We start from the raw sequence: 574,591 nt of genomic DNA, 5'->3' as shown, positions 1-574,591 counted from the left end.
ACCTGCCAGCTTGTTTCTCTGGCCTGCCAACAAGTGTCTTGGTAACCTGGGGATCTGGTGGGCTAGAGATGATGTGGTGTGGGTGCTGCAGGGCCCTTCCCGGGCCCCTGGCATCCAGGCTGCCATGGCAAAGCCTCCCCTTCATCCCCCACCCCCACCTCCACCCCTGTTCCTTCTATGCTCTGTGCAGCCCACAGGCAAGCTAGTCTATTTTTTCAGTAACTACATGCTTCCCCTCCCCAAATATCCAATTAGTTCTTTTCCATAATGGCTAATTCTTATTTTTTTGCAGTGATCTCCTTTCCCTCTGAGGACACCAATTTTTCCCACATCAAAAAGTAATTCCTGTTCTGATTGCTCTATTATACCTGGCTCCTCTGGAACGTTCTCACAGGAATTGAATCTGTTGCTTTCTTCGGGGGTATGGGCGTTTTTCTCCAGTGACTGCATCTTCACTGTAGAAGGTTCTAGGGCATGCTCACGCAGGGGGTGGCTTCCCACTGCAGTTCAATCCAGTTCTTTCTCTCATTTTCCGGGAATCAGCTTGAGTTCTGACTTGTCAAGGGTTGTTCTTTGCAGTGCGTGTTGGTTCGACTGTTTTCACACTTCAGAAAGTCGCTTTGTGGGTTTGGAGCAGGAGAGGCGACGTGGACCTGTTCTCAGCCGTCACACAGAATCGGCTGCGGGTCCTTGGCTTCTTAGGTCACTCAGGAAGGAGTTTTCCAGTTCTGTGTTCTGCATGCAGCTTTCTGGGTCCAGGGTTTCCACGTGTGCAGATCTACCCAACCATGGATTGACAATATCTGCAAACAAATTGATTATTTTTTGTCATTCTCTAAACGACACAGCATAACTATTTACATAGCATTTACATTGCATCGGGTGTTCTAAGTCACCTGGAGGGGACAGAACGTCTAGGGTAGCGTTCTCGGCAAATGCTACCCTGCTTCACAGAAGGGACGGCAGCACTCCCAGGTTTCGGTATCTGTGGGAGGTCCTGGAACCAATCCTCCAGGGACACTAACAGACACATGTATTTCTGCAGCAAATGTAAATGTGATCTTTCTCAAAGATGTCATCCGGCTGGTGTACTGCGTGCCACAGCACAGGGAAAGCACGGATTCTGACTGTATTTCTATTGTGTTCAGGCCTCAATGAGCTGTCAGTATTTTTACTTAATGCTCTGCATGAGGATTAGATCAGGCAGCAGCGTGGCAGCTCCGAAGTGAGGATGCCTTCCTCAACAGCCCAAAGGAGTGGGCCAGGGATCACTGGAAGGGCACCGCAGCCCTCCCTGCTCTCCAGCCACCCACCTTGCCCAGCTAGGGTCCTCCTCTTCTCTGTCCAGTGTGGGCAGCCATCAGGGACATGCCAGGCTGCAGGGCCAAGCAGAAGGAAAGATGAGCAAGCTTCCTGGAAGCTGCCCCAGACCACACCTGGGAGACAAGCCACACCTGGCCAGGGGATACAGGTTACCCCCAGGTGGTCAGGTGCCCATCCAGGGGGTGAGGTGCCCAGCTAAAATGTCAGTTGAGACTATTAGGGAAGAGGGAGAGCAGGGCTGTCAGGAGATAGGCAGCCGTCTCTGCCTTGATCTCGTTGGCATCCCTTGACTGAAAGGCTGGGGCCAAGCCATCTTTGTACTTTGCATTTTAGAATATTTACTTATTCATAATGAGGTCTCTTGGGGTTGAAACCCAAGCCTAAGCACACGATTTCTTTAGGTTGCGTATACACCTCTGACACACCGCCTGAAGGTAATTTCATACAACACTTGGAATGCGCTGCATTTTGGCTGCAGCTCATCGCATTAGGCCACACGTGGGATTCTCACGCCAGTGGTCAAAAGTTTCAGATTTTAGAGTATTTCCGATTTGGGGGTTTTGGGATTAGTGGGGTTCAACCTGTCATCATTTCTTCTCTTTGCTCTGAAGACCAGGAGTACCTGGCAATTCTGCTGAGATGGAACGAGATGATGGCCCTTAAATGATCTCTTCCTTCTGTGTCTGGCTCGAGGTGTGGCATGCTTATTGCTTCCTCCGGCTGCTTGCCAGAGAGAAGGAAGTGAGAAAACAAACAGGAGATGTGTGTAAGGGAAGGATTCAACCAGACTAGCCGGATTACCGGGGCGACTAGGAACAGTCTGAGGAAGAGAAGGCTGACCCATGAAGGGCAAGCCTTTCTAGAACATCACCAAAGGCAGAAGGCTTGAAGATAAACTGACGTGATGGGAAAAAAAAACCCTTAAAAACATTTCTATTTCCCAAAAAGCAAAGTCAAAAGGAAAAAAAACTACAAATGGAAAACAAAGACCATGGACAGCCAAATCCCAGGAGAAGATTTGCAAAGACCAATAAACATGAAATTCCGTTAGCCTGAAGAATAACTAGAGAAACTTAAGAGAAAAAAAAAAAACAGCAAGTACGTGATACTATTTTTCATCTGTCAAATTGGCAGATTAAAGAGTTTAAGAGGTGGGGTTCCAAGACTGTGGAGAAAAATGCATTCACAAGCATGGCTGGGGGGCACTGAATTGCTCTAACCTTTGGGGAGAGCAATTTGGAAATTACTTTCAAATTTAAGAAGTCTATTCTCTCTGGCCCGGCTAGTCTGTCTCCACGTCCAAGATGAATTGTTTGTTCCCTGGAAAAGGCAATTTGCGGTGCTCGGAAGCTTTTGAGCTGACTCCAGTGGGAGGTGTCTTGGTGGTAGGGGTTGGGTTGTGGAAGAGAAGAGATGGGTCTGGGGTACCCACAGGCCCCTAGTCCCTCAAACTTCATGCCTCGTGAAGAAACGCAGAGGCCAGAGCAGCCTCTACAGAAAGGTCCGGCTGTGAGGAACAGCTGTGGGTGGTCCTGGGGAACAAGGCTTGGGGGCTGTCTGACTGTCAATAGCAGGTGAGCAAATCTCCCCGGAGCAGCAATCAGGGTGGGGAAGGAGAGCTGGCAGGGTAGGGATGGACTGACAGAGGGGCTAGAACGTCCTGGGTCCACAGCCTGGGGATTCCAGCCTCCCAACCAGGAACAGAGAAAGGAGGAAGTGGAGTGTCCTGGGGAGCCCACCTTGTTTGCATCCAGAGGGGGAAGTGTTGGCCACGGGGCAGAGGAGAGGGACTTGTAGGGACACAGGGACGAGTTGGAAGGGAAACTGCTAGGATCACAACCATCAAAGAAGCAAATGGGGCAGGTGTAGCTGAGGAGTTGGGTTTCACTTTCCACTTGCCTCCACCAAGGAGATGTCAAGAGGTCCAAGGCTCTAAGCGGCCCCAGCTCACAAACAGGGGCAGGTTCTGGGACCCAGAAGTGCCATCCCCAGGGAGATGTACCAGATGCCTTTTCCAGCCAGCAAGGGAGCTCTCTCCTTGTGTGGGGGGCCTGGGGTAGCTCAGGTGTTCCACTTCCCGGTGAGCAGGGAGGGGGATTGTTCTGGGACTGGAGCTGGTTAGGGCAATACAGATGAGGGGCAGGGAGCTGTGGAGTGTCCATTGCAGTAGGTTCTGAGGTCACTGCAGAACTGATGTGCGAGCTGAGAAAAATGAGCTGAGTAAGTGGCCCTGAGGAGAAAGAAGGCAGTTGGGACCTTGTGCATGTGGCTGGTTGGAGCAAGGCAGGGCTGGTGGCCACTAGCAGGGGTGAGAAGGCTAGGGATGAGGGGAGGTGAGCAGCAGGGCTGGGAGCCAGCCTCAGAGGGGAGCCAGGAGCCTCAGGTGGCCAGGAAAGACACTACAGTTCACATAGGGACAGTTCCACATTTCTGATCCGTTCCTAAGGCTGAAAGGGGCTAGGGCAGAAATAAGCAGAGAGCAGAAGGGCTGCACTGAAGGGACTTTGGGGTTCTGCCCTGCTAGAAGGCCTCCTCAGATAAGGTAGGAGGGGCCTGGTGTGAAAACCATCCTGAGCTCTGTCTCCACAGCTCTCTGTCCTCATGTCTCACCTGTTCAGGATCCCTGCATGCTGCCCGGGGCCTTAACAGGTAAAGGCCTCTACCCAGGTGTGCTTGCACCCATTTTCTGGTGCAGGCATGTGCCAGGGGCGCCAACTCCTTGCACATCAGTGCTGTGAGCTCCCACCCTCAGGCTATGGGCAGGCACCTCAGAAACCTCCCTAGATCCACACACTGGCACCACTCCCACCTCTGCCCAGCCATACCCACCCAGTACCAGAGGCTCTGCCCAGCACCGGACAGAGCCAGCTGGGGCTCCTGACAGCCTGAAAGGCTGCAATGCTCTGCTGTTCCGTTTTCCAGTCCATCACTGTCTCTGCTTGTGCTGGCTGGCCTTTGGTGTCTTTTGCTCTATTTTAATCCTCTGCCTCTCCTGCTAACATAGCTACAGTGCTTCCCCTGCTGATTTATAGGAGTACATTTCTGTCTATCTATGGGTTGGTGGACATCAGTCCCTTATCAGTTTCTCACTTGGGAAATATTTTGCTCCAGATCTGTCACCTGCCTGTTGCCTTTGTCTCAAGTGTCCTTTGTTGAGTGGAAATTCATCTCATCTGGTGATTTTTGCTGCAAGAGCTTAAGATGTACTATGGATAATAGGGCTTCTCTGGTCCATCTTGCAATCTCCCATGAATCTATAACCATCTTTCACACTTCAAAATACTAAGAAAACAACTCCCCCATCATTTTCTGCTTATTAACAGTTTTATTTTTTAGATGCTGAGTTTATTTTCAGGTGCCAAGTCCTCATGAACACCACTTTTATGTCAGGTGAATACTGAGAAAAACAAAGCCAGACACCTATTACCACCACTGACAAAAGTGGGCAGCATTTTAGCTGTAATTAATTTGGGGATACTTGACATCTGTATAATGTTGTCACCTTCATTCAAGAATACTGAGTGCATTCAATGTCTCTGTGCTTTTCAGGTCTTTAAAAGAAACTTAAAAATCTCCCTGCAGAGTGCCTTACTGTTTGCTAAGGCACGTCCTACATACTAGGCATTTTATTGTTGTCACAAACAATATCCCATTTATTGCATTTTTTAAGTGATGTGAAGAAATGCTATGAAGCTTAAAAAATGTTTTGTTTATTTTATTGAAAAGTAGAGAGAGAGACACTTCTATGCAGAGCCAGAGAGACAGAGCGACATCTTCTCTTGGCTGGCTAGCTCCTGCATGTGCCTGCAATAGTTGGGCTGGGCTAGGCCAAGGTGAGAAGCTAGAAATTGAATCTAGGTCTGTCATGAGGGTGACAGGGACTCAAGGACTGAGTCATCACTTGCTGCCTCCCAGGATGAACATTTACAGGAAGCTGGAACTGAGAACAGAGCTGGGACGTATACCTAGTATTCCAACAAGGTATGCAGTTGTCTCAAGTGGCATTTTGAATCACTATTCCAAATGCTCACCCTAGCTATGGAGCTTTATTAAGTTTTGTATCCACCAACCTTGTTAAATTATTATTGGATTTCAATTCTCACTAAATTTTTGTATCACTGGTTTTAAAATGTGACATATACAGAAAAATGTCACATGTATCTATAAATTGCATATAGTAAAATGTATACCCCATAAAATGACAGATGCAAGCTTTCCGCTGACGAGATGAGACTCACTCCACCAAGGAAGGTAATGTGCTTTATTCAGATTTAAATATTAACCTCACCCTTCAAAGAAGCACTCTAAATAATGCTTGGCCAATATGTTGGCACCATAAACAGGAAAAGCCCATGTGAAGCAGGTGCAAGCACACGTTGCCTATGTAACAGGGCAGACATGGACTGGATATGAAGCTGCAAGTGTGTATGTTTGGGGGATGTGGAAGGACTCTAGTATAATACAAAATAAATATGAGATCATCTTCTTGGATTCCTGGCACAGAGCTCCTAAACCTCTCAGAATCTTTGGCAAAGTGAGAATCTTTTATATGCTCACAAGGTACTTTGGGGCTATGGGTTCCCAGACAGCTTCCTGGTAAGGACTGTTCCACAGAAAGACCAAGTCATGATCAGAAGGTTGGGGATTTCAGCCCCACCCCCGATCTTGGGGGAGGTGAAGGGGCTACAGATGGACTTCAATCACCAATGGCCAATGAGTTGGTCAATCAATCACACCTCTGTAATGATGCCTTCAGAAAAACCTCTCAACATCAGATTGGGGAATTTCTTGGTTGGTGAACACATGAGTGTGCTGGGAGGGTCGTGTCCAGACAGGTTGTGAAAGCTCCACTCCCCTCACCCATGTCTCCCTCTACAATTTCCTCTATGGCTCCCCTAAGTTACACTCTGTGTAATAATCCAGTAACAGGAATTTAAGCACTTTCCTTAGTTCTGGGAGAGAGGGACTAAAGACCCTGAGGGGAGTGGTGACAGGCACCCCCAAATACGTAGTTCACTAGGCAGAAATGTGGGTGTCCTGGGTAACCCACTAATGGCTGATATCTTGTGGGATGGAGCCCTTAAACTTGTGGGGTCTGGTGCTGACTGTGAGACATCACCATCAAGACTGCACCGGATCGCTGGATGCCCTGTTGGTGTCAGGGCATCGGAGGTGATGGTGTCAGGAGGGACAAAGCCCTTCAGCAACTTCTAAGGGCTGCTGCTTCCTCTGTGAAGGATGAGGCCGAGACATTGAGGGAGACAGTATAGTTCAATTACACAAGAGAAAGATATTAAAAGGAAGCAGTAAAGCTCTATTTTCAGAGAGACAGTTTGGTATGATGGTTGACTGAAAAAGCCCAGAGGCCAAGTGCCAACGTCACCCTCCCCCTCCTGGGTGACCTTGGAAAGCCACTAAGCCCCAGCCCACCTCTCTGTCCTCACCTGTGGTGAAATGGGAGAAGGCAGCAGAGCTTGCTGTGGTGTTCTGGTGAGGACAAAATGAAGGCTCCTGGAACCTTCGAGCTCACTCTTCACTCAGTTGATTTCATGGACAGAGCAATACTGTATATATTGTACACAACACACTGTTCTTACGTCAGGTCGTTATTAGCTGTTGTCATTATTATTTGCAGTAATACTACTTTCGCCTTAAAAACTCAAGACATTCAATACCTTAAATATTTCCTATAACATGGTAAGTCACAAAATCAACAGGCAAAAATCTGAGCATTTCCAAACCTCTAGCAGTAATCAATAAAATACTAGGGAAGGAGGATGGGGAGGGGATGAACCTCCAATCACAGAAACAACTGCTTGGTAAAATAGAGCAAAAACTAACCTTGGAAGTCATATGGATGAGTGAAGACTCATGAGAATAAATTGGAAAAATGAAGATGTAAGGAACTGTAGTATAATGCTATCATGGTACAGATTTTTAAAAATTCACTCAACAGAATAGTTGGTGCAAAATGAGCCCCAAATCTATAAAACCAGATACTACAGTGATGTCATAATTAACTGCTGGTGAAATAATAGACTATTACATAAAATTTTCTGGAAAATGCATTACTTATATGGAAATTTAAAAATTAATTCTTTGTCATACTATGCACAAAATAAATTTCACATGGATTAAGTGCCTAAATTAGGGGAATTTGTATCTTTATGCTATTGGGGGACAGAAAAATTTTTTTTCTTTTTAAGAGGCAGAGAGCAAGAGCTCCCATCCACTCATTCAGTCCCAAATGCCAGCAATGCCTGAGGAGCAGGCAGTCTGCAGGGTGGGAGGTGCCCGATGGCCTGATCACTGCTGCTCCCACACATGAGCAGACAGAGACCCAAGGGAAGTCAAAACTGTTGGGCAAACACCTGCCTCAGGAAGCGCTTCTTAAACAAGGCACAAAGGATGTACCTAATTAACTATACGATCTTAAAATTAAAGCGTTCAGATGATAAAAGATACCATAACAAAACCAGACATGCCAGGGAAGGAGAAAGCAGACAGTGCAATGCCTGAAAGTGACTGAGAACTAGCGCCCACTAGTGAAAAGAGCTCTGGCCACTGGGGAGGGAAAAGACAAAAAGTTGGATAGAAAAGTGAGCAGAGTGCGAAGGGAAGCTCATAAGAGAAGAAAGGTAAATGAGAAGTAAACATATGAGAATGCTGTGAAGTTCATCCAAGTCGGAACATTCCTATTACAGGATAGTAAGAGGCTGTTTCATACCCATTTGCTTGCAAACATTATAAAGTGTGGCAATAAACCAGAGTTGGTGGGGGGTGGCACACTGGGAATCCAGGGCACTACTGATAGGATCATCCACGGGCACCATTGCTTTGGGGGATATTTTTGGTAGTTTCTAGTGCAAGCTGAAGATTCACATGGCACACAACCTAGGAATTTCAATTCAGACATTCAACCTACAGAACATCTCATTTCTGTAGAGGAGGAGAAATGTACAAGGATGTTCATTATTTGTACCAGTTAATAGTAACAACCTAAAGGTCCATTAACTGGAAGCTAGATACACAAGTCATAGACAGTGGTATTTTCTTGCAGTCATGAACACAAATGAAGTATATCAACATCGCTACGCCTCACAACCTAATGCTGGCAGGCAAAACAACCTGCAAAGCACGATTCACAGTATGATAAACAGAGTTTTAATGCATGCAGAACAATTATACACATTGTTTACAAACATACAGAATTAGTAAAGTATAAAATTGAATGGCAGACAGTGAAAGAGGCAGGGAGGAAAGGGACTTGAGAAAAGACGGAATTTAAACATAAATTTAAAAAACTAAAATAAATCATGGCAAAATATTAAGTTTATTCAATTTTCCAAATTACTGTGGTAAGTATTCATTATCTTGTACTCACTTTCCAAGGTTTTGAAAAAGAAAATAGATGAACTAAGTCATGAACCCCAAATTTTAGGGAAGAAACAAACACAGCAAAGAAGGAAGGAAAGCAATTGGTAATAGCAAAAATTGCTTTTGTATTTTTAAATCCCATCAATGTTTATTCATAAAACTCAAAGCTTATTCTTTCCGAAGAACATGAAATTGGCCATTAGCCAATCTTTTCTCTGAGAGAGAAAAGAAAGAGAGCGAGAGATGTGGAGGAGGAAGCAAGGGAATGGGGAGGGAGAGGCACGTTCATTTTAAGAAAATATACAATTTAACTTCAGGCAAAAGGGAGAAACCTAAAAATCCCAAGAACATGCCACGTAGCATATCATTGTACATTTTATTTTAAAAAATAATGTATTTGAGAGGCAGGGAAATGCAAGAGAGTGAGAGAAAGAGAGTGAGCGCTCCCTCATATCACCCCTCTGGTTCATTCCCCAAATGGCCACAATGGCTTGCACCAGGCCAGGCCAAAACTGGGAGCCAAGAACCCAGTCCAGGTCTCCCCTGACGGAGGTAGGCTTTCAATGACTTGAACCATCACTGCTGCCTGCCAGGGTCTGCATTAGCAGAAAGCTGGAGCTGGCACCCAAACCCAAGTATTCCCATGGGGAAGACTGACCACTCTCTTAACTTCTGGGCCAAATTTTCACTCCCATAATCACACTTTAAATGATAAATGGAGGGTCCAATGTGATGGCTCAGTGGCTAAATCCTCGCCTTGCACGGGCTAACTCCCACCTGACTCCCTGCTTTTGGCTTGGAAAAGCAGTGGAGGATGGCCCAAGGCCTTGGGACCCTACACCCGTACGGGAGACCCAGAAGAAGTTTCTGGTTCCTGGCTTTGGATCAGCTCAGCTCAAGCCATTGAGGCCACTTAGACAGTGAACCAGCAGACAGGTGATCTTTCTTTCTGTCTCTCCTTTTCTCTTTAAATCTGCCTTCCCAAGAAAATAAACCTTTTAAAAAGTGATAAATGAACAAATTCTAGAGAAATACAAATAATGAAACTCTCCATACAGAAAGTGGACAAATTGAAGAGCCCAGTGAGCTTAAGATATTCTGAAAGTGACATCAAATATTTGCGTATAAAATATTACCAGGATGGGGCTCGGCAGCGTGGCCTAGTGGCTAAGGTCCTCGCCTTGATCCCATATGGCCGCTGGTTCTAATCCCGGCAGCTCCACTTCCTCTCTATCTCTCCTCCTTTCAGCATATCTGACTTTGTAATAAAAATAAAATAAATCTTTTAAAAAAAATATTACCAGGATGAGACAAGCCAGGGGAGAACTCTGCTGAACCATCTTATGCACTTGTCTGGAAGCAGGGGCAGACATAGGGCATAACCAATTCCTTGGCCAATGAACTCACCACTCTTGCCTGACTCGACTCAAGTTGGCTGGGAAAACGAAACCCTCCTCTTCCCAGCTTCCCTGCACCTTGCAGCACCCAGTGACAGTAGTGGCCAATGAAACAGCAGCTTCAGGGCAAGATTTCATCTTCCAAATCAGCAGGAGAAACCATCCCAATCCACCTTGCGTGGAAAGGACAATGGTGTTCAGAGGGTCACCTTGCCTCCAGGAGTGAAGGACGAGACAATGAGAGACGAGGGCTGGGAACTCCCTGGAGAAGCGGAGCAGGGTCGGCAGCTCCTGGCCACACCATTCTCCTGGCCCTGGTCACTGTCATTTATCACTGATGCTTACTTGTTATGTACAGTGGAGTCATTTCTACAACAGGCACAAAGCTGACAGGGAACCCAGTCCAGAGCGCCACCAGCAAGGGAAATTACAGCCTAGCTCAGGGAAAAACAGATGGAAATAATCTTAAATAAAATACTGATTAGCAAGTCAAATCCAGCAGTACGTTTTTAAAAATGCCAAGTAGAGATCAGCACAGGAATGCAAGGAAAATTTAATGTTAGAAAAACCATCAATGTCACTCATTTCATTAGCAGATTAAAGGGGGGAAAACATGCATTCATCTCCATAGATACTGGAAAAAACACTGAGTGAAATTCAAAACTAAATCATAGTAAACATTCATAGTAATCCGTGTGTAAGATGTTATCTTCTTTAATTGAATAAATTTTTTTCCCTGGGACTCTTCAGCAAATGTCTAAGTAGGGGGAACATGAGAAGAATTCCTGGTGAAGTGAGAAAGTACACCGACTGTGGCGTGCTCCTGCAGGTGCTCCACAGAATTAGTCTGAGCTGATGCAAGTGAACCAGCAACAGAGCAAGCACGTGTGCTGTTACTAGAGAGAGACAGTCGTCACTATTTACAGGCAATGCAGTCATCTATCTGGAAAATCGAAGAGATGTCTACAAGAAATCGACTTGACAATGGCCTCTTTTTCACACTGTAAATTAGAGATACTATTAATACACATGCGGGGTTGCTACACTGTTAATTACGTTCGTACATGTAGAGAATGTAGATGAGACTTACAGGAAGCATTAATCAGGCACAAGATCAACAATCAACAATCAATAATAGCATTGCTGTCATCCAGGGATGGCCAATTAGGAATACAAAGAAAAAAAAATTAAATCCCTACGTCAATAGTAACCAAACCTGTGACACATTTAGAAATAAGTTTAACCAAACATGCAATGGGTGGACAACATCCAGGCAAGAGCCTGCCTTTGGTCTGAATGTGTATCCTGTACCCTAGATTCACATGCTGAAACTGAATCACCAATGTGATGGTTTCAAAGGTCGGGCCTCAGGGAAGTGACCATAACTTATACAAGAAGCCCCAAGAGCTGCCTGTCCCTTGCACTGTGGAAAGACACATCCAACCCAGAAAGCCCCCACCAGACACCAACCCTACTAGTATGTTGACTGTGGCCTTTCCAGCCTCCAGGACTGTTAGAAATACATTCCTGTTGTTGTCAAGGACTTATTTAATGGTAGTTTGTTATACAAAGCAGCCCTAACAGACCAAGACAGGGACAGCACAAAATATTGACAAAGGCAGAGATGACATCCTTAAGGGGTGTCAAGCAAGTCAAGTGTTCAGTGCGTTTCCAGTCTTCACTGCATAAGGAATTGTCCCAGAACTTGTCCAGCTGGTTTTCATGTGTAAGTGGGAAGAGCGGAAATCCATGGATACCTTCAAACAGACCTTCAGAACACATCAAGACAGTTCAGAATCATTTGTCCAAATAACTTGCTTTTCTGTTCATGGGTACGTCTTAGTTCTAGAAGCAGAGTTGCTGGTACACTCAGGTTCTATTTCAGACTCTGATCCCACGATCCAGCTGCCCTTCAGAAAGGATGTGCCAATTCATGGTGGCACTAGCACAGGATGAGCACTCCTGCCCGGGAACAGTGGACTATTTCTATTTTCAGCATTTGATAAAATGACACCTTGGGGCCTGCCTCTGTTTCTCTTGAGTGATGGGATCACTACACATGTACTAGTCTCCTGTACAGGGAGAAGGGACATCTCTAGCTTCAGCTCTTGGTGAGAGCTCAACCTCAGCCTACAGCAAACGTGAGGCTCCACTGAGCGATGCGTCCCTGGGCGACCTTCCCATTCCAGCCCAGAATGATGTTCTCTGCTCCATTTCCTCAGGCTTAACCTAAGTTTCAGCCCTGCCCTCATACCAATCCCACCCTTACCACCCTCTCCCTGCAACACACACACATACACCACCCACGTGCTGGACTCGAAGCTGTCAGTCCTACTGGAATTTTATGGTTGGCCAGGTGCGATGCTTGGTACTGGCTTCCTGTTTGGCCATGAGATTACTTCTTATCTCACACTCTGTCACCCTGATGCCTTCATGAGCTAGTGCTGTGCTATTGGGGTTTCCAGTCGCCAAAGCAGAAGGCTAGACAGACTTCTTTTCTTTGTACATTTTCCATCCAGGTATTTTGCTATAGTGATGAAAGTCTGACAACACATAGAAAGCTGGCATCTCCTCATGGGCTGCCCGGCTTCAGGTTGCTCTCTCAGTTCCTAGGCTGTTCTGTTCCCTCTCCTCTTGGCTATGCACTGGGAAACTCCAATCCTTCCTAAACCAGCTCATTTTTAAAAAATCAGCCTTTATTTATTGGTTTATTTGAGAGGCAGCTAGAGAAGGCAAGAGTTCCCATTCACTGATTCACTCCCTAAATGCTTACAATGGCTGGGATTGGACTGTATATCAAACCCAAGTCTAGACAGGAACCCAAATATATAAGCCATCACCACTGCCTCCCAGGCTGCGCATTAGCTGTGAGCTGGACTCACAGCCAGGAACCAATGCTAGACAGCTGTCGCCCCAGCCTTGGACGCTGTGGACATCTGGGGTGCGAACCAGTGGATAGAAGGAAGCTCTATGTCTTCTTTCTGCCTCTTAAAGTTAATTGAAAAAAAACCTTTAAATATACATATTTACAAGGGCACTTCAAAAAGTTCATGGAGAAGTAAAACTTAAAAGTGATTTATTTTGTTGCAAAAAAATGTTGAAATACATGTAAACTTTTCCATAATAAACACTGTCCATGAACTTTCTGAAGGTGCCTCATGGCAACAAGAAAATCATGATTACCCGTAATTTTCTCAAAGATAATCTATGTCATCATTTTGGTATATACACTCCCAGACCCTTTTAGTTAATGTATAGAGAACATTTCTTTTCATCACAAAAAAGCAATCAACTTGTATAAACTGCCTGGTAACTTGCCTTTTTCATTTCATGATATATCATGAACAATTTTCCTTGTTAATCAATAAACTTTTATTACATTTTTCTCAAAGCTCTTACTGTATAATTTTCTGAACTAATCTCCCATTGTTAGGACACTTCACATTGATTAAATGAGTTCATATTTGGAAAGAACTGAGGACGGTGCCTGGCACCTGGTAATCGCTATATAAATAATTGGCTTCAAAATATGTTAATCAAAAAGCAACAAAAATAGAGGAGACATTGGTAAATCTGCAGTAACCATGGAAGATTTTTTTTAACACTTACTTCTCAGAAAACTCTAAATCCAGCAGAAATACAAAAATGAGGAAAGCAATGGGGATTGGATAAGCTGACAACAGGCACAGTTGTACACATACCCAGAACAGCTACCTGTCACTGTTCATGGACTGACTGATTTGAAAGGCAGGACAACAGGGTGAGAGAAAGAGATCATGAAATCCTCCAGCTAATTGCTCTCAGCAGCCAGGCTGGGCCAGGCAGAAGCCAGGGGTCAGTAACTTCAGCTGGACCTCCCATGTGGGGGTCTGGGGACTCAAGTTCCTGGGCCAGCACCTGCTGCCTCTGAGATGCCTCCACAGGGAGCTGGATTGGAAATGGGAGTAGCCAGGACTCAACCAGGCACTTGGATGAAGGGTAGAGACATCCCAGACAGTAGCTTGACCCTCAGGCACCTCTGCAGCCTGGGCTGGAAGCTGCATTGCAGCGGCCAATCTCTACACCCTCTGCAAAGCTGCATCTCTCCTTGACCACCATCATGGCTGATCCAACCTACTCATGCTCTTCCAACATCTGGGCCTTCTAGGTGCAGCCAAGCTCAGCTGCTCTGAGAACACAAACCTGCACCAACACTCCCCACTGTCACCACCTGCTATGAGCCACAACCAGCATGGTAGATTTTGGCACAGATGCTTCCCATCCAAACATAGCAGATGTTTTAGCAAAGTGAGAGTTGTGAAGGAGATAAGTGGCTGAGGCTAATGTGGTGGCTCAACAGGTTAATCTGTGCCTTGCAGTTCCAGCATCCCCTATGGACATTGGTTCTGGTCCAAGCTGCTCCACTTTCCATTCAGCTCCCTACTTATGGCCTGGGAAAGCAGTGGAGGATGGCCTAAATCTTTAGGAAAAACAAACAAACAAACAAACAAAACCTGGCTGAACTCTGGGGAGGCTGAGGGGCACGCCAGAGGAGTAGGAGGAAGCTGCCATGATCATACAGATGTCTCCCAGTGGCCACAGCTTGGCCTTCTATAGTACAAAAGTACAGAGTTCTATTTGTGGAGACAGCAGTGGCTCAAGGAGAGGCAGGAAAACCCAGAGCTCTGTGGCTTTTGTGATAGCTTCTTCAAACAGCTGCAAAGTAGGCAACTGGATGTGAGCCGACGGTACCAGGACAAGGCTAGGCTTGGGATGCGCCTTTCAGACTCCTCAGCTATTGGACTTTTTTAAGGTGTTGGAAATAGATGTGATTCCACAGGAAGTAAGCACCAGGAGGTGAGGCATAAGGTCAAGATCAAGGTCTGGGGTTCTCTAATTAGACACTGAGAATACAGGAACGACCAAGTCCAGTGACTGTGTGGAGAGAACCAAGGAAGTAAAGATGTTTCCGGGAGAATCCTGCTGTGGTGGATACTGAGAACAGACTAAAACAAAAACTGGCTGTGGCTGAAGACAGTCGAGGTCATTTGTGACCTCGATAAGAACATTTCTGGTGGAGTTATGAGGTGCTGTTAGACTGAATTAAAAAAAGAATGGGTCCTATCAGATGTTAACATCGGGGAAAGCTGTGTTAAAGATGTACTGAACTTCTTGGTACTATTTTTGCAGCCCTTCTGTAAATCTAAACTTAGCTTAAAAATCTTCTAAAAACTTAAAAAAAAAATAAGTCAAATAAAGGAGAACGGAAGAAGAGGAAGCAGAGATGAGGATTATGGAAATTATTCCTTGACAATTTCTATAAAGAGTTGGGGAACAAGGAGTAAGACACTGGAGGGAGAGGAGAGGCCAAGGGAAGACGCCAGGTTTTTTTTTAAATGCTGATGTGGAGGAGGTGGTGGAGTGAGACCTTGACAAAGGACAGGAAGCGGACATTACTAGGGTGAAGTCCATTAACAGCTAAGACAGGGTGAAGCCACAGGTTCAGACGAGAAGGAAGGGAGGGTGAGTTTGACTTGGTGATCATCCCCGTGGCAGGTGAGACCAGTTGGCATAGCAATAGGTCTTTCCTCTTGCTGCTCCATAGGAACAAGTGCAAGGCAGGCAGTTGGGTCCTATAGAGGTTGGATTCTCAAGATGAGCTAGAAGCAGAAGGAGAGATGAAGGACATGAAGCTGTTTTAAAGAGTGTGATGCCTCCTGGGATGTAATGGGAAGCATGAAGCCCTAAGAAGGCGACAGGGCTTTTGACGAGATGGCAGGTTCAGCAAATGGATTGTGAATGAGAACAATCACTGGTATGGAAGGCACTAGAAAAAGGCGAGGTGGAAAGGTACAGATTACTGACAGGAAAAAGGATTTTTCTGGATTTATTTAGGAACAAATTTAGCCACTGGTTGACAAGTCTGAGTTTGTCCATGGGAACAGGTGATGGAGACAGGTAACAGAGTAAGACAGATGGCAGAGAGAAGGTAAAGGAAAACAAGTCAGGTGCGGAAGGCTTATCCACACGGATGCAGAAATCACAAACAAGGCAAGGAGGAGTGGTGGAGAAAGCTGCCAGGCCAGCCGCAGAATCACACAACAATGACCATCAAAGGACGGTGGAATGAGCAAGCAGCACAGCACAACCCAGTCGAGAAGGTGGCCCTGTTGCCATGGCACCTGGAGGGCTGAGCTTCAGTTTCTGCAGGTCTTCTCCAGGGCACAGCCCAGCAACCTTCTGGGGCCTCCCTTATTGGTGTGATATCTCCAGAGTGTTACTGACTTCCAATGGACAGGGAAGACAGAAGCTAAATTCCTCACACATGCTGTCCTCCTCCTCCAACAAACAGCTGCCCTTGGTTTGCCTGTCCTTCCCACATCCCATTGGATGCTCAGGAGGTGAAAACAGCATACAGATACCGAAACCTGAAAGCTGATTCATCTTGCGCATAAATACAGAGCATGTTTGCACGGCTTTCATGTGCACGAAACATCAGTGAATGTGACCTCTAGGCTTTCCCCTGTCTGTGTTTTTTGCATGGCAATGGCTCTGATCTTATTTCTCAGTCCAAACCCTTTCATAATGGACATGTTTTCTAGGATGTCTAGGATTTCTAGTTTTCTAGGATGTCATGCCCAAGCATTTACACATGATTTCTTCTTTATACAGCAAGCATATATTGTTGGCCTTTTAAACTTGCCTAAGTTTCGATCTGTGACCTTTTTTTTTAATCTGAAACTGTTAGGGCTTCACAGGAAGCTGCCATGAGCACACAGATGAGTCTCCCAGTGGCCACATCTTGGCTGTCTACAGTACAATGGCAGCTGGGAGCTGGATGTAAAGTCTTACACTCTCACATCACAGGTGCACATTTATGCAATCACCACCACAGTCCAAATGTAGAATCATTTTATCCCTTTAAGGGTTCCTCTCTTATAACACCTTTACAGACACATGGCCCCACTTGCCCTAACTTACTCTTCCTGACTGCTGAAAACCCCTTGTCCATTCACCTATCTACAACTTATGTTGAGGATATTGTTAAATGTATTCGTGTAGCATTACATGATGTTCTTTACATTTAGTATAATTACCCGTACGTTGGAGGTTCAATCTTCTATTTTATCTTTTGTTTTCTAATTTTTCTTCTGTTTTTCAGTTTTATTTCATCTATCTCTCCAAGTGTTACTTGAATGCTTTGTGCAATTTCATTTTGTATAGTGATTTTGAGTGTATCTATTTATACATATATATTTTTAGTGTTTGTTCTAGATCTTACTTACCTACCAATTGGTATCAACATTTTACAAGTTTGAGTGCAAGGTAGAAATGAACAGCATGTCTTTTTTCAGCAATTCAAGTGAAATGTAGAAACCTTATTCAACTGTCTTAAATATTTCCCATATCCAGTGAATTCTTCATCCATGGTGCACTTGTCATTTCAACTGTTGAGCTCAATTTAGGAAACTAAGAGGAGGACTGACATTTATTGCATTTGCCATACCTTAGCTCTTGCTTCCTCCTGGTCCACAATCTCTCTGAGCATGCTCTCTTTCAGTCCAGCCACTTCCCTCCTTCAGCCATGGCTAGAGCATAAACCTTCCAGCATCAGATTCTCTCAGTCTCCTCCGAGACTGTCTTGATTTCCCCTTCAACTCTGAAGGATGTTGTCATGGGGCGTAGGATCCAGGTTGACATTTCTTTTCAGTGCATAAGAACATTGTGCCATTTTCCTCCAGGATTTCTGTTGGGAATTCTGCATGATATTATAATATAACAGAAAACACACATATAGGCCTTTGTCTCTGGTCTGTGCTTCCTGAAACTCATGTAGACACTGATGCTAGGGGAATCTTTTGTATAATCTCTGTTCTTTGACTCTTGACTAAAGTCATAGAGCCTCTAAATCTCTTAGCACTTCCTGAATGATAGGTGAATTTTGTTCTAAGCAAGCAATTCTTGGTGGTCTCCCGGATGGCTTCAGGGTAGGGACTGGTTGCCAAGGGAGAATATCAGGTGACTACAGGATTGGGACGTCAGCCACAGCCCTGACTACCAGGAAGGAGAGTGGCTGAAGGTTGAGTTGACCACCTACAGCCAATGACTTACTCAATGGTTCCTAGGTGGTGAAGCCTCAGAAAATTCCAAAGACAGAGCTCAGAGAAACTTCTGGACTACCGGCCGCATGGATTTTCCTAGAGTCGGGCACCTCCCATGTGCTCTGCCCTCTATATCTCTTCATCTAATGCTCATTTATAGCCACTGAGATAGACTTTCTAACAAATGCTAAATTCAAGTCAAGTGTTCTCCTCAGCATGAGAGCTACTTCAGAAAAAGAAATAAATGCATGGAGGGGGTCAAGGGAATCCCCAATTTACAGCTGGTCAGTTGGGGGTATAGGTGACAAGCCCTATAGTGGGGCTTATATGAGGGACTGAGCCTTAAACCTGTGGGATCTGATGTTATCTCCTGGCAGGCAGTGTCATGGAACCAAGCAGAATTATAGGACACCCAGCTGGTATCTGCTGCAGAACTGGCTGTTGATGGGACAAGTTCCCGTGTATTTGATGGCCAGCACTGAAATATTCTGCATCAAGTGTGAGAATGGGAAAAACTTCTTTCCAGCCTCAAACACATCCCTTGCATCCAGCGCTTCACCAGTAAGATGTGGCTTTCTCTCACTGCTTTCAAGATTTTCTTCATCTTCAATTTAGATAATGATTTTTGGTGTAGATTCATTTGTGAGGGGGTGAGGCTAAGCTTCTTGAATTTATAGATCTATGTGTTTCATAAAATTTTAAAAACTTCTAGTCAATATCTCTTTGACATCACTCTTCACTTCCACCTTCTTTCTCCTTTTCTGGATTCTGAGGATCTAAATGTTACTTTTTTTTTTTTTTTTGGTCACAGATCCCTACATTTCTATTTCTATTCATTTCTCCCCTCCCCCCGCCATTGTTCAACCTGGGCAATTTCTATTGTTTTAGCTTCAGTTTATCTATTCTTTGTTTTTTTTTCCATTCTGCTCTTGAGTCTATTCACTGAGTTCTAAAACTTCAGTTAACATATTTTTCAGTTCTAAAATTCCCGAACTCTTTGATGTATCTTCTAATTTTTTGATGGTGTTTTCTATTTGTTCATTTGTTTCGAGTACATTAGTTTATAGCAGCGTTTTTATGTGGCTGGCTTAAAGGCTTAGTAACTAAAGTCTGTGTTAACTTGGTGTTGGTATTCACTGAATGTAATTTTTCAATGGGGATTTTTCTGGGTTTTGACACAATGAGTGATTTTCATTTAGACCTTTGGGACATTACACTATAGATGCTTATCTTAAGTTTTCTAGTTCTTTTCTTTCTTCTTCTTTTTGAAGATGTATTTCCTTATTTATTTGAAATACCAGGTGCTAGTCCATTCCTTAAATGGCTGCAATGGCCAGGGCTGGGCCAGACTGAAGCCAGAAGCTTCCCTCTGATCTCCTACATGGGGACAGAGGCTAGATTTTAAGTGGAGCAGCCATGACTCTAACAGGCACCCATATAAAATGCCAATGTTCCAGGCGGTGGCATTACCAGCTACATCACCAGGCTTCCCCGAAGCTTTGTTTTGACTGGCCTCCTGATAGCAAGCTGATGGCGGGCATGGGGAACCACCTGATGGCTACTACTGGGTGGAGGTTGGAAGACCACCCTCCTGAGTAGACCTCCCCTCATACCACCTGCTGGGAAGGGGAGGGGTACCTCACTACTCCCCGAAGTGGCCTCTCTGTGTCCCTAGTAAAGCTGTCATGCCAACTAAGGGCTGATTCACACCAAGCCTTGGTGCTGTACGCAGTGGGCACTCACGCATCCCGGCAGCTTCACTAGCATCACAATATTCATACAGTGTTGCTGAACCAGGAAAAGGCATTCTAGATGGTAGCAACTGCAGGCAAAAGCAAGGAGTCAAGGAAGACTGGGGGTGCTGCAGGGAGAGGGAGCACTGGGGCAACAGTGGAGAGGCGGAAGTAGAGCTGCGCCTGCCTGGCCATATGAAACAGTGGTCAGGGGATCGAGTTTGGAGCCAGAGGTCTGAGAAGTCGGCTCTGGCATTCCTAGGAGACAGTTCTGGCTGAGGCCTTAGCTTCTTGATGTCCTAGCTTCTTCAGCTAGAGAATGAGGCCCCCTCATTTGTGGTGAGGGCCAAATTCATCAACACAGGAACAATGCTTCACTCCTGCTCTGTGTGGTGCTGGCACTGTCGCCATTTGTCTGTGGGCCTGGCTCAGTTAGCTGTACAGAACAGCCGAAACTGGCCAAGCCAAAGCCAGGAGACTACAATACAACCCTGGTGTTCCATGAACTAAGTCCTCCCAGGGTGCACATTAGCAGGGGACTGGGTCCAACACCAGATGCTGGAGTCCCAAGCGAGCTCCTGCCTCTTGCTTCTGCTCTGACTTTGGTTTGGTGGTCACATTTGGCACAAGGTCTGTTCCATCTTCCTGAGTGGCTCTGGAGGGTGACGGCCACCCCTGAAATGCCTTGCTGAGCTCCAACATCAAGTCTGGATTTAGACAGAAACCTAAAGGTATTCTGTAGATCCGGCAGCCAGTGAAGCTGCTGCACTTTACCTACAAGAACCCCTGGTGGCCTCATTGCCTCCTGAGGGTGGCACAGATAGGATTAGGACCTGGCCTGGAACCAGAGGCCATAGCGGTAGGGTTCACGAAGGAGGTTCAGGCCATGGTTTCCTTCTGTCCACAGTAGGGAGTGTGAAGGGCAGGTGACTGGGTACACGGGGGTGGAGAGGGGCTCAGTGGTTTGCACAGGCACAAAGAAGCTGAGGACAAGGGTGAGTCAATGCTCAGACACTAGGCCCTGGGCTAACAGCTGGGGAGGACCCCGGAGCTGCACACAGCGCTCTCATGCTTATGCCCCGAAGGCTGGGTGGGGGACGCTGGTCTCACAGCAGCTGCTCAGCCCTGCTGAAGGTATATATTCTGGGGGAAATGTACAGCTTTGGGTTTATCTATAAAGTAGAAAGAGGGAGGGGATAAGAGGGAAAGACACAGGGCTACACATTTAGGAATAGAACAACAAAAGAAGTCCACAGAAAGGAAATGAAAAGGAGAAATATGGTCTTTTACTAAACACATGGAAAAAAAGAGATAAAAAATAGAGATTTTGAGTTCAGGTAAAAGAAAACACAAAAAAATACATTTCACAGCTTCACCTTTTTAAAGGATATTTGCAAGTTTGGAAAGTTCACCTGTAAGACTGACTATACTTAGGACCACTCCTTAAAACTATAGAAACTTTAAGGGAATTATCTTCTTGTTTATCAACTTTGTTTGCATTGTTAGTAGTTTACAAATTTCTTATTTAGTTGCATATTTTATGTTTTCTTAACCAATCTTCACAACGTTTTGCTCATTTTTTTCTGAAGAAATATATGATTTTGGTTTTTGTAAGATTTTTTAAAAATATTTTTATTGGAAAGATGGATTTACAGAGAGAAGGAAACAGAGAGAAAGCTCTTCCATCTGCTGGTTCACTTCCTGAGTGGCCACACAGCTGGAGCTGAGCCCATCTGAAGCCAGGAGCCAGGAGCCAGGTGCTTCTTCTAGGACTCGTATGCAGGCACAGGGTCCCAAGGCTTTAGCCTGTCCTCTACTGCCTTCCCAGGCCACAAGCAGGGAGCTGGATGGGAAGTCAGGCAGCCAGGATACGAACTGCTGCCCAATATGGGATCCTGGCATGTTTGAGGTAAGGATTTAGCCATTGAACCTTCATGCCAGGCCATATGCTTTTTTTTTTTTCAATTGAAAGTCAAATTTACTGGGTGGCAGATAGGAGACAGACAAAAAGTGATCTTTCTTCTGTTGGTTCATTCTCCAAATGGCTGCAATAGCCAGAGGTGGGCCAGTCTGAAGCTGGGAGCCAGGAACTTCTTCTGGGTTTCCCACATGGGTGTAGGGACCCAAGGACGTGGGCCATTTTCCCACTGCTTTCCCAGGCCCTTAGCAGGAAGCCGGGTCAAAAGTGGAGCAGGCAGGACTAGAAGCAGCCCTCACATTGGATGCTGGCCTAACAGGTTAAGGATTAGCTGTGTGGAATGTGGAAGGAATAATCAATGCACTGTCAGAGACTATCAGATTCTGGTTTCAAAACGACCATCTATCTGCTATGGAGGGACATAATATGATAGAAAAGAAAAGCAAACACCAACCCAAACAAAAGCAAAGTGAGCTATAATACTGTCAGACAAATCAGACTTCAATGCAAGAAGTATTAAAAATTGTCAAGCAGGACATTTCTAAGGATAAAAAAGAAAAACTGGGGCCCGGTGCAGCAGTCTAGCAGCTAAAGTCCTTACCTTGCATGTATTGGGATCTCATATGGGCACCGGTTCTAATCCTGGCTGCTCCACTTCCCATCTAGCTCCCTGCTTGTGGCCTGTAATATGACAAGGACGGCCCAAACCTTGGTATCCTACACCCACATGGGAGATCCCTAAGAAGCTCCTGGCTCCTGGCTTCTGATTGGTCCAGTTCTGGCCATTGCAGCCACCTGGGGAGTGAATCAGCAGACAGAAGATCTTCCTCTCTGTCTCTCCTCCTCTCTGTATATCTGACTTTCCAATAAAAGTAAGACATTAAAAACAAACAAGAAAAATCACCCAGAAAATGCAACAATCTTAAACTTGCAGACACTACAACAGCTTTTCCAATGTAAGGCAAAAATCAACAGAAACAGAGGCTGGCACATTGGCTCAACTGGCTAATCATCTATCTTCAAGGATAGAAGATACAGAAAAAAAAATACAGAAAAAAAAAGCAATAATGTGGAAACAATGGCATTACCTTTTGAGCTCTATCAACTATGTAAGTATTGTCAAAAATAAAAGATATGTCAAACACCTGGAGCTTTGTAGAAAACCACAGAGCACTGAGTGGGTGGCTGGTCTCAGGGCCTGAGGAGGAAATCAGTTCCCTAGATCAAGCGCAGAGGGCTCAGCAAGTGAGCAGTGAGCTCCATGTGGCTCCTGCTCAGCAGGTACACTCTGGAGAGCCACAGCCTGCCCCAGCCCTGCTCATCCGAGGGTGTGTGTGACTGTGGTCCCTGTGCTCTTGGAACCTGTAGACAAAAGTGAGTTTCTTTCAATTAATTCAGCCTTCTAACAGATCAATTGTTTCAAATTCTACATTTATCCCAGGACACTTGGGATTTTTTTCTTCTTACTCCTTGCAAAATGTGTTTTTAATTCTCCTTCTTGACCAATGTTAAGAAAGTTATTGATATTTAAGATATTCAAGTGTTGTTCCAATTGTCCCTTTAATCTAGTTTTCAATATAGTGCACGTATTAGTATATGAACTCCAGACATGAACAACTTTCATACTAATGTTCTATTGATGCTATATGTAAACGTTATTTCAGTTTTCAATTGCAGCACATTAGAACAGCAACAGTCATTGAACTATTACCGAGAGAACTCTCTAGGAGTCATTTTTTAAATGACAAAGATGATTTTGGCTGTCAAGCTACAAAAGGACAAACAAAATGTACTTGGTTTTCCCTTAATGGTGATTGTTTGAAGACACAGAATTAAAAATAGCATGTATCATAACTGTAACATACATTGACAGCAGTATATTTGGAGCAAGCTTTATGGCATTAAAAATTTATAATGGAAAAGAATCAAGGCTAAAAATGAATTGACTAAATGCCATCTTTAAGAAGTTACAAGACAAATAAGCTCATGTCAAATAGTGAAGATACAGGAAGACCCTGCAAAAGGTACAGCAAAGAATCAGAGTCAAACGCATATTCCAAACAGACAAGCTCATTGCATGATTTTCCTTTCAATGTGAAGGGAGCAGGTAACAACAGTAACAAACAGTTGTATGAAAAACTTTATGCTAACAAACTTGAAAATACACAGGAGATGTATTATACACATGGCTTGATCATGTCATTTTTGTTTTTAAAACTCCTGTGTTCAGTGTACATCATGGGAGGGGGTCCAGTGTGGTAGGTCCGCACGTGCGGGCAATGTGTGATGATCACATTAGGTCCGGTGTGGTAGGTCCGCACGTGCGGGCAATGTGTGATGATCACATTAGGTCCGGTGTGGTAGGTCCGCACGTGCGGGCAATGTGTGATGATCACATTAGGTCCGGTGTGGTAGGTCCGCACGTGCGGGCAATGTGTGATGATCACATTAGGTCCGGTGTGGTAGGTCCGCACGTGCGGGCAATGTGTGATGATCACATTAGGTCCGGTGTGGTAGGTCCGCACGTGCGGGCAATGTGTGATGATCACATTAGGTCCGGTGTGGTAGGTCCGCACGTGCGGGCAATGTGTGATGATCACATTAGGTCCGGTGTGGTAGGTCCGCACGTGCGGGCAATGTGTGATGATCACATTAGGTCCGGTGTGGTAGGTCCGCACGCACGGGCAATGTGTGATGATCACATTAGGTCCGGTGTGGTAGGTCCGTACGCGTGGGCAATGTGTGATGATCACATTAGGTCCGGTGTGGTAGGTCCGTACGTGTGGGCAATGTGTGATGATCACATTAGGTCCAGTGTGGTAGGTCCGTACGTGTGGGCAATGTGTGATGATCACATTAGGTCAGTAGATAGCATTTCCATCTCAATTATTCTTAGAACATTTTTTGATTGTCACAACTATATACATGTTTGTGATACAGTATGATATTTCAGGAAAGATAGGCAGCTAGATTGGTCAAGATTTTGTATTGATCAAGACAATCAACTTGTCCTGTGGGCAACCGCCTGCTACCTGTGAGTGTGGCTTAGAGTTTACACAGCTTCCAGGCCTACATGTGGAGTGTAACCTCTGACATGACTAGAAGGTCAAGGGGAACACTGTGGAACATGACTGGAAGGTCAAGTGTCTTTGGGGAGGGGTGTCTGCCGGAAGGCGACCTCCTGCCCTCCCCTTCCTTATCCTTTATAAGCTGTAACCTATGCATAATAAAGCGGACATTCCTCACTGGCTTTTCTCTAGATGTGTTCTGGCGTTCCTCATTAAACCTTTCTCTCCATTCCCCACCTTTCCCAACCTGCAGCAAACACTACTGTATGTTCACGCTGACTTTTCTGTTTAGCCTCCACATATGAGACGACATTACAGGACTTTACTTTCTGAGTCTCCTGTATTTCACTTAACATAACGCCCTCTGGTTCCATCCATTTTGCTGCAAATGATAAGATTTTATTCTTTTTTATGGGTAGATAATGTTCCATTATGAAGGCTAGGGCTTCAAATATACTAGTGAATGAAAAATAATAAAAAATATGACTGATAGCATAATATTATTAACTTAGCCACTGGTTCACGTTCAAGAGCTTTGGAGCCCTGCAGGCAGCAGCCACAGCAAGTGTTTCATAGGTTCCCTAATGCGCAAAGCACTCAAGCGCACAGCTACAGGAGGGCATGTCAGCCAAGCGGGATGCTCACATGTGAGCACCCACAGCAAACACGTGGCCGAGGACACGGCCTGGGAGGGCAGGGTGCCAGGGTGAGGCTTCAAGGATGTCTCGTCTCCCTCGGTGCAGCTCCCTGACAACAAAGGTGGCGAACACTGACGCTGACAGCCTTAAGGGGTAGACACGTGCCCCCTTGCCTGAGCTCTCTGGGGGTGTGTGAGCTTTGCCCTGAGCACGGGTGGGGGTGGTGCACGGGGCAGCAGGAAAGGAAGAACTTGCTGAGGAAGTCTGGCATACCTGAGGTTCCTAGTGCTGAAGAGGACCCCTCTCCCTCATGCCAGGCTCAAGGTGGCAAACAATGTCAATCCCAGGAAACATCTGTCCCGCCCACCTTCCTCCATGCTTCGGCACTCCCCACCTTGATTAGTGGCCCACATGGGCACACATCCTTCTCCACTATATAAACAACACTATAAAAAAATAAACTCATCTAATAAATCTAAGCTTCTTTTTAAAAAGACTTCTTTTTTTGAAAGGCAAACTGATACATAGACACACACACAGAGACAGAGACAGCCAGAGATCTTCCATGCCTTCTTCGTTCCCCAAATGGCCACAACAGCCAGGGCAGGACCTGGCCAGAGCCAGGAACTCCAGCTGGGTCTCCACTGGCACTCCAGTTCGCCTCTGACCTACCTGAACACACAGCACACCGTGAAACGTCAGCTGTTTGTCCGGCTGATCTCCTATCATTACTGCACAGCTACTTTGGGGAAAATTCACAACTCAAATTACCACAGTTTCTACTGAGTTTCTATTGCTTCAGCTCCGTGGTAAAGCTGAGATATTCTAAGTGGAACCATGGAAAATCTAAGACTGTCTATATGTAAAAATGGTCCACTTGACTCATGTGTCTAAAAACATCAAGTGCTGAAAAGAATGGAACTGTGATTTTCCACATTAATTTGCTGCAGAAAGCCTTTTACCAGCAGCATGTGAGAGGCTGCAGACGAGACTGGAGTTGCCTTTGTTGTTGGAAGAGGGTCTGCTGCTCACCCTTCAGGGACCCACTATCCAAACACAAAACTCCATCTCCTCCATACTTAGAAGAACTGGTGGGGCTTCAAGTTGCCTTTATCTGGGACTTCTGGGGCAAGTGTGTGTGTTGGGGCTGGGGAAAGGCATTTCCTAGGATACCATCCCCAAGGCAGAAGTGTTCAAGAAGTCCTAGAGGACACTGAGATGGGGCTCTCTCCCTGCCCTGGGAGGTGTCAAGTCTCAGGGTAGGAAGGAGGGGCCTCTGCCTCCAGCAGTCAGGCAGAGCCCAAGGCTGAGTAGCACCAGAGGAAGACGAGCAAGGAGAAGCCACCGCCAGGCTGAACTGCTGAGCAAGAAGGAAGGGGTGCCATGGAGGAGGGGTGACATCAGGGAGTGGCCAGCCTGCCCTAGCCCCTCACCATGGGCTCTCCCACACCCATGCTGGTCTTCTCAGGCTACAGCTGTTCTTCCTGCCTTACACACTATTCAGGCCGAGTCCATGTAATCCTTGAGGCATTCACAACAGCACCCCAACAACACCTCTGAAAAGACCTTAAGGTGTTCTGTCACTGCAGTCCCAGGCCCCACTGCCCCCAGAGGCACTGAAGGCCTCTCACAGGGCCCACCAAGCCCACCAGGGGTGGGGAGGGGGTGTGCAGCTGCCAGACAGTGATGCTGCAGAGTGCAGAGCTCTCTTGTATGAACCTGCAACATGGCAGATGGGCTCTGACTACAAGGGTGGGAAGAGAAACATTCCGCCCACCTTATTTGAGAGGACAAGGGCTGGGCACGGAATGGCATTTGCCTTCCATTGTGCTAACCCTGGGTTGGGGGCTGCATTACTATCCCCATTTGTAGAACATCTACTCAAGCTCACAGAGTCAGGAAGAAGTTGAACGACGGTTATTTGCACCAACAATCTCCTTTTCTCTCATCCAAGCACCATGTTGTTGCGAGCATGTGAAAGCTCACATAGAGGTGATTTTTATACATCGTACTCAAGTCCTTCGTACCCTAAACCAAAGGCCATAGGGACAGGCAGCCTCTAGCGGACCCTTAGTCCCTCTCGGCATGGACATCAGTCCTTCTGCCCTGCCTTTGCAGGCCCGGAAATGGCAGCGGCTCCATTTCCTGAGCTCCTTGGGACTTTGTCATTCCTTCTAGGTCTCTACATCTCCTGGGCCTCTGGAAATAGTTCATTCATTAGACAGTCAACATCCTTTAATTAATCACCTGAATGGTTTACACCAGAACCTTGACTGACACACTTTTCATTTTTCAGAAGGGTTTCTGCCTTTTATTATATTTTGTCTAAGACCACCATTACTATACACACATTTTGTCGAGTTTCTCAGTAATGTTGTCAGTATTTACCTTTCAATAAATAATCTTGGGGTGACATGGTGGCTCAACAGGTTAATCCTTCCCCTGCAAGCACTGGCATTTGACTTGTTTCCCAGCCGCTCTGCTTCCCAGCCACCATTCCAATTGTGGCCTCGGAAAGCAGCCTGGGAACCCTGTACCCACATGGGAGACCTGGAAGAGGCATCTGGCTCCTGGCTTCAGATCAGCTTAGCCTCAGCTGTTGTGGTCATTTGGAGAGTGAACCAGTGGATTGAAGATCTGTCTGTCTCTCCTGTTCTCCATAAAGTATTTCAAATAAAAATAAATAATATTAACTTTCATTCATGTTTGCTTACCCTAAATTAGTAAATTAATAGCTATACTCTCCAAGGAAATATAATTCTTTGTACCATTTGAATTTTATCCTCTCATACATCCCTAAGCTCCTATCCTGGTGGTTAGAATCTTAGCTTGTTTTTTCTGCAGCACCTTTTTTTTAAAAAGCCATTCTTGGGCCCGGCATGATAGCCTAGTGGCTAAAGTCCTCGCCTTGCATGTGCCAGGATTCCATATGGGCACCCATTCTAATCCTGGTGGCACCACTTCCTATCCAGCTCCCTGCTTGTGGTCTGGAAAAGCAGTCAAGGACGACCCAAAACCTTGGGACCCAGAACCCAAGTGGGAGACCCAGAAGAGGCTCCTGGCTCCTGACTTTGGATCAGCGTAGCTCCAGCCATTACGCCATTTGGGTAGTGAATCAGCAGATAGAAGACTTTCCTCTCTGTCTCTCATTTTCTCTGTATATCTGACTTTCCAATAAAAATAAATCTTAAAAAAGTATTCTTAATTAGACTTACCAATAACTTTCACTAAATTTTCAGTTTGTTGATTTTTAACTTACAAATAATTTTGATTATTTATTTTCATTTTACTTGAGAGACAGAGAGGTACCCAGAGATCTTTGATCCCACTGATTCACTCCCACAAATGCTCACCAACAGTCAGGGATGGACCAGGTCAAAGCCAGGAGGAGCCCATGACTTGAGATATCATGTGCTACCTCCCAAAGTAGACTTTAGCAGGAAGCTGAATCATAAGCAGAGGACCCAAGATTTGAACCTGGCTCTTCAATCTGGGACTGGGAATATACCAAGCAGTGACTTGATCACATGCCCACTCCTCAACATACATTATTTCCTTCTGGGTTCATTTCCTTTAAATTTTGTATTCTATAATTCTATCATTCTTACTCTATTGTTCATTCTATAAGAATGTATGCATGAGAAGATTTGGAAAGTTTTTATAAGTAAAAGCATGTTTTCCATTTTCATGGACAATTTTGCTGGGTATAGAATTCTAGGTTCTGAGCTACTTGGTCATGGGTATTGTTTCATTTGCCTCTAGCCTGCCCTTTTGCTGCTGAGACCTGTGGTTTGTATTGCAATTTCTTTCCTTATAAATACTTGCTTTTATGTCCTGGTAAGTTATAAGATTTCATCTTGTGACATATCATTGGAATGTCATTATTTGGTTTTGCTCTGTGGTAGACTGTTGTGCTACATCCCTGATTATGACCTATCAATCTCAAGATCAATTCTTCAAATTTAGCATCTTTAGCATCCACTATGTTGTTCAATGAGCTCCTTATTCTACCAAAGAAAGTCTGTTTCTGACACACTGGGATTAAGACAGAAATATCCAAGAAAATCTTACAGAAGAACAAAGTTTACACTACCAGATTGTAAGAATCACTATAAAGCTACAATAAGTAAGTCAGTCAGGTATTTATGCAAAAATAGGTTAATGAAGCAAAATACAGAGCTTACAAACAGACCAGCCCACTTACATTTTACAACAAAAGGTCCAGTGAGTTAGTATGTAAATATCATTTTCAATAAATGTTGCTGGAACAGGTGGATATCCACATCAAAAACAGATAAACATATGGCTACAACTGTGGGCAACTGCTTAGGCAAGTGTTACATCGCTAGAAGAAAAGCAGCAAATTTCTGGTAGGCATTCTGGGTCTGATTAATGCAAATTTGTGGTAACTGTACCAGTATGCCAGCATAATTGCTTATTCTTTGTTTGTTTGTTTTAAGATATGTGGGGAAGGTGGGGAATGCTGGGCTGGGACATGTCACTCCAGTGCCTTGGTGAGGAGACTGCAGATTGCTCAGGGAAGCGGTCTGGGATGTATTAGAGTGGGAGCAGCTGATGGCATATTTGACAAGACAGGAATGACTTCTGGAGTGTTCCATGAACTGGGCCACTGCACTCACAGGCAGGTGAGGGAGCTGAGACAGATGGTTTAGAGCAGAAAACAGGAGGGGAGCCCCTGCTGGAGCACTGCTTCCACTGGTGAGCATGAGAGCTGGGACTGAGGGTGGGCCAGGCTGGATTAGGCCACAGCACACATGGTGTGCATGAGAGCCAGACAGAACATGGCCTGGCTCAGGCTAGTCCAAAGCAGATGCTGGCATGCACAAAAACTGGAACTGGGGCAGGCTTAGTGGGGGTTGTTGGGGGTCGCCCCAAATGGCCACAGCATCCATTGGAATGCATGAGGATTGGCTCCGTGGTGGGCTGGTTGGGCTGGACCGCAGCACTTGGCAGTTAATGTGAGATAGGAAGCTAAAATAAAACCACCAAGACAGTCTGCATCCATCGGTATGTGTGCTGGCTGGTGCAGGGAATTTGACCCTGCATCGGCTAATGCACATAGGAGTAAGGTAAAGTCACTACAGACAAGGTTTCTTGGAGACTGCTCAACTAGACCACTGGACTCAGATCTGGCCACAGGGAAAATTACAGGATGTGTGGTCCAACCTTGCAGTACATGTGTCGAGATTGGGCTTCCTCAGTTGTGTATTCAGATACCCACAGGGGACATGACGGCCAGCTCATCTCGGCAAACAAGAGACGTCAACTATCTCATCAGAGGATGGAAAGCAGAGCAAGTTGGACAGTTCTCCTGGCCTAGCCTTGCAGAACACGGCTGGGTCTGTGGATGCACTAAGGTGGACTTTGCCAACCAACGGACTTTGCAAAGATTTTCTCAATTCTAGGGTAACAAAACCAACAACCATTCAGAACTGTCAAAACCACTGAAGTAACACTCTTGGAACACTTTTCCTCACATCACGGTTGCTAAGCTGTCATCAAATGACCATCCCTCCACCTCCTGGTGCTGATGTAGTTTGACAACCAGTCCCCTCCTCCTCCTCCTCCCCTGTGAACACAGAAGGGAAAAAAAAAAGAAAAAAGAAAAAAAAAAAGAAAAGAAAACTGGGCCTTGTATGCGGCTCAGTGACTAAATCCTTACCTTGTATGTGCCAGGATCCCATATGGATGCCAGTTTGTGTCCCAGTTGCTCCACTTCTCATTCATCTCCCTGCTTGTGGGATGGGAAGGCAGTAGAGGATGGCCCAAAGCCTTGGGACTCTGCACCCACGTGGGAGATCTGGAAAAAGCTCCTGGCTCCTGGCTTTAGATTGGCTCAGCTCTGGCAGTTGCAGCCACTTGGGGAGTGAACCAGCAGACAGAAGATCTTTCTCTCTGCCTCTTCTCTCTGTAAGTCTGCCTTTCCAGTAAAAATAAAAAACAAATAAATCTTTTAAAAAAAGAAAGCTGAAATATTCGTCCCACCCACCTTCTCCTATGCCTGACCCCCTCCACCAGTGAGGACTGACATGGGCATGCATCCCTCTCATCTGGATAGGCAATGCTAAAAAGAGAATAAAAATTTTTAAATAGAAAACTTTAAAAAATAAAATAAATAAATGAGACATAGGGATCATACCCTATACAAAATTAATTTGAAATGTCTTATAATTTCAAACATAGCAAAACTCCTAAAACAAAATGATTGTTTCTTATTTTGACCATTGCATTGTAGTTTCATAAGGTATTAAAACTAGGAAAAGCTAAGTGAAGAGTAAATATGAATTCTCTACACTATTTTTGCAACTTTTGCATAAGTCCATGATTAATTCTAAATAAAAATAAGTAGGACATAACTATATAATTTTGAACAGGCAAAAGATACTTAAATAATAAAAACTGCTAACCATAAAAGAAGATTGATACATCTGATGCCATTAAAAGTAAGGGCTGTTTTTCAGAAAATACCACAAAGGAAAGGAAAAGACAAGCTGTAGATTGGAGGAAAGGGTTTGTAATACATGTATGTAACCAAAGTACATATACAGAACATACAAAGAACCCTTACAAATCAACAAAAGAAAATAAACAACCGAGCTTAGAAATGTTTGACTTCATAAAGTGGTAACTGCAACTGACCGATGTGTGTTTGACTATAATGTGCTGAGCATCATTAGTCACCAAGGAAATACACTTTAAACCAGAATGAGATCCCACTACACACCTACTGGAAAGACTGACATCAAAAAGGTCGACATTATTCAGTGCTAAGAACCAAGAGCAGGACGGAAGCCCCTAAAAGTGAACACTGGGGGAACACCAAGATAGCGGAATAGGGTAAGGACATGTTTAAACAGATGGAGAAACATTAGTCAGTGTGAAGTAGACAGCACATATTTCAGGAAATAGGAGAGGACAGACTGACAACAGAGTGGTACCTACAGACTGATGGATACAGAAAGCAGCAGAAACAACAGTGTGGTGTTGCAGTGACCCAATATGCCAGCAGCATTTAGCAAGTGGCGATCTGAACTCCATAGGGGTCCAGAACTCCACCAGTAACCAGGTGGGAAAGGACATTCACCAGGAGCTTAAAAGGTGAACACAAAGAACTGCCTGTCCTGCTGCTCTGTTTGATTTGACCAGTAGCATAGACAGAGCAGCAGATCCCAAACAGGAGGTATGGGTACTGGGTGGATTTCATAGCCTAAACCCCCAGTAGAACTGAATCAGGCACCATCTTGTGTAGGGAAGCAAAGGCTATGGGACAGGACTGCACATGTACTAAGTTGGGAGTGAACTCATTCCAGGCTCAGAGAATTTCAACGACATGGCATCCTTCAGATTCCACCCAAAATAGGACTTGGCAGCCCCTAGACCTAACGGTCAGCAGATTAAGAACTCTGGTAGTGGCATATCATGCATCATTTTGTACAGTGTGGCAAAGGCTTTGAGACTGCAGGACAACAGTGAGCTGCACATGCACTGAGCTGCGAGTAAACTCACTAAGTTCATTATATTGTACTGGTTCCACATTGAAAACAATATCAACTTTGGCATCTTCTGACTCAAAATAGGTCTGGGTGGCACTCAGACCTAACAGCCAGGTTCCAGCAAGATCACCACCGGCAACCTAGCTATTTAGGACACCTGGTGTCTCCCTAATCCTGCGACCTGTTCCAACCGGAAGTGGGAGAAAGGTTGTACAGACAACAGTGCAGCCTCAGCATGGTATCACAGAGATAGAGTGCTGGGCCAGGAACTGGGGCTAAGAAGCCATAATGGAAGTCTAACATAAGAGCCCAGATCTGAAAGCTGCTGGAGGGAATGGCACAAGTGACTGCAAACAAAGAACTGGGTACCAACAACAATAAGTAAAATCAAATTGCAGGCCTGTGGATGACACAGCTTGGAAACCTGCCCTAAGGAGAAAAATCTGCTAACCAGAAGTATAATGACCAAGAGCAAAAGAAGAGACAAAGGGACAATGAATATTACTAAAGACTCTCTTGCAGAGGAGCAAAAGCCTTTGGCAACCTCAGAGTTAACTGAGGAATATATTGAAAAAATGGGGGATACACAAGTCAAAACACTTGTTATAAAGCTTCTTATCAACAACGAGAAGCACATGCAGGAATTTAAGGAATATGCCACACAGCAAATAGCAATATGGAAACAAAATCAAGCCAAATTATTGAAAAGAAGGACACAGTAGAGCAAATTAAAATTCAATGGAAAGTCTCAATAATAGAATGAATCAGGCAGAAGAAAGAATTTCAGAATTGGAAGATATATTCCACGATGGGGAAACAATCAAAAAGCTAGAAGCAGAACTGGATTAAGCTAAAAAAAAAATCAAGAATTAAGAGACACTATTAAAAGGCCAAATGTAAGAGTTATGGAAGTCCCAAAAGGTGCAGAAAGAGAAGCTGGGTTTTAGAATGTTTTTAGTGACATAATAACAGAAAATTTCCCTAATCTAGAGAAACAATTGGGAAACAACATCCAGGAGGGGCACAGAACTCCCAACAGGGCTGACCAAAAGCAATCTTCACCAAGACATATAACTAAACTCTCGTCAATCGAATATAAGGAAAAGATCCTTAAATGTGCTTGTGATTGACAAACCAATTGACATATAGAGGAATGGCAATTAAATTTACAGCTGATCTCTCACAGGAAACTCTACAGGCCAGAAGAGAATGGAGTGATATATTCCAGATTCGAAAAGCAAAAAAAAAATTCTCGGCTCAGAATAATGTACCCAGCCAAGCTTTCCTTTGTCTTTAAAAATGAAATAAAATTCTTCCACAACGAAGCAAAATTAAAAGAATATGCCTCTTCCAAACGTGCCCTACAAATGATACTAAAAGATGTTCTCTTGACAGAGAAAAGCAATAGCACCCACCAAAACCAAAGGCAAATACGAAGAACATCCCAATAACATAACAATAGAAGACTAAATCAATGAACAGCACACTGCTAAATGACAGGACCAAATTAACACCTACTTATATTAACCCTGAATGTAAATGGCTTAAACTCATCAATCAAAGGTCATAGATTAGTAGACTGGATTAAAAACACAAAGCCCATCTATCTGTTGCCTGCTGGAGATACATCTCATCAACAAAGATCAGCGAACACTATATTTCATGGATTTTCACGTTTTTGTTTGTAGTTTCATTTCCTCAAAGCACGTTTTTTTCTCACTGAATTCTTTAATGACTCACAGAACATACAGTAGCATCATTTTCTTCAAGAAAGCTCTTGATTTCCTTTCTCATTTCTTCAGTGACACATTAGTCATTCAGTAGCATGTTATTTAACTTTATGGTGTTTTAAGTTTCTATTTTTTCTTACTGTTGTTGATTTTGTTTTATGGCTTTTCATTTAAGGCGATGTATAACTGTATAATGGAGACTATCATATCCAGTGGCATGTTGTTTCATTTCATGGCATTGTAAATTTCTGTTTTTCTTCCTGTTGGTTTTGTTTTGTGGTTTTTCCTTTGGAGGGATTTATAGTGACTGTGCAGTGGAGACTGACATATGAGTATATGGTGCAGTGTGCATCTCTACTTCTGGATCAAGAATGGACTCTTAGTGAAACTGTTGGATGTATCTTGACAATGGGGTGCTGGACTCTGCCATTGTCCATGCCTGCAATGATGGACTTATGACTGTTTATGAGGAACTATGCTGTTGTAATGATATGGAAGAATTTGGGGGGGTGGCTTGAGGAGGGGGTAAGGGAAACCCCAGGGCCTATGGAACTATATCATAATATGGCAATAATAATAAAGAAGAAAAAAAACAAAAAAGTGAACACTGGGACTTTAACTGGGCATTTCTTGGGAAGACGCTTGGTAGAACCTTGTAATATATACACAAACACATATGTGTATGTGTGTATATATACTCTTGACATCTCTAGATAATAGATGAGAAATAGACAAGAATGTTCACAACAATTTATTCATAAAACATAAAATTGGAAAAGTTCAAATATCCATCAAAAAATGATGACATAATCACATAACATAACGCCACAAATTCCCAAAATGCAAAGCTGGACTAAAATGAAAATCAATGTAACAGAGTTGTTCCTGGACTTACATAATAATGGTGTCACATTCCAGCAAAATGGCCTTCATTTTAAGTTGGAAGTATCCAAAGTTGAAATGCCCTGCACATGACAAACCTACTCAACACAGCAGAGTGTTGGCTGTTCACTCTCGTGACTAAGTGGCTGGCTGAGTGCTATGTTTGCTGCCACTGCCCAGCAGCGTAAGATGGATGGAAGCACATATTGCTAGCCTGGGAAAATGTAAAAATTCCAAGGACTGTTTCTACTGAATGTGTATTGCTTTTTCATCCTCATGAAGCTAAAATATTGTAAGTCAGGGACAATTAGTATATAGAAAATCCTAAGGAATCTGGCAAGACAAAACCAAAATGCCCTATTAGCATGAATATATTAACTTAGTAAATATGCAGGACACAAATCAATATTAAAAATACACTTTTCTATATACTAGAAATAAACAATAAAAATCAAATTAACAGAACATTTCATTTACAATGTCATTAAAAGAGTAAAATTCCCCGGCTGTAGCAACTGTCTAGGTTGCCTTTTACTGAGGCAAGTATTAAACTACTGGGAGAATAGCAGTCAATAGCTGGTGAGCATTCTTGGCCTGGTTTATCCCCATTCTATGATAAACTACACCACACTGCTACCACACTTGTCTCTTTTTTATTAAGATTTGTGGGGACAGGAGGTATAGTGCCCACTGTACCAATGTGGGCACACACGGGCCAAGGTTACTCTGCCACCACTATGGGCATATGAGAGGGTTACACACCACCTGGGGTTGGAGGACTGGGGACAAACTGGAATGAGGACCACTATGGGCTTGTTCGGCATGTATTAAATGATGTTTCCATGGACCAGGCCACTGAAATAGCAGGTAATCAAGGGATGTGGGATAGGGAGTAGATTAGATGGTGAAATCCAGTGGGCTTCCCTGGACCAGGCCAGTCAGTGCCCTACCAATGTGCTGAGCTAGGAGGCCAATTGAGCTAGGTTTGGTTATAGCATCTGTTGATATGTAGAACAGCCATGTTTGGGGGCAGGCCTGGCAGTAGTTCTTTGGAATTGCCCTGACTATGCCACAGCACCCACAAGAGCCAGGACTGGGGGCAGGCCAGGCTATGTTAGGCCACAGCACCTGCTTGTAAGTGCTGGGTCTGAGGGGGCGTGGCACATTGAGCTGGGCCATAACACTTGCTAGCACAACTGACAACTGGAGCTGGGGCAGGCATGGTAGGTGTTCTTTGGGGTTGCCCTGACTAGGCCACAAAACCCACTGGTGCACGTGAAAAGCCATTCCTGGGGTAAGCCAGGCTCGGATAGGTAACAACATCTGTCAGCAAGAATTGGGACTTGGGCTATGCCAGGCTGGACTGCAGTTCCTACTAGCATAAGCAAAAGTTGGAGCTGGGAGTGGGACTGGCCAGGCAGATACACTCTCCTCTACTTCCACTCTGGTACATACACTGGCTGGTACAGGGAGCGAGCTAGACCTGGCCCTGCATCAGCTGGCACACAGAAGAGCCAGGTCTGAGAACCGCCCCCCCTAGACATGATTTCTTAGAAAGATTTCCAACTAGACAGCCACACATGATCCCCAACCTGAGGGGAAAACACATAGATACGTGGTCTGACCCCAGAGCACATGTTGCAAGACTGAGCCACCTCAGTTGTCGACTCCCATACAAGAACAGAGAGCATACTCAGATGCACAGGAAGACAAGACAGCCGGCTCATCTGAGCCCAGAGAAGACTCTAAGTACCTCATCAAATGTGGCCTCTGGGGCCAGGCTCTACAACAAATAGGTAGACGAGGTAGACGAGGAGAGCCAATAGGCCTTAGAATTTCTCACCCCTGGTGCAACAAAGCCGATGACTTCTAAGAAGAACCAAGACGCTCAAACATTCTTTTCCCCATCGGGTCTCTAAGGCGACAACAAATGACCAGCTGAGTCACTCCGGTACCGATACAGCCTCACAGCCACTAGCAGTGCATTTTCTACCACTCCAATCCCCGCCATGGACACAGGAGCAGAAATGGAAACATTTACCTCACTCACCCACCTTCCCCGCAACGCCAACCCTCTCCATGCTAATCAGAGGAACACACAGGTCTGCAACCCTCTCACTTTTTAAATAAATATTAAAGTAAAATTTTAAATTTCCAAAAAAGAATCAAATTAACAAGAATATAAGACTTGTAACTGAAAACCACAAAATGCTACTGAAAGAAATTAAAAATCAAAATAAATGGAAAGATGTCCCACGTTCACAGATCAGAGGACTTGGTATCACTACAACGACCATGCACCTCAAACTGATCCACGAATTCAGAACAATGCTGTCAGAATCCCAGTGGATTGCTGCATACACAGACAAGCTGATCCCCAAATTCCCGAGGGAATGGAAGAGACACAGAATACTCAGTCACAGTTAAAAGAAGGGCAGATCTAAAAGACGCACTGCTCCATTTCCAAGTTTACTACAAAGCTACAGGAACCCAGATTGTGTGTTGCTGCCATAGAGAGGGCATATGGATTAACAGTGTGTAACTTCAAATCCAGAAATCAATCCATACATTTATACCCAATTGTTTAAAAAAAATATCAAGGGAGAAAGTGGGTTTTCTTCAACAAATACTGCTGGGACAGCTGAATGTTCACATTCAAAATAATTAAGCTGGATCTGAGTTTAAGCCAATGTTGAACATATCAACTTATGGTAGACCAAAGACCTAATTATAAAACCTAAAACTATAAAATTATTTTAACAACACATAGATGTAAACCTTTATGACTTTGGGTTAGATAATATTTCCTTAGATCTTAATTATACCTCAAGCACACACACCAAAAAGAAAACACAGATACATTAAGCTTAACCAGGTTAAATTTGTGTGTGTAACGACACATTGATCATTATAAAAACAAAAACAAAACACCAAGATCTACAGATTGAAGGAACATCTTTATAAATGATGTATCATACACCAGACTTCTACCTAGACTCCATACATATTTTAAATAAGGAGTGTGCCATGAATTTGCGCATCACCCCTGTGCAAAGGCCATGCTAATCTCTGTACTGTTCCAATTTTGGGATATGTATTATCAAAGCAAGCACTAGAATGAATTTTTAAAACTCATGCGAGTCAACAATAAAAGGAAAATAGACCAAATTAGTAATAGGCAGAGGATCTGAACAGACAACATCTACAAGGATGATAATTAAATGGCACATGATTAGTCCCTGGGGGACTGCAAATTAAAACCACAATGAACCACCATGTCACGTCTACTCAGGATGGATATAATTTTTAAAAAGACAATTGCCTAGCCCTTGAACCTTTTTACCCTAATTAACTATGTAAAGATTGCCAAAAATATAATTTAAAAAAACTGGAAAAAGTTTTTAAAAAAAAGACAATTGCCAAGGCTGTCAAGGATGCAGTTTTCAAGGTGGACCACTGCACTGCTGGTAACAATGGCAAGTGACCGCTGCTAACCCAACGTTTGGCATATTCTTAAAAACTACACGTGAAGTTGCCCTATGACTTGGCAACTGTACTCTTTGTTCCATATCTATCAAACACACTCAGACGTTCACAGTGGCATCAGCCATAGTTGTCAAAAAGTGAAGATAACCTAAGTGTGAAGTATCTGATGAACAAATGCGGAATGTCTATACAACGACATATTAAGTATTCATTCAGAAGAATGAAATCTGATACAGGATTTGACATGGAAAATCCTTAAAAGCCATACCAAGTGAAAGAAGTCATGTGCTTCTATGAAATTTCCCTAACAGATTAAGTGCATAGAGACAGGGAATAGATTTGTGGCTGCTAGAGGCTGTGGGAAGGACAGAAGTGGAGAGGGACTACTGATGGATGTGGGTGGGGGGCTTCTTTTAAATGAGGAAGATATTCTGGGATTAGTGTTTCTGGTTGCACAAGCTTGCTATTCTACCAAAAGTCATTGGATCTAGACGCTTTCAAATGGTGGCATTTATGGTATATGGAATGCATCTCCAGAGAAAAACAGCACTGAGTTGTGCACATAATAATATATTTGATAAATACCATTCTGTGTCCAAATTAAAAGAGTATCAAGAATATCTACTTCTTTATAAAAATGAGTCAACAGACATAACAATCAACTATAATGCATCATTATTGATAAAATGTATTCTGAGGATTGTTACATAAGTGTGAATACAGAGCAAAGTTAAATATTGGATAATATGGAATTGATCATTTTTGTAACTGATAACAGCCAATGTGGGAGAGCATCCTTATATTTTGGAGATTTCACAGTATCTGTTTTTCAGTGGTTTAGCAGTGTCAAGAGAGAGGAGACAAAGTAAATACAGCAAAATGATAATAGCTGTTGGATTCAGAAACCAAACGAAGGCATGGATGTTCTTTGTGCTGTTCTTCCTATTTTTCCTCATTTTAAAAGCTTCTCATAATAAAATTGTTAGAAGGAAAGAGAACATACAATGTGAAATGTTTCACTGTGTTCTCTCACCATCCGGGCCCCGAGAGGGGTCCCATCCACTTGCCAGTGGTGAGGTGGGTTCCAGACAGCCGGCTGGGGCAGTCTCTGCCTTGACTCTGCCTAGTGGTGCTGAGGCTGCTGGAGGGGCCCCACAGAGGGCCCAAGAGACCCCATGGCACTGGGTTTCAGCCTGGCCACCAGGCAGTGGGAGGAAGTAATGGCCAGGCTGTCATCCAACCTGAAGTTTGGGAGAGAACAGCTTTGTGAAGGGTCCTTGGCATTTGTTCAGATAGGGACAGTTGGTTGGAAGCTGAGCTGATGAAAGGAAACGCCATTTTTTAAAACCCTGCAGCTGTCCCCCAGGAGAGGGGGGAAAGTCTTTACCAAGCTGGGAGTCTGTTCAGGAGTTCTCAACCAAACTGGAGCCATCTACCCATGAGAAAAAAAAATCACCAGAGAAAGGCACTTGGAAGGAAATCAGGGCGAGCTAAGAGGAGGAGTGAAGGCTGGGAAGGAGGAGGAGGACGAGCAGTGAGGGAAGAAGTGGCCGCTCAGGCGGAGAGAAGGTGGACAGCAAGGCTGGCCTGTTCTGCACAGGTGACCCGGGCCTGTCTTCCTTGGAGAGCATGGCTGGAGGGCTGTCCTCACATGGCACCTCACCAATGCCTCTGCTTCCCCTGTCCTCAGACGCCCGTCCAGCCCTCTCCCCTGGATGGAGGGAGGGGGCAGCCCTCCCGCCCTTGCATCCTTAGGAAGCACCTAAAGGCCCAGGTGAGTGTCCCTGTATAGGCTGACTGTCCTTCCCCCATTCACACCTTGGACAGGGGGTGAGCTGTGCTGAGAGCTGGCAAGGAGAGGCCCGAGGAACATGATTAACCTACCTAGTCATCTCAAGTCAGGGAAGAACGAGCTGAAGAGCATGGGAGTCAGGTCCTCTGGGTGAAGGGGGAGGAGAGTGGGGTTCGCAAGGCCCCAGAGAGGAAGAAACCACCTCCAAGAGCTCACAGGACGGCTGGATCCCAACGGGCAGAGCTGAGGAGTGCTGGGCTGGCAGCCTGTTGACACCCTGGAGCCCTTGCTGTTGGGGACCAGCATAGCAGAGCTGAAGACCCAGTTTCCCTGGCACCCTGTCTGGATCTGGGCTGGCACTGGGGTTCTGTCTCATGGGGTCCTCATGCCCATTTTATAGACAGGATTACACCCTCAGGCTCTGACTTGCCACTCTGAGCCTCTAGTCTATACTGCAGGTACTGGAGATAGACTGATTAGAAAATCAAGACTTTGGGTCATAGCATTTGAACCCTCTCATCCTTTCTCACTTGTTTTTCTCCACCATCTGGCCCTTGCTGAGGCAACTGCCTTATTAAATCTCCCACGTTTCTGTCAGGCTTTCATTTACACATTTTCAAGCTGCTTTGTTAGACCAACAGAGGTGACCTATGCATGGTGGAATATGCCTTTGATCACAACTAAGTGTGCTGCTTTGTCCTCTTTAATATTTTTACCAACAATTACAATTTCCTACATAATTTTGTTGTACCTTTATTTATCAACATTTGCCTACTGTATCTTTTCTGTTGCTGTCATTTTCCCATATTTCTTTCATTGCACTGTAGGTATGATATCTTATAAATACAGCATGATTGGGTTTTGTGTTTTAATCCAGTTTGGGAGTCCATCTTTTGATAGGTTAATATAATCTATTGCAGATTTGTTCTTCCCTAGTTTTTTCCACTATACTATGCTATAGGTTTTCTCTTCTATCATTGGATTAGTTCACGCCTGCTGCTCCATTTTCCCTTTTTACTTCTTTAAAAGCTGTATCTGTATGTTCCTTTGCTAGTTCCTACTTTTAAATTGTAAATATATGCAATATTTTAAAAACCCTGATGTCAGCGATTATTTTCTCTCTGCAAACAGAAACTCTCCCTGCATCTTTCCATGTGCTGACAGACTCCAGCCAGTGCGGCCATCACCTCTATCCCTGCTGACCAGCTCCGATGCCACTGGGAACTGGAACTCCATAGTTATTAATATCCTGTGTTACTGTTTTAATTCACACTGATTAGACTATATCATTCCTCATATTTTCACTATTTATACATGATCTGCTTGTGAAAGGGCTATGTAGGTTATTCCATTTTTTCCTCAAAGTGATGTATATTTGGCTTCAAGTTTGTCACTTCACGCACCAAGAGTGCCTGCTCCATTTTCTGGGTGAGTGCTGTCTTAATCAGTACAAGCTGCACAAGACACCCCACTTACCTCTCCAGGTCCACCTTGCCTGTCCTGCTTGGGGGTCCAGAAATTGATCTCAGTGGACTGTGCCAGCTAGACCCCTGCTCTCGCTGGCAAAAGACAAAGTGGCTCCCGACCCCTCACTCCCTATCTCCCTAGAGGGTTGTGATAGCTGCAGCTACGCCTGGGTCCTTCCTTCTGCACCAGCACGCTGCACCCCACACCCAGGGGCCTCAGCATCTCTTGTTGATTCCTTCAGTGCAGCCTGTATCTCCTTAAACAGAAATTTGTATCTTATCAATCTCTCTTAACCCTTCCAGCCCTTCAAGCCTGCTGCTTGTGAATCTTGGAAAGTGGTTTCTGCCCTGAATTCTATTTTGCTTTGAGCTGCTCCCACTCTGCCCTCCTTCCTTTGTTAATACTTACCTGTCGGTATTTATCTCCCCATATATATATTTAATCTATTCACATTTGCTACCCCTAATTGAGTAAATCAATGCCATTATTCTTCCTCAATAAAGACCAGTTTCTTGGCATCACTTTATCCCTCTCTACACTTCTCACAGATCCCAAGACTACTTGTAATCAATATTTCTGTAAACTTTAATATCTTTAATGTACGTCTCTGTTCATCACTTCTCCTGTCTTCCACAGCTTCTCCCTGGAGTTTTAGCGATTACTGGAGTAGCTCTTCTATTAATTCTTCCAATGAGGCTGATAGACTACTCTTGAACACTTTTTATGTACAAAAGCTCCATCTCATTATTCTTTTTTGTTGACAGTGGGGCTAGGTATAGAATTCTAGATCCAGCGTTACTTTGCCTCAGCATTTGTTTCATTATCTTCTTGCTTTTACTTTTGCTGATTTCAAATGACTTTTATCCTCTAGAGAGAATTTTTTTTTTCTGACAACTATTTGGGCTGCTTCTTCTTTGATGTAATGAAACTTTATCAAAATATATTGCCTTTGTCTAGAGTGATTTCATTTTTAACACATTTCATTTTTTTTTTAATTTGAAGGTTAATTATGTCTTCCGTCCTAGAGGTTGTTGGTTTTATCTGATGGGGTGTGGTGGGCGAGGAACATTGTTTCCTGTGTGGTCCTTGTTCCCTTCTGTTCAGGAACTCCAACAACACAAATACCAACTTCCCTGAAACTAATGGTTCCTGTTACCGCCTGCCTTCCATCTATTCACTCCTCCACACTGCATAGCTTTGCAATGTATGAAATCACTAAACTTTCACATATTATAGAATGCACTTCATTTCCACTATCTGGTTCTTTGCCTGTGCCTTTGCTCATGAAGTAACAGAGGTAAATACCACTGTTGGTGGCAGTGTGACTGAACGGCTCTCAGACACTACTGAAGACGAGTAAGTCAATTCCCACGTGGCCATTTTTGCCTTGGCCTTTCTAAACACCTGCTGACCTCCACCTGTGTTCATCAGCCCTGATAAACACCCTCCCACTTGGTTAGACAGCAGATGTTTCTTCCATTTAACCCTGCCTACTCTGTGCAGTTTGAAATCCCTCACAATTTCAAGGCCATCAAGCAGTCCCTCCTTATTTGCAAGTAAAATTGTGCTTTTTCTTTAAATGGTCAAAATATTCTCCTTACTGGGAAAAATATCAGTGTCCCAAGACAGGGATTTAGAACAAATAGGAATTCTCCAAATAAATGGCACCGAAAAGAGAAGCGAGGACAGATGGCATGATGGATAGACAACAGGCAGATGAAGATGGGAATTAGTTCACACAATCACCAAGGCTCAGAAATCCCACAAAATGGTATCTGAAAGCTCAGGCTCCAGGGATGCCAGTGTGTAACTCAGTGGGAGCGCCTACAAATTTGCCTATCTTATGCCTTTTGGCTCAATCCAGGCCCTCAGCAGACTGCATGCTGCCTGCCCATGCTGGTTGGTGGGGGGAGGGGGGGCTTCCTCACTGCGTCCACTGGCAAGCACCAACCCCTTCTGGCAGCACCTTCACAAACAAGAGACATCATGGTTTACTCGCGGTCAGCCTTGCTGACACCCAGAATTAGGCATCAGAGTGACTCCAGTACTGGGCAGACTGTTGTGCATAGAAGGGCTCTCTCTTGCTTTGTACTTTAGGAAAATCACCTAAGACTTTCTTAGCTTTCTATTGTTACAGTAAGTGGGCTACTTTTCTACTGCATTATTGTTTTCCAGGGGATTCTCCAGCAATCCAACCCTTGGGACAGTGGGGACACTGTGGAAGGAAGGGAAGGATGTAGGACTGGAGAGAAACCAAGGGAGGTCATGCAGGTCTGCTGAACTCAGATGACCCCATGTAGAGCCTGGAGCCAACACAGCCACTTACGAGTCTTAGGGTTGCCCTCAGATATACACAGCCTGGGGGGAAAGCCACCCCCCAGGTGGATCTCTGTCCCTGAGCCTACCCCTGAAAGGGCTGTCCCCTAAAGGCCATGCTGACCACACTCCCAGCATGGGCAGTGCCTGTCAGCCACAGTTTCCTAACTGGAAGGTCAGGTGTACAGTCAAGTGACAATTTCTCTTCCATTTAGCTACCTTCAGAAACCCCTTTACAGTGGTTAATTTTCTACTTATTTACCAGGATGCTAATGTAGTCAAGTTAATTAATGACAAATGCATCTATTTACAGCAGTTCTGCTACATTTCAGTGTCCTGGATTATTGCATTAGACAGAATTTACCCTCAAGAGGCATGGTCACACAGTCACTCTGGCACAGGTGAGAACCTGGAGTGATATTAACCTCACCCCCAGGCCTCTTCCCTTCCCAGTAAAGCAGAGTCCTCTGGGGCACCCGGAGGCGGCACCATCGTTGGGCACAGACAGCACCTAGCACAAGCACGGGGGTGGGGGGTGACACTGCTCTGCTTGCCTGGCCTTTGGTTACCTCCACCAAGGACACTGGCTGCCCACAGGCCTGGGGGCTCCTGCGATTCTCCCTGGGGCTGACAGCCTGGCGGGCACAGGGAGCCAGCTCCTTCGACCCAGCCATGAAAGAAGAAAGTGCCCGCATAGGTGGGAAGGTTGGCACAGCCACGGGGGCGGGGGGAGGCTGGGGGGCGGATGCGGGTGGCAGTTTGTGGGAATCCACACTGAGCACCGAAAGTTCTGGGGTGAGCCCTTTCCTGTACCCCTGCACGACCCTTATCCCGAGCCACCCGGGTGTGCAAGACCAGTTCCTGCTGAGGGAGGGAGAAGGCAACGAACAGGAGCAGGCCCAGCGCGGCCACACTGCCACACACCTGACGCCGGAACTCTCCTCTCACAGAGTTCTCCTGCTCTGTCCTTCCCGAAGGAGCCCTGGTCCTCATTTATCCCCCTGGAGTCAAACTAAGCCTCTCCAGCCACAAGCAAGAGGACGAAGCATCCTTCCTCACACGCATGGCGGATTAGCGAGGCTCTGTCGGGCCTGCCGTGTGTCGCTCCGGCCGTAAACCAAGCCTCACGACACTGGAGGACGTAAAATCCGGTCCACCGGGGACGCGGCTAGGGTCGCCGCCGTCCTTCGCGCCCAGGCTCGCGGGGTGCGGAGCGCCAGGCATGGGGCCCAGAGCCTTGGCAGGTTGGACGGCTGGCTGGGAGGGAGGCTGCCTCAGGCGTTCCTTGTGTTTGTTCACAGTTACCTTCCAGTGATGGCAGCTGGCGCTGGCTTCCTAGTTGTTGTCACGATCCAGAGATAGATTTGTTGAGGCTTTTTTTTCTTTCAAAAAAGGGTGAACCATTAAAGAGAATGTAGGAAGTAAAAACAAGCGAGGAGGTAGGATGCCATGACAACAAGGCTTGTGGGATGTTAGTTTGGGGACCCTGGGGTACGGACTGAAGCTGGACCGCGGGCTGGAGTCCTGTGTCCTTCCATGTCCACAGCATGCGGGGTACAGTGACTTCCTGCCTCGGGTGTCCTTATCTTTAGCCCTAACTGTCTCCATGACCCTGTCACAGCCAGGCCTGTCCACTGCACCACTTGTAGGCCAGACACCTGTCAAACCTTCCCCAGGTGGCACAGATTTCTATTCTCTCTCTGGGGCTCTTCCTCCAGCCCTGCCTCATTCTAGAGCTTTCTATCCCTGCCCTAGAGGGTAAGTAGGGCTGGGACATGTTCTGTGGCATGTTCTGACACAGCAGGGCCTTGCCTGCTTCTCTCACTTGCCTGCAGGTCATGCAGACACTGCCAAGCCAAGCTGGCATGAATGGACATGCAGGCATGTCGAGCGCCTGTTCCATGCCCGTGTGTGTGTATGTGTGTGATGATGTACTACTGTCTTGGTGGGGAACGTGCTTGGCTCTAAGTAACAGATGACCCTGACTGGTAGAGGCTGAACCCCATAGGGGTTTATTGGGGACCAGCAGTGAAGGGGTTGGCTCTGGTCTCCACACAGGGCATATTGTAGGTCCGTGGAACCTGGCTCTTTCCTTCCTCACATCTCCCAGCTAAGGGGGCTGAGCTGGACAGGTTTACCCCACTCTAACCATATGTGCCCTGGTGGTCACACAGGGCCCAGGGCTCGGCCTCCAGGGCCTGACGGATGGCTGAGCAGCCAGCCAGAGGGTCGGCAACAGAGACACCAGGGTATCCTGGGCTTGGTCCTCAGGGCTCTGCGTATTCACTCACTCACTCACCTCCTCCTCAAAATGACCCTGAACCACAGGATTATCCACATTCTTCCATGCATAGATGGGGAAACCGAGGCACGGGGAGGCTAAAAATTGGGCTGATACTACCCAGCTTAAGTCAGACCTGAGCTATCCTAGCCAAGGAGCTCACCCTTGACTCCATTCCCTCCCTTCCTGGCCAGCCTGGGGACAGAAATGGACAGAGGTGGCCCACTACAAGTCACAGGCAGCAGGCAAGCAGATGGCCCTGCATCAGGGATGCCATGTCCTGGACAAGAAAGTGAACTGTGTGGCTCCTCGGTGGCCTGGCTGCCCTGTGGCTGTGCAACATGGGCAGCAGGGGTCAGCTGCAGGGTTGTCAGAGCCCCTGGGTGTCCAGCCCCTCTCACAGACACACAGGGCAATGTTTTATGTCTTCATTAAGTAGAGAGGAGTTATTGATGAGCAGCCTGCTGGACGCTACAGCTACGCCAATGACTCAAGCGTGCGGCAGCCCCAGATGCCGGGAGCAGGCTAATAGATTTGCAACACTGATCGCTGCTCCAGACCCACTTAGCGAGGCTCTGGGAAGCCTCTTGCCACCCTGGGATTGAATTGAATTGCTTTTCATTTCGAGCAGCGTTGCATAAATCCCTCATACATCAGCCCACCCCACCAAGCAAACTTCAAGCCCAGGGCCTTCTCCACACCAGCTTGTGGGGTATTGGGGCAGCTCCAGCATGGTGGACAAGGAAAGCCACGATGAACGGCCACATCTGCCCTCCTGTGGCCTGTATGTGGCATCAGTACCTGGGAGGGCAGTTGGGCCTCACAGGGGACCTGGCCCAGTGCACAGCCACCTTCCTGCATGTTTTTGTTACCTACTTCTCCTGTGGCTCTTTGAAAGGGCTCTTCTTTCTGCTTCCCAGGGAGAAGCCATTCAGGGATTTTGAGAGGAAGCTTACCTGGGCAAGGCTACCCACCCACAACGTGGAGGAACCTGTTTAGTGGTGTCCACAGCCCAGGAATCACAGTTGAGCCCCACTTGCCCTCCTAGGGTCAGTGGTTCTCCTGCTTTGGCTTCCCCACTAGGAAGTAAGTGAATTGGTTCCCAGCTCCACAGGGTTAGGGCTTAGGGCTTACAAATATCCATGGAGGTGGTCCTGGGCCTAGCCATGAGGACACTGGACAAGACACCTGCATCCCACCTCCCAGGGCCTGGACTCAGCACCTGCTTCTTGCCACAGCTCCTGCCCCCAGTGTCCTGCGAATGCAGGTCTCCAGAGGCAACCATGATGCCTCAAGCCATTGTGTCTCCACAGGGAAGATCTGGATGGAGTACCCATCTCTGTTTCAGCCTGGTCCAGCAGCCCCAGCCCCTGATGGCATCTGAGGAGTGACCCAGCAGAAGGTAGTGCTATTTCTGTCTCTTTCTGTGTGTCCCTTCCCACCGTATGCCTTCCGTTGCACATTTAAAATAGCTCTGGCCAGCATGTTGTAGGGGCTGACTACAGGCACAAACAAGCAGTCTCCACCTCCTTGGAGGGGATGGGAAAGACAGACCACAAAGACTGCGAAGGAACAGTGGGTGGCTGCGCAAAGTGTTACAAAGACAGCCTGGCCAAGGGGCTGCTGGGAGGAGTGGTAGAGAAGCTTCTGGAGAGGGAGACATGGAGCCTACGTCCTGAAGGAGAAGCTGGAACCCACATGCAACAAGCATGTGGTGGCAACAAGAGCAGGTGCTCTGAGTGGTGCAGTGGAGGGACAACCCTGTGTGTCTGCAGCAGAATGGAAGGGGCAGCCAACTTGGGTCAGAGACTGATGGGGGCAGGTCACGGGGGAAGGAGTCTTATTTTACCCTAAATGTCAGTGGCCAGGGGCCAAATGAGAGGCCTTCCTGAGTTCTCAGTCACCACCAAGAGTACATTCTCCCTTCCCCAGGGCCTCTGTTCCCCATCCTCTGACTCTGCCCTTCCTTCAGTCCTCCTTCTCCCACCTGCCTCATATCCCGTGTGCTCTTGTCCCCAGCATCCTGCTTCAAGGTCCTCCAGCCCCTCCTCTCCAAAGTCTCTCTGCTGTGCACAGTCCAGGTCTCAGCCACATGCCCAGGGTAGCCTCCCTTGCCCTCCAACCTCCTACCAAAGTCCCTCCAAGTGGGCAGCTGGCACCTTCCTGCCACACAGCTCACAGTCTCTTACCTCTCTGTGGGCAGAGAGCCAGAGCACAGAGACCCTTCTCCAAAGCACTGATGACCTGGTGGCCCCGACACAGCCCCAGCGGCCATCTTCCATGCTATATCCTGGCCACACATTGTTGTGGCCTTCAGTGTCTCTTCTACGTAAGGTCTGAGTGTGGGCTTGGCGCTGAGACATGTGGGTATCAGAAGGGCCACGTCCTCCCTGGCTTGACATGCCCCAGATTTAGCATCCAAGGAGAGGATTGGGGACTTGAAGAGGGAGTTTAGTGAGCGAGACTCAGCTCCAAGGGGCTGTCTATGCTCCCTTCAAGGAAGTGCCTGCCTGGATCAGTGTGGCTGCCAGGGCGCCCTAGCTCCCAGGCCTACTTCACACAGAAACTAAGGATCCAGCACAGCTGAGTGGGTGCTGGAACTCAGTTCCCTCTGTCCAACCTGGGGCTCTCTTGGCTCTGAGGCTCACCAGCAAGTGTACCCTGTTTCTCCTGGAGCCTACTTCTGCCTGAGGCTCTCCCTCCAGCCCTCTTGCTTTCTAGGGTGTCACTCCTGCACCTGGCCTCAGGCTCTACCACTTGCCCCTGTTCCTTTTAGTGGATCTCATGACCTCATTCCATCTTGGTCTGTTTTTTGGAGGATAGGGGGCTGACATGCCCATGGTCCCAGCACGTTGGCTTCTCTGGCTATGATCCATGACATGCCCTCCTTACCTGTGCCCTGTGGCCCCACTCCTGCTGTCTGGGAGGGACATTAAGCCTGTCCTGTGCCAGCCACACTGACTGCTACTCACTGGAGGCCCTCCTTGGCCAAGTGCCCGAGCTCCCAGGCCTGCAAGCCAGAAGGTGATCTCATCCCTAGGCGGTAACCATAGAAACAGGACCATGAGCAGCTGTGACTCATGCAGGGATAAGTGCCTTGGTGCCCCTCACCTGAGTTGAGACCAGGCTCTGCAGGCTGGCAGGAACTCCTCCTTGGGTGTCTGTGCCACCAAGCAGGGTGACCATCAATCCAACCCTGGTTGGGTTCCAAGCCCGCTCAGATCCCAGGTTTGGGTTCCTCAGGGATGATTTTAGAATCACCAAGTGCAAGTGTGTGCTGAGCACCTAGGAGAGGCAGGCACTGCCTCTGTGTCAATGAGCTGTGTGGCTGCTTGGCATCTCAGAGAGGCTGATGGAGCTGTCCAAACACACAACTGATGGCAAAAGACAAGAACTCAGACCCGAACCCCTCCCTCCAAGTTCAAGGCATCGAGGACAGAAAGGGAACAGGGGGTGGAATGCTGGAGTCTGGGATGCCTGGCTGTGGACCCCAGCACTGCCAGGTCCCTGGGCGCACTCACATGTACCAGGAACAAAAGTAGGGTGTGGCACTGTAACAGAAGAGGAAAAGGAGGCTGGGAGACAGAATTCAGAGCTCATACAGAGTCAGTCATTCATCAAGGATGCTCAGGTAGCTGGTGATCAATATTGGGGGGGAAAAAAGAATCTATTTGTACCATGCACCATAGTTGAACTTAGGAGAATTAAACACAGGACACTAAACAACCTGATCATAGGCGACCGACCCGGGGGAAACATAGATGATATTTGGGCAGATATTTGGAAACATCTTTTAAAAATTATTTGTTTATTTGAGAGGAGAGGAGAGGGAACAGGGAGGAGGAGAGAGCATTTCTATCCTCTGGTTCGTGTCCCAAAAGCCTAGAAGGGTCAGGCTGAAGCCCTGAGGCAGGACCTCAATCCTAGTGTCCCACTGGATGGCAGGAATTGGATTCCCTGAGCTATCACCTCTGCATCCCAGGTTCTCCCAATAGTGGAATTCAACCCAAGCACCCGAATGCAAACTGCTGGGCTGAAGCCCCATCCTGAGGTTTGGAAATATCATGTCTGTTTCTCCATCAAAGAAAGTAGAGGTGGCGGTGCTCATAATATAAACATATGAACCCAACATTAGGAAACGAACAGTAACCAGAGAACATTTGCATGCAGAGGGCAGAGGGTCAGTGTCCTCCACAGGTTGTAGACACGTCGCCAAACAAAATTCAAAGACCTAGGCAAGGCTGGGACCTGGAGGAAAGGTGGCTAGCTGTAATCTGCAGGCAAGCATTTCGCCCTCCCTTCCTCCTTCCCTTCCTCCCTCTCTACAGCTCCCCTCCTTATCAAAGGCTGGAAAGGAGAGCAGGAAAACAATGACGATTTTATACCGCTGAATTAGTGTAAGTTTGGAATGGAGTTAAATGCCGGCAAGGTTGCCCGGCAGCAGCTCCAGGTGCCCTGTGCCCAGCACGGTATAAATCCACCCATGCTCTTGAAGAGCAACTTGACAGCGCATGTCTAGAGCACAGAAGGCCTTGGATCCTCTAATCCCACCCCTGGGAATTCAACCTTGGGGAACAATGCAAACGAGGGGATGAAAAAAAAATAATAAAGCCAGGCATGGGAACATATTGTTTGAAGCACTTTTTAGAATTTTCTTATGGAAAATGTCAAATCCACACAAAAGTAGAGAGAGAAGCATAGCGAACCCATGCCTGGGCGTCCCGCTTCCGCAGTGATCAGCACATAGCCAGTGCTATTTCCACTCCCAGCCCCAACATGCACTTTTATTTTAAAAGTATTTTATAGCAAATCCCAGACGTCATCATATCGTTTTATCCACAAATGCCTCAATTTGTGTCTCTAGCAGATAAGGACTTAAAAAATCTAATCACAATATCATCACACCCAACCAAATTAATAATTCTCTAATATCTTAATTCTCAACCCACGTTCCCAGATGTCTAACTATCTTCCTGCACTGGGTTTGTTAGAATTCAAGAGCAAAAAGAGTTGATGCCTTACATTTGGTTGCTATATTTCTTGGGAGTCTGTTGTTTTATAACAACTTCCCCTTCTCTTCCTTTTTCTTCATTGAAACATTTTTAAACAATGTCTTCAAAATGGAAAACAATCCCCATGCCCAAAGCCAGGACCACTTAGGCAGCGTATGGTACCTTGGCCTGGGATGCTCCCATGCCTCTGCTGTCCCCGGCAGTGGGAGCTAAATATAACTCAGGAGCAGCTGGTCATTGGCTGCCCTGAAACTGCTCCTGCCCAGCCTGGCTGCCCACTTGCCTGGTTCGGCCACCCACAGTGACTTGGCTCCTTGACTTGGCTGTGGCCTCAGCCACCCTCCGTCAGCTCTGGCAGCCCGGGCACGGCATTCACTCATGGCATGTGGGACCTGGCCCTGTTTCTAGACTTGCCTCCCTCTGCTATGGCCAGCCTTTGGTGCTCAACAGCTGTAGGGAAGACCACCCATCTCCCTCTGTGACAGATGACAACGTGTATAAACTACTGCGTGGCAAACACCTGAGTCTTACTGGGGTATCAGGTCAAGGTCACCACCTGGCCTTGCCTACAGTATGAATAACTGGGTACATGGTGGATGTGGTGGGGAAAAATAGAAATTCCACTCCACAATGACAAAGTTCAGTCCTGGAGAAAAGACAGCAGTCATTGTGTTAGAGATGGGACAGTGTGAGGTATCTACCATTTCTCCTGAAATGCTTTTTGATGTAGATGTTAACTATAGCAGTACATTTTCTAATTAAGAGAAATGATCCATTCATACCTTCTCCATCTTTCCATTCTCAGCTCAGTCCACCTGTTGGAGAAGAAGATTGTCTATTGTCACTTGGCTCTGTTGCCATGGTAACACTCTCCCAATGGAGAAGTGGACAGGTGCAGGTGGGAGGGGATGGATGGATTCAACCCCACAAGCATGGGCTTTCTTTTCTGGCCTGGAAAGCAAAAGGAGACAGCCAGTTGGTAAAGGGATAATGCCGCCACCCCCTCAATCTCAAATATCTATGGTGTCTTGATCTCAGTGCTTTAAAATATAAGTTATTCGGGTATGATATGGCCAGCACATCATGAGACAATCGCCTTTGGAAAGAGTTTGTTGCTTATAACTCTAGGAACAGGTGTACATCATGCCATAGAGGACAACAAGGGGATGTACCAGGGCTAGTCAGGTCAAGGAAGAGGGGAGATTGGGCAAGAGCTTTTATTGTAGCCTCCATGGGAAGGAACAGGTGATGTGGAGAAAACAGGCATGGGATTATCTAGTTGGAATAGTTCTAGCCGCTTCTGGGAGTATGAGATACCCTTTGTTGTTTGTCCTGGGGTGATGAAAGCAGGAGCACAGTATGAATGGGAGTGTGGGACTGGGCTGAATGGTTTTCATTTTATAAGGGATGTGGGAGGGGGCTCCTGGGTGAACTATTTACACTCTGTAGGATTTGGCCATCAGCTCCAAGGGAGAAGATCCAGGTCTCACCCCACCATCCCACAGCACTCAGCAGTGCCTAAATGCCTGAGTCCCACTGTGTTCAAGACTCTCCCTATATTCCTGAAAGACCAATGAGATCGAGATGACACCAGCCTGCAGCACACTTCCTGTCCTCTGCCCTCTCCAGTACCTGCCATTAGGGCCACACAATTTACTGCTCTAATTACATGCTGTCTTCCCAAGATTTCTTTTGCAAAAGCTTCACCTTCCCCAGGGACAGAGGCATGTCTGTGTGATGAGTTTCCTCCCATCTTCTGCTCGTATGTCTGCTGCGTGAAACAGGGCCACATCTTGGAATTTACTTTTTGGCAGAGTGAGGACATCCGAGAGGTTCTGGGGCCACAGACAGAGGATGAGGCTGCAGGCTTTGCATGTGCCCTAAAGGCCTCTCCCCAACTGGACTGGGGCTCCCTTTCAGCACTGTGGAGTGGACAGCTCCATAGCCACAGCCACCACCACCACCACCACCACCACCCTTCTCATCCCCATGCCAGGCCTGGGCTGCGGTCCAAAAGCTCTTTAGAGAGAGGGAGTTAGGCCCTCCAGGAAGGGAAACACAACACAAAGAAAATCCAAATCGAGTTATAGTTCATGCTTTAAAGCAGTTCTGTTCAATAGAAACATAATTTTCTGGTAGCCACACTTTAAAAATGTAAAAGCAGAACAAATGAGATTCATTTCAACATGTAACTAATATAAAAATTACTAATGAGCTGTTCTACATTTTTGTACTAATCTTGAAAATCTGGTAATTATTTGATAGTCGTGTACTTGATACATTGGAGAATAAAATAGATAAAAGCCTCACTAAGCTTAAGTTAGTATGGGGGAAGAGAACTCCATATATGGAAATAGAGTCAGGTACTGGTAGAGACACAGATCTGGTGACAAACCAAGCTGTGAAGGAAAGCTGCCAGCAGTGGCAGGATGATAGCTGGGGATGTGTGAAGGCAGTTTTGGACCAGGGAACTGAGGGGTATGGTAACATCTAGAAATGACATTCCCGTAGAGGGGACAGCAGGTTGCAAGATCTGGATACACAGCCTCGCATGGTATGCTGAAGATGACCAGTGTGGTTGGAGCAGAGTAGGCAAGTAGAATGGACAGAAGATGAAATAGTGGGGCTAGGGCATATGGGGCTTTTAAACCAGGAAGAAACTATGGCCTCCACTTTGAAACAATTGGAAGCACCAGAAGCTACTGCACAAAGGCAAGATAGGGTCTGGCTAAGGTTTTGCCGCGGGCCTCTTTCAGTGGGAGAATGGACGCCAGGTGCTTTGAAGATACAGCCACAGGGGTTTCTGTTGCGGTGAAAGCAGCACATTCAGGGATGAGCAGAAGGAAGCCCAGGTGGCCTGAGGGGTGAGCCAGGCTGAGGAGGCTGTGCAAAGGCTTGGGGGAGAGAGGCAGTGCATCAGCAGGAGTTGGGGTGCTGGACTGAGTTCCAGATGCCTTGTAGACACTCACACATCCCCTTGGAGGTCAGGGGACCCCCAGAAGCACTCTGACTCACCAGGCTAGAGGTAGTGGAGAAACCCTGAGGTCTCCTCTGTGTACATTCTCTACCTTTATCCTACAAGCCCCAACCAGAGCAGAAGTTCAAGAGAGAGCCCTTAGGGAGGGTGGCCCCTTAAGGAGCTGACAGCTGAGGTCAGGTGCTGACCATATCCCCTGCAGCTGGGCAGAAAGACCACCTTCAAGGGGGAAGGGGCTGCTGGCCACTGTATCCAGTACTTTGGGCAGAAATGAGTGTGCAGGTGGGGACACATACAGAGAGGCCCAGGGACACAGGCACTCATCCAGAGCAGCCCTATCCTCGGCTGTGGTGTCCAGCACATGGGCTTGTACCTCCCAGTGGTGTTCATGCCAAGCAGGCAGTCAGCTAGGGCTTGACACTGGGCAGCAAGAATGAGTCCTGGTAAATGCAGGGGGTTGGAACTGTGTCATTTTAAAAATAAGTGGATGCCTTACACACACATACTGGCTAAGAATTCATAGCATGACAATTATTGTTATGGCTTGTTTTGTTCAGGAAACAGCTCAGTGCTTCACCCATGTGAATTGAGGCAATTCTCACAAGAGCCCCAGGAGCTCAGCCCTGCTCCTACCCTGACTTTACAGAGGAGGACACGGAGGGAGGTGGCGATGCTTGCCTGGGAACCAGAAGGTGTGGTATGGGACTCTCCGCCCAGGCAGCCTGGACAGACCGTGCTCTCCAGCCCAGGTCACACCGTGGACAGATGTCTGCCTCCCTGCGTTCCTGTCCTCCAGATGGCCCCCTCCCTCCCTACAGACACCACTGAGCCACTGACATCGCGTGGATTCCTCCAGCAGCATCTATGTGCATTGCAGCATAGCCAAGCTCCACGTGCCTTCCCCACTCCCTCTTTGGGCTTTGTCTCACACAAGAGGAAACACAATGCTTACAACAACCTCCCCTTTCTTCCCTGGCCAGCACACAGCAGCCTCCTTGCACGAGTGAGAAAACCGAGGTTCGGAGAGGGAGGATCTCGACTCAGGGACCTGCGCAGGGGATGGAGGCTGGACTCCACCAGCCAAGGTCCCTGTCTCCCCCCCACTCCCCACATCCCCAGACAGTGAGCAGCGACAGACCAGCCCCCTCAGCGCTCCCTCACCAGCCAGCTGCAGCCTCCCAACCCCCCAAGCCTTCCCCAGTTCATTCTTCCCTTTTAGGACATTAAGCACAGAAGTATTAAAAGGGATTGTTCAGGCCGGTTAATTAGCTTGGAAGAGGCCTCCGCGGCAGCCCAGGTCACGGCCATCCGCCTCTCTTTATTAGCCGAATTGATGGAGACAGCAGGGCCCAGATGGGAATAAATTGAATCCGATGGCAAAGAGGCTCTTGCACGAGCTATTAACAGGAGAGTGCGGGCCTCACACTTTACTCACAGCTTTTTATAACATCTTCCCCCTGCTCTTGCCAGACGCTCCCAGACACCCACTCAGCAAGGCTCCCTGGGGGAGCGGCCATTCTCAGGAGAGCTCCCACCTGTGCCCAGAAGTCTAGTCATGCCCAGGAAGGGTCATGCTAAACCAGTGGGAAGGGAGTCACTCTGTAAGGCCAGAACTTCCAGCTCCCCCCGCCTCCACTCCAATCAAGGAGTCCAGGGTCCTGGGGTCCAGGGAACCAGTATTCCCTTTGTTGGTGGTGGTGCCAGTGTAAGTGCTCATTCCGTACGTCGTTGCCCCCAGCATTATCCAGGAGGCCTGCCTGTCCTCACTTCTATGGCAGACATTAAAACTGGGGCTCAGAGGGGACCAGAGAGTTTTGTCAGTCCCACAGACAGCAGCTGTGGGCCTCCTATGTGCCAGGCTTTCCAGGAAGCAGGTGCTGGTTGTTGTTCCCAGGCTGCAAAGGGAAAAACTCAGGGACCTGCCCAGGGTCACTGAGCAGGAGGGACTAGAGTGGAGCGTTCTGATCTGGTTGCCTGGGCCGCTCAGCACCCTGGACAGGGCATGGGGAGGCCAGCCTGCTGGGAAACTGCCAAGCCTCAGTTGGAACTTGACCTAATTAATAGTCACAGCCTCTCAGACATGTAGACTTGCACCTGCCGCCTCCCTGCTCCCACCCGTCCGCTTCCTCCATGCTCCTCGCACGCGCACACAGGCTCCTGCCTCAGGGCCTTTGTTCTGCCGGGTCCTTCGCTGAAGTTGCGTTGCCGCAACTTGGCACTTCTGGCTCTTCCTTGTCACTCAAGTCTTGGCCCTTGGTCACCTCCCCCAGGGGAGACACCCCCTGCACCACCAATAGCCCAGCGTACCCCAGCTGCTGGCCCACTGTCCTGTTGACTTTGTCCATAGCTGTCCCTGTGACACTGTTTACAGAAGCACTAGTTCCAACAGGCTGGGGACCATGACTGTCTATGTGGGGCTCAGCAGTGTGCCTGAAGGCACCCCAGAGCGTGGTGAGAGCTGGGTAACCAGGACTGATGTGTGAAGTATATAGTTCTACTGAACGCCTGCTGTGGGCCACATCTTTTTGTTAAACCGTGGGGGTTTAACAGGTATGGGCCCCAGGAGTCGCCGCCCGAAAGCTCCCAATAACCAGGTCAGAGGCTGCAAAAGCAAGAGGGATTTTATTGATGTTCGCGAACGGGCTCCCACTCCGCAAGGAGAAGAAGCCCCGATGTCCAGGGGTACAGGCATTATATAGGCACGTATTGCAAGGTGTTAGCCTGTTTGCTAAGTTTTATAGCCCATTCTGGCGCCAGCTCAGGATTCTCCGGCCTCATTTCTTTGGACTAAGGAATTTACTTATCAGGAGACAGAAACTTAGGCCCTCTTCCCATTGTCAAGCCCAGCATGGCCATTCCCCTACCTTTAATCTGATCTCGCCAAGCAGGATACAGAAGCAGAAAAAGCATTAACCCTTACTTTTCTTTCATTTTCAGCTCCAAGCCCCTGAACCTGCACACAACCTTAGGAGAGCACCCCTTTTCCGTTCACTTCACCATGGCAAAGCAAGGGCTCAGCAAGGTCACAACCCAGTAGAGTAAGCTTCCAGCTGCCAGCACTCAGAATCAGAACCTCAGGCCTTCTTCCTCCCCCCTCCATTGTGACCTGCCCAGGGGTGGGAGATAAGTGGGAAGTGTCAGGCAGGATGGATGATCAAACGGGGTCTTGGAAGCTATGAGAAAATGGCTTCTGGGGATGCTGGAGTGGTGCCAGAGGGCAAACAGAGGAGTCCTAAGCCCACTGGGAAAACTGGATGCATCTCAGGGACTCTTCACTGAGAATGCACCTCCCCTGAGAACTTCAACCTGACCCCAAGGATCCCACCTGGCCACACCCTCTGTTCCCCAGGCCTCTGTTGTTATCAGAAAAGATCTTGCTCACTCAGGTACAGTTGCCCAGCTTGGTAAATGAACTCTCAAGCAATCTGCAAAGCCCAATCCTGTCCATGCACAGACCTCACCCTGCTTCTTCCCTGGAGGCAGTGCATGTCTCCTAGCCACAAGGCTTTGGATACAGGAGACTACAGTCCAAGGCAGCACTCCGTACTTAATGCAGCACTATTTAAAGCAGCCGAGGTGTGCAACCAAGCTGTTGTGTGCGGATGGATGGCTAGACAAAGAGGATGTGGTCTGTTTCCACAATGGAACATGAAATCAACCTGAAATGAAAGTAAAGTTCTGTCATTTGCAGTCAACACGGATGGAAGTGGAGGGCTGTTAGAGTGTGGGTAAAATGTTATTGTTAGGCAGTGTGAGATTCCTTTGTACTGAAAAACTGCTACTTTGCTAGGCCAGGAGGTGCCTGGACTTTGGGAGGATTCCGCTTTAGTGATAAATCTGTTCTTTGCTGCCTTGCAACTTTGTGAAGGCAAGGGCGCAATTCTTCTCTGGTCCCAAGAACCAAGAGAAAGATAAAAGTGTGAGAATGGGATGAGCCATACAAATAATGGGTATGGGAACAGAACAGGCTGCCTGTGCCTGAAGGCCATATGTCTAAGGTTGCTACTTTTGATGTATTTCCCAGCCCAAAAGGGCCTATATAAGCTTCTGTCTTGGGCTTGTTCGGGGTCTGACCGCCCTACTTGGCTGGCCTGTGTGCCCCAAGAGCGGTCTGACCCCAGCATGCTGGCGCAATAAACTCTGTTTGCTGTTTGCATTACCAGTGAGACTCTTTGTCGTTCTCTGGGGGTTGACTAGCTCGCACCTTGACGTCCAGGGGCTTTGGCCCGGACGCTAACAGGGCATCCTAGGAAAGGAAGTAAGTCAGGCACAGAAAGACAAGTACTGCCTGGGCTCACTTAGACTGGGAAGCAGAAAGGCGACCTGAAGGGAAGAGGGACTAAAGCAGTGGTTGCCAGAGCCTGGGAAGGCCAAGGGGGCGGGAGAGAAGAAAGGATGGCAAACGGTACGGGTCGCAGCTGGATGGGAGGAAAAACTTCTAAAGTTCTGCATCACAGCAGGGCCACTGTGGTTGACAATAATTAATTGGATATTTCAAAATAGCTAGTAGAGAGGATCCTGAACATTGCCAACACAAAGAAACAATAAATGTCTGGTGTGATAGATACGCCAATTATCCTGATCTGATTATTACACAGTGTGTACACGGATTAAAATGTGACATTGTGCCCCATAAGGATGTACGAACTATTAGGTGTCAATTAACAAAAAACACATATACATATTTTCTTTAAATGCCAGATACTCGCATCTTCCCTGGCAGCTGGTAAGGGCCAGGGCCCATTCTTGTGGAGTGAGGGGACCTAGCAAGGATTTTCCCCCCTAACAAGAAACGGGCCTCATGAGTTGGGACGCCCCTGCCTGTGATTCATTGTGGCCCAGACAGGGCTGTCATTGTCACTGCTGGGACTGCAGTGTGTGTCACCAACACACAATAGCATGAGTTGCCGCCTCTGTGGCAGCCGTCCATCCCTGCCAGCAGTGGGGACCTCAGAGGACGCCCTTCCAGGACCTTATGACCTCACCATCCACCGGGAGTCTACAGCCAGGAGAAGCTGGGAGAGTTGCCAGGGGTGGGGGAGGGAGGAGCACTCTTGGTGGCCCCACTCCCTGACTCCTTCCCCTCCCACCAGGTGAGAGAGAGTAGAAGGGGTGGAAGCAGGGACCCCAACTTCCCCCAGGGAGGGGTCCTGCAGGAGGCGCGGGGCTGCTCCTCTGGCTCCGGGCCAGCAGGGTTAATTGCCCATACAATTGCAGCTTGCACAGGGGCCTCGTTCATTACTGGGAAGCATTTCCTTGGGAGCATTCACAAACCACCTGGAAAAGCAGCCACAAAGAACCAATCCCCCACCATTTTCCAAATGGCTTTCTAGAGACAACAGCTAAGATTTGAGGGCAGGTGGGGCTCAGAGCTGACACGGGCCTGGGGAACCTTTCTGTGCCCAACAGGGCTGAGCCCAGCGCATCTGGAGGTTCTCACTGACGGAGGCATTGTGGAGTGATGGTTTCATTGAGACAAAAAAAATGCAGCTTACCTGCCTCCGAGGTGAGGGAGGAGCAGAGGCAGGTCCCAGGGAGAGGTCTTGCGTGGCCAGGACAGCTGCTAAGGGGGACATCGAGTCCTCTAGGGCTTCAGCACAGTTTTGAGCTAGCCCAAAGGTTCATCCACATCTGACCTCCCCTTTAACAGGAAATGGGACCAGGGAGGCCAGGAGAGGACAGAAAGCGGTGGGAGACCCCAGTCCCAGAGGGCCACAGTGTGAACCACAGCTGACACACCCATTCCTGGGACCTTGCATCCTGCTTCCAAGCCCAGAGAAGTAGGGTCCTTGGGAAGGGACGGAGGATGCCCATGGCGGCACTGCACTCCAAAGGAGTGGCCAGCCCTGGATGCAGCCAGGAACAGGACAGTTGGCAGTGGGATGGCCCATAATGCAATTCGCTGGGACCCTGACCACGATGGTGGAGGTGGCTCTGAGACGATGTCAGAGGAGAATACGGGGATGGGCCTCATTTACACAGAGTTTAGAAAAAACTTCAGCGCCTAAGCAGTGGGATGTCTCCCCCCCACACACTCAGGGTGGTAGTAAGGGCAGGGATGTTCCACTCAGCGGTTGTTAGTGCAGGGCAGGATCCAGGATGTGTCTCTACTCCTCGCCAGCCACTGGCCACTGAGCTCCTGGGGCACCCTGCCTGCGGGGCACAGACCCCCCCAGCAGTCTCCAAATGAAGAGAACCAGAAAGCCAGCAACAGTTGGAGAAGAGTCTCTAATGGAGAGGAGAGTGAGGTGAGCAAGGCAGAGCCCGGGCAGAGGGAGGGAGTCGCGTGCTGTTACACACGCATCCACACATACACACATACATGCACTCTCACACAACTCACTCAAACATTCATACTACAATTCCCTCACATACACTCATACTCACTTTCTCACAGAATTCACACACACACTCACTCTTACAGTCACATTCATTCATACACTCATTGTTACACACTATCAAACACACTCCCTCACACTCCACACTAATTCACACTCATTAATACTCTCAACACGCACTCCTACACTCACTCACTCACACATTCTCACACATGTTCACTCTGACACAGCCACACTCAGGTCTCACACATGTACACATTCCCTCACAGTCACACAGTTGCACTCAGTCTCCTCACACCCACGTTCAACTCACATTCATGCATACATTCACACACTTGCAGTCACACCCACAGTCACATTCTCTCTCACACATACACTCACGCACACACATAGGTCCAGGCAATAACCCTAAGCAGCTGAGCCAGGCCCAGCTCTACACTGCTTGGTTCCTTCCCTGACCTAGCCCTGCAGGCACCTGTGACTCAGGAACCTCCAGCTCGCCCACCATCTCCCAGGCTGGCCCTGGCCCTGCAAGGCTGCTCAGGGAATGCAGGAAGAGGCTGTGGGCACGGCCCAGTGTGTGGGGCCCAGGGCACAGATCTCCACATATGCCTATCTGCCCCAGGCAGCATGCATCTGCCCCTCCATGCCCACTTCACCCACTGACCTCCTCTGCCCACTGGCCTCCCAGCAGAGCCTGTGCTGTGCTCTGAGATTCCTCCTGTGTGAAGGCCTTGACTCTGGCCCCCACTGTGACCCCCTGGTGCTCACCCAGAGTCTGCAAAGCCCCTCCGTGCAGTCCCCCGGAGGAGAAAGTAACTCCACGGACAGTGCACCTGACAGGTAGGGCGGAGCTGCCACCACATCCTCATCCACACCACAACCTCAGCAAGGAAGGGAACCCCACAGGGTCCTCAGGAGAATGGGACAGGCACCGGTAGCCCCCAGCCTGTCAGGAGGCACGCCAGATGGGCAGTCCCAGGGCATGGGCCACTCCGGGGACCACAGCCATGTAGGCTTCAGCTGAGCAGACGGCTGTGACACAGGTGGCCCAGGGAGGAACAGGAGGAGCAGGGGATACTTCTAAACCTGGGAGTAATTTACTATGTTTATTAAGTGGTTATTGTAGGTTAAATAACCAACACTGGCTTATTAAAAAACCCTTCGCGATGCTAATCACCCAGCCTTCCGCCTGCAGCCGGCAGCTCGCCATCCTGCTGGGAGCGCACCTCCGTAATGAGCCGGCGCAGGGCAGCACACACTGACTGAGAGCGACTTTCAGAATCCCGTCTCCGTTTCCTCTGACAGCTTTATGCTCCATAAATACACGGAGATTATTAAAAACATATTTATTTAAGACGAACAGCTCTCCTGCAGATACAAATCTAAGCCGATAAGGCTCATAAGCCCACTTACAATAATCAATGATGGTATTTAAACACCAGCTTTGCTTAAACTCATGATCCCAGGCTCTGGAGAGAGGAGGTAAGCAGGGTTCATGCCTGCTAAGGGTGCTGTGGGGACCAAGGCAGCCAGGCCATGGCCACAGCCACTGGTCAGCCAGAGGCCGGGTGTCCCCCCTCTGGAGAGCCCAGGTCTGGTTTTGTGGGAGTCTCTTCCGTTGCCTCCTCCACGGGCTGTCTTATCTGGAGCACACGTGTTCAGTCCTAAAGCTGAGTGAGTACCTTATGATTCAGAGGGCGGCAAAGGCTGCTGCTTGGAGTACCAAGGGATTGGATGAGCACATGGAGAAGGAGACGATCTGTCCGCCCCCTCGCCTAGCAGGCAAGGTCCTGCCCCATCCTTCCAGTGCATCCCACTGTCCTGCCCCTGACCAAGACCCAGGGCACACTCCCTTCCCTGAGTCACCCCTGCTCTCCTTCAGCACTCCAGGAAGTCTTCCTTGATATCCTCCCCCTTTGTCATCCCAGCCCAGCGCCAGAATTGGGTGCCTTGTTCCTCCTGCCCCTTCTCTCTCTTACAGGAGGAGCTGCATGAGGAGACGGATGGATCTGGATTGGTTGGGCTCAGCCTTGCTCCCAGCACAGAGCCCAAGCCCCGAGCAAGGGCAGAGTTGGTGCTCAGCAAACACTCACTGTGCAAATGGGACAGTGGAGCTGCCAGGCTCACGGAAGAGCAGCTCCATTCACCTGTGCCTGCTGCCCTGCACCAGGCCTGGGACTGTTTTCGCTCCACCTTCTGCCTCCACACCGTTCCCTTTAATGTCCCTCTGGCTTTGCAGGATGTGTGACGATTTGTTAAGGGTGACTTGCTTGGATTTTCCAAACCTGGTTTTTGTGATTGAAACAATTTTATCCTTGTATGTATAGTTGCTAGAATAAACATATTAGGTTTGCTTTTGAAAATCTACACTCTTGATTGCGATGGACGCGTGTGCATGTGTGCGTGTGTGTGCCCATGAACACGTGTGGATCCCAGGTGCAGACTCCTCAATTGACAGCTAATTAGCCTCACTAGCCCCGACAGCCTCCTTTCTCACTGGGTATTAACCAACACCTCCCTTTTCCATCCCCCTTACCGCGCCCCAAAGGTGACCAGCCTGTTTTCAAGGGTACGCATCATTGGTGCCACAGTGAAGCTCTCTGAGCCGCACGAACAGCACTCCGTCTCAGCCTCGGGCTGGGTCCTCCCCAGCTGGCATTGTTGGTAGGACTGCTCTGTGTCATCAGGGTTGCCTGGTCTGCTGTGCAGCTTGGCCCAGTTCAGTCAGCCTCCTCAACCTGTGTGCCCCGTGCCCTGGGTGAGGTCCCTCCCACATGCTGGCAGGGACACTTGCTGCCTTGAGCCCTGTGTGTCTGTGCCTGCTGGGACTCGTCAGCGCTCTCTCCTGAGTGTCTCCACCTGAGGTCCAGGGGTCCCTCTGCCAGTCCAGTGGGCAAGCAGCCTCCTGGCGTGCTTTCCTCTGACTGGTTAGCGAGTTGGAGCCTGTGTGTGTCTGGGTCTCTCTGCTGTCAGGCCTGCTTCCTCTCTTGCTCATAGTGATTTGCAAGAGCCCCCTGTGGACTTTAGTCTTTCTCTAAGTATATACAGAGCTGTCCACTCTCCCAGTCAGCCATCTGTCTGCTAGCTTCCTGCCATGTCCTCCAATGAATAGAAATTTTTAATGCTGAAGTCAACACAATCATCATTTTTTTTTTAACCTTACACTTTGTGTTTTTGAAGTGGCGTCAAAGTGGCTCTCTCCCGACCCTTCCTGCTGACTGGACATGCCGTAATCTCGATGGCTTAAGGCATCTCACCGTGGAGATAACTGACACATTATGTGGTCCCGTCCATGCCAGAAGTACAGCAAAGGAAAAACGACGCTGTTGCTTGGAGGCATTGAGGGGAGCGATGGTCCTGTGCTGCCCTGAGACCAGATGTCCTGGCTGCCCTGGACAGCCCAGGCAAGGCTGAGAGATAGTCACCCTGTCCCCTAGTAGCTGCTCACACTACTGCCACAGAGCATTTCCTGAGAGAGCCAGGTGTCCCCAGGGTGATGGGGACAGAGGACTAGCTCAGCCATGAGCAGGTATCGGTAGAAAAGTAACCGACACAGAGAACATGATTGCAAGGCACGTGCCTGAGCTGGCCCTGGACACATTCCAGAGCCCACAGGTGTAAAACATGTGAGTTGTATGCTTCTAATCTCTTTTCTGCAGGTGTGCAGAATACTACCGTGAACAAGTTCAAGAGTAAAACCAGCCCCCTCCCTTGCACCTGGGCCCCCTTTGTGTTGTGAAGAGACAGAATGGCACAGGAGGGAAGGATGGCAGGGGTTCCAGACGATGGTAAGATGGGAGCTCTGGTGGGTAAGGGACATTCTGGGGTGGGCCATGAGCATGGGGATGGGGCCCTTTGGTCAGGTGAGAGAAGGCCCTCAGGGCAGGTGGCAAGGTCCACGTGAGTTGAATCTGTCCCTTCCAGACACCAGCAAGTGCTGCTCCTACACATGCGTGTCTACACACACACACACACACACACACAGGCCGGCCATCTCTGGGGTTTCCATACCCCAGCTCATGAACTGAACTTCAGAACATTCTCCTCCAGCGAGGGGGAGTTTCCTGGGTGCCCTTGCCCACCTTCTGTCCCCTGCAGTGTGGGAGCTCTCAGCCACCAGAAGGACTTGGCGCTGGCTCTCTAAGGGGTTGCAGGCCTGAGGCTGCGGTGCTGAGGGGTCAGCTGTGCTGAAGCAGCTCCATCTCCTTCCATCCCCATGTCCTTGTCCTCTCCGGCTCTTCCTCCCCCTCTTTCTCCTCTCCTATGAAGGGGCTGACAACAGCAAAGACAAGACAGCAGGGACCTTCATGAACAAGGAAGGGGGTACAAGAACCAAAACTGACTCCAGGAGGGCCTTAGGTCTCCTACCCAGAGGCAACTGATGGAGCAGAAGACCGAACACCTGAACCCCATCCCAGCTCTGGTGGTCTGACCTGAGGGAAGCCACACAGCCTTGTGGAGCCCCAACACCCCACCCACAAATGGGGCCAAATGTCATCCATCTCCCTGTCTGTCATTGTGAATGACTAGGCTGAGGCTCCCCAGAGGAACCAGGACGGATGTCTTAAACCATGACAGTGCTGCCTGGGAAGTGTTTCTCCCCGTGGTCTCTTTGATCCTTATCTCCCATGCCCCCGCCCAACCATGTAAAAGCAGCTCACCAACAGGCCAGAGGCATTGCGGGGTGTGTGAGATGAGCTTCAGCAACACGGGCGCTGCTTTTCCTAACCACAACTAGCCTCGTTGAGTGGTGAGATCTTTCAGGTCAGAAGCTCAACCGTCCGCAAGGCTGAATGTGATGGGAGAGAGCTAGTAGGGGCTTGGGGAAGTGCAGCACACCCCAAAGCAGAGGTCCCTGATGGTAAGAAGCTGCTGAGAGTAGGTGAACTGCCTTTCTCTCACAGGTAGCTGGAAGCTGATTCTTTGTGTGAAAGATCCCTGGTTTGCAACGTTGGCAAGTGCTAAAATTGTTTAAAAGACAGTATAAGCCATATAAAACTCAGGTCTGAGTTTCTAGATGGTTAGGCTCAAGTGTCCCCACTGCTCCCATATTAGAGGGGAAAGGCTGATCATCTGAGCCAAGGTAACATTGGGAGCAAGCTGTGCAGTGGGTCATGGAGACTTCAGAGACAGCAATACATGCCTCCATCCATCTATCACTCATCCACTTATCCTTCCATCCCTGCATCCAGCCAGCCAACCATCCATCTATCCATCTAACCATCCACCCACTCACTCAGCAAATAATGCTGAGTATCTACACTGTGCTAGCCTCTATGTTACAGCTTCCAGGGACATCATGATGAACAAATAGATGCAACTTGTTCTTCTCATGGATCCCAAGGGAAGCTGGCAGACTCAATCACCATAAAACCAAGCCAACAGGAGGCACAGTACTGTACAGAAAACAAAAGCAGACAAGATAACGGAGTGTGCAACACTAGGGTTGCCACTTTAAATAGGGCGGCCAAGGAAGGCTTTGAGGGGACAGTGGCATTAGAGGATGTGGAAGAACCAGAAGGCAGTACAGGGGCTGGGAAGAGGAGCTGGAAGGTGAATGGTGGGGGGGCTGGGTGGCGAGGAAGGAGGGAGCGACTCTGAGGACAAAGGGATCTTGGCTTATGAGCAGGAGGTGGGATGCTCTGATTCAGGTGTGGCCAGGGCTCAGCCCTGGGGAGGGCCAGAAAGCCGGCATGGGTGTGGAAATAGGGGTTCAGAGTCCAAATACTACACCTCAAAAGGGAGTCTAGTTGGGTGTGGGGTGAAACAGGGTCAAATGCCAAGGGTGGCACCAAGTCACAGACCTGAGCACCTGGGCAGGGGGTATGTGTGGGAGGTAGGTCAATCTACAGTCTATGATGTGAAGGGTGGAGATGCCAACATGCCTCCTGCCATGCGGTGGAGTTCCAGGAGAAGCCGAGCTCTAGGGTTGGGAAGAGGGGTCCTAGGCCAGCAGCAGATGAGCTGAATTCATCTGTCCCCTTGCAGACTATGGACCCAGCTCACCCTTGTCCCTAGCCAGCCAGCCAGCCAGCCAGCCAGCCAGCCAGCCACTCTCTTCTCTCAGGGCTAGGAGTCAGTCTCCCTGGGTGTTCCCCCAACCTCTCTCCAGGGAGCATCTTACTGGAGGAAATGCAGCATAGCATGGCAGTCCTCAGGTAGCCAGCCCAGGTGGAAGCACTCACTGCCTCCTCCTGTCTCCAATGACCAGACAGAGCAAATCAACACGTAAGACATCTGGATTCCAGATCAACAGCAACTAGCCAGGCCTGCTTGGGGACCATCAGCACCAGGTAGGGTCAAGGAGATGGGGAGCAGGCAGGCAGGGACTTGGAAGTCACCCTCAAGGACCCTCTTGGGCCCCAGATCTCCCCCTCTCCTCCTCTTAGATCCACCCAACACTTCTAGGTTAAGTGTGACTAAGCCGGAGTCAGCAAAAGCCCCAGCCTGCTCCCCTTGACTCAGTCATCTATATGATCTGCACAGTGGGTGGGAAACCGGCTCTGGCTCTCTCTCCCTTTTCTGTGTGAGGTCCTTAGCAATTTCATTTCACAGCTCCTCCCCCTGAGCTGATGGAATGTCCCAGAAACAGCACAGTGCCAGTTCTTGGCCAAGGCTGCAAGGGCTAGGCCTGCTTCAGTTTCTGCTTGTGGAGCCCTGTGACTCAAGAGTGAGGATGCCCCCACCTAAAGTGGCCTGCTGAATGATTAGGGACCCCACAAAGAAAGTCCCCCCCCCACACACACACAGAGCTGAGGCAGCACACAGGACCGTGTGCTATAAAAACAGCCACTATGTCAAGCCATGAAAAATTTGTCCTGATTTGTTGTGCAGTAAAAGCTAGCAGGTATGGCCTCTGCCTCCCTCCTGCAGCTCAGGTTTAAACCTGAGCTCCTCTGTGAGCCAATCCCCCCAGCTCCATCTGTCTGCTGCCAGGCCTCTCTTTCCACCCAAGACTGAGGAGCTCCTTGTCCTGGGCGGCTACTGAGTGGACTCTGCTCTTGAGGATGCTGTCAGTGGATAAGGGCAGGGCCCAGTTCTGTGCCTCTGAGATGTGTCCATAAATACCTGTTCTCATCTGGAAAATGGGCATTTAACAGTTCCTTTGCCTGGATATGGTTGTAAGCAAGGAGACACTGGCAGCGCCTGGCATGCAGCAAGCCAATGCAGTTATTGGTGTTTTAATTAGTGCCTCTAAAGGGTGAAGCGCTTGGTCAAGGCCAGGGTCACAGGACACTCTGGGTGTCCCAGAGTATCATATCAGGGTCACAGTTCATCTGTCCTTTCCCAAGTCCCTGAAATTTCAGTCCTGCTATTGAACCTGTTAGTCCTGGACCAGGCCCCTCAGTTCCTGCCTACTCCCCCTCCTCAGAGCTGGGCCCCCTGTTTCCTCCTTGCCCACCACTAGGCCTGGGACACGCCCCTCATGCTCCCCCAAGCTGTCAGTTCCCCTCCGACATTCCCTCCCGTTCTCACCTCCTCCCAGGAAATGTCACTGCAACAACATTGATAAATATTTATAAAGGCAGCCGAGGAGATAGCGTGCAAACAAGCCAAATAAATAAGCACATTTTAAACCACTCTGCCTGACAGTTGACTTCCCAGAGTGAGTCTGTGGGTGTGTGTGTGTGTGCGTGTGTGTGTGTGTGTGTGTGCGTGCACATCCACACACATGCTTGTGTCACCTGTCTCCCCACATCAGATCACAGAGTTTCAGCAGTCTTGGAGCTGTAGCTGATACAGATGGGAAACCTGAGACCCAACCCAGACTAGGCCAGGACCGGAGCTTGCTAAGCATTGCCCAGCTGGACAGTGGCAGGCGGCGACCTGTGCCCAGCAGCCCTGCCTAGCATAGCTGAGGTCTCTGCTTGGCCTGGCGTCAATAAACAGAGAACAGCTGTTAGCAAATGCATTAAAGGATTTCGTGTTTGCTCTGCTCTTATCTGCAGCAATAAGTGTGGGTTTGGGGGAGATAGCTGCGGTCTGTCACACAGGCCAGGCTGCCCGGCAGGGAACTGGTCCTGGCAGCTCCCTGCCCTGAGCCATCTGCAGTCTCCTGGCAGGGTGTTTCCAGGGAGGGATGGCTCCCAGCAGCACTGAAGGCCAGCTTATCCTTCTCCTGGGAGCTGCAAGAGGGCTGCCCTGGGTTGCGAGAGGAAGCCTGGGGTTTGCACAAAGCCTTCTGCTGGGACCTCAGCTTCCTCTGGATTCTAAGTGTTGACTCCCTGATTACCATTCCACCAAATATGCGAAGACAAAGTCCAGGCCTACCTATTGCTGTTGTTTATGCAGAGTTAGGGTGCCCCCAAAAGTCTCTGGTCGGGTTGCGTGTCCCAGAGTATCATAATAAAGCAAATGGATTAAGAGTGAAGATTGTAGGACTGGTACCATGGCAAATCTTCTGCCTGTGGCCACAGCAACCTGTATGGGACCAGTTCTAGTCTCATCTGCTCTGCTTCTGATCCAACTCCCTGCAAATGACCAGGGAAAGCGGTGGATTCAGCCTTGGGCCCCTGCACTCTTGTGGGAGACCCTGAAGACCCAGCCTTTGCCTTTGGACCATTCCAGCTCTGGCTGTTGTGGTTATTTGGGGAATGAACAAGTAAATGGAAGATCTCTTTCTCTTCCTCTCCCTCTCTCTGTAACTCGGAATTTCAAGTAAAATAAATAAATCTTAAAAAAAAAAAAAAGCAGCAGCCTGGAGACAGGATCTGACCATGGTGTCTAGGAGGTGCCACTTGGGAGGCCAGCAGGAGACATTTAAGCGCTTAGGGGGTGGCCTTAGGAAGTCAGTTCTGGCCAGAGGTTGGCTGCATCAGCTGAGCTCAGCCCAGCTGTTTTCTCCTCACCTCTTTGCTTGCTTTGCCATCCTCCCTCTGCCTGCCACCCATGTCAGATGCCTGAATCAAGAGACCACCTGATCTTAACACTGAGAACCTCCCAGGCTGCCAGCTGATGGAAACCTTCGCCTTTATGGCTTAACTCCCCTCACATATTTCAAAATAATGGAATGCAGATGTACATGCCCATCTCATTTGCATAAAACTACAAAATCCCACCAGCCACAGCTCTGCCCAAGACCACCCTCCATAAAGGCCAGGCACAAGAAAGATCATGCAATGGCTGCTGGTGATGACCACTATGGACCAAGAGTTTCTCATACTCCAAGAGCTAATGACCCAAGTCTTGTACTTTTACAGGTGAGAAAGCCAGAGGGTCCAGTGGGCTTCTCCAGAGCCAGGGACACTGGCGAGTGTGGTGAAGCTCAGGCAGGCAGGGAGCACATCTGAGTGCCACACTGAGCCCCATGCCAGGCTGCGCAGTGGGGTGCTGTTGTTATGATGGCTGCACTTTGCAGAAGGGCAAACTGAGGCCCAAGGAAATCAGGTCCCAGCTTAGGGAAACAATGGGGATTCCAAGTCAGGCTACGAAACCAGCAGGGAGAACTGGACGGTGTGCCCAAGACCAGGAGCCTCTGCTTAGCCTGGCAGCCTTGTGCCTCCAGCACCCTGAGGTGAGAGAAAAAGAGAAAGAAAGGGAGGGAGGGATGGGGGGGGAAGAGAGAGAGAGAAAGAGAGAGAGAGAATGACCTTCCATACACTTAGAAGAGCTGAGAGAGATCTTCACTCCCCAAATGGCAACAATGGCTGAAGCCAGGAGCCTGGAACTCCATCCTGCTCTCCTGTGTGGTTGGGAAGATCAAATATGCGGGCTGTGTACTGCTGCTTTCCCAGGCCGGGAGCTGGAATTGGAAGCAGAGCATCTGGGACTCGAAGCAACACTCCAGTATGGAACACTGCTGCACCACAATGCCAGTCTGTGGTTTTTCATTTTTTTAAATGCTGAAGTTATTTTGAAAGGCCAAGCGCAGCCCTGTGACCAGGCTTGCATCTACCTCCCTCAGGTCCTGGCTGGCATCTGCCGCCCCTGCGATCGCCCCTGCATGCACCTGCCACCCCTGTACGTCTGCTTCTCTCTTGTACACACAACACACCGTGGCTCACTGTGTTACAAGTGAGTCTTGCTTACCTTGGGTCTGGCCTGGAAATAGAGTCTCCCCCGGCTCTGGTGCCCTCCCCCTCCGAACCCTCCTTCCCCAATTAGCCCAGGAAGCAGGGGCTGCTGCAACAGCCAATTCAGCCTAGGCCTGGGGCACGCCCGGAGCTAAGAAGCACCTGTCACTTTCAGGATCCCTCTCAGCTAGGCTGACGACTCCCGCGGCGAACATGGCAGCCCGGTGATATTGATGATGTTGACGGGGCCAGGGGAGGGGGTACAGCTGTAGGAGACACAGCATCCCAACCATTCCCCAGCCCGCAGCCCTTCGGCCCCTCTCTGCCCACCTAGCAACAGCCCTTGGGTGCCTGCTGTGTGATGGGCACCTTCCAGGCTCTGGGACACAATGGAAAGCAGAAACAGCCAGGCCAGCTGAAGCCTGGGGGAGACAGGTGCCCATGTGAGGTCATCAGGACAGCTGCTGGAACCATAGCAGGATGTGTGCGCCTGTGTGTGTCACAATACTGTGAGGGTGCAACAAGCTGGTGTAGAGGAACTAGGGACACCATCATGCTGCCATTCAGTACTCACTATGCCTGCTGGCCGAAGTTCATACCACGTGGTGTCAATATTTAGAAAAACAAAACAAAAAATATCCAAAAACCTCCTGGGCAGTGAGTTGCATAAGGGTGTGGGGAACCCATGGCCGTGCTGGGGCCGAGGACAGTGGGTCCATGGCAGGTGGAGGAACACTGTGCATCTTTGGGATCACCATTCGAGGCCAGTACAGGCCAGGCAAGCCTAGTAGGGCTTTTGAACACCCGGAGGGGCCGCGAGAGGCATGGCATAGGGATCTTGCTGGTGTGGGTCCCCGAGGGTCAGTACTGATGGACAGAGCACATCCTACGGAGCCGAGGGGCTGGGCCTGCCTGGCTGCCTGCCTGGCATTGAACAGCACTTCTCGTACATGCCTGACCAGGCTGTGGGAGCTGTGCGGTGGCCAGGGGTCCATCTGCCTTGAGGGGAGGAGCAGAAGTGTTTCCAGCATCCTGCAGGAATGTTGCCTGCACACTGGCCCTCACAGGTGTCTATTCGCTTCTGCTGTCCAGCAAAACAGCCCAAAGCATAACATCCAACGGCTCTTCCTTTCCTGATTACCCCATCTAGTGCGTCAGCTGGGGGCTGGCCTGACCTGGTCTGCTGGGCTCTACCAAGTTCATGTGGCTGGCAGAGGGCCCTAGAGTGGCTCACTCCCACATTTGGCAATCAGAAGTTCTGCTGGTCCCCACTTGGCATCTTACCTTCCAGCAGCAGAGTGGGGCTTATCCCCTTGGCGGTCTCCCAGCAAGAGAGCAAGTGCCGACACCATGTTTGGCAATGTCAGTCACATGGCCAAGTCCATTGCAGAAGTGGAAAAGTGGATACTCTGATTGGCAGGAGCCATGCAGTCCCGGGTGAGGGCCCTGTGCCCAGGGAAAAGAGGGCCTTGAGGCTGTGTTAACAATTCATCCACTTATTGAGAAAGTGAGAAAGTGAGAGAGTCCCTTTTGGGCCTCCCAGGTGGCAGCTGGTGACGTGTATAGGGTGCTGTGTCAGGTAGCCCAGGATAAAGGGTGATGTGGACAGAGGCTCACATGAGGAGGTACTGCTCCAGTGCAAATTACCGGGTGACAATGACAAAGCACCAAATGACTTGATGCACCAAGCCCAGACACGAAGTTCACAAATGGGGCATTTGGTGCAAGAGGTCATATAGCACAGAACATCCATGGCCTCTTCTCCATGGCTGGTCCTGTCAAGCACAGGGAGTTCCCGGGTCACCCTCAGGAGGCCTTGGCTGTGGGGTGCAGGATCTGCTGCACTCCAGGTGGGGCAGAGTTGAGGGCTTCAGAGGGACACACCAGCGGCTGCGAACATGGTCAGAGCCTGTCCCCCTGCAGCTGTTGCCTCCCCGAAACAACAGTCAGGAGTGATATTCTGACAATAGGGCACAGGGGTGTGGTCCTCCGGGAGTCAAAGTGGGCCTAAGAGGAAGAGGCAGAGGAGGGACACAGGAAGCTGCCCTCGGCAAGCCCAGCTCAGAGCCGTGCAGTGTCTGTTTCCCATCTGTACAAACACCAAGGAGATCCAGCCTGGGCCAGGCCACTCTTGCAGAGCTGGGCACTCCGCCTGAGGTCAGGTGGCCGGTATGGGGCAAGATTGTGCAGGGCATGTCTTCTGAGGACAGCTGTCCCAGATGGCTCCTCTGTGCAGGGGGCAGCCCCTCTCCCCCACATCGCCACCTCCAGGACGGCTTGCATGTGATCACAGTGCTGCAGTGCTGGGTGGGAGCTGCAGCCCGGAGAAACTCTTAGGAAAGCCACGGCAACTTGGGAGCAAGCGACTGAGTGGAAATTAGGTCAGCCTGCTAAGGAGGGGGCTAAGGCCGCGTGACGGCAGCGGGGCCACTGCCGAGGCAGCGGGTAATGGGAAAACTTTCTCCAATTATATGAAGAAGAGCGAGCGCATGTCAGCCGGCGACCGTCAGCGCCGATAACAGATGACTGGGAGAGGCAGCCGCTTAATGGGTTTTTCCTGGCGATCAGTTAACCCAAGCCAGTGGCCCTGGTGACAGCGCAGGGCGGGAGAGGGCGCCAGGCTCCAGGGCCCCTCCACTGGCTGCTTTCCAGTCCTGCGCTGGAGGACACAGATTTCACTGACAGCCACAGGCGACCGGTCCTTTCCTTCCTCCGACTGACCTTGGGGATGGCACCCACTCTGCCCAGTCCATCTTAGGGGTATGGACACGGAGTTCAGCCCCACGCTCCCCTCCCTTGGGCAAGCTCAGGCAAGGCAGATGGGCAAAGACACAGAAGAACTTAGTCTCCTACCTGTGTCTACCGATGGGCAAGAGGAAGTGACTACTTACATATGAGGTCCAAAACCCAGGGTACCCAAGGACACAAAGACTCCTATTCACTCTCACACTTCCTCATGCATACAAACTGACCGGACCTAAACAGCTACAGGGACAGGACTCTCCAAGACGCCCATGCATGCTCATGTGTGGATAGGCATACACCCTCAGACACACCATCAGATGCACAGAGAAATACTCAGACACATAAATATACAGGGTAGACATGGGAACATAAATCCCCCAGCCCCGCCTGATACATTCTCCTGGAAGGTGACATTCACACACGGGTGCACACAGTACCCCTCCTCCACAGGAGCACATGCAGGCAGGTACATGCTTGGTAAGCTTGGTCCCTCAGTAGCACAGCTCCATACATGCTCACCCTGCTGCCCTGGCTCAGCCCTCCCCGGTGGCTAGCTCCTTCCCCCGCACCCCTACTTAGCTTTTCCCCTCCTATCTTACCCCACCCCCGCTAGAGGAAAGAACTTGCTAAATTCCAGCTCTGCAATCTCATCCCACTGGCTGGAACATGGACAGGCCAAGGCTGTGTCAGGGCCACCTTCCTCTTGGAGAATCCGCTGCCCTGAGGTCTGGCCACTTGTCTAGCATACTGTGGGCGGTGGTCCCTGGGACAGCATGGCACACAGCACCACAGTGGGGCTGACCCACAGGAGATTTGTATGTAGTAGACAACAGAGCTTGTAGCCCCGGTGTGCAAGCAGAGGATGGGGAACGCGGGAGGAAGCTGGATGTTCGGGGAAGACGGAAACCCAAGGAGAGGCATTCCAGCATGTAGGAAGGACGGTGTGGCCCTTCAGCATGTTCAGAGACAAGGTGAAGGATCCCAGGCAGAGGGAATGCAGTGAGAGAGGAGGGAGCAAGGCAACACAGCCAACATAGGCTCCTGAGAACTTGAGGGCCTCATTGGACGATCGTGCATTGGCCCAGGCAAAAGCTGGGCCAGTAAGATGGCAGACACGGCCAGGCATTAGGTGAGCGAGGGGCAAGAGAGTCTGTGGAGGGTTTGGTGAAGGTACGTGAGGGGCCAGGGCTGCCATGGGACTTAGGAGACGTTGGCAGGCAGGACACTGTGTTGGGGGACACCTGTTCCCAAGACACCCTTGCTCCAGTTCCCAGAATGTCACCTTCCACAGCACAAGGAACTTGTCAGGCATGAACTAGAGAAGGGAAGCTGATGGCGGATCATCCAGGCAGCCCAAAACACGTTCGCAAGAGTCCTTGTGATGGCAACACAGCTAGCAAAGCCACAAAGGGAGGCCAGAAGCTGCTGGCTTGGAAGTTAGACGGGAACTGAGGGCTCAGGGGCGTGGGTGGCCTCTAGAAACCGGACAAAAGGAGGAGCCAGATCCTCCCCCTCTGCCCCTTCAGAGCAGCACCTGCTTCTAGAGCTGCTGGGCTCCAGTCCTGGGCCCCCACGCTCCTGCTTCTTTGGTACAGCAGCAAGAGGAAGCCTGTGTGGATGGGAGCGAGGGCACCTGAGCACACATCTGGGCTAGGCAAGGGGAGAAGATTTGGCAGGTGTGGACACCCGGACATGGGATAAGGTGCTGCCCTATAACAGGTATGAGATGAGGATGCACTGGAGTCTGGGACCCCCTGTGTTAGAAGGTGCAGGAGGAGGCGACGTACAGCCGTGAGAGCTGGGAAGAGTCTCCTGGAAGCCAGGAAAGTGTGGCCTGCACACGCAGCTGGAGACTGGGACTGGCAAAGCTACCTGCAGCCCCAGAGCCATACCTGGGTGAATCTCAAAGCCACTGTGCTGAGCAGAGGTAGCCAGCAGCACCCAGAGAAGTGCACAGCGTGTGGTTCCCCTTAGGCAGCTCTAGAACATGCACAGTAGTATCTAGGGGACAGAAGCAGAGCGTGTGGGGGGGGGGTGTTGGCCCAGGGCTGTGGCAAGGGCCTTGGGGCTGAAGAGAGGGTTCTGGAGCTACACTCTGGATTGACTTCAGTGCATCTATTATTTGGTAATAGCATCTCAATGGAGTTGATAACAGAAAATCAAGAAAAGCAGTCAGGAAGGTCACTCAGGAAGGTCACTCCTGCTACCAGTGGAAGCTGAAACAGCCTGAGAATTAACCCCATGATGCTCTTCAGCGGGCGGAGCCAGTCAGAGGAGGCACGGTTGGCAGAGGGACCGTGCACTGTGATTGGCTGAGTTGAGCAGGACAATCTAGTGCCAAGATCTGGTCATGTCACCTAGCCACAGCCTATGCTGCGTGGGAAAGTCAGCTGGGGGCTCAAGAAGAGCTTCTTACATAACCCACAGAGGCCCTTGCACTCCTGCCCCCTGCTCCATGGCTGGGATGCTGTCCTGTGCATATGGGCACACTTGGAGCTAGCACAGGCGTCCTCTGGCAGTGGGAAGAATCAGGAGAAATCACAGTCGCTGATGCGTCGCTGGGCTTGGTCAGCTCTCTGCAGCACCCTAGGCGGGTGGCCCCTCCCCACCAACCCACTCTGTGCCTTGTAGTCTCCCATTAGTTCAACCCCTCCTCTCCCTGGGAGACTGGCTGCAAATGCAGACACTGGAAAGAGAGCAGAAGGAGACATTGCTGCCCCTCCCCCTCCCTCCCTGCTCTGGGCAGCCTGTGCCTCCCCGTGCACATCAGCTGTACAGGGCTCTTCCTGCCTCTGGCACCACCACTCCTGCCTTCATCCCTCAGTTCCCAGGGGGTGCTCATTTCTGGGGTCCTGGGTGTCCCTTCTGGGCTTCTCTGGGCTGGGGTTCCACCATCCATGTGCACACACCAGCTTCCTTCCAATACTTGCCTATGAATGATGCAGCAGACTGCTCCTAGCCTCACCCAGAAAGGCCACCAGCCAGCAGGGAACAGGCATCCAAGAAGATCACCAGAAAGTCAAATCTGTCAGCCACTGAAAGGTGTCTGTCCCAAACTTGGGGACCCCGTGGGGTTCAAAGCCGACACACCCTGAACCTAGCACTGAGGGAGCCAGTGTATTTCCCTTGCAATGAAGGCAGGATCAGCTGAGATTTCTGGCTCCTGTAACCAAAAAGCTTTCAATGGTGTCTCAGACAGGAGGACTCCAAAAGACACAGTTGTTTACTCTTGAATTTGGCAGCTAGAAAAATAAGAGCTAAAGAGTGTAACTGAAAAACTTAAATTAGTCAAGTCAATTCCAGAACACAGGAACTTTGCAAAACCTTCAAGTGCATAAAAAGCCCATAAAATGGCAACAGAATCTTAAGGGGGAAAATAGTAGGAATCAAGAAAAAAGATGACAGAAGCCTGGAACTATTAATTGCAACCATAAGTGTTTAACTCATTGTTTTACAATAAGTATAAAGCAAGCCCTATTAAAGAGTCAACCTTTTCATACGAAGGAAAACAAATCACATTAAATAACATTCATAAAAGACACATCTAAAGGCAAAGTCATAAAGGATAAAAATACACTAGGATATAAAACCAGAAAGGGAGCATGGGTCAAATATTCATTTCAGATTCAGTTGCACGTCAGACAAAAAACATTTTATGGGACAGGGAGAAACCAACTGTCATGAAATTTTATGCACCAAGTTACACTGCATTTAAATATAGAAAGCAAAAACCTTTTGAAAAATGAGAGAGCTTGGTGAAAATATTCCACTAATTGAGGACTATAATTTCTCACAATCTTACAGGCCAAGTAGGGAAAAGAAGGTAATAAAAATCCTGAATGTACAAATACAATTAATAATTTGTGTGTGTGTGCGCGCACATGTCTATCTGGAGAAAGAAAAGTGATACATACGTCTATAAAACCTTGAAATTTAAAAATCAAAGGAGGTGATTTCCTTTGCAACAACCTTGTAATAAATGAGTCAAATAATTAAAACACCTAAATGAAATCTACCAACAAAAAGAAAAGCAGAGAGAGGGACTGTACAGGCCACCCTCTCAACTCAAGCCAACCAAAACTCAGCAGGAAAAGCCTTTACTTGTAACTATCAACGTTCCTAGGACGATGACGACGTGAATGAACAGACCGATGTGTGCCCGAGCTTGGTGAGACGTCATCGTACTGTGCTATTCACGGACATCCAGCCCAAAATGACCCCTCGGGAGCAATGTGATCACTTCAGCTTGAGTTAAATATTGCGAAGCTGACTGGAAAGACATAACCCATGAACGAACAGGGACATGTTGGGAAGATGCCAGCTGAGGACACGCCTGTCCCTCCAGTTACTAAACGTGCTACGAAGGTCCTGTGAGATGGACCCATGACCAGGAGGACATCCCTGGAACTGGACTCAGTTCCACACACAGACAATCCAGGGTTAAGAGGGCCCAGTAGCCCAGTATGCGGAGGTTTTTAAATATACTTTTAAAAATATTTTTAATATACTTTTAAAAGATTTTATTTATTTTTATTGGAAAGTCATATATACAGAGAGGAAGAGAGACAGAGAGGAAGATCTTCCATCTAGTGATTCACTCCCCAAGTGGCCGCAATGGCTGGAGCTTAGCTGATCTGAAGCCAGGAGCCAGGAGCTTCTTCTGGGTCTCCCACGTGGGCATAGGGTTCCAAGGCTTTGGGCCATCCTAGACTGCCTTTCCAGGCCACAAGCAGGGAGCTGGATGGGAAGCAGGGCCACTGGGGTTAGAACTGGCACCCATATGCGATCCCAGCGCATGCAACGCAAGGACTTTAGCCATTAGGCTACTGCACCAGGCCCCCCTTTTTAAATTATTATTTCATCTGATTAAAATGAAATAAATTCCAGGAAAAGGGGAGGTAAAAAGTTAAGTAAAACATATCTATCTGTAATTATCAGCATATCATTTAAAAAATATTTTTATGAAAGGCAGAGTGCCACAGGGTGGTGGGGGTGCAGAAAGTAAGAGTGATTCCATCCACTGATTCATTCTCCAAATGCTTATGACAGCTGAGGGTAGGCTGGGCATAAGCCAGGAGCCTGGCATTCCACCAGGGTCTCCTATGAGGGTGGCAGGAAGCCAAACACTTAAAACATCATCTGCTGCCTCCCAGGGTGCAGTGGCAGGGAGCTGGGTTGAAATGTGGAGCAGAGCGGCCAAGGTTTGAAGCAGCACTCCGAGAGGGGCTATGGGATGCAGGTGACTGAAGTAACAGCTTACTCCACTGTGCCCAACATCCTCCTATCGATGATAGGTAGATAAGTATTTAATTATTGTAAGATATAGATACATGTACAGACATCACACAGTGGAGATCCCTCTCCCATGCTGTTACCAGCAGCAAAACCCACAGAAAGAGCAACTTTGACTACGTCCACATCTTGAACTTCCACAGATTTAAACAGATGAAATAAACAAAATGAAAAGGATGATGATGAATTTGAGAGAAATAATTGCAATGTACAAGTCCAGGTAAGAGGCTAATATTCATAACATACAAGTACGCAAGGAAATATTAACATACAAATAGAAAAATGAGCAAAACCAATTTTCAATAGAAAAAAATACAAATACTAAAAGGCATTTGAAAAAAACATTTAGCCTCATTAGTATTCAAGTACATGCAAATTATAGCAATAACCTACTATTTTTTGCCTATAATACTGGCTGTTTTTAATTTTAATTGTTACATACAGTACTAGCGCAAGTATGAGAATATGGACTTTTTTTCCTCTTGTTGGAAACAAGAGGTGATATCGTTTCTCAGAGGACAATTTCATTTTCCATATCCATCTTGCATACCTATGACCCATCCATTCTTCTTATACAAAAAAGAATTAGCTACCAGACAGTTTCTCCTACAATGGGATTCTATGCAGCCATCATCACCGGTGTGTGTATAACAACAGTGTATTGTTAAGAGAAGAGAACAGCGATTTAAAAAACACACACAGGGAGAAACAATGTAAGAGAAGACTAAGGCATCCACACGGATTATTTATGGCTGGTGAGATCAGGGGTGGTGCTTTCCATTCCAGCTTTTTCTAGATGGGTGGTCATGTGACACCTACCGATGCTGGTAGGGTTGCCTGCATCCCATTTGGGAGTGCCTGGGTTCAAGTCTCAACTCCACTTCTGATCCAGCTTCCTGCTAATGGGCACCCTGGGGGGCAGCTGGAGTATTTGGATCCCTGCCGCTCCTGCAAGAGACCCAGAAAATTTGAAGATCCAGCTTTGCAGAGGAGTGAGGAAGTGGATGGAAAATCTGTCTGTCTGTCACTCTGCCTGCAGGAAAAAAGAGAAAAAAAACCTCTACCATAAATTTACGTCAATTGTGTAATAAAAATAAATGTTTTCAAAAGTGATACGGATGGAGTGAATCACAATCAGGAGCTAGTCAAAATTGTGTTGTAGAATTACATCCGTTGATGTGAAAGACGGTCATCACACATCATTAAATGAAAACAGAACATTACAAAACGGTGTGTGCACCATAATCTCTTTTTATTCAAACATAGAAAATCTATCTATTTATATGCATAGAAAAATGACAGAAGATTATAAAATGAAGTATTAGGAACAGTTATCTCTGGAGGGTGCCATGGGGTGATTTTCCCCCTTTTGTACATTTCTGCATTGTCCATGCTTTCTGCAGCTCTAATGTATTAATTTTCTAATTGGATGGTACCGTCGTTTTTAAGAAGACGTTCACTGCCTTGCATCCTACAACCCCCCTTCCAATGTTTTCATCCTAAGGAAACAGTCTGCCTCTCCCACACTCACTTCCACTCGGCAGGAGCCTATGTCCAGGGGAGCTGGTGGGCTCTGGGACATCTCTGACTGCCACCGTAGGCTCGGAGGCACTCCTGGCATTTAGTGGGTGCAGCATGCTGCTCCACCATGCACAGGACTGCCCCACACCAGAGACTGTTCTAGCCCCCTGTGCCAGCAGCCTCAAGGCTGGGCAACCAGCCTGAAGCCACTCTTCTGCTTCAAGCACAGAACCTGCCCCAGGGCTTGCAGAGGCTGTCATTCAGAAGCTGAAGAGACCCAAAGGGGAAGTTCATGCCTGACTTTCATCCACAGGGAATGTTCCCAAGGTTCTGGGCCAAAGCCTGGGGTCAATTCTCAGAGCCTCCATCCCTCCCACCCTGCATAGATGGAAACCTCCAGCAGGGCCCACATCCTCCCTGGTGGCTCCCCAGGTCCTCTGCCCCACCCTCCAGCTCTCTGACTAAATGCACTGCGCCTTATTGTCTCTCTGATTCAACCCCTGCCTCCTCATGCTCCAGACCATGGCCCCCACACAAGGGATGGAGAAGGTAAGATGGTCCCTCTCGCAGTCCAAGTGTCAGACACTGAATATCTTGGGTCACACACTCACGCCATCAACTGAGGAAGAAAAACTTAAGCTCTGCCAAAGTCCATGCATCAACTGATTCTGGTATGTGCACACTGTTTCTACATAGATGTGCTCATGTTAAGGGTGCTAGGCTTATGAAGTCATTTCTACTGAGTTAGGCAATGTGAGTCACTGGAAGATGCTTGGTTTGAAGGCTCTCTAGGGACAAATGGGAAGAGAAAGCAAGAACGTCAGGCAGTAACTCTTGCCCCAAATCACAATGTGATCTTAACACACTAATGTGGAGAAGTCTGCTGCTTGAGCCCACCCCATCCAGGGGATCCTCTGGCCCCAAAGCCAGCCTGGATTGGAGACTATTGCAGATAGGTTTTTTTCATTTTCAGCTCCAGGCCATTATTTGTCCTTGTTTTAGACTATGGATGGCTCTAGGGCACAAGTGCCATTTGAATGTAAAAAGCACCAAATCAAATTTCTGTTTATTTCATCCTTAATGCCTAACACTGTAATGGACCCTTAAACTTCCAATACATATTTGTTTATTGGATGGATGGATGGATGGATGGATGGATGGATGGATGGAAGGGTGGGTGGGTGAAAAGGTGGATGGGAGAATGGGTGGGTGGGTGGATCAATAGGTGGGTGGATGGCTGGCTGGCTGGCTGGATAGTTGGGTAGATGGATGGATGGTTGGGTGGATGATGAGTAAGCAATAGACAGTGGATGGATGGGTGGGTGGATAAATGGATCGGGGGGTGGGTAAAGGATGACTGGTATAATGACGGCAGATGTCAGAGGCAGAGCCTGCCCTAGCATTACTCACAACAGCAAATGCAAGAAATCAGAATATGAAGTTGAATACCTTGGCAACTAACAGCTCTGACTTTGAGCATCAGTTTCCTTCTCTGTGAAATGGGAATACTGCTGCTTCAGGTCTGTGAGCCATTCAGTGATGTAAGTACTGGGTGCTTATAGAATTTGACCTATAAGCTTCACAAACTGCAAAAATATATAAAGATATTAAAAAAGTTCATGGAAATGAAAAATTATGAAAATATTGTGAGGATCTGAAAATGTTTTGACCAGGTAATTAATTCTATTTATTTTCTAGAAACTTTCTGAAGTTTTCCTGTAGAGGAAGTCCCTGACCTAGGCACAGGAAGGGTAGGGGCTCCCTGGAGGAGGTGATGCCTTAAGTATGAGTGGGGGTTGTCCAGCAAACTGGGGCATGAGAGAGGGTGTCCCAGCGAGGAAAAGGGAGCATGGTCAGGAACACAGCCAGCAAGGGCTGTGGGAACAAGTGTCCAGGGGAAGGGACTGACTTCCCATTTAATTCCATCCCTGCCCATCAATCTCATCCAACCATGATTCCCACTCCTTTGCCAGTGACTGACTTGGACTAGAACATGTGACCCGAATCTGACCAATGAAACTTGGAAACTGCGGAAAGCTCTAGAAGCATTGCTGAGAAAGCATCCCTTTCACCAAAGCTCATGAATCAAAGAGATGGCATTTCCTGGGTTACTCAGGAGGTAGAATGCAATCTCTAGAACTGCAGCAGTCCCCCTGCAGGGTTAGAAGGCCCAAATCCCAGGGGCTGCTGAACTAACCAGGGCAAACTGGTCTGCTCCCCTTCCAGTAAAATCACAGAAGCTGGGGTCTGCCGATCTGTGGCCAGTGCACACCACTGGACACCCCAGGAGCACCTGCAAGTGTGGGAACCCCAGAGGACATGCGGGTCAGATAAAACCACCATGAGACACAGAAGGCATCTGAGGGCGCACAGCAAGCCCCGCTGCTGGAGGAGACCTGGTTGTCTTAGCTCTGGGAGATTCCTTAGCATTCCTCAAACACATCTGCCTTGGCTTAGGGCCAGTGGCAGCTTTTCAAACTCTGCAGCAAGACCTCATTCACTCTGTTGCAGATCTTCTTCCATGGGGGTTGGGGATGGTGGGTGGGAAAGAACCAGCACCATGGCATAACAAATACAGGCACTGCCTGTGGCACTGGCATCCCATATGAGGACCAGTTCAAGTCCCAACGTCTCTACTTCTGACCTAGCTCCATGCTTATGGCCTGAGAAAGCAGCAAAGGATGACCCAAGTCCCCAGACTCCTGCACCCCATGCAGGAGACCCAAGGAAGCTCCTGGCTCCTGACTTTGGACTTGCCAAATTCCAGCCGTTGTAGCCATTTGGGGAGTGAACCAGCCAATGGAAGATCTTTCTCTGTCTCTCCTTCTGTCTCTGTAACTCTGCCTTTCACATAAAATAAATAAACATTCAAAATAATAACAACACATCTTTTTTCCTTTTTTCTGCTTGGTAGAGTCCCACTCATCCTTTAAGTCCCAACTGAGACACTCCTTCATCCAGAAAGCCTGCCTGAGTCTTCTCTCATTGCATGCTTCCATGTTGCAGAAGAGCCGGGCACCTCCATCTGTGCAGGGATAGTTGTACCGCAGGAAGCTGAAAACAAGGCACTGCCATTTCTGCTCTTACACCAAAGTGTTCCTAAGGCTAGAAGGGAGGGAGAGAATACTGAAGAACCAAAGAAGTGGGCTGTGTTGATGATGCCTACCAACGTCAGCCCCCTCTCCTGTGCGTGGCTGGGGGCTGGGAGCCTGCAAATGGTCTCCGCAGAACTTGCATGCCGTCTCTCTGGCAGGAGGAGGCAGCAGCGGCCAAGGCAGGTGCCAGGCGGCAAAACAGCCTTTTCAGGGCCGTGTTCTCCTCCTCACCTCTGCTCCATGTTACACCCCCACACACAAACACCAAGGGCAAGCCCAGCCTCAAGGAGCCACTGTGGACCAGACAGATGAGAAGCTGATGCGGAAGATGGCATGCTTTGTTGGAGGGACTGCAGATCGTTCAGCCCCTCTAAAGGGTGCTTGCGGCAGCGCCTGCCGAAATATCGACTCTCCATTCCCTTGGACCCAGCAATTCCACTGCCAGGATCCTTTCCTTCTTACACATGCACACAGGAGACATGAGTGAGGGTGCTTACTGAGGGCAGGCATTAGCACACACGTCCTATCTGTTCCAATCTCACCCCTCTACAGGTGGGGGGAGGGGGTCTGGCCATCCTGCTAAAAGAGCTGCACTGTGCCACAGTCTGACTAGGAAATAAAACACTCAGTCTGTCTTGTGTTGCTGAGGAAACAAAGTAATTTATTTTACTATTTGAAAAGCAGGATGGCAGAAAGAGAAAAGAGAGAGAGATTTTATCTGTTGGTTCACTCCCCAAAAGCCCACAATGGCCCAGGTTGGGTCGGGCTGAAGCTAAGAGCTCCATCAGAGTCTCCTATGTGGATGCAGGGGCCGAAGCACTTGGGCCATCCTCCACTGCTTTCCCAAGTGTATTAGCAGGAAGCCAGATTGGAAGTGGACCAGCTGGGACTCTAACTGGCATCCCTGTGAGATGCCAGCCTCTCGCGAGGTGGAGGGTTAGCCCTCTGTATCACAGCACTGGTCCTGAATGGAGGTTAGCTGGGCTCATGGTTCTGGGAGCTGGGAAGCCCAAGAGTATGAGGACAAGACTGCCCAACTTCCAGTGAAGTCCTCCCCAGGCATCATAGCAGCCCAGAGTGCACCACACAGAGCACAGCGCAGCATGCTAGCTCAAGTGTCCCCTCCTCCTTCGGCAAAGCCATGGATGCCATAGCAGCCCCTCCTCCCTCAGGATCTCAGCTGACCCCAATCACTGCCCCAAAGCCCCAGCTCCAAAACCTGGAGTCCAGGACTTGCGGGAATGAGCCTCCAGCAGGTGGACATCTCAGGACCATAGTTGAGCCATAGTTGTGTGACCCACGGGCAATGAGTGAGGAAAGTGTTGGAAGGATTGTTTGACCCAAGAAAGTGAACGTAGAGGTACCCAATACCTTGCACCTGCAGGAAGCTCCTATCACAGATGGAAACATTCTTACCCTTCCCCTCTTACAACCCTAACCTCACCCCCTTGTCAGGGCAGTTTAGACAGATATTGTATGAACTGGGGCTGTTTTAGCATCCAACGCCATGAACACTCTTCATATGAACAAGCAGGAGACAAAGAATTCATTCATAAACATTTGTGAGCAAACACATGACAAGCAAGACAGAAAATAACTTGACTGTCCTTGATGTCAGAACCGATGGTGCAGCCAAAGCTAGCTCGCATCACTGCCTTCTCCACCTCTCCCCGCCAAGTTTCCTTTTCCTGCACTTCAGCCCCTCAGCCATGGCTCATGACAAACAGCAAGGCTCTGCATGCTCGGGGGTGGGGGGACTGACTTCACTGGGTTGCTGTAGTGTGCCATTAATTCTCATCACGGAACCTAGCAATGCAAAGAGGTTCCCCACATATCTCCCTGGGTCCTAAGCACAATCTTCTCCATCCTTCTGTGCCCAGGCTTATCTGTTTCCCTTCGGTGATCACAAGCAGGACCCAAATCCTTCTCCTTTGCCTGTTGTCTCAGAGGCAGAAAGGGCCCCTGGTAACCAAGCGCTGGTTTCAATTTCAAGTTCAAAGAGTCCACTGCTGCGGTTCCTGTTGGAAGCATTTACCCTTTGGGAAAAATTGTGTCTAGGGTGTACCTGGAGCTGTAGGAGAGGAGAGCAACACTTTTACAAAAGTTTTAATAGGCAGAGAGGAGCTACTTGCCAGTTCTATCAGTAATTCCTGGACCCAGCATTCTGGTTATGGAAAAATAGCACCATTTGTGGGTCACAGGTCCAAGATACGTCCCAGAACCATACAACCCACAACCTGGTAAGGTGTACTTTCCTTGCTGGTGTCACACAGTCTTCAATAGGAGGGTACAACTCCCATATCAGGAGCCAGCAAACTAAATCTGCCCTTTTGTCTGTTTTTGTACATGAAGTCCTACTGCCACAAAAGCAAGTCCCATTTACTTCCATATTGTCCTTTCCCGTCTTTGCCCTAGGTCAAAAAAAGTGGCTACAACAGAGATTATGTGGCCTATGGGGCCTGCAATGCTACCTTTCATTATCCAGCTCTCATCAGAAAAAGTTTGCAACCCTACAATGTTAAGATAGAGGGGTACCCTCCGGCACTGTGGCATTTCGGACTAAGCTTCCACCTGCCACACCAGTATCCCATATGAGCACAGGTTTGAGTCCTGGATGTTCTACTTCTGATCCAGCTTCCTGCTTACAGCCTGGGGAAGCAGAAGATGATGACCCACATTTTGGGGCACTATACCCACATGGGAGAACCAGAAGAAGCTCCTTGCTCCTGACTTTGGATTGTCTCAGCTTCAGTCTTTATTTAAAAATAAAATAAAATAAAATAAAAAGGTGGGCCTGGTACAATGGTTCAGTGGCTAAATCCTTGCCTTGCATGGACTGGGATCCCATATGGGTGCCAGTTCATGTCCCGGCTGCTCTACTTCCCATCCAGCTCCCTGCTTGAGTCCTGGGAAAGCAGTGTAGGATGATCCAAAGCCTTGGGACTCTGCACACATGTGGAACATCTGGAAAAATCTCCTGGCTCCTAGCTTTGGCTCAACTCTGGCTATTGTGGTTACTTGGGGAGTGAACCAGCAAATGGGAAATCTTTCTTCTGTAAATCTTCCTTTCCAATTAAAAATAAAAAAGAAAGGAAAGAAACAGGGATATAACCAAAACTTTGAGCTCATCTTGGAGATTAGAATTCCAGACTCCCCTTACCCCCCACTAGAAAAATGGCTCAATCCACAGGAAAACAAAATGGCTCATGCACCACTGGCTGTTGCATGAATTTATGACCTTTGGGGTGACAACCTTTCCCTACTCCCTTCATGGCAGGTTTGCCAAGGCCATGATGTTTTTTCACACCTAGGTAATAAGAGGCTCATAACTGACCCACACCTGTACAGAAAAACCAAGCACTCCCTTTTCATAGTTAGCCAGCCAACTCCCATGTCCACTGTGTGCTCCCTTCCCAACAGTAGGCTCTCATTAATGCCGAGCTGCCATGGAATAAACTTTCTGAAAAATGCTATGTCCTTCTAACATGCTTGGGAAAATGTGTTGGTTTGGTAACAAGCCTGCTGATCCTTGATCCACAATCAACTGACTTTGACTGATAATGCAGACAGTAAACAGAGAAAATCCAGAGGTGCAAGATCATAGCTTTGCATATTCTGCATAAAAGTGAATCCCCTTGCCCAGATCTCAGCGCCACTCCTCACTGTTGACTGATTCAGCATTTAAGAGCAGCACTAGCCAAACCCGTGTGGGTGAGGGGAAGTCCGTGTTGTTTGACTCAATATGGTTTCCTTTTTATGGTTTCAATGATAAAGAATCAAGAGTCTGCAAAAAGAGGTGGGTTGACAGTCACAGAGCAGTTCCTGCTCCTGGGGACCAGGATCCCCTTCTTAGGGGTACCTTTCGGTGAACAAACACATGAGCTTTAAAAATATCCCCCGCCTCCACTGGCCATATTCTGTGCCTGTTTTGAGAAGTTCACCCACACGGTTCTTCATCCAACTTGCTTGTCACTGTTCCTACTGTCTTCTTTCAGGTCCCAAGGTGTTGGCTGCTGCTCATGAATAAGTACAGGTTCCAACTTCTCACTGCCTCTCTGTCAATCACATGGACACAGTTTCCTGGTAGTATTGTGCCTCTCAGCTTTGGGGGTTGCCACCATCTCAGGCAGAAACATCTACAAATGACAGCCACGTTGTGGCTTCCTCTACCAGCCGGTCATAGAAGAGCCCATGACGCCATCAGTTACCTTCTCCTTGGTTGACTTTCAGGCTTGCTTCCTGGGTTACACCAAGTTCTGAGAGCAATAACGGCTGAAGGAAGTCTGGACAGTCTCCTACAACGCTGACTTGAGTGAGCTCACCACAGGATTTTCCAAAAAGGTTGGGAGAGGCACGGGTAGGAAGAAAAAGTTACTTTTCAGAATCTCCTGAGTTCAATACAATTCTTAGGGTCCTACTCCTTTCTAATCAGTGTCTCAGCAGCTACAGAACAGATCTGTCACAGCTGGGAATTCAATCTATGCTATCATTCTGTAACCCCATGATCAAATTTGGAGTTTCCTTTTTAGCTGTATCAGCCCTGTAGCTACAAAGGAAGAGATACTATTTTAAAAATGTCACAAATGATATCTAATTGTTTGACTCAAGGTGAGACTTTGCAACCCCGAGTTTTGTCACGTTCTTTCTGCAAGCCTCTCTGTTGTTAGAAGCACACAGTCAGTGGCAGAATTCTCATGGTCATTCCTGCCCTGCCTGGCCAGTCTCAACAGCGATTTAGTCTCCCCATGCATCGCTTTCAGTCAGAAATTCATTGCAAGAAAATGACATCCATTACATGAAAGTTACTTGGTGATTCATTTGCTTATTTATAAATCGCTTTACCCACTCCAACAGATTCTGAATTCCATGACAAACATGACCCTGCTCATGACATCTGGACTGAACTGGTACTAGGCATACAGTAGGCACTACATAAATGTAAATTTAGTTCATCATTAAACCCCACCCTAACCTGGCTCCTAGCAGCAAGAGAACATCTGAGCCTGCACAACCTGGAGGCCAGAGGATGGACCCAGAGACTGGGACGCACAAAGGGCTCCCCTGGACACACAGGTTGGGGACAGACCCCCTTGGCAACTTTGTGGTTCATGCTGACGTGGGGTGGGGCTTGAAGGAAGCTTACTTTAGAAGAGGCTCTGATTGGCCTCAGAACACATGCAAACACACATGCACACTAGCGCACATGCCTTTAACACATATATATGCACACTATGCACAATGCAACACATATATGCCCACAACACACACATGCCCATTTACATACACAATACAAAACACCTGCCCACAACACACACACATACACTCACATCTACAGGCACCTACATGCGCATAAGCAGCACACCAAAGAAAATACTTTTTTTTCCCACCATAAAGAAAGATTCTTGGTCAATTATGAAACTTTTAGGAAAAGACTGTTTTTAAGAAGACTGTGCTAAAGATAAATTGAGAGTAAGAAAAATTTTAGAAGCATCTCATCAACTGAAACAAATGAGATTACAGAATAATAGTACAGTGTGCTCTCCTTCATTTCTTAAACTACAATTACGTATGGATATGTATGTGCATTTCAGAAAAGGTCAGGACAAAAACAGAGCTTTTTTTTTTAAAGAAAGATTAACTCAGAAGGTTTCAGAATGGCAGAGGGGGGATTAAGAAGACTCTGGGTTTTATTCTAAAACATCTCCTTGCTTGACTTGGCACAGTGAGCCAGGGTTAGCCTGGTGGTGGCACCCACGGTGACTCTCGCATGGAGGCCGTGTGAGCCTCACCCTCCCCGTCCCAGCTTCCCAGCGTCTCCTCTCCTCTCTCTCTGTGTCTCTCCCAGATGGGCCATCACCAGGGAACAGGGTGGATTTGCTGCTCTACATGGAACAGGGTCGCTGCTCTACATGGAAGTCTGGTTTGCTGTCCTTCCCACTGAAAGTGACACCGGGGCCGTTTATCTAGCTCCTGGGTCAACTAGACAGGGCTCTTGCCTGGTGTGCCCTGACCCTGGCTTCTCTGGGTCTCAGGAGAAAGAACCGCTAAGTAATCATGGCCTTCCCAGTCTGGCTGGAACAGTGGCCATCCCTGCGACTGTGAGACAGCCCCCTCCTCCGGGAAGGAACCCAGGAAGTGAGCTGGGACTGCCAAAACCTTGCAATGGGTTTCTGGCTACAGAGAAGGAAGGAAGGGACCAGGGTTGACCTACACAGTAGGTCAGAGCTGGGGAGGAAGGAGGAGGAGCCTAGGACACAGGCAAGTGCATGACAAGCCCCTACCATCTTTTCAGAGATCAATATAGGTTAGAGCTCTGCACTTCTACACATGCACACATACATATACACACACACCATGATCAGGCTTTCCCTGGTCGGCACCCACTCCTCAACCAGGCTGGCATGCCCACCTGCACCAGTTCATCCACCCTAGGATACTCAGCACAGATCCTACCACCTCAGCCACCTGGCGTGCATCCCTGCCCTGTCCTATACCATCACCCGATTACATCTTTACTTGTGCTTCCTGCTGTGGGGCCACCCTTTGGGTATCTAAGCTGGAGTGGTGGTGAGGGGTTGTCCGCTGACACGGTGGCTCCTCACGTGCAGAGCTCAAACCTGTGCCCTTCACTGCTCTATTTCCTACTCTGAGGACAGAACAGGGGCCAAGCCCTTGCGAGCTGCCTGTTTCTGGCATCTGTGAACACTCATCACGCAGGACTAAGGCTGGCACCAATCGAGCTCAGAATGGAGAGTCGCTCCTGGTACAACTGAGAAGCGGCTGTTCGGAGACAGCGTGACTCCCAGGTCCCGTCTCACCCAGGTCCTGTCTCACCCTGCCACCAACGAACCCTGGAGTAGGCCCAGAGGTGTGATTCAGCACAGGCTAAGGAGCAAAACCTCTGGGTCCACACCCCAGGGCTGCTTCTCGCTGGCTGTGCAACCTTCAGAAACTCATTCAACTTCTCCATCTTCCCCGGCCTCATGCTAATGGGGTTGATCTGGCATCCCTCCCTTGTCTCAGAGGGGTACATTCCAAAGACTCCCCCACCCCCCAGGGAATGCTTCAACCCAAAGGTCATCCCAAATCCCATAATCTAGTGCTTTTTTTTTTTTTTTTTTTGCCTCAACCAAGCACTTACCACACACTGTGACTGAGGCGTTAGCAGTCAGGTGTGACAGTAAAACTAGCACTGATTTCATTTTCTCTTCCTTGCAATTTCACAGAGAGAAGGTCTATTCCTATTACCAATTCTAGCAATCTTAGCACAGGACTTCTTTCCTTTTCCTTATTAAGTCAATAAAATTCATATTCAAATTGCCAGCATCACCCTTCCAATGTCTGGGGCCACTGTGAAGTAAAACAAGGTTTACTGGTACTCAGCCCTGTGATACAGAAGGCTGATATCTTGCAGACATGCCATCTATGGAGTCACTAACAGGAAGGTAGAGGATACAGCATGAATATCCAGGACAAAGGGATGATTTACATCCCAGGAAGGACAGAGCAGGATGGCATGGGTTTTCACACTACTCAGAATAGCATGTAGTTTAAAATCTGTCAATTGTTAATTTCCGTAATTTTCCTTTTCATATTTTCAGACCAAGGTTGATGATGGAAGCCACAGAAATTGAGACTGCAGAAAAGGGGGAGACCCTGGACAGGTAAGGTGCTTGGACTGCCCCTGCATGCAGAATTCACCGTCAGGTTTGGTGGCAGCCTCTATGGTTACTGACTCTGTGTTGAGCCAGGCTAGTATAGGGCAGGAATGGAACCTGCAAGGATCCTAAGGCCTTGCATTGCTCAGGCTTGGAGAAAACAAGAGCCCGGCTTAGAAATGGGCATGGCTGGGTGAAGTCTCCTGCAGAAGGGTTAAAAAGCAAGGGGGCCAAAGATGGGGCCTCCAACCTAGTCTCAGCTGATCTTTACTCCTTAGGGACAGAAAGCCCTCTCTTGACACTCACACAAGTGTTCTTTGCAGGTACCAGCCTGGACCTTGACCTGCCCCTCTTCCCACCTGAGCTGGAAGTAACATCACACACAGGCCAAATCAGGATGTCCGGGAGCTCCAGAAGTGGACATCTGTCTGGCCTCCTTCTCTGTCTGCGGATTAGCTCCCGCTGCCCTTGGAGAACACCCTTGCCCCACTCTCAGACCAGGGGTTTATGTGCTGCTGCCCAGGGTTCACGTGCAGTGCAACCAGATTCAGCTCATCAATTCTTTCCTCATGGTCATAAGACTCGGCTCAAGGACAAACACATGACCCAAGCATATCCCCAGGAATTTTTCCTCCATTGCTTGCCTAGGGGGAGTGCTCTTCCTGTGTTGGCATGAGTTTGACACTGCCAGCTGCGACCTTGGCTGTGACACGGGGAAGAGGAGCAGAGCTCAGCCTTGGGGAAACAGAAGACCAGGGCCATCTTCCAAGCACAAGAATGGTTTTGCAACCTCAAGTCTGATGCAACCCACCCTTGGACTTTGTCAGAAACCCAAACAAATATCAAACAAATCTCTCTTCTTAAGTGGTTTTCAATTGGGTTGTTGTCACTTGCCACCCACTGTGTCTGACTGGCAGCGTTCCCAAGTGGTTATCCTGGGACAGGCTCCTGACCCAGAAATTCCAGAATGTCAGCGTCAGTCGTTGTCATCCTGAAGATGTTTCCTAAGTCTTCCAGGAACACTTAGGGAAAGAGGAGAAATGCCGGGGCCACCAACAGCCAGGGTCTCAGATAAGTAGGTCTCTTCAGCCCAGGGCCTCCATGTCGGGACTAGCTGCTTCGAGAATCAAGTCTTACGGGAGGAACAAGGAGGCCGGAAGAGAAGAAGGCATGAAGGAGGAAGAGTATGTCTTGGTTCTTGACCAGTCTAGCTACACCAGCCCTGAGCCAAGGCTCGGCAGCTGCTCTGCAAACCATTGCTCTTTCTTGGCCTCGTAGGGAACATGGGGGCCAGGTTTTCATTCCAGCCTCTCTGGTTGGTGCAGAACAGCTGGGCTGCAAGGGGAGATGGATCTTCCCCAATCAGAGCTGAGTCTGACCCCCACAATTACACCTCTCCACACTATGCTTCTCCTCCCTGCTCCTGCTCCTCATGCTTCCCCTACACCTGTTTACCTGCCCCTGGACTGAAAGGCTCACCTTTCTACTGCAGCCACCCAGCAACTTGTGCTGAAGCTCCACATGCCCATAGCAACTCCTCCATATCTCCCAGGACTGACCTGGAGCACAGCTGGCCTGTGTCACACTTGGTACATCAAGGCCTGGGTTGCAAACTCAGAAGCCTCAGGGGCCATGGCCAGACAGGTTGGTTTACTTTTGCTGTGCAGCAACCCAGCCCAAGATTTAGTGGCCTTAGCTGCTGAGTCGGCAGTTTGGGCTGGGCTCACAGGCAATCCTTTGGTCTGGGCTGGGCTCAGCTAGCCTTGGCTGGCCTGGCTCATTCTTCTGCAATGAGCTGAGCGCGATGTGATTTCACGATGACCTCGGCTGCCACCATCCGTCTCTTCTCCACGTGTCACTCGCCCTCCGGCAGGCGGGCCCCGTCTTGTTCCCACAGCAGCTGGGCAATTCCAGGAGCGAGAGTAGAAATGAGCAAAGCTTCCAGAGGCCCAGGCTGGGAGCCAGCACATTCCAGTGGCCAAAGCAGGTCACGCGTCTGCCCAGAGCCACAGGGCAGGGACGGGGATACAGCCCTTCCGAGGAAGCACTATGTGGCATGGCCAAGGTATGAGGGCTTAGGAGAGGGAGGCACTGTGGTTACTTTAGCGAACAATCTCCTGCAAATTCCAAACACCTGGTGAATTCACACAGGGACTTCTTGTATAAAGCATTTGCATCAGAACTTTAACAAACTGCTTTCAGGTTCATCTTGAGCAAAAACATGACTGAGGGCCAAAGCCGGCTCAGGGCTGCCAGCTAGAGCCCTCTGCAAGACACAGTTAATGAATGTTTTTTTGAGGGGAAAATGAATAAAAGTGCTTCCCAATTTAAAAGATGCTTGGAGACTTCTGGTACCGGCAACTTGGCAGACTAGATAACCTGAAAATCCCCTTGCTGCAGACTCACAGAGCAGCAGATAAAATGTAACAAATATTGCTTTAAAGGTAGAGAACTGATAAAAAGAAAAAAAAATAAATAAGGGGCAGTCCAGGACCTAGAAACCAAAGAAAGACAACGGAGCAGACCCTCCAGAGATGCAGGGGGGAAGGGGGTGGGGCAGGCTTGAGAGGGGGATGGGAGAAGGGCTCACTGTCTAATGTCTCTGCAAGAGCCAAAAACCTGAGTCCTGGACAGCATGGGTGGAAACCAAGACCTCCTGCTCAGTGCGAGACTGAACGTACACATGGGACGACGGCCACAACCCCCAGCAGCCAGCCCACGAAACTGGACCATCACCTCCAGTAACCAGCCCAGGACGCCGACTGCTCGACTCTGCAAGCTGGACTCCTCGGACACCACATGGTGCATACTCCAGTACTCAGTCCAGAAAGCCTTGTAATCACCACCATCCCCCAGTGGCCAAGACTTGATTATCGCTCGATGCTTCTCAACTTTGGTCCCTATTGCCAACTTGGGACTGGCCAAAGGAATGCAAATGCATACCTCACCAACCCCATAGGGTACCTATTTCCAGGTAGTGACCTCTGCTAGATTCACCAACCACCGGTGGAGGAACACATCAGCCGAGTACAGAAAAGAATATAGATGACCTTTATTCAAAGAAACCCCAGTTTATGGGCCTTTCTCCCTTGCAGGGGAAAGAGAGATGTGGAAAAGGGGCTGCAAAGGAACAGAAAGAAAAGCAAGGAGAGAAGTGTGCAGGGAGGTTTGAAACCCCTCTTGACATGGAAGCTGAAGCGGGTGTCGCTTCGGTCCTTATTTGGTGAGGAATATTGGCCTGTGTCTGTCACTGGTACAACAGTGACTCCATTACCTTAGGGGCAAGCCAGAATTCTGCAGCTTGGGCACACCCAGTAGAGCTACCCCACTCCTCTACCTGCCCCAAGTCTTGTCCAAAGTGGCTGTGGTCATCCCCGGGCAGCCTGGCCTCTTCACCTTGGGTTGATCTTAGCATCTTTCCACCAAAGAAAAACCATCCCCAGAGGCTGAGCCAGTGCTAGAGATGGTCTCCATATATGTGACGAAAATCCTTCTGGGAATGCAAAGCTGTTTGTGTCAGAATCAACTATTGACATGTTTGTCCTCAATAGAGTAAGTTGAAAAATTCACAAGGTAATCTGAATAAATGTAGAATAATCACTTAACATGATTGAAGGTCCATTTGTTGCCAAAACAACAACAACAAAAAAACACTCTTAACTAAATAGGAATAAAAACACTCTTAACCAAATAAAAACAGAACCCCTTAACAGTACAATTTGTGAATGTGATGCCCACTGCCAAATCATGGCTAGTGCTGAAATGCTGGCAGCAGTCCATCAAAAGTCAGAAACATGGCAAGGACACCCACCACCATGCCTGTTTAATGCCATGTTCAAAGTCTTAGCTGGGGCAGTAAGAGGGGAAAAGGAGATTTGCTACGTAAGAACTGGAAAAGAAGAAACAAAAAATGTTCTTGATCCATAAATTGTAAGATTTTTGCACTGAAAGTGTTGGACAATCTATAAACAATCAAATGCAGCTAACTCCACAGTTGAGCAAATGGCTAGACAGCAGACCAAAATACAAAAACAACTGTATCTTTCTACTATAGCAACACATCATCAGAATTTTCATATTTATAAAGGTGCTAATAATAGTAGCAATAAATTTACAGTGTCAGGGAGAACTTAAGATGGGTATAATCTTGCACAGAAAATTACAAGACTTATTGAAAAACATGAAAGGAGACTAAGTAAAGGAGACAGAGATAGCCCATGTTTGTGGCTGGAAAGACTCCAGATCATAAAAATGGTGATTTTCTCAAATTAACCTACGTGTTAAATGTTACAAATCCCAATGGGGGGATTTTAAAGAACATGACAAGCTAATCCTAAAATATATGTTGATGAACAGAGGGACCAAGAATGCTGGACTCTTCTGAACAACGAGGCAGGAGGACCCACACAAAACAGCTACGGAGACCAACAATGAGGCCTGGATACCTAAGGTGTCGGCGCAGCAGGAAAATAAGCCAAAGGGACAGGGGAGCCAGATGCTGGTGCAGACACCAGAGGAAAGACCAACAGGGAAATGCGAAAGAACGCTAAACGTTTATCCCTGCAGAGAAAAAAAGGCAAAATAAAATCCTTAATCCGAATCATGCAATATTTAAAAAACCCAGGTACATTACAGAATTAAATGGTCAAGAAAAACCATAAGGCGTATAGACAAAAGTAGGAAAATATCTTTATGTCTTCAGGTGGGAAATGATTTATTGAGTAAGACATAAAATCACAAACTATAAAGGAAAAGATTCAATGATGAATACATTAAAATTTAAAACTTCTGTAAGACCAAAAAACCCACAATTGTTGGCGTGAAAACAACAAGCTGCAAACGGGGAAAGAGGTTTGTTATGCACAGAGCTGACAAAGGATTATTATTTGGAATATGTAAAGAACGGCTGCAAGGCAGAAAGAAAATGCCTGTGACCCCAGCAAAGGATGGGGCAGAGACTGGCGTGACACGGGGGTGTGGGAGGGGTGCAGGGGTTTCTTCCTGCACGGATGGCTCCACATCTCAGTAACCCAGAAGACCTTTAACTGCATTCAACGTGTGTCCATTGAGTACCTACCACGGACCAGGCATTTTTCAGGTATTTTGAGGTCTGGAAAGACCCAGGCCTGGAGGTAAGGTAGAGGTTTTGGAACTCCCACCCAGCATGTCAGAGGATGAACTGATGCTGATGCTGCCTTTTCGGGAACATGTAGGTCAGTAGAGCTGTTGATACATCTGCCCCATGACCCAAAAATTCTACTGCTAACTCCCACACATTTAATGACAAGGAAACATACACAAGAATTGCCAAGGCAGCTTTGTTCACAAAAAAGAAAAACGAGAAGCAATCTAAACATCCATCAACATGACAACAGAGCACAAATTGTGGTCTGTGTGTGCCACGGAATATTATGCAGAACTTGCAATGAATGAACTATAATTAAATCTAAACGACACACTGAGGGGGGGAAAAGCAAGTTGTAGGATTTTGCATATAGTGTATCATCATTATGAAATTTTAAAACAGGCAAGACAATACTATATGTTATTTAGGAAAACAAAAGCACACATAGTTGAAGAATAAAAATATGTACGGAAACAAGAAACACCAAATTTGAGATGGTGGTTTCGGCTAACAAGGAGCGAGGGACGAGATGCTCGTGGAGCGTTAATGATCCTGATAACGCTTCACTTTCCTAAATGACACGCACATACTCAAAAATAACTCTGACACAGAGAGGCAGAATGCTGACAGGGCTGCATGTTATTTATGTGTCTGCCATTTAATTCTCAACACTTTTCTGTTCGTCTGCAATATTTTATAACATCAAACATGGTAAGTTGTTTGGAATGAGTGAGAGACCTCACAGGTAGTGTCATGAACACTGGCAGGACACGTCTGATGGCAGATACCTCCCCCTAAAGAGCCTGTAGCACCATGCTCCATGGCGAGGGTCAATCCTACTGCCCCGTGAGAAACGGACAGTCACCACCAGGACACAAGGGAGCAGAGGTTACAAGACCGAAGGAGGTCACAGACACTGGGGGTTTCCGCTCTGTGGGACTTCCCAGAGAAGGAGTTATACCTTGGAACCCACAGCAGGTGTGTCCTCACAATCCCCACACCCCCAATTCCAGGCTGTCAGTGTGTAGTCACAGGAGTTCAGTCTTTCCCTTCACCACCCTGACTTGTGCACCAATACTCCTTAGCAAGCCCAGACCCCATCAACAGGTGAACAGGCAGACACTCTATGGAACAGGTGCAAGGGCACCCCTGACAGACATGGGTCAACCTCACAGTCACTGCCCTGTGGGAAAGGGCCACACAAATACAGATACATGCTGTGTGCTTCTGCATTGTCTGGGGACTGGGGAGGGATGAGCAGGAGGGAAGGAGAGAAGGAGGCCGTGGCAGACTGGACTTTGGTTTCAGTCATTGACCACTGATCTGCCTTCAGGTCACTGTAGACTGAATTTTTTGAAATGTTATGCAAATGGGAGCACATGGTAGAGGCTCTGTTTCTTTGGTAGGATGTGTATGTTCATCTTACGGCAGCAACAGTCTCCCAAGTATATGCAAGGGAGCCTCAACAAGGACAAGGAAGAAGGAACTCAAAGACAGGTTTACTTTCGTGCAACAGAACTTTGCAATTGGGGCTGGAATTGTGGTATAGCGTGTAAAGGCCATTGCTTGCGTTGCCAGCATCCCATATGGGGATGTTGCCAGTTTGAGTCCTGGCTGCTGAACTTTCAACCTACCACCTCCCCGTTAACACACCTAGGGAGGCAACAAATGATGGACCAAATCCTGTGGCTCTTGCACGCACATGGGAGACATAGAAAAAGCTCCTGGCTTCTCTCTGGCCCTGCCCTAGCCATTGTGGCCGTTTGGGAAGTAAATCAGCAGATGGCAGCTCTCTGTCTCCGTCTCTCTGTCTCCGTCTCTGTCTCTCTCTCTCTCTCCCTGTGATTCTGCCTTTCAAATAAATAAATCTTCAAAATAATAAAACACAATAAAAAAACTTTGAACTTTATGTAGGTTTTTCATCACACACATTTTTCATAAACTTTTTGAAGATCCTTACGTGCATGATTTTAAAACTTTCTGTACCAAAATAAACTTACTTTTTAATTCCGTTTTCCATGAACTTTCTGACGTATCCCCCTATTGTATCATGACTTGTTAAGTTGTACCCTATAATTATCTGAAATTTACTGAATGGCAATTACACTTCAATGAAACAGTTCTTAAATGAATTAGTTAATTAGAGCCTGGCAAGAAGGAGGGAAGCCCCTGATCTGGGGCCCTGGGAGACCAGCTTCTCCATTCCCTAGGACCGTGTTCACAGTACTCAGAGAACAGTTGTTGAATGAATTAAACAATGGATGAACAAAGTGCTAAGTGGTAGCTAAATCTATTTATTAGCCAAAAACCCAAGCAAGAAATGGCAGGCATCAGCTGAGAGCTCCCTGTGGGCCTGGATGGGATAGCATTAAGGGTGGGGGTCTCAGTTTTCCCGGACCTAAGCTGTCCTAGCGAACAGTAGGTCAAGTGGAAGGAGGTCCAGCTGGACGAGGAAGAAAAGCACAGGCCCTCAGCAAAGCCAGGAACTGGAGTTGCAACTGGGTGGCCCCTGGATATGGGACTGGGAGCTAGCCCACACCATGAGCACCTGCTGGTTTCCCCTGCCCCATGTCCTTCCAAGAACGTCTTTTAAGGGAGAAGTCAGGTTCCTGCTTCTGTTTCACATGGTTCCCCCACCCCCCGCAAAATAATAAACAACAGATCCCTCGCCAGATGTGACCCTGTTCTTTCTCCAATGACAGGCACACGGCCAGGGCAGTGATGGGCACAGCACTTAGTACAGACCAACGAGAGGCAGGCTGCAGTTAAACGGACCCTGCTTGGGGCATGTGTGTGGTGCAGAGGGAAAGATGTTGCTTGAAATGCCAGCATCCCATACCAGAGATCCTGGACCAGTCCCAGCTCTGTGTCCTACTCCAGCTTCCTGCTAATGCGCATGCCAGAAGACAGCTGGTGATGGCTGCAGGCGCTGGGTTGATGATGGCCATGTGGGAGAACTGGATGGAGTTCCAGACTCCTCATTTCAGCCTGACCCTACCCTGAAACCAAACAGATGCATGATCTGTTTGTCTCTCTGACTTTGAAATACATAAATAACTTTAAAATAAAAGTTTCGAGACTGAAGGTGCCTTGTTCTCTCTAAGGTTGAAACTGTGGCCTGGAGGCTGGAGCTGCTGGAGGCCATGGAGACCAAATTCCAGTGAGCTGGCCTGAGAACAGAGCCAGGGCAGAGGGAAGGAAGGTGTAAGAGAGTAGAGAGTCCCATTCCCATGGACACCATGGACCAACCTGTACCAGCCAACTGACCGGGCCACAAGTTCCGACTGGTCAGCAACAGCTGCAATCAAGCCAGCCCTGGCTTTGGCGAAGTTCAGGTCCTCCCCTGCAAACAGCTGGAGGAGTCCTGACTGATCAAGCTGACCACGGGGCAACAGGGTAGATCCCACACAGCATGCCACCTGCACTTGCCCTCAATGTGGAGACTCCAGCCCCTGCCTCGTAAAAGGGAATCATTTACTTCTTTTTCAAAAAGATTTATTTATCTGAAAGGCAGAGTTACACAAAGAAAGGGAGAGACAGAGCAAGAGATCTTCCATCTGCTCTTCCACTCCCCAGATGGCAGCCAAGATTGGAGCTGAAGACAGGCTAAAGCCAGGAGCCAGGAGCTTCATCGAGGTCTCCCCTGTGGGAAATGGTGCCCAAGTACTTGGATCATCTTCTGCTTCTTTCCCAGGTGCATTAGTAAGAAGCAGGGTGAAAAATGAAACAGCTGGGACTTGAACTGGCACCCATCTGAGATACCAGCACCATAGGCAGCAGCTGAACCTGTTATGCCACAATGGTGGCCCAAAGGGAATTATTTCTCCACTGGAGACTCATTCTCTCCACTGGAAAGCAGAGACAGTTAAGGTTTCAGAAGAATACTCGGGTTTAGGCTTGGGGATGGCAGCAGCTTTACTCCCACCCATGCTGTTCCCCACAAAGCTTGCTCCAAGACATTTCCTCCTGGCTGCCTTCTGCCCCATCTCCAACCTGCTCCTCCCTGACTCCATGACTTCTCCCTGTGTCCTCCCAGAAGGGAGACTTGGGGTGTGGTCAGAACCGTTTTGGGGGGAACATGAGCATCTCCCAGACCCTTCCTGTCTCAGAAGGGGGAGCCTATACAACACAGATAGGAGAGGGAGAGGCAGACGCCCCTGTGCCAGTCTCTGCATGTAAGCAGGTGGGCTTCCCTCCAGAGTCAGTCCCAGGCCCCTGAACACTGGGCAAGCTGGCACAGTATCCTTCCAGGACTCACACCAGGTCAGGATAGATGTACCTATGCCACTGTGTGGCTGCTGGTGGCAGATCGGGTCTTTCCTAATGGACTGATATCCTTGGGGGAATGAAGTGCAGGATGCGTTTAAGAAAGTCATTATTCTGCCACCCAGTTGAGCAGGGTGGGAGGATGACAGGCACAAACAGGGAGCTATGCTGGGAGATCTTCCCAGCAGGGACAGGAAGCCAAGCCGGCTAATTGCCAAAGCCCCCTGACTCTCTGGGCCTGCAAGGGGTGTGCAGAAGACGGGTCTCATTAAATGGAGCAGGTACAGAAAACGCTGGATGACAGGCAGGTCCTGCCCGACTTTCCCTGCTCCGTGCAGCCGGAGTCCTGTCCTGACACTGACACGGGCCTTCCTGGCCCGAAAAGAAGGGGCGAGAAGCAGCAGTGGAGGTGGCGACGAATCATGCCCCCATGCCCCCTGGCTCTTCTTCCTGCTGGCTGCGGCTCAGCCCAGTGCACAGAGGTGGAACTCCTGAATGGCTATATCTAAAGAGAGTCAGAAACCGCTCATGGAGGTGACAGCAGCAGAAATGGCTGAGTAAGGACCTCCAAAATTCTCCCCTCCATAAAAGCACTGAGAACCCTGGCCAAAAAAAAAAAAAAAAGTCAGAATCAACATTTCAGAACTCTGGAAATTAACCAAAGGCTTGCAGCAATCTGAAATGCTTAATCAAGAAAAAAAGGCTGACTCTCAGAAAGAAGAGCCAGCTCCACAGCATTTTAACATATCCTATTCCATCCCTTCTCCACAGCTCCAAAGACACCTCGAAATTCAACAAGCACAGTGAAAGCCAGCAATCTGCCACTCAGACTAGGGTTACAGTTCCCTCAAAGCCCCTTCCCACGGAACTGTCAGAATGTTTTCTGTCTGGTTTTTCCCTGAAAGACCCCCACTTGCAAAACTGTCTTTATCTGAGCTGACTCAGTGCTCAGTCAATGCTAACAGCCTGTCCCTGGCAGGATTGCTTGTCAAAAACCATCAGAGGCGATTGTTAAACACTGTGGGTGCCCCAGGCAGAAGATACCAGCTGAGGCAAACAACAGGTTAACCAAAGAAGCAAATGGAGGCAAAGTGGGAATGGGAGACTTCCAGAGGAATAGGGACACTCAACGGCCTCATTCCTAGGAGCCTTACTTTCATGCAAGTGTGCAGGCTATGTACACGCCCAGGGAAGGCCTGGAAGGCCCCACCCTCACCTCTGGCTGACCCTGAGGGTCAGCCTGGTATGCATGCAAACCTAAGATAGAGGCAGACTCCTTCCCACACTCAGCAAACAGTAGGAAAACACCTGTTGCTTCTGGGGGCTGGGGCAATTTGCTGCCCAAATGTGAGCTGACCATTAAGCTCACAAAAGAGAGAACTCTATAAACATGGATGACATGTTGATAACGCGTGTATCTTTCTGAATTCAAGGATATAGAATGGCAAGGCAGACAATTTCAGATGGAAAACTGCACATCCCTGTTATAACAGGACATAGGCGGTGGTCACAGTTTCCAGTGTGTGTCTGTGTTCCCAGCCCTCCAACTCTAAACATCCTGGGGTGTGTCCCAGATGTTGACATTGTCTCTTGATTCTCTGTCCAACCCTGTAAACTCTTAGCTGCCACCGATTCCTGTTAACCATAGGCGGATGAGAACAAAGCACAAGCCAGTTTATCACAGGCACAGCACACACAACACATGGTATAAGAGCCACCCCCTTGGCAAGCAACCCTGTCTCAGCTCAGTGGTGTAGAAGCCATGGGTGTATAGCATTTTAGTCAAGAGTAGTAAATCTTAGGGTGACCCTAAGAATGTCCATATCAAAGCCCACTGTGAAACAGGACCAGCCTCAGCCAGCAGTACCTTCCCAGCTCCACTGTTCCTAGATCGCATGGGGCTCCGCCCAGGAAGCAGAGCTCCTCCCCAACCCCAAAGGGTCCCCCTTTTCCACACATGGGATGTCCCTTCTTTGCCTGGAATAGATGCTCCACCCTTGGCCCCAGCTCTGGTTCTAACCAAGCTCTCCAAGTTTATCCCCGCCCCTTTCTGCCACACAGAGCCTGCAAGAACTCCACACTGGATTCAAGCCTCCCTCTGTCATCCAAATGTCGTCCGTTTTTCTGTCTATAAGCCTCAGCTGCTATGACATGAGCCGTTCCACTTTGCCCTCCACCTCCCACTGGTTGCCACAATATCACCTGTCCGCTGTCTCCACCGCCACCCTTTCCGAGAGGTCGCTTCTGGTCCTTTCACTCTGAGAAGGCCACTTCTGCCTCACCCTCCGTGGTGCTTGCTTTGGACAGGTGCTTTTAGGATGTCAGCAACAAAAATCTCTGTTCAAACCAGCCTTGATGAAACAAGGAACTTATCAGTCCAAGAAGCTGAAATCTCCAGGCCTGGTTTCAGCCAGGCACTGAGACATCATGTGGGAATGTCCAGTCGCTTTTCTGAGTTAGCTGTGGCCACAGGCAAGCTCTCCCCCGAGGGGTGGCAGCCACAGTGCTACAGTGAATAGAAAGCTTGTTTCCTGACATTTCCAGCACATGTCTTTCATTGCACCTCAACAGCCTAGCTGAAAGCCTGGCTCCACCCTTGAACCCATTACCACGGGAAGGGGAGGGAAGGGACCGTCCTGAATGGCTAAGTTGTCATGATGATCTACAATTGCAGGGCAGACATGCTCCTAACCACACAGACTGACAGCTCGGAGCAAGTGATTCTCTATAGGAAGATCAACCAAGAAGGTTAGAAAATTAATCCTGGATGGCAAAACACAAGGTAACACTGCCCAGCACATCAAGTGCATGGGCCAGCTCTCTCTATGTGTAGGTTCTACAGTTTTTAAGCATCCAGGTCTCAGTTCTATCACTCCCCAGGCTGGGAGCTTGCCTGTGTTTGCCTTGGTCCAGAACAACTTATGACAGAGGAAATGATTATGGTGAATAGACCACTCCAGATCCAACCAGAATTCACAAGCCCACATCAGACCGGACTGGACCAGACTGCACCAGAACATAACAATATTACACCTGACAGTGCAGGCAGAAGCAAAGTGCCAGGCGCAGGGGAGAGTCGGAGCCTGGACTGAAGACAGCCCCAAGACGAGGCCCAGGAACCATGGAAGGCCCAAGGTTCCCTGTACCCTGCTGGGCTGCTTCTCATAGGAACACCTTACTCCAGGAACAAGGGCACAAGACCAAGGTCATTCATCAGCAGGGGAAGGGCGGTTCCCACCTGGTCCTTTCCTTTGCTCAGGGCCACTGCTTCTCTCTATCTCCTCTATACAGGGCTGCCAAGTAGTTGTGGGGCTTCTTGCACATGGCCTGGGCTGACAGCTGTCACTCAACAAAAGCCTCCCTCCTTCCTGCCATGGGAGCCAGGCTCACCCAAGACCCCAGGCAGGAACAGGTTTGGGACACTCCTCCCTGTTTCCCAGGCGGGGGCTGTTGCTAGCATCAGCAACTGCAGTGGAGACGTTTCTGTTGGGGAAAGTCGCCTCGCTGGCCCCTCTGTTGGACTGCCCAGTGCTGAGCTTTGGGGAATCTTCACCTTGCGCTCAACCAGCCTCAGCTTCATGACGGCTGGTTACTGCGCCATTGCACCAACTTCACCACTCCCCGACCTTGTGGATGGACAGAATCTCATCTATTTCTCATGGCAGCCCAAGAAACCACACAGCCGTGGTCCCCAGTAGCTTCTGCCTCCCTCACACAGACTCACAGGCCCACCTGGGGGCTTTCCCGTGACCTCCAGGCCACGTGGCTCTTTAGGGCCCCAGAGTACAGCCATGACCTTTTCCTGGAGACAAATTCATTATTGTACTGGCACTCACCTAAGCACCACTAACCCTATACCCATGCTTTCCCACAGGAATGTAATAAGAGCCCCCATCAATGAAGGCGGACCATTCACTAATGCCAATCTCATGGACTGATCTAAAACATTGTTTCCTCCTGCAATTGCTACAAAAAAAAATGATATTAGACATTGTTTTCATCTTGCTCTGTCTTGGAAACCCCACATGCTCTGCACAGTTGGCATTTCCCAGTTCTGGCCACAATTCTGGGACTCAGTTGTCTGCCACACTTGGATCCCCATGGCACACCCAGGAGGCCCTAGGAAGGTCCTGCTGCTTCCAGGAGACACAGGTGAACTGGCTGGAGGCTGGCCAACTGGGACACAGAGGACAGTAAAGAGGGCCGGCCCCTCCCCTTTCTGACATTTTCTGCTGCCTCTCAGCTGTGACAATCACTATTCCAGGACTGCAACTGCTTCGAGATACTGGAATCTGATGCTGCCTTTGATGGGTGGCTTTTTTTGTCCATTTCCGCCGAAGTGGCTATCCCCATAGGTGCACCGCTCGGACTGTATGACGACCTGGGTTTCAGCTTCCCCGCTCTGTGTTCTGCTGATGGCAGCTGTCCCTTCTACCTAAAGGGGCAATGAGGGCTCTTCTTTCTGAACACTCAAAGTGATGTAATCGCTGGATTCTGGCAAAAGGACATGGAGATTTCTCCAGGGACATGAGGTGGCTGCTCATAGAACCAAGGGCATCTTGGGCTTTCATTTCACTGCCAGGAGAGCAAGGTCTCTAGGCCTGACACTGAGGTAAACCAAGGGCTTGGGGAAGGCCAGGGCAGGCAAAGGCAGGCCTGGGGGCACAGCACAGAGGGCAAGGCCCAACCCCTGCATCCCAGGGTTTTCTGGAAACAAGACATGAAGGGCGACACAGGGGCACACTCCTTGCCAGAAGGGTGATCAGCGGAGAGGAGGTGAGAAAGCACGGGGGGCGGTGGGGGGTGGCGAGGGGACCCTGCGCTGATGGATGAGCTGTGGCCCAGGGCTCCTCCAGGCACTCAGCCAGTTCCTTGGCTCCTCCAGGCACTCCCAGTTCCTTTGGCCCTGGGACTGCTGAGGATGAAGGCTGGTACCAATGGGCCCAGGCCCAGTCTCCTGCAAAGGGGCTTGCTCTGAGTTCATGGCCAACTCCAGCAGCCACCTCCAGGCTGCCTCCTTGTCCCACACAAATGTGCCCCAACCGGCTGACCCCACCAGCGAGGCCTCTCCTGTGTCCACTCCATCCCCTACGCAATGTAGGCATGATCCTGACCCTGTCCTGATGTGGGACACAGATCTCCGCCTCACACACAGAAAATTCCAGGACATAGTAGCTACACAAAAGGACCAAAGTTGGCAGCCTGCCGCCACCAGGGCTGCAGTCACTGGGGCACCTGAATCAGCAGTTACATGGCAGGGATCCTCTGGCACTGGCTGGGGACTGTTTATGCCAACAGAAAGCCAAGTGGGAGGTTCAGTGGTAGTCAAGGAGGCCAAGCAAGGGCTCCCTAGCACTGCAGATGACTAAGGGATATGGGCAGCGCAGTCTAATCTGCCAGGGAAGAGACCTGGCATCGCCCAACCTGCACTTGGACAAACTGTGACCTGAAGGCAGGTGTGAGGTTGCCGGTGTGAGGTATGGTTCTGCCCTCCCCATGCATTAACAGGGGAGCTCTCCTCCAATTTGACTGCAACTCACTTAAGCAACTCACTTAACAACCCTGAACAGGTGTTCCCCTGACCTCAGGTGATGAGGCCTAGTAGTATGAAATAAGGCAAAGGATCTTACCTTGCACCCAGACATGCGTTGCCTTCAACATCACTCTTGATCCCAGCCTAAGATTCTGAAAAACAAAAAAGCATTGCAACTGAACTCATGGGTGTCATTTTATTTGCAAGTGACAAAAATCTCCACTTGAACTTGCTCGGGGAAGGCCTTGTTCTTCGCTGGAGAACATTGCATTGAGAGAAATCAGCCAGGCACAAAAGGTCAAGCAGTGCCCGATTCTGCTTGCGGGAGGTCCCTGGAGCAGCCTGATGCGCGGAGACAGAGGCCAGGGGCTGGCGAAGGGAGCATGCTTGCTTCGTAGGGACAGCCCCAGCCTGGGGAGATGATGAAAACAGCACCACTATGCAGCAGAGCCGATGTGCCAAGGCCACCAAGCCACAGCAAGCTTAAGCATGGTAACTCCTACATCTGATGTAGGGAGCCCAAATTTTTTTAAAAAAATACAATTTTGAACCAAAAGAGCATAGTTAGAAGCAAAATTCAGTTATCTAGTGAGAAGGGCAGGCAGGATAGGGAGCCACGGGGACCAGGGCTGTGGCTGCCACTAGGGGCCTGTGCCTGTTCCAGGCTGGTCCCTTCTCTGAGCGCTGGTTTGGCCCTGCCTTGCTATGGGCCATCTCCTTCCACGTTGCCAGGAGGACCAGAGCCACAGACAGCTTGAACTAAAGTCCTGTTGAATTCCAAGGAAAGCCAGTGACCGGCAGGCTTAGGCCAACTGCCCATCACTGCCTCCAGCATGGTCAGGATGGTGTGGCCCACAACACCAGTCCCCGGCCTTCCTGCCTCCCCAGGCACCTGGCTCTGAGCAAGTTATGGGCCTTGGTTTCCCCACGTAGACAGCTGCTCATGGGGGGGGGGGGGTAGGGGAGGCTTCTATCTCACCACCCCTCCACCCCTCGGAGCTCGGAACCACAATGACTCCAGGGAGAAGTGGCCATGAGAGTGCGCTGGAAACCCACCACACTGGCCCACCTGCACAGCAGTCACTCAGGGGAAGCCTTGGCAGTGATATGGAACAGCCCATCCTCATCTTCCCACCATGGTGGAGGCCCTTGAGGGCCTGCATCTCTCAGGGGTCTCCGTAACTCCAAGGGCCAACCTGAGCCTCTTAGGTGGCCCACCTGAACTTCTTACGTGGCTCCAAATCCCACCCTCCGGTGCTGGCTCTGGCCTTCCTTCGGGTTCTCCACAGCCCCCTGCAGACTCCACCTGCTCCCCATCCTCCCCATCACCCCCATGACTAGCAAAGGTTCTGGCTGCAGCACCTGTGCCACCTGCCTTGGACATGGTTGGCCTGTGCTACCCCCTCCTGCCAAGTGAATTCCACCCACACACCTGCTAGGGTCTTTCCCACCAGCCCTGCCACCCCCCGTTCTCCACGACCCCCGATGCCCTCTGAGTCCTCAGACACTGACAGCAGCTGCAAGGCCTACACCAGCAGGCTCAGGGCTGAGCTGGCCACTGGGAAAGTGGGGTCAGGAGCACAGGTGAACAGAGGAGCTGGGCTCCAGGAGCAAGGACAGGCTACGTGGCAAGGCAGGGGGGCCCAGCAGAACAGCCAAGACCAGCCGTTGGCCAGATGGGCCTGCAGTGGCCGCCTGCTGTGCCAGCTAGGGCTTTCCTGTCCACCAAAAGGATCTCTTCCTTTGGGGAATCTGCCCATTCCTACTCTCACAGATGGTACCCAGGTAAAACTGACTCAGCCCCACTTCCTGATCCACGCCAGGTTGGTCAGATTCTCCTGTCCTGACTCCAGGGGAGGGTGGAGAGTTTAACAAAAGTTAACAGCAGCTACTGGGGATGGGACATTCTCTTTCTGGTAGGAAGCCATCAGCCTGCTGTCATCAGTGACCTTGGGCCAAAGCCTGCTTCAGAAAATCTGAGCCAGAACCACAGAACAAGCAAACAAGCACCTGGATTCAACCATGCCTGAAGCCAACAAGACGTTAGCTTGGACCTCTAGTTCCATGAGCCAATGGATATTTAGTTTTGTTTGGCTGAGGGTTCTGTGGTGACGTGGACAGTTCTGAACAACAAAGCCATCCTAGAAGCTAATCCTGACCCATCCACAGCCAACTGTGTCCTGCCCTCAGTGACGCGACAGGCCATTGGGTCACAGGGAAAGAAATTCTGAAAAGGAAAGACCCCCAATAGTCCTGAACGCACATTTGCAGTCACAGGAATTCAGTGGTAACAGCAGAGCTCTAGGCTTGAGGACAAGCGGTTCTCTGACCTAGACCAAAGGGTCCACTGGGACTCTTCCAGTGCCATGAGCCACACAGCCTCGGGCATACATACCCCACGCAGGCTGTGGTGTCAAAGCTGGCACCAAGGGTATTTGAGCAAACAGGCATGTCGAGGGTAATATAAAATTTTACTTATCCAAAGTAGCAGCTGAGGGTGGCTGAGAGTCGCATGGGGACTCTGGTGGAACAGGCCAGCCCCACCTGCTGAGAACAGGGCTCAGGGGACCCCAGGTCAGTGTGTCCAAGAGCAGCACAGAGTGTGGCTCCTGTCCCTGCTGCCTCTGTCCTTCGGGGACTCAGACCACGCACCTGGGCTCCGGCACAGCCAGGCCCCCAGCTCCCACCAGAGCCTTAGGTTTGCCAGCAGACAGACTGAACATGAACTACCAATCCTCCTCATGACAGCTGTGTGACCTTGGACGAGTAGTACTTCACATTTCAGGCTAGCCCTAGAAGGTCATTGCCACGTGTGATAGACACCTGCCATTCACAATTGCCCCAAGTTCTTGAAACACTCCTCCCACGTCCATGCACTATCATTTGTTCACCATCAGCTTTCCAGCTCCCAGATGGGATTCCCAAATATCCCCTTCCCAGCCTTCCCTACCGCAGGGCACAACCCAAGGTAAGGACACAGCCATCGGTGCTACAGGCCACGCTGGGCCACAGGCGTAGCCTGGTTCTAGCACCAGCAATGTTGCAAAAAGCACCAGGAAATCAGCATAAGAACCTGCTCAGTGGATAGCTTATGGAGATGGGGAATTATAAGAGGCCAGCTAGAGACCAGGCCCTTGGGTGCAGCCTGGAATGGGATTAGGCTGGGAAGAAGGACACCCCAAGAAGCAGTGTGCGGGGTACTGCCCCATAAGGAAAATAGTCCAGGCCCCACAGGCCTTACCACCTCTGCCCCTGCCACATGGGACAGAAGAATGTCTCAACCACGCCTTCCCCAATTCCCGACCCCTGACTCAAGATTCTCTGAAGATGCTGCATCTGCAAGTGGCTTGTCCCACAGCAGGCTGCTGTCCATGCCATCCAACAAAGAAGGCAATGAACCAGGGCCCAGAGCTGTTTACAGGCACTTCCCAGGACAGTAATTATGCCATCTGCCTCTGGGCTGCGCTGCCCAGAGGCTTAATGGGCATGTCTGGGCAATCAGTGCCGCCACACCCCTGTGAGCAGTGCTGGCAGCTCTGCCCAAGCCCGCACCCTCTGGACACAGCCTACCCTGGCACACTGGCCTGGCATGGAAGATACCAGGTGTGTCCCTCAACTCACGGCAAGGGGACCACTCCACCACAGCACCTTGACTACTGTCCCCACACAGCCAAGGCAGTCCTGATGAAATCCCCTGCGACTGTGGGAAGCCAGTTGTCCTGGGGAGGCACTGTCCCAGGCCGCTTCTTATCCTCCTACCCCAACTCCCATCATAGTCCCATGTGGGCCTTGCTGTAGCTCAGGGATCATTTCTCTGTTCTTTGTGTTACACTGAGGGACTGGGGACACAGGACTGACAGCAAGGGGGCATGCTTTTGCCCTCCATGTAAGTGACCAACTGAGCCCTGGGCTGCACCTATCTGAGTGGGTAAGTCCACCCCATGGTTGCCTCGGAGGATAGTTGCTGCTTGGCAGCTCCATGCCCCTGTAGAGCCCATGTGGTGCCTGTGGGTGCAGGGCCCTCACCTGAAACTGTCTCCTGCATTCCTCTTTGCAGGGCTCAGCACCTATTGGTCACTGGAGGAGCTCTGCTCCCTACAGCAGGCCAGGAATTCCATACAAATGCACACCTTGCTTGTGGCTTCTCATACCACCTATGGAAGTGTCCAAGGCTGTATCAAGGTCACCTGGGGTTGCCAGCCACAATGGCGAGAAGGCAGAACTGCCACAGCCTGTGCAATAGCAGGGAGACAGCCAGTTGTCAAAAGCAGGGTCTCTTGGGGCACGGTAGGTGCTGTGGCATGGTAGGCCAAGCCCTGCAGTGCCAACATTCCATATGATCCCCAGTTCATGACCAAGCTACTCCAGATCTGATTCAACTTCCCCTTAATGGGCCTGGGAAAATAGCAGAGGATGGCCCAAGTCCTTGAGACCCTACATGCATGTGGGAGACCCAGAAGAAGCTCCGGGCTCCAGGCTTTGGACTGGCTCAGCTGCAGCCATTGCAGCCATTTGGGAAGTGAACCATCAGATGGAAGTTCTCTCTCTCTCTCTCTCTTTCTCTCTCTACACACACACAAAACCTCTCCATCTCTTTGTCTATGTAATTCAACTTTTCAAATACAAATAAAGCATAGATCTTTTAAAAAGTAGAGACTATAAAAGTCAAAATAAAACTAGAACTAGATTAAACTGTGAAATGATTGCACATTATATCAACAGAGTAAGAAGGCAACCCATGCAATGGAAAAGAAAACATTTGCAAAGCCTATATTTTGTCAGGGGTGAACATCTATAATATATAATGAACCTGTGCAACTCAACAGGAACAAACAACTCTATGTGCAAATGGGCAAAGAACGTTTCTCCCAAGATGTACAGACAGCCAGAGATCACACAAGGAGATGCTCAGCATCACTCATTAGCACTGAAATGTCACTGCACATCCGTGAGGATGCCCACTATCACAACAAGCCGAAGTAGCAGGTGTCAGTGAGAATACAGACACCAGAGCATGTGTGCACTGTTGTGGGGATATGAGATGGTTTGGCCACTACAGGGAACTGGACCAGGGTCCCACAAACAGGAACTGGAACAGATATTTGTACACGATAGATTCTCTTAGCAGCAGGTGCCAAACAAGCCCAAACACGGAAGCAATCTATGTGATTATCGATGGAGAACAGATAAACTCAATGTGGCGTACATCCAGGTGTACCTAAAATGGACCCTTCTGGGCTTTCTATTTACTTAAATGCTAGTTCACTCCCCACACGCCTGCAACAGCTGGGGCTGGGACAGGCCAAAGCCGGGAGCCTGAAACTCAATCCAGGTCTCCCACGTGGGCGGCAGGGACCCAAGGACTGGCATTACCGAGTGATGCCTGCCAGGTGCATGTCAGCAGGCAGCTGACAGCGAGCAAGGAGCCAGATCTTGGACCCAGTCCTGCTGATACGGGATGTGTGTGTCCCTAAAAGATTCATCCTAACCGTAGTGCTACCTGCCTGTCCCCAAAATGAGACCCCTCCCATCCCCACCGGGAAGGAGACCCTAACACCTGCTGCAGGGTGGGTGAGCCTTGAGGTCATTACAAAAAACGACCCACCGCCACCACACAGACAAACCCTCACAAGGAGCCCATGTGTTTTAGGCACCCAGAATGGATAACTCACAACCCAGGACTCAGGATGGTGGGTGCCAGGGCCTGGAGCAAGGCGAGGAGGGTCAGAGGTGCCCAGTTTCAGTTTTTGCAAAACACAAGAAGTTCTGGGAATCACTTGGGTGACGGTGGTAAGGCACGCTACATTCCTGAAAAGCTCACGAACCAGTATGTGAAGACAATGAACATTTATTACTGTGTATTTTGCCACGGTTGTGCCGGATTTTGAAATCCCCAGATAATCATCAAGTCTGAAGTCGGTGCTAAGGCATAAAGGTGGTTTATTCAGGTTAATTTAGGTCTCCCAGCCACCTCCCCCAGCCCAGCCATGCTGGGCGGGGGAGGGGCAGCCGCTGCAGGATCCGCAGGGAAGGCAAAAAGCGGGCGCTCCAGAGCCCAAGCCCCCCAGTTCTTGTACATTTCAGGTTATTAATTACACAGTCATGATTTAGCAGGCTTCTATTGGTGGGTTTGAAACAAGCAACTTTCAAAAAGTACAAATCGATGAGTTACAGGGCGGTGAATCTTATCTAACACCAGGTACCTCCTTCCTGAGGAGTGGTGCTCTGCCTACATGACCTACCAGGTGTCCTGCCAGGTGTCACGTACACTATCAGGCCTGGAGTTCACACAGCCCCCAGCCAAGCCATTAAGGCAGAATCACAAAAGGCAGAAAACATCCAGGTTCTTCATCACAACTGAAAAAACCTAAAAACAGTAATTGAATAACTTTAATGATAATCTAGGGATAAAAAGAACTTGACACAATAAAACTAAGAACAGGGGGGAAAGATCTGTTTTAATTGCCCCTTCCCAGTCCAGCCCGGGCTGCAAGGGTTATGCAGCTGTGGCTGATGACAACAGCACTTCGGTCAGCAGCATGTAGTCCGCTCTGTCTCAGAAGGGACAGCCATTCAACACCTGCAGTGTGAGTGGTCAGGAGATGCGCTTGCAGGATCAGGCATACAGCCCTTGGACCATACACGACCAGTGAGAACCACGGGGGTCTCCAGCTGGGACCCCTTGGCCCAGCACATTCACTTCTTGGCCAAGGCTCCCGCAGACCCTGCTGCCACTGTCAAAAGAGGAACCTAGGGCACTGGATGTGGTAGTCACAGATCAGGTCGTACTCCCTAATGCTGCTTCCAGGTGGGGCAGCCTGGTGGGTGCAGACTCAGGCTTTAGGGCAAAGTCCTCAGGGCTCTTCCTGCGCCTGTGTTGGCTTCTGATCTCACTTTGGCCATGGTCTCACCATGGGGTGGTACAGCTGCCCACGACACCTGCCAATACGGCTCTGGGCCAAACGCAAGAGGCGATGGATTCCCTGAAATGTCTGGATGGCTTGGGAGTGCCTACATGGCCATCGCAGGAGTGAAGCAGAGAACAGATCAGCAGCCGCAGTTCCCACTGATTGCTGCAGAGGCGTGGAGCCCACCCGCAGAGCGGACAGCGGGCGACCACGTGGCAGCCGGGCCAGCCGCTGCTCTGCTCACGGCGGGGGGCAGACAGCTGAGCAGGGCCTCCCAGTCTTTAATTAAAGCGTGCCAAGCCTGGGGTGGGACTAGGGAGGGGGCAGTGCGGGCGGCCCCCAGCCAGCCTGCAATTAAACCTTTTTCTCCTGCTGCTCTCCAGGCTCCTAGAAACCAGTGAGAGCCACAGAACAGAGTCCTGGGCTTGCCCAGAGTCAGGCGGTGGCCTGAGGGCAGGAAGGGGGCAGAGCGGCAAGTCCCTGGAGGCTGCTGTCCCCTGCAGGTGGCAGGGGTCAGACTATTCAACCTTCAGAAATGGGGTCTTCCCTACCCCAGCCTCCATATGACCCTGACCTCAGACTGAGGAGGAGACTCACTTTGGTCCAGCTTTGGGTTCAGCAGGTGCAGTGAGCGGCCATGGCAGAGGAAGGTCAGCCAGGCTGGGGGGCCGGGGACCTGCTCGGTAGGGGATGAGGGACCCACAGCCTACAGCTTTGGTGCTCAGGGTGGGTGGTCCCTGTAGTGCCAGGGAATCCCTTAAGTGATGCTTTCTTTGTGTCCTGAAAGAAAGATTTCTTTTCAGTTTGTTCTACACACACACACACACACACACACACACACACACACACACACACACAAGCTGCTGGCCACAGGGCCTTTGTGCACCCAGCACCTTCTCTCTCCTGACACTTTGCCGAAAATTTCTGCAAAAAAGTCACTTCCTTAAGGAAACTTACCCAAGTTCTTCCTCAAGACTAAGGTCCCCCTCTCTGTTTCCAGCACCCTCTAACAATAACAAATAATAATAGTAATAACAATAAAACAGCTACCGCTGCCTGAATATTTACAGCGAATCGGGCCTTAAGTTCATGGCGAAGCCCTTCTCATTAATCGACTATTCACAGTGACGCTGCTCTGAGGAAGGCAGCAACTCCGTGTTAGCTTGCTGGTTCCCAAAGCCTGTTCCTCCAGGGAGCCCTTCTTAGAACGTTCCAGGGAGCTTCCTGGAGCAATCGAGCCGTGGAACATGACACACACAGCAGTGTCTCCCAAAGCCACGTCCTGAGAGGCAGCAAGGCTTTCTCGTGGGCTCCCCCACTCCCCCACTATCCCCAGGATGGTCACCCTTGGGACCCAGGCACCCTGCTGCACGGAGGGTGTTCTAGCTGCCATCCATGCAGTGAGTGGGCCATTCCATGGCCCAGCCCTCCACCCACAGCTGAGGCCCCAGGTGCCAAGGGGCAGAATACCTGGCCCCACAGCCCATGACAGACAGGCACATTCCTCACTGTGTACATACCTGTTGCCTAATAGCCACACTTTACACACCAGGAAACCCAAGCAGATGGGGTAGCAACAGCCCAGTGTTACAGAGCTGGGAAGGCAGGGGACACACGGCTTCTGTTCCTGGGGAGCTCACCCCAACCCCCGTGAGCTGAGCCCTCTCCTCCTCAGTGACACGGGGCTCACCTGTGTCACCTGCATGGATGCTTGAACTGCATGCAGAGGGAGCTCAAATGAGTCCTAAGCCAAGGCTGTAGGAGGCCTACCATGTTTACCTGCCCCACAGGGAGGGAACGCCTGCTGGGAACAGCCACAGCCTACTGTGTGCACCTGCCCCAAGGGGAGGGAACGTGGAGCAGCACTGAATTCCACCCATAAGCCCAGTGGTGTTGATGCTGAGGCCCTGAGCCTGGAGCACCTGCTGCCTCACCGCCAGGACCTGACTGACCACTGAGACTGATGCCAGGGCCAGCCGTCCTCAGCACCCTGTCTATACCACAGATCACACATGCAGGCTTTCTGCTGGTTGCCCCAGCTCCCCACTCCCTGACCTCAAGGAGACTTTGCACCTGCACACACAGACAACCCCAACCTGCAGCACTCTTTCCCGACACCTGGCAGCCTGCAGCTGGCTCCGTTCAGTTCCCATTGCTCGCCAGGGAGGAGTCCACACAGTGGCACACAGGTGGACTGCTCCGCCACAGGACTGTGGTGAGTGGCTGTGCTGTTCTCCGGAAAGAGAGGCTCCCAGCTGCCCTTGCTGCAGATTTCCACGGCTTGAACAATCCCACTGCGATCCTGCAAGCTACCACGATCTCAGCCACCACCAACAGACAAGCTTCCCTCTCCAGGGCCAGAACTTAGCTTGTTTGTTTTTGGTATGAGAAAATGACTGCCCCATCATCCGTCCTAGAGGTAGAATTTCTGGACCCAACATGTTGGTTCTCTTTCCAAAGCATCCCCAGACAGGACCAGCATGCCCACCGGCTATGGCAGAGTGGGTGGTTCACACCCACACACCTTGGGGGCGCACTGATTTGTAATATTTACTGAGGGAGGGGAAACAGTGGGGGAATCTGTAAGGCCCAGCTCTCCTCCGATCCAGGCAGAAGAGCAGCTACGTCAGGGGGTCAACTTCTGCTGGGCCCCAGGCCCACTGCTGGCCAACAACACTGACAGCAGGAGTGCCTCTTTCCTTCCATTTCTTTAAATTATTTTTACTCTCGGTTTGTTCTTATGTTTATTTGGAAGTGAGAAAGACAGAGAAGGCTTCCATCTACTGGTCCCCCCACCTAAGTGCCCATAGCAGCCAGGGTTGAATCAAGTCAAAGCCAGAGGCTCAACTCAGTCCAGGTCCATCATGTGGGTGGGAGGGACCCAAGCACCTGAGCCAGGATCTGCCCCCTCCCAGGATGTGCAATAGCAGGCATCACACTCCGGGATGAGAGATTCCAAGCAGTGTCCAAGCCACTGGGCCAGCTCCTGCCTCCATCCTAGGGGTCTCCTTTTGCACATCTCTTGCCTGTCACTGCAGCCAGGGAGACCGCAGGTCCCAACAGCTCACAGCTGGAGCCATGTCAATGCCCTGAGAGTGGGCACAGCAAATGGTGGGTAATCAGGGCTGACCCTGGGGTGCCCTCCCCACTCGAGGGAGGCCCATGCCCCTTCCCCGAGAACGTCCTTAATGGCAGCCTGCAGGAGCACACAGTGGTTTGCAGGGGCCTCTCCTACCCATGAGGCGGGGTCTTTGGCTGCTTGGCATGCAGAGCAGTGGGAGCCCCCTTCTCAGCCCTGAGGTTTTCTGGGAGCCTTCCCCATCCCCAGCCAAAGGACACCTTGTTACCTGCCTTAGCCAGTCACTACAGTTCCTCTGACCCAAATCAGGCATGGAACTCCAGGCACAGGGGGTGGGACCTTTGCAGTAGCTACTGGAAAGTGAACTAACTAACTAACTCTCTCTCTCTTTCTCTTTCTCTTTCTCTTTCTCTTTCTCTCTCTCTTTCTCTTTCTCTTTCTCTCTCTCTTTCTCTCTCTCTTTCTCTCTCTCTTTCTCTCTCTTTCTCTCTCTTTCTCTCTCTCTCTCTCTCTCTCTCTCTCTCTCTCTCTCTCTCTCTCTCTCTCTGTAACTGAAGGGAGGCACTAGGCTGGAGCTATCACAGCATGATCCAAGTCTGTCCAGGAACAGAAGCTGCCTAGAGACAGGCAAAGCTGTCCTGGAGGCAATAGGTCCAGCCCTTCCTGCTATGGGATCCAGAAACACTTTTCTTTCTTGGGTCAATCTGAACGAGTTCTCACCCCTCCTGTTACCAGAATCACAGAGCCTGTGGGACGAAGCAGCAGTGGGGCAATGGTCTTCCTGGTGGCACCTTGCCCAACCCCATGCATGGAGCACATCTCCAAGGGCTTTCCCACACCCATGACAACATTCTGCACTGGCTAAGGGCATCTCCTTGCATCCTCGTCTCCCCGTGCCCATCTCTCCTGTGCCTCCTGTGGATTGGCCAGGCTCTCTGGCCAGGAACAGGTGCTGTCTCTACAGAACATGGTGAGCAATGTGGAGGGGATGAGCACACAGTGGTGAGAGCCAGGTGGGCAGCAGCTCAGGGCCTGTCCTAGAGCATTGCAGCCCCAGAAGCTTCTGCAATGATGCAGACTCTGCCCCCTGCTAAAAGTGACTGCCCAGCACTCACCCGTAGAGCGACCAGAGGGATTGAGGCCTGTGTGTTTTGCTTTCTTGTATTTTAAATCACTTATATGCTAAAAACACCACTAGGCACAGAGACACCAGCCAGAGGCCTGAGCTGGGTAAGAGCTCTCAGGAGCCAAGGGTGCATGTGGGTAGCACTGCCCCACCTCCCTTCCCCAAAGGACACTCCCAGCTTATCCCACCGTCACTCCAGACACCTGGTAAACTCCACCCCACACTAACCTGGCCAGACTTCCCCAGAGAGATAGACATTAGGGGACCAGAAGCCCCATGAACATTCTCTCCAGCCTTAGGCAAGCCACTTCTCCTCTGGGCCTCAGCTTCCCCATATGTAAAGCGGGAGAGAGAAAAAAGAGACCCTGGAAGCTCCTTTGCAGACCCGTTGCTCTTGAGGGCAGGAGAGATGTGGACAGGCGGTGACCGGACTGAACTATCCCTCAGTGGCAAGTGGTAGAGGAACAGCCTGGCTTGGGTGCTGTGTCCAAGCACAGGTGTCCACGTGGCTGGGTCATGCCCAACCTCTTCAGTTTCCTCCTTCTCTCCATCCTTTCCTAGGTGGCCTTGCCTTTCACAAGGGGCTTAAGGTGTCCTCCTTGGGCTCCACCAAGGCCCCTACCACACCACAACAGGCCTTCCTGGGTTACCTGCCCACTTATCCACCAATCAGCGTCTCCCAAGGCACTAGGAGACTTCTGGAAGTCCAGCCTGCTCACATGGTCTGGATGACAAGGAGAGGGGGGGTTTCATGGCGCAGTCAAAATGGTTGGGGAGGGGGGTAGCTGGGAAGGGTCCCCTCCTGCTGGCTTGCTGTGAGATGTGGGAAGAGCTCGCAATGCAGATCCTGCTACCTAGGTGGGCTCCCCACCAGCTAAGCCCAACCACCTGCAGGTCAGCTGGGCCCACGCGCCCACACGCAGCAGAACCAAAGATACCTGCGTGGCGCTTCCAGCAGCCTCCCAGGGCCCCGCTAAAGAGATTACTGGCCTGTCTTTCGGCAGACACCCTGGCCTCTGGGCTGGCTCAGCTAATCCCGACAAAGGATTACAGGCCCCTAATTAATTCTCCGAATCTGATGGCAGTGAGAACGCCAACCAGTCCACCCGCCTTAATGAGTTTAATCGACTGGACTTGATGATTTTATTCGAAACCTAGGGCCTCAAATTAAGCTCTTAAAAATGTGCTTGAACTTGATTGGCAGCGGTAATCCCAACAAAGTCTGTTTAATCCTTGGGCTGCCCAGGCAGCAGCAGCCTGGGCAGGGCCACGGGCCCAAGCACACCCACAGCAGGAGCGCCCAGCTACCCTCTTGTCTCCCTACTGGGATGACATCTCCTTGGCCTTCAACCTTCAAGACCGGCAGGTGGGAGGAACCCAGCTCTGCCCTGGTGCCCAGCAGAGAACTCCACTCCCTCGATACCCCTCCTTAAAACGTGAGTGTGCCCTCGCTCCCGTGTCTCCATCTGTACCCCACCCATGCCACCCACCCCACGGTGTGCTCCAAACACAGCTCCTACTTCCTACCACCCCTGTGCTTCGCTCAGGGTTGCTGTGGGCAGCTTCATGCAGATGACCCCGTGCACTCCTGTCCTCCTGAGAGGAACAGAATTGACAACTATCTGAAGCACCGGTCACCGCACCCTTGGCCATGTGACTGCACGGCATCTCCCACCTAGGGTGGAGTCCATGTCCGCTAGCTGGGACATGTCCAGCTGACCCGGGATCACTTTGGCCAAAAGAGTGGGAGGAAAAGCCACCAAACCAGCACCGAGCTTGATTCAACTCTCCCACAGGATGCTGCTGCCTTGGCCTGACTGAAAGCCCCAGGTGGCTGCCGGGGAACAGGGAATCCATGGAGCAGAGCCAGGAGCTCACCGTGAAGGCCATCCTAGACCAATCCAAGCTGTCCAGTAAGGACCCCTAGTCCCTGATCAAGCCCAGCCCAGCCCTCTGAGTTCTCCTTATAGCACCCAGCTCAGGCAACTCAGCCCAGGTCCCTGGACATTCCAGCTCAGGCAATCCTTAGCAATCTCGTGTGAGGTGCCTGGAGGATGAACCGCAGTGCTGGCACACCTGTCCCCTGCAGAAGAGCTCAGGTGAGCCCCACCTTGGGCCCTCAAGGCCTCGGCACACTGGGAAGCTCCAGCTCCTCTTCCTGAGCCACACCAACCCAGGACCCCAGCCTCAGTTTGAGCCTGCTGAACCCCTAGATCCCCTGATTTCCAGTTACTGTTTGGCTGCCTGCTCCGGACTGGCCTCTTGTCACCAGTGCCAGGTCCTGGGAGCAGAGCTGAGAGATGCTTCTCTGCCTCCCTGTAGGCACTGGGCCCTATGTTCGGATGCTACCTCCTTCCCAGACATGGGCTGTTCAGATCTGCGAATGGAGCGATGCCTTGAGTAAGACAGACTCATACACGTGCACGCGTGTGTATGCACACATTTACACACACATGCATATATGCATGCACCTTCACACATGCTGCCTATATTTACATACATGCACTTCCACATGCACACACTCTCCCACCCATGCATGCCCACTTTCACACACACACACTCACACATGCGTACTTACACATGCGTGTACCGAAGGGTGTATGTTTCTATAAATGTATATAGAAGTGAGTACACATTTCTATACGCACATATGCATACTTTCACATGCATGTGCATACCCAAGTGTGTGCACCTGTGCAGTGCACATATGCACCACCTCATACACGCACACAAGCACATATACATACACATACCAGTAAAACAAGCTCTGGTCAAGGACAACTTAGCCTATACCTGTTGGCTAAGGTCACTCAGAAAGGACACAGGAAAACAGAAGGTGGTTTTCCCATCAGACTGACCAAGTTCCGTGTGTTTTCAGTGTGCTCAGCCGGCAAGACCGGGGAGGCCCGGAGCAGCCTCCAGGAGGCCAGGTGGCAACAGCTGCCGTTAGAATGTCAGAACAATCCAGGCCCTTCCACACAGCCCCCAAATCCCTCCCCCCTGCAGAATGTGAACCTGCAGAGCCACCTCCCCACGTGCAAGGTGGCTTAGGGCCAGGAGAGAAGGAGAACAGGAATGCCAATGCATCCATCCCATTGACTCAAGCAAACGCAATGCCTGTTGTTCAAAACAGCGACGATGAAAGCTGCAGAGAAGTAGTGGATGGCATTTGCTGGCTGAGCATTCAGTCATGATTGCTGGGATGTCAGGGAGCTCTCTCTTCACACACTGCACCCCTGACCTCTGCCTGTCCCTCCTGTAGGGATCAGCATCTCCCCAGGTCCACAAAGCTCCCCGACCCCCTCCTCACCCTGGGCTCTGCAACTGCCCAGAGCAGTGTCCAGGCCTGAAAAGCAGCAAGTAGGCCTGCACCCCAGGGCTCCCGGGGCCTGTGAGCCAAGGAGGCAGGCAGCTTTGATGAAATTTTCAAACTCCATGCATCTTTCAAGAAGCCAATGTGGAGGAGAGGGAAGCTCCCCAGATGCCTTCCACGCCAGGTCCGAGCCTGGAGGCTAAGGCTGAGCTGGGAGGGGAGCGGGGGGGGCAGGGGGGAGCAGTACATTAGTTAAGGCAGACCAGCTAGCCGCAACCCCCAGCCCTCCAGATGTGGGGGGGGGGAACAAGCCTGAGAAGGCAGCAGAAGCTTCTTGTCCTGCAGGCCACATACTCTCTTCTGGTCATTCCCCTGAAGCAGCCAAGGGCAAAGCCTCTCCCAGTTCCCACCCCTTCCCTGGCCCCAACACGGACAGCAGATGAGCATCAGGTCAGCTACCAGCTCCCTGGGGAAGTCAAGATCTGACCCTCGGTACCCACCTGGCTGGGAAGAGGGCAGCCCGACAGCTTGGCAAATCTGCCCAAGGCGGGGGAGGGGTGTGCCCTGCCCATCTGGTTGCTCAGGACCCCCTCTGTCTAGCTCAGCCTCTGTCCTCCACCTGTATTCTGGGCTTGGGAGAGACTTTGTGCCTCTGTACTCTGAAGGTCCTCCAGAAGTGGCCAGAGGCCCATAAGCCCGTCTCACATGAGGATGGGTCCCCAGTGTGCAGGCTGGGAGCCCTGGCTTCGAGGACCCTATTCTGTACCACTGAGCACGTGAGGCTGGGGGAGCAGGGGTACAGGGGCAGGGGTGCACATTAGGGACTCAGCTCCTTGCACTTGCCCACTGTTTCAATCTGGGCTCCTTCAGGGTTAGACAAGGATCCAAGGGTCTTGCTCTGGCCCCTCTAGCCTGCAAGCCCAGAGCAGACAATGCACAGGGCTCTGCAGTCATCTGCCCCACCAACCCCTAAAAGTGTCAGGCCACAGGGTCACTTCCTCCACTGAGAACTTCCTGGTGTCCACCGGAAGATGCAGGAGGGGGAGGGGAGGGGTACAGCAGAGCCTCAGCCCCACACTCTGAAAACACTCCCAACCATCTGCCACCCACCCAGCCCTGGCTGCCTCAATGGTCCCACCGCCTACCCATGCCGCATGGGAGCAACAGGGCCCTGCTGGCCCTCCACGTGACTGGGCAAACACTTCCCAACCAGGCCAAGCCATGGCACCAGCCCACCCTGCACACTCTCCTATCTTTTACAGATGGGGAAACCAAGGCACAAAGGTTCCCAGTGACTTGCCCTCCATCTCCCGGCTGGTGAAAAACAGAGCTGGGGTTGAAACCTTGGGGTCTGACTGCAGACATGGACTCGGGCTCTGTGTGGCTTTCCCAGAGCCTTTGACAAGTTTGGCTGATACCCATGTCCCCTGGAAAGGCAGAGGCATCTGCTGGGGACCCAGGCTCTGGGCTCTGAGTGGCATTGTGCCACCACATCTGGACATTGCCCGGAAACATTTCCCACCTCTCCCTCTGCATAGTTAATGTCCTACCCCCTGCTCGTCGTCATCTCCTCACCTCTGGTCAGGTTAAGGTCCCCAAGGTGTGATTCCCAGGGCCACATTTAAGGCATCTATTCTACTCTGTCCCTTTGCTCTCCCCACTATGCCACCAGGCTGCAGGGGCTGCCCTGCCAACCCATCCACTGTTGGTCACTGTCAGCTGCCTACCTCCCACTGGTTCTGTTTGCTGCTCTGCCCACTGAAAGTAACTTCCCCCCCGTGCACTGGCTGCATGACCCCTGACCCTCCAGAGCCCACTGGGCAGCCATGCAGACAGCACTTTCAGGAGACAGCATGCTTCCCCTACCCATGCTCCTCCACGTGGCAACCTTCCGGTCATCTTTTCTGCCCTCCTCAAGACCCGACAGAACATACTGTGTGACCACAGAGGTAAGGTGGGGACGGCCACACAAGCTCAGCTCACTCCCTGGACACTAGCCTGAGGCTCCCTACAGGAGGTCCCACCACTGAGGCTGTCCTCCTGGGAGGCAGCCCAAGCTCACTGTCTCACCACCAGCGCTGGTCTCCATGTCCGCATCCCAAACACCACAGAGGCACGCAATGGGCCCCAGCTGCCACTTACCATGCTGTGACCTCAACCTCGAAGGTGCCAAGCTGGGAGCACAAATAACCCACTGCCTGATGGGCCTTTTCCAAATCCCAACACAGTCTGTGGGCGCAAACCCATAATGTCTCTACATGAGGGGCTGCAGTGAGAGGGCACAGGCCCTCCCACACCTTCTGCCTGCCCTGGAAGTCCCCCCGCCCCCAGGGTGGACCATGTCTGTGCTGGAGCAGGTGCAGGGCAGATTTTTGGCTTCAGCTAACTATTTCCCAGGTCTTTTAAGGCCATGGCCAGCTTCCTCACAGCCAGGACATGCCAGGAGCCCACACGCCCAACCAGTGCTCACTTGCACTCTTTCTCTCTGAGTGCTGAGATAGGGACAGGGCAAACAGAAGCCCCTAGGCTGAGCTGAGGGGTTGCTCAGGGAGAGGGTGAGGGCCCACACCATGGAAGGGTCCAGAACGGCACTGGCTTCACTGCTGAGCAGGGCGGGGGATAGTCTCGCCTTTAGGCTGGCTGCAAGGTCCCCTTTGCTGAGTAGCAACTTCCACTACTCAAAGCGTGGCCATCCAGCCACGTCCACATCACCTCCTCCCCTGGTCCCTGTGGTGGAATAAGGTGGAACCTGGACTTTTCACACCTGTGGGCGATGCCAACACCAGCTCTGGCAGCCTCTGCCCCCATCACCAGCTCCCTGCCTGTCCCCATCACCAGCTCCCTGCCTGTCCCCATCACCAGCTCCCTGCCTGTCCCCATCACCAGGTCAGCCCAGGGAGTCAGCTACGGACTCGTGCCACCTCCATGCCCAAGGTGGGCAGTGTTGGAAGCTATAGCATTCAGAGGCCCAGGGAGCCTGGAACAACAGGGGCAGAGGATTAGACAGCGGGCAGAAGGCTGGAGCCCAGGGCCGAGAGATGAATGGCAGAGCCTAGGGCCAGGGGCCTGGGCAGAGGGGTTGGACACTGGCCTGTTAGCAGAGCCACTGCTGGCCAGAGCTGAGTACTGGGCATAGTCCACACCAGTGGACACAGGGTCCGGGGCTCAGTCGCCCCAAAGGGTCTGACTGCTTCTGGAAGGTCCCCCTAGGAGCTGGGATTTGTGTTTTCAGAAGGGGAAAATCAAAATTTTATTTGGGACTTGGCAACTTGCTACCTTCCTATTACCCTATCAACTCCTGTTACTTAGTTCCTCCTCTGTACCACTCATCCAGGACCTCCCATCTTTCCCTCAGTTACTGCAAAGTCAGATATACAGAGAGGAGGAGAGACAGAGAGGAAGATCTTCCATCCGATGATTCACTCCCCAAGTAAGCACAACGGTCAGACCTGTGCCGATCCAGAGCCAGGAGCCAGGAGCTTCCTCCAGGCCTACCACACGGGTGCAGGGTCCCAAGTTTGGGCCATCCTCAACTGCTTTCCCAGGCCACAAGCAGGGAGCTGGATGGGAAGTGGAGCTGCTGGGATTAGAACCGGCGCCCATATGGGACCCCGGCATGTTCAGGGCCATCCTGTCCTCTTGGCTAGCCCTGCATCCACTCACTCACCGGGAGGGCATCACACACTGCGTGGGCCCCTCTCTCAGAATGCTGCCCACCCCAGCCCAGGCACACCTCTGTGATCCCGAGGGCCTCCGACCAAGAGCCCTGACTTTTTGTCAGTGATGAATCTTGCCTAGCAACCATTGCCAGGCAACAACTCTTCAGAAGATGCTCAAAGCCTGTGGTGAACGCCTCTTGGTTTGGGATGAGGGAATATATAGGTCAGTGCATGCTGAGCCCAGACCTATGTGCGGGACTTCCCTGGCCAGGCCAGGTGTCAGGGAGCTTGGATGATGCCCTGACCTGGTGTGGGGCCTTGAGAAAACATTACTATTTCTCTGGACCCCAGATTCCCATGTGCCAAGCTGCCAACGCACCCAAGCTATCTTCTTTGCAAGAAGGCAGGGAAGCTAGGATACGAACAAGGCTGCATTAAATGCTTCTAGAATCCATGGCAGCTTTGCATCAAGAGAATGACTTGGTCCTGGCACCCCTCATGCCATTGTCCTTTCACTCAGCACTGAGTCCTGCTTTCTGCTCCGCCCCACGTAGTGCCCTGGCTCCAGTGGTGTGTCACATGCTCCTCTTCTGTTTACCCTCTGGTTGGATCTCTGGGGAGCACCTTCAGCATGCCAGGCCCTGAGGCTGGCAGATGCCATGAATCAGACGATGGAGGTTCAGTGGAAAGCAGTAAAGCTAGGAAGAGGATGGGGATGGGGTAGGGAGATGGGGCGGGAGGCTTTGGTCAGAGATAGTGGCAATCATGAAGGGAATGCTGAGGAAAGACCAAAATGTGGTGATGGAGCCAAACACACAGGCAGCTGACGGACAAGAAGACAGTAGGTGCACGGATCCAGAACACACACGGAGGCGTGCCAGGGCAGGGGTAGGGGGTTGGCCTGGGTACGCCGACAGCAGGTTGTACACGGAAACAAGGTACAGCATCCACAGGAAGCCCCAAGGGAGGGAGGAGACACCATGAGAATGGGTCAGCATGCTGGCTTCTGCCACCAGCTCCTGCCATCACTCCAGCCTCTCCAGACCGAGCCACACAGCCACCAGGATGGCCTCCGGGGGTCGCACCTGCATCCTGCCCACCACACTCCCCAGGGAGGAGCATCTACTGCTTTTCCCATTCCCTGGTCAAGAGCTTGGACACCTGCCACAGCCGCCAAGGTCTGCTCCCCAGCTCCCATGTCTCTTCATCTGGCCACTCTGGGGACAAGGGCTACACTTGCTTTTGCCTGTGAGCTTGAGGGAGCAGGCCCCCCACCCACCAAGGCTCCTTCAAGGAGACTCCTGGCAAACAGAAGCCAGGGTGGAGAAGGATAGCCCTTCACTGAGAACATGGGAGAGCCTCGGGCAGAATCCCAAATCCAAGGAAGCCTGGGAGATGAATGAACCATAAAAATAAATAAAGAAATCAATAAAGAATCCAGGGTGGTGATCATTTGGAGATCTATTGATGAGTCCTGAGCTAAACTTGGAGCTCTGGAGCCTTGCTTCACACTGGATGCAAAAACCAAGGCCAGGTGCAGCGGAAGCCTCAACACAAAAGTCAGCTCTGAACTTTCCAGAAGCCTGGGATTCCTTAAATGAACAGGAAAATGTAAAGACAAGTTCAGTTTGATTTCAAATTTCTGTTCACCAAAAACACCAAAAAAAAAAAAAAAAAAAGTGACTGTGAGATGTTTGTCACACTTGTGTCTACAGAAGATTAACACCCAAAATGTGTCAAGGGTTTCCATCACCAGTACAGACTTGGAGTGTTACAGAAACAGGCCTAGACACGGATGGACATTCCATGCAAAGGAAATCTAAATGGCCTGAGAGCCTTGATCGGGCAGTACTGTCCCATCAGCTCCAAGTGAACATGACCTTGGTGTCCAAGAGATGTGAGTCAAGGCAGTGGGACATGCTACAGTGACGCTGCAGGCAGACCTGTCCCAAGACTTCCCTGGTTTGAGAGTTGAGCACCTCAGGTCCTGGGGAATCCCTCGATCCTAGGCCAGTGTCAGCAGTTCCTAAACGGACTCCTGCCACACAGTGCAATGCCAGTCCATCTCAGAATGTGCCCTGAAGCCAGTCCCAGAAGACACACAAGCTTGGATCCCTTCTCTACCAACTCAGCCTGTACCCGGCAAAATAAGAGGGTGTCAAGGAGCAACCCATAGTGGCGGCTGAAGGATGCACAGAACCGGTGTAGGGGTCGTGCTGGGGCAAGCAAGGCAGCCAGCAGCCTCGGAGGGACTAACATGTCACCTCCACTCACCTGATGCATGCTCACTGTTATAATTCTGAAAGTATACTTCTACACATACTATACACCCTTTGATGTGTGAAGCACACCACCTCGCTTTATAAAATCACTTTGAGGAGAACTGTCTTGTGCTCTTCTATAGAGTGCTTGAGAGTGAATGTCTTCAAATGATGCCAAAATGGACTTTCTCCATTCTGGTAGAGGAGAAAAGCAGAGAGACAGGTAGAAGCCAGGAGTGACACATAGAGAAGGCAGACTCATGAAACCTGTTAAAAAGCCTCAGAGAGGGACCAGTGCTGACCACTTTCAGGGCCAGCAGAGGGAAGAGCAGTTGAGAAGTGAGCCCCTTCTCCCTGCAGGAATCCAGAAGGCTCAGGGCTTACTGGTGCCAGCAAGGACAGGAAAAAGGATGGAAGACGGCAAAGTTCACCCTGCTCTCACCCAGCACCAGACAGATGCCAGCCCCACCCTCAGCAGAAGACCACCGGGCTATGAGAGCCTTGGGGAACCAAGGGGGCTGTTTGTGTGGTTTGAAATGTCACAGCTACATCCTCTGCCTCCAAGGACCCCTCTGCCCTTGCTGTGGGCAACGGCAATGCTCCAGAAAAGTAGCTGCTCTCACCAGCAATGGACCCAAACAAGCCCTTCAGTGGGAAGGCCAAGGCCCCAGAAGCACCCGGCTCTTCCTTTATGAATGAGGCACCATGAATGGCCTTGCATAGGCAGAAACTGAAACTGAAAACAAACATCAACACCGAAGAGGAAGCGCAAGAAACCGCCAGTAAGGTAGGAAATGCAGGAAACTTTACCAAGGATGCTAATTAGCATTCTCATGGAGATGAAAGAAATGTTATGGCTGTAACACAACACTAGGCTAATTAAAAAACAACACGCTAAATGCTGGCAAGGATGCAGCGCCCAAGAAACTCATTCATCGCTGGTGGATATGCAAAATGGCATGGCGGCTGTGGAAAACTGGCAGCTTTTGACAAATCTAAACATAGTCTGGCCATCTGACCCAGCCACCACGGTGCTAGGTATTTACCCAGTGAGCTAAAAACTTAAGTCTACCCCAAACAAACCTACTGCTACATCTATAGCATCTTTATTCACAATTGCCTAAAACTGGAGGCAACCAAGATGCCTTCTGACAGGTGAATGGATTCACAAATCAGTTGGTCCTTACAAGAGAATATTATTCAGTGAGTTAAAAAAAACATGCGATCTATCAAGCCACAGAATTCACAAAAGCATCTTCAATGCATATGAGACCATGGAAAGAGCCAGTCTGAAAAGGCTGCCGAATCTGTGATCCCAACTGCATGACATTCTGAAAAAGGCAACATGAAAAACACAACGAAAAGATCAACGGCTGTGAAAGCACAGGGTGTTTGCAGGCAGTGAAAGTTCTGCGCGGTGCCACGCTGGCGGGGAGGTTACACTACAGTGGTTGAGCCTGTAGAACTCTCAGTACAGTGCTCACGGCAACGAGGGACATCGCTTCCGTCACAACGTATCGACACTGGCTCATTCATTGTCACATGGGTATCACACACTGATGCAAGATATTAATCATAGGGGGAGCTACGGGCAAGGCTAAGGGTTAGACAAGGACTCCGTGTGAATTGCTTAAATCTATACCTGCTCTAAAGTAAATCAGTTAATCAGCTGTTAAAGAGGCTGGCATTGCAACAAAGACGATGAAGCCACCTCTTGCAACGCTGACATCCCAAACTGAAGCACTGGTTCAGCTCCTGGCACCAGCTCCCCACTAACACTCCTGGGAAGGCAGCAGGGACGGGCCACATGCTTGGGTCCGTGCCTCCCAGGTGGGAAACCAGGATGGAGTCCTTGGCTGCTGTATTACAAACTTTTAGGGGGAAAATAGGAGAAAAAACATCTTCAGGATACAAGACCGGACTGAGTGCTTATACTTGACATCAAAAATATGAGCCAAAAAGAAAAAAGTAATAATCGGGGTTTCATCAAAATGCAGAGCTTGCTTACAAAAGACCCTAGAAACAGATGGAAAGGCAAACTACAACCTCAGAGAAATAGCTGAAAATCACATACAGAAAAAAAAAATGAGGCTAGTATTCAGATTATAAAAAACATGCAAATCTTGGCAATAAACAAACAATCCAATTAGAAAGTGTGCAAAAGACAGGATAATTCACTGAAGAAAATTTAGAGACAGAAAATAAGTGGGAAAACGAGGTGCCATACGGCCATCCATGAGGGAAATGCACATTAAAAACAATGAAAACACACTGGCCCCATGCCATGGCGTGGCAGGCTAAGCCTCTACCTGTGGTGCCGGCATCCCATATGGGGATTGGTTTGAGTCCCAACTGCTCCACTTGTGATCTAGCTCCCTGCTAATGGCCTAGGAAATCTACAGGGGAGACTAAAGTCCTTGGGCCCCTGCACCCACAAGGGAGACCCAAAAGAAGCTACTGGCTTCGGATTAGCCTGGCTCTGGCCAATGAAAACGTCAGAAATATCCAGAAACAGTTTTTAAAAAAGCTCCTTTTGTGCATTTCATAATTCATAGCCTTGGATATTTATATTAATAAATAAGAAGTGATGGAAATCATCTAATTCAATGTCCGGCCCAAGAGGCCAGGGAAAGGACAACCACACAACCCCTGGGTGGCCTTTCTGACTGCCCCATGTGACCTTCTCTGTGAGCAGAGCTCCCTAGAAGCCCAGCGAGGGGACAGTTTCCTGTCCACATCTATCCCCTCTGCCACCTGCCCCCTGCCTCTGGACCCAGGATGCTGCATTGCCGCCAGCTGCAGGCCCCTCCTGACCGGCCCGCCCCAGGCTGACATGAGCCATGTATGTGATGCTATGCAGACCACACGGGTACGAGAGGGCTTCCTCCTGGCTTTGTTGTAGATCACTTGCTCTGGGGGAAGCTGGTCACCATGTCACACAGTGGAGGGTCCCCACAATGAGGACTGAGGCCTCCTGCCCTTGGCAGCATTAACCTGCTAGGCAGTGGCTGAGTCACCCAGACAGCAGGCATAGCATGACCAGTCAGCCTTCAGTGGCTGCAGCCTGATGAAGTTGCTGAGGCCAGCCTCCCATCTGAGCCCAACACACACCCTACCCCCTGCTCTCCGGGGCCTTCAGGAACCCCCAGATCAGGAATGTCCCCTGTACCAGGCTGCTGCATCCTGGGGAGATTGCACATGGAGCAGCTGGGCAGCCTGTTAAATGCAGGCACCCCCCTGCCCAGTTGTCAGGGGTAGGCATGTGGGGGTGAGTGTTGTGGGCTAAGGAGTTGGATAGTGCCCGTTAGCCTGGGCAGGAACAGGAACTGGGCTTGTGGCTAAAAACACCTAGCCTAATTGGACTCATCTGTATCCAATGTCCTGCTAAATGAGGATGTGGGGGGAAGAGCATATAAGGAGAGGGGAAGGAGCAATAAAGGAGACTTCGCAGAGACTTCCACCATCACTGGTCTCCTGCCGGTGCTTCATCCCCAGACCCTCTCCGTGTCTACGTTACTGGCTCTACTGGTCGGAGCGGTGAGAGCTGGCTCCTAAAGAATGCCAGCAGGGAATCCCCTGTGTTGGAAGATCCTGCACCATCATCAGAGCAGGGAGCTCATGACCCCAACAAGCAGGGATTGTGACCAGGCTCAGGTGCTGTGACGTGGGTGACAATGGGACGAGTCCTAATGGACATATAATGACAGGGACAGCCCAGCCTGCAGCATAGCCTTGCCCCGGCGACCCATGAGATCTCCCTCAGGGACCTTGATCCTACACTCATTTCCTTTTGCCTCAGCTGGGAACCCTGGCTGCCGCAGCCTGGCCAGCAGCTGGGACTCAGTGTCCGGCTGGGGTCACCATGCAAAGTCATCACACTGTGGATGCTGTCTCCGCAGAACCGCCTGGGGCACAGACACCAAAGGTGGGATGAGAAAACTATGCAGGCAACCCCAACCCAGAGGACCCAAAAGACAGGAGTGGAAGAGGAGCGAGTCAAGGCCTGCCTGGGCAGGGAGCTACATGACAGGAGACTGGGCCCAGCAGGGAGGGGAACCTAGAAGGAGCCAACATGTGGCCTTGAAGTCACTGGGACACTTGACCGTGACTACAAGGATGTGTGCTCAGGGCTGGCTCACAGCCAGGTCAGGCTGCCAAGGAGCCCCCAGAGCTTAGCAGGTTCTCACCATGTCCCTTCCTATTCTGGAACAAAAACTCAATAGGTGAGGACACACAGGCAGGAGCTCATATCTCCACCAGCCAGGAAACACATCACACGTGCTCCTGGCCCCGTCAAGGGACAGCAGCAGATGCAGGAAGGGTGCCAGCCCTTGGCCTCCAGACAGAGAACAGAGCCACCATTCCTGTCCAGCTTCACATGCACCACCGCAAGAGCCTGCCCCGGAGACCCTGCTGGACAGGAGGACCCTGCAGCTTCAGGGAGCCACAGGGAACTCATGCCTCCCACCACACAGTGCCGTTGCAAAGTCAGAGGTAAGCACCAAAGTAGAAATGGATTTGGGGTACCTTCTCAACACCTCCTTGTTTTATCCACGTGGAGCTGGCTCTGGGCAGGCAGGGCCAGGGGCTACACAATGCTGCTCACCAGCGGGGATTGGGAAGTGACAGTGCAGATGCCTGCTGCTGCATGTCCCAGCCCAACTGTGCCTTCCTAGTGTGGGGGACCAGAGGGCGGGGGTGGGAGATGACCGGAGGCGGGGGGCTGTGAGCAGGCACTGCTTCTCCCAAATAGAACAGAAAGGCAGGGTGGCAACTGAGGGCAACCCTGCTCGGTCACATGGTAACGGCTGCCAACCTGGTGTTCACACAGGGCACCAACAAAACCTGATTTGTGCAAAACTTTATCTGAAAATTGAATTTCTAGCTGAGGCTTCTTGCAGGAGGAAAAGGCATTTTATGAAAAAATAAAATAACAACTCTGCATGAGTTTTGAACATCCTTGGCACCCAAATCCACGTTTTGGAGCTCTCAGTACTTACTGTGGCAGCTTCTAGACAGAGGCTCTAGACACAGCGTTAATGTCCATGCCGCCCTCCCCGCTCCCCTGAGGCTGCACATCAGCAGTACAGTTCTCCAGCCAAGGTTCTGTCGCACACTAGGGGTCAGGCATGTCTTGGACAGCCTTGGTCGACGCTGCTGACCTCAGCTCCACATAGTCTCTCTTGACTCCAGGGAAAGTAAATGTAACCGAGCAGCCTCCCTGGGCCCAGCCCTAGAGCCCCTCATCGATGCTCTCACCTCCCTCTATGAACTGATGCTAGCCATGGGAGGGGCAGCATCCGCTGGAACAAGGAGAGGGCACAGCCTAGCTAACGGTCAGGAGCCCACGGCGACCTCCCCCAAAGAATGTCGGTGGGGAATTCAGATTTGGTGGCCAGCAGCCACCGGGCAGGAATGACAGGCCTTTCAGTCAGGCTGGGAGGAGTCATTGATTCTGCAGGGATGGCATATCCTGCAGGCAAATCTGTCCTCATCGATGGGTAATGGGGTGACAGTGTCACGCACCTGCCCGGCCAACTGTCCACCTCAAAATGTGGACGGTGAGGTGTGCAATCGTCCTGTACTCCCACGGGCACACATGCAGGACCTGCTGCGTGCCGGGTGCTGTTCTAGGGGCAGAAGGCACACTCAAACACACAAAAAGCCCTGCCCTCACCGTCCAATGCAAAAGAGACCAACAGGGCCATGTCGCATGCCCCAGAGAAAACCAAGGTAGAGCGGACAGCTAGGGGTTGTAGTGGATGCGTTGGAGTACACGGAGCGCGGTGTCAGAGCTGCCAATCCTGGAATCATAAGGCAGCTTCACCAACCCCACTCCCTATTATTCACTCCTGCCTAGCCCTGCCCCAGCCGGTGGGTTGTGGGCACTCTCTGAGCAGGGCAGGGAGAAATTAGACTCCCACTAGTCCTGAGCGAGTGCCAAGCAGACATGGCGAGAGGCAGTTGCTGTGGGGAGCGTTGAGCTGGCAGGGAGTCGCGAGCCAAGAGCAGCTGCCCATCAGCCCTCAAGGGCCTCCACCTGGGAGACTTAATGAACCTCTCCCGGGCGTGCTGGGAGCTCGCCCCAGGACCCGAGTGGCTCCACGCCGCTGTGGCTGCGTCCTAATCCCGGATTACCCAGGCCGAGCTTCGGCCCCACTGGCTGGCTGAGTAAGGGGGGACGCCAGCGCTCCCAGGCCTCTGTGGGGTGCGTGTGAAAGTGGCGAGTCTCCCGGGCACGGAAGCTCAGGGTCTCCCCTATTCTCTTACCTACCGGTGCCTGCGGCCACTTGGGGACCAGGAATAATGGCTCACACCGCTGAACCCGAGATGGAAAACTGTCCCAAAGGAGCGAACCCCTGACAGAGATGAGGCCGGCCGGAGGCGGCGCACTTCCTGACTTTGTGCCCCTGCGTGCCTCTCGGCGACCTGTGACCTCTGAGGGTCAAAGGGAGCTTCCGGGGCACTCCCCGCCCCGCAGAAGAGAAGGAGGATTTTCCGTGAGCCAAATCCCACGGGATGTACACACACCACCTGGCCTGCTGTAACAGGGGAAACATTTTCCAGCCCCACGGGAGCAGTGTGACGAGGTAGAACTGCAGCCTCCCCACCCCCCAACACACACTCTCTTCCTTCGCATGCAGGACCTCGGCTGGCTGCCATAGAAGTCTGCCATGCCATGGGTTTGTTGTTGGGGTGGGTTCCAGGTGACAAGGCCCACGGACCCTCTACACCAGCCCTTCTTCTGCCTCTCCGTACCCCAGGATTTCTGCCTGTGCCGCCTCCCCATCCCCTTTCTCTTGGGCACCCATTGCTGCCCCCCAACCCACCCACCTGAGGAATTTATGTCTTGAAAACTATTTTAAAAGTAATCTGTTCCAGCAAGAGCCAAGAGGACTCTGGCTGTTTCCTGCATCCAGGCCCTGCAGAAATGCCAAGAATGCCAGGAATGCCACCCACCTGCCCTGCCAGTTGTCAGAGACGCCAGCATTCCAAGGCACTGCCACCCTTTGCGGGGCTAGGCCTCTGGCATAGGTGGAAGTTTTAAGTGGGACCCCAAGCAGCCGTGCTGACCAGCGGGCGGGGAGAGCCAACGGCAGGAGGTTCTCAGGATGCAGGTGGGTAGACAGATGTACGGATGGATGGATGGACGTCTTACAAGGAACTGGCACTTGTGGTTCTAGAGGGTGCGTCAGTGACCTGCAGAGTGGGCTGTCAGCTGACCCAGGAGGCTGATGAGCCCCCAGGCTCAGAAGAGCCCTGTGATTGAGTTCATTTCAAGGGAGGAAAACAGAAAACGTTGCTGCCCCAGCAGGGGGCTTCCCCATCACCACCAGCACCTTGGAAGCTCAGCCATTTAGTCTGCATAGACTGTCAGCACATTGGGGGGGCCGGGTCTTACCTCACCCAGACACACCCCTCAGGGGTATGCCCAGTGTTAAGATGGGCACCCTGGGCTGGTCAAGGTTGGGTGGCAGATGCCATTCTCCCTCCCAGCTTGGGCGGGAGGAAAAGCCCTAGGGAAGATGCCCGCCCTGAAGAGGGGCCCAGCTGGAACACAGAACAGGACCTGTCCCCTCCTCCATGTCGCCTCTGGCAGGGCAGCTGGCAGGGGAGGTTGGGGAATGGTGCGTTATCAGGCAGCCTCAACTGTTGGGCTCATTTGGGAATTGAACCAGCAGATGGAAGAGCTCTCTGTCTCTAAAACAAACAAATAAATTAAAAATATAAAAATAATAAAATGGGCAATGAGTAGTGGATTGTGTGTCTCCAGGAAGCAAGTGGGTAATTACAGCTGACCCCAGGCCTCTCCGAGTCCTACTGTGCAAACAGTGGGCATGATGGACTGTCCAGGGCTCCCCCACTGCACATGTGCACAATTGTGTACAGTCTGTAACACCCTGAGGCCCGGGACTGAGCTCTCCCACTGGACATGCAGCCCAGGGGCTGGCTAGCGACAACCCCGTCGTCCTGTAGGGCCACTGTGTGATTGGGCCCACTGGATACGTACACCTAAACGCTGGCCAGCCAGATCCCTCCCTGAACACCTGTTCAGCACAGGTGTTCTACACCCATGGTGATGGCTAAGATGGCAAGGCTGGTGCCCATGATTGCACCCTCCCTCCACTTTGGGGAGAGCTGCTTGAGAGCAAACCCCACACAGAAAACCCTGGTGATCTTATAAGAGCCCCTGGATCTAGCCAAGCCCAAGGCCAGATGCATCCTTAGCTTTTTCCATTGCACAAGCCAGCCAGTTGCATTTCCTACTCCAGCCAGTTTAGGGGAAGGGTCTGCTATTTATGATAGGGAGGGAGACCTGGTAAGGACATGTGCTTGAGGTTTTAACTGGATGCACCAATCCTGGCTGGACAGTGGGCCTTCTTTTTTTTTTTTTTAAAGATTTATTTTTATTACAAAGATATACAGAGAGGAGGAAAGACAGAGAGGAAGATCTTCCGTCCGATGGTTCACTCCCCAAGTGAGCTGCAACAGGCCAGTGCACGCCGATCTGAAGCTGGGAACCAGGAACCTCTTCCGGGTCTCCCACGCGGGTGCAGGGTCCCAATGCATTGGGCCGTCCTCGACTGCTTTCCCAGGCCACAAGCAGGGAGCTGGATGGGAAGTGGAGCTGCCGGGATTAGAACCGGCGCCCATATGGGATCCCGGGGCGTTCAAGGCAAGGACTTTAGCCGCTAGGCCACGCCACCGGGCCCAACAGTGGGCCTTCTTGAGCAGACATCATGCAAGGGAGAGGTAGCACGTCTCCCATCCAGGCGTGTGAACTCAGAGGCTGGCCATGTTCCTGAGGCTGTTGCAGGGGACCCTGCTCCCTGGGGAAAAACTCTCCAGGGAGCCCCATGTGCCGGGCTTTGCTCGCGGGCAGTCACTCACCTCTGCTCTGTGCCCAGATCCTAGACAGCAACCTCTTGGGCCTTGTCCCTAAGGCGCTCCCTGGCACAGGAAAGCAACCTGGAGAGGTACAGCCTTAGTTTGTCCTAGCTTCACTGAGGCAGCCATGTGAATGTGGGCAGTTGACTTCTCTGTCCCCAAGTCTTCCTCTCCCAAGCGGGGCTGGGAATGGTGCCAGCTGGGAACACTAGGCACAGCCCAGGCTGCACTGCAGGATCCACAGCTTCCCTAACACATACCCCTGGGCAGTGCATGCTGCGCGGTACAGGCTGCAGACTCGGCCTCTGGGATCCCCACTCCAAGGGAACCGGGTCATCTCCCCTTGGATTCAGGTGTCAGAGTAATACTCTGACACAGGACACCACCCAAGCTGGCTTCAGAAAGGGGGCATGCCATCCGGATGTCCTCCAGGAAGTTCCCAAAAGGACACTGCCAGGCTATGCCCCCTCAGGGACATCTTCAGGAGCCTCCTAACAGTCTGGCCTTGTCTCACTTCTGGGGTCCCAGATGCATTGCTGCCAGATGCCTGCCCCGTCTCCCCAGGAGGCCCCTGTACTCTCAGCCTTGGCTTCCACACTTGTTGCCAGGCTCCTTCCCATCCCTCCAGGGTACCCTGGCTGTTCCTGCTGACCTCAGGGAATGCTTTTCCTCAGATGTCACCATGGCTGGCTCTTGCTTGTCCCTGGGGATTCCACTGCTCTCCCTTGTCCACTGGGCTGGGATAAGGCACCAGCTCTCAGAAATGCCCTCATGTGTCAGACACCTGCCTTCCTGGGTATGCATTTTATTAGTATTTATTGTTAAAATCTTTTATTTGGAAGGTTGAATGACAGGGAAGACATGAGACAGGTTGTGGGGAGGTAGGGGAACAGCGAGAGATCTTCCATCTGCAGGTTCACTCCCCAAATAGCTCCAACGGTCAGGGCTGGGTCAGGCTGAAACCAGGATCTCAGAATTCCATGTAGGGTTCCCAGGTCAATGGCCAGGGGCCAAGTCCTTGAACCCTACTGCTTTCCTAGGTGCATCAGCAGGCAGCTGGATCATTAGTGGAGCTGCTAGGGCTTGAACCTGTGATGCTGGTTTCACAGGCAGCAGCTCATCCCACTGAGCCACACGCCGGCCCCACCTTGATAAATTCTGTAGCCTAGCATGTCATCTTATCCCTGTTCAGCCTTGTTTTCTCCTATGGGACCAAACAGGAAGTTTAAAGTCACTCTCCATGGAGAGAGTGACTGTATGGCCAGCTGCAGGACTGGCAGGCTAGGCCCCACCAACACCCCCACCCCTACCCATGGACATGTTTTGCTCAGAGCAACTGGCGTGCCCAGCATCGAGGGCTGCTGGTTTTGATGCCCTCGATGAGCCGACGTGCAAGGCAATCAGAAGGCATCTGCCTCCTGCATAATTAGACTTCATCACCTCGGTGTGGGGAGTGCTGATTGCTGCTCGGAGACGGCCCCCTGATTTCAGGCTGGAGGGGCCGGAGCCCTCGGCGGCCCTGACGAGGGTAATTGAGGCAGGGCTTGATTGTGCCGGAAAGCTGAAGGGGACCGAGGCAAGAGAACCGGGCCACGTCACACCCCAAACGGGACTACACTTGCTAAATTTGTTTCCGATGCAATTTCATGGTGATTACACCGATTTCTTTTGAGTAATTGAGCCAGGCGCTGAGCTCCATGCCTGCAGCCCCGGCTGTCAGGAAAGGGTCTGTTGGGAGCGGGAGCTACTGATGATGATTTATGGGCCACTGTCAGAGCCCTTGCAGGGAACAGAGCCGGGCAGGTGGGGGCGCTGCCCGGGTGCTCTGGAGCTGGGACACCTCCTGGACTGTTCTCAGTCTGGCTCTGTTGCCTACCACCACGTGACCCTGGACACGCTCGCCGCGTGCTGTGCCCTCCTCCCTGTGGGCACACAGGCTGGATAGGGTCCCCAGCGATGCCACTCCCTCAGTCCTGAGCCACCTGGCCTGGGGTGGGCTGGGCGCTGTAGTGAATGGCAGCACACCCATGCCTTTTTCCCAACCTGCTCCTCAGCTGCCAGGGCGCCCACAACCACAGCGCTCCCAGGCAATGAATGCGTGGGAGCTCCAGTCCCAGCCCCAGGCTATTTAGGGTCGGTCCTGGACCCTCTGGCTCACAATGTATGAGGTGCTTCAGCCAGGCCTGCAGGAGCCCTGCCTCATGGGGACTGCTGGAACTGCTGCTCTGAGCCAGATGCTCAAATGCCAATCCTCTCTGGGGAGAATCAACCAAAGGCTGCTGCTGGAACCACAGGCTCTCTAAGCCTCCATCACAGCTCCCAGCTCAGACCCCCCAGTGCCAGGGCATGGCCCTATGCCTCTGGGGGGCATCAGACACCTTGGGGGTCTGCCAGAACAAATGTCTATGCGGAGAATCGCTCCCCAGGCCCCGAGCACCTGCTTGCCTCGCCTCTCCCTGGGAGATGCTGTTCTGAGGGTCAGCTGTGCTTCGTGCCCCTGCCTCCTGGCCCTGTGACCTCAGCCCCCAAACAGCAAGAAAACCCAGAGCCAGGAACTTTTAGCAAAAATGTTTAATCTCTCCTTAATGTGTGCGTTGTATTTACAAGTACTAAATCTGAAGAACAGTAAAATAGGAAATAGTTGTCTATTTACATATCTACGGGCCGAGCGCCCAGCAGCTACCAGACTTCTGAGAGAAGCTGTAGCCAAGGTCAGCTTGGACCGTCTGAGTGGTCACTCTTCTTTTGGGTGGGGGCTCTTCGGCATTAAAGGACAGCTAATTGTGGACTTCGTCTTAAAAATATCTTTCTCTCTCTAAATAGATCTACTCTAGCTCGTGTAGCACCAACGACGGCAGCCGTCATCCGCAACTGGGGGCAGAAGGGGTAGGGCCCCTGGGTTCCTCGGAGGAACTTGATGCCAGGGGTGGTGGGGAAGGGTCCTGGGGTACCCCGCTTCCACAGCCCCCAGTTCCTAAGACCAAGGGAGAGGCAGGCCTGGGGTACAGTGGCCGTGGGCTGGGAGTTCAGGGCCAGCTCGAGGTATATCAAGAAGCCAGGCTCCCAGGCCCAGGAGTGAATTGTCCCAAGCACCCCTGAGATTGGGGGTGGGGAGGGAGAGAAACGCTGGGGCAGGGGCTGTCAGAAGCAGGTGGTCAGAGGAGGGTGGCAACAGTAGTAGTGTCTGGGTCAGCTGCACCAGCACCTGTGCCATCATTGCTGAGACCCTGGGGTGTCTGGGAGCATCGCACAGGCACATGGAGTGGGTTCCAGTCCCTACTCTCTTGTACCCACCTGCCACTTCCAGATCAGAGGCTGGGGTTAGAGACCCCACAGTAGAGCACCGGGGAGTAACATAGGGGGCCCAGTTTGCATGGCAGAGCTGGGAGGCCTATAGGGGACCAGAGGCAAGGAGGGGGCCGAGGTGACCTCCACCAGCTGGCGGGGACCCCCGGAGGTCTGCTGTCTTGGTGCGGTGCCCCGAGTCGGCTTCATCAAGTGTATGTAAACAGATAGTGCTAAAGTGCTTGCGGCCAGACACCACACCACTTGCTCCAAGGCTCTCGCTCCAGGTAGGGCTGGATGCCTACCCTACCAGCCCACCCACATGGACAAGGGCAGCCCTGCAGGGCTGGCCCTGGGCCCTTTTCTACTAGGGCCAGGAGGCAGGGCCTGGATCCTGGAGGGGGCAGCAGAGGGGAGGAGGCACCCCCCGCCTGAGTGGGCAGGACTGGAAGAACTGGGGGCTTCAATGTGAAGCCGGAGTCCAGGGAAGACTTCGGGAAAAACGGAGGTTCCTGCCTGGGCCAGGACAGGCGGCATCAGAAGGGAGGCGTGGGGGGCACACTCAAGGATGGGAACCCCAGCTAGCACAGGGCGGGCCACCACAGTCAGTCCCAACTGGCTCTGGCCCAGCCCTGGTTTGCCCAGGCAGGGAATCCCCAGCTACGGCAGCCACCTGTGGGGCTAAGAGCTCCCTGAGTCACAAGTTCATCCATCTCACGCCAACCCCCACCCATGTGGGGAGGAGCTCCTCACTCCACCTGCTGCGGGTCTGCTGTGGCTCAACGCTGCTGCTTGGGAAAAGGGGGACCCTGGAGGCCAGCAGCCTGTGGGGGAGGGAGAGGGGTGGAAGGGCTCAGGGCACTGGGGCTGGGTCTGGCCACAGTTAGCTGTCCCTTAAAGTCCATGAGACTCCTTTAGTACCATCGAAAAAGTGAACTTGAAAAGGGGACAGGCTGCTTGTTTGCTTTTACAAGTGACTGATTAATAATAAAAAAAAAAGTAATAAAAAGGGGGTGTCTAACAACCTCTAGTATTCAACACTTGCAGTTTTAAAAAGATCAACTCAGACTAAACGCTAGCACGATCATGCATAACCCACAGGCTCCGCACACCCTGGCAGGGCGGAGAAGCGGTGACAGTGGTGGTGGGGGGTGGGGAGGCCCCTTCCCTCTCCACACCTACCCCCAGTTCTGGGGCCAGTCCGCTGTGGGAAGGCTATGAGATCCTTTCCCTGCAGCCCCGCCTCCAGGCAGCCTTCCCACCGCCTGCTTGCCCTTGTTCTGATGGTATTTAAAATCCTTTCTCCTTCAGTTACCTGTACAGCACCCCACTGGGGCCAGAGACGGAGGCCAGAGCCACACGTATATACACACACATATATATATATGTACAGGTGTATTTCTATTAAAAATGCGTTCTCTCTCACTTGGGGAGGGCAAAGAGGACAGCTACTGACCTCCAGGCCTCTGGACACTGCCTGTCGCTCACAGGTAGGATTGCCAGAGGGTCACTGACTTAGCCTTCGCCACCCAAGCAGAGGGCAGCTGATTTCTTGTCCCCCTTGGAAAAGGAGATTGGTCTCCAGCTGTCCCTCTGCTGCTGAGATGCTGGACTGGAGCCACTTGGGGTGGGGATGCTGAGGTAAGGGGAGGTGAGGAGGGGCAGGTGCACAGAGCTGCCCTCAGGAGCCCCGGGGGAGGCGGGCATTGCCCACCCCTTGTGAGCAGCTGCTGGGGGGCGGTACCAGGAGTAGTGTGGGGCAGGACAATAAATAACAGGACATGTGCTCTGTGGCCCAGAGCCCCAGCCCTCCCTGGGCTCCCACAGGCACAGCCCTGAGCACAAACAGGGTTGCCTGGTATGTCCAAGAGTCCCTCGGGAGCCTGGGCAGAGGCTGTCTGCAACCCCTCCATAGGAGGGGGTGGGGCCTCTCGGGGCAGGTGGCCTTGGCCGCGCGGAGCACGCGGTGAATCTGAGGATGGTGGCGGTGGTGCGGCAGACATGAGGATGCTGGCCAGGGAAGCTTGGCAGCTGCGGTGCGCCTGGGCTTTGGTGTATCTCGGATGGCCCTAGGCATTTTGCTTCTCCCTCGACGGATGTTGTGGCTTGGGAACCTAGGGGCTTCTTCCTGGCTCCCAGTCCCAGCTTCGAGGACACTGATGGGCCAGCTGCCCCTTGCTGTGGAAGGCCCCAGCTTCATTCCTTGGCCCCTTGGGGGCTGCCCTATTCTCCCGCAACGACCACCATGCAGCAAGAGTCCCGGGCCAGTCCAGCCACTCTATGCTCTCCCAGCTCCGGGTACAGAGGGGGCGCAGCAGGCACCATGGCATCCTCACCCACAGAAGGCAGGACCCCAGCTGGTGGGAAGAGAAGGGGAGGACCCAGACGAGGCTGGACCACACGCCTGGCCCCTCAGCACCTCCCGGGCACCCTGCATGGCAGGCCAGGGCTGCCCTCACACTCTGCCTCCCACCAGGCGGTCAGTGGCCAGGCTCAGCTGCTCAAGGCCATCGTGTCCACCACCTGCTCCAGTTTGCTCCGCAGCCGCTGCCGCCGGGCCTGCTCATCCTTCTCCAAGGCAGCCAGGATCTGCAGGTAGGCAGGGATGGGGGCATGCATCGGTGGGCTGGGCCAGCTGCCCATTTATATGGGATGGGTACCTGGGGTGTCCCAGGGTTGAACCCTCCTGTCTCCAGCAGAGGAATAGGGAGTTTCATCCTGAAGCCCCAGGGACTGGAGTCCTCAGCCCCACCCTCAACCCAAGTCTATGGACAGCAGCCTCTCCACAGCAGGGTGCCTTGGGAAACCTTTCTCCCCTGCCCGCTCCCACTGGACCCCAGGGCTGCGGGCCTTTCTCCCCATCCCCTGATCCAGCACTGCCACCATGCCATGCCATTGCTTGTCCTTCCCATTGTCTCAGAGCATCGGTCTAGGGACCCCCACTTCCTCTTGGGGCTCCTGCAGCAGAAGCTGCAGGACTCGAGCGACCTCTGCTCTGTACCACGCTCAGCTCCTGACCTGCCCACAGTCCCCCACCCTGCTTAGTTAATGACCCCCCACACTCCACTGGCACCTAGGCTTTGGGTGCCCAGAAGAACTCCAACTCTAAGTCCTGGCCCCAGCTTTCCCCACCTTCAGTTGGGCAAGTCTGGCCCCTGTACTCACACCCAGAACCCATGCACGGCACACCCTGCCTCTAGTCCCAGCACCCAGGCAGCCTTGGCCGATCCATTCCGCATGTCTCTCCTGTTCCCTAAGATCTTGTGTGCCCTGTCACAGGCCAGGGCACACAAGAGTGCTAGTCTTGCTACTGGACACCCTGGAGGCCCAATTATGTTGGTGTGGATGACAAGGGGGCCTCTGAGGCAGCAGAAATGAAGCTAAAGGACAGGACAAGAGTCTACTGGACCCTGGGGACATCCCCCAGGCCACCAATCCCCCTAACAGCACCCCAACTCTCCGCAACAGAGACAGTCACACCCTCCCTCAGCTCTCCACTGTGCAAAACCAGTCGCCTCACCCTACCCTTCCTGGTGGCTAAGGGCCCAGCTGGCTGAGCCCCCCCCCCCCCCCAAAGCCTCCTCTGACTGTCCCGAGGGCTCAGGAGACTTCAGGTGCTCAGGTACACGGGGGCAAGGGCAGGGTGGGCGCTGAGGAGGGAAGTCCTTCTAGCAGGTGCTACCTCCAGGGCTGAGCAGGAAGCAGGCAGGGCCAGAGGCTGCTGGGCGCACTCACCTCGTCCTTGTACTTGGTGATGTAGGAGTAGATTTCGTGCAAGGCGCTCATGCTGTTAAACTGGCTCAGGTGCAGCCGAGACTGCTCGGCCAGGTATGCACTCATGTCCTGGTCACTGATGGCGGGCATCTTGGCAATGTCAGCATAGTACCTGTTGGCAGGTGTCCAGCAGTGAGCTCTTGAATGGGAACCTAACCCCCTGCCTGCCCACCCCCTGCCCTGACTGGCTGCCCACCTCTCCACCCAGCTCTTGTAGTTGGGGATGTCCTTGGCATAGAGCAGCTTGTTGGAGGGTGAGTCCTTGCCCAGCTTGTGCTCGGATGTGGAGCAGGAGTCCATGAAGGTCTGGGCCACCACCGACAGGCAGGCGTCCGTGATGCTGTTCTTGTGGATGTCGAACACAAACTGCGGGTTCTTGATCACATTCACCCAGAAGCGCAGGGGCAGGCTGCAGACAAGTGCGCACAGGGTCAGCCTGCTCCCCTTCTGGATGGGCTCCTTCCTACCCAGCCAGGTCTCTGAGCCACAGCCCACATCAGTGTAAGTGTGAAGTGATCTTAGCCAACGACATGGCTCAGTGCCTTTGTGAGCTGCCTCTGGCCCAGGCCTCAGCTGGCAAATGCTGCAGCTGGTCGACACCCCCAGCCTGCACTGGGCCCAGTCACTGCGACCAGCCCCCACTCTCACCCTGTCAAATCTCTGCCCAGTGCACAGGCTCAGGGCCCCACCCACGTGCACACAGACCCCACGTCCCCACCACAGTCTGATGCGGGTGCTCGTGCAGCAGAGCAGCCTCAGCCCTGGGCCCTGGCCAGCGTGGCATCAGCAGATGCCTTGCGCAGTTACCAGTTGCTCTTCCACGTGTGGCGCACGTCAGCATCGTGGATCTGGTGCTTGTCAGCCTGCTCATCCAGGAAGTCAAACATGTACTTGATGGCCAGCGGCAAGGCTGAGCCCCGGTGTGCAGTGCTGAAGATGGTCTCAAACAGGTCGTCCACAAACTTCTGCAATGTGCCCTGCAGAAGGCCAGGGATGGAGAGCTCAGGCCTTAGCCAGATGGCCCATTGGAGAAAGGTGAGAGCCGGCTTCTGCATGTGGCTGTCCCAGGCTATGGCCCAACTGTTCCTCTCCACCCCCAATCCCCACACCTGCTGGGGCCTACCTTGGTAGCCAGAAGCCGCGTCAGGTAGATCTCTGAGACCATCTTGCTGCCCCGGTCACCCTCGCGCTGGTCCAGGTGGTCGTGGTTCTTCACCAGGTGCCACAGCTTGGTGCCACTCTCCAGGTCGGGCGTGATCATGGGCGTGCGCGAGCGTAGGCTGTCGGGGCTGCTGGCTGTGCGCAGCATGCTCTCTGCAGGCATTGGGCCATCAGCACCCCCACCCAGGCCCGCCTCTGCAGATGCTCAGCCCCTGCCCGAGCCTTGGCCTCCCTGGGCTACTGGGGTCAGCCGAGGAAGGGGCATAATTGAGCTGGGGCATACCCTGTCAGTTTGAAAGCAAAGCTGGGGGTCCAAGGGGCAGGTGTGATGACAACACCACTGAGCAGCCCAGGATGCCCCCCACCCTTGTCCCACCTCTACCCCCACCCCTCACCATATCTGCTGAGGGATTTGGTGAAGGTGGACGAGTTGGAGATATTGTAGGCAGACGTCTGCTTGGGCACCAGTGCCACTGAGGACCCGTCCGTCACCTGTGGGCAGAGGGTCAAGGACTGTGACGCCTGCAGATACCACTATGCCAAGGGCCCCACGCAACACCCCTGGGTCTGTGCCTGGGGGTCTCAGTCTCCCAGGTGGGACAGGGCCAGTGCAGGGCCTGGGATAGCCCCATAGCCTCTGCCCCTTTCCTCTGCCACTCGCCGCCTGCCACAGTCCTGGTTGTCCCCTGGGCAGAGGTTCCTGACAGCAGCAGTGTGAGCCGCCGAGTGCCCAGGAAAGTGAGCTCGCCCTACGGCTGGAGGGCGGGCTGGGGCCCACCTGGTAGTGTGCCAACGTGTTCAGTCTCTTCCAGTCATTGTCGATCTTAGTGGTGACGTCTTCGTCCTGCAGGATGATGCGTGCCATACGGCCCTGGCGCCACTCTGTGGGGAGCAGGGCACTGAGGGCTGGGTCTGGGGCCTTATTCTCTAGACTCTGGTGACTTCCTGACCCATGATGAGGCAGGGTGCGTGGGGCTCTGGTGAAGGGCCTTGAGAGTGGAGTGAGGCCCCTCCTGCTGCTCATATAGCTCCTCCCACTTGGCTGTGGCCTCTGTACTTGCTGTAGAGCCCTAAGCTCAGGGACCTTCCCTTGCCTTCCCAGTGCTCCAAGTGCACTCCTCAGAATGGCAGCCGCCTCTTAACTGGGCTCCGCCTGACATCTGCCTTTTAGCCACACTGCCCACATGACCCCCCAGCCCTGCCCTAGGAGCCACAGCCCCTGGCTCCATGGGCCCGAGCAGGGCAGCACTCTGTCCTGGTCTACCCGTCCCCCTTCTGCTCCACCATAACTTTCCAACCTGCTGTGGAGGCTCCCAGCCTCTCCCACCAGCTGCCCTGTCCAGGGCCCTCCTCAAGCCTAGCCCCTCACCCAGGTCCATGTCCCCGGCCTTGGGCCTCTGGGAGTAGGGGACGCCCTTGTACACGGCGTCCAGCAGCTTCTCCTTGACCTGCGTCACTGTGTCGCAGTTCAGCCCCTTCACAGGCACCTCGGGTGCGTTCTCGTTCTCAGGGATCACACAGTTCAGGGTCTGCAGGGAGCAGGGAAGGAACTGTGTGACTGCGGGTGTGGGAGGAGCGAGCCACCTGGGACAGCAGGGGCCGCTGGTGGCCAGGCTCTGAGCCTCTGGCCTCCTTACCAGGGTCTTGTAGTCGATCTGCTGCCGGATGAGCTTGTCCTCGCTGAGGGAGTAGCGGGCTTCACCCGTGATGGCGTCGATGGGGCCCTTTTCCATCTGCTGCTTGATGGCGCAGTACAGCATGAACAGTGGCTCCCCAGCACACTCCTGTAGCCAGGCGGGGCATAAAGTTGTAGCCAGCACCCCCTCAGGCTCCCAGCATAGTCCCCCTCTGACCCCAGCCCCTTCAGTGCCAGCCACGTTATTCCCAGGCAAGGAGAAACAAGTTCTGTGACGGAGATCTCTCTAGGAGGCTGCTCTGTGCCTTGGGCTTGCAGTAAAATGAGGAAGTACAGGGCAATACAGAAGCCACAGCCCTGGCACACTCCTGAGATGTGAGTGGTGGAGCATGGGTGGCCCAGTAAGATTTCTGCCAGCAGGGCCCGGTGCGATAGCGTAGTGGTTAAGGTCCTCGCCTTGAGCGTGCCGGGATCCCATATGGGCATGGGTTCGTGTCCTGGCAGCTCTGCTTCCCGTCCAGCTCCCTGCCTGTGGCCTGGGAAAACAGTCCAGGACGGCCCAAGGACTTGGGACCCTGTACCTACGTGGGAGACCTGGAGGAGGCTCCTGGCTCCTGATTGGTTCAGCTCTAGCCTTTGTGGCTGCTTGGGGAGTAAACCATCGAACGGAGGATCTTCCTCTCTGTCTCTCCTCCTCTATATATGCGTCTTTCCAGTAAAAATAAATAAATCTTAAAAAAAGAAAAAAAGATTTCAGCCAGCAGATTCCACCCTGATATCCTCAGACCCCAGTGGGACCTGCCCCCAGGATCTACTCACTGAGTCTGACTGTGGCAGGGCCAGAGCAAGCAGCTCAGGGCATGCAGCCCAGAGAGCCTACAGCATGTGTTCTAAGCAATGGTGAGCTCAGGCTGTCTGCAATGCTCCAGGACACGCCCTGCAGAGGCTCTGCAGCCAGAGGCAAGGAGGCCACACAGCCCAGGGCCTGTAACATCCTGCAGGGCCTATAGCATCCTGCGGCCGGAGGGCTGCCTCCTGCTGCTGCCTTGCAGCCTTTGCACTGCTGCCCCTGCAACTGGAACTCCCTCTGGATTCTACCTAGCAAGTCTTTGTAAACCCTCTGGATTCTACCCAGCACCCCGTTCACACAAGGACCTCTGAGCACCTCCTACCCCTACCCGAATGCGCACATCCCAGCGTACAAGACGCCCTTAGGAACAACCTTGCTGTTGCTGTAAGGGAGGTGGCCTGAGGGCCAGGGCACAAGTGGCTCACTCACACCTGGTCCCTGGCATCCAGCATGGAGCCTGACAAGGGCTCCAGACACTGGCATCACAAACTGAATGACAATTTACCTAAGCGAAACGTTCCTGTTGCCAAGCAAAGTGAAAATGCTAACCGGATGGAAGTTGGTTTGGCCCTGTCAGCCACCAAGGGTCAACCCTGTCCACAGCCAGCAGTGCCTGGGTGGGCGGCAACCACGGCACAGGTGAGACCCTGGCAGGGCCTGGGCTCAGAAGACCCGAGTGTGCCCCTGGCGGGCAGCAGGCCTGGTCAGCCCCCAACTGGGCCCTTGGCAAACAAACAGTGGCTCTAGCCAGTAACCAGATGCTCTGGGCACCTCGTTAGCATCTGCGGTAATTACAGAGACAGCTGCTGAGGAGCGGCCACAAGCATAGATCATCCCGAGACCTTGCGACAACACGACAACATGCCTGTCTCTGAAATTATGTTTCATTTGCAAACTTGGCTTCATTAAGTTGGCTGGGGAGGGGAGCGGGGCTGGACCAGGGTGGTGAACCAGCTGCCTCTCTTCCTGGAAATGCCATCTGATGGGAGTGACTGGGGCACAGGGATCTTGCAGGGTCCCCAGTCAAAGCAGCATGGTCAAAGCCTCTGATGAGGTCAGGGGAGCCAGGTGGTCCACCTGAGGTCATATGGCAAGTAACTGGAGAATCTAGGATTCAAATCCAGACGTGGGGGGAAGGGGTGGCCCTGGGCACTTCTTCAGGACCTGGGTAGGGGCTGCAGAGAAGGAAACAGGAGCGGACAGAAGCCAGGAAAGAGGCAAGTCCAGAATGAAAGGCCTTGGGCCCAGTGCTGGCCACAGTTGTGAAGAAATCACCCGGTGAGAAAGGGTGCATCCCAAGTAGGAGGCTAACATGGGCAGCCCAATGAGTGGCATGCGCACAAACAAATCTCCCCCCCAGGGATCCTGACCTCATCCCGAGATCACACCACACAGACACAGACATCACTTCCTGGTGTAACGCAGCAGCTTCCAGAGGTAAGAAATCCCATAATCTACTAAAACAAATAGCCTAGAGAAATGACCGAAGGCTAATGACAGACATTTGTAAACTTGGCTTCAAAGAAGAAATATGATTTTCCACTCAAACACAGAGGCAATGCTCTGCCTGTGAAGGGTCTGCCGGCTGGGGCGACGACGCCCTCCAATCTGCTCCCACCAAATGGACAAGAAGCAGAGAAACCCAGGGCTCCCTGAGGGCAGTGTCCCAGACGGAACAGGACGATGTGCCGGCAGTCAAGCAGAAAACAGAGCGTGTCTGATGGTCAGTACCTTCCGAAGTCCACTCAAACACCAGCACCATGAACCACAACTGGGAAAGAATCCAACTCTTCCTAAGGCAACAGACATGCAGCAAATGACACAGTTGTTAAGGGAGGACAAGGTGGACCCTAGGTCCTTGCCTGCTAGGGTGGGCTAGGCACTTTGTTCAGGGGGCAGAGAAGGAAGACAAGGTGTACAGTGCACTCTAAAGAAAAAGGGTCCAACAGCAAGATCCCTCACAGGACAAAAAGTACACTCACTTTACAGCTGTCCATCTCGGTTCAAAGACCAGTGTGGGAAGACAGCCACAAGATGCTGCCGGCATTGCCCACAGAATAGTAGAGGGTGGGGACACTGGGCCCTTCCTCACTTCCATTTGCTATGCAGGCCGTGAAATGAGCACGCATGACTTTCTGGTTACAGGCTTTTGTTCCTAAGGGCTGGTAATGGTGTTGGTTAAGCCACCACCTGCAAAGCCAGCATCCTATATAGGGCACTGGTTCGTGTTCTAGCTGATCTACTTCTGATCCAGCTCCCTGCTAATGGACCCAAAAAAATCAAGCTGCACAAGATGGCCCAAGTGCTGGGGCCCCTGTGCCCATGCGTGAAACGGGAAGAAACTCCTGGCTCTTGCCTTGAGCTGCCTTAGCCCTGGTCAATGTGGCCATCTGGGGAGTAAACTGGCAGCGAGAAGATCTCTTTCTCTCCCTCTTTCTATAACTCTTCCCAAGAATTGGAAAAGATGTGGTTGTTAAAAAATAACCTAAGCTCGGGGCCTGGCGGCGTGGCCTAGTGGCTAAAGTCCTTGCCTTGAACGCCCCGGGATCCCATATGGGCGCCGGTTCTAATCCCGGCAGCTCCACTTCCCATCCAGCTCCCTGCTTGTGGCCTGGGAAAGCAGCCGAGGACGGCCCAATGCATTGGGACCCTGCACCTGCGTGGGAGACCCGGAAGAAGGTTCCAGGTTCCCGGCTTCGGATCGGCGCGTATTGGCCCGTTGCGGCTCACTTGGCGAGTGAATCATCGGACGGAAGATCTTCCTCTCTGTCTCTCCTCCTCTGTGTATATCTGGCTGTAATAAAATGAATAAATCTTTAATAAATAAATAAATAAATGAATGAATACATTTTTAAAAATCTTTAAAAAAAAAAATAACCTAAGCTCTCCAAGTCCACGTGTGTATGCCGTGGGCCAGGCTTCCCCTTCTTTTGACAGCTGTATAGCACTCCTCTGCAGGATGGCAGTCCCTCAGGGGCATCAGTCCTAGGACCCATGGGAACGCCTGGCACCTCGGACAGAACCCAGTCCTACACACACTATGCTTTATGTGCAATCCTGACCAGATTTGTCCCTAGCCTGTAAGCCACCCCTTGCTCACAGTAGAGGCTTGTTTCTGGAGTCCCCTGCTGAAGTCACTGGAGGGAGCTCACTGCTTTGTCCCTGAGAACACAACCCGTCCACAGACAGGCTGCCGTTTCCACCTTACCTGAGCGCTTCAACCCCATTGCCACGACTCCCACGGTTTGAAGAGGCACAGCAGTGGGACCAGCAGGACTTACTCCTGAGCCACGGACATGAGACTGACTGTTCCTGCCATAAGTGTTGGCACCCTGGGCACAAGACTGCTTTCTTTCCTCAGTAGGAACTTCCACCTCCCACTCCCCATGGGAAAGCACTTCCGGCTTCTACTGGATGCATTCTAATTGCTAGCACCACCACACTTGGGGCCATTATGATGTAAATGCAGGGTGACAGACACACACGCACTGCACTACCCCAGTAGGTGAGGACAGAGTAATTGGGCACAAAACCGGAAACCTAAGCACTATTCAATGTCTGTGACTTCTCATTGTTTTCAGCTCACAGTGGGACTCTGGTTCACTGAAAACATAGGAAATAAAACTCTGCTGCACAAACCCTCTTCACGTGTCCCCTCTCCTGCTGGTGGGCTCCTGGGCTGCTTCACACTGCCTAGTGGGGTCAGCCAGCCACACAAAGACAGGGACCGTCTGTCCCTGCACCAGACTGCCAGGCCAGATGACCTCACAGAGGGAACTACTGGGGCCGATGGGGCTACTGGGGTGCGACAGGTGGAGAAGAGTAGTTCAGTGGAAGCAGAGGCCTGGTCTGCGGTGGACAGATCAGGGTGACAGCCAGGGAACACGATGAACATGCAGAAAGCCTTCCACGGATTTAACCAACCAGAGCTGGGATGCACTGGCTGGGCCAGGGTGGGGGTGCTGAGCAGCACTACCTCACACGGGACGGCAGCCAGCAGCCCTGGCACCCCCACTGTGTCAGGGTCACAGGCGTCCACAGAAGAGTGGGCACGTGCAGGAGTGAGCTTGTTCTAGCCCATTCCACAGCAGGCTCCTGGATGTCTGTGAGCTGTCCTCCATCGACACGGAGGGGCTGCAGCTGAACCCCACATTCCAGGATGGTGACAATGGCAGGTTTTATGCTATGTGCATTTGACCACGGCTGAGGAAATCTGTGGCGTGCCCAGAAGGAACAAGCGGTTGGGCCATGAAAACACGTGCAAGGGCCTCAAATGCATGTGACAGAGTGAAATGAGCCAATCTGAAGAGATTGCTGTGTGAGTCTGACTGACTGCCTTCTGGAAAGGCAAACCCAGGAGAGCAGGAAAAGCCAGGCTCCCAGGACTTGGGGGAGGAATAGGTGAACAGGGCAGGGCATGGCATGCTCTCCCCAGGATGCTACAACACCACACATGGCGCTGTATGCTGACCGAAGCTGATACGATATGCGATACCAAGAATGGACCAGTGCCCCGAGGCCTTTACTGTGGCCGATGATGGGTCAGGAGGTCATTAAACTGTGACAGATATTCTACTGGGGGGCAAGGGGTGCAGACACTCCTTGCCTCAGCAGGGCTTCATTACTGCACACACTCCAAGTCCCAAGGACATTTTGATACCCACATCCTGCTGCACATGGTAGCACTGCCCAGAGCCCTGTCCAGAACCAGGAGTGGCATAGCTCGGCCTGCTTACCCACTTTGTATCTTTAAGACACAGATGACACAGTGCACAACAGAGTGGGAACTGCAGTTAGAACCCGTGTCACAAGCTGAGAAAAGGCACAAAATTCAAACTCGAAATGGAGTTGTAACTACAGAGCATCCTAAGGGGAGGGACCGTCCAGCGGGATGTAGTTGTACACAGGGGTGATGCTGGTGTTTTGCTCTCATTTCACCATGAGCCCAGAGCTACGGGTGGGCCTGCCTATAGCCCCTATCAGGATGCCTTGGGCTACAGCCCCAGCACTCTCTCGTACCCAGCCTGATGCTAACGCAGCCCTGGAAAGCAGTGGCAGATCAAGCAGGTGGGTTACCAGCCCCCGCAGGCATGGAGAGCACATCTGCCCCATTCTGTCTCTCCTAGGGTAGGAACACAGTTCCTTCCAGAAGCAGTGAGGCCCTGGCTGGACCCAAGTGCAACTCATGTACTACACAATGCCCCAGCCTTGCAGGAGACAGAGTCCATGCCTGACTCAGGTGGGGAGCTGACCACATACGGTCTGCTCATCTGGGTGTGAAGCCACAGAGGCTGGGTAGGCTGCATACCAGGTGCACCTGCTCTGGATGACAGAGCTCAATCCTCTTGGCACAAAAATGACTGACATGACAGAATGTCATTTTAACAGGTAATGCATGATTCTCTGTTAAGTGCTGACAGCTTTGTGTGCAATGATGTTAGCATTATGTTGGGGACCATCGTATGCACAAGGACCTGTCACCTCTAGTTCTGCTTAGAGGTGACAGTGCTCAGAGCAGAGTCCCTGCCGAGCTGAGCAGCACCCTGCTGAGGGACAGCTGAGTGCCTGCCAAGCCAGCAGAAGCACACAGGCACCAGCCCAGGATGCTGTGAAGACAGTAGGATATTTGAACCCAGGCAATCAGGCGATCCACACCAGCTCCACACTCTTCCCCGAGGCCACAGGGGCAGGACGCCTGCATCTGGAGAGTGTCAGCCAGGAGCACAGTGACCAGGCACACACTTACTGCATGCACATGGGAGCCTGCTGCTCCCAGCTTGTGACAACATGCACAACACTGCCAGCCAGGTGGCACTTGATGCATATCACAGCTCAGCAGCACCTGCAACGCAGGTGGCTGATCCCACAAACTACAGCTCAAATACAACTGGCAGGGCCACCTCCGGTTGGCAGTGGTGGGCAGGCGGGGGGAAGAGGCTGTACTCTGCCTTATACTTTCATCCTTCCTTTCCTTAGCCTGGTGCCCCTGCTCTAGGCACTCACACAGCAAGGAAACCTGGGCTTGCATCCAGCGTCAGCTCAGCTGCTGGCTGTGTGTGGGGACACCCATGGTTACTCTGTGGGGTGCGTCATGGCCAGACAACCAAGAAGGGAGAGAGGCAGGGAGTCTGGGGTCTTATGCACCCAGGGCATCGCAGGCTGGGCCCCAGTAGGCTGGGCCGGTTCCTGGAAGAGTCCCACCCGCTGTCATTTCTCCAGCAAATCCTCTGAGCCCCAGCCCCAGGCCCCTTGCTGCTTCCCTCCCATTCTTGGCTCTGCTCGGACACCTGACCCCATCCTACCTTGAGGAACTTGTATAAGAGGAATGTGAACCAGTTGGTCAGCATCTTCTCGGCCACCGACTCAGTTCTAGGGAGTGGAGAACAGTAGGATGAGACCAGCTGGCATCATGTCACCATGCAACAGCAGACTCCCCGTCATGGCCCCCAATCCTGACCCCAGGAAGCGATGAAGACCAAGGAAGCCTGCCGTGGACAGACCAGGCTGTGGTATGTGACCTCAGGCCTGGCACTGACTGCCCTACGTAGTGCCAGCACATCCAGGTCCCTATTACTGAAGTCTGGTCTGCAGAGGCCGAGGCTCAGGGACACAGTGGTTGACCCCCCACCCCCTACCCAGGAGACAGGACAGGCCCCAGCCTGAGGCCTGGCCCGTTGCTCACCGGCGCAGCAGCAGCTTGGGGTGGTTCTTGCTCTCCAGGTTCTTCTCGATGAGGTCGGACAGCAGCTGCTTGAGCACGCCTGTGGCATATTCCATCTCACCCTGCAGGGCCGTCATGATGAGCGAGGCCACGTTGCCCCGGTCGCGCATGGAGAAGCTGCGCTGGGCCTCTAGTGTACGGATAAAGGTCAGCAGGAAGTGCTTCTTGGTCAGCAGCTGCCCAAACAGCGTTAGTGACTTCTCCACATTGGCCTGTACCTGTGGGAGCATACAGTGTGGAGCTGTCTAGGCCTGGTGGCTGCAGGCAGGGAAGACCCAGACAGTAGGCCCCAAGGGTAGTGACATGTCATGCTGACCCCTCAGAGCCAGTGGGTCAGTCTGCAGGCCCACCTGTCCTTCTTGGCAGAGAGGATGTGACCTGGAAGCTGCCAATGCTCCCCACTGCCATCTGGATGGCCTTGGGCAGGGCCCTGCCATGGCCAGCCCGGGAAAGCCTGCTGCAGGCAGGGAGGTGACACGGGTTTGGCTGGTGCTGCTGAGTGTGAAAAGCACTCAGAGTCCCGGGGAAAGGCTGTCCATGTGGTGAGTGAGGATAGTAAGAGAGGTCCTAGGGAGGTAGGGGTGGGCAGCCCCAATCTGGCAGCAGGAGGTAAGCAGAGCACCCTGGGGTGACCCAGGAGAGTGGGGAGGGTGAGTGCCCAATGTACCCCACAGACGTCAGTCCCTGGGAAAGAACCAGTTCTCAGGCAAGACAATGGCATGTTAAGGGGATGCCTGGTATCCTCCCAGGTCCTGGGCATTCCTTATTGAGGTCATCTTGCTCTCTGCCCTCAGGGAGCCTTGCAGGTGGTGGGCAGCGACAGCCCGCTTACCGCTGTGAGGTCAGTGGCCCTACCTCCATCTCCTTGAGCACGGGGTGGTCCTCGATCCCAGGGAAGAGTACCCGCATGGCGTACGTGCGATAGTCAAGGAACGGGATGCCAGCGCCGTCCAGGTCATTGGTCAGCTCGTGGATGTCCGTCTGCAGCTCTGCGAAGGCTGTGGGCAGTAGGACATGGTGTCAGTGGCTTTACCTTGTGCCAGTCCCAGTCCTCCAATCTCCAGGGCAATGATCAAGGTCTGGCACATGAGAGCGAAGCTGGTTGAGCTGGGTGGGGCTTCCAAGGCCTCAGATACTGTTAGTGGGGGTGGAGCCACTTTGGGGCACTCCCTCCTTCCACCAGTCTGGAAGGAATGGGGTGCAGTCAGGTACAGGAGGTGGCAGACAACAGAGCCCCAGGGCCAAACAGCTGCAAGCTCACCCCCTCACTCTGACAACCCCCACGTGCATACCTTTAGCCCATGGAGGGCCCCCTTCCCAGTGCAGCCCAACCCCAACCAACTCTGCCTCTATCAGAAACAAAGGCAAGCAGGGCAGTGGAGCAGCCCCATGGAACATTCCAGAGTCATGAGGTGTCCGCTCAGCAGCTGCCTGAGGGATATGCTATCTGATCGTGAGCCAGGGGAGCGCCAGGAAGGCTGGGGGAGGGGGCCGAGCCTGGTGGGTTGTACTGAGAGCTGGGGCCCACGGTCAGGCATGTGGTACCCTACAATACTCACAAGCCACCATGGCCCACCTGCCAGCCCTGCAGCCAGTCATCCTGGCGGAGGCCCAGGCCACCTGCCTCCTACCTAGCTCCCCATACCTGTTCACGAAGACTGTCCTCAGGGCAGGTGGGCAGAGAGAGCCCCAGCAGACCCTGGGCCTCTCAGGTGTGTGTCACAATCTGGGGCCCCTGGGATGTAAAAGGCTGAGTACCCCATCCTGGGGCCGGGAGGCTTGGCAGTTCCCAGCCCTGACACAGGAATGCTCCAGGGTCTGCATCATGCCTAGAATGTTTTATCACCAAGGCTGCATCCCCTGCCCACCCCACAACAACAGTCTCTAATAGGCTCACAGCAGAACCTGGAGCCACAGCAAGGTGGAAGCTGCACCAGGGAGGCCCGGGGTCAGGCAGTCCAAGGCATCATTGCCCACAACAGCTGGCTCCCAGTCAGCTACCCAGCAGCAGGCCTTACCCCTAAGCTGGCTCCCAGGAAGCCTGGACCACATGGGCTCCCACAGCCCCCAGCCTTGCTGCCCATAGCCCCCGTGCTCAGGACCCTGGGCAAGGCCACTCCAAGATGTGTGGGAATGGCTCTGGGGCCCCACTGTGCCCCTCTGGTTGGGCCCTTGATCTCATCCTTCCCACTGCTGCTCACGCTGCTGCTCAGCCCCTTGCTCCCGGCACCAGCCAGTGCAACTGCGGTCCCCACCTGCCCAGAATCCAGTCCACTCTCTCTGGGCCACATCCCACCTGGGGTCAACCTGCTCTTCGCTCAAGGCTTCAAGGGGTCCAGATCAAAGGCAGTGGGGGGAAAAGGGGATGAGACCGGATGTGGCCATCAAGAATTGATTCCTGCTCCCTGGGGTGACTAAGCTTGTTCATTGTGGCTATGTTCTCACCAAGGCCAAGAGCATGCCAGAGACAAGTGGGCACTGGAGAGGGAGGAGCCTGAGCCAGACAGAGCCCTGGACACAGTGCAGAGAGGCATCAGCTACACCCAGCCCTGTCTGAGCCGATGTCTTCCAGCAGTCACCTGTCCCATTTCTGGAGGATGGTGTGACTTGAGTTCCCTGAGGCAAAGGCCAGCCAGGACAGGGATGTGTGTGAGTCTGGCAGTTGACCACAGACACCCAGGAGTAAGGGCACTACACACTGTACAGACAGAAGCACTAGGCACCACTGGCCACTTCTACTCCCATTCCCAGCACCCTAAGTAGGTGCTATTACTGTGTCCATTTTGCAGAGGTGAAGATTGAGGTATAGAATGTCAAGAGCCCATCCCTAGCCTGGTGGCGTCTCACGAGCAGCCAACAGAAGGAGAACCTGTTCCAGAAGTCCAGAGGCCCCAGACAGGCATCTGGTTCAGGCACCTGCCCAAGACCAAGCCCCACAGCAAGGACACACAGAATGCTGTAGACAGAGCCAGAGCGAGCAGCTGAGACAGGATCTAGCGCGGAGAGCCACGAGCCCCAGCCCAGCACACCTTCCTTGCACTCCAGGGCCACGCGGGACTCCAGGTTGTCCATCTGGAGCTGTAGCCGCTTGAGGGTGCGGTCGGCATCACGAGACTTGCGCTTGTAGGCGATGAGCACGGCCACGATGACGAGCAGCAGCAGGCCCCCGCCACCGCCGATGCCCACGATGGCAGGCAGCGTCAGCAAGCTGTCTGAGTACACCTGCAATGTGCCTGGCGAAAACTCGAAGCCACCAGCTCGCACCTATCGGGTGAGAGTGGAGGTTGCTTGACAGACAACTCCCAGTGGATGACATTTCACCAGAGGGCTGGGAATGGGCGGGGGGGGATTGGCAGAGGTGGGGACGCAGGGATCTGAGGCTGGGACTGCCTTGGTGAGGTGCTCTCATAGGGCTGGGGACAAAGGCAGGCACTGGTTTACAGAGTTGAGGCGGCCCTGTTGGGTGGAACCCAAGAGCCCAGAGCTGGGGCCAGGGAATCACTCGCAAGTTCTTCCTCCCAGGTGGATGGGCCAGCCAGGAGACGCACCGTGACCTTGTGCTGTCCGGTGAGATTGGGTGACTCGCACAGCAGCTGTGTTTCTGACACAGTGAGGATGCAGGGCGTGGAGCCAATGAGCACTGTGTAGTTGAGACGGGAATTGCCAGGTGCGGGGGGCAAGAGGTTCCGGCCCTGTAATGGGAGCAGGGTGAGCTGGGGAGTCCCTGGTGGGCAGGTTCCTGAAGCCCCCGCCCCATCCTGCCCCACATTAGGACCCACCTTGAGGATGAGAGGGGAGCTGGGCTTGAGCTCCAGCAGGCCAGTGGGGCTCAGGGGCTCCAGCACAGGGTCAGGGTAGTAGAGGAAGGAGGAGGAGTTGAGCACCAGCAGGGCACGCACATTGTCCATGACGAAGCCCAGTTCATCCGGCCGCTCGCCCAGCTCAGGCGGGGTGCGTGTCGGGTTGTCCACAGACGGTGCTCGGCACACCATAGTGGTGTCATTGTATACCATGCAGCTCTGGAGACACGGGGCACCAGTAAACTGGGCTGAATGCCCCATGTACCAGTGCTCCTTAGGGAGCCCACCCAAGGGAGGGGGTGCCACAGGACAGGAAGAGGTTCAGTGCCTAAAGCCCAGGCCCTTCCTAGACTCCAGGCAAGGTCATCTTCCTTCTCTGGGGGTCTCCCACCAGGATCAAGGATGGCACCAGCTGTGGGAGTAGGGAGGTCAGAAATGGGATGGCCAGTCCAGGGGCCTAAGGGGAAGGCAAGGCGGGTGGACTCTGAGTGGCTGGTAGAGGTGGAGACTCACATTTTCGCGCTCTACACCTCCATACTTGGCTCGGATTCGAGGTTCACGGACGGTGGCCAGATTGGTACCTATGACAGTCAGGAGGGTCCCACCACTAGGAAGTAAAGGGGTGGGGAACCATCAGCCAATGCTTAGGGGAAGACGGGGGGGATGGTTATGGGATCCCGATCGACTGGTTTCTACCTGTTGATGCTCCACTCGGGGTCAATTCGCAGGATGGTAGGGTCCTCGGTGTAGTTGTACTTCACCTCGGGGTTGGTGAGCTGGGCGCGGTTGATGTTGATGATGATGGGGGCGCTGCCCGGGTTCTGCCCGGGGGGTGTCAGGCAGCGGATCTCTCGAGAGTTTCTCCTGGAAGGCCGAGGAGGATGGTGAGGGGGGAATCGAGGACACCAGCAGAGCTCGCCTTTAGAGTAAGCTAAACACCCAGGCTCTGGCGCAGTCAGGACCAGAGCAAATACCAGGCTGCCTCTGGGCAGTGATCACTGTAGCTGCCACTGTCCTCTCCAAGTACCATGCCACCTGGTCCTATCTCCAACCCTCCCAGCTCCTGGGACCCTTCCCACATGGCCCTGCTTGGCCTGTGACCTGCAGGTCTATTTTTCTCAAAGGCCTCTGCCGGCAGAATAGATTGGTCCTACCTCTGGCACCTGGTCTGACAATTGTGGCCAGGGCTCCATGCCTGGCAGGAGCTCAGTCTCTCCACAGTGTCTGCCAGCAAGCCTACCCCACCGGCTGGGAAGCGGGCAGGGATTGAGAGACTGAGGCTATGACCCCAGCCTTTCCCATCTGCTCCAGAGGCATCAGCCCTGAACCTGACCTTGCAGAGTCCTCAGAGCTCAGAGTCAACCCCCATGCTTTGGCAAGGCAGGGACCTTCCCTCTCTTGGTCTCATCCGAGGAACAGGCCTTCATTCCCAAGCCCCTGGACAGGGAGCTGTCTGGGGTGAGGGTCACTGGTGACCCCCAAGGTGCTGAGATGGCTACTGGGTCCCCTGGGCTCCTTCGGCAGAGTGGGGAAGCCACATGGCCATCGCTGGGGACGAATCTGATAATGGGTAATTATCTTGGGGCCTCGCCATTATCATCCCTAATCTAAAATTATCCACTTCGGGCCTCAGGGCTTTTGTTACGAGTTCTATGTTTTCTCAGAATTTCTTCTTAAATACTTCTTACTTTGTACCCCAGGAAATCCCCACTCTCAGGGACACAGGACAGGGCACATGTAGCCCAGTAGTCCCTACCTCCAGGAAGCCAGGCCCCACCCACTCACCACCCCCTCCCTTACTGTGTCCTTCCCTCCTCCCACTGTGGAGGTAGCCTCTGTCTCCATGGCAACCCTCTCCTGCCTCTCGGTTTCCATAGTAATCACCCCAGCCAGCTCTCCATACCCCCTGTTTCCCAGGCAACAGGAGGGGGCCGGCAGCCATCTGAACTGGGAGGTACAGCCCTGGCCCCTCAACCACCAGCAGCAGAGAGAGGGCAGGGCCCTAGCCCCCTGCTCCCACCTGCATTCCCTACCAGGAGAAGGAGCAGGGTCGGCCACCGATGGACACGGCCACGTCACTGCCTGCGTTCAGGTGGCTGCCCTCGATGCCAATCCAGGTGCCCCCTGACAGGGGCCCGCGGGAGGGGCTCACGCGGTAGAAGGTGGGTGTCTGCAGGAAGAAGGGCTTGTTGGTGCTTCCAGAGAAGCTCTGCTGGCTCATCTGGCTGTCCATGTCCCCAGACAGGAGGGGTCCATGTGCCCCTGGGCTCTCACTTGCTCAGAGTTCTCAGACAAAGCCCGGGCAGGCAGGGCAAAGGCAGTGGGTAGAAGTAGGGACAGGAACCCTCAAGAGGGCACAGCACAGGTCATGAGGGAGCACATGGCAGCTATGACCAGGATGGCACCCAAGGGGTGGAGCACTGGGGCAGGCCTCGGCCAGCAGAGGAGCAGGCTGGCACTTACCACGAAGGTGAAGCGCTTGGGAGACAGGGCCCGGTAGTGCGGTGAGCAGTCCCGTACACACACTTCCACCAGGGCATCATGGGATCGCACTGTGCTGGCATCCCCGATCTCACAGACGATCCTGTGGGCATCGGAAGGCCTCAGGGACGGTGCAGGCAGCCCCTGGACTCTGCCAGGCCCCCTCCCCTCCACACCACACTCACTGCTCGGCGCTGATATACTCGCTCTCCACGGGGCTGCACAGCACCTTGCCCACACGCACACCCAGCCGCACGTCCTCAAACCGCAGGCCCAGGTTCTCTCCTGTGATGGTCAGCCGTGTTCCTCCCTGCCTCGGGCCAGTCTCTGGGGACAGCTGGGGGAGACCCAGGCCACAACACCACTCTACCAGGTGCCGGGTGGGGACTGGGCAAGGCACAGATCCCCACCGCAGGCAAGGCCTACCTTGAGGATCTTGGGGTCAGTGCAGCGGCTACTGCCATGGCGAGCATGCATCCAGGCAGTGGGCACATCGGCTGGGCAGTGGTGGCGCAGGGAGCAGCGGCGCTCAGCCACACACCAGCCACACTCGAAGCGTGGGTCGGCCTTAAGGCAGAGGCCACAGCTCTCACGAAGGGCTGGGCACTTGTAGAGGTGAGCTGCACGGTAGGGAGGGGAGTGTAGTCAGCCAGGCCCTGTCTACTACCTAACCCACCCCAACCAGCCAGCCAGCCAGCCAGCCAGCCAGCCAGCCAGCCCCGGCTCACCCTGGATGTTCTGAGGGTTGTCAATGACAAAGTTGCCGTTCCACACAACGGACAAGTTCACGGGCAGGTCACTGATGTCATTCCCCTCATAGGAGTACTGTGGGCAGCAAGCATAGCAGTCAGGCTGGGGGCACAGACCACGAGCTCCTGGACATGGCAAAACTGGCTCCTGGGGGTGATGGGGCTTGGGAAGGTCTGGTACCCAGGCTCCTGGGAAGAGTGGTGTTTCCAGCCAGGAGAGAACCACCACCTACCTCAGCAAGCCCTTGCCTGTCTTGTCCCTCTTATCAGGTCCCACAACACCACCATCCCAGCCCAGTGCATCCTAGCAGCCATCAAGGCCCTCTCCAGGGGACTTCCCTGCTTCCCAAGGTGGAACTCCATGGGCTCTCCTTGGGGAGCCACCCCAAACCACAGGGAATCTGCAGCCCCAGAAACAAAACCGGGGCTCCAGCTGGGTTTCTGGGGCACCCTTCGGGGGAGCTCTGTGAACTTCAACATCTTCATCTCTTGCAGCAGCTGGGGCTGCCCCGATGTATGAGACGCCTGTGTCACTCAGCCTAGCGGCACCCCAGCCCCACCCCGGGTGCCCCAGCTGTGTTCTACTTTCTGTAGTCGATGACCTCAACTCCACTCCTCTACCCGGGCAGAGGCAAGGAGCCTGGTCTCTCCGAGGGCCAGGCCGGCAATTCATCCTGGTTTTATCGCAGGCATTTAATTGGATCCCATCAAAGGCCCTGATACTCCCTCTTCCCTTTAGCAGAGGCTGACGGAAAGATAAATGAGAAGCAGGAGGAAGGGGTGGGGGTGGGGAGGACGACAGAGGCACACGACGGGGAGTCACAGGGGAAGCAGACACAGGCAGCCTGCGAGGCTCACGAAGAATGGACAGGACCGGAGAGGGATGTCATGCTGGTAGGGGGTGATCTTCATGGCCCCATCTGGCCCCAGGGGGCCTGGGCAACCTGCCACATCCCACCAGACCCCTCTAGAACTGACCAGGGTCATCCTTGGGGCACCAGGAGCCTGACCTCCGATCTCATCAAGACTCTGCCTCTGGGACTCTAGGGTGGAGACTAAGCTGACAACTCAGCGTCCCCCGCGATAGTACACAGCCATCCGCCCTGCCCACCAGGGCCCAGAGAAGTCCAGAACACCCTTTCTCTTGCTTGCACCCTTCCTGAAGAGGTGGGAAAACTGAGGTGGCTGGACATGAGCCAGGGCAGCCAGTAGGACCTGTGCCCATGCACTCAGCCCCTCCCACCTCCTAGGGAGAGGGCTTGGTCCTGCAGACATCATCCATCACGACACTCCCAGAGCTTTCCAAACGTCACTGTATTGCATTGGAAGCTCCAAGTATCATGTTTCCTTGGTGCACGGGCCGTGCCCATCTGCTAATGCGCAGATATGGACTGACACAGGCCCTCTGAACGCTGGGCCACGGGCCAGACAGGAACTGATGGGCTCTGGTGCCCTGGAGTCGGGTGATGGTGGTTAGCAGGTACCAGGTCACTGCTGACCTGACCCTCAGTAGATGGAAGGTCCCACTGGGGCTTGCTACACTTGCCCTCTCCCCTGGCAGACCAAGTATCAGGGCACTTTTGGTGGCTATGAGGAATGGCAGGCAGCCCCATTCACCTGCCAGACTCAGGCACACCTGCACCTGGGCTCTGGCTCATGGAAGCGCGTGGAGTCCCTGCCAGCCCCCACCTGCTCCCACCAGCCTCACCGAAGAATTCTGGCACTGCAGGCTGGAGCTGTTGAAGCGCAGGGCAGTGACGCGTGCTGGGCTGCCTGGGATATGGAATAGGCACTCGTACCCACGCTGGCCTGATTGTGGCTGTGGCAGGTTTCGGGCAGCCAGGGTGATGGGCTTCACCACGCCCACGGGAATATAGATCTGGGTGGAGGGCAGGATCTGTGGGCAGTCCTGTAAGTGAAAGTCTAGGCTGAGCCCAGGCGAGGGCTGAACAGCTGGTCAACCCCAGTACATTCCAAGATGGCAGTCCACACGGAACCCACTGCACCCACTTTATACCCTGGCAAACTGAGGATCACAGTCAGGAGGGCAGGGGCAGAAGGCCTGGGTTCTGCTCGCCATACACTTGCTGACCGGCCAGGGCAAGCTCTCTGCCCCGGGAGACACATGTCCTATGTCAAGGACCCAGCACGATCCTGCTGTCCAAAGAGCTCCAGCAGGCCTATAGCTGCCAAGGCCTTTAGGGCTAAGGCAGCCCAGAGTGAGGCACTGGGGTGGCAAGTTCTCGGCTGAGGGCCCCAGGGTGTGTAAAAATAGCCAGAACCCCACAGAAAAACAGCCGGGACTCCTGGGGCTGGTGTTTCGGCAACAATAACTGATGCAATGGCCCGGCTTCCTTGCAGCACGGCTGGCAGCAGCCGCGGAAGAACCAGCCTCTCGGGAGCAGAAGCGTCGGAGCCAGGCTTTAAATAGGGATGCTGAAAACAGGCTGCAGTCCCTGGGCCCTGCAGCAGCTCCCAGGGCAGCAAAGGCTCGGGCCCAGCCCTGCAGAGCCCCACGCAGCCCCAGGACTTGTCTGGCCCCTCAAGGGATCTAGGGTAGCATAACTGGCTTGGGCCAACTGAGCTCCACGCTGCATGGGTAGGGATGCCCTGGTGTCTGCCATGGTGTGTGCAGGCAGTGGCTGCAGCATGGAGACATGAGTAAGGACAGTGGCCTAGACCCACGCCCACATTGGTGGTGAACCCAGTGACAGCACCCCAAGATGCAAGCTGGAATCCCATGTGGCTGGGCCTCCCCTGGGCCATGGCCTGCCCATGAGCTCCCTGGGGGTGACCTGAGCTGCTTCTTATTGCTCATCCAAGGCTGGAAATATTGATGAGGCCTAAATGGTCATGCCTGCAGGAAGCCAGAGGGCGACCGAGGCAAGACCTGGGCCTCTTGGTACCCTTAAGTCTCAGAGACCTCTTGGCTGGTGGCAGGAGACACAGAGCAGGCTCACCTGGCAGGAGGTCCCAGCCACCACCGCCGCGTGCAGATGCAGTAGATCAGCGCAGATGCAGCCAGCTAGAGCTCAACGTCAAACTGCCCGCCTCCGGCCAGGTCTATCCCTCCTGACTGCCAACCCCATGCTTCGGGCAACAGCCTTCTCCCTGGTACCCAGTATGCCGTCGCTCAGTTATGTTCTCCATATATTGCAAAGCCAGCCCAGAAAAGCCAGTAGGGGCACTTGCTGCGCACTGAGAGTGCGGCATGAGCTTCAAGTCTCAAAGAGTGCCTCACTTCCCAGCTCCTGCTACCAGGAGGCCATGGAACACCCAGGGCAGCCAGCAGCTTCCAAAAGGTACTCTTCCTTTCTCCCAGGCTGGTCCAGTAACCTTGGTGAAAGACCAGCAGCTCCTGCGAGGCAGCGGCGTCAGCATGCATGGAGGGCATGGTGCCAGGGTCCTTCAAGGTCCCAGGCCCCTGTTCCTCTTTGGGACAAGAAGATGCTGCTTTTGCCATTCTGGTTAGACTCGGTCTGCCTGTCCTGGATGCCCACCCGTCCTCTAGTTAGGACAGTTTACTCAACTGACATTGAGGCTGCTGCAAACTCCCACCTCCCAACTGGAGCGTCCTTGGCATGACAGTGGGGAAAGGTCACTCGGGGAATAGGCCCAGGGCCAACCTCCTTGGTTCTGTTGAAGCCAGGACCTGGGGTCTCTAAGAGGAATGAAGATGGTCCCTGCTTCCTGCAGTTCCCCTCTGGGACCCTGTACCCCAGCCCTGTCTGGCCAGCCTTTTCCACGTGCTAGGCTTGTGCTGGTCACCCCCACCTCCAAGCAGAGGGCACAGGGAAGGATCCAGGGTTCTCAGAGTTCCCGTCCCATACTAGAGCAGGCAGAGAAAGCAGACAAGGTGGGCACATGCCACCTGGACCGCAATGGTCTCAACAGAGGCCAGGTGAGGACACGAGGTACAACTGGGTACAAACAGGAGTCACCCAGGGGTCCACAGGAGCCACATGGGGCAGAGGGGCATGAGAAAGAGGGGGCCCATAGGAGGCTGCTGTGGTCATTAGGCATCCAAGGTGTCCCCAACAGTTTCTTTTGTTATTTGTGTCCATGTCACACCTCTGGGACTACAGAGCTTCAGCAAAGAGTGCAGATGTGTGGAAGGAATTCACACATTCTCTTCTAGGCCCAGTCCTGCCTCCCCTGTCCAACTCTGGCTCCACAAGCTAGACACAGGGTACCCCCCCATCCACTGCCGTGGGTGTGGACTGCACCTGCCCATCTCAGGCTTGCTAATAGGCCCCAGGTCTCCCTGGCTTGTTCTAAGAATGGAAGAAATAGCCTGTTACTCATGAAAAAAGTCAGCACCTTGCCCAGGTCCCACAGCAGTTACTATGTGACTATAAGTAATTGCCATGCAGTACTTCAGGCCAGAGCCCACCAGTGCTGCTCCCTCCTCTGCCCAAGGAAGCAGGACAGTGGGCTTCCTGCCCCGTGTCCTCCTGCCCCAGGTTCCCACCTGCACTGGTTCTAGGTCTCGGGTAAGTCCCTGCCGGGCAGCCTGCAGCCCCCAGGCTGTAGGGAGGGCTCAGATGCTGAAGGACCACAGAGGGAACATGAACATCTTGGGATCTCATCCCTGGTGGCCCAATGTGCAGCCCCAGGATGGGCACCCCTGGTGGTGTGTGAACAATATGCAGACATTGCAGCTGTTCACAGTGCTGGGCAGGGGGTGGGGGAGTGAGGTGGGGGCGGGGAACGATCCTTAGGCTGCACCTCCCCCTGCAAGCTGTCCTTACCTCAGACATGTTGACACGGCCCTCCAGGAAGGCGCAATCAGCAGCGTTGTGAGTGCACACGTGGCGGTACTTGCACCAGTGACAGGGGAAGGAGCCATTGACACAGGACAGGCAGCTGCAGTGGGGGGAGTAAAAGGAAAACAGGTGGTGAGGCCTGGGGACCTGGCCTATGCTCCTTGGACACCACCTCAGGCCCTTTGTGCCAGCTGCTCATGACCCGCCAAGTTCTTCCCTTCAACTTGCACACAGCCACAATCCTGGTCTCTCAGAGGCCTCATCTCCAGTATAGCCCCCTGGGCCGTTCCCTCCTGCAGGGTCTCCAGACCACCTGGTGGCCCATCCCAGCTCCACCCACCTCGGGACTGCCAGCCACATGCAACTGTTAGCATCCCAGATGTATGCGTGCAACTTAGCAGCCGCATTCGGGTCTCCCTCCTCTTAAGTAAGAACTTGGATCTCAACCCAGGCAGTGACGGTCTGCCAGGATCTGATAGGCTGAGCCTTGGCACACATCCCCTCCCACGTCAGGCGCTCCCTACCCACAGTGTCTGGGGATTGGGGGCTTCAGCACACACAAAACTTGCAACCTCCGAGGACATGACTGCCACCCAGTCCCCAGGACTTCCCCACCTGCTTCGGCCACCCTGTCCTTCTCTTCCCTCAATGTCCCTCCAGGCCCCTGCCCTGCCCATAACCTAGGACCAGAGAAGTTGTAGCTTGGAGGTAAAAATGCTGCCTCGTTCTCAGCAAGGGCCCCAACCCCAGATGTTTAAATCCGTTTAGGAGTCGGTTAACAAAAGACAGGCTGGAAAAATCAGGCAACTCTTATCCCTGAGGCTCGATCCATTGTCTACTGGGGGCTCCCCACCATCTTCATGCCTCACCTCACCTTGGGTTCCCAAGTCAGGGCCAGAACTGAGTCTCTCTTGCAGTCCCCCTGTCTGGCTCATGGTGGGCTTCAGTGTGGGCCCTCGGTCTTCCTTTCCTTTCTCTGAGACTCCCAGCCAAGCCCTCCACACTTCAGCCAGGGATCTAGAAGAGGCCTGGGTATGCCCAAGAGTTGCCACCGGCCCAGGAGCAGCAGGCACTTGGAGACCATCTCTGGGCCCCACACTGACCCCAGCAAGCTTATCTCCTCCCTGCTTTCCTGGCCTCCATTCTGGGACCCGTAGGCCACTCGCTGCCCACCCCATGGTGGCCACAGGACATCCCATGTGTGAATGGGTGCACATCATACTCCTACTCAGGGTTCTACAACCGACACAGCCCATGACAAATCCCACGCCCTAAGTGTGCCCTCAGCTGCTCGAGTGGCTCTGCTGTGGACACGTCCACACAGCCTCAGTCCCCACTCCCTCGGAGTCCCTACACCCTATACTTGTGGATGCTTGCACCTGGCAGGCTGCCCCCTCCCTGATGACCTCATTCCAGGAGCCCTGGACTCAGGGCTGCCACCTGCTGCCCCCAGGAGACAGGCAAGTATAGTGAGCAGGCAGGGCAGGGGGCCCGGGACACTCACGACTGGTGGACACTGCAATTGTAGAAGACAAAGTCCACAGATGCGAACTTCTTCCCCGTCTCCTTGGACTTCAGGTACAGCTTCACCACCCGCTGGTCCCCTGCCGAAGCAGCATAGCCCTGGTCAGCAGGGCCACGGGGGGCCACAGAGTACAGAGGAGGACCTCCCCCACAGTCCCGCTGCTGGACCAGCATCCACACTCACCCTGGCCCCGCGTGATAGGCGCCACCTCACGGGCGGAGGGTGAGAGACAGTGGATGCGGCCGTCCTCCAGGACACTCTCAGACTCGGTGAAGTCCTCAAAGGAGCAGTTGACGCCGGCAGAGAGGTCAGGCACATTCCAGGCCTGCAGCACAAGCTGGGGCACACAGGTGGGAGGAGTGGGTGAGCGAGGTGGTCTCGACCAGCAAATCCCGCCTTCCAGCTGTCACAGGGTAGCCACACTCACTGGGACCTGGGACATGGTGACGGACACATTGCGTGGCTGCACGGTCAGCTGCACACACTGCAGCAGATCTGAGGCGAAGCGCTGGGGTTCATCCGCCCGCTCGCAGGCATCCTGCCTTGAGCAGCTGCAGGCAGAGGACGCTGAGACGGGGCCCATGGGGAGACCCCAGGCCGAGACCACAAGGGTGGTGACATCCCCTGCACCTCCCCTCCCTTCCCCCTAGCACCGTGACGTCCCTGCTCCTGGTCTGGCTGAGACCCACAGGAGCAATGAGGGAGCCAGGACCACCTAGAAGGAGCCACACGGGACCCTCCCTACCCCTTGTAGCCAGAGCAGCTATACTCACACGCTGTGCAGGACACACCAGCCGCAGTGGGGATCCCGGGACCCCAGGCACAGCTCACAGGATGTGTACTGCACACAGCTCTCCACAGGTACCCGAGTCACCTGGGGCAGGGGCTACAGCGTTAGACCTCACCAATTCCTCCCAGGGGTCCCCAGGCCAGTGCCACTCTGCACGTTTCATACACCACAATAGCCCCTGGGCTGGGGCTCTACTCATGCACAGTCCACACGCGGGTTCCCAGGGCCTTGCCTTTACCATGTCATGTCAAACAGGCCAGGAAGGGAGGGAATCAATGGGGCAAGTGGAGCTGGGGGTTAAGCAGTCCCAGTTTGGACCAGACTTTACTCTCCCAGCCATATGGATGGGCTGGTCAGGCCCAAGCAGAAGCACTAAAGGAGGCCAAGATGATGTTCAAAGGGGGCAGATCGGGGTTCCATGTGTCTGATCTCACTTGTTCAGCCTGGCTTCCTGGCACAGGGTCAGGAGAACCCACCCAGCTCAGGACAGGCAAGAGCAGAGGGAGGGAGGCGTGGTCTTGCTAGATCTCTGCTGTGCCAATCCACCCTGCACACGGCCAGAGGGCTACCAGGTTGGGCTGAGGCAGGCTCCACATAAGCTAGGCTCTGAGACCATGGCCACAGTTCCCACAGGGTCCAGGCCTGGCATTCCTACTCCAGGCCTCAGAATCCAGGGGCCCCAGATCCATGGCCCAAACCCCACAGGGATGATGCCATGAAGCCGCTCTGGTCCAAGTGCTAGTTTCTGCAATTATGCACACGGGCCAGGAGGCTCTGCAGGCAGCACCCAGACAAGGCCAGCTCACCCACACTGCTTCCCGAGGAAAGGCCCCTGCACAGCACACGCTGCACTGGTGACCCGGAGCCCTCACCCTGCCACACTAACACCCAGGCCTTGGGGAGGCAACCCTACAGGAGGAGTAACCCCTGGTGCAGGCCAGCCCAACCCTCAGCTCCCCAGTGGCCACATACCCCGGCCTCCCACAGTGTGACCACAGTGACACGCACCTGCTTCTCTGTCATGGCATACAGGTACTGGCGGTTGGGGCTGAGGACGAGGTCGCGTAAGATGGGGCTGCCCTCCTGGGCCACCACGCTCTCATAGGCCAGGGCCGGCTGGCCGCCAGGGTTGGAGAGGTCCACCAGGATCTGTGGTGGCAAGGGTCCTGTGTGGGACTCTGTCACAGCCCCCCAGGGGAGCCTGGCACCGGGCCTCTATTCTACCACACTCCCTACCCACTGCCCTCCTCCCAGACACAACCCTAGGCCTACAGCTGTCAGTAGACGCCAGGGTCCCAGGGCAGAAGTCCTTACGGTTGGACACAATTACGACCTAACCCGCTCCCAAGCCACTTGGCCATCCAAGGACAAAGGCTGGGAGAGCCTAGGGTGGGCACCCGATCTCTCCTGGTGGCCCCTCTGGGCTTCCAGAGAAGTGCGGACAGCACGGGTCCGGGGCCTATGGGGAACACGGGGAGCCAGTGAAGATGGGAACGAAGACCAGAACCTCCGGGCTGTCCTGGAGGTGGGGACTGCCCTGTGAGAGCGCGATCACAGCAGGCTGAGGGCGAGGCTCTCACGGGTATGGAAATACATCCCTTGCCCCAAACAGACTGGGCGTTCATTAGTCAGCCTTCTCTGCTGCAGCCTGCTAGGCTGCAAGTATTTTTAGTTGCTTTTACCAAACAAATGTATTTAGTTAACAGAGAGACCCAGGGGGCTTTCCAGAGATGGGCTTATGGGGCGTGGTGGCCTGGCTCCCTGGTCCTAGGCAAGGCAGCCTCTGCTCCCCACCCTTTGATATCACCCACAAAGTTCCCAAAGGCTCTCACCACCAGCCAGCTCACCTCTCCTCCACCTCCACTGTAACCACCCGGCACAATGCCCCTTACTGAGGTCACCACCCAACTCCAGCATGGGACAGGGCTGGGCAGACCGTGGCAGTGCCTGAGCCAGCTCAGCCAGGGCTGGACAGAGGGCGGCCAGCCAGGATGGGGCGCTGTGTCTCAGGGCTAGAGGCTCTGGGCTGTGGGAGAGGGGGAGGGCCACATTCCTGAGAGCTCCAGGCCACCCCCCACATCCGCTCAGCTGCCTCCCCACCAAGCTGACTTAAGTCAAACCAGACCCGGAAGAGGGAGCCCAGAGCAGGGCAGGGGGGGAGGCCCCAGGGTTGGGTCCAGCTGGGACAGCAACAGGGGCTGGGCCTTGGTTGCTGGGTTACTTCAGCCTGGGCCCTCTGGGACCTCGGCGACGCAGCAAGGGGGCCAGCAGCCCAGATCTGCGCCTACCCGGGCCTGCTGGCTGTGTGGCCTGACCCTGTGTAACCACCTCAAGGGTGTCTGGGGAAGTCAGCCGCCCCCACCCCGCTGCTGTGACAGGCACTGCTCCAGCTGGCCAGCCCCAGAGAGGGCACTGGCCTGTAGCCGGCCTCAGGACATACGCTGCCCGCATCCAGGCTACGGCGGCGGGGCTCAGATGGGGCACACAGGACCTGTGCCTGTTTCCCCAGCTGTGAAACGAGAGTGACAGGCACCCCTTCCTGGAAGAGAATAGTTTATGTGGATGGGGCAAGGTGGGGGTGCTGCACAGGGTATTCAGGGTCCCATAGTTATCGCCAGACCGAGGCAGCTATACAACCCAGGAGGGTGGGCTGCAGACGGCTGCCTGGGAACCAGAGACAGTGGGCAGGAGCAGGATACAGCCTGTGCAAGGAGCACAGGGGCACAAGGGCTACAGGAGACTCTGTCTCAAACGCAGAAGCCTCCAGGAAGACTCCCCATCTCTCACTGTGTTTCCCCATCCCTACAGACAGCCCCAGGAGCAGTCCCAAAGCCACAGTCTGACCCATTTCACTCAGTGCCAGAGCTGTGGCTCCACCCAAGCATCACACCTCCGAGTATGGCATGTACAACTTCTTTAACTTGACCTTGACCTGGCACTTAGGGTGCACTTGAGAGGTACCCCAACTGGAACACATGTAAGAGTGACCAACTTCCTGCCACACGATGCTGGCCCCAGCCCTGCCCCATCTGCCAGCCTTCTCTCCATGCAGGGCCAGGGCTACATGGGCTGAGGCTACAAGCCATTCCAAGGGACAGCCCCATTCAACAGGAGATGGAGGGAGCATGCAGAGTTAAGTGCAGGGTACAGCAAGCTCCAGGGCATGGAGGGTGGGTGGGGCAGGTGGGGGAGAAGGAAGATGCAACTTGAGCCCTGGCTCTGGTACAATCCCCCTGCTCCCTGCCCCCACCCAGGGCAGTGTGCCGACCGGGACAGGTGGCACTCGACAGCTGCAGCCGAGAGCATGCGTATCCAGCTGTCCATCGCCACATACCCATCTGTCCACCCACCTGCCTTGCACTGGGGCCACAATGACTCCCTGCAAACAGAGGCGGGGGGACCCCCACAGAGGCTGACTCCTGGGGAGGCCACTGATGACCACAGGGTATGTCTGCGGTGCAGAGAGGGCAGGGCGGGTGCCAGAGAAGCAGTCTGGCAGCCGGAGGGTGGGCGGGAGGCAGGCAACAACCCCAAGCTGAGCGCCAAGTGGCCATGGTCTGGGGTCTTTGGGTGTACATACGCATTACAGGGTGCGCTGTATGCACACCAAATTGGGGGGGTGTATGGCCAGGAACTTGAGGCTCCCAGACAGGCTCACTGTGTCCTGGCTACAGTTTTCAGACTGAGACGCCTGTATGGCCCACAGGGCCAGGAAGTCGACCAAGGCTTACACAGCTGCACCTGGTGGGGGGAGGGGGAAGCAGGGTCTGTGCCAGAAGTGGGAGGAGGCACAGTATCCTGCCAGGAGGGCATTCCAGGGGAGCAGGAGGGCAGGGCCCAGACAGCAGGGCAGGCACAGGGCCAGGGCGGCTGGCAGGACAGCAGAACACACGCCGGCTGGGAGCACGCGTGCTGACACCCACACCCCCAGCCCACAGCTGTCCACTCTAGGGCCACCCACCTGGGTGCGGCCCGCTCTCAGGGCAGCTGGGTCCAACAGGCCCTTCCCTGCAGCAGCTGGGCAGCTGACAGAGCAAGTGAGAGATCGGAGCGCTGAGTCGTGCTGGGGCATCCTGCTACCCTTCCTGCCTCCAGCTGTCTGTCACCTCCTTGCTCTGCAAATCACTGGTGGCCCCAACAGCCAGCCCCTTGTGGCCTTTCACCACAGCATCCACGTGTGACGGGTTCTGATCTTGCAGAGTTCTGCTTCTTTGGCCATGGCGCACTGAGGACCCATGCCTTCTCAGAGACAGCTTCTGGGGGGTGACCCACGTTACCCAAACCCCCTCCACCCACACACATACACTCTCTTTGCCTGACTGTTGCAGCCCTCAGTCTCTCTGTCCCTTCTATATACTGGGCACTTCACCTTGGACTCTTAAGCTGAGGGCAGCAAGCATTCCTGGGGAGGGGATAGAGTACAATGACTTCTCAGGTACAAAGCCAGCCTAGGCACTGACCTGACCACCAACTGAACACCTGACCCCATTGGGGGGCCACCCAGGGCTCGGAGAGGACAGCTGCTGGTATAAGGATACCCCACATCCTGGGGATTGAAGTCCCAGACCATTCCAGCCGGCTGCCCAGCTCCCATCAACACCCCAATCATGGCCAACTGCTGTGGGCAGGCGGGCAGCTGACGACCCGGCCAGGTCAGCTGTCTGTCCAGTCCGGAGCCAACAAAGGGCCCATTCTCTGGGCTGAGGGCAGGCGGGGGCGCCGAGGAGGATGTCTGGGCCGTCCAGGCCGAGTGCCAAGGCCGGCACGCGCCCTAGCCGCCCGGAGACAGGGGGCTGCCCAGCTTGGCCCTGACCTGGGAGAGTGTTCCTCCACTCTGTCCACTCCTTGATGGCAGCCAGGGTGCTGGCCCATGATGTATCACTCAGCCCTCACCACCCTACCATGAAGTGGGGTGTGCTGGCCGAGCTGATCGGTCTCTGGCCAGGGTAGAGGGACAGAGGGGCATAGCCGGCAAGGCCATGGCACTGTCCGGTCTGGTCTCTGTGCAGCCACCACTGTCAAGCTGTTTGCAACCCAAGGTTGGTAGAGCCCTTTCTCCCATCTTCCCCCTTAAAAGAGCTCCCCCTCCCCTGGCTGGGTTGGGTTCCAGACCCTCTTCCTGGGTCCCCCCTAACATTTTCAGAAAGGCCAGGAGGAATTTGATACTGGAAAAGCAATTAGTGATTTCCTCTCGGCAGTAATTGGGTAATTAAAACATGATTTGCAGGAGGCCTGATGGCTGTAATTGGGCCAGACACACCTGGCAGGGGAGGAGGGGGTCCCAGGAATCCGGTCTTCCTTATCCTCAACCCCCACCACACAAAGGAGAGCTGCAAGCAATGAAGCCAGGGTCCTGCAGGTGGGAGAGCCAGGTTGCCAGAGATGGGCTCCAACCTGCTCCAGCCATGACCCTCTGCAGGACAAGGCCTCCCACACCCTCAGTCTCCTCATCTACGGCAGTGCTTGGGAGCCTGTGGTTTCCAAGGGTAAGTCTTGGCTGCACCCACTATGGTGGAGGACATGCCCTGGGGTTTCCATCAGCACACATCACTGACAAGGTCTCTGTCAGCCTCAGACAGGTCGAGACCCCCCGACTGGAGCCCAGGGCCCAACCAGCGTGGGGTCCCAGCAGATGCAGAGGCTCATATGGCCTCCTGTCTTTGTCTCAAACCCATGAACCCACCGTGGCCCTCCAATGCCCCTCCCTCCTAAGATGTCAGAGCTACCTGCAGGCCTGACCCTCAGCGTCACTCAAGAGCAGATGAAAGTTCCATGCACACTCCCTGGCTCCAAGCCCCTACCATGCAAATCACAAGGTCATCAGTAAACTCAACCACCATATACAGAACAGGCTCCCAGAGCAGCACTTAGGTCACCATGCCCCCCAACATACCCTGCCCAGTTGACCCCACCCCACTAAGTCCCAGGGGCTGTCTCAGCCTCCACATCCATCACTGTGCTGTCCAAGATGGGCTCAGGAGGTCATTTACAGCACTGCAGCCGAAAGTACCATCCTTACCAAAGGAGCTAGTGGTCCTGACAAGCAGCAACAGCTGGGTCCCCACCACTTCCCATCAATGCCCAGAGTGGACAGAAACACAGCCCTGCCATGCATGGCCACAGTGCTCCACCCAGCCTCCCAGACAGCAACAAAGATGCCCAAGGGGGCCAGGCTAGCAGGGCAGTGGACACCTAGGAACAGGCCACAGCATGAAGGGCAACCTCACCAGCTCACATGTTGACAGCAGCCCTAGAGGTGGAGGCCAGGCCCCAAGCACTCTTTGTGTCACCCCCTATCTGTGCACGCTCCCACGTGTGTCCACCAGCCTGACAACGGCCAGTGTAGAGTCAGAATAGCTGAGACGCATGTAAAGCATGCAGGGGCTTCCAGCCAGCCCAGGCTCAGGGCAGCACACACCAGGAGTACACCAGGAGTACAGCAGACCTGAGCAGCCAGGGTGAATGAAATCGTATGAGGGGTGGGGAAAGGGTCAGGCACCAACGTGCTCAGTGGATCTTGGTCTGCCACCAGCCATGGATCCCAAGGCTCTGGAGAGACAACACAACTAACGCCATGGGACGCCCAAGCCCACGAACCCCAGACAGTGCGGGGCCCACCTCCACAGGGACCCAGGCCCAGTGTGGGCAGTGGGCAACCAGGGGCCGAGCATCACCCTGTAGCATAAAGGTTTACAACGGCTGACAAAGGCCTGTATGAATGGGACCGTAACCAGGCCAGGGTCAGGGCACAGCAGCCGTAGCTTGTCACAGGTTCACCCCACTTCCCTGCAGCCCCCCAGATAGGGTCACTGCCAGCTGAGCTCCACAGGGAACCTGTGCCCAGCCACAGAGCCCAGGTGCCCTGCCCCGAGGTCTGGCAACCTGTGGGCCCTCAAAGTTCTTCCCCTACAAGCTGCTAAATACCACAATACAAGCCCTGGCCACAAAATGGACACAGCCCCAGCATGGCTACCAAAGCAGGCAGCGCTGGGTCTTAGGCCCTGTGGGTCTCAACAGGGGCCACGGGACCGATGTCCCCACTCTGGTCCTCCTTCCCCTGTGGACTCTCCCCACCTGTGCTCTGCAGGGATCAGGAGGGGGGGTACTCACTCTGCAGGAGTCTGGGGTCGGTTATTTTCCTTAGGGAGATCTGGGATGACTCCCAGACTCAAATCAGGAGCTTCCCTCGAGACCTCCTTCTGGGGGTCCAGTCTCCTAGAAGCTGAGGGAGGGGGTAAAAAGGGGACAATGGCCAGGGGTGGGGCTCTAGCGGGCAGAAGTGCTGGGACAGGCAGCCTCTGCAGAGGGAGGGGCAGGTGGCAGGCAGGGCTCTGGGGAAGAGAGGGGGAGGCAGGAGCACCCCCAGCCAGGGCTGAGCAGCTGAAGTTGGCAGATCTTAAATTAATCGGCTACAATTTTACACAACAACACGTTTGGCAGGGCCTGGCCAGGGGCCAACTAAGTCCCTGGAGCTCCCCAGGCACTTTTTAAAGCTGGGGAAGGAGTAGGCCAGGGAAAGAGGGGGAGTGGCCAGCCCAGCAGGCCCTGCTCCTCAGGCTGTAGCTGGGGGTTCCCAGGTCCCAGGCTCAGACTTGCAACTGGGAACTGAGAGGAGGTGAAGACGTCCACATCCCCTCTGCTACAGGAGGGGAGGAGGAGCTGGAGGCCCACAGAGCAAGAGGCGGTGGGAGAACCCAGCGGGGATTCTGTGGCCCACAGCCACCCAACACCCAGGCTTGGTCAGAACAACGCAGGGAGACGAGGGAAGCAGGAATTTCCTGCCAGGCTCCAGCCAAGAAGCAGCGTGTGTGGCTCCGGGGGGGGAAGGGTGTGTGGGGGGGGGGGGAGAGGGAGCGTCCCTTGCTGTGGGAGGGGTCATGACAGGGCCTAGGGTGGTACCTATAGGAGGTCACAGAGCCAGGCCAGGTGCCTGTGGAACTGCTACCCCGGTTGTGGGAACTAAGGATATAGCCTAAAGCCGGGCCAGGGGTGTAGGCCCTGGGGCACTATGGAACAAGGGGACAGAAGGAGACGGCACAGCAGGCAGCAGCTAGAGCCCCCTCCCTCCCCCTACTTGAGAGGGGGCAGGCAGCAGCTGCCGAGGGCCTGCAGGTCAGTGAGGGCACTGGGGGTTGGTGAGGGCTTCCTGGAAGAGCAGCTGCTGAACTGCTGCAGACCCTGGGCGCCCTCAGGGAGGGCTGGCATTGAAGCAGGGGTCCAACACCCCCACCTTCCCCATCCAGGGAACCTGTCAGGCCCCAGGCACCCTCCTGCAAGGACCCACAGAGGAGCAGGAATGATGAGGCCCTCGGCACTGCTGGCTCCACCTGCCATGGTTCCCTCTTCTGTAGAGCGGGGGCAGGGGTTGCTATGAGGCTTCCACGTGGGGCCAGCACACAACCAGTGCTCCCCGCATGCCCAATAAACACAGGCACTCTTAGGAGCACAGGCCTGGGGCTGCCATGACTGGAGATCCTACAAACAGCCCCAAGTGTCCAGTTCACAGAGCCCACCATCGACTGCCAACCAGCAGCTCCAGGCATCCCCAAAATGGTGCTACCCACTCACAAGCTGCACCTAGTCCGGGGGGTGGGGTGGTGGGAGGAAGAAACTGTCACCCAGAAAGGGACTTGAACCAGCAACACCAAGGCCCTTGGAGGAATTCACACTCTACTTGCCCGGCTGGACTGCCCAGCGGCCATCCAAACAAGTTGGCAATTGGCCTGGAGGAGTAGGCGACAGGCCACGGGGCCAGGGAGGAAAGGTGGAGGGACCTCTGGTCATGGCCCAGGGTGGCCTCTTTCTGTGGACCAGTCCACAAATCCAGGTTCCAGGCCTTAGTTCTCTGCCAGGTGGGGCGGGGGAGGGAAGTAGAACAATGGCCAACTGGGATTCAGGATTCCCCCCATTTCCCCAGCCAAAGTTGCCACCCAGAGGTGTCCTGGGGCACAGAGCGGGGGAGGAAGCAGCAATGGGAGCACTGGAGGAACCCGTCTGCCCAGCCTTACTGGGGAACCTGGGTGGTGCCGGGACTGGTCTGCCTGTCCCTCTTCCAGCCCACCCACCATCCCAGGGGATGCTTGCAACCCTGGGAGCCGAGCGGAGGTGCCCGTGGGAACGGCTCCAAGCCGACTGCATCCCCCCACCCCCTGGCATCTCTCCCTAGCACAGCTGTCTGCCAGGCACCACACAGCAGCACATACAGGGCCCTGGGTAGCTCACTCCTGCCCTAGGAGGGCGAGTGACAGGGAAAGGCCCCTTGTGCCAGAGGCGAAAGACTCCAGCAGAGGACCTGGCTGAGGGCACCAGAGGGTGCTGAGCTGTGCTGGGAGCTAACAGGGCCTTGCCCACCACAGTCCTGCACTCAGCAGCAGTCCACACACACCTAGCCTAGGTCATGAACATATGGGCTCATTCCACAGACAGGCTGGGAGCTCAAGTGTGGGATTGGGGGAATAGAGGGAGGAGGAAGGGGTGTTCCCTTCCCAGAGAGCAGAAGGACATGAGTCCCAGGGCAACCTCCACGGCCCAGGCCGAGAGCTTGGAGGCCCTGGCTGGCGGCAGGCCCAGCCCCACCCACGGGTGCACACACAGCAGGCGAGGAGCTGTGTCAGTGCCGGCCCTGGTGGCTGGTATTTCATCCCCAGGCCCGCCCCTGCTTGCTGAGTCCTGCCGCACCCGGCATCCCCACCCCGCAGTCTCCCTGGGGAACTTGCTTTAGCAGCTCACCCTGCCCTAAAGCCTGGTACCTACCCAGTAACACCCACCCACAGGTCCAGAGGCTTCCTTTTTGCCCTCACTCTCCAGGAAGCCCTCCTGGTCCAGCTCAGCATTGGTGGGAAGGAGAATGCAGAGGCCAGGGAGCCCTCCCACACCCCTCACCCTGAGGGGCCAGGAACACTGTCCCTCCAGTGCCCTGAACACCACTCCTCTGGCAGCAGTCCAAGATGGCGTGGGGGCGGGGGCCTACCCTTCCCCTGCCCTTGGCCTTGCCGCCGCCCTCGTGCAGGGCACTGCTGTCTCAGCAGACATTGGATCTCCCAGGGCTCAGGAACAGGGACCTGAGGGGAGGGGAGGAGGCCTGCACAGGCCACCCCACTCCCACCTCTCCTCAGCCTTCTGGGGTCATGAGTACACTACAGAGCCTGTCCCACTAGCCTTGGCCTCCAGGCTGCATGGCCTCTAAGGGTCCTCACCCAGGCTTGGACCCTTATTGGGCACCAGTGAGGTAAGCCCCTCAAGGTCCCTGGGCCCAGACCCTGTTCCCTCACCAGATCCCAAGTTCCCACATCACCACACCCCATGCCCATCCTGGCCTAACCTTGCGGATACGGCCGCTGCGAGTGCCGGCAAACACCACGGTGCGGCCACGGTAGTCGTAAGCAGCCACAGCGGTCAGGCCGTCATCCTTGTCCACGAACAGAGGTATGCCCTCGATGGTGACCGTGCCACCCAGGGGCTGGTTGAAGTCCTGCCCGCAGAAGTCATCATCGATCTGTAGGGGCTGTGAGCAGGAACAAGGTGAGAGTCACACCACGAACACCTCCCTGGGGACGGGGCCTCCCAGCTCGGCCTTCGCAGTCAGGCCAGGGGCCAAGGAGGGGCTTCCAGGGACAAGCACACAGCTATAAGGGCAGGCTGTACAGTCCTATGGAACAGGGGTCCTCAAGCCCACTGAGAGACAGAGAGATTGAGGCTGAAGCAAGCATGTCTCCCATGTCTCCTGCACCTGGCTCTGCGCAGAGCACAGCCTGGAGAACCACTGGCCCTCGAACGGTGTGACCTCAGTATGGGAGCCACCAAGCAGACATGTGCCAGGCCTGCTGCACTGGGGACCCTGCCAGTCACAGCCACAGCTGGATAGAGGTGGGTGCAGCCTGGCGTGGGGAGCTGGGTCCTCACTCAGCGCACTAAAGAGGGTAGGGACCCTGGTGAAGTTCCTCCCAAAGGGAGGGAGCCAGCCACACCTCCAAGGCACAGGAAGGGACTGTGGGAACGGGCAGCAGGGAGGCAATCCACAGCATGAGGTGCTGGGGGGCCTGGGCAGGGGCAGGCAGCTGCTTACTGAGAAGCCAAGAAGAGGGAAGGGCAGGGTGAAAAAGCCAAAGGCACGAGCAAGATGACAACTTGATCCCTCTACAGGCTGGGAGCAGAGAGGCCATAATGCAGATGCCATAGGGGAGGTTGTGCCAGAGCTGGGGGCCATTGGGGAGCCCTCCTGGGAAGGGTGGGGCTCGGACACAGAGACAGGGCAGGCAGCATGAGCTGTCCCTGAGCCCACAAGATGGAGAGGCCTGGGAGAGGTGGGGCGATTGCATCCACCACAGGTACCTGGGTGGTTCCCGCAAGGAATGGTACTCCCAGCTTAGAGGGCAGCAGCCACAGAGGGCACGGGCCTGGCCTTGGGTGCTTGCCTGGGAACTGCCTGCTACCCAGAGGCTGGCATGAGGCCAGCCCTCAGGACAGGTGCAGGGGGCACTACCCAGCACATGGTATGTCAGGGACAGAGTGCTGCCTGTATGCAATGACATCCACTCCCACTGCTGCCAAGGGGGTGGAAGCCCAAGGACACAGAGCCACCATCGCTCCATAGAGATGCTGTAGGGGGCCTATGCAACGGGATAATGTCCTGCTCTGCCTCTACTGGCTATGTGACCCTGGACAAGTTGCCCCACCTTCTCTGCATCTCGGGGACCTTGTCTGTAAACTAAGGATAAATCAAACAAGCCTAGGAAAGCAGCGGAGGATGACCCAGGCGGCAGAGCCAGCACTCACCGAGTTGATGCAACCCAGCTCCTTGTTGAGCAGCCAGGGCAGCGAGAGCTTGCCCTCGCCGCGGTAGCACGACTGGATCCGCTCCTTGATCTTCTCCTTGATGGCCCTGAGCGTGAAGAGGCACAGCGCCGACTCCTTGGGTGGCTTCACGCGGTTCTTCTGGCCCTGGGCAAACACAGTGAACAGCACCTCCTCGTCCTCCGCCAGCCCCAGATGCTGGGCCAGGGCACGGCCAGGCCGGCTCAGGTAGGCGTCTTGCACCAGGCGATACTCCACGCCTGCCTGCTCGCAGCCGATGGGGAACTCCACGTACGAGTAGAACTTGGGGTCGTCCACGCACAGCCGCACGATCTTGGAGGTGAAGAAGTGCTCGCCGGCGGCGTCGGGTGAGGTGAGCTGTGTGTCCAGCTGCAGGGTGAGGTAGTAGACAAACTGCTCGCTACGGAAGCTGTATACATAGTAGATGTCGAAGGCCGGGAACTTGGACAGGGTGTCTGATGGGATCTTGAGCTGTGACGACACGAACTCATCCTGGTACACGAAGCCGAACATGTCAGCATCCTCCTCGTTGGCCATGAGGCGGCGGCTGGACAGCGTGGGGAAGTACTCGGACTTGCCATCAATGGGCGTGCCCACAAACAGCTTGGCCTGGCCCTGGCCCGGAGGCCCTGCGATGAGCACGCCCGCCATGCTGCCGGCCTCACGCACGCTGGATAGGTAGTGCTCCTTGCGGTGGTGTGGCTCTCCCAGCTTGAAGAGGTCGTCGAGCCGCAAGAACTGGCAGATGCCCTGGGAGGCACTGCCGCAGGCCAGCAGGCGGTTGGCGGCGTAGTCCAGCAGCAGCAGCTTGTTGACGTTGTCGGTGCTGCCCAGGCCGTGCGGGCACGACTGCACACTGGGGGGAGGGTAGCACTTCTCGTTGTCCTCCACAGGGCCTGTCACGTGTGCACGCAGCAGCGTCAGGTTCCCCGAGAGCTTGTAGATGCGGTTCACTGCGCCCACATACACCTCACCCGTCTGCTCATGGACCACCAGGTGAGTGAGGCCCCAGTCACTAGCCGGAAAGGTGCGGAAGCCGGGCTGTGTGCCCCCACCCAGCCTGGGCGTGCCTACCACTTGCTGTATGCCCCCCAGGAGCAGTGGCAGCAGCAGCATCGGAAGTGCCCACGGGCTCTGAGGTGGCAGCGGCATGGCGGGTAGGGGCCTCAGGCTGAGCTGCTCAGGTCCTGCAGGGGTGGGCTTCATGGGGCTGGGAGCCTTAACCCTGAGGGAAGAATGGGTGGGACAGGGTCAGTGAGGGCGGGCATGGCCTGCACACCCACGACAGTGTGCCCATGTGCAATCTATCTCTAGAGCCATCCCTGCTGCACCTCTAGCAGGCAGGATCTAGCTGGGGCGAAGCCAGAGGCAGAGCGGAGGGCAACTCCTTGGCCCAGGGCTCTGCAGTGAGGGTACACTACGTGCTGCCATGACCAACCAAGCCGCAGCTACCCCAGCTGCGGACAGCACCAGTTGGAGATGCAGCAGGGAGACTGTGGGAAAGGGCCTGTGGCCTGGGTTGGGACTGACCCGGATGGCATATCCAGGCCCTCCTTCTCAGGCTGGGTGATGTCCTCCCTGCTTCAGCTTCTTGGTGGCAACCTTCACCATGGTCACCCACTCATCGCCACCTCCACAGTGCTTGCCACTGCTGTCTGGGGCTAGCCTGGGCAGGAGGCTAGCACACCTGTGGGCACACACATTTAAGTGACGTCAGCTCTACTCCCTATACTCTCCCTACCCCGCCTCATGGGAGCGGGGCACTCCTTGGGTGCTCACAACAGCTTTGGACCCACCAGGCCGGTCCTTTATTCACACCCACAGCAGCCCCCAGTGCAGGCCGTACAGCCCATTCGGGGACAGTCCCAACGAAGCCATGGTCTGATGGGCAGTGGTGCTCAGCATGGCTGGAGGTGGGCCAAGTTACTGGGATTCCAGTGCCAGAGACACTCCCCTGGCTGACCTCCAACACTGCACTTTAAGCAATGACCTAAAAGGCACACAGTGGGTATCACCTCCTGTCTATGTCCACACTCCAGCTCACCGGTACCCTCTGGGGAACCCACAAGCCCCAGCCCACTGCCCCTCAGCTGTCCCTCCCAACCTCACCTGCCATCAGCCGACAGCCAGCTCCTAGGATGGAGGGAATCCTGCAGACAGGGAGGGTGCCAGCACCCCATGCCCAGCCCTTGGCAGCAGCCCTCTTTTCCCAGTTTGGTACCTCCACCCCCACGCAGATGCCAGGCCTGACCAGATCTGTGTGTCCTCCCTTAGACCAGAGGCTCACTGCCACTGTGCCCCAGCACTGCCCATTCCACAACAGCATGCAGCTCCCATCCCAGCTTCCTCCTCCAGAGCTCCCCCAAACTGCTCCCCAGCTGCTGCCCCCAATCCACAGCCACTACAGCATCATGACTTTGCAGCCCCCCTCCGCTGCCCACCCTTCTCCCACCCCCTGGCTTGATAGCAGGTGGCCACGCAAAGGGTTAAGCCTGCGGCTCTGCACACACAGGGACACTCCCTTTCCTGGCCTGGGTTCCCCACTCTGTATGTAAGGAGGATGACGACAGCTCCTCTCGCGGGTGATGGCAGGAAGGTCGTGGCATGCCCACGGCACTGTCAGCAGAGCCGCCCACTTGAGGCCAGCAAGGGCCCTACCCTGGAGCCTGCACAGTGATGCTGACCTGCATGCTGGCAGGTGCCAGCTGGGACCGCCCACATGCTCCCCTGAACTTCCAGACAATGCCTCTCACAGAGCCAGGCAGCCCCCACTTCACAGGTAGAGAGGCTGAGGCCTGAAGATGGGGCCTTTTGCCAAGTGCAGGCAGGGAGCTGGCTGCTGGCCACTGTGCCGGAGGCCTTGGGACCTGCAGGTCCATCCTTAGCTAGCCGACTGCTCTGACTGCCCCACCTCCCAGCTCAGGTGTCGGCCCAGCGTCCCTCTGACCTGCTTGCTGTTTCGCCCTGCAGCACAGGACGGCTAACGGTCTGAGACAATGCCATCCCCAGATCCCCACGAGGATGGTGACTCTGAGGGCGGGGAAGGGGGAGGGCTGCCTCTGCGAAAGTTTGCTGCTTTCTCTCTCTGCTAGAACTTCTCTGAGTCTCAATAAACACTTCTAAATGAATGAATGGGCACAAGGAGTGGTACCTACCCCTTGCTCTTCCCCATGCCCATACATACCCTGCCCAGCAAGTGCCCAGCATCTAGCCACTGCCCAACGGGGACACAGGAGCAGCTTTGACCAGGAGATCATGCAAGCCTTGTGTGTCCCCCTCCTACAGCTGTCAGCTGCCTCCAAAGATGGTCAGGAGGGGTGTCCTCCCAGTCCTGTCGCCCCAGCCCCTCCCTGGAGCCCGAGGGGCACCAGGGAGCAGAGGCTCCTAGTGGTGGCAGCCAGGCCTGGTCTGAAAGCAGAGTAGATGTGAACTCCAAAGAAAACATGAATCACTCACCGTTTATCAGTTCAAAGCAGGCCTGCAATTACCAGGGGCTGGGCTCACCCCTCCTCCGGGGTAATTATACACATCGTAATGCAATTACGGGCCCCGCTTTTTATATTAAACAGGAGGGACCCGGCTGAAGAAGCCACCATCCAAACTCCAGCCTGGCCTTCAGCCTGCACCCACGCCCCCCCAACAGAGGCTGCCAAGATGGGACTGGCGCCGGAGAGCAGGGAGCCTGAGCTGTGGTCTGAGTCCCTTGTGCCCACCGTCTGGCAAAAGCCAGTGAGGGGGCTTGGGGTACTTCCCTGAGATAGAGGGCTCAGGGCTCCCACAGACCCAAGGTCACCCTGCCAATCCCTACAGGGCAGGGCCCAAATTCCAAGCTTCTATGGGAGACCAGCTGCCCTGCTGAGGCCTCACTCCTCCAGGCCTAGTCTGTCCAGGGAAAGAAAGCATTCATCCCCAAGCTGTGCCTGGGTGCCGGGGGCAGGGCTGGCTCTGGGAGGGGTGTGCCAGCAGAGGCTGAGTTTCAGGAAGAAGGGCAGAGCCCTGAGACTTGTAAAGGCTCCCTGTGGGGGTCTTCCACCTGCTCTGGAAGAACCAGGCACCGTGGCAGCTAGGAGGGGAAGGTATGCTGTGGTGGCAAGCCTGGGCAAGGGGCCTGGGAAGAGTGGGCCCCCGGGGGAAGGGGAAGCTGGACGGGCTCTGAGGGTGCTGGATGGGGAGAGGCCAGGCCACAGGCAGGTGCAGGCTGTGCCAGGGGCTCCTGTCCTGGACAGGAGGGCATTACTGATCGGGAGAACCCACACCAGGTTGTGTCCCCTTCCCTCTTGCAGCCCTGGGTGATACCAGGGAGTTCTTCTCACCCTTGGTAACAAATGCCTCCCCCCACCCCGTCAGCCCTCTCCACAGCAGGACAAATGCTGCCCATGCCCTCCCCCCAGGGAAATCCTCCCGGGGCTCCCACACGATGGGATATGGAGGTAGGGTACAGAGCGCTCGCTACCTTGCCCAGTGGTTCCCCACCCTGCCCCTGCGGGAGGTAGACCTGAGTGGCCCTGCTTACACCAGCAGCCCGTTGGGATCACAAAAAGTGTATGCCCTCAGCCAGGTCCTGCCTCCAAGTGTCTGCTCCACACTGCTGGGCACAGCATGGTCCTCGGGACACAAAAGGTGCAGGCCACCACCCTGGAGCCCCAGAGTCCAGGGCAGGGCCATCTGCTTTGTCCTCGGAGCACATCGGTCCTCCACCCTCAGAGCTCCACCTCAGCTTCCTTCAGGGCCCGCCAGCCTAGTGCACTAACCCATACCCCTGCGCCTGCCCCTCCAGCTGCAAGTCTGGCACTGAAGCACAATCGCCAGTTTACAGATCTGTTCTTCCAGGGCTGGGCAGTCTTGGGGAGCCCCATGCATGCTTTCCGCCTCTGCTACACACCCCACAGCAATGCAGGGAACCTCGGGTGTGTGTGCTACCCAGGCGCGAGGGACACCAAGGGCTGCAGTCCTCAGCCAGCCAGGAGGTACCCATGCCTCAGGAGCCCAGCTGAGGGACAGAGGTTCCACCACTTCCCCTCCCCCTCAACACACCCCTTTCTTTCAAGGGGCGTGGCCCCAGTACCCCATGGGCAAGCCAGGGGCAGTTGCCAGTTCCAGGCAGCAGTCTCCCCGTCTTTTCCAGGCTGTACTTGGGATAGTATAGGGGACAGAGGGTTCTCCCTGGAGTCCCCGCTACCCACTCCCCACACAGCTCTGAATGTGCCCAGCACAGCCGCCGGCTACGTTTAATGCCAAGCCGGGGACTGTTCAGGAAGCTATCGGAAGCCTCCAAGTGAAGCGGTCTGACCCTGGCGAGGCCCAGCAAGGGGGAGGCCCAGGAGGCTGCGAACGGGGCGGCCTGCGAGTGGCACCCGCACCCCCCTCCCAGCCCTGCGGCCCTGGGCTGGACCGGGCGCTCTGCTCCAGGAGCCCCGGGCCAGAGGAGGCGGAGGGGGGCAGCGATCCCCGGGAGACGGCTCCAAGTACCCCCAACCCCTCCCACAGCATCTGGGGGCCGGCCGAGCGCACAGACCCCTCAAGACCTCCTCCCGGCTCCCGCGGCCCTGCCCAGGCGGCCGCCGAGCCCTGCCCGGGCCTGCCCAGCTCGGTCCTCGCCGGCCGCCGGAGGTCTGCGCCCCGCGCGCGGTCCAGCGGCCGGGTTCGGCCTGGGCACCAGCAGGGCCCTGCCGGCGGGGCCGCCACAAACTTTCTCCTCAGCCTTTGAGGAGGGGGCAGCGCCCGCCTCCTCCGGGCCGCCCCAGGGAGCTGCCCAGCGGAGCTCTGCAGGTCGGGCCGGGCCGGGCGAGGAGAGGCCGGCGGCGCTGGGCCTGGGGCCGCGGTCCGATCCCGGCCGGGCGGGGACGCGGCAGCTGAGCGGCGGCGCCGCGGCCGCGCCCGGACACAGGCGGGCGCCCGGGCCAGAGACGCAGGGACACGCGGAGCGCGGACACGCGCGCCGCAGTCCCCCGCGCACACCCCCTGCTCGCCGGCCGCACCGAGGCGCCCTCGCCGAGGCCACCCCCCGCCCGACCGGTGCCGGGCTGCCCCCTTCCTCCTCGGGGGCCAGGGACCCTGGACCGGCCCCGTGACCCCCGCCTGCCCTGGCCCGGCTCCCCGCCCACCGCCTCGCGCAGCGCCGCGGGGAAAGTTGCGCCCCGACTCACCGGCTGCCCCGGGGCGCGCCCCGCCGCCGGCCATCGTCGCGCCCCGCCGCCCGCGCCGCCGCCGCCGCCGCCCGCCCCGCCACGGGGCCGCCGAAGCCGCGAAGGCCGCCCAGGCCGAGGCCGCTGCTGCTGCCGCCGCCGTCGCCGTCACCGCCGCGCCCGGGCTCCGCTGCGTGGCCGCGCTGCCGCTGCCCAGCATGAATGGGGCGCCGAACGCCGCGCGGCTGCGGACCGGCCTCGCTCTCGCCGCCCGCGGAGCGCCGCGCCGCGCGCATGCGCCGGCGGGGGCCCGGGGGGCGGGGCCGGCGGGGGCGGGGCGGGGGCGGGGCCGGCCGCGGCCTCCAGAGGGCGCTCTGCCCGCGCTGTGCGCACTCCGGGTCCCACCGCGAGCCTTCAAAGGGCGATGGGGCCGCCCGCCTTAAATGGCTCGGCCAAGGGGGCCACGGGGTTGGACGCCCCGGGAGCCCCCCAACCCCGCACAACCGCTGCCTGGGTTGGCCTAATACCTCACCCCTGGGACCTGGGCGTGGCCTCCGTGCATCCCGGCTGGAAGCGCCGCTTCCATCCACGCCGGGGTGGGGGAGGTAAACCGAGTCCAGCCCCGGGGTCCGTGTGTCCCAGTGGGTGTTCCATTCGCAAGGTGGACCCGGTCCCTGTGCGGACTAGCAGCGGGCGCCCCGTGATCCCCCGCGGGCCCCAGGCTAGGCGGGCTGGGGACGCCGGCCGGAGGAGGAAAGTCCCTGGCCCGGGATCCTGCGACAGGGGTGTGGCAGGACAGCAAAGCCTGGTGTCCGGACAATGTGACCTGGCCTGGGCCCCCGAGGAGACCGGGAGGTGTGCGGAGCCTAGAGGCACAGCGGGGCCGGCTGGGGTGGGGCCTGGCGCTGCCGGCTGGGGAGCCCGGCTGCCCCTGCCCGCAGCCCCCAAGGCTGGTTGCGGCTGGGGTGGAGGTGCGGGCCAGGGACCAATCCCCTTCCCCTCGCTCCACACCGGGGGATTGCAGGAGGTTAGAGGGTCAGTGCTTGCCGAGAGCCCCTCGGGGAGAGCTAAAGCTGTGGGGAAGGCGTCCCGCGGGAAGGCAGCTGGTGGATTGTTGGGCGAGGATAGCCTGTCGGTCTGGAGGCCCTAGAGTGCCGGGATTTGCTGCCGGTGGACTGTGGTGTCAAGTTCAGAAAGGGAAGCAGTGGAGGAAGGGCTTGGGTGGGGCGGGAGAGGTCCCTCCCCGGTCCCCAGCGGCCGCCACACCCCTTTCCCGTGGGCTGTTCTGGTCCAGGGCACTGCAGACCTGGGATCCCATTCAAGGTGTCTCCTCTCCCCTCAGGAGCGAGGCCATGTGCAGCTTGGAGGTCGTAGGGTGGCTACGTGTCCGGCTCTAGCGGAGGCTGCAGAATCCTTCTCTGAGCCATGGTCCTGGTGGGCAACCCAGCAGCGGCGGGAGCGGGATCCCACTGCCCACGGCCCCACCCACGCTTGGTCCCCACCGCCCCTCTGGCCTTCTCTGGCGCTCTCCGGAGGAACTGGGTGTTTGCTGTGGCTTCGCTGGTTCGCGAGTGCGGTGACATCACTCAGAAGGTCTACTTACAGGAGGCTCTGCTACATCTTACAGGTGGCTGAACTGAGGCTGTTGGAGACGCAGCAGCTTCCCCAAATGCCCCGTGGCCCTGACTGCTCTGCGACACTGATCTTCCTTTCTGCAGCCAGGAAGAACAGAGGCCCTTCTTGCTTGGTGGTCCCAGGAGACACCCGTCGGCAACAGCAAGCAGTTTGCAGATGGACTCCTCCCTCGAGTCATGCACAGCCCTCCACTGCAATAGGTGGGTGGACCCGAGCAGGAGAGCGAAAACCAGCAGGCAACAGAGCAGGTTGTCTTGTGACTAGGGATGGCAATCCGGATCAATTCTACATTCAAATGGAATCCTTTTATTATGGTGAGCAGTCTCAAACATAGGGTGACAAACCAGGACCCAGAGAAAGATCTCTTAAGACACTCACATACAATGGATAAAACATGTGGATCCAGAATATGTAAAGAACTTTCAGGAATCAATAAGGAAAAGGGCTGCAACCCACGCACGAAGGGGGACCAATGTGGCAGAGCAGATGGCTGCTGTGTGTGCACCCTGTGTGTGGGCATTGGGTCCAGTGACCACACCCAGCTCCCTCCTCTGGGTTGGCTTGGTGACCACACCAAGAAGCTTCTTCCAGGCACAGAGAGGGAGAAGTGGGAGGCATGTGGCCACAGCTGAGCCGCGATTGGAACCTGGGTCTGTGGTTCTGGGGCTCCTGACCGCACAGCACAGGCAGCGGAAGTGCTTAGCCACGGGGGCTCCTCCACACTCTACTGCCTTCTGTGAAACTGCAAACGTCACAGATGACAATTATTTCAAAAGTTTGTAAAAATACCCTTAGCTGCTGCTGGGATGCCAGGCCCGACTGCGCCTGGCTCCACTCCCTGTGCAGAGCCTGGCCCCTGTGGGTGCCCAAAGGCCTCCCGCTTAGTGCAGGGCTGAGCACCCCAGCGACCTGAGCTTACCTCTGCCTCATTGTCCCCAGCTGCAGTGCTCCTTGCTCCATCACCCTTTGGAGACAAGCTCTTCCTGGTGGGGGCGGGAAGGCACCCCGAAACCAGGAACCCCATCTTTCCTGGAAGGAGCGGCAGGTAGAGTGGGCAGGGGTGCGGGCGGCCATGCTCTCAGCTGGGAGGCACGAGGTGCGGCTCTGCGTTTCGGTGCCCGGTGCTCGGTTCGTTGCCTGGCTCCGTTCGGTCCCCTGGGGGCAGGGGCTCCCGAGCTCCTCTCAGTCTCTTTCCACGTGACTTCTCCAGCCTCCAGGACTTCTTGTCAGCTCAAGAGCTTCCAAAGGCACAGTGAGGGGAAAGTGGAGGCAGGGAGCGACATGGGGGTGCAGTGGCCTGGAGGGCAGGCAGGTGTATCCGTGTAGTACCATGGGATGCAGAGTAAGGTCACAGAGGGGTGGGAGAGCAGTAGGGAGCCCCGCCCTACTCCCCCAGGCCCCTCCATTGCACAGGTGAGGCAATCCTGGGAACACACTGGCTGCCACCAGCCCGGACCCTGCACCTGCACAGCCACCTGCACCGGGGTCTCTGAGGGCCCCTTGCTGTGCCAGCTCCCCACTAGGCTATCTACTGTTGAGCTGTATAGATCTGATTAGAGCTCAAGGGCGGAAGAGCACAAGAAAAGGGAAGTTGAACTTTCTCGGGGGAGGGGTCTTTTCCAGCCAACAGGCAAAGAAAGCCCTGTGCAGCCAGCCGGGGTCTCTGTCCAAAGAAGACAGAAGCATGGGCACCCCTCCAGATTCCATTCCCTCCCCCAGTGCCTTTTGCAAATCACAAGGCGAATCATGCGGCTCTGGGGGTCACTGTGAGGTCTCAGGCTTGGCTTTGTGCTAAGGTCTCCCTCGGCACCTCTTTCAACATCCACCACCACTCACAAGGTGTGGCCGTGAATGGGGGAGGGGCTGTGACTGTTCCCAGATGGGGAAACTGAGGCCTGGAGAAGCCAGGAGCCCAGGGACCTGTTGAGCAAGCTGCTTTGGATTGCATGTGCTAAATCACATCTGAGGAGAAGCCTGGAGGCAGGTGGGGGGAGCAGAGGCACCCCCAGCTCTGCAGGCCTGGCATCCATCCTCCTTCCCCCAGAGAAGATCCCATCAGAGAGGGATCTTGGTAGGTTCCCTGATGTGATGACTGCTCAGACATCCCTCCCTGAGGTCCCCTTGGAGATCTTAGCTCCAACCCCAGAGCAGGCTCCTCCTCTAGGAAGCCATCCTAAAGCTATCCTAAAGCACCTGCCTTCCCCACACAGGTGCAGTGGCACTTCGGTTGCGGCCCAGCCAGGAGCCAAAGCGGCAGTGGCCCAGTTGTTCTCCCCCCCATCCTGGACTGGGCTCCACCATGGGGAAGTGTGTGACAAAAGGGTGGACGAGACCACAGCCTATCTCTGCAGACAAGGCCACCGCCTCCAGCCACACAGCCAGCAGTTTAGGCACCTACTGTGCAGGACCGCAGTCCCCCAGTGCAGGGCCTGAGGGAGGAGGCAGCAACAGGCCAGGGTGGGGGGAGGGACTGGGGCTTGAACACACACTACCTGGCCCCATGCTTCATCCAGGCAAACCCTCCAGGGAGCAGGCAGAACTTTTTTGCTATTGCTGAAGGGGAAACAGCGAAAATGACATTCAGTGTGGACAGTGGGCATAAACAATGGGTACGGCAGCAACGGTGCAGGCTATCTGAGGCTTTGCCTCATCCACAGGAGCTTTTACTGTCTTACTTCTTTACAAGGCATGGCTGGATCCAGGAGCTTCATGAGGCAGCTGTGTTCTTGGCTCCACCTTTCCCTGTAGTCATTCTTGGGTAATGCTCTCCCAGTCCGTTGGTCAAGATGGCCCTGGCAGCACACTGGGCCGACCGGAGTCACATGCTCGACCTTGAGCTTGTAGCCACTGTGAGGAGAAGGCAAGAGACTCCCCAGGCCGGAACACTTTACGGAAGCTGCCTGCTAACTGTTACCAGCTGCACGCCCCTCTCGGGTGCACCTGGTGCAGCATGGGCAGCATGGGGCCAAGCACTCCCATGTCACAGCTGCTGGGACGTCAGGACCCTTGACCCTCCAACTTGTCTGGGCTTTTCCATTTTTTTTTAAAAACAGATGGTTCAAATTTTAAAATACATGCCCATGGATTAAAAAAAGGCGAGAGAGACAAAGTGTCCGAAAGGCTACATGACAGAATGGCCGCCTCCCTGCAGCCCCCTCAGCTCACCTGAGGGCTGACTTCTGTGTCCTTGATGAGTGCCATCACACTGACAAACGTGAAGACACCCAAGGACACGTCAAGGACACCCGCCTATTTCCTCCAAAGATGCAAGCTACACACTCTGCTGGAAGCCTGCTGTGGCTTCTCTTTTTCTTTCTTAAAAAAAAAAAAATTTCTAGTAGATTTTTGGAAATTATTCTATAGGGGCTATCTTTTCTTTCCCCTCCATCCTTTCTTTCTCTTTCATTTCCTCCCTCCCTCTCTCCCGCCCTCCTTTTTTTTCCAAAAAGGTTTATTTATTTAAAAAGTAGAGTGTGGGGCTGCTGTTGTGGCATAGCAGACACTCCAAATTCAGCTCGGTGCTTGTGGCCTAAGCAAGCAGCAGAGGATGGCCAACTCCTTGGGCCCCTGAACCCACGTGGGAGACCTGGAAGAAGCTTCAGGCTCCTGGCTTCTGACCAGGGATCAAGCCCTTCAGCCAGCTTCCCCACCACCTCCCAGGTGCCATAGCAGGGAGCTAGGTTAGAAGAGGGCCCAGGGCAACTGGTGGCAACTTAACTTACTGTGCCACATCAGCACCCTCGCCCTGCAACTTCTTTCTTGTTGCTTTATACAACGAACTTCAGTCCCTAAACACAGCTCAATAGCTCAATGCATGTTTACTCTCATATACCAGAATACCTAAAACAAAACAAAACTGCACAGCTAAGATAAAATTAAAAGAAGTTTATTTTGGTGCAAAAGCTTTTGAAATCTATGTGTAGCTTTTTTTTTCTTATACTACACATTTTCACCAACTTTTTGAAGACTCTTCATATATAGGGCTTTCAAAAATTCTTGCACCAAAATAAATGTATCTTTTAATTCCATTTTTTCCATGGACATTTTAAAGCCCCTTTGTACATACCCACATATAGCCATCAGAAAATGAAGGATCCCTCTCATCCTGTCCCTGTTTGTGACAGTCCACGTGGCCCTGCCTGCCCCAACACACACACACACACACACACACACACACACACACACAGCCCGCTGCTCACAGGGAGCCAATCCTGGCCCCTGTGCCCTTGGGTTAGTTTTGCCCACCTTGGGTCTTTGAGCTTCCTAGAAGTGGAGACACCAGCACTGTAGCAGACACCCGGGGCTGCCCCCCTGGAGTCACACCCTTGTAAATCCACTAAAGTGTGTGTGACTTGCTTCTGTGTAGAGCAGAGGTGGAGGTGTGATTCTCTCTACAATAACCTGCATGGCACCGCCAACACCCCTTCCTTCCTTGCTGGCTTTGAAGAAGTGGCTTCTGAGTTGCAGGAGGGGCTGGGCTGCTGGCCTGCAGGGGGTGAACTAACAGTCAGCGGAAAGACAGCTCCTCTGGCCCACCGTCACATGGCGATGAGTTCTGCCAACAGCCAGACAAGCGTGGAAGAGTGGCTCCAGCTCCGAGCTCAGCCATGCCTTGGCTGGGGCCTTGGGAGACCCTGAGCAAAACGCCTGCCTATGAATGTGCCGGAGTGGAGGTGTGCAGCTGCCCATGGTGAGCTCCTGGGGAAACTGTTAGGGAGGAACAGAAAACTGATCTACTGCGGTGAACTCCTCTTGTCCAGCTTCTCTGTGGCCCCGGGATGTCTGTCCATGCTGCTAGGGAGAGCTCCAGTGTGCTTTCTGTCATTGCTTTGGGCTTGTCGTGAATCCCTGCAGTGTCACTGTGGGGAGAAGCTACTCCTTTAACCATGCTCCTGTCGCTGGGCACCATGGTTGCTGCACCTGTGGGCTGTTTGCAGGCACTTTCTCTGTACTCCACCTGGGGAATACACTTGTGTATCTGCTTGCAAGGCAGCCCGGGAGTCAAACACCGAAGTCTGACTTCGTAAAGAAACTGCCAAGGCCGTGTCCAAGGTGGCGTCGCCCCCTCGGCCCTCCTGGCAGCAGTGGGGGAGATCCCAGGTTACCTTTGCCAGCACCTGCTCTGTTTCCTTCCATCACTGCGTGGCCGTGCAACAACATGTCTCCATGCTTCAATTTGGCATTATCTTGCTAAGTCATCTTGACGGGGAACTTCCACTTTGTTAGCTCAGGATGATTTTTGTTTTTTGTCTGCCCGTAAGCCCCACAAACTGGAACAAACAAAGAGGAACCCTTTTTTTCCAGGGTGAGAACTGACAGAGCTCTTGGGTAAGAGTCATCAAAGGGACAAAACGTGGGAGTCCAAGAACCACATAGAAACTCCTAGATCCAGCAGTGCCTTCAAGACTTATTCATCAATATGCTGGTTTTCCTGAAGCTGGCCAGAGCCAGTGTTCCAACACTGGTGCTGCTACAGAACCCAAGTCTGCCCGGCTCTGGGCTTTGCTGTGCCTCCGACCGCTGCAGGTCCAGATGTCCTGCGGGCCACCAACCTCTGGGAGGATGTGGGCCAGTGTGGAGAGAGCCGAGTCCTGGGCTCTCCCCTACCCCTCTTGGCTGCTGGTGGCCAGCACTCCACCCATTATGGAGTGTATTTTGAGACTGAATAACTATGTAATTGGTTCATCCGTTCCATAGTCAAACTTTGGCAAATATGATTTTTTAAATAATTAGTTGATGTTTATTTAACGGGACTCACCAGCCCATTAAATTTAATGAGGCAGGTTATCAGGATGAGGTGGAAGTGCTTGCCCGTAAGAGCAAATCTGACTTCAGTCACGTTGGTTCAGGGCCGGGGAGATGTGGGCAGCTTGCCTGTGTTGGATGAGGGAGCCCCTTGGGGGAGGGGATACACAGGAGGCCATGGCTGCCACCCCAATCCCCGCTGGGGGCCTGCCTGATGACCCTCTCTGTGTCACTGAGCTCTGGACTGTCTCCCCTGCTGAGCTCTAAGCTTTGAGAGGACCAGGTTTCTCCCACTTTGCTCACTGCTCTGTGGTCAGCCTCCAGGACAGTGACTGCCCATAGCATGTATTCAGTGTGGACGCTAGATGAATGCAAACGGCTAATCAACTAATGGAGACCCTGCCTGCTGCTGTGATCCTAGTGGCTCTGGGGATCTTTCCCAGCTTCTTCCTCTCCCAGCTTCTCTTTTCCAGCAGGACCTACCTCCCACCTCCCTTTGCTTAGCAGGGGATGAAACGCACCTTGTTCAAGGAGTACCAGCTGCTGCCTAGGGTTTGAATGACTGGACTTAGGGACACCAAGGCATGCCCCCAGATCTGTTGGAAGAGAGGACCCCTCCTCTAGGCACTGCTGACAAGCAGTAGCCACCATCTGTACACAGGAGCATCTGGCCTGGGGGTCATTAAAAAAAAAAAAACTTACTAGGTCAGTTTACAGAAACAGAAAGGAAGCCTCTAGAATCCTGTCCTCCAGAGAAAAGTATGGTGACATGTTGACAGGTAGCTCTTCTGGCTTTTTCTGTGGATGTGCATACAGTTTTATGGGGAAATAGATTGTGTGTGCAAAGCAGAGGTTCATACAACCTATGTCCTTAAAATCTCATGTTTGGAGTTCATGTTCCACTGACCCTTCCCCTGATTATTCCTGGGGTTGAGTAGGGGGCCTGCAGGGACTGTCCATTGATGCGCCACATTTCATTGGGAACAATGTACCTGATCTCAGGTGGGCATTCAGGTGGCTTCCAATATTTCACCATTTGTCTTAGTCTGGTTTCTGCTGCTGCAACAGAATATCTCACATCAGGCCATTTATTTGGTGCTCAGCTTTGGAGCCCAGCAAGTCCAAAAGCATGTGGCCAGCATCTGGCCGGGGCCTTTGAGCCATGGAATCCCCACAGCAGAAGGCTAGCGAGTCGAGCCCAAACCTGCTCTTGCGTCAGATGCCTGCTTCCCTGATAACTAACCCTTTCCTGCAGTGACAGCAATAATACATTCACCAGCGTCCAGCCGCATAATCATCTCTTAGAGGTCTCATCTTGTATTTTTCTCACCTCTGGACCTGAGTGCTTGAGCCCTCACCTGCTGTTTCTCAGGGGTGCACACTAACAGGAAGCTGGAATTGGGAACAGAGCGGGGACTTGAACCCACGGGTTCAAGGATAAGGCACGTGGTTATGCTAAGCAGCACCCTAACTGGAACCAAGTGCCTGCCCTGGGCCTCACCTTCCAGTTTCAAATTCAGCGTGAGTTCTGGAGGGGACATTCCAACCACAGCACTGAGATTAGAAACAAAGGGGCTCTCCACCTGACCGCTGCTGCTGCCCTCTTACCTTTGCAACAACCTCAAAGAAGCCCAAGCTCCCAGAGCCCCCTCCCCTGGGGTCCTTCCAATCACTGATCTGGGATGCACTTCTTCCTGTTGGTCTCTAAGCTCACAGGAAGTACACTGGGCATTCACACATGGCACCCAGTGCATGATCAGGTTAAATCACTGGGCTGCCCCAGCAATGACTCTGAGGCAGAGATGGGTAGGCAGGAGGGTTGCCAGGGAGTTTCCTTGGGGTCGGCACTGCTGTGGGGAGGACAGGAGCAGGGTCAGAGGGAGGATAGCTCTTCCCACATGTACCTAGATTGGGCATGGAGCTACCCCATCCTTGGACAGTGGAGGGTGCAGCTTTGGTGAAATGCTATCCTACAGCCAAGGTGTTTCCTGGAGTCCAGAACTACCTGCTGGAAGCATCCTAACAGAAACACCAGGGGCTGGCAAAGGAGGTCCCCACGCTCCTATGCTGAGCGCTAGGCCTGACTGTAGCCACCATCACAACCCCCTTAGGAAGTCGGGTGTTCTTCAGAGGCGCAAACGAGTTCACAAATCCAGGAACTGCTCACAGCCACATACTTCCAAGGCCCCCAGCTCTCGAACTCCCCATTTAGCAGCCACGGGCACTACCTCTGTCTGAACAAAGGGAGCAGAGACAGGAGCAGAAGCTAGGGTGAACTCCAAGACACAGCCCCAGTGTGTGCCCTGATCTTGTTAGGATCAGACCCTAGCAGGAACATGGCATCCCCACACCTCCAGCGCCATCTCCGGGTTGGACCCTTGTCTCCACTCTGCCAGTTTAACTTCATGTTCTCTGAAGCCCTTGTGTCAGGTGTCTGCACTTTCCTCAGGGGTTCTGGGTCTTTACCTTGAGTTTCATGACCCAAACGTCTCCTGTGGATGCTCCTAAGGCTGCCGCTTGGTATTAATGTAACTGTTCCAGCTTGGCGTTTGCAGGTGGATGTTTCCGCTGTTTCCAACTTGTGTCCTCCTCATTAAGGCGCTTGTCTTGTAAGCAGCAGACGCAGCGATGCACTGGGATTTTGTTGGTCTGCGTGCTCTTTGTTAGTCTGTACGCTTTGATGTCATGTCACCAGCTGTGTCCTCTGGAGAGGTCGTGGTGCTTCACCTCCTGCAGCAGCAGCCACAGTGATCACTTTGCCCCGGACCCCTCTCCCAGCTGCCAGACTGTCTCTGGGTACCTCTGGTCACATCTGCACCCCCATGGGAGGACAAGGGGGACAAGCAGCTGAGGCAAGACAGGTCTTATCCAGCTCACAGGGCTTACATCCCTGGGACTTGGGGCTACCTTGCTTGTGACAGCATCTCTGACACTGGCCTTGTGTCGCTAGACAACCCTCCCCTTCCCTGGGGCAGTAGTGATGTGGGAAGAAATGAACTGTAATTGGTCATTGTGTCTTGGGTCTACCTTCTCTACCTGAGGAGCCAAGGAAGGGGTGGGGCATGGCTAGAGTGGTCCCATGGAGCAGGGACTCCCTGAGGCCCTGTGTCTACAGCAGGTGCAGTGGCACAATGAGCACTAAGCAAGGCTCTACCCTGGTTGCTGTGCGGTGTGCTCATGGGAAAGTCACAAACATGCTCTGTGGGCAGTTTCCTCATCTATAAAAATGAGGGTGATCACAGCAGCTAGTGCCTCCTTGGAGGGGGGGTGAGACTGAGTAAGAACATATATGTAAAGGGTCTGGCATGAAACCTGATGTAGGGGAAGAGACTGAGAAACTAAAGGTTGATTACTGGCACTGTTCTCTGCGAGCTAGCTGTCTGGTGACACAGGAATGAGCATATACAGGTATATGTGTACACACGCCATTCACATCTGTCATTCATACCCATCCAAACACGGGTGCACACACACACACACACACACACACACACACACACACGCATCAGTCACTCGTGCCTACTCAATACACCCCCAACAGTCTCACCAAGGAGTCTCCTGGGGCCACTTTCTTAGATCTACTAATGTGCAGCAGGCGTGGTAGCAGGCGTCAGCTCTGGGCTGCCTGGCTCTCTGGCTTCCTGCTGCATGCTGCCCTCCCTAGGAGGCACTAATGAAGGCTGGGGGTGGCAGCATGCAGAAGCCACGGCATCAACCTTCCTTGACGCAGGCAGCTCTTGTGGCAACTGTGTCTCCTTGGCTCTCCTGAACAAGGTCAACTGGCACTGGGTGATCTGCCTGTGCCTGTGCCACTCCTCCTCCCATGCCCTGGAGTGACAGGAGTGCCCGCCACTGTGCATCCTGGCTCCATTAGCTCATGCCACAGGGCTTTCAGCTCCCGCTCCCCTGTGCTGCTCGATCGCCTGCATCTAATCCCTTCCCATTTTCAGAAAGAAAGGTACTTTTTGTCTTCCCAGTTCCACCCTGAATGCCACAGCCACACCATCACACTTGACTCCCTGCAAGCAGCAAGGAGAGCTGTCCATTTTACCTTCAAATGATCTCATGGGGGGCAGATGGTCTGAGCCCCTCCCCCCACCATGTGTCTGCGGGTAGGTGCAGCCCTGCTCTGATTAACCTACCCATGCAATGTTCTCTCAGCCCCGACCCCCTATGGCATGCAAGCACTCACATAAACATGCCATGCACACTCACACCCCAATACAATGATGCTGATGGCTCTGTACACTCACACTTTCTGCCCAGCAGGGGAGACGCAAAGGTTGGGAAATGGCGAGCTTCCAGTCAGGGGTTGGAGGGGCCTGGGACTGTGAGGAGGTGCCAAGCATGGCCAGCTGCCTGGGAGCAAACTCAAATTGGCTGGTGCAGCTGTGAGCACGCAAGTTCATATGACAAAGATATGCAGGTGTGCACATTCACACATGCATGCACACACAGCACACGTGCACACACACCTATGTGTATACACACACTCTTGATCATACAGTATATTCCAACACACACACCTTCGCACACCTGTGCATGCCTACCTGGGCACATGGGTCCTGCACAGAACTAAGGAGTCGGGAGGGGGCTACATGTGTTAGGTGCAATCAGCAGCTGCTCCCCTCGCCCTAGGGCAAAGTTCTTACAGAAACTATGGGGGAGAGACTCCACAGGAAAGAGCTGAACACATCCCAGAGCTGAGGGGATGTGGGCTCCGTGGAGGACTTGAGCCTTGAGTGGTGCTATACAGATAGCAGGCACCTCCTGGGTATGGGGTGGGAAGTCTATGCAGGGCAGGAGGAGGCAGGGTCTGGGGAAAGGGCTGTGAGCTCTGGACCCAGAGAAGGAGGTGGAGTGGTGGGAAGCGAGTGGGCAGGCAGGCTGGCCAAGTGAGGGCTGTGTTTTCTTTGCAAGGTCAAGTGGCAGTTTCTGAAGGTCTTGAAAGATCTTTGGACAGATGTGTGGATCTGGGGGGGCCTAAGAGCACTGTTAAATGAAACTCACAAAAGGCCATTGTTTTGGCTTCCCGCATGGGGCCCCAGCAGACTAGACCAGAGCCAAAGGGAGCCACTCATGCTACATGCTATCTAATCAGACTGTACTCTTAAATTAAAACAGGCGATTTTTCCTGAAGAAGCAGGAGAAACACAGCAACCAGTTAAAGGGGGTCCGGTTTATCTGAGCCAGCACGCTGAGAAGGCTCCCCCTGCCAGGACGGTACCTGTAACACCCAGTCCACCTGTCCTCGGCACCTGCCTTCTGCAGCCTTTTTCTCTCTAGAAAAGCCACTTTCTCTGCCTTGGCTCTTAGGAACACTCATTCTATGTTACAGAGTGAGGTGTTGCCCAATTTGAGTTGCAAATGAAAACTAATTAAGATCTTTAAACGGAATCCGTTGTAATTCTGCCTCCTGTCAGTGCTATGTAGGAAGTGGGGCTAGGGTAGCCCTGGGCAGCTTTGGGATTAAACACATAGAAGAAAGGGAGGTCAGGGGAGGGGTGCTGGGGTCTAGGTCCCTCCACGGCCCCCCTGGCCCCTGCCCACACTTTCCTCCCACCCCAAAGCCTCTGGAGAAGGGTTCTCCTCAGCTGCTGGGTCTGTGCCAACTGTGCAACCCACCTGCAGGCAGCTTTCTCCAGTCCCTGCTCTTGGCTGCCTCTTCAGACAAGGCTCTGCCCAGCCAGGAGACATCACCCTTGATCTTGTGCATTCCAAATAGAGTGCAGCTGCAATTTTACCAAGATTCTGCCCACCTGGGGACAAAGGGAAGTGAGGCTGCAGGCAGAGGGAAGGAGGTACTCGCCCACGAGGCTTGCTCCCACAGGCTACAATGGAACTTGATACTATATGGGTGAGCCTGGTGGCCTGGCCAGCTGTTAGACATGGCCTATAACTACCCACAGACCCGTGAGCAAGCCCAGTGAAGAAGCCGAGTGGACTGAGGCTAAGCTCTTCTCCGCAGAATCCTGCGCCACATAAAATGGGTGCTGTTTTAAGCAATGAGATCTGGGGGCTGCATGTCACCTGACAGAGTGAGCTGGTACAGGTTGGTGTGTGCTGCCCAGCCAAGGTGTGTGTGTTTCCCACCCTGGACCCCGACTTGATCTGCAAGTTGATCCTGAGAGATGAGCCTTTCGGACCATCTCAAAGGGCCTATTTGCTTCTGGCTGGAGGGTGGCTCTGATGTCACTTAACAAGGTTACTGCACCAGGTGACCTCTGCCCCCCCCTTCATCCCTAGCCCCACCCCTGCCCTGGGTCAGGACCTCTTTAATCCTCTCTGTGCTTCCTGAGCTTCTCCTTGCGGTTAGCTAGGCCGACCCAGAGCTTCCAGAAAGGCCAGGGCCCAGGGCAATGTTCCTCTCAGCTGAGGCACAGCCTGGCTGGATAGAGCTGTTTTTAGTGCACCTGCCCTGACAATTGGGCACTCCCCAGCCTACACGTTCCCCTTGAGTTTTGAGTATGTGAGAATGTGGGGGAGGAGCAGTGACGTTTGCACTGGGAAGGCCCAGCCAGGATTGCAGCTCTCAGCGCCAGATGGCGTGGGGACTCCCCAGGCAAACGTCAACAGGAAACCAAGGTCACAAGCAGAGTGGCTAGAGAATCACAAGCTCCACCCAGGCCCCTCCTGCTCCAGCATGTGCAGACCAAGGGGTGGCCAGCACCTTGGCTCGGTGGTGGTGAAGGTCAAGGCCAGCAAGGGCAGGTGTTTGGGCAGCCAGAAGCTGAGCACAGCCCAGGCCCCGTTAATGACCTGCCTCCTCTGCATGCCCATCAGTGGACTCACCCCAGCCCTCACCTTCCCCTTGCCCAGTCACCCTCAGAGCCCTGCCAGTGTGGCTCCTCAACCTGCCCTGGCTGTGTTTCCACACCTGCAGGTCCCGAGCCTGCCCACGCCCCATGGCTGACTGCAGTCCTCTCTGCCTTCTGCCCAGCTTCAGCCTGAGAGCAGAGCGACATCGTTCAGGGATCTGAGGGTGCCGCTCCCTGGCTGCCCTGGGACCCTCTGTCCTTCAGCCTGGCCCCGCCGCCTTTGCAGCTTTGTTCCCTGTCCTGCCCTGATTTGTTCTCCTCAGTCGCCCAGCCTAGACCCCTACTCCCCTTCCTGCACCTGCACCCCCATCTCCGGCCTGCCCCACACCCACCAGGTTTACTTCCCACGTCTGAGCACACGCAACCTTCCTTGGGAAGCGATCAGTTCCCCACTCCCACCCCCTTCCCCAGAAGAACCACTTTGCCCTCAGTCTGCCCTGTATCAGGTTCTGCCGTGGCCTTTTGCTGTCGCAGCATAACTACAGGTTTCCAGGTGTCTCCCCTAGCACCGCCTGCCCCTCCGTGCCTGCCTGCCTTACTGGACTCTGCAGCACCAATGTCCAACAGAGGGCTGGACACAGAGTGGGCAGCGGGGACTGCCTGCCAGGGAGCAAATGACTGAAAACAAAGACATCTGCTTTATTTGCTTTCGGTCGTGAGCACGCGCTCTGTTTCCCCTCAGAACGCAGTAGCCCCGAGCTCAGAGGCATAAGTGGGGGTCCCAGCAGGCAATGGCAGACCATGGTGGCTGTGGCTTGGGCTCCGTGGACTGTGGTCCTAAGATTGGTCCCTTCCTCAGGGCTCCAAGTCACCGCCAGGGCCAGGAGTGATGGCTGCTTCTCAACCCTGCAAGCAGAAGGGGTCAGAGTTCAGTCCCAGCCCTTGTCTTCCTGCAGGCCTGCCGCAGTTCCAAGCCTCAGCCAGCAACTGTTTCCCTGCAGCTGTGAGTGAGTCAGTCTCCCTCCTCGCCAGCTGGGTCCCCTCGAGACTGGGCTCGAGCCTCTGCACACCTGGGCCCCGGAGCCAGGAGGGGGATGGGCCTTTACTTGACACGTGTCCCTAGAGATAAGAGCTCGCACCACACGCCTTCCATTCCTGTACGCTCTGCAGCCTGCATGTCTCAGACAGTCATGACCCACTTCCGCTCTGTCACAGCAAGGTCCTCCCTGCTCTCTTATTTAATGACTCTGGATGTTTGCAACGAGACACAGAGAGTGCACCGGGGCAGCAGAGTCTGCACGATCAGGCCCTTGCCTTTGAGATGCTGTGGGGCTCCGTCTGTGGATCAGGGATGCTGGGCATACCCACGCAGAGGGATGCAGGCCAGGGCCTAGAAGGCAGCATTTGGGTGGCCAAGCTGCTTCCAGGAATGCAGGGTGGTGGGAGAAGCAGCCCGGCCCTTCTCCAGCCTCCACACCCTTGTGCTCTGCCACCTGGTTATTTCTAGAAGCAGATTCCTCTTTGGGGTCTTTCATTCCCTCATCTCTGGTTCTGCTTGGAGCCCTCCAAGGGGGAGGCTGCCAGAGGACAGAGACAATTTACTAATGCACAGGGTGCCACCCTCTTGCATGTGTGCTAAGCCAGGTCAAACATGCTCTCTCAGAACGCACATATACATACTGCATATCCTTGCCCTGGGGAGGTGAGAATCTTGCTGGTCCCTGCCATGGCCAGGTGCTCAGTCTCCAGTTTGCTCTTTCACAGTGTAAGGAGTGGGGACAGGGAAACAGGGGTTGGACCTGGCAGCGTCCCAAAGCCTGCTTAGGGCATGCGGGAGCTACTGCCTCACACTGGGCCTTAATGCCATCCTCTTTCATGCAACAGACATATTGGTGGACTGTACCTGTGTACGACATTCCTGTTGGGGCAGAGGCTGGGTCTGACAATGGCCACAGACGGGCAGCCAGGTGGAGAGGTGCAGGCCTGGGGACATGGGGGCTGGGCTCTGTTGGGAAGCCTGGTGCCATGGCAGGACCTGGGGGCTTTTGTTAGTAACAATTTGGCTATATGACGACCAGGGACTTGGAGCTCCCTCAGCTGGGTAGGAAAAGGATTTGGGGCAGGTCTCAATCTTGGTGACAAAATGGGAAACAATGACTTCATGAAGTGTCCACACTGGGGGTGGGGTCCAGCCCACAGGTGCCTGGCTCCTCCTGCTCACACTCTGTGGGGAGGGCTTGTGTCATCTTTGTGCTCAATTTGAAATCGAGCAAGTAGCTTTCCACTCGCTTTTGGTGACACAGGATGAAGCCTCTCTTTCTCCTCACACAGCCATCCCCCGAGCGGCTGCTGCTGCCGCGTTTAGTTCTGGCTGCTGAAGGACAGTTAGTGTTGCCATGGGGCGGGCACCTTGGCGAGGCTGGCATGAGCGAGCAGAGCAGTGGTGTGGTGCTCACCTGGTCTGGCTGGATGTGGGTCAGTTGAGAGGGAAGCACAGCTGGGGTTCATGTGGCCTCTTACCATGGCTGTTTTTACCACAGACTCCTAGAGTCGAGCAGTGGGAGGCCAGAGGTACTGGGGAGAAAGGATGGCACAGCTTGGGGAGTTGCACCTCAGGTGACCGGGACAGCCACTGGCTGTGGGCTGGAAAGCACCAGAACCAGGAATCCTTGCCAAGGAGGCAGGGGCCACTCCTCACCTTAGACCTGCACGCTGGTTGTGCCGTGGGGGCCACATCCACTCTTGGCCCTTTTCCTCCTAGGTCATCCTGGTTCTTGCCACAACTACCATCCTGGGCCTCCTCCATGCTCCCTGCTCCCAAGCACGCACAGGTGAGGAGTGTGGGGCACATGTGTGTCAATACCTTGTGTGTGTGTGGGGAGATGGGCTGGTTCAATGTAATGGCAAAGCAGACAGGAACCATGTCCCCTGGGTCACATGTCCAAGACCCTCATGGGCACACTGGAATGGGGAGAGGACTGAGGAAACCCTAGTCCTAAGAACCCTCCTGGGAGCTAACTCAGAGACTTCTAGGTAGTGTCTGATGGTGCCAAGCCAGGTGGACACAGGGGTCTGCCTCCCCAGGAGACAGGCAAGGCCTTACCTTGTGAGCGGTGCTCACGCAGTGCTGGTACGTCTTGACCAAGTCTGAGCACAGCAAAGCCTCATGCAAGTTGTCGCGATAGCAGCGCAGGATCTGGGCCTGCAGTCCCGAACACACGGGCTCCACCCTGCGGGGTCTGAAGGGTAAGAAGAACATGTGGGCTTGTGCTGCAAGTGCAGGGGAAGCCCAGGACTCTCCCCCGCCATGGGAAGGGAGAGAGATGATAAACATGACTCAACAGCCACGTGCCAGACACTGGCTACATCCTGATGTCCATGAGAGTACCTCTGACCTCAGAGGGAGACACTGTGCTTTACGTTCTGGAAGTGATAGGAAGGTCACAGGATCAAGCCCTGTGCTTGGTGGTTCAGGCTCGTGCTGCAGCAGATGCTGCCCGGGCTGGGTTGTGGCAGGCTCCTTTGCTACAGCCTGGGCACCCACAGGATGCCAGCAGGAGTTGTGGGCCTGACCCAGCAGGGGGATCCCTTGGAAGGCGGTACATCTCATCCTGGACAGCCCTCCTGGCCACACCCAGCTCTGGCTGGGCCTGAGTCCACTACTATAACCTGGTGATTTCCACATATTGTATGGGAAGTATCCCACCCCCAATACCTCACCCCGATTTTAAAATGAATTCATGTGGAACAAGGAAAATGGAAAACCTACAGAAATGAACAGAAAAGAAATTTTAAACTTTGTCCCTTTTCAGAAAGGACCCCTGCAGTGCTGTGGTGAGAACTTTACCAGTTTTTCTTTCTCCTTCAGTAAAGTACTTTCAGAATCCACAAGAAAGGCCCATGTTCACTTTTTGAGATTATGAAACTGAAACAAATACCCTGAAACAATCCGAAAGGTAGACTACGCTGGGATCGGTTCCCTTCCTGGCCTCTGAGGGTAACATTTCAGAGGCTGGGCTTCGGGTTCCCTCTTCATCTCCCTGCTCCCCTCTCCCCGCCCTCACCAGTCCCTTCCCTTCCTGCTTCTGGCCCACATACTCATTTGCACACTCGCAGCACCTGCATGTGGGGACTCTCTGAGTGTGCGCGCACTCTCGTATTGGCCCTCGGCAGACAGGGCATCTTGTGCTGCCTTTCTCACGCGTGCAAAGACCAAGCTGCCTCCAAGTTCAGTCGCACAGCTGTCAGCTGTGTGTAGCAGAGAGAGGAGGTGGCAGCCCAGGACCATTCTCTTGGCTTAGCTTGTTTGTACCTTTCTGGTTTCTGAACAGGTTGACAGGCCATGTCCAGAGAGGAGCTACAGTAGCACCTGACGGTCTTTGAGTGTTCAGTACCATTCACTGTGGAGGGCATTAAGGGGAGTTGTGAAAATGCAAAAGACAGTTCCTGGAGTTGCCGAGCTATAACGACTGCTATTATACACACTCTGCTCCAGACTCAGGAAGGGCAGACTTGTAGGTCAACCATCTTCCTGCCCAAAGTCTCCATATTAAAATCAGCCAGCCCTGGAGCAGCTGTGAGAGCAGAGTGACACCACTATTATTTTGAGATAACTCAACCAAGCCGACTCATCTGCTCGCATGGCAAGCAGCAGAGCCTTGGAGCACCATAGGACACAAGGTGCCCTGTGTTGAACCGTCTCATTCTACAGGTCTAGAGAGGCCACTTCAGGACTGTTATGCAGCTCAGCAATGCTGCCCAGGCCTGGAGCTGGGCCCTCTTGCTTGCCCCGTGTCACCCTCAGACCCTGGTCATCACACAGCAGGGTTTGAGGCAACAAGACGAGCAGCCTCTGCCTCCCTTTACCAGACAGAGCAATCCTTCTTTGTAGAACCTCACTTCTGGCTTTATCCTCTTGCCATCAGCAGGAACGGAGTCATCTGCCAGCCCTAAAACAACCCTGCTGACAAGGGCGGTCAAGACACTCACGTTTCGCTGAGGCCAGAAAGATTTGTCCCTGGGGCGTGAACAAAATGGATGGTTTATAAACTAAAGAGGCAGGAGGGAGGAGGGATGATGGGGTGGGGGTGCCCCGGGCTGTGACTTGTAATGTAAAGGATGTGACAGGAGTGAACCATCCCTTTCTTAGAAATTGGCAGGGGAGGGGTAAGGGGAAAGGGAGAAAGGAGGAGCTAAGGGTGGCCAGGCTGGTTCAGCCTGGTTCCTGACCTGGGCAAAGCATTCAATCTTATGCCATTTCAGTTCCTGAGGTCACCAGTCTGATTCATATCTACACTGTGTGGATTAATCTTGAACAGCCTTCTTCAGAGCTGCTTCTCTCTTTTTAGTTTATTCTTTGTTTTTTTTTTTAATTGGAAAGGTTGGTATACAGAGAGAAGGAGAGAAGGAGAGAAAAATCCTCTGTCTGCTGGTTCACTTTCCAAGTGGCCTCAATGGCCAGATCCAAAGCTTGGAGCCAAGATCCTCTGGATCTTGCATGCGGGTGGGTGCAGGGTCCCAAGGCTTTGGGCAGTCCTCAACTACTTTCCCAGGCTACAAGCAGGGAGCTGGATGGGAAGTGGAACAGCTGGGATACGAACTGATGCCAGTATGGGATTCTGGAGGATACAAGGCAAGGATACAGCCACTAGGTTATCATACTGGGTACCAGCCAGATGGTTTTTTTTGTTTGTTTGTTTATTTGAAAGGTAGAGAGACAGCAAAGCAGAAAAAGACATAAACAATGCAAGATCTGTCATATGCTCAATGGATTTATTCCTTAAATGCCCATAATAAGCAGGTGGAAGCTGGGAGCTGAGAGTTCCTTCTGGGTCTCCCACACGGGTAGCAATGGCCCAAGCACTTGGGCCATCACTTGCTGCCTGCCAGGATGTGCATGTGCAGAAAGTGGGATCAGAAACTGAAGGTCTGAGGCTTGAACCAGGGACTCAAGCACCGGAAGTGATGCCTTCTGGTTTGAACTCGAGGCTATGCACTCTGTGCAGACATGGTGCAGTGTCCTCTCACACCAGGGGATTACTGCTGCACTGTGGACACCCTGCAGGGCTGCCAGTCACTTGCAGTGTTGTCCTTTCACTCTGACCTCTCTTACGCTGCTCTTCATCACAATGGCCATGACAGAGCTTAGCCCTGGTAGAGGCAGGGTCTATCTTTGAAGCAGCCTCCTATCGCGTGCCCTCTGAGTGGGATTCTGGGAGAGACCACAGGGGTAGTGGCTGCAGGTGCACACAGGGGCTAGAATCAGATGAGCATTCATGATCTTCACGGAAAAGATGAATCCCTGGGAGGGCTAGGAGGAGCAGTCGCCCAGCCTGCTGCCTTGGAGCCAGAGCTCTGAGCCTCAGGCCTTACTCCTTCTGACACACATGTGCATTCTGGAAGACTCTACATGAGCAGAACAGTTTCTAAGTAGCCTGTCCCTCTGCCCATGGCTAAACAGGAGCTCTGAACTCTCTGGCTTCCCTTCCTGCGGCCTCAGGGCCCTGGACTGGCTCCCTGTGCAACTACAAAACAAACCTCACAGAACCCCTAGCGGGCTCTCTGTTCAGCAGAAACTGGGCCATGGTGAAATCTATCCCCTCTGCACCACTGTCACCTCTGGGATGGTGGAGGCCTTCCTCTGGGGTTTATCAGGAATAATACGAGGAGACAGAATGGTCGGCAAATGTCAACTGGAAGAAATTTCACCCATCTGTCTGCAAAGAGGTTCTGAATAGGCTAAGACAGGCAGAGAGGAGCTCCTGAAATGGAAGCTTGTTCCAAACTCTGGCAGGGTCAAACTATTCAGGAAAGTAGGTATGCTCTATCTTGGCTTACCCCCGACCCAGGGCTGGGCCATAGCGACCCTATCCTGTGATGCAGGCAAAACAATTGAAACCTTTGCAGACATTCAGGCTTGCGAATGGGCATTTCTCAACTGCACAAAGAAAGGTATTCACAGCATCGGGTGAGCTCTCCGGGAATGGAAACAAGTCCTAGACCCTGCCTGAGGGAACATTTGCCACAACAAGGATGCCTGTCGTATGAAAACTCACTGGCTGTGTGGCTTTGAGGGTGTTTTCTCCGTTCAAGTCAGTGTGAGGTGTCTGGTCTCTGAGGACTCAAGGGCAATACCAGGGAAGCCGTCTCCCCTCACTGGCTTGGAGTTCTCTCATCTTCATGATGGCAAGAGGAATATCACCTGATCTAGAAGATGAAGACCAGGGGGGAAGTTAGGAGTCACAGCTCCCCATCACCAATCTGCTTGTCTGTATGAGAAACTGAGGCAGGGCTGAGACTCAGGGTGGAGAAGGGTGCACCTGTTGGAAGCCCATTGGGGTCCTAGCAATGGTCAGTGGAGACCATCTGAAATATGCAGCTTTAGGGAGGGTCCTCCAGGTGTCGGGCCAGGAGGGGTGATCTTATTTCAATAAGCCATTCAAGGCCAGGTTAGGAACTCAGCCGGGCCAGCAGTATGCCCTCCTCAGGCATCTTAAGCAATAATTGAGCTGGGCAATTATGGCGTTCCTTCACCAAGGAACCGGCAGACACCTGAGGGTAGGGCCTTGGACCAGCAGAAGAAGCACATGTTTTGGGGTCATGCAAACCAGGGCTGATGCTTTAGTTTTACCACTTCTCAGTGGGTCAGTGGGTCACGGCCAGAGGAGGGACCCAGCCAGCAGGAGTCTTGCACTGCCTAAGGTGGTCCCACCTGCACAGCCTGGCTGTCCTAGGCCCTCAGTCTTCCACAAGGGCTGTAATGGCCATGATAGGGCAGGTGAGTCTGGGTACCCAGTGAGCAGGTCCCAGAGGGTCACCTGACTCCTAGCCATCCTGGCCACTCAGGACATAGGCACATGCCTGTGCTGACCCCCATCTCCATGCTGGTACTTACACAGACCCCTCCTACTGCTTTGTCACTCCTCTACCTTCGCCATCTACCTGCTCCAATCAAAACACACCCATTTCTCAAAAAATCTAACAGCATTCAAACCTTAAAACCCCAACTGTCTCATTTTTCACTCAGGCCTCAGCAGCTTATGTTTTCCACAGGGGTACTGCCCCAGGTTCCCCTCCCACCCACTCTTCTGACCCCTTCGCCTAGGCATCATCTGCTCTTCTTGCTCAAGCCCTCCCCCTCCCTCATCTGTCACCTCACTGCACGGCCAAGCCGACTGCATCCATCATGCTGAGGCTTAGAGCTCTGGCACCTGTGGTCCCAGATCTTCCTGCCTGTCTGGTTCAGCATTCTGGTTTTCCTACACTCACCGTCTGCCTTGGTTCGGGAACATGCTGGGCCCCTGTTTCCCCATCTTGCTCTACATGTCCAGTTAACACTTGTTGTCCACTACTGATGCGGGCAGCATCTGCAAACCCACAGGGAGCAGCAGGTCTGGCCCTCACCCCAGCATCTCCTCCTCTTGCATTTCTAACCTTGCTTAACAGCTTCAACACTCAGCCACTTGCGTACCCAGAGCACCTCGACTTCTCACACCTCCCCACCCACAACAGAGCTGCCACTTTATATCCAGGACAGCTACTATTCCATGCTCCTGTCTCCACTGCCATTATAAAAAGCCTCTTGAATGGTCCTCCTTATTGTCAGTCCATCAGGGATGCGCTGAGAATAGAAAGCAGGTTACAAATTTCTAAAATGCCAAACCAGGTTAAAAAAACAACCACCAAACTCACGTTGGTGACCACAGCATCCTGGGCCAGACATCATCTCATTTAAGTCCCAGGACAGTCCTGTAAGGCAGGAGTAAAACTTTTCATTAAATGCAAATACAGTAGCTCAGGGTGACAAGCAGCTTGGTCCAGACCACTGCATGCAAAGCAGAACCAGGACCCAGGTCTGAGCCCTATCCAGACTTGCTGGCGCACTGTGGCTCCCACAGCCCTCCTGTGGCCCCATTCAGCCTGGCTGTGCACTTGACACCACTCCCCTGCTAGATTGAGTGCTCCAAGAGGACAAGATGCTAGACAGGATGCCAGGTGGGATGCTAGGCGCGATGGCAGGTGGGATGTTAGGTGGGATACTAGTTGGGATGCTAGGTGGGACACTAGGTGGTCCCCATGCACAGTGCACTAACCTTCAGTGAGATACCCAGAGCTGGCTGGAGCACCTTCCTTCTGCTTCTACTCCTCTCCAGCCCTGCTCCCTTCTCCTTCAGGCAGTCTGTCCTGACAGTGAGACCTCCTTGGGTCCACGGGCAGTGGTATCATACCCTCCGGGGCAGGTCCCACAGTGAATTCTGACACACTTGTCTGTCTGTCTTCTCACAGGACCTGGGGGCTCCTGGGCAGACCCAGGTCTGCCCTGTGACCTCCTTGGCTTGGAGCTGGCAGCAGGGCCAGCTTGGTGAAAAGCATGTGACCGGATACATCCAAGACTGCCAGGAAGGACAGCAGGAGGGAAGGAAACCTGCTTTATAAAGCAATGACTGTGCCACACACTTTCCCACTGCTGAACTGAACTGAACTCATGCAGAAATTTCATCAGATAAAGAGGATGCACCCTCTGCAACTTCCAGCACCGTCCCAACATTCCCAGCCTCAGAATCGGGGTTTGAGCCATATCGTCCAGACTGAGTCAGCGTGGTTCCACTGACAGGCTGGAGCTGAAACTGTGACACTCCCCAAGGATGCAACACTGGGTCTCCAAGAGCTGCTGCCTGTCACTCAGTGAGAAACAGATCTAGGACCTGTCTTTAGCTTTCCAGTGTTACAAGCCCAGAAGCTCCACATCTGGCTTCAGTTAATGTCTGTCATTTCCAACCGAAAATGGTGTCAGGAAAAACTGACCTGGTGAGGCTGCAGCTCCCCAAGCTTCTGAGACCTCCCCCTACACATGCAAAGGTCTGTAGCTTGCAGAGTTGTCCCCAAATCCACAGCTGATGTGGGATCTGGGCTGTGGCAAATGTGGTGATCTAAGATGAATTCATTCTGGGATGGGGGTGGCCCCTAATAGTAGAAACAAAATCAATCCAATTCATACCCTTCCACGAAGAAGAGATGAGCACAGAGACAGCCACTGGAGAATGCTACGTGTGATGGGGGAGATCCTGAGAGGTGCACCTGCCAGCCACAGAGCACCGACAGTGGCCAGCAACACCAGAAGTCTGCAGAGAGGCACATGGCACATTCCCCCAGAGCCTCCAGAGAGGCTGGCCCCGAAGCACCTTGCTTTAGGACTTGGTTTCCAGAACTGTGAGTGATTATATTTCTGCTGTTTAGAGAGACCATGCCTTGGGTACTATACTGGGCAATTCGGGGAGCCTATGGTATCATTTAGGTAGAAAAGGATTTGGCCAGTCCTCCAGAGGCCAATGGGGAGCAGTGAATGGGCACAAGTTACCAGGTGGCCAATGCTGCCTTCCTAACGGGGAGCAGCACATGCTGTACCCACTGCAGGCCATGTTCCGGGCAGCGTCTCTGTGTGGCCTCTCCGATCCTTGATGCTCTCAGTAAGGCTTCATCTCCATTTACAAAGCTGATTGCTGTAAGACACAGGGAGAGCTGAAACTCGTGACAGGTCTACACACTCCCTTCTGTGCTCCCATGAATGCCTTCCATGATGGGAGAATTCTGGCTGAGGGCCTGGCTAACGGGACAGGAGAAAGAAAGTGGCATGTCTCTAGGTAAACAGCAGAGGTAGGTGGTAAATTTGGGCTCGTTGAAGAGTGTATCTGGGCAGACCTGTGGGCCTGGTCATTCCGAGAAGCAATATTTTGAGGGTCTAATGTGTGCTAGGAGACTATCACAACCACTCGGCGAGCAAGGTATTGCTGTCCCGTTCTGCTGATGGGGACAATGAGTCTCAGAGAGACTTGGGTGACTTGCCCAGTGTCACACAGCAATCAGACTGATCCAAGAGAAGAAAGCCTGCAGAGTTTGCCTGCATGGCCCCTTCTCCTCACACTGAGCCACGTAAGCTCTTCTGCTTTGGGGAAACTCCAAACAGCTTTGAAAGAGGAAGACAAGCAAGGGTGTCAAAAGGAAACAAAAGATTGTCTCCCAAACCACAAGTCATGCAGGACTTCCTGGTGGAGGCAGAAGCTTGCCAGTACCATGTGGGGAGCGTGGGAGGCTAAGAGCTAAAGACCCCACAGCAGAAGATCAGGGAGAAGATGGTGAAACACAATGCATGAAGCTGATTGAGAACAGGGCAGGCAGGCAAGTAGGAAAAAAAAAAAAAAAAAAAAGGAAACCAACTGGCTGCAGTGAGACAGGCCCGAGTCGGTGCCAGTCTGTAGCAGTCTTCCAGCGGTGAGTGCTGGTGCCTGTGAGACAGCCCCAGAGTCTTCCTCGTTCCCTCCAGCTGACTCTCATGGCTGAGTGCACCCAGCCAGTGCCTGCTGGCATGTGCGCTCCCCAACTCCCTATGTGCTCTCTTCACTTTATTTAATAAATGGAATCTCATCAACTTATCCTTCTTCTATTATCACTGCTGACATCAATCTGATAATATTGGCCTGGTGTGGAATTGGGCTATTATATGTCCTCCTGATATTTAATTTCAGAGAAACATCGGCAGGGGGGTGGTGAATATATGGGGCAGGCTTTTTATTACAGGCAGCAATAAGGAGATTCCAACTGAATTAGACATTCATCTTCGTCAGGGTCCATCCAGCTGTTCAGGAGGCGTTTCTGCCTTCACCGTGGCCGGGTCGAGTTGCTGGTTACTCAGGACTTGCATGGGGGCAGCTACAGGTAGAGTGCCATTCAGCCTGGGCAAGGGGAAACCAGACATCCTGCCGTGGACTCGTTTGCCTCCAGGGTCATTGTCAGCTGCTGGAGGCCTCTGCCACTCCATCCCTCAGGCAGAGGGGCCAGGAAAGCACAGAGTACACCCAAGAGGACAGGAAACGCAAATGGGGCCCTGGCCACTGCCTTGGATTCTGCGCAGGAGAGGCAGCTGTGGCAGGGATCTATGACTACTCCCACGTGCTCCACACAGAGGCACAGGCAAGCATACCCACCCCTGCCCCCCGCACTGGAGAAGGGCTAGCCCACCTCTGTTTCTTTGTGGAGAGAAGTATGCAGAGATGCACCTGCTGCCCTCAGAGGTGCCCACTCACCAGATGCCTGGCAGGGTCCCATTCTGGCACACTCTGGCTTTGGTGATGTGGAAGGAAAGGGTAAGATCAAAATGTCTCTGACGTTTCACACTGAAGATACCAACCGTGCCAGTGGTGGAAGAGCTTGCTAGGGCTGCTTCTACCAGAGAGGCCTGCCATGGAGTCCTCACAGCTGTGGCCACAGAGGGCTGCTTGAGGCTCTCAGACACAGCATGACATGGACTTCCCCAACACTGGTACTGGACCAGGAAGGGTGCCAGGGCACAGGTGACTAACGTGACTTCCCGATGCCAGCTCCATCCCTCATGGAGGTCTGGGTGTCTCCCTGAACCATCTCGGTCAGTTCCCAGTTGACAAGTATCCTCCCTCCGGTCCCACTCACTACTGACACCAACTCCAGGGAGCTTTCTGATGTGTAAGGACACACTCTGTGCCCTGGGTCCTAGGGACTGCCTCAGGGCTCCCAGCCTCCAAGGTCTGGCCAGCTCACAACTATCACACTTCCCTGTGAGTCCAGATGGGATGCTTGGTTCCCCTCCCGGCCTCCTCCCACAAGGCCTCTTCCCCCCGAGAGGCCCTTCTGTGAGGGCTTAGAGCCCATTCTGTGGCTGCTTAGAGTAAATGAGGAAGGACTTCCCTCCTTCAGGTGGCAATAGTTTTCCACATGCCTTACAACCCAGGGACTACTCAGGACAAGCCCTCTCAGAGTCTACACCTCCACAAGGCATACAGGCAGGGCCAGCTCTTCAATGTGGCTTTCAGAACAGCCCGCCATGCCATACCCCGAGGACAGGTCAGCCTCTTTCTGCTTCAAAACCCTGATGCAGCCATCTGCCAGGGGACACCGAACAACATCAAGGATCACCTCCCTTCTGGCAGTTTCCAAAGGCACAACTCTTCTCAATGTTGAGGTGATGAGAAGATGGTCAGAAGAACTGTCCTCTGGCAGGGCCTGGGGTCTTCTCTGTGGGAGAGGTCCCGGGGCTCCGGCTCAGGGACCCAGCTCAGGGACTCAGGGCTTGCTGAGTTCACTGACATGGCGCCAAGCTAGGGCTCTGTGGGTGCTGACTGACTGCAGACGCTGTTCCTCAGAAAGGCTTCCTGAGCTCTGGGGACAGAGCCCGGGGCTCAGTACCCTCCGTCATCAGAAACCAAGTGAGCATAGACACCAAAACGGACAGTGGTGACCTTCAGTGGTGGCCATGATGTGTCCCTTGAACTGCGAGGGTTCATTTGCTTACGTAAAGAGACCCTCACTCTAATGACAAAATATTTGACTGGGTTTGTCAGACAATAGCCACAAGCCTGCCCTCAGCTCCCAGTGCTGGGCCTCTTCCCAGTAGAGTTCTAGGTTACAGTGAGAAGAAGTCATATGAGATTCAGATGAGTGGAGACAAGGAGAAGTCATGCTTTTTGGAGGTGGGTGGGCAGCCAGGGGAGGGCCCACAGTGCTTCCCAGCAGCTTTTGAGAAGCACCAGATTTGGGGATGGGTATGAACAGCCAGCGGAGAGTCCGAGAGATCTGTAACAATTCTAGCAGCTTCTAGAGAAGCGTAAGCCCTTGAGAATTATCAGGCTGCACTTTTCAAGTCAGCACCCTAGGCCTATCTACCCTGGCCTGTGAGTGGCTTCTTCTTTGTTTCCTTTAGAAAGTCACGTATTTATTTGAAAGTCAGAGTGAGAAAGAGAGAGAGAGTTCTTCCATCCACTGGTTCACTCCCCAAATGGCTGTGATAGCTGGGTTGGTCCAAAGCCAGGAGCCAGGAACTCCAGCTGGGTCTCCTACATGGCTGGCTGGGACCAAAACACCTGGGCCATCCTCTGCTGCCTTGCTTGGCACATTAGCAGGGGGCTAGCTTGGAAGTGGAACAGCCAGGTTTGAAATCAGTACTCTAATATAGGATGCTGATATCACAGTTGGCAGACAGCTCACTGTGCCATACACTACTCCCCACAGAGTGGCTTCTGTTTCTCAACTCAGTGCCAAATGGCACAACCCCCTTTCTCCAACCCCAAGCACCCAGTCCTCTGCTTCACCGCCACTAATGTTCACGCCTGCTGTCTGCCCTCAAGCACCTACCTGGCTAACGCTTCTATCCCTTGGTGCTGTTTTCTCACAGTTCTTGCCTTCACATGACTATGTCTTTCCATTCATCTACCCATCTGCATCCACACTGACCTCTGAGTGGTTGCTGGAGCCATACTTGATGAGGGGCAGTAGAAGATCCCAGGTGAACTTGCATCGAGCATCTAACAGGAGGAGGGAGTCATAAACTTGTAAGCCCCTATATATAAATGTGAGATGTATAAATGTGATGGGGACAGTGGAAGGCAGGCATCCAGCTCCCTGACAGACCTGGCCCCAGAGTTTTCCTGGGCAAGGGGACCAAAGGACAAATTGCTTCCTGTGGATCCACAGAATGGAGGCTGGAATCCTAGGTTTGGCTCCTAGACTCTCAGGAACCTGCTGTCACATCTCTGCTTCCACTGCCCTAATTCAGACTCCCCACACCTCTCTCACAGTTTCACCCTGGTTGCTCAGCACTTTCTCTCTCCTTTGGTCCACCCACCACTTTGCCCCCAGTGGGAGTAAATGGTAATTGGATTTTAAGTGCCCAGTTTGAAATTCTTCAACAATTCATGGCACCTTATTAGTTAGGTAGAATCAAGTGCTCTCCATGTGGCATTCAAAGTCCTTTACAACCTGCTGCATAAGCTCTGCCACCTTCAAGCCACAGGGCTGCTGTCTTCTGTCTCCTGATCGCCGGGTTCTCCTGTGACCCCAGGATTGTGCACACGTTACTTGTCTGCCCGGCAGCCCTGAGAGTCAAGCTGCCTAGTAAACTGACCCCATTTCCATCTTCTGAAGAACCCCCTGGTCCCACTCCCAGACTAAGGTACTCCTGTGCCAGGAATAGAAATGGCAATTCTACAAGTACCCCCGAGGGCCGACAGTGTGATTCCCCACAAGGCCAGAAGCCACACCTGCCAGGAGCCTACACCTGGACTCTGCAGCATGCAGAGCTCTCACGAACCACAGTTTGTTCCCTCTCTGCCTACAAACACCTCTGGTTGCTCATTTGTTCCCAGGCTTGCTAAAGCTGCACACTGCAGGTGCTAAACAGGTAAGTGGCAAGAAAAAGCACTGCAGGCCATCCTTTCAACATGCCCCATGTTGTCCTGGGTGTGCACCTTGGCTCCCACACTTTCTTCACTAGAACATTCTCTCTGCCCTCTGTTCACCCCCCAAGACATCACACAAGCCCCTACACATACTCTTCTGCAGGGATCCTGGCCCAGTGGCTCCTTCTCAGTTTGCACAGGTGTCACATTTATGAACGGTGGTCCCCTGTGAGTATGCTTCAAGCCCCTGCCTCTCCTGTCCCTTCAGTGTGGAAGGAGCAGTACTGACCCTGGCCTGCTCACCTGTGGATGTGTGGGGGGAATGGGTGGGTGGGTGATCCCACACACTGCCTACCACCCTTGAGAACACCATGCATACTGCAGGCCAGTCACATGGGAGCCATCTCTCTATGAGACAGGAGTGCCTGGGAGGCGGATGCAACAGTGTCCTTAATCTCTCCGTTCCCACAGTTTTGCAGAAATATGTATCTGCAGGGAGCAGATATTCCATAAAAGAGGCAGGGCATCAATAATTAACAGTCATCAGGGCTCTACCTTCTCACAGTTTCCAGGGAGAAGTGACTCCATCCTACACATGCACCGGCTGCTGAGGTCTGGCTTGGGGACTCTGTAACCTGGTAGGCCCATCACTGGGCCAACCACACAGCCCTTGTTCTCAGGAATTTGTTCTGGGCCACACTGCACCCCGTCCGTACTTTCTCACCTTTCCTGTTCCCCCTCCCCAGCCTTATCCTCATATCCAGTTTGGAAAGGCCACATCCTCTCCCAGGAGAATTTGGGAGTCTTCTCCAATCTCTCCCCATGTTTGTCTGCCAAGACTCTGCCAGCAGCCAGCTCTGCTCCTGCATCCCAATAGATGGAACCCCACAAAACCCCACCAGGTCTCAGGCTAAAAGGCAACTCTCTAATCTTATCTCCTTCACCCAGTCTCACTGGTTTTTAAGAAAGTCCAATTTATCAGTCCTACCCTTCATAAATTTTACCTTTGGTGTTGTATCTAAAAAGTCATTCCCCAAAATGCAAGGTCATCGAGATTTTTCTACTATGTTATCTTCTGGGAGTTTAATAGGTTTGTGTTTTACATTTAGGCTCCATGTTGAGTTAATGGTTGTGACACTCACTGTGTTTTAAATTGCAGAAATGTTTTATCAGCTGACATCTCACACACAATATCTCAGTGAATAAACAGATCAGTGAAGGTCCTTCACCTCTCCCCATGCTCTGCTGTGAGCACTTTTAGAAACTATAGCTCATGGAAAGCCACACTGACCAGGGGTCTTCTGAACGAGAGCCCCAGCTGCTGGGTCTGTGTTTTTTATGTGATAGAAGGTAGAAGAACAGCCCCCATAATTCTCTGTGTGAGTGATATGAGAGAGGTCAATGGGGTCCTTTAGGACCCCCACGTTCCCCTGTTTCTCAAATGCCAGCCAGGGCAAGAGAGGGACTGTTGGGCATGTGTTCTTAAAATGTTGGCCTCACCTTCTTCTGCCACACCTTGGTTCAAGTCAGAACTGACTTCCTTTAGCACAGTCACAGGACCAGCCACTGGCTACTGGACTGAACTCAGCAGGGCAGAGAGAGGGAGTCACATCCCACAGTAATGCAATGGGGAAAGTTGGGCTCGGCCTCCCTCCCTTCCCTCCCCCCCATTCTAAAGGCTGTTCACTTGAAGCTGCTGGAGGACTTCTAAATGTTTTCAGAAAATACAGAACAAAAGCCTTTCTAACACTCTCCCCCACTCCCAGCAGAAGTCAGGGGAAGTGGAGCCACCAGGAAATGGTAACAGGTAACATGAGGGGATGTGGAAAGGCAGGGGCACTACTGTGAGATTGGTCATACTGAGCACAAAAGTTCACAGATTGTGCTTATGCTGACTGTAACAGATGCCGGGTCTCTTGCTTTCTGCTAAAGGAATTCTAAACATGGAAAAGGGAATGTAACAAAGGACCCTTGGGTACTGGAATTAGAAGTGTCAATATGAACTTGGGGGGGATTTTAGATATACACTAACATGAAAATCCTTATAGACACAGACACCATGTGCATACAAGCACCACAGGTCGATGTCCACGTAGGCCATGTATTTCCTACCTCCACCCAGCAGCAGTGACACTCCAGTAGCAGTGAGGACACACAGAGATCTGATCTTGCTTTCTAAAGCCATTCTCCAAACAAAGAACCAGGTTCTTTGGACCAATGGCTCTTTCCAGATTGGGAGCAGAGAAAGAACAAGATAATCCTGGAACACCTTGCGCCAGGAAATATTTGCTCAAGGTAATGGAGACATGTGTTGAAAGGATAGAAGAGTCTGGAGCACCAAACCTAGTTCACTCTGAGTATCAACATAAATGACAGTATGTACTACAACCCAATGAATAAATGTGATATTTCAGCCTTTACTAACATAATATAAAACCACGTGGGGGAAGTAAAACTCTTCCTTTGGTAGCATATCAGTTCAACCATCAGTGGTGGCTGATTCTGGCGAGAGTTGTCCATGGGCATTAAGCTGAGGGGCAGAGGCCCACAAACACCACTTATATCCTGAAGGAAAACGAGTGCTTTGCAGCAGAGTGCAGCTCTAGGTCAACATCACCAGTGGCACACTGGTGACCTCCTGAACGCCCCGATGGGACATGCTAGGAAGAGCACAGCTCCAGTTTTGGATTCTTCCTGCTAAGAACACACAACTTGAACATGGCGTGAGGAAACATGGAGAGGAGGCAGGTTTGGCGTCAGCCTGCAGAATCAAAGTTTGCACTTTCTTTAAGACTGTCAAGGTCATGAGAGGCCAGAAAGCTGAGGACGCATGATGACTGACTGCAGAGCAGATTTGCTAGAGGCCAGAAGGAGAACCCAGAGGCTATTGGGGCAGCAGGTGAAATGCCGTTGGCAGCATGACGGTCATGTTGCATCTGTGTTGGTTTTCTAGTTGGAAGGGAAAACAGCAGATTACTGAAGTGTGTGATTCACATGAGTTCACCATCTCATTTCTGCTCAAGTATGTACTTGGCCTTTGTGAACACACATTGATGTCACCGAAACAGAAGCAGGGAGAGGTCTGGGAAGGTATTTAAAATTTCTTTTATATTTTTCTATGTTAGAATTTTAATAAAACAATATTTACGTATTGTATTTGTAACTTTAAAACCATCATTTTGATAACCTTTAAAGAAGTACATAGGCTTCCACCACTGCTGCCTCAGCCAGCTGGCTGCTTCTGGAACCACTGCCCCAGCCAGGCTCATAGGGGCTTAGGCGATGGAGATGGTGCCAGTGGGGACGTGCAGGGACCTGGGGACTCACACCCTGACAGACAGAGTGAGTCTGGAGATTTCTCCACATGCTTGATCATAAGCCAGGAGGCGAGAGGGAGGTGAGGGTGGGGCCCTGGGTTAACATGTTGTTGTGGTATGCTGGTGGACCGGGCTGGGGAACCCATGTGCTCCCGGGCACAGGGACTGTGGATTGCTCAGGAAAAGGGGCAAGGGGATGTCGGGAGAGAGGATCACTGAGGGAGTGTGTTGCAGCTGTCTTCTGAGGGACTCCACCAACAAGGCCACTGTACTTGCAGGTAAGTCAGGGGGCTGAGGCTGAGCTGTTTGGAGGGGGGAAGACTCAGGACTTTCATGAGTCAGACTGATGTACCAGTCCACATGGAAGACCTGAACTGGGCTAGTTAGCTTGGATCACAGCTGATCACCACTCGCAGTGCATGATAAAGCTAGGGCTGGGGCCTACCTGGCAGGGCTAGATCAGTATCCACCAATGGGAGTCAGAACAGGGGATGGGTAATGTTAGGCTGGGCCATAACACTAACTAGTACATGAGAGAACCAGGTTCGGGGGCAGATTCTGTGTGGGGTATGAGGGCCCTCCCCTGTGGAACTTTAATTTCCACTGGTTTGCTTAACAGCTGGGGGTAGTGATGGGCTAAGCCAGGCATGACTACAGAACCCTCTGACACTCACTGGTACGAGGGTTGAGCACAGACCAGGTTGGTCGAGGCATCAGTACTTGTAGTCACACCTTAGAATAGGATGTGGGGTGGGGCAGGCCACAATATCTACAAGTTCATACAAAAGCTGGGACAGAGGGGGAAGACTCTGCCGGGTAAGAGCCTATTAGCTATTGGTACATGCGAGATTTGGATCTGAGAGTGGCTCTGGTGAGGGAACTTGGAAAACTTCCCTGGTGGGCTGTAGCTCCCGCTGGTGAGCATCTGATTCAGGCCTGGGTGTTGGTCAGACCAAGCAAGGTAGCTCCTCCTGACGGTAAATGTGTGGGTTGGTTCTGGAGAGGGAAGGACCAGACAGGGTCAGGCAGGGTTGGGCTAACCTTAGCTCTCTGGTATGTGCAGAAGCCAGGCTGAAATGCAGGTCATGCCAAGCTAGGCTATCACATCTACCAGTTTCTATGAGCCAGGGGGAACAGACTGGGCAGGACTAGGCTACAGCACTCGCCAGTGAGAATTGGGACTGGGAGCAGGCCAGGTCAGGTCAGGCTGCAGTATCTGAGGGTAAAGGCCAAGATGGGGGATGGGCTATGCTGAGCTGGATCAGAACAACCACTGGCATGTGCAAAATCTGTGGCTGGAAATAAGCCTAGTTGGTGAACTAAGGGGACACCCTGGTTGGGTTGTGGTTTCCATTGGTGAGCATGAGAGCTGGAATTGGTGGGGGGCGGGGGAAAGGTGGTCTCAGTTGGATATGACTGCAGTATCCCTCAGCATCAGTGTGGACTGGTTCTGGGGTGTACCAGACTGGGTTAGACTCCAGCATCCACTGGTGCTTGTGAGAGCCAGGGAGGGTGTAGGATGGACTAGGTTGTCTCAGTATTCCCTGAGCCATGTGAGAGCTGTGTCTGGGGGGATATACCAGGCGTGGCTGGGCTGTGGAAACCAATAGTAAGAACCAGAACGGATGTGGGCCAGCTGGGCAAGGCCACTGTTCCAGCTAAGACAGGAGGTGGACTAAGTCAGCTGGGCCAAGGACCTGCTGGTATGTGGAGATCTGCCACTGAGAGGAGACCTGATAGAGGAGCTTGGGAAACTCCCTGCAGGTAAGTGCAAGAATCAAGGTTGGGAGCAGCCCAGACCAGGCTGGCAGTTCATAATACCCACTGGCAGACTTAACAACCAGGACATGGTGCAGGATAGGCTGGGTTGGGCCATATTACCAGCCAGTTCATATTAGGGCTGGAACAGGGAGCTGGCTAGGCTGGGCTAGGCTGCAGCACCCACTAGCATGAGCTGGAACTGGAGACAGAACAGGGCAGGCTAGGCCAGGCTACAGTACTCACCTGTAAATGTCGAGGTGAGGCAGGCCATGCTAGACTGGGCTACAGCACCCAGTTTCAGCACACATGAGACTCGGGGTGGGGTGAGCCCGGTAAGGGGGCTGTGGGGGCTCCCCTGCTGGGCCATTGCTCCTCCTGGAGAGCATGAGAACTGGGTATAGACAGACCAGGCTGCAGCTCCCACTGGTGTATGTGAGGGCCGAGTGTGTGGTGGAAGACCATAGTTTCCAATTTTTCTTTTTCTTCCTCCTGTATCTACGGGAAGTGGGGGGAGAAGAGGAGAAGCCACACCCAGCCTGTCAACCACCTCAGTACCAAGAGATGGGGAACCTGATGTCATCCCAGAGTCCTCGATGTGGTCCATGCTCTAAGAGTTCTTCAAGTGGTTTCAATAGTTGATTAATCCTCAACCTTTCCCACCCTAATCAACTATGTAAACATCATCAAAAATAAAATTTTAAAACAAAAAAAACAAGCTTCTAAGCACAAGAAAAAGTACATATACACTCACGTGAAATTTTGGATCTGTCATCATTTTAAGATTCTGCAGTGAACTAGCAAATTGATCAATGTGTAAAGGACAAATTTACTAGATGTAAAGCACCAGCACTGTATTCAGATGGACTTAAGAAGTCCATTTCTTACAGTGTAATTCACACATACACACACACACTCCATCTTCTAATAATTCTAGAAAGTGGAGGGATGCATGAAATGCAGAATAAAGTCGTACTTGTGCAAGAAATATCTGTTGAATTATAAGGGGCAAATACAGGATGCACTTCTCTCTGAAACTCAAGAATAGAAATTCCAAATCGATTTGCTCAGAGAGAGAGAGAGAGAATCAATTGAGCAAGAGTAAGTTCTGGCATATTTGTTAAAAGAACAGTCATGTTACTTTGGCACCCTCATCTAGTTCCATCGCTGCCAGGTATGTGGCAGATAAGGTTCCTGCTTTCTACATTGTCACAAGTCACAGCTGTCACAAGCCAGTGGCCTCCTGGCTGGAAGCCCTTCCAAGGCATTCTTCTTTCCTCCTGGCATACTGCGCCCTACACACCCTGTACTCATGCATGCATATTGCATCCACAGGCATATTCATCACTGGGAAGATTCAGGCCAGAACAATAGTCTTTTTGAAACTTGCATGAAACCGAGCATAGGCAAATCTAATTTCCTGTATTTGCATTTGAAAATAATCAACTGGGAGGCAGGCATTACAGCACAGTGTGTTATGCCACCACTTGGGACGCCTGCATACCATATATGAGTGCTGGTTTGAGTCCTGGCTGCTCTATTTCCAATCTAGCTTCCTGATAACATGCCTAGGAAGCAGTAGACAATGGCTCAAGTGCTTGGGTTTCTACCACTGATGTGGGAGACCTCAGCAGCATTCCAGACCACCTACTTTAGCCTGGTCTGGCCTTGACTGTTGTAAGTACTTTGGGAGTGGACAAGTTCTCTCTCTCTCTCTCTTGCACGCGCTCTTCCTCCCTCTTCCCCGCTCTCTGTCACTGCCTTTCAAGTAGATGAAAATGAATATATAAAATTTTTGATAAATAAATAATCAAATGCATAAGGCTAGGATGGGAGAGTCATATCTCAACAGACTTAATATACTCTTTCTAGATTGTTTTCTTAAGACACACATCTGATGTCATTTCTAAGCTCAGGCACTTTTGGTAGCTTTACAGGACAACAATATAAAGCCCAAACCTCTGCCATTCAAAAGTTTTCCCATTTGCTGCTGTCCTGGCTATGCTTCCTAGCCACACCTCCTCTGCGTGGCAGCTTCTGGATACGAGAGAACAGAACCCGGCTCTCCTGCTCATTAGTTCTATGACCTTGGGCAAGGCCATTCATTTTACTGACTCCCAATTTTATTGTCTATGAAGCAGACATAATAAATGGAATTCTATACTCAAAGCACTTCAGTTTGCCTGGACCACAGCAAGGGTATGATAAACGCAGTCTCTCTTGCTCTCTGTCTACAGCAACACTGAAAGGAGTAGCAAGAAGTGCAAGGAGCCACTCAGCATAGCTCACGGGATGTCCAGGGACAAGACACCTGCAGGCAACAGGAACAGCTTCCGAGCAATAGGAGCCTCTTCTCAGCTTGAGGGGAGGAGGGCCTGGTCCAGGCAGAGCTCCCTCAGTCAGTCCTGAGGGAGAGGCCTCTGAGGAACCCACAGAGGAGACAGCAGGGACGACTCTGCCTTTTGTACCTGGCAGGAGTCCCCGACTGGCAGGGCCCCAGAAGGAAAAACATTCTCCTGAGTAAGCACAGCAACATCTTGGTTACTGAGACTTTATCTCTTATTACGAGAGCCATTTCATTTTAAAGTCTTATTGGCATTGGTCTTTTAATGTGACTGACAGTGCCAAAAAAAAAAAAAATGAAATTTGGAAGAATCCAAACCAGACGCTGGATTCTAACAGAGTCGGCAGCAGCAATAAACAAGAACAGCCACCGTTTATTGAGTGCCGGTGGTGTGCCAGGCGCTCTGCATATGGATTTATATATATATGCACATGCTGTGGCTCACCCACAATTTCTTCATCCCCTTTAGACAGAACCAGCACACAGTGGGTCTGGGCCCGGAACCCCAGTGCTTCTCTCTCAGGCTGGTGCTCAGACTGGGACTAGTGACCAGAAAAGCGTGTCCACTGCACAATGCACCTTCCCATTCTCCTTCTCTGTCCCACTGGTCAGCAGTCACAAGCAAATGGCTCCTTGCCAATTTCCCTGATGGAAATGGATTCTGGCCTGGCCTGGCCTTGCACAAATCAGGAAGAGTAAGAGCAACGTGACCTGGATAAGAGGAGCTCTTTTGCAGGATTCCAGGGGTCATCACTTGTTATTGGCTGTCTGCACAGCAAGATAATTTGTAGTCTGTCTTCCATGCATAGACTGGGAAGCCCTGGCTTTCTCAGTCATGTGACTGGGACGACACACTTAGGATTCCTCACCAGGACCTTGTTACTGGAATCCCAGATACTGTAGCCATGACTAAAAGGGTCCGGCCTTGCCACCACCCTACACATACCCACCAAAATTCTCCCTTTGAGCTTTTTTTAAAAAAGATTCCTTATTTGAAAGGCAGAGTTACAGAGCGAGAGAGACAGGGAGAGAGAGAAAGAGAAGCAAGGGAGACAGAGACAGGGAGAGAAGAAGGAGGGAAAAGACCTTCCATCCACTAGCTTATTACCTGAATTACCTGTTGGGGCTGGGTCAAGTCAAAGCCAGGAGCCTGGAATCCCTTCCAAGTTCCAAATACTTGAAGCATCTTCTGTTGCTTTTCCAGGTGTATGAGCTGCAGCTGGCCCCAAAGCAGAGCAGCTGGCACTGGAACCATGCCTCTCTAGGGTGCCAGTGTTGCAGGTGACTCAATCTGCTGCACCATGATACCAGCTCTGAATTCCATCTGATTTTTTACCCATATGTGCCTGTTATAGTTAGAGCAGGAAGCACAGAGACCAGTAAGCTCTGTGGCAGACCAGATGAGGGAGTATGGGCACACAGAACAAGCCATGCAGGGACCCTGCACTTAGACAGAGGGATGCAGAAGAGATGAGCCCAGGGAAACATACTGAGCACTTGCAGGGGATGACTCACTCTTCATAGACCACGGCAAGGACACACACTCCTTGTATGTAAAACTGTGTGAGGACCCTGGGGTTAAAGCATATACAAGGATTCACCAGGCTATCCTACCAGACTCCAAAGCCCATGTGCTTGCCAAAACTAGTACCGTATGGCGTCATCTTCGCCCAGCCTGCTCTGAGCCCAACCATGCATGGCCTAGACTCAGCTCCCAACAACTGCTTATCATTCCTCATCCAAATCTTTTTTTTAAATAGGAAAGTGGGTAAGACTATTATTTCCATATTGTTTCCTTCAAGTTTAAAGGGGGGTATTAAGGGAGAAGGCCCACTCAATTTCTCCCCCTCCCCAGGTCCCAGATGTAGGGCATGCTCTGAGGTTCTTGCTCAACTGGTTTTGATAATTCAACAGTTATGAATCGCTGCCAATCTTGCCACTCCAAGCATTACGAAGTCTTTGAAGAATCCACTGATTGACACAGTCCCTCATAGAGTCTCCATTTGCCCCTTATTTCGCTGCCAACATATAGCTGAGATGGTTGATTGACCTGTTCTGTCTTCTGTCTTTTCTTGGTTAGGGTTCTGAGTTCAGCATTTCGATTGGGGAGATCTCCAAAGAAACTTTGTCTGAGGTGTTCTCAGACCAGATTCTTGTATGTACTAGCAAGTACAGGGCCCAGTACAGTACATCGCCTCGGATCAGCTGGTGGTTGCAATCACTGGGTTGGTTCTGTTTTCAGCCCCGACTTCCACTGGAACCAGTGGGTGTTGCAGTCCAGCCTGGTTCTGCCCAGCACCTACTTGGCCCACGCATAAACAAGTGGGAGCTGCAGCCTAGTTGGAGTGACCCACGATAACCCCCACCAGGCCCACCCCCTACCTTGGTTTGCTAGTATGTGTAGCAGTAGACCAGTCTGTCCCACTCCCCATTCGGCTCTCGTACATGTCAATGGGTATTAAACCTTTGTTCCCTCTAACCAATTCCACTATGCAGCCCACACAGATGCTGTTGGTGTCTGTCTAGCCACCCCAGCCCCTGTCCTAGTTTTCGTGCCCTCCCATGGAGGTGGTAACCCAAGAGGGAGGAGCCCACTATTTCCCTCCCAGGTCTCTCCCACTCCTAGCCCTCATCCAAATCTAAGCCCACCTTTCACCACCCACACTGCTTCTCTCTGGTCCTCAAGAGCTCAGTCTCTCCATCTGAACACAGATGTTAAGCTAAGCGCTAGAGTTTTCTTGCCACACAGTTAGAAAAGTAAGTGGCTACATGGAGTAGAGATCATGGTGACCTGGAGTCAGAGTGCTTGGTTTAAGTCTCTGCTCAACTACCAACTGGCTCCTGATCTCGGCAAAGGCCCTTATTTCACTGATGGCTTTCTTGTGTTTAAAACAGAAAGAAAAGGATATTCTGCAACACTGCTCCTAGAACTCTGCCTACAGATCTGCCTCTATAACTATTCAACAGTATTACAGATGCAAGTCATCCCTGGTCCAGCAACACGCGAGGTGGTGCGAATGCTGGGGAGGGAGGAGGCTGGCGAGGGATGAGGGAAGAAGGGAACTAACATTGCTGTACAACCTAAGTCAGTATGAATCACATGTAGAACTCTAAATTTTTTAATGGTCACAATTTTAAGAAAAAAGTTTAAAAAGAAGGCAGGGGTTGTGTTGCAGTGGATTAAGCTACTATCTGGGATACCCACATCCCATATTCAAGTGCCAGTTCAAGTCTTGGTAACTTTACTTCTGATCAAAATTCTTGCTAATGTATCTCCCAGGAGGAAGCAGGTGATGGCTTAGGCACCTGGGCCCCTGCCAGTCAAGATGAAGTTTTGGGCTTATGGTTTAAGTCTGGCCCAGTCCTGAGTGTTAAGGTAGCAGGACGTGGCTCAAATGCTCAGGCCCCTGCACCCACATGGGAAAACTGAATGGAGTTCCAAGCTCCTGGCTTCAACCTGGGCCAGAGACAGGTGTCATAGCCATTTGGGGAGCAAACCAGCGGATGCAAGATATATTCTATCTGTCTGTGTTACTCTGTTTTTGAAATCAATAAATGTTTCTTTAAAAAAAAGTAAAATTAATCTTAGTAATGTATTTTAGCAAAATGTTATTCCAACATGTAAGCAATACGAAAAAATTCTACAAGATGTTTTACAAAATTTTTAGACCAAGTCTTTGAAATCCAATGTGTATTTTGCACTTCCAGCACAGTGTAATTTGGAAGAGCTGCATCTCCTCAGCCATATATGCATATATACATATAGAGAGAGCCATGTGTGGTGAGTGGTGACAGTCCCAGGGCAGCTCATGTCCTTGAGTCAAGCTCTTACTCTCTCCCTGTAGCTGCAAGGGCAGTACTACCACTCCCCTCACCCCCTGAACAGGTAAGGAAACCAAGGCTCAACGAGGTTGAGCTACTTGTTCCAGGACCCAGAGTAGAAAGCTACAGGAGGAAGAGGTGACTCCAGGCTTGCTTGGCTATGGGACTAAAGGATGGGGTGGGGGATGCTGTGGGATTCTATTCCCAGATGAAAGGAGATTTCAACCCAAGCTGAGGGCCAAAGAACACCACTTGGGTTCCCAGGGGCAGCCAGGCAATTGTTACATTTGGGAATGTCCTGCAAACCCATTTTGCTTATATATATATACTGGACAGGAGCAGCCAGAGCCTTCTAAGCCAGCTACAAATTTTCTGGGTCATGAACTAGCAGCTTCCTGCCACATCTGCCCCAAGCCAAAGCAGCAGCCTGGTTTCCCTCCCTAAATCCAGCATTGTTCTTTGCTTTCCAAAATGCACGTTCATGCTGGCATTTTATCTCTTGAACAATTCGGCTTAATCCATGTCACAGATTTGCTACGCTGGATAATCACCTTTTCATAATTTTTCTTAATTCTCTAAGATGTATTTCTGTTACTTTTGATCAAATAAATTCCATTTTATTACTCATTTTTTCTTTACTAAATAGAAAGTATTGTAAATTTTACATCTATGACTCACTGCAAGCTTTGTATTATGAACACCCTATTTTCCCCTTTCTATCATCAAACAGACTTTTGGGCTTTGCTTAAACAGGCATTTAGACTACGCGGCACATGGTTTTAAGCTGATGTAGCAAGATTCTGTTCAGTAACAAAACCTGAATGCAAAGCACCTTTTTGTCACCATTGCTAGCACTGCCTCGCACGCTCCCTCTGCAGAATTCTTTTGTGCCTTACCCATGGAATGCTGTTCTCACCCTGGAAACGTCGGCCTGGGATTTAGACTCATGATTGTGAGGCTTGGCCTGGTGAGTAGGGGCAGCATCCCCAGGAGTGATAATTCAACATCACCCAAACGCTCAGGATGGACCCAGACTGTGCTGGGCTCTGGAGAGATGTGTGGAGACAGGGCATCACAAGGCAGATGGCCTGACCCTCTGCTTCATGCGAACACTACTGTCCTGCTTACCGCAGCATCAAAATTCAGGGCAAAACACTGCCAAAGGCACTGGCCGAGCATCATGTGTGCCAGGCAAGCAGGTGATTTGTGCTCACAAGCGCATCTTGGAGCTGCGTGGCAGGATGTATGCTCTTTCCAAAATGATTCTCAAATCCGACCCAATAGGTCTTGGAAAAAAATAAATAAAACTGTTTTACAAAGACTGTTTTCTCATCTAGAATCGATGTGGTCATGGCCTCAGCCTCCTTTTATTTCGGGCTTCTAATCTATATTTAGACATCTGTACCTGTTTGGGGTAGGAATTAATGGACCTGACACAAGCAGATAAAACAAAAGATAAAGGGGTGGGGCAGGATTACCAGTGTTCCCCAGCTCAAGCTTCTGGGGGGGTGCTAACATGCTTCATGACAGTGACACAGTGCCCGGAACACTGCCAGAGCTGCCTGTCAGGACTAATGACCCCAGAGGCAACTGTCATTAGCCAATTCACTAATTAGGGGCCTGTTTGTAGAGCTAATGGGAAGGGTAATCATTTGTTAGCTTAAATAAAACTCCCGGGCATTCCTGACAACTGTCATCATAGAAGAGTCTGGAAGGCATTTCATTTATCCCTAGGAAATCCGGAGTATTTTGAAAGCCAGAGTCCTCTCTGATAACACAGAAGTGAACACAACCCCTTGAAGGAGTTTGGTGGTAGGAACTTTCTGTCTTTGGCCCCTAGTGGCACACACATGTGTGTCTGCACACACCTGGGCACTTCCCTTACTTGTGCTCCAGCAGCAGACAGTTTCTCTCTGTGAGCCTTAGGAACACAGCCATGGCTGATGTCACCGGGGATCATGGAACAGGTAGCAATGTGCTCATGGCTGTGTTAATATGTGTATGGCTAGGTGAGTGTGAGTGTGTGTGTGTGTGTGCAGGAAGAGGAGCTTTTCATATTACCACCAGTTTTATCTGCCTTGAGTGTTCAAGACAAACAGCAGCAGGCATGGGCATGTGGCGCTGTGTTTAAGACATGGCCTGGTGCTCCCATATCCCACGTCAGGATGCCTGGGTTCAAGTCCAGGCTCTGCTTCCCATCCCAGCTTCTTGCTAATGTGTATCATGGGAGGCGGTGGCGATGTGTTCTTGGGTTTTTGCTACCCATGTGGGAGACTTGCATTGAAATAGACACTTAGCTCCAGCCTGGCCCAGCCTCAACTGTTATCAGCTTTTTAACTGGCAACTGGTAGATCTCTCTCCATCCTTTAAAAATAAATACAACTTTTTAAAGAAAGACAAATGAAAGTAGTAAAGTTTTTGGAAGGAATGATTTTTTTTAATCCATTTGGTATATTAGTGTTAAAAACATGAATTATGAATAGAGGATATGACTGTTGTTACTGCTGGGAAGTACTTTGCAGACATGCTAAGCCAATGTCTGAGATTTAGGGATTTTTCTTTTTATTCACAATGTGGGACCATGAAGAATTAAGTCTTCTTAATTGTTATCACCACTGGGATAAAATTTAATTTGCCACCTAAAGCTCCCCGAGTCCTTTACCTCACTCCTGAAAATGGTAGGGAATGGGAGCTGAGGCGAGGCCTACCTCCTATAAAAGCCCACTGGACATGCCCAGGAAGAAATGGCCCTGCAGTGTGAGCCTGCTGGGTGGCTGGGGATGAGTGGGGAGGGGTAAGGAGGGGAACCTACAGGAGTGAGCTAGCTTGTGTTCCAGGGCAATCATGGGGATCCATGGCATGCTACACGTGAGGAGCCATGGCCCTACATGGACAGTGACTTCTCAGAGTCAAGCATGGCCCTGCTCTCCTGAAACTCTCTGGCCTGAGATTCTGGCTTCTTGGCTGTCATCTAGACCTCGACTCCAGCCCAGGAGGATGGTGCTGCTTCCAGGAGTGGTGAAAGACGGTTTCTCAGATGGTGAACGTAGGCCACTCAGAGGGCCAGAAGTGCAGCAGCCATGTCTGTTGCTAAACCAATGTTCACTGGGGCAGCTAAATCACATTTGCCCGTACCAAGCCTACTTAGTAAATGAGTAAAGAGGTTTGGAGGGCCTCAGGCATTTATGCTCCGAGCATGCCCACCTGTGGCATCAAGGTCTGGCCTGGCCATCAGGCCTGTGTGCTCTGCTGCTGGGTAAAGCAGCAGGAAGGTGCGTGCCAGCCTGAGGAGGCTGCGCCAACACAGGCCTGCAGGCTGTAGGCAGCAGGGCGTGTCATGGGAGGGTTTAGAGCCTCTACCTGCACGCTCTCTAGACACCCCAGGACGGCACATTCTCTGGGCCCTGACTCCAGTTAGGAGCCAACGTGCAGGGAGAACTACTGACTTCAGGAAGTGTTACCAGATTTCTTCTGACCTCTAGGGCCCATTCAAGGCGATTCAGGAGTTAGGACAGATTTAGTGGCTTTCCCTGGGGGGATTTTCTAGGGAAGTGATTAATTTGTTGGCTCGAAGACAGTCACTTTGGCAGCTGACCTAAGTCACTTGGGAGCCTGTTTGTGATGCAGATGCCACAGCCACCAGTGTGGGGCAGAGCCCTGGATGCCACACTCCAGGAGAATCTGAAGATGTGGTCATTGGCTGTCACAAACCCAGATGATGGCACAGGTGAGTCTGAAACACTGTGACATCAAGGATACCGAACGAGGCCTCAGGGACAGGAAGGCAAGTAAAGCCCTAATGGTGACAAGTGTGACACACGCATCTTCCCAGAACCTCTGTATCCTCACATAAGTATTCACCTCAGGACCCCTAAGCATGGGGTGATGGCAGCGGGAGAACCAAGCGCCTGGGCTATGGACCAGAAAGGCTGGATCCAGGATCCTGATCTGTTGTTTCCCTGCCCAACAATTTTGGGCAGATGTCTTAACTAAGGGACATCTTACCACTGTGCCAAGTGCTTGCCCCAAGGCCAAGTGGAATGGAGTGTTCAGTCTTGTACAACTGAAAAATATATACATACACATAAATACATATATATATATATATATATATGTGTAGAGTTACAGAGAGAGAAGGAGGAACAAAGAGACCTACCTGCTGGTTCACTCTCCAAATGGCCAAAACGGCTATAGTTGGGACGGTCCAAAGCCAGGAGCCAAGAAATTCTTCTGGGTCTCCCATGTGGGTGCAGGTATCCAAGGACTTTGTTTAACTTCTGCTGCTCTCCAAGGCCATAAGCAGGGAGCTGAACCGGAAGTAGAGCAGCCAGGACTCTAACTGGCACCTACATGGAATGCTGACACCACAGGCGGAGGTTTAACTTGTTAGGCCACTGCAGTAGCCCCACAACTTAACATTTTTATCACTGACCTGACAAGGGGAAAGCACACTTAGCAGGCTTATGGAAGACTGAGTTGTGAAGGATTAGCAGAGTCTGCATAACCAGACCCACATAACCAGTCACAAGCTAGACAGCATTGATCCAGAATGAAGTTGACCAGGAATGAATATGGGATGCCCGCATTAACTGTGGGGTTACTTCCTGATAATATTGCTGAACCTGAAAATACTTGCTGTAAAAATGCATTGAATTCATGAATTTACTAAATATCACAGCTTAGCAACACAGCACATGGTAGAGTGTCTGCTGCCACTGCCCAGCCTCACAAAATATCATACTGTACACTGCCAGCCCAGGAAAGATCAAACTTCACTACTTCCAATACAGCTCCTACAGAATGCACAGCACTTTCACACCTGTGCAAGACTGAAAAAATTGTTGGTTGAACCATTAGAAGCTGGGACTATCTTAGTGAAGTACCAAACCCAAGGGCCGAACAAGTGCTTGGCAGCCATGCATGACAATGAGTTAATGGAAAGCCTTACTGGTCAGTGGGGTCTTGCTATGGAGTTGGTGGACACAGTCAGCGTGGTGCTGAGCTCTGGGGCATGCTGTTGATGGCAGCAAAGTCCCTAGGCTGTGGAGGCGAAGCAGACAGAGAGGAGATGGGAACTCCAAGTCAAGCACTTGTTGGATGCTTTAGGGAAGGAAAAGAGAGGCAGCAGAGACGTAAAAGCTCCTTCTTGTATCCGTAGGGCCGTAGGCAGAAGCATTTTTGCTATGCTCTGGGAAGTCCCAGGGGACAGACTCACTCAGCTGGCTCCTGAGAGCCAGCCCTGAGCTGTCTCCTTTAGAAAGAGCTGCCCTCCAACAGTCAGGGCTGTGCAGAAACAGGTGGCATGAGGACAGGTATTAGTGTCAACTTTTGTTCCAGCAGAGGGGAAGGAGCTCCCAGTCTGAGTCCCCAGGAATGACCTCATCCTGTGCTTAGACCTGGGTCTTGAGGGCTGCCTCATCACAAGGGCCTGAAGCGTCAGGGATGCTGTTAGGCAGCGTGACTCACAATCCCCCTCTCATTTATGTGTGTAGTGGTGGTGACAGTGGGCAAGATGGTTCTGGAACACTTCAGAGCATTCCTAAGCTCAGTACAGATATCTTCTGCTACCCTAAGAGACTGAAATTCATGGATGAGACTTAAGAGTCATGGGTCTTGGCTTTCTCAGAGCTGACTCTACCAGAAATGAAGCATAGTATACGCACAATAAAATCAACAGACAATAAGCAAGGGCAAGCCGTAGTTCTCAGAGTGTACTCTAGCCCAGAGCTGCACTGGTGAGACAGTATCAACAAAGCAGCGTGTGACACAATTCCTCTGACAGGGACACGGGGGGCAGCCCTCCCCTGACCCCCTCCTGCTCTTGGCTGGTAGGTGCAAAGACGAGGGAACTACTGCATGGCAGAGAATGGCAATCACAGCCATGCTCCGGGTGTGGACTTTGTTCGTGTGGTCTAGAGACCAAGTACCCTGAACTATAATCCCAGCGAGCCATGGACTCTAAACCTCTCAGTGTCGAGGTATGTTAGGTGAAAGTGCTTTGATGGAATGCTGCAGGAGGGAGCATTTTTCCTGCAGTATCCACTCTATTCCTTTGAGGATCAGAGACCAGGAGATAGTTCTCTCCAGCATCCGCCACAGCACATTCTGCTGGTGGCTTCCTAGGGAAGCAGGCAAAAGCCTGGAGCTGCTGTAGCTTGCCCTGGGATAAGCAGTGCAGTCAGTTACAGCCAGAGTGGAGGGGGAATTTCTTGGTGTTGGGATCATTTTATCAATTTGCTCCTTAACCTGGCCAGAGCTACCTTCTCAGGAGGAAGCCACGTGTGGCATCCATGGGGTTGCACCAGCAGTATCTGGCCAGATAAGAAGGTTCTGCTTCTAATCTGGGCTGCTCTTCTCAAGACCATGATGACCAGCTGGAGCCTAAGCAAGGCTTTCTTTTGAGGATGAGAAAATGGAGAGGAAATACGTGGGAAAATAAATCTAATAGCAATGATGCTAAGCAGTAACCTCTCTACTGATTAAACAGAAGAAAAAAAAAAGATTCCTCAACTGTAATAACATTTAATCCCCAGAAGCTAATCTAAATGTAGCACTCAAAAGAAAACAAAAGTGGCACAAAGGAAAAGAGCCCCAGCCACTGCCTTTGGGGACGCTGGCTTTATTCCCAAAGTGAGTCCATTTATAGAGCTGGAAATGAAATGTCATTTTCGTCTTTGTTGAGGGGAGGGGATTAACAAATCGTCGTCTCTAAGCCCAGTTTTTTGAGTCATGGATCTCTGAGCACTAAGAAAGCACCAGGCTGAGGCTGGCCACCGAATGAGGCTGTCCCTTCCCCTTAAGCCTGTAGCTGTCACTGTCAGAAGCCACCAGGAAAGGAAGTCAGCCAAATGAGGAGACTTCTGCATGGACAACAGGTACTCTGCACCCAACAGGACTATGCAGAATCTGCTCCCCAGCCTTGGTAGCTTTCCCTTGTCCCCTCCTCGCCAAGAGAGCCCCAACTCCTCCCTTAGTGCTGGAGATGGGTGCTGGACAACCCTCCATGCTCTGCTGAGCTCCCGCCTGCACACAGGAGCTTCCCTGCTTCGCAGCATCTGCAGGCTTCCTCACCTACTTCCCGCTGGCACAGCCCTCCTGCCCAGACTGCAGCTTAGAGACTAGAGTCCCTGGGCTCAAATGCACTGCTCCAGCGTCTACTCAGTTCCTCCCTACAGCTCTCGCCATCCTGAATCTCAGATCACCTCCCTAACCTGCAGGGCTCCCCTCATGATCTAGCTTTGTCCCCAGCAGGGCTCTACCACATGATCTAGCTTTGCCTTGTGCAGAGAAATTGCTAATAACCACTTTACTTCATTGCTGACTGTCTGATGCTCTGAGAACAGGGACTCTTCCAGTCCCTTTCTAGCTGTGCCCACCACAATGCCTGAGCAGGAGGCAGTTAGCACCTGTCTGCACAATGGGTGCATCAGGCCTGACTGGCAGGGTTGTAGTGGTTGCCTCTGTTCTCAGCACCAACATTGCTTCTTTCTCCCAAATGCTGCCAGTTATCTTTCTAAAACACAAATCTGATCATATCATTCCCCACTCCACAGCTCTTTTATGACTTACTAGTGCCTGCAGGATGAATTCAAGATTCTTCAGCATTCACCGAAGGCCCTCCATGCCTGGGACCAGCCTACCCTCCTGAGCTCTCCACCCCTCCCCAGCCAACCACAGTCTTCTGCCTTCCTCCCACCTCTCTGCCCCCTGTAACCCCACACATCTCTGCACACACTGCCCCTGACTGTGGAGCTGCCTTCCCCGTAGCCTCCCCGTGCCTGTGCACAGCTCGTGACTCCACCGTCTCCGCTTCAGGGCGCTTTACACAGACACTGCTGTGGCACTTATCTTCCACTACAGTGGGTTTCTGCATCCATCAAACAGTTCCTGCATACTCATGTGCCAGACCCCAGAGGTATAAAAATGAACAAAACCAGAGTTCCTTCCTGCCATAAGCGGTGTACTGTGCTGCAAATGGCAGCAGGAGCGGTCCCAGGACCCCTGAGGTTCTGTGGGGACAGCAAACAAGGCGGGGCTAACTTCATCTTGGCATGAAGAATCCTACCTGCTAGACTTTATGCTGCACAATGACATGAGAATAGAGGCTACATTTCATGTTCATCATTATATCTACAGCTACTATAGCAGTTCCTGCCACAGAATGGATGCTCTGTAAATACTACTGAGTTAATAAATGAGGATTCTGAGTCTAGGATATATCCATGATTTCCCTTATTGCCCTTGGGTAGCGGGCATTTTTTCTTTTGGCTACTGATTATTCATTTCAGAGGGAGAGGGAAAAGGAGAGAGAGAGAGAGAGAGAGAGAGAGAGAGAGAGAGAGAGAGAGAGAGAGAGAGAGAGAGAAGAGGGAGAGAGACTGACTGATTCCATCCTCTGATTCACTCACCAAAGGTCCACAACAGTCAGAGCCAGGTCAGGATAAAGGCAGGAGCCAGGAGCTTCTTCCAGCTCGTTCACGTGGGTAGCAGGGACCTGAGTGCTTGGGCATCTTCTGCTGCCTTTCCCAAGCAGCTGGGACAGAAACTGGCACTCAAAAGGGCTGCCACCATCACAAGTAGAGGCTCACTGACTACACTACCACATGAGCCCCAAACCACGAGGGTTCTGAAGAGCCTTTTACGGAAATGAGTGGTATGAGCAGGTACTCTCTGAGGCGGTGTACCGCTGCAAGCAGTGGCGGCCCAGTCTGTGCTCCCCATGGGTCTCAAGCACCATGTCCTGTTCGTGCTGTGACATACTCTGTCTGGACCAAGCCCGTAACCAAGCCAGCCTTAGTAAAAGCGAATGGACTCAACCAGAGGACACATTCTAGACTACCACCATTTAATTCTTTCCTGAAGGAGAAACAATGCTAAAAACACACTGAGAGGGAAGCGGGGCTGTGTACAGGTGGACTCCAGGTCTTCCCTAACTCCCTTTGCTGGACGGTAGCCTACACAGCCAGAGCAGGGTTCAGGAAAGAGTCCCTAGAAGGGTGAAGATCTTCGTACTCTATGGTCCAAGAGCAAACCCCTAGGAAGCTTTTCCTAGGAGAAACATGGTGGCAGCCGCCTGCCAGCCAGCGGAGCTGAGATGGATGGGGCCGCTGACACAGAGGAAGCGGCCCGGCTGTTGTTTGTGATCTCCTTGGGAAGGGCACGGAGGAACCCTGCTGCTTTTCCTTGCCCACTCCCGGAGGAAGACGTAGTCTGTCTAGCTTCCCGTGGCAATTGCCAGCCACATCATCTCTCAGAGCACATCAGGAAGTTGTCCAGCAGATCTAGCCTAAGTGTCCAGAGCTAGAGCTCAAGGCTTGGGTCCTGCCACTATTCAGGCGAGGTTTCCTTCTCAGAGGAAGATGGCCCCACCCTCTGGTCAGCCTCTTCCTTTCCAGGCAGCACAAAGCACGCATTTACATTCACTTGCCACTCGGACCCCTCTCTTCCTGGAGCCTGTCCAGTCTCCCAAATGCCCACTCAACACTGCCCCAAATGAGGCACCAGGTGCACAACACTGATTATTTCTGGTGCCAGAGCAGGGTGCGGAACAGAAAAGCACTGGCTAATTTCTTCAGTTTCATCTGCTACAACAAAGTGTTGACCTCATTCCTGACAGGACGTTCAGACACACCTGACAGCAGAAAGCTACACTGACTGCCTCAAGCGTCATCCCTCATTATTTCTCTAAGAATACAAAAGACTAGTGAAACCCAGCCAGCAGCTTCGGAATGAATGAGTGGGCTGGATCCTACAGAAAGTCAGGTATTGGGGGGCCAGAAGGAAAGTAGCCTTTTGGCTCCCAGGTATGGGTTTCTGACCCCATGTCCTCAGAAGGTCCATGGAGGAGAGGCCCTCAAGGTTTGGCCACTCCAGTTTCACCCAGAATCACAGCACATCTCTCTCTCTCCCTCTTTCACTCTCTCTCTCTCTCTCTCTCTCTCGCTCACACACACACACACACACACACACACACACACACACACACACACACCACTCACTGTCACACACTGCTACAACCAAATACAGTTCTAGGACCAACCAGCTCCTGTCCCTCAGGTTGTCCCTGTCAGTTTGGGTATCTGATCCAAATCTCTTTCTCTCATGGACTTCTGGAAGTACCCTCATCACATGTTAATTGTACACACACACACACACACAGAGCTTGATTTTTTTTTTTAACCCACAAGATGTCCCACACTGCATGCACAGCTCCACTCACGGCTCACAACTCACAATCCCGACGGCCCAGAGTTGGGGGATTAAGCTTACCCACTGCCTTCTGAGGGCAGCGAGGCCATGTCCAGTTTCTCACACTTGGCAGCAGAGCTGCAGTCCCTGTCCTGCCTGTGGCGCTTGGATCCCTCCAGGGCGTGGTCATCAGGGCTGCTGGGTGGCCTTCCTTTTTGGTGCTGATTCAGTTGTTTAGCTCAGTTCTTTACACTCCAGGCACCTCCTTTGGGCCGCTATATTCTCTAAAATATGAATCCCTACCTGACATACCCGCCACTTATCTAGTGCTTTCTATGTGTCAGACACAATTCCGGAAGACAATCCCAAACATCGTAATTCTGAATGTCAAAAATCCAAAAGATAAAAATCCCTAAAAATCTAAGACCTCTGAGTTGTAATCTTAAAAGATTAAAATCTTGAATGTTGAAATTCTGAAAACCACAATTCTTCTTGGAAAAAAAGAGACTATGTGAGAGGGGTAGAAAGCCATCCTGTGGAAAGGAAGTGAGTGGTTTTCGTCATACGCAGTGTAACATCATGTCAGACATACAGAACGCACAGGATCCTGGCAAAGCATCTAATTGGGTGCGTCTGTGAGTGTGTCCAGAGGACAGCAGGGTGCCCATCTGAGTGGACTAGCTAAGGAATGCCTGCTCCCGAAGTGGGTGAGCAGCATCTGAGCAGCTAAAGGGCGGGAGAGAACAACACTGTCTCCAAGATAGTCCATTTCCAGAACAGAGGCTTTATGAGTCACTGATGAGCATGCCCACCAAGACAACGATGCTCTTTTTCACATCTGCATTGGCACAAGACAAAATTTCTCCAAAATCTGGGCTTTCTGGGCAATGGCATACACAGTGGGGACCGACTGCGGCTTTGACAGATCTCACGGAAAGATCCATCGCCTGTCTGTCTGCTTCAGATGACGGCAGTTAGAAAGCTGGGCACAAACAACTACTAACCACAGGGACATGCATACATATATTTCATGTTTTGACCTATTTTTTAGGAATGTAGTGTGTCTATGTATATGTTATACCCATGTAACCATTGTTAATTTTCCTGAACGCTTATGTTTGCCAAATTATGCATGCTTTTATGTCATTTCATTGTGTAAAGAGGGAAGTATTCTGCCATGATTTTATTCCTCAAATAAACCCACTTTTAAAATGCAATTATCGTTTAAGGAATTTTTCAATGTTTACTTATTTTTCTCTACTTTGGAAGACAAAGCAACAGAGAGGGAGAAAGGAAGGGGAAGAGAGAGAGAAGAGAGAGAAATTATCCATTCCCTGATTCACCTCTCAGATTCTTCCAGCAGTCAGGGCTGGGCCAGGCCAACGCCACAGCCTGGAACTCCACGCAGGTGTCCCCCATCGGGGGCAGGACTCAAGTTCTTCAACGTCCCTGCTGTCTCTCAGGATAGATGAGCAGGAAGCCAGATCAGAAGCAGGTAGTGAGGACTGGCACTCTGATACGGTATGTGGGCATCCCAAGGCGTGGCTTGATCCACTACATTGCAATGTCTGCCCTTCAAGAAGTTTTAAAATTAATTTTCCAGAATTATCTTCCTAGGATTCCAATCATTTGAGATTCTATACATCAGGGATTTTGATTTTTTAGAATTTCAACATAAGGGACTGTGGGCCAAACCCACTGGACACTGGCCTCATGGCTCAACAAATTACATCATGATTCCCTCCCAACAACCTTCAGAAGTATGGGGAATGTGTCTCAGAGCAGCAACGTCACCTGTCACAGGCCACACATCCGGAAGCACAGCGACAATCTGTGCACTCCCCTGCCTGCCCTCGGTCCCCATGCCAGGCCTTGTGCCATCTGAGGTCCTACTGCCTGCTACAGAACCCTCCACAGAGTAGATGACTAAACAGTCCACTGTTTCCAAATCCCACCCCTCACTTCTGCACAATGAGCATTAGCTCATCTACCCAACTGATACTCCCTCAGTGAGCATCTATTATAGATAAGTCCCAGCCTGGACAGCGGGGATGCGGAGATAAATAAGATATTGGATTGGCCTCTGGGTAAAACAAACAGTAAGCAGAAAAGATGCTTAAGTTGGATTTTGAAAAGTGAGCATAATCTGTAAGGGAAAAAGAGGGAGGACATTCTAGACAGAAAATAGGATATGCGAAGATAAACAACTCAATAGATTCCTTGTTCTGAAATTGGGAACTAAGTGCAGAGTCTCAGAACTGAAAACCCTGTCTCTAACCTTGAATGTCAACCCTGTGTGGTTGATACCATTTGCCAGAGTGTGATGCTGAGCAGGGGGTCATAAGTTCACAGACAGGTTCAGTGCAGGATTGCTGGGATCCGCTTGTGGTATCTGCTTGGGGCACAGGATAGAGCACAGAGAAGAAGCCGACTCCTTCACCTCAACCACAGAGGCACTGTTGGCTCACCCTTCCTAACTTGCAAAGCCAGTCCAGGCTTGGACACCCAGTGTCCTCTGACTTTGTACTCCCACATGCTACACAGACACTCAACTCTGCTCATCAACTCTCAGCTGCACATCTTCATGTCCCTCATCACAAAAACAAGCAGAATTCTGCCAGTGCCGTGAGGGGGAGCAAATGCTTGCAAAGGGCCCCCCACTCCACACACACACACGGTGATGAACTGGTATAAGGAAAGCACGATGAGAAATGGAGCACAAACAGCACCAGATAGGTCAGCCAGTCAGTCAGTAAGCATTTTAGTTCAGTAAGCATTTTGCTCCTGAGGAAACGAAATATCTCAGTTTGGTGGAAAAGAGCAAGTTTAGAGTTCAAATCCCAACCTGCTACTTCCTGCTGTGTGTCCTTGTGCAACAATGTGGATTATTGCCTTTGATCCTCATAAGAATCTGTGATATGTAGTGGGCAGCACTGTCCATGTGTTACAGTCCTGAAAACAGAGCCTGAGAGGTACCAGACTGCTGTTGCTTCTGTACCTGTGAAACAGGCCGACCTCTGCCCTGTGAGCTGCCATTATGTGAGCGTCCAGAGGGGTGGCGGGCACATGGCGGTACATGTTAAAAAGAAAAACATATTAGCAGAGTTTTGACTTGTGAAAGGAACTTATGAAATGAGTTTTGATTTGTTATCTTTTCAGTGAGCAAGATCTGTCCATTTAAACCACATGTTTTGGTAAATTTTGAACAGAGAAGGTTTCTTTTAAAAGGTTATATAAGGTTATCTAAACAGCAAAGTGAGACAGAGTAACATCTTTTGAATTCAGACAAAGCTGAATGTTATCTGGATTAAAGAAAATTTACAATGTCACTTTATTTGGGGTTGAAGTAACTGATCATTGTTTCAGTGGGTCATCTGTGCTTTGTTCGATAAATAGATGCTCACTGAGAAGCTCAAGTATACAGGAAGGATTCCTCTCTTAGGTGGGCCCCAACGTCTACCCACGGTTTGTTCAGTAAATGCTGCCTTCCAGGTGGGAGCAAAAGGTGCTCTACAACAGTTTGGCGGTCCAACTTCCAAGTAGCCAGCCGTATCCACATGAATCAGGCTTTGGATCAAAGTCCTTGGAGCACAATGACTCAGTTTCAGGAAACAGTTAATAACCTTCTTCCTTCAACTCAATTGTTCTAACCTCTTTGAGGGTTGGCTCTTTGTGGGGCCAGGGAGGACAGTACCCATTTCCTGATGATGGGAAGCCAAGGCAGGCTCTGAATGGATCCCAAGGGAAGAGGACTGAAGGTTGTCATAAAAAATAGATGTGACACAATCAATGCAGGATGTTCCCTGGGGTCCTCATTTTTTCCTACAGAAAATTTGAACAATTCTGCCTGCCACGCTCCCATGAGGGCTGTGTGTGTGCACACATGCGTATCTGCTGTGTGCCCGTGAGGGGTGTGTGTGTGTACGCATGCATACCTGCTGTGTTCCTGTCAGAGGTGTGTATGTGCGCGCATGCAAACCTGCTGTGCTGTGAGGTGTGTGTGTATGCATGCATACCTGCTGTGTTGCCATGAGGGGTGTGTGTGTGTACACATGCATACCTGCTGTGTTGCCATGAGGGGGGCTGTGCATGTACACACGCATACTTTGGATATTCATTTCTTTCCCAACAATAGGATTCTTTCCAAATAAGATTCCCAGAATCATGAGTCTCACCACCAACAACTTCCTTTTGACTCTGAGGCAGGAGTCTTCCGAGATCCTGACACACGCAGGGTTAGGCTCAGGCCCCAGCATGGTCTCCCACATGGGTGGCAGGAAGTTTGATCTGAGCCACTGGTGCCTAATGTGGTTGAATCTGCTTTAGCATCTACCATGGATGGCTTCTGCTTGGAACTCCACTTATTCCTCAAAAGCTAAGTCAGGACCTCTGCTTCTGGCTATAATACAATAGCTTGTGGAGGATCTACATTCTCCCCTGAAAGGGGTGGGAGTGGATGCAGTAAAAACAACAACAAAAGTGCTTTGAAAGACCTCTAAGAACCAAGTTAGCCAGCACTTTAGGATCAAAATCATGAACTGAAGGGAACTACAGAGAAGTAAGCGTCTGTTCTTGGAGCTATTTCCTGAAAATTTCTGCCCACTCTTAGTGCAGGAAAATGGGCTGAACATCATACAAACAGCTTCAGAAGCTACAAGGCAAAGCAGACAGTGGGGTTTGGGGGCAATCCCACAGGATTGCAGAGGGGAAGTAGTCTTTGGAGTATGAGACTCTTAGAGCAGCTATAACGTGACAGATCAGGATTCTGGAGAGCAGGCAATGACAGGGCTATGAGATGACACTTGGTGGTTTCCTTCTTTGGGAAAAAAAAAAAATCACACTCATGAGCTACCCAAGGTAAGAAGCTAACTAAAAAGCAATGAAAGGCAAAGTGGAATTCTCATCAAGTCTCAGGGTTAGGGTTAGGGAACAAAAATAACAGTTTGGAGTTCACCAAGAAAGAGGAGCTCTGGAAGTCCACACCCTAAGAACAAGGGTGAATCAAAAAGCAGCTGAGGTTTACAAAACTGCAAACAAGCCTCCAGTCAGCTGAGTCCCTGATGGGAGTAAAGAAATCTGCCTCCATTCAGGCAGTTACCAAGGAATAGAACAGAGCATCTCTGGGGGAAGGTAATATTCCCCAGGGCCTCTGTAACATCACTGTTAAATGTCTGGCATTTAATCAAGAATTACCAGGCAGGGAGCAGGCACCAGGCCCAGCAGTTAAAGACATCAGCAGCCCACATTTGAGTGTGTGGCTTAGATTCCCAGCCCCAGTCCCTGACTCCAGCTTCCTGCCAATGCAGGTCCTGGGAGACAGCAGTGACAGCTCAGTTATTGAGGCCTGTGTGCTGCATGGAAAACCTGGATTGTGTTCCCGGTTCTGGTCCCCACCTAGCCCCAGCCCTGGACGCATTTGGGAAGCAAACCGACAGATGGAAGTTCTCTGTTTGTATGATAGTCTTTCTGCCTTTCTAATACATTAAGATTAAAAACAAAACCAAAAAAAAAATTAACTACTAGACATTCAAAGAAATGAGACCAAAAGAAAAAAAAAGGGCAACAGACACACCCCCAAATTAAACTCTAAAACAACTATAGCTAATATGTTGATGAGAATATAGAGCAAAAAGCAGAATTTTATCAGAGAATGAGACTCTTAAGGAAAAAAAAGGGGGAGAAAGGAAAAGACACTTTTAGAATTGAAAAAAAAAGACGCAATAACTGAAACAGAGTCCTCAATCAATAAGTTTAAGGCAAACTTGATACAATAAAGGAGGATCAGTGAAGAGAAAGATCAAAAGAATAAAGTCAGCATATAGCACGGAGACTTTAGAATTGATGAGAACCAGAAAGGAGAGCAGGGGAATGAGACAGTAATACCTGTAACTGAAACCCCAGAGAGGCAGAAAGATAAAATAAGGGAGAGAATTATTTGAAGAGATAATGACTGAGAAATTTCTAAAACTGACAAAAAGATGTCAAACCCTGAGATATGAATCCCAAGGTGTGTGTGTGTGTGTGTGTGTGTGTGTGTAAGAGAGAGAGAGAGAGAGAGAGAGAGAGAGAGAGAGAGAGAATATCTGCACCCAGATACATCTTAGTAAAATGGCTAAAAAAGCAAAGAGAGAAAATCTTAAAAGTAGAGAAAAAAAAAAGAAAAATGCCTCAGTGGAGTGATACAATGTCAACAGCTGTCTTCTCAGGAGAAAAACAGATAACCTATGAAAAATATAAAGACATCTTCAGAGAACTGGAAAAATACGACCACTTTAGCTTCAAAACTGAAGGTCCACCAAAAATATATAATTTGTTAAATAACAAAGTGACACAAAAAGAATTACTAGAAGAAGTTTGTTAGAAGGAAAGTCATCTCTGAAAAGACCCAGTGAACTTGAAAAAACACAGTAACTTGGAGAACCTGAACCTGACAGAGCAACTGAAACTAGCTAACAAACCCAGAGCACCGCATCCACCGACAGAACCTACGTCCTCTCTCAGTGCTTCTGGACACTTCACCAAAATAAATCGTTCAGTGGGCCCGGCGGCATGGCCTAGCGGCTAAAGTCCTCGCCTTGAACGCCCCGGGGATCCCATATGGGCGCCGGTTCTAATCCCAGCAGCTCCACTTCCCATCCAGCTCCCTGCTTGTGGCCTGGGAAAGCAATCGAGGACGGCCCAATGCTTTGGGACCCTGCACCCACGTGGGAGACCCGGAAGAGGTTCCTGGTTCCCGGCTTCGGATCGGTGCGCACCGGCCGTTGCAGCTCACTTGGGGAATGATTCATCGGACGAAAGATCTTCCTCTCTGTCTCTCCTCCTCTCTGTATATCTGACTGTAATAAAATAAATAAATCTTAAAAAAAAATTAAAAAAATAAATCGTTCAGTGAGGCATCAATTGAGCTGCAAAAAAAATTTTTTTTTTAATTATTTATTATTTAACTTCAGGAATTACATTGTATTATGTGACACAGTTACATAGATACTTGGGTTCTCCCCACCCCTCCCCAAACCCTCCCACCAGAGCTGCAAAAAATTTTCAGAGAATTTAAAATGTGTTCACTGACTACAGCAAAATTAAACATTTGAAAATCAGGCAATATACTTTGAAATAATCTGATACAAAAATCAGAATGAAAAATTTTAAAAAGCTTGACCTGAATTATAATGAAAATGTACATGGCTATTTGAAAAGTTTGTGGAAAATCAAATGAAAGGGTATGTTCTTACTGATTTGTTTGTTTGAAAGGCAGACTGACATAAAGGGAAAGAGAGAGAGAGAGACACTACACTGCTACTGGTTCAACTCCCCAGATGGCCACGATGGCTGGGGCAGGGCAGTCTGGGTATTCTATATGGATGGCAGGGGCCCAAGCAATTGGATGATTTTCTGTTGCTTTCCTCAGCACATTAGCAAGATGTTGGATCAAAAATGAAGCAGCCGGGCCTGGCGCAATGGCTAAGTGGCTAAATCTCCATCTTGCATGTGCCTGGATCCCACGTGGGCACCAGTTCGTGTCCCAGCAGCCTTACTTCCCACCCAGCTCCCTGCTTGTGTCCTGGAAAAGCAGTAGAGAACTGCCCAAAGCCTTTGGACCCTGTACCCACGTGGGAGATCCGGAAGAAACTCCTGGCTCCTGGATTTGGATTGGTTCAGCTCTGGCTGTTGCACCTGTTTCGGGGAATGAACCAGTGGACAGAGGATCTTTATCTCTGTAAATCTGCCTTTCCATTAAAAAAAAAAAAAGGAGCAGCTAGGAATTGAACCAGTACCCATATGGGATGTAGGCATTATAGGTGGAGGTTTAATGTGCTATGCCACCATACCCCAAATACATTAATTTTGATGAAAAAGTTTGAAATATATATTGATGAAACATCTTCAAAAAATTCATGAAAATGTTTACTATGAAAAAAGCATGGATTTCAAAATTTTTTGCACCAAAATATCTTTTCAATTTCACTTTTCCACAAACTTTTTAAAAAAGATTTATTTATTTTTATTGCAAACTCAGAGATACACAGAGAGGAGGAGAGACAGAAAGGAAGATCTTCCATCCCATGATTCACTCCCCAAGTGACCACAATGGCTGGTGCTGTACCAATCTGAAGCCAGGCGCCAGGAACTTCTTCCAGGTCCCCACTTGGGTGCTGGAATCCAAGGCTTTTGGCAGTCCTCGATTGCTTTCCCAGGCCACAAGCAGGGAGCTGGACAGGAAGTGAAGATGCTAGCACTAGAACTGGTGCCCATATGGGATCTTGGCGTGTTCAAGGTGAGGACTTTTGCCCCTAGGCCAATACACCGTGCCCTTCCACAAGCTTTTTGAAGCAGTCTTGTACATCAACACTTAGCTAATGTGTTAGGATATAGCTAATTCTGTGTCTACAGAGAAAATTGTAGCATTACATGAACATATCAGAAAAGATACAAAGTAGTAAATAATTGACTTATTAGCATAAAATTAAAATCTGTAATATGGTACAAAGTCTGGCACAGTCTGGTTTCTCAGGACTTCTCGAAGTTCCACCTTGGTTTGTATCTTCCTACTCCTTACTCTCCCAGGCGTATTTGCTTTCTGTTCACTCCTCAGGCAACCTGAATTCTAGCCTCAGGGACCAGGCACATGCTGAGGCTGCTGGAGCCAGTTTAAAAGTCATTTCCTTAAAGTAGGTTCCTCCAAAGCCTAAGGCAAGGTTAGTCTCCTCTGACGAGAACTTCAAACTCTTTTCTTTCATAGCACTCAGTATCTTAATCAATAAATGTGCAACTAACCTAAAAATATTGCTTGTCATTTACCAAATCTCTTGCTAGCTGGGTTGTCTTGTTTATCATTGTATTGTAATCCCAGGCCTAGCACAGTGCCAGGCAAACAGCAGGTATATTATGTATGCATGATTAATGAACGAATGAACTCATGGGCATCTAGCTTATCACTCAAGTAGCCATTCAGTTTACTCAGAGCTGTTGAAAGATGCTCTGCTACTCTAGAAGAAAACTCCTCAACATCCCAGGCTGTCAGCTGCTGGCATTTATTTCCATGGCATTTATGAGGCAATTTACAACCATTTGCTAATCCAAGAAATCTCCCCAAGATTTTTTTCCGTGCTTGGTGTTCAAAAGAAATAATTTCTAACTTTATGTCGCTTCCTGTTTACCCCATTTGGGGAAAGACAAAGTGTTTTGTAAACCCGATTTACTTATCAAATCTGTTCCACTGTATACCAAGCAAGGTGCTGTGAAAGTGATTCAAGTGATTGCCACTATTAATAACAGTGTATTAGTCTGTTCAGGTTGCTGCAGCATAAGAACGCAGCCTGGGCGGCTTATAAATAACAGCCGCTTCTCTCTCACAGTTCTGGAGGCTGCGAGGTTTGAGACCAGAATGCTGGCATATTCGGCATGTCGTAAGGTTTTGCTTCCTGGCTCATGGACAGTGCCTGCCATCTGCATCCTTACAGGTGAAAGGGCAGGAAGCTCTCTGAGGTTCCTATTATTGGGATGCTAGTTCCATTCTCCAGGGCTCCACCCCTCCTGACACTATTACATTGGAGATGAGGCTTCAATGTCTGAGTTCCAGAGGGGCACAGTCAGTCCTTAGCAAACTGTTACAAGTGGGAGTGTTCCCAGTCTTCATCCTAGGTGGAAGCCTGCTTAATCACCACTCAAAGCATTAAAGAGGATGTCTGGTTTGGTAGTTGAGAAAAATCAAGGCTCCCAGAGGTGACTGTCTGAGAGCACGGAATCAGAAAGTGGCTGGGCCCACGGCTGAGCCTTGGTCTGACTCCATAACCCAGGTACATTCTTAGCGTCTTGTCCTGCTGCTCATCTCTCATTTACAGAGGACTTTCAAGGGAGAGCAATGGTGCAAAATCAAATAAGGTGGATGGGGGAATTCTGGTGCAGCAGAGTAAGCCATCAATTGTGACACTAACATTCCATCCTGGGGCACCCGTTCGAGTCCCAACTACTTTGCTTGCAGCTGAGCTCCTGGCCAATGTGTCCTGGAAAAGCAGATGATGCCTCAACTACTTGGTTCCCTGCTACCAGTGTGGAGAAACCAGATGGAATTCTAGGCTGCTAGGGGGAGCGGGGGGCGTGAACCAGAGGATTGGAAATCTATCTCTGCTCCTCCCTGTATCACTCTGCCCTTCAAATACATAAGTCTTTTTTTTTTTTAAAGAGAGAAAGGGAGGGAACAAGTGAGGAACCTGGTCCAAAGCAGTGTGGACTGAGCTTGACCCCAAGCCTTGCCGCACAACCAGCTGTGGTCACAGACTAAGTAGAGACTCACTGACTTTCCAGCCGGAGCTCTTAGCTGTGAGATGGAACAAACGCGAGCAAACAGCAAGCTGTGGTTGAAGGGCCTGGCAGAGGATCCCACTTCATAATATGCTTAGTAAATGGCAGTAATTATTATCAAGGGATGCTGCAAGCAAACAAAACCCCCTACACTTCATGGGAATTAACAATGCACTCATACTCTCCTCCATCAACCCTTTCGAGAGTGAGGAGCGCCATGACAGTGAGGTCAACTCACTAACACAGGTGACAAAGTGCAGTGCTCACGGACCTCCCCTCTCCCACGAGTTTCTTCTCTTTGGCAGCAGGGACTGTTTGAGGGATCCATCCAGGGATCACATTACTGTGGTAGCTGCCACACAGCCACGTCCCCTCTCACCAACTAGAGATCTTGAGTATTCTCAGCCCTACAGGGACCACAGGTACAGGGAGGGACCCTTCCACTGTTCAGGAACAGCCTGCACAGGTGTGTGCCAGTGTGGCAGGGATCTGCGAGTGGGTGGTACACACAACAGCAGGGCAGCTGCCCCCTACATTCTATGCGGTCCATGCAGACCAAGGTGCTCACTTGTACCCAAGCCATGCGGGGCTGCTGCTTCCACTCAGTACCTGTCCCTGTCTCCATCCACCTGCGGGAACAGGTTTTTGGTACTGCTCTATGACTCAAAATACCAAGATGATTATTCACTCCTCCCCGGACCTAATCTTTCACCTGTTCTGCCACAGGCTGGCAGGATGCCCCAGCCGTGGGGTTTCAGGCTCATGAGTAAAATTCCTGTGCTGCCTTCACTATTCACCTGCAGCTTCTCAACTGCATCCATCACCCACTGCCTCCTGATGCCTCACACAGTCCTCTGTGGTGGTCATGTTCACGGGCACCTAATCCTCTCCTGGTAACCGACATCTCTCTCTCTCTGCCATTTTCTTCCCATGGTGCTGGATCCAGGGCTCACCATTTAGTCCTGAGATGGGTTTGCCTGGTGGATTATCTTGATTCACTCTTGAGAGGGGGAGACCCATTGAAGGAGTGGCAGGAATTGGTGAGATAATTCCTGAAGGTCTCCCAGGTGCACTGAGCACATCTTCACCCAAAGAATTCACAAGGCTTAGCTCTCCTTCCCCAGGGCGCTCCTACCCCTGCAGGGACTGTACCCTGAGCTGAGCAGAGCTGCTTAGTCAAGTATAGGCCACCTTCAGCATTGTACACAAGAAGTACACTGCATGTGCCAGGCACTCAGGAGGCTCCCCTCCAACCCCGGGACGCCTACACAAACCAGATAGGAGGAGGCCCAAGCAGCACTTCCTTTGGGACTGGATGGCCAGCTCCTCGCCTAGCTGGACAATGAAGATAACAGCCCCTGTTCAGCAGACAGCAGGGGCTGAAAACCCCGGGAGTTCTCTTCAGCTCTGCTCCAATCTGCCAAGGAGCTCGGAAGGCTCTGAGTGCTAATTTGGCCAATTACAGATGACCAATGGCTACCTCGGATCCAGGTGAGAGAGCTGAGGAACAGATGGTTGTCTGTGTTATTAGAGAAATTTGAAATTAGGCAGGTGGTGGCAGGTTTCAAGCCACATGTGGGAATTTTTACAAATATGGGCCAAGTTTACAGAGAAGAATGAGCAAATTCTTACTTTATCTTGCTCTCCGCTTTCGAAGCCGCCTCATGGAATTGCTGTGAAGATAGTTTATACATCTCTGCATTCTACAAAGAGGAAAACAGAACTGGTTACCAAAGATTGAAATTTCCCTCTAGCTCCCTCATGGGATGCAACCACATTAGAAATCGACAGATGCTAATTTCTTGACCAGCATCAAAGCAGACTGGTGATTAATCCACAGCTTGGGTTCTAGCTCCCACCATGGACCAACTGCTGCTACAGAATCTTAGAATAGCAAAGGCTGGAAGAATGCGAAGACATTCTCAAGTTCAGGGGTTGGCAAATTGCAACCCACAAGGCAAATCCAGCAGGCAAACCTGTTCCGTAAACAAAGTTTACCTGGCCGGATTCACTTCTTTATGTATTGTCTCTGGCTGCTTTTGTGCAATGGTGGCAGTTCGGCAGCTGTGACAGATACTATGTGAGCTACAAAGTCTAAAATACATACTATCTCTGAACTAAAAATGTGCTGAGCTTTCATTCTGACAAAGTCTCTTTTGGACATGAGCTTTGGTGGCCAGAGAGGTGAAGTGACTTGCCCAAAGTGACACAGCAAGGGGGCAGTGCCAGGACTCCAACACACTGTGCTTCCCAGCAGAATCAGCCTGTCACCAGCACAGCAACCATCTGTTCAGAGTGCCACAGGGGACTTCCAAAAGCATGCATTTCATTCTTCCTGAGACGCCCTATTATGTGGACACCTGCAGAGTCAGGCTGGTGCAGGGAGAGAGGCCTGGTGTGAGAACAAGAAAGCTAGGTGCAAACCCTGGGGCCACCCCTTCGTGACTCCTGGTAAGTTACTCAGCCCTCTGTGCAGCAGAGACCCAGGCCCAGCATTCTCTCCCTGCGAAGTCACAGTGTCTTCACCAGCTCTCAGAGGGGACGGATAGCAACACAAGTGTTCACTGTCTGCTACACTGCCATTGGGAGTGGCTGCAAGGTCCACAAGTGGGTGGGCATGGAGATGGCAGAGAGGTTAAGCCTGGAGCCAAGCCTTGGGCTAATCCTTGCAGGAAGCAAGCACTTTTAAGATTCAGCAGCCCGAGACAGGTCAGGCCAGGGGTCCCCAGCAGAGCTGGTTCAGGCCCCTGCAGCGAAGATGAGGAAGGCTGCAGTACAGGCCGCGTGCAGTTTGCCTCTGGCTAGACCCTTTGCAGACCCAAGCACATTTGTTCCTCAACGCTTCACACAGAGGGGTTATTATCCCTGTTTTACAGATGAGAGGGAGAGCTTGGGGCTTCAAGTGCCTGCGGTGCCAGCCAGCTTAGTTAGTTCCTGCAACAGCTTGCATGGTGGGGCAGGGATTGTAGACCACGCAGCCACCTTCCCTTGCACATAGTCGGTCTCAAGTCTGGATTTCTCTCCATCCACTAGGCACATGGAGAGCTTGGCCAGACCCGAATGAAAGGAGCACTCCAGCCCTCAAACAGGAGGAAGGGAAAGGTACTCGTAATTAGAGCCACACAGGGAACGGGCATCACAGGAGCTCTGTAGACCATCTGCCCTATAACAGGGGAAACACTAAGTGGGGAGATCTCCCCTGGGACGCAGGGCAACTAAGGCAGGTCTGGGCAGGAATCAGCCCCACCTGGATCCAGATCAGGGCTGTCCCCATGGCACCAGTGCCTCAGGGAAGGGCCAATTGGGAGGTGCCTGGGGAAGGGGAAGCTCCTGAGGGAAAGCCCCTGAGGGAAAGCCCCTGGTACATGTGATGAGGAAGTACTGCTGGGGGTAGGAATTCTGCTTGGGGCTTGGCCAACAGAGGTGAGAGGTCTGGAATCCACGCCTGCATGTGGCACTCTCCACTTGCCCACTGAGCTTGGGCAAGTCACCTCACCTCCTTTGACTTGAAACCCATGTCTCCCATGATGGGTGGAAATATGAGAACCAGCAGGGGAACATCAAATGCTCCCAGCTTAGAGTAGGCACATCTGAGTCCTCCTGCTGCCCCACAGCCAGGCTTGCCCTGACCACTGCAGGTCTGCATGATTCCAGGATGCTTGACATAAGGACTCCAGTTTCCTCTCTGGAACCCTCATGTTCAGAGATCACAATACTGCCCCAGAGAGTCCACTCCTCCCCAGTACTGACTGTCCTGGGCAAGGGGCTAAGGACACGGAGATGGATCAAGCCAGGCCTCTCCTTCTCCATGGGATGCTCCTGGGGGACACCCGGACAGAGATCTCTCTGGCTGTGTTGAGCCTCCCACTCACAGCCCTTCACCAAGAGATGGCCATATGCTCACATGTTAATTTTTACTTTAACACATCTTGGCTGTGGTCCTTTGGTACATTCCACACTTTCCCTGAGCCCTACTGTCTTTTTTATTTTAAATAATATTTCTTTATTTGTTTGGAAAGTTGGAATTATAAAGAAAGAAGCACATACACAGGGAGACAGAGAGAGAGAGAGAGAGAGAGAGAGAGAGAGAGAGAGGAAAGGAGGGAGGGAAGTAGGGAGAGAGAGAGACTTTTCCATCTACTTGTTCACTTCCCCAGGTGACCACAACAGCCACAGTTGGACCTGGTCAAAGCCAGGGGCGTCATTTGGGTCTTCCACATGGGTGCTGGGACCCAAAGACTTAAGCCATCCTCTATTGCTTTTCCAGGCCATTAGCAGGGAGCTGGATCAGAAGTGGGGCAGCTAGAACATGAACAGGTACTTACATAGGATGCTGGTGTCACAGGTGGAAGCTTTACCCACTATGACTCAAGGCCAGTCCCCTTACTATCTTTATTCCAAGACAGGGTATCATCTATCAATGGGCACTATGATTACATTGTTGAGATTTCTGAAGCTAAAATGTGCCTTATCTTAAGCTCTCCACACTGATCCTGGTCTGCTTCTTTTTCTGTAAGACAGCTACATGGGTCAGGCTTTCACTTTGGGATGAATTTATCTCTCTGTAGCCATACACGGAGGACTTGTTGGTGTCAGGTCACAGTCTTACAGGTGTAGTCACCTGTTAATATCCCTTCTGAGAGGTTTGGTTGCCCATATGGGCCTGGCTTGCTGCAGGTCACAGGGAGGCACCCTGAGAGCCTTTGCTTTGGATCGCACACTATCAAACATAGCCTGGCTCCTGCTGAACTTGGGCTTAGAACACACATGTATGTGGTCAACTAGATTTGTCACAGGAAGTGCCCACAGGCCAAGCAGTGGTTGCAATTACTCCATTGCAGCTTCCTCTATTGTTTCTCAGAATGACTCAGTGAAATTCTGGGCCCATCCTGATGGTCCCACCCTCTGTCTAATCTGCCTGCACAGACCTGCTAAGACAGACGTCGCCATGACCACAGCTCCCTTGGCATATGAAGGTCTCCAGGCCACAATGGGGGAGTGCCGAGCCAGCTTCCTGCACTCACAAACCCACTCAGCCACCAGGCCTTCCTGAAGCTGCTGGAACAGAACCAGGGAAGGGGGTACTCTGAATTCTCCTCAATAAATCCACCACCAAGGGTTTTCTAGGCGGAGCCAACACTATCAACCTTCACACTGAGAACTTGCTGAATGCCAGGAGATGCCAAGAGCAATGCAGCCTGCTTCATGGCCTCATGGAGCCCTCCTGTGACATGATAGCATAGTGACAATAGACACCCAGGAGTCATCCCCAGTGCTGGGGACACTTACAAGGACAGCCTGGCAGTGGTTGTGGCTTCTTGGGTGTTGATACCTGTACCAAGGACTATTTTTGTAACACAATATTCTTTAAAAAATTAATAGTCTCATACATCAGATTAAAAAAAAAAAGAAAAACAGGAAAAGAACAGACAGCACTTGGTGACTAGTGAGTCTCTCAGTCAGTCTGGCTCTCTCCTCTGTGTGCCTCATGGGCAAAGAGTTGTGGACCTGCTAGTATATGTGTGAGTGCACACACATGTCCCCCTTGCTCCTGACCCACAGCAGACACAATGTCCTGTCTCTCATCTCTGCACGAACTCCTCAGAGGCCTCATCCATTTCCCACTCCACAGTGTTCCATTGTACAAATAAAAACACCCTGTGACTCACTCTCACAGCTCCCCATCCATGTACACTAGGCTGTTCTTGGTGTCATGCTATGATAAACAACACCGAGAGGTACATCTTGGCAACTAGAACTTTGCAGAAGTCAAATTTCTGGATCAAAGGGTGTCACAATTTGGATGGATTTTGAAAGATGACCAGGAATGAGTCTGATCAGAATAAGGCCTTCCGACCAGAGGCAGCAGCCTGAAGGAGCTTGAGGGACCATATGGCAGAGGAAGCCAAGAGCTACAGTTGCTACTGTGCGGGGACAAGGGCATGGAAAGGGCCAGAGAGAGGAGCACCAGTTCTACTCTTGGCTTTTCATTTCTAAGCAAGGGGACTGCAGGGTAGATCTATGTTTTACTTTATTTATTTATTTGAGAGACAGAGGGGACAGAAAGACAGATACAGAGCTCCCATTCACTGAGCCACTCTCCAAATGCTTCTAACAGCCCCAAAGCCAAGAGGCAGGAACTCCATCAGTTTTCCTGTGTGAGCCAGAGATGCAACCCCGCTCAGGCCATTGTTGCTGCCTGCTCAGGTGTATATCCACAGGAAAGTGGAGTAAGATATGGAGTCAGATGTCAAAGCTAGGTACGTGGAAATGTGACGTAGGTGTCTAATGTAACCAGCATGTTAACAGCAAGCCCAAACACCCACCTTAGATTTCTATCTTAAAAAGCATCCTGGAAGCTCTATGGACAACGAGTCCAGTTCTCCACAGCTAGGCTGTCAGTACTGGAGCCTGCAGCATGATGCCTGTGGCAATGAAGGTGCCCAGTTACCTATTTCTAAATTGCTGGGAAATCTTCCTGAAGTGCATTCTACTGAGTCTGCACACATTAATTAGCATCCAATGATCATGAATTATTATTTCTGGGTGATTTTTTTTTATTAGATACTTTGGGTTCCTAATTTTGAAGAGACTCTTTCTCTGCCCTATAAACAGCTGTCCCTCCCCCACCTCCTCCAGCTGCTCTGCATCTGAAAGCAGAAGACCTGATCTCCATTAATTAAATCTGCCATTAAAAATTAAATAATGTGAGTAAGAAGGTGTGAGTGTTATCTCTATGGGTTTCAAAAGTCACAGTGTTTCTTCAATTACTTTCTGAGCAGTTTTCATATTTCATACCGTCTGATTTCTCCAAGGGCTTGGATTTGCAAGATCAAAAGAGAGTGTGAGGGTGAGGGAAGTTCGGTGAGAAGGCTGGGAGGGGAGGACGATAAAATGTGTTGCGGGCACAAAAAATGGTCCTGCTGTTCCCTCCCAGCGCCAGGATCTGGGATGCAGTGTGGGTGCGGAGCCCTGGGTCCTGAGGGCTATGCTGAGTCTGGTGGGGCCTGGTGCACCCTGGTGTGTGCGATCGCTGGTGTAAAGACAGCAGGGTTTAATCGAGTGACCTGGAAGACAGTATCTATTGGACTGGGGCCCTAAAAGACACAGTTAAGAAAAGGGCCTTCATTAGCAGTCTGCATATGCATGGGCCTGAGCTGTGTCACGGGAGACGGAGCCTAAAAGGGATGCCAACACTTGAGGGTTTATGTCTAACAGGAAAGACAGAACTGAAGTCCAAGGAACATTCCACAGAGAAGCACAGAGCAGTGAGGAGGCATGCAGGCTGTCAAGCCTGGCTGTCTACTCTTGTGGGAGGACCTGCCCTACAACCCACAGTAAGCTGTAAGTTGGGGCAAGGGTTGGGATCTCCGTGGCTACATCCTCAGCTGCTCATCTGTCCTGTGAGAATAATGACAGCCTCTCCTCCACACAGAGCTGCGGGAACTGAATGAGATAAAGTGAAAGAAACACTTAGAGCAGTGCCCGACACAGAGTAAACACTCAGTGCATGTTTGAAGAATTTAACAAACATCTGCTCAAATGCGTATTAACCAACAAGGTATGCTATGGATTTGCTAGAGAGATTTGAGAGAGTATGCAAAAGTGAAGGAAGTCTCCTTGGGGATGTAAATTCAATAAAGGTGGGGACTTTTGGCTTGTTTTGTTCACTTCTCAGTCCCCAGAACCCCTAAGAGCATGTTGCACACAAAGGCCTTTGCAGTAAAGTTGTTCGAGTAAGGGGAAAGGGAGATGAGAACCACTAGAGAAGACCCATTGAGGATGATTAGGCAGTAGCCGCTTGCTTAACGAATAAAGAACCTTTGCTGAGCTCCAGTCCTGGGGGAAGTCATGTGGCACCAAGCTGGGGGTGGGGGGAATGCCTAGGGGATACCAGGGCACAGAGACTGATGACTGGGCTCAAGGGGTGGCAGGGATTCAGCGACAGTCAGGAACGTGGGAACTAGTTATCCACAAAGTGGGAGGATGCAAGAGCCGGCAGTCCTGATGGCTCTGTGCCCTCCAGCAATGTCTGAAACAGGAAGTGAAGAGGAAACATCCTCTGCCTTCCTCAGGCCAAGTGCTGAGGCAGGGACTTTCCGGCAGGCTGACACCTGGGATGCCCAGCAACCTCTCCCCTTTGATAGATGAAGAAACAGGTTCAGCCAGCAAAGGATCTCCCACTGGGAGTCACAACTTCAGACACGAGAACAAGCAGAAAATTTTTCAAGATTTATTTACTTTTATTAGAAAGTCAGCTATACAGAGAGGAGGAGAGACAGAGAAGGAAGATCTTCTGTCTGATGGTTCACTCCTTAAGCGGCCTCAATAGCCAGAGCTGAGCCAATCCGAAGCCAGGAGCCAAGAGCTTCTTCCGGGTCTCCTACACGGGTGCAGGGTCCCAAGGCTTTGGGTCGTCCTCGACTGCTTTCCCAGGCCACAAGCAGGGAGCTGGATGGGAAGGGGGCCGCCGGGATTAGAACCAGTGCCCACATGAGATCCTGGCGCATTCAAGGCAAGGACTTTCACCACTAGGTTACCACACTGGGCCCGAGATAAGCAGAATTTGCAGACAGGTCTAGCAGCACCTACAGGATGCTGGACCTTCCTTCTGGTCCTGTCTTTCCCTCAGAAGAAAAATAACAAACTAAAGCCATGCAGACAGGGTGCAGTACAGATGCAGGGTTGCCTGTAGAAAAAATGGGATCCTGGCTTGCCAGGGCAGCGAGAGATTCCCAGCAAAATTAGTGCAGGCTGGAGAAGGGCCAAGGGTCAAAGGCTCAAGTAAATCCCAGAAATCTGAGTGGCGCAGATTGAAGACAGGAGACCGCTGGGCCAAGGTGCTGTCAGCATGGCCAAATGCTGGTCATCCAGGGAGACTTGAGACTCACCAGCCAAATTACTTAGAGCTTCTCAAACCTCATGGGAATGCTGAATTTCAAGGCAAGGGAAGTGAAGAAAATGACATATTCAGGATTTGGATAGTCTCTGGTGTGAAAACAGTAAAGACAAAACACAAATGAGAAATGAAGAAAAGGTTCAAATCATGAGTATAAAAAATTGAAAGCTCAGAACATACAGTCAGTGACACAGCCAACAAACGAATGAAAAGTTTAATTTTGTTAAGTGGCGACACAGCTGGTTCTTGGCAAACTTAGGAAACTTGCCAGTTACACTCTGCTCCACTACAGTTTGCAGAGAAGCGCCAACCCCATTTTCCTGACTTGCTGTTCACTTACCCAAAACAAGGGTGCAAAGACTATGGTTCGCCAGAGAGCCTGGCCGTTTCCCAGGGTGGGCCTTGCTGAAACTGACTCGTGTCACGTGGCACCCGTTTTCACCCTTTCCGGCCTTCAGCTCCTGTCTCCATGGAGATCTCCTGACCTCAGCTCCTCTCTAATCTATTCAGCCATTTGGTACAGTGGTTGAAGTGCTGTGGGGGACAGCTGCATCTCCTGTTGGAGCACCTGGGTTTAAATTCTGGCTCTGCTTCCAGTTCCAGCCTCCTGTTGACATGAAAGCAGCATGTTCCAGGAGGCAGCAGGTGACAATTCAAGTGCTTGAGTCCACGTCACCCACATGGGAGACAGGATAGAGTTCAAGTCTCTTGACTTCAGGCTGGACCAGGACCAGTATTTCAGGCATTTGGGGAATAAACCAGTGAATAGAAGATCTCTCAATCTCTGCCTCCCTAATAAACTTATTTTCTTTTTCAAAAAGTTAACTATTTCCCTTCAAATAGTATGAGCTGTACGTTGAGTCCCTCCTGTCAGGCCCTCCACAGACCTCAAGTTCCCTCCCCCACATCCCTCCACCCCACCTCCCCGCCCCAAGGACATGGGTTATAGCTGCCACCGGAATCTCTAAAAGGCAGGCTCATCAGACACCCTGCCTTCTCTGGAGGCCTCTTGGCATAGGAAACCCTGCAGAGAGTCCTGAATCTGCCCCCACCAATCCTGCCAGGAGCAAACCAGCTCTGCTGAACTGACCAGACCACTTGCAATCCTACCATTCTAGGCTGGCTTACTTGTCCATTCTCCATTAGCTACTGCAATCTGTTCCTGTTACCAGCCTGCAATTCTTCAGGCCAGCGGTTAACTGTAGACCAGTAGATGCTGGAGAAGCAACAGAGGCAATGCGTGCCTGGTGTTTTCCTCCAGGACCAATCATGCCTTTGTCTACACCCACGACCCTTTCACCTTTGGAAGGGATGCCCACCACCCATCTGGGCTCCAGACTCCATGGCTGATGGTAACAGGCAGTATGACTCCCTCACCCTGAGTGTGTGCCCGCACTGCTGCAGCGGGAACAGTGCCTGCCGAGATTTCAGGTGCGTTCTGAGGATGCAATGTATAATGGCTAGGAGCATGTTGAGATGCTGCCCAGCACAGCACAGCTCCTTGGTTTCTTTCCTTCAGTCCTCAAGTATTTCCGAGTGCTTATTATCCACCAAGCCTTATTCTATATGCAGTGAGCACAGCAGTAAACAAGAAGCAAAGCCCCTTCCTTCACAGAGCTAACTGTCTGGATATGAAAAAGCAAGGAAATCATCATCTTGCTCAGAAATAACTGCCATGCAAGAGCACAGCAGGTGAAGCAGATAAAGAGCAAGAATACTAGATTTTAAGCAGGGCTGTATTTTAAATACATGTGCAGGCAAGGCCGCTGTGCTGGGGTTACACTGGGCAGAGATCTGAACGTGAAGGACAGAACAAAGTGAAGACCTGGGGTAGGTCCAGAGGTGGAGCACGGTCTGCTGTGTTCTTGGGCTAACAAGTTGAGGACACTCGGCAGATGCTCAAGGATGAAACCAGACGCGGTGTCTGACTGCACTGAGGCAAAGTCTATTCCCGGGATGGTAAGAAGCCACAAGGGGTTTGAACGGGGGAACACCATCTGAATTCTATCCTAGAAGGCTTGCTAGTTGCTGCAGAACAGACACTATTGGGAGGAGGGAGTAGATGTTGCCTGGCCTTTTGGAGGTTATTTTATAACCTAGGGGAGAGATGGCAGGGTCATTTACTGGACAGTGACTAACACAATCTCCATGGTGGAGAATCAGATGAAATCCTTGTCCTTGGGGCTTCTGAGCAATGGCTGTGCAGGGGACGATGGGCAGTAAAGTTGAGAAGGTGGTGGGACAGCAATGAGGGTCTCCAGAGTCTCAGACACATGCTCTGTAGCTTCTGCCCCAGCAGCTACTCAGTCTGATGAGCATACCACTCTTGGCCCTCATCAGAACTGTGCTCCACCTGTGACTGGATCCCATCCCCATTTTCTTACCTCCTTAGCCAGATATGCTTTTTCTGGAACTCTCTTACAAATCCTCATCTTCTGGTCCTCTCATGTCTCTGCTTCCTGCAGTTTCCGCACTGGCAAATCACATCACTACTCATCTAACTCCTGGACAGTTACCTGTCAATTACCACTGCTTCCTGCCTCGCGGGTGCCCCATATCAAACTCACAACCAAATGTGGAGAACTCTGTCTCCGGCTTGTCTCTTGACTCCTTCCCCCTCCACCCCTCACCCAACACTACTTTCATCTGTCAATCTTTATTATCATACCTGAGGAAGATTACAAAGGCACACCTTACACATATCCCACCATGGTAACCAGCTGCTACATCTTCCACCTTCGGTTTATCCTCTGTGCTGCTGTCAGCTCTCAACTGAAAGCTTTCAAAGTTTCCTACTGCCTGTAGAATGGTACTCAAGACTCTCCCTTTGAACTCTGACCCTCTCCATTAAGTGACCTCGGCACTGTGTTACACCTGCCAATGCCTTATTGTTTTTTAAGCTTCCACATGTCCTATTTAATTTTTTTAAAGATATATTTGTGTATTTGAAAGACAGAGATATGGGGTGAGAGATGTGAAAGGCAGAGACAGAGGGAGAAAGACTGATCTGGGCCTGGCACAATGGCTCAATTGGCTAATCCTCCACCTCCAAGCACAGGGATCCCATATGAGTACCAGTTCATGTTGCAGCTGCCCTGCTTCCCATCCAGCTCCCTTCTTGTGGCCTGGGAAAGCAGTAGAGGATGGCCAAAAGCCTTGGGACCTTGCACCCACGAGGGAGACCTGGAAGAAGCTCTTGGCTCCTGGCTTCAGGTCTGCTCTGCTCTGGCCACTGCGATCATTTAGGGAGTGATCCAACAGGTAGAAGATCTTTCTCTGTGTCTTTCCTTCTCTCCATAAATCTGTTTTTTTTTTTTCAATAAAAATAAATAATTTTTTTTACCTGTTAGTCCACTCCTTAAGTGCCTGTAATGGTCAGGGCTGGGCCAGAACAAAGTCAGGGATCTGATCTGGGTCTCCCATAGGAGTGGCAGGGGCCTGAGTTCTTGGGCCATCTTTCGCTGCGTTCCCAAGCAGGTTGGCAGGGAGCTGGCTCAGAAATGGAGCAGCTGAGATTCAAACTGGTGCTCAAATGGGATGACAGGCCACTTATAGGCAGTGGCTTAATTTGCTATATAGCAACACCAGACCCTCGAAATTATTTTAGATACCACTTCTGCTAATTCTCCCTCCCCACCTCAGAAAATCCTGCTCATGCTCTGAAGACCCCATAGCAATATCCTCTCTACCAGACAGTCATTGCTTTCCCAGGAAACATTCATCATGTCCCAGCCTTCTGCAGCCTTGCCCACAGTGCCCTGCAATCATCTGCCCCATCAGTCCAGATCCTGGCTTGGCCTGACAATTGCTGGCTCTCAGGGTGAGTTTGTATGCCTGCCTCAGGGATACTGAAAAAATCTGAGATCTGACAGACATAGACTTGAAGAACGAATTCAGGTGTTGTGACTTCACTCAGATCGGACACATTTTTGGACTGTTTTATCCCTGTCACTCTGGCCTAGGTAGTCTACACTCCCTACCTGGGGCACCTACTATGCCTGACCCAGCCCTCTTGAATCTGCAGGAACAATCCTGAATCACAGGTCTGATCATGTCCTGTTCAGCTCATACTCCTCCTCTCTCTTTTCCGGGCATACCACCCTTCCCTTTTCAGGCTCCCCTTGTCAGATTTCTGGGTTTTATTTTTGGGGGGGGGCTTGTTTTGCTGTTACAATTTTTGCTTATTTTCACTTAATTTTAAAAAAGAGACAGAAGGGAGGAGTGAGAGACAGAGACAAGAGACAGGAGTCAAAGAGATGTTCCTCCATTCTGCTGGTTGGCACCCCAAGTCCCCACGACAGCCAAGGATGTACCAGGTTGGGGTCAGGGACCAAGGACTCAATCAAGGTCTCCAGGATGTCTTCGTAGGAAGCTGGATCAGAAGCAGAGGAGCCAGAACTTGAACCAGGCACCACAATGCAGGATGCACGTGTACAAAGCAGTATCTTAACCACTATGCCAAATACTCACCCTTCCCTGTTCTATTTCCTAACATACCTGGCTTGCTGTTATCTAAACCCCACTAAGGTGCGAACTACTAATTAGAATGTTGGAGCCGGTGGCTTTAGGTGTGACCATTCCAGAAGTATTTGCATTTGTGAAAAGGCAGAGAGAAAGATGCCTCTATGTCACTCTGTGTGGGTGCCATGATAATGAGTGTAAGCCTTGGAGCTAATGTTTTGAATCATGCCTCTTTGGGAGTTTGGCTGTCTCTCCTAGCATTTCAGTCACTTCTTGAGTATGTTAATGCTTCTTCTCTATGTGTATCTGGGGTGAGGATCTACTCCTCTCTCCTTACAATGAAGCAAAATAAAAAGCCAAGAAAGTATGTGCACACCTATATGTGTAGGTGTACATACATACATACATATATATATTAGTATGCAGTAGAAGCAAGAGGTAAGTGCAAGACTGTGTTAATTAGTAATAGCTGCAGTCTTTTTTTTTTTTTTTCAGAAATCTGATTTGCACTGAATACTAAACATTTGCCATCAGACTTTTGGTGGGAAAGTGCTGAATTCCACCAAAAAGCTCTTTCTCCTTGTGTGTAGCTGAGATGTGTGTCTAGGTAAGAACGGGCCATGGAGTCACAGCGTTGTTAGCAAGGCATAGCAAGTTAAGCAGGTGCCTAGAAGGCAAACATCCTATATGGGTACTGGTTCGTGTTCCAGCCTCTCTGCTTCTGGTCCAGCTCCCTGCTAATGTGTCTGACAAAGCAGTAGAAGATGGCCACGCACTTAGGAGACCCAGAAAGAAGCTCCTGACTTCAGCCTGGTTCAGTCCTCACAGTTGCAGCTATCTGGGGGAGTAGACCAGAGGATGGAAAATCTCTTGTCTCTCTCTGTAACTCTGCCTTTCAAACACACCTTTTGAAATAAATATTCTAGAAGGTACTTTTAAAAAAAAGATCCACTAATTACGTTTTATTTATTTGAAAGACAGAGTTACAGGGAGGAAGAGAAAGACAAAGATCTTGCATACGCTGGTTCATTTCCCAAATCCTGCAATAGCTAAGACTGGACCAAACAAAGCCAGGGACAAGGAATTAGGAGTTTCTTCTGGGATTCCCACATGGATGCAGGAGCCCAAGCACTTGGGCCATCTTCCACTGCTTTCCTAGGTGCATTAACAAGGAGTTGGATTGGAAGTGGCACAGCTGGGACTCAAACCAGCATCCCTATGGGATGCCAACATCATAGGTGGCAGCTTTACTAGCTACACTACAATGCTGACCCCTAAATAAATTTTGTTTTAAAGGAAGGAAGGAAGGAAGGAAGGAAAGAAGGAAGGAAGGAAAGAAAGAAGGAAAGAAGGAAGGGCAGGCCATGTCTGTAGTGTACCTGGGCAATGTAATGGTGTGCCCTTAGCTGGAAAGGGCTGAAGATGCATGATCCAGGACAAATATACAGGGTGCCTTAACCTAGGGCTTTCTGGAAAGGACACACTGCCACAGAACCTGTCAAGGCTGGGCAGGGCTGACAGAATGTGTGTGGCTGTCTACAAACAAGCCAAGTGTTTACAAGAGGCAGATCAGGGTACAAGTGCAACTCCATAGCACTGTCCTCTTGGGAGCATCTGAGGGACAGGCTCATGTTCCAGTAATACAGGAAGGGACCAGAAAAAGTGAACTCACACAAGTGGGGTTATTCAAGAAAAGCGTCACAGAAGTAGAACTTGATAAATATAGTTAAGAGCAAAAAGATCCAAATCTCTTGAAAATATTCCATGGTCTGCCAAGGGTCCATCTCACGCAACCCAGACTCAGGGCTCACAGAGCTCGGTGGAACTCCTCAGAACCAACCTGGGCCAGGGAGTGTGTGTGAAAGTAGAGGGGAATGCAACGCCCCCTCCCCCCATTGGCTGTGAAGCACATTCAGTCCAGACAGACAGAAACCATGGGAGGGTAGGCAGGAAGGGCATACAAGGGTATGCTTTCAGTAACCAGGACTGACCAGGTAATCTGCCACCAAAATCCTTCCTCTAGCAGGTGCCAAAGGGGGCAGGCCCACCAAGCTGGGGGAGCAGAACTGCTGTCACAAAGGCTGGGCAGCCAGTCACGTCTTCATGCTGCTCGTTATCTGGTTTTTAAATTTGCAAAAACATGTGGCTAAATTAAACATATGTGGCATGGCACAACAGAAATTTTTTTTAGAAAAATATAAAATTCAAGAGGCGTGAATTGCAACCTTCCTTTTGCTACTTAATCGTGATGGGACCCTGAGAGAAATTACACAGGAGACTTGATGCTGTAAGTTGCTCTGATTCTCTGCAAAAGAGTAGGAGAGTGAACCATTTCAAGGACACTCCAGGCTCTGAAATGGAAGAACAGGAACTCTTCAGTCAAGGGAACAACTGGGAAGGGGGCTAGGGCAGCAGCTTGGGCTGGGGCACAGAGGCTTTGCCTCAGACCCCTCCAGGCGCACATGCGCATCTGGGCCACAGGCATTAACAAGATGTTTCCACTCTTTGTGCTGACCCTAGGGATTCCTCTTCCAGAGGCATTGCACAGGCAAAAAGGGACACCACATTCAGCAATTCTCAGCAATGTCCTGTGACGATACAGGCCATGCTCCCGAGAGCAGGCCCTCACACCTTCAGAGACCACTACCACATGAAGGGCACACCCTGGGGCAGGCAGGTGCAAGTGGGGCTCCCTGACGTCTTACAAGGAACAGAGGGTCTGCTTGCTTCCACCTGATAAGTTTTAGGCAGGAAGCAGCCTTCTCAAAGGATGGCTCCTGAGCCAGCAGCAGCTGCCCGGTCTGGGAGCTTATTAGAGATGACGCAGAATTCCCAGGGCCCAGCTTGCACCTGCTCTTTCCATGCCTGCAGGCAGTTGGCGTGCATGGACAGCCCGAAAAGCACAGGTGTGCAGAAGATAGGCCTCCTGGGGGTTTGCTCACCATAGCACCACGGTGAGTTTTTAGAAATCAGAATGCCCTTGGTGGGGTCCTGCTCTTCTGTTCATCACAGTCCTTACAAGTCCCTGTGGCTTTATATCTGCAACTTCTTGTGCTGAAAATTCCCACTGGGTTCCAGAAGGCAGCTGTGCTGCGGTCCTTGGTTCAGCGTGTACAGTCCAAGGCTGGTTCACTGCACCCCGGAATAACCTGAGCCATTGTCACCAGCCTCGTCTGAGCCACCCCGAGAAACCCTGGTGACTGGTCTAAAGTGGGCTCTGGGCACTGCTATTTTAAATTTCCTGCAAGGGATTCTGATGTGCAGTGGAAAATCACTGCTCTTAGGTTGGGGATTCTGAGCTGGAGACTCAAGCTTAAATCCTGGATTCTCCACTGTGCTTCAGTTTGCTCATCTTATATTAAATGGGGTGGAGAATGGGGCAGGCATTTAGCATAGTGGTTAAGGAACTATGTCCCATATCAGTGTGCCTGGGTTCAGTTCTCAGCTCCAGCTCCTGATATCAGTTTTTTGCTGATGCACACCCTGTAAAGCAGCACGTGATGGCTCAAGAAGTTAGGTCCTGCCATCATGTGGGAGACCTGGATTTGAGTGTCTGGCTTCAGCCTGGCCTGACCCTGGTCATGCAGCAGTGGAGAATGAACCAGCAGATTGAAGTTGTCTGTTTCTCTCTCTCCGTTTAAGTCTCTCGGCTGCTCAAATTCTAAATAAATAAACAAAACACAGGAGAGAGAAAGAGATAAACTAATTTACTGGTTCCCAATGGCCAGGACTGAGCCAGGCTGAACTTGAGAGCTGCGAACTGAATTCAGGTCACTTACATGGGAACCCAACTATTTGAGCCATCCCTGCTGTCTAGCAGGGTCTTCTGAACAGGAGCCAGAGCCAGGTATCAAATGCAGGTACACATATATGTGACACAAGCATCTTAACCAGCTTCTGAACCACCAGGCTAAGCACCTCTGCAAACGTCCTGACGCTTCCTTGTATACAGGGAGAATGCAAGGTAATGACTGCTGCTTGGCTATCACAAGCCACAGAACCACCAGAAGGGGAGAAAGGCCTGGAAAGGAGCCTTCCCTGGTGCTTACAGAGGAAGCATGGCTCTACAGACAGCCTGATTTCTGATGTTTGGCCTCAGGAACTGTGAGACAATACACTTCTGTCACTGAAGCCACTTAAGTTTTTATAGCAGCCTGAGAAAGTGAGCAGACCCTGCACTGTCATCAGTGACAGCCCTTACCCATCGGTCAACGTAATTCATGAAGAACTTCCTAAGTGCCAGTCATGGGTCCAGCCACTACAGCAGCCGTGGAAAGCCCACGACTGGTACAGCCCCACTCTCATGGGCTCATGGGTTATTACAGAGACAGACAGGATAAAAAGCAGGGTGACTGCTGTGGTCTGGACATGATGGTGAGCAAAAATCAGAAAACATCAGAGCACCTGGGGGCTCAATTGTACTTGAGACTCAAACACGGCCCAAGATTTGCCACAGCATCAAGACCACAAAACCACTTGGAGAATGCAAGATCCGGGGTGGGGAGTGGGTTCAGTGAAGGGGTTGTGGGTTCCTCTCTGATGGGCTGCAACTCCCATTGGTGAGCATGAGAACCAAGTCTGGGGGCAAGGCCTGGCTGGACAGGCGGTGGTACCTGCTGGCAGGAGTGTGTGCTGGAGGGTGGAGGTGGTTCATTGAGTTAGGCTTCAATGCCCAATGATGTATACGAGATCTCAGTGGTATGTAAGGCAGACAGGACCAGTCCACTGCACACGCTGGCAGGCACAGGAACCAGAGCTTGGGGGCTTTGGTCCGGTGGGGGTTATTTGGGATCACTCTGACTGTGCTGCAGCTCCCCATGTGGTACATGAGGGCCAAGTGTGTGTTGGACAGGGCTGGGCTGGGCCATAGCACCCATTGGTTTGGTTTGCTGAGGATAGAAGGCAGAACAAATTGATCAACTATACCAGCAAAATTTGAGAGCAAATTTCTGGGCCAATGGAGACTCAGTGGCAGATTACAATAGCCAATCGACCTCAGAAAAATTTCCTCATCAATGGAGTGGTGATATCAGCAGCATCTCAGAACTATCAAAACCACATGAACAGAACCTTCAGAAAATGCTCCACAATGGGGATCCTGGGATGACACTGGCAGTTCCCCAATCCCGGGGGTAATACAGTGGATGGGAAGCTGGGTGTGGTTTCTCCTCCTGTAGTCCCTTCTCCCCACATAGGGGAAGAAGAAGAAAATGTGTAAATAATGGTCTCACCTACTATCCCCTGATCCTCGACCCTTCCCACCCCGATCAACTATGTAAATATCACTAACAAAATGTTAATAAATAGATAAATATGGCCAAGAATAAAAAAACTGAGAGAAAGAAAAGAAGAAGAAAGGGCAAAGAGAAAAGAGTAAGAAAATAAAGATGTGGCAGAACAGTTTTCCAGGCAGAGCAACCAGTAAGCATAAAGGCCCCCACAGGGAAGCTGTGGGATGGGAAGAAAGTAGAAACTACAAGAGGTTTCTAGTGAGAGACAGGTCAACAGCAGGAGGACCTATAGCAGGATAAGCAGGCTGGACTCTCCCCTGCCCCCACCACCTGTGAGGGGACACTGCGGGGAGTGACACCACAGGCAACAATGCTGTGAGTCAAGGGGCTGCAGGGAGGCGATACAGAAGAGAAGCAGGGAGGCTGTTGCAGGAGGCTGCCACAGGCACTCAGGAGAGAGACGGGAAAAGCAGCGATCGTCCTTTTCCTCCCTCTACCTTAGCAGCTTCCAGACGACAAGGGCCATGATCAGAACCGGTGGCCAAGAAGCAGACCTCTCCAAGCCAGAGCTATGCCAATGTCATGAAGAGTCTATCCAGGAGGCCAGCCAGTTGTGGGGTGCACCTTAGACAATCTCCTGTCCCTTGGACCAAATCAGGACTCAGCTGGCTGTCCTTGGGGCTCAGAGGTTCCTGCGACCCCCTTTGCAGCTCTGGGTTTTGCTCCTCGGCTCAGACTCTGTCCAGCAATGATGCTCTCCGCAAGCACATTGGCACTGCCAAGGTTCCTGGGGCTTCTGTTTCTCTTATCCTTTCTGACTTTGGACAATTTTTCTCCTTTCTTCTCCAAACTTCTGAGAGACTGTCAGCTAGGCCAGTCAGGGGCTCTGCTTTTATTTAGCTGGTAGAACAACAGGATGGCTTCAGCATCCAACCCTGTTCTATTCTGCCTGTCTGTATCTTGGCTCTGCTCTTACCCAGGACAGAGTTACCCAACTATGGGACTTTGCTTCCATTCCTGGAAAAGTGGGTTCATTCTCCTGGAGATCACTTGGATACATGCTGAAGCTGCCAGAGACACTCATGGACCCCGAGGAATGGAAGACCTACATATCCAGGGGAAGTGGAGCCAAGAGGACGATCTCTCATCATCTCAGAGAACACCGAGTCAGGAACTGCCCAAATCAGAGCTGTCCCTGGATATGAGCCAGAAAGTCAGTCGTTCTCTCTCAGCATTCAGGTTGTGTTCTTTGCTACGTGCACCTTATCCTCAGGGACATGACCTCTTTCTATAAAAGGGGCTGCAGTGAGAAATAACTCTCCTGCAGAAGAACAGGCAGCTGTGGAACCTGGGGAGAGGTTCTCGAAAAGCCTGGCGTGTGCTGGCAGTCGCAGAGGGTAAGAGTTTACAACACAGCATGTGGGACTCCAAAGGTCAGGGCTCAGGGCAAGGGCGCCAGAGCCCAAGCATGCAGGTGTCCTTACAACTGCAAGCCTGGCCTACTGCACAGCCCCTCAGGTGCTCACAGCATCTCCTACAGCCTAAGTCACTATGCCTGAAGGAACCCACACAAACCATGTCTAAGAGAAGCCAAGAGAGCTGAGCAGGGATGCAGCCATCCCGAGTTCAAAGCTATCTTCTGGGAGCATGGCAACATCTCCAGGAACAAAGTTCTACAGAGTCAGGATACCATCCAAATGTTGGCCGAGATGGGGGGATGCACACTACACAGAATCCTGAAGAATGGCCATTCTTGCCGTCTTCCAAATGCACTTCTGCTGGGAGGGACGAAGGCGAAGGAGCTGGCCAGTGTTGATGACCACTGTGGGCAGCACTGTCTTGGTAACAGGGTGCCTCTTCCGTGTGGGGCAGCAGCTCTAGGGCTCTGCAGGAGTCACTCATGAAATTCATGCACAGCGTACTAAGGAAACTGCTGTGTGCTCCAGGGCCTATGCTGGGGGCTACTGTATGCTTCAAAATCAGTCTTTTTTGTTGTTACTTGGAAGAGGTGCATGAATGGCTAACACCAATCCATGGGTCCTTTCTGTGCTCAGAATTGTACAAGACATCAATAGAGAACTTTTTCTGGATACATGATTATGATCTCCTCCCTGTCCTGAAGCAGCTGATACTGTAGTAAGCGAGACATGTTGCATTACAACTCTGACTATAATGTAGAAAATGGAAACTTACAGAGTATTACAAAGACATTGGACAGAAAGGATTAATTCAAGGGATGGCAACGTGGGGTTGAGGAGGCACTGGAGTATTTGGCAGCTGGGCAGGGCCTCACAGCCAAAGAATCACACTGTGCATCTCACTGGAAACCAGCTCAGCATCCTCATTCACTACTGACTACCTGTGGGGGGTAGGAGATGAGGTCTGAATCAGGGAACATGTATCTAGCACAGGGCCTGGCAACACATCAGGTCCGTGAATGGGTGATTTCTAGTTAAGGGGAAAAGGATATCTCACACGGGCTAAGCAAGTAGCAGAGCCAAAACAATCAAACGTTCACATTTTTAAACTTTCAGTTTTGCTAAGGAAGAGCTGAGAGACTATATTCCCAGACAGACTCCAGGGGAGTGTGGGCACTGGGCTGCTGGCTACGAAATGCTCCAACACGGGCACTACAAAGCCTGGGGCCAGAGCCTAGGACACCTCAAAGCAGGAGGTCACTGCACAGAACTGAGACAAAGAACTGCAGAGAGCTCTCTGTGTCCAACAGTCCTCCTTATTACAACCCTGCGTGACAATTTCTTGCTCCCCTTTCCAAGAGGAGATTGAGGTTAAAAGACGACTCCAGGGCCACAACTCCACCCAGCAGAAAACCAAGACATTCTAAGCAAGGAAGTTTTCTATGCTAGGAGGTTCAAGTGGAGCCCTCAGAAACGGATGGTGTCAGGAAAGTGAGGGCAGGCGCAGGAGCTCAGGCAGAGCAGGAGGCAGGTCAGCTGCCCTAGGGGAAAACTAAAAAAAGATCAGAACAGCTACAGGTTCTCAATGCCAACTGCAAGCGATCTCATTAAATTCCATCAACGATAAAAGCTGGGAACATTGTTTCCTTTTTATGAGAAAACAGATTCAGAGACATGAAGACAATTGTCCAAGGCCAAAGAGCTGGTCCAACTGTAAGGGCAAGACTTAAACCCAGGTCTATCTGACCCCCTATAAGCCAGGAACTGTCTGCAAGTTCACCATCAGACAATAGGGGATGAAAAAGGCCTTCACTAAAAAAAAGTCAGTGGAGAAGATGAACAGGATAAAATCAGATGAAAAAGCAGGTTTGCTCTGTTAATAATGCCCTAGTTAAAAGGGTAACACCCTATCTCCACCACATTAACCCACAGCGTCACCACTATATTAATCCAAAAGAAGAAAAATATTCCCGAGTTGTGTTATCTACTGATGCCATGACATTCTTGTGAAAAGAGCCTTGTCCATGGTCATAGTGCTTAAGAGATACAAAGAGGATTAATGACTCCTGAAACACAGCCAGCCTCGAGGAAGAGAGATGCTCACTCTGCCGGAACACTGCAGCCATGGGGACCATGGGCTGTGCGCCACCTGGGTGGGGTCCACCAAGCTGGCCACACATCAGGGCCATCGCATGCTGAGGCTCTGCTCTCCTCTTCCCCTCCTCCAGCTGCCAACTGACTCTGATTTGTCCTCGCAGGATGCCTGTGCTGATAGGCTGTACATAGGAAGTTGCAGATCTTCAGCGGTGGCTCAGCCACCTTAGTGTTCATTCACACCATAAATTCCTGAAAGCAAGAGAGCCTAGGGAAGAAGTTTCACAAAATGGGGAGACTTGGAAGTGAGATGCTTGAGAAAAGATCACTCACCAAACATTTCCCTTTCTGGGGTACCCATTGCTTTGTGCCACAAGCTGGCCAGGTGGGAGGCAACATGCAGCACTGGCCCATATCCCCTTCTAGGGCCAAGTATCATATCCCCACTACATCCCTGTAGAAGGAGTGTGTTGTGGGGGATCATGAGGTGTCCCTGAACTCTTCACACTGCCACCTGACCTGATTGAAGAGTGGCCAATCCACAGCCCAGGCAGTAATCAGATGTGGGTAGCTGAGCTGGACCAATTGGATTTCTCCTGAGAAGCAAGCGGCCAGTTGGTCGTGGAGGTGACACAGGAGGGAGCCATTAGGGTGGATCAGGGCCAGGGCAAACCAAAGGCTTGCGAATCAATGCTGAGGACCCAGAGAAAACACGAAGCAAAGCATCTGGAAAGCAGGCCACAAGGTTCCCAGGAAGCACACAGACTAGCCCACAGCTACCTCCCATCCCACTACTTCCTGGTTCTAGGTCATGTGCATCCTGAGATACAGTTCCATTTGCTTGAGAAAACTACCCCCATTGAACGTAAGCACTTTTCAACAAAGTCCCAAAGAGGGGAGGAGAGAGAATGCGTGCCCTACGGGGTCTAGGGGGTGAGGCTTGAAGTTGCCAGAGGCAAGGAAGAATAAAATTGCTTTGAAATTGCCTGTTTTATCTTGAAAAGTAACTGGAATTTTCAGTGCCATTCCATAATATCACTGTTTGCTTTAATATAAAAATAGCATTTCTCCCCTCAAAGCTTCATGTAAAATGGATGTTCCAAGAAGATGTGCCCTTTTTAGTCTTTGGTTTCCTGCCCTACATCTTGGTGGCTGAGTGGGCAATCCTATAAGGCACATCTTCTAACCCTGGGATGGGGAGTAGGCATGCCAGAGGGAGGGGTCCACATGCCCCAAAGTGGGGCAAGCTGGGCTTGTCAGTCTCCAAGGACCTCACATAGCAGCTCCCACTTGCAGACACAGCCAGAGGTCTGATAGGCATATCAAGTCCCAATTCCTGGCTCTGTCATAGGCCAAAGGTCCCAGCCTCTGATCTGCATTCAGTATGACAACCACACAACCATATACAATCTTAGTCCAGTGATCCATCAGAGGGCTTTCATCACTCCATGCACCTCTTGTCCTATAGTATGTGTAGGATTCCAGAGGACATGGGCACACGGGCAGGGTGGGAAGTGGGGACAGCAAGGAACAAGTTTGAGTCCCACAGGAATCACACTCTCCTGCCATCAATCTCTGCTTCAACAACTGCAAAAAGAACACACCAAAATTCTAGTAACTTCTAGCAAAACACTTGATCTCCAAAATAATAGGTATTCTGTTCTGTTAATCAAGACAGGTGGCCTCTCACTGTAACTTGAACACACATTGCTACTGGCCCAAATGACATTTCCACTCAAATATCTGGGAACTTGACTCCAGTGTGTGCAGAGGGCTATCATTTCCTCTCTGTAGAACCACCGCCCCCTCCCACCCCCTTCTCCTTGCTGCAAACGGCCCTGGATGATGGATGTAGATGATGATGCTGATGAAATGCAGCCGGCCAGAAATGGCCATTCCTATCTGTCATCCCCAATGCCCAGCCCTCAGGAAACCCTTCCTTCTAAATAGCTCTCAGAGGAATCCTTCCCTCACTCTAACTCACTGTGCCCTCCAGCAAGTCACCTCACCTCTCCAAGTTCTGGCAAAATGAGGCAATTAGATCACATTGATTTGAAGGTTCCTTCCAACTTGAAGAATCTATGATTTTAGCTATGCAACCGCTAACAAGAATGAGAAAGGTTTATATATACCATCAGAGAGAACTGCAAGATATATTATTAAAGTGAAAAAAGCAAGCTGCAGAACAATATAGTATGATTCCATTTGGGAAAAATATATGCTTGAATATGCATTAAAATTACTGGAAAGGATACACAAAAAAATGTTAACAGTGGCTATTCTGGCAGGTGGGATAAGTGGTGGTAAGAAAAGAAGGGTTCAATTTTACATCGACTTAAATGTTTTACCCTGTGTGATTTTCGAAATTAATGAAATAAGTAAGCAAACGGCAACGCCTCTATTGTTGCAGTCTATGTGGCCCTCCAGATCTCCACCTGGCCCATGACAGTACAACTACAGGCCCTCATGCCACATGACTCCTGCGAAACAGTATGGCCACCAGTTTATCAAGATCCCTCCAGACCTCCTCTGGGTGGCCAGCCCTACCTTTCTTCAGCCCCCTGTTGTGTGTGTGTGGTGGGAGGGAGAAGGGGTGCTCACTCTCTTAGCCTGCCTCCTATCCCAACAGGCATGTGCAGATACTGGCCCAGTGTGCACATGCAGCTCACATCCCTCCATTTTCCCTACACAATATCCTTCTTGCACTTCCTGTCCCTTTTTCCCCTGACTTTGATATTCCTTGTATTAGCAAGGCTTGGGCCATTCACAAATCTCAAGTGGCCCCAAAGAATGAAGTTACTTTCTGCAAACACCATAGACTTGACTTCCATGGACCTCTAGTGGCCTTGGAAGACCTCTAGGCTCTTAGGAAAGGCCAGTCCCCAAGGGCCTGCCACTTCACTTCTTTGGATCTTATAGGTCAGGAAAACAAGTGGTCTCAACCAAGCCTTGAGTTGAGCAAAGGAAAGCCATCGGGTGTGCTGGGAGATTCTTACAAGATGTAGTGAAAACACGACCATGACATGGATACATCCCAGGCAGAAAAAGCATGATTACCAACAAAAATGTCACTGAGCACAGTCTCCCATCGCCCCACCAGCCCCTCTGGACAGAACCCTAGGGGGGAAATTTATAATCCTCCTTGGTGGCAAAACCCTGAGTACTCCAGGGAGGGGCCCTCCCACAGTCCAGCTGCCTTCTCTTCTGTGAGCCACCATTCTCTCCACACCCGGGGACATTCTCCCATAATTTCAAAGCATCCATCTTGGAGTTTCCTCTCTCCGCTGACCCCTTCCATGACCTAGCAGCATGGAATGCTCAAGACAGTTACTGTGTGTTCACTTTGCTAAAGGTAAACTAAGCAAAGCTTTAAACCATCTCCCTTCAGGGGAGTTTGTTGCCTGTTCCCAGACAGATCTGTGAGCTCTGGGGTTTCTTTCACAGGCATATTTTTCGGTAGACTCAAGCCTGGTCAATCTGGAACTCTGTTATCCTTGTATTGCCATCACTGAATTTTTGTGATGATTGAAGACAGACTCATTGGACTAATGGCCTTTAAAGCAGTTTCTGAACAAGAATTAAGAACTATCAGACACACTGAGTGTCTGTCTTGACCTCGTTCAAGGTAGGCCAGGGTGCTGGAAGCTGAATGGCCAGTTCCTACAGGGCATGAAGAGACAGAGAACGTGAATGAGTAACTCAGGGCCATGAGACACCAGCCTGACAGAGTAGAGGCAGAAAGCCCCCTGTACCCAAGCATCTAGGTGATTATATACTGCTCTACTCAAAGCACAGCGATCACTCAATTAAAAATGAATCAGCTGAAGTGACTTTCAGGAAATAAGAGCTATCTGCAAGAAGGAAAATCACTCCCAATCAGTACAACTTCCACCTACGACAGGCACAAAGGAAGACAGAAGTGTCAGGAACAGACACTGCATTGTAGCAGGGAACCTGGGTTCATTTTAAGGCTTGAATTTAAGAGGAGTTAAGTATGATGGTTTCTGAGGAAGGTGGCAACTAGGATCATAAAGTTTCCCAAATTCATATCTCATGGAAATGAGAAGAAGGAATTGGAGTCTGGGGATGAATGGCTTATGGAGTGAAGGGAAGGGGCACAGAATGCCACCGTCAGTGTCTTGAAGGTTGGGCATGGTCTGGGGGATACATTCTGTGTGCCCACAGAGGGCAGAACCAGAACCAGTTAGCATGATTTCCAAGGATGCCTGCAACAGAGAAAGTTCAAACCAGCAGAGCCGTAAAGAAACAAAGCTGTAAACACAATGCTTAGAAGGGTCAAGATCAGCGATTGTGTGTTGGATATGCTACGAAAAAATTTTCTGGGTAAAGTTGGAGGCTGTGCTGGATGATAACTGGATTAGAAGCTCAGCTTGGCTGTGATATTTCTATGGATTCTGTACCAACTTTCACAGTTTTTTGTTTCTTTGTTTTGTCTTTTAGGACTTTGCACTCCAAAAGAAGAGTGACCAGCTCACTTGGAGAGACTTTCAGGTATACACAATCACAGGGCGTGGTGTTGAATTTGAGCTCACTCAGGCCAGCACTGAGGCCATAAGGGCAGCTCCTCCAGAGAAGGGAGAAGCTGTGACCAGCACAGAGAACCCTCGCCTCCCAGCCACACCTCATGTTTGGCTCAGAGCACAAGCTTTGGGCCCACATGAGAGAAACAGACCACCATGCTGGCTGTGAGACTTGGTAGCTGATGTGGGCCTGGGTAAGGCCCCTGGAATGTCTCAGCCACAGGCTCCTCAGCATGCTTCTTACAGGCGCCCTGTACAGCTGGAAGCACAGATGCTGCTCAAATGTCCCGTGCCTTGGAATTCAGTGCCCCAGAACCCAGGTCACCATGGGAACACTGGTGGCAGGGTATTCTGGATTAGGACTCAGTCTAACTTCCAGCCCAGGCTCCAAGCCCTCCTTCTTGCTCTTATACCCAACATTTCAAAGCAAGACCTTAAAGCTATTCCAACCTGTCCAATTTCTCTGATTCCTCAAACCTGTCAGTAAATCACCTGAGCAGCAAAAACATTCCCAGCCCAATCACCTCTCACAATCTCACTCCCTTGACCCTGGCTCTAGATACCTTCTGCACACACCTGGAACACACCTAGAACCCCATGGCAGCCATAGCCATCATCCCAAAGCACAAAGTCATTTCTGCTCAAAGGGCTCTGGTTGTTTCCTGTCCACCTTTGAATAACACCCAAATGCTTTTCCACCACCACAGGGCCTCTGGACAGGCCCCTGCTCTAAGCTAGGCGCATTCTCCCAACTCTGCTCTCCAGCACACCGGCTGTCCTCTGCTCCACGGACAGGCAATTTTGTTTTCCACCTTAGGACTTCACCATTTACTCTTTCTGATGCTCAAAGATCCTTCCAGAACCCAGAGCCAGATTTACTGTCTAGACCTGACTGAGATCTACCCCACAGACCCTTCCACACTTGATCTTAGCCAAAAGGCTGAGAAGTAACCACAGACCCTTCCTTGACTACCACCCCCTCAGTCAAATCTCAACTTAAGGGGACACTGGTGGGAGAGAACTGGAATTTGGAAGGACTCCAGAGACATGGCAGCCATGTCCCAGGTTCATGCCCACTTGGATGTATCCCCTTCCTTAAGGCAGGCACCACAGTGCTAGCCATCACCAGCCCCCACGCCTTTGTCACACAATGCTCGCAACCACCCTCAGAAGCCCCACTCCTCAGCTACACTCCACAGGCTGCTGGCTTATTGTCTGTGTTCCCACTAGAACACATGGGTCCAGGGCCCAGGGCACTTTCATGCTTCCTGCTGGACTACTCAGCACCCAGAGACATGAAAGCTGCTAAATGCAACTCCCCACCTCCTGGCCACATCATAGTCCCCACCAGGCAGCATCCTAGAACTCCTGGGCTGCACAGCAGGAATATCTGCTCCTTCCCACAGCTCCCTCAGGACCCCCGAAGAACGCCACTGAGGCCCATGGGGAAGGACCACAGTCCAGAGATGGGTCAGGGATGTAAACAAGGCTGTACCTCACAGTTCAGAAATACATCTGGAGAAATCAAGTCAACAAAGCAGATATTACTTGGAAAATCACCCAAGTGACTCACCACCAACATTGCAACATTGATTTAGAAGTGGTTTTTTTTTTTTTATTACAAAGTCAGATGTACAGAGAGGAGGAGAGACAGAGAGGAAGATCTTCTGTCCGATGATTCACTCCCCAACTGAGCACAACAGCCGGTGCTGCGCTGATCCGATGCCGGGAACCAGGAACCTCCTCCAGGTCTCCCACGAGGGTGCAGGGTCCCAAAGTCTTGGGCTGTCCTCAGCTGCTTTCCCAGGCCACAAGCAGGGATCTGGATGGCAAGTGGGGCTGCCGGGATTAGGACCGGCACCCATATGGGATCCCGGTGCATTCAAGGCGAGGACTTTAGCTGCTAGGCCATGGCGCCAGGGCTGCTAATAACACTTCTAAATCAGGGCCTGGCGGCGTGGCCTAGCAGCTAAAGTCTTTGCCTTGAACACGCACCGGGATCCCATATGGGTGCCGGTTCTAATCCTAGCAGCCCCACTTCCCATCCAGCTCCTTGCTTGTGGCCTGGGAAAGCAGTCGAAGACAGCCCAAAGCCTTGGGACCCTGCACCCTCGTGGGAGACCTGGAGGAGGTTCCTGGCTCTTGGCTTCGGATTGGCGTAGCGCTGGCCACTGTGGTCACTTAGGAAGTGAATCATCGGACGGAAGATCGTCCTCTCTGTCTCTCCTCCTCTCTGTACATCTGACTTTGTAATAAAAATAAATAAATCTTAAAGAAAAAGAAGTGTTCTTAGCAAGCAGCCAGCCCAGAAGCTTTCAAACTTAGGCTAAAGAGCAGTATTCAAATAGACACTCTGATTCAGAAGGCCAAGTGCTATCAAGTGTGAGGCAGTGGGGAGGGTGGGGGATCGGGGTGGGGTACTGCTGCTTCTTACACAGTGAGAAGGGCTCAGAGCTTCACTCAGCTGCACTGGCATCACTTCATCAGCTGCACTCAACACACCTGCTTGAAGGTGGGAAGCTACAGCCCCCTCCCAACAATCCTGCCTTGGCACCTCATTGTGCCTGTGCCACTACAGCAGCCGATAAGGAGAACCAGAGCCAGCCTGGAAGGCCATGCATGCACACCCAGAACGTGGCTGAGCCTCCAGCACTGCTCAGACTTGTTATTTCCCTGTGGATACAGGCCTTCCCTCAGTGTCAGAGGAAATCCTCTTACATTCCAAGCCGCTGGCACATCCTCCGGAGGAGCCTTAGCAGCGAGCTGGAGTGCCTCTGGGACCACAACCCAGTCCCCATTACTGGTCTTATCCACACAGGCTGAGCAGCCTGTAGAGGAAATGGGGACAGCCACGGCAAGCCTTACTTCTGGACAAAAAGGCAGCCACAGCTGGCAGCTGTCTGGAGAACTGTCCACCCAGGGCGCTGGGCCGCCCCTTTTCCAGGCTCCTCCACCTGCATGGAAAGCAAACCACAAAGGCAGCAGCAGGGCCCAGCCAGCTCCTGCTCCCCGCTGCGAGTGCTTTCTGTGGACCCAGTTGGAGGCTGCCGACCAGCACTAGGCCAACCGCTGGGGTTGCTGTGGCAACAGGCTCCTTCACATCAATGATGTTCCTGACACTCACGGAGTCCTCCTCAGCTCTGCAGAATCTACAGGAAGGCAGTATGGAAAGGCAGAGGAAAAGGAAGACATGCAGGGGTGGAGCATGGGAAAACCCTGCTGCAAGAACCCCTGTAGCTTGGGGACTCCCCGGCCAAGGACAGGCAGCAAGAGAGAGTCCTGAGGGAGTGTCAGCTCGCCATGGAGAGAGGCAGGAGTGACAGGCACTGGCTTCTTCGGACAGCCTTCAGGGAAAGGGTTCAGCAGGAGCCAGAGGAGTCACAGTCACAGACTGATCAGCTAGGGTTCCAAGGGCAGCAGGCTTCTGAACTGTCAAAGCCCAAAGTAGCTCACTCCCTTTGGTCAGAGTACAGTGTGGGAGCAACTGGCGTCTGGGCTCCACGGCATCTTGTCCTTGGAGAGGACCTACAGACCCACTGCTCTACAGGTACAGTGACATTTGAGACCCCTCAGTTAGCACTTCTCCTCCCACTGCTTCACCAACCAGGTCCCTAGAACAGGCTCCAGGCTGAAGTCCAGCCCCTCCCTCACCCCCTGGAGTATTTCACACTGGCAGCCTGGCCTCCCCTCCCTGGTTTCCCAGCAAGGCTAATTCCCAACTCTCCATTGCAGCCTGCTCTGATCCCAACAGAGCCAGCCTGGCTTTCTGCATCCACCCCATACACTAACATGTGCTGGTTACCTGGTGGGAGTTCCTGGTAAGTGCAGGGCCTTATTGTATCTGTCCCCACAGCCTGTTCTGAGTATCCCTGCAGGCCTGCTATAGGGCAGAGCCCTACACTGACCACAACGTGACAGTGGCAGTGCACATGGACAGGGACTGCCTTTGCCCACTTCTTTCCCAGAGGGCAAGTCCTACAGAACCTATGCAGTCACCTACAGGGAGTGCCACTGGTCTCTGTGTGAAAGAAAATCTGGGTGGTCTAAATGACTTTGCTGCTTTCAGAAAACACGTTTTCTCAGGGCAGCTAAAAGGTCCAGCCCCCAGGACCTTCCCTGGTGCACTTCTTTCCAGTTTCCCTCTCCTGGCTTTTGTCTTCTGCATGGAGGGGACCAAGGTCAAGGATAGGACAGAAAACCTCCCCTGTGGGATGTCTGGAAGCACACTTGTCCCCACTAAGCACCTTGCCCGTCAATGGCCCTCTCTGTGTTGAGTCCCCCGGTCAGAGGGCTACCATTCCTCCTTGGACCCCGCCTCCCTCCCCTGGGTCCTGCCTCCTCCAGCGGCCCTACCATCCATCTAGATATCTTATGGGAAGTCTTATCACACATGGGAAAAGCAGCTGCCCAGAACCCAGCAGGCAGTGGTATAAGGCACCGTGGTAGAAATGTCTGCAATATTAACTGGAACGCAGCCACTGGCATAGCCCCTCATCCATGAGAGTAACTCAGTGTCTCCTGAATGAGGAATGGTTTAATGGATAAACACGATTAGGTGCAGCAGAAGGGGAATTCTTAACTGTGCCAAAGCTCAGACGCTAGATAACAGAGTTATGTTTCAAGGGGCTCTCTATCGGTGAGGATTAGATTCAGCCACAGCTAATAGAAAGAGTGGCTGAAACCCCATGAGCAAGCCCTTTTCTCTCTCAGAAAAGAAGTCAAGGTGCAGGCAGGCAAGGAGGCTCAATGGCCCCATGGTCTGGGTGACTCCTGGCTCTGTCCTCCTGCTCTGCAGTCCTGGGCTGTGAGTCTCCCTTCAAGCCACCTCTCTTTAAGGAACGGAGTTCTCACGCCCATACCCACACCTCAGTTGGCTGCAGAGGCAATGGCTAAGACTCCTCCAAGAGGCTCTGCTCACATGTGCTTGGCAAGAACACGGTCCCACAGCCACCTATTGCTGCAGAGAGGCCAAGAGGCAGGTGTCAGGAGTATTTCTTGCCACTCCAATCAAACTTGACTTGTCACTTCAGTGAGGAAAGTAACTAACTGGCAACTTCTTCTTAGGTTCCTGCTGCTCTGTGTCTGGGGTTCTCTTGGCTGGGTACACCTCATAGGTTGCCAGGCTGCCTATCTGAGGTAGTGGCCCCAAATGGATGGCCCCAAATGGCCCACCACACAGTTTTATGTTTCCAGTGAGGGCCATGTGGCATTCAGAGTCTCATGTGATTAAGAACCCAGGCTTGATGGGAATGAGAGGTTGAGCATCAGAAGGCCTGGGCTTCGAGCCCTGGGCGAGCACCACACCCCAGAGTGCTTCACTGAGCCTTTCTGGGAGCTGATTTATTGGGCTTCCAGAGTGATGGCAGCAGTAAGCTAGAACTCCTACACAGATTACACTGGGGCCTTCTAGACTATTGACTGGCTAATAGAAATAATGGCACTCAACTGGAGAGGCTGAGACACCCTTAGGTGAGAACAGAGAATAATAAAAACAATGACAGTTACTATTTATTAAGCATCTACTATGTGATAGGTAATTAATCCTTTTCTTTAAAATATTTATTTATTTGACAGAGAGAGACAGAGACAGAAAGAGATCTATCCATTAGCTCACTCCCCAGAAGGCCACAATGGGCAGGTTAAACTCAGAAGCTGGGAACTTCACCCAGGTCTCCCACAAGGTGGCAGGGGTCTAAACTCTTGGATCATCTTCCATTGCTTTTCCCAGGCCGCCGCGAGGGAGCTGAATTGGAAGCAGAACAGCCAGGACTCATACCAGTGCTCCCACAGGGTGCAGGTGGTAGCTTTACTAGCTACATCATAACACCAGGCCCAGTGATGAATCCTTACAGCTCTACCATAGGTAGAAATGACGAGCCCCTTCTAAAGATGGAACAAAGAATGACACCCAGAAAGAAGCACCCTGCCTAAGCTTGCACGGTCAGCACAGTGGCTCTGCAAAAATTCTCACTCAGGACAGCTGATTTTGAGGGACGTTTTCCATTTTACCGTGATGGCTCAGAGCATAAATGTCAGGCATAAACATACAGCTCAAACCCACAGCACAAATTCCAAATGTGAGTGGTTCCACACAGAAGGTTTCACAGAACTTTGTGATCAGAGGCCAGAAAGTTTCTAGGCTAGTCTAGGTCACAAGCTATAAAACCACAGAGCCACCAATGAAGTAGAAAAGAAACCAAGGTGGAGGAGAGGAAGGGCCAGAAGGGAAGCTGTGACTTGTGACAGGAGTGGGAAACACTGTGCTCCTACAGTCTTCAAAGGGAAGCCAAGTCTCCTCTGGCCAGTGTGCTGTCCTGGGTTCTGAGTGGGGATTCAAGACAACTCTTGAGGTGGGAAAGTTGCACGTTTCTCCCTGCAGGTGGTGAACAAAAGTGCAGGATCCATCATCGCACCTGCAGCACTGCACCTGCAAACCACAGAGCTTGCAGAGTTTGGGGCATTTACGGTCCATCTGATCCTCCAGGCAGGGGTTGGCCAGTGTGCATGCTGCTGTTCCCACATCTAGAGTCAAAGGTTCCTATCAGAAGCAAGGTGCCTCAGCCCCTTGGCAGTGGGCTGACTGTGGGAAACAGAAAGGGCCACTCCTCTTCTGACTATCCCAGAGCACACTGCTGAACTCTGGGCTCCTGCATGAACTCCAAGGCCACCCAGTCCAGACCTCAGCTACTGGTGCAGCAGAAGCATGACTGGATGGTCCTCTGCACACTGACCAGTGGCCATCCTTCACAAACCTGGCTCCACATGAGGAACGAGAGTGCTCTTTTCATTGTTCGAGAATGATTAAAAGAGAGACCTTGGGCTCCCAGCTTCAGTCTGGCTCAGTCCCACCTAATACAGGTGTTTGGGGGAGTCAACTAGCAGTCTGGATCTCCGTGTGTGACTGTCTGCCTGCCTCTGAAATAAAGAGAAACATTCTTTTAAAGGTCAGGCTATGGAAGAGGCACTGAAGAGGGGAGAGGTCATTCTCCTCGGTTTTGAGTACAACATCAAGTAGATTTCTCCCAAAAAAACTGCCCCTAACTCCGCTTGTCTGAAAGTCTACATGGTTGGGAGGCAACTGTCCAGGAGGCAGGGCTGATATGCTTCTGCACTGGCATACAGGTTTGTCTATTTCTAGAAAAGTTGGTTGGTAAAGGAACAGAATGGATCCTGGCCACGCTCAGGTGTTCGAGCTTGGGTGTTTTGATAAATATATTTAAACAGTAATTCCTACAGCAAGGTTTTAGGGAAATCAATACCATCTAGCTGCCTCTTTCGACTTCAATGTCTGCTGTTCACATCCAGAGTCTAGCTTTATTACTGATATGGCGTAAAGTGTTTTTCTCTACCCAACCTCATTCTGGCTCAGACTTGGACCCCTCCCCAACCCGCCTGCCTCGTGGGCCTTCAGTCTCACCACTCCACTCCTTGCTGTGGCAAAGCTCTCTTCTCCCTTTCTCTTGTTCTCTGAGGCTTGCCTCCCCTTCAAGTCTCGTCTTCTCATTCTGGAGTAGCTACAGAGAGTAGCAGTGGCAAGGAACTCAAAGGACATGTGAGAAGCCATCTGTTTTCTGTGGAGTCACAGGACAGGAACTTTCTTTTTGCCCAAGGGAAAGGGAAAATCTTCGAGGTGGCTGACAACAGCTGAGGTGCTGCTGAGACTGAAACTGAGCATCTGTGCTTGGAACATGCACTGTTTTCCTAAAACTTCAAATTACCTTACACTCCCATACAACTCCTAGCTTTCACTGAAAACAATCACATTTCTGAACAAGAGTTTTTGCACTAAAAAAAATTTTTTTACAAAATTTTTGTTTATTTTGAATTTTATAGTGTAATTCCACAGGTTTTGGGATCCCCCTTGCCAAACTCCCACCCCGCATCTGATTTTCCCCATATTATTACAATAGTATAGCCCTTCATAAGGAGTCATGATTTCATCAGTCTTATTTGAGTGTGCTCTGACATAGACTGCTGGTACAATGTCAGACAGTCCAGCATCCCATTATATTCAGTGCAGTAAATATTTTGCCAACTATGTTTCAACTGATTTGGAAGATGTGTTCTTAAACTAATTCCCACTGAGGTGCTGGGTTCTTCAAAGGAGTCAGCTACCAGAGCCATAAGAGGGAAGAAACCAGAAAGACAGACGAGGCTAGGACAGAACTCAAAGGAGGAAAACACCAGTGTTTTGCAAACCTGAAAGAATTCACTCTGATGCCAGAATTGTTTCTCTCCAAGGAGCAACAGCTCCTCCTTGCCTTAAACCAGTGTTCAAAACCACTACAGACAGTAGCAGGGTCAGGACCAACTGGCCATGCAGACTGCTCGCTCTCTTCCAAAGGAAGGCTTCTTTTTCTAAGTAGGAAGTCACGTTGGGATGGTGGGACCAAGCACGTGTCTCAGAACTGGCTTTTCACGCACTTGCCCAGGCAAGCTAAGTCATACACTGACCTCACCGCAGGAGCAGGTGCTCACTGAGATGCTTCCTGACTGCACAAACGGATGGGAGAAACACAGGGCGTCCAGGCCCCCTGGGAAGCTTCACAGGCACACATGGGCACAGCGAGAGTCCTAGATAAGCCAGTTCCCAAGCACACACGCCACAGGGTGCCCACCGAGGGCCAGCTCTGCATCCGGGGGGTTCACTACCTTTCAAACCAGGTGACTTTCGCATTTCAAAATTTGGGATGATACAGGGACACTACAATTGAGCTCTTTGTATTAAGTTTCCCAGCTGCTTCCTATTTTGTAGCTTGAAACTTTTTTTTAAAGAAAACCAAAGGAAAGAGGATGTACAAAAGACAAAGGGAAAAAAAAACCCTGCTAGATGCAGCTTTTCTGATCATCCATCTCTTCCCTTGCACCTCCTTCACAGACTCTTTGCTACCCTAAATAATCTGAAACAAGTTCCATTCCTATTGTCAATTCCCACTGAAAACGGAAAACCTACTTTTCTTCTTTCCCTTTGCACAGATGAATCTTCTTCATGGTTTGTCAACTCCTATGAATTCCAATTTCTAATTTTAGAACAGTTTCAGAATGTTGGTAGATCGCTGGATTTGTGGGGATAATAAAGCTCAGGGTAGATACAGGATAAATTATTACCTGAGTTAAAATAATTCCCTCCTTTATTGCCCAAATTACCAATATTAGGTACATAAAAGGTTCCGGTGGAATGTTTACCAAAGATTGTAAAAGATACTCCTGGAAGAAATTTCTTTCTTTTTTTTTTCCAGGATGCTACTTCACGCACAGGAAAGGGGATGTGCTGCTATGAGCACTGACTGTATACTCTTTTCACAGTGGTTCCACACAGTCTACACCATTTTGTAAACAGAACATTGGGGCCACAGTTGGCCAGTGAGGGACCTGGGACCGCTGTGTCCTTTTATATCAGAGAAGCTTCTTGAAAACTTGATGCAAAGAAAAACAATACAGTCAAATAATTATTTTGTGCCTCTCAAGACCAAATGCCCAGATGAGCTAAGACATGAACCACAGAAAAGGGAACAGAGAGAAAATAAATCTGTAACCCATCAGTGTGTATTTGCTCTCTGAGCTGTGCAAATGCAAACAGGAAATGTCACAGCACTGAAAAACCTGCAGGTTTTAACATAAGCCTAATGTTTGGGGGCTTTAAAAGGGTATTTTATAAAAGGTTCTATTTTCATATCCACAAATACAGGCCAACATATGCAGAGACGGCTAACAAGCATTACCTCATAAATAAAACAGCCTGGAGTTAGAAGCCACAACCCACGAGTGGTGCCAGAGGACACTTGGCTAGGTGCACAAGGGCGGCCACAGCTTGAGTGCAAGGGCAGTGGTGATGGCCATGGCTAGCGCACCTGCCTGATAAGCTCCAAGAATTCATCAGGAAATGTTTGCATGGGCCCAGTGCAGTAGCCTAGTGGTTAAAATCCTTGCCTTGCATATGCTGGGATCCCATACAGGCGCTGGTTCTAATCCCAGCGGCCTGGCCCCCCTTCCCATCCAGCTCCCTGCTTGTGGCCTAGGAAAGCGATTGAGGACAGTCCCATCTTGGGACCCCGCACCCACGTGGGAGACCCAGAAGAAACTCCTGGCTCCTGGCTTTGGATCAGCTCAGCTCTGGCCGCTGTGGCCATTCAGGGAGTGGATCATCAGATACTTCCTCTCTGTCTCTCCTCCTCTCTGTATATCTGACTTTCCAATACAAAATAAATAAACCTTTAAAAAAAATACCTGTTTGTGCAATCACCCCAGGGGAAAGCAGCACACTGCAGCTGAGATGCCAACACACCAAGCTGTCCACTGCAGGGGTCCTTCTGAGGTGAGCCCTGACCGTGGTCTCAACCCTGAAGACAGTTTCTCTGGTACTTCTGAAGTGACTTCTTTGGCAAATCAGCTGTTGGTAATGATGACCATGCTATACCTACAGCTCTTGGAGCCCAGTACTAGAAAAATCACATAGATGATCCGTTTTATTTCTCTCAGTGCTCTTGGAGGCAGGCAAGTTCCCTCACGTTTACATGAAGAATCACCAGAGTCCCCTGCACACCTGACAGCTGCTAAGGCAGTATGCTCCATCCTGACAGCCACTCTAGGAGGCAGGTGTCTCCACACGTGCACTCGAGGCACAGAGAGGCATCATCTGTACCTCGCCCTCCCCTACACGTACACACCATTAGCTTGTAAGAGGTGGGGCTGAGAGGGAACACCATGTGGAAGTCAGAGTGCGTACCCCTGCCACTGTGCCACACTGCTTCCTGACTTGGGAGAGTGGACATGTCACATCACTTCCTGCTGCGTTTCTATCTCAGGGTGCTGAGGGGCATAGGGACAAAGGGACTGGCGGAGGAGGCTTTTCTGCCCTAGCAAGTGGGGATTTTGAAGGTCAGGCACCTTCTTCCCTGTGGGGTGGACAGGCAGCCAAATGCAGGTAAAGGGGCACCTGGAGATACAAGAGGCAGGAGAGACACCACATACAGGTGCTTTAAAATCAGTCAGTGGTATCATACACCTCTCAGGATTCAAGCTCCAACTCCTCAGGGCCCATACTCACTGCACTGCTTCCTTCAGGACTCCAACAGCTAGTCAATCCAGACAACCTTTCTAGAAAGGTCCCTGCTATTCACATCTCCCATCTCTGTACTGGCAGCTCTTTCTCCTAGAGAAATTGTGCCATGTTTCCTCCAAACCCAGCTGCACAGCCTTTAGAACCGATGACCTCAGACAAATGTCTGATAAACTCAGCACCCAGCTCTCGGCCCTATTGTTTGTTAGAAAATTCAGAGAAGACCCAAGATGCGTTTGCCTCTCCGACTGGCAAAGATAAAAGAGTTGTTGTGCCGAGTACAGGCCTCTCCCACTGTCGGGGTGCCTCTGAATCGATGAAATCTTTCTAGAGGGCAAGCTGGCCACGTGGATCAGCATTTTAAATAAGCATATCTTGTCACAAGGAAGCAGATAGGAACACAGAGATGGAGATTAAAGGGTTTTTACTACTGCGTTGTTTATAATAACAAAACACTGGTAATCATCAGTAAGGGAGTAGTTAGACCAATTATGGTACATCCAAAGAACACCATGCAGATTTTTAGAAAAGTAAGATAGATCATTATACACTGCCAAGAAAAGATGTCCATGACATATTATGAAGTCAAAATATCTAGCTATAAAACATCTGCTGCTATTTACATAAAAGTAGGTGACTATACACTTAGATAAATACAGAGAGAGTCTAGGGAAACACATACTGAGTAGCAAACATGAACTGCTTCTTGGGCCAGGCGTCTCCTTGTATAGGCAGTCTTCTTGGATTGTCCCAGATGGTCCAGTGCTTCCGACCCTGGACTGCTCTCAGAGCGTCTCTCAGCTCACCACATCACTAGCTGATGAAACTGACCCCCGCCTCAGACTCGTGGTGGTCAACCAGAACAGGTGTATTCCTAAATTTATTCAGCATGGTAGGGCTAGCTCCCAGCACACAGCCCTGGGACCTGAGAGGCGAGGGAAAGACAGGATGTAATCAAGGAAAAAAGACTTCTTAAATCATAGCCTGGTCTGAGGTGAGCCTTGGCCAGGCCTCAGCACTGTCTCTGGCCCAGCAATGTCCGCCTTGGGACTTCGGTCAGGAGCTGGGGTGCTGGCTTTCTGACTGGAGGCAGAGCTACTTCCTCACCCAGGCCAGAAACAGCCCAGCCACCCTCACCTCTGAGGGTCCCGAGCGGCCCGTCAACACTGACAGCTCAGGTAGTGAGGTGGCAGAAATCTATGTCTGAGTATACCAGAGCTTTTTCGGTGTGTGGAGAGGCTCAGAGATTGGAAACGTACTCAGGGTACACACCACGGAAGATACTCTTATCAGAAAGGTCAGCCATGAGCTCTGAGGCTTGGGCCCTCCCAAGGAGAGTGAAGAGCAAGGGCTCTCTTGCCCTCGCTCCTGCCTAGGAGGCACCCACCCTGAGTGTTATTCTCTTGGCACAGCTAAGGGGTACCTTGCCTGCTCTCCTTTTCTGGAACTCCTCCAATCTGGCTGCCTGAACACACCACAGACTCTTGCCTGAGTCCTCTTTCACACTGATTAGGACCAACAAGTTCTTGGGGGGCAGGACATGTCAATCTATTATAACATTTAGTACAGGAGTAATTGCAGCTACATGGTACCTTGGCTTTCCCATAATCCGGCCAGCTTGCAGCTACCGGACTGTCCCATCTGCTGTTGTTCACCTATACCCACAATGTCCACTTCAAAAGCACATCCAATGGGACAGACTGGACCAGTCTGCTGTACATACTGGCAAGCATGAGAACCAAGGCAGGGGTGGAACTGATGAGGGTTATTGTGGGTTGCTCTGACTAGGCTGCAGCTCCCACTGGCTTGCGTGAGGGCCGAGCGTGTGGTGGGCAGGATCGGGCTGGACTGCAACACCCACTGGTTTGTGCGGAAGACAGGGCTTGAAACAGAACTGACCTAGCAATTGCAACCACCCAGCATGTGCATAAGCTGATTGGGGTGATGGACCGTGTACTGGAAAGTACACACAAGAATCTGGTCTGGGATCACCTCAGACGAAGCTTCTTTGGGGAACCCCCAGCCGAACTGCTAGACTCAGCACCCCAATCATGAAGAGAAGTGAAGGTTCCATAGTCCAACCACACAGTGCATGTGTCAAAGTTGATCCTCCTCAGTGGCTTAGATGGAGCAGTGGACATCGTATCCAGGGGCACATGGAGATATGGTGGTACACTAGAACCTGCACAGGACACCTGGTACCAGAACAGAGGACAGAACAAATTAATCAACACTCCAGGCAGGAGTTGGCAGTGAATACCTGGGCAAACGGAGACTCTAAGGTGGACTATGTCAGCCAGTGGATTCTGAAGAGATTTCATCGTGCTTGGAATGGCGAAATCTGCAGCAATTCAGAACTGCTGAACTATTGAAACCACTTGAGCAGTGCCCTAGAGCATGCCCCACACAGGGGACCCTGGGATGGTTGGGAGGCTGTGTGGGGCTTCTCTCTTTATCTCTCCCCTTCCCCCAGATACAGGAAGAAAAAAAGAGAAAGTGGAAACAATGGTTTTACCCACTTTCCTGTAGCCCTTGACCCTTTGAGCCCTAATCAACTATGTAAAGATCATCAGGATAACTAAATAAATAAAAATAAAACAAAAACACATCCAACTCCTAACCAAGTACATGCTACATTCACCCGCCCCATCTCTCTGATGTATGTTCTTACACTTAAAATTTTTTCAAAAGGCAGAAATAGGGACGAAGAACAAGTCAGAGAAAGACATTTTATCTACTAGTTCAATCCCCCAAATATTCACAACAGTCAGAATGAGGCCAGGTTAAAGCCAGGAGTCAGGAATTCAATGTGGCTCTCCCTCATAAGTGGACCCAAGCACTTGAGCCATCACGTGCTACTTCCCAGGATGCATACTAGTAGGAAACAAGAGTCGAAAGTAGAGGTGAGTCTCAAACCCAGACACTCTGACACAGGGTGCAGATGTCCTAAGCAGCCTCTTAATGGCTGGACCAAACACCTGCTGTTCCCATGGATGCCCTCAGACTCTGCTCTGGGCAATGTGTCTCAGTGGGGCTGGTCCTTCTGCTCCTGCCTCACAACAATGTATCAAATGAGCAGAAACTGTCATTACAGAGGGCCACTTAGTCACTGGAACCCTGAGAAACCAGAGAGGTAGTAAGAGGGCTAGGAGACAGGTGAAGAGGAAGAATAGGGTCTGGCCCCTGCAGACTTCAACAGCACCTGCCCGGGCTGGCAGGAGATCCAGCCATCTTCAGACTCAGACTACGCTCCCACCTGACCTCACTCTGTTCTTTCAGAGTACTAATGTGTCAGACAGTTGAGTGAGAAATCAAGGAAACATTTTAGTCAATGAAGACAGGTGTATAGTTTAAAATGTTCAATGACAACAAGACATAACAAAACACAGCAGTGCTTTGCTCACCCTTACCAACTCCTCAAATAACTCATACTCCTCAAAGAACTTGTTTTCTAGACTCTCAGCATTTGCTCCGGGTCTCTAAATTCCACATTTTTATAGTAATCTTATGATACATCAATGCTAATATCAGTGATTAATCTCTTATGACACATGGGCACTGAGAAACTAGCTCTTATATACCTCCTCCAACAAACGTATTGCTATAAATTTCTATTAAATCAATATCCACTATTGTCACAGTGTAAATCCAATGTTGAGTCATTCAGTGTGTAATAATTACATTTTCTTTCCAGAAAGAAAACGTTTTCCCACAATAAATAACTCCCCCATTGAAAATCCTCCTTTAGGGGGAGGCGTTTGGTACAGTAGTTGAGACGCCACCCATGATACCAGCATCCCACCATGGAATGCCAGCTCTGCCTGATTCCAGCTTCCTGGAAGGCTACAGGGCATGACTCAAGTACTTGGGGACCTGCCATCCACACAGGAGGCCTGGATGCAGTCCCAGGCTTCGAGATTCAGGCTGGCGCGGCCTTGGCTGCTATGGGCATTTGGGGAGCGAACTAGTGGATGGAAGATCTCTGTGTGTCTCTCTGCCTTTCAAATAAAATGTATTTTTTTAACTAGGAAAATTTGTTTTTTCCATCACCATCTCTGACTCTGCAGCTCTCAATGCTCTTCTGTAGCTGTTGACTCACAACAGCCCAGCCCTTGGCATTCCTGCTCCAAGCTGCACAGTGGCTCCTTCTGTCCTGCATCCACATCCACCCCTCCCAGCCACAAGCACGGTTCTAGATGGGCCCCTTACTGCTTTCTTAGGATGCAGCTGCTTCTCCTGGATCTTATTCTTCCCTTTCTTATCCTGGCTCTGCATAGCCTCTGGGGTCTCCTAAGAATGGGTGCAACGCAACAGTATTTTGAGACTTTTGCAAGTCTGAAGATTACCCTGACAGTTAACAGCATGGTTGCATATGGGATTTTAGACTGAAAATCATGGTCAGATAACTGAAGATATTTCTGCTCATCCAGCTTCTTTCCCTTTAAAGTTTCCATCCTTTCCTTTTGACCTTCAGATGCAGCCCCTTGGGGTCATTTCTTGGAGGTCATCAGTTACAAGGGTCCTCGGCCAGCATGAATCACAGGAGCACAGGAGGAACAACATTTTCCACATGGAGACACAGGGGCGTTCAAACTGTTCCTTGTCCAGATTTTAAAACACTCCTTCTGCTTCCAGCCCTCATGCCATACCTGCTTGTTGTGAGGTCTTTCACCTGGTAGCTTTTCTGGGCGCTGCATAGCAACATGGCTCACGTCTCACTGGCATCCTGGGTTTTTGTACCTCAGTCTTGTTGTTTCGGACAGATTTTCAAGAAGCAAAGTGATCAACAGTTCTCAGCATCTTAAGTTCCCTGTCCTGGTTCTCATCTTTCCTGTGTGAATCAGCCACACTAGCCAACTCTCACCAGCTCGTTTTTGTCTCCCTTGGTCAAATTCCTCCGGCTCTCATGCAAGGCTCTCTCAGCCAGGCTCCCACTCAGCCATGCCCCATCATTTGTGTGTAATTCTGCTCCCTCCAGGCTTCCAGTAGGGGTACCTGGATGTCTGCCCCTTGCCCACACACACTATGGTTGGTCCAAGTGACAGAGGCTGTGGGCAGTGTGGTCAGTGGGGTTAGTGGGGCAAAAGTTTTCTGTTAGTGCAGCTCAGACTCCTTACGGACCATTTTAGTTCTCAAACACTCCTCTAACAAAATCATCACAAACTTGGTGATTTTTTTTTTTAAGTATTATCTTATAGTTCTTAGGTCAGCTGCATGGGTTTCACTAAGCTCAAATCAAAGTATCAGCAGATTGAAGGGGAAGCCAGCTCCATGCACAATCTGTTCTTTCACCTTTTTCAGCTTCTGTAAGCTTCCTGCTTTCCTTGGATTGGGGTTGCTTCCTGTATCTTCAAAGGCAACAATGACAGGAAAGTTCTTGCCATGTCACATCACTTCAACTCGCCTGCGTTTCTATCTTTACTGAGTACCCAGATAATACAATATAATTTCATCTACAAACTGAAAGCCTCTTTGCCATGTAAAACAACATTCACAGGTTCAAAGGTCAAGGACATGGATATCTTTGTGTGCTGTTATTCTGCACCACCACAGAGACAGAAACACTTCTACAGCTTTGAAGCTAAAAACAATACCTACCACCACCCCTTAGTCATAAACATGAGGACCTTTAGCTTTTTCAAAGACACAAAACCGGAAAGAAGTTTTGAAACATCCTATGGTGGAGATGGGACACACAAATGCATATCCACAAAGAACCCAGGGCATTCAAGTACCTCCATATACCCTGGGCCCAGCCTGATGGCAAGGTAATAGGTGGGCAGAAGCACGGATGGATGGATGGACAAGAGAAGTCACACTCAAGAGTGCCCAGTGCAGGGCCCTGTGGGGAAACAGGAGAAAAGGCAAAGCACTGAGCCTTATTAGGGACACTGGGGCCCCAAGAGAAACGTGAAGCACCTCATAGGGGACTGGCGTGGGGTGCTCAGAGGCACCTGGGAGCTGTCCACTGCCGGTCACTTTTCAGATTCAGAAGCATCTGCACAGAGCAAGCCCTACAAGGACAGCTGGAAAGTACAAACCAAGCCCAGAGCAGCCAGCCCCATGCCTAGGTTTGGCTGCCATCACCCTCCTATTGGGTGAAATGTTCCCAGCCACTGTGTGCTACAGGAGTGGATTCACCACCTTCACATTTGATGTTTTTCTCTACAAAACATGTGTGACTGTGGCACAAGATAAGCTGCCACTTGCAATGCTGGCATCCACAGGAGCACCAGTTTGAGTCTTGGGTGCTGCACTTTCAATCCAGTTATCTGCTAATGTACCTGGGAAAGTAGCAGAAGACTGCTCAAGTACTTGGAACGATGCCTCTCATGTGGGAGACCTGGCTTCAGCCTGGCCCAGCCATTTGGGATCCAGGCTCCTGAAGTCATTTGGGGAATGAAACACTGAATCAAAGATGTGAGTGTATATCTATGTGCATGTGTCCCCCTCTCTCTGCAAGCCTGCCTTTCAGATACATAAATCTTAAAAAAAAATATGGGATTGTGCAACTTGGCTACTTCCCCTCTATACATTTTCTTCATAGAAAAGGTACCATCAGCAGGACCCACACTGTCATTGTCCTCTGACCCTACCTGCAACCGCACCTACTGACGGATGGAATATACTTGATCAGAGAGCAGAGCTGATGGCTGCTTTCCTGTGCCCTCACATTCTTTTGGTTCCTTTATCCTCCAGAAAGCTTCTTTCTGCTTCTTAAGGGGAGAGTTTGGGTGCTGGCTTACTGCTGCCCTATGACTCAATTTTGAACATTTCCAAACTTTCAAATAATAATAGCAGGACAAATGCACAGTAGTACCATACATGCCCATATACATTCCACCTAGACTCTTCACTTATTAGCATAATGCCTCTCTCTCTCTCTCTCTCTCATTCTTTCTGAAATTGTTTGAGAGCTAATTGCAGTCCCCATGACACTCTACCCCAAAACACTTCAGCGGCTTCTCTGAAGAACAAGGACATTCTGATACCTTTTACATATACAATAAACAATCATCATACTCCACATAGCTCATATTAGTACAGTGCTTTTTCAATATGTAGTCTAAATTTGATGTCATACCAACTACCTAATAACGACACTCCCTCTCCAAAAGCCAGAATCCAATCAAAGAATCATACACTGTATTCAGCTGACATGTCTCTGCAGTCTCCTTTAATTCAAGCTGCTCGTAGCCTTTCTTTGGTCCTTTATGACAATGAAAATTTGAAAATTCCAGGGCAGTGCTTCTGAGAACACCCTTCGATTTGGATTTGAATTATTATTTCCCTATGATTAGGTACACAATTAAAAATTCTTGGTAGAAAAAAAATGACAAAAGTCATCATACAGTGCTCTTCTCAGCATGTCCCTTCACTGGGACCACAGAATTACGGTGCTGACTCTGAGACTTCTCTATTATAAAGATTTCATGACAGCTGTTTTCCATGAGTGGCCCCATGTTCTGATTCTAATGTGACAAGACACTCTTCCCACTCCATGGTGAGACCTGTGGTCCCTACCTGCAACCCCTGGGTAGCACTTTGTGAGTTCTTCAATCAATGACATATGGCAAGAGTAATATTATGATTCACAAGGCTAGATCATAAAATGCATAGCACTTCTACCTTGCTCTCTCAGATCCTGCTCTTGGGAACCACTGTCATGCTAGGCAGAAGCCTAAGAGGGCCCACACCGAAAGACCACAAGTCACTATTCTGGCCAACAGCCCAGCTAATGTTCCAACTGGCAGGTAGCATCAATTTCCAGTCAGGAGAGCAAAGACAATTCCAGATGATTCTAGCCCTAAGCCATCACATCTTCCTAGATGAAGCACAGGACACTGGGAAGCGGAGACAAGCTGTTCCTGCTGTCCTCTGCTTGCTCGTGTGACTCACAGCACCCACAACTGCAATCCAGTGGCTGTTGGGGCCATTATGTTTTCAAGTAGTTTGTTAGACAGGAAAGCTTAAACAACAACTTCACCTTTCCCTTTATATAATTAATAAACAATCTGATGCATAATGTGTGATTATCCTCTTAATTGTCTTTCATCTCATAGTTCTAGGTCTTTTCATTTTTGCTTCAGTTTATCACATAGTGGCAAAACAGTGACTGTGGACCACCCTAGAATTACTTCCCTTCCTTAGCCTCATTTTATTTCTATATATTTTATATTAGGAAGAATGTGATTCTTTAAAAAAAATTGCATTATAATTCATTTCTCTAGTTATTCATTCTGTTGGTCAAACAAAGTGTTCCAAACTGGGGTTTTGGTTAGAGCTCTTTCAGGCTGGTTTCTCAGACATATATACAGTCACATACTCCTACTAGTTCTTAAACAGATCTTTCATTTTTTTCCTATTATTATTTTTTTAAATAAAGGAGGCAACCCAGGCTCACCTTGTCAATTTCCTGCTATACCATTGGAAGCAGCCAGTTTTCGAGGAGCACTGGTTTCTTTCTCTTGGATAAGAACGATCATTTTAGAGCCAATATCTAGGTAAAAAGAGTGCCCACTCTTATTGAGGTATCTTCATTTTTGGTGTTTTCTTCCATTGAGCAGAGCTAGGGAAAATAAGCTTATTAAAACCCAGAGTTCAAATCAACTCCTCAACCAAACCAACACTTCAGGACTCTGCTGCTGCCGCCTCTATTCCATATAGGCCCCTCTCGTCTTCTGTGAGAACTCTTTCTCAGCAATGTCATTACTCATTTGCTCAATCCTACAATGCAAATGATTTAGGACTGTCAGACCAGCCCTATTGCTGGAAACAAACCTACTAAATGACATTTAAGATTTTTCTTTCTTTCTTTGGACACACTCTATGGAGAATTGTCCAAAAGTTACCTAAAGTTTTTTTTTAAAGTATTGAAATAATTGCAGCTTTACTCCTAATTTGATGGTTAAGATAAAGTCAGGAATGGATATTTATTTTCATCAAATTCTCCTTGTGTATCAATTAGTATGATCAAATGATTTTTTTCTTCAGCTTTATTGATATAACAGATTACACTAATTACTTTTCAACAGCTGAGTCAGCTTCGTATATCTGGAATAAGCCACAAACACACACCTGGTATATATATACATGGTGTGTAATTCTTTTCACATATTGCTGAATTTGGTTTGCAAGTGTTTTGTTCAGGACTTCTAAATTCATAAGAGAAATTGGTCTGTCATTTCCTTTGGTCTTTGGTTTGACAGCAAGGTGACAATGGCCTCATAAAGTAAGTTTAGGAAGCATTTCTTCATCTTTCATTTTCTGAAAGAGATTGTATAAAACTGGTTTTAATTCTTCTTAAAAAATGTGATAGAGTTTTCCACAGCAACTGTTTAGATCCGGGTATTTCTTTTTGTGGCATGTTTAAATCAGGAACTAATGTTTTTTTGTTTGTTTGTTTTTGTTTTTTTTTTAGTGGTTACAGGTTATCAATTTCATCTTGGCTGAGTTTCAGCATTTCACACTTTTTAAGGAAGTTGTCTATTTCTTCTATGTTGTTAAATTTATGATCATAAAATTTTATAGCTGTGGATTCTATAATAAGGGTTTGTTTCATGGCCGATACTGGTGATTGGTGTCTTCTCTCATTATCTTTGTCACTCTTACTACTTTATTAATTTTGACAACTTTTTTTCCATGAATGAGCTTTTTGTTTCAGTCGCATCCCCTCTTGTTTTCCTGTTTTTAAATTCCATAACGTTCTGTTCCTTTTGGAGGAAAGTGGAATAAGACGTGGCTCTTCAAATTTCAATTTATGAGAGAGAAAGAGAGAACCAGCAAGAGAACGCTCATCTGTCATGAGTAGAGTGGAGCCAGCTTGAGGCTGGTAGCCAGGTCCCCAATCGTAGGTCTCACACAGAGAGGTCAGGGACCCAACAACTTGAGCCATCACCTGTTTTCTCCCTGGAGACACATTAGCAGGAAACTGGAATCAGAAGCAGAATTGGGTTTTGAACCAGGTTCTACGATACACAAAGCAGGCATCCCAGGTGGTATTTTACTCATTGTTACAAATGCCTGCCCCAAGAACAACTCTTTTATCATTTCTTCCTTGCTTGAAAATTTTCTTTCCTAAATCATCTCAGTTTTCTAATATCTAAGCATGTCATTATTGTCTCTTCATTTCTGAAAGATAGTTTTATTGTATATAGAAGTCATGGTTTACAAACTGTTTTCAGCATTGGAAAAGCAGTGTTTCTTCTCTTGTCCTCCACAATTTTAAATGAAAAAAATCCACTGCTATTTAAATTGGTGTTCCCTGATACATAGAATATTGGTTTTCTCTGACTGATTTAGAAATTTTTTGTCTTCAGTTTTCAGAACTTCAATTATTATGAGTTTATATGTGGATTTATTTGAGTTTCTTCTATTTGAGGTTTCTTCAGCTGTTTGAATAGGGGCTTTCACTGCACTGTTTTGGCCTGAGGCCTCCAAGTTTCTTGCTGATCCTTACTGCTTCCTCTGCCTGCATGGACAAAAGTACTTCCTTGTCAGCTACTTGTTGAAAAGCAATTTCCCTTCTCCATCCCCCTGCACTCTGCGTAAGCGCTAGGCTCCCAGGGTCTTTAGGTGAGGAAAGGGAGCCTCTCACCTACAAGGGACAAGGAATATTTCCTGAGCAATTTGTTCACAGCAATAAGCTCCCCTGATGGTACCATCACACTGGTGTCTGTAAGAGGAAAAATTCTCTGGTCCATGAGACCAAGAACACTTCCCAGGTCAGTGCATTCAAGCCACCTATGGTGCCTACATGAAGTAGGGTCACCGTTGAGTCCCACGGAAAGGAAAGGCGCGGTGTCTTTCTCTATCTTCTAGGGAGGAAGAGTATCTCTCTGGGCTATATACTGTCAGTGGGTCCCTACTTGATTCCCCTCCCTGGTGCTGCTCGACCCACCTAGTATTTCAGATGCAGCAATCAGTCTAACCGGGCTATCAATATTTTGGCATTGCAGGACATGAGGCTAGGGTCAAGGAGTCATGAGACACCTGTGCTGCAGTGCTGTTCCTACAGTCCTCAGGTTTCTAGCCAGACTGCCTTCCTCTTCCTACCTTCACAGCTCTCCAAGGTGTGCCTCTCAGGTTACTGCCAGAGCTCATGGTTGTGTTTAATGGGAAGAGCTGGTAGAGATGAGTCTAGCCATCTTGCTCTGAGCAGAAGTCCACTTAAATTTCTCCCTCCATGTGGTTGTGGTATCAGTGTGGACAACTTAGTCACTGATGGGTTGCATACATAATAGTGGTCCTACAAGATCATACCATTTAGTAGCATCATAGCATTTAAGCACACTCAATGATGTTCACACAACAATATTGCCTAATGATGCAATTCTCAGAGTGTAGCCCTATTGTTAATCAAGCATGTCTGTATAGGGGACTTCTAACTAGTCATGGAAAATGGAATTAAGACATTAGTTTGTTTGGTGCAAGAAAAATTGTGAAATACATGTGTGTTACCGAAACTCCAAAAAATTCATGGAAAATGCATGCTATCAAAAGAATTTCATGACTTCAACAAATTTTGTATCAAAAACAAAGTTATCTTTTAAGTCTATTTCCATGCAAGTTTCCATGTACTTCTCTCTCTTTTCCTTATTTCAGCAGAGACCTATTTGAGTCTCAGAGTTTCGGCAGTCGATAATTCATAGGCTAGTGACTTAACATCTCCATAATTTGGAAGTCTCTCCAATCAATACTTCTTCCGACGCCTCTCTGGCTACATTTAAACCCATCCCCTCCATTCTGTGCATTTTCCTCAATCTGTTGAGCCATTTGGCTGCTTTCCCTCTTTAAATTTTATTGACGCAGTTTTCTTTTTCAGATTCCTCTCGTAATTCTTATTCTTTCCATCATTAACATATGTGAGAGTCGATCTAAAAGAAACAAAAGGTCTGTTTGGCTTACTGGAATAAATGTATCCTATTAGAATCTGCTATAAAATGAATTTCTGTGACATAAATCCCATTTTCCTGTGACGGGCACCCCAGTCCAGTAGGGCAGAAGTGGTCACAGCATAAAATAAGTCTGCATTTAAAAGTGCTGCCTATGTTTTTAAGATCACATGCTCATGAGGGAAGTGAAATATTTTCAATAAAACACTGCTGACAAAACATAAAATGCTAACAATTATATTTAACCACACTTAAAAAAAAAAATCACAAAACAGAAATACCAAAAATGACAGCACAACACTGTCACAGTTCTGGCAGGCTGATCTGTTACCTTGTACACAGTTCCCACAGACAGGCAAAGAGCCCTAGAGTTTTAGCAACTGGCTCAGTTTCTTCTCAGTAAACTCAAACAACCTTCACACTGACTTTTTTCCAAATATCTCACTGTTGCTTCTGCATCATTTGAACCCACCAGGTCCCTCCCCAAGCACCCTCCCTGCTACTTCCCAGTGATGTTTGTTTTTAGATGCTGGGGGCGGTGAAAACTTGATGAGCAAGAGGGATTCTACGGTGAGTTCCTTTGCACATGGAATCATATGGCAAACACTTCTTGAGTGTGTACACAGTAGCAGCTACACAAGCCAATACTTACAAAGTGCTCAGCGCTGTATCTGGCACACAGTAAGGATTCAATAAATACTAGGCCATTATTCTAGAATAGGCAGAGTCACTAGACAGTGTTCAGTAAGCACCAGCAAATTAGCACATCTGCCCTATATTCTATATATTTTTACCAAAAGTTAGTGCTTTCATTAGGTTCCATGAGCATGTCAATAGTATTTGCTGCAGGGAAGAGGTTATGGGGAATCTGACCCACAGTTAAGATGCTGCTTAGAAGCCCTACATCTCATAGCAGAGTGCCTGCGTTCAAGTCTTGGCTCTGCTCCTGATTACTAGATGCTAATGCCATGTGTGGTAGCAGGTGGTTATCTCCAGTACTCGTGTCTTTGCCTCCAAAAGGGAGACCCAGGCTTCAGCACTGACTGCTGTGGGCATTTGCAGAGTGAGCCAGCAGAAGGGAGTTCTCTCTCTCTGATAAAGTAAATAAATAAATAAATAATTTTAAATGTTTTCGGAAACTGACCATTTTAACTAAAGACAAAGAAGCAACCTATTTTTTCCCCAGGAGAAAAGCATGAAGTATGAGACCCTACAGGCTTTCATGGCGCTTATTCCCATGGGAGAATCTGTGACAGTAAATGAATTTCTGAAATTTCAAATCATTTCAAATAAAAACAAAATGCACGGTCTTTTTTTTTTTTTTTTTTAAAAAAAGCTGTTTAATGCATACTATAACAGGTAGGTAGGTTTAAGGCTAAAATCTGGGATTGCAGGATTCTAAGAATAATGAAACACTTCTAAACTGATTTCACTTTCATTAAAATTGCATGAAACAGGATGTTATCAAGATCCCTCACCAGAAGCCCTGGAGATCTTTAACTAAACTACTATGAAATCTGAACCTACCTCTATCAAGCCCTTTCCTCCTTCCCTGTGGAGAAGGTTTGCCTGCGGGTGTTTAGGAGCCACTGCACCTGAACAGTACGCCTGTCCCCAGCCAGGAGAAGGCTGCACACAGCCGCTGTCCGTGTGCTCCCTAACATTCTTAGGTATCCAGGCACTGGCAGCTGTCATTCCCTCAGCACAGGCTGTGGAGGGGTACGTACCCTGCCCTGGGAAGTGAGGTGCTTCTCACACCGTGTCCTTCTCCTCCCCAATTTCCCCAGCAGCTTTCGATTTTGCTCTCTGGTGCTGTGACATGCAAGAAACACCTTCTGATGTGCAATTTGAATTAGGATAAGTGAGTTCTGTCAGTTGGAACCAAAAGCTTCCTAGAAGAGGCAATAGCCAGTCTATGGCATAAACAAGAAGTGGACCTTAATCAGGACAAATACATATAGGAAAAACACATTTCAGGCAAGATCTTAGTAGGAACAGAGGACTAAAGGAACACCACACATATCCCAAAGCAGAGGCAGACCAATCCTGTTGGTGGGAGAGTATGAGTTAGGGCTGCAGTGAACACTGAATAGACACACAGATAGGAGCTGGGGTGTCCAGACCAGGAAACACAGACTGCAAAACGTGATCATTCTTTCAAGAGGTGACTCACAGACTCAGTCTGTGGCCATGAGAATCTGGACTTAGGCCTGGAGATGAAGGCCAGAGAGTCATGAGGGTCCAAGCAACACAAGATGAGGCAGTAGGGTGGGGTACTTTTTAAATATTTGGCAAGCATGGGAATGGAATGAATAGAGGGACAGGAATATGAAAGATCCCAGCAGACCTAGGGAACACTTTGTGACAAGAGGAGAGAGGGCCATTCACTGCGCACTCCCGGGGGAAGATGATGGCTAGTGTGGGGTGTGTGCACCTTGAGGAAACAGAAGTCTTCCAATAATGCCACCTCCTTGGGTGGCCTTGCACAGCCACAGACAGGCATCGTGAGCAGACATGTCTGTCTGTGCCCCTGGCCCTGGACAGCTCCACCTAGTCTGGCTTCTTGACAGTGGCCATGTTCCTGATTGGAGACGCCATGACCTTTTCCTCCTAAATCAACAACTCCATTCTTACTGCTCAGGCTTCTTTCAGATTAAACCTCACAGTGAACACTTTAATTGATCCTGAGAGCAGGAACAAAACTGTAGGTAAACATTTTTAAAGTACTTAGGGTTATACCTACAAAGAGTGATAATGCAAATGTGAGAGCTAAATTCCACACACTGGCTGCCATAAGAAAAGGGACTCCCAAGGAGCTGTGAGATCTTGGGACAAGAACATCCTTAAGTGACATAGGAGGCCATATGATTTGGCCAGGGATCCCGATTAAGCAGAGAAAGGAACCTGACTTGGTTTGGGCTAAGGACCATTTGCATTTCTGAAGGCAAATCTTCCTGTCTTTTAAAAAGTTAAATCACAACCTTAACAGTGTGTGTGTGGGGGGGGCAACCAGCCAGTCCAGGGTTTAACACTCACTTCCACACTTGTCAAGCTGTGTGGCCTTACAAAAGTCACAAATTGGAGGACTCCAGTTCCCATTTATACAATGGGAACCCCACATCTATTTACAAGGCCTGTGTGTGACTAGAGATAAAACCCCTGGTGAAGTGCCTGGTCCTTTGGTACTCAGTAAAGGACAGCCATGGCTGCTCATGGCATGATGATATAAGAGGATGGCAAGTCTGCAGACCTTGGGGAGATGCCATCCAAACCATTCAATGGTTAGGCCTGGCAGAGGCCACAGAAACAGCACAGACACCCAGGAGGTCTTATCACTGCACTTCAGCCAGCTCCAGCCCTATGGATTAGGCCCCTTTGGTTAACCAACCTGAACCAACCCTTAGTTGGACTGGCATTACGCGTCTCTGAATCAATAGTTGTAGGGGGAAGACAGGAAACTAAATGTACTTGGGCTAGTTTTGACCTCCGATGATGAAGTCTTCCCACCTCAGCTCCCACTCTGCCAACACTGCTGGTGCTTTCAGTGAAGCATGCATTGAATAATGGACTTGAAAGAATGAACAAATGAAGCCAAGCAGGGTGACAGTTCCAGGAGCAAAGAGGGAAAAAAAGGACAAGCCTTGTACCTAATGCACTTGAGCAAACACCAGGTCTCATCAGGCAACCCAGGAGGGGCAAACAGTCCTGCGGTCTTCCCAGCTCCAACACCATTTCTCAACCAGAGAAGATGACAGGGCTAGTGCAGATTCCATTTGCTTCCTGAATATCGTAAAATGCTTTGTGTCCTCGAACACTTGGTGGCTGTGGCAATCAAATAATGGAAGATGGAGACTAGAAATATACACGGCACCCATGTAACTGTGCACACAGATGACCAGCTGTGCCCAAGGAAGTAGCAGCGACAGTTGTCCCAGGATTGTGGATGCCTCTCATAGTCCTGAATATAGAAGGACAAGAGCCACAGCCAAATAAAGAAAAGTCTGAGAATCTTTGACAGCAAAACTTGCTTCTGAAAAAAATAGAGAGGGCCTGGCATGGTAGCCTAAAGTTCTCACCTTGCACATGCTGGGAGCTCATATGGATGCCAGTTCATTTCGCGGAGGTCCCACTTCACATCCAGCTCCCTGCCTGTGGCCTGAGAAAGCAGTCCAGGACGGCTGAAAGCCTTGGGATCCTGCACCAGTGTGGGAGACGCAGAGGAGGCTCCGGGCTCCTGGCTTTGGATCAGCTCAGCTCTGGCCGTTGCAGCAGCTTGGGGAGTGAACCAGCAGACTGAAGATCTTCCTCTGTCTCTCCTCCTCTTTCTATACCTGACTGCCCAATAAAAATAAAATAAATCTTTAAAAAAAAAAAAAAGAAAAAGTAGAGAACAGAGGTGAAGAACTGGGTGAGAAATCCATGGCATCTCTGTCTCAGGTAGTGGGCACAGCCCGGGGGGGAAGAGGTTGCTGGGCGGTCTCAGCTGGGGCTCATCTGAGGAATGACTCCTTTGTCGCCTTGGTCCTAAAAGTTGGGATGAGAGACTGGGCTCTCCAAAGGAACACTGTGCTGGACCTAGGCCTGGCCCCAGGGAGAAAGCCAGCACCAGCCTTAGCATTGCAGGCAGCTGAGGGAAGCAAGGGGCTTGGAATCTTAGGACCAGGAAAATCCATCTCAAGGAATTCCAAGCTCTTAGCAAAGACTCAAAAACAGTGTTTCTTCTTCTTCTACTACAGTGCTTCTTGAACATAGCCTATAAGCGCAGGTGTGTTTTCACGGGAGTGTGCTCCCTTAAAGGCTGATCCTTGGGCCCCAACAAGGACCAAAACTCCCTAAAAGCAAGCTGCACTGACACCTCAGAGGAGTAGGAGGCCCACAGATGCTGCTCTCCAACAGGGTCTCTTTGCCTCAGCACAGATGACGTTCTGCACTAGTAGTTCCCTGTCCGAGAGGCTGTCCTGGGTACGTGGAGAACCACATGTCTGGTCTCTTTCCCTAAGATGCCAAGATCACCTTCCTCCTGGCCCTAACAGCCAGCCAACATGTTTCTAAGTTGTTGCCAAAATGGATGCTCACCAGTGTTTTATAAGAAAGAATGAGAGAGAGAGAGAGAGAGAGAGAGATAGATTAAGAACAAATTCCTATGAAACACAATGGCAGAAAGGAGGCTTGCCAGCTGTCTTTAGCCCCTCAGTGCCTAAAGACCAAGACCCCTGCCCGCTCCCCACTCATGGAGCTTGGGGTGGAGTACAGGGCCCCCAGGAGGGTCCTGTCAGGTCTTCTGAGAAGAAAGATGTGCAATCTGAAGACGACAGAGGCCATTTCCACTGTCTGCTTCCAGGAGAGCCCCGGGCAGCGTGACCCCAGGAGCTTGGTGGGGCTGCAGGGGGCACTTTCCCAGAGGCACTCCATCTTTTTTTTTTTAAGATTTTATTATTATTGGAAAGCCGGATATACAGAGAGGAGAGACAGAGAGGAAGATCTTCCATCCGATGATTCACTCCCCAAGTGAGCCGTAACGGGCCGGTGCGTGCTGATCCGAAGCCGGGAACCAGGAACCTCTTCCAGGTCTCCCACGCGGGTGCAGGGTCCCAAAGCACTGGGCCGTCCTTGACTGCTTTCCCAGGCCACAAGCAGGGAGCTGGCTGGGAAGTGGAGCTGCTGGGATTAGAACCGGCACCCATATGGGATCCCAGGGCGTTCAAGGCGACGACTTTAGCCACTAGGCCACGCCGCCGGGCCCGAGGCACTCCATCTTATAGAGGCCAGGAAGGCACAGACCAATGGGCACACTGAGGACTAGCCTGGGCCAGAGAGAATGGAGTCAGGAGAGCTGTGGCTCAGGCAAGACGAGCTTTTTGGAAAACGTTAAGTTGGGGGGGGTGGAGAAGCAGCAGCTTTTAAAATTGGATTAGGAGAGACAGGAACAAGAAGGGATCGGCCCATATTGGGGTGAAAGGTGCTTGGTTAACAGATGATGGATATAAAGAACTACTAAACTCCTATTTTCTATCAGGGAGAATAATCTTGAGGCTGAAAAGGGTGAACCCAACACTGATAGGAGGGAATTGAAGTGCAGTCGGGAGGAGACCGGGAGAGGACATCCACTCCCACTGAACGGATTCAAATCTCCTGATCCAGATGAATTACATCTCAGTCTGGAATTCACTCAGCAGAGATGGGTGCTCCCGGGAATTCAGAGGAAATGGGGAGATGCCCAGCACAAGACAATGTCTAATTTAGCGAAGGGAGAGAAGATGGATTCTTGTAAACGACAGACTGACGAGCTGGAGGCAGATCGCTGGCAGAAGCCCACAGTCTCAGCGCTGACAAACAGAAGCCCACTAAGCTCAGACCGGGCTGGACCCACTACCCTTGTCCTGTTCTTGGCCCCTCTCATGAACTGGAAACTAATAGGGACCTAGAGAAGGCCTGTGCATGGGTCCAAAAACACTAGCCTCACGCAGCAAGGAGAAATGGGGCTGGCTCATGGCACTCCAGCTGAGCGTGGTGAGGCTGCCAAACACACCCCAGGGCACAGCTTCTTCCAGCCCATCCAGTCTCCTTGGCTTGTCAGAGTCCAAACCCAAAGGATTCCTCCCTGCGAGGAACATCGGGAAGGACAGAGAATGAGGGCTTAGAAGACAGAAGGGGAAGAGCTAGCCTTCAACCCTCTGACATGCCACGTGTAGTTGAAGCAGCAGGCATGTTCTGTGTGGCTCTGTAACAACAGCTGTTACTCTGTAAGCTGGGAGTAGAAGCAACGGGTCATAATTACATATGGCAAGACAGTTTAATTCAATGTAAAGAACAACTGTAATTGTCCCCTAATGGAATGAACCACCCCAGGAGGAGGAAGAGGGAAAATGATTGCATATCTCCATACATCCTGATAGGCATGTTCACATGTTAATTTTCTCACTTAACCCTTAGTAACAATTGAGGGAGGTGGTTTTCTTTATTAATTCCCTTAAGAATAAGACATTTAGGCTCAGAAAAGTTAGCTAACTTACCCAAAGTCATACAGTTAGCAAGAGCTAGCTAAGAAACCAAACTCAGGAATGAATCCACTTTTTTCCAATATGCAGGTTTCCAGTCAATGGACAGTCACTTGCAAGGGAGACAGCAGAAAGACCTCCTGCACCAAGCAGAGCCCTTCAAACTGGAGAGATTTCGACAATGATCACAATGGATGAAACAGGATTTCCAAAGGTGGGAACATGATCATCTAATTGGTCACAGGTAAGTACAAATTCAGAATGTCATTTTCTGCTCATAAAATTGACCAATTTTAAGACAATGAAAAGGGGGAAGGGGGAACATTTAAAACTACCATAAAATACACAGATTTTCAATATTTAACTGCCAAAAGTAGTATCTGTAAAGTTAAAGCAAGTAGAACAGAGAAATGGATTGATAATAAACATGGCAATTGGCAGTCAATATCCATATACAACAGAAGTCCTATAAATCAAGTAAAAAGACAAACTGCCTAACAGGAAAATGGTGACATGATATAAGTAAACTCAAAAAGGGAAGCACAGAGGGTCAGTCACATTAAAAAAACATTTAAATGTAATGCTGTGTGTGAGGTTTGAATGCAGGGCAAGGGATGCTAAAACTTTTTTCATTGGTTTATATATTTGAAGAGGAATGTTAAGGCATATATTCAAATTAATGATAAAAGACTGTAAATAACCAACAGGAAAATGATGAAATACATGAAGGCAATTCCCATCATGTAGTTGCCAAAAGGAACAAGGCAGATGATGTGCGAGCAGATAAGCAAAGCAAAGTTGATCAAAATGCATTGCTATTATGAATTCCACAAATATTTTACAAAATAGTTAACTATGACCCTACTTGACAAAACAACCCATGCATAGAAAAACAAGAAAAAAACAAAATAAACAACAAACAAACAAACTATGCCTGTATTATTTACATAAATAATGCAACAACTCACAAAGAAAACGTCCAGAAGAATATATACCAGTGGTTAGTTCTGGGGATGAAAAATTTGCATGTTCCATGCCTTCATAGTTTTTTTTTTTTAAATAAACATGCATTCTATTTGGCATTAGTCTAAAAAGTGAAAAATAAAATGCCCAATGCTGATGAAAATAAGGGACAGTGGCTTGATCCTATGTACCACTGGTGTAATGTGAAGCTTCCATAGCCCCTACTGCCTGGCAACTTGGTAATGTGTAACCCCAAACCACATAGACACACAGAGTTAGAAGTATCTAGTAACTGTCACTCCAAATTATTCTTTTTAAGAAAATGAGTGGAGGAAGCAATAAAGAGAGTCAGAATAATTTTTTCTTTTCCTGATAGGAAAGGGTTAAAACAACTAGTCTGGTGGTAGGGTCTGGTATATAGGGGCAACGCACAATTCTTAAAGTTTAGAAAGAGAGCTGACATGGGAGCAAGGCTTATGGTTAAAACGTTACCGAAAGGTTTGTATGGCTCCAGATTCTTGCAAATAATATTATAAAATTACAAATATTATTGAAATAGAATCCAACCTGGTCATGTGAATAATAACAATGGTACTTTTCTCTGGGGTTGGCTGATTTGGCCACTTTTATTTTATTGTTTGGGCTTATCTGAATTATCTGAGTATTTTCCGCCTTACCAAAAGCATGTATTACTTAAGAAAGAAGTATAAACAATGAAAGAAAGAAAGGAAAAGAAAGAAAAGAACCCTGCTGCCTTAGTGGGCTGAATGTGCTCTAAGTGAATGGTCAGGAACTGCTATGATACCCAGTAGCAACACAGAGGTGCTACGACTGGGAGGGTCTGGTCCCCCACCCCCACTGCCAAGCAACACTCGGTCATACTTAGAGCACTTGCATCTCATCCGCCCAGACTCTGCTCCTACTGGTCTATGCTGCAATCTGTCTTGACAGCAGAGCTTCACATGCTCGTTAAATGTCTACCAAACACTAAACTGGACTCTAGAGACACACACACGCACAAAGTGAGCTGGATTATGGCACCTTGGGACAGGTGAAAAAGATAGGGATGGTCACAAAAAGCATCTAGGATTAGGCAGTCCTTGCCAGGCGACCCTGATGGCAGGGGGGAAAGCTGTGCCGCTGGAAGGCACTCCAGGTGTGACTGGTGCAGAACCCAGAGACTGCAGTGAGAAGCCACTGACCAATCCTGCAACAAGTGGATGCCAGGTCACAAGGAGAGAGTCCAGGGAAAAAGCACATTCGTGGAGAGGTCAAGCCACAGATAGGCCACTGTGTAAGGAGGCAGCCCAGGAGATATTAGCTCAACGACATGGGGAGGACTCAGGCACCAGTGAGTGGGGCAGTACAAGCACCTTTTTCACAGTCAGTGCCAGGAGAAGATAAGGCTATTGTCAGCTTGCCCCTCTCAGCATCCCATCACCTCCACCAGCCAGGAGTACTCATCTGGTTGCATCAGGCTGATCAAGGTGAGGAAGGAAAGAGCAGAGAAAAGAAAGGAAGTGCAAGGCCCTAAAGTACACGTTTAATTAAAGTTATTTGTTTAACTGAGCCTATTCCAGCAGGGATAGGTGGTAGCTTGCACACATGATAGACAAGTACTTTTGCCTCTTCAACCCCTAAGTACCTATTTAGGAGACTTAATGTGCCAGGGGGTACAAAACCAACACACAATAACCCTGGAGCAGGAAATGCTGCATATTAATGCCGCTGCTGCCCGGAATGGTGCAGAAACCACTTCAGAGCAGATGCTGATGGAGCCGGTGCTTTGCAGGACCCTAGCAACAATAATCGGGAAAAGATATAAATCAGCAGCAGTGAGCATCCACTTAACCAGGAGATTAGCCCTTGGCCTCGGGCGGCAGCTTCCCCTCTCCTAACAGGGTCTACACTTGGCTTTCCCCGAAGCATTTACCTTTACTTGTCTGGACAAAGCTCATTACAATGAAGGAGAAAAAAAGCAAATGTGAACCTAAGCAGTTTTTGCAACAAGTCATTGGCACAAAAGAGACAGGTTGGGGTTTGGTTCTAGGTGACAAAAATCTTCATGTCTGAGAACCAGCAGCAACATAGCAACTGATAGATGCTGAATTACACCACAAACAAACAAAAGTCTTGGGAGAAGAAGCTTCTGCGGAAATCAGAGAAATCAATGTCAATTCTCTGAGGCAAGATAACGACATTATAGTTATGTAAGAAAATGTCTACACTTCTCTGCGATGTATATTGAAGTGTGTATATAGGGAAATGCCACGGTCACTGGGATTTGCTTTAAAGTACTCAAGCAAAGAAAAAAAAAGACAGAAAGGAATAGCTATGAGCAATTGTGACAAAACTGTTACATCTGGGGGACAGGGAGAGAGATGCTCATTGTACTAGTGTATTATTCTGCTTCAAGCAAATTCCTTTGTAGAGTGCTTGAATACGGACTCAAGCAATTCTGAGCTCTTGGCCCAGTGTGGTCAACTAGTTAATAACTAGGTTCCTGAATAAAGCCTGCCAAGGCCTCCGAGCAGCAAATTCTCACCACTCTCTGCGATCCCAAATCACTCATGTGATAACTGCCACAGATTTCCAAGCTTGTTTTCTTTATCTGTAAAATGGGGGTGATAAGAGTCCCTGCCTCATATGTTTGTTTGACACCGTGACAATTTAGCACATGTGACACACTCAGAACACGCTGGGCATTTTCACAGCAAAGACTCAAGCAAGGTCAGCCATTATTGTCATCACCTGGCTTACTAGGTTATTTGAGGGTCACAGAAGGCCCAGTCAAGTGCTTGATTCATGTCCACAAAATCACCTTTGGAGACAGAAGGGTATGCAGTCTGTTAGCAATACTGCCATGACTGGTTTAATTCTCAAAACTACCTTGAAGATTGGAACTATTATTATTCCTACTATACAGAAGTAGATTCTAAAACCCTGATGAAATCCTGGGTCTAAGGTTAATAGCTGTGAAACTGTGGACCATCTGTTAACCTCTCTGAGTATCCTCATTTTCATTTGCAAAATCCCTACTGTTGTGAAACCTAACTGACATAACATGAGTGCTGAAATCTAACAGAAAGTAGGCAAGCATCCAGTTCAGCGGGACCCCGTGCTCAGATAGCTACCCCAGGTAAGCATGGTCCAAGTATGCAGCAGAGGTTTCAGTCTGTTTCCCTCACCTCAAAGGTTCTTGAGAGATAAATGAGAATGTTTCTGCAACATATGAGCTGAGACCATAAGGTAAATAGCTGTTTAGCAAATCTTCCAGAAGCAATGCAAAGAGCAGATGCGGGGAAGGTGGGCTGACACAGCAGTGGAGGTGATGGTGGTAACGGCGGTAGCAGAGGGAGAAGCAGTGGCAGTGACTGTGTTGGTAGAAGCAGCAATGAACGTGGTGGTAGAGGTAGAAACTACAGAGGTAGAGGTGGAGCTAGTGGAAGTGGAGACAGCGGATGTTGGTGATGGAGACAGCAAAAGTAGAGGTGGAGGAGGGTGTAGTGGGGGATACGATGGTGATGATGATGGTGGAGGTTATACAGATGGAGATAATGATGGAAATGGTGGAGACAGTGGTACAGGTGGATGGAGATTAAGTTAGTTAGTGGGGGGCTCAGCAGAAGTGGAGCTGATGGTAGTAGAGCTGGAATTAGTAGAAGAGATGGTAATGGAATGGTAGCAATAGGGTTGGTGTTAGACATGGCTGAAATGGAGAAGTTGGAGGATGTAAAGATGGTGGGGTTGCTGAAGGTGACAGATGGTCAAAGTGGAGGAGGTGATTTTTGAAGTGGAGAACCTCATCAGGGTTCCATCTTTTATGGAGTACCTACTGACAGCTAGTACTGAAAGAACACCTAGCATGAGTTATCTCATTTTTTTTTCTCATAATGAACGACCCAAAGAAGTAGACACTTTGCATAGATAAAGAAAGTAAAGTGTCAGGTGGAGTAAATAACTTGGCAAAGGTTACAGTGGTGTTATTACATAAATTGAGAAGCCAAAATTTAACAGTGTCTAAATCCTCTGATCTAAATTACTTTCCTCAAGCACTTTTGGAAGACAGGGCAGGTGGGTACTACAAATCTACTGGATAAAAACCCGCAAGCATCTAGGGTCATTGCTACATTGTTGCCAGTTGTGTGACTTCTGGAGACAATCAATAACAGCAGTAGCATTGTTATTATTGCTTGATAACAGTATCTGCACTTACTATTACATACAAAGATATTTGTTAGTTTCTTTTTTATCACCATCATGAAATACCTGAGGCAGACTAACATATTTTAGAAGATAACTTAGCCCTTAGCTTTGGGGAGTGGAGGGAATGGTGCTGGCACTGACTCAGTTCTGGTGATGGCCTTTTTGCCAGCAGAGTCCTGAGGCAGTACCTGGCATCACGTGTAAGAGATGGGGTTCATGCATATCTGTTCTCTGTCTCTCTTATAGTCACCAGGATTCAATCCTGGGCCTCCATCTTAGTGGCTCATCTAAATCAGATCCCTTTCCAAAGTCTCCTCCCATAAACACCACAGTTAGATCAGATTTCCATACTCTTAACATGGCTGGGGAATTAAATTCCACATGGCCAAACCATATTTATTCCATAGCAGATGTGTAACAACAGACTTGGCTCTATGTTACATTTTTTACTAGGCAGACTGAGAAGTACTGAGGATCCTCCCTGTGAAACTGCAGAGCCACATTCTGGGCTTGGGGGACTTGCTCGTCCCTCTCAAGCCAAACTACGATCAAGCCATGCTCAGGTCTCCCTCCATGCTTATCACTGCACCAAGTGATTCTCAAATCACATAACTGCCCTGGGTCTATTTCCTTATCTGTGCAAAAAAAAAAAAAATGGATTGGGTCAATGGTTCTAAATGTCCTTATGTCTTCCTGTCTGACTGATCACTTTTACCAATGAGCCTGGATCCTACAAGGACAGATATAAAAAGCCCATCCTGCGAAGAAAGGCAGCCATTAATCTCTGCAGCATGCAGGCTTCATTTCTCACATTCTGCATACCACTGAGAACACACAAAACACTCACTTGTATGGCCATTCCATAACTGAAAAGGAGTACTGGTGGGGTAACTGATGAGCAGTCTCCCTCAGCCCAACCTGGTGAATAATTGTTCGATTCAGAATTCTTCCAAAGTCTCTTGAGCTCAGACCAGTTCAGTCTGGCAGTTTAAAAACATCAACAACATACCCAACTCCATAACAATCAGGAGGTGGGCTCCTTCCCCAAATGTTTTCCTGTCATTTTGTTGGCAGGTCAGTTACCTGTCACTCATTCTTGCTTCCCAGCAGCTTCTCTCTAGAGGTCTCACAGCCAGAGTCCTTGCTGCCTCCCAGATTCACCTCTTCCATGGCTAGCTCCATTCTGAATTCCTATTGCCAACTCAGATCTGACAGAGCAGGCCTCCCTCGCTCAGCAGAAGAGCCTACTGGCTATTGACAAGGGCTAGGAGTTGGTGTTTCTTGTTACATCCCTCACCCTGTATGCGGAAGTGGAATTGCACCCACTGTGACAATCCACCAGAGCCACAGGATGGCTCTTCCGAGAACCCTTTCCAGGTTAAGGTGATCCTCTCATCACACCACCTCCCCACCAGTGGGCTTGGCCTTCCACTATACTTACACTAGCTCCCCACTCAGAAGTGAGGCACAAATCTGCCTCCTCTCATTAATACGTTCATGTTGCCTGCTCTCTCCCTACCCATGACTGCCCCCTCTTCAACGAAACCTCTGGAAAGAACAGCCTCCACTTGCTTCCTCCATTCCTCTCTATCTCTCCAGAACTTGGCCTTACAGAATCCAGCTTCCGTCTCCACTGCAACCTCTAAAAGGCCCTCCTGACATAGCTCATACATCCTTCTTGGCGCTGTGAATGGCACCTCTCCTGGCAGCTAACCACACTCCTCCTGGAGCTCCTCTCCTGAACTAATGTGAGGAGGTCACGTGGTACCATGCAGAGCGGTTTGTGGAGCTCTAGAGATCTGACTTGCTTTCTCAGCTGTGTGGCTCCTAGCAGCCTGTGCAGCCTGAGCCCCACTTCGTTCACTTGTAAAACATGTGTAACATCATCTACCTGGCAGGATTGCTGCAAGGATTAGTGATGACTTATGTAAAAGGGCCAGGCACACAACAGGCACAAAACTGCGGTGACTGTCACCTTGTAGGACATAGGACTGTGACACATCTCACTCACTCACTGGTCATCTCCACCTCGTAGGAGGTGTGAGTCTAGAATTAAACCTGTGACCTTCCCCAAGGGCAAGACTCACTTGAATCCTTCTTTTTCTCTTAATAGCATTGTTATGCTTCTGGACATGGAAGCTCAAACCTTTCTCCTGCTCACTGCTCTTCGACTCCCAACATTAGCCTCACACAGGCTACACTTGTCAGTCAGGTGGCCAGGTCCTGACAATCTCATGACAGCTTATTCTCACAGTTTCACCGCCCACCACCCTCCCTTCCGTTAGAGCATCTTGGCTGGGACTGAGCTGTCCATCTAGAAGCCCCACCCATCCTGCTGCCCTGACATCCTGCTCCTGCGCCACATGTACCTTTCCCATCAAGAAGCCTTCTCAGCCAATGCTCCCTCCTCCCTCTCCTGGAGCCCCAGCTGTGTCACTGTTTCCTGCCTGTGTATACGCACACTTTCCTTTCTTTATTCTTGCAAACATTTACTGAGCACCTATTCTATGCCAGGCACTGCACTGCCAGCTCTTGGCAATGACTCACCCCTGATGAATCAGACTAGCGAGGACTCGGCACTCACAGATCTTCACAGTCAAGAAGGGAGGCAGTCACAGATGATAATAAGTACATGTCAGCATGGCCAGGGCTGGGATACAGCAAAGGCTTGGGGCCCAGAAGAGCAGTACACTGCAGGGTCTAGGGGTGATTCTCCAGGTGGCTGTAGGACAGGGACCAGCTCCCATCGGCAGCCATGCCCTCTCTACCCCAAAACTCTGACTCAGTGTTCCAGCAGCCCTTCCAGAGTGGAGCCCGTCAGGAACAGCAATAGTCAACAGTGGAGGTGCTCAGACCTACAGGAACTCAGACTGGGCACAGCCCAATCTAGCTGTGCAACCAGCCTGCCATGGTCTACCCGTGCATCTGTGGGGAGGGCACTTAACATTTCCATGCAACTCTGCCCCTTAAGTCCCAGGGTGGAAGAAAAGAAAAAGATATTTAGCAAAGGTCTAGCTGGGGCTGGGATAGGCAATTCAGGGCCTGTAACTTCCAGGGGTTTTGTAAGAAAAGGCCCCAAGCAGAGGTCTGCATACCAGCAAGGAGGATATTAGAGGGGTGGGCAGAGCTCACGGGGGCATCTTTTGCTAGCCTGTCTATCTCAGCTGCATGCCACTTTTTTTTTGAAGTCTCATACACTGACAGTCTACTATAGAAACTCTAAAACCAGATGAATTGTCACCAACTGATTATACCTATAACCCACACCAAGGTCAGCAAAGGGAAGCTCTGCTCACCTGCCCACCGTCCTTACACTGCTCCACACAGGGCAATGACTGACCCACCTGCTAATAACAGAGATTTGTTCTGCTGTTTTCAAACTTTCTGAAACTTAAACCACACACTTTGGAAGTGCTCTTCCATGCCTGGCTCTTTGCTTTAGAGCCCACATTTGTGGGGTCCTCAACATCTTTGCACGGAGCTGTGAATTGCTCTTTGTCATTCCTGTACAGTGTTCCATCAAGGCCTCTGCTATTGGAGTTCCTGTTGTGCTGTTCATAGCTTGGAGGTACCACGAGTGATGCTGCCATCATGAACATCTTAGAGCATCTTTTTTGGACACACTTCTACTGGATCTAGAATCACTAGATCACAGGGTTCAGAGGTGAACTGCCTTCTTGGCAGCACTTGGTCTTGTCCATATTGTCCACGTTGGCCGTGTCATAATAGTATGACATTGTGGCTGTGAAGTGATGAGGATGAACCCTTTGCATGTGCTTGTTGAACACTGGAAGCCCTTCCCTTGTCAAATGGAAGGGTTCTCATAGTTAGCACCTCCTGCTCTACATCTAATGTAGTTTCTGTTTTTCTAAATGTGCTGGTCAATACACCAAGGAACAAGGAAGAAACTGCTGGTGCAGAAATGGGCAGCATTTACTGAGAGCTGTCTGTGAGAAGATTGTGCAGAGCTGTCTGGATCCCTGTGGTCTTCCTTTAACCCCAAGTTGAAACACAGAGAAAAACAGGGAGGAAAGGGCTGGCAACTCATGGTGGAGGTAGAGGGAAGAATACGGGCATCTGACAGAATCAGAAAGGGAGACTGATTCTCCATGGGAAAACTGAAATCTAAGAACAGACACACTTCTGAATTTCCTCCTTTTGTCCAGCTCAACCTTTGGGGCGAAATCTAATAATACCATCTGACATTTGTGACTGCCAACTTTGTAAAAGCGGGCGGACTGGTACCAATTTGGGAGATCCTCTGATACAGAACTTGATCCTCATTTCCCTCCCAAATCAGAAGCCAGAAACACAATTGTCTGAATAACTGCTGTGCTCAACAGGTAGCAGACTTAGATCAACGAGGAATTCATGAGAGGATCTGTTTATTAAAGAAGGGGATGGCTGCTTTCTACAAATTGCTACCTATCCCCCAAATAACTAGCAGGTTAGTCTTACAATGCCCATTTCAAAGATAAGCAAGCTGAGGCTAAAGAATGAAAACAACATTCTTAGCATCACAGGCTTTTATATTTTTGAAGCAAAACTAGACTAGATGAAGCCCAGAGATGAGACTTCCATGGCCCAGAGAGCACCTTTAATGATAAACTCCACCCCAGGACACATAGATGTACGCGGTGCACACATATTTATGCATGCACATAGACTCATCCAATAACCTGGTCCTGGAGCATCGTGACATGATATGGAATCCCCAATACCACCAAGCGCTAGGGAATGGAGCCAGCACTGATAAGGCACTGAGCACACGCCAGCACTTTTACAGACCCTGCCCCCTTTAGTCCTCCCATTAACTCCCTGCAAAAAGCATTAACATTTCTACTTAACAGATCAAGAAATTCGGATGTAAGGAGACACAGTGACTGCACAGGATGGGGATACAGAGCTGTGTGGGAACCCAGGTCCACTGGTCTCCAGTCATCACTCTCTGTCAGGGAAATAGCACTGCTGCCATCCGTGGCACCATGTCTAGGGTTCTATGTCAGGCCCCTGAGGGTCCTCATAGGGCCCCGACACTCTTAGCAGCTCGCCACTCTTGGTGACCAAATAGAAAAAACATGCTCCTAGCTCTGATCTTGCAGTGTAGGTGTGAGGAACAATTACTCAGAAACATTATCAAGTATGGAGGTCTACAAATCATGACTTGCACACTCGAGAATAATCACCCTGTTACCTACTGCAGCATACGAGGGTCAAGGAGCCGCCACCTCCTTTGAAGTTGAGTGCAGGTCTGTGTGTGCTTTCCCTCCCTGCTAGACACAGTAGCCTGAAGGGGAGGCCTGGCCAGTACTCCAGGTTGGTACCTGACAGGCAGAAGGGCAGCAGGATTCCAGCTGGTAGCCCCTGAACACCCCAGAGATCCTCGTAAGGGCCCCACCCTCTGCCTCTTCTGTCACAGCCCGAACATGCTTGGAGTTGGGCTGGGTGGGCAAGGATGATGTGACGTTTCCACCACCACTTTCTAAACTTCCAAGGAAGGAGAAATAGAAGGGGGAGTGGAAATGAGGGGAGCACGATGACTGGAAGGTCCTGGAGTCATGTGTATGGAAGCTGGCAATGCCAAGGCCTGAGAGTAGCCACCCAATAAAAGCAGAATTGCATAAAAGCAACAGTGGATTAAAAAAAAAAAAAAACCAAGATGGTTGGGCGCTGTGTGTTTTCCATCTTCCCAGGCATTACTGGAATAAAATTATTCAAGGAAAAAAATCATAAACCCTTTCAAAAATAATACATGTTAAGATCTACTATTTGGCCTCTTTTTCTGGCTCTTTCTTTAGTACTCTCTACCCCTCTATCTGCTGCAGTAAGCTCCATTTCTGGAGATGGTAGAAGTGCTTTCCTCTTTATCACCTGCAAAATGCTGTATTTTAAGATCCAGAAAGATCATGCTTTTGCACTCCCTTCTGGAAGCATTTAATAATTGTTCACCACCAGGTAGAAAAATCTTTAAAAAAAAACAAGCTTACATCTGCACATACAAAGAGTCTAGACCTCACTTTATGATGAGTGGGAAAGAACAGATGAGGAGAAAAAGGCTCAGCCAGGAGAATTTCCTCTTCTTTAGCAAAACAGGGAACTGGTTTCAAGGAGAAGAAACAAAGTAGGGAGGAGAGAGGAGTGACAAAGGAGAAATATATTTGAGAGGAAGAACAAGGAGGTGGGGCCATTTGCCTTCCACCCCAAGTACACACACGTACACACACTTCTAGCAGCCAAACCCAGAGAGAAAAACACAAGAGGCGACAGCAGGGGATATAACAAAAAAAAAAAATCTGTGCCTATGAACATATGGACAACTGTGATCATTAGAGCTATGGCTGGTGGTGTGTGTGTGTGTTATTGTTCCCAGTCTCTCAAATCACAATCCTTGTCATTACAAGCTACAGCCAAACCTGTGCGGGTGGCTCTTCTGTGGAATGTTGGCTTGTCAAGGGCAGGCCATTCTGAGTGGCTTTGAGGTGCACGTTCCATGGATTACAGGATGTCACCGGATGCCGATGCTGGTCATTCCCTAAAAGCCCCACAGAGGCAGACAGGTGGGTGACCATGGAGCAGGGGGCAGGGAGGAACTGTCGTCCAGTCTCCTCCGCCTGGGGACAAAGAAATCCACCTCTCTGCCAGGCTCCGTTGTGGTGTGCCACAGCAGAAAGCTCCTGTGGAAATCAAGCCCCTCAAGCAAACTGTCAATTGCAAAGCTCCAAACCGTGACAAATGATTCACGAAGATGTGCCTGCACTGAGCTGATGGCTCAGGTTGCTTGGTGCGCTGTCTCAGGAATGAGGGAGAACCACTTTTGCTTACCCTCTCAACCATCCCCCCCTACATTTTTAACCCATTGCTTTGAAAAATCTTGCATGATCAACAAATTAAGCCAAAAATAAATGTTACCAAATGAATTATCAAGAATTGCAGGATTTTTCCTTATTTATTTATTTATTTTTAAAGACATGATGATGTGTCTTTAAATCTCATTCATTTCAAAAGCTTATCCTCAGAAAAGCAGTGAGCGAATAGCAGTAGCGCCCTTTGATCTTCCCAACTCCCAGGAGAAAAATCAATAATACAACTTTAATGTATTTGTATAGCAAGGCCTCACGTTATTATTATTTTTATCCAGTGCAGCTTAACTAAAGTGAAAAAGGTATACTGGTTCTCAGCACCGCCCTGTGGTGAAAGTGATTCTTTTCTAAAATTGAACTATAGCAGAGCCAACCGCATTCAACAACAACCAAAAAAAAAAAAAAAAAAAAAGGACCAATTAAAAACCAATTATCTCTGTGAATGCAACTTGTTGAAAAGCAGGGCTTGTGGTGCTGGCTGCAGAATGCCGGTGGGCGTGTCCACAGGGTGGCTGGCCAAGGGGCCAATAGGCAATCTCTGGCCCACAGCAGTGGTGGATTCTGCTCAGTGGCCTTTAAGGATCTGGCCCCCAGAAAAGCAGCCAAGCGTGAGCCTTACCTGCTTCTCCAGGCGCCCCAGCTGCTCCTTGTAGAAGCTGTCACGGCGTCTGAGCTCTGCCTCTCTGCTCTCCAACTCCCTGGCCTAGCGGGAGAGAACAAAGCCCCTGTTAGCCAGCGGCGTGGGTGCCGGGACTATGCTGCAAGGAAAAGGCAACTGACATTTCTGCTCACAACACAATGAGAAGAGCAGCAGTGATGGAGGGAGAATGCTATGATATGCCAAATCCTTCACATACATTGCGTTTTAATTTTCACAACAACCCTTCGAGGTGGGAAATTACTGTAATGATCCTGCAGATGATAATCACTAGTGTTTATTGAATGCTTACTATCTGCCAAGTGCTGTTTTCCGTGCGTCCTACAGACGATTTCCTTTGATTCTTGCAATGTGGCTGAAAGAGGTGGGATTAGTATGATGCCCCATTATAGATGAGGAGACTGACACCCATCCACAGAGGGGCTAAGTAGCTGTTCAAATACTCACAGCTACTCAGAGAGGAACTGAGGTCTGAACTGAGAGTGGCTGGCTGAGGTGCTATGCTACCCTGAGCTGCAGTCTGGGAAGGCCAGAATTGTGCGTTGGCTTTGGAGGTAGGTACATTTGGCACGGCCCTTAATCTTTAGGCTGGAAAAAGTGAGTATCCATAGACACCTCCTGCCCGTTGTTCACCTGATGGCAATGCTGGAATGCCTCCTGGCCAGTGTCCTCCCTTCAGTTACAGTTACAGTCGGGACAAGGGCTCAGCTAACTGGGCAGGTAGCCTAGAGCCAGCAGCTCTGAGGCTACACCTAGCCCTGCCCTTAACTAGTGGGGGTGACCTTAAATAATTTTCTTAACTTAGCCAAGTTCCTCACTTCCTCAAAAGTGTCCCTCCCCAACCAGCAAGACTGTTCAGAAGATTAAAGGAAAACCCAGCAGAAGTGGGCAGGGACACAGGCCTCCACAAAGGGTCACCAGCCTTGAGGCAGCATCAGATCCCACTGGGACACCCACGCTGCAGGAGCCTTTGATGAGAACAGACCCCATGGCCAGCACCCCCACCTCCACATGCAGTAGAGCCCACAGCAACGTAGCACAGTGGGCTGGGGTGGACGCTTTGGCACTTGCCTGGAAGAATAACACCCCGCGCTCATCTCCTCTCTGTACTGGAGCCGAGTGTGCCCAAATACTGTTCTGGTCCCTGGTGGCACTGAATTCTCATCACCTCCAAGAGCATAGCCAGTCAGCAGTGTCCTGCATATTACTTTTTTCCTAGCACACTACAGTATTGGCACGCAGCTCTGAGTCAAAACTATAGGGCAAAACAAGGAAAAAGGATTTCTGAAAGCTCATTTCCTTGGCGATGTTACTCTTACTGGCATGAAACCTTCAGGATGCATCAGCAAGGTGGTCAATGAGGGGAGCTGAAGAGGCAGAGGTGCCTGTAAGTGCCTAGCACCAGAGGGAGAGGCTCAGGAGAGATGCTAGGGCCAAGAGGTTGCTCAGCCATCTGGACAACTGAGAGCTGAGTTCTAACACCAGCTCTACCCTTTACTAAGTGGTCCATTCCAAGTCTGAGCAAGCTGCCCTTTTCTTGGGGCTTTTCCCCTCACCTAGAAAAGAAAGACAAAGTCATAACTTGGCTCCCCATGCAGTGGTAGAAGAGCTAAACACGCCAAGCAGGACTGTGGAATGCCAACACTCCCAAAAAGCTAAACACAAACACTGAGTGCTGGGGATTTCTCCCAGGAGTTTGTAAAGTGGAGGCTGGGGCTGAGTCCCAGGAACGCAAGCATGGCTAATCTGTGCTGGGCCTCTTAGCAGCCCAGCACTGAAATGTTAAGGATCCCTGGTGCAATCACAGGAGAAGCTCGTCACATACAATTAAGCAGCCAGCACAGGAACATCTCCCAGGGCTCTGGACCTGCCATTCTCTGGCTAGTCATCCCAGCCAGGCAAGGAGACGACACTGGTAAGCAAAACCATCACGAGGCTCTTCAACTGCCATTTACAAGGGACAAGTGGGGCAGCAGAGACAAGCAGTCTCATCCAAGGGTCCACCCACAGTTCAAATGATACATTGTGATGGCTTCCCCACGCAGAGGATGCAGGAATGCTCAGCACAGAGCTTCAGGGCTGTGGCCGGCTAGATATCCTCGTTGGGAGTGGGACGAAAAACTAAAGCACTGAACAGAGGTGCCCAACCATCCAGCGGCTCTTCCTCAGGCAAGGAGACTGCCCATGCACTGCAGGAGTTCTGAGGACATTGTTCTAGTCACATCAAGCTGCAACAAGTAGTAATCTAAGTCTGAATGATGTAATGAGCTGCTTAGAGAGGGGGAGTCTGTCTCTCCCACTTGTAGGGAAGTGCTCTGGCTTGTGCTGTTCTCTCCAAAGTCTTGATTTCCCGATACGGCCAAGCCAGCAAGGTGGCTAGCTCTTCGCCTCTGTTTCATCCAGCACCAGACACTGCTCACCAGCTCTATTAATCTCTGAGATCTACAGTGAAATCCCAGTGATTGACAATAGACAGAAGAACACATATTGAAAATGGCTGGGGAAAAGGAACGTGATACAAATGTCTGGATGTCAATGCCTGGCCCAGAACAGACCCTCTGTGATTCAGTTTTGATGAGTGAGGGAGGGCAGGCTGGTCTCCGTACACAGTTGCGCAATATCCTAATACTTGCTTCCTAACACTCACAAGAGGCCACGCAACACGCAGCTCTCAGCATGGCACTGGGATTAAGCAGCACGGGCAGGTTTCACTGACTGGCTCTGTAATTTATCAGAATGCTATACAGCATCTCCTCTGTGACAGGCACGATTGCAAAAGGATCGGGGCTACAACAGGGAAGCCAGAGAGAAAGCTTCTGCTCTCGTGGAGCTTAGATCCCAGTGGGAGAGGCAAATGCATGTGCAGATAAATAAGGCAATCTCAGAATGATATGTGCCAGGGAGACCAGAAGACAGAATCACTCGGGGGGTAGCAGGCTGCTGTTTTCTCTAAGGAGATTTCCAAGAAAGTCTTCTGGGGGGAAAAAATTCAAAATTATGTAAATTGTCTCTAATACAAAGATAAAACATCACCACTGTGAAAACGCGCTCAATGAATGAGGGTCTTTGAATGGCAAACTGAAGGGATCTTCTGTGATGGAGTCAAGGACCTCCTCCAGCCATGATGGAATGAAGAGTTCACATGCTGATGCATCCATCCTGCTCCAAACACATCAGAGAGACAACCGCAAAGACATCGACAGGCTTAGAAACAAGATGAAAGTGTCCAATACAGAACAGGTATACCAAGCAGTGGGTTGGGTTTACGACCAGACCTGCTGGGTCCTGGGTCTGGAGCAGGCCAGGATCTGTCTTTATCCTAGGGGATTCAAAACCATGTTCCACAGAGGCAGAAGGGGCAGCCAGACTGGACACATGGGGCTCAGAGCTCCCATCGCAGTAAGAAGCTGAGATATGACAATGATTCTGTTTGCTTAAACCGAAGCATCCGGAAGGTACACAAGTAGCCCCTTGACCACCAATGAGCCTGTAATTCCACTGGTTCAGTTCCTGGTTCTGTGCTATCCCCAGCGTCACCACCATGAGGCTGTAGTCAGACCTGGCCCTGAACTGGGGAGCAGGTATAAGCTACTATAGAAATGTCAAGCCAGGAGAAAAGGACACAGGAAACGGAGAAAAACAAAAAAATCAAAAACCAGGGCAAAAATCATACTTCCACTCAAAATGAGCCTTTAAACCAAACCTCAGATATATAAAAAGATGTTTAATTTCTTAGAAAGACAACCTATGAAATCAGCAATTCACTCCAGAAGAAATCAACTTTATGACAAGTATGTGACAAAGCACTGCTTAAGACGTTTTACTGTGGAAAAATTTAAACACAAGACAGAGCAGTATAATAAATCCCCTCATGGTTATCACCAAGCTTCTCCAATTAGGAACTAAGAAATCTTCTGGCACTTCCACTCTCCCAAGTTTCTTTTATATATATATACATATATATAAAATATATATATATAAAATTCTTAACATTATCAGCTATCCATTTGATAAAGGATTTTAAACATGTATATTAAATATGTTTATGTTCCTCAAACTATTATGAAAGAATAACTTCTCATTTATAAAAAAATGAACTACGACCTTGAAACAGGCAAATTGGGGCCAGTGATGCGGTACAGCTTGTTACGCCACCACCTGGGACCCAGACATCCCACATGAGCACTGGCTGGAGTTCCAGTTGCTTCATCTCTGATTCAGCTCCCTGTTAATGCATTTGGGAAAGCAGCAACAGATGGGCCAGTTACTTGGGTCCCTGCCACACAAGGGGGAGATTCAAATGGAGTCCCAAGCTCCTGGCTTCAACCTGGTTCAATTCCTGCCTTTGTGGTTATTTGCAGAATAAACAAAGGTCTCTCTCTCTCTCTCCCTCCCCCCTTCTCCTTCCTTTCCCTATAACTCTGCCTTTCAAACACACATGTTTTTAAACATTTTTTTTTAAAACTGGGCAAATCCCAATTATATATTATAAATTTTAAATCTCCAAAATAAAAAGGATAAGATAAACTGTAAGCTTTAGACTGGGGAAAAGTATACAAATGTGAGTCAGGACATACAAATACATGACAAAAAATTTGGGAGGTGAAAAAGAGGTACAGAAAACCATGAAATGGGCTGGTAGGCCCATCACATATCTGATGATTGTTCTAGAGGATAAGCAGGGAAAAGGTAGGCAGGAAGAAAAAAAAGGAGAGGGAGGAGAAGAAAGGAGAGGGAGAAGGGTGGAACTGAAAGCAGAAGGCAAGGTAGAGGTGGGGAAAGGCAGAAGAGAAGGGTAAGATGAAGACAACAGAGTGGGGACAAGTGGGACTCTATTGCAGTCTCCTTTGCTCCCACTGATGAAGCATGCTTCCACTGTGTGAGCCGCCTGCGGAGGCCCACACTGTAAGGAACTGAGTGTGGCCACAGGGTACCAGCCAGTAAGAAACAACAGCCCTCAAATCCATCAGCTCTTGAAGGACTGACACCTGTTGACAGTCACATAAGTGAGCATGGAGGTAGACCTTCCCCTGCTGGAGCCTCCCGATAACACTGCAGCCCCGGTAGGCACCTTGGCTGCTGTATCATGACAAACTTTGAGGCAGAGACGCCAAGCTCAGCCATGCCGAGATCTCTGATCCACAGAAACCACGGGATGATAAATGTTTATTGCTTTAAGCCACTGGATTGTTCAATTTCTTGTTTAGCACAGATAATGAATATAAAATATGGTTAAATGTACCCTTTAAGAAAAATATTATTACTTGGAAGAAAAGGAAAAAGAAAATTCAACTATTAGTTTATAAGAGAGACACAACCCCCACACTAACAGTTTAAGACAAAAGAAACTCTTCCCTGAACATAAATATTGACACAAATGTTTACACAAAAGGTTGAGCATTTAAGATTTTAAAAATAGGGCCCGGCGGCATGGCCTAGTGGCTTAAGTCCTCGCCTTGAATGCCCCGGGATCCCATATGGGTGCCGGTTCTAATCCCAGCAGCTCTACTTCCCATCTAGCTCCCTGCTTGTGGCCTGGGAAAGCAGTCGAGGACAGCCCAATGCATTGGGACCCTGCACCCGCGTGGGAGACCCGGAAGAGGTTCCTGGTTCCCGGCTTCAGACCGGCACAGCACCGGCCCATTGCGGCTCACTTGGGGAGTAAAACATCGGATGGAAGATCTTCCTCTCTGTCTCTCCTCCTCTCTGTATATCCGGCTTTCCAACAATAATAAATCTTTAAAAAAAAAAAAAGATTTTTAAAAATATACAGATACATACATACACAAGAAGAAAGTAAAGATCCTCCCTAAAGAGAGAAAATATTCTGTAGAACTAGCCACAGCGACAGGCCCAGATGTTAAAATGAATTCAGAAGGACTTCAAAGAGCTATCATAAACACGTTAAAAAATTGAGTAAAGATATATATATTCATACTTGGAGAGAGAGCAGAATTTCCAGAGTGTTAGAAACTATTGTTCCCCATTCCTGATGGTGAGAAATCAATGGCTAACCTTACTGGAGAGCCCTTGTATGTGATAAGTCACTTCTCTCTTGCTACTTTGAAGACGGATCATTCAACTGTGCTGGCAGTGTGGTTGTGACATGTCTAGTTGTGGCTGTCTTTGAGATGCCCTTGTACAGATTTTTTTTGTAATTCTAGGAATATGAAGGAGCTTTTCTACCCCTTCTATAAACAACTTGTCCCTAGCTTTCCTTAGTTTTCTGGTTAACCTGCTGTTTGCTCAAAGTGATATCTGCCTCCTCAGGCAATGATAATGTTCAACAATTGCCTCTGGCTATTTTTGACAAGTGCCCCCAAAGAAAAGGCTGTTTGCACTGAGCAACCTCCACATCAAGTCAAATAAAAATTGGCTAGTGAGTGGGCTTTTCCAAGGGACAACTAAATGAGAAAAATGACAATTCTCTGGAAATGAGGTTTGGAAGGAGTTTTAACCCCTTTCTGCTGGAGCCTGGCAGGTTGTAGGTTTGCACCACACCTGTGGGCTGTGGCTTTCAAGGCTATTGTGGAACGTACAGGGAGGGAGGGTGGGAATGGGACAGAATAACAAGCCTTGCTATTCTTACTGAGAGTCATACATACATATATACATAAATAAATAAATAAACAAACAAATAAATAAATAAATAGTGTGAGTATTTTTGTCCATGTTTTCATTGCTTTTATTAAAGAGAGGCTTTTTTTTCTTACCAGAGGTACTTTACCATTTTCACTGACACTATCTGATATAAAATAGAACTAAGTGGAAAGATTAGAAATGAATTTCTAGCATAGTATGGTATGAAACAGTGTGTCATTAGCATTCTGGACACTATCAGAGAAAGAATGTATGAAGTTGGAAACAAATCATTAGCAATTATCTAAATTAAGGCATAAGGAGACAGAAGAATGAAAAATAAAACAGAATAGCGCATCCAAGATCTATCAGGCAATATGAAATATCCAAAGCATACATTTAATTGGAGTCCTAAATAGAAGAAGAGAAAAATGGAGTGAAAAATGAAGAGATGAAGGCCAAAGAGTTCTCCAAAATTAATTAAAGACAATAAATTACAGATCTGAGAAGATCGGAGAAATCCCAAACAGCATGCTTTTGTGAAGTCCTTAAATAATTCCTGGAGTGATGGAATACTTTTGGACATGAATGGACATAAGTTTTTAAAATGTCACTTCTAGAGCAACCCTAAAAAAAGTAACAAAAAGTTCAGGTAAGAAAATCAATAGGGGACTGGTTATGACATCAGTGAAGACACCTGCACCCATAACCCAGTTACGGCTCTGATTCCTGATTTCTAACTCCTGCTAACACAGACCCTGGGAGGCACCACTGCAGCCTCCAGGAACTGCACTCCTGACATCAGAGATGTGGCTCCTGGCTTTAACCCAGCCCAGTTGCAGCCACTGTGGGAATTTAAGGAGTGAAGCTTTCTCTTTTTCTTTCTATCTGCTTGACTCTCTTTCACACATGTTTAAAAGGAGAGATCATGAATTTTTTTTAAAGATTTATTTATTTTTATTGCAAAGTCAGAAATACAGAGAGGAGGAGAGACAGAAAGATCTTCCGTCCGATGATTCATTCCCCAAGTGACCACAACGGCCAGTGCTGAGCCAAGCCGAAGCCAGGAGCCAGGAACTTCTTTCTGGGTCTCCCACGCAGGTGCAGGGTCCCAAGGCTTTGGGCCGTCCTCGACTGCTTTCCCAGGCCACAAGCAGGGAGCTGGCTGGGAAGTGGAGCTGCTGGGATTAGAACCGGCACCCATATGGGATCCCGGGGCATTCAAGGCGAGGACTTTAGCGGCTAGGCCACCACCCTGGGCCCCGAGATCATGAAATTCTAAATACTTATCACTCCCATTCCCTAAACTAAATCTTACATATGAAACGAGCAAAGAATAACCAGAACAGAGATCAAACATCAAGATCACAAATTTAAATCCCATCATATCAATAATCACATTAAGATGTAAACCAACTTAATCCTATGAGTATTAGTTCCCTACTGTTTTAAGAAATCACCAGAGTTAGCATTTAAAACAATATAAACGTGTTCCCCTAGAATTCTGAATGCAGAAGTCTCAAATGTGTCGAATTTGGGTGTTGGCAGGGCTGCATCGTTGTGGGGAGTTCAAAGAGCCCACTTTTTTACCACGTCCAGCGTCTGGAGGCTGCCCATTGCTCTTGGCCTCATCCCATTTCTGTTACCTCCATCACATCTCTCTCCTATAAGAACCCCTGAGATTATATTGAACTCACAAACCCTTCATCACACGTGCAAATTTCCCTTTCCCACTTAGAGGAATATACTCATGGACTACAGGGGTCAGGAGGCAAACATGTTTTTCTGTCTGTCATACTCCCCAGACTGTCACTGATAACAAATACACGTTAAGTAAAAAGGCACAAACAGGTTTAAAAGAGCAGTGGAAAAGGTTGTATCATGAAAACACTAAGAAACACGGCATCTCTGAGATTAGTATCAGATAAAGAAGAACTCAAACCAAAAAATGTTACCACAAACAAAGAGGGATAGCTCAGAATCATACTAGATAATTATCCAAAAAGAAATAACAATTCTAAATGTGTATGCAGATATTAATAAAACTCCCAAATATATAAAGCAAATTTGACAGAATGAAGAGAAGTTGTTCATAATCATAACCAAAGATTTTAATATCCTCTCTCTAAATATTGATAGAACAAGTAGATTAAAAATCATGAGGGCAGAAGCAGTTGGCACAGCAGTTAATGTGCTGCTTGGATACTCACATCCCCTGTTGAAATACCTGCTTCAAGTTCTGGCTCTGCTGCCAATTCCAGCTTCCTGCTAAGGCACACCCTGGAAGTGGGGCAGCAACAATGGCTCAATTACTTGGATCCCTAGCACCCATATCGGAGACCTAGCTTCACTTCCTGGCTCCTGGTTTCGCCCTGGCCCAGACCCAGCAGTTAAGCCATTTAGGTGAGAATCAGCAAGTGGAAGATGTCTCTCTGGCTATCTAGGTCTCTTTGCTTTTTGAAGAAAATGAAAACATAAAATTATTTTCTAAAAAGAGACTTGGAAGGCCCGGCGCAATGGCCTAGCAGCTAAAGTCCTCGCCTTGAATGCCCCGGGATCCCATATGGGTGCCGGTTCTAATCCCAGCAGCTCCACTTCCCAGCCAGCTCCCTGCTTGTGGCCTGGGAAAGCAGTCGAGGACGGCCCAATGCATTGGGACCCTGCACCTGCGTGGGAGACCCAGAAAGAAGTTCCTGGCTCCTGGCTTCGGCTTGGCTCAGCACTGGCCGTTGTGGTCACTTGGGGAGTGAATCATCGGACGGAAAATCTTCCTTTCTGTCTCTCCTCCTCTCTGTAGATCTGACTTTGCAATAAAAATAAATAAATCTTAAAAAAGAGAGCGAGACTTGGAAAAGAAGATGATACAATTAGCAGATGAGGACTTTAAAGTTATTGCTATAGGACCTAGTATGGTAGCTCAATGGTTAAATCCTCACCTTGTAAGCACCAGGATACCATATGGGCATCGGTTTATGTCCTGGCAGTTCCACTTCCTATCCAACTCCCTGCCTGTGACCTGAGAAAGCAGTGGAGGATGGTCCAAAGCCTTGGGAGGAGCCTGCACTCATGTGGAAGACATGGAAGAAGCTTCTAGCTCCTGGTTCCTGGCTTTGGAACGGCATGGCTCCAGCCATTGCAGCAATCTGGGGAATGAACCAGTCAATAGAAGTTCTTTGTTTCTCCTTCTCTCCATAAATCTGAGCTGCCTATCCAATAAAAATAAATAAATCTTTAAAATAAAATAAAATGATTGCTATAAATATACTCAAGGATTTAAAGAAAAATGTGAACATAGTTACACAAATAGAAACTACTCTTAGAGAATTTTAAGAGCTGAAAAAGACAATATTTGAAATGAGGCTGGAAATACTACCTCAAGTAACCTATGGGATAATTTAAGTACCAAGTAGTCTAACATACGTGTAACTGATTCCTGGAAGTGGGTGGTAGGAGTAGGAAAACACGAACACTTGACGAGTAATGGATGAATAAGTTCCAGATGTACTTTTTAGTATAGGTCCAAAAAACTCAAAAAACAACCCTGTTAATAAATATGTGATGGATGCAATAAAAGAAAGTCTGTAGCTTGTAATTTAAAAGGACAAGTTCCTTTGATTTACCAAAAAAAAAAAAAAAAAAAAAAAAAAAAAAACCAAACCTAATGTCTTATCCCAAAGAACGTTTCAGTCCAAATACCTTCACTGATTAATCCTTTCAAATATTTAAGGGAGAAATTATATCATTTCTTAGCAAACTCCTTTCAGCAAATAGAGAAGGAGGGAACCCTTGCAACTCATTTTATGTGGCTACTATAATTATAACAAAACAGACAAGTATATTTTTAAGAAAAAGAGATTTACAAACCAGTATTACTCAGAAAGAGATGTAAAAATCCTCAACAAAAAATTGGCAAATCAATCTTATCACTACATAATATGATAATATCCTGTGATTACCTGGGGTTAATTCTAGCACCCCAAGAGTCTCAAGTCACTTTACTGTATAAAAATCAATCCACATTAACAAATAAATTAGGACAATTATGTTTTCATTTCAAAAGACGTAAAGAAAGCATCTGACAAAGCACAACAACCCTTTACGGAAAAACTTACAGTAAACTAGTCAAAGAAGAAAATGTCTTTAGCTTGGTGAAGGTATATACAAAACAAACAGACAAAAACCCTATGTGCAACATCATGCTTGTTGCTGGAGTACTTCAACCCTTTAAGATGCAGAGGGCACAGGTGTCCGTGACAGCAGTTGACTCTACTTCTCTGCTTGGGACACTCATGTCCCATATCTGAGTGTCTGGTTTAGCTTCCAGCGGCCTGGCTTCTGATTCAGCTTCCTGTTCATGTGCACCCAAGGAGGCAGCAGGTGATGGCTCAAGAACCTGGGTCCCTGTCACCCATGTGGGAGACCCACATGGGGTTTGGGCCCCCAGCTTTGGTTTCTCCCAGCCTGATTGTTGTAGGCGTTTGGGGCTGTGAGCCAACCAGCAAACAGAGGATCCCCCTCTCCCTTTCCTACTCTCTTTCCCTCTCCTTCAACCTCTCTTCCCTCTCTCCGCCTTTCAAGTAAAAGTAAAAGCTAATAAATTTCAAAAATTTTAAAGATAATAAAGCTGATGAGGATTTATAATAGCTAATAGATATATTTCAGAATTTCCACTCCAAAAGTCAAATATTCACTTCTTTTTAGAGTGGAGTGGAACAAATGCAAAAATCAGTTATGCTTTTCAGTGACAAATGCACAGTCACAAATTTCAACATAAAGAAAAAGGATGGCTAGAGTGAGTTTTGGTAACATACCCTCCTGGGCCAAGCAAAAATAATAACAGAAAGTTTAAAACTATAAAAATGGAAGGTCTGTATTTTAAAACTGTGACATTTTTAATGTCATTAATTCATTAATGAGATATCTGAAGAGCAAATCAATGGTTAAAAAATGAGATTCAAATAGAAAACAATATTTATTTCATATATGAATAAAACAGAACTCATATGAACTAACTTACTGCAGGTCACACAGATACAAGACTGTGAAAATAAGTTCCTGACTGCCAGGTCACCAGTGTCACAACACGTGGGATCACATCATTCCACCCCGAACTACACGTTTCAATAAGATAAAATCAACCTGGACACCTCGAAAAACATAGATTACAAAAGTGCTTCTCAAACGCTTCAAATGCATTTGGATCTCTTAGGATTTGGGCTCAAAATTAGATTCTGTACTTGTAAGTCTAGAAAGGGCTCAAGATTACACATTTCTAACAAATTCCAAGGTAATACTACTTTGAGTAACAAGGTACTACATCATGCTTACAGAAAGATAAATGATGATTATAACGACATCTCAAAAACCCAGCAAGATCCATGATGGGTCTAAATTACGTTCCCCACAACCCTTTCTTGAGATTAATGATAATGTACCCTAATTTTAAAATAATAAGGCAGAGTAAGGGTTTAAAAGTGCAGGCTTTGGAGTCAGGGAAAAAATGAGATTGAATACTAGATCTGCCACTTCCTATTTTAGTGTCCATGGTCAAAGCAGAACTTGCCTGGGCCTCAGTTCCCTGATGCATGCCATGGGAAGACGGACACCAGGAGAGTGTGAAGGACTTAGAGGAGATCGGGCACAGTCTCTGGCACTCCATGGAGGTGGCAGCCAATAGTTGTTTTCATGATAATAAAAGTGTTATTATTAAGATCCCACTTAGATGACATGTCTAAATTAAACAGATCCTCAGAGACAGGAAGCAGATACAAAGCTGCCCAGGGATGAAGGGGACACTAAACTGTAGGATGGCTCTTTTTCTTTTTTTTTAAAGATTTATTTTCACTGGAAAGGGAGATTTACAAAGAGAGAGACAGAGAAAGATCTATCTGCTGGTTAACTCCCCAAATGGCCACAACGGCTGGAGCTAAGCCGATCCAAAGCCAGGAACCAGTAGCTTCTTCCAGATTTTCCACGTGGGTGCAAGGTCCCAAGGCTTTAGACCACTCTCCACTGCTTTCCCAGACCATAAATAGGGAGTTGGATGGGAAGTGAAACAGCCAGGACATTGACCGGCACCCATATATATGGGATGCCATCAACCGCTACTCAAATGGGATGCCAGTTGAACCAATGAGTTAGCCTCTGCAGAGTGGTCCTAATGAGTCAGGCTTTCTACTGGGGTGACAAAAATGTTCCAAGCCTGAATTTTGATAATGGTCACACAGCTCAGTGAATATGCTAAACTCCATGGAATTGTATAATTTAAATGGGTGATTTTTTTTTCTTTTAAGAAAGCTATTTATTTATTTGACAGTTATGGAAAAAGATGGAGTAACACACAGGGAGAGAATAAATATCCCCATCTGCTGATTCACTCTCTTAATGGCCACAATGGCTATGACTGGGTTGAGTGGAATAAGTCAGGAGGTTTATCTGGGTCTCCCACATGGCTGCAGGAACCCAAGCACTTGGGCCATCTTCTGTTTCTTTCCTAGGCACCTTAGCAGGGAGCTGGATTGGAAGCAGAGCAGCAAACCAATACTCACATGGAATGCTAGGATTGAAGAGAACAGCTTAACCTGCTTCATAACAATGTTAACTCCTCAGTGGGTGATTTTATGGTATGTGAACTATCTCTCAATAAAGACACTAAAAATACAGAAGATTAGCAAGGAAACTAATTATGAAGAAATACAGTTAATAAAGCACCAAGAAAAAAAATAAAAAGACTCAGGGTTGAGATACCAGTGAGACACCTGCTGCAGTGATCCAGGTTAGCGTTGGTGCTAAAGATGTGAGCTGGGCTAGGGTGCTGGGGGCAGAAAGGTCAATCGAGGTTCCTGGCCTGAAAATGGGAAATTCCACCTCCACTGTCAAGACAAGTAAACATGCACCTGTCCTCAGGCATCTGTCCACAGTCATGCACAGTCACAGAGTTAACACGGTATTCAGCACTTCAATTCAAATGTTTACAGAAATCACCAAGTTAATGCCAGGTGTCCACAGGTGTGCATGCTCTTGTGTTACACACAGAAAATCTCAAAGACAACAAGCTATGTGCTCACTTGCGTGCTACCTGCTCTCACCCTTCCTCAACTGCACGTGCTTACAGCTGAGGGACCACACTGTGCTGACTAGTGTCAGAGACAACATTTGCTGAAAGAATACATTGAGGAGAACTGAGAAGTTAGTATGCAAGAGATGCTAATCACTAAAAGATGGCACACCGTGATAAGAAGCTTGGGTTCAAATTCTGACCCTAGCAATTCTTTCCCATAGCACCCTGGACAGGGTGCTTAATTTCTCTATGCCAGGGTCTCCTAGTCAGAATGCCATGTTTGCTGAGACTTTGCTCTGATCAGAGCTTGGTTTCACCTGCTCTCCGTCTAAAGAACAAACGACCTGCAAAGAATTCATCTTTGCCTTCCTTCCACAACCCAGATCAGACAGAAGAACCACGGCCTGAGGTGGGCCAGCGCAGCAAGGACGTGAGCTTTCCAAGGGACTGCCTGATGCAGTCATGGCTTCACCAACTAGCAACTGGGTCCTGCTGAGGCCAGAGCTCAGGGCAAGAATGGTGAGTGGCACAGATGCCCTGGCTCTGTTGACACCAGGACCAAGTCCCAGCTCCCTTAGAACTCACAGAGCACTCAGGAGAGGTCACATCCCAGTATCTTCTTCCTCACTTTCAAAAAAAAAAAAATTGCTCGCTGGACCAGGAAGGAGCAGGCAACCCAGTCACGTGTTGTAGAGAGAGATGCTCTAAACCACGTCTTAGCTCCTCATTACTCGATGCACATTTTCTAAGAGTCACTGATGCCTTGCAGAAATTTTTGAAAAAACATTCTATTACAAGACCATCTGCTGAAATATCGCCGCTCTCTCTCTGCAGCCCCTATTTCCTTTTATTACCAGGGAATGCTGCATGAAAATAGGTCTCATCCTGAAAGCTGTGCCTGTACATACTGCCGCCTCCCGAGTCTGCAGCCAGGCCTGCAGCACTGAGACCACTCCTCATCCCATCCAGCCGTGGACGCAATGCCCAGTGAAGACAGAGGCTTCAGGGGTGGGGATCGCAGGACAGATGGCCTCCTAGGCAACCAGAGCCCACTCTCCTCCAGGCAGCTGAAGGAACGAACAAGGCAAGAGGGAAGGAGATAATGGGAAATTCTCCATGACAGTTAACTCTGTGTGCATCTGACCTATTTTATCCAGTAAGCACCACACTCTGTAGTCTGCCTTCCTCTCAGTAGTACTGAGATACTGGTAAAGGCAAAATATACTCCTGAGTCTGAAAACACAAGGAGCAGACGAATCTCTTGAAACAATCAGGAACAAATAATACAAACAGCTATGGTCATTTATTAGCAGTAAATTAAAACAATGATTTATATGCTCCTTTAATTTATGTGAGCAATGTATGAAACCCATATTACAGATGAGAAAGATGAGGCCCAGAGTGATTATGCCACCCCAGGTTGCACAATCAGCCATGGCAGAGTCAAAATGTGAAGGCAGTGAGCTTAATTTTTGGAGTAGCTCAGACCCACTTACTGTAACTTGCCAAGTTGCCTTAGGAGACCCTGAGACCACCTCTGAGGGTTTTTTCTTTGTTTTTTTTTTAAAGATCCTGTCCAAAAGCCAGAGCTGAGCTGATCTGAAGCCAGGAGCCAGGAGCCTCTTCCTGGTCTACTACATGGGTGCAGGGTCCCATCCTTTACTGCTTTCTCAGGCCACAAGCAGGAAGCTGGATAGCAAGTAGAGCAGCCGAGACATAAACTGGCACCCACATGGGATCCTGGCACTTGCAAGGGTGGGATTAGCCGACTGAGCCATCCTGCCAGGCCCCTCTGAGGTTTCTAACAAGGTACTAGGGCACTGGAATGATAAAGTTGGAAATAAAGTACAGAACCTTTCTGGTCCACAGTTCCCACTAGCAGTGGGATGGGAAGAAACCTGCTTTTATAAATAAAGCAATAATTAAGTATGTGTGATTTCTTATATGATAAAGCCCAAAGTGACGGCTGCTCTGCCTCAGGAGAGCAGGCTGAGCACTGTTCCCCTGGGCTTGTTCCTGTCAACGTCACAGCACTTACCATCCAGCCTTCTTGGCACACTCCCTCCAGGCCCTGAGTCACCAGGAGTCTGCTTCCCCCAGGGCACAGCAGGCCTGGCCCAGGCAGACGTGCTGGGCACCCATGGCTTGACCAGCATCACCCACTCCCCGACACACACCCCCTACAATGCCCTCATCTCACCCCTGCACCGCCTTTGCCACAGTCCTGTGCCTCTCCACAGGCAAGGTCCCTGCTGCTCTTTCCCTCTTGTTTGTTCTGTCAGTCAATCTGTCAGGAAAAAGGTGCTAAATGCTCTGGGTCCCAGATAGTTCTCAGAACTTGGGGTACTGTGAGAAATGAGACACACCCGGAGGCAATGGTGAGGTGAACCCAGGCTAAAGTGGAGCTAATATCAGATGGGCATGAAGACTGTGAGAGCAGAGTGGCAGCTCAAGACTGGTAGGCTGTGAGGACCAATCCAGAGATGGTCCCTCTCGGGCTGACATTTGAGCTGAGAACTGCATGACAGAAGGCGAGTCCACCAAGATCTCAAGGAACTCTGCTCCTAGCAGAGAAGACAAATGCAAAGACCCCCGGGTGGGAACAAGTGTGCCACGTTCAAGGGGCAAGAAGAACACAACAAACACGATCACAAATACCGAGGGTCACGTCGCAGGAGCGGTGAGCGACAGGATGAAAAACGGGCCACGGCCCCGAAGGTCTGGAGCCTCGCAGGCTGTGAGGAGAGGTTTGTACTGACTTCTGCGAGCCCGCAGAAGCGCTGGAGAGCTCTGAGCAGGAGGGTGATACGATCTGACTTATTCATTTCTTAAACCCAGTTCATAAAAGCTGAACTGGAAGGCTGCTGCCCAGGAGGACAGCCTGATTATCTCTGTTCCCGCACCGTGCACTTGCATGCGCAGGCACACAAAATATCAACTGCGGTTATGACAGCTGTAGCTACACAAAGGCAGCAAGGAAAAACCTTTACAGAGGAAATAATATGCAATTTTCTAGCTGAACACCTTTTAAAAAGTAATGATGGAGAATAAAATCCCTGCCTGGGAATGAGGCAGGGGCTGTCTTTAGGTGCAGGGTAACAACATGCCACTTGAAATAAGCAAGAGTCGGGCCAAGCGGAGCTTACCCATGTATCTAAATCTGCAGGCTGAAAAGACAGCCGTGGGGGAGGGAGAAAAGCAGCCAGCAATTCAACACCACTGCCTGCTGTTTCTCCCTGCAGCTCCAAAGAGGGACAGTTCAGAGAAGTTTCTCCAACATAGCTTGTGATAATTATGACTACTTGCAGAGAACGAGGGATGGTCCAGAGACCATGAACAGCCCAGGCTCCAGGTCAGAGGGACAATCATGAATTGAGTAGATCCAGACAGGCAGAGACAAGGGCTATCCCATAACAAGTGGCACCCGAGAAGCAAATACTTCCTTTCCCAACTTGATGGCAACTTTCAACCTGAGGATCCTGGGTGCTGAGAGCTTAAGAGAGCCACGAGGTTAAGAGTCACAGAAGCATGCCCTAACTGACCAGTAAACAGACTGCCTGGATTTGGTCACATCCTCAGCCTCTAAGCCTGTGACACCAGCAGACAGGCAGAGATCCTGGGCTGTTGAGGCAACACTGTCTTGACTCCTCTGTGCCCTGGGCTAGGATGCCATCAGAAAGCATGAAATTGCCTTCCTGAAGTCAACATGTGACTAGAGCCATCTTCATATCCATGAAGTTGAGCTGCCCCACCACGCCTCAGGATCTGCTCAGACCTGCCCAAATTCCTTGTGGATTCATCCAGAATCCCTGTCTGCGTTCCCCCTTGGGAGAACAGCTACCGGAAACTGAGGTAACATCTTCCTGTGATCTAGTCTCATAAAATACTGCCTCATGCACCCTGGACACAAACACACGGCCCCCGTGGCACTTGCTTTTGGCCCCTACTGTTCCTGTCAGAAATGCCTTTCTACAGCCTGCCTGCCAGTCCAGCAAATTCCTCAAGGCTTTGTCCAAACATGGTGCCATTTTCCCACTGTCCAAAACTCAATCACCTCCATCTTCAGCACCCTGCTAAATCCCACGTTGGCATCTTGAGGAGGGCATTGTTCGGTGTCTGGGAAGGAGCTGGATGTGTGCCTTCCCTTTGCCCTGGACCAGTTAGCCTTGGGTTCAGTCAACATGCCATAAAACAATCCTGAATGGATGCCACACAGAATGGAGGAACTGATCAATGAGGACCACAATGACAACGGTGATACAATGAGGCTGCAATTGGGAGAGCTTCCAAACTTAGGATCCTCCTAGGAGCTCCTCTGCTTCCAGCCCATTTCCCACAGCTGGGATTCCCATCCTGTACTCATAGGTGAACCCTCAACGACCTTCCAATAAATCCTGTTTTTGCTCATAATAGCCAGAACTGGTTTCCATGGTCACAATAAAAATTTGACATTTTATTCTCTTTCCATCTAAACAGAACTTCATCTCCTGTCTGTATTTCCATAGCACTTAGATACATTTTATCATTATTCCAATTATTGTTACTCTAACTGACCTATAGCTATTGATTCCTCTGCCAAAAACAAGCCCCTCATGGCAGAAGCAGCCCCAATCCATGTGCTTCAGCCCTGTGTCTCACACAGTACCTGGTAGATACATGCTGTATAAATGTGTGTTGAACTGAACATGAAGAACAGCTACAAAGTAATGTTACTGGTAATTTTAACAAAAGCATAACTTAGGCTGCCTGATACAATGCTGCAATCTTCCAAACTCTTGGGAAGACAGATAATTATTCTCCAACAAATAATGTTCATCATGACTCTGGCCTCTATCTACGGCCTGGATGCTGAATGAGGGCTCTGCACTCAGATAACACTGTTATCAGATGGCAAGGCTGATCTGGACTCAGGTCTGTGTGATTACAGACCCACATTCTTTCCACTCACCACACTGTTTCTCAATACACCTTTATCACAGAAATGCCACATGGAAAGCGTAGTGTAAATTATTCTGACAAAGCTGCTGCTATTCAAAACATTGTATAGAAACTGTTTTCAGAATTAATGTGTTTATGCATACCTTTAATAGTGGTAAGTTTTCTCTTTAAGGATACTGAGTTTCTGGTTAAAAAGAAAATCAGGTTTCTGTTACTCAGGCCTTGGAGGGAGACAAGGCATCCAGCAGGGATGAAAAAGGAAATGTATCCCCTCATCCCAGGAGGAAACTGACTTCCTAACGGTGTTTCTTAGCTAGCAAGACCCCAGAGTACAAGGTTTTGTCTTGGCTTAGAGCTCTGTAAGACCTATGCACCAGTGTGTGCACATGGATGTGTATGTGTAGTCTGAGTCGAGTGTGTGCATCCATGTGCATGTGTGTGTATATGCAGGGGACTAACCACTTCCCATGTGCCCCTAGAGTGGCTTCCTGGACACAGCCCTATGGGTACTGCCACCCCACATCTCTTCTGGTAATCTATTTAGTCGCTTTGGTAGGGAGCACCCAATAAAATTCCAGGGCCTGATGTACAAACTCTTGGGAACAAAGTGATGCCTACAAACACAATGGGAGCTCCACTCTCCCTATTCCGACATCAGCAGGCCTAGGCTGAAGAGAATACACCAACCCTCCCCTTCCTCTGGGCCATACCACCAAGTACTGTAGCCTACTAAGTACTATTCCCAAGGATCTCACAATTCAGATACAACAAAGACATTAGAAGATGGGCATGGCAGCAACTCTCACTCTATTCCTTCCTCTTAGCAAAGACAAGAAAGGGCCATGACAATTTGACTAAGATTTGTTTCCCCCTAAACTCATACAGGAATTTAATCCCCAAGGTCTTAACGTTAATGGTATTAAGAGGGTAGAAACCTAATTCAACCATGATTAGTGGTGAGGCCTTTTCAAAGTGATTAGCTTGGATTAGGGGACAGATGAAGCCTCCATGACTGAATCTTTTTTTTTTTTAAAGATTTATTTTATTTTCATTACAAAGTCAGATATACTGAGAGGAGGAGAGATAGAGAGGAAGTGGACCTGCCAGGATTAGAACCAGCGGCCATATGGGATCAAGGCAAGGACCTTAGCCACTAGGCCATGCTGCCGAGCCCCTCATGACTGAATCTTAATGGTTTTATAAGCAGAGGGAAGGAGCTCGCACTGACACAGACAGGCAAGTGTGTTCTTGCTATGACGTGATGTAGCCAACAGGGGCCCTCAGCAAAGCTGAAGTGAAACTGTGGACCCTGAACTTTCAAAACCATGAGCTGATATAAACCTCAGGTATTTTGTTATAGGAACAAAAATGAATCAATACAAGTGCCAACGTTCTTTCATAAACCAGGCCCGACCACTTAAAAGCTCAGGCATGCTGGGGGTTTAATTGGGAAACAAGCAGCATATATTTGCAGGGAGGTATCTGTCAGCTTTTATCATCTGTTCCACAAATATTAAAAATTAGCAACTGGACAACCAGCATTAGGTCTGATATGACAGAGACATTAGAGACAACACATACTGGGTAGCTCTGCAACTACTGACCCACGGACAGCATCGGGGAGCTCCATGTTGGCCTCTAGCTGTTGGAAGATAAGGTTAACACAGAAGAAGAAACGGTAGCATTGTGAAAGACAGATGTTCACTCAAGTGCCTGAAATACGCCACAGATTAATAAGTCATTAGCTACATTAACTGCTTCATTAGACACTCATAGTCAGAGATAGCTGGTTTTGAATCCAAACTCTTGTTAAGTGTGCTTCCCTGAGAAAACTGTTTTGCCTGTCTGGGCCTCAGTTTTTCTATCTATCCTGCACTGAGGACTCACAAAGCATGAAAACCTCCTAGCACCTCATAAGAGTTTAATATGGTCCTTTTATTCCTCCTCTTTAAATAATACTTGCTTGCCAAATACTGTTATGCACCTTTGAAGAGCATTTACCCTATTTCTTTATTCCTTTCTGCAGGAAGGGCCCCAAATAGTAGCAACTCCAGGACGCCTGGTTCGAGTCCTTAGCACTACTGGACATGCATATAACATGTTCCCTAATCACTTAAAACCAATGGCATCTTCTCATCTGGATGTGAAACCAAACACAATCTGCTTCTTTCTAACAGAGTGGAGCATAAAGAGGGCTTAATCATTCGCTTCCTTGGGATTAGTAAGAGTTTCCCCTTTCTTGTGAAAGATTTAGAATGAGTCTGAAGTACACATTATTAAACATGAATCTAGTTTTCAGTTGTGTGGGCATATATACTGAATTAAACAGTGAACACATGTCTTGCAGAGCCCTAGAAACCTACCCAGGGCTGGCTGCTATGGTTCCGGGATAGATCTAATCAGTCCTGCTCTGTCAGAAGTGTTGGGGGCACTGAGAATGAAAAAATCGGGCAACTGGAGACTATATGATGGACAATGTCAATCAGTGGATTCTCCAACGACCACATGTGTCTAGAGTGGTGAGACTGGCAATAATACAGTTCTGTAGAACTATCAAAACCACTTTGCCAGCTCTGCCTTTGGACCGGAGATGGTCTCCCCAAGAAACTGATGGACATTTTTGGACGGTGGGATGCGGGACTTCTTGCCTGGTGGATGCACGCAGTGGGGGAATCCCAGCTGAATTTGGTCCGTGGTGGTGCAAAGGTTGAGGACTACATTATGGTGGTGGTGGGGGGGAGAATCTCAGGGCCTATAGAACCATGACACATAATGCAATGTAATAAAAAAAAAAAACAAAAATATAAGATGGCAACGGGGTGGGGCGGTCCACCGAGGGGGGAGGGTACAGGGAGGGGTTGGGCAAAAAATAAAAAAAATGAATAAATGAAAAAAAAAACTGGAGAGGCAGACATGCACTCACTGTAACACAGTACTTAAAACGTGTCTCGTGGGACTGAGAGGACACAGCACCCAACTCTGCTTACCCACATCAAAGCAGCCCTGGACAAGAGGTGGTACTCTCTGCTCAAGCCTGGGGGCTTCCAGCAAACAGGCAGGGGAGGCACATGGACGCAGCATGGAGCAGGCCCAGGTGCTCGCAGCAGCAGTTCTGTGAGCAGCAGCGGCGATACACAGCTGCAGTCCATAGTGAGCAAGTGACAGGGATGAGAAGCTAAAAATTGCTAGTGGGGCCAAAGCCCAAAGGACCTGACTACAACGCTCAGGTTTCTGGACTCCATCCTCTAAGCAACGAAAAAGCACTCAGAGTTCTAATGAGGGCCATTCATACTCAACATTGCCTCTTCCTCAGGTCATGAAGATGGGCCTCCAGGATGGAATTAGTGACCTTAGAAGAGGAAAAATGGGTCTGGTGCAGCAGCCTAGCAGTTAAAGTCCTTGCCTTGCACGCTCTGGGATCCCATATTGGTGCCGGTTCTAATCCCGGAAATCTTGCTTCCCATCCAGCTCCCTGCCTGTGGCCTGAGAAAACAGTTGAGGATGGCCCAAAGCCTTGGGACCCTGTACCCTGTACCCTGTACCCACGTGGGAGACACAGAAAAGGCTCCAAGCTCCTGGCTCCTGGCTTCAGATTGGATCAGCTCCAGCCGTTGCGGATACTTGAGGAGTGAATCATTGGATGGAAGATCGTCCTCTCTGTCTCTCCTCTCTGTATATCTGACTTTCCAATAAAAATAAAATAAATCTGAAAAAAAAGAGCTATTTTTGAAAAAAAGGGGGTAGGGGTAAGAAATCAGAGTATCCCCCTCCCTCCAATCATGTGATGACCGAGCTATCCACAAACCAGGAAGAGAGCTCTCATCAGGTACCATATTGCAGATACTGAACTTTGGTGTCCCAGTCAGTCCCATTCTAAGATAACTGATACTCTCCTCCATGCCCTCATTTCCACACGTCATCACACTGGGGCTACAGCTTTAATTTATGAATCTAGAAAAGACAACACATAGTACCTTCTGCAGAAATCACATGACAAATCCTGAACAAAATATTTTAATACCTTCTAAAAGCCCTGAGGAATGACCAAAAACAAGTAGAAACTGGAGGGCAGGTGACATGTGGGAAAATAAATTCATCACTTTTATGAGTTTTCCTTAAGAACAGATCCCACTTGGTAATTTGGTACCACTATAGGCACCTAGAAAGCAAACAGCACAGCAGGAATATGCGACTGAAGCTATCACAGCATCTCAAAGTGCCCAAAGTGTCCGAACCTCTGGCTGCCTCTGAACCACATACAAGCAGGGCAAAAGAGAAACAGGGATTAGATAAAATGTGACAGCTTTTCAAAACAGATTTATATATGCCTGTGCATACATGTTATGTTCTCAAAATCCAGAATAACAGACGGAAATGGAGACAGAGAGATCTTCCATTTGCTGGCTCACTCCCCAAATGGCTGCGATAGCCATAGCTGGGCCAGGCCAAGGCAGGATCTGGGAACTCCATTTGGATCTTTCAAATGGGGGCAGGGCCCAAAGCACTTGTTTCATCTTCTGCTGCCTTCCCAGGAACACTAACAAGAGGCTAGACAAGAAGGGAAGCAGAAGAGACTTGAATTGAAACTGCAACAAAAGATGTTGTTGATGCAAGCAGCAGCTTAGCCCACTGTACCACAATGTCAGCCCCATGTGATTGCATTAAACCCCTATATCAGAAACATGCCCATATCCATGACCTATAATTCTACCCTAGATATCTAAAAGCAATAAGTAAAGCTAGTTAAATTCAAATTAAGTAGAAGTAAAACAGTAAAAGTCAATCAAATAGAAATCAAGAAATAGAAAAAAAACCCAACAAAATCAGAAGTTAGTTCTTTAAAAAGATCAACAAACTTGATAAATTCCTAGCTAGACTGATAAAGACAAAAAGGAGAACATAAACAATACCTGGAATGAAAGGGGGATATCACTGAGTTGCACAAATGCTACAGGCCCTGGTCCCTGAGGTGAACAGAAAGGATGAAAAGCCCCCAAGGTCTGGGCCCAGCGGCGTGGCCTAGCGGCTAAAGTCCTCGCCTTGAAAGCCCCGGGATCCCATATGGGCGCCGGTTCTAATCCTGGCAGCCCCACTTCCCATCCAGCTCCCTGCTTGTGGCCTGGGTAAAGCAGTTGAGGACGGCCCAATGCATTGGGACACTGCACCCGTGTGGGAGACCTGGAAGAGATTCCTGGTTCCCGGCTTCAGATTGGCGCGCATCGGCCGTTGCGGCTCACTTGGGGAGTGAATCATCGGAACGAAGATCTTCCTCTCTGTCTCTCCTTCTCTGTGTATATCTGGCTGTAATAAAATGAATAAATCTTTAAAAAAAAAAAAAGAAAGAAAGAAAAGCCCCCAAGGCCTGGACACGAGTGGGCCTGGAATAAACACTTAGAACGTTCTGATGCCAGAATCCATTCTACCTGCCAAATAAGATGCTCCTTCTCACCAGGATCACCTGCAACTCATAGGAGGGAAATCTTGGCCAGAATGTCAGAGGTTACAATGGTTGCCACCCTGTCCCACCCACAGCACTGGCCTGAGGTGCAGCAGTCCCTGCTTCCCAGATCCAGAGTGGTGTCTGTGCAGGTCTGATTCGCCAGCTGCTTATCACTTATAGGAATTCCCAAGTTCTCCTCCACACAGGACCTTTTAAGTGAGTTAGAGCTGGTTTCTTTTATTCCCAACTGATACCAGAGGTATGGGCACTCCTAGTAAGCACAAGCAGCAGGTCCCTGGGGGACAGCGCTTGTACAGCCAGTGGGAAGGAACAAACTCTCCTGAGAGAAGGCACCGGAAACCGGGCCAACGTTAGTGGCTGTGCCATGTTTCAGGAACCCGGCATACAAACCCCAGACCAGTGTCTACCCCTTAGCCCTTGCAAGAACCTAAGAGCTGAGCCTCCTGAGGGGTGCTGAGGCCAAGGCTGAGAAATGATAGATGCAGCAGCCATAAGCACCAGCTCAGAGATTCTGAAATGCAGACGCTGCAAATGCTTCCAGGCAGTGCCTGTGTTCTCCAGTGAAAGATGTCAAAACTCAGGAAAGGAGGAAGGAGGCAGCAATCCTTCCCCTGAGCCCAAACCCAACACCTTAAGCTTCTCCCTGGTCACTGATGCACAGCTCACCTCAGAAACTGATGTGCATCCATGCAAGCTGGGAGAAAGACCACACTGCACCCCCCAGTTCAGCCCAGCTGTTCAGCAGCTGTTGTTTGCAGGGCACGGTGCTCGGCTTTGTGAATTAGACTTGAAGCCCTGAGTTCACACACTGCTGTGCTGAGTGTTCAGAAAACTCTGCCAACTTACCTAATTAACTTGCCTCCTATCTATCAGGAGCTGAAGGCAAGAGGTGTTCTTCCTCTTTAACAGACCTGAGAAGGGAAGAGGGGAGGCAACCTATTTAATGAATGACTTATAAGGGAACGGGAAGGAAGAAGGCAGATTTGACTCCTAGTTCAGCCTTCTAGTCACCCTTTCCTGCCGTTCGTTCCATTGGCATTTCTTAAGCATGTACTCTGTGCCAGACCCCGAAGCAGATAACACATTCCCTGCTCTCAAGCTCACAGTTTAGCTAATGAGAATGGCAGATAAATTGCTAACTGCTCATTTAGTCACTCATTCATCAGATGGGCAGAGTATAACAAGAAGTTCAGACCCAGTGAAGAGCTCTGGCTGTGAGGTCTCAGGCAAGTTATAGAAGTTAGCTCTGCCTGGAATTTCCTGAGTTTAACCAGCCGGTGGTTACTGTGGGGCTTCAACGTGATGATAATCACGGACACCTGGCACACATGGCAGGTGCTCAATGACTTCTTTTATTTAAAGGTTCCAGGGCAAAGCCTTGAACTCTCTGCAGAGGCTCCATTTTCTTTTCTCCCTCTTTGAGCCATGGGACACCAACTGAACAACGCACAGTAAGACTTCAATTAGTAAAACTGTTGTTATCATCATTAACATTTGTTGGGTGCCCCCTATGTGCTGGGCACTGGGTTACACATTAGAGTCTTGGGATATATTCATTCAGCAATATTTATCGGATCTACTGTGTGTGTGTGTGTGTGTGTGTGTGTGTGTGTGTGTGTGTGTGTGTGTCTAAAAAGTAAGGGAAGAACAAGCTTTCACAACAGCAAGGGCAGGGATACAGTAGGCAATGAATAACCAAACACTGTTGTAAAGAATAACCAAATGTTGAGTTTAGGGACCTGTGGAGCAGCCACGAGAAGATACCAAGTGGACCACTGGTTACGTACACTAGAGCTTAGGGAAGTCTCTAGGGGATGCACAAAACCAAGGCATAAGATGACATTTCCAGGGAAACAAAATGACTGAAAAACAGCCAGGCTAAGGCTGAAAGCTGGAGGGGCCCAGCCTTCATGACGGGAGGTAGCGAAGGATCTACAGACGAGACGCAGAGAAACAGGGCCAAGAATGGGGAGAACATCCCAGATGACAGGAACACCTTAGAAACCAAATGAGCACACTGCATTGCATCCTCAATCTGAATATGACAGTCTCCATTTCACAGCTACTTTACATCCCCTTAAATGAAAAGCCATTAAAAAATCGGTCTGCTTCTCTGCTTCCGAACCAGAGACGGACTCCAGTGAAGCTGTTGAACAGATCTTGACAGCAGGATGCTGGACTCTGCCTTTGTCTATACCTGCCATGTCAGGAGGCACTTAAGTGGCAGAATTATGGACTTGTGACTGTTTATGAGGGAATATACTTTTGTGGTAATGTGGGGGAAATCAGTAGAGGGGAGGGAAATCCCAGAGCCTATGGAACTGTATCACAAAATAATAAAATAAAAGAATTCTCAGGAAATTCAGGATAGATCCTTCTCTTAAAAAAAAAAAAGAAAGAAAAAAAAGAGAGAAACCATGTGATCAGGGAGGCTTTCAGTGTCAGAATCCCAAAAAGCTGATGTTCCAGGCCCACAGTGCCTGCCCACAGCAGGGTGGTACTTCTCATGCTACATTCCCTGAGAGGGGCCTGGGGTTACCGGCAGCACAGCGCAGGAGAACAATCAGGGGGCCTACACCTTTACAGAGCGGCCCTGTGCAGACTGTGCCTCCTACACATCTAAATCACTCCACATCTATCTCCCTGTCAATCATTCTGGTTCAAGCCACGTAAACTGTCTCCTGCTTTATGAACAGCAGTCTAGAACTGCTCTGCCTCCCTCAAGTCTTGCTGTGTTGTGGGAACACTCTTCACTCCGCAGCAAAAATAATCCTGCTTTGACACAAATCTGATCATGTCATTTCCTCACTAAAGCCTTCAGTAGTTGCACAATGCCCACAGAATTCCAAATCTTCTTAATTTGGCTTTCACAAATCTAAATGACCAGCTGCATGTTCACCTCTCCAGCCCCACTGCATTCCTCTCCTCCAGCTTCTCAGCCATCACAAATGCTTGCTCTCCGCTCCTGGCACATGACGGCTAGGAGCCATCAGCTCTTCCCTTCAGCCTTCACCTGCTAATTCCTATTTACTATTCTTTGAAACTCAAGTCTCCTTTCCTCTGGGAAGTCCCCCTGAGTCCCTCAAATCTAGCTGTCTTCTCCATGGATGCCACAGAACTGTTTCCCCTGCCACTGTAGTCTGGCTACAAACACTGTCCTAGTTCTCTTTAACAAATGGCCATAGGGTGGCCATAGATGCTGGGTTTACTAGTAGAGTTTGATAGTGAATGCAATATGCTGACAGATAGCCATGTAGGAGTCACAGGGCATGGTTTTGAGTCTCCAATTTAATTTAATTTACTAGACATAAGACACTGGAAAACAGACAATCTCTAAGTCTTACTTTCTTCATCTACACTCGGGTTCTGGCGATACCTTCTTTGCACCACAGTGAGGATACAAATACAAAACATACATGCAAAACCTACCACAGTGATAGACAAATATAAAGCTATGACTACTGGTATTTTTTTACCCGCAAAACTTACCAGCAGCTGGCCTTCAGGATATAAAAAAAATCCCATTCTCTGTACTATTTGCTGAGAAATTTCTATTTGCCAAGCACTAAGCTAGAAACGTCATCCTGGGTCCTCACTATTCAAGTATTCACTATGTGCCTGCAGCTGTGAGACTACATAAGCACGTCATCATACCATAAAATTTTTCACTAGGGTACTCACCACTTGTAAACTGGTCCATAGTCAAATATTTCCTACCCTTCACTCAGTCTTTGTGAACCCTGATTAGTAGAACCACGTCCATGTAGAAAGAAAATATTACCAAAACTTGTTTGAGAGGTCAAAGTCCTGCTGTGGCACTGGAGTTTACCTTGAACCATTCAAATAAGGGCTCTGCCTGGCTGTCCTATTTGGCCGAGGGGAAATTTCTAAGGAGGTTGTTTCTCAACTATTCTTATTAGCAGGGTTACTGAAAGGTGATAATTGTGAAAGGAGATATCCCAAGGGACACTCAATCACTGCAAGAAACACTGAAGTCAAATTCTTTCAAGAGAGAGATAATGACCATAGGTGGAAATGGAGAATTACCAGGAGGATAGGAACCGTAGTGGAAAGAGTAAGCAGGTTTTGTTGTCCTAGAAAACACAGCCCGTCAGACTGAATGCAAAAGAAACAAAAAGAGACCAAATTAAACACTTTACAAAAGACACACTTTTCAATAAAAAAAGTTAAAACAAAAAGAATGAAAAAAAGATACACCATGCAAACACTAAAAGGAAGCTAAATTATTTAGATTTACATCAGACAAAGTAGATTCTATGAAGTTTTACTAGTGATCAGGAAGGACAATTCAAGACAAAAAAATTTCAGCACAGATACACAGTTACAGGCTTACAGGCATCTAACAACCATTTAAAGCAGGAGTTGATGGACAGGTGTTGTGGAGTAGTGGGTAATGTTGGGCACTGGCTCATGTCCTGGCTGCTCCACTTCCATTCCAGGTCCCAGCTAATGGCTTTTGCAGTGAAAGAAGGCCCAAGTGTTTGGGCCCACATGGGAGACTGCAAAGAAGCTCCCAGTTCCTAGCTGCAGCCTAGCCAGCTGCAGCCACTTGGGAAGTGAACCAGAAAATGGAAGATCACTTTGTTTCATTTTCAAAAAAAGTAAATAAAATCTTTTAAAAAAATTAAAATGAACTAAACAACTAAATGATGAAATAGATAAATCAACAATTAGAGATTAGAAAGTACCCTCAGCAACACATAGTAAACAAACAATAAATCAGTAAGGATAAATAGAAGAAAAATAACATTAATTTGACATAATAGACATGTGAATATAGAGAAAACTATAACCAACAGTTTCGAAAGCACATTACTTTCAAGTACAATGGAATACTTTGCAGAACAGACCATACAGTACACCATAAAACATGTCTCAATAAAGTTCATGGATTACAACCATACTAAGTATCTTCCTTGACTACCATGGAGCTAAACTAGACATTAACAACAGAAACATAACTAGAGAGCCAGAAGATTCCTCAAATATTTGGAAATGAAACCCTACAAATTCTTGGGTGAAATAAAAAATCACAGTATATTTAGAAATTATTTTGGGTTACATAATAATGAAAATATGACACATTAAAACTGAGGAATGAAACAAAAGCTGTGCTTAAAAGAAAATACATAGCTTTAAGAGAACATGCTAGAAGGCCTGGTGCAGTAGTGGCTAAAGTCCTCACCTTACACACGCCAGGATCCCATATGGGTGCTGCTTGTAATCCCGGCGGCCATGCTTCCCAGCCAGCTCCCTGGTTGTGGCCTGGGAAAGCAGTCAAGAATGGCCCAAAGCCTTGGGACCCTGCACCCATGTGCGAGACCCGCAAGAATTCCTGGCTCCTGGCTTCAGTCAGATTGGCTCAGCTCTGGCTGTTGCAGCCTCTAGAGGAGTGAATCATTGGACACAGAATCTTCCTCTGTCTCTCCTCCCTGTATATCTGACTTTCCAATAAAAAGAAATATTATTTATTTAAAAGAATGGATTAAAATCAATAAACATTTCATCTTAAGAAACTAGAACAAGAACAGCAAAGTTATCCCAAAAAAGAAATAAACATTTTAATGACAAAGAATACAAATGAAATGAAAAAAAATTATAAAGTTAAGAAAATCAAAGCTGGGTCTTCAAGGTTTTTTAAAAATGGATATAAATTCTCAGAATTTGGGAAAATAAATTTTACTGAGTAGCTATAAAGATGTATAGATAATATCCTATTTAAAGATAAAATACTGAATATCTTCTCTCAAAGTACACAATTAAGAGAATGTTCACTATAGTAACTTCTAGCCAAACTTGTGGGTGAAGTATCATCAACATAACAAGCAAATAAACTAAATCATAAAAATTCCAAAGTTGAGACAGAAAAGAAATGCAGCATTGCCATGACTTGGAAATAACACAATAGTATATGCTAAAAAACTCAATAACAGTAGTAAAAAACTGAAAAATTGAGTAAAAAACTCAATAATATGTTGAAAAACTCAACATAGAGGATTTAAGATCAACAAATAAAAATCAATCAATAAAAACTAAAAATAAAACAAAATTAAAATCATCAGTCTTTTCATTAGAATTAAAAACTAAAACACCCAGGAGTCGAGGGCCCGGCAGCATGGCCTAGCAGCTAAAGTCCTCGCCTTGAAAGCCCTGGGATCCCATATGGGCGCCGGTTCTGGTCCCGGCAGCTCTACTTCCCATCCAGCTCCCTGCTTGTGGCCTGGGAAAGCAGTTGAGGACAGCCCAAAGCTTTGGGACTCTGCACCCGTGTGGGAGACCCGGAGGAGGTTCCAGGTTCCTGGCTTTGGATCAGCACGTACCGGCCCATTGCGGCTCACTTGGGGAGTGAATCATCGTACGGAAGATCTTCCTCTCTGTCTCTCCTCCTCTGTGTATATCTGGCTGTAATAAAATGCATAAATCTTAAAAAAAAAAAAAAAAAAAAAAACAGAAAGTATCTGTACTTTAAAAAAAAAAAAAAAACACCCAGGAGTCGAACAGAAAAGGAATCTAAGGGGGCTGATGCTGTAGCATAACAGATAAAGCTGAGGCCTACAGTGCCAGCATTTCATGTGGTCTCCTTTCCAAGTCCTGGCTGCTCCACTTTCAACTCGGCTCTTTACTAATGCACCTTGGAAAAGCAGTGGGAAATGACCCAAGTCCTTGGGCCCCTGTATCCATGTGGAAGTCTCAGATGAAGATTCCGGCTTCTGATTTTTTAGCTTGGTCCAGGGCGGGGCCCACTGAATTAGGATTTTGTGGAGTACACCAGTGAATGGAAGATGTTTTCTTTTTTTTTTTTTAACATTTTTTTTAAGATTTATTTTACTTTTATTACAAAGTCAGATATACTGAGAGGAGGAGAGACAGAGAGGAAGTGGAGCTGCCGGGATTAGAACCAGAGGCCACATGGGATCAAGGCGAGGACCTTAGCCACTAGGCCACGCTGCCAAGCCCATGGAAGATATTTTCTCTCTCCCCTACTCTTCTCCCTCCTCCCCTCTGCCTCTCCCTGTCTGTATCTCTGCCTTTCAAATACATAAATAAATCTTTTTTAAAAATCTAAGGTCACTACAAAGAAATACATCAAACAATATTAAGAAGGTTTAAATAAATATTTGTGTATGTATTATGGATTGGAAGACTTAATAATACAATTTCTATCAAAACCTTAGCTGCCTTTTTTTAAGATACAGAAAAAAAATCCTAAACTTCAGGTAGAATCTCAAAGGACAAGAGTAATCAAATACTTAGAAAAAAACAACAAAACAGGAGAACTCACAACTCTTGATTTCCAAACTTGCTATAAAGTTCAGTAACAAGTGTAGTATTCGCTCATGGATAATGATGATTAAGGGAATAAAATTCAGAACCCAGAAATAAATTTTTTAATTTATATTCAGTTACTTTTCAACAAGGATGCCAAGACCATACTACAGGGGAAAGAATTGTCTTTCCAACAGATGATGCTAGTACAGCTGAACTTCCATATACAAAAGAAAGAAATTGGGGCTGATCCTCTACCTGCAAGCGCTTGCAAGCCACATGGGTGCAGCTTTGTGTTATAGGTGTTCTACTTCCCATCCAGCTCCCTGCGTGTGGCCTGGGAAAGCAGTGCTGGGTGGTTCAAAGCATCCGGACCCTGTTCCCACATGGGAGACCTAGCTTTGGATTGGCTTAGCTCTGGCTGTTGTGGCCACCTGGAAAGTGAACCAGCGGATAGAAGATCTTTCTCTCTCTCCTCTCTGTAAACTTGCCTTTCCAATAAAGACAAACAAATCGGAGCATCAAGATGGCGGAATAAGGTAAGGACACATTTAAACACAAGGAAAAATTTTAGTCAGTGTGAAGCGTGCAGCAGAGAGGGCACGTTCCAGGAAAGGACAGAACAACAGCAGAGGGATACCTGGAGACTGACAGACACAGGAAAGCAGAGAAAACAACTGTGTGGTGTTGCAGTGACTGATACTCCAGCGGCATTCAGCGAGTGGTGATTCAAATTGCTCTGGCAACCAGGACTACACCAGCAACCAGGTGGGAAGGAACTTTTACTGGGAGATCAGGAAGTGAACCCAAAGAACCATCTGTCCTGCTGGTCTGTTTAATTTGACCAGGAGCAGAGTGGCAGATCCCAGATGGGCAGTGTGGGAACAGGGTGGACTTCACAACCCAGTCAGCCCCCTAGAGGTGGGTGTCGGGCGTCATTTTGTTTGAGGCAATGGCTATGAACAGTACTGCGCATGAACTGAGCTGGGAGTGAACTCATTTCAGGCTCAGTGACGAGCAACAAAGTGGCATCCTACATGTTCCACCCAAGATAAGTCCGGGTAGCCCTCAGAACTGACTGCCAGCAGATGAAGAACTCTAGTAGTGGCACATCAGGTGCCATTTTGTACAGTGTGGAAAAACTTTAAGACTGCAGGGAACCTCAGTGAGCTGTGCATGTGCTGAGATCGGCGAGAACTCACTGAGTTCAGTGCATTGCACTGGTCTCAAAGGAAAATAATACTGACTATGGCACTCTACAGGTAAAATAGGTCCGTGTGGCTCTCAGACCTAACAGGTTCCAGCAAGATCAGTACCACCAACAACCTAGCTATAAAGGATACCTGGTGTCTCCCTAATCCTGGGACCTGCTCCAAATGGAAGCAGGAGAAAGGTTGTAGAGACAACAGTGCAGCCTCAGCATGGTGTCATAGGAGGTGGAGACTGGTAAGTCAGGAGCTGGGGCTATGGAGACCATGGTGAACATCTAAAATAAGAACCCAGACCTGGAACTTGCTGGAGGAAGTGGCACAACTGACTGCAAACAAGCAGCCATGTACCAATTGCAATAGGTAAAACTGAACTGTAGACCTGTGGGTGACACAGCTTAGAAACCTGCCCCAAGGAGAAGACTCTGCTAACAAGAAGTACAATGACCAAGAGCCAAAGAAGAGACAGAGGCACAATGAATATTACTGAAGACTCCCCTGCAAAGGTGTCAAAACCCTTTGCCAACCCCAGAGTTCACTGAGGAAGACATCGAGAAAATGGAGGATACAGAATTCAAAACACTTGTTATAAGACTTGTTATCAACAATGAGAAGCACATAAAGCAGGCATTAAAGGAATTCAAGGAATATGTCACACAGGAAATGAAACAAATGAAAGCTGATATATCAGAAACGAAGAATACAGTGGAGTAAATTAAAAGTACAGTGGAGAATCTCCAAAATAGAATGAAGGAGGCAGAAGAAAGATTCTCAAAAGCAGAAGATATTTCCTGTCACGGGGGGGAACAAACAAAAAGCTGGATCAGACCCAAAAAAAGTATTCAAGAATTGAAAGACACTATGAAAAGGCCAAATAAGAGTTATGGGAGTCCCAGAAGGTGCAGAAAGAAGCTGGGTTTACAAATGTATCTAATGAAACAATAAGGGAAAACTTCCCTAATCTAGAGAAAGAATTGGGAAACAACAACCAGGAGGGGCACAGAACTCCCAACAGGGTGGACCAAAAGCGATCTTCACCACAACACATGATAATCAAACTCTCTTCAATCAAATATAAGGAAAAGATCTTTCAATGTACATGTGAAAAATATCAACTGACATATAAAGGAACGTCAATTAAACTCACAGGAGACCTCTCACAGGAAACTCTAAGGCCAGAGAGAATGCAGTGACATATTCCAGATTCTTAAAGCAAAAAATTATTGACCCACGATAATATACCCAGCAAAACTTTCCTTTGTCTTTGAAAATGAATTCTTCCACAGTCAAGAAAAGTTAAAAGGATATGCCTCTTCCAAACCTGCCCTACAAATGATACTTAAAGATGTTCTCTTGACAGAGAAAAGGAATAACGCCCACCAAAATCAAAGGCAAATGTGAAGTACATCCCAGTAAAATAACAATAGAAGACTAAATCAATGAACAACCCATTGCTAACATGACAGGGCCCCCCCCCAAAAAAAAACACCCATTCCTATTAACCCTGAATGTAAATGGCCTAAACTTATCAATCAAATCTCATGGATGAGTAGACTGGATTAAAAAACAAAACCCATCTATTTGTTACCTAGAGGAGACACATTTCACTAGCAAAGATCAGCAGAAACTATATCTCATGGATTTTAGTCTTTTTTTGTTAGTTTCATCTCTTGAAAATACTTTCTTCTGGTTAAATTATTCAATGACTCATAGATATTACAGTAGCATCATTTTCTTCAAGAAGGTTTTCTATTTTCTTTTTCATTTCTTCAGTGACACATTAGTCATTCAGTAGCATATTATTTAACTTCATGGTGTTGTTGATCTCTTTTTTTTTTCTTCCTGTAGTTGATTTTAGTTTGTGGCTTTTCATTTAAGGGGATGTATAGTAACTGTATGATGAAGGCTATCATATCCAGATGTGAGGATGCCATGCAGTATGCGTCTCTACTTCCAGACAAAGATGGACTCCCAATGAAACTGTTTACTATATCTTGACAATAGGATGCTGGACTCTCCGCCATTGTCCATGCCCACAATGATGGACATATGACTGTGTATGAAGAGTTATACTATAGTAATGATATAGGGAAACTCAGTGAGGGAGGAGAGAATTTGGGAGAGGATAAGGGAAATCCCAAGACTTATGGAACTGTATCATAAAATGATAATAATAAAAAGAAGTAAAATTTTTAAAAGTCTTTAAAAAAAGAAAAAGAAGTTGGATCCCTACCTCATACCATATACAAAAACTAACTAAATGGATTGGAAATCTAATATATAAGAGCAAAAACATAAAACTACAAAGAAACACCATGATTTTGATTTCAGCATTGGACTCTTAGGTACGATACTAAAAGCACAAGTAAATTAAAGGAAGAATAAATCAAATTTTCGTGCTCAAATAAAAAAAAACCCACTATGATTTTAAAAATACAAAGAGCTAAGAATTATTAGAAAAAGATAATCTATTATAAGTAGCAAATGGTTTGAACTGATGAGTCACAAGATAGGATATTTAAATGGCAGATAAACATTTGAAAAGATGTTCAACCTCAATCACCAACAAGGAAATGCACATTAAAACCACTACACACCACCAGCATAGTTAAGATTAAAACAAGTGACAGTAAGAAAGGGTAGTAAGAACACAGAGCAGCTGAAATTCTCACACAGCATTGGAGGGATTGCAAGTTGGTGTAACCCCTGCAGGTGACTGTCAAGCACTATCTGACAAAGCCAGCATGCGTGTCCTCTGAGACCCAGCAATTATATCTCTAGGCAGATATTCAACAGAGCAGATATACAGAAATATACACAGTAGTGGTATGCACAACGGCCCCTCAAGAGCCATCAAGTAGGCTAATCAATTGTGATAGAATCAGGCAAGCCAGTGCTGCACAAGGAAACAAAAAAACTCCACTACTTGAACATGGATGAAATCCCATGGACCTAATGTAGGCAGCCTGGAAGGCCAGAAAGAAAATCAGACTCTCCTGTCTGCTTCCATGGATACAAGGCACAGGAATAAGCAAACCGCTCCACGGTGGTAGAGGTCAACACAGCGCTGCCTTAGGAGAGTGCTGATTAGGACAGGCCCAAGGCAACCTCCTAGAAATACTCTATCTCCATCCGTTGGAAAAATACATGGTACTGTTGACTTGAGATTTATATACAAATTATTATATTTCAAGAAAACATATATGAAAATAATACTGTGGCCAATTGTCATGGCCAGGGAGGCCAAAGAAAGAAGATATTACACATCTGATTAGAAATAAATGCTCAGTGAAGGGGAAAGGCAGTTTCACTGGAAAACAGGTAATTGGGTGGGCACATGACAAAGCGATCCATAAAAAGACTCTGCTTTGCATCAAATTTCCTTATTAGCAATGAAGTCTCCTTCAAAGCGGGCCCTATAAACTAGTAAGCAGCAGAGCTCTCCTCTGGTGTTGTCTACATGTCTCCGGGGCTTGTAGCTCTAACCTTCCCTGTGTGCACATCATCACAAGCAAATGTCCTCTGACTTGTACCTGGGTGTGCACTTAGAGACCCAGCTGCCAAAAGAGATCTCTATCAGGTGTGGCTACTTACAATCTCCATCAGCTCACAAGTGTTGAGGGCCAAGAACAGTGGTTTTCCAGCAGGCTCTGAAGGCTTGGCCGTCTGGCCTCCGTGGCAGTCATTGCCTAGCTACAGCCTGTGGCCTGACACTGAGGGATGTAGGAATACTCAAGCCTATTATACTGCTGCACACGTGGTCTCATGATGGAGGAGACCCAAGGGACAGACATTTTCATTGTTATTTTTGGTTCTTTTTGGGGGGGGGGGCGGGAAGAGTCTTGCAGCCTTGCTAGTTTCTGCCAAAGTTGAAACTGCCTTCATGCAACGTTCTGAAACCAGCTGGCAAGGCACTCTGATGGTAGATAATAGTGGACAAGGAAGGTCAAGCTTATCCAGGAAAAAGTCCTGGCTGCATACCACTCTGGGACTGACAAGCTGACAGAACAGCCATTCAGCCGTTGTGCCCTCCTGGGTGGCTGTCAAGAAATCAGACCTATTGTGCTTGCACCTGGTCTCAATGTATTTGTTACCCAAAAAAGCAGAAGCGGGGTGGGGAGGGATTCAAACCTGGAGGGAAAAAACATGGAAACCAGCAGCTTAGAAATCTGCCTTTCCATCATATGCAATGTGGTTCAGAAGACAGGTTGGCTTACAGAAAGCGAGGCAAGCATCTGCACTCACAGACTGCCCAGGGTGGGAATAGCCAGTGGATGTGGAGGCTGCTGTGAGAAACAACAGGGATGCCTAACATCACAAGAGCAGCTTCAAGTCAACAGGCTAAATCACGCCTTCAGAAACATCTATTCATACCTGTCTGACCGCCTGTGGGCCAGGAGCGGATGCAGCAGCACCACCACTGGCCTTGGTCTCACCTCGGGACTGCTTTGGACCTGATAGCAATTCATGAGTGAGGCCTGCTGCAGGAGGGAATCAGACAGCAGGGAGACAGGAAGGGCCAGGCTGCTGTCTGATGAGGCCCTGCTGAGAAAGGTCCCTGGTAATGAGGTCCACCTCCTTTCAGGGAGAGTCCTGTTTCATGGATCCCTAGGTAATGGTGGCCAATCCACTCAGCGTCTGTGGGCAGAAGAGTTCATCTTCTTAACTGGAGAAATGTGAAGGCCACCATGTTGCCATGGTGATCTGTATTAGAGAACACTGGGACCATCTCTTCATATGCCTTCACTACCTTCCTCTCGAAAAGAAAATACATCTTGATATGGAGTCAAAACCAATGCAGGTAATAAACGCAGTGAAAGGTAGAGAAGCAAGTGGGCTGTGTCCTGAAGGATCCAGTCACCTCTGGCGTTGGGCTCAGAAGTTCTGGGCAGGATCCTCACATACTGCATAAACACTCAAAGGGTACAGAACTCGGGCAAGGGATTGCACCAGGCATTGTGAGAGACAAAACTCAAATGCCACCAAAGCACCTGCACTAGGATTTGAAGAGGCAGGAGAAGCTCAAAGGTAAATAGTCTGAATAAAGGTAAAAAGTACCAGTTTCCATCTTTAGGGCTACCAAAATGTGTAAATAAGCCTTCAGAAGGAAGAAACAGTCATTCCAGCTGGGAAGGTGAAAACAGAACTATGTAAAAGGGAAAGTGGAGGAAATCATTTGCAAATCTCCCACTGCCCCACACTGGAAGGTCATGCCTTTCGCCTTGACAAGGCCCAGAGGGCCATCATCCCACTGCAGACAGGCATCTGGAAGCGGGCTGAACTGCCCAAGATAGTGCTGGGCCATGGGTAGATCATCATGTAAATTCACTTTTTTGACAATCCCAGGCATATTCTGTGACCTCCAGTGGAACAGAACTTGCATCTTCAGAGGCTGACTGCATTTCTAACAGGAAATGGGCCAGAAGAAGGGCTTGTCAGAGGGCACTCAGGGCTGACTGCAAATAGTAACAAACACACAGACACAGAGAGGCACAGAGTGAAGTGCATGCTAACTGAGGCAAGAAGTCAGAGCGAGAGGAAAGTTCAGATGCAGTCAGATTTTAAAGGGCCTTCCGTGCTACATACAGAACTGGAACTGCATTGGATTCTAAAGAGAGAGAAAACGAATGACCAAGAGGATGAAGGAATAACTGACCAGCCCTCACCCACTGTGCCCTGCAGGGGCAATCAGCGCTATGAGCCTGTGGGCGAAGGCCAAGGCCCCAGCCAGAGCAGGCACTTGCAGGCTCAGCCTTCTGTGGACAGCAGCTCAGATGTGGGACAGGGAAACGTGCAGTCAGCTGACAGGGAGAGGAAGCCAAGGGTCTTTTTTTGGTAACTATCAATGCCCTAGAAGTGGCTTTCTAACATCTGCCAGGAAAGCTTTTCATTTAAAGAAAAAAAAAAAGGCAAGAGGAAAATCTATCTGGCAAAATCCCAACATACTAGGCTGCAAAGAGAAAACAACGCAACTGCACAATTTCTATAGGATCCTGCTGCCTTCTGGCTTTCAGTCATTAAAACAGACATGTAAAAAAGATTCTGCCAAGGTCCGTGGGTCCTGGGGTCACAGCTAGAATCTTTCCAGAGAGGGTGGGAGATGATTGGTTGAGGTACGTGAGCTTCCTCATCCACAGCAGGGCCCCCTTTCAACAGCCAACTCCCCGGTGCCTTGAAGTCAGAGTACACGCCTGCTCCTGCCTCTGTAGGTAAATCTATTCACAGGACAGAGCTCACGAGCGAACTGTCAGGAAGTCCCATCCCTTGTCACAAAAACGCTTTCAGGAAGCAGTCCCTTGAGCCCTCACTCAGCATCTGAAGGAGCCCAAGACTCCGAAAGCCTGCTCCTTCCTCAAGAGAGATGAGCTTACAATAGCCAGCTAGCTACACAAGGGCACTTCTCAAGTGAACACTTCTGCTCCAATGAAAATGGGGGTTGGGAGAAAGCCAGTTCATCATACCAAAACAGAGTCAAACGGTGGCTGCAGGCTCCCTACAACCACTTGGCTGCTGACCACTGGTGTTTAATCACAGGTGATAGCACAAAGGCAACCAAAAGGCACCAGGCATGCCCAGCCACCCCTTCCACAACTTTCCCCAACCAAGCTTTTTCAAGCACATGGTTTGCACTGATGCTCAGGGATATGTCATTTATAACAAAAGAACCCCCTCCCGGCCTAGAAGAGGGCATGGACATATGAGTGCTCTAACAATGCGGAGGGATAAGAGGCAATGGGTTTTCAGATTCAGACAGGGAAGGAAGACGTGGAAGTGGAAGCAGAGGACGGCAGAAGTTGGGAAAGGCAGCAGAGCAAATTGGATCAGAGATGACATAGTGCCTGGTGTCAACAGACATCTTTCCCCAGGCAGAGGAAGGGAGAAGGCACCTTGGAGGTGAAACGTGATTCTAAACAAAGCTCTGAGGGATGGAACAACACAGAGTTCTAAAAATGGTGAGGCATTTTCTACACCATCAGCACAGCAGCAGGGCTCTTCCCTGGGGAAAGAACTGGGATGACACCCCCACAGGAAAGAGCGAAGCACCTGGACTCCTATGCTACGGAACCAGTCTTGGTTTCAGAAATGAAGGAAAGTCGTTCATGGTGTTAACCAAATAAAGATGATCAGGGGGCAGGGTGGAAGATAGAATCCAAAGAAACAAGGATAACTAATCTCAGGATTAGTTAGGGGTCTAGAGTCCACAGGAGCAACAGCAAGCGGCTAGATTACAAGAGGAGTTGTGGAGAGAGACAGCTGATACAAGAAGAGTGTGCATGGTTAAATGTGTATGACTAGTTGCTAGAATTGAGTGAGAGGAGGAGCACTCAAGGAAGTAAACTCGCCTTCCAGCTGAGGCTCCAAGAGAAGTGGGTGCTGTACACTCAGGCAGGACACAGGGAGAACAGCACACTAGCAAGGTGAGACAGCTCCATGCTGAACAAGCTTCGGTGTACAGGCAGAATTAGGAGTCTCCGGCCTTCCAAAGAGGGTTGAAACCCGGGCAAGACAGGAAACCACTCAGAAACGGCTACTGGAATGAATTCCCTGGAGGAACACCAGTTTTTTAGGGCCAGGTAGGAAATAATAAGAGTTCTGCAGAAAACGTAACCCCGCAATAAAATGGCTTAGGATGCTGCCTTGTTTCTGTGTTTTCTCCAAAACTCATCATCACCAAACTAAAAGGTATCCCCAGGCTTGGGTTAGATTCATAAATTCTTTCCTGCCTGTGCATCTGTCACAGTGTGACAAATTTGCTTATGAAGGAAAAGACAAGTAGTGACAAAAGAGCTACCTCCAACCCTTTCCAAACTCACTCATGTCTTTTCTTTTGTTCTGTCCATAGAGACATCAACCCTATCTATATTCTTCCTTGTCACACTTATGCTTTCAGTAACCCACCCTTGAAAAATATACTTCAAACCAGACATACAAAATTAAGTAAAATCAAACATCAATAACATTGGTGCAAAAATCCAAGCAACATGACCTACTTTTAATGCTACATTAAAAACAATTTCCTTGGTGTGTGGGGGGAGGGGCAGAGAGCTCTATCCCATATAAAGTGAGTTGTATCTGGATTCCCCCTACCAAGCTATTAAGTAGAAGAATGAAGTAAGGTCCAGAACTCAGATCTCCTACTTCATGGTAAGTAGTGAACTGGTGCTGTGAAGGTTGCTTTGGGCAACACTCTCTCCTGTTCAACATCAACTAGCTCTACACAACTAAGACTCTCCAGGCCTGGAATACTACAAGGAAAGATAAGGGCTCATCTCATCTAAGCATCATGTGTAGGTCAGGAGGGTGGGAGTTCAGCTCAGCCCAGGTGTGAGTGTTAGTGCTGAGTACCTACACAGTACTGATCACATGGCCTTTCTTCTTTTCCAAAGACAATGACAATGTCTTTCTCATAATTCAAGCAGCTGATGGGATCAGAAGCACCTCAGCAGGAGCCAGTGCCTAACAGGTGCTCAGTAACTTCACTCTCTCATTCTTTTTTCTCACTGGAGATTATAGTGTGGGAAGAGTAACAATTTTAGGTAAACTCCCTGAAGGACTGTCACCATTCCATTCCTGATATGTCTACTTCAAGATATCTTTTCTTTCCCAAAATAATTACTGACTGCTTGATTTGAATGGCAGAGAGATCTTCTGTTGGTTCATTCTTCAGATGGTTGCAAGAGCTGGGGCTGGGCCAGGCTAAAGCCAGGAACTCTATTGGGTTTCTCATAGGAGTGGCAGGGACCTAAGTACCCTAAGTACCCTTGTGCTACCTTTCAAGTACATTAGCAGAGAGCTAGATTGGAAACAGAATAGCCAGAGTCAAATCGCACATCAATTTGGGATGCAGACATCACCTCAAGCAGCAGCCTAACCTGCAGTACCACAATGCCCAATCCACTTCATGTATTCCTAAAACAGCAGTGAATGGAGTTCCAGGCTCATGCTTTGGCACTGGGGGCATTTGGGAAGTGAACAATGGATAGAAAGATTTGTTTCTCCCCCTCTGTCAGGTTACCTTTCAAATAAATCAACATCTTTTAAAAAGCCAGTGTCCATGAATAAGCAAAAATCATGGCAGCAATATAATTTGCTGTTGTTAATTTTTAGCTGCCTTCCCCACAAACTATTTGATCCTTAATAGGGACTCATCTATGTACCTTTACTCTGATAGGATCAATAAAATAGGGATGGCATCCTTTTTGATCATGAGAAAACCAAAATACATCTCTGAGGTAGGACTTGTCTAAGTTCATGTAGCTAATCAACATGGAAAACAGAGATCTCACTCCAAATAATGAAAGTTTCAAGATTTTAAGATTTATTGACCTATTCATTGCTTTCGGGAAGAAGTATCATGCAAAGCAGCAGATCTAATACTCTGATTCTAAATGCTATATCTTTCTACAACACCATGCTAACTCTCTTAAGAAAACAGACTTGCCAACTCTCATTTTTGCAAGCTTAATCAGATTTATAAGACATAAAGCAAGGATTATACACACAAAGCCATGTAGGTTCTGAGATGGCCTGGAATTTCTGGGAGAAAACAAATCACCAACACAGCAGGAAATCTCAGGATATGAAGACAAATCATTGTGGACATTCAAAGAGATAAACATTCCAAAACACTAATCAACGGGAGGAAAAAAAAGAGTTATCCACAAAAAGCAGCATCATAAAAATTAAAGCAAGAATTGAGATGCAACTAAAAATGCATAAACAGGAAAACATTCTTTAGTTATCTCAGCACCAGAAAAAGATGTTCCTGCCAATTTTTAATATGAGGTTAAAAACTGATCATGTGAAAAATATTTGTAATGTTTTTATTCTCCAAATTTGAAGTCACATTTACTCTATGAACTCCAACCAGGCCACACAGAGATGGGACGGAGGGAAAACAGATCTGCATCTCCAAATTTGCATATTGGAACCCTCAGGACAGTGGCCAAACACATTCCAGGAAAACCAGTTATTTGTGAGCCTTCACAGAGTACTGATAATTAGCCTGAACTTGGAAAATGGCCATTATGGTATTTGTATTTACAAGAGATCTGCAAACTTACAAGACCTGAAAACTGTAGATCCATTAACTTTGTAATAGTTTTTCTCTTCTAGTATTAAAAGTTATGCTCTTCCCTCTACCACCAGCTAGCAGAGGGTGGAAACAGAAACAAATACAAAAACCAAACTTCGTTTGCAAATACCTGAAAGGGAAAGTCACCCTGATGCAGCACAGCTGTGTGAAGAATAAGTCCTGTTAGTTTAGATCAGTCTTCTAAGCTAAAATAACAGACCCATAGGTCTTAGGGAGGGCCACACCGTCTCACTTGGCAGGAAATTGGGCCCTGTCCCCCATGATATGGCCATCAAAGACAAGGGACAATAATGAGATAAAGTCCCTTTAAGCAAGAAGGTAAATGTCTGGCAGATTGCATTCAGTAAGCCAGTGCCTTCTGGGGTACGTGGATTTAATAAGCAGGAATGAGTAGGAATATGTCCCTGGTCCAAATTTGTCAACAGCTTCATCAAACACTTATTGCTAGTCTGCTGGAGCAGTGGAGAGTTAAAATGTATAGAAAAAAGTTTGGGTCAGGGAAATGAATAGAAAAGTGGCCACATGCATGGAAACAAAATAGGATAGGGAAAACAAACAGGAGGTTTGCAAGCTCCATTTTTTTTTTACAGCAGAAATGTTTGGTTTAGTCATCAAAACCTAAAAATAATTAACTGTCTACTCTTAAAAGCTAGGCAACTTCACAAAAACTAGAGCTTTCTAAGAAAAAAAATCAGTAAATGAGTCCACAGTATACACATATTCTTAAGTGGCACAATCATCTGAAGCTGGTGGCATGATGCTAGGAAGAGCACGCACACCTCACACCATTCCCTATTGCTTACATATAAGGCCAATTTCATTCAATTAATTCTGCATAACATTCCATAGGCTTTTAAGTAGGTTAGCTCTTGATTAGAATTATATTATTATTTAGAAGCTCAACAACTACTCTCATAAAAATTAATGATCAGTATAAAGAACGAAAATTAGGAATAAAAAAATCAAGCTACAAAAGTGGCACTTTCCCCCCAATGTTTTGAGTATTCATTAGCGCTCCACATTAAGGCCTCTTCTTCTCATTTCATGCACATCCCATAGACACAGCTCACCTGCTCCTGAGCGGTTATCCATGGATTAAGGCTTTACATTGAGATTCTAACCTGTCATGTGGCCTACAGGACATCTGATATGCCTGGACACACAGGTCTCTTTGAAGTGCCACCAACTGAGCCAGCCTCCCTCCTCCCTCAACTGCCCTTCTGTATGCTCTAGCTTAGGAAGTACCTACCATTCATTCAGGAGCTGAGAGCATCAACACTCAGCTTCATCTACAATACTCCTTTGCTTTACCTTACTCTCACACTTTCTTTAAAACAAATGTTTGTCTTGGAAAAGTTTAAGAATTATACAAAAAACAATGATAATGTATATATCCTTGTACGCATTCTAGCCAATTGCCCCTAATGTTAGCATTTTATGTTATTATGGCACCTTTGAAATGACTAGGAAACTCACTACTGTTACTGAATTACACTTGAGACTAGTTGGATTTTTACCAGTTTTTCCCCCGTTGTTCTCCTTGTCTTCTAGAATCCAATCCAGGAATTCACGGTGCAATTAGATCTCATCTTTTCTTGGTTTATTTCCATCAACATCAACTGGTACCCAAGTTGCATCACCAGAGATTGTAGTGGCTGGATCTTCTCTTCCTACTTCCCTGGAGACACCCTGGGTGACTCTGGCTGTTTCTTCAAGTGCTTGCCCGCATGCTTCTGAAGCTGCCATGGACTGACTTCCTACTATGACAGATGATGACTCAGCTCTCATGTACACAACCTGCAAACCCCTCTTCCGCTCCGCTGCTTGATCCTAACATTGCGTAGTTCAATACTTAGTGTTTACAGCATGATTGCAAATATTCATAGGCAAGTCATGTCACATATTACTACTATATTTCCTTTTTAGTATAACTTTGCTTTCTCTGCAATTGAATTGGGAGTGCTTTTTAACACATTTTAAAGATACTGCTGCTCTGTCATGTAGCTTCTCTTGCTGCTGTTGTAGAAAGATATTCCAATTCTTCATCCTTTGTGTATGACCTACTTTCCTTCCCTCTTGAGTTACGCAGGCTTCTAAGCCAGTCTCTGTGCTCCTTATCACCTGGTATTCATACAATGGAATGAAAATTCTTTCCATTTGTACATGGGCTGGACTTAGTGACTCACTTCTAATAAACACAATATGGCAAAAGTGGTGGGATGACACTTCCAGGATTGGGCTTCAAAAGACAATGGCTTTTGTTGTGTTCACACTATTTGTTCCTTATTCTGATGAAATAAGTTGTCTTGTTTATGAAATAATTTATTGAGAAATGTATGTGGCTCTCAATGCTACAGTCATCTGGGTGAGAGTAGAAGCAGATCTGCCCTCAGTGAAGTGTTCAGATGGTCGTCTCCCTAACTGACACCTTGGCAGAAGTCAGAACCAAATGATTCAGCTAAGCTCACACAAACTGAGAGACATAAATGTTGTTGCTGTGAGCCAGGAGTCAGTGAACTGTAGGCCTGGTCTGGTTGAGTGTGGTAGATAATCTTACTGGAACACAGTCATAACCACTCCTGTCTTGTCTACAGCTGCTTTTGTGCTAAAGAGATGAGTAGTTACATCTGAGACCATATGGCCCACAGATCTGAAATATTTAAGAAAAAGTTCACTGGCTCTTGTTCTAGGTCACTAAGTTTCACAGTAATGTGTTCTATAGCAGTAGATAATACTATGTCTCTCTCTGGAAAGTTTTAGAATCAGTCTTGGTCCTTTATGTTCCAGAACTTCATGAAGTGTATCCTGGTACAGATCTGTTTTCCAAAGTTAATGGCCTGGGAACAAATGGGCTCCTTTCAATCTGGAGGCTCTTGCTCTTCAGTTCTGAAACAGTTTCATTAATAATTGCTCCAGTTCCTTTGCTGGAATTGTTACTATCTGAATTTTAGTCTCCTGAATTAAGTCTCTAACTTCCCAGTTATTCTCTCATTTTCTCTATTACTTTATTCTTCTGTTAAACTTTCTAGCCCTTTTATTGAATTTGCCATTCCTAGAATCATGTGATTTTTTTAATTCTTAGGTGCCCCTTTCCCCCCATGTGTTATTTTTTAATGATTCCTTGTTTTTCTTTCATGAATGCAATGCTTTCTCTTACTTTAAGATTCTTTTTAATTAAAAATAAATCCCCTTCCCTCTAATGTTTGTTCACTGTGTTCCTTTACCACCTTTGGTTTTGGGGACTGTACAGGATAAATGCTTTGGCCTTCTATTTATATTCATTTATATTCTGGTCATGTTAGAGGTAATTGTCAAATGCTCCCTTGATGGGGTCATCTCCTTGTATTCAATAATGAAGCAACAACAACTAATTTCAAGGTCTGTCCCTATGGGGTGGTTTGTCATTTGGCAGGGTGATCTGATGCAACAGTTTACTGAAGAACTTCTAGTTTTCCATGTTTATGGGGCTTTTCTCCTGGGTTCTTCAAAATCTCTTAAATGAATCTTCTAAACTCTTGTCTGAGAGTGTTAAAGTTGTGTTCCTGGAGTCAGGTAGAGAAAGAATCCTTGGGCAGGGTGGAAAGTCTCACTCATCTTGGCCATGGTGTTCCTATTCTCATGATGTCTGCCATTCCAACACCCAGAATCCTTCCTTTTAGCCTCACTGGGTGTCACCTGAACCATAAACCAATGCTCTATGGGCAAGAATGAAATTCAACTGCTATGCTCTACAAGTACATAGGGGAACTGACTGCTCTTTACATAAACTTTAACCCAACTCTTTTAGAAGGGCCTCGTCTTTCTGATTTGGGGGCTCCCTGGGAGCCTCCTGACATGGTACAGCTGCTCCTGTGACTCCACACCTGGGGGCCTGAATCCAGCTGTCTATTCTATCCAGTTACAAACTGAGCATCCACCTCCTTTCCAGCTATCACAATTCTTCCGTCATCCTCCTTCTCTCCCAACACCTTTCCTCTCATGTTAACTGACAAATGTGAGGAGTTGTGTTCAAACTACCATTTTAACATACAGCTCAGACACCCTTAATTCTAAAAGCCTTTTAATCATTGCTAGATATCTTTTTAACTATCTTTTTCCTTTTCAAGTTCACTGTCATTTCTCTAGGCCAGGCCTTTCTCTGTCATGGAAGGGTAGCCAATTTCCCATTTCCCTTGCCTTCTGGTCTCTCCCCCTGGCCAAGCCAATTTCCATTGTTTTTGGATTAAAATTCAACTCAGATGTATCATTCCTTAACTGCAATGGGATAAAATGTGTCCCCTAGAAATTCCTACGATGGAGCCCTAATTCCTGGCACCTCAGAATGTGACCTTATATAAGGCTTTTACCTTTAAAAAATGAAGTCATTAGTGTGGGACCCCAAGATAATGTGACCGACAAGCCATCTCAGCAGGGAAAACTTGGGACAGAGAGACAGGCAGTTTTTGGAGAATGTCACATGAAAAGACATGGGAGATGATGGCCAAAGGCTACCCTGTGGCTATCAGAAGTAAGGAGCTAGGTGGGGAACAAAACCTGCCCGGCTCCCTCAGGGGAGCACACCCCTGAAGACACCGTGATTGCAAACTTGTGGATCCCAAATGACAGGACGCTCAGTTTCTGTTGGTTTCAGCCATGGGTGCCTGGCCTATGAGCCACATAAGGCATACAAAGGCAACCACAAGGCCAGACTTGAAACTCAATAAATCTATAGCAGGTTAATTTTTAAGCTGATAATTTTGTATGGCCTGTGAATGATGTTATAAATACCCAAATGGCCCTTGCAGGAAAAAAAAGGCTCCCCACCCCTGTATGCCATCTGGTTTGTGGCACAGGGGTTTTCTCCATCTACTGGGGGTCTTGGAACACATTCTCAGCAGACAAGGAGTCTAGTGTACATTGTCACATCAGCTCCAGGAAACAAAGACACCAATTTAAACATCTTTCTAGTGATCTCTCTTAGAGAGTAATCTGCAGCCATCCCTCCATATTTTTAATGGGCCAGGCCCAGGACAACTCCTGTCAATGTCAAAATCCTTAACTGTTCAAGTCCCTTACAGAAAATGGTAAAATATTTGTGTAAAACCCATATACATCTTCTCATACACTTCAGATGATCACTACAACTTGTAATTTCTAATACAACGTAAATATCAAGTAAACACTTGCTAAACTGTATTATTCACAGGGAATACTCACAAGGGGGAAAAGCCCATACATGTTCAGAACAGATGAAATGTAAACAAAAAAAATTAAAGTAATATTTATTTCAATGGAAGGGCAGAGAGACAGAGACAGACATTTAGGCACAACTTCCTTCTGCTGGTTCACTCCTCAAACGCCCAGAAATGAGAAGCTCAATCCTGTCACATGGGTGCTAGGGACCCTAATATTTGAGCTGCCTCCCAGTGTGTTATTAGCAGAAACGAGCAAACCCAGAAGTTGAACCCAGGACTCTGAAATGGGATGCATGTGTCCCAGGTGGCAAATGCCCCACCCTCAGTACATACTACAACAAGTACTTTTTACCTAGGTGGTTTAATATCCGTGTATGTAGAATATATGAATACAGACAGCTGGCTGTGTTAATCACATTTTTCTAAAGATGTATTTTTTCTTTTTATTGGAAAGGCAGATTTACAGAGAAGGAGATACAGAGAGTACAGAAAGAAAGATCTTTCATTTGCTGGTTCATTCCCCAAATGGCTGCAGTGGCTGGAGCAGAGCTGATCTGAAGTCAGGACCCTCCTCCAGGTATCCTACAATGTGTGGGTCCCAAGGCTTTGGGCTGTCCTCGACTGCTTTGTAAGGGCACAAGCAGGGATCTGTATGGGAAGAAGAGCAGCTAGGACACAAATTGGTGCCTATACGGGATACTGGCATGTGCAAGGTGAGGATTTAGCCACTCAGCCATCGCACTGAGCGGGAGCAATGTCATTTTTAGACATTTATCCTTAAATAATGAACAGCTCTCTTGGCTTTAGCACTATCTTCCAGGAAACCTCTGCACCATGAGAGCCAAGTGGAGGAAGAAGCGAATGCATAGGCTGACGTGCAAAAGAAGGGAGACAATGCTGGCTCAGACCTACGATGAGCCCGCTGGCTCAGACCCATGATGGCCGCAGGAACAGAAAGAGGGGTGCAGGATCTAGGACAGACCAGACTGCCTGCTGCCCTCTGCAGCCTGCCTGAAGGACCTGAGCTATCACTGCCAATGCGTGGCCAAGACCTCTGAGACCTGCCATGCCTACACCATAACCCACCCCAGGGGATCCTGCCCATAACCTCTGGGACTGACTGTCTCCGGCTATGGCCTAGAGAGAGAGAGAGAGAGAGAGAGAGAGAGAAAGAAAGAGGAAGGAAGGCAAGAGGGAGGAGGGAGAGAGGTAAGAAGAAAGGAAGGAAGGAAACAAATATGTAGATATAGATCTGGTACACTTTAAACACTGAAAGCAGGAAATGGTAAATGTATTATAATAGAAAAACTGGTTAAATATGCACATGCAGTTAAAATATATTAAAGATTTATTTATTTACTTGGAATTCAGAGTTCCAGAGAGAAGGAGATCTTTCATCTTCTAGTTCACACCCCAGACAGCTGCAATAGCCATGGCTGACCCAGTCCAAGCCAAAAGCCAGGATCTTCATCATGGTTTCCCGCACAGGAAGCAGGAGCCAAAGTATCTCCACTGTCTTTCCTGGCCACTAGCAGGTAGCTGGATCAGAAGTGGAGCAGCCGGGACTAGTGCTCTTAAAGGATGAAGTCATCAGAGGCAGCAGCTTTACCCACAATGTCACAACACTGGTCCCACAGATTTTGATTTTAAATGATGGTGTAGACTTTCCATGCTGACATGAAATACGCCCATAATGTTTTAAATGAAAAAGGCTTGTGGTAAAACAACACATTAAGTATGACCTCAAAGTTCAGAACTGGCTCTGGAGGACTGTGACATTCCAGTCTTCTCTAAGCAGTGAAATCTGATGACTGGCTTTCTTTTTGCCTGACTTCCTTTGCCAACTGTGACCCAGGAAGGAAAAGGAGACAAAGGGCAGAGGTTGGGTGTCCAGCCAGCCAGGAGGCTGTGCCCTGATACTGTCAATCCATAACATGGAGGCAGCCAGGGACACAGGGCACCACAAGTCACAAGCAGCTCCCCTGCAGTCAGGACACGATAACTCTTGTCTTCCGTCCTACTGCAAAGACATTGGAACAGTCAGTTCTTCATACTTTTTTCTGGGACCAGGTTTTAACGCAGAGAAAATAATTATGACTAGGTCACTTCAGGCTGTCCCCTGGCAGGCCTGCGGTAATCTGTCTCCTTGGGCTTCTCCTTGCGCTGTCTACACAGCTCTGTCTCGTCCGCACGTTGTCCCCATGGGGCTCCTACCTAGCTACAAATGCACTCAGAGATAAGATTCCTTCAGCCATTCAAGGCTGTTTTGTTTTGAGTCTCCACCAAATTCCTGGTTAGAACTTAGAGAATCAGAGATGACTATGACACTATGTTTTCTAGGAATTCCTGCTCCAGGTAACAGGAACACGGAGGTGTGTGCAAGCGCACAGCTAAGCAGCTCCGGGGGAGTCACAGACGGCTTTGAGAAGTGGCCATCTTGAGCAGGTCCTGCCTACAAGTGTGAATCCAGAAAAAAACAGAAACTAGAACATCCCCAGAAATGGAAGCAACTGCTCAAGGCACTAAATAACTCAGAATGTTCAGAAATTGCTCATCTTTTTTGTCTGGCTAGACCCACACCGAGTGAGGAACAAGCAGGCTACGCTTGGATTCTTTTGTGTATTCAACAACCATCTGCTTGCGCTGACTGGGTTGCTAGGATCTGTGACCGTCAGATCCCTGACCACATGAGTCCACTAGGACAAGAAGGTGGCTCAGGCCCAGCCCCTTCTTTCAGGAGCGGCTCCAGGATAGCACCAGAGGTGTGGGCACTCTGTAGCAGAGTGTAGTACTCTTAGAGAACATTCACACCCTTAGGACTTGCAACCTGCTGCAGAGCAGGGAACAGCAGGGACAAGAGAATGGCATCCACTGTAAAGGGCCAATTTCCCTTTCTGATCAGCTGGGGTTGCTCCTGAAGGCCTGGGGTGCAGACTGACAGCACAGGCCCAGGTGCCCGCAGCACAGCTCGCTTTCGGCAGAGAGCACTTAATGCAAGGTTTCAACAGCCTTGGCTCTATCCCCCACCACCCACCCCTGTGTCTCTACACAGAGGGTCAAAGAATAAAAGCCACTCTGGGGGCTAACCCTGTAAAGTTCCACTTCATTGTCTTTGGGGACAAGGCTGGAACTTCACTACCCAGTGCCCACACATCTTGGCATGGGAAGTGAGAGAGATCCACTGCTCTGTGCCACCCTGCAGGGTCCAGTTCCTGGGGGAACCACCAGAATGTCTTTTGGGTTCTGTGCTTCAAGACCCCACCTCTCTTGTTGTAATTCTGTGCTTCAAACTGTGGAGTAAAAACTATAGACAAATTGTTAAAGGGAACGAAAGCTTATCAAATACACAATAGCAGCACACAGCACAGAACCTGAGAGGGAGAAAAGCAGAGTTGGGAAAAGACTATTCATCTCTTCCCAGTGCCCCCCTTCACAAAGAGCAGGCGAGCCAGTCACCAGCATGGGGGTGCCCTGTCCTGTCCCTCTCTTTCTTCACATATAACCACTCCTCAGGAAAGAAGCCATGCCCAGCAGAAGCTGGCTGTGGCACTAGGGGAGGTGGCAAGAGGAAGAGACTCTCACTTCTTATTTAAAACACTTATGGAGATCGTACAAAGCTTTTTAATGAACACACACTGCCTTTAAAGGCATATATCACTTCCGTATTTAAAACACACACATGGGCCCGGCATAGTGGCCTAGTGGCTAAAATCCTCGCCTTGTATGCGCCAGGATCCCATATGGATGCTGGTTCTAATCCCAGCAGCCCCACTTCCCATCCAGCTCCCTGCTTGTGGCCTGGGAAACCTTGAGGACGGCCCAAGGCTTTGGGACCCTGCACCCATGTGAGAGGCTTTGAAGAGCTCCTGGCTCCTGGCTTTGGACTGGTGCAGCTCCCGCCATTGTGGTCACTTGGGGAGTGAATCATCAGATGGAAGACCTTCCTCTCTGTCTCTCCTCTCTGTATAGCTGACTTTGTAAAAAAATAAATAAATCCTCAAAACATACACACATACATGTGTGTGTGTGTGTGTGTGTGTATATATATATATATATATATATATATAGAGAGAGAGAGAGAGAGAGAGAGAGAGAGAGAGAAGATCCTGAGGTGAGGAATAGCAAAGTCCCAGTGGTCCCATGGTGGATGCCAAGCCTTAGCTCACATCTCATCCACCACACTTTCTACCCACAAGTAAGTGGAGCCAGCAGATTAAAGTAGACAAATCTGGAAATTATCCTCCTCAAGCCAGAGATGCAAAATACTTTCAGTATTTTAGGGAATCATCAACTGCCTGGGAAATTCAAAGACTTCCTGGCCTTGCCCTGTCATCTCAGGCAGGTCCATTTATTCCTTGTGACCCATCAACAATCTTCCGTTCCCTGCCACACCTTCCATAACCGCTACTGTCACCACCAGCATCATCATCGTCACCATCACCACATCTCAGTATTCAGGCATAAACAGGTAAACGGAGAGCAGGAGCCTTCCCTTACAGGGCACACAGAATGCTTCCACACACTCACATGCATGATGCTACCTTCTGCCTGTCACCTCCTCTCCTGAGCATCCTGCATATACACATCTGGAGAGGACTTGCACCCAGAGGCACAAAGCCAACTCACCGAGGCATCCTTACTCTTCTACCTCCAGGTAAAAGACAAGGTGTAGTTTGTACACCTGTACAAGATGTACAGGTACAAAGTGTAGTTTCCCCACCTAAGCCCTTGAGAAATGCTAAGATTTGGGTGAGGGATAGAGCAAGGCAGCAGAAGAGTGCCTCAGTGAGATGGCCAGTTTTCCCGAAGCTTCCTAAGAGATGGCCACCCAAGGGGATTCCTGGCCCTGTGGCCACACGCGGCACACCTCCTCCAGACTGCTTACACTGCAGGGGTCTTATGGAAATAGAAACCGACAAATTCAACTCCAGCCAGGGGCTTAGAGAGGTCCCCATCAAGAAAGTCCCAAGTCCATGTTTAGTAGCTGGAGACCTACTCAGAAACTCCCTCTGCGGCCCCAACTCTGTGGTTGTCTGATGGCTGAAGGATTCTGACATGGTCATCACCGAGAAAGGGCAGTGAGGCCAAGCCCGGGAGCACAGCCGTGACAGAGGCCTTCCCTGGGGTGTGTCTAGGGCCATCACAAAGCCCTGTGAGCTCACGGTATATCTGAGGACTGGTTCATTTTCATAAGCTGAAAAATCTTCCTCAGAAAAATCACCAAAGTTATCTCAACGAAATTCCCCAAGAAGATGACAAAACTTTCTGTTGGAAACATTTATAAAACTACTCTAAGGAAGTGAGAAGGAGAAGGAGGTGACAGGGATGGGCTAGGGGAGGAACAGCGCTCATTTTCATGGCAAGTGAGAGCGCCACCTGCAGACACCAGGGAGGAGATGAGGGAGCCACAAGGACCTGAGAGCACTTCCACCTGTAATCACCTGCAAGCTGTCTCTGCTCACCTCATCCCTGCAACACACACACTTACATTCCGTCTCCCTCTTTCTGCCTTTCAAATAGACGAACTTTATAAACTTCACAATAAAAGGAAGAGGAATCAAAATCCACTGAATGCCAATTACATGACAAATGCTGTCTTACATGCGCTTACTGTTGAAAACTTTCCATAACAGTGAGATAAGAATTACCAGCCTCACTTTATGCAGGAGAAGACTGGGGCTCACCGCAAGCAGTCTGCTGTAAGTAATACACCTTGTAAATGATTCACACTGCGGCCCTCGAGTGCTTTAACCGTTCACATGCATGTCTCTGCAAGACCACGAAGGAACTCCTGATGATCGAGAAACATGGACGCCTGCCTGGAAGCATCCTCAGAACACAACTCTGTCCCCCACCCCTGCAACATTGCAACCCTTAGCCCTTCAGGAGAGGTATACCTCCTTACAGCAAAAAATAATCAAGAGACCATTTTCTGTCAAAAAACAGTAACGAGCAAGACTAGAATACCAAATGTATCACCTGATGGCGCCAGTCTCACACACTCCAATCCAACACAGTAAGCATTTGCTGAGGTCCAATTTTGGTCTTGCAACTACATTTGAAATGATTAAAACACGATGCACCTGCTTTCAGGACTAGCCGGGGCTGCAAAGGTGAGTGCAAATACTACAAGGAGTCATCAAAATGGAAAATGTATATTATGAGATGGTTACACATGATTTCAAACATTTTTACACCAAAATAAATATGTTTTTTGAAATTTCATTTTCTACAAACTTTTTAAATTCTGCCATATGACAGTAGTGGTAGGAAAGATAAAGACTTGTAAGATCTTGTTGGTAATTCCAGATACCAGAATACAGTGCAGAAATATTTGCAAAGTTAAAATTATTTTGCCATGAAAGTTTTATAAACTGGCTAGAAAGTGATTTAAACTTTCAGATGTGAGAAGACAGAGTTTGAAAAATCTTAACTTTCACCAAAATAGTTACTGGAACTATAAGCAGTGGAACCCCCAAAATAAGAAAGGCAAGTATAAAATAGTAGTAATCTTTAACACTAATGTAAATTTATAAAATTCACTGATATAATTTTTAAATAATAGTTCAAAACAAAAATTTTTTGGGTTGAGGACCATAAAATATTAAGATTTAGTCAGTAGGCTATTACACCAGGCTCACCCTGAACTAATTGCTAAAAGAAGCTCTTCATGCAGAAAGGAAATAGTTTTGGAAGGAAGAAAGGAGAGAGAGAGAAGCAAAGAGAGAGATTGAGAGGTACAGGTGGGTGCTAGAGGGAGGACGGTGGTGTCTGAAATGGCTGAAAAGGAGTTTGCCTGAATAGTAAGAAATGGGAAACAGGAAGAGGCCAGGATAAAGGGCTCTAAGAACACAATGAAAATAAAGAGTAAGTCCAGTAAGAATGAGAGAGCTGAAGAGTGAAAGGGACCAGAACTAGGGTCAGGGAGTAGGCTGGAATTGTCGTGTAAATGAAGGTGGGTACCATGGAGGAGACTGTGAGGGCAGGGGCTGCGACAAGGACTCTTCCCCATCCTGCTGGTGGCTTACACATCCACTGGCAATCACAGCCATGTGAGAGCCACTGTGAAGACTTCTACAAGGCATGGTATCTCCCAAGGGACAGCAAGAGAAAAACGAGTACAGTCCCACACTGTGGGATGATGTGGCTGCACTCCTGAAAACTGCTTCCCTGGGTGATTTCGCTGCACCACAGACTGCACAAATCTAGATGGTACAGGTCAATCACTCAAGGTGATCTCTTGATGTATAACACAGCATGCTGTTTTATGCTAAGCAGCTCATTCTAAAATAATGATTTAAAATACAGTATGATAGATGTGTAAACCAGTAACAATCATGTAGCATCATTTTCAAGTACTACATATGGTACTTAAACATATGTCCTATAGTTTCTTTCATATGACGTTTTGGTAAATTATGCAGTCTCTGATTGTACATAAGGATTCAAAGAAAGGTTCAATCACAACAGTATCCTTTCTTCTCTCTGAGACATACTGAATTACCTCTTTCCAGTCCAAGTTCCTGAAAACAAGGTCAGGATTGGGGGTAATCGCAATAAGTGCCAGGACTTCCGCTCTAAAATAGTCAGCTTGATCTCAGTTCCAACCCACATCACCACACAGCCATCATCTCACAGATGCTGATCAAAAAGGTGGAGGAGACTCACACAAAGCACCTTCATCCTGGAAAAATGTCCCAGAAATCTAAGGTTGATGGGATTACAGATGGAACAGGGTTTTTTTTTCTGTTTTTAAGGATTTATATATTTTTATTGGAAAGTCAGACATACAGAGACGAGGAAAGACAGAGAGAAGGTCTTCTGTCCAATGATTCACTCCCGAAGTGACCGCAATGGCCGGTGTTGTGCCAATCCGAAGCCAGAAGCCAGGAACTTCTTCCAGGTCTCCCACGTGGGTGCAGGGTCCCAGGGCTTTGGGCTGTCCTTGACTGCTTTCCCAGGCCACAAGCAGGGAGCTGGATGGGAAGTGGGGCTGCCAGAATTACAACCGGCGCCCATATGGGATCCTAGCGCATTCAAAGTGAGGACTTTAGCCACTGGGCCACTGTGCCAGGTCCCTGAACAGTTTTCTTACCTTAGCTTTTAGACAGTTCATTGTTGGTATAATGAAGCACAAATGGTACTTGTGTAATGACGCTCGATCCTGCAGATTTGAGTTTGCTTGCTCACTCTCACAGTGTATCATGGGATCTTTGGGCTCTTCTATATTTAAGCTCATGGCATATGCAAAGACAGACTCCAGTGCCACGCTGCGTGGACGAGCACCCTCATCCGGCTTCCTCTGAAGAAAGCACAGGAACCTTGCCCCACTAACAGCGACGCCCACAAGGGGTTGTATCCACAGGGATACTCCTCCTACAGCTAGCCCGAAGAGTTTTTATCATGAAAGGAGGCTGAATTCTGCCGAACATTTTTCTGCATCACTGAGATGATCATAGGAGAGTATGCAAAGTAAAATAAAACCAGCCATAAAAAGACAAATATTCCATAATTCCACTTACATGTGGGATCTACAAAAGTCAAACTTAGAAAAACAGTGTGAAATGGTGGCTGCCAAGGAGTAAGAGGTTGGGGAAAAGCAGAGACACCACTGAAAAGGCACAAAATGTCCTATGTAAGACCAAGAAGTTCGGGAGACCTAATAAACAGAATGGTAACAGCTACTAACAGAATACTATACATTGAAAATTTACTAAAAAATAAGATCTTCAAGTGATCTCACCACACCATAAAAAGGGGTAACTTAGTGAGGTAATGAAGATGTTAATTAGCTTAATTGTGGGAATTATTAAATAAGATATATCAAAAGACTACAACATATGCTTTAAATATATACAAGTTTTAGCTTGTCAATCATATCTCAGTAAAACTGGGGTGGAGGACGGAGGGACAAACGAAAGAGACAAAATAAGGCTGAGGGGCCAACAGCCCAATGAGGACAAACCAAATAGGTACATTACATCTTGGACACAGAGAGGTATGCAGAGGTGTACATCATATAAGGAGCTCCATGGGGCTTCTTAAAACAAAACAAAACAAAACAAAAAGGCCTTTTGGATCCGGTGTGTGGTTCAGTGGCTAAAGTCCTCACCTTGCTAGTACCAGCATCCCATATAGGCACCAATTTGTGTCCCGGCTGCTCCACTTCCCATCCAGCTCCTTACTTGTGGCCTGGGAAAGCAGTCGAGGATGGCCCAAAGCCTTGGAATTCCGTAACCATGTAGTTACTCCAGCCGCTGTGGTCATTTGGAGAGCAAATCAGTGCATGAAGATCTCTCTGTATCTCTTCTTTTCTCTGTAAATCTGCTTTTCAAATCCAATTGTTCAAAAAGTTACAAGGCCTTTTGTACTGTCCTCATCCAAAGCAATGATGAGCTCATGAGTTACCAATACAACATTACACATAAAGTGATGTTAATGGAACACACAGGAGTAGCCAACCTGATGAACGTGACTTTTTGTATTGCAATTCCAAAAGCAGCTGCAAAGTGGAATCCATGAGAAAGGAAGCTCACAGCTTTCCGGATCCTAACCTTTGGTTTCAGCCTGTGCTAATCCTTCCTCTCTGGGTTGCCCTTCCCACTGTGACAGACACTTCTCTTCCATGTGACAGATGACAGGTGAACGTCTCGAGGCTGAGGATGGAACCTGCTGAGGTCCTGTGTGGCATCTGCTGTCCAGCACCCATTTCCCTTTCATGATGCGGGGTGGGGAGACCAGTCCCTCTCCTGATGTGGGCACACCTGGCAAGTGCCGCACCTGCCACTGCCCAAGGTGTGACCCTGACAGGAACCTGAAACAGAGGTGAAATGACAGACCAGAAACACTAGTGTGGATTCCTCTAATGGCAATGCCCTGCAGGGACTAACTACCACCTAGTGTTCCTATCCTATAGCTGGTGCTAGCTCTCTTCCCTCAGTTTTCCCTGTGCCTCTTTGAACTTCCCTTTTCCTGCCAAGAAAAGTCACAGTCTTGCTTGAGTTAGCCAGTGCAGACATGAAAACTTCATAAAAGGCAGCATCAGCTTGGGATCAGGAGTGGCTGGTCTCCCTCTCCCCAGAGCAGATGACATCAGCCTGGGCTTCACTCACTGTGAACAAAAAGCGATGCCAGACAGTCAGAAGGCCAGAACAGGCACTAAAATCACCAGGGAAGTGGGCACCATCCAAAGCCTGAGACAAACAGAAGGGCCTGGCATTGCAGAAATGCAAGGGCAAGAACAGAGCACAACAAACAGGCAGCCCCTTCATTATTCAATTACTCACTCTGTAAATCGAGAATTAATGTTCGCGGGTTCTGGTGAGTGACATAATTACAATTTAAAAAGGGCAATTAATCATCGGCTTGTTGTTCATTGCCTTGCTGGGAGCCACTTGCTCCATAAGCACCAGGAAAGCCACAGAGGCATTGAACACAGCGATGAATGTAACCCCCAAATTCCAGCCTTCTCTGCTCCCTACCTCCTTGTAACTCCTCTGAGTGGGCTCAGCCACAGGAGCTCTCTACATCTGTTTCTCATTCCTCCTGTGACATTCCTCCACCCTTCCCAAGTCTCCACCTTCCGGAGCAATGCCCCTCCCCTTCCCTGCTGGCAAAGACAACAGGGCTTCCCAACATGCTTTGCTACAAGAAAAGAAAAAGACCTTGGGACTCTGGCTCTCAGTTCCAAGGGATTAGATGAGAGCATAAGAAAGGAGTTGAGGTAGCAGGGAAGGAGACAGAAAGAAAGAATGAAATGCAGGTGGGGACCAGGTCCTGGAAGGAGTCAGACCTCAGCCCTGGGGACACAGGAACACTGATGCCAGGCTTGGACTACAGGCCTGCCAAGTAGCATCTTCCCAGACTCAGGTCATCTCCTTCTCTAGTTTCCACCCCTTGGCCAAGGCCCTGCTGCTCCACCTGACTCCATGCAGTCAAGTATGGAGGCTTGGCCAGCAGAGGCATTTCTTCTCCTAAGCAGGTGGGAACAGAAGTTCCCCCAAAGCATGCAGTTGCAGGGGAAGGAAAAGCATCAGGAATCTGGCTCTACTGTGTGAACCCCAAGGTCAGTACAAGTGATGGTCACTTCACCACTATCGCTGCCTCAGGTCACATCAGAGTCTCACGGGTTTGCTGAGTTAGCTGGAGACCTCTCAGTGCCCGAAGGTCTGCCTCCGCTCTCCCATGGTCTTTGCTGTAAGGACCCAGTGGCAGACACTGACCACTAATCCTCCAGCAGCCATTCCTCGCAACTCTGTTATCCCTCTTAAGGTAACAGAGTCTTAGCCTTGTGAGAGGTGAAAGGCAGGCCTGTTGCCAGCCTTCAAGAGAGCCAAGACTCACCTAGGGCACTTATGGTAACCTCATTCTCCTTTGCTTGTCGCTGGTCTGGGGCAGTCCACATCCCAGCAGCAACCAAGGCAACAGGCCGAAGCTGCTCCCTTTCCAGCTCGAGATGTGCATGTGAGGGCCGACTGCCTTGTGACCATGAGGGACAGGCCACCTCCTGCTCAGAAGCAGCTGGGCTGGCACGCCCGCACCAGCAATCGCCTGCCTCCTGTCTTTCATGCAGGAAGGCAGTAAGTGCTCAGGTTGCTAAGCTTCTTGGGCATGCTGCCCCTTGCCACTCAAAGTGGTGCTAAGGGGTATGTCTCTTTTACACACATCTCCAATGAAAACAAAAGATGGGAAATGTTGCCACTGAGGCCGGAACAGCTGAGGGTCATGGCAAGTGGATCACCAAGGCCATCACAAATCAAGACAGGTGGCCCTGGGTCAAGAAGACAACCTTCCAAAGCAAGGGAGAATCTGATACACTGGAAGGAGGCTTTGCATGAAAGACACAGCATTGCTTCCATGCACGTGCATCCACCGCCCTGAACGAACAAGGCTGACCAGAGGCCAGGGCACGCATGATGATGAGTCCTCACGACTGGGCATCTTTTCTACTTCTTTCACTTTTGAATCATGTCAATGGAGCATTTATTGGAAAATAAATGTTAACGTGAAGAAAATTAGTAGAAAATTAAAGTTGAAAGAAGTAGGGTCCAACATTGTGTTGGGGCAGGTTAAGCTGCCATCTGGGACACCAGCATCCGGTATTTGAATGCCTGGTTCAAGTACTTGAGTCACTGCCATCGAAGCAGGAGACCTGGACTGAGTTCCAGGAGCTTGGCTTTGGCCTAGCTACTACTGGCATGTGGGAAATAAAGCAGTACATGGACAATCTCTCTCTCTCTCTCTCTCTCTCTCTCTCTCTCTCTCTGCCTTTCAAATAAATAAGTACAACATTAAAGCAAGCAAGCAAGCTGGTTAGCTCTCACCTAAGTGTTTCCAACTCTCATTACCCAAGGGCTAACTTGCAATTTGGCCATTTGGTACTTTATCATATTCAACACTTTTCTTTAAAATATATCTATATTTTTTTACTTAAATTAACTTCAAACTTTATATAACTAGCAGATATGAAAAATCGTTACCACTTGCAATTAATAGCAACTACATGTAAGGACAGGACAAAACTATTCTGAAGTTCTAAACGGTAGCCCCAAGGTTGTAGGCCTGATGGACATTTTCTATTAAAAAGCAAGATGAGTATTACAAAGATATGAGTACCATACTGAGACTTATATTTTTTAAAAGAATCAGAAATTACAATGAAGTTGCAAAGGAGAATCCTAACCACTGTATGGTTTTCTTGCTACAGTTTTGGTGAAGTAAGCTCACTGGCAGAATCTGGAACACAATCAAGCAGAAGGAATCTATCTTCTCCTACAATCTTTATTACTTGTCTGATTCACCCAGAAATCCAACATGTATTAGCTACTGAACTGGATGTTAAAAGGAAGTGAAGATAAATGAGACACGACTTTTCTTGCCTAAATAGTTTACAACATTGGTAAGGTAGATAACAAATATAGAAGTGTTTTCTACTCATATTTATCTATTATGACTCTCAGAAAAAAAAAACTTAATATTTTTATTTTCAACAAGTATGCCAGGATAATTTAATATTCAAAATAGTCTTTTTAATAAATAGTAGTAGGACAACTGGATATTACAGACTTTTGCTTTTGAACAATGGAGTTAGATACCTGTGCTATGGCACATATAAAAATTAACTCTAAAGAGATCACATGTTGAAATATAAGAGGCAAATCTATAAAGCTTTTGGAAAAATCACAGACGTAAACCTTTAAGATTTTGGTTAAGGCAAAACCCTCTCAGATGTGACATCAAAAGCATAAGCAAGAAAGGAAAAATCAGAATTTACCAAAAATTTAATATGTTTGCACTTCAAAGACAAAAACAAGTACATAAAATGATATCCATAGAACAGGGAAAAAACTATATATCCTGTAAGGGACAGCTATCCAGAATACTCAATTAACTCCTGTATCTCAACAGTTAGAAGATGAGTAGCCCAATTAACAATAGGCCAAGGACCGGAATACACATTTCTCAAAGACACATAAACAGTCAGTGAGCATATGAAAAGATACTCAACATCATTAGCCATTCAGAAAATATAAATCAAAACCATGAGACGCCACTTCACACCCACTAGAACAGTTGTACTCAAAAAGACACGTGCTGGTGAAGACAGAGAGAAAATGGAGCTCTCACAAGTTGCTGGTGGAACGGATAATGGAGCTTACGGCCAGCCACTCTGGAAAACAGGCTGGGCGTTCCTTGAAAGGCTAAATGTGGAATTATCACTTTCCCCAGCAACTCCACTTCAAGGTGCATTGCATTCAAGAAAAATGAAAACATTTTCACAGAGAATTTTGTACACAAATATTCAGACTACTGTTACTCGCAATATCTATAAAGGTTAAACAGCCTGAATGTCCACTGATTGATGAATGAACATATAAAATGTTTGCCTGTACAATGAATATTATTTGACAATAAAAAGGAATGAAATAGCTTACATAATACAATATTGATAACTCTTAAAAATGGTATGCTGAGCATTGGCATTGTGGTAGAGCGGCTCAAACCTCTGTCCACAATGTTAGTACTCCACATGCGTGAGTATGTGAGTCCCAGATGCTCTTCTTCTGATCCAACTCCTTGCTAATATCACCTGGAACAGCCATGAAAGATGCACTTTAAAAGCCATTGTTGTACCCCCAAAAATGTTCACACTGAAGTTGTATCCACTGTGACCAGAAAGGCAAACTAGGGGAAAAACAGAAGACCCAGGATGTCCAGGGCCACAGCACATTCCTGTCTCCCACCCCCCATTCACCGTGAGGCAATTCACAGGGAGAACGGCAGTAGCTTCTCTGGTCACCCTTCCAATGCTGGTCTGTAATGCTGTGCCCACTGGCACTGAACAGATGCCACTTCAGCTTGGTCCAAGTGTCACCTACAGGCGACATTAGAGGGCACCCGCAAGCACAGGGAAGGAAGAGCCTTGCTCCTGCTTCCTGGACCTCCTGTTCTGAGAAATACCATTTGGCAAAAGTCCTTTACCAAGGAGGCAGCAGCTCACTCCAGATGCTAACTTTTCCAGAAACCTGCGGAACTGACTAGGTGACATACATCAGTCCAGCAGTACCCTCTCCTTAGAACTTCAAGTTGCCCTTTCCCACCTTATCAGCGGAGGCTGCTTCTTGGAGCTGCTCCTTTCATAAGACTTCAGTGCTCTTTCTATCCTTTCAATGGCCTGAGTAACAACCCGGGACCTAGATGTTGATTCTGGATATCAAACTGCCTCCGTTCCAATAACGGTCAGAGTTTCTTTGCCTAATTAGACCCTTACTGATATACGGTAGTAACATGTCCCTCTCAATTTTCAATTCTGTTTCCCCCACCACCGCCCCACCTCAGAAGACATGAACAGGCAATTCACAAGAGGAAACCATCAGGCCAATAAACACATGAAAAACGTGCAACCTCCACTTGAAACCAAGGAAATAATAATGTGAGACACCAACTTCTGCCTGTATCAGAGCAGCAAAGATATAAACAGGCCCAGGACGCAGTGTTGACCACAGGTGCTCTCATCTCCTATGTAAACTGCTAATGGTTTTATGGAGGGAATTCTGAAGAGATGTGTCACAGATATTTATGTCAAAAGGTAAGGTACTGTACAGTAGTAGATTGGCTTCTTTCAACTCCTTCTGTGAATACAGCTAAAAATTCCGGCTATCATATATGGGAAACAAACTTAAGATTCAGGAGAGTAGAGAGAGGCAGGCAGTCTGTTTAGCAGCCCTGGGACCCATAGTGAAATGACACTGAGTCTGAGTTTTCTTCTTGCTTCATGTATCTCAGGCAGGGTGCTAGAGGGAACGCCAATGGGAGCACATGAAAAAGGCCTGGCAGGGGTTGGCACAATGGCTCGGCTGGGTAATCCACCATTTCCAAGCACCAGCATCCCATATGCGCACCGGTTCATGTTCTGGCTGCTCTACTTCCCATCCAGCTCCCTGCTTGTGGCTTGGGAAAGCAGTAGAGGATGGGCCAAGTGTTTGGGTTCTGCACCCATGTGGGAGACCTAGAAACAATTCCTAGTTCCTGGCTTCAGATCAGCTCAGCTCTGGCATTACACTCATTTGGGAAGTGAAGCAGCAGATGGAAGATCTTTCTCTCTGTCTCTCCTTTTCTCAGTAAATATGCCTTTCCAATGAAAATAAATAAATCCAAGAGAGGAAGGAAGGGAGAAAGAGAGAGAGAGAGAAAGGGAGAAAGGGAGGGAGGGAAGAAGAGAGGGAGGAAGGAAGGAAGGTAGGTAGGAAGGAAAGAAGGAAGGAAGAAAACTATAGCCCCATCCCACCAGCAAAGACTGCCAGGGAGTCTGGACTTTCAGCCCTGGTGATCAGTAATGAGATGCCTGAATCCACTTTCCCTCAGCAGGCAGATCCTTGACCCCCCACTTAGGAGTAGTGAGCATCCCCGCTATAGACCTTCTAACCCTCCCACAGTCCCCCACATGCCCCCACTGTCTTGTCAGCAGGACATCCCAACTCCCTTGAGACTAAATAGGCAGATGATACATTATCTACAGTTTTACTTTCTAAAGTTTCAGCTAATTGTGCTCAACTGTAATCTGAAAATAGGAAATGGGAGGCTCCAGAAATAAACAATGCATTAAGTTTTAAATCATACACCCTTCTGAGTAATGTGATAAAACCTCAGACTATCTTGGTCTCAACTCAACTGGAATATGAGTCATCCCTTTGCCCATCGTATCCATGCTGTGGAAGGCTACCCAGCCATGAGTCACTCAGTAGACATGTCTGTCATCAGATTGGCTGTGACAATCTCACCATGCTTTCACACAGGGTTCAATACAATCCACAGTTTCAAGCATCCACTTGCAGTCTTAGAACATTCCACCTGAGGATGACTACAGTCACTTTCCCACCCTTCTTGGCAGGTGTCCATTGCATGAAGTGTAGACAGTGAAACGTCTGGAGGGATTTTCCTCCATGAAGACATGCGCAAGAATAAACTGTCAAATTCACAGGCATAACTTCCACCAGGAAGTGAGTTGCACATTCCTCCTCTGAACTTGGCTGGACTTAGAATGCTGTGACCAATAGACCACGGCAGAAGTGATGCTACCTAGAAGCTTAGGTTCTGGAAGGCCAGGCAGCTCCTACTGGTTCTCCAGGAAGGTTCACTCTCTAGAAAAACCCTCTCAGGATGCTCCCTTCCAGGACTAACTCACTCTAACTCTCTGTCTCTCTGTTTCTCTCCTTATGCTTTACCCCAACAGTCGTGCCGAGAGAATTCCAAGCCACATCAAAAGGCATGCAGTGTGCTCTACCCATTAATCCTACCTAAGTTCAGACTTCCAGTCATCCAAGTCAGAGTGTACAGATTCCAAAGGAGGTGAGGTTCAAACAACACAGTTGTTTAATTACCATCATCTTATTCAAATGTCTAGTATAAAATAAAAGCAAAAAAAAAAAAAGGAATACAAAAGAAAAGGAAGTATGAACATATGGCCCATTTAAAGAAACAAATTTAAGTGACAAAAGCCATTTTCAGGAAGATCCAGACATGTGACTTACTAAAACAAACAAAAAAATTTTTTAACTTAAAACTGTCTCAAATATGTTCAAAGAGCCAAAGGTAATAAACACAAATAACAAAAGGAAATTGGGCAAACTATATGTATTAGTAGCAATTTTTACAGCTTTTAAGTTGGGATCAATACAATTAGATTATTGTAATTATTAAATCTAGGATGTTATACATAAGCCCATTACAAACACAAGAAATTACCTTAAAAATATACCTAAAAAGAAATGAGAAATCAACCAAATTGTCTCATCATACAAAAAAAATCATAGACACAAAAAGTGGCTATAATGTAAGAACTTAGAAGAAATGACATAGAAAACAAACATAAAATGGTAGAAGTCTCTTTTTAGTATCAGATAAATAAATGGATTAATCACTCCAGTCAAAAGGCAGAAGCTGATAAAAATGGATGCAAAACATATTCCAATTGTATGCTATCAGAAGATTACTTTAAATACAAAACCACCCATATTTAAAACATGTTACATGCAAAAAGCAACCAGGAGAGCTGGGTGGCAATAGTAATGAGTAAAAATTTAAGATTTATGTATTAAAAAAAAGCTCAAAAGAAACAGAAGAGGATATTACATATTGATGACTCAATTCACCTAAGAGATAGCAGTTATGCACATGTCCCAAACAACACAGCTTCAAAAATATAAAAGGCAGACACTGCAAGAATCAAAGGAAGAAACAGTTCTAAAATATGGTTAGATACCTCAAAACCCTACTCTCAATAAAAGAACAATCAGGTTAATAAGCAAAGAGAAGATTTGGATAACATTATAAAACCAATCAGACTTATCAGACATGTGTAAATCAAGTCACAGAGACCATATGCTGCTCACAAAGTAAGTCTCAATAAATTTTTAAGAGCATCGAAATTTTACAAAAATTTGACAATGTGAGAATTAAACCACAGATTATGAAACCACCAAACATGTCAAAGAAGAAAACAAGAGGTAAAGTAGGAATGTTTGAAAACAAAATCAACACACCAAAACTTATGGGATGGAGAAAAAGTAATGATCAAAGTATTATCTATAGCACAAATGCTAAAATCAGAAAAAAGAAAAATCTCACATCAATAACCTAAAATTATACCTTAAGGAACCATAAAAGGAGCCAACTAAGCCCAAAGCTAGAATAAGAAAAAAATAATAAAGATTAGGGTAATAAGAAACAAAATAGAAAATACAAAAATATAAGATAATAAATTAAAAGTTGATTAATAAGCAAAATCAGCAAACCATTGGCTAGAATGACAAAGAAAATAACAAGTAGACATAAATAAAAAAGGAAGGTGGGACACTGTGAACAACTATAAAAATAAAAAATATTTTAGAAGGATATTCTAAATAGTTATAAGCCAATAAAATGGATTAAGAAATAGATGAATCACTAGAAATGCAAAAAATAAACAGAAAATTGCAAAAGATTAACAAAGAGAAATCAAAACTAGAAACCCAAAAACATCCCCCAAAAGAAAAGCTCAGAACCAAATGGCTCCAACGATAAATTCTATCAAATGCCTAAAAGAAAACTAAAATCAGCCACTCTCAAACTCCTCCAAAAAATTAAGACAGGGGTTAGGGGTAGGGAGTGATGCTCCCAATTCATTCTTCTTTTTTTAAATTATTTTATTTATTTGAAAAGCAGCGTTATAGAGAGAAGGACCAAAAGAGAGAGAATCTTCCATCCATTGATTCACTCTCCAAAATGGCCAGGGCTGAGCCAGACCAAAACCAGGCTCCCAGAACTTCTTTCAGGTCTCCCACATGGGTGCAGGGGCCTGTTGTTTGAGCCATCTCTCACTGCTTTCCCAGGCACAACAGAAGGGGAGTTAGATCAGAAGTGGAGCACAGGTGGAGGCTTAACCTGCTACACAACAATGCCAGCTCCTCTAACTCATTCTGTGAAGCCAGTCTTACCCTGATACAAAGACTAGATAAAGGCATCCTAAGAAAATTGTAAGATCAATGTCCTTTACAGATAAAGATATAACACCCTCAACAAAATACTAGCAACAGAGACAGGAATTTGGCATAGCTGTTAAGTCCCTGCATCCCACACTGCAGGGCTTGGGTGTGGTACCTGGCTCAGCTTCCTGCTAAAGCAGATCCTGGAAGGCAGCAGTCACAGTTTAAGACTCACCATGGGAAATGGTGACTTTCAGGTCATAAAGGCCCCCAAAATCACGTGGCCTGGCCCTGCAAAAGCAATCAGACAGGACTCAAAACTAAAAAATCTACAGCAAGCTAGTTTTTAAATGGATAATTTTGTATAGCTCTCAAATGTAAATATCCAAGTGGTCCTTGGAACAAAAAAGTTTTCCCACCCCGAGAAGTAACTGGGCACTGGCCTTCTATGAGGGAGAACTAGACTGAGTTCCCAGCTCTCAGCTTTTGTCCCTGGCCTAGCCAGGGGTCACTGTAGGCAAAAGAGAGTAATCCAGCAAGCAAGAGCCTACTCAATTGTGTTTGTCTGTCTGTCTGTCTATTACCTTCCCTCCTTCTTTCTAATAAAATACAATTTTAAGGCACTGGCACTATGGCATATCAGGTTAAGCCTCTGCCTGCATTACTGGCATCACATATTGGCACTGGTTCATATCCCAGCTGCTCTACTTCCAGTCCAGTTTCCTGCTAATAGCTTGGGAAAGCAGCAGAGGATGGCTCAAGTCCTTGTTGTGGGGACCTACCCCCATGTGGTTCCTGGTCCTCAACTGGCTTAGTTTCAACAACTGTGGCCATTTGAGGAGTGAATCACTGAATGGATGATCTCTCTGTCTCTCCTCTCACTATGTAACTTTCATACAAATAAAAAGGAATAAATAAATTTTTAAAAACACAACTGTAAGCAAGCAAACAAAATTTAACATCACATTTTGAGGATTATACACCAAGACCAAGTAGGATTTATCCCAATATGGTAAGGCTGGTAATATGAGAAACCAGTATGTCACATCAATAGAATAAAGAACAAGACCTCACAAGATCATTTCAACTGGCATAGAAAACGCATTTGACAAAATCCAACATATTTTTATGACAAAAAAGAAAATTCTCACAAAACTAGTAATAGAAAGACATTTCTATTCATGGTAAAGTGTGAAAAGCTCAGATAACATAGTGGTGAAAGACTAAAAGCTTTCCTTGTAAAATCAGGAACAAGACAAAAGTGCCTGATTTCACCACCTTATTTAAATTTTACTGAAAGTTCTAGCCAGATCAATTAAGTGTGAAACGGAAACACGACGGAACCGAACTACTCAGAAACACGTACAAATGTCTCTGTTTGCAGAGACATAACCTCCTACATAGAAAATCGCAAGGAACCCACAGAACACTCTTAGAACTAAGTAAGCTTATTACCGGATATGAGCCCAGCATTGCGATGTGTCATGTAATGCCACTTCCTGCAATGCCCAAGTCCCACCTGGGTGCCGGCTCACGTCTCGGTTGCTCCACTTCTGGTATAGTTCCCTGCTGGCGAACTGGGAAAAGCAGAGGAAGAGGATCCAGGCCTTGGGCCTTGTCAGTAAGATGAGAGCCCCAGGTAGACCTCCTGGCTTCAGCCTGCTCCAGCTGTGGCCACTGTAGCCATCTGGGAGTGAACTAATAGATGAAGAGCTCTCTCACTCTCTCTGACTTTCAAAAAATAAATCAACATATGCATTTTTTTTAAAACTGAGCTTCTACACAGCACCAATGAACTATACAGAGAGCTAGGAAATTTCATTTACAATAGAATCTAAAAGAATAAAATATGTAGGAATAAATTTAACCAAGGATGTGAAAGAATTATATACCTAGAACTACAAAACACTACAAAAAGAAATTTTAAGCACCTGAATAAATGGAAAAGTATCCACATTCATGAATAGGAAAAAACGATATTACTAATATATTAATACCAATTAATACCACTGTCCTGAGTTCAGTAGTGTCCTTCCTCCAGTCAAAGCACGACCACGGAATGCATATGATCCTATTTGGAAATACAATCTTTGCAAATGCAGTTAAGATAAGGTCCTACTGGATTATAATGAACTCTAGATCTGATATGACTGACATACTATCAATAAGACGGAAATTTAGACAGAGATAGAGACACAGAAGGAACTATGCCACATGCAAATGCAGGCAGAGACTGGAATAAAATATAGCTGTGAGCCAGACTACCAAGGATCGCTAACAAACACTTAAAGGCAAGAGAAAGGCGTGGAACACATTCCTCTCCAATCCTCAGAGAGAACATGGTCCCAACAATATGTTAATCTTGACTTCTGATTGGATAATCATAAAAGAATGATCCAACTTGATGATTCTTTGCCACAGTAGTCCTTAGAAATTAACAGATTACCCAACATGATCTGAAGAGCCACTGAAAATTCCATCAAAATTTCTTCAACCTTTTTTTCTACATATATGAATCCCAATCTTCAAATTTATGTGGAACTATGAAGGGTCTCAAAAAAAGAAAAACAAAGATGGAGGACTCACTTTTCATTATTTCAAAACCTACTACAAAGCCAAAGCAATCAAAACAAAGCAGTACTACATAAAGAATAGAAATTACATATCAATGAGGTAAAACAGAGAGTCCAGAAATAAGTCCACATATGATAATGCAATTCACTGGATGAAAAACTGTCTCTTCAACAGACAGCATAAGCACAACCAGATTTCCAAATGCAAACAAATTTGGACCTCAACCTCGCACTATATATAAAAATTAACCCAAAATGGATCAAAAATCTAAATATAAGAGCTAAAACCACTAAACTCCTAAAGGAAAACACAGTGAGTACTCATGTCCCTCGGTCTTGGCAATGATTTTTTTACATTAACATCAAGAGTACAAGCAACAGAAGAAAAATATGGATAAAGTGGACTTCATACAAACTTAAAACCTTTGTACACAGGACATTATCGAACAAGTGAGAAGACACTCTGGAAAATAGGAGAAAACATTTGCAATCATACACCAAGAACAGACTTCTATCTGGAATGAGGAACTTATACAATGCAATAACACAGAGTGTCCAGTTTTAAAATGGGCAAATAATCGTACAGCTAAGAAGGATGTACAAACAGCCAACAGATGCTCAACATCAATGGTCACTGGGAAAATTAATTTTAAAAACAACAATGATATTCTACTTTCTAATTGCTAGGATGGCTACATTTTTAAAAACAGAAAACAATGTTGGCAAAATATGTGGAGAATCTGGAATCTCAAACTTTTGTTAAGAATGTAAAATGAGGGCCCGGCGGCGTGGCCTAGGGGCTGAAGTCCTCGCCTTGAACACGCCAGGATCCCATGTAGGCGCCAGTTCTGATCCCAGAAGCTCCACTCCCATCCAGCTCCCTGCCTGTGGCCTGGGAAAGCAGTCGAGGACGGCCCAATGCTTTGGGACCCTGCACCCATGTGGGGGACCTGGAGGAGGTTCCTCGCTCCTGGCTCCAGATTGCTACAGCACCGGCTGTTGCGCTCACTTGGGGAGTGAATCATCAGATGGAAGATCTTTCTATCTCTCCTCCTCTCTGTATATCTGACTTTGTAATAAAAATAAATAAAATCGTAAAAAAAAGAGAATGTAAAATGAGTGAGCTTGGCGCGGTGGTCTAGCAGCTAAAGTCCTCGTCTTGAACGTGCCAGGATCCCATATGGGCGCCGGTTCTAACTCCGGCAGCTCTGCTTCCCATCCAGCTCCCTGCTTGTGGCCTGGAAAAGCAGTCGAGGACGGCCCAAAGCCTTGGGACCCTGCACCCATGTGGGAGACCCTGAAGAAACTCCTGGCTTTGGATGGACTTAGCTCTGGCTGTTGTGGTCACTTGGGGACTGCGTTAGTGGATGGAAGATCTTTCTCTCTGTCTCTCCTCGTCTCTGTAGATCTGACTTTCCAACAAAAAGAAATAAATCTTCAAACAAAAAAAAATATAAAATGAGTATAATTGCTATGGAAAGCAATAGGAAACTTCCTCAAAATACTAAAAATGAAATCACTGTGTGTAGGATAGCCCTCGTGGCTCAGTGATTTAAACTGCTGCTTAGGACACTCATGGTCCATGTTGGAGTTCAAGTCCAAGCCACACCCTTCTGAGCCAACTTTTAGATAATGCATTGACATGGAATATGGGGCAAGTGGGGAGGTAGTAGAAGCCATCCACATGGGAGACCTAGAGAACTGGGCACCCGGCTTCTGCCTGGCCCAGCCCTGGCTATTGCAGTCATTCAGGAAGTGAAGATACCTGTGTTTGTCTGCCTGTCTGTCTGTTTCTTTCTCTGACTCTTACAAATAAATAAAGTAAATAAACACTGGATATTTACCAGTAGGACCAACCATATGAATTTTTTTCAAAATCACTGGAGTGGCCATTTGGTCTAGTGGTTAAGACACCACTTGGCACACTTACATTCTGTGTCACAGTGCCGAGGGTCAAGTCCCCAGCTCTGCTTCCTAGTAATGAACAGCCTGGGAGCCAGAAGGTGATGCCTCCAGTGATAAATTCTAAGTCACCCATCTGGGAGACATAGATTGATCTCCTGGATCCCAGGTTTGGCCTGGCCCAGCCCTAGATGGGCATTCAGGAAGAGAGCAAGCAGGTGAGAAGCTCTTACACGTCTGGCTGTGTCTGCTTCTCCAATAAATACATAATTTTAGCAACGTTTTTTAAGCATTTGGCACAGTGATTAGATGCCACTTGGGTTACCAGCATCCCACGCTTGAGTCACCCAGTTGAGGTGTGCACCTTGGGAGATGGTAGGTAATGGCTGCAGTGGCTGGGTCCTTGTCACCCAAACGGGATACCCAGATGGGGTCCACAACTCCCAGCTGCAGCCTAGCTGAGCCCTGGATGCTGTATGTGGAAAATGAGCCAGTGGATACCAGAGCTCTATCTCTGTGCCTTTCAAATAAAATAATTATTATGTGATCCAGGAATTTTACTTTTGGGCATATACTTGAAAGAGATAAAAGCAGGGCCCAGTATGATGGCCTAGCAGCTAAATCCTCACTTAGCATGAGCTGGAATCCCATATGGATGCCAATTCATGTCCTGGCTGCTCCACTTCTCATCCAGCTCCCTGCTTGTGGCCTGGGAAAGTAGCAGAGGATGGCCCAAGGTCTTGGGTCCCTGCAACTGCCTGGAAGACCCAGAAACAGCTCCTGATACTTGGCTTTGGATAGGCTCAGCTCTGACTGTTGCGGCTACTTGGGGAATGAATCAGAGGATGGAAAATCTCTCCTTTTGTCTCTCCCTTTCTCTGTAAATCTGAGTTTATAAAAATAAATAAATCTTTAAAAAATAAGAAATGAAATCAGGGTCTCCAAGAGATATATGTTCACACATTTTCATACCAGAGTCATTCACTACAGTCAAAACAGTAAAAGCAACCCAAGCAACCCTCAATTAACTACGAGATCAACAGATGTAGCATAGCCATGCAGTGGAATATTCTTCAGCCTTAAACATGAAGGAAATACCAACACACGGTGTCCCGCAGAGGAGCCTTGAGGGCAGTGTGTTAGGTGAAATAAGCCAGTGTGATTTCACGCACACGACCTGTCTGTATCCAAGTCCTGGAGACAGTGCAGTGACCAGGGGCCAGGGGCAGGGAAATGGGCAGGGTCTCAGCTTGGAATGATGAAAAGGTTCTGGAAATGCATGGCACTGTGAGTATAATCAATGTCAGTGAACTGCACGTTTAAAAATGATCAAAAGGGAAAAGTATACGTCACGTACATTTTTTCACAATCAAGAATGATTTGAAAACAGATAGTTTCATCAATGGCTAGAAAATCATTGGAAAAAAGACTGAAAAGAAGATATTCTTCCCAGTCTCAAGGTAGCACTCCACAGACCTTTCTCCGGCTTCACAGGAGAAAAGGCATCTATGAAACTGAAGTCTGGCATACACCACCTTAATCATGGAGTTGAATTTAACGTCCCCAAAAGTGAGAAAAGTTGCCACCACGTGTTTTCTGGTGTGATGTGCAAATCCAAGAGCACTTGGTAGTCATCTTGACCAAAACATTTAATCTGAATCTAATCATGAGATGAGGAGTGAGTAAACATAAGCTGAGAGAGAGTCTACCAAACAATCGGCTTGGACTCCTGCACAATGCCAACACAGTGAGAGACTAAACAAGGCCTAGGCAAATGTTTCACTAGATTAGAGGACACAGAGAGACATAACAACCACATGAAACACGTGTACTTAATTGAATCTTAGGATGTTAAAAGACAGCTATACAAGACACGACTGAGGTCAATTGGAAGACAGTGTGGCCTGGGCGTCAGACGCAGAGTGTGATCACCGTATTATGATTAGCTAGGAGCATGTTCTTGCTCTTAGAAGATGATACTCGTGCTAAAACATTCATGGATGAAAGGTGAGTATCTGCAGGCAACTCTGAAAAGACTCAGTGACAATAACACTGGCAGTGGGAGCAGGAGAAGGCTGGATTGGCAGTCCTGCAGGCCCCTGAGACGAGCATTTTAAGAGAATAATCAAGTTAAACTTCCGGGTTACCGAATCATCACAAATGAGCAGGCTGTAAGAAATGAAACCTATGATGTAGGAGCTTTTAATTGATCGGGATGATACTCTGCTGGTTCTGCCCTCAGACCAGACAGGGTCTCCTTAAGAAGCCGAGGAACTTGACTGGACTATAAGATGTTGGACTCTATGTTTAGTATATGCTTGCAAAGAGGGAATCTCAACTGAACTTGAACTGTGGTTATGCAACAAGGTGGAGTAATCCACCATGAGGGGAGGGTGTGGGGAGGGGGTGGGGAGAATCCCAGTACCTATGAAACTGTGTCACATAATACAACGTAATTAACGAATTAAAAAAAAGAAAGAAAGAAATGAAACCTATGGGAGCAGACCAAGACAAGGCAGCGGAAATGCCAGGGGGCAAAGGACGGGACTGGTAAGCACAGGTCAACCTCACCATGCTGTCCAACTGAGATGAAGAGACCAGGGTGAGTGAGAAGTTCCCCAGGACATGTAGAGGCAGCCCCAGCAGGGCATGGAAGAGTGCCCTGGCAGGGTGGCACCATGGGAGGGGTCCATCCCTTACTCTTTACTGAGGGTCAGTCAAAAGCAAAGAAGCTTCAGTTACAACCTCAGTAATGATGCAAGGTAGACAGAAGGAAGGACTTTCTGGAAGAACTGTCAGTTTCCGGGCTAATGAATGGAGAGACCATGGGATGGTTTTCAGCAGCCCCTCCTCAGCGGCCTGGAAGACAACAGTCATGCTGGCCCCACGCGTCCTTCCCGCACAGTTCAAAAGACTAAGTATGTCTCCTTGCTCACATACAAACTGCAGTTGTAGCTTAAGAACTAAAACCAATTGCTAAAAATGTGTCAACCATAAACTGGCTTGATATAGGTACAAAGTCCACATCCTAAAAAAAAAAATAAAAGTCAACTGCTTAGAGCAATCATACATCCGTTCCACAAAATCCTTTTTACAGTGACTCTCATTTTCCCAACTCAGTTTCCTCACAAGGAGGAAGCGATCATTCCCCACCACGCCTACCTTCAGACTGAGGGGACAGCCAACAAGACGCAGTGTAACATGCTCTGATTTGCTGTGAGAAATGGGATGTAGTTCAACACCACTGTGATTTGTAATGCCATTTACATAATTAAACATACAGACAAGTGGCAGGAGAAGGTGGCTCTGGTTAATGGAGTTACAGAAAAGCTAAAAATAGCAGACACAGCTACAGGCTGGAGCGTGGGGGGCACTCACTAGAGGGCGCTGATGAACACAGGAAAACTGCCACTTTACCTGGGTCTCCTAGGTTTGGCTGAGGCCTTCTCATCAGATTTTAGTTACCCCATGGACGTGGGTTAACACAGCCTATTTCATGGATGACAAAGTGGCAGCCTCAGCCTTCTTCACACAACTCCTCGGGGTGATTCCCCCCAACCAGAGTTCATAGCCTAGTGGGCTCTGGGATCCTATGCAGCCTTCAAACTTTCTCTTCCTTCCCCTCCTTCTTCCTTCCTAAAGTCTGAATTAGTTGCTTTCGCTTAAACCCCACAATCACATATTAAAGCTGTACCTGCAGTTGGGTCCCCCTGGGCTCTCACTCCCAGCACTGCAGTCTCAGCCTCTGCTGCTGCCTGCTGTATCTTGTTGTCATTTCTTATTCGTTTCTGTAGCCTACTTGTCCCTGGAAGGCGTTTAAGCATCTCTGAATTTGATCCAAGCCTTTCTTAAAACTGGCTTAGGCTCTGAGCCTCTTCTACCTTGTGGTACCTACCTCAAGCTATCTACAACAGTAACATTTCCTAATTCTTCAATTTCCAGAAATGCCTCCTAGCGCTAGTTTGGGCTTGCTTAGGGAGTCTGTGTTCGTCCTCTCCTTTCCCAGCAATCTACGCATCACCAGCAACACCCTTCCCAAAGTCTTTCCAGCACAACACTTTCCCCTCTTCCTTTTGACCCCAGCCCCTACCCCTCCCCTGCTTCACTGCCATTACTGATATTTCCCTGGGCATTCTCTGGCGTTCTGGAGGCGAGGTCCCCAGAGACAATCTGCAATTGTGCCAAGGAAAACCTAGAGATGTGCTTCATTTTTCAGATTCTCTTTCCCAGGCTAGAAGAAAAGAGGAGAGCACAGAAATCGGCAGCCTCACGGGCTGATGGAGAGGGATACAGGTAAAAGCCAGCACACCTGACATGATGCCTGCCTGCATTCACAGGACACAAGCAGATAACCAGACTGAGACCAACGGCCAACGCCGGCTGCTTTGCTTGCTCTCTCCCTGTACCTGGAATGAGGTGTTCAAAGGAAGGAGCTGTCTTCTGTCTCTACCCCGCCCATCTGCCCAGCGCCTACAACACAGCAGCGTGTGCAGAACACACCCAGGGAGCGTCTGATGAAGAAACATCATTGAGTACTTTCTCACTTGCTTCTCATTCCCTGGGGTTACAAAGGAGGGAATGGAGGCTGCATGAGGTTTGGCACTTTGCCAAAGGGTGTCCAGGTCCCCCAGCCTTTTGTATGGGTATGAAGCAAAGAGGGGGACCTGGGTTTACAATCCTGAAAACAGTGGAAAAATGGGAACCCCACCTCCCTGCTGACTCGGGGCCCCCGGATCAGAGCAGAGGAACCCCCAGAGCTCAGTACACTGAGAAGACTCTAACACATGACCCCCAGCACACACACTGCCTCCTCCTTCTGGATTCTGGCTCTCCAGCAGCCGCTGGTTCCCCCAGCAGCTCTTTTGGAGACAAAGGAGAAGCATTTTAATAATGTTCATCTTTCTCCTTCTACAAAAACTATTGATTCTCAATAGTGGGCGTATTTAACAGAATCACCCAAGAGGCTTCTGCAATCTCTATTTCCTCTCTCTACCACCACCAACCCCACCCCCAGCCCCAGATTCTACTGCATGGGGAGGGGCTGGCTGGGAACTCCAAGCACAGTGGCAAGTGGCAGGACCCATCGGTTCTCCAGCCCCAGCACCTAGAGACAGACCACCTGCTGCCACAGGGGCTCACCTCCCAGCCCTACACAGTCTTGCTGGGAAGCCTTGGGGAACTGACCTGAACCTCTCTGGGCATTACTCACCTGTAAAATGGGTGTAATACTGTCCCTGCCTAGTAAGGACACTGAGAGGACCAAACAAGAAACAGACATACATAAAGCACCTCATCCAGGACCACGCATAAAGTAAGGCTGTGTCTACACACCACACACACTCAAACAGCTACACTCTGAAGACCTGAGCACTTCACAGTAACACGGAACAAGTAATGATTCTGCTCCCATTTCACCAATTTAATGACAACAGATTCTGATGCACTGAATTTATGAATAAAAGGGACTACAGGTGTTCTCTTTTTTTAGGCTAATGGAATGTTCCATTTTTGTAAAACCACACAAATACATCTGCATTTAATGAGACAGTTGTGCCTACCTGTCAGGTCTAAATAATCGAGCTGCTCCTCCCCCCCCCAAAAAAAAACAAGCCACAGTGACTCAAATACAGATATATTGCAGACTCCCTGGAGGGAGGCCGAAGAGAGCACAGGGCTCTAAGAAGAGCATGAGAGACACTTCTTGATGTTTGCTGTGCTGTGGGGCCTCAGAGATGACCATCCAGCCTCGGTCATACACCTGTCCAGGCCCTTGCACACATGGCCATTGGCTCCGCCTCTCGCACAAACCACCTGAGCTCACCTGGGCCACAGGCTGCCCTGGACTATGGCAGGGCTGAGCCCCGTGGACTCGGAAACACTCCCAGCTCTGGTGATCTACAATTTAATTGTACATCTCCTCCTCCTCCCTGCTGCTTGCCACCCAGGGCAGCCCCTCTGGAGAACTCTGAGAAGCATTTTACTGACCTTCACTTTGGTTAACCCTTTGTCCTTCTCACACTACGCTGCACTATCAAACCCCCTCCCAGACCCCCGCCTCTTCCCTCCCTGGAACCATTCTTTCGGCAGCCTGTTCTTGCCTAGGCTTTTGCCCTTCTGATAATTAGGAAACTCAAACTCTTTCCAAACTTTCCTGTCCCGGAGATTTTAGGATCTAACAACACAGTATCCCCACTGGGAATGTGCCAGAGCCGGGAAGACTGGCCTCAGCCTCACCTCTGCTTGCAACCATCTTCCACTGGCTGCTCAGCTTCATAACCTGGACCCCCTTCCTTTCAAGATTTGGCCCCCAGGGCTATAACTCTGGAGGGCTCCACCCTTTCCTCCCCAGGGCTCCTCAGCACATTCTTCTAGAAAAGGTGGTAGATGGACTCTGTGGTGGCTTAAAACAAAATTCATGTGGAGGTACGTGATCCCTAAGGAGAGAGACATCAGGGTTCCTAGCAGCAGTTACACAGGCAAAAATCAATCTCCCCTGAAAACCAATTAGGGTGAGCATGCAGGATTTTCACTTTGGCAGCTGAGCTGTGAGAGAAGCAGGCTGCTTTGGAGAGGAAGCATCAGGAAGAATGTTCCTGGACAGGCTCGCCTCCTTTCCGTAGCACGCTCCCCTGCCAACAGCCAGTGCGGTACCCTAGAAAGAGCTAAGCCGTCGAGGGGTGCCGCTGAGTATCCCAGCACAGATGTGCACGGGGACAGCTGCACACTCATGAGGGATGGAGAAGGTGTGTGCTGACCACAGCCAGCTGGCTAGCCCCATCTCCCAGGGGGAATGGCCAATTGCTGAGGAAAATACAGAGCTGGGCACTGCAAGAGTGTTCCCACTCGACCCATACAACAGCCCTGTGGAGTCGGTGTTACTATCCCCATATCACAGCTGGAGAAACTGATGCCAGAGACATCTAACCCATAATACACAGGGAAGTTTTTGTTTGTTTGTTTTTTTAACTTACTACCATCTCTGAGAACTGGAACTGGAACCACTCTGTTTTATGGACTAACACGGGATAGGTTACTTCCTTTAGCCCCTGTAAACCAGAGATCACAGACCAGGGCAGCAGGGTTGCCAGGGCTGCAAAGGGGGGTGAGCAGGGGTGGTCTAGGAAACACGTGGGCAATTCTAAGGAACTCCCCCGCTCCACCTGAAACTTGTGCATGACCTTCAGAGGGCGAGTCTTCCCTATAACGGCTCAAGATCAGCAATGCCTTTCCTCCCCAGTCCCTGCAGAAGAGCAGTGACTGCCAAGTTTCTGGAGACAGCCGCTGAGGTCAGCTTTCAGTGGGGCTTGGCCTATGGGCAGCACAGCGCTCAGAGCCCACTGCCACCCAGACATGTGCTGTCATGAGGTAGCCCACAGAGCAGGAAGAACAAAGCCCACGATCCCTCTTCTCGCCCACTGCTGTGGTGAGGCAGCCCAGGAAGACAAAGGGCAGTGTGCCTGTGCACTGCTGCTAAGACAAATGGGGTGGGGGGAGGGCGGGCAGTCTAAGACAAGAGGCAAAGAGAGGCAGAAGTGTGCTGATCTCTATCTGAGAGAAGAATGTCAAGGACCCACTACAGGCGGAGGCAAACTCTGCTGAGGCCATTCCCACAGAGGCCCGGGCAGCAATTCCCTGGGACTCCACCCCATGCTGGCAGCAGCCAAGGCTGCCCGTGCCAGAGCTATGGCAGGCATGCAGGCAGGCTGCAGCACGCTATGGCTTTGGCTCCCCTCTCCAGAATGTCATCAGAATGATCGGGGCCGGCCAGGAGCGCATGTGTACCCCTCCTTCTCAGGCTCCAGGAGGGCAGGAGGACAGAGTCACGCCTGCTGCCAGACCTTGGCAGAAATGAGCAAAAGATGGCCACATCTGAACATCAACCCAAGGATCCCCAAACCTAACCGCTATGCACCATGGGAAGTTCACGGCACTGTCATGTTAGCTGATTTCTTTATGTCCCCTCTCTGGGCCTTGAAAAAAAAATCTCTTTAGCTGCCAAAACCATGGCAGTCCATCCACCCACAGCAAAGTCAGAATCTGCTTGTTTTGCAAAAGGGAGCCAAGGAACAGGCACTTCAAGGGTGCCACCCGCTCCCAAGAGAGGGCCTTGTGGAAGGAATCCTCCAGTCCCCCTCCCATTTGCCAGCCGCTGCACAAGTCCACAGACTCAGCACTGAACTAGGCCTTAACCTTCGGTATTTGGCAAGGAAAAGCCAAATGACTTCCCAGGTCTGGAAACAATGTAACCTACAGTTGAGGAGTGAATGCCCTAACCCCACCCATCACAAAACCCCGACGCGTCTCAGTCCTCATCTCATCCCAACTGTTCCTGGCTACACTTTTCTGGACCCAAATCAAGTCATCAGCAACTTTCTGGATGTGAAGGAGCCCTTCCCCCACTCATCAGCGCCAGAAGGGCTGCCAATGGGTTGGTGATTTGCCCAGCCCCCAGAAGAGACGTAACAAAAGATGTTCAAACAATGGCAAAAATCTCAGACTCCCAGCCGAGGTGAGAGGAAGAGGTGAAACAGAAACTTCCATGGGACAGGGAAAGGGGCCATTCTGCCCACCCTACCCAGGACTCGTGTTGGCACTCTCATCCTCCCAGCCAACAAGTGGCCCAGGACTGCCACCTAGTGGGCTCTGTTCAACACGGGCGACAGCTGAAGCCCAAACCCAGGGAGAGACTCTGACCAGGATCCTGTCCCAACAGCTCTCCAGGACTTAATTCACAAGGCTCAGTGGGATTCTCTCACTCTGGCAACAACCAAAACTGCTGGGGAAGAAAGTCCCCCAGGGACCCATGGCAGACCAAACAACAAGAAGGAGTCAGCTGTGTTCTCAGAACCTGGTTCCCCCCGCCACTTTTCTAAAAGCCTGACAAGCAGCTTCCCACACGCAGAGTCTGCTCCCAACGGAGCACAGGAAATGCATGGAGCAGCTACGGCGACCCCCAAATGTCCACCCCGGAGTACACTCATCAGTGTTAGTCTTCTGGTCAAGACTCTTACCTAAATTTGATGTGAATTCCTTTGAACAGAGAGAATACCTGACATGATCATGAAGCTAGCAGATTTTGAGATGCATTAGGAGGCGTCAGGCAGGGTAAAGGGACCTTGCAGAGAAGCACCTAAGTGGCAGACCAAGTGAACTATGAACAATCATGGCAGTGACAGTCAGCAAGTCCTGCCCCACCGCGTGCCGAGCACGACATTATCTCAAGGAGTCCTCGCAGCAATCTAGGAATGAGGCACGGTCTCCAACCCCATTTCACAGACAGAACAATAGTGAGATTAAGTGACCCCAAGGATCATAGCTTGGAAACAAGATGTGGTCACAGGTGATTTTGGCTCCTGAATCCACGTTACACTGATTGCAGTTTCAGTGGAGAGACGTTGTAAATAAATAAAAAGCCGGGCCCGCAAGACCCAAGTCTGCACTGGATACAGAGCCCAGCAAAACAGCAGAATCCTGCTACTACAAGGGAGCACAGATGAGAAACAAGTTAGAGCAAAGCAGGCAAATTCTTATTAGGAAGGAAAACCAACTGTGTTCAAAGAAGTGCTATCGGAGGCCAGCAGGAAATAAAAGAAGAAAGAAAACAGTCCCCCAGAGGCCCTCCAAGACCTGGACAAGAGATAAAAACACACATTCCCTTTCTGCAGGACTGGCGCTGACTCCAGGGAAAACGAGAGGGCAAGAAAGATGAGAACACCCTCTGCCCCCATTTCTCTCTCTCTCCGCCTCCTGGAGCCTGCAGAGGTCAAGAGGCCATGCTAGGGTCAGCACAGAGCACCAACCGCCCTCTACCAGCTGTGTCTCCCTGCAGAGGAGGAGGGCAGAGGTAGGGCCCACAACAGCACTAGCAAGTCCCTGGAGGAATTTCATAGATTCCTCATTAGCATGGAAGAGCTGCCTACCCACCTGTTAGAAGAACTTTCTGTTTATGGTGACAGATGGGGCAGTGCTAATGGGCTGGCTTGAACTGGGATATGGGGAAGTTCAGGCTCATAGCAAAGCGAATTAGCAATAAAGCTGGATGGGTTCACTCAGTTGTGGGGAGGGCAGGAGAAGTAACTTGGGGTGCTTAGCCGAAGCCTCAAGAGCCAGTGTTGCCCTGGCTCTGCAGACTCAGGCCCCAGGGTGGCCGTGCTCAACAAAGAATAGACTCTAAGCACAATTTCTAGCAAAAACAGCCAGGCCACCCTGGACCCTGACCACAGCCCTCATCTTGATCTGACTTCCAGAATGGAGTCCCCTGCCCTAGAGGGCTTCTCTCTGCTTCCATCTGATCTGCTAGAAGAGACCATCCCTCTGTGAGGTCTAGCCAGGGCCAAGCTTTGGACAGATGGCTGGAGAAGAACCGTGTGCTGTGCCATGGTCAGCATCTTGATGGATCATCTTTGAGACAACACAGACACATGTCTGAGGGCTCAGTGGAAGCCCCGGTCAGCTGCCAATAGGACGGAAAAGTCCAAGGCACTCTGCACAGCATGTCTAAGTGGAGCTGATAGCATGGTGCCTTCTCCAGGGATCCTCTGCTACAAAAGGTAGAGAACTGAGCAGTCACCACAATAGCAAACTATCTTGCAAACAATGTGAGTACAAGTATAGGGCAGAAACAGATTCTGTACTGGGTGTTCATAGTCTGAGATCCCAGGAAAGCTGTGCTCACACAACCAGCACCTAGAAAGGAAGTCATGAACAGAGACGGGGCCATGGGTGGATTGGGAGTCACTGAGGGGAAATGAGAAAGCAACAGATAAGAGTGGCCGATTTTTAATTGTCCCCATTGGCCACTCTTTCCTCCTTCATTGTTCAGTTAAGCACCTAACTAAACAATATTTCCTGTGCATCCTGTAGCTAGCAAATGAAAAGTGAATGCCTCCTGCCAACAATACATGTCCAGAAATACCCCACTTTGGGTCCTACCCTTAAAATCAATCATGTATGGACTCCTTTTCCCACTAGCTGGGAACTGGTGAAACCTCAAGGAGCTGATCTGGAGCTTGGAGCCAACAGCTTCTGTCAGGGCTTCCATATGTGTGCAGGGTCCCAAGGACTTGGGCCATCCTCTGCAGCTTTCCCAGGACATAAACAGAGCTGGATCACAGGTAGAGAAGTCAGGACACGAGCTGGCATCCACATGGGATCCGGGTACTACAGGGTGAAGGGTTGGCCTGTTAAGCCACTGTGCTAGCCCCTCAATTCTTCTTCCTCAGCCCACATACCCAATTTCTCACCAAATAAAATAAATAATTTCTTTAGGCAATTCTTCCCTGAGGCACTGGCATTGTGCTGTGGGTCACCATGGTGTCTCTCCAGCATCTCCCCATTTCTCCTCTTGCTCAATCCAAGCCATTCCTCCCAGAGGAAAACCTTTCACGGGCTCTCTGAACCTCAGACTTCAGCTTTCTATTGGCCTGAACAACCCACTCTCTGCTTCACTCCCCTGCTTGCTGGAAGCCCTCTCCGGCACCCCTAAGCCTCAGAGTTCTCCCTCTGTCCACAGCGCTCTGCCTCCTCCCTGCTCTTGGTCGAATTCCCACTCACTTCCTGGTCTTGACTCAAATGTCTGCCCCTCAGTGAAGCCTTTGTTGACCTCAGTCTCCATCAGACACCTATTGTGAGTCCTTCTGAAAACACCTTGTTCTTCCACAGCATCACACGGACTTCAGCTTATAGCTCAATGGGTATTCGATTGTTTAATGTTTGTTTCTCCCACTGGACCACAGTCTCCAGCAGAGTCGGGACCCAGCCATTTCTGAATGCTCAACCCAGAACAGACACGTGTTGAACGGGGAGATGAAGTACAAAGACAGGGAAGTAGCAAAAGCACAGGCACTAACAGAAGGGAGAATTTTACGGCAGAGTAGTCCCTTAGTGTCAACTATTGCATGGAGGGAAAATGAAGAAGAAGGCAAGCTATCAGATACGTTGGAAAGATCATGGTGGTTTCAAAATCAAAGTATTCACAGAAGTTGAAAGGCAAATGGTAAGGAGCTTGAGAAGTGAGATTACAAATTTACTAGAATGGTTCCAAGACCCTTCGTGACAAAGGAAAGGAAAGAAGCCACAGGAAGAGTTTAGGAAAGGGGTACTTGTCTCAGAGAAGAAAAACTGAGTGTGCCCAGGGAAGAAGTAACAGAGCAGGCTTGCAGAGGCAGAAGGGAAAGTGGCTAGACCAGGACCCAGATCCCCAACAGAGAAGGCGCCTTTGAAGAGGGAAACTTCCTCCCCCAGGCTGGCAAGGCACATGAGCATGTGGGGGACGTGGACTGGGCAAGATGGGAACGTCACAAGGGTTGCCAGATGGAGTGAAAGAGGCACAAACCAGCGGCAGTGAGGGTGATGCAACGAGGACCAGCGGCAGTGAGGGTGATGCAACGAGGACCAGTGGCAGTGAGGGTGATAGAAGGAGGTAAGGGAGCATGCATATGGTAGGAATGCACTGAGCAGGAACCCAGCTTCCCAGACCCATCATGGTCTCTCGCGGGTCTCAGGCATGAGGCTAAATGCAAAGAAAGTAGCCAGTGGCGTTTACCCAAAGCTGAAATCCAGCAAAACAGCGTGGGAGGAGGACCGAGGAATAGTATGAGGATACTGGTTGTAACCAGCTGTCAGTACAGAGCCTTCAGGGCAAACTGATCCACAGGGCCAATAAACATGGTAGCCTGCGAGGACAGAGTTGTGACACAAACCAAGAATGAAGTCAATGGGAATGGGAAAGGAAAGTGGAAAAGGCAGATTTCATTTTGTACTACTAATTAAGCACACTCATTTGAGAGACAGGCAGGCAGAGAGCAACTTCCCATCCACTGCTTCACTCTGCAAACACCTGAGAGCTAGGAAATCAATCCGGTATCTAGTGGGGGTGTAGGAGCAGAGACCCAATAGCTTGGGCCATCACCCTGGTGCCTCTCTGGCTCTACTTTAAGAAAACAAAAACAAAGCCAAACAAATCCTGGAATCCTAGCAAAAGAGCCAGGATTCAAACTCAGGCACTCTATTACAGGATGTGGGTATCCCAAGCAGCATCTTAGTCACTGTGCCAACTGCCTAACAGGAAAAAAAATATACCAATCTTAACAAGGTCAAAGTCTCACTATACTGGTTGAAAGACTGAGAAACAACAAGACCTGCAAATGGGCCATGGCCGCTTTCCAAGGTTAGATTTCTGAACATACTCCACCATCATTTCTGTTGAGGGCCTTCTGCAGTGTGGATCGTCTCTGGGACACCAAGGCCCACACTAACCCTGACGGCTGCTTCACAGGCTCCCTCGCCAGAAACAGGTCAGTGGAGTAGAGATCAGTTGCGGGCAGGAGTCTCTCTTACGACACCTGCAGGGTCACCAGCGATGACACAGACCCTGACCACCTTTGACCACTCTTGAGACTGAGACCCTGGGAGACACTCATTCTTCTAGATTTTGGATTCCAATTAGAAACCCTGGGACAGCACCTGCTGCTCTTGAGGGAAAAGAAGATAAGATGAAGGGGGAAAATGAAACCAGTTTTGAAAAATTAATATGTCATGGCAGAGAAACCATGTGCTGAGTCATGAAAACTGAGGCCATGGAAAGAAATCTGGAGCTAAATAATCCGGATCCAGGTCCGGGCTCCCTCGGTGTCCCCAGTCACCCATCCTGCAAGCCCACACACCCCTCCCCAAGGCTGGCCAGGTCCTCCCAGCACCAGCAGCAGACTGCTCACACAGCAGTAGATTAAACACAAAATCCTAAGTGGCAAAGCCCACTCAATGAGAGGAAAGATTAAGGAAGCACAGCAAAGAAGCAAGAAGGGGGGGAAAAAAGGAAGAAAGAAAAGAAAAGCCGCCACATCCCCAGCCGCCCAGAGTTAACAGTCTTACTCACTTCTCATCAAAAACCTCTTCGGAAGAGGTTAAGCACACAATAGGCTATCGAAAACACCAGCCCGCGCGGCTGCTTGAAATTCCGCACATGTGCCGTGGCCATGTATTTCTATTAATGTCCAGTGTGTGTCAGCGTGAAGATAAGGGGCTGACATCGTGTCCAACCAGTCTACTAGAGAATGGGCCCCGTGTTCAACATTGTCTGACACTTGGGAGCCCCAAGAACACAGGCTCCTGGGCTGATCCTGCCCTGGACGCACTCAAAAACCAACTGCCATCGCTGTCGGGGTACAAGTATAGAAAGGCAGGGTGAGACCCCAAGGCAGGGCAGGGTTGCTGGGGCTTCTGGGGAGATGAATGACAACCCATAACTTTACCAAAGGCAGTGTATGTCAGAGAAGGGTTACAGTTGAGCGTGGAAGAGGAATGTGAAACAATGAAGAGTCAGAATAAGTAAGAGGAACACCAGTGACCACAGTCCAGCAAGGCAGCTTTGGCCGTGGAGTTGGGCAAGGCTAGTGTGTAGATGCTTGCTTGCCCCTCAATATGGGGAGCAGGGGCAAAGGGCTTCATGTAGAGTCCACACTACAGACCCCTTCCTGCCCAAGGTGCCTGCAGTGCTTGGGATGCTCCCCAGTCACCCAACTCCCATGTCTGCTGGTTCATGGTACATGGCTCAGGTGACCTCTGCTGTGTGCAGAGCCCCCACAACCCTCCAGAGATGTCCTGCTGTCCCACTGGACCTGACAGGGCAGGAAGAGATGCCGCCCAGCGCTCACAGTGTTCACGTGGAATGCGTGTACGCAGTCAGGGCTCTCCCCCTGACAGACTCACAGGAGTCTGGGGTTCATGAAACCTCCCCAGTGTCTGCATCAGTAAGAACACAAAGCAGGAGACGGCAGCTAGGAGCAGCATGAATTATCCCCAGGAGTCAAAGAGAATGGCCTTGGAATCCAGCAGGCAGGCTTTGGAATGAAGGGAGACGAGATCAGGAGTGAGATGCTCAAATACTGCTGCTGCTGCTACACAAGGCAGGTGGGTGGGGGGCTGGGACACGAGCAGCCCACCACCAGCCACCAGCCCTGCCCTCAAGAGCACTCTACTGAGCCTCCCTTCTTTCCCATGACAGAAAATCATGCTCAGTTCTGTCCCACAGTCTCCTGTCAGTCACCTGAGCAGTCTCCCTTTGCATGCATTGTGGGGAAGCTTGGCATGATGCAAAGAAAGGGATGTGTTAACTGCCTTCAGCAGTCAAACCTTGTGCCAGATGCTTTGCTTACAGCCTACAATGGAAGCATCCTAACAATTCCAGCTGGTGGGCATTTAACACAAGAGGGAACTGAGGTTTGTGGAGGTTAAATAACATGTCCAGGGTCACAGAGAAAGTAGAAAAATCTGAACCCAGGTCCAACAGGGTCAGACCCCGGGCTGCTGTGGAAGGTGCTCTCAGTCCCTTGGACTTAACAGCAGAAGCCTGCCTGCCTCTGTGCCCAGCTAAGATTCCTTATCATTCTGCCAATGGGAGACCCCAGGTGAGGGTGTGTCTCCCACCCAAAATAACAAAACTTCTCTAGGAGAAAGTTTTCTGTATTTCCTTCTTCCCAGCTGGAGAATCAATGCAGTCACTTGGAGACATGGCAGTCTCCTTACGACCCTGAAGACAGCCCGGCTGAGGATGGCTGATCCAAAGGAAGCACTACAGTACTCTGACCACTGGACTTTCTCCCCTGGACTTTTTGGCCATGAGATAAATACACCCTTGCCACTTCAGCCACTATTGACTGGGTTTCTGCTATTCACGGCCAAACCCACCCCTAACTTCCTAACTGTACACACACTGGTTGACACAAGGGTGCTCAACTTGGAGCCCTAACACATGAGAGGGGGACCTGGCTCAGTCACTCAGTGGACTTACAGATGTATGAAAAAAAAATCTAAGGTTTTTCTCTTACCCACTTGTTGATGTTTGTCAGCCAAATGACCCCTTTTTATTTTTTACCTTGCCAGTAGCCAGCAACGGCATCTACCCAAGAGGGCAAACACAATCTGCTTAACTGACAAATCTAAAACTTTTTTTTTTTTCACAAAAAGATAAAGGCAGAATAGTCACTCCCCAAAAGCTATGTGAATAAGTCACACAAACAGACTTAAAATAAACCATGACCCTCCCCTCCCCCCAGCCCTGCTGGCATCCTGGAGGCATGCACAGAAATGGCCAGGTCCTAGCCCAATTTAACTCAGGCAGGAAAGAACAAAAGAATGCATGGCTGTCCAGATTATGCAGAGCTGTGGAGTCAGTCCCACTTGCCCCACTTGCCCCACCTGCACAGAGAAGGTGGCGCAGTGGTGGGCACTGCCACCCAACGGAAGAAGCCTGGGTGAGGAGCAGGCACCACAGCAGGTGCTGGCAAGTGCTGCTTCCTCTGCCTGCGCCTCCAGTGCTAGCTCACACCATCTGACGCAGGCGATGAGGGACAACAAACGACCCGGTGCTAAAGACATGTTTTCCTACCATGTTAAGCTTATGCGTGCCTGTATACAATCTCTTGCTCTCAATTCTCAGTTGGCCTGGGCTTCTTATAAGAACAAAGTAAAACTTCAGCGAGAGGGCCACCTGCTGCTTTAACACCCCTCTTGGTTGGCTCGGGTCACCATGATCATCGGTGGGTTTTTCCAAAGAAGCCTGCAGCTCCATCCCCTGGGGATGCCCTGGGCACACGGAGGCCAAGGAGCCAGGCTGAGGTTGGCAGCCTAGGTCCTCAAGAGGCTGAAGAGAAAACACTTCCTTCACTGTTCTCTCTAGATCCCAGCCCCAGCTGTCAGCCTCTTTAGCTTGTCCCTGGTGCTAACAGACATTTTCGTAGACATGCGATCTGCTAATTAGAAGCAATGACACCAGGAATGGAACCGCAATCAGCCATTTGCCTAACAAAGTTAACAGCTAATGAGGATTTCCAGCTTCTGTCAGCACACAGCAGAGGTCACCTGAGCCACGCACTGTAGCCAGAGAAGGGAAAAACTAAAAGCAGACCTGCGATTTGGTGACTGACTCCACAAACTCTTAATGAGCCCAGGCTGCAAAACCCACTTGTAATTCCAGCTTCTTAAATAAACAGTACTATGGGTACAGCGTTTACTGCTCAGAAATGCTGGGCTCTCCCTTCCCCACAGCAGGACCATGTGCGACAGGCAGATGCTAAAATCCCCACACTGGAGGCTGAGCAGTCCCCAGGGCAACAGCTTTCTTTAAACAGGGGTGAGTGCCCCATTTTCTACCACTACCAGACTTCAGCCAAGAATGCACCAAACAGCAGAGGGGAAAGAGGACTTTTCCCAGCCAAGGACGCCAACCACAGCACCCAGGGAAGCAGAGGGGAAACAGGAGCTTAACCGGGGAGATGCTGGGAGCTGAACCCACAGTTCTGTTGGAGCAACCAGGTACCAGCCCAGAAATCTAACAAGTGACTAGCCCAGCAGCAGCTGAGTCCCTTAAGAAACCTGCTCCTTGTTTTTGCTATGTTCCTCCAGCACCATGTGGACTGCAGCTATTGTGACAAAGGGCTCTCACTCAAGGTCAAAATCACTTGCTACACCTTTTTTTTTTTTTTTTTTGAAGATTTATTTTCTTTTTTGAAAGGCAGAGCAACAGAGAAAGAGAGAGACACAGAGATTTTCCATCTATTGTTCACTCTCCAAAATAGTCAAAACAGTGAAGTGTGGACCAAGCAGAAGCCAGGAGCCTAGAACTGCATCCTGGTCTCTCACGTGGGTGGCAGTGTCCAAAGTATTTGGGCCATCTTCTGCTGCTTTCCAAAACACACTACCAGTGAGCTGGATAGAAAGCAGAGTTCTGAGACTCAAACTGACACTCCCATGTGGGATCCTCACATCACAACTGACCATGCTGGCACCAAAGTACACTTTTCAACCAAGCAGTCTCCCTGCCCTGAGGACCATGGCAAGCCACCCCTCAAGATAGGACTATCCCACATTTCTCAGGCAGCCAGATTGCAAAAGGCCAAGAAGCCCAGTGATTAGCACTCCCAACTCCGTGCAGGAGCTGACTTTAGGCTTAACTACACCAGAATTGCACAGGAGCTGTTAAAAACAAAAAAACGGGCCCGGCGGCGTGGCCTAGCGGCTAAAGTCCTCGCCTTGAAAGCCCCGGGATCCCATATGGGCGCCGGTTCTAATCCCAGCAGCTCCACTTCCCATCCAGCTCCCTGCTTGTGGCCTGGGAAAGCAGTCGAGGACGGCCCAAAGCTTTGGGACACTGCACCCTTGTGGGAGACCCGAAGAGGTTCCTGGTCCCGGCATCGGATCGGCGCGTACCGGCCCGTTGCGACTCACTTGGGGAGTGAATCATCGGATGGAAGATCTTCCTCTCTGTCTCTCCTCCTCTCTGTATATCCGGCTTTCCAATAACAATAAAATCTTTAAAAAACAAACAAACAAACAAACAAACAAACAAACAAGGCATCCAAGAATCTGATCCAGTTGTTTCCAGTCCTGGAAAACTCAATTATCTTTAAACAAAGGACTATTACATGCACTCAGCACCAACTCTTAGCAATGGAGCCCTGCAATGAGACCTCAAGGAAAGCTACAGGGATTTGGGACAGCGGGCCTCAGAGCAGGAGTTGCCACTCCCACACCCAGGCCTGATCACTACAGGAAGACCAAGATGATCATGCCAGAGTTGTTATCCTTGAGTTTATCATCTGAGGAACAAGACTACAAAAACGTAGGAAAGTATCTGGAAGAAAGGCTACAGCTATAGTAAAACCAAAATAAATCTTCATCACACCCATAATTTTAGAAAATTGCAATTCAAAAACTTTGTATTTTTTTAACTCATGATATTCAGTTCCCCTTCGCTAAAGTGGCAGCTTCTTGAAGTAGCTGAACAACAAAGAGAATGGAAGAATATTCAAAAGTCCTCTTCCAGGTGGCGAGCTGAACAGCCACCTCTGCGGTGTGAGCCCTCGGGTTAGACCAGGCACATTCTCAGGCAGATCCACTCACCCACTTACGACACTCCCTTCAGTGGAACAATCTGGCCCCAAATTTCTAGTATGCCAATGTACTTTTCCTAGTGACAGGAAAAGAGGGGCTCTCTCTCCTTCTTAGTGTCTACAAGAGTAAGAAAATCACTCCCCACTGGACTTTCAGAATTGATCCGGCTGGCCTCCCAGTTCGCCACAACCACCATTCTGTGTCCAGCTACATGCCACACCCTCTTCCAACATATGGCCTTCATTCTTGGTTGTCCTTTATAACAACTTTCTCACTTTCTCACTATTTACTCAGTCAACTTTGATTCATGCTTCAGGATTCCACTTACATATCACTAAAAACCAAAGAACGAGAGAGAAAGGCGGGGGTAGAAAAAAGAAAGCTTGATTGGCTAATGTGCAAAGCAGAGTGACAGATTTCCCATGTGCTGGTTCACTCCCTAAAAGGCCATCACAGCCAGAACTCCACCAATCTATTGCCAAAAGCCAGGAACTCCACCCTGGTCTGTAACATGGGTAGCGGGAGTCCAACCCTTGGAAGCCACTAGTTTCCTAAGTACATTTGCACGATGCTGGACTGGAGACAGAGTAGCTGGCATGCTAATTGCCACTCTGCTAGGGGATACTGGCATTGCAGCTTAACCTGTTGTAGCACCACATCAGCCCCACGCATTACTTCTTTTTTTTTTTTTAAGATTTATTTTATTACAAAGTCAGATATACAGAGAGGAGGAGAGACAGAGAGGAAGATCCTCCATCCGATGATTCACTCCCCAAGTGAGCCACAACGGCCGGTGCGCGCCGATCCGAAGCCGGGAACCAGGAACCCCCTCCAGGTCTCCCACACGGGTGCAGGGTCCCAATGCATTGGGCCGTCCTCCCCTGCTTTCCCAGGCCACAAGCAGGGAGCTGGATGGGAAGTGGAGCCGCCGGGACCAGAACCGGCGCCCATATGGGATCCCGAGGCTTTCAAGGCGAGGACCTCAGCCGCTAGGCCACGCCGCCGGGCCCCACACATTACTTCTTATAAGCATTTCTTGCTCCATCAGAAGTCAGATGGTGCAGTCTCCTAACTCCTCTGGTATCTTCCTGTCCTGCTAACATGATATTTTCAACCCAATATTGCGAATTTTGAGAATGTTTCATTCTCCTGGGCGCAGTGCGACAGCCTAGGGCCTAAATTCCTCGCCTTGTATCTCCCAGGATCCCATATGGGCGCTGTTTCATATCCCAGCCATTCTACTTCCCATCCAGCTCCCTGTATGGGAAAGCAGTAGAGGATGGCTGGAGACCTTGGGGCCCTGAAGCTGTGTGGGAGGCCTGGAAGAAGCTCCTGGCTCCTGGCTTTGGACCAGCTCAGCTTCAGCCACTGTGGCCACTTGGGGAGTGAACCAGCAGATGGAATATCTTCCTCTCTGTATCTGCTTTTGTCTGTAGATCTGCCTTGCCCGGAACGGAACGGAACGGAACGTAACATAACATAAAATGGCCCTCATCCAGAGCAGAATGGCATCTTTACCCTTAAGGGACAGAAAACGGTCACACGTACACATGAGATTGGAGTCACTACTACAACTGGATAGAAAATTGTAACACTTTTGTCACCAGAAGTAGGTTATAAAAATTATTACCTTTCCTCATCATTAGTTTTATGAACTTTTCCCAATAATTAGCTAAATCATTCCCTCATGCAGAAGAGGATTTAAAAATCAATATTGTAAAAGTCAGAGGCAAACAGAGAGGGAAGAAGAGCACATTAAACGTCAAACTGCACTCAGTGCAGTCAAGGGGAGGTCCTCCAAAGGAGGCCGAAGGTTTAAGAGTGTGGGTCTTGGGGGTCCTGGCTCATGGCTCCTTCTGCCAGCGAACACTCAAGGTCCACCCAAGATCCAACCTGCCCCTCCTACCAGCCAGGAGGATGTGCTGTGATCCAAACACCTCCAGACCTCTGCCCAGCAGGAAGCCACTAACTGCATCTTTCAGGCCTGGCATGTGGGAGACTTGGATAAGCAAAGAGTATCTCCCTGTTTTTGTTCAGGTCCTTCTCTCTCTCTTTCTCCTCTTATTTAAATCCTGCAAAGTGAGCCAGCATTCTGGCACAGCATGCCAAGCAGCCACTGGTGATGCCAGCATCCCATATCTGAGTGCTGTTTTGGGATCCAGCTTCCTACTAACAAACCTAGGCAGGCAGAGGAGAGTGGACTAAGTATTTGGGCTTCTGTCACTTCACTCCCGACTTTGGTTTGGTGGCTCAGTCCTGACTGCTGTGGCCATTTGGGGAGAGAACCAGTAGACAGAAAATTTTTCTCTGTCTCTCCCTGTTAGTCTGTCTTTTGAATAAGTCTTTTATAAAATTCTTCCAAAGTGCAGCTTTGGAATTGTCTCTACTGTGCACCTGCCAACCATACCATGACTGCCTGTGTCCCTGCCAATGTGCCAAGCAGTGTCTCACTCCCCCTCTCCATTTGTGGTGAGTACTAAACATGGCTTTTTGCCTTCAAAATCACCTCCTACTGCGCTCCTATAGGACCAAACAACAGAAACCAACTCTGAATAACTTAAGCAAAGGAAGGTTGACTGGCAGGTTAGCAACAGATGATCCAGCCTTCAAGAAGACAAAAACACCACATGGGAGGTGCAGGAGGCAGCAGAAGACAACCTCTGTGCACAAAGGGCCTTCATTGGGGGATGCCCAGCCAGGCCTCTCACCCTTCCTCTGAACTCAGGCACAACCTGAAGTCCCTGGGGAGACAGTTTGCCTGGCTAGACTTGGGAGCTATGCCCAGTTCTGGTTTCCATACAGAAATCTGGGTATGGTTATTGAAATTACAACCCCACTGAGACTACATAAGGCAGGAAACAGGAGAGCTCCCAAAAGGAAACCGGATACCACAGCACTGAGAAATGGATGCTGAGAAGTCCAAAAACATGAGAACATCCACAAAAGTAAAGTATTTTTAAATTGGAGGAAGCAACTTGCTTTCTCTACTCCCTGGAAACTCCATCTCAGAAAAGGACGCTGTCCATCCTGACATCTGGGGAAAGTCAGGAGAGCACGTACCTCCTTCATTCTCAATCACCATTCAAGCCAAAAACCTACACGCTTCTCCCAAGGGATGGTCCTGAGGCAGCAGAGTCCAACCTTCTCCTTTGCAGGTGGGAAAAGGGAAGCTGTGAATTCCCCTGCACTGTAATTAACACATTCCAGGTGAGAATGAAGAGATTCCACACCTGTCTGCCATGATTTTTCCATTTCTAGATGACTGTCCCAGGTGGCCAGTGCCTCCCACTGATTAACCCTTCATCTCCAGGATGAGGGTCCCTTTTCACTTGGTTAGACAGCCTGCCTATGCAGGAGTGACACCTGCCTACCCCTCAGAGACGGACTGCAAGAACCTCTGAGACTGTGTCCTGGCTCGTTTCTTGCTGCATCAACAGACTCCTCACCAGGAAGCCCCAGGATTCTAGAAGCACAAGTCAGAGGGATCATGGCCATCCTCACAAGTTTGAGGAATCCTCCACTATTTCAGGATCCCTGTGTGGTAACTCTCCATGGCATCCTAAGCCGTCCACACTTTGGTTTCAGAGCTCAACTCTTCTCTCCCTCTACCCTATCGGTGCTCGCCCCTCTGCCTGGCTGCTCTCTCAACCTTGGGGGACTGAGGTCAGACGCCCTCTCCACCCCACCAGCAGCTCACATCATTCCCCCTGCATCCCCAAATCATAGCCTCTGTTCCTCTATGCAACGCTTCAGCGTAACCAATTCAGCCTCTTTCAAAGCTCTGCTTTTGAGTCTGTCTGCCTCGCTAGACAGAACATTTCCTGAGGGTTAGGATCCTCCACTGTTCAGATTTCTCAGAGGACCTAGTTAAAGTGGAATTTGTTATGTACCCCACTGCATCAATTCCTGGAACATTTGTGTAGTCATCAAATTAGTAAGTAAGGGCTTGGACGCAGCCAGCATGTCTGCCTTCCCTTCCCAGGAGGGCACCACCCTGAGTTGTGAGCTCACGTCATCTTTAACTCCCTTCTACGGAGTTCTGCGGGCACCAGGTTACCCACCTTAACACAGAGCAAAGCTGCTTCTAGACTCAGAGTCCATGGCCTCTGAAGCAGGTGTCATCAGATGTCACTAAAAGCCAGTCCTTCTCCCCTCCCCCTCTTTCCTGGCTGTCAGTCCTAATTCTGTCTGGATGTGACCCAGATGTGACTAGAAGAGCCCCAGTTGCAGTCAGTGAAGCCACCTCTATTCCCTCTGCCATGGACTGGCTTAGCCAAAGGCACATGGTGTGATTCAGGCCAGTGTGATGCAAGCAGAAGCATTCTGTGGGCTTCTGGGAAAGCTGTCCTCACTGATAGACACATGGGCCGACAGAGCCTCTCTTTGCTGTGTCGGCCATCTGTATCTAACCTGTGGGGTGGCAGCAGTCATCACTAACTGCGGGCACTGCCAGCCAGCACATATGCTGGCACGCCAAAGCTGACAGTGTGGAAGGAGGAGAAGCACTGGGTCCCTTATGATACTAGTGAGCCACCGAATTGGTAGATGGTGGTATACTTCTAGACTTTACAGGTTATGAAATAAACTTGCACTTAAGCATAAAGAATCCTAACAGCTTCCAGTGAGCTAACTGCACTAACAATAATGACACCAATGATATCACACATTCATGATCTTCTAGGCATGCGCTAATTCCTGACTGATACTATGTCCTCTGATTCTCTGGGTAATCCTGTATATTAACATCAAGATCCTTAACCAAGCCTCACAGACAGCACACCCACCCATGCCTGTAAGTAGCGAGTGAGACAAGATTGGCACCCAGGCTGTCCAATCACAAACGACGCTTCCCATGCCATACACTGTACAGTCCCAGCCCCTAGACCACCTGTCTCCTTCCCTCCTGGCATGTGTACCCTCACAGTCCTTATTCCTGTTGACGTTTCAGAGCAATGAATGGTAAGGCTGTGGATGATCAAGTCCCTTATGGTGCAGCTCTGAGAGCCACCAGCACTTAGAAGACACACCAAAGCCAGAAGTGTGCATACGTGACAGAGCCAGCAGCAAGACAAGAACCCAAGACCCTGGTTCCTAAAGAGGTCTCCTGTCCACAGCGGTGAGGCTGAATGACAGGCAACCGGAGCCACCAGAGCTGGTCTCAGCAGGGCCTGAGCTGCCTCTTACTCTCCAGTGGGGACTCACCAGCTGGGCAGACTTCTGCTTCTCTTGGTCAGTATGTCCTGTTCCTTGAGGCAGGAACGCCTTCGAATGCTTCATGGCTGCCTCTCTCTCCCTCTTTGCCACCTGGAATAACTCATCCTGGATTGTGGCCTGTTCCTGCTTGAACCTGTTCCGAGAAAGAGAGAGCCAGGGAAAAGGTGATGCCTGTGGCATGACTGGCAGAACATAGCCAAGAAAAAGTATGCATGCTCATTTGCTTATTTCAGATGGCCAAGCAGGACAGGAACAGGCAAGCCAGTGGAGCTCTGTGGCCAGCCACTGGCCAGCCAGGAAAGGTGAGGCTGCTATAAAACTACACCCTCCCTTGCCTCATTGGCACTTTTGAGGTTGGGTATCCGTGACAGACCTAAGGCAAAAGCTAGTGTATTACCTTCATCCAGGACAGCACAGCTCAGGAACAGAGACATTACTACCAAGCAAAAAACTGAGAGCCACATGCCCAGGGAGAGACCTGCAGGACAAGGACTCCATCTTGTATGCCTCACTCCCTCCAAAGGGCGGGCAGTTAGGAAGCTCTGGCTTGCCCTGGCCTCCATTTGGGAGCCTGAATGTTTATAACGAGGGAGTAGTTCAGCTCTTCAATCTGAGTATGTTCCTACCCTCTGACTGATTTCTGGGCATTCTGCCTATTTCTGCCATTCTCTCTAATGTTATATAGAGAAAAATGTTATTAGTACTAAGATGCTCTTAGCAGTACTATTTATATAAAAAACCCACAAACAACTCTAATGTCTAACAATCAAGGTCAAGTTAAAATATGGCACAATCCTAAAATGGTATATTATATTGCCATTAGAAAATACATTATTTGATCTGTCTGTTGGTTGAAACTAAAAATTGAAAGTCAAGGATATATCTAATGGGAAATAATTATAACATTACATGAAAACAGCAAAACAGAAAATTATTTATGACTTTAAAAAAAATAATAATCCTAAACTCAGGAAAAGACATTCACAGTGGTTTTTGTGTTGAGATGGTGAGTCTTTCGAAGTTTTTCATTTTGCATATTTTCTAAATCTTTCACTAGCATTTATTAACATGACTTTTGAAGGTTTAAAAGTATCTGAAAAAGGATAATGGGAAAAACTGAGGTTAGTTACTCCTACAGAGGCCTCACAGGATCAGGGAGGACAAATGCTTATCACCCTGCGACTTTCAATGCATGTCTCAAGTGAACAGCCCCAGCATGGCTGATTTTCTGGATGGGTAAGGCTTCAATCCTGGCTGACACTGGATTCCCCAGTAACTCAGTAAGTCCTCTGCCCCACTGCCTGAAGGGTATTGAAAGAGTGTGTGTATGAGGTACTATCCTTACACAGCACTAACATGAGTAATCATGACAGTGCCCCAACTAAAGAAGCATTTCTCTCGGTCCTTCTGGTCCTTCTCCGATACAGAGATTTTTCAAGGTCACCTAACTCTGAAGTTGCAGAACCAGTTTGCCATCTTGTGCTCCACGGGGCCTTCTGTGCCTGAACCACTTTTGTACAGACCTGCATGGGACAGGAAACAGGTCCTGATTCAGAGTGTGGCTTGACTTTGGGATCACCGTCTGTGCCGATGGGATGTCGCCAACATCCTGGAGCCTGTTCCTCCAGACAGCTGCAGCCGGAATGGAGAGGGCTGCACCTTCTTCCTCCCTCTGACATCTTTCCTGCCTGTGCACACACGCATAAAATTCAGGGCTCCAACTGCTCAGAACAGCGGCAATCAACTCCCTCTTACCTCTATGGTATAAGTGCCATCCTAACCACTGGGTTGACTTTCAATGCAAACGAGATTAAAGATGGGAGACAACCCAACCAGGGCTCCAGGCCAGGGCAGGGGTACCTGGGAAGGCACAGCAGACCAGGGGTAATTGGCTCTTAGGCTTACCTCTTGAGATCCTCTTTCACTCCTGAGGACTGTTGGCCACCAATGGCTTCTGACCTCAGTGGCTTGGATTCTGAACGGGGAGAGAAGAAAAGATCCATCAGCAGCTCCCAGAATCCACAAAGCAAGGATGGTCCCCCAGGAAATGAGCTCAAGAATGCATTCCTGGATGAGTATGCTCTCAGGTAATAGACAGAGGAGTCCCCAGGGGAATGTGCCCTCCAAGCAGCTGAGGAACACAGCCTTGATTCAACCGGTCTGAGGAATCCAGGTCCTCTCACAGACGCAGACTGGAATTGGGAAGGAGCCAAGGTTGCTTCATGAGAACGGCTGCCCAACCATGCTTTTTAGCTCATGTCTCCCAAAATTTCATTTTAGGTTCCCAATCCTGAATGTGGTAAATGCCCTACATAAGCCCACTGACATTTTAACCTGTTCTCACCTCTCACATTATTGCACACTTCAGGTCATGACATCTGGTCTGCCTCCTGGTCATCATGAATTTAGAGATTTCTGTCAGTTGAATTCATTCTCTTCAACCCTTGGTGACAGCGAAGGCTTTGTTTCTCCCTCACTCTCTCCCTCAGCCTTCATCCTTTCTAAAGCATGTGTTGGCCACAGCTCAGTGCTTTTTTATGGCCCTGACGTCCAGCACCTCTGCCACAGGCTTCTAAAGCAGTAGGTGCTAGAGCTGCACAAAGAAATAACTGAGGAACCAACACTGAGAGAGCATGTGGGAATGATTTGCTCTTCCAGTCCCACACCTGTCAACTAGCCCTTCAGGGAAGCTCTTCCAAAAGCCAGTGGCCTGTGACTGGCACCTTCAGACTGCTTCTCACCTGAGGTGGCACAGTGCAGCTCCTGTCTGTGCAGGCAGCACAGCCCATACGCTGAGTCATATGTCAGCTTTCAAGATGGACTGAAAAGCCAGCAGACGGTTCCTGCAGCTTTGTCTCAGTATGAACGCTCCCCACTGGACAGTGAGGTGGACGTTATCATCTTTTCTTGGTAGGGAATGAGGCATTAAATTCACAGTCCGCCCATTCTCCTGCTCCCTTAACATGCATTATTTACTGCGCACAGCTTCAGTTACTAGTGAGCCTGCGCATCTCGTCATGTTTAGGGCCAGCTGTGCATTTGAGCTCTCTTTCTTAAAGGCCTTTAAGACTTTGTTATTAAGATTACGAGTTTTTTGTCAAATGCTGTATCTTCCTTGGTTTAGCATGCATTCGTTCATTCATGTTTTCTGTTTCTAATCTCACATTTCCTACTTCTTTTCTTCGTTTAAGGTTTTTTTCACTTGATGTGATACTTAGAAAATCTCTTATTATACTTTCATGGCCTTAATTCCTACATTTAAGTCTCTTAATTCTTCTAACATTTATCTGGAGGTATGGTGTGAGAAATGGATTTAATTTTAACTTCATTTTCCAACCTTGTTCCATCACAAAAATTTAAAAAAAAACTGGCTTTAAAAGTTAAAAATATCCTAAAATCAGTTAACTTCCAGACGGTGCACTTGAACTGACACTTCCCCAGCACTCACTCCCATCATGCAAACTGCAAAGCCTTTGCTTATAACTAAGGCCGAACCACTAGGCTTGCTTTTGTAAAATGCTGAAACTTGACAAAACCAAAGCAAATGCTTATTTAATCCTCCCAAGTCAAAACTGACATGTAACATATTTTGGCAATTTTTGCTCTTCTTATCATTTTTTCCCTCTTTCCAGATAATCCAGTTTTATTAAAAAACCCTGGGGCAAGTTGACACCCCTCTTCAAACTCCTCTCATGTGGCTACAGATAGGGTGCTGAGCAAGCCCTCTTGGTAGAGTTCCATGAGGTTTTCCAGAAGGTCACTCGGCCCCTTCACTGGTATATACCCAAATGATCTCGGGTCTAGATGGGTCCAAGCCCAGTTACTAATGTGCTACAAGGAGTAGAAGTCACATCGGCTGGCAGGTGCGCCCAGGCCTGAGGCTGAAGCCAGAACTCTCTGGCTGCTGTGCAGGGAAACTCCATGACCTGGTCCCTAAATGTCATGGTGATATCTTCTCTTCCCTTATACGTTGCATTCAGAGATATCCCTGCACAGGCCAGGCTGCACTACACCTCTGGGGCCCTGCTTCCACGGTCCCTGGCCTGAAATGCTCTTCTACCATATTCTAGTTTTCAAAAACCAGGCAGTCCCTCCCTAAAGTAATCAGCCATTGCCTCCTCTGTGCTCCGGCCAAGCTTGAGCAGGTTTGCACCATCATACACCACCATGGCCCTGGGGCAGACACCTGGCCCATGAAATAAAGCTGTGTGTGCCACAGACAGGTCCCACTTGGCATGGATACACAGAATGAACAACATTCTAGAATGCTAAGTAGACAGGATATAGTTCCTGCCTTCTAAAATGCCATAACCCAAATAGGGAAAATTAGGAAAGAAGACAGCTCTAGGGCCCAGTGCCATGGTCTAGCAGCTAAAGTCCTCACCTTGAACGCGCCAGGATCCCACATGGGCACCGGTTCTAATCCCGGCAGCTCCACTTCCCATCCAGCTCCCTGCTTGTGGACTGGGAGAGCAGTCGAGGATGGCCCAAAGCCTTGGGACCCTGTGCCCATGTGGGAGACCTACAGGAGGTTCCTGGACCCTGGCTTCAGATTGGCACAGCACCAGCCATTGTGGTCACTTGGGGAGTGCATCATCAGACAAAAGATCTTCCTCTCTGTCTCTCCTCCTCTGTGTATATCTGACTTTCCAATAAAAAAAAAAAAATAAATCTCTTAAAAAAAAGAAGACAGCTCTAACGTGAGGCAGTGAACAAGATGAACATCACAGGGCACAGTTACCCACTGTGCCACAACTCTTAGCAATGACATGACTCCTTCAGATAATCAATTTTTAAAAATCAAGTCACAGGCAACAGACAAATCCAGATTCTCATAAATGAGTAGTGCATGCATAGAAAAGCCGTAGCTCGAAGGACTTCTTTGTTTTGTTTTGTAGTATCCATTTTTGCGCCTCATAGCCTCTTTTCCTAAAACCGATCTTGCTTCTTTATGTTTGCTACAAGTAGTTATTTGGGGAAAAGCACAGTTTTCTTCATTTGTGAGGACACCACAGAGTAGAGAATAAGTCAGCGCTGAGCTTGGCTTGGGTGCCAGCTCCACAAAGGGCCAGGGAAGACGGCATCCTCCTGGAGAGCAGAAAAGGAACCCTTGACTTGAGGGTAAGATTAGAGCTACTAAGGTTGGTATCAAAGTCATTGGCAAAATTCCTGTGGTTCTCTGACTTGAGGACTGGCTAGAAGGGTTGAGGCTCTCTAGTGGTTACATTTCTTTCAAGGATCCTTGAAGCCAACTTCTTACCTGAGTTGTCAAACCCAATCCTTCTGCTCTGATTTTACATGTAGAGAAACTGAAACAGAGGCCCTGAAACACCTGGCCCAGGTCCCAAAAGCTCTGACTCCCCCGTGCTGCCTTCATTGCACCTGTCCACGCCTGCCACGCGTAGAAAGCAGCTCTCACAAGGGCATTGCCCTGACACACAGGGGAGCCACACCGGCCGCTCACTGTCCTCTGCTGTCCCTTGCACCCTCTTCCTCGACTCTCCCCAGCGCGGTGCGGCCCAATTTACCTTTCTGTGGGGATTTTGCGCTGCCTTCAGGAGACCCCAACACAGAAGGAAGAGGGGCTCGCTGCTGGCCTGCTGCAGGCTGCCTGGAGTCCTTCATGCGGTTAACCACATTTTCAGAGAGCTGTGGGGAAGATTGAGGAATGGGAAAAGAGGGATGGGGCAAGTTATGCCACAGAAACTTCTAGAGAAGAACAGCTCCCTGTATTCAACCCCTCACCCCCAGATTGACTGAACAAACTGCTTCCTCAAGACTCACTCCAAAAAAAATCAAAACAAACAAACAAACCCTCTCCTAGGGACTGGCACTTAGAGGTCAAAGCCAACACCCATGAGGAATTCCGAGCCTACCACAACACATCCCAACTGGCTCCGCAGTTTCATTCCTGCCAGTCCCAGACACACACCCTGCACCCTGCTGAGCAAGGTTCAGATATGTTGTTCCCTCTGAACCACCACCAAGCCCCACCTTCCACCCTGGTGCATCGCTGTCTGTGCCACACCCCTCTTTTTAGGGCACCTCAGTGTCCACTTGTGCAGAGAACTTTCCTGGGAGCATCCAAGTGAAGCTATCACTTTGTGAGTCTTCCTATAAGCCTCTCTGGGAGGTGCTGCACCTGTTGCCTTCCCACCAAGGCATTCTGGAAGGTGCTAGGGCTAGGGCTGGACTCACTCATCTCTGTGTACCCTCCAATGCCACATACAGAGTCAATCATCAAAACACTGCTAGATTCATTTCACCCTCATTCCCCTAATGAAGACTGGGTAACCAAAACCTTCATTCATTGGAGAGGAAGTGAAATAGGCATAAGGGTATCATTAAACAGTTTACTGAGATGAAATAGCAAGCTGGGGATAAATTCAGAATAAAAACCCTTAAGAGTCCGCTTCAGTAAATATTTATTAATTGCCTAATATGTGTAAGGCATCATAAAGCACAGTTGAGGAAAGACATTAAATATGACTTTAAGACAAAAGACACGATCAGCAATTCCATCTCCAGATAGCTAACAGAGCGGAGTACTCCCCTGGGTACACAGAGCCATGTATAAAAAGCTCACTATGGCACTGGCAGAAATAGAAAAAAACAAAAAGGAAACATGATAGCATGGAAACTGGCTAAGCAAATTATAGTGTAAAGTCCATGAAATATTATGGAGCCACTAATAAAGAATGACGTGGATGATGTATATACCATTATGAGAAAATGTGTGTGACATATTGCTGATGTGTAAGCAGTGCCAGAATCCTGTATTTCATTTTTTTGTAAAAAAAAAAAAAAAAAAGATACACACAATGATGCAAACTTAATGAACAACTGTCTTGGCACCTTTGCTGAAATCAGTTGACCACAAACATACAGGCTTATTTCTGGGATGGAATTCCTGACTCCTGGCTTCAGTCTGGCCAGCCGTAGGTGGTGACCCAGTAGAGAAGAGGTCTCTTTCTCTCTTTTGCTGTCTTGTTTGCTCTTCCACTGAACCATTCAAATAAATATATCTTTCTTAAACGTATATTTGGATTTTTACATATATGCACAGGTATACACACCTGGCTCTGTACATGGGGGACCTAAACTGGGCTATTACCAAAGTGCTCAGGGGGCTCCCTGCTGCCAATACGAGCAGAAGCAGGACTCCCACTTTTGGCACTTCCGTGATAACTTTTTTTTTAAAGATTTATTTATTTTTATTACAAAGTCAGATATACAGAGAGCAGGAGAGACAGAGAGGAAGATCTTCCGTCCCATGATTCACTCCCCAAGTGACCGCAATGGCCGGTGCTGCGCCGATCCGAAGCCGGGAACCTGGAACCTCTTCCAGGTCTCCCACGCGGGTGCAGGGTCCCAGAGCCTTGGGTCGTCCTCGACTGCTTTCCCAGGCCACAAGCAGGGAACTGGATGGGAAGTGGAGCTGCCGGGATTAGAACCGGTGCCCATATGGGATCCTGGCACGTTCAAGGCGAGGACTTTGGTTGCTAGGCCATGCCGCCAGGCCCCCGTGATAACTTTTTAACATGAAAGGTTAAGGATTACTATCATGAAAGCTGAGCCTCTCTGATATGTAAGCTATATACAAATTGATTCGGTAATTAATGTTGCAGAGCAGGAAAAGACCAAACACTTAGGCGGATAATGGAGAATAGAGAGCACAGAAATAAACACACACATGTCCAGTCAACTGACTCTCGACAAGGGTGCCACTATGATTCAACAGGGAAAGAACAGTGTCTTCAACAAATGGCAATGAGAAAACCAGATATCCTTATGCAAAAGAATGAGGCTGGGTACCTACCTCACACCATGTGCAAAAACTAACTCACAATACACCACACACTGAAGTGTGAGAACTAAAACAACAAAACTCTCAGAAGAAAACATAGGGCAAATCTTAAGGACCTTAGCTTTGGCAACTGATTCTTGCAAATGACCCCAAGAGCTTTGCAACCAATAACAGATATACTGAATCTCTAAATCTGCAAGTTTTACATATCAAAGTAACTTATATGATAACTCACAGAATAGGAAAAAAAACTTCAAATAAGCTATCTGACAAGGAATTTCCATCTAGAATATAGAAAGAATTTCCACAATTCAATAATAAAAACAATCCATTTTTTTTAAATGGGCAAAGGATATAAATACAAATCTAACCAAAGAAGACACATTAATGCCCAATAAGTACTTGAAAAAAATTCAACATAATTAGCCATTAGAGAAATGCAACCATGAGATACCACTTGATGGCTGTTCATCAAAACATCCAGTAAGGGTTGGTATGAACGTGGAGAAATGAGAACTTGCACACATGGTAATATAAAATACTACAACAGCTGGGGAGAAGCCTGGAAGTTACTCAGAAAGTTATACACGGAAAAAAGAAAGTCACTCCTGAGGTCACTGTCCCATGTAGTGACTCCACAGAAAGGAATACAGAAAAGTGACAACATGTTCATATAAGAATCTGTACATGAATGTTCACAACCACATCATCCGTAATAGCCAAGGAGTGGAAACAATCCCAAATGACATCAACTAACAAATGGATCAGTAAAATAAATGCATCCACATGATGAAATATTAATTATTCATACAAAGTAATGAACAGACACATGCTATAATATGGATAACCTTAAATACAATATTCTAAGTGGAAGAGTCCAGCAAAAATGGCCACATACTATATGATACACTGCACATACATGACACAAGCTTACTTCAACAAGTTTACAGAAGAGAAAAGTGAAAAAGATAAAGATCTGAATATCATGTGCAGTTTTTCCATTAACTTTTTGAAGCTTCCTTGTATGCTTGGATTTCGATACTTACCTTTTTGCATTAAAATAAATTTATCTTGGGACTAGTGTTGTTGCCCAGCAAATTAAGGTACCACTTGGAATGCCAGCATCCCGTATCAGAATGCCATTTCAAGTCTCCGCTGTTCTGCTGCTGATCCAGCTTCCTGTTAATGTGCCTGGCAAGGCAGTTAAAGATGGTCTGAGAACTTGGGCCCTGGTCACCATGTGGGAGACCAGAGGCTATAGCTCCTGGCTTCTGGCTTCAGCCTGATGCAGCTCCAGTGCTGTACCCATTTGGGGATTGAACCAGCAGATACAAGATACTTACTTTTTCATTTTTGTGACTTTAAAATAATACATCTTTTAATTCCATTGTCCCATGATTTTTTTTTGTTTGAGAGACAGAAAGGGAAAATGAGAGAGGGAAAGATTCCCATCAGCTAGTTCACCATCCAAAGGACTGCTTAAGCTGGGGCTGGGGCTGGGCTGGGGCTGGGCTGGGGCTGGGCTGGACTGGGCTGGGCTGGGGCTGGGCTGGGGCTGGGCTGGGGCTAGGCTGGGCTAGACTGGGCTGGGATGGGGCTGGGGCTGGGCTAGACTGGGCTGGGATGGGGCTGGGATGGGGCTGGGATGGGGCTGGGATGGGGCGGGGCGGGGATGGGGCTGGGCTGGGGCTGGGCTGGGCTAGACTGGGCTGGGCTGGGGCTAGGCTGGGCTGGGGCTGGACTGGGCTGGGGCAGGGCTGGGCTGGGCCCAAGCTAGAGAGCTGGAAATACAATTGAGGTGTCCCACAGAGCCATCAGACTCAGGAACCGGAGCCATCATCCGCTGCCTCCCAGGGTCTGAACTAGCAGGAAGCAGCAATCAGGTACCAGAGCCAGGAATCAAACCAAGGTACTCTGATGTGAGATGTGGGCATCATAACCAGCACACTCACCCCTAGGCTCAATGCCCATGTTGTACCAACTTTTGGAAGTACCTTCTTAGGCCCAGAATAGGTAACTCTCCAGACACAAAAAGTGGATCAGTGGTCTGGGAAATGAGGAGGGGTTGGGGGTACTGATAATTACACAGCAAAGCTTTTTGTTTCCTTTTGTTTTACTTTGCCCCAGGAGGTATTGATGAAAGGTATCTGGTTACACAAATCTGTGAATACCCTAATAACCATCGAATTGCATTCTCCAAATCTGTGAATAGATCAATAAAGCTATTTATGAATAAAGACAGAGGGGGAGGGGCCTGGCGGCGTGGCCTAGCAGCTAAAGTTCTCGCCTTATACGCACCGGGATCCCATATGGGTGCCAATTCTAATCCCAGCAGCTCCACTTCCCATCCAGCTCCCTGCTTGTGGCCTGGGAAAGCAGTCGAGGATGGCCCAATGCACTGGGATCCTGCACCCGCGTGGGAGACCTGGAAGAGGTTCCTGGTTCCCGGCTTTGGATTGGCGCAGCACCGGCCATTGCGGTCACTTGGGGAGTGAATCATCGGACGGAAGATCTTCCTCTCTGTCTCTCCTGCTCTCTGTATATCTGACTTTGTAATAAAAATAAAGAAAACTTTAAAAAAAAAAAAAAAAGACAGAGGGGGAGAACCAAAAAAAGGATGAGCAGCCTAGAGAGGATGTTGCTTGAGAGCAGAAAAAACAAACAGATATTCCCACAGCCAGAAAGACACAAAGAAATGACACATGTATGAGTTCATCAAGTGAGGAGGAAAATTTAGAAGAGAACCTACAATGCATGGGGGAATAATCCAGCACAGCATGAAGCAGGGCCCATGGAAGCTGCACAGTTAGGACCCCAGAGGGTCAGCAGATCAAAGTTGGTTTGGCAAAGTGTGAGTTACACAGGGGCACTTGCTGAAACTAGCACAGGAAAAAGCAGAGGGGCTCCACTGATGGCAGGGCAACGTCAGAAGTTTCTGAACAAGGAAGTGACAAGAGCAGTGACTTCAGCCGATGAATGGGCAGTGGGTGAGTGGTTCGCTGGAATGGGGAGCATGCCTCCCCCAGGAAGGGATACAGGCTTTGTCGTGGCTGCTCTGCATGCAAGGAAGGATCGAGAGGGCAGAGTTACAGGAGGAAACGGATTTTCGATTGCAAGTTAGTGGAAGAAAGACACAGACAGGAAAATTAAGTAAAAAGGTTATTTTCAGAAAGTATCAGAATAGGTTGGTGGGAGGTAGGAAAGAAACTGCAGATTATGAAAGGGAAAGAAGCCTCCAAGATTCAGCCAGTTTGTTCCTGTTGTGCAACCACAGTCAAGAGCTGTACTGAGCCCAAGTACTGGAAAGCAAAGAGCGATCTAATGCAAGGCCCAAGGTCCTGTTTCTTAGTGGAATCAGTCACACACGCTCAGGAGCAAGAGACCACACACGTCACTGGGTACGGGGGACATCATAAAGTGGAATCCTCCTCCACATAGGTGTAGACAAGGAGCCGGCGCTTGAGAGAATACAGGCTGTATGGAAGGATTCGGGCATCCTACAATGTTCTGGCACTGGATCACAACACAGGAGGGAATAGGAATTTTCAGCAACTCTATGAGCTACTTGCCTTCCAAATAACAATAGGATAAATCAGGGCCCTTTTCTTGGGTGGTAGGCGAGCCACTTAGGTACACACCCCACCCACCTCCCCCCACCCCCAGCCACCCTGGCCCCTGCATTTCAGAGTAGACCTGGGGAATACAGCGGTCTTGGAAAGGGCTACTGTGTCCTGAGGGTGGGCGGCACTGAACACAAAACTTTAAGGGTCCTGGAATCGAGGGGGGTGCAGGTGGGGCACAGACGACACATGACGTCACGTCTGGCAGCATCCCAAGCCTCACAAGGGGGAGCAGACACTGACGGGTCACGGGAGGCTAGAGCACTGAACCCAAGTGGGAGCGAATGAAGCAGCCTGGCAAAACACGCATTCACAGCACCACCACTACCAATCATTCTCCTTCAGGAATTTACTTCTGGAGCACCCATTCTGTGATACAGCAAGGTTCTAGAAATAGCAAAGAAAGAGACACAGCCCCTGTTTTTCAAGAAGCTTACATTATAATGGGACATGAGAGACAGTACACAAATAAACATGTAGCTTCATTTATCCTATTTCCATCCAACGTACGACATTAAAATAAGACACACCATCATATTATCTAGGCTAATAATAGATCCCCCCAAAAATCACTGATGGAATTAACATTCCACCTATTATATGGAAAACGGAGTTCAGAGATGTTAGAACATATCTGAAAAGTCAGAGAGGAGGTGACAGGTGCTGTGGGAGATTAACACAGCACTGAAGTGGGAGTGTACAAGGGCAGGCAGCACAGGAAGCCACATCCTGCTTAGGGGGGATGGCATTTATGTTAAGACTCCTGCCCCTTAGTGAAGGGCCCCAGCATTTGTATTTTGAGCCCTCATTACAAGCAGAAAGAAGAATAAACTGAAAGCCTCTGAGAAGTACCAGCTCTAGCATGTTCAAGGGCCCGGCAGAAAGCCAGTGTAACTGAGAACAAGGAGAAGGGAACCAGACGGCCAGGCCAAAGGGGCAAGCAAAGGGAAAACCACTTAAGACCTCAGAGTCCAAAGCGAGGAGTTCAAATCTGATCCAAGGGCAAGAGGAGGCCACCGTACAGGTCCGCACAGGTGAGACCTAGGCTCATATTTTCTAGTCTCAGCCCAGGTGACGTAACTGAACCACAATGCTTGGTGAGTAAGGGGTTAAGCAAAACATTGGCAAGATCCTTGTTGGCAGGGAGAGATTTGTAATATTTTTTAATGTTGCTACAAAATACAGCAAGTAATATTTTTAATCAACAAATATACATACACACACTGTAGTCATGCGAGAATAAACACCATCTGGGCAGGGTTCCCTGTACCAACAGAACCAGAACGAAGGCTTCTAGAGCCAGACAGGGCTGGGTACAAGTGGTGCCAGAGCCCACAGGTCACTGCGCCATCAGAGCTGGCCAGAGAAGGCCCTGAGTGGTTGGCAGATGGAAGAGCTAGGTCCAGAGAGTGCGGGAATGCCTGCTTTCTGACTCTGAGACTCGACTCTCTTCTGTGGCTTCTTTGGACCTGGCTGTCCTCAGCCAGGAAGGGAGACGCTTCTCGAGGCTGGACTGCCTGTGACAGCAGTCAGCACTGGGGCTTTGCTGTCAGGTGGGCTTAGATTTCAACTCCAGCTAAGCTGCCTAGGATGGGATCATGGGCAGAGTTGTTATAGCTGAGTCAGCTTCTTCATTTGCAAGTTGGAAATAATTAAGGGTATAGACTGCAGGATTGTTAGGAGGACTGAATGCATAGCAGCTTATAGGAAGTGACTGCCACAAGGTAAGTAATTGATGTTAGCTATTAAATGAAAAGGGAAAGCACTACACACCGATATTAATTACAATCCATGCAGATACATGCTGCATGAAAGTCTAAGAATGGGTCTATAACAACAGTTAGAATTTAGCACATTCTACAAACTATACACGGTCCAATGTGTTCTCCTTTAAACTCTGAGACCCTGAACAAGTGTCTTCCCTTCTCATTCATAAACTGCACAGAATTCATTTGGGCAGATTCTTTCTCAAACATCTTCCAGGTATGGAACCTGCCCTTGCCTGGAGGAACAGGGGATGCTGAGGAGAGAGGGGATTTTTCCCTGTGCCCTGCACAGTGAGTGTGGCTGGCACTTCCATGAATCTCCAGAGAGGAGTCCAAAGGGACCCCAGGCTTTTCTCTCCAGCCCACAGCCCTCCTCCACAAGCTCCACAGCCAAAGGTGGGAAGGCATGCAGAACAGGGAAAGGTTCAGAGTCCACAAAAGTCACACGAAGGCAGGGAGAGGAGTCAAAGCGTTATTTCGAGTCACACAGGCACAGACATGCCTCACTATGTCCACCCCAACAAAGGCTTTTGGGAATCCATAACCCACTAAGAGTCAGCATCCTATGACCACAACTAAAATGCCATCCTCACCCAAAACAACGGAGACATTTAGTAACCAGCTCCCAAAGACAACACCAGAAGCTTCTTTCTTCCTTCCTTCCTTTTCTTTCTTTCTTTCTTAAGCTTGTTTAAAAAAAAATTATTTGGAAGACAGAGTTACAAAGAGAGAAGGAGAGACATAGAAAAAGAGAAATATTTCATCCTCGGGTTCACCCCAAAGCACAGCAACAGTTGGAGCTGAGCCAATACAAGCCAGGAGCTTCTTCCAGGCCTTCCATGTGGATTCAGAGACCCAATGATTTGAGTCATCATCCACTGATTCCCCAGGCCATAAGCAGGGAGCGAGTTGGAAATAGAGCAGCCAGGACTCAAATCAGTGCCCACATGGGATGCCAGTGCCGCAGACAGGGGTGTAGCATGCCACACCATGATGTCGGTCCCCAGAAGCTTCTTTAGCAAAGCATGTAGGGCCAAAAGTCATATGGCTGCCCCAAACCTGGAAGGTTTGGAGCAAAAGATGTTGGTAAAAAATATGAGGAGGTGGAGCCAGCATTGTGGTATGGTGGATAAAACTACTGCCTTTGATGCCAGCATCCCATATGGGTACTAGTTCATGACCTAACTGCTTCACTTCCAATCTAGCTCTCTACTAATGGCCCAGGAAAGGCAGCGGAGGGTGGCCCAAGTGTTTAGGCTCTCCACACCCACAGGGGAGACTTGGATGAAGGTTCTGGCTCTGGGCCTTGGCCTTGGCCTGGTATAGTGCTGGCAATTGAGGCCATGAGGCCTTCTGGAGAGTAAGCTAGCGGACTGAAGACCTATCTCTCCCTTTCTATCTTCCTCTCTCTCTTTTTCAAAATGAATGAATTACACTTAAAAAAAATAGCCAGTAGCTTTTACCAATAACCCAAGAGGAAAACAATGGAAGCAGGCAGTATCCAGCTGACCCAATATGACAGACCAGAGAAGAGTCAAAATAACTGTAAACCGTAAAACCCTAGAATACTACCCACTCACCCACATTCATTCAGCACTCACTGTGCATGAACCCCCCCATGAATCCTCACAACAGCATACCCACTTTCCAGCTGATGAAACCAAGGCACAGGAAGATAAAAGAACTTGTCCCAGGCAATGATGCTGGTCAGGTGCCAACCGCATCACTGAACAGGCTACTAATTCCAAGGCCTTGTGCTTAACTGCATCTTAGCCTGCTCTAGAAGGAAGCGGCAGGGAGGGGAGAGGGGAGGGGCAAACAGTTACAAGATGTTATCCCAACAACTAGAGGCATGGGAAGTGTACCTGGCAAGCAGAGGGAGGTGCACTTGTGAGCTGGAATGGCCCCCTGGAAAGGAAAACCACCTCGGAAGTTAAGCAATAAAAGTCAGGCAATCGAGAGAGCTAAGGAAAAGCCAGGGAACACCAACAGAGGCCAAAGGGCCCTCAACCTTCACGCAGGGCCCCACCTGCCCTCCCTGATCCCAATCCTTCCCCTCCGCAGACAGCACTAGCCCCCTTACTGTACTTTGACGCAACATATCTTACCTCCTGACGCAACACACACTTGACAACTCGTGTAAGTGTCACTCCCACAAGATTCTAACAAGCTTCTCAGGAGTGGTGATTCCCTTTTCCATTTGCTACATCCTAGCTGCCTAAACAGGTGTCTGGCACACTAGAGATGCTTAAATATTTGTTAAATGACAGATTTCTTAAAGGTCCAGGTCCCTAACACAGTACTGTGCAGTACATAAAGAACTTCATACTCACACAGCACACGGTCCGATGGGATGAGTGAGCCCAATGCACAAACAGAATATAAACCACAAAGCAGTCAGACAAGAGCAGCGCAGCTCAAACGCCCCAGGAGTTTTGATAACAGAACACTGGAGTCCAGCTAGAAAGCAGATGGCCCAACTCCAGCCTGAAGGGGAGCTCACAGACAGGGGTAGGAGGAGAGGGTGGTGTTCCAGAAAAGAAAAAGAATGATACAGAAGAGAAAGCACAGAGAAGTCCTGAGGTTCTGATGGCCGACACAGGAACCTGCTGTGTGGAGGGCTGCTGGGACTTGCCGAAGGCCTTGAATGAGGCCAAGGACGCTGAGATGAATGCTACAGCCAACTGGGAGCCACTGATGGTTTCAGAGCAGGAACTTGGTCTGGATCTTTTCTATGCATAGGATAGTCCAGCAAAGCAGAAGAGCAGTAGAGATGACTGGGGAGTGGGGCTGGAGGCAGTGTTCACTGGGGTGAAGGGACTGCAGAACGTAATTGCTGCAGGAGTGAAGGGGAGAGCCCAGATACAAAAGGCACTAGGAAGTGAAATTATATAAGACCTGGCATTTGACTGAATGCCTCGGGCAAGGGGGGGCAGCAATTTACAGAACAGTATATACAATATGATCTCATTTGTACAATAAAAAAGGAAAGAGTAAGGCTGTATATATAGGCTTGAAAAAAGTCTGAAAGGATTCATGAGAAATCGTGAACAGTTGGCGTTTAAAAATAAGATGCGCTTGCAAAGAAGAAAAAGCCATAAAGTAATAGATGAGAGAAAAGATGACAGCAAGTCTCCCAGCCTGGCTTGCTGCAAAGAGGGAGGTGTCAGAACTGAGTTTCAAGTGTGTGTGTGTGTGTGTGTGTAGCATTTTAAGTCCACATCCAAATAGCTCTGCTCCACAGGCAAACAGGTCGCAAAGGAAGTTGCAAAGAATTGTGTCTGGATAAAGAAAATACGGAATCCCTGGGTAGGAGACATCCAAGGTGGGGGGGGGGGGGGGGCAGATGGGAGAAGGGGTGTAATTTTGCTGTGCTCCAGAAGGGGGCAACAAAGCTTACGGCTGGAGAGGACTAAGACCCCAGTAGGAAGACAAGGACACCCCCTCAGGTAGAGCCAAAAAGCACAGTCTAGGCAGGGCTCCAGGCTGAGTGCATTCCCTGTGTGGCAGGTGCTGCTGTCATTGTACAGAAGAAAACAGAGCCATGGATTTGAACAAGCCCATCCCAGTCGCAGACATTCTAAGTGTGGACCAGAACTTAAATCAAACCATGGGACCTTAACAGTGACACAAGTGAAGACAGCAACTTGGAGCTACTAAGGTGGCAAGTAACCACTGTCAGAGAAGGACCAACATGTCCTCGTTAATAGTGCTTTAAGGAGCCCCCGAGGAGGAAGGGCAAGCATTATGTATTCATCAAATAAAAACCTACTTCAGCCAGTTGACTGTTCACATGAAAATCTACACTTCCTCACTCCTGAAATGTTACTATCCAGGCACATTTGACAGGTTGCAAGGTAGAGCTCTTTTTTAAAGATTTATTTACTTTTATTGGAAAGATGGTTAAGACCTACAGAGAGAAGGAAAGACAGAGAGAAATATCTTCCATCCACTGGTTCACTCCCAAACTAGCCTCAACAGCCAGAGCCAAAGTGATTTGAAGCCAGGAACCAAGAGCTTCTTGGTTCCTCACATGGGTGCAGGGCCCCAAGGCTTTGGGCCATCCTCTGACGCTTTCCTAGGCATAAGTAGGGAGCTGGACGAGACGTGCAGCAGCCTGAACATGAACTGGTACCCATATGGTGCTTTCAAGGATTTTAGCTATTGAGCCATCAGGCCAGGTCCAAGATAAAGGCTCTTTCCTACATACTGTTCTTTGCAATGGATGCCCACAGAGTTCAGCAGTGAGACTCAGCTCCCTTCTGGTCCAGAATGGTATGGAGAAAGCACAGAACAGAGAACAGCCACTGCCTGAGGATGTATGGTGAGTCGGCAGGGGATCTGGGCCAACAGGGCCATCTACACCACAGTGCTTTTACTGAAGGCCCACCGGGATGCCAGGCATTGGGCCAAGCACTGCACACTAAGCCGGAGAGGAGATCTGAGCCAGCGAGATGAAACAGCTCCAGCAGGCAGGCAGGGCAGCAGGTAGCCGGGAGGGCACTGGTTCACAAGGAGTCCCAGGCTAGCATGGCTTCTGGTACCTGGCCACCCCAATCCCATGGTGGTATTGCCCAATCTTGTGATTCTAAAAAGATTCCTCTCCTTGCTGAAGGCTGTTGCCTTGGAGATTTTGTTCCCTCGTCCTTCAGCTTTCTATGAGCTGAAATTAGACCCACTGGCTGCTCTCCACAGATTTCAATCCCAGAATGTCAGAACCTGAGCAGTCCTGGGAGACCCCTAAAACCCCAACCTCCCAACCCCCCACATCAAGTGTGACACACACTAATGTCTGTGGGGGGGGTCAGGCAGGTGATGGAGACAAAGGATAGGGAAAGAATACAGCAATCAAGGGCAAGGCCACAGCAGTGGCAAGAGTGACAAGAGCAGAGTCCTACCTAGATAGAGCGGCCACCTGAAAACGCCATATGGGACATGTGGGCCAGACTTTCCACGGGATTTATTGTTTTTGTTGTTTTCTCTTTAAAAAATGGAATTTATATAAAGTCTCATGATTCTTCAATGGTGGCAATCAATTCCGATCTTTTAATACCATAAAATATCTGGATTCATGGTCTAGGTCAAGAAAAAACTGAGCCGGGGACTAAAGAAGATTCTATCCAGCAAGTGTTTTTGCCAACTGGGCAAGGTGCTGGGGCCGGAGAGATGAACGAGCTCTGCACAGGGCAGTGGGCAGTGGACGGCCAGGGGGCAAGCAGGTGAGTCAGGTCAGCCCGGGGCAGGGAGCAGAAGGCTCCTTCCCGGGAGGTGACACCGCACCTTGGTCCCGAGGATGAACAGAGAGACTCAGCCCTAGAGGGAGAGAAACGGCTGCAGAGAGAGGGGGACAGAATCGGGACTCCTTGGCAGAGAAGCGGCAGACAGCTGAGAGTACAGCAGGAGTCCACTCCCAGGATGAACGGTGGAGGCGGAAAATGGTGCCAGCATGCAAGTGGACTCATGAGTCAGGCCCGGGAACGTGCTTTTAATGTAGAGGCATGGTAAGCCATTTAAGAAGGGGACACAATTAGCTTCAACTGTGAACAGTCGCTCCGACACGAGAAGCTGGGAATGGCGTGGCCGCCGAGAGCAGAAGTGAGAGAAGTAGGCAGCAGAGAGATGTGCTGTTTCCCTGAATATCTCTTTTTGAACTGCCTGAATTTTACCTCACTACCTGAAATCCTCTCAAAAGTTAAATTTACCTTTAAAAAAATGCCCTAATGGCAACAGTAAGTATGGTGTTTTTAAGATTTATTCATTTTTATTGGAAAGACAGATCATATTTACGGAGTGAAGGAGAGTCAGAGAGAAAGATCTTCTGTCCACTGATTTACTCCCCAAATGGCCACAATGCCTGGAACTGAGCCAATCTGAAGCTAAGAGCCAGGAGCTTATCCTGGATCTCCCATGCAGACGCAGGGTTCCAAGGCTTTGGGCCATCCTCTGCTGCTTTCCCAGGCCACAAGGGAGCTGGATGGGAAGTGGAGCAGCTGGGACACAAACTGATACCCGTAAGGGATGCTGGCACTAGCAAGGTGAGGATTTAGCTTTTGAGCCATTGCCCTGGGCCCAGTAAATATAGACTTGTGGGAAGCAAGCCAATGAGAGATGGTCAAGGAGAAAATGTGCCTGAAGGGAGACATAGAGTACGAAAAATATAGGGAAGGACAGAACAGGCACTTAGAGGCTAGGAGGGAAGGTGGGTGAAGCAGGTTAAGTCCCTGCTTGCAACATTGGTTCTAGGCCTGACTGTTCTGCTTCTGATTCAATTTCCTGCTAATGAGCGTGAGAAGACAGCAGATGATGGCTCAAGTACTTGAGTCTCTGCTACCAATGTCAGACACCCAGAAGGAGTTTTTGGCTCTTGGATTTGGCCTGGCTCAGCCCCAACTGATACGAGTATTTGATATGAGTATTTGAATCTGTGTGTGTGTGTCTGTGTGTGTCTGTGTGTCTCTTTCTCTGTCACTCTGCCTTTCAAATAAATAAATAAATCTTTAAACAACTAAAAAAAAGTTTAAAAACTACAAAAGTTTTGAATGTACAGCTCAAGGCATCAGTGAATGCAGAGACAGAGACCGGAGAATGACCGCCAGCCTTCTGAATGGGAGACTTGGTGAAGGAGCCATTCTCAACGTACGAAATGAGACTCACTTCTAAAGGAGGCAGAGAAGGAATGAAAGCCTCATGGGACAAGGTGAATTAGATGCACTGCAAGACCTGGGACAGGCAAGAGAAAATGGCCAAGGATAACTGGGACAGCTCTGGTTGGATATTCAGAATCCAGAAGATCAGCTCACAAAAGTAGATGAAAAAGAACCAACAGCCGGGCACAGGGGTACATGAGGATTCAAAAAACATTCTGAAATTTCCACCAGACACAGAAGCAGGGCAGAAGAGATTGCAGGTGTGGGCCTGGACACCAGCACTACTGCGCAACAGCAGACAGAACTTCTCACCAGCAGGTGGAAATGACAGCACAGAAAACCCCAAAGCATCAATGATGCCTTCGTGAGCAGCACTTTCACTACCCAAATCTGTTAACTGGCCTGACATGAACTTAGTAAGAGTTAAAATGAACAACCCTCCTTATCCTTATTTTATAGACTTATCTTTTACATAAAGATCTTTATTCTGCGATACATTTAAGAAACACTGGAATTAAATTTCACTGTACATTGAGCTTTATATCCTAAAGTCAGAAAATAAGGTGGAAATCATTTGAACTTTGCATTGTTTAAATCTTCTCAGTGGTTACAATGTCATACAGATTGAATATTCTTGTTTTAGATATCAGATTTCTGGGGGGGGACGGATTTTGGAATGTCTGTCTACAAGTGGCAAGAGATCATGGGGACGCAGCCCACATCTACAACTGAGATTCATCTCTGTTGTGCATATACATAGCCTGAAAGTAATTCTACCCAGAATATGTAGTATACTTGTTATCTGACTGAAACCCACATAAGGTCAAGTGTGGTATGTCATGTTGGTGCTCAAAAAATTTCAGCTTATGGAGTATTTCATGTTTCAGATCAGAGGCACTCAATCTGTACAATGAAGGTAAGAGTTAAGGGCGACCAGTGAGTAGAGTGGCAGTTATAGCTCTGCTTGGGACGCGCAAGAGTGCTTAGCTTTGGGTCCCATGTCTTTCATTCCAGCTTCCTACTAAAGCACACCCAGACAGGCAACAGCTGATGACTCCAGGAGTTGCAGCCCTACCAAGCAAATGCTGACCTGGACTGACTTCCTAGCACCCAGCCTCAGCTGGGCCCAGTCCTGACTATTGTGGGCGTTTGCAGGGAGTACCAACAGATGGAAGCTCTGTGTCTAAAATAAATAAACAAATAATAAGATAGAATGGAAGAGAAGTTATAAAGGATGTTAAAATAAACCTCCAGGAGTTGCTCATTTTTCCCCTGCAACACAGCATGGTCATGTGGAAACTTCCCTGCTGTCATCGTCACCTATTGTGAAACTGGGAACACCTAAGCCAGAAAACCAGAGGCCACTACAGGGAAGCCTACAGGTAGGGATCTAGGTTTTCACACTATCCTGTCTGTAAGAATATTCTCCATTCCTCAGCACTTGGGGAGAAAGGGAGAAAGTGTTTGGCTTCTCCTCACAGTTTGTCTTATTAGATGATCCATATCACAAGATGTAACATGCCTTGAAAACATCAAACTGAATACATAGCCTTTGTGAAAGCACCTAGCCTGGGGCGGCCACATGGTGTGCACTCAAGCTGTGTTCCTGCACTTGCCACTCACTGGCCAGCGCTTCCAAAGTTGGCTGCTGGTTTCCTTGCTTTCCAGCTTGGCATTACTTGCTGGAGCTCCATCGCATGTAACTCACCTAAGCCTCTGCCAAGAAGAGCTTTGGCTCTCTGGGAACACTGCAGAGCACTTGCGATGCATCCACTTTGAGATACCTATGTTAACTGGGTTCACAGAAGCACAACACCAGATTTCCATCTTGCACATAAGGAGAAAGATTTACCCCCTCTGAAGTGTCAGGACCTAAGTCCCAGTCACTGGGATCTTTCTTTAAGAAAGTCAAGATGAAGGTTGTAAATAAAAAGCTGACTTTGTGCACAGACCTAAGTCCAAGCACAGAAGTTAACACATGGCAAGCACAACAGGAAGATGAACTAGCAGGACAAAGCAGCAGTGTAAAACATCACAGGAAGATGTCCGACATCCATGCTGAGACATGCAAGGAAGCAAATTCAGAAGCCCTTCCCTGAGCAACAACATGGTGGGAGATACTGACAGCTGCACACATTTAAAACAAATCTGTATTAAAGTCTTAGAGAAGTAAGAGTCTCAAATAGAGGGTCCACACCTAAAGCAGTTCTCACCTTATACGCACCGGGATCCCATATGGGCGCCAGTTCTAATCCTGGCAGCTCCACTTCCCATCCAGCTCCCTGCTTGTGGCCTGGGAAAGCAGTTCAGGACGGCACAAAGCTTTGGGACCCTGCACCCTTGTGGGAGACCCAGAAAGCAGTTCCTGGTTCCTGGCTCCTGGCTTTGGATCAGCGCAGCACCGGCCGCTGCGGCCACTTGGGGAGTGAATAATCAGACGGAAGATCTTCCTCTCTGTCTCTCCTCCTCTCTGTAAATCTGCCTTTCCAATAAAATAAATAAATCTTAAAAAAAAAAAAAAAGAACAAAACAATGATATTTATTTTTGCCATTTCTACTTGACTTTGCACTGGAAATTCTAGCCAATGTAATAATGCAAGAAAAAGAAAGAGCATCCAGATGGGAGAGGAGGAAGCAAAATTGTCTTTTTCTTTGACAACAACATGATCGTAACTGTAACATATCCTAAGAACCCACTAAAAAACAAAACACAAAAAACACCTAGAACAAATGAGTTCAACAAGGCTGCCAGATACAAGATCAGTATGTAAAAATCAACTCTATTTCCACACACTAGTAATGACAAATCCAAAAAGGAAATTTAGGAAACAGGGCGCGGCACCATGGCTCAGCAGCTAAATCCTTGCCTTGCATGCACCAGGCTCCCATATGGGTGGCAGTTTGTGTCCCAGCTGCTCCACTTCCCATCCAGCTCCTTACTTGTGGCCTGGGAAAGCAGTAGAGGATGGCCCAAGGTCTTGGGGCCCTGTACCGACATGGGAGACCCGGAAGAAGATCCTAGTTCCTGGCTTTGGAACATCTCAGCTCCAACCACTGCAGTCACTTGGGGAGTGAACAAAGCAGTGTAAGAAAAATCTTTCTCTCTGTCTCTCTTTCTCTCTATAAATCTTTAAGAAAAAAAAAAAAAAAAAGAAGAAATTAGAGAAACAATTCCATGTAAATTTCCATCAAATACTCCCCAATTTTGAAACTCACTACAAAGCAAAAACAAACATCACAGTACGGTTTTGGCATTAGGACAGACGCAGAGATTAACGGAATAGATCTGAGAGTCAGGAAATAAAAGTTGCATTTATGTTTAATGAATTTTCAAAGATCCCAAAGTAATTTCGTGAAGAAAGACCAGCCTTGCTTAAAAAAAAAAGTTGGGAAAAATGAGATACTAACTCCTAAAAACAAAACAAAACAGATTTAAAACAGTTTAGCAAGCTCCAAGATATGAGCCAAACCCAATCCACCACTTGATTCTGTAAATAAAAAGTCTTGCTGGAACACAGTCAAACCCAGTCATTAAAATAATGCCTATAGCTACTCCCACCTTCAATGGCAAAACTGAATATTTATGACATAGCCCTTGCACTTCTACAAAGCCTAAAGCATATTATAAATGTTCCTTTGCAGGGAAATCTAGCCTAATTACAGCTGTAACTCAAACACCCACAACAATTAACTCAAACAGATCACAGCGTAAGATTATACTGAAAGCAACACAATTTTTGAAGAAAAAAATAGAAAATTTGATGACCATGGGTTGAGCAAAGATTTCTGACACAACATCAAAAGTACAGCTAATAAAAGCAAACAAACAAACAAGCAAGCAAAAAACGATAATTAAACTTCACAGCCATTGTTGCCATTTGGGGAGTGAAACAGAAGGAAGATTCTCCTCTCCCCCCTACGCCCTCCCTTTAACTCTGCCTTTTCAAAAATATTTCAATCTTTAAAGACAAAACAAACAAACAAAAAGAACCATGATCTCAAATAAACACAATTGCAAAAATATTTTGGAGTCCAGTGCTGTGGCATAGCCTACTAGGCCTCAGCCTGCAGTGTCGGCATCCCTTATGGGCACCAGTTTTTGTCCCAGTCGCTCCACTCTGATCCAGCTCCCTGTTTACGGCCTGGGAAAGCAGCAGAGGATAATTTGAGCCCTTGGGCCCCTACATCCATGTAGGAGACCCAGGAGAAGCTCCTGGCTCATGGTTTAGATTAGCCCAGCTCCTCTGAACCAGAGGATAGAAAACCTCTCTCTGTTTCTCCTTCCCTATGTAACTATGCCACTCAAATAAAAATAAAATATATCTTTTAAAAAATATTTTTAGGGCCTGGCACAGTAGCATAGCATCTAAAGTCCTCACCTCGCATGAGCCAGGATCCCTTACGCATACCGGTTCATGTCCCACCAACTCCACTTGCCCTCCAGCTCCCTGCTTGTGGCCTGGGAAAGCAATGGAGGACTGCCCAAGTCCCTGGGACCCTGCACCTACATGAACCCCAGAGGAAGCTCCTGGCTTCTGGCTTTGAATCAGCTCAGCTCCAGCCACTGCAGCCACTTGGGGAGTGAATCAGAGACAGAAGATCTTCCTCTCTGTCTCTCTTCCTGTCTGTATATCTGACTTTCCAATAAATAAATATTTAAAAATCTTTTTTAAAGTACTGCAAATCATGATTTCATAAAAAGGTTAGTACCCAGCTCAAAGAAATCATATAACACAATAACGAAAAGACAAATAACCCAATCAGAAACAGACAAAAGATTTGAATACACACTCTGAAAACATATGGGGCAGCGAAACATACATACAAAAAGATACTCAACATCATTAGTTATATGGGAGATGCAAATTCAAACTACATTGATACCACTTCACAACCACTAGAGCTGGCCGTAATCAGACAGACAGACAAGGAGGAGCATGGGTGAGGATGTGGAGGAGCCAGAACCTCAGAGCCTGCTGGTAAAAACAGAAAACAGTTCAATCACTTCACAAAGCACGTTGGCTTCAAAAGTTAGACTTCAAAAAGAATGGTCTACACTCGGGTGTTTATTCATGAAGAATGAATGCACGCTCATCTTCCTCCCCCCCAAAAACTTGTCCACAAATATTCACGATTCATAATAGCCAAGAACTAAATACAACTAAATATGCATCAACAGGTGACTAAATGCAGCATATGCACACATAGGAAGCTATTATCCAGCAATGAAAAGGAACTAACTAATGATACACTACAGTGCTAATGAGCCGACGGTGAAAGTATTACGCTAGGTGAAAGAAGCCAAACAAAAACTCCCAGAAAAGGGAAATTGAAAGAGGCAGCAGGCTCAATGGTCACCTGGGAGTGGAAGTGTTAATGACAAGCGACTGCAGACAGGCACGAGATTTTTTTTTTTTAGGCCTTGAATCTGTTCTAAAATGGAGCTGTAGTGGTGGTTGCCCAATTTTGTAAATGTGCTCAAAAATATTGAAATGAGTGAATTTTATGATATGTAAAATACATCTCACTAGAGCTTTTTCTTTTAATGGGTGGGGGTAGACATCAGCATCACCAGCTAATAACTTTCCAAAACAGTGCTCCTGATTAGAACGTAAGGCGGCCTCCAGGATAATATATTCACAGCCCAGCCTGGCCTCAGCACCTGGCCTACGTTGCCCAGCCTCCTACCCCCTGGTGGCTGCCAGGCACCCATGCTGTGGAGTCAGTGGTCCCGAGCTTCCAGCCCAACACCACTCTGTGACCTTCAGTGATGACACCTCCCCCAATCTGCTTCCTCACCCCACCACAGGGGTCATGATCATCTCACGAGGTTAGCATGCTGAGGATGCAAAATGATGCTCTTAATACACTTGGCACGCTGCTTAGGACAACTCTGCCCAGGGCCGACTCAGGTCCTGTCATTCAGGTCACCTCCTCAGGGAGACATTATCTGACACCCCACCTCAAGCAGTGTTAAGCCCCATGTCCCTGTACCCTTTTTTATTCCTTCTTAACACTACCAGATGTTTTACCCTCTTGTCTCTTTTTGATCCATTCTGCCTTCTAGCCTGAGGTTTGTATGATGGAAAGGACCTTGGCGTTGTCCCTTAGTGTCTCTGCAAGGCTTGATGCACAGCAAGTAACATGTTCATGGTAAACATTTGCTGAGGTGACAACTGGCAGCTACTGGCACGTTTGGGGACTGTCTTTTGTGTAGCTGGCTCCAGAATCAGCCTCCCAGGAGACATGAACAACAGAAACACTGTCTAGCTGGGAGCTGCAATGAGGCTGAGGACCCGGCTGAAGAACGTGGCTCCAGCAGGCTGCAAGGGAACCTGGATGTTGACAACCATCTTCAGCTGAATCATCAAAGATGGTTGCTTCCATGGGACAGGGCAGAGGAAACCCACATACAGGACACAGCTGTCCATGTGTGGTCTTCTCTTATTGGACAACGAGGTTAAATGTACTGCTTGACACAAAATCTCTATGTATTTCATGCATGCTTGCTCTGAAAAATGGAATTGAATATAATTGCAGTGTTTTGCATTCATTAAATCTCTTTTACCTGCCATGGGATTGGAGCTTGAACTATGTAAATATGTGCAAATCAGTATGCAAATCATCATGGCCTTAGCACTTAATTTTAAGGAGAACAGGGCATTTTCAAGACTCAGCCTCTGGGGGTTACACACAAGTGATCTCTGGAACTACTTGACTTTCCCTAAAAGAGTGGGGACAAATCATCTTCTTCAGCATCTTCCTCCTACAAAATGCTCATTGTTTACATTGGTAACTCCTTTACATTGTTGATCTCCTTTACTGATTTCTACTTGCCTGTCCACAGTCAAGGTGAACTTGTCCACCCTCAGGTGACCCTGCTAACAGAAAAAGCCCCAACACCAAAACTTTTCTTTATCATCACTGCCTTTTCTTGGTCCTTCCTCTTCCAAACCAGGTACACAAGCAAGATATATGGGAGTCTCCGAACATGGGGCCGTGGCCCTCACTACACACCTCTGGATGAGTTAGAACTATGCAGACTGTTTTGCCCAGGTGTACAAAGGAAGCAATCACCATAATTCGTTCTAGTTTTAAAGGTCTGGTAAAACCAAGGGACACCAGCATCCCTGTTAGGACAGCTCACAACTTTCCAGGCTGCCACACATGTGATGTGGGGTTAAGGGTGGAATAGTGAGAGAAAAGGCTAACCTTTGCATCCAAAAATTTTGGATTAATGTTCCAAAAGTTACTTAAGAACGATCACAGCTAAGGTTCTTAACATGGCAAATGAGACTCCGGAGTCAAGCAGCTCACCTAAGGAAGGTCATGTAGCTAATAAATAGCTGGGTCTAGAAGTCAGATATAACGAAGTCTTTTTCTGACCCACCTAATGACAAAGTCACACCAAGCTCTGTGCATTCCACTGAAGCAGGCACACTACGGGCAAGGCACAGGTAAAGCACAGCAGGTCAATAAACAGGCTCTATAGTCGGCCTGCTAACTATCTAAATTTCACTTCCCAGTATGTCAATTCTTAACCTGTAAAATCTATAAAACAGGCTAACAAAATTCTACCTTTGATAAATAGGGCTACCAAAAGTTAAATGTGATGGTATCTGTAAGAGTTTAGCACAACCTACGGTTCCGCTACACACTGAGAAGTGAGTTACTTTAAGTATTCCAGGTTCCGGGGTACAGGGTGAATCAGACAAGCACCTTCACCCCGAGAAGCTTACATGGTAGGGAGAAACACAATTATTAAGAAAAGGTGGGCCCGGCGGCGTGGCCTAGTGGCTAAAGTCCTCGCCTTGAACGCCCCGGGATCCCATATGGGCGCCGGTTCTAATCCTGGCAGCTCCACTTCCATCCAGCTCCCTGCTTGTGGCCTGGGAAAGCAGTCAAGGACAGACCAAAGCCTTGGGACCCTGCACCCGCGTGGGAGACCCGGAAGAGGTTCCTGGTCCCGGCATCGGATCGGCGCGTACCGGCCCGTTGCGGCTCACTTGGGGAGTGAAACATCGGATGGAAGATCTTCCTCTCTGTCTCTCCTCTCTGTATATCCGGCTTTCCAATAATAATAAAATCTTTAAAAAAAAAAAAAGAAAAAGAAAAGGTTCAAACTGTGATGAATGCTGGGAAAACATGTGCAACTATGAGGTGTGAAGCTCTCTATTTACTGACTAGTCAGGAAAAACTCTCAAATGACATCGGAGCTATGTAACAGAAATGACCGGAAAGAACTAGACTTAACCAAAGGTGCCAGAGGAAACAACAGGTGGCTGTTGCAGTGTCAGCTTCCCCTATGGATGCTAGCTGGTGACCCTATGGCTCCACTTCCAATCCAGGGAACGCAGCAGTGGAAGTCCCAAGTGTTTGTGCCCCACCCACATGGGAGACCAGATGAAGTTCCCAGCTCCTGGTTGTGGCCCGGCCCAGGTCAGGGTTGGAAGCTGCCATTTAGGGAATGAATAAGCAAATGGAAGCTCTCTGTCTCACTTCTCTCTGTGTAACTCTGCATTTCAAATCAACAAACAAACCTTCCCCAAAACAACAGCAAATGCAAAGATTCTGTGCATTGTCCAGAAAGAATGAGGAACTCAAATCCTGAGGCTAGTCCACAAGCAGGGGTTGGGTAATGAGGGAACCGGCCTGAACTGCGGTGGGCAGCACCAAGACAGTCTTATAAGAGCAGACGAGCAACTTAAATACGCTAGGAACCCCTTGGAGGATTGCAGGCATGGGGGCAAGGATGGATGCATGACGTGATTTACAATCGGGGCAAGACTGGACAGTGAGGGCTGAGGGGTCCGCAGTCATCCAGGACGAGCAACACCTCCTGTACACAGAACCAGACGCGCACAACTGCAGGTGAGGTGAGCCGTGGAGGGGCACAAACTTAGGAAATGTAAACATTACACCGATCGGGGGCTGGAACGTGGCTCCAAAAGTCTCTTGTACCCCAGTGGCCTCCCCATATGTCCCCTTCCCCACTGCTTCTCCCCTAGGCCAGTGCCGTGTAGCTTGAAGATAGCCAGCTTTGGGTTCGCGTCCTGGCGCAGGCTCTTCGTGGAGAGGACCCCGGGCATTTCCCGAGCTCCACACCTCCTTCACACCGAGGGTAGACTCCGCCAGCGAAGAGAATGGCGATAAACACTCCCGGCCGCGCTCTCGCTCGCACCGCCCCCCTCAGGCCGGGCCCACGGCCTCCGCGCCCTCGGGTGCCCTCCGCGCCCGCCCCTGCCCAGGTGGCCGCTCACCCGGATGCCCTGCAGCACCCGGACCCGCTCCTCCTCGTCCATTCCGAAGGACACTCTACGGCTCTCGCTGCTCTCCGTGCTCCCCATGGCTGGAGGCGGGGGCAGGTAGCCGGCGGGTAGCCACGCTCCCCGGCTCCAGAGCAACCAGGCAGACGCCGCGCTGCCGGTGCTCGACGCTTCCCAGGACTCAGCCTGTCTGCTAGCCAATAAAACTAAGCTTTATTGGCCACCGCCAAAGATTTGTCCAATCATATGGTGCAGCTGCGCGATGCCTTGTGGGAGTTGTGGTCCCTCCGGTCCGAGTGTCCCTGTAAGCATGGGTGGATCCGTGGGGGGCGTGGTGGTCCTACCTGAGGTAAAACGGCTGGACGCTGGCAAGAGAGCCTGGGATGGCGGACTGCCGAGCAGAGGAGAGATGTTCAAGTGGCAGTTTTAGAAAGGTTACTCTTGAATCAGAGATAAAATCGGTGTTCTGAAGCAGAAAAACCAGCCAGGAAGCTGAGGTAAACTTTTGGGAGTAAACTAGGGATAGTTCAGAACTTCAAATGAACGCGTACTGGGCAGCGCTGCTGGGTACTGACCCTACCCCGGTGCAGGCGACGCCCAACAAGACCCTGCCTTGCCTCTGCCTCGGTGAGTTTTTACAGTGTGCTGGATGGAAAATAAACAAACAAACGTCACGTGAAGAAAAGGACTATGGCAAACAGTCCTAGTCCTTGTATAAAAATTGATACATAAACCAACAGAGCATTAAAGAACCCCAAAATAACTCCATGCGAAGTAAGCCAACTAATCCAGCTAGCTTTTTTTTTTTTTAAAGATTTATTCAGTTTATTACAAAGTCAGATATACAGAGAGGAGGAGAGACAGAGAGGAGCATCTTCCGTCCGATGATTCACTCCCCAAGTGAGCCGCAACGGGCCGGTGCGCGCCGATCCGATGCCGGGAACCTGGAACCTCTTCCGGGTCTCCCACACGGGTGCAGGGTCCCAAAGGTTTGGACCATCCTCGACTGCTTTCCCAGGCCACAAGCAGGGAGCTGGATGGGAAGTGGAGCTGCTGGGATTAGAACCAGCGCCCATATGGGATCCCGGGGCGTTCAAGACGAGGACTTTAGCCGCTGGGCCACGCCGCCGGGCCCAATCCAGCTAACTTTTGACTAGGGTGTCACACAATGGGAGGAGGAAGGTATGCCAAAAAGATGAAATTGGAGCCTTGTCTTACGTCATACACGCAAATCAACTCAGAGGCTTAAAAAGTTAAATGTGCCATCAGGAACTGTGAAATTCCTAGAAATAGAACTACATTAAACTGGGCCCGGTGCGATAGCATAGTGGTTAAAGTCCTCGCTTTGAACGCCCCGGGATCCCATATGGGCGCCGGTTCTAATCCTGGCAGCCCCACTTCCCGTCCAGCTCCCTGCTTGTGGCCTGGGAAAGCAGTTGAGGACAGCCCAAAGCCTTGGGACCCTGTACCCATGTGGGAGACCTGGAGGAGGCTCCTGGCTCCTGGCTTTGGATCGGCGCAGCACCGGCTGTTGCGGTCACTTGGGGAGTGAATCACTGGATGGAAGATCTTCCTCTCTGTCTCTCCTCCTCTCTATATATCTGCCTTTCCAATAAAATAAATAAATCTTTAAAAAAAAGAACTACATTAAACTAAAAGCTTATTCATAGTAGAGGAAACAACAAAATGAAAAAGTAGCCTATAAGTTGGGGGAAATTATATACTCAGTGAGGGGTTAATATCCAAGATACATAAGGAATTTATATAACTCAATAGCACAAATAAATAATATGATTGTCTAAATGGGCAAAGGACTTGAATGGGTGTTTTTCCAAGGAAAATAAACGTGGCTAACGTGTTTGAAATGGTACTCACCATTACTGACCATCAGAGAAATGCAATCAAAATTATAATGAGGTTTCAACTTACATCTGTTAGAATAGCTGTTGTTAAAAAGATAAGAGGTAGTATGTGTTGGGAAGAATGTGGAGAAAAAGAAATGCTTCTAAGTTGTTGGAAATGCAAATTGATACAGCCAGATACTCAATGAGTATCTGCAGCCTCCTCTTCATGGTAGCATTATTGATAATAGCCCAAGGTACAGACTCCATCAATGGATGCATGGGTAAAGAAAATGTGGCACATATATACATATACAGTGGAATATTACTCAGGTATAAAGATGAGGGAAATATTGTCATTTGTGACAATATGAATGAACTTGTTGAAAATTATGCTAAGAAAAATAAACCAGACACAGAAAGATTGTAACACAGGCTAGCAATGTGGCATTGCAGGTAAAGCTCCTGCCTGTAAAGCCAGCATCCCATATGGGTGCAGTTTTGTATTTCAGCTGCTCCACTTCTGATGCACCTGCCTGATGGTAGACCTGGAAAGGCAGAGGAGGATGACCCAAGTGCTTGGATCCTACACCCACAAGGGGGACCAGATGAAGCTCCTGGCTGCTGGCTTCAGCTTGGCCCAGCCCTGCCCATTATGACCATTCAGGGAGTAAACTAACTGATGGAAAATACCTTTCTTTCAGTCTCTCTGTGTAACATGACTTTAAAATAAATAAGGAAACCTTTTTTATAAGCCTGCACTATATGGTTTATAATATTAATTGTATAACCTTACATCATGTGTGAAAAGCTAGAAGCAGAGAGCAAAGCAGAGGTCAGAGGTCACTAGAGAATCGGAGTTAGAGAAATGAGATGATGTTGATCAAAGAGCACAAACTGGTTAGAACAAGTTCCGGGGATCTAATATACAGTTGGGGTGGTGAGGGATGTCATTTTGTTCTGAGAAGCCTTACACAGGTATATGCATGTCAAATCAGCCCATTCTACGCCTAGAATACACATGAGATTGCCAACAAATTTATTGAAATGTGTATTATGAAAAAAAACTATGCATCATTTCGAATTTTTATACAAAAATAAACACCTTTAAATCCCATTTTTCATGAATTTTTTAAGTGCTCATGTATTCTTCAAAAAGATGTATTTATTTATTCATTAAAGATTTTATTATTATTGGAAAGCCGGATATACAGAGAGGAGGAGAGACAGAGAGGAAGATCCTCCATCCGATGATTCACTCCCCAAGTGAGCTGCAACGGGCCGGTGCGCGCCGATCCAAAGCCGGGAACCAGGAACCTCTTCCGGGTCTCCCACACGGGTGCAGGGTCCCAAAGCTATGGGCCGTCCTCAACTGCTTTCCCAGGCCACAAGCAGGGAGCTGGATGGGAAGTGGAGCTGCCGGGATTAGAACCGGCACCCATATGGGATCCCAGGGCGTTCAAGGCGAGGACTTTAGCCGCTAGGCCACGCCGCTGGGCCCGTGGATGTATTCATTTTTATTGGAAAGGCAGATTTACAGAGAGGAGGAGAGAGAAAGAAAGGAAGATCTTCTGTTCTCTGGTTCACGCCCTAAGTGGCCACAATCGCCAGAGCTGCACCAATCCAAAGCCAGGAGCCAGGAACCTCTTCCAGGTCTCCCACACAGGTACAGGGTCCCAAAGCTTTGGTCTGTCCTTGACTGCTTTCCCAGGCCACAAGCAGGAAGCTGAATGGGAAGTGGAGCCACTGGGACACAAAATGGTGCCCATATGGGATCCTGGTGATTGCAAGGTAAAGATTTAGCCACTAGGCTATTGCACCAGGCCCATGTGTATTTTTTTAAAGAACTCTTAGTAATCATATGAATTAATTCTGAGAATCTAGTATACAATATGGTGACTCATTAATAATGCTGTAGTACAAATTTGAAATTTGCTGAGGATCTTAATTTTCCTCATTTTCTCTCTCTCTGTTTCACACACACACACACACACACACACACACACACCTTGTGAGGTGATGAATGTGCTAACTAGATTGTGTTGATCATGATGTGCTTATCAAATCATCATGTTATACGCCTTAAATATCACAGTTTATTTGTCAATTACGCCTCACTAACCAGAAGGGAACTGTGCCCAAAACTTCATACCAACTTCAGGCTATTCCCACAGAAATGTCTGGAGCACAAATTCCTTCCAGAATTGTCTTTACTTTGGGATGAGGAGACCGGCCTTCCATTTCCCACACCAGCAGAGGAGAATTCTCCAGAGAAAGGAGCAGCTGTGAGCGTCACCTGCCCACACCCACAGCAGCTGGTGAAGGCTCACCAGCCGGCAGACAAAACCCAGGTGAGCCATGACCAACACCTGCTACCTGTTCCAAATATTTCCAGAGGCTCCTGCGTGCCTACATGGCTCTGTCACTATTAGTGGGAGTTGTGACAATCGAGGGAAGAGGACAGGTTTTCTTCTGAAGCAGGTCATGAAGTAGTTAACGCCCCAGCAAAGGCCAGAGCCAAGGATGACCAGGAGACTCTGTGGACCTCACCCCGCCACACACACTTCCAGCAAGGTCTCTGGGGAGCCTTGGAATTTCATGAAACTTAAAAGTGAGGTTATTACACTGAGAGCTGCACTGGTGAGCCTCTTGACAACCCAGTGAGTTCCATAGCTGCATTTCACAGTTGAGAAAACTGAGGAGCAAATGAATCAAGATAATATACCATTACAACTCCACAGTGGAATGCAGATCTGAATCAAGGCAATAACTTCTGGAAGCTGAGGAAAGGAGGGGAAGGGAAGTGGCTTTTTTTTTTTTCTGATCACCTTCCACTTGTGCCAGGCTCATTGAAACGAACATACCTGCTTTCCATGCAGTTAATTAACAGCTAATTTATTGAGTCCTCAAAATCTCCTGAAGAGTGCTATTACCCCATACTAAAGGTCCAGGAAACAGACATAATTTCGTTCAGACAAGGCACATGCTTAGCCAGAACTAGCCACGTGGTCCCACCCAACTCCAAGGGCTAAGAAGTACTATCTCCCCAGTGTAGCAGAAAAGACACAAGTACCTTCATGCCCAACTGATGAATGAACTACTCCGTGATCCTGTATTGTTTCCTGAGAAAGCCTCCCTAAGAAAAATATACTTACAGCAACCCAGAAATGCTTCACACTGTGATAGCACTGAGGGACAGAAATCCCAGTGCAATCTGTGGACAGATGTGTCATGATAATAGCCAATACATGTCTTCTGATGCACAATAACTTTATCCCATGGGTGTTCTGCCTTAGGAAGATATGTTTCTAGGTGCTCAAATCATCACCCAGTGATGCGGGCATGTGTCTGCCTTTGAAGGTAAATAGTTTTTCACACTGTTTGCTTGTCCTTATTGTTTCCATCTCACTGTGCACTGATAAAATAACTTCCCCTGAGCTAACATTCACAAACCACTAGTGAGGACTAGAGGCTTGGTGGGAAAGAAGGAGGCAGAGAGAGAGGGATACCAATGTGCAGACTTGCAGGAGGAACTCACTGGAAGAGTCAGAGAACCCACAGCACAGACCCGACTGGGGAGGAGGGCTGGAAGGAACAGGTGTTGCTAAGCCCTTCCTAGCTCTCTGCAATCCTTCATCTTCCCAAACCTTGGGGCTCCTGGCAGAACTGTGGAATGGGGTTGACTTGAGTCCCTTGCTCCCAGCCCTCCCCTTAGGCCTGAAGCACACTAAGCAACTGGATCTGGATGTTATTGGTACAATTGAGACTGTTCAGTTGAGCCATTGCAGCTTTTGTTGAGCTGGTTTTGAGCTGGACAGATTTTGAGAGGTAGCAATAGGAACAAGGCTGACAGCCAGCACAGTTTGAGGAATGAGGTTTGGAGACAAGGAAGGAGATAGGATAGAGACTTGGTGGGGAGAAGAAATTTGGAAAGAAAGATTATGGCTGAAATAATAGGGATTATTTCCAGTATCAAAGATGTGATTTTTTTTTTCCTGACATCAATTTTGTGATGTTTTTCCCTTATCAACTTTGTCTACAGTTCTCAGACATCCACTCGGTATCTTCAACATCATTTCTCACACTGACTCCCAGGATTAGGGAAGATCTCAGACACTCAGGGCTGCATTGACCAAGACTGCCCCTTGTTTCAGATGCCAGACATGTATGTGCTGCCCAGCCATGCATGTGCTGCCCAGACATGCATGTGTCTGCTTGTTTTTTTTACTGGTTTGGAGGTTCCCAAGACCTCCCCATCTTAGATTATGTAATTTGCTAAAACAACTCAGGATCCAGCAAAGTCCTCTACTTTGTATTATAGGACTATAATAGGACAAGTAGACAAAGAAGTGTATTGATTAGGGTCTGGTGGGGTCCCAGGCAGAAGCCTCTGTGTCCAGGGATTCATGGTGTGCCTCCCTCCTCACATGTGACTGCTCTCTCAATCCATGTGAAAGCCCTCTCAATCTTCTCCAAGAGTTTTTATTGAGTTTAGTCTCTAGACCCTATTCTGGTTACCAGCACCCCATTCTGATGCTATCTAGGGGTGCCACTCTAAGTCACCTCATTAGCATACACTCCAGTATGCCCCCAAGGCACTCACTATAAATAGCAAAATATCATCTTATCACTCAGGAAACTGAAAGGGTTTTAGGAATTCTGTTCCAGGAATGGAGGAGAAAGACCAGATATCTATTTTTATTATGCTCCAGTAGCAGATGAATAGATTTTCCTCTACACGAGGTGACAGACTCTTCTCTCTCCCATCTCTAGGTTAATCTTGAGTTACATTCAATGGTTTCTTGTAGAAATGCTTGGGATTGCTTCAAATAGAGCCCCCTTTCTCCCAAATTCATCCTTGGACTATTACCAAGAACTCTTTTGGTAGAGAACACTGGACTCAAATAGGTGCTAAGGAGAGGGTGGACATGGAGGGTCAGAGACCCAGGGCATGAGGAGAATGAGTACCAAGTTCTATCCAGAGGCAGACAAAGGGGGAGTCTGGATTTTTGGAGAAGAGGGATCTAGTCCGACCTGTGCATTGAGAAGCTGCCAGACACTGGAGTAGGGAGGATGCTCTTTGAGTCACCCTGGAGATGCTTGGTGTTGAGGCTACCCCAAAATCCCAACCTGGACCATACTTGGAGAACACCACGTGACCTTCAGTAACTCCCACGCCACCCTCATCTCCATCCGGCCCCTACAAGCAATTGCTGATTGGAGAACCTCCTTCCTCTGGTTTTGTTTGTCTGATTATCCATTGGCATAACAGTCGTGTTCCATCCATGCTAGGTGTTTCCAGCAGAAAGTGGGCAGGCGACAGGGTCCCTCTTCTTCATCCTTTGTCTGTCAGCCAGCAGGTAGCACAGACTTCCCCATGTGGGAGATTGCATGGTGAAAGTCTAGGTTCACCCAGGATCAAAGCCCCATCCATTGTTGCAATCAGCCTGTTGGTGACACGTTAGGGTCCTGGTGCCAGCTTGCCACTTCTGCTTTGAGCCTTGCACCTGCCCACCCCACTGGCCAAGCCTGGAGGATGTCCCTGCAAAGGGAGCTCTGTGGCACAAAGGAAATCGCTCCAGCAAGCCACTGACAGTCTCCCCCTGCAATCGCATGGCCACCAGGGCTCACACACTCACCTCCAGGCCAGGCCTTGAGGGAGACTCTGCAGAATGGCTACAGCTACTTTAGGCATGCCGGGCTGATTGCGGCTCCAGCAAACCTGGCCCTGCCCACACCTTTGTGAACAGCCCTTTGTTCAAGCCTTCTCCAGTACCCCATCAGAGCAGCCATCTGTTCCTGCCAGCCCTGGACTGTCAGCAGCGCTGCGCGTGTGCAGTGAGTGCGCCGCGTATGCATCAGGGTGTGTGTTGTGCAGTACATCATAATGAATGACTGTGTGTGTGTTTGTGCTTGCGAGTGTGTGCACACGTGTGCATCACTGCAGAAAGAGAGAGGAGCCCAGACAGCAAAGCTATTCCATCCATTGTTCCACAGCCCTGCGCTCAGGTCCCCACCTGCCTGCCCTAAATCCAGGAAATTCCCAGTGCGAGACAAAGCTACCAGATGGAATGAATCAGCTGAAAAGCATAAGTGGCTCAAGCAGAAAGTCAGGAGCAGCTTCCTTGGCCCCAATTTCCTTTTCTGCTTTTCAGAGTTTTAAGCTGAAGCTTTAGTCCTGGATTTGACTATTCAGCTGAGTGGGTGCTGCTGAGCGGCCAGAACAGCCCAGGGCCAGCCAAGATCTCCTATTTCCTGCATCCTGGCAGCTTCCCCTGGGGTTGTGCCACAGAAAGGGTCATCCCCTTGTCACAGCGCTCCTGGCTAGGGCAGTGTGTGTGTGTGTGTGTGTGTGTGTGTGTGTGTGTGTGTGTGTATGCACAGAGAACATGGATGGACAAGGATTTAAGATTGAAAACAGAGAAGCTGGCTCTGCAAAGCTGAATGGGCCACAGGACTCCCAGTGAGAGGAGCTAAGGTTCCTAAGAGCAGGGTTTGTTCAGCCTGGATCCCATTTCCTGTGTATTTTCCACACACACACACACACACACACACACACATTAGGTCCGGGCAGACAAAGCTCAGAGTCAGGCAGCTGAGAAGGATAGCGGAGCTGGGGGGTCCCGCTGGATTCAGGGCCCAGGCCTGCCTTTGCCAGGGTGCTGTTCCTTAGTGCCCTGGTCTCAGCTCAGAGGTCTCCTGGTGAAAGTCTTCCCAAACCCATTCTCTGTTCAAACCACTGCCTGACTGCAAATTTATTATTGCCTGCCTAACACTACTCGCACACATTCACAAAGGGAGAGGCTTCAGAGAAGACGGACTGTGCCCATTCTGTTCATCACTGAATTTCTAACAGCTGGTGTGGCACAGATATGCAATCAGAAAACCATTGAGCGACTGAATGATGAGTGAGGGGGGGTGTATGGATAAATGGGGTCTCCCCCAGTGTAAGGGCTTGAGAGGAACTGTCTGTGTGATCAACAAGTTATTTAAACAACTAAAACTATGTGCCTCAGTTTCCCCATCTATAAATCAGGAATAAGAGTAGTAGGACTGCCAGTAGGGTTGATATGGGATTTCTTTTCGAAATATTTTTATTTGTTTTTGTTGCAAAGTCAGATATGCAGAGAGGAGGAGAGACACAGAGGAAAATCTTCCCTCTGCCGTTTCACTCCCCAAGTGACCGCAATGGCCGGTGCTGTGCCGATCCAAAGCCAGAAGCCAGGAAACAGGAACCTCCTCCAGGTCTCCCACCTGGGTGCAGGGTCCCAAGGCTTTGGGCTGTCCTTGACTGCTTTCCCAGACCACAAGCAGGGAGCTGGATGGGAAGTGGAACTGCCGGGACTAGAACTGGCACCCATATGGGAACCTGGCACATTCAAAGCGAGGACTTTAGCCACTATGCCACGGCGCTGGGCCCTGATGTGGGATTTTTAAACTAAAGTTTTTAAAAGACTGGCAGCCACACCTGGCAAAGAGGAAATGCTGTGTTGTCAGTGGTTAGTATTGCGTTGTATGTGGTCATGAGAAACCTTGCCAAACTGGACTATTTCTTCTTGCGGTTAAAGAAACAAACTGAGGCTCAGAGAAGGGCTGTGACTTGCTGGAGGTCACACAGTTAAAAGGAGATAGAGTCCAGATTTGGACCCTGGTCCACGTGGCCCAGAAGTTGAAGCCTGCCTAGGGTTCTAGGAACTTTTTCACCCCGCAGCCCATGGGTGGGGGCCTTGAACCTGGGGTGTAGGGAGCAAATAAGGAACACAGCTGACTGTGACGCTCAAAGAACCAAGTTCAGGAAGGGGTGTATAGGTTGGGAGGAGAGGGAGAGCCAGGGCCTCAGTCCTGCCTCTAGCTCCCAGCCCTGCAAGGTTCCTTTGACCCAAACAAATGGCATGTGAAGCTATAGAGTCACAGCCTGCCTCCGCACCACGAATGAGACTCTCAGAGTTTGAGCTTTATGAATTCATTAAATACACATGTAAACTTTTAAGGAATATTACACTGTAATAAAACCCGTACGTTGGCATACATTCCTTTGAGATCACAATGATAAACATAGCTGCTTGTATGGCACAAATGGTTTTGCCGTATTGGCAGGGAAAGAGAAGTGGCAGGCCCCGCTAGGAGCCTTCTCATCAGAGCACCCCTGGAGGGAGGAGCAGGGAGAGGGTCACCTTCAATCCAGCATCAGAGCAGGGGCCACCCCAGGGGACAGCTGCGTTACTCCATCTCTGATGAGGTCCATCACCACTTCTCGGGGAGACTAAACAATACCCTCTAAGTAGACGCCTTGTGTGTGCTTCAAAAATAAAGCTGAACAACTCCACAATGTTCCCAAATCTGCCAGAAGCCACTGTGGGGCTGGCACCATTTTGTGTCTGTTTGCATCTGCAAATCCACCCCACAGAGGTGGCTGTGGAGCCCTGAAACTTTGGGGTCCCTGAGAGGCAGTGTGACCCTCAGATACAGCAGTGCACATGGCAATAGGTTTGAGGGGATGGGCCCCGGTGGTCGTGGGACTTCAAAAGGACAAGGAAGAGTCTCGAAAGAGATGATTCCAGAAGGCAGAAGGGGAGGCCCAGTGGCGCATGACAGAAGGGCTGCCAGTCAGTCCGAGGAGTTTAGGATTAGCTGATTTTTTTTTTTTTTTTTTTGACGGGCTTGAGGCAGAAGTGAGAATAGGTCTCCTACCAGACAGCAGAGGAAGTTGACATGACAACAGCAACATGAAAGGATCTGGCATTCATGTTATTTTTTTTTTTTTATCTTTCCAAGGAAGGTGCAGGTTGAACTGTCTTGACTGATTCTTCTCTCAGCCCCTGCTATCCGGGGGATAGTCCACTAACTGATCATATTCCAGGTTTGGGTCGCTGTTTTCATTAACCCTAACGACATGCTAACGGCCTTGTTGTAGGGCCCATGGCAGAGGTCATGAGCCCAAAGTGGGAGGAAACTAGGCTGCCTTCAGCGCAGAGCTGGAATCCCCAGGACCCAGCTCAGGCCATGTGGGAGGGACACCCTTGCACACAGCTCTGCCACCTGCTGTGAGCTGGCACGGAGGGACATACCACACTCCACACTGCAACACATGAGCAGCTTCCTGCTGCAGGAGCACAGACCTGGGCCTGCACACACACCACCCCACCCTTCTCCAGGATTGTTACCATGAGTGCAAATCACGCTGCCGTGAGCCCTTGTGAGCCTGTGTCTTGGCGGGCATGCACGTGTGTTTCTGAAGAACAGGGTCCTGCAAGTGCAGTTGCTCATTCCAACCACACACGCTTCTTAAGTTTCCATAGATACTGCTAAAGCAGCCCTTCAAAGAGGCTGTATCAACATGCCTGCCTATACTTGTTTGCTTATGTATGTTACGCATTGATAAGGGAGGTTCTCCCACTGAGATTATAAAGTAGTTTATTCTTCATGTTTTTCTTTAAAAACTGCTATTTAATGTAGTGATGCTACTGGATGATTTTTATTGGGATTTTTTTTCATATAGATAGCCAATTGTTTCCTCTCCATCATTTATAGTGTGTGTGTGTGTGTGTGTGTGTGTGTGTGTTGTATGTGTGTTTGGCCACTGAATTTCAAAAGCCAACTTCATGATAAAATATTTATCATTGTGTACATGATCTGTTTCTGAGTTTGTTTTTCAACCCTCTGGATATTTCTGTAGCAATTCATCACTGACCTATCTTCTGTAATTTTATACGTGGAAATCTAAAAGGGAAAGTTACTCTTGTTTTTCTTTTTTTAAATTTTCCATGGTTTTCTCTGGAAATTTCTATTCCAGAGGAAAGAAGTCACCTTGCTCTATAGCATTAGTGGTCTGAGAGCCCACTGAAGCCATGCACGACTTTGTGGGTAAATTGATGTCTCTTAATCGTCTGGAAGGCTGTTCAATGAACTTTGGTTGCTTTCTTTATGTATGTCTTAGAGAGTTTCATTAGTTTTCTCGCTAGCAATTTTACGAAACTTTTTTTGCTTTTAAGCATGAATTCATCGCTTGTTTCCTTTTGCAATTTGGTTTTGCTAGTATATAATTAAGCTATTGATTTTTCTGTGCTGATCTTCTACCTGGTGGCTCCACTAAACTCTCTTGTTGTTTTCTCGGTTGATTCTTTTGAGAGTTTTCCAGGCAGAAGATCATATGATCTGTACATAATTCCAGTTTTATCCCCTTTCCCTGTTATTCTTCCGTTTCCTCTGTTTATTGTGGTACTGGTGAGAATCTCCAAGAAGATGGTTGATTAGAGCAATAATAATGGTATTGTTTCCTTTCATTTCATCATCAAGCACGATGATTATTCTAGCTGCCCAACATCCTCTATCATCCTAAGACAGAAATATATTTGCTAGAACATCTATTTGGCTTTTCTTACATTTTTAAACAGACTTTTTATAGTGGGTTTTAGGTTCAAAGCAAAATTTAGTGGAAGGTACAGAGATTTTCTGTTTCCTCTCTGCCTTATACACGTGTAGCCTCCCCAAGCTCTAAACATATATTGACACATTACTACCATTCAAGATCATTGATTACATTGAGGTACACCCTTCATGTTGCACATTATGTAAATTTTGGTAGATACAGAATGACCTTTTTATGAGATTAATGTCCAATTAACTATTAACTTCCTTCTATGCTTTCTACATTATTTATCCTTGAACCACTTTTAAGAAGTTATAGTTCACTTAAAAGTTGCCGATTTTATCTAAGTATTTGTTTTTTTTAAAGATTTATTTATTAATTTTTTACAAAGTCAGATATACAGAGAGGAGGAGAGACAGAGAGGAAGATCTTCCATCCGATGGTTCACTCCCCAAGTGAGCGCAACAGCCAGTGCTGTGCGGATCCGATGCCGGGAACTAGGAACCTCTTCCAGGTCTCCCACAAGGGTGCAGGGTCCCAAAGCCTTGGGCCGTCCTTCACTGCTTTCCCAGGCCACAAGCAGGGAGCTGGATGGGAAGTGGAGCTGCCGGGATTAGAACCGGTGCCCATATGGGATCCCGGGGCATTCAAAGCGAGGACTTTAGCCGCTAGGCCATGCCGCCGGGCCTGTAAGTATTTGAACTTGTTGACAATTTTATGTAGTTTTGTCTTATAACTTTAAGAAAATCTTTATGTATGTGTACTTGTATCTTTCTTTTAGCTTCCTGTCTTACTTACAAACTGTTATCTCTCAAAACACCTGTCTTTCCTGATCAATTGTATTTTTTTATCAATTGCATTTTTTTCAACTTTTTGAAAAGACTTATTTTTATTGGAAAGTCAGATTTTACAGAGGGAAGGAGAGACAGAAAGATCTCTCTGCTGATTCACTCCCCAAGTGGCCACAACGGCTAGAGCTGAGCCAATCTGAAGCCAGGAGCTTCTTCCAGTATTTATCCTCTCACTGAGGCTCAACTACTCACAACCACATAGCAGTAATACATTTTTATAGGCTTACTTACTGTTTACTTGGGAGAGAAAGAGCTCTAGTTCATGCTCTTAAATGGCTGCCTCTACCCAGGCAGAGCTGGGCCAAAGACAAGCGCCAAGAATTCCATTCGAGTCTCCCACCAGTGGCAGGGGCACAGGTGTCTGGACTATCATCCACTGCTTCCCTGGGTACATTAGCAAGACTCCTGATCAGAAGCTGAGCAGCCATGACTACAGCTGGCACACTGATATAGAATGCTCATGTCACAAGTGGCAGCTGAGCCCACTGTGCCATGGTGCTGATCATAATGTTGCCAAGATGATTGGATAGAGGTTCTTGTCTTTTCACAAGAAAGAATTCAGTCACAAGACACAGTGGTGGTCACTAAGGGAGCAAGGCTGAAGTGGGTAGGGCATCCATCTGAATAGATGAGCACAGCTCCAGATAGAACCTGAGAGACATTGTCCAGCCATTCCGACTGGAGAAAGCCGGGTTTCATAGCTGCTGGAGAGACTAGACCTGCCAGGCCAGGCAGGCATCTCAGCAAAGAACTGGGAGCTGACTGCCAAGGATGGAACACACCTCACAGACCAGGCAGGCAACTTCAGCAAGGAATTGAGAACACTGCACATGACAGACCAGGCAGGTGGCTCAGGAAGGAGTCTGTAGGCAGGATGGGGCTTGTGTGGGAAGGGGTCCACTTCTTCCTGCTATTTCTCCCACTGGCCTTCTTCCCCTGGACAAAGGTTCTTCTGGGTATGAAAGAGGTGAAATTCCTGTCAAGGCTTCATTCCCCAGTGTTATCAGACTTGGTCGGCCCACTCGGCAAGGGGCAGAGAGGATGCTGTTGGGGTGCCTCCTTGCCAGGAAGGCTGGGACACCCCTAAAGTTATAGGGGGATGGAAGATTCCAGATGTTTTACTTTCCTTAGGCCCCTTTCATGCCCATGCACTAACTTCTAGCATCCTAACTGGTTAACAGTAGCATATTTCTCTTCTTCTAGCATATTCTATGCTCTGATTACTTCACAAATGATCTATTCAGTTGTTGATGAACATTTGTGTTGGTGTCAGTTTGGGGGTATGGTGAATAATGCTGCGAAGACTCTTCTAGAACTTGTGTGTTTGGCACAAATACCAATGTCTGCCTTTTGGATATATGCCCGGAACAGGATGGCTGCATCAAAGGTGTGTGGATATATATATATATAGAGAGAGAGACAGCCATCCTTCAGCATCTGTAGGGGATTTCTTCAAGGTCTCGCCCCTTGGATACCAAAACCCAGGCCTACTCCAGGCCCTCCTATAAAACAGGATAGTGCCTGCATGCCACTGGCATAAATCCTCCCATATGCTTCAAAACGTCTCTAGACAATGCATGACACCTAGAAGAGTGTCGGTCGCTGCTATGTGAGTGATGTTACACTGTATGTTTTTAGTGAATGTGGACACAAAAATAGTCTGTATATGTTGAGGACAGGCGCAGTTTTTTTCTTTCTGAATATTTTCAATCTTTGGTTGGCTGAACCCAGGGGCCCAGTATAGTGAGCGTTTCTGATGCAGTCGGTTTCACACACAGTGTGTTCATATTATAATTTAAAATGTCTTCCTCTCAATCATCACCATTCAGACATGCTTTAAAAATGGCTTTCCTGGTTCTATTTGATCACTGTCATTTCTCAGGCTCCATGCCTTTGGTTCACGTGAACACCTTCAGTTCTCTTCTTACTAGCCAACACCTCCTGTCATTTATTCTAGAAAGTTTATGCAGGTCTTAAAATGTTTTTTTCCTGGCCAGAAATGTCTCTCTTTTGCCCTTATCATGACTGATGGCTGCAGCACAGGCTAGGTATTTGGTTACAGGGGCCAAGTGATTTTGACGTACAGCCTGGAAGCCACGGCTGCAAGGTCATGGTCATCTCTTGAGAGGTCCTGTCAATTTCAGCATCCTTACACTTCATCCAGTCTAAGACAGTCTCTGCTGTTACTCCTCTGACTGTATCCTGGTCTCCCCTCTCCTTCTACAATTCCTGTGTGGTGGCTTTTGCAATTTCCTTGTCTCCCAGGCCCCTTCATTTTGACTCTGTGCTTCTTGCTATCTCTGCCTTCACTTTACGTTCTGAGACAATACCCAAGTTAAGCGTCTTTGGGCTAGCCACTTGATCTTCAGTTGATCTTCGATGTCTCAGTCCGCCTGCCATGTTTCCGATTTTTCTCAGTTTAGCAATCGAGTGATCAGTAGCCTCTTCGAAAAATGAAGGTTTCCATCCGAAGCCACTAATTATACTTACTCTAAGTCCTCAGTTCCTATTTTGCTTCCTCTATTAAATCTGATTTCTCAGATACATTTTCACTGTGGATGATTGAATCTGGCGATTCTCTTTCCTACTGTTACTATTTAGAGAACATGGTGGAAAGACTTTCTGATTACTCATGCTCCGATTCTGGGCTTGTCTCGCGGATTTGCAAGTGGACCGGAGCAGTCAGCAGTGCTGGTGCTAACACGGAGACAGATCGGAGGTGCTCACTTCATGTGTCTGGCAAGAACACAGGCCATTTTCCAGTCCCCACATGTCTCTGCCCTTCCTGCTTTCTTTCTTTCTTCTCCCCATCCTTGGCCCTCTTTCTCACTGTTCCAGAACTTCCTCGTCCTCATTTACAGGTTGCTTTGGGGAGCCCGTTAAGGATCATTTCACGAGTCCTTGTGAGCCAAAGCTTGCAGAGACATCCTCCCTCATGGAGACGGGGAAAGAGGAAGAGAAGGCTAGAATGTGTTAACAAACTTTTAAATATGCCAAGAGCTGTACCAAGAAAATAAAACCACCTGTCCAATCCAAGGTGCACAAATGGCAGAAGAAGGAGATGAGCACTTGGTGAAGAACCAACAGGTAAATGTGGCAGGCTGCTGAGCCTGTCACCCCCAGGTGGCTCCTGTGGGGACACTGGAGGATGGAGTGTGGACATTTGGGTTGGTCCCAGTGCCCTTGGTGAGGACCACGAGGAAGGGTCTAGAAATCCTACCTGTTGGACCCCCAGGTCCCTCCTGTCCTGCTTTTTTCCATACGAACAGCCTAGGCTAAGTACAGGATAATCCAGGCCTCACAGACTTTGTAAGCAGGAGCGACTCTGGGTCTCTCTCCAAACCCAGCCTGCCTACCTGGGCAACTAGGAATTTCAGGCCTGTGTGTGTCATAAACATTCCTCTGGGCCTGAGAAATTCACCCCCGCTCTCCTACTGCCTGAGTCTCCTTCCCCGAGCCTATAGAAATCCTTCATGGTAACCTGACATGAGAGAGGTGCTCCAAGGCCTGTTTTATAGGATTTCTATTCTACAGGTTTGCTGCCTGTTACCAGCATCTGTCAGATTCATAAAGCAGTAGTATGCACACTTTCCTGTTGGTTGATTTTTATTTAGACACTAATTCTTGTAGCCGTTAAAAAAGAAGAGGAAAGGCTAAGGCACATCTCCCCTCAGAAAATGCTCACCTGCTCCATCCATCACCGCCCAAGAAGGAGAAGCACAAATAACGCTGCAAGAGAGATGTAAATAAAACCAGCAGGAGCTTCAGAAGCTACAATGGCTGCTCTCCAAGATGTCTCCCGATTCCAGATCCGTCTTCAGACACTGGAACCGCAGAAAGCGGTCGCGGTCCCAAAGATGTCTCTGTGTTTCAGCCAGCGGGAGACACCTTCACCGTGGAAGAATGAAATACATCCTTGCGGGTGCAAGTGATTCACGCAAGCGAACAGGAACTGAGGCTGAGAGGCCACCCGCCGACGGGCCCGGCCCCGGTTGGATGTAGCCCATAGGTCACCCAGGATGGGAAGTGGAAGGAAGTAGGAGGTGACCACTTGCAGACGGCGCCCTGAGCCAGATCTGCAGCAGTGCAGCCCGCTCTGGCCCCTGCTGCACCTCCCATGCCAAGGGCTCAAGGCACGAAGGCAGCAGCACACAGGATGTGGCTTCCAAGATACCCCCCATCTCATCCCCTCCTGTCCTCTGAGCCTGGCCTGCAAATCCCGGCACCTTTCCAGCTGTATCAGGGAGAGGGCGGGGGCGCACTTAGAGACGATGACGATGCTAGCTGTGTCACCAAGGGGCACCCCTACTGACCCCTCTGCTGCTCCTCTCATCCCCCCCACTCCGTGGAATGGCTCTGCATAGTCCCGACACCTTCCACCTCTCCTCTCTCTCTCTCCATCTGCCTCCAGCGTCTCTCCCCTCTTGCCTTTCTGCATCTCTCTTGACCAGAGCCCCAAAGCTCTGGAATCAGTGTGTCTTTAATATGGTTGTCAGAGGGAATCCGAGCGCCGTGGCAAACAGCGACCTCAGGGGTGCAAAAGGTTCAGCAAGCACACTGTTTTTAGGGTGCCCTCCTGTAGGTCACCTTCTGAGCGCTGCCCATCACAAACCCTCCTTGCAAAAGAACTGTGCCGGGCAGCTGCCTCAGGACGCTCCGGGAGAGAAGCGGGTCGGCCTCACCTACTTCCTTTCCATCACCGAGTCTTTCTGAAAGATTGATTGATTTACTCTACAGGCAGAGAAATCAGAGCGCTCCCCCATCCCGCTGCTGGTTCACTCTCCAGCAGCAGAGGGCTGCACAGGCCGGGAACACGTCCAGCTCTCACCGCCCGCGGCAGTGTCCGCCAGCAAGCGTTTCTCTCAGCGCCGCAGCCTCGGCGGGCGTCCTTGGCCATTGTCTGGGAATCCTCCGGGTCCCCGTTTTTGCACACAAGGAAATCACGGAGCAATCGGTGAACTGGAGCCCGGCTCCACCCCCGCCTCCCCAGGAGCCTCTCTGAGCAAGGCTGGCCCGCACGGGTGGCGCCAGGCCACTACGGGGAAGCCAGCTGGCCAGTGTCCGGGAGGCGCGTGGCCGCTTCCCTGTCGCGTGCACGGGTCAGCCGGCGGCCGCGGCCAGATCGGTTCAAAGGCGTCCTCCGCATTGTCTGCTTCCTAAGAAGCGCCGGCGCCACCTAGCGGTCTCAGTCGGAAGTGCACCACGAGAAACCCCGGGGACCTCCTGCCTAGCAAAGCCCTCATCCTCTGAGCGCACTCCTGCTGGGGCTACTCTGCTCCAAGTGGAAATGAGCTCTTGAAGACGCTTCGGCCGGCGCTGAATCCAGCACGAATCCTCTCCTGATGCCACACCCCTGTGCTCTGCGATGGGAGAGCAGAGAGATAATTACGGGGCTGTTAGCAGGAGGAGCAGGCACCCCGCCTTAGCTCTAGGAGATTCCAGGACCTGGAGCACAAAGAGGGAGACGGAGGAACCCCACCACCACCTCACCCCTGCTGCACCCTGCTGTGCCAATCCTGCCGAAACGCGAGTTGCATTCGCATGCAAATTGCTGAACCGAGTCTCCACGCAGCCCTGCTCGTTCCAATTTGAAACATTCTGCTTTCCCAGGCACGCGACCTTCCCCGCTCCAAATTGTTCAGGGACTCCTAGGGGCGAAGCAGACAGGCGTTTCCCGTCGCGACAGAGACCAGGGCTCTCTGAAGGCACAGGCGCAAGCCAGGCAAGGGACTCATACACCTTGTGCATGAGAACCGGGGCAGCCCACCAGCCCGCCAGCCTGCGCTCCCGCCGAGCCTGCGGCCTCCCTTGCCTGGAGCCTCAGGTCAGACCACGCAGGCTGCCGGAGAAGGTCAGGTTCCTGCAAAAGAAGGTGCAGGGTCCCCCTCCCTCCCGCTCCCCCCGCCCCTTCCTAGTTGGTTTTTGGGCCCAGTGCAAATCTGCTGCTACCTCTACCTTGGCGCTGGATATCAAGGACTCTTTGAAAGGGGCAGGTATTTCCAAGCCAAGGAATGCCAGAGTCTGTTGGCACCTGTTTTCAAATACTGCCCTGGCTGACTTGCCTTCCATTTATATAACTTAAGGAGACTCCGGAGATAATAAGGCAAATCTGTTTCAAGGTGACTTAAGGTCTCCATTTGGAGACAGAGGAGCAGCTGGCATAATTCTAAGTTTCCGCCTGAGCAGGCACTTCCATTACCCTCAGAACCTCCATGACTGGTTTCTGGAAAGATCAACTTCAGCGAGGGGCGCGGGGGAGGGGTGGCGGCTTCAGCCTGAGCCCTCTGCTGCCCCCGGGTGTTGGAGTGGGAAGGCGTCGCCCTCTTCCCGCTGGGCTCCAGAGACGGCGCAAATTCCACTCCCCTAGGCTCCCCCTAGGCCCCGTGGGACCGCTCCCGACCTTCCCAAGGTAAAGCGTCTGCAGTGCTTGCCGCAGTGTCTCAGGCACACGGCAGGTGGTCAGTTCCAATCTGAAAAAATGGCTCTCCATTCAAGCCCATGTCCCCCCAAAAGAGAGGTATCTAGGCACCTTTGCACTACCTTTACAAATCCTGCCTGCTTTCTTCCATAGTGCATTGACTATGAATGTGACTCCAACATTGTAGCAGCACCCCACCCCGCCATCCTGGACCCATGACCCCAGAGACCTGACCTTGCAACATCTCCCATAAAGATGTGGCAAGTGGGCCCAGCACAATGGCTCAGTGGCTAAATCCTCACCTGGGATCCCATATGGGTGCCAGTTCATAACCTGGTTGCTCCACTTCCCATCCAGCTCCCTGCCTGTGGCCTGGGAGAGCGGTCAAGGATGGCCAAAAGCCTTGGGATCCTGCACCCACATGGGAGACCCCGAAGAAGCTCCTGGCTCCTGGCTTCCAGCTGGCTCAGCTCTGGCCATTGCAGCCACTTAGGGAGTGAACCAGCAGATGGAAGATGTTTCTCTCTGTGTCTCCTTCTCTCTGTACATCTGGCTTTCCAATAAAAAATTTTGAAACACGGTGTGGCAAGTGCTTCCCACTCCCTGGCTCTGAACTGCCGTTGTGACTGTGATTAGTAAGCAGGTGGTAATTCTGAATCAGAAGTTGGGCCCCAACTGATGCATTAACCTTTCTCTCTTTCCCTTCAGATGCTCGGGCCAGGTCGCTGCGCCATGAAAGAGTCCCTTACCACCTGGAGCTAAGCGGGTCAGGCAACTCTCCCAACATGTTAGAGTCCTACTGAGTTCAGCCAAGCTGCTCGGCTTGCGGACAGCTGCTGTGCCAGTTATTACCCGAGAAAGCCCTGCCGAGCCCTGTTCCCTCCAGCTCACAGACCCAGGAGCAATCAATCCCGTGAGGCTGCTGCTTGAAGCCACTCCATTTCAAAGTGACTTGTCACACAGCGACAGGTAAGCGATGCACCTGCTAACTTCACTTTTGCACACCTGCACTTGCTCACTCATCCAGCTGGGCAGCCGTATCTCTGTGGGTTATTTCCTGTACCCTCTGCTCGCTCCCTGGGGCTTTGCTTTAGGAAAGCAAGCAGCCAGGGAGGGTCCTTTGTGGTAGACACTAGAAGTGAGCAGAGAGAACCTGCAGCACCAGGGGCGCTGCTGAATGATCTCTGATTTTTTTCTCTTGAACAATTCCCTCCTTTCTTTTGAATCAATCACTAGGATTGCTGTTTGGCTGTTGATAGGAGCTCCCTTCTCATCTCCTAGGGCCGACTTAGTCTTTCTTCATGGAGCCCTCCCCCCATGGGCTATTCCCTCACCAGGTCAACCTGAATGTTGGCGCACTCTGGCTTTAAACATTGGCCTAATCCAGCTGTTTTGGCTCAACATTGCCATGCCTTAGAAGCAGGGTGGTGTTGTTGGTGGCGGCGGCGGTGATGTTACATTTTCTTCTAACACCCAGAGTTACTGATGAGAATCTGAGGCCAGTTGCATCTCCCCTGCACCTATCTCCTCTTGGATGTTGATAGGATATGTCATCATCCTTTAAAAAATTATGTATGTATTTGAAAGATAGAGTTACAGAGAGACAAAGAGGTTTTTCATTTACTGGTACTTCTCAAATGGCCACAATAGCTGGGACCAGGTCTGGCTGAAGCCAGGAGCCTTATCTAGGTCTCGCAGGTGGGCAAAGATGGAGGTCCAGGTATGTGGGTCATCTTTTGCTGATTTCCCAAGCACCTTTGCTGAGAGTTACATTAAACACTTGCTCTTGGGGGCCCTTAAAACTGAATGTTGTGGGTGATAGCATCCCTGGTGGGGCTGATCCCACACTCTTCCCTGCTCAGGTGAAAGAATCCAACGAGTCCCAAGGTGCAGAGGGTGGTGTCCTACCTGAATATTCAGATGGGGCTGCAGTGGTGTGGTGCATGATGGGAAGTGAGGCTCAGGCGTGTGATGAGGAATGGCTGTGCTGAGTGTGGGTCAGCGTGGCAGGGGGCGTGGGGTTTGGGTGTGCTGGGCTGCAGCACGCAGGCTGCTGGCAGACTCAGTCCCCTGCCTGTTCACACCAGGAAGCCCCTTGTGCTTTGGTTCTGGAGGACTGCCTTCCATTGTTGGTTGACCAGGTTCCTGTCCATTTTTCTTTGTCCTCTACTTTGGGGGCTCCCATTAGACGTTGGCTGCCTAGGGTGTCTTCAGGGCCTAGGGAAGCATTCTGTGGTTCTTACTGAGAGCAAGAAGCCTTGCCCACAGCGATTTCCATGCAGGCTAACTGGCCAAGACCAGCTACATGCAACATGGTCTCCCCAGCAACCCTCAGAAGGCCACAGATGCCATTTTAGCCTAATTCTCAGGCTAAGTGATGCACCTACCAGCGCCAGGACTGTAATGGTTATCAGGACAACCACTGGAAGGTGCCGTAAAAGGACCAAAAAGAAGAGTTCTTTGGTGCCAAGAATGACACAGCCTGGGAAACATGTGAACGTCCCCATGAAGAGCAGGGTTGTTCTGGCTGCTCCAGGGCCCCACACCTGTGACTGCCCCCAGCAGCTCCAGCTCCTCCTCTCCCTTCCTGGTCCCCTGACTAAAGCCTGTGCTGCTGACGCTGTGTTCGGTCCACTGGACAGAGAGGATTCTACCCAGCAAAAGGGGGTCTCAAAAGGAGGGCTGACATTTTCAAACTCATGGAACAGTTTTCTGGGCTTCTCTCATTGACTGCCACATTGTGTGCCTTTTCCCTAATTGTTCCATATCGTGGGATATTTCCAGACACAGGCACATGCATGCTCATGTGTATATACCTATGTGTAGATGTATAGTTATTGCATATATTATAGTATTTTCATAAATATGGAAACATAGTTGAAGAATTTTGCCTAGTTTTATAACTTATTCTTTTTTTATAGCATCATACTCCTGTTTCATTGATTCAAGATCTGCTTTTCTTTTTTTTATTTTTAAGATTTATTTGCTTTTACTGAAAAATCAGATATACAGAGAGGAGAGACAGAGAGGAAGATCTTCGTTCTGTTTCCCACACGGGTGCAGGGTCCCAAGGCTTTGGGCTGTCCTTGACTGCCCCCCCAGGCCACAAGCAGAGAGCTGGATGGTAAATGGAGCTGCCGGGATTAGAACTGGCGCCCATATGGGATCCCAGGCATGCAAGGCGAGGACTTAGCCACTACACTGCCATGCCAGGCCCCAAGATCTGCTTTTCTAACAAGTTCAAGGTATTATTCACTCACCAAGGCCATTTAAACTGTAAAAATTAAATGGCTGTTAGCATCAATCACCACAAGTAACTTTAGAACAAGTTTATTATTCATGACGATGCAATCTTAGCCTTTGTTGCCCATTCCCTCCCCACTCCTGCAGCCAAATGTGACTTTTAATCTGTTTCTGTTGCAACACCCTGGTGTTTCTGTCATCTGATTTGGTGTATCTGTTGCCAGTTAAGAACTTCCAAGTAATGCGAGGTGCTGGATTAGGTTATCTCCTTTCCTAAGAGATAGACATGGGAGAAAAAAATAAATATTGAAAAGAATGGGAAAAGATAAGTTTGCAAATATCAGCCAGAAAGGCAGCTTTGGTCACAGCCAAACTTGATCAAGATGGAATTTAAGGGGTAAAGAGTTAACCAGGAAAAAGAAGGTATTTTATAAGAGATTTGGTCCATGGAGATTGTGAGTTACAATTTTTTCCTGCACTTTACAACCTTGGAATTAAAAAAAAAAAGGTTAAAATGCGTTTGTTGCAAGTAATGAAAAGTGCAACTGGAGTTGGCTTAAATGACGAAGGGCAGTCATTGGCTGTTGGAGTCCAGAGATGAAGCAGCATTCAGGTGAGGTCTGTTCCAGGGTTCCACAGCATTCCAGAAAATTCCAGTGTTTTCCCTTTCTCCTTCTTGCTCTCAGGGCATGTTTTACTGTGTGCAGTCTGTTGTCAGGGAGGGCTGGGAGTAGCATCTGAGTCAAATATTTACTCATTAGCAAAGTATTTCTCTCCAAATAAAATAATAATAATAATAACAGTAAACCTGGGTTAGTGTCTTCATGGGAAGCTTAGGTACTATGGCCATGCCTGAACCTAACAGTACTATGAGACAGTGCCACAGGCACTGGCTGACTCAGACTTGGCTTAAGCACAAGATTCTGAAAATGAACTTAGGCCAGGCATTCCTCAGTTACCTGAGGTCACCATGACCCTCAGGAGGATGAAGTGATTCCATAACATTCCTAACACTTGGAAGTGACATGAGACAGAAGGGATGGGAAAACTCCTGCAGAGCCAACCACACCATGTGAAACTTACATCAGCACATGGAAAGAATAGCTCATAAATTCACAATGATCAGAGCAGGGTGCTTTTAACACACTTCTTTGGAAACTTACAAATCATGAAGACAATAATTCTGCAATGTGACTTATACAGCTTCAAAGTTTTTACTCTATATGCTGACATGCCAGGAAGCTTGAGCAAAAATAATGCTGTTAAACTAAAAGTAGATCTTCATAAAATTAAGAAGTCAGAGAAGCCATGGTTTTGGGGCTATCATAAATTCTTAAATTAGTTGTAAAGGGAAAGCATGAACATTATTTTTAAAAAAGTCCTAACATCCATCTGGAAATGTAAAGTAATGCCTGCCTCCCAAATAAGCAACGCTAAAGGAAAATTTAAAACGATGAAAAATTCTGAATGGATTTTAAATTATTTTCATGAAAAAAACTACTTATAAATAAATGATGGCGAAAACCAACAGATTAAAAACCACCAGGGGAGCCAAAGCAATCATGTAGAGGAAAATTCATAGCTTCATTACATTTTTAAACAAAAAGGAAAGAAACTTAAGGTACAGATAAGATGGAGTATAGTATCATTTCAGGGAGAGGTACTCCCACCAAAGGTAAACGGGACTCGAATCTCAGTTCTGCTACAGAACTGGATAAACCAAGAGCCTGTACTTCCTCTCAGCATCCTTACCCGTGAAATGGAGCCTCAGGGCGAGTAACAAGAATAAAGCAGGGAACCTGATCCATGTGGTGGACCAGCGATCCTGGAACACTGCCTCAAGTGAGGCAGGCGACTAGCCAGCAGGTGACATCCAGGCGGCCTCTCGCGACAGCGCGGGAAAACGGGGGGGGGGCGGGGCAACAGGAGGGGCGGGACCTCGCGGGGCGGGGCAACGCGGGGTGGGCCAACAGGCGGGCGGTGCACGGCGAGGGCGGGGTCTCTAGGGGGCGGGGCAGCTTCTTGGGGGCGTGGCCTCTCGCGGCGGGGCACCGCGGGGGTGGAGCGGCCGGTGTGCGCGTGGGCTCCTGGCCGGTGCCGGCTGTGGACGGGGTGGGCAGCGACCACGGCACTTCAGCCACAGCCCTGCTGCCTCAGCCGCCGGCCGCGCCTCAGTTGCTGAGAAGGGCCGGGCCCCACGCGGCCGGCCGGGAGCGACTTCGACGGCCTGGAGCCCCCGCCGCCCCCGCCGCCCCCGTCGCGGGCACCGACCTCTCCCAGGCCGGGGAGGGTGGGCGTCTCGCCCAACCGCCGCCTGGACTGCGTCCGCGGCAAGGCCATGCCGTCGCCCCCGGGGCGCCGCGCCCGCCTCATGTCCCCGGGCACCAGCCGGCCGTCTGCCGAGGCCCGGGAGGAGCTGCGGCGCCGCCTCCAGGACCTCATCGAGGGCAACCGGGTCATGATCTTCAGCAAGAGCTACTGTCCGCACAGCACGCGGGTAGGCGCGGCGGAGGGACCTTCCTGGGGACCCCTTCCTCCCTCCCGAGCCCCCCTGGGACTCGGCCCCGGGTTCCGGAGTGGAGGGGACCCGAAGCGAGGGCCAGGAGCAGCAGGACAGTCCGGCCGCTCGGCTCAGCAAGACTTGACTGAGATCTCTTAGCAAGCTGGGGCTTGGGGAGAGGAGTGGTAGGGAAGGGACGACGCCGTAGACGGCAGGGATGTAGCGAATCCCACTGGGGAGGGGGAAACCTCGACCAGGTCCCAGGGCCACCCTGAAGGTTATGGGGATGCTGTGAGGTCACTGGCAGACTTTGGATGTGACCTCGGCTTCTAGGGTCAGCAGGGAACCCAGCCTTATTTCTCTGGACAGACTGTACTCTAAGTTGAAAGAGCAGCGGCTTGGCAAGGTGCCTGTGGAGAATGCGCCTGTTTAAGATAGGGACTACCAGTGTGCTGAAATAGACTTCACGTTGTTAGAAAGTCCAGCCAAGGCCACCCAGGGAACAATGGGCAGCGTCCTTGTTGGGCCACGGGACGTGCTAGGCTGTGGTTTTCAAATGGGGGAGTTGATGCTGAAGCAGGCCTGAAAGAGCAGTCCGACGGGACGGACGGACGCTGAGGACCTTCAGGGGACACCTCCGCCTCACCTTGCCCTACTGTCCATCCCCACCCAGGATGATCGCTGCCGGAACGCATGTGTGTCGTTAAGCAGTACTGTGTTCTTTTGGAGTGTTGATGTAGACAGAATTGTGTATATTCCGCAGGTGCGTCTTAGAGGTGCATACAGGTTGGAGAAGGTAGTTGTGATTCATGGTTTTCTGTGCAGTGACGGCGCCCCGCGGTGAGTCATGCCACTGCTTACTTTGCCGTTCTAGTTTTTTTGTTCTTAGAAAACAGAACTGCTGTCAAGGCACTCTTTCCGGTTCCTCCTAGCGCAGCTGGTAGGACCCTCCTGTTGATTTTTTGATGCTGAACTGCTGGGTGGTAGGGGACACCTGATTCCTGCCTTACTAAGGCAGTGTCCAGCGAGTTTGCCAATAGTACCAGTTTATCCTCCTCAGAGGTACCTGTTCATTGTCTTTTGTGCTGTTCTGGCAGTTGGGAAAAGCTATTTCATTGTGTTTTTACTTTTGCATTCCCCTGCTAATGGTCACATGATCTTGTTGGGTGATGTTCAAGTCTTCTGCCTATTTCACTGTGGAGTTGCTTTAATTTCTTTCTTTTTCTTTTTTTGTTTATGGAACTGATTTTTAGGTGTTCTCTGTGTCTTCTGAGTACTAATCCTTTAGTTGCAAAAACTGGAAAATCTTGTAGAGTTCCCTTTTCTTTCCACTGTCTTTGGGGAGTCTTGGTTAATCAGAGTTCATGAGTTGAATGTAGCTGGGCTAATCACTTGCATGCTTTTTGTGGCTTATTTAGAAAATCCCTCCGTATCTGGAGCTTACCCAGTCTTTTCCATGCTTGTTTGAATACCGACTCATCATCGAACAGGCTGGTACCTAGGTGTGGATCTGTCTTGGGGTCTGTTTTCTGTCAGTCTGAAAACATCACCTCTCTCTTTTTAAACATTTATTTGTTGTTACTTGTAAGGGCGATTTACAGCGAGAAGGAGAGAAAGACCTTCTGTCTTCTGCTTCAGTCCCCAAATGGTCGCCTCACCAGAAGCTAGGAGCCAGGAGCCTCCTCCAGGTCTTCCACAGAAGTGCAGGGTCCCAAGGTTTGGGCCACCTTCCTCTGCTTTCCCAGGCCATGAGCAGGGAGCTAGATCAGAAATGGAGCAGCTGGGACATGAACCCATATGGAATGCTGGTGTTTGGATATAGAGGATTAACCTGTTGAGCCACCATGCTCATCCCTTCAGTTTGTGTCTTATAAGCTTTCATTTATCGAATCACCAAGAGGTCATCTAACCAAACATGTACCTCCCAGCCCCTGGTGACCACAATTCTATTAATTTGAGTGTTTTAGGTACCTTTTTTGAGTGGAATCCTACAGCATCCCTCCTTTTATGCCCTGGCTTACTTCATCCATGCTGCAGCCTGTGTCTGAATGTTCTTGCTTTTTAAGGCTCAGTGGTAATAATTGTATGTAAACACAGTTAGATTTATCCACTCATCTGCAAAGGGACGCTTGACCTGCTTCCACTTTTGGGCTGTTGCTGCCGTGACCATGGGCGTCCTAATATCTGTTTGAGTCTCCATTTTTAATTATTTTAGATGTGTGTCTATAAGTGGAATTTTTGGCTTTCAAGGTGTTTCTGTTTCTTGGAGAAGCCATCCTTCTGTTTTCCTTAGTGGCTGCACTATTTTACATTCCCCACAACCGTATGTGAAGGTCCCGGCTTCCCTACATCGTGGCCAACACCTGGCATTGGGATTTTGAGAGGGGTTGTATTGAATCTGTAGATTGCCTTGGGTACTGTTGATATCATAATAACACAAAGTCTTCTACTCCACGAACATGCAGTGCTGTTTAATGATATCTTCTTTCATTTCTTTGAGCAGCATTTTATTGTCTTTAGTATGCAGGTCTTTTACCTTTCTGGTCAAATTTATTTTGCAGTATGTAATCCTTCATACTATGATAAACTAAATTTTTTCTTAGTTCTCTGCATTGTTTTTGTTAAGTTGTAGAAAAGCAGCTGGTTTTGTGTGTGTGTGTCTTAATTTTTCTATCTTGTAACTTTGCTGATGTATCTAACAGTTGGGATGTGTGTGTGTGCATGTGTGTGTCTGAGGTCATTATTGCTGACATTATACTGCCTGTGGACAGAGAGAATTTAGCTGATTTTCAAATTTGAGCATCCTTGTATATTTTTTTCTGCCTATTGTCCTGGCTAAGACTTGCAGTGCTCTGTTGGACAGTGGTACAAGTGGACGTCTTTGTGTTGTTCCTCATCTTAGAGAAAGTGCTTCTGGTCCTTTGTCATCACGAGTGATGTTAGCTGTGGGACTCTCATTTACGGCTTTAATGCACGGAGCTTGTTCCTTTGGTTCCAAGTTGGCTGAGCATCAGGATGTTGTAATTTGGTCCTCTAACTCTCTCTCCTTTGTGGAGGGGAATGGGGCCCAAGCGACTGCATCCCTTGACCATGGAAGAGGGAGTGATACAAGGGTAAGTAAAGAATGTCACAAGAATTTCTGTTGATTAATTAATTTTATTTGATAAACAGAGAGAAAGAGACAGAGAGTGGTGGAGAAAGCTCTCGCATTCACTGATTTACTTCCCAGATGTCTGCACCAGCTGAACTCAGGTCAGGCCTGCAGCAGCAGTCTGGAGCAAGTCCAGGTCTCCCACAGAGGTGGCGGGAACCCAAGTACATGACCCAGCACCTGCTGCCTCCCAGGATGTGTGTTAGTAAGAAGCTGGGGTTGGAACTAGAGCCAGTTCTTGAGCCCAGTCACTCCAACATGCAATGTGAGCATCTCAAGGCACATCTTTTTTTTTTTTTTCTTGTAAGGCCTTATATACTTGAAAGGAAGAGTTACAGAGTTACAGAGGAAGAAAGAAAGGAACAGAGAGAGGGAGAGGTGTATTCTTTTCTGATGGTATACTTCCCAAATGCCCCTGATGGCTGGGTTTGGAGTCAGGAGCTGCTTTTGGGTCTCCCACATGGATGGCAGGGGTTCAGAGACATGGGTCATCTTCTGCTGCTTTTCTAGTTGTTTAAGCATGCAGCTGGAACTCAAACCAGTCCCCATGTGGAATGCTTGTGCTGCAGGTTTCGGCTTAACGTGCTGTGCTCTGCTCTGCCCTCCCATGTGTGTCTAACTGCTGTGCCAAATGCCTAGACTTTCTGTCACTATGAAATATTCGCTTATTTAAAAGGCAGAGTGACAAAGATGAAGATCTTTAACTCCACAAATGGATGCAATGGCAATGGTTTGGCCAGGTTAAAGTCAGGAACCTGGAATTCCATCTGGTTCTGCCCATATGGATGGTTGGGGCCTTCATTTCGAGGGTACATTAGCTGGGAGCTGGATTGGAAGCGAGGCAGCTGGGACTGGAACCAATGCTCTGATATCACCCTTACAAGTGGATGACTTAACTGCACCTCAACGCTGGTCCTTCGTTCTACCACCTTAAGTGTAGCTCCTCCCTCACTGGCATTATCTAGGTTGCTGTAGGTCCTGGACTGATTCCTTGAGCTCTGATGGTGTTGTTCTGATCTGTTTCTATGGAGAAGCAGGGCCTGGAGCTTCCCAGTCCACCATCTTGCTGACATCACTTCCTGATGTTTTGTTTTTGAGATAGTTTTGCTGGCTGTGAAACTCTTGGTTACCAATTAAACTTTTAAAATTTTATTAAACATAGAATACATAATTGTACATATTTATGGGATGCAGAATAATGTTTTTATACATGTGCACATTGTGGAATGATCAAATAAAGAGAATAGCATATCAGTACTTCAGACATTCACATTAACATTTTGACAATTTGGCCAGCATTGTTCTCTGTGAGTAGTTGCCTTCTAATCTCTTTTTAAAATTTCCTTGTGTATGAAGAAACATTTTTCTTCTCTTACTTTGAAAGTTTTTTAATGTGTATTTTGTCAGCATTTTTATTATGATATGTCTGAGTTTATCACATTTGGAGATTTTTTTTGTGCATGTAATTTACTGTTTTTCACCCAATTTGGGATCTTTCCAGCCATTATTTGAAAGTTTCCTCTGTCCTTTTGCTCTGGGGTGCATACTGTCTGGGTTGGTCTGTTCAGGCGTCCCACGCTTCTCAGAAGTGGTGTCCTTTGATTGCTGAATTTCTATCGATCCTAGCTCAGGTTCACTGGTTATCCTGCCAATTCAAATCTGCACAGGTATTGTACTTTTCAACTTCGTAATTTTCATTTTTTTAAATATAATTTCTATCTATTTAGATTTTTCTTTTGGGTGAGATAGTGCCAGCCTAGCTTCCTACTCTCTTTAAGCACAGTTTCTTTTGAGTTCTGTTAGCTTACCTATAATGGTTACTTTGTCAGTTAAACAGAACAGCTTAGCTATGTCAGAAACCTTCTCTGTTTCCTGCCTGTTTTCCTGGGTGTAGATTACACTTGCGTTTCTTTGTATGTCTGTCTTTTTGTTGTTAACAATTGGGGCATTTTATGAGACATATTTTAATAATTGTAGTAAATTTGCTTGTTTCTGCCCCTGGAGTGAATTGGCTGGGTTATTATAATATAATAAGGGAAGCTTATTTTCACCCCAAGATGGCATCGCTCCTCAGAAGGTGCAGCCTTGACTTAGCACAGGGGTCCTGTGCACAATGACAGGGCATTGACCAAGATCCTGTCCGCCTGTTGCTGTTGACCACTTCACGCTGCCCGTCTGCAGGTGCAACAGCTGCATGTTAGGCCCCGCTAATTGCAAGGTGATTACTCCATCGTTTTTGACAATGCCTTGGGTGTAAATTGTTCCACACTGTGATCCAATTAAATCTGGGGCTCTTTGCAGCATGAAGACTTCGAGGGAAGTCTTCAAAATTTACTCTGGCCTAAGGCGGGCTGTTCTTCTGTCTTTCTCTAATTTTCTCTGGCGACCTGGCTGCTAGCATCCTATCGTGGTCATGCTTAGTTAAAGGGGAGCCCCTACAGGGCCGGGCCGGGCAGGGTGGGGTGCAGGCTGTACCTCAAGTGCCACAGAGACTCCTAGTTCTAACTGAGATTTAGTCGATTTTCTTGAATGTTTTTAGTTTACTGAATCCCCTTAGGAAATTTCCAGAGACTTTAAGTAGCTGTCTATAAATAACTTGCACCAGCCGTGGATGTTTCTCCAGGGTTCTGTCTTGAGGGCTGAGGGCAGGGAAAGGCTCTAAGTACTGTGGTGAAAAATGGGTTTTAAAAGTCAACCGTGACTAGTTTTTAGAACCAGAGGGGACACAGTTCATGCCAAGAGAACTCTTAGGGTGTTGCTGAGAAATTCCAGTGGTGAGTGTTGGCAGCTCAGATTAAGATAGTAACTGTGGGAACCAGAAAGGTGAACCAGTGCTTGTTAAGTGGATGGGGGGATTAGTGTGGGATGGGAAGGTGCTGCCTGAGCCCGGTGCATTACAGTGATTGCCAATCTTTACAGGTTGTTGAAACATCCAGTCTGCAACTGGCTGGCTCCTGCATGCCTGCATGCATTCCACGAGGTGCCCACACTGCCATTCCTTGCAGCTGGTGAATGGTGCTGTGGGTCAAACTGTCGCTTCGTCTGTTTTCCTCCTGCAGGAGAGGGGTTGTGTCTTATTCGTTGGTTCATCTCCAGAACTTAGGACAGTGACATCCCAGTCTAGGTCGTTGGTGGCCAAAGGAAATTGAGTGATTTAATGATCGTTGAGAGGACACAGAAAGAACAGCGTGGAAGGAGCTGTGTTGTGTCTGAACTTATTCCCTCTGAGGTGCTTGTGGGACATATGGGAGCCTGTCTCGGGTTCCGAAAAGAGGTGTGGGTAAATAGTGTAGATTTAGGGGTCAGAAGGAGACCTGGTTTGTCAAGGGTGGCAAAGAGACGGTGGGCTGAGCTTATTCTAGAACAATGCGTAGAGCAAAGTAAGAAAACCTAGGCCAGCAGTTGTGTCCCTGAAGCTTTAGGACTGCCCTGTTACTCTTCCCATTTTTTTAAAAGATTTATTTATTTTTATTACAAAGTCAGAGATACAGAGAGGAGGAGAGACAGAGAGGAAGATCTTCTGTCCGATGGTTCACTCCCCAAACAGCCACAATGGCTGGAGCTGAGCCAACCCGAACCCAGGAGCCAGGAGCTTCTTCTGGGTCTCCCACGTGGGTTTAGGGTCCCAAGTTTTTGGACCATCCTGGACTGCTTTCCCAGGCCACAAGCAGGGAGCTGGCTGGGAAGTGGGGCTGCTGGGATTAGAACTGGCGCCCATATGGGATCCCGGTGCGTGCAAAGCGAGGACTTTAACCACTACTCTATCATGCGGGCCCACTGTTTCAATTTTTCATAGCTGTTGAATCTTTTGTGAGAGTGAGCCTCAGCAAACTTTTGTTACAGGTTAAAGAACTCTTTTCCTCTTTGGGAGTGGACTACAACATCTTGGAGCTTGATCAGCTTGGTAAGTAGGACGCTTGGTTCATATTAGTTGTGATAAATGTCAGCTAGAAGGGCCACTTTCCTTGTCCCTGCCCCGTTCACTTTGCTCTGGTCTGTTGGAATTGAAGGAGCCTTTTTTTTTTTTTTTTTTATTCAGCCATGTGGAAAACGAATCCTTATGACAAACAACTTGATATAGACTTTTTATTTATTTATTTTTCATGTTTGAAGGAAGGGAGTGGGAGGAAGATGTATAAACTTCTAACTGGGAAGTATTTGTGGCATTTCAGATGTAATCTGCCAGCTTTGTAGCAACACAGATTAAGCCATAATAAACGGAGAAGATTCATTCCTGTCGCCTGATTGTGCCACCTACGAGCAGGAACACTCTGTGTCTTGGGGCTTTGAATCCTTGTTACCCACAGGTCTGACTGTGCACCTCACACACACACAATGTGTCTCTGCCTTCATAGCCTCGTTTTTTGCTTACACTTACTGTATTGATTTGTTTTTATTCATTTGAAAGGCAGAGTAACACAGACACACACACACACACACACACAGACACACACACAGGAGCCTTCCATCTCCTGGCTCACTCTCTAAATGCCCGTAACATCCAGGAGCCAAGAACTACATCTGGGTCTCCCACATGGGTGGGAGCACCCCAAGTACTTGGACTATCACCTGCTGCCTCCCAGGGTGTGAATTAGCAGGAACCTGGAGGCAGGCCTGCGTGATTTTAGGAATAGAAGGTAAGCTTTGGGTTATGATCATACGGATATTTTTCTAATGCAATTGCAGGAAGTATTCTCTGGCTTCTTACTGTTGTAGCAGTGTTCACCTTGATACTTCGTCTTCAGAGAGTATCCTCATGTATTTATCATGACACAGTCATTGAGCTATTTAGCAAAGTCTAATTTAGAGGGGTTTATTTTTAGGACAAATTAGTAGACTGATCTTTATTTTTTAAGGTTTGTTTATTTGAAAGGCAGAATGACAGAGAAGAGAGAGAGAGAGACAGAGAAAGAGAGAGATCTTCTTTCTGCTGTTTCATTCCCCAAATGCTCCCAACATTTGGGGTTGGGCTAGACTCAAGCCTAGAGCCAGAAATTCCATCCATATGTCTCAGGTTGAATGGCAGTGACTCAACCACTTGAGTTACTATCCCAGGATGTGTCAGCAGGAAGTTGGACTGAAAGCAGAGTAGCCAGGATTCAAATCTAATAGGGAATTTGGGCCTTCCAAATGATGACTCTGTACCATAATGCCTGCACATGGATTTTTATTTTATTATTAAGAGTTATTTATTTTTCATTGAAAAGGCAGATTTATGGAGAGAAGGAAAGACAGAAACATCTTCCATCTGTTGATTCACTCCCCAAATGGCCACAATGGCAGGAACTGAGCCAGTCCGAAGCCAGGAGCCAGGGGCTTCTTCCAGGTCTCCCATGCAGATACAAAGTCCCAAGACTTTGGGTCATCCTCCACTGCGCTCCCAGGCCACAGGCAGGGAGCTGGATGGGAAGTGGAGCAGCCAAGACATGAACCAGCACTCATGTGGGATCCTGATGCTTATAAGGTCAGGATTAGCCAACTGAGCTACCACAGTGGGCCCACCCATGGTATTTTTAAAGTTTGTTTTGAAGCAATGTTGAGCTGGCACTGTGGCATAATAAGTTAAACCTTCATCTAGCATTCCATATGTGTGCTAATTTGAATCCTGGCTGCCCTACTTCTGATCTGGCTCCCTGCTTATGACCTGGGAAAGCAGCAGAGGATGGCCCAAGACTCCCTTGTATGCCTGTAGTGGAAGAAGTTCCTGGTTCCCTGCTTCAGACCAGCCCAGTTCCAGCTGTTATGGTCATTTGGGGTGTGAAGTAATGGATGCAAGATTGTCTTTCCCTCTTTCTCTGTAACTCTTTCAAGTAAAATAAATAAACCTTAGAAAAAAAGAAGAAGGGGGAGGGTGTTTTACCCTGCTGAGTCATCAGCTCATACAGTTACACAGTTGTAGACGTGGACATGTAGGTGAGCATTTGATTGCTGCAACACTTCATTTTGACTAGCCAAGATCTGGAAACATTTTCAGTGGCTTTTGTTTATTTTTAAGACTTATATTTATTTGAAAGGCAGAGAGTTAGAGAGACAGAGGAAGATTTTCCATCTACTGGTTTACTTCTGGAATAGCCGCAAGGGCCGGAGCTAAGCTGACCTGAAGCCAGAAAACAGGAGTTTCTTCTGGGTCTTCCACATGGGTACAGGGGCCCGGGGCTTTGGACCATCTGCTGCTGCTTTCCCAGGATCTAAGCAGGGAGCTGGATGAGAAGTGGAGCATCTGAGACACGAACCGGTGCCCATATGGGATGCTGGCACCACAGGCAGAGACTGCACCACTGGATTGGCCTCTTTCCTTGTTTTATATTGATTCTTTTATTCTTCAGACGATGGGGCCAATGTTCAGGAAATGCTGTTAGAAATCACCAATCAGAAGACTGTGCCCAATATTTTTGTGAACAAAGTACATATGGGTGGATGTGACCGGACTTTACAGGTAAGAAGAGGATTATATAGTCCAGAACACTGTTTGTTCACATGTTAATAAATCCCGAAAACTGGGAGAAAATGGCTTTCAGGGGTCTATTCACTTGTCTTCTGATAGTTGTCAAATGGAAGGCCTATAAAATGGTGTCAGATGATCTTGGTTACTTAAAGGGAGGTTAGTTTTTCTGCCAACATATACTTGGGAAGCTAGGGTGGAGGTTTCTAGGTGAGTTCAGGAGTACTAGCAGGTGGGCCAACCTGGAGACAGCCCAGATCTCCTGTCCCAGCAGGGAAGGGACTGGGGATGTTTTTCTGGGCATATAAGTCAGTGCAGACATTCTTACCTGGAGTGGTTGGAATCTCTCTGAAGCCTGCCTGCCTTTGACCTTTGGTGAAAGCCTTTTGATTTCACTGGCTCCTGGCATGCTTGTTATGTGCTTGGTATGTGTGTGCAAATGATAGAAACCAGTGGTTGGTAATATTTGAAATTTTATTATCAAATCTATTTGTGGGGAAAATGATGCTTTCTGCACTGTATGCGAATCTGTGACCAGCATCATTACCTGTAAATGCCTGCTGTGTTAGTCCTAGAGGCTGGAATCCAGTTTACATGGAGACAGGTACTGTCACAATATGCCCAAAACCCCTTCTGAAGTGCTGGACTTGCTGGTGCCAACCAAGAAAAGGCTGTCGGAGATGAAACATGGAGGTGCTGACCCAGCAGTTCCATTTCAACACTGACAGGTGTTGCCTCGGATGGCAAGCCAATAGGAGTTGCTGTTTCCTGAGGGCGCCTCACAGTGTAGAGGCCATGAGAGTCCCTTTTCAAATGTCCCAAAGCCAGCTTGGATACTCTTCTTCCGCAGGCCACATGGCACCTGCCAAGCTCCCTTCATCACCTGGAACTTGTGGTGCTTCTCAGAAAGGTCTGGTCCGAGTATGATGTTCCCAATAGCTGCATAGTGGGATGGAACAAACGACTTTGCATAGAGAAAGCTGTTGCCAAACCACAGTTTTGAACTGCCAACCTCATCTAAGATACTTCTCATCTCGGGGAGGACCACATGAACATGGTACAAACCAGTCGCTGACCATGGCCAAAGGAAAAAGCAAGAAGTCTGAGTCGTGCAGCAGTTCCAGCAGCACAGCTTCGAAATTCTATTTACTTTATGAGAAAGCATGACAAGATTACTGATGAGGCTTAAGGATTGTTTTCAAATTACGGACTAGTACAGGTGAATGAGGATCTTGGAAAATGACATATGTGGTTGGTTCATTGCACTTGAGAATACTTTCAGTGATTCAATGAAGGGAAATGACCTTGTCTGACAAATACGAAGCCACACCCACTTTGGGCCCTTTGACACAGGCCCAGCTATAGTTCAGAATGGACAGTAAATACGTGTTGTGGCAACCAATGAGTTGGGGCCTGTTTGAGTAGCATGCAGATGAATTTACAGTGCCAACTCAGAGGAGTTACAGATTGTTTCTAAGATTTTTTTTTTCTCCAAAAGAAGTTCATGCTGATTGAACACAGGTTGCAGATAAATAGTTTGAAAATGGTAAATCATGCTGTATTCTTTCCTTCTTCCCTCGCCCCCCAACAAAATTGTAGGCGCATAAGAACGGCTTATTGCAGAAGATCCTTCAGGAAGACTCAGCCTATGATTATGACCTCATTATCATCGGTGGTGGCTCTGGTGGCCTCTCGTGTGCGAAGGTATGGACACAGAGAGGAGACTCGCAGATCTTTTCCTGACTGGCGTCATAAGCATTATTCCTGCAATTAGCAAATATATATATATATATATATATATATATGACAATTTTTACAGCTCTTTTAATTCAGAGGAAAGAGATTGTGATCACAGCAAAGAACAGTCTTTTCATTCGGGGGAGTGAAAACCTGGGGGTGTGTAAGGAAAAGGACAGGATCTTCGTATGTCAGTGTCTGTCTCTGTTTGTTTAGGAAGCTGCTGTTTTGGGGAGGAAAGTTATGGTGCTTGACTTTGTGGTCCCCTCACCTCAAGGCACATCCTGGGGTAAGTGCTGTCTCCGGGTTGTTGCTCTCTGCTCTTTTACATATATCCCTTGGTGTATATAATTTCGTTTGATCCTCACAGTAATCATACCATGTATAGTTAGCCTAATTCATCCAAGGAGAACCTGGGAGGTTATAGTTAACAAGAGGTGCTTTTGGAAAGATAACACGAAAAGAATTAAAGAAGATTTTTTTCAGAAAGAAAGAACAGTTCTCACCCCACTGCCATAGTGTTTTATAAGTACATGCTGGTATTTTCAGAGTCCGGGTCCCAGCATGAGCGCTGGCTGTGTCCTGCTCACTGCGGTTTACCAGGCACATTATTTTCTGTGTTTCTGCATCAGTCTCATGATTGAATTCATGGCAGCATGATGGCAAGTGGACTTAGCCTGACATCATCAGCCAAATTTGGTTTAATAAGGAGCACAGAGTGGGCCCAGCCCTGCCCAGCCCTGCCCAGCTTGCTGCCATCGATTGGTTTTACTCTGCAGTGAAACAGAATGTCTACTCCATGGAATACTACTCAGCTATTAAAAAAAACAAAATGCAGTTCTTTGTGGCCAAATGGGCCAAACTGGAAACCATAATGCTAAGGGAAATGAGCCAATCACAAAAGGTTAAATACCACATGTTTGCCTTAATTTAAGATGATATGACGTTATGTATAACATGTTATGTTTTGAATGTTATATGTTGTGTATAAACTAAAATTGAAGTATAGGTGAGGTGGTCACAGAAGGTGGCTGGGAACCCGCATTTACTTTTAACATATTGGTTACTCATTACTATGTCAATTAATTCCATAATGATGTAAATTTTTGCTGATGGTATGTTGGAGCTTTCAATTGACTGGGATGATACTCTGCTGGCTCTGTCATCAGACCAGAGAGGGTATACCTAAGAAGCCGTTGAACTTGACGGGACAATAAGATGCTGGACTCTATGTTTGGTATACGCTTGCAATGGGGAAATCTCAACTGAACTTGAGCTGTGGTTATGCAACAAGGTGGAGGAATCCACCATGGTGGGAGGGTTTGGGGAGGGGTGGGGAGAACCCAAGTATCTATGTAACTGTGTCACATAATACAATGTAATTACTGAAGTTAAATAATAAATAATTAAAAAAAAAAAAAGAAACAGAATGTAGGGAGATGTTCTGTTTGTACCTCAATGACCTGTCCCTTGCCTTGCCCTCTCTTATGCCCTGAGTCACTCATCCTCTGGCCCCTCAGGTGTGGCCAACTTGGGGAAATGTGAGGAGACAGAAGAATGGAGGTGATGGCAGGTGGGCTCCGTCTTTCCTGTGATCTGGCCAGCTTCCTCTGGTCACTGCACTCATTCTGTCTCCCTGCCCTGTCACAGGCAGCTGCCACTGTCCCGCTCCTGTCCCCAGCTTGGGCTGCTGGTTTTTCTGCACCTGCTTTTCCTGCCTCTCCTTTGAATAGTTTCTCTATAGACTCCCTTCACTGACCCAGCTGTGAGTGTGTCTTCTCTTTCTTGCCAGAATCCTGAAGGATAGAATATAGAAATGATTTTTTTCATTCCAACTTGCTCAAAAAGTTTTAGCCTAGAATTTCATGTAGGAAAACTAACCAACCTTGATAGTCCTGGGATGTGTGGACACTGGCCTTTTCCCCTTCTCCTGCCCCTTTTCCTCTCTTTCTCCTCTCCTTAACCCTTTTCTGACCAGAAATGATCCACCTTATCCGGTGCACCTGGAAGAGACTGCAAGCAAAAAGGAAATGTTTGACTTGTGACTTGGGAAGACACACTCATGCATGATCTGTTTTGTGTTGTTCGAATTCAAAGTGGGTCTCATGGGCCCAGTGCAGTAGCCTAGTGGCAAAAGTCCTTGCCTTGCATGCACCGGGATCCCATGTGGGTGCTGGTTTCTGCTCCACTTCCCATCCAGCTCCATGCTTATGGGCTGGGAAAGCAGTGGAGGATGGCCCAATTCCCTGGAACCCTGCATCCACATGGGAGACCTGGAAGAAGCTTCTGACTGCTGGTTTCTGATCGGTTGAGCTCTGGCTGTTGCGACTACTTTGGGAGTGACCTGGCAGACGGAAGATCTTCCTCTGTGTCTCTGTAAAATCTGGCTTTCCAATAAAAAGAAATAAAATCTTCAAAAAAAAAAGTGGATGGTTAACACTAGGCAGCTTACAGGGACCAGAAGTTTGGTTCAGAGGAGGAGTCAGGGCTGGAGCCTGGCCAGCCAGGTGCCATCTTGACCCTTTCTGGAGGAGGTGCACATCTAGTGGGTCTCACACAGCTCTTACCTCTCCAGTGGAAGTTTGGGTTCTTTCCCCAGAAAACTTTTTTGGGGTAAAGAGTTGTCCCTATCATCATTTAAGCTTGTCATTCTCCACGTTTTAATGATATTTCACAAGTGTGTGAAATTATGCACACATGCACACATAAACAGACATGAAGAGAAAAGCTGCTGTTTTGTTTCTCAGGCCTCGGTGGGACTTGTGTGAACGTGGGCTGCATTCCTAAGAAATTGATGCATCAGGCTGCCCTTTTGGGACAGGCATTGCGTGACTCAAGGAAGTTTGGCTGGGAGTACAGTCAGCAAGGTGAGTGATGGCATAAGAAAATGCCGAGTGACAGAGAAGAAATAATGGGTTTGTATGATAAAGATTTGCCACTATATTTTTGTACTTAAGTTTGAAATCTATTTAAAAAACATTTGTTGGGAGCCAACTGCATGCCAGCAAGGTGTAAGGGACACAAAGCCGGACCCGCCGCTATGGGTCCCCTGTCTGTGTCAGTTACAGCCACGCCAGTGCCTGGTACAGAGAGTGAGAGATGAAGATCTTTATTTTCAAGTTTCTTTCAAGCCTAAAGAAAATGGAGTTCAGAGTATTATCAGTTTGATTTTATCTGTTACTATGATAGTATTTTCCATTTTATTGGTGATGAGATGTCTCTTTGGTTAAAGAAAGGTAGCAAGCAAGTTCTCCCAACAAGCTTTTATTGCCAGGGCTCAGAAGTAGACAGAAGGGCTACAGAGCCACTTATCATAAGCAGGATGTGGTCTGATGTGGGAGACAGGCAGAGAATCCACTTAGTGCATTGAGCCAGGGTTCTTCAGAAATTGCAAGTTATGAAAGCAATACAAAGGGATTGCATTTTTTTTTTTGCAACAAAACAAATGTACCTTTTGATTGCATTTTTCACACACTTTTTAAGTGCCCTCGTCATTATTAGTGCTGTTTTGAGCATTGCTTTGAGGGCATCTGATGCAGCTGTGAGGGAAGACTGAAGGGTGGAAGTTAAGGAAAGCTGGGACAAGGGGCCTGAGAGCTGCATCTTGAAGGCCAGAGAGAAGTGACATTGAAAGCTGAAAGCAACTTGGCCAAAACTATGGAGAGAAACCCTGCTGAACTGGGTGGGGACGGCAAAGGCGGGACAGACTGAGTGAGAAATGATTGGAGAAATGCCATTATGGAGGTGAGTAGATCTTGAAGGCCCTGCATTTTGCATTGAGAAGAGAACTGTAAGCAGGAAAGGTACAGGCAGCCCCATGTATTTCTGATCTCTCTGCTGATGTCCACCAAGCCCTTAGAAAGCAGAAGCGGGGCGAGGGGAGGACAAGTAAGGATAGAGGCTCCAGCAAAGACTGAGGTCGGAGTGGAGCATGCGAAATGGAATGAGAGACTGGGGCATGGATCTGGTGGGGCGCAGTATCACCTGGATGTGGGATGCCGTTCTCTGACTTGACTGGGGGCCACAGCCCTGTGCCATCTCTTCCCACACAGTGTTGATCCACTAATATGTACTTGTGCGGGTTTCAATGTCATGGGGGATTCTGATGCTCAGGTGATTGTGGTGATCAGGTGAGCGAGGAAGAGGGACTGGGTGTACCAGAGGGCAGTCCCTTGAGGTTTGAGGGCACCAGGAACTTTGGGAAAGTGGCTGGGCATGTACAGTTGGGGGTCACAGGTGTAAGCTGGGTGAATGTCTCCACCATTCAGCGTGGTGGAGTGCTGCAGGTCCAGCTAGGACAAGCTGGTTGTAGATGGTGGTTGCCTCATCATGAGGTTTTACTCTTCCTGGCAGTTAACTCCTGGGTAGCCTTTCATACTCCAGAACCTTCTCTATCAACTGGAGAGTCTGATGGAGTGCCCATCTTCCTGCTGGTACCTGCTTTGCTCTAGCGCATCCACCCAGTGCACACCAAGGACACATAGGAGGAAGAAAGCGCACATTTCTGAACACTGTGATAAAAAGATTGAAAATTTATGGTATAAATGATATATGATATAGAATAGAGGAGATTAAACTGAGAAATTCTAGAATTGAGTTGTGTTTATTTGCTTATAAGATAAATGTGTAAAAATCAATAGAAATCTTACATTATTGGCAATCATGAGTTTAGATAGCACATGATACTCGTAGACTGTTTTGGAGTAAATTTAACCAGGAATGTATTATGTGTGTGTGTGTGTGTATAAGGAGTATAAAGGCAGCCCAGAAATCTATTGTATTACAAGGGATATCTCAAGAATGTGAAGATATTTATCACAAAATTAATTTGTAAGTTTTATGTAAGACTAAGAAAAATCTGACAAAGCTCACACTGAATGAAAAACAACTATGTGAGAAAAGCCAAGGGAGGCCTTTACATCAACATTCAAGAAAGGGGTATGTATACGTCATGAGCAGTGAGAGTGACTGAGGTTGGCTGCAGAGCCCTTGGCGTCTGTCGTGTGCTGTGTCACACAAAGTGCCACCATTGGTTATGCTTCTCTGTGCAGTAGCCGTCTATTTCCTGCCCAGTAACACCTCATGTCCCTGGGTAAGTGGTGGGTATTTCTGGAGAGCGTTGGATGGCGCCAGCTATGACCCTGGGCTTGGGGCTGCCGCCTTGGCTTACGGATTTCCTGCAGGCACTAGGGGAGCCCCGGGCTGGTCTGCTGTCTTGTAAGCAGAGGTGCATAGAGGTTGGTGTGACCTTCAGAATAACAGCAGCAGTAGAGAACAATACAGTGTGGCTCGTGTTTGTTACATAATTTATCACGACAAGTAACATGTCCCTCACTGCTTTACCCTGGTGGCTTCTTTTCAGTGAAGCACAACTGGGAGACCCTGACAGAGGCGATTCAGAACCACATTGGCTCTCTAAACTGGGGCTACCGCCTGTCTTTGAGGGAAAGGGGTGTGGCCTATGTCAATTCCTATGGAGAATTTGTCGAGCATCATACTATTAAGGTACTGGTTGAATCTCTTGTCGTGTTCTTTGTCTTTACTTAACTACTGCTTGTACTTGAACTAGATTTCATGTTGTACTTTAAGGACTGTGGCACACACACACACAAACACACACACAGCAACGCATGTGTGTTTTCACCATTGTTCATTCCATGTCTGGTTAAAGTGAAGAAACTGTGTTTTAAAGAACTCTTAATGTTATTATTTGTCTTTGGTTTCATTACCATCTTAGAGGACGTATTTGAACATTTCGAAGCTAGAAAGACTTAAAAGATCAGAGCTTTGCAGTGAAACTCTTTTTTCTTTAATTTTTAATTAATATTTAACAGATTAGATACAACCCCGAGAACACAGTGACATTCCCTTCTCTGTCCCTTTGTCCTCCCCACCCTTTCTCCCTGTTGCCTTGCTCTCTTTTTTTCAGATAACGTATTTTAGATTTACACTGCATTGAAAAGCTTAATACTTCAATGAATAAGAAGTTTAAGAAATAAAAAGCAAAAATACCTTGAGTTAGTGGGAATATAGACAAGTGCTATAAACAGTAATTGAATAGAAATATGACCACTTCAGCCATATACAGTGAATTACAAAGGAATCACAAATCATTAAAACTATACTAGTATAACATTTTTAACCACCGGTTTGACAAAGTTATAAAAAAAAGTTTTAGAAAATTACATTTTTAACAATACTGATACACAGACATTTCTTTCTTTTTTCTTAAGCAGTGAATTAAAAAAAAAAGAACCTTTATTAGAGCTCCAATATATACTACTCACAAAATGTTGATGAAATTAGTTTCAGAATTAGTGTTAGTTGTAAAAATTATAAATTCTTATTTACAATGCTTAACTGTACATTTTGAGATCAATACATGAGGCAAATCAGACGCTTTTTTTGGTGAACACACAGATTTTAAATTGTAGTAAATAAAGGCAGTTATACCTTAGCCTCAATGTCTGGTTTATTCTTGTACTTTGGGAACACAGTGTAGATCATCTTGACAAGATTTTGGATGGTTTTATAGCCAGTTATCTGAATTTAGAAAGGTGCGAAACGTCCATTTAAAGCTTCCCTGTGAGAACCTTACATGAGCCAGGTTGGATTACATTATTCATGGAGAAATCCAAGTGGCTTTCTGTTGCTCCAAGTGTAATGTGCCTGGCACAGATGGTTGGAGAAGCTGATCATTCCCTGGCCAGACCTGCTGCTTTTGCAGTTCTGCAATGTCTCCCAGTTGCGTGAGCCGGAAGCCTGAGGCTCTTCCCCTCCACCCCGCAGCCTGCACCTGTTCTGCCTTCCAGGACCTTTGTAACAGGTCTCTGTTTCTGCACAGCTGCCAGTCACGCCAGCCCACTTGCTTAGGCACCTTCACTGGCATTTTAATTCTTGAAATGTGTTTTTGGATTGTTTGTGTAATTACGAATAATGGGTGATTATGGCTGGGTTCCCATAGGCTAAGACCTTCACCTTTGGCTCTAGGCTGTGTGTTTCAGGTCACCTTTGCCTAAGGCCTGCTCTCCAGTCACTTCTGGCCACTGACCCTGGGACACCAGCTCATGCCGGATCCGGGTACTGTTGCCTCTTCCAGGTCTCCATTCTTTCCAAATCGTTTCATTTTTTTTTTTATCAGCTCCTCTTGAAAATCTCTACTGCATCCTTGACTAGGTTTCTGGTCTGCAGAAACGGTGCTTTAATGCTATTGTTAAGATCTCTCTTTTCTGTATCAGTTCTGATTGTGTTGCATGATCTTCACATGTCTACCTAAATGTTTGATATTCTGTAGTGTCTGTGGAGCACCTGAAGTTTTATTTTCTTTTTCCTAGACAACCAATAGAAAGGGACAGGAAACTTATTACACTTCTGCAAAATTTGTCATAGCAACAGGTGCAAGGCCACGGTATTTAGGAATCCCAGGAGATAAGGAATTCTGTATTACAAGGTAAGATTAAATAGAGCATTATAACTTTTAAGCAATTACATTACATTTATGTTCCTAATATCATTTGTCCCTATCTTAACTTCACAAAATATTGAAATTAATGACAAATGAAAATCCACACGTAGTTTGGAATTGTCATGAAATAAAGAGAAAATAAGGCTAGGTAAGTAAGAAGAGCAATGGTATTATGTATGTACCAGAATACACTGTCTGTTCCCAGCCAGCATCTGGAAGCGGTCTGGGAAGTCAGTCACAAGTTTTCTGTAAGCCAAAGCAAAGAAGTAAGTTAGATGTCCCTGTGATAGAATGCAACAGCTTGTTAGGCGCGGCACAGCTCTCCTCAGTACTGGGGCTTGATGTGAATTTTCCCTGGATGGTCAAACAGAAGGTGCTATTTCATGTTCTGTAGTGACGTCAGAGCCTTTCTGAGAAGACATCATCAGAATTAAGTAGGATGATTTTTGTTGTGCTATGTTCAGGTGAATGTATGTGCCCACTGCCCTTCCCCTCCCACCCCATGCATCCAAAGCAGACACAGACACAAGGGATATAGTGTAGGATTTCCTATCCTGTTTTATTTTTTTTTTAGAACCCTTTGCTTGTGGTCTAATTTGAGTATACTTCCTCTTCCCCACTCTCCACACTAGGCTGAATTACAACCTATAAAAGACAGATTCTCTTAGGGACTCTTAAGCTCCGGATTGCAATTCAGCCAGCAAAACCCCCTTATACATTGAAACTTCAGCAACCCATTTCCTGTTTATTGCATGTATGTTCCTTTTTTATGTTTCTTCTTTTTCAGTGATGACCTTTTTTCTCTACCTTATTGTCCTGGCAAAACGTTAGTAGTGGGCGCCTCTTATGTGGCTCTGGAGTGCGCAGGCTTTCTTGCCGGATTTGGGTTGGATGTCACAGTCATGGTGCGCTCCATCCTTCTTCGAGGCTTTGATCAAGAAATAGTGGAGAAAGTGGGTGCCTACATGGAGCAGCATGGCGTGAAGTTCTTGAGAAAATTTGTGCCTGTGATGGTAAGTCTGAAATGGCATTTGGAATTTTCAAAATTTACTTTCTTATTCTCTCTGCAACTTCTTTTTTTTTTTTTTTGCCTTTAAAGATTTATTCATTTTATTACAGCCAGATATACACAGAGGAGGAGAGACAGAGAGGAAGATCTTCCGTCCGATGATTCACTCCCCAAGTGAACCGAACCGGGCTGATGCGCGCCGATCCGAAGCCGGGAACCAGGAACCTCTTCCGGGTCTCCCACGCGGGTGCACTGTCCCAATGCATTGGGCCGTCCTCAACTGCTTTCCCAGGCCACAAGCAGGGAGCTGGATGGGAAGTGGAGCTGCCGGGATTAGAACCGGCGCCCATATGGGATCCCCGGGGCGTTCAAGGCGAGGACTTTAGCTGCTAGGCCACGCCAACGGGCCCTCTTTGCAACTTCTTATTGTGCACCTCCTTAATTCATTTCTTCATCCTTTTCTGAAATAGTGATGAAAATGGTGCTCCCATCCCCCCCCCAAATATGCAGGTGCTGACCTTGAGTGCCTCCCACTGCTGCTAGGTGATGGCGAAGGTGTTGGTACTGTGTTCCTAGGTGGGCCACGCATATCTCACTGCTGCTTAGAGGTTTTCAGGGATGGTCCTTCTTCAGTGTTTGCCTTTGTTTTCCCTTATTTCCATTAGGAGCTCTCTTCTTGTAACAGATAAGCCTTCCCTGTAGCCCTCAAGCAGTACCTTCCTGGATGGGTCCCTGTGTTTCTTCTCCCTTTTACACACCCACTTCTTTGGATACTTCTAGTCCCTCGTCTCCATCACATGCACAGCCAGTCCTCGGCTACCTCCATTCCCGCTAATTGTTTTTCTCTTCCTGCTAATTCGCTGTTGTCAGTTCCCGTGGTTGCACTTCTGTCCTTGTCCTGCTGGGCTGTGGGGCTGCAAGGGTGAGACCCACAGTTCTCGCATGGCAGGTACCTTCGTGCCTCCCTCCTGAGGTCCCACGACCTGTGGTTCTTCCCCTTCACTCCTCGGCTGTGAACCCAGAGCCTGTTTCTTTTCATGCTGCTCCCTCTTGGTTTATCGGCTGTTCACCTGAATGATCCTCTTCAGGCCCACAGTTTTAAGTACTATCTAAATGCTAATGATTCAGATTTCTATCTCCCGTTGAAGCATCTCTCCTGAATTCACACTCATTTATACAACTGCCTCCTGGATAGCACCACTTGAATTTCTCATAAGCATTTCAAATTTAACAAGATAAAAATGAAACTCTAGAATTTTCTATGTTAATGTATTCCCTTGCTAATCTTTCTGGCCCATCTCGATACTCAGCAAAAGCTACTGCAGTCTACACAATTTAGTAGGCCAACACCTAAGAAGCTCACCTTCACTTCTTTTATGATGATGTCTCTAATCTTAGCTAAGCCATTAATTCATTACTACCTTCAAAATCTGTCTTATGACTGTCCTCTTTTTTGTCTCTATTTTATGCCCAAACCTTTTAAACCTCCAATATTAAATATACCCACCATGTATACATCACTGCACACAAAAGTATGCATCCACACACTTATACCCCTGTTGAGCTATATGTTTTCTGTCAACTTAGAATCATTCCATTATTTATCCTGAACAGGTTCAACAGTTGGAGAAAGGTTCACCTGGAAAGTTGAAGGTAACAGCTAAGTCTACTGAAGGAGCAGAAATTACTGAAGGCGTTTATAACACAGTGAGTCTTCCTTTGATAAGCAGTGAGTGATTGGTTACATGAAAAAATCCACAACAATTAAGCCTAGAAAAAAATTATACCATGTTTTTTATTCTTAGTTGGCCTAATGACATTTGATTCTTTAGAATACAAAAGGAGTATCATGGTTTAATATATGTGTAGAATAAATATCTGCATAGTAGAACAAAATCTAGACATAGAGCTATCTAAATGTTATTAGTGCTTCTGAGGAATTAGACATTTTTTTATATTTTTATATGATTATTTAACAGCAATGAATCTATTTCTCTTTTTAAAAAGTAAATAATGAAAAAGGAAACAAAAAATGTGAGTAATCCAAGGAATCCTAGATGCCAATAATTCTTTTGTAATTAGACTCTTAAGAAATGATATATTTTGTTTTACATAGTTTTTGTAGAGATTTTTGTCTGTTAAATATGATGTTTGAATGGAAGGAATCAGCATGCTAAAGACATGCAACAAAGCTAAAATGCGGCAATGAACCCTGTTAAGATTTTGCTTAGGGCTGCATTGGTTATGTAGACCAGTTGGAAACACTTGACTTTTTTGCAATCCATGAACATGGTATAGCAGTTCATTAATTTAGATCTTTAATGATTCATTCCCAATAGAGTTAATAAATTTCTTCACAGAGATCAAGAATATCTATTAGATTTATTCTAGATACTTAGGTATTTATATGTAGCTACATTGTTTTTATCTGTTGCTGGTCTTTAGAAATGCCACTGATCTTTGTGTTTAAGCACTCAATCGTTTTACTGTTTTCTTATTTGATACTTTATTCTTGTGTTATTTTACTTTTTATGTTAATATGCATAATATTTAAGAATGATAGCAATTTTGTTTCAACTTCCCCACAATTTCTCTATCTCTGTGTGTCTCTCTTTTATGTAAATGTATTAGCTAGTACCTTCAGTGCAGTGTTGACAAGATTTGACAGTAACAGGAGTTCTTGTCTTGTTCTTAATATTAAGTGGAAAGTTTTCAGTTTCCTGGTATTAAAAAGTATTTTTATGTAGGATTTTAATCAAACTAAGGTAATTGTTTTCTATTTTTTTTTTTTTGTTTAAGTTTTTTTGGTGGAGTAATGAATGTTTAATCGTAGCAGGGTTTCTTTTGCAGGTATTCATGATTGGTTCTTTTGCTTTAATCTGTTAATGCAACTGTGAGGCACATCTGGTTGAAGTCCATATAAATCCCTGCTAATGTAGCCACAAGTAGAATTCAAAATTCAATAAGTTTATAACAGGCTAAGTTTTAAGTTGATAATTTTAAATGACCTGCAAATGATGTGTAAATATCCAAATGGCCTTTGGTGCAGGGGAGGTGGTTCCCCACTCTGTGCTAATGGTTTTCTAATGTGCATTCAGTTTTGTATTCCTGCTGTAAACGCAGCTTGGTAGTGTTTGCCTTGGATATTTAGAATTTTTGCATTTATATTCATGAAAAGTAATGGTTTTAATTCTCTGTTCACATACTGAACTTTTTAGATTTGAGTCAAAGTCTGGAGTATGTTTCCTTGATCTGTACTCTGTGAAAGCGCTTGTGTAGTATTTGTATTTTTCTTGGCAATGGATTTGATTTATTTATGATCAAAGGACTTTCAGGGCTTTCTGGATTTTTTTTCTTAAGTAAATGTTGACTACTTCTGGTTTTCTGTAAATTAGTTTGTTTCATCTAAATGTTCACATGTTGGTAAGTAAAGGTGGTTATACGGCGTGACTTTGTCAGTGTTTACTGTGTACTGAGACATAGTTTCTGTGTGGTAGAGTACACAGACAGTTTCTTGTCCCCCTTCTTAGTCCCTGATGCCAAACAGCCGCTGTTCTGATGTTGTCACTGTGAATTAGTTTTGCTTATTCTGCACATCACATAAACGGAATAGCACAATGTACGTACTCCTTGCCATCTAGCTTCTTTTGTCAGGTTGATGTTTTAAGCATCCATTCATGCTGTGTGCATCAGTAGCCGGTTCTTTTTGTTAGACTGTCTGAGTATAACACAGTTTATTCATTTTTTGGTACATGGAAAATGAACACTTTCTGGCTTGGCTATTTTGATTGTTTAGTGCTACATTATGATGATACATGCTGTGAAAATTTCTTATATAAAGCTTTTTGTGGATATATATTTCAATTTCTATTGGATAAAAATCTGATGGTGAATTTCCATAATTATAGCATAGTTTCTTTCTTTCCTTTTAAAATTTTATCTAAAAGGTAGAGTTATAGAAAGAGAAAGGAAGAAACAGAGAGAGTATTCCATCTGTTGCTTCACTCCTCAAATGGCTGCAATGGCTGGAGCTGGGTCAGGCCAAAGCCCAGAGCCGAGGGTGCAGGGGCCCAAGACCATCCTACACTGCTTTCCCAGACCATAAGCAGGAAGCTAGATCAGAATTGGAGCAGCCAGGACTGGAATCGGCAAATATATGGGATAATTTCTATGTTTAACTTTTAGTGAAGAAACTGCTAGTTTTAAAATGACGTCCGTAGGGCTGGTGTTGTGGCACAGTGAGTTAAACTGAGGCCTGTCATGTTGGCATTTCATATCGGTGTGCCAGTTTGAGTCTTAGCTGCTCCATTTCCATCCAGTTCTCTTATAGGGTGCCTGGGAAAAGTAGCAGAAGATGGCCTAAGTTCCTGGGACCCCCACCACCAGATGCAGTACCTGCTCCTCTGGGGAGTAAACTAACACGGAAGATTCTCTCTCTCTTCCTCTGTCACTCTGCCTTTCAAATAAATAAAAATAAAATAATTTAAAAAAACCCATGAAGACATGATGGCATCAATTTGTACCCTAAGCCATACATGAAGGTTTGGTTGTTCTACATCCTTATCAATGTTTTCGGTATTGTCTCACTTACTCATTTTGGCTGTTCTAGTGGAAATATAGTGGTATTTTTTTAAACATACATTGATTTTTTAAAGCTAGGGTGACAAAGAGAGAGAGGTAGGGAGAGAGCTATCTTCCATCTACTTGCTCTCTCCCCAGATGGCCAGCCTGAAGCCAGCAGCCAGGAGCTCCTTCCAAGAGCCCCAGCCCTTGAGCAGAAGCAGAGTAGGGTGTGGGACGCAGGCATCCTAAGTGGCACCATCACCTGCTGCACCAAGGCATCCATGTCCTGCGTTATTACAGGGTTGTTTGCATCTTCCTGATGCCTAATGTTGGAGAACAGCTTTCCATGTGGTTGTCTGCCAGTCTTGTGTCTCCTTTTATGAAGTGTATATTCAAATCTTGGACTATTTTTGTTGGGTTGTTGGAGTTTTTATTCTCACATTGCTGAAATTCTTATATATCTTGGGTATATTCCTCCTCAGATATATTTATCATGAATATTTTTCCTCCAACCTGTGTCTTTCATATTTATTTTCTTAAAGATCTATTTATTTTTATTACAAAGTCAGATATACAGAGAGGAGGAGAGACAGGGAAGAAAATCTTCTGCCGATGATTCACTCCCCAAGTGAGCGCAATGGCCGGTGTTGTGCCGATCCAAACCCAGGAGTCAGGAACTTCCTCCAGGCCTCCCACAGGTGCAGGGTCCCAAGGCTTTGGGCCGTCCTCCACTGCTTTCCAAGGCCACAAGCAGGGAGCTGGATGGGAAGTAGAGCTGCCGGGATTAGAACCGGCGCCCATATAGGATCCTGGCGCATGCAAGGCGAGGACTTTAGCTGTTAGGCCACCGCACTGGGCCCTTTCATATTTATTTTTAAGAACATCTTTATGTGAGCAGTAGTTGAACAATTTTAGTGAAGTTAAATTTATCTACTTATTTGTGTTAAAATATTCATTTGATTTTTATTGGAAAGACAGAGTAACACAGAGAAGGAGAGAGGCAGATCTTCTATCTGCTGGTTCATCCCCCGAACGGCCACAATGGCTAGAGCCGAGCAGATCTGAAGCCAGGAACCCGGAGACTCCTCCATGTCTCCCATGGGGGTGCAGGGGCCCAAGGACTTGAGCCATCCTCCACTGCTTTTCCCAAGCTATAAGCAGGATCAGAAGTGGAGCAGCAGGACTGCATGGGATATTGGAGTCATAGATGGAAGCTTAGACTAATAAGGCATGGTGCCAGCCCCAAATTTAGCTATTTTCTTTATGGCTAATGCTTTCTTTCTGCTCGCAGAAGTCTTTCCTTACCCAGAGATCTTGAAGATACACATGTTTCTTCCCAAAGCTCTGTAAGTTTTATCTTTGGAGTGTGCATCTGTAGTTCATCTTGCATAGTTTTCATTTGTGGTGTGATTAATTTTCTTCCACAGGGATACCCAGCACCACTTGTCAAAACAGACTCCCTTTTCCCATTGAATTGTGTTGGTGTCTGTTGACACCATGTAACTGGGGTTCTGTTCCGCACTACATTCTATCGCTAGACCATTTGTCTCACCCACGTCATTCCATTATTGAAGTTCCACTGCAAGTGTCTGATGAGCCAGAGTAAGTCCTCCTACTGTGTTTAAGACCTTTGCATTTCTATATAATTTTTTTTTAAAGCAGCTTCTCAATTTCTTAAAACCTTTTGGGATTTTGGGTTGAGAGTGTATTCATTCTGTGATCAGTTTGGAAGAACACTGACAGCAATATTGATTTTCCGATACATGAACTTCATATATCTTTCCATTTATTGATGTAGACCTTCGTTTCTCTGAGTGATGTTTTATAGTATATGCTGGAGCTTTTTCACATATAATGTTAAATTTATGTTTCAGTATTTTATACTTTTTAACCTGGTATACACAAAATTTTAAAAATTCAAACTTTTGGTGGTTTGTTGCTAGTTTTAGGAATACGAATGACTTTTTCTATCCTGACTGTATGACAGCTTCCTAGGGTCCATGTCTGCAGATAAAAACAGTTGTGTTTCTCCCTTCCCTGTCTGCACGCTTTTATCTTCCCTTGCCTTCCTTTCCCTGGTTGAGCCCTTCTAGAACAGTGTTGATTAGAGACTGGGAGCCTGGGCAGTTTGGGCTGTGGGGGGAGCATTCAGGCTTTCATCATGGCAGAGTCGTGACCTCTGGGTTTTCTACACATGCCTCCTGCGCCGTCAGAGAAGTTTTCTGATGTTCTGTGTGTGTGCTGTGGATTTTGCTTTAATTTTGAACAAGTGTCAAATTCTGTCCAGTGTTTTTCCTACGTCTTTTGAGATGATTCTTTTCTCCTTTATTCTGTTACTGTGAGTGCATGTTGATTGATTTCTGTATGTTAAGCCAAATAATATGTATTTTAAAAAAGATTTATTAAATTGAGAGGAGGAGTTAGAACACTTCTGTCTGCTGGTTCACTCCCTAAATGACTGCAATATCTGGAGCTGGGCTGATTGGAAGCCAGGAGCTCCCTGCAGGGCTCCCACGTGGGTGCAGGGACCAAGGACTTGGGTCATCCTCCACTACCCTCTCAGGCACATGCCTAGTGAACTGGATCGAAAGTGGAGCGGCCAGGACTCAAACCAGCATCCACATGGGGTACGGCTTTTCCAGCTAGGCCATAGCGCCAGCCCCCAAATTTACATTTTAAGGACAAGCTGTACCTGGCCATGGTCAGTCATCCTTTTGATATGTTGCTGTATCCCCTGAGCTGAGGTTTCATTAGGGATTTTGTGAGTGGGTTCAGGAGAGATAATGGGATAGGGTTTTCTTTTGAGCCCCCGTCTGGTTTAGGGGTCAGTTGATACTGGCCTTGTGTGAAGGAGTGGAGAAGGGTTCCTTTCTCTTCTGGAAGAGTTCATGTACTGCTAATCTTTGGTCTTAACTTTCATGTTCATAGGCCTTTCCAGCGTTAGTTTATGGGAGGTTTATGAATTGTGAGTTCCGTGTCTTAGTGGATTTAGGGTGTATAGAATACCACAGACCGGGCCAAACAGCAGCCATGCATTTCCTCAGTTCTGGAGACTGGGCGACAGGCTCCTCTCCCAGCCTTGTGGCTTCATCTGGTGGTCTCTTATGTGTCTGTGTCCAGGTCTTCTTATCTTAGAAAAACTCCAGGCAGTCACACTGGACAAGGGCCCAGCTGTATTTATCTTTTCCATTTCTTTAAAGGCTCTGACTCCACATCAGTCACGTGCTGAGGTCCTTGTGGTTAGGATTTCAACAGGAACATTGAGGGGACACAGTTCCACCCCATTATAGGCTTATTCAGATCTTCGTGTATTTGTGCAATAAATTGTATCTCACAGGAAATCCCCTTCACCTAAGCTGTCAAACCAACTAACATGGGTTACTTATATCTTATCCTTTTAATGTCTGAATAGCGATATTCCCGCTTTAATGCCTGGTACAGGGGATTTTTGTTGGTGATCTCTCTAAATACAGGTTCTGTTAGCTGTCGGTCGTGACTCCTGTACCAGGGACATAGGCTTGGAGAAGATTGGTGTCAAAATCAATGAGAAGTGAGTATACGCAGGGTCATTGCACTACAGCTGCACAAAGCAAAACTCGACTGCACAGCATCTCAAGAAATTCTCATTTAATTACGCAGACGTAAGATAATTTATCTTACAGTAAGTGCTGTGCTATTTCTCTGGTATCAATGTTGTGATTCATCCATCAATAAGTCTTATTATGTGCCTTAAAGAGCTCATGCATTAAATGGTGATTCAAAAACCAGTTGTGGAGATATATTTGCCTACTGCCTGATTAAGAGTGAATTTTGATGCCCTGATCTAGCAGGGAGAAAATCTCCGACCTCTAAAAATGACTGGGGAGGATTCCAAGGGTGTCCTAGAGGCACTCCCCAAAAACCACAGTCCATTTTTCTTTTGCGTGGGCCCACTGAAACCCTGCTTTTGTTTCAGCCGTTGATTCCGTAGACAGTTGATTACCCCTGGGGCGAGATTTCTGAGAAGGAAATCTTTGCTTTGGGTAGTCTGTCAGGGGTGACTTTAGACTCCCAGCAGTGTAGAGTTGGTCATAATGTATTTGTTATTCATCAAAAAATGAACAGGAATGGCAAAATACCAGTCAACGACGTGGAGCAGACCAGCGTGCCCTATGTCTATGCTGTTGGGGATGTCTTGGAAGGTAAACCGGAGCTCACACCGGTGGCCATCCAGGCAGGCAAGCTGCTGGCTCGGCGGCTGCATGGGACCTCTTCAGAAAAGGTGAGTTTGTTGCGATTGTTTTTGAGATAAGCTCTTGATCCAAGCCACATTATAAAATAGCAGAAACACTCCCATGCTTGTTTTCCAGGTAAAGGGCCCTTCAAAGGCCGCCTCTGCAGTTGACTTTTTACTTACTGATGACTTGCAGTCAGCAGTCTTTGAGTACCTGCTCCGTGCGGGAGGGGGAGGTAGAGCCTGGGCCGCTCACGGGCAGGTGGCCGGTGTAGTGTTCCAGCTGTCGACTCAGGGGCTCATGCCCGGCCTCCTTCGGTGTGACTTCGGATTTCTCTGACATTGTTGATGTTGTAAGGATCAGTCACACTGAAGTGGGCTCATTTATTTTCCTTTTATGAACAGATAGGATACAGATTTCTTTTTTAGCTGAATAGTGTGTCAAAAAAACACTGAGCCATGTGATCTGTTTATCTTTCAGTGTGACTATTCCAGCATTCCAACAACCGTGTTTACCCCTCTGGAGTATGGCTGCTGTGGGTTATCTGAGGAGAAAGCTGTTGAATTATATATGACAGAGAATCTGGAAGTAAGAGTGAATGTTACTGTTTCATTTTTAAGAATTTTTGATCATTATTTGTCTTTGCAGTCACTTTTTATTTGTGATTTTTTTTTTTAGGTTACTACAATGCTTATATTGTTGGAAATCATTTTCCTGTGTTGCGAGAATCAAAATTAATTTAAATTCCATCTCTCTAGCAAACTAATAAAAAGGTTGGAGGGAATATGGAAGTATAATGTGAGATTTAGGTTTTTGAGTTACAAGTGCAAAAGTCTACTGAGCAGGCTGATTATACAGCAAGTGCCAAATTGTTTTAAGATCCTTTGGGGGTGCAGGGGCAGGCACAAGCCAAGGCTTCAGGAAGGGACGAGAACTGGGAACCTGGAAGATCCTCCCCGCTACTTCTTCTTTTACTTTCTTGGGGCTTTTGTGACAGGTGTGCATACACAGCTGGTTTTTGTGTTCTGCAGACACGAGTTACTTGCCCCTGGGATGCCCTGAGCATCTGTCCTGTTCCCGAGCTTATCCGATACTTTCCAGTGGAACCTCTTTGACTCGCTGTTTCTCCCACGATGGGAGAGGAACTTGGGTGGGTCTGAGTTGCATCGGGTGTTCCTGCTCTTCTGTTGGTGCTACCGGCAGCCAGGCAGAGTCACTCTGATGTGGCTGTGATGAGTTTGGGTGGGCAGGGGAGCCCGGGCCAGGCTGCGGTGCTTGTGTGCCTGTTCAGATTTGGTTTTATTTGCACCACCCACTCACTCCATAACCTCCTTCAGTCATAACCTTCAAAACGTTTTCATGTGTTTTTTTTTGTAAGCAGTTTGGTTAGCTGTTTTTCCCCTTCTTTTTTGTATTTTTGTCTGCTCTCCAAGAAAAGGAGAGGATGGGGAAACAAAAAGAGTTGGATTATTAATGCTGGATGTTTCAAATAAAAGAGAATTTAAGTCTCAGTTCTCTCCCTTGAAGGCATTTTAATTGTATAATTTAATTTATTACTAGGAATTTCTTTAAACCACAGCATTGATATTGCTTAGTTAAATGGCCTGAGGACTTGTTGAAACTCCTATTTACAATTCTGCTGTTGGGAAAATGTAAGATTAAAATTTTATAATGTTATTTTAGATGGTTCTTGAAATTTACATTTTGTAGGGCATTATTTCATCAGAATCCTATAATTAACTTCTCATAATAATAAGCCATTTCTTTGGGGTCTTGGGAAAATTGACTGTAATAATTGTACACTTATCACTTCATTTAAAAAGTTTTGAGATTAATGAGAAGTTCAGGTGAGAAAGTAGGCATGTGAGAGGAAGAATGGATAAGGCCAGACCCCAGAGAAGGGAATGTCTTGATATGAAGGAAAGTCTCCAGGTCCATGAGATTACTTTAAGGTCTTTTTCCTAAGGCTTGCTGCACATCAGTCAACCCATTTATTTGTTTATTTGTGTATTGCATTTTGACAGGACCAAATATTTTATTTATTAATATTTTTAAAAGATTAAAAAATTTGTATTTGAAAGGCAGAGTTTGCATGGGAGCAGTGTCCCAAGGCGTTGAGCTGTCCTCCACTGCTTTCCTAGACCACAAGCAGGGAGCTGGATGGGAAGCAGGGTGTCGGGATTAGAACCGGCGCCCATATGGGATCCTGGTGCATGCAAGGCAAGGACTTTAGCTACTAGACTACCACACCAGGCCCAAGAACAAATTTATTTAACTGCATGTTATTAGATCCAGAGGTACATGTAGTCCTCCTGGCATAAAATCAAAGTACAGTGTAGCTTAAAAAAAAAGCTCCAGAGGAGCCCAAAGCAAGACATCTGATGGCTTGACTCAGTTTAGAATTTCCAAGTATCTAAACTCAAGGTACTAACTTGACCTAATGAAAATCCCTTTAGACATCTAATGAAATCCTTGGTTTACTGGCAGACATAAACCATGTGCATAGGTACTTGAAAGTCATCCAAAGTCTCACCATGTTCTTCATTTGGTGTGATCTCTGTGTGTCTCGTTTCTTTTGCTTGCTGTCTATTATGCCAGGTGGGAAAGAAAACATATTAATCAACATACCCGTGACATCAGGGAGAATATTCTCCAGCAGAAATAGATAAACATACGCATTGTGTTCTTCTGCGGTGCAGTAGTTTTGTATCTGATGATACAATGTGGGAGATGAGGTCGTGGAGGAAGAAAGGCGTGAGATCTCTTCTGGGTCTGAGGTTCAGATTTTCTCCCTATTTCACAGAAGGAAGAAGCAGGAGAATTTTGCTGACACACATTGTTAAGGACAAATTGCGAACCAGAAACATTTTATCATCTGACTAGAAAATTCATTGAATCTCAGAAATATTACATAGAAAGGGTTTAGATAATTATATATGAGTGTGGAAGAAGAAAGTCAAGGAAGATGCTATGCAGAGATGACCCAACAGAAATACAACTGATACTCTTCGGTGGAAAAATCTACTGGTATAGAAATAGAATTCTAAAATATAACAGAAGAAAACTTATCTCTGGTAGTAAAGGAGAGCTGTATCTAAAAGACTAGTATAACATACTTATTGTGAGATAAATTAATGCTGATTGATTGACACAAACATGCCCTCCTTAAGGTATTGATCTTTAGGAATCCAGACTGAGAAAGCCATTTGTCCACAGTGGGTGAAGACTCGGGCTGGCCTCATCCTTTTCCACAGCACTGCTCAGTGCGAAGGAGAGTGCATCATGTTCCAGAAGCTTCAGGGGGAACAGTTTTAAAAACAGACTCTCAAGAAGGGCGCCTTGGGGTGTTAAACTGCTCCAATGAAGCACGGTGGCTCAGTGGCTTAGAAACAACAGAAATGCTTCCCCCCCAGTTCCGTAGACTGGGAATCTCAGAGGCAGGTGTGTTTGAGATCTGGCAAGGGCCTGCTTCCTGGTTCAGAGAGGATGTCTCCTCAGTGTCTGCATGGTGCAAAGGGCCAGTTGTCTTAGAATTGTATTCTAGAGGTCTCTGCTCTCATGGCCTAATCCCCTCCCGAGTCCCCATCTCCAGATAGCATTGTCTTGGGGTTAGAACTGTGCCATGTGCATTTGGAGGGTACACACGCATTCATGTCATGGCAGATGGAGAGAATAGCAGGGGGCGTAAGACAGCATTCTGAGAGAAAAGCATGCCAAGTGGTTGGCAAATGAGGAAAATCAAGAAGCAAGTCTAACTTTGTATCAGTGTAACCAAAATCCTCAATGTTACACCATGAAGGAGGAAGTGAGCAGATAGGGCTATGGGGGCCGACTAACAGCCCAATCAAAGTCCACTGTACTTCTCCCCTTCCACCACTCTGCACACTGGCAAATGTTTACAGGAGTCTGTCCACTAGGGGACGCCAGGCACAACAGGGTTCATGGTTTCTGGTTCAGCAAAGTCTATCTACATGGAGCAAAAACCAGCTCTCAGAACACTGGCGGTTATCCCTTCACCTTCCTAGGGGCATAGATAGGCCAGAGTTTTATTTCCAGGAAATTCTGAGAAACTCCTAAGGGAAGACCTAAACATACAAACTAGGAATAACAACTGAACTCCCTCAGTTAGAAGGCAAGCTCAAGCGTGTTAAGGCATGAACTCAGAGCTTTCAAACCCTCTTTTTTTCTCAAATTTTAAAAAATGAGTTATAATTTACTCACAGTAAAATGCACATGTTTGCTTTGCTGTACAGTTCTGTGAATGCAGAAAGCACAGTTGCCTAACTACCATTAGAATAAAAGTGGAGAACAGTTCGGTCATTCTCAAATCCAAGCATCTCTTTTAAATCTGCAACATTTAGGGGCAGGTTAAGCCACTGTCTGCAGCGCTAACATCCCATGGGGCACTCGTTGGAGTCCTGACGGCTCTATTTCTGATCTGGCGCCTTACTGGTGACCCGGGGAAAGCAGCAGGAAATGGCCCCAACACTTGGGTGCCCCCCTCCCCCGCACGGGAGACCCAGCTGAAGCGCCTGGCTTTGGCTTGGCACAGGCTCTGAAGTCTGAGTTCCGAGTGGGGTCATCTCCCTACCTCTGTCTCTAGCTTCTGGTGGTTTGTTGGCAATCCTCGGGTGCCCTTGGCTTGTGGTCGCTCCCTCGGTCTTCACATGACGTTCCTCTCACTCGTGTCTCCTCAAGGACTCCAAGGACACACAATGGTCAGTGTTAGCCTCTACCACCACAAGGGAAATTCACGAAGTCCTCTTTCTATGATGATAGCGCTGACGTTGGATTAGGAGCTCGCCTGCTCTAGTGTGACCTCATCTTGGTGGCATCTGGAATCACTGTTTCCCCTCCTCCCCCCAATCCACGGATCAAGGCTAGAAATTCAACCATGAATTTTGGGATGACACAGTTCATTTCGTTAACAGTGTAAAAAGAAGTAGGAAAGCACATTAATAGGAAAGAATTTTGAGAAAAATTATCCCCCATGGAGTCCAGACAGTTTTTAGTCATATACATTAAATCTAAAATATCTAAAGGAAATTATGGGAAAGAAATAAAGAACATGGTAAAATGATGTCTGAATAAAGAACATCGATGGAGAAATGAGGAAAAGCAACCAAATAGAAATTCTGAAGCCAAGATGGTTTAATAACTAATTGAAATTTTTACTAGGGGGATTCAGAATCAGATTGGTGTGGGTTGAAAGAGAAGCAATGAATTTGGAGTCCATTGAAATTATCCAATCTGAGAAGCAGAGGGGAAAAAGGAATTACGAGAAATGGTGCGCTCCTAACCGTTGTTTGTGGCACAGAGAAGCATAAGAACTTTGGGACGCCGCATACGCATTATAGGAAGTGAGGGGCAGGAAAAGGTGGGGAGAATTAGAGGCCCGAACTTTCCAGATGTGATGAAAGATGTGAACTCACATGCCCGCCAGCTCTCACAACATTACACAGGATGAATTCAGAGAGATTCACACCGGTACCCATTACAGTCAAACCGTTCAAACTCAAGAGATGAAGCTTTGAAAGAGAGAAGTGACTCATTACATACAAGATATCTCCAATAAGATCTAACGGTCGCCTTTTTATCACAAACTATGGAGGCCAGAAAGCTAAGGGTATGTTTAAAGTCTGGAAAGAAAAATTATCAACCAAGAACTCTCTGTAGAATTACGGAGAGAAACATCTCCTGAAAAACAAAAGCCAAGGCAATTCATGCCCTCACAGAAGTACTGCAAGGGCTGCAGCTTAATATGCAAGGACACTCAACGGTAACTGACGTGCGTGTAAAGGAACTGACTCTGTATAAGGCAGTGGTACAAGTAAAAGGGAAAACCAGTTTTACCATTCTTTCGTTTTGCTTTGTAACTTTCTTTTTCCTAGGTAGTTTAAAAGGCAGTAGGAATTAAAACAGTAATTATAAATATTCTAATGAGCGCACAAGGGAGCCTTAAAAAGTTCATGAAAAAATGGAATTACGTTTATTTTGAAATTTTGCAGAAAAAGATTTGTTCATAACCTTTTACAAAATACGCGTTTTCTGTGTACTTTCTGAAGCTGTCTTGAAAATTATATATAGAGTTATAATCTGTGACAATAAGATTATATAAAGGAAAAGGGACAAAAACTAAATTAGTGCTTAGATTCCACAAGTTAAGGATGTTAATTGTAATCCCCAAGGTAACCACTGAGAAAATAACTAAATATAAGCAGAAAAGGAAAAGAAGGGAATAAAAAAGAAATGGTGCTGTACCAAAAAAGCCCTGAATACGAATGAAGAAATGGAGCCCCAAATACACTCCCTTTCTTTGTGTTACTGTTTCCATGAATATCATTTTCTCTCCCACTTGCCATGTGTGTAATCTTTGTTACTATTTGCATGGAATAGTGTTTCTGTCTTTTTAACTTTCACATTTGTAAATTTGTGTTTTTGTACCTAAAGTGAGTTTCTTTACACAGTGTGTAAATGGATTCAGTTTTTGTTTTGTTTTTACCAAATCTGCCCGTCTTGGAGCCAGCATCAGGCCCAGCAAACTAAGCTGCCACTGTGGTGGTAATAGACCGTGTTGGAATGACAGTTTGAGTCCCAGTTGTTCGGCTTCTCATCCAACTGCCAGCTGATGTGCACGGCAAGGCAGGAGATGTCCACCCTCGTCCTGGGCCCCTGCCACCTGTGTGGGAGACCTGGGTTCCTGGCATAGGCCTGAACCAACCCTGGCCACTTGAGAGATGGGCAAGTGGGTCATGCTCAATTTGTCTCTCTCTCTCTCCCCTTCAAATAAAGAAAGAAGTCTTTTTTCTTTTTTTAAGATTTATTCATTTTATTACAGCCAGATATACACAGAGGAGGAGAGACAGAGAGGAAGATCTTCCGTCTGATGATTCACTCCCCAAGTGAGCCGAACCGGGCCGATGCGCGCCGATCCGAAGCCGGGAACCTGGAACCTCTTCCGGGTCTCCCATGCGGGTGCAGTGTCCCAATGGGCCGTCCTCGACTGCTTTCCCAGGCCACAAGCAGGGAGCTGGATGGGAAGTGGAGCTGCCGGGATTAGAACCGGCGCCCATATGGGGAATCCCGGGACTTTCAAGGCGAGGACTTTAGCCCCTAGGCCACACCGCCGGGCCCAAGAAAGAAGTCTTTTTTTTTTTTTTTTTAATTATTTATTATTTAACTTCATTAATTACATTGTATTATGTGACACAGTTACATAGATACTTCAGTTCTCCCACCCCTCCCCAAACCCTCCCACCATGGTGGATTCCTCCACCTTGTTGCATAACCACAGCTCAAGTTCAGTTGAGATTCCCCCATTGCAAGCGTATACCAAACATAGAGTCCAGCATCTTATTGTCCAGTTAAGAAAGAAGTCTTTTAAAAGCTATTCTCTGGTCTCCACTGTTTAATTGAAGAAATTTGTGCATTTACGTATAATCTGATTACTAATAAGAAGGATTTATCTCTTTAAGGAATCTATTTGGAAGTTATTCCCATCAGGTATTTCAGCAAATGAATCTTGGTGAGGAAAGGATGCAATTGAGCCCTTGATAGAACTAATAAATGTATTCATCAAAGTTGAGGCTATAACATCAGTACACAAAATCAGTTGTCCATATCTGCAATGAATTATCCTAAATGAAAACACAATTGCATTTATAGGAGCATCAAAAAGAATAAGATATTTAGAAATAAATTTATCCAAAAGAGATGAAAGATATATAGTATGTAAATTATAAAACATTGCCCAAAGAAATTTTAGAAGACTTAAGTAATTGAAAAGGCATTTCCTATTCATAGACTAGAAGAAATAATATTGAAATATAGGATAAAGTTAGGGTTGATAAACAGACAAGTCTGTGCTCAAACAAAACATTCTTTAATCCAGTGGGGAATAGAAAATTGTATATGAGAATAAGATAATCATAGTTTACTATGTGACTGCTGTGAATAGCTTGTTTTTTTTTTTTTTAAGTAATAGCTTTTATTGAGTTTGGGGCTTACATATGCCATATAATTTATTACTTAAAGTATATTATCCAATGAGGTTTAGCATATTCTTAGTATATTTAATATGTTCTCTTGTGGAACCAACACAGTAGTTCAAAGAACATTTGGATCCCCCCACAGAGAAATCCTCTCTCCATCCTGTTTCCTGCCATACCCCTGAACCTTGGCTCTACTCCGAGGACCCTAATGCAGTTCCAGTTTCTGCAGATCCATCATGGCGATTTTAAATAGACAAAATTATTCAGTTTGTGGTCCTCTGGGACCGACTTCCATCTCTTGGTGTGATGTCTTCGAGGTTCCTTTGCCTTATGGGTGGGTTTCACTTGTTGCTGTCATTGCGTAGGCTGTACCATGTGCATTTGTTGGTAATTTGGACAACAGGTGGGCATTTGCGCTGTTTCCACCTCTCGGTAATGGTGAACATGTGGCTGTGAGCCTTCGGGCCCAAGGCCTCACGTGGGCACATCGTCATTTCCCCTGGGTTTGAGACAAAGTGGAACATAGAAAAGCTGTGAAAAGCCAAAAAGTTCTTGGATACCCCAGGAGTTGAAGAGGCTGGAGGGGAGTGAGTTGTTCTCAGAGCACTGGGGAAGTGTGTGGCCCTGTTGTCGCTTTGATTTCAAAGTTCTGTCTTCCGGCATCGCAAGCCTTCAGTCTGATTTAAACCGCCAAGTTTATTGCAGTGTCTCAGGGCGGCCTTAGCAAACTAAAGCAGCCTCCAAGGGGGCCTCCTGGAAGTTTTTCTTTTTCACTTTTTTTTACAAATTATTTTTATTAAATCATATTTTTATTATTTTCCATGATACAGTTCTGTAGGTATAGGGATTCCTTCTTTCCCCATTCCCCTGCCACCATTTCCCCCAGTTATTACAGTAGTACAGTGCTTTAACAGCAGTTGCAGGCTTAGCATTCTGGCCCTTTAGTGTATCATAACGTTGTAGACAGAGGTAGAAAGTCTGATGTCCTATTGGCAAGGTGTGTTTAACTGTTTCACTAGGAATCCTCCTTTTATTCAGGAATCAAGGTGCCTGTTGCAACATATCTTCACTTCCTGATGTGTTTGTCTCCATTACACAGTTCATCTATCAGGAAATATGTATATACTTGAATGGTTAATAGTATTGAGCTTCCTTTCGTGTACTTTCTAGACATTTGCATATTTTCTTTGAAGACCCTCTGTTTAGAGCATTTGCTCTTTTAAAAATTGGATTACTTGCTTTCTGTCGTGTTTCTGAGTTAGAGGTGCTCTGAACCTGTGTGTGTGTGTACTCTCCACATGAGTCCCTTAGAGAAGATGATTTCCATTTTTTGTCCTTTTCTGGAGTTTGTTCTTTGAAGCACAAGTCATCGGTTTTAATGAAATGTCATGTAAGCATTTTTAAAACTGCTTTTAACTCTTGGATGTAAGCACGAGTGAGCCCTCCCGAGTTCACCTTGGCGTCTCATGTGAGGTGAGGGAACGGCTTCATCTTCCCACGAGCCTTTGAACCCATATGTGGGTAACTGATGGGGACTTGCCCAGCTCAGAATGTAGCCTTCGGTGGGGGTTGGCAGGCGGGGTGCCCAAAGCGTCGCGGGCTGGGGAGGAAGGAGAATGAGATTCCGATCCTTGTCTCCCAGAGAGACCAGTGGGCGGAGAAAACCTAGAACAGAGTCCAGTGACAGCTGAGAGTCCAGTGCACCCCGGGGACGCCGAGGTAACAAAAAGCTGCAATGGTGACCCGAGTGCAGAGTGAAATGAGTGGAACAGAGGTCACATAATCAAGTTTCAAAACTAATTTAAAGCACCTTAAAAAAAAAAAAGCACAAAGCGCTATTAGGAAGACCGAATGAAGAGTGTAATGAGGAAAGCCCCGATGAGATGCTAAAATGCAGCACATAGTCATAGTAATTTCAGGTGTGCTGCAGTGGCACCCAGGTGGCAAAAGATCAGTGGAACAGACTACGAAACCCCAACCAACAGATTGAAATGCTCGCACGAATTAGCGCGTGGCAGAGGACGGATTCCATATCAGTGTGAAAAGACTCGTTAACGTATGTTGGAATAAGCAGATAGGGATTCAACAGAAAAGCAAAGTTGGATCCAGGGCCTTGTGCCTACTTTGAAACAGGGGTGCAAGCCTTCAAGCAAAATTTTGGAAGTGCTAGAAGACAAAAGCGCATTTCATGAAACTAGAGAGAGTGAAGGAGATGTGGAAAGGCGTGTGCGTGCTCACGTCTCCTTGTTTAAGGCAGGAGGTAATGGGACGCGTCGGTAACTGTTCCTGCCATGTCTAAAACCTCACAGAGTTCTCTCCATCTTTTTTTTTTTTTTGGCCTTAGGGGTGTATTTTTCAGAATGAGGTAAAGAAATAATTTGTTTTCTGCTCTTAATAATCACAAAGAATGAAGAGTTTCTGTTAAGACAGGTGAAAGACTTTTACTCTCCTGTTAAATGTATGTCAAATTTTAATTGCCTTTGTTACAGGTAACTGTATTATACCTTTTTAATGAAAAAAAAAAAATGATTTGTCCTGCAAATGGAATAACCGTTGATGCCTTACTTTACACATTTAAAATCACTGTTTCTCAGTGGGATTTAAAACAATTTCGATTTCTCCATTGTGGATTATAGCTCCAAATTCATTTCTTTTGTCACCAAACACAACCTTCTGGGTGGAGTGGTTGAGGGGACGACACAGCGAGAAGGTAGCTGCCCTGGGCAGGACGGAGGAGCGCGCCCAGCTCGTGTCTGGTTCTCTGAGCACCGAGCCACACTGCCGAGGCTCCGAGGGTCACTGAGGGTGCAGGCCTGAGGCCTGAGGGACAGAAACATGTGTACAGGGCATCATCCCTGCTTCCTAGCTCTTGTAGATGATTCCTCCAGCTCTTTGAATGATCGACCTTGTGTCATTTCTTCTCTTTAGATTTCCTTTGCGTAAAGACTGTAGGCAGGTGGCCAGACTATGCAAGGCCCCGTCTTGGCCACACAGAGCCTGGGGTGTGTCTGTGGATTGGTGCTACTCCATAAATGTCTCCACACCGAATTCTGCTTATCAGTCTGGTGTTTTGCTTCAGCTGAGCCAAGCAGAGGTCAGCACTTTGGTGCAGCTGGTGTGTCCGGGGCTGCGGCCTCCGAGCTCCCATCAGACATATGGTGTAGAGATTGTTCACGGCAGATAAAAAGAACACAGGAGTGGTTTTCATCTGTGTTAATTCAGCCTCTTTATCTCCTCTTCCAGGTGTATCACACTTTGTTCTGGCCTCTTGAATGGACAGTAGCCAGCAGGGACAGCAATACTTGTTACGCCAAGATAATCTGCAACAAACTTGACGATGTATGTATGAGTGGGAGCTGATACTGTCATTGCTGAGGGTAGCTTTTACTCCCCCTTGTTTGGATTTTAACAATTTCCCCAAAGATAGCTTTAGGGGCAAGACAAAGCTCCTTCTCACCATTTGCCAGTGTGTCTGCAGGTTGTAGAGGGGATGGTTTGTTAAAGGGGTTTGCCAGTCCATCTTCAACCACATCATTAGAAGTTGTCTAGTGATTCACTTCCCCCAACGCCCACGAGAGCCGAGCTGGACCAGGCTGACGCAGGCAGCTCGGGACTTAGTCTGGCTTTTGCATGTGAGTGGCAGGGATCTGATTACCTGATCCGTCACCACTGTCTCCCACATCAGCCGAATGCTGGAGTTGGACGTGGATCGGGGACTTGAACCCACCCAGACGCTCCTGTGCGTTGTAATCACTGCTCTGAATGTCCCCTCCCTCCAGGCTACCTTAATAGCTGGCTAGTTCAGAACTAGGTGGTCTGTGAAAGGTGTATGTGTGCATGCTGTAAACATACCGTGTGCCACGCGCCTTTTCAAGGAGACACACAAAGTGAAGCTCTTGGGAATCGAGCTGGGGAGGTAAAACATGGACATAGGTGAACCTCAGCAGCGCAGCTGACACTTAGTGTGGTTCACCAAGTAGCACAGCCATTCTCTAGTGTAATTCTCTCCTGTCTCAGCATTCTCAGTCCGGGTACAACCAGAGACACATGTCACAGGCCGACAGCTGGCATTGTGAAGCCACTTAGAACCTCCAGCCATGGCTGGAGCTGGGTGCGGGCCACTGCAGTGAGAGGGGGCGTTGATCTCAGTGACCCAGATGCTGCGGGGTGACAGATTTGCAGCATCTCCCGAGGGCCAGTGTCACAGGTGTCTGGCTGCGTTCTGGTGCTTCCTGAACGCGTCCTCTGAAACTGATATTGTGGCAGGTGTGGGCAGCCTTTCCAGAGGAACAAGGAGAGGCTGTCGGGCCCCAAGAAAATGAGAGGGCCTGGGGATTGGCTGGTGGAGCCACTCCAGGAAGCAGGCCACTGTGAGGCACCATCCCAGGGCTTCTTTCCCCATCTTTCTTTCCTACTCCTCCTACCACCTTCGCTAGCTCCCAGCCAGTCCCCGGCTCAGACCCTCACCTTGTTGCCTGGCCTCTGCTTGCCTCCCTCTATCCATTCCCGAGTTTTACCCTAGTCCTAACGAAATGGAAACATGAGTTTTCTGCTGGCAAAGCTGTGTGGTGTGCCTGGCATAGCAACGTGCCTTCCTTTTCAGTGGTCAGTGGGGATTTTCACCAAATGTCCTTCCTTTTCTATGGGCTGCTCCACATTTCCGGCTTGCTATATACAGAAGGCAGGACCACACAGGCTGAGTGAGCAACCCCCTGTGAGGTCTTGGGAACTGCACATGGCACCCATAGCACGGTGCCCTCTGCCTACCACGTGTGTGCCAGGTGGATGTGTGTGGGATTGGCTATTCTGAATGTGGCTTTGTGTGCAGAATTTGCATGGGCCAAGATTTATTTCTACTGGCATTGGCCATCACAGTCCTTTTCAATACTCTTTCTCTGCTGTACACCTTAACTCCTGAAAATCAGAAACAGAATCTGATGCAAAGCCATCAACAAAGGGACAGCCTCAAATGCACTGACACCTTGGAAATGGACTGGAGTCCTGCTTCCCGTCTCAGGGTGGGGGGGTCTGCTGGTGACGTCACTGAGACCCGTGCAGCAGGCAGTCCTGGCCAACAGCACCATGTTGGCCACCCCTTGGCCTCTGCATGAGGTCCCGGGCTTCCTGGACTGGCAGTCTCTGTATTGCCGGAACAACCTGACACCTCAGAACTATTCCAGCGTTGGACTTTAATTCAGATTTGTTATGTTGTTGTTTAGCCCTATCTCAGCATAATTTGGAAATTTACATCATACTAATGAACTCCTTCATGCAGTGGGTAAATTGCTTGTTCTAGTAAATTTGAGTGCAAATTAACTCTGGATGTGCATTTACTGGCTCATTTAGCAGATTGTTACAGCGGCTCTGTCCCCCCCAAGTAGCGTTCTTGGCTCAGTTCAACCTGAGAGTTGTTTTCTCTGAGTGGTAGACTCTTGTCAGTTTCCACTGTGAACTTGCAACAAGTAGATTCCAAGTCAGACCATTAACCTCCTGGGACCCTCTGTCCTTTGTTCCTGCATGATAGAATCGGGTGATAGGATTTCATGTGCTTGGCCCCAACGCTGGTGAGATTACCCAGGGATTTGCAGCTGCCATGAAGTGTGGGCTCACGAAACAGCTTCTGGATGACACCATTGGGATCCACCCCACATGTGCGGAGGTAGGAACCAGGAGGGGACACTGATAAAGTGCAAGGTCCAGAAGGTTCTGTGCAGGAAACTGCTTTGAGTGTTTTCAAGACTAGCCAAGACAAGATGTTCTGAGTGCCCTCCTGCAGCAGCCCTGATGTCTAACCGAACATTCTTCTGGCTTCCTTCCTGGTAAGCAGGTATTCACAACGCTGGAGATCACCAAGTCCTCAGGCCTGGACATCACTCAGAAGGGCTGCTGAGGCTAATCCTGCTGCTGCTCAGTCATCCTTGTCACGCTCTTGGGCAACACGGGCCACCCTCTCCATCCTGCCCTCACTCAGGGCTCCTCCCCCATGCCCAGGTAAGAAGGAAGACAAGGAGATAGGACAGCAGCAGGTGGCACATCCCTCCCGCACCTGGCCGCCTGGAGAAGCAGGGCTGCTGCTTCTTTGACGCCCTGGCTCAGAACCCGCTGCCGGTGAGCCATGACCGATTCTCCTGCAGGTCGGAGTGCACCATTAGCCAAGTTCACTTTTCTCATTCCTAGCATCGTCACCCTCATCCCATGCTGTTTATATGAAAATATATTTTCTGTTATGAAACTGACTTTAAAGTAGCAGCTGTCAATGTGTGGGCCAGGCACGTGGGTGAGTGGGCTCTGTGGCAATGTGGAGAGCAAAGAACTGGGGTGCAGGTTGTAGTCGGCCTGTGCTCCCTGAAGGCACCTGTTAACCCTGTGTGTGGCTGCCCTGCCTCTTCTCTGTGTCCTCAGGATAAGCACTTGGAAGCCACTGTCCTCTCTAGACCAAACAGTAGTTCATGCAAGAGTACTCGGATGTCTTCCTCGTGTCAGTCTTAAAAGAACTTAATATTTTAAAAAGTGTTCGCCACTGTCTCAGGGGAGATCTAAGGCATGTCAAGTGGTCCAGTTACGATCCGTTCAGTGGCAGCCAGGTTCAGGCACTGATCAGGGGATGTTAGGATGTCTCATGTTTTATAGTCATGTCAGTGTGTACTGCCCCGTGAACAGTCTGGCTTTGCTAGAGGGGCTGCTACACAGAAGCTCAGCGCAGGGGTCCGGAGGCCCTCGCTCTCCTGAACGACACCCGAACCATGTAGTTCATTGCCACAGGCTTCGATAGTTTAATGTCAACTTTCTAGGCATAGCTTTTTGTTTGTTTTGTTTTGATGGTTAAAGCAGTGGGCAACAGGGCCACAGCATCTGTGAACGAGCAGTACTCCTGGAAGCAGGTCCTGCAGCCCCGAGAGCCGTGGCACAAGTTTCCATTACTGGGGAGAGAAAAACAGAAAGGTGACTGTAAGAGGTCGGGCCGGGTCAAGGTGGCTGTGACAATGAGAAACAGGGAACTGATTGGATGTGAGTGGGGATGGAGAGATTGGGGGAGTTTATTAAGAAGGCAGTGATTTGAGCCAAGCAGCAAGGGATGGATGAATTTCAGATATTCAAAGCAATGGGCAGAAGGTCCAAGTGGTGCTTTTGGAGTGGCTAAAATGCTGCAGATGACACAAAAACTGGGGGCTGCTGTATTGCTGAGCACCACTGTCGCCCACACAGATCCAAGGTTTTCCAGAATTCAGAAGAAAATGAGGCAGAAAGCCTGGAAGCCTTGAACTTGTGCTTTGCCCTCAGAAGGGATCTACAGTTGACCCCAGGCACAGCTCGGGGGAAATTTCTGATGGGGAAAGCTGTGTGCAAGGCCAGGACCTCAGTGGGAGAGTGAGGGAGAAACCAGCTGTCCCACAGGCAGGTGGCCGTGGCTCCCTGGCCACTCCCTGGCACAGCTGCAAGGGAGGCTCCGCCTGGAGAATGGGGACTCTGGTCCCGGCTGCAGACAGCTGGGGAGGCCGATGTTGTCTTCTGCGGGGACAGCAGAGTTGGCACGTAACCTCTCACAGGCTCCCTCCCACACCTTTCTTTTCCTCCTCTGTTTCTCCGCACACCCCCACCTCTGTGCCCCTTTGTTACTCTCCCGAGCTAGGTATGACCCCTGTGTAATGGGGAGAGATGAGTTTTAGCTGGAAGAGAAAGCCTGTATACACTTAATAACACAAAGACCTTCAAGGACGAAATGATATCCTCCGCTGCGGTGGAGCTTTTAGTCGACTTGTATAATTCAGTGGCTCAAACACACACACACACACACACACACACACACACACACACAATCAGTAAAGACAGAGATCTGAACAGTAAGTACAGTGTGTAGTAGCCTTGAATGAGTGAACTTGTAAAGACTGGGTTCAACAAGACAACATACTCCTTTCTCTCTCTCTCTCTCTCTCTCTCTCTCTCTCTCTCTCTCTCTCTCTCTCGTCTATCTTGGATTTATTTTTATTTGAAAGATAAGGGACACACACAGAGAGAGGACTTCTATCCACAAATTCACTCTCCAAATGGCTACAGGGGCCAGAGTGGGCCATCCTCTGCTGCTTTCCTCGGCCATTAGCAAGGAGCTGGATGGGAAGTGGAGCAACTGGGACTCAAAGCTGGGCCCATGTGAGATGCAGGTACTGCAGGTGGAGACCTAACCTGCAATGCCATGGCACTGGCCCCAGAAAGCATGCTCCTTTCAAGTAAAAAATGTACCCTGTTCTAGGCCGTAAGGTTAACAAATGCTGACGAGGCTTGGTCCTCTGGTCGGCCCTCTGGTGACCTGCCAGAGCTGACAGAAGAAATCACTTTGCTTTCCCTCATCTTCATTTGTGAAAGGTGGACAGCATTGCTCGGTTCACAGACTTGCAAGAACTGAACAACGTTTATTAGGTTACCAGCACACAGTGCCTCGGGGTGGGGCGCCCTGGCTTCTGAGACCATGAGTCAGGACCCTATAAAGACAACGTATGGGATCATGCAGCTGCGAAGCCAGTAGGTGTCCACAGGAGGAAGATGTTCCCATGTCATCCCTGCCCACGTCCACCATGCTGGGCAGCACAGGGCAGAAGTGCTGGTCTGTCCCCTGGGAAATGGGGTCTTGAAATGCCTGCAGCTTTAGTTTAAGTCCTGCTCGTGCCCCGTCTGATCACTTGCTCTGGGGACGAGCAGCTGTGGTATTAGGAACCCCCTGGGGAAGCCCCTGCAGAGGCCTCGGTCAGCAGCAGGCAGCTGTGGCAGCACCTTGGAAGTCAATGTGGAGAGACCCAACTGCAGTCAAACTCTGTCCAGGCTGGCAGCCTAACCGTGTCCTTTTGAGAGATGCTGGGCTAGAACCTTCCAGATCTGGCTACTTCCAGCTCCCTGGCCCTTGGAAACTGAAAAAACAAATCTTTATAATTTAGGCTTCTTTCAGTGTAACTTTTACGCAATAGTGTGTGTTTATAAAATAACATTAAAATTACTGGTACAGATCAGATCAGATAGGGTGACCATATTGGTCAGACAAAATAATCCTTACATGAAGTTCAACCAGAAGGGATTGGCACTGGAACCTGGAGTGGCACTCTACAGCATAACAAAGAAACCCTAAGCAGGGAAGCAGGGAGGCCTCCGTGGGGTATGTCGGAGCCATGGGTCTGGAGCCATGCCGGGCTGGGTCCTGGCTCAGCATCCTGAGAACATCTGTGACTGTCACAGGATGAATAAGGCAGGCGAGCAGGAAGACAGGTGCCTCACATGGAGCTGTGCTTGTTAAACTCAACCAGGAAGAACATGGCCTAGACTCAGTCTGTCTCAAAGGAGAGTGAGGGGAGGGTGCTCTGAGGGGCCGGGGGGCAGGGGTGAGTCCTCAAGGAGGGATAGGGCAGAGGAGAGTCAGCGGGGCTTGGAAGCCATCAGTGGGAATATGTCAAGCAGGCTAATGGCCGTCAGTGGCCTGACCTTTGGAACTCAGCATGGGCAAGGCCATGCTGCCATCCTGGTACCATGGTCTCCTCTTGGAACAGAGGCTGTGTGATCAGGCCCCTCTGACCAAAAAGAAATCCCAGAGGCTGCATTCTTTGGGGACCAAGGGGAAGTCAAATCTGGGACTGTTCCAGCCCTGATCCCTAAACATCTCCTTTCCTTGTTTCCCTTGACTGTCTTTAGTCCAGCCTGCCCTCCCTGGAAGCTGCCCCATGAGAGCCGTGGATCTGCTTGGGGTTCCTCTGGGTTGTACCAGGTGCCCACATCTCTGAACCCTGTCCGCACGCCCTCAGTCCAGCTTAACTGTTGAAGCTGGGTAGCGGTGAGTTCTGTTCCATCTGTCCTTTGTCATGCTACCTGCTGTGGCTGTGCGGCTCAGGAAGGTTTCCACCTTAGGGGGTGGGCACAGGATGGCAGCGTGGCATTTATGTACCAGGCGGTGTGTGTCTTCAGAAGAGGTCCCTGCAGGAGGCCGGGGCTACTGTGTAGTAGGAGCGTGCTGCAGGACAGCAGCCCAGCTGGGTCACCTGCTCCTGGCCCACCTGCTGGGACTCCATGGCCCCATACCATCCTAAAGCACAGAGAACCCCTCAGCGTGTTCCCTCTGTGGGAGGTTAATGGTCGCAGATGATTGGATGCAGCCCCTGCCCGGAGGGCCACTTGATTACACCAGCAAGGAGCGGCTTTCCGCACTGTTTCACCTCCCTGCACCTCCTCCTGATGCAAACGCCCAGTCAGCAGCCTGTGGTGACCCGGTAAGGTGATGCGCCCACAGCTCAGAGTTGGCGAATCCTTTTAATGGCACTGACTGCCCGAGCTAGTTCCTGGACCACACAGGGAGGGTGATCAGGGACCAGTCTGGGTATTCAAAGGCAGGCCAAGCCCCTGAGCTATTGCTGTGTCTGTTGTCAGTTCCCAGTCGTGGCCATCAACATAAGAGACCCTGGGACTTGGGTTGTTCTAGTGCTTGGTGAGTGCCCAGTGCCTGACTGGGGACTAGGGCCTGGCCTCGTGTGCTGCATAGCCACCACGTATGCTGCAGGTGCCTGAGGAACCCTGAGGGGGCCTCAGCCTGTGGTCCTGCTGCCCTCCGCCTGTTGTCTGGGTTACCAGGACGCCTGGTGCTCCCCACCTCGCGGGGGGGGGCCACACCTCTTTGGAATAGGTTCTCAGACACACGTCTGTGTAGTCCCACCTCTAGGAAGCTAAGCCATTCCCCGCCTAGATTGTGAATGCTGGTTGTGTGGCGGTGCAGAGGACCTGTTTTTTCCTTCCTTTATTGTCTGTCCTGGTCAGGTGAGACCTCCTCAGCTTTGGCCTTCCTGCGAACATCCGTATCTCAGCCTCAGGTGTGAAGGGCACTTTGGTCGGATGGATAGGTCGAGTGTGACCTGCCAAGGATACAGGCCCACCCACTGTCCCTTTTCCATTGCTGTAGCCTGGCCAGCGAGGACCACCAGAGGTGGGATCATGGTACCACCCAGGCCACCATCCGCTGAGATCTTGGAGACTGAGTGTGGAGAGGAGTGCTGGTCTTGTGGAAGGGGTTTATGGGTGGGGAGAGACCACTTCCCATGCTGTTGTGGCTGGGCCTCAACACATTTGTAAAAAGGAGATGTTGTGAGTAGTAAGGCCAAACAGGGACGTAAAACAAGGGTCCAGCTTCAGGCCCCAGCTTCCCTGCCCTGCCCTGCCCGGGCTGCTAGTTTCCCTAGGTCAGAGGACACAGTGTGAATTTCTAACGCTCGCTGTTGCCCTTCCTGGCTGCATCAAGTGTGTGTGGCTTTATTGAGTCAAGAGGATGGTGCACTTTCCTCTGTTGGGTTGCAGTCTGCTGCCCCCTCGTGGATGAACGTGCCATGGCCTGCTTGTGGGCCCGCTTCCCTTCAGCTGGTAGAAACACCTGCTCTGGAATCATTCAAACAGGCAAAGGGAAAGGGAACGTGCAGGCAAAGGGAACGTTTATCTCCAGGCTGGTATTCTTGAGGTGAAATAACATGTTCATAGCTCTATGAAGGCATAATTCGTGTACTCTAAAATTCATCTTGTCTTCTGTATTCAATTCAGTGATTTACCTCCCACTGGGTGGCTCATTTCCACCCAGCATTGGAGCACTTCTGTCATCCCCCAAAGAGCCTTCATGCCCCCTGCCAGTCAGTCCCTGTCTCCTTCCTGCCTCTGCTTCCTGCGTGTAAAGCTTGGGCTGATGTGGACATTGAGCTTGTGTGGCTCCTTCCACGTGGCCTAGTGTTTCCAAGGTTTGTCCCCCCACGGCATCTGCCAGCGCCTGGCCCCTCCCCCAGGCTGAGTAGCACTCCATCACACAGAACGTTCTATAGCTCATTGCACTTGTCCATCAGCCGGTGGCCACCAGGCAGTTTGCACTCTTTGGCTCTCACGAGTAAGGCTGCTGTGGTCTTTGTTTTAATTTCCCTTGCAAAAATAAAATGAGGCAGTAACGGATCATGTTTGACTTTTTAAGAAACGTCCACACTGTTTGCAGAGAAGCCATACTGTTTGTGTTTCCACTAGTGGTGTGTGTTTCCCACATCCTCAGCAACAGTTCTGTGTATGAGGCATCTAATGGGTCTAAAGCATTCGCTCCCGGAGCTTTTTATTTTAATTCCATTTCTCTAATGACTAGCAACATTGAGACTCTTCTGTGTGCTTATTCATCAGCGGTGTGTATGCCTTCATCGGGAAACTATTCAGGGTTTTTGTTTTTGTTTTTGTTTTGTCCATCTTAACTGGGCTGCTTCCTGCTACTGGAAATGACAAAAGTCAGATGCACATCCTTTATTGTATGTCTGATTTTAAAAATATCTTCTCCAGCTTGTTGGCTTCATTTCTGTTTTTATGGGCTGGTGTCCCTGGGACCCCAGCTAACCATCTCCCCTCTGCCTCCCACCATTCCCGCCCCAGGAAGTAGCTGTCCGCTCCCAAAGTTGAACTGAAATCTCTATTCAATGATTCATTATTTTTTTCTCTTTAATAGACTTACAGGTCCCACATAGGTGTCCCTGTCCTTCCAGTGGCCTTGAACTTGGCAGGATGCCATGCCAGAATTAGCTTTTGCTCTCCCCATTAGAAATCCCCCCACCCAGGCCAAACCATGAGTCATGCCACACAAGAAAAAAAAGGATATCAAGAACAAGATACTGAATAGGATGTGAGGGGCCTTGTGCTGGGTTCGTGGCAGGTGCAGGGTACCGCCTGGACTTGTGTAGCTGTACCAGGAACTGGGGGCAGACATGACGTCTGCTCCTGCCTACCCAGATCATCCCTCCAGTCCTCGCGGACCAGATCAGGAAATGCGAGCTATCTGGGCCACTCTGCCCTGACCACCGTGTTCACACTCTGAAGGATCTGTCCCCCTTCCTCGGGCAGCTCCCCATCTGCCTTGCCTTATCGTCCACTGCTGCTGTTCCCCCCAGCTACCACACGATGGCGCTAGGGAGCAAAGCATCCACTCCAGCCTCAGTCCAGGGCAACACTTGGCTTCCTGCCCTCTGGCAGGTGGGCTGGCCGCTGGCTGGCCTCTGCTCCTGGGACACAGCTCTTACCTGCACTCCAGCAGCTGGGCAAGACCCGGCTGGCTCCTGCTCCTAGGATGATGCCTTTAGCACCGCTCACTTCACTCCATTTCCGTCCTGTAATGGGCAAGTGGCCTGCTGCCCATGCTTAGGGCTCGAGGATCATGCTGGAAAGCGGAAAGATGCATACAGAGAGGTGGACGAGGGGCCTGGCCGTTAGACGCCTGTGACCCATACCGGAGTGTCTGGGTTTGAAACCCACTTGTGGCTCTTGACTCCAGTTTCCTACTAGGAAGGAAACAGGCAGAGGTTGAAGTGATTGTGCCATTCATGTGAGAGGCCTGGATTGAGCTCCCAGCTTTGGTCAGACCCCAGCCACTGCAGACATCTGGGGGGTAAACTCGTCAAAGGGATGGGCTCTCTCTCTCTCTCCCCCTCTCAAATAACTGATTTAAGAAGCACTCCTCCAGATCCCCACGTATCTACTTTCTGGTGTAAAGCTCATATGCCCTCAACGCTTGGATGTCACCCCATGCCTCAGAGACCCCTGGACGTCCTCACCTCGATTCTCCACAGCTGCTGGGGAAGTCCAGGCTCAGGGGAGTCGCTGTTTACCTGGAGCCACACAGCAAGGCAGTGTTCTCCCCGCACCCCCTCCCGGCTCTTTCGTTGCAAGTCTGGACCCCCCATCTCCTGAGCCAACACGGTGCCCTTGGCCACAGCCCAGGCAGCCGGGGCCAGACACACCCTTTCCTGCTGTCATCCTGGAAGCAGACAGGAACCTCGAGCCTGGGAGAGCCTGGAACAAAGCGAAGGCTGAAGGTCAAGTTCCCGCACAGCCCTGGTTGGGTCCCCTGAATCAGCCACTACCCCAGGCCTCTCCCCAAGACTCACCCACCGTTTCCATCTCTGTTTCTATGATCAACAGCAAGGTGGGCCCCTCACCCGGCTCACCTCTCCTGGGAGGGGGCGTTGGGTCCTGGCAGTCCTCGACAGCCGACACCTGCGGACCTCTTCCTGGGACTAACTGCCTTGGGACAGAAATGACTCAGGTCGGCTGGACTCTGGGCTGCGGTTCCTGCTTCTGGACCCTCCTGGACCGAAAGTCCTCAGCCTGCGACCCCTGGCACCGCTGTGTCCACCTCAGGTGCCAGAGCCTGGCACAAGGATTCCTTGTGTTTACACTTGGCACCGCTGGCATCCAGGGCCATCCAAGCAAAAAGGGCCCTGGATGTCTCCTCTCCCAGCCCCCTGTCACTTGTGTATCCCTGACCGACCACAATCTTCCTGCCAGGGGCCAGGTCCAGCTGTGATGGGCTGCAGAATGTTCTGAGCCACAGGTGAGATGCCGCGCTGTAGCCTGTGAACAGGTACTAATAGTGCTTCCTTCTAGATGAGACACTGAGGCCTGGAGAGGCAGAGCCATGGGCTTCACACAAGAAAAAAATGGCAGACAGGAAGTTAGGCATCAGAACCCAAGCTCTAACCAAGCACACTCCCTCTCTCAGACCTGAACCTGCTGACTCCTGAGGCTGCAGGGCTCGGTCAAGGCCAGCCAGAAACACAACTTCCCCACTGCTCCAGGGTGAGGATGGCATTTCTGGATGATTTCTTCTAGAAGTTTCCAGAACCTGAATAAAGTAAGACCTTGGCTATGAAATGGGTAGATGTAGGTGCTACCATATGGATGCAGGGAGCTGCAGTGCCAGCCAGCCTGGCCCACATGCTGTGGTCTTCACTACCAAAGCCAGTGGACATCAGGCTGAAGCTAGAACCCCAGAGGTCCATGGTTGCCATGGCCCTGATTGTGACCTCAGAGGTTTCTGTTGCCTCCCAGGCCATTCCTGGCCAGAGGCCCTGGGGCCACAGCCCTGTATCAGCAGCCAAGGCGATGGCCACAGTTGACCCCCTTGGTGACACATAGCACCCGTGGCTGCAGCCCCACAATTGGCTCTCTCCCTCTCTTCTGGCTGGAGGACCATAGCAGCCCCTCCCTGGGCGCACACATCCTCCTGAGACGGAGGCAGCAACAACAGGACCCCAGGCAGCCCTGAGCCCAGGGGCTCTCCAAGCAGGTGCCTTCCTGGACAGGAGCAGTTCTGGGACTTTTGGATCCAAGCCCTGGTAGCTGCCAAGGCCAGGAATTGGGCAGGGCTATCTGGTGAGTTCCGGACAACTGAGCACCGGGAAGAGTGACACCAAAGCCTTTGGGAGAGCCAGTGAATGGGGGCAGGTGGTCAGAGGTTAGAGGTCAGAGGATGCCTAGGACTCTGCAGTGGTCTCACTGCCCTTGGCGGAAGCAGGCTTGGCTGAGTTCATGTACAGAGAGGACTGTACCTGTGACTTCCAGGGGGTAGGCAAGGGAGGAGCAGGCAACTCCCCTGTGCCCACACACTCCCCTTCATCGCGAGGTTGCAGACACAGTACGTAGGCTTTGGAATCAAATTCCCTTCCCTGAAAACTGGGTGACAATCCGAGTTCTCCATCAAGTAGAGGAAATGAAGCCAAATGCATAGAGGTGAGCAGACCCAGCCCAGGGCCCAGAGCTTGCACCTGGACCTGCTGAGCCTGACCCTCCTGGGCCCGGGAGGCTTATTGGTGGGACCAGAAGACAGATCACGACAGGTTGGTGGCATTTCTGGGTCAGTGGGAGGGTCCCCCGAGCTGGCTGATCTTTCACTCCCTGCTGGGTTTGGGACCAGTGTGTACTTGAGGCCAGCAGCGCCCCAACGGTCTGTCCTCTGCCCAGGGCAGGGTTTCCAGCAGCCCCATGGTGGGACGTGTCGGGGCAGCACAGCCCAGGAATGTAACCGCCGCCCAGGTCATTGGCCTTCAGAGGACACAATGCCGGGCATGGTCAAGCCCTCTGGGTTCTCCCCAAGGCTCTCACCACGTGGCATCACGCTCCTCCGCATGCCTGCTTGGACTGGAAAAGGGATGACACAGGGCCAGAAGCCAGATTGGACAGGAAAGCCAGGATAAAGAGCAGAGTATAAGAGGCAGAGCAGTCGCACTACGCAGCGGGGTAGAAGGAGGCGGGGAGGGGGGAACGGGGAAGGACACCTGTCTCTGTGTGTGTGTGTATGTGTGAGTGTGCACGTATGTGAGTGTGGGTAGTGTAAGTATGTTCACGTGTGTGTGCATGCGTGTGTGTGGCTAAGTCAGTGATGGGGTCGTGAGGAGGACCTGTTAGCTTTGTGCGTTTTCAATCTGCCTTCCCCAAGCTGACATTGGCAACGATCACAGGGAATCGCTCCTGCTGCCCCAGCCCACCCCCTGCACTCGGTTCTCTAGGAGCAGGTGCGGGTGGCTTCCTCAGGAGCTGTGCCCAGAGAGTCCCCTGTCAGGGCGGGGAGGGGGAGAACAGGAAGTGGGAAGGGAAGAGAAATGCTTGAGGCTGAGTCAGTGCCTGGTGGGCAGCTCTCCCCAGTGCCCTGCGTGATGGTGCGGAGTGCGGCTTGGCGCCATTGCAGCTAAGGGGCCAGCTCCCCGGAGCCTCTGCCTCAGCCTGTGCCTGTGGCCGTTTCATCTCCACAGGTGGAGTTGCAGATCTAGCCTCCAGACACAGAGGTGGTGAAGGGGTGGAGAGGACAGGCCCGTACATCCCTGCTCCCCACTCAGCCAAGGAGGCTGGCAGAGGCCACGCTCCTGCTTCCACCATGTGGGCAAGGATGCCGCATCCGTGCTCTGACAGGGCGCTCTGTCTCCCAGCCATGGCTAAGAGCTGTGCCACAGCCTAGCCCTCTTCCGAGATGGATCTGAAGGTGCCCAGGAAGTCTCATCTAAGCAAGTCCAGAATCAAGGCCCAGGAGAGATTTGCCAAGAACTTCCCGTACAGGTACAAGGCTCCCAGGCTTCCCTACAATCAAGCCCTGCTTCCCTAGACCCCCTGGGGACAAGTTCTGCCTGGGGTGGAGGGGTGGGCGCAGGGGGTGGACAAGAGTGGAGTGAGCACCCCTGGGCCACAGGGAGCCCCCGAGTCCCGCCTCCTTGCTCTGTTGACAGCTGGAGGGAGTGGGTCCTCCTTTACCCCCTCCCCCATTGCAGCCTAAACTGAGGGGTCCCTGGACAGGCCAGGGGCCTAATGGGGTTCTGTGCACAAGACACTCAGAACAGTCGCTGTGCACAGAAAGTTCTCCATGAGTGAGAGCTGCTGGGTTTGCCTAGTGGCTGCAGGTCCCCGCCACACCCCTAGTGTCCACTGCTGCAGGCTCTCCTGGCTGTCAGAGCCTGGCCCGGAGTCACTGAAACCCTGGGAGGTCAAGAACACCACGCAGAAGGAGAAGCTGCCCCCGCAGAAGAAGCTGGTGCCCACCAGGTCCATCCCAATCCGAGGGTAAGCCTCCGTGGTACCCACATGCCACTAAACGCTGGGGCTTCTGCATGCCAGGTCCACGCTGTCTTCCCTGTGTGCTCCATCCCACCGCCCGGAAGGCTGAGTCCAGGAAGAGGATGTAGAAGGCAGGCAGGCAGCTGCCTACACAGTCAGGCACTTCTGGGTGAGGTGCAGGGCACAGGACACAGGGGCTTGGGGCACAGGCCTTAGGGGAAGGGCAGAGTGACCAACATGTTCTCAGATTCACCTTCAGATAGACCATGTAAACATACACAGGTACACACACGCACACCCTGCTCCCCAGGGAGAGCCAACGAGAACAACGGGGAGGAGGGACCTTGTCTGGCAAATGCTTGGGGCAGACAGACCACAGGTACAAACATCGTGACCACACGGAGGGGCCAGCCTCCAGAGAAGTTGGAGGGCTACTTGTGGGGTGGGCCAGCAAGGGTGCTAAAGGCCTGCCTGGACCTGGGATAGGAATGTCCACTGAAGCAAGCAGCTGGCAAGGTCAGATCTGGATTTAGCTGCTGGAGAAGGTGGGATGGAAGTGACGGGGTGCTTCATAGGTGTGGGCTAGGGGTGAGGAGAGGGCAGTGAGCAAGGTCTTAGGGGGCCTGGGTTGTAGGTATGGGATGTCGGGGAGGGGGTGGTTTGTGGGGGAGGAAATCCATGTCCCAAGGCAGATTGGCATGACTCAGCCTACCAGCAGGGGTAGGATCTCACCCAGTGGTCAAGCAGGATTCCGGACCATGACCCCAACCGCACACGGGGGCTGGCCACAAGGGCTAGGGAAAGGCTGTGGGGTCTGGAAGAGCTGGGAGGGGTGGAAAGGGGTCCTGGTTTCCTGGGTCACCTGGTTGCTCTTCAATGTGCAGCCCGCAAAGCTCCGGAGAGTCAGTCTTAGCTCTGTGTGGTTTCCTGTAGGCTCGGAGCTCCAGATTTTGCAGCCTTATGGGGCTTCTGTCCACGGCCATCGCTCCCTCTGCCACCGCAGCTGTGTAACCTCTGGGAGCTCAAGTTACTCAGCTGTCGCTTCCCCAAACAGCTGGCTCAAGAACTGTCCCTGCTGCGTGCCCATGCTAACCATTTCTACATTCCCAAGGAGGCAGCAAGGCCCTCCAGGAGCCTGGCCTAGAGCCCAGATGCTGGCCAGGCGTCCCTCGGGCTGCTTTCTCCTGGGCACCTTGTCCTGGGTGGTGCGTACAGACCTGAACCTCTTGGCCATGGAGCTCCCTGTCTCCGTACAGACAACGCCATGCCAATAAATTTTGCAGGTTCGAACCCCGCTTGCATGCCGCGTATCTGCTTTACCTCTCTGAACCCACCCTGAGCACAAGGAGTTTTCATTTGCAGGCTTGGAGTAAGGATTGATGACTCAACACACACAGGAGACACTGGGCCAAGCTGTCCATTCTAGAGCGGCTAGGGACACCTGAATATCCACTCATGACAGACAGTCCTGCTGTGTAGCTACAGGTCTGGAATATTAGGCAGCCATCAAAATGAAGCAGCGTGTGTTAGTCCATTTCTTGCTGTAGCAAGATACCCAAGGTTGGGGACTGTGTGAGGAGGAGCGGTTTATGGAAACTAGAAGTTTAGGAACCGGCCGCCCCATGATCTGGGGCCCCGGCAGGGGCCTCCTGACACCCAGTGTCATGGTAGGAGCCGAATCATGCAGCAAATAACACCCCCTGCCAGCCCCAGGTCTTCCCAGTGCCACCTCCTCCCCTTGCTGCCAACACCTGCACCCTCAGGGGACAAGCCCCAGCCAAGCTCCACCATGGGGACCAAACTGGAGTCCTCTGCAGGGAGCACTAGGAGGAGAGTTCACCAGTGTGTGCATCATGCTACCCCATTGTGTAAAAGTGGGGCTGTGGGTGTGGAGCAGGGGGAGCTTGGGAAAGGTCAGACAGGAAGGCACACCTTTGTCTGAAGTCGTTACTAGCTAATTGAGCACCACATTGTTGCTGAATTGCGTGTGGCTAAATGAGAAGCAGCCTGTAATACAACAGGGAGACTTCCCACTTACACACGCCTGGGTGGCTGGGATAAGCCCACGGAGCCCATGGAGCCCATGGAGCCCATGGAGCCCACGGAGCCCACGGAGCCCACGGAGCCCACAGAGCCCACAGAGCCCATGAAGCTCATGGGTTGTGGACATTTTTCTTTCAAATAAATTCAAATGAGGAAAAATTGTTTCTCGATATCTTGCACCCTGTTGATGGGGTACATAAGGAAGAATCGTCCCCAGTGCCACTTGCTTCCCCACTCAGCCTCAAGCGGCTGAGAGTCCTAGGGTAACAACCGTTGTTGACACACACTTCAGTGTTTGGATTTCTCTGTTCACTTTCCAGCAGTGACGTTTCTGCTGCTGTGGATGCTGCTGCTACTCAGAGCATTCCTGTTCCCCAATCCCAATTCTACCCAGAGGACACCCCCTAAAGGGAGAAATTGTGGGTGGGAGGGGCGGGTCCTGGCACCTGCTCCTGGAGCCCACTGACCTGTTGCCTGCTGCAACACTTAACTGGAACAGCAGGGGGCAGCAGGGAGGCTTGCCTAGCCCCAGGGTGGTCAGCCGGTTGGCACAGCGTGTGGATGGCAGACAGCTGTGCCTCTCCAGCCGAGTGAGGCATGGGAGTCAGGCTGTTGTTGGCAGCAAGGCAGCAGTGTATTTTAGACAAATGCTAGTCTCCCAGAAAGCTGCCTGGATAACACAGTCTCAAGATTAAAAACAAAAACACTGGGCCCGGCGGCGTGGCCTTGCGGCTAAAGTCCTCGCCTTGAAAGCCCCGGGATCCCATATGGCGCTGGTTCTAATCCCGGCAGCTCCACTTCCCATCCAGCTCCCTGCTTGTGGCCTGGGAAAGCAGTTGAGGACGGCCCAATGCATTGGGACACTGCACCCGCGTGGGAAACCCCGAAGAGGTTCCAGGTTCCCGGCTTCGGATCGGCGTGCACCGGCCCGTTGCGACTCACTTGGGGAGTGAATCATCGGATGGAAGATCTTCCTCTCTGTCTCTCCTCTCCTCCTCTCTGTATATCTGGCTGTAATAAAGTGAATAAATCTTAAAAAAACAAACAAACAAACAAACAAAAAAAAACACCACAATTGCCAAAAAAAGGGGCGGAGGGCACATTTGTTTTCCTGGTAATGAAAACCAGGGAAGCAAAACAACGTTTGAACTTAAGCTAAACAACGTCTCTGTAATTCCATCCACCAGAGCTGGCTCTGTCCTGGACACAGGTCAGCACCCTGTATTTTTGAGAGACTGGCAAGTGAAAGCCAACTTCAAGTTCAACCTCAGTGTAGGCTCTCAGTCCCTTTGGAATTTGCCTGCGGCTTGACTAGACAGTCACGGGGGTGAAAAGGGCGCCCTCTTCTCTCGTCCAACTTGACTCAACCAGGAAGGACCTTACTGGTGGGCAGCAGGCGAGCAGCCTGTGACTTCTCAGGCCACAGACTTCTGGCAGCAGCCGAAGAGGTCAGGGGACAGACCACAGCAGGTGGAACCCCCTGATGATAGCAAGGGGACAAGAAAGAGCCCCCCCCGCCCGAGTTGCTACCACTCCCTCCAGTCCATGGAGGCCTGGGCATGGCCCCCGCATACAGAGTACAGAGCCATGTGGCAGTGGGCACAGCTACATGCAAGATGTCAGCACTGACATGGGTGTCACAGCCCACAGCAACAGGGAGGACAGGGTAGTGTAGTGGCTGCCCCACCCAGGGGGGAATTGACAGGTATCAGAATGTCAAGGTGGGTGGAGAGGGGACCTCAGCAGAGTGGCAGGGTGGCATTGAATCGTGGTCCTTGCTGGGCCGTGACATTGGCTGAGTGTCACCGTCAGCCCACAGGTCCCATAGAGGCCATGCTGTTAGCTGCAAGCCAAGGTGTATGTCATCACACTAGGTGTGCACCTGCTAAGCACATAGTAACAGGTGACAGTGGAGGCTGCAGAGCACCTGATACTGGCTGTGTCCATGTGTCCATGCTTCCACTGCAGGCCAGGCTCAGAAGGACTGCTCAGTGGTCCAGGGAGGCCTGGTACTAGGTGTGGAGGGTTGTGAGCTTTGTGTGTCCCCACAGTGAAGGAAAATGGCCCAAACTCAAGGGGAAGCTAGCAGTATAGCATCATGCCTTCAGGAGTGCACCAGGGCTGGCCACCTCAATCCCCGCAGAAAGGGCCCCTGGACACAGCCTCAAGGTGAGGGCCCTGGGAGGGACAGCGTCAAGGTCAGGGGACAGCAGAAGCCAAGGCTGCATGGGACTGGAACTGAGCTGCTGATCACTGGCTACCCACAACTGGTGTTGGACCTCACCCTTGCCAAGCCAACCTTCCTCATTGTGTTTCTTGTTTCCAAAGACTCTAGCATGCACTGCCGAAGTTCTGGCGTGTTCCCCAAGGAAAGTGACAGTAGCTATTAAAGTGACATGCAGCTTCTCTTAGGAGACTCTCCTGACTGGCTGTGTCCCCAAAGGCAGCAGGACAAGCCGGGGCCTCATGGCGCCACAGTCCAGCATGTGTGCATGCATACACACACACAAACACACACACACACACACACACACACACTCACACGTAAGAGGCCAAGCAAGGTCCAGGGTTGCCTAAGCTGGTTTGGGCTTTAATCTGTACCTGGGGAACTGCCCAGGGTTTAACCTCCTGCACAGTGCCACCTCTCCCCACGGAGGCTTTCCTGTCTGTGGGGACCCAGGCTGTGCAAGCACATGTCAGTCTTCTACCATCTTGGAGTAGCGAAGCTGATGTTCTGAGGCTTGAGTTGCCCAAGACCAGGCAGCACCATGCCCTCTGAGAATAGCATCAGGAAGTGGAGAGACCTCCCCTTTTTACACCCCCCCCCCCGTGCCAAACACAGAAAGTAACAAAACGTTTATTTATTTATTTTTTTAAAAAAGCCAGGTCCCGAGCAAACCTGCCACAGCATTGCAGCCGGGGCTCAGTGGACACTGGAGAAACCCAGCACCTTGCTGAAGAGACAGCCACACAGGGACAGGGTGAGTGGGGGTGGGCTTTTCCTGGCTGGCACAGTGCAGGCCGCTCACACTGGTCCCTGCAAACTTCTCACAAGAATGACGCTGCCCTGTGAGTGGACAATGGAAGGGCCTCTGTCCTTGCCAGGATGGACCAGGTGGACGGAGCTGCTGGCTGGGCCACAGGCTGTGAAGCTACACAATGTACAGGTTTAGGGGTTCACAGTTGATCCCCAAAGTGACTCCATGGGGCCCTCCAAAAACCTGGTAATGAAGGAACTGTCCACAGCGGGAGGTGCCTGCCAGCTCAGCGTGTGGCTACCTTAGTGGGCTGCATTCAACCACCCCTGGCGTGACCTGGTAGCCAGGCCAACTGACAAATCAGCCAAGCAGTGGTGCCGCAGATCTTCCAGCGGGGTCCCAGGGTCCTTGGATCTTGCCAGAAATGTGCCCAGTTCGGTCCCACCGGAAGCCTGGGCATTAGTGCAGCCGCAGGTAGGGGGGCGCAGAGTAATTGAAAAGCAGGAAGTCCATCTTGTAGAGATCGAAGAGGCGCCTCTGGTAGAAGGGGCTGATGTCCTGGAAGAGGAGCGCTGCATAATCGCGCGCTGCCATCACAGCTTTGGGCCTCGGGGGTGCGGGGAAGCGCAGCCCCGACGCGCCCGCCAGACCCAGCACAAAAGCCGCGTCCTCGGCCAGCGTCTCGAACTTGCCCACCACGTCGTAACGCAGGCGGCACGGGTGGCAGAGCGCATGTGCTCGCTCCCAGTGCTCGTTGAAGGGCTCTTGGCGGCGTGTGCGCGGGTCCAGCAGGTAGGCCAGGAACTCGGCGAAGCGCACGTCGTGGCCCCGCGCCAGCGCCTCCGGCCGGGCCTGGGGCCGCAGGCGGCGTACGATGCGCGTGCCATAGCGCCGCTGGAAGGCCGCGCTGTAGGGCCGAGAGAACTTGTTGCGGTAGGCGGACGCCAGGCGCTCGAAGGGGTCGCGCACGAACAGGAAGGCCAGGTAGGTGCGCAGGCGCTGGTTGATCTCGGCCGGGCTGAAGTCTGCCAGCGAGGGCAGGCGGCCTGGCAGGTGCGCCTCGTGCGCGGGGATGGCGCGTGGGTCTCCGCGGGCTCGGCCGCTCAGCGTCAGCAGCACGCGCTTCCAGTTGGTGCAGGCCACTTTAGGCACGTAGCAGTAGAGCAGGCCGTGCGTGTCGTCCACCAGCACGTGCCTCAAGTCCTCGGGCCGCAGCAGGTGCTGCCGGCGCGTGTGGCGGCTGCAGGCTCTGCGCAGCTGGTTGCGCCGCTGCCGGTGCACCTCGGCCAGGGGCGAGCGCGGGCCCTGCGGGGCGAGACGACTGTGGGGACCCTAAAACTTGTTGTCTGGTCGGCAAAGCTGAGAGAAGGCACCGGCTTGTGGGCAAATGAAAGCAGGCTTCCAATTCTTCTGGCCTGCGAGCAGGGGCCGGCTTAGGAGGCCGTGTGTGCCAGGGGGCCCTTAGACCGTCTATGTGGGTGGCTTCACCTATGGCAACCAGCCATGGTGACATTTTGAAAAAGTAACAGAACCATCTGGTGAGGCACCATCCCTGGTGGCTGGTGGCTGTGGGGGCCCCAGCAAGCAAGGCACCCTCTCTGAGCCAGGGCCTCCACAGTTAGCTCCTCGGGGTGTGGGTCTGAGGATTCTGACAGTGCCACTCCTACTTAACTCCACCCCCATACACGGCTCTCTACTGTCCCTGCCACACCTTTGGGGCATGCTGGGCTGCTACCTGCCCCTGCAGCTCATCCCACATGCCCTCTTCTGCCCTCTATCCCCTGCCCGGCCCACGGCACCACTGTTTCCTCTGCCTGCTTGACCCCTACAGCCTGCCCCTTGACTGTTGACTTAAGGCCCAGCACCAGTGATGATGGGACAATGGAGCCCCCCTTCTGTCACCTGCCACCCCGCCATGGGACTGTCAGCTTTGTAAGGGCAGGAGCCCAGGCCACCTGCAACCACCTAATCTCAGCATCCTGAGCATGCAGTAGGCGCCCAGTACATGCTGTCTGCACAGGTGCTTCTGTGTGTGCCTGGGTGTGCAGGCCCCAGGGGAGCGCTGATGGTCCCCTGACCTCCAATGGACTTTCTGACTGCATGGTGACCTGGCAATGGGGTCTTTCCTGAGCGGGTGATAGATAGTTTGACCCCCCGCCCCCTGGGGTTGCAGGGGGACACACCAGTGTGCTGCAGTGTGTAGTGCTGCCCTACGTGTAGTGCTGCCTGGTGTAGGGCAGAGGGCAAAGCTTGCATTGCTGATGTGATGTTTTCCACTGGGATGGGTGATCAGGCCATTCCTCCCACCCCCACCCAGGGTGCTAAGAGTGTCCATACAGGGGTGGGTGTGTGTGTGTGAGAGAGAGAGAGATGGAGGACCTAGCAGACATTGGATGTGGGGGCAAGCGAGTCACCCGAGCCCCGTGCTTGAGGCTCCGTGGTGGGGTGGCAGCCTGCGTATTGCCACGTTAGCGCAAGGTGCTGAGGTTACCGGGACCACTGTCCTCGCGCGGAGGGCAGGCACAGGGCCTGGTTCTTGCATTGGTGATGTCAGGCTCAGGGCCACACAGTGTGGCCACATGCTGCTGTGAGTGGGGAGGGAGACTAGAGTACAGATGGCTGGGAACTGCTGCTCTCTAACCTTCAGCCCTTGGTGCTGGTGTCTGGATTGAGGCTATAGCTGTGTAGGAAGGCCCAGGGTGGCCAGTGTGGGGTCCAGACGTGGGGTCCAGGTGTGTGCTGGGGCTGTTGGTTCCCATTCCTGGGGATCTGCCAGTCCACCTACCTGGTCCAGGTCATGGAGCCTTTGCAGAGGACTTTTCCTTCCTCTGAGCCCGTTGGGGCCCAGGGCCCTGCTCTCCAATGCTGTAAGGGGGGCAGGAGAGAGGTGCCAGTCAGCCGGTGGGGCAGGTGGTCCAGCCAACCTGCTGAGGGTATCTTTGGCCCTTCTGTGACCACCCAGATGCAGGGGGGCTTGCTGGAGACGGGGAGGACTCTCCACTGGGGCAGTATCTTTGGTGCCATGCCTGCCCCCATGTCCTGCCGTCGCAACTGCAGGATGTCAGGCAAGAGGAACCGAGAAGGAAGAAGATGGCCCATACCCCATGGACCCTTCAGGAAAGTTCTGCCTGTCACCATCACCTGCCTCTGTTCTTGCCTTGTGCCCTCCTACCACGCCAGGCCAGGCCCCTCCTCGCCTCCAGGATGTCCATTGGACTGAGGCTCAAGGCTCAGGGGTCAGTGAATTCCAAACACTTGAATCCATCTCGGGACTCCATTTCCTGCCAAAGGGCACAGCCATTTCCGCTGAGAGACTATGGGTGCTCCTCGCCCTCTCACACATGAGGAGTGGCTCTCTGGCTGGGGTCATGCAGTGCCAGCCATGTTGGGGGCTTAGAGATGCAGGTGCCCATGGGTAAGGGTCAGGAGGAGGCAGTCCCCCAGGCCCCAGGACCTGCAGGCATCCAGCTTTCCAGAAATACCAACCTTGCTGAGGGCCTTTCACTCCTGGCCAGGCATTACCTGCAGGAAAGACCCCTCCCCACCTCCCCAACTGTCGGTGGGGAGGGGGGAGGGAGGGAGAAGGCCCTGAGAGGCCCAGAGTAGCTGTTGGCAGTGATTACAGGGCTGGGCTGCCTCAGGCCGGCCCTGCCCTGCCTGCCACGTGGATGGAGGATGGAGGGTGGGCAGGCCAGCTAGGAAGGGAGAGCCGTGGGTGGAGGAGTGCGGGGAGGGGGACTAGCATGGAGATGCCTGGGCTCAGGACACCTGGGAGTATCCCTAATCCTTTAACGGCCATTGTCAGTGTCCCTGGTCTCTGGCCTATGTCCTTCAGGGCTGCACTTCACGTCCCAGGTTCCACGGCTGGAAGCTTCCTGGTTGACTTAGATGTGATCAGCCAAGCAGAGTGGCACTGGGCTGGGTCTGAGGGTGGTATAGGAGGTGTCTGCGGCCCAGAGGGAGTCCCCCAAAGACTCAGAGGGGAGTGGGCAGTGGGCAGGGGCTTTGTGTACGCTTCCCCATCAGGCTGTGCCCCCATTTCACAGACAGGAAAAGCGAGAGGCAGAGAAACCTGCCCAAGGCCTCATAGCCTGCTTGCTGTGCCAGCACAGGGTTGGAGCCCAGTCCTGCCTGTGCCTCCATCCCTCCTCCACGCTGCCAGGCCAGTTGTCTCCATGGCAGTGTGGGTGCCCTGGGTGCAGTGCCACCCCAAGAGACCTATGACCAAGAAGGATGGCATGGTCCTTGGCACACCCACTGACTGTCCAGGGTAGCAGGGCACAGGGGACCCCTGTGGGGTGATGTTCATCCCACGCATGCCTGGTGCAGCGAGTTGAGGTTACGCCATGCAGCACCTGGTTAATAAATTGCCACTGGTCAGTGTTGCAAAAGCTACCGCAGCCAGCCTGACTCCATGAGGAGCTTTGTGGTAGGGTCTGTGCCCCAGGGGACTTTCAGGGGGACCCGCAAACCCCAAAATCAGGGACCTTCCTTCTGGTGATGAGGAACACATGGGGCAAGCCCTTCATGAGGACAAACTAATCGCACCCCCAGGTTTTTTCCAGGGACTGGAGATTTTGGGTTAATTCAGACCCCGCCTGTGGGACTTCACCACCTGTGCATAATGGAACCCTAGTCAGCCCCGGGCAGTGCTTCGGTGCGCGTCCATCCGCTTTGGCCCCTGCAGTGATCAGAACTCCACTTCTGCCTCCCCCAGCACAATTAGCCGTGGCCAGGCCCCAGCAGGCATCCTGGGATGAGCACAGGAGTTTCTTACAGGGTCTGCAGGGTCTGTCCCACTCCCTTCCAGAGACATGTGTCTAGATAATGATGGGGGCAGAGGCTGCCAGTCGCAGACGCTGTGGAACCACGCCCCAGACTGTGCCAGGGGACACAGGGTCAAGGTAGGGGTGGGCATGGGTCGGCGAAAACGACTTCAGCTCCCTCCTGCGGGCCCCAGGAAGCATCGGGTATGACTGGTTGGGTCCAGCCTTAGGGGAAAATGTGCCAGCCACTCACCTGGCCCCACACTAGCCTCATCCCAAAGGCCGGAGGAGACTGTGGAGGGAGGGGGAGAGCACGGAGGGGATATTCAGCTCATGCCGTCCACAATCTTATTTAAGTTCCTCTTCCAGCAGCCCTATAAATAAACGCTTAGTGTTCCATTTTACGGATAGGACTGTTGAGGCCCAGGGAAGGGAGGGGGAAGGCTGATGACCCTGGCTCCTTTCCTGGGCCTAAGCCACCACCATGTTTCCCTTCTCCCCTCCTACCCCTGCTAAGACTGGCCCACTGTGAGGGTGGAGGAGTGGACCCCCAAGCCCATGGCTCCCTGCACACTCACAGGGAGGGTGGACAAGACTGCAGTCCCCACCCTGGGTGGCCTGTGTACCTAGCACTGACTCACCCACACCAACCTCTCCTCTTGTCTGGCCTCAGTTTGCTGTGCTAGAAAGGAGCCGGAGGGGAGACTAGGAGTGAAAAAGAAGCAAATGCCTGGGCTCAAGACACGACCAGCCAGCTCAGGGTCCTCAACGCAAACCCTGAGGAACCTGCAGTGAAGGGTCAGGTCGCTGGGGCGGAGCAGGGGGCGGGGGAACAGAGGGCCCAGCTGCCACTCACCTGGATACAGGGCGCGGGGTGCCACGCACAGGAGCAGCAGCGCAGTGCCCAGGCACGCGGTCGCCAGCCAGCGCCGCCTCACGCAGAACTTTCCCATGCTATGCAGGCCCGCAGCGGAGTCGCAGGCAACTGGCCAGGGGCAGCGGGACCCGACCCCCACACAGGACCCGCCCTTCTGACTGGCTCTGCCTGCCCCACCCCTCCCTGCGGGTGGCGGTGGACCCAGGCGCCTGGCTGGCCTCGGGAGTGGAGTCTGAGGCGAATCCCTGCCGCCTACTGGTGGTGGATCTGTGTCTCCCTCCCCTGCTGGATAGAGTTGGGCGTCACTTGTGCGGGGCAGAGCAGGGACCCTGACGCTGCTGGGATCTGCCCTCATCCGTAGGGAGATGGGGGGAGGTGCAGCAGTACTGTCACAGTGGCCAGGGTGGGAGGCACTCCTGGGCAGTGGCCCTTTCCATGCCAGGTCTGTGGTGAGCCAGGGAATCCAACAGTGCAGCCCTGTCCCACTGCTCCCCGAAGCATGGCCCCCTCCTCCAGGCCCTTCTCTGCATTGGCTTCAGGTGCTGCCTGAACCCCAAGTCAGGAGCAGCCAGATACTGGAAGGAAGAAATGGGGTCTCCGGGTCACCCTGTACCCTGGTCTCAGGGCTGTTGTGTTCATCTTATCCCCCAGGTAGTTGCCTGCACTAGCCTGGTGGAGGGGGGAGGGGGTGCTGGGAGCACGGATAGGACAGAGAGCGAGAGTAAAGTCCAGCTTTGAAAGATAAACACAGGTGGCCAGCCTGGTGGTGGTGGGGATGGAGAGCCCTGGCCAACCCCCAGGGTTGTGCTGCCCGGAAGCGGAGCTGCAGGGTCCCCCGGCAGGCAGGTGGTTGGCCCTGGATGTGTGGAGGTGTGCCTGTGAATCATGGTTGATCAGTGGGGGTGTGAAGAGCAAACCCCACCTTGAACTCTGGCTGCTCTTGGAACGTCTGGAGACTCCGGAGCTTGCTGCTGTCACTCGCGGACGGTGAGCTGGGGAGAGCCTGGGCGCTCTGTGTACCAGCTCTGTGTGCAATTTGTAAATATTCGGTGTTCCCGATCGTTTCACGGTCACTACTTGGCGTGTGGTTCTAATTCCTCTCCCACTTGTGCTGTACACAAATTCCTTATGGTCGCATTTGTGGAAGTTCTGGAAGCTCTACTTAAAAACATTGAGCAGATAATAGCTGCATTGGCTTCAAGATGAGACTTTAAACGGTAATGTGGCAGAGGAATAGGAAACCAAGCTCCCAGAGATAGGAAGGTCCTCATGGTGACTTTCCCAGCCTTGGTAGCCTCCAGCTCATCCTAAGCCTGGTCATCCACGTCCCCTGCTGGTCCCTGGTCTCATCTAAATCTGTGTTCCTTAAGCTCCCACCAACCTACCCTCTCCAGTCCCTGGAGTCCTCCGTGCCAGAGTCTTGGTCCTCTTGTCTGCCATCTGGTGGCCAAAATTGAGTATATCATCTCACCTTGCCAGAGACAGACCTGGAAATAGGTGGATCTCAATGTGGGAGGGTGGAGAGGTCTGGCTATGGGTGTAGGCCCCATCAGGAGCTCCCCCGAGACAGAAGTGGCCTCTGTATCCTGCTGGTCGCTCATGGGCATCGTGTCTGCTGACTCTCACATCCATTCAATGCCAGCAGCTAGAACCCCTGTCCTTCATGGAGACTTTCTTATAGATGAGGCCTAGGAAACAGTAGGCAAGAATCAGGCCACATGCTCAGTGTCACTATGAAGGGAAGAGTTGGGGGGTTGTCCTGGAGGAGCGCTGTTGCCTCCCCAAGGCTCGGCCTTGAACGGCCTCTCGTAGTGGGGGCCTCCATGCCCTGTGTCCTGCAAGCACAGATCTCTTGGGCTGTCCTCAGACCCTCAGGGTTCCCTGAACCCCATCCTCAAATCTGAAATACTCCATGTGTCCAAAGGCTTCGAGACTTTCGCAGAGGGCTCCTCATGCAGGCGTGACTGGGGCCGTCACGGCCATGGGTGATCCACGAGCCTTCAGTCTCTCCCCACTCCCTCCTTGCTCTGACTGGGGGGCTGTGGGAGTTGGGGGTGAGGTTGGAGCTGTGAGAGAAACCTCCTCTGTGCCATGGAAACAGGGATGGCTCCAGCTCCACCCCCGACCCCCCATGAAGATGTCACCTTGGCCTCAGTCTTCATGACGTGGGAGAGTGAGAGGACCAGGGGGACCACCTCACCCGCCGTGCTCAGGAGAGCGGGAGACCGAGTGCTGGGCTGGCGGATGACGTCCACCTGTCTGCACAGGCGCTCATGTGCCTCAAAGGCACACAGGCCATGGGGCTGTCGGGAGCTGAGCTGGGGTCACACTCGGATGTCACTGCCCTGGAACCAGGGATACGACTGGGGTCCTTCCCAGGCAGTGTAAGTGGGACCTGCCTCCCTCTTGCCACTGCCCAGGGCTCTTGGAGAGTGAGGGGGGGGGGTGTTTTTGTTTTTTTTTTTGGCACTGCTATAGCAGGTGCCTCCCACAGAGAGCTTTGGAAATGGAGATGTCTCTGAGGGAGGGGCCCTGAGCTCCTGACACACCTGTCCACCCAGGTGGCTGCCCTCACAGGTGTCTGGGAGGATGGGGGTTGTAGCAGCTTCCGTGTCACAGGGCTCTGCCCCTAGTTATGTGTAACACTCTCATGGGACTGCACAGCTCAGCCCGAGCCTCCTGCCTCAAGTCCGGACTGCGGCAGCCCGCCCATCGGCCGGTGACGCCCCAGCCTGCCCCCTCGGACCTGCCCGTGGCTCCTTCCACACAGCCTGGGCCCAATGAGGGGCTGGGGGGAGGTGGCCCTGGGGGCGGGAGGGCCCTGCCCTGCTGGTTCCTGACCGCTTAGTCTCTTCCTGGCCTCCCCGTGGTGCAGGGCGCAGGCCGCCACCTCCCTTCTCAGTCAGGCATGTCCAGTCTCCAGGCGCTGTGCTCCGGCCTGCCCTTGCGACCACTCCCGGAGAACCGGGGCCGGCGGGCCGGGGTACCCCATGCCCCGGTCAGGACCCCCGGCCTCAGCCCTGCTGAGCAGCAGGTAAGACAAAAGCCTGTGTACCCCACTTCCTCACTCCCACCACCCTCCCCAGCCAACCTGTGCACCCCCTGCTGCTTCAGCCCCACCACTCTCGCTGGCCTCCAGGAGCTCCTGGGCCCTGGCCTGGCCATGCTGGCTGTTCCCTGGGGGTGACTGCTCTGTCTGGGTGTGGGATTGTGGGGCCCCGTACCTATTAAGAAGTTGAGGCTCAAGGTCACCCAGACAAGAAGTGGTGTTGCTGCAGCCACCTCCCTGGAGGGAACAGGCGCCAGGCAGGTGTGAAGTGCCCCAATCCCTGCCAAGTAAACTTGACCCTCACCTTAGCCCCAGTGGACCGTGTGCTCTGGTTTCTGTTTGCAAATGACCTACCCGCTCTCCCTGACCCTGGGGACATTCATGGCTGGCGGGAGTTGGGCATGCCCTATCCGATTGACCCAGCCTGGCTGCCCAATGCCATGGCGAGCCTCGGGGTCTTTCTCAGTTGTTGAGCAGTTTCCCAGGGACTTGTGGAGGAGCTTATGTGGACGGGAGCAGGTAACACGGCTCCGTATCATGGGTGTCTTCCTATCTTGTCCTCACTGGGTTACAAAGAGACAGTGGGAGATGGGCTTGGGGAAATACAGGGAAAATTAGCAAGGGGCTCTCCCCTATACTCCTCTTGGCAAGCAGGGGGACAGGAGTGGCTTGCTGGGCTCAGGCCATTTGGGCCAGCTCAGTGCCAGGGAGGGCCTGGTTAATGTTTCTGCCCCACGCTCATCTCCCTGCTGGGCACCAGTGCCCTGACCTTCGGCCAGCCGGAAGGGCAGGGACTTTGTTGGGAGGTGGGCACGGAAGGGCTAGAGGACTATGAAGCCCTGGGGGTGGTGCCAGGGTCAGCTGCCTTCCAGCTGAGCCTAGACGCCAGCCACGGTGGCTTCCTGGGCAGCTGCTGGCTTTGTACCGTAGCTTGTTTTCCGCTGTTGTGCTTTTGTGATGTGTTCCCTTGCCTCACAGACTTAACAATTTCAAAAGTAACTTTACCCAGATCAAGTTGACTTGTCTGAAAGTCTAATTTTCCGGTCACCCTCACCTCTGTCAAGTCTGCACGACTGTGTGTTTTGCTCAGCCTTCTGCACACAAGCTGAGCCCCCAAGAGGTGTCTGTGTGAGCGTCTGAAAAAGACAAGCAGTTAGAAGAACGTTCTGGAAGCCTCCTCTGTTAGGAGGTCCTGGTCAGGTCCCTCTCTGCCTCACAGCCTAGTCTCCGGGGCCAGAGGTGGGTCCATGAGGGGCAAGAAAAGGGAGGGACCAGAGGTCTGCCATTGTGGAGGGAATCATGGAAAGCCTCTTGTAGGTGGTGACCTTGCTGGTGGCCCTGCCTGGAGCAGTAGGCTTCTGAGAGGGCAGAAGCAAATCCAGTGGGGAGAGAGAATGGCCCACCATGGAGGCCTCAGGATGCTTGGCTTGAAGCCCCCAGCCCTCGTTGCCCCCCTGTCCTGCAGCTGGCACTGAGGAATGCCCTGCGCTACTTCCCGCCGGATGTCCAGGAGCTGCTGGCCCCCGAGTTTGCGCAGGAGCTGCAGCTGTACGGGCACATCTACATGTATCGGTTCTGCCCTGACCTTGAGATGAAGTGAGCACCGCTGGGCGTAGTGCCCAAGGGGGCCCAGGAGGAGAGGGAGGACGCCCTGGGGAGGGACCATACTGGCAATGGGGATGGTCAGTAGTGGTGGGGGGATCCAGGCCCTGCACACAGAACCAAAGTGGGAGTGGTGCATTGTCACCTGCCAAGCCTGGAGCCCAGGAACGACTGTGGCCCCTAGTCTGGCCAGAGGGTGGCAGGGTACCCGATGGACAAGAGTCTATGTCCTGGCCCTCCTGGCCCAGGCTGGCAGAACTGTGCACTTCTGGGGCACAGGTGTATTCTAGTGCTCCATGCCAGATCTCCCTCCCTCCCCTGGCCCCCGAAACTCCAGCTGGGATTTCCCACTGTGGTGCACCTGGCATCCACAGGCCTTGTGAACGCCTGTGGGGCTGGGCCTCACCCTGGCTTCCTTATCCAGCAGCAGTGGGCCGAGACCTCTCTGGGTGAGACTGGCACCCTGGCATCACTCTGGGTTGCTCCTGCACCAGTCCGAGGCCAGAGCGGCCTGGAGTCATCTGAGAGCCAGTCATGTCCCAGCCTCTAATCCATGGGTGCCTCCCGGTCCGGTGTCCATGGTAGAATTGGTGCCCAAGGGTGTTTGTTGAGTGAATGGCCAAACACGTGAATAGATGCTACCCAGAGGCAGAGCCTGAGGAAAGCTGGACACCCTCCACCCCTCCACCCATGCAGGGCCTATCCGATTGATCAGTACCCCTGCCGGACACGGGCGGCCGCGACCATCATGCACATGATCATGAACAACCTGGACCCCGCTGTGGCCCAGGTAACAGCCAGGGAAGCCGAGAGCTGGTGCAGGAGACTGGCAGGAATTGACTGGAGATTCACAGAAAGTTACAAAGCTGGGACTGGGAGGCCCCTGTCCCCGTCCCCCTGCTGCCCCCTGGTGCTGGCACCATTTCCATAGCATGACCTCAAAACTAGCCTGTCCATCATCATAACAGACACACGTGGAAAAGTGAGCCCAAAATGTGCTTAATCCTGCATTTTGTCCCAAGTCATCCATGAAGTTCTGATCTTAACAAGTCTTCCACCTCAACGTCCTTAGAGAAATGTTTGCCCTCTCTTTCCATGCTGAGGCTTTGCAAAGCGGGCATGTTACTTTACCCGTGGTTGCCAGCTGCTGTGTTGGATCCAGCCATGTGAGCTTGTTGCAGGCTCCTTTAAGTACATGGGAGGGACAGCCTGTGAGACCCTGGTCCCCTACAGGCAGACCCAGGCAAGGGGTCAGGGGCCTGCCACTCCCCATCCATCCGTGGCTCCATGGACCCTGCCTGGATCCTTGTCTCATATGCCCCGGTGTCTCCTACAGTTCCCCCAGGAGCTGGTGACCTATGGAGGAAACGGTCAGGTGTTCAACAACTGGGCTCAGGTAGGTGAGCTGTGCGGCTTCTCCCTGTCCTTTCTGGTCCAGAAGGGGCCTTTAGAGATCCCAGGCATCTCTGGGATGCCCGTTGTGCCAGCCCTGGAGTTGGGCTGGTGAGCCTTCAGTTACAAGGATGGGCAGGGGTGGGGCTGCTGGGGGCGCCAAGACCTCTGGAGCACCGTGGCGACCTGGAGGAACTGTATTGTGGGGCAGCGACCAGGGTGGTGGCTCAGGGGCCCCAGGATGGCTCTGTAAGCCCTGTCTGTGGCCTCCCTCCAGTTCTGGCTGACCATGTCCTACCTGGCCAAGATGACGGAGGAGCAGACTCTGGTCATGTACAGCGGACATCCTCTGGGCCTCTTCCCTAGCAGCCCAAGTGCCCCTCGGCTGATCATCACCAATGGCATGGTGGGTCCAAGCGGCGGGCGTCGCACCTGCCAGGGCTGGCACAGTGGGTTGGGCTCTAGGAGCTGGTATGCTAGGGGCTGGGAGGAGAGCCTTGTAAACCCAGCCCCTCTGCTTGCTGCCTCCCTCCTTTCCAGGTCATTCCCAACTACTCCTCCAGGGCGGACTATGAAAAGCTGTTTGCTTTGGGGGTCACCATGTAAGTTACTGTTCCCCTTTGTTAATTGCCTTAGCCACACCTCACCCTAAAACAAAATGTCAAAGTTGGATATAAGCTTTGAAAACACCCACCATTAAAATGGAGTGCTGGGATTGGTTCCATTCTTTCATGTTCGCCAGCAGTTTTTTTTTTTTTATAGAAAGTCCACGGTTTTTAGACATATGTGAGAAACACAGCATATGAGCGCGATTTTGAATTCTGCCTCTCCCCCTGTACCTGAACATGAGAGATGTTAACCTAAGAAAGTTGGTAGAATCTGCAGGGTGCTTACCATTCCTCTTGCTTCACTGTGTGTCTGTGTGTGCATTGGTCCACTCATTTTCTCAGCTTATTTCTCTGTGCCTCACGAAGTGAGTTGTAAATCTGACTGATTGGAATTCAGTGGTTTTGTTTTTCTTGAAGTGAAGTTTGCATGTGGCAAGACACACATTTTAAATTTTAAAGTGTTTTTTTATTTATTTGAAAGAATAAGAGAATCTTTCATCTGCTGATTCAGTCCTCAAATTGCTGTAATAGCCAGACCCAAAAGAGCCAGGAACCCCCTTCAGGCCTCCCCTTTGGGTGAAGGACCCCATGAACTAGAGCCAGTCTCTGCTGCTTTCCCAGGCACATTAACAGGCAGCTGGATTGAAAATGGAGCAGCCAAGACTCGAACCGGCATCCATAGAGAATGCTACATGCAGGTGTTGACTTAACTTGGCGTGCCATAGCAGGTCTAGCTAATGCTTGCCCACATGTGACCGGGAGAGTTTTGGCACAAGTGTGCCCCATCACCCCCTGTAGAAAGGGTGTCCTGCCAGCTCACGTTTGCCTCCACGGCCTGGCCCCTGGCCTGTGTGCCACGGGACACCATGCTTGTGCTCTACCTCATCATATTCCATCACATGCCACAATGTATGGCACCTTCCCCTGTGCTTCCAGAACCTTCTCATGGTCAGTTGCTGTCTGTGTGGCCAGATATTCTTCAGCATGGCTGTTTTAAAATTTGGTTTTGCCTTTTGGGGTAGTTAACTGTTCATTTGAAGTCTTTTGAAGTGGGGGCCTGTCCTCTGCCTCAGCCCATGCTTGCCCCGCTCTCGCTCTCTCTGTGGGCAGGTACGGCCAGATGACAGCGGGCAGCTACTGCTACATTGGGCCCCAAGGGATTGTCCACGGCACAGTGGTAAGAGGAAGAGGCCCACACCTGGCCGCGACGGGTGGCTTCTGGCTGTGGGGCCTGGGTGGTGGCTGTGCGTGAGCAACCTCCTCTCTCTGCAGCTCACCGTGCTGAACGCCGGCCGCCGGTACCTGGGGGCCGAGGACTTGGCTGGGAAGGTGTTTGTCACCTCTGGACTGGGTGGCATGAGTGGGGCTCAGGCCAAGGCCGCGGTCATCGTGGGCTGCATTGGTGTGATTGCGGAGGTGAGTTGGCTGGGGATGGGAGATGCTTCTGTCTGCAGCCCTGCCTATACCCTCCTTCCTCCCTGGGCCCTCCTCCGCCTTCCCCAGAGAAAGGTGACAGGGGAAACAGAAAGGAGAGGAGACCAGGAGTTTTGATTTGTCACAACTGTGTGATTTGTCTTTCATTGACGTTACACCTGCACCATTTATACCCCGTACCTCAAACCCACCTGCAGATACTTCCATAAAGGTTTTGTTGTTTTGTTTTTCTCATGCAACCATCCATGCTGGCCCAGGTTCTGTAGTTCAGAGATGGCAGGGCCACATCTCTAGATTCTCTCGGGATCCCCCCACAAGTGCCACGGTGCCACCCAAGCACCAGCCATTAACTTCTGAGACAGGAAGAAGCAAGGAGGGAAGCTGTGAGCCAATGCTGAGTAGGAAAGACCCATTCCAGGAACTCTTCCCTCCCAGGAGAGGGTGGAAACAGACCTCAGGCTGCTGTGGTCGGCTGGGATGTGATGTATGTCATGGGGCTGGGCGCACTGTCACTCTGAGGAAAGCCCAGGCTGTGCTGATGAGGGGGCAGGCAGCGTGAAGGTGGCTCAGTGCCTGCCCCCAGACTGCGGGAAAGGCAGAGTGGTCTCTGTGGAGGGTGGTGCTTTCCTACTGAGCGTGGCACCCTTAGGGGCCGTGCCTCACTCTGTGGCCTGTGTCTTGTGACCCCAGGTGGATAAAGCGGCTCTTGTGAAGCGCCACCAGCAGGGCTGGCTGATGGAAGTGACCGACAGCCTGGACCGCTGCATTGAGAGACTCAGGTACAGGCCCACACTCAGCTCAGCGCGAGGGGATGTGGGGAAACCTGCAGAGAGGCCTGGGGAGGGCTGTGCTACTCCGCATAGGCACGATGAACGCATGTCAGCTGGCCCAGGTGGGCCAACATCACAGGAGAACCGCAGACATTCTGTTCCCGCCGGAAGTCACTGGCTCTGTGCCCATGGTGCGCTGATGTACGGCTCATGGGTGTCTTGTAGTGTGTGATGCTCCCATGCTCAGCCACCATGTGGCCTCATAGAGCCTGTCATGTGGCAGGTGCACAGCTGCCCGCCTGTGGAGGAGGAGAGGAGCTGTGGAGTTGGTTCTTTGTGCATATCTCTGTGTGTGCACGTATGTGTGTGTGTCCTCTTGTGCCTGTACATATGTATGTGCGCATGTGTGTACATGTGTATGCATCTGCGGGTGCGTGTGTGTCTGTGTGTAGGAGTGACCCCTCCCTCTCTACAGTTTTGTTTTCAGCAGCTTCAGTTGCCCCTGGTGAGCAGCATTCTGGAAATAATAGTTGGACAATTCTAGAAATAAAGAATTCTTCGGTTTCAAATAGCTGTAATTACAGTACAAGGTTATGACTGCTCGAGTTTCTCCCAAGTGGGATGTTGTGCCTTTCTTACTGTGCCTTATTAATAAGTTGAACTTGACCCTGGGGTATATGGACAGCTTGGGGCACAGCAGACAGGGCTCAGCTGCCAGGGACTTAGCAGAGATCCTCCCTGAGTAAGAAGACACACAATGCATGCACATGTGAGCATGTGTGTGCTTGTATGCATGTGCATACTGCATGCATTGTTCATGTGTATGCATGTGTGTGCATATGTGGGTTCAAGAAACCGAACAGCCTGGACAGGTGTGTTTCCTGTTGCCAGTTCCCTGGGTGTGGGTGGGTGGGCGAGAGGCTATGGGCGAGAGGCTGTGGGCAGCTGTGAGCAGCTGTGGGCAGCTGTGGCAAGGCCCTCTCTCCTGCTCTGTATCCTTTCAGGGAAGCAAGGAAAAAGAAGGAGGTGCTCAGCCTTGGTTACCATGGCAACGTGGTGGATCTTTGGTGAGTGGCAGGTGTTAAGTTGGTGACCTCAGGGACCCCAAGACACCAGATCCTCTGGGAGAGGCCTCAATGCTAACCCTGCGGTTCTCTGTCTCTACCGTGACCAATCTGCCACCTTGCCCAGGGGGACACGGACCTGCTGACAGGTATGAGGGTGGCACAGTGCACTGCCACCCCCGCCACCCAGCCGGCCCCAGCCTCCTGCCTGGCTTCCCCAGGGAGCGCCTGGTCTACGAACTGGACACAACCGGGGAGCTCCTGGTGGACCTGGGCTCAGATCAGACGTCCTGCCACAACCCATTCAACGGCGGCTACTATCCGGTGCAGCTCAGCTTCCCGGAGGCCCAGAGCCTCATGGCATCTGACCCTGCTGCGTTCAAGGCCCTGGTGCAGGAAAGGTGAGGCAGCCCACACTGCTGGCCCCGGGCAGCCTGCCTCATCCTGCTCTCAGCACTCCTGCTTCTCCAGTGGCCAGCTGTGCTACCTCAGCAGGACTGTAGCCTCTCTGTGCATTTGCCTTTTCCTGTTAGATGGGATCATGGCTGGTCATAGGGACAGGCACCCCTCCTGGGAAGGCTGGACACAGTCCCTATTTCCTAGTGCGACTTCTGGCCACAGTATCTTCTTTGAGGGCATTTGGAGGACTCATCGGGGCGCTAGGGGCAGAAGTGGCAGGGGGTGGAGTGGTCTTGGAGGGGGCAGCCCCCAAAAGCCCCAGACTCTCCTTGGTGCCGGGATTAAAAGTCAGCAGCAAGCTGAATCAGCAGGGGAAATGGGGGGGGGACAGGCTGCTCTGGCGCCTCCCTGATGGGTGGAACTGACCCCCCCCCTTCCCCTGTTGCTGCAGCCTGAGAAGACAGGTCTCAGCCATCAACAGACTGGCCCAGGAACACTTCTTCTTCTGGGACTACGGCAACGCCTTCCTCCTGGAGGCCCAGAGAGCAGGTGGGTGAGGGAAGGGAGTTAGGGCTTGGGCAGTTCACACCTGCCCCTGCTCTGGGGTTCCGTTTCCTTTTGCAAGTTCTTCCCCCTCCCACTTCACACTCAGAGGCTCCTGGAGACATCCAGGTAAGGCAAAGGGAGATTTCCCTGTCCCTCTGCCCAGGCTTTCCTTCTGGTAGCTGGGCTTGCTGGTGGGACCCTCTCTGGGCCCCAGTGTCCCCATGTGCTTGATGAACATGACCTACTGTCAGGAGAGCAGATGCAAGGCTCAGGTCTGCGCTCCAGTGCCTGAGGATGCTGCTGTCCATTGCTGTGATGTGAAACACCCCTCCCCAACTGTGGGGCAGGTGCCTCTGTCATTCAGGCCCTGCCCCACCTCCTCCCTGGGATGGTGTGCCTCTTCCCCTTCACAGACTCCATGTCCTCAGGTGCACAAATGGCCATCTGCCCTCTCCGGCTACGTCTGCTTTCCCCTCCTTCTTTCATTTAAAAGGCGACCCTTCTGGTTCCTCCCAGCCTCCCACAGAGTTCTTTGTTGAACTCATGTGCTCACCTGGGGCTGGTGCCTCTGTCTACAGGGGCAGATGTGGAGAAAAAAGGTGCCAATAAGACGGAATTCCGCTACCCCTCATATGTCCAGCACATCATGGGGTAAGTGACTGGGTAGCCACTGGTTCTAGGATGCCCGTTGCTGTCTGCATCCCCTGTTAGGGCCTGGGGCCCAGCCATCCAGGAGGGCAAAATCTCAACCTCTGACTGCCACTGAGACCTGCTGGTGGCCTGAGAGGGCTGGGCATGGGTCACAGAATTTCTGAACAGGGGATAAAGGAGGGAAGCCCAGGGGGTTGCACCCAGCTAACCCTTGCAGGTGCAGGAGCCCTGAGTGAGCCCTGGGCCTGTGCACCTAAGGTCACTGGCCTCGGGAACTTGCCACCTGCAAAAGCTGGTTCAGCCCATGTGACATCACCCAAGGCCAAGTCCTCACACTGGCTCCTTTCTCCAAACTCCTGAGTGACAGTGGCTGACCTGAGGCTGGCCTGCAGCAGCAACTTGAGCAGCCTGCAGCCAGAGCTAGAGAGAGAGCAGGCAGAGATCTGGAAGGGCCATGGAGGGTGGGGTACTTGAAGGGCTGGGAATGGGGCACAGGGGATGAGAGGTCCTCTGAATTCTGTCCATGTCAGGACTTAGGGTTTCCAGGCTGTGTGCTGGATGCTGACCTCGGTGTCGCAGGTCTGCCCACCTGCTGCACATTCCTGGCCCAGCCGGCAGGTATGGACAGCTGGGAGTGGCAGCTGAGGAGGCTGTGTCCTTGCAGGGACATTTTCTCCCAAGGATTTGGGCCTTTCCGCTGGGTATGCACGTCAGGGGATCCCCAGGACCTGGCTGTCACAGACCAGCTGGCCACATCTGTGCTGGAGGATGTCATTGCTGCTGGAGGTGACACCACTGGGTGGGGATGCTCGTGGGAGGTTGGGTGGTCCCCAGAGCTGCTGCCTGTGTAGGCACAAGATGCCTGTTCTCCCTGGGACCCTATATGCCAGTGGCTGCTTTGAGCCTACTGGGTTCTCAGCTGACCACACCAAAGGACTCAACCTCCTGGAAAGCCAGGGGGAGACCTGGTCCCCAGATGTCGTGCAGGTGCCACATGGACACTGAGTCCTTGCCCTCCAGAGGGGACCTCAGCTCTGCTAGATGATAATCACTCCAAGAGGCTCATGCTCAAATGGCTCCCGGAGTTCAGGAAACTGACATTTAGGCTGTCCTGGATATCCCACAGTCCCTCTGCCACCCTGTCCCTGCTGTTCCCCACGGCCATGTGCCCGGGAGAACACCTCAGCTTGTGTCTCAGGCTGAGCTGCCCCCACCACTCTGGGCACCATGTCCTTCCACTTCTACCAGGCCCATGGAGATTCCCCTTAGGTCTGTGTCTCTCAAGTTCATCTTGAGTTGCCTCATAAATACATGAGGCAGAAAGGAAGATATCCAGAGAGTAAGCTCTCAGCCAGTGAGTCACTACTGACATACCTCCAATGACCATGGCTGGGCCGGGCTGAAGTTGCTAGCCAGGAGCACAAGCCAGGCCTCCCGAGGAAGGGGCAGACACCCACGTACTATGCCATCCTATGCTGCCTGCCAGGTTCTGCACTGGCAGGAAGCTGGAGCCAGGGGAGATCCCCAAGCACATGTCCCCAGCACATAGGCACCTTAACCACAGTCTTTGATGCTGGGTCTGAGTCCTGTCCTGTGATGACTGTGGCCTTAGCCCGCCTGACCAGAGCCTGCTCTAGGTGCATGTATTGGACGCTGTGCGTCAGCCAGGGATGAGAAGGCGGTGATACGACAAAACTTCCTCAGACGCTGGAGCCCTTGCCTGTCCCCACCATGGCTTTTTTTTTTTTAAGATTTATTTATTTTTATTGGAAAGACAGATTTTACAGAAAGAAACAGAGACAGAAAAGTCTTCCATCTGCTGGTCCACTCCCCAAGTGGCTGCAATGGCCAGAGCTGAGCTCATCTGACCTGAAGCCAGGTGCCATCCAGACCTCCCATGTGGGTGCAGGGACTCGAGGCTTTGGGCCATCTTCCACCACTTTCCTACGGCATAATCAGACAGCTGGATGCGAAGTGGAGCCGCCGAGACGTGAAGCAGCACACATACAGGATCCTGGCACTTTGCTAGCGAAGATTAGCCAACTGAGCCATTGCACTACTCCCCATTCTCCCCTTCCCCTTTCTCGGGGGCTTTTCAGCAGGTCTAGGGGTGCCCTCCTCTGGGCCTGTCCTTGGACTTTGCTGTCCACTTTAAAGCCAGTTGCAGGTTCTCTGGGCTGGGGTGGGGCTGGTGAACCAGGTTGAGGTTAAACAGGACCACCTACTGTGGGCAGGAAACCTGGGGCAGAGGCCCCGCCCACAGCAGGTGGACTGCTGGGTGCTTAGCCATCAGCTCTCCTGAAGAAACACTGGGCTCTTGCAGCCGCTGCTGATTGTGGCATGAGCACTGCCAACATGGCCCAGGTGGCCCTGTGTCTGGGACTGGGCCATCCAGGGAGAGGCCCACACCATCCTGCGGCATTTCCACTGGACAGATGACCTCGGCAGAACAGTTCCCGGGCACTTCACCTAGGCACCTCACTAGGATTTCACCTAGGCGGTGATGGCCTTTGTGTATTCCCTTCATTTTTGACACATTTTTAAAAAAATGCATGAGTTAATTTCCTTAAAATATTGACCTCTGTGTTAATCCTTGGCTCATAGAATTCTAGAACAAATGCCTTATGTGCTCTCAGGAGCCAGAATGAACTGGCTCCTGGGCACCTAGGCCTCTGTTTGCCACCACACATCTCCGGCCTGAACCCTCACAGGCTCGTCCTCCCAGGATGGGCTGAGCCTGGCCCTGCCCCAGGACCTTTACACGTGCTGTTTCTCAGCCTGCGAGTTGATTCTTGGCCCTTAGTGCTCAGTTTGTAACGTTGTCAGACAGCTTTAGGCTCCCCTCACCACACCCCAGTGATTTGTTCTCATCACAGCTACAGTAGCCACCATTCCTGAGCCTGGCACAGTGTCTGTGCTTAGCAGGCTCTCAGCAGCTCTCAGAGGAGGGAGGGCACTCCAGGGCTGCATGTGCCCATGTAGTCACAGGAACGTTGGCATCTCCTGAAGTCAGGAAGGCTGGTATGGTATGGGGTGGGTGCTAGGTCCGAGGCATGGCTCCGGGGCAAGGTCAGACCCTCCAGGTGGCAGGGTCGGGGGCTGCTGTGGCACCTGACCCTCTTCTCCTCTCCCCACACCCCGCAGTGAGGCCATCTGTGAAGCTGCAGTACTTGGACAATATCCGCTGGATCCGAGAGGCTGCCAAGCACCGCCTGGTAAGGGCATGGGGCCAGGGGCCAAGAGAGCAGTAGGGCTGGGCTCAGGCCCCACAGGAGGCAGCTGGAGGACACTGCAAGCCAGCGGGTGGAGTCCCAACATCCCATGAACACGGTGCTGGTGCCACACTGAGAGTGCGTCATCCTGCCAAGCTGTGTCCTTAGAAAGGCTGCCGGTGCTGAATGGTCCCCATAGTGTGTCCCAGCACTGCCAGATAAGTTCAGCCAGGGGCGTGTAGCCTGGAGTTTGGGGATGCTGTGGCCTGAGTCAGTCCATTGCCCTTCGTCCGGTGGCATGGCAGGGGTGGCCCTGTGGAAACAGAATGCCCAGGTTCTGGAGCAAGATCCACTGGGCCATGCCTGGGTCCCTTGCCGTGTTCTCAGCCGTGTGACTCCACCCCTCTGTCTGTGCAGCAGAGGTTGAAGTGGTGTTCCAAGTGGCCCTGCCCGTACGTGGACCGCAGTGTCTGGATCTGAGCACAGGGCCCTACCCCAACCCACTGTTAGGATCCTTCCCGTGGCAGCAGAGTGCTCGCCATCTGACGTGTGTTCAGGTCCACACGCTGGGTTGGTGACAGCAGCCGGGCCATCCTCAGGGGGAGGCTAAGGGCCCCAATAGGATGGAGGACAACAGAGAGGACATTTGGTGCTTGCATTTTCAGCTGTGGACCTCGTATGGCCTAGTGGATCCTTGGCCTGCGGTGGCAGGGACCGAGGGACAGCTCTGGCCTCCTGGGCTGTCAACCTTGAACTGTGGTTTGCATTAATTCCCCAGCCACAAAACCTCTTATGCCAACCACAGGCCCCAGGAGACCCCCTTCCCAGTGGGAGGAAGGCCTGGGGCTCAGGGAGGCTGTGGCTGCCGGTGGGATGTGGGGTGGAGGAGTGAGGAGGAGTGAGCCTTGAAGGAGAGGCCATAGCATGTCTGTGTAGGGGACACAGAAGGAGGAGGCCATGGTGAGCCTAGTGGTCACGTGACATGGCTGCAGGGACGGGGCTGTGTTTGTCTTCATCCTTTGTCTTTTCATTTTATTTTTACTTCTTTGAAAGGCAGAGTTACACACACACACACACACACACAGAGAGGAAGTCAGAGAGACAGGGATCTTCCATCTGCTGGTTCACTCCCCAGTGGATGTAATGGCTGGGGTTGGACTATATTACAGACAGGAACATAGAACTCCATCCTGGTCTCCCAGGGGTGCAAGAAGTCGCACCATCCTTCCCAGGTGCTTCAGCAGGGAGCTTGCCTGGAAGTGCAGCAGCTGGGATGTGACCTGCTGCCCACAAGGGATGCCAGTGTGGCAGATGGTTAAGCTACTATGCCACCACTGCGATGCCCCCTGTCCCTTGGCTTTGGTGATCACAGAAGGGAGTCTGTATTAAAGACATCTGTGCCATTTCTTCTCCTGTACACTCTTGACCAAGTTGGCAGCCTTGTCTCACTTCCTCCCCAGCTCTTCTACCAGTCAGTGCTGGAGCCAAATTGTGACATCAATTTACACTGGAAGTTTTACAAAACGGATTTGAGGAGCAGGCGTGAGTAAAATAAGAGCTGTGTGCTTGGAACTTGCAAGAAGGAGGAAGCAAGTAGACTAGCTGTTCTGGCCAAGCCCCAACTCACCGGCAGGTGCCAGGCTGCCTCCCTTATTGAGTCCTGCCACTTTTGCCCTGGTCCATGCCAGGCAGCTGTGGCAGGCCCCACTTCCTTCAGACAAACCAGGGTTCCTATGCCTCCACACTGTTGACTTGTGGGCCGGACCAGTTGCTTACATTATAAAGCAAATTATTTTCATTTTATTTAGGGGTAGGGAGGGAGCAGGAAGAAAGAAACAGAGCGGTCTTGCATCCAGTACTTCATTCCCAAATGCCTACGATAGGCAGGGCTGGGCTACCTGAAGCCAGGCTTCAGGACCCAAGTACTTGAGGTCACACCTGCTGCCTCCCAAGGTCCATGTCAGCAGGAAATTGGGTCAGTGGAGGTGAAACGGATTCCAGTCACTCATGTATGGGATATGGATGTCCCCAAGCTGTGACTTAGGCCACTGTACCCAACACCTACCCTTATTTTATTATTTTAGTTTATTTATTTGCAGGGCAAAGTTAGAGAATGAGAGCGAGAGCAAGAGAGAGAGAGAGAGAGAGAGAGAGAGAGCCAGGAACCTTGAATTTTATCCAGGACACCCACATGAGACAGCGGCCCAAGCACATGGGCCATCTTCCACTGCTCTCGCAAAGCACATTAGCAGAGAGGTGGATTAGAAGCAGAGTAGCCAGGATTCAAACTGACACTGTGCCACGGGATGCTGACCTTGTAGGTGGCTGCTTAGCCTGATGTTCCATGGTGCCAGCCCCTGGCTTATTTCTCTCAGCATCATATCCTCAGGGTCTGCTCATGCAGAGGTCAGAATGTCCTCCCTTTGTTGGGCCTTGTGAAGGGTGGTGACCCCACATCACAAATTACCTAAAGTGCATGCACTACGCCTACCTCTGCGAGCAGTACCCTCTGGTCTGCAGTCATGGCCGGATGCCATCCTGGGGCTAAGCAATGACTCATTTTCAGTCACTGGAACTTTGCCTCCTGGAAACAGGGGCCAGTGTCCTCGAGAGGTGCCACCCCCCAGACATACAGACACCAGGATCCCAGTTCCAACCTCTGGTTGGGTTGCTCACCTGCCCATACCCTTGTCTCCTGACCTGTGAGAGAGTTTTTGATGACAATGACATCGTCTTTCTTGGAGGAGTGATGCATGAGGACTTGTGCATACCAGGTGTGAAAGCCTGATCCACGCCAGGCGATGTTGGCACCGTGGCTGGCACTGCGCTCTCCGTAGGCACCTCCTGTTCTTACACATTTGATTCATGCTGTTAACGAGCTTGCTTGGTGGAGCTGGCGGTCCAGTGTTGCTTCCTCCCCATTTCTTTCCCGACTCTGTCTGGATCCAAGAAATCTGGAAATTTCTGCAGCTCTTAAAATTTCCAAACAGGAGTGGAGGCTGGCGGTATGAGTCCTCCCAGTCAGATGCCTGAGGCTGCTCCAGGCATGAGCTTGTGGAGGGGCCTTGGGGGGCCCTGTGTGCATCAGGACACGTGGAAACTGATGAGCTCATGTGCTGGACTGGACTCGAGGCTCTGCCCAGGCACCCACAGCCTCGACCGTGGCCCCATCCCCAGGGGACCCCCCTCTCTAGGGGCCATTTGCTGATGCTGGATCAGCATTGTCACCCTCATCTCTCTCTTGTATCTCCAGTGCTTGACATGGCGCCTCTCTTGGCTGAGACGTCTCTTGCCTCTCCCTCTGCAGGTGGTGGGCTCGCAGGCAAGGATCCTGTACTCGGACCAGAAAGGTCGCATCGCCATTGCTGTGGCCATCAACCAGGCCATCGCCCGTGGCAAGATCAAGGTGTTGTGTCCTCTGTGTGTGTGTGCCTGTGTCACCGGCCCCCTCCCTGGACCCCCTCCCTTCAGGCAGAGGGCCACTGCTGGTCTCAGCAGCTGGTTGCTGTGGGGCAGGGGGCCACCTTGGGACCTAGGCTCTACCAGGGGAGCTGGGGAAGGAGGAGGGAGGGCATGCTGGTGGGGAGCCAGCTGCCCCTCTGGGACCCTCTGTCAGAGTTCATGGTGGAGAGAGTTAACTGGAAGCTGGGAGTGATGTACCCCATCTTCTGACCTGTGCCTTACTGTGTGACCTCAAGCACAACAGGTGCTCTCTCTGGGCCTCAGTCTCCCCTTCTGTGAAAACAGAGTGACATGAAACCTGGACACCATCATGGCACGTGTGCCCTCAGCTCTGCCCATTTTCTTTTTTTTTTTTTTTTAAGATTTATTCATTTTTGGGCCCGGCGGCGTGGCCTAGCGGCTAAAGTCCTCGCCTTGAAAGCCCCAGGATCCCATATGGGGGCTGGTTCTAATCCCGGCAGCTCCACTTCCCATCCAGCTCTCTGCTTGTGGCCTGGGAAAGCAGTCGAGGACGGCCCAAACCTTTGGGACCCTGCACCTGTGTGGGAGACCCGGAAGAGGTTCCAGGTTCCCGGCATCGGATTGGCGCGCACCGGCCTGTTGTGGCTCACTTGGGGAGTGAATCATCGGACGGAAGATCTTCCTCTCTATCTCTCCTCCTCTCTGTATATCTGACTTTGTAATAAAAAATAAATAAATCTTTTTTTAAAAAGATATTATTATTGGAAAGCCGGATATACAGAGAAGAGGAGAGACAGAGAGGAAGATCTTCCATCCGATGATTCACTCCCCAGGTGACCGCAACAGCCGTTCACTCCCCAGGTGACCGCAAAGGCCGGTGCGCACCGATCCGAAGCCGGGAACCAGGAACCTCTTCCAGGTCTCCCACGTGGGTGCAGGATCCCAAAGCTTTGGGCCGTCCTCGACTGCTTTCCCAGGCCACAAGCAGGGAGCTGGATGGGAAGTGGAGCTGCTGCGATTAGAACCGGTGCCCATATGGGATCCCGGCATGTTCAAGGCGAGGACTTTAGCCGCTAGACCACAGCGCCGGGCCCAGCTCTGGTCATTTTCTTCTGCATTAGCCCGGCCCTTTAACAAGGACATGGGTCTCCAAGGGCACGTGCTTGCAGGGCCTCTGCCAGAAACGGCTGGCAGAGCCCTTGCTGGCGAGGGCCCATTTGCAAGGCGGGGAACCCCAAAGGCTCCGGGGTTGACCTCACCTTCGTCCTCTGCCTTCTGCCGGGTGGCCAGCAGGGGACGCTGCCGGCCCATACCTGCTTCCTTCCCTGCTGCAGGCGCCGGTGGTCCTGAGCCGAGACCACCACGACGTGAGTGGCACTGACAGCCCCTTTCGGGAAACTTCCAACATTTATGACGGCTCCGCCTTCTGCGCAGGTGAGGAGATGGAGTGTGGGAACCCTCGAGTTGGACTTAACATTGAGACTTCAGACTGATGCATTCTTTTAGACATAAAAGTGAATCTCACACCAGAGATGGCTGCAGGCTGTAGGGCCGCCCAGCCAAGGGCTTTGGGGTTTCAGCCCGATGCCCAAGCAAACGGGGCTGGCTGGTTAGGTGCCCTGGGCTTGTAAGTGCACTTCAGGCTCCAGGGGGAGAAGTTGCTTCTTTGCCTTTTCCAGATTCTAGAGCCGTGTTTCTTGCATTTCTTGGTCTGGGACCCCTCCTCCCCACCCTCACCTCCCTTCCCTGGCTGACAGCAGGAGAAGGTTCTTAGGATTTCTCTGGTTGCCCCCGTAAGCACCCCATGGGCTTCTTGGTGGAGAAGCCTGCCAGAAGAGAGGCCATAGTCATCCTTGTGTCTGTGTCCCGGGGACTTTGTGGTTTCAGGCCAGCTCGCTTAGCAGCCTGGGCCCCTCCTGTCCCTGCAGGTGACCTGTCACAACCTCCTGTGTCACATTAGATGGTCAAACTGAGACCTAAGCTGTCTGAGGGGGTCAAAAAAAAGCTGTTTATTTAACAGCTGGGCCTTTCCCCTTTGGCTCACCCTGGAGTCATGTCCCTTTCCATCTGTTTGCCCTGTAGCTGGTATTCTGTGCTGGGGCAGAAGACCTGCAGGGCAAGAGGACAGGTGGTTTGGCCCCTACGTTCCAGCCCAGGTTCTTCAAGCACTAACCCATCCCTGGTCCCCCCACCTGCCACCTTTGCCCAGCCTGCCCAGTTCAGGGAGGGACTGACAGTGGTTTCCCTGTCCCCTGCAGACATGGCAGTGCAGAACTTTGTGGGAGACGCCTGTCGCGGGGCCACCTGGGTTGCCCTTCACAATGGAGGCGGTGTGGGCTGGTAAGGCTTCCCAGCAGAGCCCTTGGGGGTGGGGCCGGGCCCAGGGGGCTGTCTCCGCAGGCACCGCCCCCTGCAGAACAGCTTCACTCCCTCACATCCCCATGCCATCTTGGAGGCTGTGGGACAAGAGCGCATCCGGGGAGGGGGACCTTGCCTGTGCCCGCTCACCATTCTGGGTTTCACACAGGACATCAGTGACATCCTTGTCGTGTCAATATGGCTTTTTTTAAAAAAAAATGTATATATTATTTATTGGAAAGTCAGATATACAGAGAAGAGACAGAGGAAGATCCTCCACCCATTGATTCACACCCCGAGTGGCCACAATGGCCAGAGCTGAGTCGATATGAAGCCAGGAGCCTGGAGCCTCCGGATCTTCCATACAGGGTTCCAAGGTGCAGGGTTCCAAGGCTTTGGGCCATCCTCAACTGCTTTCCCAGGCCCCAAGCAGGGAGCTGGATGGGAAGCAGGGCAGCCAGGATTAGAACCAGCTCCCATATGGGATCCCAACATGTGCAAGGAGAGGACTTTAGCAGCTAGGCTACGGCATCGGGCCCCAATCTGGCTTTTTGAAGCTCGTTTCTCGTTCCCATCCTGAGCAGATCCCACCTGAGGAGATGAGCTAGGGTGGTGTAGGACGGTGTTGGGAGGGGGGTGTGCAGTAAGAGAGCTCAGGCTCTGGGTGCCAGCGTCCCTGGCTGTCAGCCTTACCCCCTATTCAGCCACATCCCCAGTGTGCCCTGTGAGTGCTGGTGCTGCTAGCGAAAGATCTCACACCTGCTGATGCTCACGTTACTGCTAACAGTTAGTAACTCACATGGCAGACGCCTGCCAAATCCCCGTGTCTGCTTTCTCACCTAGTCTCAGAAGGATCTGCCCCTTTCTGGGTCAGCCTCATTGGGCAGAGGGTTCCACTTGCCAGCAAGCTGGATTCCTGGCAGCGGCAAGCAGCAGGGGGCGCTGTGGCCTGGGGGGAAGTGGCCAGCTTCCAAGGCTGACCTCTGTGCATGTCCTGCCCTCCGGAGCCACACACCCTCCCACAGAACATTCTAAAGGGCTGTCTTGGCCTGGCGCCCTTTGGGGCTGGCATTCAGAGCTGTAGCCCAGTCAGGTGGCTTTAATGAATGGAAAATGTGACGAGGGTACACGTCCCTGGAGACACACAGGCTCCAGACAGCCAAGATCAAGAGCAGCAGCCTGGTGGTTGCCCCCCTCCCCACCCTGGCATTTCAGTGCTGGCCTTCCTATACTGGTGCTGGAGGGCAAGAGAGGGACTCTAGAACAGGTCCAACCCTTGAGGCTGGTGGTGGAGCTGGGGTCCGAACCCAGAACTGTCACCTCATTCCCTCCCAGGATCCTGCATCATTGGCAGGAGGATGGCAGGGGGCAAAGGGCCAGGGCAGAGCTCTCCCCCACCCCAAGGGGCAAGAGACAGACACAGGGCCAGAATGCAGGCAGCATCCCGGAGAGAGACAGAGAGAGAGAGAAGAGAAGAGCTGTAGACTCCTAAGTTGTTCCCACCCTGAGGTCTCTGTGGACAGAGGCAAGCAGGCTGTGTCTGAGCATACAGAACTCCTTCATGCCTTCCAACCGCGCGTATGGACCACATTGTAGCACAGGAGTTAGGGCATGAATTTGGGAGGTCGTTTGCCTGCATGAGGTAAATGGGCTTTAACTCTCATGGACAAAGTTGCCTTGACATGCTAGTAGCTGCTCTGTAGGCTGCTGGGAAAACCAGTTGGTGGATGGCTAATGTTGATGTGTCATTGTGCCTAAAACACACAAAGCCTCTGTCTCCGCAAGCTGTATTGCTTTAATGCCCTTGGCATTGATTTCTCTACGACATGTGAAATTTTACTTTGGAACGTTCAGAGAGGTGTAGTTAGGTTCGCAGCACCATGTGTGAGTGATCCTGATTTGCCATTCTTTGTGATGCCATGTTCCTGGGCTCTGCATGCTCAGGCTTACACTGTGGTTGGCAGACTGAAGTCACCTGATGCTTAGTGGCCTTGACCTCTGACCATGGGGGGTGCAGTGCTAATAATCTTCAGAAGGCTTTTGGGGCTCTGGGGCACACACAGGAGTCCTCAGGCTCTGGTTGGTGCTACTGTCTTTCTCCTTTTGCACCTGGCATCAGCAACTCTGGCAGGTGTAGAGGTGACCACGGGAGCCAGAGGTTGGCAGGAGGTGGGATGGCAGCCCCTTGAGGGCGTGGGGCTGCTCAGGTGTGGGGCTCAAGCTGTGGTGCATGAGCGGGCCCAGGCACTGCACCTGGCCCACCTGTAGGAGGCTCTCAGCTTCTGGGACAGGGAGCCAGGGAGCAGGTGGTTCCCAGAGACACAGGGCTTCTTAGCTTGCTGGCAGATGGGCAGGGAAACAGGTATAGCTAGTGGCCTCAGGAGTTTGAGTCAAGGAAAGCAGATTCACATTTTGGGTGTAGAAAGGAGAAAGAACAAGAGGCAGGACTGGTGGGGGGTGTTGGCAGTATCAAGGGTATTTCCTGGGTGTGTAACTGACAGCAGAGCTGAAGCCGCTCCAGCAAGCCCAGAGGCACAGCACAGACACCCCTGGGTAATGACACAGAAGATGAGGATGGCGCAGGTGTCCTAGGCTGGTGGAGAAGAGGCAGGGATGCCACTTGCATCCCTGAGGACATAAACTCAAATGAGAGCCTGCAACATGCAGGGTCCGAACAGCACTTAAGCAGAGGAGCTAGTTAGGAAGCAAGAAATTGTGAAACTAAAGGATCTCGGCCTCTAGTAATTAGGATTCCTAGGAAGATCCAGAAGTTATATCAGACGATGAGGGAGCGATGCTAGGGCGCCTCGAGGAGGTGTCTCTGCAGGATTGCACCCACAGAACTGGAGCTGGAGCAGACAGAGGCCAAGGTGGGCTGGTTTGTGGGCGGGCAGGCCTGAAGCAGGACATGATGCTGGATAAGTCAAAGTGGACTGGCTGAACGCTGAGGAACAGCAGGGAGAGACCCGTGCGTGCCCCCTCCCTACCTGGCTATTGTGTGTAGCAGGTCTGCAGGCTGCAGGGTGGGCCACACAGGACAGGTCTCCCCCAAACCTTGCTTCCAACACTTGCAAAACATTGCTTCTGTCTGCTCAGTGCAGCGTTAGGCCCAGGGGGTAAACTGGAACCCCGTGCCGTCTGTTTGCAGGGGTGAGGTGATCAACGGGGGCTTCGGCCTCGTGCTGGACGGGACCCCGGAGGCCGAACAGAAAGCCAGGATGATGCTTAGCTGGGATGTCTCCAACGGCGTAAGTCACCCCCAGCTTCCCCAGTGCCCCTCCTGCCCCTGGGCAGAAAACAGACCGAGTTTTGGGCATGCTTCCTCCACAGCAGCCAGAGGCTCCCTCCTCATCAACACCATGCCCTCCAAGCCCTGGTCTTACCCCCTAATCTAGCCTTTGGCTGCCCCAGGTGGCCATGCCCCTGTCCCCTCCCTGGATTTCAAAGCATCTTTCCACCTCTCTAAAGGCAGAGGCAGGTGGAATCCTGCCACAGTCACACGACAGCCACTGGGGGAGCAGCAGATGATGGAGGTCAGAGGTCAGGGAGGGTGATGAGGAAGGGGTTTGAGGAGCCAAGGACAAAAGTCCATGAGTGACTGGGAGAGTTCTGCCCACTTTTGCTTGGGGAGACCTCACTAATTGCCATGCGCAGATAGACTGGGGAAGGCTTGTGCATGTGTGGGCAGTGGGCAGGTGAAGGAAGGAAGCCTGACCCAGGAGAGGCCAGGTGGAGAGGAGGAAGTGGACTGGGCAAAGAATCGAGGCAAGAGCAGGCCCAAAGCTCCTGGCCCTGTGCCCTACCCCCCGGGGAAGACGAGGTCTTTCTTGGAGATGAGGACACTGGGGGCAGGGTGGCACATCCATCAGCTTCCGGTCAGAGAAGAGATGAAGTCGGGAGGGAGGGATGGTCTGGGCAAGAGAGGAGGAGGCTTGAGCTGCAGGTGGGGCAGACATCAAAGCGTGAAACTACAGATGACCTCCGAGCTCACAAAGTGGATGGGGCAGGGTGTTTGGGAGGCAGAGTCCCCAGGGTGGGGTGGCAGGGCGGCAGTAGAAGCTTATAGATGACCTCTGAGGTCCCAAAGTGGATGGGGCAGGGCATTTGGGAGGCAGAGCCCCTGTGGTGGCACAGCAGGGTGGAGGTGGGAATCTCTGGTGGTGGTGCCAACACTCCATGCTGCATTCCCCAGGTGGCCCGGCGCTGCTGGTCCGGGAACCAGAAGGCTCGTGAGATCATCTGCCAGACCATGCAGGAGAACAGTGGCCTGGTGGTGACGCTCCCCCACGAGGTGGAGGATGAGCGCCTGCTCCAGCGGGCCCTGCGGCCCTGACCCCTGGATCCCCTCTGTCCCCTCCTCCCAGCCCCCTCCTGGGCTTCAGCACCTGACATCATTGGCTCTCCTTGAAGCAGAGCCTCTGGAGAGGTGTCACAAGTGGCCCCATTGTAAAGATGAGCTGGAGGAACCCCGGAGAGCTGAAACCCTTTGCCAGTGACCTGTGCTCAGCCCCAGGTAGACCGAGGATGTCATGGGCAGAGCTGAATCTGCCTCCAGTCTGTCATGAACAGGTGCCTGGAGGTTTTGAGGAGTTACTGGCCATGGCTCCTGATTGAGCTGTACAGCAAGTAGGGTCCTCCTGGGCTTGTTTGGCCGGTTTGGTCCTCAGGCTCCACCTCCCACCTGCCTGTCCCTTGTCTGAAGCTTGTTCTCTATCCCTCTGTCCGGGCAAGTACTGTCATCTGTCCTCCAGTGCCCCAGGCTTGGGGACACAAAGGGCTGGAGCATACCCTGGGCTATGCAGCAGTGTGAGGAGGAAGACAAACAGAATAAAAGATGAAGAAGAGCTGTGTTGGCTGGCTGTCAGGCTGGGTGTGCAGACTGTAGAAATATCCCACAAGCTCTGGATAGTAATATCCCACAAGCCCTGCTTGGGACCTGGGGGTCCTTCAGGAGTCTCGTCGTCCTCTGAGGCTGGCACCTTGCAGCCCCCAAGGTCTGGCCCCACTTTTGGGTGTAAGGTCCTGAAGAAGGCCCCTATCCTTGATTGATAGACTCCCCCTGTTAGAGCAGCCCCCTTGCCTTGGGCCCTGCCTCTGCCACACCGCAGCAGGCAGGTCTCTGAGGGACTGCACGCCTATCTCCTGCATTGAGCCAGGATGAGGAGGACAACAGGAGAATGTAGCCAGGGGAGAATGGGAGTAAGACCACCCCTCCCCTCAGAAGCCCACCCAGGGGTGGGGACACTGACATCCTTGGGCTCACGCAGGGGACACAAACCACACCGTTTGGGAAGAGGTGAAGAAGGCTTGGCTGACTCTCCTACTGGTAGGCATGAACCCTCACCTTGTGCTAGGAAGCCAGTCCTTCATGTGTTTTGACCTACAGGGTAACAGCAGGGAATGGGATCCCGTGGCAACTTCACTGGCAAAGGCAGGGTAACCTGGACCATGAACCCCCTTCCTATCCCCCTACACCCTAACTAGCCCTTAACCCAGCCTAAACAAAAACAGGAGACCAGAGTGCAGGTGTCTAAGGGCTGGATTCTTTCCCTCCCCCATCATGGCCACTTCCTCTTCTCCCAGAGGCCCCTCCCCCAGTCTGTTGCCAACACAACCCTGAGTTGCTCTGGACAGCCAGTGGCCCCATGGAAATACTTGCTTTTCCAGTCATCCGGCCTTGCCATCAGGCATGACCCCTGGCCTCGTTCCAGCTATGGGATGAGGTGGAGCCAACTAGGCAGGCCCCTGGGAAAGTATCTCCGGAGCTCATGACTTCACCGGACTCTAAAGGTCTGCAGGAGCCCTACCTGCAGTCAGAGTCCCTTTAGAGCAAGGGCTTCACTATGTCCATTTGGGGCACACCCTGAGGCCCTGACCAGAGCCACATCGTGACTGTGACTGTGAGGACCATGGCCGCACAGGGAAGAGGGGGCGCCTGTCTGGAGCTCCGGCCTGGCTCCAAGAATCCCCCACAAGCTCTTCAGGAGACCTTCCATGCCATCCAGCAGGCAGGGTCCCTTGGAAACATGGCCTCCATCAGCAAAGCCCCCTGGTGCTTCTGCCTGTGTGAATGATTTAAGACCGGACTCCTGTGTTCTCCATCCAGGACCACCTTCCAGCATTTGGGACAGACAGGGCTCAGTGGTCAGCTTTGGGCAATGTCCCAGGTGGGTTCCAGGCCCATGCCAGCACCTCAGGCCACCTCTTGGCAGCACACCAAGCTAAGCCAGGCGGCCGACTACTTTCCTGGTGTCAGCCTACTGCCAGTTGTCCATCCGGGAGCTTGGACAGCTGGCATTCTGGTGGGGTCACAACAGGGCAGCTGGCCACGGGCCATGGAGACTGGCTAGCACAGAGAGGCTTCTGATGTGTCCAGCTGAGAAAGGCAGGAAGCTGGAGTTCAATTAGAAATGCTTTCACCAAAAATGGTTAAAATAGAGACCAGTTGGCCATGATGGCCTTGACAGTTAGAGATTGGGAATGGCACAGGTCAGACCTGAGGGCCTCTCCCTGAGCAGCCTCTGCTAGGTGCAAACCCAGACCCCCTGAAGCCCATGCGCTTTCCTTGGTGGCAAGCCCAGATCAGAGAAGGAAGACTCAGTGGGGTGACACGCTCTCACAGTCTTAGCTTTCCTGGATGAAGTAACCGCCTTGAGGACCTGGGGGTCAGATATGACCTGCAATTATATTACTTGGCCTATCCTGTTCACACGTTTGGTGCAGTGGTTAACATGGTGCTTGGGGATTCCTGCACTCTGTCAGAGGGCCTGGGTTTGAGTACCAGTTCTGTACTTGTTTTGAAAGAGTTACAGACAGAGGGAGAATTAGAGAGAGAGAGAGCGAGCAAGCTTTCATGTACCAACTCACTACCCAGATGGCCACAATGGCTGGGGCTGGGCCACGTAGAAGCCAGAATCCGGAAGCTCCATGGGTGTTCTAAGCGGGCCATCTTCTCCAGCTGTCCTAGACCATCAGCAGTGAGCTGAACTGGAAGAAGAGCAGCCAGCACTTGAACGGCACCCAGATGAGACGCTGGCATCATAGGCGGTAGTTTTGCCTGTTATACCATGACGCTGGCCCGTTAGCTCTGCTTCTGATCCCAGCTTCTGGCTAATGTGCCTTTGGAGAGGCAGTAGGTGTCCCATCCTGTGACACAGGGACTTTGATATATGCACTGAGACAAATCATGATGTGGCCTTGTTGTGCCTCCCTGTACCATGGCCCTGGCTGAGCCCGGATTTCTGGGGGTTGCCCCTCACTGGAGGATACCCCTGCCTGGTTTTCTCTTCCTCAGTCCTCTTCATTTTGTAGAGGAGGAAACTGAGGCACAGGCTGTGGTGGATTAAAGATGATAAAAAACAGAGCTGGCACCTGCAAACCCAGCTTTCCATATGGGCGCTGGTTCATGTCCCAGCGGCTCCATTTCTGATCCAGCTTCCTGTTGATGGCCTGCTAAAAGCAGGACCTCCTTGGGCCCCTGGGTCCACATGGAAACCTGGATGAAGCTCCTGGATTCTGACGTCACCCTGGCTCAGCTCTGGCCATTGATGTCTTCTGGAGTGTAAACTAGCATACAGATGATCTCTATCTTCCTTTTTTTTTTCTCTGTAACTCTTTCAAAACAAATGGATAAAAAACAAACAAACAAACAAAAACCCCACAGCTTCTGAGACTTCGCAATGCCTGTCATTCACTCACCGAGAGGCGGAGCCTTGTTTTCTTCCTGGATGGATCTCTGCTGGCCTTGTGACTTGCGCTGGTCAAGACAGTGTGGCAAGGTCACAACATGGCCCCCAGAGATACATGCCTTCTATGGGCCTCCGAACAGCTGGCCCGGGAGGACCTAAAGCAACAGAGTTGGGGGAGCAACACACCTCACCAGGCTGTTTATTCTGTCTTGGGTAGGTGCAGGACGGGCTCTGTTCTCCTCCAGCTTCCTCTGTACTGTGAGACTGGAGGAGGTTGATTCTGCTAGGGCTCCTGCCGGGGCCTTGCTGCTTCCCTCCTCCTCCTGGCTATGCCTGCTGATCACTCGACTCTCAGGGATGCTGGTATGAGATGCAGTGGGAGCATGTTACACTTCTGTCTACTAAACATCCCACAGAAGTTAACACACATGCCATAGAGCTAGCCGTCTGAGCCAACGTGACGGGTGCCGTGGATTTGGGGACTCGAATGCAGCGTCTGTGTCACAACTCAGTGTGGCCATCGCATCATCCAGCTTCAGAACATGTCACCTCCCCCTGCTTCCTTCCCCGACCCTGCCGCCACCATGCCCCTTGCAGCTTCTGTGGCTCCAAGTCTCCTAGAAACCTTTTGCAAGCAAACTCCTTGGGCAACTTGCTGCTTCCGTTAGCGTAATAGCCTCAAGTTCATCCGTGCTGAGCAGGTGTCAGAAGTTTCCTTCCCTTTTAAGGCTGAGGAATACCCTGCTGCGTAGACGCCACGTTTTGCCGGGGCATTCCTCTGATAATAGACATCTGGCTGTTGCACAAAAGACTGTCACAGCCATGACTGTGCAGCTGAGTCCCCATTTTCAAGCGCTTGGTGGAGGGTGTCTGCCTGAAGTGGGGCGGCTGGGCCAGATGATGACTCTATATGTAATTTCTACTTTGAGAGGCCATGTAAATGCTTCCCATGGTGGGAGAATATATACTCTACTTTTAAAATTTTTATTTTCTCTTATTATTATTTACATAATTGAGAGGGATGCACGCCCTTGGGGCCTCTGATTAGGGTAGGGAGGGTCAGGTATGGTGGAGGGTGGGTGGGACAAACACTTCAGTTTTTTTTTTTCTCCTGTGTCTTCAGGGGAAGGGTGGGGGAGGGGCCTCTCCTTGCTGTGAAACTACATCAGCAACCAGGGGATGGGGGACAGTCATTTGATAATGCCTTAGAGACCCCAATGTGGGGAAGAATGTTCTATGCATGTTATTTGAGTAGTTTTTGTAGTTCTATAAAGTTGTTGGTTTCATTGTTCGAGGGTTGAGAAAAATCTTTCCAAGGTCTGTTGGTAGACAAAGTCCACCTTAGCGCATTCACAGACCCAGGACATGCTGCAAAGCTTGGCCGGGACAAGTGTTCAGCCGGTTCTGCTGTCCTTCCTCTGATGAGGTGGTTGATAGCCATGCTACCCTACATGAGCAGGCTGTCTTGTCCTCCATGTGTGTCTGGACATGCTGTCCACTGCACTGACATCAGCAACTGAAAAGGCCCAGGAGGGCCCGGCGGCGTGGCGTAACAGCTAAAGTCCTTGCCTTCAACGCACCGGGATCCCTGGAAGACCTGGAAGAGGTTCCTGGTTCCTGGCTTCGGATCGGCGCAGCACCGGCCGTTGCGGCTCACTTGGGGAGTGAATCATTGGACAGAAGATCTTCCTCTCTGTCTCTCCTCCTCTCTGTATATCTGACTTTGTAATGAAAATAAATAAATCTTTTTTTTAAAAAAAGAAAAGGCCCAGGAGATGCATTCCAAGGTCAAACAACACAGCCTGTGACTTTTTTCCCCAGTGGCCAGGGTCTGAGTCCAGCAGTCCAGCTCGGGAGTCCCCCAAGAAGCCTCATCTGGGGTGACCTCAGGCATGTCAGGTTCAGTCTGTCACTTGCCCCAACCAATGCACTACCAGTGGATGCAGATGTCTGCTCAGTTCTGGCCCAGCTCCATAACTCATGCAAACTGATGGGTGCTGTGGCCCAGAGCAGCCATGCTGCCAATAGACCATGCCCTCATGTACATGAGTGGGTGCCTTGGGCGACCCCTGATAACCTCCACCAGGCCGATCCCCTGGTTTTTGTGTGTGCCAGACTCTGCTGCGGTGTAGCCCAGCCCAGACCCACATCCCATCTAGCTTTTGTACACACCCTTGGCTGTTGTGGCTTACCTCAGTCCACCCTGTCCCCAGACCTGGTCTTGATGTATGCCAAAAGGTGCTGGCATCTTGTCCAGCCTGGTTGTCATGTTCACCACAGCCTAGCAGGGGAGTGTCCATAGTTTCCCTGCCCTGGACCTTGTACCTGCCAAGACAGTACTGCGGTCAAACCTGACATGACTTGCACCCAGTCCCAGTTGAGTGATTTTCAAAAATCCTTGCTCATGCTTTAAAACAAATGCAGATGGCACCAGAGCGAGACAGCTAGTTATCAAAGGAACTGTTTCTTGTGCATCATTCTAGAAAATGTCCAACCACCCGGAGGCGTGTGGACGTGTGCATTTTTCCTTCATCACCAGATCGCCCTAAGCAAGGTCTCGATGGGCTTTGAAAGCACATTAGTAAAGGAAGCATGAGTAACACAGGCATGCCTGTTCTGAGTACAATGAGTAGTTTCTCATGGAACCAAGATGCCATGCAAGCGTCATCACTAATTCCAAATCATGACAGTCACCCGAAAAGGAGGCCTGCCGGTATCAGCAGTCAGTACTAATCCTTGCCCCTCAGCCCTAATAACCATGAATATTCCTGTATGTGTTGACCTGCTATAGGCAGTTGCTATAAATCAGTGGAATTGTGTGCAATCTTTTTTGGGCAGCTATCTTCTCTGGGCATCCCACGCACACCCATATCGTGTGTCTTTCTTCTTCTTCTTTTTCTGGTCAAACCACATTCCATTGGAGGGATACACTGCAATGGGGGCACTGTTGCTTATTAAAAATGTTGTTGTGAGGCCAGCGCAGTGGTGTAGCAAGCTAATCCTCCACCTGCAATGCTGACAGCCCATACGGGTGCCAGTTTGAGTCCTGTTTGCCCCACTTCCAATCCGGCATCCTGTTAAAGTGTCCTGGGGGAAAGCAATGGAAGATGTCCCAAGTCCTTGGGTCCCTGAACCCATGTGGGAGACGCGAAAGAAGCTCCTGGTTCCAACTTCCACCTGGGCTAGCCCTGCCCATTTATGGCCACTTGGGGGAGTGAACCACTGGATGGCAGGTCTTTCTGTCACTTCCTCCCTCTCTCTGTAACTCTGCCTCCCAAATAAGTCTTAAAAAGGAAGAGCGCTGCTATGGGTATTCACATACAGGATTTTGTGTAGACATGTCTTCATTATTCTTGGACATATACCCAGGACCTGCTGTGTGTATGAACCTGGACACGAACTCCAACCAGGTTTGCATCGTCACACCTGTTGCAGCGTGCAGACTGAGTTAGCTAATATGAAAAGCAAGCAGGATGTGGGAAGCACTCAGATGTTGTCTCTTGGTATCAATCTTTGGCCCCAGGATTCAAAGCCACGTGGGCCTTTTGTCGCAAGTGGGAAAAGCCCACTGGGGGTGTGGGGGTCCCCGCCCCGCGCCCCGCCTACGTCACGTGGGTCCCGGCAGATCTCGCGCGCCGCCCCGCGGCTCTCGCGCACGCGCGGCTGCGGGCTGGGGGCGGGTTCGGCGCCGGTGACCACAGGCTGCGGGGCGGCAGCGCGGTGTCCGGCGCTCGCTCGTGCGAGGCGGCTGGTTCTCCTTCGGCCGCGCGGCTCGAACGCCACCGCCGCCGCCGGACCCGACATGGACCTCCCGGTGCTGCTCCCCGCCCCTGCCGCGCGCAGAGGCCAATATGGCGGCGGCGAGCCGGGCAAGCTTCGCCGAGGCCCGGGGCCTCCCCTCGGCTCGGGCCCCGCGCGCCGCCGCCTCCTGCTTCTGAGGGGCTCCGAAGATGGCGGGCCTGGGCCACGGCACGAGGAGGCTCCGGGGCCGAGCCCCCCGCCGGCCGAGGACGGCGGCGACGCCTTCGTGGTGCTGCTGGAGGTGGCGCGCGGCACCGCCACTACCACCGAGGCTCCGGAGCGGCGCGAGGCCGAGCCCGCCCCCGGCTCCGCTGGCCGAGCCGAGCAGGGCCCCAGCGGCCCGGCCGCCGCCCCCGCCGCCGCTGCCACCGCCGCTGCCGCCTCCTCCGGCCCCGGTCCCGCCCTCTCGGGCACCGTCACCATCAACAACCAGAACCTGCTGGTGCGCTTTGACAACGGGGTCTTCACCCTGGCCCCCGCGCCGCCGCCCGCGTCCGTGCAGTCGCCAAGCTGTCGGCCCGCCCCGGCCGGCCAGGCCATCGTGGTGAACCCAGCCGAGAATCCTCGCGGGGTCCCGGGCTCCGGCCCCGGCGCGCCGGGCTACCGCTGTCCCGAGCCGCAGTGCGCGCTGGCCTTCGCCAAAAAGCACCAGCTCAAAGTGCACCTGCTGACGCACGGAGGCCTCCAGGGCCGGCGGCCTTTTAAGTGCCCGCTGGAGGGCTGCGGCTGGGCCTTCACCACCTCCTACAAGCTCAAGCGGCACCTGCAGTCGCACGACAAGCTTCGGCCGTTCAGCTGCCCGGTGAGCGGCTGCGGCAAGAAATTCACCACGATCTACAACCTCAAGGCGCACATGAAAGGCCACGAGCAGGAGAGCTTGTTCAAGTGCGAGGTGTGCTCCGAGCGCTTCCCCACGCACGCCAAGCTCAGCTCTCACCAGCGCAGCCACTTCGAGCCCGAGCGCCCTTACAAGTGTGATTTTCCCGGTAACAGCATGACGCGAGTTGGGCGGGTGTAAGCTTTGTGGGAGGGGGTCCCCAGCGGGCCGGAGTGTCTTGGTTGCCAGCCAACCCGACCTGCCAGCTAGATCGACCTGCAGGGGGACCGCGGGCGTCCGTGCTGCTCCGCCCATCCCAGCAGAATTTAAAGGATGGTTTGGCTCCAGTGTGTTTGTGTTTTAGTTCCTGCAAGATGATTGGTTTTGAGGTCTGGCCTCTGCCTTGTTGGATTTTCTGCAGCGAGGTGGTACAGCTGTCCTTCCAGGTGGGGCGGCCACGCCTCTTGTGCTGTTTCGGTTGAGTGAAAGTAAGCAGCTTTTCGCGGAGTTGCTCCGAGTTAGGTCTCTTTAGCTTCCTCTTTGTCATTTGCTAACGGTTATTTGGCCATTGTGTGTTTCCAGGGGACCCACACCCTGCCAGGGCATAGGAATGAGTGTAGCAGGTGGAATGCCTTCCTGCAGTGTGCCTAGCCAGTGTGGACAAGGACACATGCTATTCTGATAAGATGCCTTGTTACAGTCTGTGGAAACCTAGGAAATTAGAGAGTAAGGTGGAGGGTGTTGACAGGGCCTGACCCTGCGTTCCCATGTGGCGCTGGACTGTCTGGGACAAACCTCGGGAGAAGGCACTGGCTCACGGCTGCTTAGGGGGGACCCTGGAGGCGTGGCTGAGCCATGGGCTTCCGTAGCAGCAGGGGAGGACCAGTGAAGAAGCACCTCCAGGGACCCAGAACTGAGTTTTCTGAGGGTGTGAGCTAGGGGGTGCATGGATGGGTGGTGAGGAAGGATCACACAGGTGGCATCCCTGGGCACCTGTTACTCATCTGAGGGAGAGGTCTTGTGTAGGATGGGGGGGTTAGCTTCAGTTCCCAACCTTGCCAGTTGGGAACCTCTGTGAGGGTAGACACCAGGATTGAGGCTAAAGGGGGTGATTTTAGGGTGTTTAGAAGATCCACGATTCCCAGTTAAATGTTGCTGGGTCACAACGAGTTCCTTGGGCCAGATGCCTTAGGCTGTGCTGTTCAGTGTTTGCCTTGGTGGCAAGTCACAGGCATGGTGACAGCATGTCCAAGGCTCTGAGGGGAGCTGCACCTGGGACACCTGTTGACCGTGGTGTGACCTCCACTTCCCACCCTGTTGGGGCACTGAGGAGTTCTGTGAAAGAAATGCTGGTGTTGCGGACCGGGAGCGAGAGCCAGGGGCTGAAGACTGATCAGGTGCAGGCAGGGGACGCTGAGGAAACGAGCAATGGTAGAGTAGAGGAAGGGCTGGCATTTAGAGGTGTCGGGGTGCTTTGTGCACCTGCTCCTGCCAGGGGTGAGTGGTCTCAGCTGCTAGCATGGTTTGTAACTTTTCAAAACCTACTCTTGGCTGACAGAATCTTGTTTCTTAGTACTTAATTCCTCCTGGGTTTCTTTTGGGGGGTCTCAAGTGAACCACTGTGACAACTGGTTTGTGGAAGAGCCATGGAGGGTGTGCGCTGTTAGAGCCTCAGTCCTGGGGAGTGGGGAACAGTGAGGGGAGCAGGGGGACAGCTTTGTCTTCATCAGTTGCTGCATCTCCAGGTTGTGGACATGCCTGCCATCTCCTCTGCTAGCTGTGTTACGGACTCAGACTGGGCTGGTCCAGCCTTGGGCAAGGGTCTCTCCTCGCCTGCTTTGGCGGAGCGGCAGGGTGGGCGTGTGGTGCGGGCACACTGTGAGCGGCTTTGTTTCTCCTCCCAGGCTGTGAGAAGACGTTCATCACCGTGAGCGCCCTGTTCTCCCATAACCGAGCTCACTTTCGGGAGCAGGAGCTCTTCTCTTGCTCCTTTCCTGGATGCAGCAAACAGTACGACAAAGCCTGTCGGCTGAAAATCCACCTGCGGAGCCACACAGGTGAGGCTTGTGTGCACGTAGCGCTGGTGGGGCCTCGGGCTGTCCTGTTGGCAGTGCCATTGGTGTTTATGCTGTGTGACGTTCTCTTTTTCAAGGTGAGAGGCCTTTTGTGTGTGACTCTGACAGTTGTGGCTGGACATTCACCAGTATGTCCAAACTTCTGCGGCACAAAAGGTGAGACATCCTTTTGCGTTTTGGGTCTGTGTTACTGGCTTTTGGAAAGCAGTGGTTTGTAAGGGGCAGAAGTCCATGGATGAAAATATTTGTAGGTGTTACAGTCATTAAAACAAAGCCCAAGGTGAGAAAAATGAACCAGGCAAGCAGCTGCAGACCCCAGGGGTTGAGGACAGTCTGAGCTGTCCTCAAATGTCCAGGGGCCACTGGGCACTTGATGTGTGGCTTTCACCCTTCATGGCCGTGCCAAGCAGGTGTGGTGGTTCCCGTGCTTGTCTGAAGCCACCTCGCTGGCTGTGAGGGGTGTCTAAAAGCTGTTCCTGTGGGGGCGGTCACGGCCTTTGCCAGTTCCCAAAAGAAGGTACTGTTAGCCTGCAGCCGGGCCTCCTGCAGCTCGGAAAGCTCTGCTCCCGGGAACTGCTCGGCAGCCTCGCCCCTGCACTCGGAGCTCCACACTTGCGGGGACAAGGCAGCATCACTTGTAGGTCTGTTCTGCTGGCTTAGTCACAAAAGTAGTGTTTCTGGCAATAGGGTAGCTGTGCACAGATCTCACGTGGACAGAGATGTTCTGAGCTGTCCTCATCGCTTTCGAAGCGTGGAGTGTGTTTGTGGGTGTGTTTGGCACAATGTGAAACACGAGAATCCCCTTGGGGCTTTGTAACAGGGAGGTGAGTGTGTTATCCACCCTCTGCGCTTGTGTTCCCATAGGAAACATGACGACGACCGCAGGTTCACCTGCCCCGTGGAAGGCTGTGGCAAGTCGTTCACACGAGCGGAGCACTTGAAGGGCCACAGCGTGACCCACCTGGGCACAAAGCCCTTCGCCTGCCCTGTGGAAGGTAGATTTTAATGCACTGCTTTGGGTTGTAAACCAAGTATCCTGGCAACAAGACCGTTGTGAGTTCCAGTTGTTCAGGGGTCAGTTGCAGTTGCTTGGTAGAAGCTGTCAGTCACAGCTTTGTGTGTACAGGCTCATGGAGTGAGCTGTGGTGTCCTGGCAAGTGCAAATGTGAGACTCAGAACCTGGTGTGGCTCCTGGTCCTGTCCCATTTGGGTCATGGTTCTGGTTAGGTCATCTGTGGAGCGTGGTCATTGTGGAGATCAGGTGAAAATGGTCTTTTATGTGTCTGTCCAGCTGACTTTCTACAGAGTATCAGAGAGATGTTGGTATTTTAAAGATTTTTATTTTTATTATGAAGTCAGATATACAGAGAGGAGGAGAGACAGAGAGGAAGATCTTCCATCCGATGATTCACTCCCCAGGTGAGCCGCAACGGGCCAGTGCGTGCCGATCCGATGCCGGGAACCAGGAACCTCCTCCAGGTCTCCCACACGGGTGTAGTGTCCCAATGCGTTGGGCCGTCCTCGGCTGCCTTCCCAGGCCACAAGCAGGGAGCTGGATGGGAAGTGGAGCTGCCGGGATTAGAACCTGCGCCCATATGGGATCCCGGCGCATTGAAGGCGAGGACTTTAGCCGCTAGACCACGTCGCCGGGCTCGAGATGTTGATATTTAAAATGCAGAAGTCACAGTGTGTTTGCCAAGAGCCTCTCTGGTGGCTCCCTGTTACTCTAGAACAGTAGGAACCCGGCGGGGCTGGGAGCCAAGCCTGGGACAATCATCAGCTCCAGCGCTGGCCCTGCCACTCCCTGAAGTGACCTCAGACCAGCTGCTGTTCTGTAATGTGGTTTTCTTACCAGGAAAAGGGGGACGGGCCCATTTAAAGCCAAGATACAAACGTAACTAACACAAGCTCCCGATTGGATGGCTGAGACAGGGCTCTCCCTCTGGCAGAGCTGCAGGTGTATGGAGGGGCTGCTGGCAAAGCCTCATGGAGTGAGAGGGGCCTCCCGTTCAGAGGAGCCAGGGGAGCTACCCAGACATGCATGGATGTGGACTCGGGTGGCCATGGGGGTGGGAGGCAGCAGGACCAGCCCGGGAGTCTCCTAGGTGCTGGAGGAGCAAGTCTGGTGGTTATGGTGCATGAATTAGGGGAGTACACTGGAGCCATGGCTCCGCTTCATGGCTGGAAACCATAGATCTGTCAGCAAAGTCCTGCTCATCCTGGGGAGGCTGGATTGGCACTGCGGTAGCACGGGGGAAAGCTGTGCTGATGTCAGTGGTGGGAGGTAGTAGAGGGATGGTGATGGATTTGCACCCAGATGGTGCTCCCGGGGAGAGGCTGTGGCTGGGGTCACTACCCCTGCTGGGCCAGGACACAGGAGAGCTAGCCTCAGTGCAGGTGTTAGAATTGGGTCTGGACAAGTAAGTTCGGGTGCTCACAGGACCCTGCTGAGAACCTGCAGGGGAATGGTGTTCACCATGCAAATAATCTGCAGGCAGCAGGGAAGGCATCATTTGGTGCCAGGGCCACCCTTGAGAAGTGGGCATCACACCTGTTGCAAAGGTCCACAGAAGATAACTTGTGAGGCCACGGAACTTGTAGATGGCTGAGCTTGAACTGCTCTCTCAGTCCAGACTGCCTTCGTGGCCTTGCACTCCGCAGCTGGGCGCTCTCCTTGGCCTGCAGCCCCCTAATGCTAACCCTTGGGCAGTCACTTACTGTGTTGTGCCAGTTGCAAGACCCTGTTCCCGTGTTCTCGAGAGATGTGCTGTGCCCTCTGCTCCTGGAACCTGTCTTTGGTCCTGAGTTAGTGCAGCTCTTCAGTGGTCCTGGTAACCTGGTCCTGCCAGACCCCAGGTTCCTGCCTGCCTGAGAGCGCCACTTGCCTAGGGCACAGCTTCAAGTGTGGGAAAGGAGGGCACATAGAGAAGGTGGCTGGGATTTGAGCTCAGTCTTCCTTTTCATGCCCACAAGCAGATCTAGGGCATAAGCAAGTTGGGCAAGTGGGACTGGTAGACAGAGGTTCAGGATCAGACTCCACCGGTGTCCTTGCCTTCAACTTGCTTGGTCGCTTGGGCCATGCTCTTTTCATGGTGGTAAAAATAAAAGGAGTGGACTTGAGTGATCTGGTGTGGTGATTTCCAACACTAAGTGAAGGGTTACTTCTTATAGTGATAGCTTCACACAGAGGAGTGTAACATTTCTTGCAGTTGAACTTGTAGGGAATTGTTTGGGCTTAATCGTCCCCCTGGTCCCTTGCAGTGGATGGTGAGACAGCACAGAGTCTGTCATTCCAGGGCTGATGCAGGACTTAGAATTGCTGTGGTTTTCATGATCTCTCTCTGTCCAAACCAGGTGGCTTCTGACCGAATCCTTGTTGTGCACTCGTTAGGGAATATTGGTGTTCAGGAGCCCATGGAAAAGGACATTTTTTTCTCTTTTAAATTCATGCATAATGGCTTCTCAGTTATGGAAATGTATAGTGATGGAGTACTGGGGTCTGTCATATACAGACGTGGGGGTATAATGGAACATGCATCCCTGCTTCCAGACGAAAGACGGATTCCCAATGAAACTGTTGGTCATGTGTAGACAATGGGATGCTGGACTGTCTGACATTGTCTGTACCAACAGTGTTGGGGTGCACTTAAATAAGAGACTGATAGAATCATGATTCGTTATGAAGGACTACACCATTGAAGTAAAATTGGGAAAATCTGTTGGGGGAATCCCAGCCTATATGAAATTGTACCACATACTTCAAAATTCAAAATAAAAATATGCTTAAAAAATCCATGCATAGTTTATTTTGGAATATAATTTTTTTCTAACTTTCTGAGTATCCCTTGTCCATGTGGCTTGCCAATGGTCAGCATGTGGGGTTTTGGGTCTCGTGCTATGGTGGTATGAGCCATGGCAGCCACTGGTTCCTTGGTAACTTCCGTACTCTGTTGCAGGGTGTTGTGCTAGGTTCTCTGCTCGCAGCAGTCTGTACATTCACTCGAAGAAGCACCTGCAGGACGTGGCTGCTCCGAAAAACCGCTGCCCAGTCTCCAGCTGCAACCGACTCTTCACCTCCAAGCACAGTTTGAAGGCGCATGTGGTCAGACAGCACAGCCGGCGCCAAGGTCTGCTGGCTGCGCCCTCGGGGGGTGGGCCCTGTAGAGCATGTGGCTGGAGTGTGTGAGAGGAGCGGGGCTGGTGCTGCTCTGTCACCTGCTCCGGATGGTCTCTGACGGGAAACTGTAGCTTTGGAACACGGGTGCCACTTCTTGCCTCTGAGTAATGTTCAGTCTTTTCCGTTGCGTTTCCCCAGTATTTTCCCTAAGCTGTATCCACTGTGACCAGGATCCTAAATTCCTAGGCCTGGGGCCCTTGCTCCTTGTGTCTGGTCGCCCTTGCCTCCTTCCTCCTCCACTGCTGCTGGTCTCCCCCTGCCAGGTTTCCTGTGGGGGTAGAAGGGTTGAAGACCAGAGCAAGCTGTGTGGCAGGAGTGGCCCGGAGGCAGGCAGGACTGCAGTGGGAGAGGAGCCTTCATGGTAGCCCAGGGCCATGTGAAGACAGCAGATTCAGCCCACGAGTGAGCACCTGGCTCCGGGCGGCTGTCACACACGAGTCTCAGAATCATGTCTTTATTCTGTGAGCAGGACTCTAGGGCATCCTGTGGGCATCAGTGGTGGCCTTTCTTGTTAGTGTGCCCATGTGCTCTTTCTCTGGGCTTGATGGGGAGCCTGCTGTGGCATTGGCTTTTGCTGTCCTGCATGATGGGGTGTGGCCTTGTCCCTGTGGGTGTCCTGGGCAGCAGACATGGCTCTGAGCCCCATATCCTCAGCTTGGAAATGGGGCGGTTGAGGTGAATGGCTGGGGGACGTGACTCGGTGCCCAGTGCAGAGCTGGGGCTCAGGGAAGGGTGCTGACCTTCCTGTTTGTGATCCCTTCGGAAGTGGTCACTTGGTTTGTCAGGTGGCCCATGGGCTCTTGTGTCACAGTCCATAGCAGTTGCCATTTAGCTTTATGTCCAGAGATGCTGCTGCCCTAGCCTCATGACTTGAGCAGAGTGGAATGCGTGTCCTCTGCCCTCATGGTGGACACTGTCCCCTGTGCTCCAAGGCTCTCGGCAACCAGTTCCGTCTGGCTTTGAGCTGGCCAGCCTCGCTCAGTCTCTCGCTTTCCTAACTGGGCTCATCCGCAAGTCAGCAGAGGCACAGTCCCTAAACTCCACCTGGATGGGAGACCTTGGGTGCTTCTGTCGCACCCTGTGTTTCCCAGACCAGTATTTATGATGTGAGGTCGTTTCCTACCACCTGTTGGGATGGGTGACGAAGCATCCCAGTCCTCGCCTACTGTAAAGCTTAGCATCATTAGATGACTGTGGGCTTGTGCCAGGCCCTTGATGGGTGGTTTGAGTTCGCCCACTTGGGTTCCCAAGATGTAGGTAATCTGCTCTGTCACTGATGACACTGAGGCAGAAAGTTCAAGGCCAAGGTCATACAGGTAGGACGTTTTGGAGGTGGGGTTTGGGCCTCTAACCTAAAGCTGCAACGGCTGGTCAGCATACTGCCCCTAATCATTCCCCAACGGCTCACCTCAGGGTGCCTCTCGCTCTTACCGGCTGATGGGATTGGCAGACCCAAGTTCTAATCTATCTTCTCTTTCTCTGGGGAAGTCTGTTGCCTCCTTGAGAATCTGAGACACGGATATAAAGTGCCTGATATGGAACTAAACTGACCTTTCTCTTGCTGTGTGTGGGTTCCAGTGCCAGACCATGGGATTTAGGAAGAGGACAGGAAATGCTGTCCTAAGGGGAAGCTTGCCAACTTCTGGAACAGAAGTCAAATGTCATAAAATAACTAGAGTATTCATTGCTTTTTCAGATCTCTTACCTCAGCTAGACACTCCAAGTTCTCTTACACCCAGCAGTGAACTCAGCAGCCCAGGCCAGAGTGAGCTCACTAACCTAGATCTGGCAGCGCTCTTCTCGGACGCTCCCAATGGTGGTGGTTCAGCAGGTGGGTCAGACGAGGTGCTGCGCTCTGGCATCCTGACCATCGATGTCACCTCTGTGGGCTCCTCTCTGGGAGGGACCGTCCCTGCTAATAACAGCTCCCTGGGGCCCATCGATCCTCTGGTCCTCGTGGCCCACAGTGATGTTTCTCCAAGTCTCGATAGTCCTCTTGTCCTCGGGACGGCTGCCACAGTCCTCCCGCCAGGCAGCTTCAGCATGGATGACGTGCAGACTGTGAGCACCGGAGCACTGGGCTGCCTGGTGGCCCTGCCCATGAAGAACTTGAGTCAGGACCCCCTGACCCTGACCTCCAGCACTACCTTGGCCGCGCACATCACCAGAGCAGCCTCTGCAAGCACCTCCCAGGAACATGGCAGTGCCCCGGAACTGGGGGAGCAGGACTCACCACCTGGCTGCATGGTGCTGGGGCCTCATGGAGGCAGCCCTGGGCCCCCAGCAGAGCGTCCTGGTGCCCAGAAGGAAACAGAGCTCCCTGCGGGCCCTGGCAGCCTCCATTTAGTATGACGCACTCTGTTCTGTCGCCACTGTGTAGCTCCCACCCCGCCACTGTGGTTGTGGTTGTGGTCATGGGGAAGCTATGGACCGACCCTGTCTATGCAGACGCTCTTCCTGCTTTGCAGAAGGACGGAGCCCTGGGCTGCAGGTCTGGAGAGCGGAGTCTGACCTTGCGTCTGGAACTGACACATCCTTAAGACCTTGAGCAAATCACTTAACCTATCTGAGCCTTAAATTCTCATTTATTTAAAAAATAAGGGGATTTGGCTAGATAATTTCTAAGGTCCTTTTGAGTTCCGTGATTGGTGATAATGTGTTCCTTTTCTCAAGAAAATTGGGTCATTTCGTAATCTTGAAATGTTTTGTGTCTGTACTTTTCACATTAAGGACAAGTCCAACAGAGGAGGCATTGATACTAAACTACCTTGAAAGGCTTGATGGGAACTCACCATGCCGAGATTTTTTTTTTTTTAGCAGAATAAATGAAACAGGAGCAGTTTGTGACCTTCATTCTTGGAGGATCCTCACAGCTCTTCACCTTGGAGGCTGGGGAGTTCAATAGACTATATTTATATCAGTGATAGCATTTACTATAATTTAACTTAAACTTATTTAATTAAAGATCCTGGGAGAGAGTCTTCCCTAGCATCAGATGGAATAATCACATGGTTGTGTCTCTTATTGGCACAAGTTAGATTGGTTGGCGACGCTGCTGTCTTTGACAGCGCCAAGTCTTAATTTCTCACAGCTTAGCTCAGTCTCTGGGAGCAGAATGAGCTGTGGGGGCACCTTGGGCACAGCGCTGTGAAGTGTCTGACATCTGAGCACAGGGCAGTCTGTCTCTCCGTCTCTGGTGTCGGGCTTGTTGGTGGCAGAGGCTCACTTGCTGGCCATGCTCAGGTTGCTCCAGCTGTCGCCCAGGGGACAAGTGACTGGGCAGGGTCAGGAGGTGCCACAGATTGCAGTGAATTGGGCAGTCAGTCCCACAGGGACTCTCGTGGCTGCCGTACCTACAGGGCCTCACCTGGGTGGCAGCAGAGAAGCCTGCCACAGCTGGATCCCGACCCCTGTTCATTTTCTTGTTAGCTGCATAACTTTGGTCCCCTTGCTTGCCTGAGCACCCGTGGTGTGTAGTGAAAGGGTATTAGATATTGCCAAGAGCTGATGAGGGCTGCCTTTCGTTTGTTTGTTCTCCCCTTTTTGTAGTGATAAGAATTAAAATTGTCTTATAAAACATGTACACATGTTTAAGTCCTAGTAGAGGACTGTTTGGCTGGCTTTCCTTCGGTAAGTTTGCTCCAGCTGTTTTGACCTAGAAGCCACTGAGGGTGGCACCTACCGCCAGAGCCACCCCTGTGGCGAGCAGGGGAGTCAGGGCATCCGGGGAAGGCAGGCATTGGTCTCAGAAAGGGGAGAAGTCTGCCCTGCAGCTAGAGCAGATTCTGTGAAACATTTTCATGGATGTTAGACTTAGGAATGCTCCATGTTGCTTCTCTGGCTAATAAAATCATGTTTACTGCTCCCCTGGCTTTGATCAGCTATTGCCATAGCTGAATGCAGCAGGTGGTTCTCAATGTGCCCTTGCCAGAGACTGCAGAAGTGGTTGTAGGTACTCACGGGTGGTCCAGCAGCAGACCTGGGGCTCTGCTCTCTTCCCTTTGCTCCCCTGCCACTACTGCACAGATCAGGTGACTGACACACTTTTCTTTGGTCTCAGGAAAGTGGGGGCTCAGCAAGAACTAATTATCGAGCCATTCAAATAGCCAAGGAAACAAAGCAGGAAGGAATGGAGAGCCATGCAGGTGAGGCGCGTGCTGCAGGGTGGGACACAGGCTGGGCTGGCTGGCTGCGTGCAGCCCGAGCAGGAAGCATGGGGGCAGGACAGGTGTTTCTCTGTTCTTTGTTTCATTTTTATGTCGCATATGTCCTTTTCTGCTCTTTAGGTTTATCTAAACTTCAGGGGGAAAAATGTAGTCACAGAATTCCCAGCAGTGTGTGATAGGAACATGTCCCGTTCTTGCCACCCCTCCCCCCGCCCCGAAACCAAAGAAAGCTTTGTGAAAGTTTGGGGATCAAACACAGGTGTCACTTACCTGGAGGGCTGATAAGGCATAGAAGCAAAGCGTGCCAGGTGTCAGGAGAGCAGAGCCCAGGACCTGGTACAGAGGGGCCGCTGGCCCAGCGGGGCATTGTGCCAACCCTGGAGATGGGCCTGACCTACTCTCCCCAAGAGACATGTTCCTGTGTGTCTTGTGTGGTCTTGTGGCCCTCAGTACAGCTTAGGTTGGAATCAAAAAGTCAACACCATACTTGAATTTTCAAAGAACACCTTGTGGACCAAATAAGAATAGAGGAGTGGGAGAGGGATGTGGGCATGGCCCAGGGCTTCCCTTTCACGTGAACATGAGCAGGGTGGGGACACAGTGATAGAGCAACCGGTGAACCTTTGGTCAGGGCAATGGTGAATTCTCACAGTATATTCTTTTGTGTGTCTCATTTGTCTTATAATTGCTTTAAATTTACTTTTAAAATGTCAAAGGATACGTGGCATCAGTGATGCAGTTTTCTATCTTGTTTCCTAATAGTATTATGGCTTTATATTTAAAATAAATAATAACTTTGCTTTCTGTTGATGAGTTTCTTAAAGCATATTTTTCACTGTAACAGCTGAGGGGTATGTCTGTGTTGACTTTGATGTAGAAAGGGCTGCTTCCATGGTTCTCAGAGATGCTAGTAGAAGGCATGGTGGTGGACGTTTACAGAAAGGCCCCACACATTGTGGTTTTGCTGGGCCTGTAGGTAATCTTGAACTTTAAAAAAAAAATCTGTAAGAATTTGGGTGTATAATATATGTTACCTTGATTGCATTGATTACATGGGAGAAATATCTAGAGGTGATTTTCTTTCATTGCTTTTATTCTTTCAGCATTAGCTTTAAAAATAAGGGCCTTTTAAAAATATTGCCACATAAACCGTTACTTCTTGTAAAATCAACAGTATTTCCTTAACACAAGTATCTAGCAAGTATGTACTTTTCACTTGTCTCAATTATGAATATTTGTAACTGTTGGAATCTCTTCAGGTAAGATTCATCCCTGCTGTGTTGTGTAAGTCTCTTACAGCTGTAGCTTTCTCCCGTTTTTGTGGCAGACACTGGGTTGGTTGTTCATGGCGTTTGCTGATTGTGTCACTGAGGTTGAGTTCCAGGTCCTTCTGTGTGTGTTTCCTGTACATCAGCCATGACATCCAGTGGCATGATCCAGTTGTTCTGGGG

At 49.9% G+C, this 574,591-nt stretch overlaps 7 protein-coding genes and 1 non-coding gene across 9 annotated transcripts; 4 read left to right on the top strand and 4 right to left on the bottom strand.

Annotated features, from left to right (window-relative positions):
* Window positions 1-38,670: 38,670 nt before the first annotated feature.
* On the bottom strand, window positions 38,671-38,774 carry LOC118760349 (U6 spliceosomal RNA). Its single transcript, XR_004996734.2, has one exon. It is a non-coding gene; the product is annotated as a U6 spliceosomal RNA (small nuclear RNA).
* Window positions 38,775-138,372: 99,598 nt separating this feature from the next.
* PLXNA1 (plexin A1) lies at window positions 138,373-185,546 on the bottom strand. The gene is made up of 32 exons (XM_058678437.1): window positions 185,315-185,546; window positions 179,130-180,393; window positions 177,676-177,858; window positions 168,363-168,503; window positions 167,338-167,438; window positions 166,992-167,115; window positions 166,748-166,901; window positions 166,544-166,643; window positions 165,025-165,139; window positions 161,982-162,182; window positions 160,253-160,349; window positions 159,951-160,144; window positions 159,710-159,861; window positions 159,507-159,627; window positions 159,077-159,213; window positions 157,740-157,907; window positions 157,557-157,650; window positions 157,023-157,262; window positions 156,792-156,935; window positions 156,273-156,507; window positions 154,099-154,241; window positions 153,205-153,461; window positions 152,825-152,891; window positions 145,674-145,820; window positions 145,406-145,565; window positions 144,815-144,918; window positions 144,432-144,528; window positions 143,999-144,189; window positions 143,683-143,852; window positions 143,072-143,284; window positions 142,837-142,987; window positions 138,373-141,690 (listed from the first exon to the last, which is right to left on the bottom strand). Exons 2-32 carry the CDS (start codon window positions 180,372-180,374, stop codon window positions 141,595-141,597), a joined length of 5,742 nt encoding a protein of 1,913 aa, XP_058534420.1. The 5' UTR covers window positions 180,375-180,393; window positions 185,315-185,546; the 3' UTR covers window positions 138,373-141,594.
* A 14,560-nt stretch (window positions 185,547-200,106) lies between these two features.
* CHCHD6 (coiled-coil-helix-coiled-coil-helix domain containing 6) lies at window positions 200,107-440,279 on the bottom strand. Its single transcript, XM_012925941.2, has 8 exons — window positions 440,093-440,279; window positions 416,521-416,641; window positions 412,898-412,967; window positions 410,981-411,125; window positions 315,609-315,692; window positions 247,998-248,068; window positions 202,535-202,670; window positions 200,107-200,337 (listed from the first exon to the last, which is right to left on the bottom strand). The coding sequence occupies exons 1-8, from the start codon at window positions 440,177-440,179 to the stop codon at window positions 200,332-200,334; spliced, it is 720 nt and encodes a 239-aa protein (XP_012781395.1). The 5' UTR covers window positions 440,180-440,279; the 3' UTR covers window positions 200,107-200,331.
* A 24,634-nt stretch (window positions 440,280-464,913) lies between these two features.
* Window positions 464,914-508,129, top strand: TXNRD3 (thioredoxin reductase 3). Its single transcript, XM_058678937.1, has 16 exons — window positions 464,914-465,317; window positions 472,315-472,375; window positions 474,798-474,907; window positions 476,513-476,617; window positions 476,867-476,939; window positions 479,398-479,517; window positions 482,013-482,155; window positions 483,985-484,100; window positions 484,903-485,128; window positions 486,739-486,831; window positions 493,161-493,237; window positions 493,792-493,948; window positions 494,382-494,489; window positions 505,136-505,231; window positions 507,417-507,551; window positions 507,720-508,129. The coding sequence occupies exons 1-16, from the start codon at window positions 465,159-465,161 to the stop codon at window positions 507,780-507,782; spliced, it is 1,842 nt and encodes a 613-aa protein (XP_058534920.1). The 5' UTR covers window positions 464,914-465,158; the 3' UTR covers window positions 507,783-508,129.
* Window positions 508,130-516,846: 8,717 nt separating this feature from the next.
* Window positions 516,847-520,416, top strand: C21H3orf22 (chromosome 21 C3orf22 homolog). The gene is made up of 4 exons (XM_058678884.1): window positions 516,847-517,075; window positions 518,626-518,752; window positions 519,125-519,250; window positions 520,178-520,416. The coding sequence occupies exons 2-4, from the start codon at window positions 518,667-518,669 to the stop codon at window positions 520,386-520,388; spliced, it is 423 nt and encodes a 140-aa protein (XP_058534867.1). The 5' UTR covers window positions 516,847-517,075; window positions 518,626-518,666; the 3' UTR covers window positions 520,389-520,416.
* Window positions 520,417-524,629: 4,213 nt separating this feature from the next.
* Window positions 524,630-529,984, bottom strand: CHST13 (carbohydrate sulfotransferase 13). Its single transcript, XM_058679178.1, has 5 exons — window positions 529,888-529,984; window positions 529,673-529,713; window positions 529,285-529,323; window positions 527,051-527,242; window positions 524,630-525,570 (listed from the first exon to the last, which is right to left on the bottom strand). Exons 1-5 carry the CDS (start codon window positions 529,982-529,984, stop codon window positions 524,725-524,727), a joined length of 1,215 nt encoding a protein of 404 aa, XP_058535161.1. The 3' UTR covers window positions 524,630-524,724.
* Window positions 529,985-532,797: 2,813 nt separating this feature from the next.
* UROC1 (urocanate hydratase 1) lies at window positions 532,798-555,260 on the top strand. Its single transcript, XM_004581356.2, has 20 exons — window positions 532,798-532,942; window positions 534,423-534,553; window positions 535,256-535,349; window positions 535,896-535,955; window positions 536,229-536,357; window positions 536,492-536,553; window positions 537,670-537,736; window positions 537,832-537,975; window positions 538,684-538,772; window positions 539,768-539,830; window positions 540,049-540,228; window positions 540,678-540,775; window positions 541,351-541,423; window positions 542,088-542,209; window positions 544,568-544,638; window positions 547,943-548,041; window positions 549,393-549,492; window positions 550,317-550,398; window positions 553,565-553,664; window positions 554,609-555,260. The coding sequence occupies exons 1-20, from the start codon at window positions 532,817-532,819 to the stop codon at window positions 554,747-554,749; spliced, it is 2,031 nt and encodes a 676-aa protein (XP_004581413.2). The 5' UTR covers window positions 532,798-532,816; the 3' UTR covers window positions 554,750-555,260.
* A 6,493-nt stretch (window positions 555,261-561,753) lies between these two features.
* ZXDC (ZXD family zinc finger C) lies at window positions 561,754-573,948 on the top strand. 2 transcript variants are annotated; one of them, XM_058678495.1, is made up of 7 exons: window positions 561,754-562,891; window positions 564,627-564,779; window positions 564,875-564,953; window positions 565,662-565,792; window positions 568,754-568,924; window positions 570,671-571,320; window positions 573,035-573,948. In XM_058678495.1, exons 1-7 carry the CDS (start codon window positions 561,907-561,909, stop codon window positions 573,314-573,316), a joined length of 2,451 nt encoding a protein of 816 aa, XP_058534478.1. In that variant the 5' UTR covers window positions 561,754-561,906; the 3' UTR covers window positions 573,317-573,948. The 2 variants fall into 2 exon arrangements, with proteins under 2 accessions (XP_058534478.1, XP_058534477.1); XM_058678494.1 differs by having other exon boundaries at window positions 570,671-573,948.
* The last annotated feature ends 643 nt before the right edge of the window (window positions 573,949-574,591 follow it).

Source organism: Ochotona princeps, chromosome 21, assembly GCF_030435755.1.
Source record: "Ochotona princeps isolate mOchPri1 chromosome 21, mOchPri1.hap1, whole genome shotgun sequence".
Lineage (NCBI taxonomy): Eukaryota > Metazoa > Chordata > Mammalia > Lagomorpha > Ochotonidae > Ochotona > Ochotona princeps.
The sequence above is the reverse complement of the archived record's forward strand: the minus strand, read 5'-3'. Positions and strand labels throughout refer to the sequence as shown.

Bases quoted from the DNA above. Each gene is read 5' to 3' on its own strand.
- CHST13 (XM_058679178.1), bottom strand. From the start codon at position 529,984: ATGGGAAAGTTCTGCGTGAGGCGGCGCTGGCTGGCGACCGCGTGCCTG. The intron at 529,324-529,672 runs GTGAGTCAGTGC...CTCCCTCCACAG, and splicing joins AAGAGGAGAGGTTGGTGTGG to TCTCCTCCGGCCTTTGGGAT. The intron at 525,571-527,050 runs GTAGGTGGACTG...CTCGCCCCGCAG, and splicing joins GGCTCCATGACCTGGACCAG to GGCCCGCGCTCGCCCCTGGC.
- TXNRD3 (XM_058678937.1), top strand. From the start codon at position 465,159: ATGCCGTCGCCCCCGGGGCGCCGCGCCCGCCTCATGTCCCCGGGCACC. The intron at 472,376-474,797 runs GTAAGTAGGACG...TTTATTCTTCAG, and splicing joins CTTGGAGCTTGATCAGCTTG to ACGATGGGGCCAATGTTCAG. The intron at 479,518-482,012 runs GTGAGTGATGGC...GCTTCTTTTCAG, and splicing joins CTGGGAGTACAGTCAGCAAG to TGAAGCACAACTGGGAGACC.
- UROC1 (XM_004581356.2), top strand. From the start codon at position 532,817: ATGTCCAGTCTCCAGGCGCTGTGCTCCGGCCTGCCCTTGCGACCACTC. The intron at 536,554-537,669 runs GTAAGTTACTGT...CTCTGTGGGCAG, and splicing joins TTTGCTTTGGGGGTCACCAT to GTACGGCCAGATGACAGCGG. The intron at 544,639-547,942 runs GTAAGGGCATGG...CTCCCTCTGCAG, and splicing joins AGGCTGCCAAGCACCGCCTG to GTGGTGGGCTCGCAGGCAAG.
- ZXDC (XM_058678495.1), top strand. From the start codon at position 561,907: ATGGACCTCCCGGTGCTGCTCCCCGCCCCTGCCGCGCGCAGAGGCCAA. The intron at 562,892-564,626 runs GTAACAGCATGA...TTCTCCTCCCAG, and splicing joins TTACAAGTGTGATTTTCCCG to GCTGTGAGAAGACGTTCATC. The intron at 565,793-568,753 runs GTAGATTTTAAT...ACTCTGTTGCAG, and splicing joins CTTCGCCTGCCCTGTGGAAG to GGTGTTGTGCTAGGTTCTCT.
- CHCHD6 (XM_012925941.2), bottom strand. From the start codon at position 440,179: ATGGGGAGCACGGAGAGCAGCGAGAGCCGTAGAGTGTCCTTCGGAATG. The intron at 416,642-440,092 runs GTGAGCGGCCAC...TCTTCCCCACAG, and splicing joins GGGTGCTGCAGGGCATCCGG to CTCTCTGAAAATGTGGTTAA. The intron at 412,968-416,520 runs GTAAATTGGGCC...CTCCCCGTTCAG, and splicing joins CGCAAAATCCCCACAGAAAG to AATCCAAGCCACTGAGGTCA.
- C21H3orf22 (XM_058678884.1), top strand. From the start codon at position 518,667: ATGGATCTGAAGGTGCCCAGGAAGTCTCATCTAAGCAAGTCCAGAATC. The intron at 518,753-519,124 runs GTACAAGGCTCC...CCACTGCTGCAG, and splicing joins GCCAAGAACTTCCCGTACAG to GCTCTCCTGGCTGTCAGAGC. The intron at 519,251-520,177 runs GTAAGCCTCCGT...GGTTTCCTGTAG, and splicing joins AGGTCCATCCCAATCCGAGG to GCTCGGAGCTCCAGATTTTG.
- PLXNA1 (XM_058678437.1), bottom strand. From the start codon at position 180,374: ATGAAGCCCACCCCTGCAGGACCTGAGCAGCTCAGCCTGAGGCCCCTA. The intron at 177,859-179,129 runs GTGAGTGCTGGC...TCCTGCTCACAG, and splicing joins AGCTGGGTTGCATCAACTCG to CCCCTACAGATCGATGATGA. The intron at 166,902-166,991 runs GTGAGTGTGGCT...TGTGTGCCCCAG, and splicing joins TCACCATGTCCCAGGTCCCA to CTTGTGCTGCAGGCCTGGAA.